Source organism: Asterias amurensis, chromosome 14, assembly GCF_032118995.1.
Source record: "Asterias amurensis chromosome 14, ASM3211899v1".
NCBI classification, from domain to species: Eukaryota; Metazoa; Echinodermata; class Asteroidea; order Forcipulatida; family Asteriidae; genus Asterias; species Asterias amurensis.
In genome coordinates this window covers 15,588,813-16,059,647 of record NC_092661.1, presented here as the reverse complement: position 1 = coordinate 16,059,647, position 470,835 = coordinate 15,588,813, and the positions used below count along the sequence as shown (strand labels likewise).

Genomic DNA, 470,835 nt, shown 5'->3' with positions numbered 1-470,835 from the left:
CTTTTGTTGTTGTTGGGGGGGGGGGACACACCCCTCTCTCTGGATCTATACCAAACAAAAGTAATTATGGACACAAAACACAGCTATCATACAAGCCTTTGTTGTCAGTTCCTATTGTTTTATTCATAATAATAATCTGAAATCTCTCCAAACCACTGTATAACTTTATGAACATTCTGCAAAATAAGGAAGTTTCCATTTATATTAAAACCATATCAATCACTTCATTGTCAACTTAGTGCAAGTTTAAGCACTCCCCCAACCCCCAACCCTGTCCCCGACCCACCCCCTCTAAAAAATGGAAGTACCTTAAACTTGAAACATATTAAAAATGTTGCCCTGCAATATTTTTTACTGTTTCATCATCAACTTCAAATGTTGTGTTTGTGGTATGTTTTTGTTATAGCACAAACGATCTCGAAATATCAATAAATATTTCCAGAAATAATATCTTTTGTTAATTTTTGTTCTGAACTAATACAAACTACACATGCATGATATTTGAGTCCTTGGAAGCATTGTAGGAACATTTCATTGAGAATGGTTGACCTACATTATATGTATTCAGATCACAACTTTCAAGACTTTTCCAAAAGGCAAAAAGAAATCGAAAATCAGACTAAGGTAGAAATAATATAATTCCTGAATAATAACTAGCTTTGATAGTTAAAGACACTGGACACTATGGGTAATTGTCAAAGACCAGTCTTCTAACTTGGTGTCTCTCAACATACGCACAAAATAACAAACCTGTGAAAATTTTAACTCAATTGGTTTTTCGAAGTTGCGAGAAAATGGAAAAAAACACTTTCACCACATAAAGTTGTGTGCTTTCAGTTGTTTTCGAGACCTCAGAATCTAATTCTGAGGTCTCGAAATCAAATTCAAATATTTTAGTGGAAAATTACTTCTTTCTCGAAAACTCTTACTTCAGATGAAGCCGTTTCGCCAATGTTTTGTACTATCAACAGCTCTCCATTGATCATTAACAAGTAAGTTTTTATGCTAACAATTATTTTTAGTAATTACCAAGTGTCCAGTGCCTTTAATAATCAGACAGTAAAAGTACATGGGTTGATTTTATTGAAATAATATAAAACCTTATTGTTTTTGCATACATTTCAAAAGGAAGTTTCAATTGTTTGCAGAAGTACTTGTTCGTCATGATTTTCTTGTATTGTTCTTCCCTTGAAGGAAATGTAACCAAACAAAGGGAAGGGATTTAAAATTTAATACTACACTGTTTTTGGAAGCATTATTTCATTATAATTGGATACTTTTAAGAAATAGCGGGCGTCCCACTCACAATCGTGTTCCAGAGGAAAAGACAATAGAGTTTGTTTGTGTATTATTTCCATTTGCTGCCCAATAACTTGAAAACAAAAATTAAATAACAACAACCAGGGCAGGTGTAACCCTTCTGTTTAGTGGAGTAGGCCCTACCCAGTTTGTGATTGGCTCAAAACTTATACTAATTGCATGCAAAAATGATATAAAAGATAATAATTATACTATCCCTCACCCATTTCGCCCAAAAAAAATTCTCAAAGTTCATTGAGCCTCTTATGAAAATATTCTTTTTCACTATTAGATTATTAAAACTTTCAAAGACCAAAGATGACAAAAATGTATACAGGCCTAACTAAAATAAGTTCTTGTTCTTGTACAAAAAAACAAAAACACAAACTTACACAATGTACAATATAAGTATTTGGTAGATAAACTGAACTTCTCATAAATAAAGAAACATAATATTTGATACATAAGCTTGAAAAATGTGAAATGAGAGAGCATTTAAATGAAAGAACAGGTTTTTATTAGCACAATTTATACTATAAAAAAAAACATATATTAAAAAAAAAAATGTAGTTAAATTCAAAACAAATTGCAAGTCGAACTACATGATTCCTATTTCCTTTTTACATATTTATAAATGTATATACATATCTATTTGCAGTGAGTTAAGACCACAGACATTGGTAACTGTGAAAATAACAGTGTGCTCCACAAAAACTGGCCACATTGGGGGGGGGGGGAGGGTAAGGGTAACAAGAAATCCCATCGTTTTAATTTCAAATGTGTTTTTCAAATAAAACAGCCACTTGCAAGCAGAAAAACAATGCTTAGCCAAAAGAGGTCACCGGCTAAGATACCATGTGATATAAATGATGGTTTCCACACTTTTTTTCGCTAAGCAGGTAATTTTTTACTAAGTCACATTTTCTGAACAAGAAATCCTTTTGTTTTCATTTAAAATATTTGTGTTTTTACAAGCAGACAAACAATGCTTAGCCAAAAGAGGCTACCAGCTAAGATACCATGTGATGTCAATGATGATTTCTACACTTGTTTCGCTAAGCAGATAATTTTTCACTGAGCCACATTTTCTGCTGCAAATGACAGGTTTTATAATTTAAATTTTGGGTTTTTTTTGTGAAGAAGAAAAATCTGTTACTGCATACTTGTTACCCATAAGAGAATTCAACAAAAAGCATTGTAAAATAAAAGGATCATTATATAAAAGTATCCTACAATAAAAATTTATTTAAATACTACAACTACGGAAAAATCTACACAGGTAATCGGTCGACAACCAACACATTATTTTGAAGAAAGCTGGTCAGCCAACATTAGTTACACACGCTCCACAGTAATCAGAAATCCTTTGGTAATATGAAAGTGTCGGTTAGTAAGGCCCTGTCCGAATTGGCGGCTACAGCTAGATTTTCGCATCATTATGCGTTAAAGTAAAGACTTTGTCACGTTGTCACCATCTTGGTCATGTTCCCTGTTTCCATAACAGTAATGAATGCTAACAATCATTGCCGCAAACATGGCACCAGACTCTTATTTCGTCCAGCCTCAGTTCGGTTACAATGAGTTGGAATGAAGTAAAATCAAGATGGCCACACCGTGATAGAGGTCTATCGGATGTCCTTATCAACACCCTATAGCAACAGCTGTAGCCGCAGCTGTAGACGCTAATTCAGATACAGCCTTATATTGCAATATGCTACTTCCATAGCAAATCTCAACATGTCATATAAAAAAATACAGCTGCAACCACAACGCAGACACCTTATATCATCCACATCTTCCCATCAGTTTACCGTGCCCAGAACCCATTCTGTGTCATTTGCAGATCGTTAACTCTCCTGTTTTGGACCAAAAGAATGAAACACTCTCCCTAGCAACATCAAGGATGCTAACACTATTCACATTCTCAAGAAACTCCTCAAATGTTTTCCATTCCAAACAAGTGTATCAAAATTAATTTCATCCAACTCTTTTGAGCGCCTTTGAACAACTTTGGGTTGATTTTGGCGCTATATAAATTCCCTCTGATTGATTGATTGAAGAAGAGCAGAGTGTAGTGTTTGGCCACAGCGACTCTTCTCGGAGCCAACACTTCTACCAGAAAAGTTTTATAAATGGCTGTACACCCCAGTTTCCTTATTTGTCTTATGATGTACACCATGCAAACCTTCAAACATCACTCTATATCAAATCAAAAACTTCATTATTTCCGATGATAAACATGCATAACAATGGCGTTTCCCTGGTACCATTGCTATTTTTTTTGTAATTCCGAAGTAAGGCACTACGAGTTAAAGTTTACAAATCTGTATTTTATACAAAAGTTCAGGTAGAGATGAGAGTAAAAATGTTTACAAATCCACGTTGGATAACACATCGACTTTTGCCCTGACTTGAAACATGATTCCTGCAACAATTCCGGGGTATGAGTATTTCCTGACGAGGTCTGAAACTAGAAGCTTCATTTAGGAGGTACATTACTGCAACACATAAAACTTGTCTAATGTTATTATAATAAACATGATTTATTCCCAACTTTTCATTTTTAAAACATGATTTAAGAAACTTTTGTGTTCAATCCATAAGCCAATGATTAACATTTTCTGAAGGAAGTTTATCTCTTAATAGGTTTTTATTTGTTTTTATCTGAGTATTAGACACATTTGACAACATTCAGTAGAAAATATTTTGTTACATAAATACTTTTTTGCATCTTAAAGGCATCATAGAAAAAAGACTCACTTCATCTCAAATAATTTACACCTCTGAACATTTTCCCTGACAGGGTCAAAAACCCAAAACTGAAAGAGACTTGATACAGGGATTGTTACTGTTTGGTAAATTGGATCCCACACTTTGTTTCAATCCTACATAGTAGCAGATAATATACCATAAAACTAACCTGTAAAAATCTCATTTGAAAAGGTGGTAGTGTCTTTGATTTATGCCAAAAATCAGTAACGCTTTTCAGGTTAGTTGGATTTGAAACTTTGAATGGTGGAAATACGATATAGGAAGGTTTGCAGTAACACCATGTAATGACTATCTCTAATGAGTTGGCATGGTTGTGAAAGGAATCGTTGGTTTCAACTCGACGTTTTGATCAGTATGTTCTGATCGCTTCTGGAGAAAGCAGCTTTCTCCAGAAGACGAACGGTCAGAACAAACTGATCAAAACGTCGTGTTGAAACCAACAGTTCTTTTCAGAACCACCCCAACTCATTAGAGATAGTCATTACAGGGTGTTACCGCAAACCTTTCTATATAGCTTCCCAGGTTCAAATTTGTTTGGATAAAAAGAGATACCTTTTCCATAACCACACTTCTTTGAAGTGAAAAGTTTCTCAAAATGCAATATAATATCCAAAGCTGCTTAAAAGCTGCTTACTTCTTAAAAAGTAAGTTTTTATTGCCATTCATTACCAAAGGTATACCAGACGCTTTAAAGTGAAGAAAAAAAAAAACCTCAAAACAAGTTTCATGAAAAGATTAAATTGCATCCAAACGGATTACTGACAAATTGCATGTGAATTAAATGAAAGGCTTTTTCGATGTTCTTCGGTCTATAAAAAAATATTTAAGTTAATTTTTATAAAAAATTATGATCGCTGTATTTATTGCTCTCTCATATGTTTCTCCGTCAACCGAATGGTGTAGTCTATACAATTTTATTTATTTAACTCTTGTGGAAAAAATATCTACAATATAAATTCTAACTGCACTCCATCTTTCGTGATTATGTTGATCAATTGCAGCCAATTCCGTTGAAAAATTACAAAATAATTTACTGCAAAACTAGGCAACGTTGTGTTTTTTTACCCGATGAAGCATGTTCAAACTTTGGAAAAATAGATTTTAAAAGAATAAATCTCTATTTTATCCAGAACTAGTTTGTAAAAGAAATCAAAACTTATCGAAATAGAATGCTGCCCATGGTAGTGAGGCTGCCTCGGTTCTTCACAAACAGTGCATCAACATCATAAACAGCGCCCTCTGTAGTTTGAACTTGTCCGTGTAAAATGCGTATAACAATTAAGGATAACAACTGTTTATCCATTTGCAGAAAAAAACCCACCAATGTGTGCAAGTCACGAGGCCCCAAAAAACAAACACAGAATACAACCTTCCTCTCACTGTTTCAAAAGTTAAGATTTTCTTTTTTTATACAATTGCGCTTCTTTTTTTTTACAATTTTGTTCCCCTCAGCCCAAGCTAACAAAGATAATAAGGCTACTCCGGTGTTCATTACTACTTGTAAGTCATTAGGAAGCCATTGGGAACCAGTGAAAATGGAAGGAGCGTAACCACTTATTAGTAGAACCTTCAAAGCGCTGTGCTCTGCTTCCTGACAAAGTTACAGTTGTCATCACCCTCGGGCCTTTCCTCTTCCACGGAATCACAACGCAAATTGTCGTACAACGATCCCCGCTTCCCTCCCTGCCTCCTTGACGTCGGTCTGAGCTGACACATCGCACCCCCCTGGCTCTCGTTCAGAGTTTGATTTGCAATATCGGCCGAGGTATAGGTGGGATCGTCTTGCGTCGATATTTCCAACATTGTTAGATGTCTTTGGATTTCTTCATGGGATGGGATTACAACCGAGGTGCTGGGTTTCATGGTGTCGTTACTCTGAGGTGCGAGCGGGAAGCTAGGCGTACCGAAGACAGAGTCGTCCTCGGATATCAACCGGTGAACGTTATTATTGGTGTTAGTGTTAAGCGGGTCGCTGTCTCGGTTACTGCCGGAGAGGGAATTGGAATCGTTGGAGAGCATTCCGGAGTCCAGACTGGTCCGTCGTTTGAATCCGCTTCCGCCTCCGCACTTCCCCGTGCTGTTGGAGTCCGTCTCTAAGGAATCAAACTGGTCCCCTTCCGACCGGTCCCCCTTGGTCGAGCCACTGCCACTCGAGCGTTCCTCGCTGTACTGCGAACTGCCCTCGCTCATCACTGACTCGCCAAGTTGCAGGGACTGACGGAGCGTTCTCTTTGGGCGGGCCAACCCATCGGAGCCTTTCCCACCCTTGAATGGGACGTAGCTCTTGTTGCGGAGGGTGGAGAATTTACTGGCACTGGTGGAATTCTTGTTGTACTTAAAGTCTCGCAAAATTTGCTTAATGGTCTTGACGAAGTGAGATTTCATTTCTGAAGTACTGTAAGATAAGGAGATAAATAAACATTGTCTTTAGCAAATTACAAAAAAGTAACGAGCACCTCATGTTTATTTTATTTATTTATTTATTTATTTATTTATTTAATGCAAGTTCGCCCCAAACAAGGCCAAAAGTCACTCTTGATAAGGGCTACAAGAAGAAAATAATTAAATATCAAAATAACTCAAGGGAGCTGAAGGTAGGAATTGATATTCCTCTTACACTCTTAAAACATTCTAGATAGTAGGATGGTGGGAAGCATACAGGCAAACATCTCACCAAAGCAAATTAATCAAATTTGGTACACTTTTGCTTTATATCTTTATTTATGTATGCAAAGAAGGATTTTTCATGATGATGGCTAGAAAACACAAGTCAACACAATGAGGAGAACAAAACAACCACCTCTTGCTTCAAAGTATAGTCAATCTTTCTTGTAGGTTTATATAAAGAAAATAAAACAAAATAACACAAATATCGGGGTTTAATTTCATAAACGACATAATGCAGTAATATAGTCATGGCAAGAAGCTAGTTGAGCCCCTCATCTTCCTAACAATTCGTACCTGCATGAGAATTGGAAGCATTTCTCTTTCTTTCCTTCTTTCTTGGTATGCACTAATTCCCAGAGGCTTAAGTAGTCTGAATCTGGTGAGGAAATATCAAAAACCAAAAAAAATTATGGTATAATATTTTTTGTAGATTTTTACATTAAAAAAAAAACGATAATGTAATAGAAATTTTGCACATTCTTACAATAAAAAAAACGATAATGTAATAGAAATTTTGCATATTCTTACAATAAAAAAACGATGACGTAAAAGTATGTTTGCACGTCTCTTGCCTGAAAACAAAATACATGACCACATCACTCCAATCCTCTATCATCTACATGGACACTGCATCCCATCAAACCCTACCACTGATAATTCCATCTTGACCGGCGCTTTGAATGGTTTTACATCAGATTTAATCTGCTTTTATAAATGCTGTGTAATTATTATTATTATTATTATAACCTGTATTCATAAATACCTAAGACAGTTTCGCTATTCCTATTGGTGGAGAGCGCGCCACGTGGGGGTGTTTAAACCTTTGATAATGACCAGTAAAAAGTGTTGAAACATGGGCGTGACACGCGAGCTTGCACCTGTGCTTATAAGACAGTTTCTTCATCCCTATTGGTCGAGAGAAACAGCTGGAACAGTTGTGCCACATCACGCGATATGCGCAACGTGCCAAGCAATCTCCTTATAAGGAGTTGTTTACCCGAAGGCCTTACCATTTCATAGCTGGAGGGGTGTTGTATCAAAAGAAATCATTGAACAATTATAATCTTTTGCATTGATTTTACTTTTTGACAAAAAGTGTTGATGTTTTTTGTAATCGAAAAGGTATTTATGAATGGGAATCAATTAACACATTGATTCCCTTACTCAATAACCTGCGACCATGTGTGTCGCTGTGTGTTTGGCTATCGTAAGCAGGTTCTTACCATTAATACTGGCGTCTCTGACTTGCATTGTAGAGACGGGAATCATCCATTTGAAGCGGATAAGATCCTCCAAGTGGCTTCCTTTAAGGGAGCCTTTCCTCATCTTCTTGGCCTTCTCCTTACAAATGATAACGACAGCTGGGCGGAAAACTGAAGAAAGAAAAAGAGAGAGAGAGAGGGGGAGGGGACAGGAAAAATGGAGATGTCTTAAAATGCTGAATCGTTTTCGAAATTAAAATTCCTTCTGTTCTTTAACATTGATATTTGGCCCATGGAAAACAGTAGGAACATTTTATTGAGTCATGGGCTGACCTAAATATACTCATGGTGGTAGACTTTTCAGGCTAATTGCAAATTTGTAAACCTTCCCAAGGTAAAGCAAAAATGGAAGTATAGGAAGAATGCAATGAGCAGCAGATTTGTGTTGAGAAGTGGTCTTTGATGACAATTTGAGAATAAACCGGTAAGAACCAGTTGAATCAGACAACGATTGCTCTGGTATAAACTGGTCTAAACTAGTACTAAGTGGATGATCCAATAATAGTAATACCATAATAATAATAATGACATGGTATTTTGGCTGGTAAATATTCTTGTACGCATACTTTTGTTGTGCCTATTAGCTACTTAATTCGTGCTGAACATGAGCCCAGTTTTATAGAGCACAATTTCATAGACAACAAAATTATGCTTACCAGAATAAGGCAACCAGCCAAGTTACCATGAAACAATGTACAATTTGTGACTGGTATGATGCTCATTTCTGTTAAGCAGAAAACTGTTCAAGCAATATTTTCTACTTAAACAGCTCTATGAAGTTGGGCCCAGCTTTATGAAACTGGGCCCTACTGACAAACCCAGTGTGAACCGGTTTGAACCAGAATGACCCTGTCTGCTTCAAGTGTTTACTTAAAAAATGATGGAATAGTTTTGACCTTACCAAATATAATGACCTCTGGTTCCTTGCCTCGTTTGACCTTTCCCAGGTCATCCTGGCTGTTCAGCCACATGGCTGTGTTGTGGAGGACTAGGTCGTCCATTGCTAGATCTGCCACCTGCGAAAAGAGCACATTACCAATAATTTAAATAGATTGCTTTTGAAAGTTTTCTGTTGAAATGCGCACAATAAAAGTGATTATCATTATTATTAATATTAGATGAAAATAAGTTTAGTTCAAAACTATCAAGTGTGTTATTATACTGTTGGTGAAATATGGTTGGATTGAACAGAGTCTTGCTGTGAAAACTTAACAACATTAAACAAAACGGCACTTGTACGATGTGGTCAGGATTGAACAAATGAAAACAAGCAGCAACTTAAAAAACAAAAACAAACAAAAATTTTAAAACCAATAATTGTGCAGATCACTTCTTTATTAAGAAACGATGGAGAAGTATTTTCAAATACAATGTAGGCCTCTTGCATATACCGCCCTCGATGATGACAATGATGGAAAAGCGCAAATATGAACCAATGAAGAGTCTTCTTTTCCTCAATAAGGAACAGACGCCCTTCTGAACAATAAACTCATCATTCTGTCATATCTTGCTTTTCATCCATGTTATAAAATGATAGTAATTTTATATTTTCATCTACTATTAAAAATTTTAAAGTTGTAAAAATAACATTCTGAGCAGATTTGATGTTCATATGTTCATACTTTGTACATGCCTGTCAGTTAGTGATGCAAGAACATTTCTGGTTTTGAAAAAAGATTAGTTGCAAGTGTTTAAAGTTATAAAAAAGCATTAAACTTAATCAAACATTTTCAGTATAAACCTTGAACGAAAGCAAAAGAGAACAACCTCAAATTTTAAAGACCCATTGTGGGTGTTTGGAAATGAAAGACTTCTCCCACAAACTGTGGTCCAGTGATTAGACTGCTTGACTTGCAGTCACAAGGTTGTGGGATAAAAAACTAGACATTAAACCAATGCTTCTTTGAGAGAGGATTGGCTGTTGCCAGCTTGGCGTTTATATATCCTTTAAATTAAAGGAGTTTGCTGTGTTCCCTTAATGGGAATATCATCAAACCAAAAAAACCCACATATAAACACCGAAGGACAAAATATTCTGAAACTGAACTCATTTGTGTTTATCTACCATCAAATTCATCCAAGTTATTGAGTAAAAAAAACAAAAAACAAAACTTTAACAATATTTTTTTTAGACGCACCTTAAGTTTGGAACTGTGAAGTTCTTCCACCAGTTGGAAAACTGACGGCTTGTGTTTGAGGCACAAAGATTAAATTGCTGTTAATATTCTCTGACAACCTTTAATTACTATGCTTGTTATCGTTTTGCACATTAGAACTTTTCCCTGAAAATTCCCGAACTTACTAAAGCAACATCAGGAGCCAAATTTAGCATATTTCATAACCGTAACAGATAGCTGGTGTGGATGGTAGCAATGCATCGAAGATAAATAGCACCATGAAAGATACAGGGATAGAAAATTTGTAAATGATGAATTTTGAGACCTGTGGCTTTTTATAAAAAAAATAATAAAAAAAAGCAGTGGTGTGATAGTCGCCCAGGTATACAAAACACCTTCATAAATTCAAATAATTTTTCTAAACATAAACAATTTGGTTGAGTAGGCTTTTTTACTTCGCAACCCCTACCCCCCCCCCCCAGAAAAACACTCAAACACAAATGACAATCACATTGCCATCTCCCTGTTGTGAAGGCTTTCTATACTAGTCATCAATATGCAAATGAGGCTTCTGATGTTGAAGGAGTGCATTGTGTAATGGCTTGCAGTTAATGAGCTTAGTAAAATTTGTACATCGGGAAAGTAAGCAGTGTCTTTTTACATGTAGCAAGAAAAGTAAAAAGTGTTGATTGCCGTCCAAAATTGTTAACACTCACAGTTTTTATTTATTTACTGTTCCCCTTTTAATTTTACAGGCATAGGACATACAATAGCACATATATTTTTAACACCTTTGGTGTTGATTTAGTGTTAGCTTCTTTTCGACACCAGCATTACAACACAAAACACATCAATTATTAACACAGTTTGTCTTATTTGAGTTAACACAAGTAGAGATACATCATAACAGCATATTAATGTGTCCAACACATTTATACCAAAAAAAAAAAAATACCTGCAAAAGTTAGTCAACTTACAATTGTTTTTGAAATAGACCACCAGTTTAAATTTTCTAAACAAATTAGTTGTCATCATTTTGAATTTCAACCTCACTGTCTTTTTTTATTATGTTGTAAACTCAAAATAAATATAAGTTATGTGTTAACAATTTTGGACAGACAATCGTGTGAAATTCATGCAAAATAAAATCTTGCTGTAAAAACCACTAAAACCTTAGTGACGGCAGAAGGGGGAAATGTGTTTTTTTCGGTGATACAAGAGTGGAACTGGCACACTGTCAGAGAAATAAATTTTGCTACGGGGCCATCGCAGATTTGTCTTTTGAAAAAATATAGGTAACTAGCAATTTTTGAACCTTTCGCAATGATTTCTATTGCTTGTTATTGTAGTATTGTACCTGACATTGTTTTAAAGGACAAATCTGTGATTGCCCCATAGCAGGCGTGATGATTTGATGCTTCAAAAAAAGTAGGAACATTTGATTGGATACAAGAGCCTTCATGTGGACATGGTGATGAATTTATAGGCTATTCCACCACAATCTTTCAAAGGCCAAAAAAAAATCGGATATCAGACTGAAATATGAAGAATGCCATACCTGCTGTGGCCAAATATATTTCTCATGACATACTCTGTGTGCTAAGTTTCATGCTTTTACATCAAAGGAACAAAACATTAACTTACCTGCCGTAAAATTGCATTTTGCTTGTGTATTTTTTGGGCAAATAATGAATTTGAACCTGAAACTTTCTGAAAGTATGGGTAAATCATTCTGAAGGTGGACTGTAGCATGTAGTGGTATGAAGTATGAAATTATGACAAACCATCAGGGATAGTTTGAATAATAGCACGGTTACAATTACAAAAATAAAGTCACTTTGTAACTTCCCTTTTTTACTTTTTCAGATTTTTATTTTGAATATTCATGTATATTTGGTTTGTGGTAACACCATGTGCATATCTACTGCTGGGTAGATTATGTTCTTTTGAGAACGCATTCTAAACAATTTACTCCGCAGTAGTAGAGAAGTCTCCCGAGTCCTGAATCCTGAAAATCTATTTTGCAGTTAGCTCAAAAAGAACACAATCCACCCAGCAAGTATATACACTGCGTTACCGCAAACTAACAATACATTCACAGTACCTCACAATGCAACGCTTCAAATCCCACACAGGAATGCTCATTTTTCACTTTTTCAGAAGAACAATCAAGCATATTCCTCCATACAATCACCAGGAAGATTTTACAGCAAGATTTTACGACAAGACAATACTTAACAAGGTATGAAAACTGACGTACAAAACTGACCAAAAGAAAGAGAGAAAAAAGGGCAAAGAATATACAAGGCCCCGGTGTAAGCACTATACCTTTGTCCCCACCAGCTGCGAGCGGCCATTTTGTAGGTGGAAGAGGAGGAATTGGAGGAGGAAAAAAGCGGGATGCAAAAAATTAAGCGGAGAGAGAGAGACGAGATCAAAATGGAGAAAATGAATCCAAAATGGAGATGTCGGAATGGGGAAGGGAGCATCTTAAAGGGTCAGGGTGAATGATTATTTGTTACTGAGTCATTAGGACCAGCACTAATGCAGAGTTTGCCAACTTTGGCATCTTGCAATCAGGGAGATTTTGTACAAACAGCAGGTCTTGAACTTCGCTCTTGAAGGGGCACAGGAAATGAATCCAAAATGGAGAGATGTCGGAATGGTGAAGGGAGCATCTTAAAGGGTCAGGGGCCGATTTCACAAAGAAATAAGACTAGTCTTATCTGAAGTTAGGATCAGTAACTGGTCTTAACTTAAGACTAGTCCTATCTCTTAGCTTTGCCTAGGACTAGTCCTAAAGTTAGAAAGAGTTTTGTGAAATCAACCCCTGGATGGATGCGTATTATTTATTGAGCCACTAGCACCCTGTATTAATGCAGAGTTTGCCAACGTTTTTATCTTGCAATCAGGGAGAGTTTGTGCAAAACAGCAGGTCTTAAACTTTGCTCATGAAGGGGCACAGGAAATTAATTCGAAATGGAGAAACGCTGGAATGGTGAAGGGAGCATCTTAAAGGGTGTGGGTGGATGAGTGTTTGTATTGATGGACTAGCACTCTGCACTATAATCAGAGCTGCCTTGCACCTCTGTGGACCTCGTTTTTTTTTTCAATATCCGGACCAGAGCCTTGAATATGGATTGTTTTGTTTCCAGTCCCTACCTAGTCCCAATTTCATAGCGCTGCTTAACAGTAAGCAAATTTGCATGCTTACTGTAGCAGAAAAATTTGCTTAAGCCTTAGCGTATTTCACAGGTTAGCAGAAAAATTGGGCGGCCATATTGCGTGTTTATACCGTTGATTTGCATTGTGACGTTATTTTTGTTTCCGTGGGGTAAGCCCAGCAGGTTAGTATGCCTTTTCGTGTGCTTACGGGTTAGCAGCGCTATGAAATAGAAATTGCAAAGTAAGCATAAAATCGACCGCTAAGCAGCGCTATGAAACTGGGCCCTGACTGCGTGAGTTTTCCCTAGTTTTTCTCCCATGTCTAAAACTTCAATTTCTTCATTGTCTTCTTTAAAAATAAATTAAAAAAATTCAAATTCAGATTCAGGGAGATTGTGTGCACAATCAGGGAGATACTTTGAGTTACATTCAACATAACAGAAACAAGTTTCTATGGTATGAAAGATTTTCACATTGGTTCACCAGAACATGGAAAGTTTGGTTTTTTTCTTCAGGGTACTCTCTGCAGAATCATGGAGAGTTGGGCTCTGTTTCCGAATCTCAGACAACATGTACAATTTAAGTAACGTAAGCGCGCGTATTAAAATTCAAAATTCAATTCAGTTTGGACAGTAGGCCTATATGTCAAAGCTGACTCTCACCACCAAACAGCAGGACAAATTATTAGTTCGGCCAAACAGAAACCTCAGTTTCGTTAAGAAAACATTTGCCGTTTTTTCTTCCTACTTTTTAAGCTATGGTACTTTTTTATCATTATGCAAATGAGCTACTACCAAAATATAAAAAGTAAAAACTACCACTATAGCAGTCGGACATGTCCTTTGCAAGGGACTATATGCTATTAATGCAAATTTGCATATTTTTATGAAACTTATGTCATGTCAAAGCAGGTGCATTTTCCATTAAAAAAAATGGATCTTATACAAAATTTAACATTCATTTCATCAGCTCAGAACAGAACAGAAACCAGTTACAAGACCTATAAAGACCCAGTCGGCTCATAGCAGAAAAGATCTTTACACCAATGTGAGGCAGCTGGGCCCAATTTCATAGCGCTGCTTAGCGGCCGATTTTGTGCTTACTGTGCCATTTCTATTTCATAGCGCTGCTAACCGTAAGCACACGAAAAGGCATGCTAAACTTCCGGTGCTTACCGCACGAAAATAAATGACGTCACAATGCAAATCTAATGGTAAACACGCAATATGGCCGCCCAATTTTTCTGCTAACCTGTGAAATACGCTAAGGCTTAAGCGAATTTTTCTGCTACAGTAAGCACGCAAATTTGCTTACCGTTAAGCAGCGCTATGAAATTGGGCCTTGCTCTAAGTTGACTGGGTCTTTCTGAGTCTTAAAAGTCATTTCTGCTCTGAGCCGACAGGGTCTTTCTGGTCGTCATAAATCCATTCTGCCCTGAGCCACGCCAATGATCATTTGAAAGACTTCACTTTAGTGCCATTTTGAGCAAACTGAACTTAAGTCAATTCTAGCTCAGCCAAACTTTTCTCTAAGGGTTCCCCGTTATAAAAATGCTCCCTTCAAAAAAAACTTTTAAAAACATTAAAACATAAAGAGAGATGAAGAATGTGATTCTACTGTCTAATGAATGATCTGTTTCCTAAAAAAGAGAATTCCTTTGAAGAAAGTTTAACCAATTTGATAAAATATATATATATTGACTTTCAATCAAACAATACTGCTCCCCAAATATTATTCCAAGGTTGTCTGTTCGTTAAAAAAAAACCACAAATAATTATTTGGAATTGATCATTAGTCTACAAGCCAGGAACCAAGCAATCCAACAATTGGGTCAGAAGAGGCAGGGCATAGCAGTGAGGTGGAGTGGGGGAGGAAGGTATTTGGGTAGCAGTATATTCCCAAACAACCGTTTCTAATTATTTAAAGGCACTGGACACATTTGGTAATTAATTAAAATATATATCAGCATAAAAACCAACTTGGTAACGAGCAATGGAGAGCTGTTGATAGTACAAAACATTGTGGGAAATGGCTCCCTCTAAAGTAATGTAGTTAGATGGTAGTTTCTCACTCAAATGTTGGAATCTGAGAAAGACTTCAGGCCTGAAGCCTCACTCAGGCATCTGAAATCACACAAAATTTGTGCAACAAGGGTGTTTTTTCTTTCCTTATTTTCTTGCAACTTTGATGACCAATCAAGTCCAAATTTTCGCAGTATTGTTGTTTAATGCGTTGGGATACACCAAGTAAGAATACTGGTCTTGACAATTACCAAAAGTGTCCAGTGCCTTTAATCAATCAAATTTATCATCATCATCATCCTTCTTATTTGAAAATTTCACAACAGAGAAAGGAAATATGAATTAAAATTTTCAGCTTTGAAAAATACACATGCATTTTTCCATCTGACAAGATGTCAAAATTGCCAAGTCTCATTAAGTTTTTGAAGTTAAGAAGCATTTTTTTTTTTACCACTTTTGATAAAATGGTAGGGTTCTCTCAAGTTTTTTTTCTTCAAACTTGTCGGGCATTCTGGACCATTATTTGTTTGACCGAGGCACGCTGAATTGAAATAGGTCATTGGAATGTTTTCTACATTTCTAGAAATCCACACATTTCTAGAAATCCACACATTTCTAGAAATCCACACATTTCTAGAAATCCACACATTTCTAGAAATCAACTATTTTTAAAAGGATCTAAAAGCAAAGCTTCAAAATAAAAAAAAACACAAACCTCTTTTTTGACGTGGTATTGCTCGGCCACCAGCTCATCAAAGATGTCTCCAAATTGCTCATGTACCCTCATCATCTCGTTAATATGACCTGCAACCTCACTCATTCCCTTAAGGGCCTGAGATAAGTGATAATGTTCCTCACTCTCCTTGTCAAGTTGACTCCTGATCTCCTTCAGGAGAAGAGGGTACTTCAAGACACGCTGAGGAAAACGACAACAAATCAGATTCAAAACGAAATCCAAAAATTTCTAGAAATCAAAACATTTTTAGGATTAAAAACATTTCTAGAAATAGAATCCAACCATTTCTAAAGGGATCTAAAGCAAGGCTTTAAAATAAAAAAACACACAAACCTTTCTTGACAGGGTATTGCTTGGCCAACAAGTCTGAGAGAAGCTACGTCGTTGGCTGTGTTTAAAGGCCTCCTCAAGACATTTTTTATTTCAAGAACCGTCCTAATTTGCTCCTCTTTTTGTTTATCTATTGGCCTGTCGTTGGTCTGTTTTTTTTGTTTTTCTGTTCTTGTGTTGCCCTCCCTATGTTAGGCGCTCTGTTCTTTGTATAGCGGCTTATAAATGCTTTGTATTATTATTATTATTATTATTATTATTATTATTATTATTATTTAATTAATATGGCACTTGTGTCGTTGAGCAAGATACTTTACTATAATTTCTTCTCTTCACCCAGGGGTATCTTAAATGGGTACCTGCAAGGGTAGAGGTTGATTCTGTGTATGAAAAAGCCTTTAGAGCGCTAGGGTTGTATAATCCCCAGGGAGCTGAGAAAGATTCAAGGAATGATTTTGGCCCAATGACCAGGGGACTTATGTAAAGCGCATTGAGACGGTCATTGTGAAATGTGCTATTGACCCATTTCACCTGACGTCATGATCAGAATAATCTTGGATGCGCCATTTTGGTGGTCAATGTCAACGTGTGTTATTCAGCGAAGTGCGCATTTTTAGGTGACGCGGCGTTTACACGTAAGCCTATTGACCACCAACATGGTGAGCGTGGCATCAGTCGCTGCGTGTGACGCGCGTGCAAGGGGTCAATATAAGAAAACGTTATTATTTTTATTACCTGTATTGGTTTGATGAGATAAGACGCCAGCGAGGACGAGTGTTGATTCTTCGGGTTCCTAGCCTCCAGGAATTCCATCAGTGCCTTGTTACCTCTGGCTGGATCTAAGATCTTCTGGGAGCGGGAGTGGCAGGCACAGAAGGCACTGTAGAGCTTGAAGTGGTCCATGTAGTAAAGGAAGGCCTTCCCCAGAGAGAACAACACCCTCTGTGTGAAAAAACAAACAAATGTATTTAACAAATATGCAACTCTCTAGTTGCATAAAAACAAAAGGAAAGGGACGACCACACTTAGCTTTTGAAACTAACATGCTTTATAATCAGCCTCCCCTTTTGTACCGTTGTTGTAGCAGGGGTGAGAGTCATTGCTAACAAAAAAAGTCTGAAACTGGGACACAAATTCTTTAAGTTTTGTTTGAAATGATGCCATTTCCACCTTTCGGTAAACCATGGAGCCTACCTCCATGGGTAAACTAAGGAGCTATAGATTTAGAGGAGCTTTTTTGAACAGTGTACTCAGCACTAGAGAAGTAGACCAAACAGCAGGATATCTTTACATGTTGAAAAAATACTGTCTGATTTTGTTTCACTAGGCAGATATAAAAAGTCTGAATTCAGAAAAGACTGAAAAATCTCATTCCTGTTACTTGCTTTTCCCAAAATGATTTTTTTCAAGTTAGGCTGTTTTGCCTTGGAAGGGTCGTTAAGCCACTCTGTCTCTTCCTTATGCCTCTTCTACACGGTACTTCCATGGTATGTTTGCAGGAGGTCAAAAGTTTTATCATCAAAATGTCAAAGTGAAATGCGAGGAAGCTGGCGCCCTCAATAATATTAATAACAATAAAAAACAACATTTTTTTAGCGCATTCTGGATCTCAGATCCCTCGGTGCACTTCACAATTACGAAAGGCTTTATTTACAAAGAAACACTATAGACAAAAATAACAGGTCGGTTGTATACAAAGATTAAAAATGTAATAACATTAAAACTTACTTAAGAAATTTTTTTCTGCAAGAGTCGAAACCACATAAACAACACATGACTTATTTCGAAACCTGACCAGAAAAGTGACAAGCTGAGAAATAAACAATTCACTAAAAAAACTTAGTAGCTAGAACACAAACAGGGACTTTCTATTCGTAACTATTTGAAAAGCACAAACTACAAAAATACAAAAATAAACTCCTTTTAAAGGCTTTCAAGGCTTTGGTGATTTCGAACACACACACAAAAGTTTTCAAAAACTATGAAAGAAAGGAAAGCTCACCTTAAACTGCGATGGATTAGTGAAGGTGTCAAAGTCGGTCACGTCAGTTGAATCTTCAAGACACTTCAAGAAGATGGTCTGAAACTTGATGATCTCTTTGACATTGCCAAACAGGGCATCAATCTGAGAAGGGTGAAACAAGTTATTTGGTTATTTATTTTTTTTTTATAAATTGTAAGGGAATTCTTTGTCAAGATGTATTTGTTATTAGACTGATGACTTTAAACCCATCAGCAACTTTCATCAACTATCTTCACGAAAATCCGATACCTCATCCAAAGTTTAGTTATTAAAAGGCGGAGTTTAGAAGCCCCCGATTATCAGAAAAGATTGTTTATTCATTAAGACACAAGTAAAAGAATCTGATGGTTGTGGATTCACGTCCTGTTTTGGTAAATTATTCCAAATACTTGAAATCACATACTGCGTCCCTTACAAGCCCCTCTATTATCAGAACTGATTGTTCACTCGTTAAGACACAAGTACAAGAATCTGATCATCGCGGTTTCACATCCAGATTTGATAATCAATATTCCAAATCTCATACCTCGTCTGCGGTGAGAAACGACTCGCTTTGTAGAGGCTCTAGATAACGAGTGACCAGACAGTTGATGTCCTTCACATACGCCCTCTCAGTCTCCTGAAGCTCATGGATCACCTGAGGTCAATTAGGGTCAAAGGTGAAGGGTTAATGAGGGAAAAACATAATAGGGGCAAAGTTGCCACAAACAGGGAGATTTCAAAATTTGTTTGGAACACGAACAGTTTTTAGGGAACTTTCTTCAAAATCAGAATTCTATTTGCATCTCAGAGCATGTGTATGATTTTGGTGTTATAAATGAAAATTGCAGTTGCTATAGACGATGTGACCTGTGACATCACATGTTTGCAAAAGAGCCATCAATGGTATTTCTTGTGGATTACAAACATTTCACAACCCCGCTCCTAACCAAGCACCTCACCTTGCGTAGCTTATGCACAGCATGTAGCAATATTGTCGCATCGCTGACAACCTCCATCCCATCTGATAAATCCTCACCCACACAGAACACTTTGTACCCAAAACCATGAGGATTTCTTGTAGAATACAAATATTTGTTATCTTAACCAAGCACCTCACCTTGCGCAGCTTATGCACAGCATGTAGCAATATCGTCGCATCGCTGACAACCTCCGTCCCATCCGTCGTCTCCTCACCCCCACGTTCCTCCCCTTCCATACCGGGGGTCTCCATGGTGCGGCAGAAGTCAGTGATGTGCTCTACCCTCTTGAGAAGCTGCTCAATCTGCTTGGGGTTCTGGACGTTGTCTTGCTGGCGTTGTTGCTCTTCTTCCTGCCTCTTCTCTTGCTCCTTGTTTTCTTCCTCGATGGGGTCGTACATGTACTTCAAGGGGGTGGGCTCACGGGAGGATGTGAAGGACGAGTCGTTGGTGTCTTCCTCCTCAAACGCTGTCAAAGAAAAAAAAATTGATTGATAATTAGATTTAGTTACCAGGCAAGATGTTTGGCCCTTGGAATAGAGTAGGGACATTGATCGAGTACGGTACACGAGTTGACTTACATGTGTACATCTTGTGTAAGGTCAACAAACTTTTCAGGCCACTTAGTAATAATTTGGCTTTATGTCAAATTTGCATTGGGATAAAGAATGATAATGTTGGTTTTACCATTACACCGATGTGTGTTAGCACTGTATACTCGGTACTTTCCCGAGGTCTGTGAACAAAAATCACAGGCATATTACTCGGGTGGGATTTGAACCCACATACTTTGCAATTCTAGAGCAGTGTCATACCAACTAGACAGCAGACCACCGAGATTGCCCATTAGCTACAGTAGAGGCAGTTCGAATCCAATATTTTAGCAACAGGTACCGCAAAAATTTTACGTTAAATATACATCAGGGATAAAGAATATTATTTTGGTTTTAACCTTACATACTCAGTTTTTTACCAGGTTCTGTGGGTGGAATCCCACCCGAATAATACATGTATGCCTGTGATTTTTCACAGAACTCTGGAAAGTACCAAGAAAACAGTGCTCACACATCAGTGTAATGATAAAAACCCATGCAGCAGTTCATAGAACCAGTTTCATCTATGAATCTAACCACACACAGTAGTGATCAGAAAATGGTTAAAAAAACATACCTTGTGATCACAGTGTTTTATCCATGACAACCAATAAACCCATGCATTTCTCAGAGCCAAGCTTTTATCACACAGTGATGATCAAAACATGGTTCAAGAATAAAGTTGAATATAATAGAAATTTGACTAGAGTACACTCTCAACAATTCTGGGTTATATTCTGCATAAATAAAACAAAACTGCTAAAAAACTTACCTTATTATAGATAGATCTATTAGAGCCAAAGTTGTGTCAAAAAATCAAACCACATCAGAGTGATCAGAAAATATGTCTTAAATAAAGTTGAATACAATAGAAATTTGACTATCGAGCACTTTCATCAACTGTATAAATCAAAGCTGTTCATATACTATACAGTCCAGCAGATCTCAGAACCAAACTTGTGTCAAAGAAACAATCCACATACAGTAGTGGTCAGAAAATTGTTCAGAAATTAAAGTTAAACAAATATAAAATTTTACTACACACTCCCAATGATTCTGGGTTTCTACATATAAAACTGTTAATAAACCTACCTTGCAGTTCTCAGAGACAAACTTGTGTCCATAAAAAAACAAATCACCCATAGTTGTGATCAAAACATGGTTCAAACTTAAAGTTGAATACAATAGAAATTTGACTATAAAGCACTCTGAGTTTCTGCACTAAATCCAGTGCACCTCATCCAAGCTGCTCATACATTATACAGTCCCGCATTAAAGGCACTGGACACTATGTGTAATTACTCAAAATAATTATTATCATAAAACCTTACTTGGTGACAAGTAATGGGGAGAGGCTGATTGATAGTATAAATATTGTGAGAAACGGCTCCCTCTGAAGTAACGTAGTTTTCGAGTATCGAGAAAGAAGTAATGTCTACTAATTTGATTTTGAGACCTCAGATTTAGAATTTGTGGTCCCGAAATCAAGCATCTGCAGAAAGCACACAGTTTCTTGTGACAAGGGTGTTTTTTCGTCCATCATTATCTCGCAACTTCGACGACCAATTGAGCTCATATTTACACAGGTTTGTTACTTTTATGCATATGTTGAGATACACCAAGTGAGAAGACTGGTCTTTGACAATTACCAATAGTGTCTACTGCCTTTAAGAACAATCAGTCAGATTAGTAAAAACCGGGAACACGGTCAGTTTTTGTTCACTGAATTGGAACAATGGATAAGAAATAAAACCTTGATTATTATATACAGATGTCATAATTGCATCTGGTATTAAGATTATTGTTGGTTTGGTATGACCGTGTCACCTGTGACATCATGTTTACACAAGAGCTAGCCCAAGTCACAGACTCCTTTAAACGGTATGGGTATTGTTGCACGACACAAAACACAATGTCCACAGATTTACATTAAACTTACACAGTTTAAAGACAATGATGATAGAAAGCTTCCCTTAAAATATTACTTGCTGATGTGCTGTAGTTTTTGAGAAATAAGGAAAGCAATTTCACAAAAATAATTTTCATCTCTGGAGACGAACACTGTTTTAGTACTACATATTTACCAGTTCTTGTATTAACTCGACTCTTCTGAAAACATCACTCTGTGATTTTCACCTTTTTTCCTCAAAAACTTATCATGACTAAAAAAAAAGAAGAAACTTCTACAGGTAAATTACATTACATACCGATTCCTTCACAGTGAGTAGGGATTCATGTCTTGGTCAAAAACTTGATCTACAAAAGGTGTTTTTAACCCTTTAAAGGAGTCCGTGATTAGGCATTAGTGCTACAAACGAGCAACAGATATTGAACACAGCCCACTACGCTATTCTAAGATTTATGGTGACGATGACTAGAGCAAGCTAGTCGAAACGTTGAGACCAATTTCAGAACTGACTCCGCGGCAGTACAGTTAATTACGATCCTATAAGCTAAAGTATTAGTCCAGTCTAATTTCTATACCATCCACCCTGGTAATAGTTAAAAAGCAGGACAGTTCTTTTCAGAACTGAGAAGTCTCCCCAACCTCCGATTATCTACTCCACGGCAGTAGAATAAAGCAAGACAGTTCCCTAAGAACAACTCTACCTGGCAAGTAGATACACACATGGTGTTACCGCAAATTAAATATACATTGATACCTCACCATGCAATGCCTCAAATCCTATATAAGATTTATGGTGTTGACACAATACTATGCAATTAGATTTGGGTAAATTTGTCTGAATACACCCAAACCAAACAGTGCATTCCTATTATGTCAACCATATCTTAAAAAAGGCTTACAGACGAGACATATAATCTGATGTTCTATGGTTCAAGTGAGACTGTCTGAATTTTATTGGGTTTTTTTATATGTTGATTTTTTGTGGGATATATGAACAAAAATGTCAAATTTCCCATACATGACAAGTGTAGTTTCTGGCCAGCCAGAAAGGCCCTCGAATGTAGAAGGAATTTTTGTTTTCGTTAAAAAAACTTTGCAACAGGTTACAGATTACATGAAAAACAATTAAATAAATAAAAAATTGTGAGATATTCTAAACGATAAACATTCCAAACAAGAAGAATTTTATGTATACATACATGTACAGCCAATTAATGTAGACAAAATATATAAAAAATATTGAACAATCTGTTACCACTTCTGTCACATTTCTTATGGGTAAACAAACTAATGTTCCTTAACTGATTTTTTTCTTCTTAAACAAATATCTGTTAAGCATCAATTACCTTCTTCATCCTGTATTGGTGGAGTCTCGTGGTTTATCTTGAATGTTCGAGACGACCGTTGAAAAAAAGATTTCCTCACACTAGCTCGAAATGGAGCAGTTTGGCTCGGTAAGTTTCCCATTTTTTTTTAAATGGCAGAAATCCCAAGTAAAGTTCAAAATCTGAAACTTTGATAATCTTAGCCTTATCTCGTTTCATTTCCGTACGACGAAAGAAGAGGCGATAAAATAAGTGCTGGGTCCTTGGTCAGATTTATGCTATCTAACAAGACGCCACGCATTTCAGTTTCATTTCTTATTTAATCCCGCACCTACATGTACTTCCTTATAGACACAAACATACAAATGCATAAATTCCAAGGTCTTAAAGGAAGGGTCATAGATTAGTAAATACTCCATAAACGATTGTAAATAAATTATTAGATGAGAAGCACTGAAGACGTTGATAGTATAAACTTTTGTTGAGAAAAGATTCCCTTCAAAGTAATTGTGTTTGGATTTTTTTCCCTCGAGAAAATATTTGAATCTGAGAAACGACTCAATGCGTGAGATGAGATTTCTCAGATGTCTTAAGGGTTGGTGTCCATTCGTGAATGCTGCGGCCAAAGATGAGGTTGGTACCTGGGCCCAATATCAAGGAGCTGCTTAAGCAAAAATATCCTTGCTTAGTAAAATTAGATTACCGGCCAGGACTCCACTCAATTGTTATGCTAAGTAAACAAAAGCTAAATACCAGTCACAAGCAATGTATATGGCATGACATTTGACCAGCAACATGTGTAAAATAAGAAAGCTTTTTTCGTGCTTAAGCAAATTTTTTGGTCCCTGCTGTCAGCTCGCTAATTGTCGATGGACTTGACAATCTTTTGAAAATACTGCAAAAACTTGTTGCTGATTTCTCAGCAAGCGGACACTGTTTTCAGCTCAAACTTTCACATGTGAATTTGATTGTATTTTTCTTTGAAGTTCTGCTTAACTCTCAAAAGCATTCTCCTAAAGATGAGCAGAGTATTTGTGAAGTCCCTTTTCGAAACATCGAGACCACACCTGCTCTTTTCAGAGCCAACACTCCCTCAAAAGAGATATTACACATGGTTGATTTCTTCCTCCATGGTTGTTCCAGCAAGTATTTATAGTTACTTCTTATTTTGTTCACACAATTCAAAGCTTCAAAAACACCATTTAGAAGCATTCTGGCACAAGTAACAATCCATGACTTTACCTTTAAGAGAAGTCTACTGTTAGATTTAGTGGTCTTTAAGGATTAGCTGAGATGACAAAGGGATTGTAACAATAGGGGGGATCAAGTTGGTGGGTGTGCTTAGGAAGCACTCACTGCAATTAAAGACCAGGGTTATACTATTATTGTTAAAAATAATCTGCTAAGCATAAAATCAGTAGAATACCAGCCACAATAGGTTCATGTGGAATGGTATCTTCCCTGGTATCCGTATATATTCTGGTAAGCAACAATTGTTTTGTGCTAAGCAACTTTTTCTGCTTCAGCAGCTCTATGAAAATGGGCCCAGCCTTCAGTATTCTTCTTTTGATTGGTCCAATAACTGAGCATACCCTACACTATTTATTAGGACAAGGGTGTACCTCACTAAAAAGGGAGAAAGCAGAGTGTCGACCTCATTCACATTTCGAAGGACCTAAAACTTCCATTAAAAAGATACTAACATATTTAAAGCCATTATACACTTTCGGAACAGAAAAAAAAAAAGTTCACAGATTTACAAATAACTTACAGGGTTTACAGAAGGTAATGGTGAAAGACTTCTCTTGAAATATTATTCCATGAAATCCTTTACTTTTCGAGAAAACATTAAAACAATTATCAATTCTCACTGTCGAGAACTACGGATTTATTTTAAACACATGTCATGACACGGCGAAACGTGCAGAAAAAAGGGTGGGTTTTCCTCGTTATTTTCTCCCGACTACGATGACCGATTGAGCCTAAATTTTCACAGGTTTGTGATTTTTTATTTCAGTTGTGATACACCAAGTGGACAATACTGTTTACCGAAAGTGTCCAAAGGCTTTAACAATAATAATAGTTACTGAGTGATACTGGTATAATCAACATATCAATTAATGATATCAGTATCAGAGAAATATTCAACAACAATATTATACTTACTGAGTGATACTGGTATAATCAACATATCAATTAATGATATCAGTATCAGAGAAATATTCAACAACAATATTGTACTTACTGAGTGATGCTGGTATAATTAACATATCAATTAATGATATCAATATCAGAGAAATATTCAATAATAATAGTGTACTTACTGAGTGGCGCTGGTATAATCAACATATCGATCATATCGTCCGTCAGTCTGTTCTGGCTTGGAGGCGGTGGACATGTCAGTTGATCGATGTATTTATTGGTGTCCATCATCGCTTGAGTCTGAGCAAAGACTGTCCGGCTTGACCGGACAGTCAGCGTGACCGTGGAGCTAGTGTGAAGGAGGTTCTCGATGAAGAGCATGTCCAGATCGCAGACGACTCGCCCCTCAATGCAGAGGAGTTCATCCCCGACGTGTAGATCTATATTCAACGTTACAAAACATCGATAAATGTATTAAATTATCTTTCAAAAAATGTTTTTTTTAGTGCTGATTAGTTTTTAATTGCAAGGGGACCCTGTTTTTGAGCTGGTGTATTTCATAGTGGTGTTTCAGCGTTTAAAAGGGTTCCCACAACCCCCTGCGCATTTTTATAATGCCCTTTCAATGATTTATCAAACTCTTATTTCTATTTATTGTCATCTTTGTTAAAATGTATTTATGTTCCCTCATACTGTGATTTTATGTCTTTTATCTGTGTAATTTTAAGCAAATGTTGTCCTTGTAATGCCCCGTAATTCAGCTTTGTGCTACCATTTTTCACCATGCAAACTTCACTCTTAAAGGGGCACAGCAATTGTCCTTGGGTAAGGGGCACTTCTATAGGGAAATTGTAAATTTGTACAGGAACGTTGCACAGGGCACCGCAGCTAAAGCACAGGGCACCACGGCAATAGACCGATCCAGTAGGCTCCGCCCACGACGCATGTGTGAGCAAGAACACGTGGGGCTCTCCAATGCCTTTCTGCACAACTCTGCCGCGCGCGCCAAGATAAGCGCACGCATGTCGGACCTTAGTGTCAGACCTTCGTTGCCTTGTGATTGGTTAATATGCAATGGGGCGGAGCTTAATGGATCGTTCCGTTGCTGTGGTTGCCGTGGGTTATTTCGAGACCTGAGAGTAAATCAGTTGATAAGCTGAAATATTGCATACCTTGGTGGTAGGCTAGTCCTCCCTTCTCGATCTCACTGATAAAGACACACAGCTGATCCTCCCTCTCAGCATCATCACCTAGCTCCGCCTCCACAGTAAAACCTAAATAGACAAGCATAATAAACACATTGAAATATTTGGCAATGTTGTGCGTACAAACACTGATGCATCATTGCTCATAATGGCCGACTTTATAGACCATGCGACCTTTGGTTTACAATAAGTGTGACCCCGTACATTCTTTTAGCTAGTCTGGCAGGCAAGATACTGCACTGGTCAATTGAGAAAGATGACAGTTTGTGTCATAATTTCCACATAAATCCATGAGAGTTATGAAAATCAAAGCTGAACAAGTTTTGAGCAGTGCCCCCTTTCATCATATCAAAAGTTGATAAGAATTGGACAGTGCAATCTCCATAAAATATAAGATTTTATGTTTTCTTCCATTGAGCTGTGTACAAATCCTGCCTGTAGGAAGTCCAGGCTTGGTGGCTCTTTTGTAAACATGTGATGTCACAGGTCACATGCCTATACTCTCTAAAAACTAAAGTAAGAGCTATCTACAAAGTCTTTGTTTATGATAAGCAGTTGCTTTCAGTAGAACTACTATACTAATAAACATGATAAAAGATAAAAACAAACACCCATAAATTCTTACCGAATTCCATATTTTCATTGAACTTGTAGAGCTCTACCTGATGAATGCATTTGGTGCAAATTTCAATCTCGTCAAATTTCTGGGGAAAATAAACACAAATGGGAAAATATTTTTGTCAATTGCAAAAACACTGAATACTATGTCAAGAAACGAGTCTTTCCCGCCTCCAAAGAATGAGGGATATTTCAAATCAAAAGCTGGCTGATAATAAATTCATACCAGTACCAATCCCCCATGTACAGTACTACATCCTGTGTACTAGGATTGGCAGGCCTGTATGCTTCGTTTTTTAAAGGGCAAGGGCACCAAGGCATTTTCGCCTTGAAAAAAAGGCAACCTATAAAGAAATTGTAAATTTCTACTGGAGCATTTCAAGGGCACCAAGGCAATGACCAGGGGGCATGGAGGCAATCGTCTTTGTTGCCTCTGTGAAGTATCAGGCCTGGATTTGTAGTATATGTAAAAGAACCCTGAACACTAATAATGGAAGAGTAGGGGTTAACACTGATGTTTCTGGTTCACATAGCAAGCAAAAATATGTAGTAATAATAACAACAACAAAAGTACCACTGGAAATATAAATGTTCAACCCATGATTATTTAAAAGAAGACAACTTTAAAAGTTTAAAATATTATAAATAAACAACATTAAAAGTACACAACCTGTAAGTCTGAAACAACAAAAAGTATGACAGGAAACATAATGTTCAACCCATGATTATAAAAAAAGTACACAACCTGAAAAGGTACTCAAAATTAACAGATAAGAACAATTAAAAGTACACAACATTACAATTACACAACATTAAAAAGAACAAAACCAGTACGTCTGAAACATATCCTGTGGATGCCGTTTGGGGTTCACGACCTCTAGGAGACCAACATGCCACATTATTACAACAATATCGCATTTCCCGTTTCTCGTGTGCTCATTACCTCTTTGTCCAGAGCAGAGTTCTTGTCTGGTATGTTGAACTCGGCGCCGTAGCGCATGGCCTGTTTGAACCTCACATAAAAGTTGTGGTAGTCCATCTGTCGATTCTGTGAAGGAGAAACCCAACAAAACAGGAAGCTCTCATTTTAGTTTTTTTTTTTTAAAGGTGATAATGAAACATTTGAAAAGGAAGTTTATACAAGAGGTTTTGATTATTTTGACGGTTTGGAAAAGGGAAAAAGAACAATGACTCTGTGAAGGAAACTGATGTTATTTGTTCAGGGCTTGGTTTTTGAGGGAAAATCCAGAAGACTGTTGGGCTTGTAGCTCATAATGTATACCAGAAATTTTCTCTATTTCATAGAGCTACTTAAGCAGAAAGTTATGCTTAGCATTTTTTTGCTTAGTAGAATTAAGCAGGATACCAGTCACAAAGTGTATAAGTGACATCGTAGTTTGGCCGGTAACCTGATTCAGGTAAGCATAATTTTTTTGTGCATAGCAATTATGCTTAAGGTGATAATTATGCTTTTTTTTTTTTATTGCAGCATTTGAAAGGGAATTTTATACATGAGGCTTTGATTATTTTGACAGTTTGGCAGTTTAGAAAGGGGAAAAGAACAATGACTCTGCGCAGGAAACTGATGTTATTATTCAGAGATAAAATTTGTAAATACAGGGCTCGAATTTGGAGGGAAAAACCGTATGACTGTTTGGCTTGTAGCTCAAAATGTTTTACAGGACCTGTGATTTTTTTCCCAGAACTCGGGAACATCGGTATAAGGGTAAAACCAAATTATGTTTCTTTATCCCCGATGCAAATTCATTATAATTTAATTTTTTTTTTAAGAAACCGGAATGGAAATGAGAAAAAAACTTCCTGACACCTGGACGTTGTTGCATTTAACATGTTTAACTGTTTTATATTTGCAGGCACTTAGGCGTGTTTTATCTCATATCTCAAGCAGAAAATGGTTCTAAGTAAAATTTCCAACTTAGCAAGAATCATCATGAAACAGTTAACAAACAATATGAGGTACATTTTTTTCTATAAATATTTTCTTGCAACTTTGATGACCAGTTGAGCACAATTTTTCACAGGTTTTTTTATTTTATGCATGTTGGGAAACACCAAGTGAGAAGACTGGCCATTGACAATAACCAAACCGGTCCAGTGCCTTTAAGTTGAGTTAATAGTATCACCAGAGTAATTTGTATTGTGACATCACACTTTGCTTAGCAATTAAGATCAACTCATTCTATGAAAAATCAGCCCCTGGCTACTATGCTTGGCGACAATTGAAGTTCCACGAATGAAGCAAAACTTTTACCCCTCCTACCCCTACGCCCAAAATGAACTTACCACACAGCTTCCAATAAGTAGATCCTGTACGGTCATACCAGGCCTCAGGGTTACCATGGTGCTCTGATTGTCCGGCAGTAAGACCTTGACAAGAGCGCCCTCCATCAGCTGTTCCGACAAACACTCGATCTTATTCTGATCATCTTGCATTTGTTTCTCAAACATCTGCCGAAGAAAAAAAATAATTGCTGAGTTAATTCCAGTAAACAAAGTAGTACTTGGTCCCATGTGTTGTGTAACGCATGTAAAAGAACCCAGTAAACTAATCGAAAAGAGAATGGGTTCGCCCCGGTGTTCCTTGCTGCGGCTGCTGTATGCGCCATTGCACCTTGTAAACCCTTATAAGGTGCTAAATAATTGGGTCTCAGAATTCATCACTGCAATAACATATCTTTCTGAGTTTGGAAGAGGGCATTCCTTCCAATTCTTAACATTAAAAAAAAACATTGCATACAATTTTATTATTCAAATTTCAATTAAAACAGTAGATCCCTACACCTAAACAGAGGATTAAAAAAGTATTTTGTTTTTGGGATGCGAGGCGAAACTCGATGGACTTTAACTCAAGAGGGCAGTATTTACCTCGTTCATGATACTATCATCTGGTGTTGTTGGGGCTTGTCGCTGGTCGCTCTCTTCAAACTGCATAGGGGGTGCTGTTGTACTTTTTTGGCTAAAAAAATAAATAAATAATATTCTTTAATTTAGCAATAAACAGCTATTTCTATTTTCTTGATTACACATCCAACAGCACAATTGACACCAAACACAACATGGGTAAGAAAAGAGAGGAAACATATATGACACTTGTAGGGTAAATGGACCGTGCAAGTCTCCCACGTATTGAAATATTCTTTTGACTACTTTGGTCCCACGTACATTGCTTTAAAGGCAGTGGACACTATTGGTAATTACTCATAATCATTATCAGCATAAAACCTTACTTGGTAACAAGTAATGGGGAGAGGTTGATAGTATACAACATTGTGAGAAACGGCTCCCTCTGAAGTGACGTAGTTTTCGACAAAGAAGTAATTTTTCACGAATTCGATTTCGAGACCTCAAGTTTAGAATTTGAGGTCTCAAAATCAAGCATCTGAAGTCACACAACTTCGTGTGACAAGGGTGTTTTTTTCTTTCATTCTTATCTCGCAACTCCGACGACCAATCGAGCTCAAATTTTCACAGGTTTGTTATTTTATGCATATGTTGAAATACACCAAGTGAGAAGACTGGTCTTTGACAATTACCAATAGTGTCCAGTGTCTTTAACGCATGAAGGAAACAAACTTGCATATTACATTTTAAATGTTCGAAGAGCGGTGAGACTTGAACAATCTTATTGTCGAGAAGGCCAGTGTTTTGTATGTAAAATCTCAGCAAAGATTTTAACGGTTGAAATTTTGGATGACCAATAAATAAAAGCATTCAAAGTCTAGTTCCTCACCTCTCAGCCAGTCGTGCTGCATCTACTGCTAGTGCAGTTGCACCTCTAGATCCTCTCCTCAAGGTACCAAACTAAAACCAAAACATCATCAAACATTGTGTTAAACTTGATCAGGAGATCATCTAATTAAGTTAGAAGCATTCATAGGTTTGATACTGGATCATGAGACTTGTGCTCTTGAGCAAGGCACTTAATCATAATTGAAAAAGGACAACAGTTTAAAATAAGTAAAATAGAAATCAAAGACTTATTGACCAAAAAGGTGCATGAACACCATAATACTGTTAAAACAATGAAACCTATATAGGTACAATAAAGCATTTAATAGTTCACAATAAAATATTAATCGCAAAAACTGACAGATACAAAACTCACAGCACATTCCAAAATGCTTTCTCAAAAAGACAAGTTTGGATTCAAAAAGACTTTATGTTATGGCAAATTATTCCATAGATTAGGTGCTGCTGAACAAAAAGCATGATTTTGTAAAGTAGCCATATTTCAGAATATTCTTCTTACCAATCCCTTCTGTTTCTTGGAGCGAGGCTTGGAGAAGCGGCCTTTCAGCCCCATGGGATTCCTGGCGCTGACCAGGGCATGGAGTGAAGACACAGAGAAGAAGTCTAGCTTGGAAAGGGTGTGCTTGGTGGGCTTAGAGACGCAGGCGAGGAGGGTCTTAGGGTTGGGTAACTCGGAGCCCTGGAGGGAAGCCAGGTAGCAACGGTGACGGTAGAGCTCTAGGTGGAAGCGTTCAAGATTTAAATCCCACTGTGCAATCTGTAATGAAAACAAATCCACACAATATTGGTTTGCGGTATTAACACCATGTACAGTGTATGTCTCTACTAGCCAGGTAGTTAATGTTCTTTTGAGAACTTGTCTTACTTTATATTCTACTATTGAGGAGTAAGTTTTTGGAATTGATCAAAAACTGATCTGCGCGGAAGGTAGAAAATCACCCAGAACTACTCTTTTAGCTTTAGTGGATCAAGGGGACTTCTCAATATAAGCTTCACTACTGCAGAGTGAGTTTGAACTGGTCTCAGCGTTTTATAAAACTCCTCCAATATTCTAACCCATGGAGGAAACACAATGGCTTAGAGTTAAATAATGACTGTGGGTTTGGGGGTGTACCTGACTGACGATAGCTTGTTTGTTCTTGGCTTGGGTCACCACAGACAACTGCAGTTCAGCCATCTTCTTCATCTTGGTCTCCTGAAAACAAAATAAAATTTGAAAACATTTGAAAGTATTGAAAATCAAAGTAAAAAAATATATAGTTTGTGTATTATCATTAGCAAGAATCAAACTGACCAGGTAAATTTGAAATAAATTGGGTTTTAACAAAAAAAATCAACATTAGGGCCTACTTCCTCTTTGTTTTGATAAGTTAGTTACTGGAAATGCTGGTGTAACTTACAGATTCAATTTGTTGTTCCAGTTTCTGTGTTTCTGATCTGAGGAGTCGGATGGTGTCATCCTTGCCGTGTTGTCTCGCCAACGCCGATGCACACGCTGCAAGGAATAAACAAAAGAATGGTTGCAAACTTTTAGACAAACTTATGTAAAAAGTGAGACTTTTTTTTGGGGGGGAGGGGGGTTCTGGGTGGGGAGTACAATGTTGTCACTGCAGTGCAGAAACGTTGTATCTTGATTAATTGCAAGAACAGTGTATCTCAATTTTGCAATAATGTAGTGTCTAGCTTGAAAATGCTCTGCGCAAATTGTTTTTAATACGGGCTGATAACGTTCGGACAATTACAAACTCATGGGTCATGTACATTTTTGTTTTTGAATTGCACTGAGATGATGTTCTATCTGATTGTCTTGTTCTTTAACATCAAACAACCAGCTAAGAAATTTAGTAGTGCATCTTTTTGAAAAAAACCACAAAATACAAGTTTTGTTCGAAATGTTATGTTTTGCATACAGCCAATTCAAGTTGCACCTAAAAATTGTGTGTCAATACGATGCCGCATAAACTGAGCATTATTACACTCTATAAGACCAGGGGGGAATTGAGTTTAAAAAATGGCGCAAACTGAACAAGAACCGAGTATTTTGGGAAAAGCTCTCCAGCACAAGGCAGTATTTCAGTGAGAAAGTTATTGAGAAACAGGATACATTTTTAAAAGTTTCGAGGGAGGTACATTGTATGGTGCCTTGTTTGAATTCACACTCACCTGAATGGATACCAGTGATCCAGTTTTCAAGCTCAATCTGACTTTGAGACTGAAAGAAAAAAACAATACAAATTTAAAGAATCAGTTAGAAACCACAAGGAAAACTGACTGGGTAAATAATATTTTAATTTAGGGTTGAACAAAGAAAAATTGACTAGAGGATGATATGAACCTTGGAATTTTTTTTTGTAAAAAGATTTTTAAACATTGACACATCTGAATGGCCACTAATTTTTTAAAATATTGAAATTCCTAATGATTTGATTGACAATTACAGAAAGGTTGAATTGTTGAAGTGTTGAAACTAAAAAAGAATGATAAATAATACCGGGCATGATATTTGGAACTTCATCTAAAATGTGTATCATTGCACGGCTTTTGTACACATTTATGGCTGTTTGAATTTTGCTGATTTTTTAAAACAGATAAAGTAGGGTGAAAATATCATGTTTATAATACACCATAAACAATTTCTACCTATCATTTTCGTTACAACTTTGCACTCCACAAAAACCTAACAAAAATAATAAGTCACTACATAAAGTTTTTTTGGAAGATAAAAACTCAGACAAACCTGAAGTAAGTAAGCGTCGCCAAAGGCTGTACTCAGACAGAAGATGTTATCTCTCTTGGGATGCTCGGGGATTGCTTGAGCTATTCCTCCTTCAACAACTGCAAAAACAACAACGAGGGAAAACAAATATGTTAAGCTGTGAGTAGAACTAATCCATGCCCCAGAGGGGATCAAAAATACCTACAAACTCTGCCAAAATGCTTGGGCCACCCATTTGCAATGTCATAACAAACATTCCCTGTCCACTCCCCCCCCCCTCAATATTTATGTGTTAATGGGAATGCCAAAGAACATGCAAGGAGAACCAACATTGAAAGGGAGCATGGGGGTCGTGGTGCGGGGGCCCAACAAGATATGGCCGAGATTGTAGACCCAATTTTGTATATTTTCCAATACAGAAGAGCTACTTAGGTAGACGATGGTGCTTAAAAGTTTTCTGCTGAGCTAAACGAAACAGGATACCAGTTGCAGATGGCATGGTATGACAGTGTGGTAGCCTTTTCCTGGTAAGCAGAATTATTCTGAGCTTTGATGAGTTTTGTGCTTAAGCAGCTCCATGACAGTGGGCGCTGGCAACTTTAATAAAAAATGACGAAATTAGTTTTACACCACCAAATCAATTTCATAAGATGAAATCAATACAAACGTGAGGCATAGCCTTTTGTGACTAATACTATCAAATTATAGATTGGTTTAAATCAATAAATTGACTTGATTTATTCATCAACATGTCGTCACAAAAGGTTTGATCAATGGGCATGGAAGAAAAAGTAGGAGCAATTGAATGGGTACAAGGACTGAGCTACATGTACATGTACACAAGGTACAGACTGTCAGGCTGTTCAACACAAATATATGATGATTTTTATGAGGAAAACCTTCAGAAAGCCTTAGGGTAAATTGTAATGTCATTCACAATAGAAGTCTAATAGTACAGTAAATTTGTTCACACCAGTGCCCATTTTCATAGAGCTGCTTAAGAACAACAAAGAAGCTAAGCACAGCAACATTAAGCTAACCAGATTAAGAGTACCGGCCAAAATACCATCTCACATGTACGACATTTTGTGACTGGTATCATGCTGATTTCTGCTAAGCAGCTCTATGAAATTGGGCCCAGATATGAAACGGTCTTTCATCAGAGAGGATCTGAAATATTATCCTCTTGGTCCCCTCTAAATAAACCACAGATTGACTCTACCAGTTGTTCTGTTCACTTTTGTGTTCGCCAAACTACACATGCATAAAATAACTGATGTGTGAATTTTTTTATTTGATTGGTCATCGAAGTTCCAAGAAAAAAATGAAAGAAAAAAACACCTTTGTTGCACCAATTTGTGTCCTTTTAGATGCATTAAAAAGGCTTAAGGCCTGAAGCCTTTTACTATGTAAGTGAAAAATAACCCCAATCTAAAAAAAGATACATGTTCGTAACTTCAGAGGGTAATGGACCCTACGCATGAAATATGCTAATTACATTCACGCATGCGTACAGACCCTGTTGGTTGGCAAACGCCATAGAGTTGTGCACTAAGCAGACGCGCAGTCGCGTCTGCGTCACGCACCCATTAGCCATGTACAAAACAGCGCGATGTTCCCTCATTTTGCCAACCAAAACGTTAGTGCGCACGCGCTACGTACAATTTACATATTTCATGGGAAGGGTCTATTGTTTCTCTCCATTGCTCGTTGCCAAGTAAAGTTTTATGCTAACAACTATTTTGAGTAATTACCAATAGTGTCCACTGCCTTAAAGGATGTACTCACCTAATATATGCCTGGGCTCAATGTTATCATCCGGAGTCGTCTTATTCTCACAGTGATAGAAGAGCAACATTGTGCCCTTTAGACAAACTAAACGGGGAAAACCAAAAACAGGGTTACATGTAGGATTTGAAACTTTGCATGGTGGAAATACGATATGGAAAGGTTTGCGATAACACCATGTAATGACTATCGAGTTGGGGTGTTTCTAAAAAGAAACCGTTGGTTTCAACTTGACGATCAGTATGCTCCGTTCTCCAGAATACGATCAGAGCATACTGATCTATACGTTGAGTTGAAACCAACGGTTCTTTCAGAACCACCCCAACTCATTTAGAGATACTGTATTCATTACATGGTGTTACCGCAAACCTTTTCATAGAGTTATGCTCCTTAAAAAAAGGCACAATCACAATCATCGGTACCAAATGAACAGATAGATATTGAGTTACTCTTTGCAGATCTTGTATTGACCCTTAGCACGCGCGTCACATGCAGGCCACGGCGACTGATGCCACGCTCACCATGTAGGTGGGCAGTTAGGTTTACGTGTATTAACGCAGCGTCGCCTAAAATGCTCACTTCACTGCATAAGGCACAGCATACTCTATGCACAGAGTTATATATGAAAACCCACAGTGAAATTGCCCACCAGTATGGCGCATTCAAGATTTTTCTGATGATGACGTCAGGTGAAATGGGTCAATATGAAAAACTCAAGCGCTTTTATTCATCATTGACACAGCGATTGACAATTGATATAAAATAACATTGAGAGAACTGCTACATCAGAGGTTTTCAAACTGTTGTTGATAAAATGGACAAAAACAAAAATGCATACCCATGATTAAGCTGTGCCCCTAGAGTGTGCTTTAGTCTGATTCTTTTATCATTGGAAAAAATTGTACTTTAGGGAAAACAAGATTAAAATGTGACAAAAAAACAAAATCTTTTAGCAGTTTATGATACTACGTCTTTTTCTTATTGCAGCATTCTCCCTTGACTGCTGGCCGAACAATTATTTGAATAATCAGCAATGATTTAATAGTTGTTAAATTTGCACCGAGGATAAAAAATAACTAATTTGGTTTTTACATCAGAAATACCCGCTGCTAAAACATAGGATTCGAACTGCCTCTACATGTGCGTATATAGCTACCCGGCAATCCCGGTGGTCTAGTTGGTAAGCGATGCTCTAGAATTGCAAAGTTAATATGCCTTTAATTTTTTTTTTCACAGAGCATGGAAAAGTACTAAGAATACAGTGCTAACACACATACTTGTAAGAGTAAAAACTAAAACTAATATTATTAAGCATTGATGTTTTTTACTCTTCCACGTACCCCAGTACTCTTTCCATTTTCGATGGGTGGATCGCTCAACCTTCTTCTTCTTCTGTACCAGTAGACTCTTACATTGCAGCCAGCCAGCTTTCCTGATTGCTCCTCGTTGTGTGTACGTGGATCCCTTGGTCTGATGAGAACTGAAGGAATTACTATCCGAATCATCATCGTCAATGTCCTATAAGATGAGGAAATAAAATGATAAAAAGAAAAACAAAACAGGCTTTCTAAAACCATGTAGCTGAAAAACTCTGCCAACATTGGTAATTGTCAAAGACCTGGGCCCAACTTTATAAAGCCTGTAAGCACAAAAACTTGCTAAGCAAAGAACAGTATTGCTTAACAGATACAGGTTACCAGCCAAAATGACGTACCCCACCCATTTTTTGCTTAGCATAGTTATTTTCTAAGCAACATTTTCTGCTTACCAGCTTTATGGAAATGGGCCCAGGGCTTAATTTCACAGAGCGGCTCTTATCGTTTACGAACACTTTACAAGCTTTTTTTAGATATCTCAAAAACGATAAAAACGTTAGTTTTATTGTAAGCATCTACATGTACGTTGTTTTATAAAGGATTAAAACAACCGAACGGTTAAACAAAACAAAAAATGTATACTTTGACTTTAACAGCATAAAAATAACGGTTTTTATCAGGAGTTTTCTTTACACAGCGCAGTGAGGCAATCTCGACATCATGTGAAAAAATCACGCATGAGAAAATCAAAGCATCAAGCTTGCTGGATCAAACGCTTATTTGCACATCATGTTGCGTGCAAGCAAAACCGTTTTTTTTTTCAAATAGTGAAAGAGTACTTGCCGGAGCTGTTTCTATCATGATGTCGCCCGCCATACATGCAAATCCTACATCCTCAATAAAAATCCTCACAGTACCGTGACCGTACTCAACGACTATCAAATAAAATTTGCAAAAGCTTCAGACTACTCTGAAATAAACTAAACATGTGTGCTTAGAGTCCCAATGAAAAAAGAAAAAAATTATTTGTGGATTACTAGTTACCAAATGTATATATTAATAACCCAAGGTCGAATTTCATAAAGATGCTTAGCAAAAAAACAAAAAAACACGCTTAGCCAAGGATATCAGAGTACCAGCTGCAAGCACTCACAGATACTAACTTAAGCTGGTAACCTGCTTAGCAGCTTTGCGGAATTGGAACCAGTTAACATTGAGCTTGTTCCAGAAAAACCAAAGCAGCTGTTGATTTTTTTTTTTTTTTTACGGGACGATTTTTATTATTTTTATTATTCCGATAAATTCCAGAAAGACGGAACAGCTGTCTCGGAATATATTACAATAACAATGGATGCATTCCGGCATCTGTTTATAGCAATTATACATGAAAAACGCAAACATAAATAAGCTGACAGTAATTGTGTACATTTGTTTATATAATTTAAACCAGATTTTTCTGGATACACTTAGCAGCCCTCAAAATTAGAAAACAAATTAAAAGTTAAAATTGGACTTGGGTGTACATTTTGATGTAAATTAAAACAATCATCATTTTTCCAAAAAGCGTAACCAAATGAAGGAGGAACAAATTCACTATTATCTCTTTTAATCACTTATCAGTGTTCATTGCTTCAAAATGCAAGCCTATGAAATGATGTTGTCTGCAGCCTTTGGTTGATGCACTGATGTTGTCCTTGGGAAATGTGTGTGTGAAAGAGAAAGACAATGGCGAAATAATGAGGGAAATTCATTTGAAGAAACGTCTGTCAGACAACATTTTTGGGACTCATTTAGCCATGTGTTGTATTGTGTCTGTGAAGTGTCAACTAATGTACAAGATACATTAAAACATTGGCCAGATGTAGAGTTAAAAAAGACATAGCCCACGTGGATTCCCTCAGCCTAACTGTCAGATTGATGATTTCGGGAAATAGGCGCCATGAAGCCTATCAAACTGGACAAGGAATTTAAAAACATCTCACCCTTGTGCTCTCGGGTGGCAGACATGGGGAGGGTAAGGTTTGGGAGTGAGGTTAAGAGAAGAATAAAATCCAGAAATGTATTTTGCAATCCCCCCCGCCCTGTCATCATTTTAGTCTGCACTGTCAATCTTTTACAGCTGCAATAATAACTGAGCCCCGCAATAATTTTGGGAATTTTTTAACTATCGAGAGAGTCCAATAAACTGGAATGCTGTAAAACCATGCCATCCGTCAACATGTAGGGTACTCAGAATTTCACAGGAAAGGAGGCCTTTTTTTTCTTCCTTTTTTCCTTTTTTTAGTTCATTTTTTTGTTGGCAAGGTCTGGTGAAATGATTATTTCAAAGGAAGAAGTACACCAAACATGAATGTAAACTGAAGAGGATGCTGATTTTTTTTTTTTTTTTTTTTTTAGGGGGGGGGGGGCTGGTACAAGGGTAAATTTTCTAAAGATTTGTTTGGCAATTTATTTTGCGATTCTGTTTTACTAGTGTCTAAAATAACGATGTGCATTGTTAATGTACAAAGGTTTTTTGCACCACAGTACACGCAACAACTACAAATGTGCTTCAAAACCATCATAAAATGAGAGCGCACTGCCCTCTGTTGGTGAAAAATAAAGAGGCATTATGAGAATGAAGAGACAAACTTTTATAAATGTCTTGATAATGACGACTACACTGCTAAAAATGGTTTTCTTGAAACAAGAAAAACATCTTATTTTGAGAAAATCTTCTTGTGTCACTCCCTAGAAAATATTTTCTAGGGAGTGACACAAGAATAATTTTCTTAAAATAAGATGTTTTTCTTGTTTCAAGAAAACCATTTTTAGCAGTGTATGCAAAGCATGCACTACAAAAGTTGTCTTTCCAACCTGATAAAAAAAAAGTGATTTTCTTGGGGAAGATTATATGCAAAAAGCTGTTAAAAAAATAGCATCGCTGTTAAAAAAATTAATTAAAAACAAACATATTTAATGGACTTGTTTTCTACTCACATCGTCCCTGAATATAAAAGGCCTGTCCAATGTGTCCTGAAAATCCTCGTCCATTTCCTGTGAGTATTGGCCCTCGCTTGACGTCAACGTTCCAAAGTCCACCTGCAGGCCACAACTACTCCCCTCACTGCCTCCGCTGAGCATCCCCTTCCGCGTTTGTCTCTTAAACGAGGACGACCGGCGTGTGGAGGAGTGACGGGAGGGATTGGAATCATGGTCTGTGCTATTATAATTAAAGCAGTCTTGACTCTCCGACATGTTTCTGATCTGAATCTCGTACGCCTGTAAGAGAGAGTGAGTCTGCGCCAAATGCTCCTGGGTGTTCTCGATGTCGGTGAAGGTGTCGGCACTCGAGCCGACAATCAAGCTCTTGATTTTTGACTTTCGCGACGAGCGGCGCCGTACGCTGCTGCCGCGGCTGCTTCCGTTGGAGCTCGTCCGACTTGTGGCGGTGTTTGAGCGAGGACGGAGCCCGCCCTCGGTGTCGGTCCCCCAGCTAGTGTCTAGGATTCCAGGGCTCGTTATTTGATCCAGCGGGTTCGGAGGTACAGCATCAAGGGCACCGTTGTCTTTCTTATCTGCATTGGCTTTGTTGATGACAATCTTTGGTTTATGGCGTGGGCTAGAATCCTTTGACGACGGGTTTGTCTTTTCTTTCAATACCTTCTTGATTGGGGTCGGCGTTACATCTGCGTCCTGTACCGGGTAATCATCGGTACTCACTTCACCGGTGCCCCCATTGCTTATAAGGGAGTCAATGAAGGAACCATTCTGCGCCCAATTGGCTGCGTTTTTATTACACTGATAATCCTCGTCCTCGTCGCTGACATTATCGTAGAGGGAATCGGTGAAGTGTGACCGCCGGCTGGAGTAGGTGGCATACTTGATGTCCCTACCGCTGCCCCGAGACGCCAGCATCCGTCGTACTCCCCCAGAGATGGGGATGTTGATGTTCTTAGAATGTTCCGTCTCCCACCCTTGCTCCATTAGACGCTGTGATGATCCCTCCACTTCCAGCCCATCAATCAAAACGTCATCGACGTCACAAGCTGGGAGGGGACTCGGCCCAGTAGGGGTGGTCGCCTCGATGTCACCGATGTCGTTGTTGAAAGACTGCTCGGGGAAATAACCGGTCTCCAGACAGCCAGAGGAGTTTGACCGCTTCAGTTTAGGGTTGTCACTCGGCTGCAAAAAAAACAAATAGAAAGTACAGATAGCGCGATTAAAGGACAATCTAGTTCCTTGTTTGGGCTGTTTAAGAGGAAATGCCTTCTAGGAAAATCAGCATGTACATTTATTACAAATTTTGTTGATTTTTTTAGGGAATTTTTATTTTATTTTAAATATGGACAGGCATGATATGTGGTTCTTGGGGGAAAGTACGCAAATTAGATTGACTAAAAGGGCTGACATACACGAATAAATGGTAGAGGCTTTTGACAAATTTTCCAGTTAATTAAAGTAACAATTTTGCTGACTTTTCCCGAGGAAAAAAAAAACCGCGGAAATAAAATAGGAAAAAGATGTGGCTGTAGTGAAAAGGGTGACAAACCAGTGAAATGACAAGCTAATTAGATAGATAGATAGATAGTTAATTGGTCCTGCTGGCCAGTTAGCAGGACATGCAGGACTTGCAATCGAAAGAGTGTAGGTTCGAATCCTAACAAGCTAACCACTGATTTCACAATGACCAGAATAAATACTGTTACTGAATCACAATTTCTTGATTTGTACAACTCATAATCATAGAAATTAAACCAATATTTTTATGAGAGAGATTGACTGTTGCCGCCTTAGTGTTTATATCCCCTTGTCATACTTGTGGGAGTTTGTCGAGGTCCCTTGACAGGAAGATCATCTAAACGAATTTAACATTCACACGTGGGTTTAAGCCACAAATAATGCCTTCAATAACATGCCACACCAAAAAGTCTGTTATGCTAGTTCCCATACCACCAAGTCTGTTTTCATATTCAATGTCGGTGACTTAAAGACAACCTCTTTTTTTTTTTTAAACCTCATAAGGGTATGATAATAACATAGTAACACAGATAAATCTAGCCACGCGGGACATTTCAGAAATTCTAAAATACTTTTCCCGTCCTGTTTTGGGGGGACAACTGGGAGATATAACTGTGGGGAGAAGGCAAATTCTGGAGATGAATTGAAGTTGACAACAGCAGCAAAACATGAAACATGTGAAATGGCCAATTGGGGAGTTACATGTATAGGAGAACTGAGTCCGATAAACTCCGCATAGAATTAAAATCTGCTGCGGGCACAAAAGTAACAAATTATGTTTTTAGGTCAGACGTGATCGTGTCACTTTAAAGCCATTGAACCCTTTCGGTAAACAGTATTGTCCAAGGCCCACACTTCGTGTATCACAACTTCTATATAAAATAACAAACCTGTGAAAATTTAGACTCAATCGGTCATCGGAGTCGGGAGAAAATAACGGGAAAACCCACCCTTGTTGCCGCACGTTTCGCCGTGTCATGACATGTGTTTAAAATAAATCCGTAATATTCTCGATATCGAGAATTGATATTGTTTTACTGTTTTCTCAAAAAGTAAAGCATTTCATGAAATAATATTTCAAGAGAAATCGTTCACCACTTCGTTCTGTAAACCCTGTAAGTTATTTGTAAATCTGTGAACTTTTATTTTTTTTCTGTACCGAAAGGGTCCAATGGCTTTAAAGGGAAAGCTTACTGTACCTTTGGTTTTAGGAACTGTTTTGTATTGTTTTAATCCTTTATAATGACCCAAACTGTCTGAATTTAGTTAAAAGTCTAACATTTCACATCCCTGATCAGCATTCTCCCTAAAGGCAGTGGACACTATTGATAATTACTCAAAATAATATTATCATAAAACCTTTCTTGGTAACGAGTAATGGGGAGAGATTGATAGTACATGTATAAAACATTGTGAGAAACGACTCCCTCTGAAGTAATGTAGTTTTCGAGAAAGAAGTAACTTTCCACGAATTTGATTTCGAGACATCAGATTTAGAATTTGAGGTCTCGAAATCAAGCATCTGAAAGCATACAACTTCGTGTGACAAGGGTGTTTTTTCTTTCATTTTTATCTGGCATTTTATACGCCCAATTGAGCTCAAACTTTCACAGGTTTGTTATTTCATGCACTTGTTGAGATACACCAAGTGAGAAGACTGGTCTTTGACAATTACCAATAGTGTCTACTGTCTTTAACAGTTGTCCGCTGGCCAAATGCCAGTTCAAACACTTAAGGACTAGTCACAAATCTTTACAAGTGGTCCGGCAGGCTAGTTCAGTGTTGAAAAAGCATCTTTGTTTCATTAGAAATGTGGATCAGTTTAAAAGCTGGCAGACTAATGACAATCTAACTGGTCCCGCCGGCTGGTCAGTCACTGAAAAAGTTCAGGGCAAACCCTGTCGATACTGATGTAAATATTGCCTTGGGGATATAAATCACTGCAGTACCCGCTGGTACATTAGGGACTTTTCGTTTTCGACGACGGATGGTTCTGCGACGGTTGTTCAGCTAAACGTTGTCGTTTTCAGCACAAGGAAGATTCATCCCAAGTTCTGTCGTAGAAATTGAGGGACGACCGTCCTCAAAGCCGACGCATGCGTAGATGACGCCAAATGTCATCTTTACCGTCGCAGAACCATCCGTCGTCAAAAAACGAAAAGTCCCTATTGTACCACATAGGATTTGAAATGCCTCTAGCAACCGGCTAGCTTGATGGTCTAGTGGTAAGACATCTGCTATAGCAATTCAAAAAGTGTGGGGTTAAAATTCCACCCAAGTGATTTTGCCAGTGGAGTTTGTTCACATAAAATCAGGGGAAAAGTACCAAGAATACATGTACGAAAAAGGGTTAAAACAAATTAGATACTACATGCAAATAAATTTGACTTCTGCAACAAACCCTACACTGTATGAACTCAATTGCAAGTTTATACCTTTATTCATTTCGACGATTGGTTGAGAGTAGAAACTGAAAGAAATCATTCGGGATATATTTTCATCCCAGAGGAGTGTCCGATATCATCATACATTATAATTTCAGTTTCACTATTGTTTTGTTTTACCGTGATGTACACAAAAATGAAACTTAGTAAAGTTGTAGTACTATCAGTTCTGCCTAAGAGCACAGGGCCCACTTTCATGGCTCTCCTTACAGCCGAAATCTACGCTTATGATAACCATTACCCGCTTGCACTCCCTGACGCCAAATTTCTGAGCTAGCTGTGTAAGCATAGAATGCCTAGTGCTTGACGTAAGCACAGAATTCCCCTGAGCCATGAAAATGGGCCCATAAGCGAGATACTTTACCATGATTGCTTTGTCCTTGTGATGGGACATTAGCTCCGAAGTACTAAATTGGTAGAGCACAAGTTGTCCGTTGCCTTATTACTAATGTCTAACTGTATCAGGAATTTTTTCGCACTTTGCATCTGGTCTTCTTAAACCAAATTCGAGCCCTGCGTGTCAAGAGTGATTCCGTTTGCCATTCAGGAAAGATGACAGCGATTTTCCTGTCGGTGATTTCAAGTAAGGTGGGCTACATGCAATATGGATTCTCTGAATTTAGCATACAGGATCTTTGACAGAATTATCAAGGACACATCGAGGAACTGTTCGTGTTTTCATGCACGACCACACAGGAAAACATTCCTTCAAATTTGTTCATCCAAACTAATATAGATCTTTGAAAAAAGTTATGTGTGTTAAACTTTGTTATCAATTTAGAGTCTAACAAAGAAAAATTTACTAAAAATGAGTGCGGCACAAGTTGCAAAACTGTAAACTTTAACTTAGCTTAACTTAAATATATTTATAAAGTGCTTTCACACTGTTTCAAAGCGCTGTACAGCCAAGAAAAAAAACATTCAAATGCAGGATAAAAAAAAAACAAGCGCAAAAATAGCAATATGGTTTTAAAAATACACAACGGTGAAAAAAGAAGCAAAAATTACTATGTCTGCTAGGGTTGAAACATCAGGTCATAAACTATTTTTTGCAATTATGGCTGGTAACCAGTTTCTGTTAAGCATGATTTTATCCATGCTTAGCAAGTGTTTAAATGCTTACAGGCTTTATGAAATTGGACCCTGGTTGCATCAAAGTGCTGAATGAAAATATTTGTAATCCCTTAACAGCCTTTCTTCTTCTAGACTAAAGGTGACCCATTCAAGAAAAAGTCCACCTCCCATGGGCACCGCTTGATTGCTACAACGTGTTCATATGCCTTCAGTACCGTTACTCACTGGTTACCAATATCCTACCGTCACAAGTCTGCCGCATTGAACCACTCTTCCATGATAGGTTTATACATGACACGGTTAACGCACAGCAGAAGGCTCTGACGCCCCGCCCCCCCACCCCAACCCCAGACTTGGTCATCTTTATTTTTAATCACAGCTCGGCTTTTTTAATCATCCTCAAATGATGACACACAAGTCTCGTTTCACGACGCCATCTGTTACTCATTTTGGGGTAATCTAAGAATAGAGTCCTCTATAAAAACAATAAAACAAAAATCTCCCTTTCAACTAGAGAATGAGGACAGGATGATTTATGTTGAGCTTAAAGGTTTATTTTGGGTCTTACAAGAAACAGCAACCAAAACAATTGACAAAAATAAATTTCAAGGCATTGGACACTATTAGTAATTACTCAAAATAATGTTTAGCATACAAACTTACTTGGTAACAAGCAATGGAGAGCTGTTGATAGTGTAAAACATTGTTAGAAATGCCTCCCTCTCTGCGTTCTGTTTGTACTTTTTGATTTTATGCCAAAAAAAAATTAATAATAACACTGATAATAATACGAAATTTCTAAAGCGTCTTCTATCTATGACTAAACATCATCTTCCAGGGTGCTGGAAATGAGAAAAAGAAAATGAACCCCAACCCAAGTCCAGGCCCTGAGAAATGTAGCCATCGAGTTGTAACCTAAGATAAGAATGAACTCTTCAAAAGCCGAAAGTTGACCTTAAGTAGTATGAAGTTACTTACTGATGATAACTTCACCACCCCCACCCAAAGAAAACAAAAACAAAACAAAAACAAAACCTATAATCATCAATGGCATTACACACCCTTTAATATCAGTCATCCCAGAAGCTCATCCAAAGATATGACATTTACCGGACTGTACAGGCATTTTCAGAATACCGTTCACATCTAAAGTTTCTTTGGTTCAAAGAATAAAACAATCCAAGAAATATAAAACAGGGGAATCCAATGTTCGACCAGCTGGCCTTACTTGAACTCTCTCCTGGTCTTCGCCGAGTAAAATCATTCACCGAAGCCTGATCTACTTGAAGTTCATCAACAAGCATGTGACAGTAATTACCGATCCCCTTTTGAGATGTTATGCTTTTCTACTTGTCCGACCAGGAACTGATGTGCTAAATCAATTTCCGTTTTCATAATAAAAATTGTTGTTTAAAAAAAAAAAAAATCTACAATCAGGAATTTAGAACTGGTGAGGTAATGATTTAAAGGGAACTTGTCTGTTATCTTTAGTGGGACATTGCTGTGTTAAGTGACTTATTGTGCAGTTTAAAGAGGATCATTGACAATTATCCTTGCCTTCCAGACACTGGACACCTTTAGTAATTGTAAAAGACCAGTCTTCTCACTTGGTGTATCTCAATACATGCATAAAATAACAAACCTGTGAAAATTTGAACTCAATTGGTCGTCGAAGTTGCCAGATAATAATGGAAGAAACAACACCCTTGTCACACAAAGTTGTGTGCATTCAGATGCTTGATTTCGAGACCTCAAAATCTAATTCTGAGGTCTCAAAATCAAATTAAAATATTTTAGTGGAAATTACTTCTTTCTCGAAAACTACATTACTTTAGAGGGAGCCGTTTCTCACAATGTGTAATACTATCAACAGCTCTGCATTGCTTGTTACCTGAAGTAAGTTTTTATGCCAACAACTATTTTGAAATTTGACCCAGCTTTTGCTCAGCATAATGAACGTCAAGCCACTCAAAAGCAGGCCTGATACTTCACAGAGGCAAGGAAGGCAATTGCCTCCATGCCTCCTGGTCATTGCCTTGGTGCCTTTGAAATGCTCCAGTAGAAATTTACAAAGAGAAAATGCCTTGGTGCCCTTGCCCTTTCAAAAACGAAGCATACAGGCATGACGCTATGACTCAATTATGACCGCAATATGAATGTATCATCAACTGACAGATTTTCATAAAAGCCGACATCCTCTCCCCCCTTACAAGGTAGCTTTACGATAATCATGGTGATCAACCGCTGGAGATTAATCCACAATACAGACGGGTGAGTTCACCCCCCTTTAAAGGCACAGGGGGGTGGATTTCACAAAGGTAGTCCTAACTTAGGACTAGTCCTAAGCAATGCTAAGAGATAGGACTGGTCCTAAGTTAGGACCAGTAACTCATCCTAACTTAGGACTGGTCCTATCTCTTAGCATTGCTTAGTACTAGTCCTAAATTAGGACTACCTTTGTGAAATCCACCCCTGGACACGTTTGGTAGCCCAGGTCAAAATTCCAGTTGTATGTAGTTAACTGGGGTCAACTGGTTCAACTGGATAGTGATCAAACTCGTCCATTTTCCATATTAACCAACTGGTTTGGACTAGGTTTAACTGTTTTCAACCAGGTTGAAATTATAAACCAGTTGGTTTCTGTCCATTTTCCATATTAAACCAACTGGTTTTAACTGTTTTTAACTAGTTTATCAACTGGTTTCAACTAGTTCCAGTTAAACCCAGTTTAGCTAGGTTCAACTGTAATTTTAACCTGGGAGTTGTCAAAGACCATTATTCTCACTTGGTGTATCCCAACATTATGCACCAATAACAAACCTGTGAAAATTTCGGCTCAATTTGGTCTTTGAAGTTGCAAGAGAATAATGAAAGAAGAAAAAAACTACCCTTGGTGCACAACTTTGTGTGCTTTCAGATGCATAATAAAAGGCTTCCGGCCTGAAGTGTTTTTTATAATTTAAGTGAGAAATTACTTCTTTCTCAAAAAATGCGTTGCTTCAGAGGGAGCCGTTTCTCACGATGCTTTATACTATCAACAGCTTGCCATTGCTCTTTAACAAGTAAGTTTTTATGCTAACAGTTATTTCAAGTAATTACCAATAGTGTCCACTGCCTTTAAGACACAGGATGATTCCACCCCTTTAATCTCCCGAGGGCGTGGTCAAACAGCTCCTCCGCCCGACAATCCATTGTCACCGAGGGGGGGTTTTGCGCTTCTTCCTTTGACGCTTTTTGACTAAGCCCACCTGATGACACTCTACCCCCGGGGTGAACGGTGAAGGTTCTATAATAAGGCGTTCAAGCCGCAGGTACGGATTCCCTTATTAAGGGACCTACACGAGCCTTCCTAATTACATTACCTGCTAGCACTACACCATCCATTCCAATCGGAATATAATATATGTATGGCCAGGTGAAAATAAAATGTCGGTGATGGTCTATAAGAAAATTAATTGATCTGAAAGGTTAATCATCTTGTCGTTGACATTGCATTCTCTAACTCTAACCTATGTAAAATCAATCACCAGTGACCAATACAACAAATAAAATATTACCAAAAATTTGGCACAGTTTTTTTTCGAAACCTTGTGGGACGAGGCCAAGGAGCAAAAGGTCCTCAGGTTACTGCATTTATTTTAAGACAAAGAACAATAGAAAAATCCAGACTATTGTTGAGTTGGATATAATCACCTGATTAGATGTGGCTGAGTCATTTGATTCTTCAGGTAAATGGGCGTTTAGGTTTACAGTACATTACAGGTATAGCATTAACATTGACTAAAGACACTGGACATTAAAAATAATGATTGGCATAAAATCGTACTTGGTGTAACGAGCAATGGAGAGCTGTTGATAGTATAAAACATTGTGAGAAACGGCTCCCTCTGAAGTAACAGGTTTTTTTTGAGAAAGAAGTAATTTATCAGTCTCACTAAAAAAAAAAAATGAATTTGTGACCTCAGCTGAGGTTTCGAATTCAAAGCATCTGAAAGTACACAACTTGTGTGAAAAGGGTGTTTTTTTTTTCTTCTGTTACAGGTACAGCATTAACATGACTAAAGACACTGAACACTAAAAATAATTATTGGCATAAAATCGTACTTGGTTTAACGAGCAATGGAGAGCTGTTGATAGTATAAAACATTGTGAGAAATGGCTCCCTCTGAAGTAACAGTTTTTTTTTGAGAAAGAAGTAATTTCTCAGTCTCACTAAAAAAAAAAAAATGAATTTGTGACCTCAGCTGAGGTTTCGAATTCAAAGCATCTGAAAGTACACAACACGTGGGAAAAGGGTGTTTTTTCTTCCATTATTCTCTCGCAACTGCAACAACCAATTGGGCTCAAATTTTCACAGGCTTGATATTTTGTGCAGGTTGAGATACACAAAGTAAGAAGACTGGACAAGGCTGTTTTTAATTTTCACAGGTTTGATATTTATTGCATATAAATGTATACCAAGTGAGATGGCTGGTCTTTGACAGTTACCGAAGGTGTCCAGGGGTGGATTTCACAAAGAGTTGGGACTAGTCTTATCTCGAGTTAGGACCAGTTACTCGTCCTAACATAGGACTATCCATGCAATGTGTATATCTCCTAGGACTAGTCCTAAGTTAGAACTAGTCCTAACTCTTTGTGAAATCCACCCCAGTGCCCTTAAGACAAGTATAGCATTGATCCAATCTACAAGGAAAAAACATCAACGTATTATAATAACAATGGGGGTCTCAAACTGATTATCATGTTAATGACAGGTTGCTAAGGTTTTTATCAAGGTTTCTCCCCAGGTTTTGTCAAAACTGTAGAGGCATTCTGAACCCAAACTTTTGGATATATTGAAACAAGGTCATTGGAATGCTTTCTACTAAGTGCAGGCATGTGAGTATTAAACGATCCATGAAAAAAAGAGGACAAGAAAAAAAAATGGGCATGAAAAAATAGGAAAAGATGATAATTTATTCCACATTTTTGTACACAGAAAGTGAAGGGAAAAAAGGAATTTTATCCAAACCAGAAAGAAAGAAGTCAGCTAATAAAAAGAGGAAGTCTCACATGCATGTGTTTCTCTTGGTTTCCCAAACCAATCTGGAACATTCTACGTTACATATATTTTTGTGTTGACGTTTCGACCGTAATTAACACGTATCGGCACACGATCACCGATACGCTAGCTAGCGCATGGAGAAACCTTGTGTACAATACCTTGTAAGGATTTACAACCTGATGCCAACTACACAGACAACGTAATTTTAAAATTCATTTGATATACATGTAGCTTTTCCAATCGTCCAATGTTAGCTGTGTTTCCTAACACCGTGTCTGCAATTTCAAAAATCTTCTGTCACTCTTGGTTGACACTTTTGAATTACAGCAAAAATTATATAAGGCTCTTTGGACAAAAAAGGACAAAGCAGCAACTTTTTCAGTGACTGGCAGGTGACAAAGGCATACAATTCTTACAACTTTTCAAAATAGCTGACAAAGCTGAAAACTCTCTTATGCCTTTAATCAAACAGATTGCAAAACTCAAAGTTTGTTGTGAACCTTCTCCAAAGGTAACCGATCACCGGACACAATCAATCCATTTTACAAATGGTTGACATACTTTCACGTTTTTCTTGAGATACAGCACCGAGCCTTAAGAAGTTTAGGTCTGTTTTCTATCATTCATCCAATTAACACTTTAGAGAGTAATTGGTAGGAACAACTTCGGGAAATTACTGAAAGTGTGAACACCCTCTTTTTAGAAGAAAGTTCCACAAACAACAAAAACAACTTAGAAAGAGCTGAACAGATGAGTTGAAAAAATAAAAACCTTGACAAAAAAAATAAACCCAGAAAAATCGATATATCATTGATTACTACAAAATAACATTGTTGGGCAAATGTAAGCGAAACTTAATGTCATATTTGACAGAAGGACTTAACAACTTGCATGTATGAAACTACCCTATTTCAATTTCGTTTACATTTTTAGACAATGTTGCTCATCCCTGTGAACAACGTTCAACTTTAGAAGCCATTTTCTTTGACTGCTAGTTTTCACTAGTTTGGTATGGTGGTACAATGTGTCAGTTCGTGACATCGGTGACAATAATATATAGAGACCAAATGGAGGTAAACTAAAGAGCTACCACCAGACACAAGTTAAAGACATTGGACACTATTGGCAATTGTCAAAGACCAGTCTTCTCACTTGGTGTATAACAAACCTGTGAAAATTTGAGCTCGATTGGTCGTCAGAGTTGCGAGATAACTATGAAAGAAAAAACACCCTTGTCACCACCAAATTGTGTGCTTTCAGATGCTTGATTTCGAGACCTCAAATTCTAAACTTGAGGTCTCGAAATCAAATTCGTGGAAAATCACTTCAATTCTCGAAATCTACGTCACTTCAGAGGGAGCCGTTTCTCACCATGTTTTTATACCATCAACCTCTCGTTACTCGTTACCAAATGAGTTTTATGCTGATAGTTATTTTGAGTAATTACCAACAGTGTCCACTGCCTTTAAGTCACCTAGTTGGGATTCAAACCCTGGTAATAGCACTGCCTTTAAGCAATAGACTTAACCTTTCTTTTGTTTTCCCGATGTTCCCTCTTCCCTCTGTTGTTTTCTTCTTTTCATGCGCTTTGAGCACCTTTTAAAGCCATTGGACACACACATACAGTAAACAGTATTGTCCAAGTCCCACACTTCGTGTATCACAAATTATATATAAAATAACAAACCTGTGAAAATTAAGGCTCAATCGGTCATCGGAGTCGGGAGAAAATAACGGGAAAACCCACTCTTGTTTCCGCATGTTTCGCCGTGTCATGACATGTGTTTAAAATTAACCTGTAATTCTCGCTATCGAGAAATGATATTGTTTTAATGTTTTCTCAAAAAGTAAAGCATTTCATGGAACAATATTTCAAGAGAAGTCTTTCACCATTACCTTCTGTAAACCCTGTAAATTATTTGTAAATCTGTGAACTTTTTTTTATATTTTTTTTTTCTGTACCGAAAGTGTATAATGGCTTTAACAGCTCTCCATTGCTCGTTACCAAGTGGATACATGCGCAATGTAAATTTTCCTTATTATTATTATTAACAATAGTTGCTTCTCGTTGATACTTTAAACAGTGACTAATCATGATTTCAGGGATGTTTAAAGGCACATGACACCTTTGGTAATTGTCAAAGACCAGTCTCCTCACTTGGTGTATCCAAACACACATGTAAGCATAAAATAACAAACCTGTGAAATGTTGAACTCAATTGCTCGTCGAAGTTTCAAGAGAATAATAGAAGAAAAAACACCCCTGTCGCACAAGTTGGGTGTTTTCAGATGCTTGAATTTGAGACCTCATCTGCAGTCTCGAATTCAATTCAAATATTTTAGTGGAAAATTACTTCTTTCTCACAAACTACGTTACTTCAGAATCAGAGGGAGTCGTTTCTCACAATGTTTTATACTATCAACAGCTCTCCATTGCTCGTTACCAAGTGAGTTTTTATGCTATTTATTTTGAGTGATTACCAATAGTGTCCAGTACCTTTAAAGAAGTCAAGAGGAACAGACAAGTTGCTTATAAATCATACCTCCCCTTATTATTGTTAGAAGAAATGAAAGAAACACACCATGTCAGATGTTTCAAACAAAAGCAAAATATTGTCATATTCTTCATAAGTTTCCTTATTTAGATATTGTTATTACAGTCTTACATGCAAGTTTCATTTTCAAGAATTATTTTGTGTCATACGTAAATGTAACTAAGGAAACCCAGGGAAACAAATTATAGACATCTATAAGTAGGAAGGTCAGAAGTGTAAATAAAGGGTCGGATTTTCAAAATTAAAAGGTTCTCATCCCTGTAAGCAGAAAGCAGTCAAACAGAAACAGGTTACCAGCCAACATGCCATGCAAATGTTATAAGCTTCTTCTTTAGCTATAGAGTCTAACTAGTCTGCTAAGATTATTACTTGGGTTTTGTCTATGAAGCGGTTATGTCTACACGTATGTAAGAAGAATAATCCCTTCTTGGAAAACACAATCTGAGGAACGTTTCTGCGATTCAAGCAGAAACGTTTCTCACGCTGGAAATGTTTTAAATGCTTTTCTCTAAAACCCCATTACTCAGTTATACAACAGCTGCAGTGCTTCTTACCAAGTACGATTTTATGGCAATTAGTTTTTGGAGTAATTACTAAAAAATATGTACACCCTCCCTTGTCTCCCTTGTCTCATTGGAAGTGTCGTGGCCGAGCGGTTAAGAGCACCGAATTCAAACTCTGGTGTTTCTGTTCAGCAGAGTGTGGGTTCGAATCCCCAGCTGTGACACTTGTGTCCTTAAGTAAGACACTTAACCATTGCTTCGTCCTTCGGATGGGACATAAAGCCGTTGGTCCCATGTGTTGTGTAATGCATGTAAAAGAACCCAGTGCACTTATCGAAAAGAGAAGGGGTTCGCCCTGGTGTTCCTGGCTGTGGCTGCTGTATGCGCCGTAGCACCTTGTTAACCCTTATAAAATGCTAAATATTTGGGTCTCAGAATTCATCACTTCAATAACCTATCTTTCTGAAAGTTTGTGTATACTCAGCGCCTTGAGTACCTTGTTGGTAGATACGTGCGCAATATATATACAAGACTTTAATATTATTATTATTATTGACTGGAGCCTTGCATAATTGTGCACTACTTCAGCGAAGAATATAAGGGAACCAGTCATTATAAGTACATTCAGCCAGGCAGTTACGCTGGTAACCCTTCATTAAAGTAAAAGTTTCCCCTTCTTATCAACAGCTCTATCATACTTGAAAGATTGAAATTTACAACGGGGATAAAGAATAGTTAATTGTGTTTACCCTATACACTGATGATAGCACTGTAGAATCAGTACGCTAACAAGCTTTGTGACCAAAATCACAGGCTTATTACTCGGGTGATTCGAACCCTTGACATTTGCAATTCTAGAGCAGTGTCTTACCAAATAGGCCACCGTGATTGCCATCAGCTAGAGGCAATTTGAATCCTATATTTTTTTCATAGAGCTCAGGAAAGTACTGAGTACACAGTGCTAACACACATCAGTGTATACATGGTATAGGCTAAACCAAAATTAATACTCTATCATACTTGTTGTCTATTTAAACCCTGCCGGGAGAGGAAGATTTAGTTTAACTATTGGTACGTTGCCAATAGGATACGTTCAGCGATCACAGTTCTAACTTCCTCATTTTGTTCTGCTATGTTAGTACCAGGATACCCAAGAACAAACATTCATACATGTGGACATCCGGAAACCAAAAGAGAAAAGAAAAAAGGGAACACGTCAAACCAGATTAGTTACGTATAATTTTTTTCAGACAGGGGTGCGTGAGAGTTAATGATGACATAAAGCTGTGAAACTACGATTCTAATTTTAGGAGGTACGTTGAAATGGTTGAAATGAAGACATTTCTGACCACCTTTTGGTAACCACTTGGGGTTATAGAGTTCAAGGAACTTTTTGGAACAGTATTTTTTGCACTGAAATTGAAGATCAAGATTTCTTCATTACTGAAGAAAATGTTCAGAGCAGTAAGACATTTTTTAAAGAATGACCCATGTGGGCTCTACATCTACATGTACCAAAGTAGTCCTGCAGCATGCACTGCAGTCGGTTGCCTCAAAGTTGCCTGCAAAAGTTTTGTCGTGTGACAAGGCCCTTACATGTAGATAGCAACAACATATGACGGACATACTCCCCCCTAAAGTTGCTATAAAATCACTTTAAAAGTACAACCAATATCCACTTATTCAATTAGTTGTCTTGTCACAGACTTAAGAAAAGAAAAACAGGTGGGGTTACATCGATACAGAGCTGGAACAGCTAAGGATATCTAATTAGGGAATAGTGTGCAAAGACAGCGTTAAACTTGAACCCTTTTCCCCCCCGATAGATAAGGAGTAAACAATCAGGGCTTGGGTCTTATTGGGTGCCAGACTATGATAGGGGAGAAGGAGATTGAGTGTACTGTGTTCTTTTGACCTTCTTGGTATGAGGAGATAAGATGATGAACTTGTACTCTTGTACTCTTCTTCGGTAAATAGCTTTCAAAGACCAAGATCCAACGGTCCAAGATGTGTGTAAGAAGTAGCTCATCACAAAAAGTTCAATAAGAACAACAACTTTTTGTTCACCGAAATAATGTTTGCAATCAAACGTTTATATTGAAAGTACAATGTGAGTGGAGCCATGCTCAATTATTGCTTATAAATGATGATCTGCAAATTGTTCTGTAAGTATAGTAAACAGCGTAGGAAGTTGCTAAGCACAATTAAATTATGCTTACCAGCAACCAAAAATCCATATCAAAAGTTCCATGTGATTGGAATCCTTCTTGTTTGTCATTTGAGCAGACATTGTTGAAGTCAAGTATTCAGAACAAAGTTACCAGAATACAAGGTTACCAGCCAAAACTCCAATTCCAAGTACAAAGTGATTAATATCCTGCCACCAAGAAGTAGCTAGATAAGCAAAACAAAGTTATGCTTACCAGAATAAAGGTTATCTGCCAAAATTCCGTTCCACAAGTACAATGATATTGTACCAATTACATATTACATAAATTGTATCCTGCTCATTTTAGAACATGTAGAATAGCAGAAATTGTTGAAGCCCAGTTTACAGCACACAAAGTAGCTGGTATGCTTACCAGAATAAAGGTTACCAGTCAAAACTCCATATCACAAAAACAATATATGATTAGTATCCTGCTCATGTTTGCTTATGCTTAGAAGAAATTGTTGAAACACGGTATGAAGTAGTAAAAGAACAAACAAAGTTATGTGTATCGGCATAATGTTACTATAGCCAAAGTTGCATGTCATATGAAGGAAATAACAGAATTATCTGGAATGGATTAGAGGCAAGGAATGTACTTCCAAAAACAAAACAAAACTGCCTAGTCAGACTGAATACATAAATTTGATAAATATCGTCCAATATCGTCAAAGCTGACTCTAACTTACAATGTACTATCAGAGTTGCCACAATTTGCACTCTTACAATCACAGAGATTTTATACAACAATCAGGGAGCTATCTACAATTACATTCAACATAACAGAGAAGGATTTCACAGGCATGTTTGCTTCGTTTTTGAAAGGGCAAGGGCACCAAGGCATTTTCTCTTAGGTAAAGGGCACCCTAGGAGGAAATTGTACTGGAGCATTTCAAGGGCCCCAAGGCAATGACCACGCTGCCTCCATGAAGTATCAGGCCTTGTTTCCATTATCAGGAGGGAGAATGTGTCCAACAATCAGGGAGATATTTACATTCAGCAAAAACAGAACATGGGAAGAGGGGTTTACTTTCAGGAAACATTCTGCAGAAACATGGTCGGAGGCAGTAAGTGTCATCTCAAAAATTTCACCCAAAATCGGCCACAAAGCCGTCCACATCTCCACCACAAAACTACTCTGATTACAAAAGTGAACTGTGATTTGTCTAGACATGTTCTCAACATAAACTTCCAATGCTTCAGGCAATTCATGAATGCAGAAAATTGTCCCAAAGAGGTGGTTCTGTAAAAACTGGCATTCACTCACAAAATGTTAGACTTGATTTGTACTGAGTCAGGCCTAGTAGCATCTGTCTCCATTCCACATGGGCATTGCCTCATTGCCCCACACACATTTCCAGTGGAGAATATGTTAACGGCAGTGGACACTATTGGTAATTACTCAAAATAATTATTAGCATAAAAACCTGCTTGGAAAACGAGTATGGGGAGAAATTGATAGTATAAAACGTTGTGAGAAACGGCTCCCTCTGAAGTAACGTAGTTTTCGAGAAAGAAGTAATTTTTCAAGAATTTGATTTTCGAAAAACTTCGTGTGACAAGGGTGTTTTTTCTTTCATAGTTATCTCGCAACTCCATTTCACTTCAAAGTAATATGGTTAAGTAAAAAGACATCTGTTTTTATGGCCCAATTGAATGGCCCAATTGAATCTGTGAAGATTGTGTTTATTATTCCAATTATGGATTTTTCTTCTTGCGTAGACATATTCGCTCCTGAATTTTGGCGATGTCTAAAAAATGCGACCACCTTTTAAAATAAAATTGTTTCTCAAACAATTGAACGGTTCCAAAACCCAAAGTTAAACTTTGGCTTTAAAACCAGGAAGCACTCACCATGAAGAAAAAGAAACCACCACTGCTTGTCCGAGTTCACGAAGTATATAAAATAATCCAAAAGAGACAACAAGAGAAAAGACAGTTTTGAAGAGAGACTAACAATATCAAAGATTACGCAGGGAAAACAAACTCTTTGCAGCAGTTGCACCGCACAACACAGAAGTTTCCAGAGTCCAAAACACAAAACTCCTGAAACCAAATACACCAGCTTTCTCCAAACATGTCCGCACTCATCAGCAGTCTGACTATTGACACCGGAGATTCAAAAGATTCAGGACTACACGACGTCCTTGGTCTTTCCATGGACGTGGGAAGCAGTTTGGGTTTGACGACACCATTTCCGATAGGTTTGGCAAAAGTCTGGAACCAAGATGACCTTACATTTCCCGTATACTACGGTGTATGTGCATTTATCTGCTAGGGCCATCTTTTTCTCTGAAATTCTAACGGTCCGTGAAATCACCACTTATGACCCACACTGACCCTGTGGATGTTAATATTTCTAACTAAAACCACTTGACAATTACTTCATTGACAGTCTCACAGGCTATTCAAAAACTATCCAATTCACGATGATAAGATACAACATTTTTTGGGGGGGAAATGACATCATTTCAATCTTCCAGTTATCTACACAGACTTATTTAAACCAACCTGTTAGCATATCTGTTATATATGAGCATACTATCTACGACAAAACGATTAAGCAAATTTCCTTTTTTTGGACAATAAACATTAAATTGAATTGAATTGAATTCTCAATTCTTTGGGATGTCATTTTTTCTAAAAATCAAAGAACAACATGTTTTGTACGTGGTATTTGAACAGTGCATTTTTTACGGAGGGGGGTGAGGGGGTAGAGTAAAACTAAAAAGACTGAATTTTTGGAGCAATTTTTTTTCCTAATGAAGTATTTTAGCAGAGATGTACATTGATGATGTCTTTTAATATCTCTTTCTCATTTTAAGATTAAGTAATACAAGGTATTATTAACGGAAGCATTCAGATTAAAAAGTTTCAATTGATTTTTCAATCATCACCAATTACGCATCCAGTCTTCAACATCAATCAATAATTCAGTTGACTCAGAGACACATTTGTTGAGAAATACACAACAAAATTCAAGCATTATTCAAATTTTAAAACCAAATCACTTCAATTCAAATGATAAAACAGCATGTCTTTGCTAGTCTTCCTCACAATCAGTTCAGAAAATTATTTAAGTTTTCCTTTTTTTTTTTTAACTCAAGCTTTTATTAAGTACATGACGCTTGTTTACGATGACCTGGTTTTATGTTTCATATTCAGTTTTTCAAAGTCAAAGAGCAGTCTTTGTAAATAAACAATAACCAAAATGGTTTCTGATCATCATGAATTCATGATTGTTCAATAGTAATTTTTTTATTGTATTTTTTTTTTTAAACTCCAGCTTTCATACATGTAGAAGTAGTCATTACTTTGTTTTTCTAATTTAAAGTACATGTGAGTTTTGTACATGTCCTGGTTTAATGTTTCATATTCAGGTAAATTTCAAAGCCAAAGAGCAGTCTTTGTAAGTAAATAGAACCAAAGTGGTTTCAATTCGTCATGAATTCATAATTGGTCATTAATTTTGGTTAACGTTTATTTTTGTAACTCCAGCTTTCATACATATAGAAGTAACCGTTATTTTCTTTTTCTAATTTAAAGTATGTTTTGTTCATGTCCTGGTTAAATGTTTCATATTCAGTTAAGTTTCAAAGTCGAAGAGCGGTCTTTGTAAATAAATAGAACCAAAATGGTTTTAATCCTTCATGAAAACAAAAAGATAAATAAAACCATTATATGTGGTCAAAGAGGGAAGTGCATGCAGTATGTGTATAATGTGTAAGCAGAGTAAAGAGTCAAAGGAACGTCCCAATTCTGTGAAACTAAAGTACTTGCAAAGTTCCTGTTCAGATAGTTTACATCACCACTGGTTGATTTCACTTGAAAATGACAGGTGAGTGCTTTGTTACAGTGGTTGTCATTTCTTGCAGGGAACGATTACATCCAGCACTTTTTCATTGCAACATATTTTGCAACAGACTTTGTGCACACAGAATGCCACTATTGAGTGGCAAATGAATGATGGTTTTTGGGTAGCAACTGACACATTTTGTGTAGCATTTTTGCTCTGCGTATATGCAAGGGAAATTTTTCACTATCTTGCGTAAGTTTATAGAGCCACATGTACTAAGCTACCGAAATTTTGAATTTGCAGTCAGGGAGAATTTGTACAACAAATAAGGGAGACATTTTGAATTACGTACATGTACAGTCTGCATAACATATAGACAATATCAACCTCTAGCCTCGTAGCTCCCCATTTATACTCTTGGGTTAAGGGAAGCAAATATAGTGAAGTGTCTTGCTTAAGGACACAAGTGTCACGACCGGGATTGGAACCAACACCCCAATTACTAAACCACCACAACTTGAATTTGATGCTCTTAACCACTTAGCCATGACACGCTCACAGATCTTCAGTTTTTCCCATACAGCCACTTTTGTAGAAATTTCATCTTTATTTAAACATTTTTTTAATGAGATAACGCCTATGCATAACTGATTAGGGCTATCCACCCAAATCAACTGTCACCACGTGTTGCCACCTTTCACAGTCTGTAAGGATGTAGGCATGGGTATCATCCACTAGGAGCCTGGCTGGTAGAGCAGAATGCACTACCTTCCCAACTTTTTACGAAGCAATTATTGTTAAGTGCCTTGCTGAAGGGCACAGTTAGTGGCTGACCAGGAATCGAACCTACACTCTGCTGCTAACAACACCAAAGCTTGAGTCCGGTGAACTAGACCACTCGGCCCAACAAGTTTCAACAGACTGACAAGGAAACAAATAAACTTATTTTGGATAATGGGATCTTTTTTGTAAGACTTACCGAGCAGAGTGCGATGAACTTTTCCGCCGCCTCGTCCGAGATGAAGTTGAGACCCCAAGCACCGCCCTGGTCCGAATCCTTCCACTGAACGAAACTTGATGTACACCTCACAAGCTGGGTTCCTGAAAGAAGAAACAAACAAAAAAACATAAGTGTCACTCCATACATGCAGCAAAGAACTTTGCAACAAACTAAAATAGCTGGGGTGCTTCTTACCAAGGACGTTTATACAGTCATTAAATTTGCAGTAACTACCAAAGGTTTACCTCTCCCTTTAACTAAAAAAAACCCATTTCATTTGATGACAATTTCACTCACTGATGGTAGGTTTTTATTTATACAAAATAAGCAATGTGATAATTTAATTTTCTCTTTCAAAAACACAACAATGTAGTTTCCTTTTTAAATAATTCCTAAGACTTCGTCCACTTCCTTGGAGATAACAAACTCCACCACATCACTCACTGTATAGGTTCCTTCATGTAGGTACTAAACTACTGAGACTATCACTGGTCATCAAGCATGCTTGACCCAATCTTTGGACTTTCACAACTCTATGGGAAGTATACATGGTACCACCCCAAGCTATTACTGAGCACGAATAATTAATCAAAGACAATGTTCATTTCAGGCCGCACAGATCTACCTTTAAACAGCACCTGTACCCAATATCATCAAGCTAATAACAATTGTAGGAAACAACTTTTTTTTAAATTAGTAATCAGCTCTATGAAATTGGGTCCTTGCAGAAAGAGGGAAACAGTCCATTCACAGTTAAATAAAATTGCGCATCAATAATAAACTTTTGAAAAGCAATAATTTGTGCTGCAATAAGACAGTGAGCGAGTTACTTTAAACCCTTCTTTTCTATTGACCAGATGACTCGGCCAACCAAGCTCGAGCTAAGTGCGCTGGACCACTCGACCGTAACAATCCGGCTAGAATACAGATGTTCTCACAGCGGCAGTCCCACCGATCAAAGTACAAGAGGAAACGAACCGTTTCAAGCAAGTTGTAAGACCCGAAGTTCAAATAGTACGTAGATCACATAACAGGGCCTTTGAATGTGAAGACTCAATGTTTTGTGCATCTAAAACATTGCCGAGGCAGGCCTGGAAATAACCCACAGCAAGTGCCGTGGTGCCCTGTTCTTTTGCTGTGGTGCCCCTTGCAAAGTTTCAACACAAATTTACATTTTCTTATAGAAGTGCCATTACCAGAGGAAATTCAAGGCATCTTGAAAAAAAGAAAGACAAGGTGTGCTGAGGCACACCCAAGACTTCAGAAGAAGGTACCAACCTTAGAGGAAGACTCTGCTAGAGTCAAACCGTCTGGATTTTAACTATTTTTTTTTTCTACGGACTTCAAGCAACATCCATCATGGCTATAATCACACATTGGCCGCTGCTCCACTGCTGTATATTGTAAAGAGGCTCAAACACGATTCTGGCTGTATTTATGTGCAGCCAACCCCACAAGAAAACTAGGAAGTTTGGGAGTGTAAAAAAACCAATGTGCCTCACTGAGACTGAAGAGAGATGTCATTGGTCAGTTTGCAGTCAGACGGACACTTTGGGCCAATCAAATCGGAGCTACCATCTCAGTCTGTTAACAATGGTTGAATTAGTGGATGAAGACTTCCCCTTTTGTGGCATCTGCAGTACTATTGATAGTTTTATTGCAGAATAAATCTTTGCAATGAATAGATGGACATCTTCAGGCTTAAAGTCACATGCCGTTTGGTTTTGTGGTCTTGAACCACTGGATTGCAAGAAAATGCAAAGCTGCGACTTTTTAAACACATCTTTAGAATTTAGAAATGCTCAGGCTACACATTAAAGAAATGCTCATGTTTTCTTTACAGTTCTTATTGTCTTTATTTGCATTTTTACCTGTGAAATTAATAAAATGCTCAGGCCACAAATTTCTTGCTTGTAAGAAACTTACAAACAGCCTAAATGTATGTGTTTTAGAAATGTTTAAGAGATTGGGTTTCCTTGCACAAATTGAACAGCCTAAAGAATGACTCTTGAACATGAACAGAAAACTTACACAAACATCCGCATAAGAAAGGTCATAAAATTCTGATGGTTTTGACTTGTTTTCTTTTTACATTAAAGGTATTTATAAATGGCACTAACAGTGTCAGGCAGGAGCTGCTCTGCCCTGCGTCGTAATGACCATGATTGGTGGTGACAGAAAAATCACAAACTCTTTATTGTTATTTTTTCTTCTTCATTAATGTGTTTATGGCAATAACAGTGTCAGGCACCGGTCTTCACTGCGTGGTAATGACCTTGATTGGTGGTGACAGAAAAATCACAAACTATTTATTGTTATTTTTTCTTCTTCATTAATGTGTTAATGGCAATAACAGTGTCAGGCACCGGTCTTCACTGCGTGGTAATGACCTTGATTGGTGGTGACAGAAAAATCACAAACTATTTATTGTTATTTTTTCTCCTTCATTAATGTATTAATGGCAATAACAGTGTCAGGCACCGGTCCTCACTGCGTGGTAAAGACCTTGGTTGGTGGCTGGCCGCTGTTAATGGACCTTGCCTTCCGCTTTGTCCTTTCATTAACAGCGGCCAGCCACCAACCAGGTCATTACCACGCAGTGAAGTCCTGAGTGCCAAACTTCATAAAGCCGTTAAGCAGGATATTTCTTGACAACTTCCTGCTTAGCAGAAATGAGCAGGATACCAGTCATATATGACTGTACATGAGACATGGTAGTAATGCTGGTAAACCTTATTCTGGTAAGCATGATTATTTATGCTAAGCTACTTTTCGTGCTTACAGGCTTTATGAAATTGGGCCCAGGTCATAATGCTGTAATTGTCTAAATACTCATTTCTCCAGAGCACTACAGAAAAAACGTACTTTACAGTTTTTTCTAAACACCAGGGCCATATTTCATAAAGCTGTAAAGCAGAAAACACTAAGAACTTGAAAAATTTCTTTGCTAAGCAAAAATTGAGTTGAGCACCAGGGCAGCCACAACAATGCAAACTTTAAATGTAATTTGAGCTAGTTAAAGCCATTGGACCCTTTCGGTACAGAAAAAAAGAAAAAAATTCACAGATTTACAAATAACTTACAGGGTTTACAGAAGGTAATGGTGAAAAACTTCTCTTGAAATATAAGTCCATGAAATGCTTTACTTTTTGAGAAAACGGTAAAACAATATAAATTCTCGTTAGCGAGAATTACGGAATTGGTTATAAACACATGTCATGACACGGCAAAACGCGCGAAAACAGGAGTGGGTTTTCCCGTTATTTTCTCCCGACTCCGATGTCCGATTGAGCCTAAATTTCCACAGGTTTGTTTATTTATATATAAGTTGTGATACACAAAGTGTAGGACTTGGACAATACTGTTTACCGAAAGTGTATAATGGCTTTAAGCAATTACTGTTCTGTGCTTAGCAAGTTTTTGTTAGGCTTTATGAAAATGGACCCAGATCAAAGCGCTGTTATTGCCTAAATAATCATTCCTCCATGGCACTACAAAAGTACATTAACAGGTTTTTTTTTAACTCCAGTTTTAAATAAAAAGCCACTTCCTTGTGTAAGTAGATTGTACAAAACTTGTCATGGAGAATGTACTGACATCATTTGTTTTCCCCACCAAGAGTACAAGCAATCGCACAAATTTGTTTGTAGTAAACTTTGTTTTCTTATCAAATCCAAAATTAAACTAAACACGACTTGGCACAGGAAGTATATCGGTCAGATCCTGTTTGATAAAGAAACAAACGTCCAGATAAAAAAAAATGAATGGCCATGAAAGAAAAACAATGACATGTTTATAAAGGGGGATGTTACCTCAAAGGTTTGATGTTTTTAACGGCAGTAGACACTTTTGGTAATTACTCAAAATAATTATTAGCATAAAACCTTACTTGGTAACGAGTAATGGAGAGAGGTTGGTGGGTTAAAACCCTGTGAGAAACTGCTCTCTCTGAAGTGACGTAGTTTTCGAGAAAGAAGTAATTTTCCAAGAATTTGATTTCGAGACCTCGAATTTAGAATTTGAGGTCTCGCAATCAAGCATCTGAAAGCACACAACTTTGTGTGACAAGGGTGTTTTTTCTTTCACTATTATCTCGCAACTTCGATGACCAATTGAGCTAAAAAATTTCACAGGTTTGTTATTTCATGCATATGATGAGATACACCAAGTGAGAAGACTGGTCTTTGACAATTACCAATAGTGTCCAGTGTCTTTAAGTATACTCTGATGCAATGATTTCTAAAAAAAATTGTGGTGACGATGTTTTAAAGGGAAGGATTATCATGGTGTTTTATACCTCAAAATAATCCACAACACCCACCAGCAATTGCTGGGGTGCCCTTTGCAAAGGTCCAAATAGAAACTTTTCCTTTTATCAGTGGCCCCTAAGAGAAGAAAATTCAAGGCCTGGCAGGCCAGCATGCTTCGTTTATAAAAGGGCAAGGGCACCAAGGCATTTTCTCCTTGGTAAAGGGCACCCTATGAAGAAATTGCAAATTTCTATTTGAGCATTTCAAGGGCACCAAGGCAATGACCAGGGCGCATGGAGGCAATCGCCTTCATCGCAGTATCAGGCCTGCCTGGAGTTTGGAAGCCCACATTCATCCATTCAACGTTGCTACATGTACATGTAGCACTTATACACCAAGTGAGTTAGGCCTATTTCTAATGTGGAATCAACTTCATAGATCAGGACCTAATTTCACGGAGCTTCTTACAAGCACAAAAAGTACCTTAACACACCTACATATAATACTGGGCCTGAAACAAGGTAGCTCTAACCCCCTTCATCATCCGTAAGGATGTAACCATGGGTATCATCCACTGCCTTCCCAGCTTTTTTTCCAGATCAGTTATAGTAAAGTGCATTTTGCTAAAGGGCACAGGTGTCATGACTGGTATTGACAACACCAGAGCTTGGGTTTGGTGCACTTGACCCCTCGACCATGACATGCCGATAAAATTCGCAAATAAAGCGATCTCTTTTGAACGCTTCAAAGCCCTTTTTAATTAGTCCCAGGTTGTTTCAGGGAGCCTGTCTCAAACTAAAATAAATAATTAAGTTGCATAAAACGTGTTTCTAACTGGTGTCTATGAAGTGCTACAAGCAGTTAATTACTACAAAGCCTCTAAGATAATGAGTTTTATGGAGGCATAGCTAGTGGAGATGTGGCCAGGGAGATTGTCCCAGAGTGTTGTATGTTCACACAGATCACTTGGTGGCCTCTACATGTCGGGATGTGAAATGTGTACAACTCCCCAAGGTGAAACTCACCTACTCGCCATTTCAATATTTCAATCTTCAATTGAGACTTGTATCACTGTGTGCAGGCCTTGCACTTCACTAGGAATTTACCTGCCCCAGGAAGTTTTAGTCGTCCAGATTATTCAAAAAGGTAAATGTATGGTGAGGGTTATAGTGATTCCAACTACAGACTGCTTGCAATGCACACAGACAATGCACTGGCACAGTTTTGAACCCCCTTAAAAAAAATACCAATAAAACAAATTCTAAAAAGAGAGAGACACAAACACCCTGCCTGCAATTCAGGGTCATTAGCTGTCAATTTTGTATGGGGACATGTACATGTAACTAATAGTTAAAGGAAAGTAAGGAAACTACAACTTTATTTCTGGGAAGCTGGTATATAGGAAGGTAAACCTTTATGCACAGTTTGAATGATGAACTGTTCACCTACAGTTCCCAGAAGTCACTGACATAGTTTTAGTAGAGCAACAACAAGAACCACACCAAAACAACAACAACAAAAGCATCACTCACCCGGTACACTGATATAAGCGTCCAACACCCCCTGCAGATCAGCGTCGACTGTAGCAATATGGAAGACGTACTTGGGCGACTCCTGCTCCACGGTGACGCAGATGCGCACTACCTCGTCAATGATCTTCTCCCACTGCTGTTGCTCACCGTCTATGAAGAGACTGTAGACTTGGGCCAGCAGGCTGTAAGACGGACGAGAGAACATCATGATGAAATTTGTAATCCGAACAACGTCGTGTACCAGAGGAGGAATATCAATTCCTACCCTCAGCTCCTTTTTCACATTCAACAGTTTTTCTTCTTGTAGCCACAACTTACTAGAGGAATATCAATTCCTACCCTCAGCTCCTTTTTCACATTCAACAGTTTTTCTTCTTGTAGCCACAACTTACTAGAGGAATATCAATTCCTACCCTCAGCTCCTTTTTCACATTCAACAGTTTTTCTTCTGGTAGCCACAACTTACTAGAGGAATACCATTTCCTACCCTCAGCTCCTTTTTCACATTCAACAGTTTTTCTTCTGGTAGCAACAACTTATTAGAGGAATATCAATTCCTACCCTCAGCTCCTTTTTCACATTCAATAGTTTTTCTTCTTGTAGCCCCTTAATACCAAAAGTGGCTTTTAGCCTTGTTTAGGGTGAACTTGCATACAAAAAAGGATGAACTGAAAACTTGAGGTGGTCTGAGAAAAAACTGAAGTGTGAAACTCAAATCTAAGACCACACTGTACTTCTTGTAGCCTCTCACCACAAGTTGCTTTTAAACCTTGTTTAGGACGAACTTAATACAACAGAAAACGTATAAGGATTTGAATACTTGAGGCGTGTCTCATGAGCACAAACTTAAGTGTGAGACTCAAACCTAAGACCACACTGTACAGCTAAGTGCAAAGTGCCTCCGATGCCAGATCCAGTCATGTGTGTTGTGCAATGAGTGATGCACATTTTGGGCTGTGCATTGAATGGTTTAATACCAGACAATGCTGTGACAGATGTATGTCCGTTTCCTGATATTGGAATGTGCATTTATGATTTGCATTCAGATATAATTATAAAAACAGAGGGACTCTTCCATTGCATTCCCCCTCCCCACTGTCCATATAGCATATTGAACTTTTCAAGTGCGTAAGATATTGATAAAGTGTCCACCCGGGTCGTTGTACACCAGGGTCGATACTTTTAACCGCACGGGGGCGCTTTTAACGGCTTATACGGTTTTATCCTATTTTTACTGCATGTAGTTTGTTTTCATTGCACTATTATTGTAGCATTTGAGCAAAGTTCGCATTTAAGGACCATTTTTGGACTAGCGGCCGATATTAACTGGTGCCCATGCACCCAAACATGTGTTGGGTCGGCAAAATCGACATCTAGTCGACAAATGGTTCTTTGCGCGAACTTGGCCTCAGCAAAGCTACTTCAAACTTTGCACCAATTGTAAATCTTTTTCAAAAAGTACAAAGTAACCCATAGTGGACAAATTCACAAACATATGGTTAACACATCATCACAAGCACCTTATTGTTAGCCAATACAAAGAACAAAACAACAAGCCAAGCAAAACAATTAGTGGATAAAGTGTTAGTATAAAATAAAGCATTGTTAGATTCCGCCCACTGACAGCCAAGCGGGATACAGAATACTGACTCACCACCTTCATGGACAATGGATCGGCCGTTACGCAACTGTTATTTTGCCATGAGATTGTTACTCACAGGTAATAGAACAGCTCTAAGCGTATAAGTTTGTTGGGCTTAGCTACTTTTCATGTTTAAGCAGCTCTATGAAATTTGGCTCTGCTATTAAACTGTGATATCGTCTTTGTTTTCCCTATCCAATAAAGACAATTCAACCAAACACGGGAGGCAGTAAAATATAGTCAGTGTATGACAAACAACACTTGCTTTCCAAATCACAAGAAACATGTCGCCTATTAAAATAATCTTATCAGAGACCTTCAAATTAGGACGAGTTAAAAGATTTTTTTCGTCAGGGCCAGGAAATTTGATCTAAACCTTGCATCTTATCAACGTGATGAAGAAGCAGAAATCTGATTACATAACATCGTGATGTTAGGTATCCTGATTAAGGGGCTTCAATGAAAGACAAAAACAGGTGACCCATTTAGATAACCAGACCATATCAGTGACTCAAACTCAACAAGATACTGTCTCATCGAGGTTGAATTTTTTTTAGAAATTTTGGTTTTCGCAATATTTAAAATAGCTGTTAGTCTGGCCTTTTAGATAAAACAAGGAAGGTAAAAGAGGTAGCACTTAACGACTGACCAATTACATAAGTGTTGTGTCGTGGCCGAGCGGTTAAGAGCCCCGAATTCAAGCTCTGGTGTTTCTGTTCAGCAGAGTGTGGGTTGAAACCCCCAGCCATGACACTTGTGTCCTTAAGCAAGACACTTAACCATTGCTTCGTCCTTCGGATGGGACGTAAAGCCGTTGGTCCCATGTGTAACGCATGTAAAAGATCTCAGTGCACTTATCGTAAAGAGAAGGGGTTCGCCCCGGTGTTCCTGGCTGTGGCTGCTGAATGCGCCCTAGCACCTTGTAAACCTTATAAGGTGCTACATAATTTGGTCTCAGAATTCATTACTTCAATAACCTACCTTTCTGAAAGTTTGTATAATAAAATGATACTAAGCGCATTGAGTAGCTTGTTAGGTAGACGTGCGCTATATAAGACTTGGATATTATTATCATTATTATTATAAGAACATTTCATGATGAAGTACATGTAGTTGTTGCTACGAAAGCTTGTGCAGTTTTTTTAATTTAATTAGTTCGTCATTAAGTGCTACATGTACCAATACCTTCCTAATTTCAAGGGTGCTACCAATTTTGTAGGTTCATGAATTACAACATTTCATATTGGTGTATTCTTTGAATTATGTAATCAGTGACCGGTATACCAAACCACACTCTGATGACTACACCACCAGAGCCCAGTTTCATAGAGCCGCTAAGCACAAACGCTTGCTTAGCATCAAATTTCTTCCTTGATAAAAACAGGATTACCAATCAAGTTTTCATTTGTTGCATATTGCCTGTTACTGGTTTTCAGCTGTTGTTTGCTTACCTTGAAAATCACGTTGAAATTTTGTTGGTAATCCTGTTTTCATAAAGGGAAACATTTCATGCTAAGCAAATTTGTGTGCTTAGCAGCTCTATGAAGTTGGCCCCAGAACTTTAATTCCATGCTCTAAACCACTCGGCCTTGACAGTCTACTGTTAGGCGATCTCTCAGTAACAAAATAAACTGCCCTTTCATTTGCACGCATTGCGTACTTCGCAAAACGTATGACCGACACATGGAGTTTGGCCCAAGGCGTTCATAACACTACATACATGTAGTCTCGGTTCGAGACGGTCTTGGTGATTTTATTCCACGATCCACGGTCAGCATACAACGCGCAATACACTACCCACCCCACCCACACACACACCCAGCCGTCCGTCCGCACAGCCATGAAGCGCTATAGCCACACAGCGCTATCAGCCACACTACACTTTCAGCCACACAACGCTATCAGCCACACAACGCTATCAACGATAGCGCTGTGTGGCTAGCGCTGTGTGGCTAGCGCTTCATGGCTGTGCGGCGGACGGCTGGGTGTGTGTGTGTGGGTGGCGTGGGTAATGTATTGCGCGATGTATGCTGACGTGGATTGTGGAATAAAATCACCAAGACCATCTCGAACCGGCGAGACTAAACACTACATAGAAAAAGACATTCATATGACTCCAGTGAACTTACCACAATACAAGAGATGACAACACAGCATGCAAACAATTTCCACAACTGAATAAATCTCTCTCTAATCGTACTATAATTACAAATCCCTTCCAGGCTTTACACCAAAGATGGCCAACAATCCTTATCTCTATTGTCAGAAAGAGGAAATCCATGTGCTTTCAAAATTCAACAAACACCGTCCCCCCATTCGCAGCGCGTGTCATTGCATGGAAGTGTTATTTCACAGTTTAGGATGTACAGGAAAACAATAAAAAACTGTCCTTGAGCGGCATGCTTCCCTGTTAGTGTTAGAATGATTAGGTAACAGTGTTTAGGGAAAATAAACAAAGCAGGTGCTACTAGTAACCGGGTTATTAAACGTGTGATGACTCGCGTTGTTTTAATTGCGGACAATGGTGGGCGGGGTTGTCATGAATAGCAAGATGAATGATGATGAATGGGGATCATGAGATTTTGTGGTTTGAACAAGAAAATATTGAGGCTATAGAGATGCTAACAAAATGGATGTTAAATCTTTATGTAGATCAATGCTGTCAGGGCTTGCCCTTAACATTTTCAGTGATTATAGCAGGACCAGTTAGCTTGTTATTTCACTGGTCCCCCAGCTTTTTCACTGGTCATCATTCATGTCATATTATGTCATCTAGTCTCAGCCTCGCAGTTTGTTACACAGCTGGCACAGTGCAAAATAGGAGTGTTCCGGCTTTGTCACAATGTGCCAAGATATTTGACCTATTTTTTTTTTTTTTTTGAATGGCAACTTCGCCCCCCCCCCCTCGAACCAGAATTATGTCTTCAGGAAGTTTCAAAAAAGTGTATGCCAAGATATTTGACCTATTTTTTTTTTTTGAATGGCAACTTCCCGCCCCCCCCCCCCCCGAACCAGAATTATGTTTTCAGGAAGTTTCAAAAAAGTGTATGCGCAAACGCATTGATAAAACAACTGCAAAATATGCTCCGACTTTTCACGTTTTCACCAACAATAAGTTCATACTGGAATTAGTCAATTACAAAAACAAGATACAAATCAAAACTCACAAGGTGTAAAAAAAAAAAAAAAAAAAAGCCACCGAGAAAATACACATTTAAAGGAACACGTTGCCTTGGATCAGTCCAGCTGGTCTTTGAAAAGCATTGGTAATCATTTGTTGTGAAATGCATGGGTAGAAAAATGTTGTAAAAGTGGAATACAATGATCCACAATAACATGCCGCGAAATTGCGTGGTTTTCCTTTTACCTCATCGACTAACAAGGTCGGCCATTTATGGGAGTCAAATTTTTGACTCCCATAAATGGCCGACCGTGTTAGTTCGCAAACCAAAAGGAAAGCCACGGAATTTCGAGGCAAATTTTGTGTGGATCATTGTATTCTACTTTTAAAACATCTTTCCAACCATATGCATTTTTATTTTATAACAAACGATTACAAATGCTTTTTATAGACCAACTCGTCCGATCCAAGGCAACGTGTTCCTTTAAAATCAGTTTCTATACACTAATTTAGCATTTACACTCCAGAAAATTGTTGAACGAGTTTGTTTTTATTCATTTTAGTTTTACTCATATACACCGATATGTGTTAGCACTGTATACTCAATACTTTCCCGAGTTAGTTGGTAAGACACTGTTCTCGAATTGCAAAGATCATGGGTTCGAATCCCACGGAAGTAATATGCCTGGTTTTTTTTTCACAGAACTTGGGTAAAGTACCGAGTATACAGTGCTAAACACACATAGTTGTATGGGTAAAACCAAAACGAATATTCTTTATCCCCGATGCAAATTTTACATCAATTAAAGTTTTATTTTATTTTTATGCCTCAAATATATTTTAATGTAGCCCACACTTGCCCCCCCCCCCCCCCCACCTCAGCCCCACCATTACATCCACTGCAAAACTCATCCAAGATCCACGACACAATACTTTTCAATACACACAGTTAGTAAACAGTAAATATTTTATTTACATCATCCGAGTTTCGGGCTCAAAATGTTCAGGCCTGTAACGTAAAATGTTAAAAATATAAAAAATACAAAAATGATATTATGTTATGTTAAAAGACATGCTCAATGGTATTATTTTTTTACCCAAAAGTTGTTATTATATTAAAACATGCACATAGACCTGCTAGAATAACAAATTTAAGTTGGAACCATTTTTGAAAATGTTTAAAAGGAGAAAAAGACATAGAGTATGAACTCATACATGTCATGGATTCAGAAATATTGTGAAACATTAAATAATTAAAGCTATTTAAAAGCACAGACAAGTCTTGCTTAGCAGAAACTTGTTACCAGCCGACTTGCCATAAAGGTTTATAATGTTGCAACTGGTAACCCACTCATTTTTTGATTAGCAAAGAAATTTCCCAAGCTAGTGTTTTCTCCTAAACAGCTTTGAAATTGGGCCAAGATAACAATAGGGCTGGAAAGGCGATAGGCCCCAAAATTTGTGCAACCAGGGTGTTTTTTTCTTTTATTATTTTCTTGCATCTTCAATGACCAATTGAGCCAAAATGTTCACAAATTTGTTATTTTCTGCATATGCTGGGATGCATAAAGTGAGAATACTGGTCTTTAGAGGCAGTGGACACTATTGGTAATTACTCAAAAGAATTATTAGCATAAAACCTTACTTGGTGACGAGTAATGGGGAGAGGTTGATACATGTAGTACAAAACATTGTAAGAAATGGCTCTGTCTGAAGTATGTAACGTAGATTTAGAGAAAGGAGTAATTTTCCATGAATTTGATTTTGAGACCTCAGATTTAGAATTTGAGGTCTCAAAATTAAGCATCTTAATGCAGAAACCTTCGTGTGACAAGGTTTTTTTTCTTTCATTATTATCTCGCAACTTCGACGACCAATTGAGCTCAAATTTTCACAGGTTTGTTTTTTATGCATATGTTGAGATACACCTAGTGAGAAGACTGGTCTTTGACAATTACCAAGGGTGTCCAGTGTCTTTAACATACCAAAACTGTCCAGTGCCTTAAATGATGGTCGATGGTGAGTGTCGTTAAATTAAAATAAAAATAATTCTGGTAAATTAAAATGGGTGTTAATGAAAGATACCATGCATTTCATGACTCTGAATGAGGTGTTAGACCGTGTTAGTGCGTGATGAAAACAAAGTTGCAAATATTCAGTGGCGATCAGAACACCTCTGGACTCACAGATAGTCGTTGAAGTCCTCGTCGTTCTCCTCGCCGGTGTCCCCGTACTTCTTGACGCGACTGCTCTTACGAATACTGATGCGTCGAACCAGCCCATTCCGGTTCACCGCATCTTTGAACTTGCTCCACTTCTTATGTTTGTGTTTACCGTCTGCCATTTTCTCTGAGAGTTTTTTTTTTGCGTTACTGGTGTTTTAAATCCTTAATTTACAACGCAGCTGACAAAGGAGGCTGATGATTGGATGGTGACGATGATGACACTCATCTAATGAGGAATGCGATTGGTTTATGAAAAATGCTGATATTCAAAAACTCGCATCCAATGATATATGAACAAAATCTGATCATGCTACACATGTAGCTGCAAGTTGATTATACACTCAAGTTCCTGGTGTTACACTAACATTTGTTCATCACTTAATAACAAAATATATAATGGTTGTACCAGAGGTTGTCAATCATACAAAAACTGAAAGTTAAAGTTCTGTAAACTTTTCGTATAGTCCAGGCCTTGCACAAAATGAAAGATGGCCCACGCTCAAGAACAACAACTATGACAGCACATGTCGGAAACGCCTGGCACTGGTAAGGACTCGATCTTTGCATAAATGTATGGTGGAGTCTGGATGATCGAAGCAGCATTAGTAGGGTGCCCTGAAGAGCATTTCCTCTGGGGGCTGATATTGGCTCGGAAAGGAAGCACAGGTTAAACAATTTGTGAATTTAGAGTTTTAGGATTGAGTTTGCTGGCCTCGGGGAGTCAGAGGGACAATCAAACCCACTTCCTGATGGTTATCTAGTACTGATCCCACAGACGGTACGATGTAGTGGTGGGATTCACTCATTGGTTGATTGGTCATTGTGCACTACTAGATGAACATGTACAAAATTAAACAGAAAAACGTACATGATTTTTTATTAATTGTTTCCAATCCAGCGCATACATAAAGGGACTTAGCAGTGATATGGACTTCACCAATGCGTTTTTTGTTATTATGCTGAATTTTTGTGAGTTGTCGTTGGGAGGAGGTTTTACTACATAGTTGTTTATTTCTGGTAATGAAACCAAGGATGCATCATACCCTAAGTCATTTTAATCACTATAATGTGTAGCTGGCAAGCCTGAGGAAAACTGTAAACAAGGGTGCTTGCTACAGTATGTTCTAGTTTACGGTTGACCAGAACCATGGCACAGGGCGTAAACCCTAGCCCTGTCAGCCTTTCACGTTCAAATTTTACACTACAGTGGCGTCCTGGACTAGAGGGTCTTATTTTGGAGCAAATTTTTTTTAAAGCTTCATTACCCGGGCGAACTTTCACATTGTCCCTGCCTATGTTTCTATTCCACAGGGCTCTGGTTGCTTCAAGAATACCCCGGCCCAAAAAGTTGTCAATGTTGCTTGAAAGTTTTTTGCCCCAACTTTTACAGAGACTGTGTCTGTTATAAAAATGAGTGCAGCACCAGGACTGATACTTCACGGAGGCAACGAAGGCGATTGCCTCCGTGTCCCCTGGTCATTGCCTTGGTGCCCTTGAAATGCTCCAGTACAAACTTGCAATTTCATCATAGGGAGCCCTTTACCAAGAAGAAAATGCCTTGGTGCCCTTGCCCTTTCGAAAACGAAGCATACAGCCCTGCATCACAACACTGAATTTGACCTTTACCACTTACCCCCAATCCAGAGAAGGGGTGGCCATTCCCCGGGGTACGCCCATTTTCCAGGGTAGATCAGTGGTAAAGTGATCCAAGAAGTGTGAAAGGGCCAGCAGTTATTATCCATGGCTGGCCCCAGGGAATACTCTAGTGTGAAAAGGGATATACACAACCTCAATCCCAGGGGCGATCGATTTCGCCGCGCCATTTTTTCCCAGCATGCCTTGTTCGATCATAACCCCTGGAATTTGAATCTAGCACATTTTAATGAGCGCCTGTAATTAAATCCTCTCTACGCGCGCACGCATGTCTTTCGTCTCAAAGAATGTTTTTCTTTTCCTTTTTTTTTAAACGCGTCCGTGCCATAAAAAACGCTAGCGTGATCAACATGCAAATATCTTAAAGTTACGCACACTTTACATCTAATGCATAACCAATTTCCTGAGCCAATCAGCATTGTTTCTCAATACATCCCTTCCAGGGGTTAGTGACGAGAGGTACGTATCGATACGGCGCGCTGCCCATGGTAGCGAGGCTGGGATATACATTGTAGATGCCATCTTTAAAGAGGGGTCAAACTCAGCTTTGTGATGCACTCATTTTTTAACAGACACAGTCTTTGTAGAAGTGAGGGAAAATCTTACGGCTAACTACCAGGATGCTTGAATCCTTACAAAAAACTGTTAGTGAGTAGTAACTTCATTTTTGTTTAACGAAACTTTAGAGACTTCTTCACTTTCTTAAAGCTCTTTAAAAAAATATTTGTCACTTTACCTGCATATTATTATAAATGTCAAGACGTCGCTTACCTTCAACTGGCTTTCCTTTGGTGCTGCAGATCTCAACACCTAGTTACAGTCCTGGGACCTATTTAAATTAAGGGAGAAAAAAAAGTCAATTATAAGCAATGATATACTGGTTTTATGTGTTTGATACTGACTGGCGAAACCTAACTGAAAGTTAATTTAAATACAATGTAAACCATGCTTTGGGAAAAAAAGTTTGGAAAAAAAAAAAAAACACAAAACACAATAGATCGACAGAGCTGTTGATGACCCAGGTTATCTTTAAGAAAACATTATATTCTAAAAGAAATTAAATGCCAAGGCTAAAAAACAGGGTCGAGGTAATTTCGGTCTAATCAGACTTGGTGCAGGTCAAGGCTTTGCTCGTAAACACATAACACAACTATTTATCAACCCTGTACACCAAGGCCTTTTCTTTGTTCTCCAATTGTTTTTATTTATTTATTTATTTGACGAATGTCACTAAATGATTAGAACAATGATATTGCTATCCTATCCGGATTTTCTGCAATATCTCAAAAGCGCAACCACCTGGAGATTTTCACATGCGCTTTTGGTTTTGTTATCTTTCTTTGTACTGTTCATCTCATATTGTACTATTTTACAACATGAGTATGAAATAAATGTCTTTTTGAATGAAGGGAAAGATAGGATTGAAAGTCAAACGGTATACATTCCCATTAAAGGGTCTATGTAACTTTTGTAGGACAAAAAACACAATGTCCACAGATTTACACTAAACTTACATAGTTTGAAGATAATGTGAGTAGAAAGCTTCCCTGAAAATACTACATGCTGAGGTGCTGTAGTTTTTGGGTAATGAGTAAAACAATGTCATGAAAATAATTTACAAACGTATTTTTATGATATTGTTTTTTCTCAAAAACTACAGCACCTCAGTAAGTAAGATTTGAAGGGAAGCTTTCCACTATCATTATCTTCAAACCCTGTAAGTTTAATGTAAATCTATGGACCTTTTGAAAAAGTACCCAAATCCTTTAAAGGAACGTTACAGAATTGGTAAGAAACAAAATTTGTGGCGATCACAGATTTACATAAAAATTACACGGTCTAATGATGATGATAGTTGAAAACATCCCTTGTAATATTTCTGTCTGTCTGAAATTTCATATTTGATGAGAAATAAATAATCTAATTTCGCTTTTGGAGTTTATCGCTCACTGAGCATTTTATTCATTTTTGTTTTGGCATCGATGCATTGCAAAATTTGTAACCGCTTTTTCACTATTCTTCCCTTTTGTCAATGCTACAGACACTCATCAATAGATGAATAAATCTGTAAACGGACTTAATACATGGATAATTAGTTGTGGAAATGGTCTCTTTATCATGCTGTGTTTTGAAGGACAGCATGACCTATGACCCAGATGTTTTCCCACTTCTCGTTAGCAAAAAGGAAAGAACGTGATTGATTTTTAGAAAAGTTAATTTCCTCCCATCTTTTAGGTTCCAATAAAGGCAAAATCAACCAATGGGCATTTAATTTCATCTATGAGAGGGCATTGACATAATATGTCAGTTTGCAAAGGGCACTTCTAATTCTTTAAAGGAACACGTTGCCTTGGATCGGACGAGTTGGTCAAAACAAAAGCGTTTGTAACCGTTTTTTATAAAATGCATATGGTTGGAAAGATGTTTTAAAAGTAGAATACAATGATCCACACAAGTTTGCCTCGAAATTGCGTGGTTTTCCTTCTACTGTGCGAACTAACATGGTCGGCCATTTATAAATGGCCAACGTGTTAGTCGACAAGGTAAAAGGAAAACCACGCAATTTCGAGGCATGTTTGTGTGGATCATTGTATTCTACTTTTACAACATCTTTCTACCCATATGCATTTTATAAAAAACGGTTACAAACGCTTTTCAAAGACCAACTCGACCGATCCAAGGCAACGTGTTCCTTTAAGTGATATTAGGAAATTTTGAAAGGGGAACAATAGCAGAGACCAAAGAGACAACATACATAGGCAATGGCCTCTATGACCACATTGTAATTCCAGGCCTCGTTATTAACAATTTGTCACAGATCTTAAAGACAGTGGACACTATTGGTAATTGTCAAAGACCAGTGTTCTCACTTGCTGTATCTCAACATATGCATGAAATAACAAACCTGTGAAAATTTGAGCTCAATCGGTCGTCGAAATTGCGAGATAATAATGAAAGAAAAAACACCCTTGTCGCACAAAGTTGTGTGCTTTCAGATGCTTGATTTCAGGACCTCAAATTCTAAACTTGAGGTATCAAAACCAAATCCGTGGAAAATTACTTCTTTCTCAAAAACTACCGTCACTTCAGAGGGAGCTGTTTCTCAAACTGTTTTATACCATCAACCTCTCCCCATTACCTATAATCAAGAAAGGTTTTATGATAACAATTATTTTGAGTAATTACCATGAGTGTCCACTGCCTTTAAAGCCAATGGACACTTTCGGTAAACAGTATTATCCAACGCCCACACTTCGAGTACCACAACTTTTACATGTATATAAAATAACAAACCTGTGAAAAATTTAGTCTCAATCGATCATCGGAGTCGGGAGAAAAGAACGGGAAAACCCACCCTTGTTTCCCCACGTTTCGCCGTTTCATGACATGTGTTTAAAATAAATCCGTAATTCTCGCTATCGAGAATTGATACTGTTTTATTGTTTTCTCAAAAAGTAAAGCATTTCATGGAATAATATTTCAAGAGAAGCCTTTCACCATTACCTTCTGTAAACCCTGTAAATTATTTGTAAATCTGTGAACTTTTAATTTTGTTTCTGTACTGAAAGTGTACAAGGGCTTTAATGAGCAATCAAATCAGGCTTATTTTGATTGTGACTATTAAAATTAGTAATGGTACAAAAACTGTAAGCAACCAAATTCTGAAAATCTGCTCCAAGTTCTCAAACAAACATAATCTACCCAGCAATTCTACAAATGATGTTACCGCAAACCAATTGTGTGGTATTGACCCCTTGCATGCGCGTCACACACGGCGAGGTTTTATGAAAAGTGTCCACTGCCTTTAATGAGCAATCACTGATGACACGTGGCGACTGATGACACGCTCACCATGTTGGTGGTCAATAGGCTTACGTGTAAACGTCGCGTCACCTAAAAATACGCACTTCACTGAATGACACATGATGACATTGACCACCAAAATGGCGCATCCAAGATTATTCTGATGATGACGTCAGGTGAAATGGGTCAATACTAATGTAATTCTTGACTTTGAAAGTTCATATATAAATATTTCTCTTCTCACACACACCATGAACACTGTCTGTGACTATTTTGTCATCAGCTCTACATGTACCAATCCTGTATAATGCATATTTTATATGTACCTTTACATTTTTCTTGACAAGACTTCACTTTATGTAACTGACATACATGTACAGTATATCCTTGTCATTTGATTGGTGGAACTTACTTCATGTGACATTCACTATTACTCCCATCTGCACCGGCGATCAAAAAGACCTATTCGCCCATGGGGAATAGCAGTTCCCATTCAACAGTTAGGACCATCCTTGTTCCCAATGCGCCGCTGCTAAAACAAAGGAGCACCTGTGCAAAAGGTTGTGATCCGATTTGTGCATTGTTGCCGCTACACGACTCTATATGATTTTTTTTGGTTGTCAGTAATTTGTGTGATTTTTCATAATGTTATACTTTTAAAATGAATCAAATGACAAGGATCTATAAAACAAATATTGAGTGGCTTTAATTCGTGGAATGGAAGGAATATTATCGCTCGGTAAAACTTGGACTGTTCCATTTTGTTTACCTTGCAATAATATTCCTCCCATTCCACTCTGAGCCACTCAATATTTGTTTAATATCAACCTTGGTTACAAGAAAAATAAGTATGGTAAGCAATATAGTCTTCAAATACTAATTATTTACTCTGAAAGTACTCAGATGTAAAAACATAAACACTGTCTGTGATTATTTTGTAATAGACTTCACTACATCTTGATTATAAGAAAAGGAACAGCGGGATATAGGGGCAATATCTGTTTACTGCCCACACTGTCGCCACTCAGGAAGACCACAAATCCAACCACAACTATTTAAAGGGCCTGTTACAACAACAACAACAACAACAATAGTTTAGGGGAGAAACTGTTGACCAGCAACTCTTTTTTGCCCACTCGGAGGAATTCTCCAACATCTTTCATTTTGCAAAGAGCACTTCCATTGGAAAATCTTAAAATCAAAGGGAAACTTTTGAAGGGGCACTAAGGCAAAGACCAGGGGCAACGGAGGTACATGTACATGTGTGTATGGCCTGCATGTAATTCCAGGCCTGACACGCACACTGTACACAACAAAATGAATAACATTAAAGCCATTGGACACTTTCTGAACAGAACAAAAATTAAAAGTTCACAGATTTACAAATAACTTACAGGGTTTACAGAAGGTAATGGTGAAAGGCTTCTCTTGAAATATTATTCCAAGAAATGCTTTACTTTTTGAGAAAACATAAAACAATTATAAATTCTCGGATTTATTGTAAACACAGTCATGACACCCACGGCGAAACATGCGGAAACAAGGGTGGGTTTTTCCACCTATTTTCTCCCGACTCCAATGACCGATTGAGCCTTAATTTTCACAGGTTTGTTATTTTATATATAAGTTGTGACACACAAAGTGTGGGCCTTGGCAATACTGTTTACCGAAAGTGTCCAATGGCTTTAAAACAAACATCTAATCCATTTGTAAGAATCTTGAAGGATCCTACTCTTTAGGAAAACTTGGTGCTATTAAAAAATTAACAATGAAAGAACAAAATTCTATTGCGATGAGAATATTAGGTTTATTCTGGAACATTTTTATGAATCTTGAGGGCTCTAAAATAACAACCTCCCATTAGAACAACTCAGTGTTGTTAACAATTTATAGTACAAAAAATATATTTATATTGTGGTGAGGACTTTAGGTTTACTGGAAAATTTTAAAGAATATTGAGGGCTCTAAAAAGACTTCCCTTCAGGACTGCTAAAAAACAGTTACATGTATTGTGATGAGAATTACAGGTTTACGGTACGATTAAAAAACAAATCTTGCAGGTTTTTATTTTTAAAGTTCCTTTCTTCCAAGACTCGTTTTTGTTATATAAAAAAATAACAACTAAAAAATTACCTTTGTGATAAATATTTTAGGTTTACTGAAACTATATTTTAGGTTTACTGGAACTTTTTTTTTTAAATATTGCAGGTTCTAAAAAGTAACTTTCTTTTAAAACTTTTAAAAATTAACAATTATACAAACCTCTATTGAAATGAGAATTGTAGGAACATTTTGATGAAGTCATGAAGGTTCTAAAAAGTACATTCACTTTAAGATGGCTGGGAACCCTTCCCTTTCCTTTAACCACAGCGGGGTATCTTTGATATAACCACAAGTTACTATGGCAACTCTGTCGTGGGTTGTCTCACCGCAATACTGACTGGAGCAACACCCCCTTAATTGCTTCTGAAGTTTTTGTGTCCCAGGTCCAAGTGAGATTATTATTTGTCAAGCAATTGTCTTTATGACTGACAACACTTTTAAAAGGCCACTTTGTATGAAATAACAGTGGAGGAAAAGGTGAACAAATTTGATCTCAAAGACATAGTAATATAATAATAATATATAATAATAAAACCATTCTTATATAGCGCATATCACCGTGAGGTCCCTATGCGCTGTAAAAGGAAATCAACAGTTATTGTACAAAGTAAACAGATATGTTTTCAACCGGGTTTTGAATTGTTCTGATGTCTCAGCCTGTTTAACAACCTCTGGAAGACTGTTCCATAACTGAACTGCTGCATATTGGAAAGAGCGGGAACCGTACGACTTGGTTTTGATAACTGGGGGGTCAGAAGGGATTTATTTGAAGATCGCAGATTCCTGGTTGTTTTGTACTCCTGAACTAAGCTTTGAAGATAAACAGGGGCAATCCCAAAATAAAACGGCATTTTGTAAAGCAGTTAAAAAAGGTCCTTGTCACCAAAATCGTGCAGCATAGTTGCTTTTAGGCACCAATCGTAGCTAAGCACAACAAAATATGTTTCCCAAAATAAGGGTGCAAGCCAAAAATACCTTTCATGTACACTGTACAGTACAATCTGTAACTTGTGTCCTGCTAATTTTTGCTTAGTGTAATCTATAAGCAGTATTTTACTTTTCTGCTTAAAGCCGCTCTCTGCAATTTGATGTAAGACAAAAATTGCTTTTAAAATAATTTTCCGCGTTGAGCAAAAAATATCAAAAATACCAGTCACAAATGGTATTTCGTTTGGTAACCTTATAGACCTTAATGCGTTGACGTCATCCAGCAGCCATCTTAAAGGTAAAACGGTGACGAAACAATCCAAACGCACAGATTTGTACGCGCGACACACAGGATTGGCCAATGAACAACCTCCTTTTGACCTCTAGGTGAGGGCGCCCTACTGAAATGTTGTCATGTGCATAAGGTCTATTCTGGTAAGCATCTTGCTGAGCTAAGCTACTGTTTGTGCTGAAGCAACTCTATGACGTAGGGTCCTTGTGAATGAATTATGACAGCGATATCTTAAAGGTCATACATTTTAAGTGCCAGCAAATTGATTGTTCGAACACTGAGTCATCAAGTTGTGCAGGGTCCATTGTTTTAACAAGAGGTAACTAACATCACCTTTTCACAGAAAGGCATTGTTCTAGGCCTATTGTGTTTTTTTTTTTAACAAACAACTTTTACAGGAAGCTTCGACATCAACCAATTGAGGCTCATATTACAAATCTGTAAAACTGCTGTACAAACCGTCAAAATTTGCTGCATAAACCGTCCACATTAAAACATCAACATCTACAAATCCCTTACAAATGACATTTGTAAGGGATTTGTAGATGTTGATGTTTCATTACATCACTCAAGCTTGGTGTAAAATTTCACCCAAAACTCAGAATCAAAAAATAAACATCATCTTTCCCCTCTCTTTGGTCATAAAATATCACAGTTAGTACATAGAGCTCCGGTCTGTTAATCTGCAAGTTATTGGTTCAAATCCCACTCTCGGCAATTTTTCTTTGTTCAATCAAAATTGCTATTTTAAATAAAGATCTAAACGCAGTGAGGTAATAATATTCACTTAAAAAAAAAAAAAAAAAAAAAACGCTGGTCGTGAGTCAATAGAATCACCGTTCTCTTGCCTGCGTTCCATTACAAGTCAATTTCAAAGCCCTGAACTGTCAAATTAAAAAAATGTAATACCCTTCTCTTCGTCTCTCAAGTACATAAAAGAAACAGTCATATTGGGTCAGTGGCTACTGTCGTCATCAGCCGACCAATAACGCAAGGTGATTACAATTTATACTTCAATGATACGATTCCGTCAAGGATCTATTATTAAACAATCACTAGACCGTACGCCCATGACTCAAGCTCAGTCCTGTTTTACGCACGCAGTCATGTGCGACTCAAGGCAGTACTACGGTTTGTCATAGTTTCTACGGTGGGTGCTAGTACGTTCGGTGCTAGTATGTGCACTGATACAACACTTGATACTAGATTGTACACTGCTAATTAAGTTACAGATGTACAGGTGGGTCTACAGGTCAGCATTCTCCTACATTGTACATCACGCGCCGATCGGCTTAAATACACTGGACACTATTGGTAATTGTCAAAGACCAGTCTACTCACTTGGTGTATCTCAACATATGCATGGTCGTTGAAGTTGCGAGATAATAATGAAAGAAAAAACACCCTTGTCACACGAAGTTGTGTGCTTTCAGATGCTTGATTTCGAGACCTCAAAATCTACTTTGTAATTCTGAGGTGTCGAAATCAAATTCGTGCTAATCATCATTTTGGGTAATTACCAATAGTGTCCAGTGCCTTTAAATCCCTTCATAATTTCTTAAATAATCAGGAATACAAACAACTCTAAGGCACTGGACACTAACGGTAATTACTCAAAATAATGATAGCATAAAAACTTAGGTAACAAGCAATGGGGAGCTGTCGATTTAGTATAAAACATTGTAAGAACCGGCTTCCTCTGAAAGAATATAGTTTTGAGGAAAGAGGTATCTTCTCACTCGGATAATTATCCTTTTATTATGCATCTGAAAGCACACAAATTTGTGCAACAGGGGCATGTTTTCTTTTATTACTCTCTTGCAACTTCAATGACCAATCGAGTCTAAATTTTCAAAGATTGTGTACTATAGTTAAATGCATATGTTGGGATACTCCAAGTGAGAATACTGGTCTTTCACCAATTGAGTCCAAATTTTCAAAGATTTCTTAATAGTTATATGCATATTATGTTGTGATACACCAAGTGAGAATACTGGTCTTTGACAATTACCTTTATACGGTGTTCGGTACCTTTAAATCTGCCAGAGACATAATTGGTATGAAGAGATTATAGATAAATGAATGAGTACTAAAGCCCAAAAACTTGAGCCCTAACGGCTCACATTTTAGGACTCATCTGAGAAAAGACTCACCAATAAATATCAAACAAAACTCAACTAGGTTATTATGTGGAATGTCAATTGAAAATTCCAATGACAAAAGTTAGTATGAAAGCAAAAGAAAAAGCAGGGATCACAAAACTTGTCAAATGAAAACACAAGAAATCTACACAAACATAATGGATCTGTTATGACAGCGACCAAATACCTTGAATTTGCTTTGGTTTCACATTGAATCATTTCACTTTTTAAACCACTTCATGTTGAACGAGGTGTTTAAAAGCAAAAGAACATTTTTTGACAGATTTATGGCAGACATTCTTTAGCACCAGGGAAAACTTGTTTTGTTACGTCATTCGATTCCATACAGATTAACAAAAGGTTAGCATGCCTTCACACGTGGTTAGCAGCGCTATGAAATGGAAACTGGCGCACTAAGCATGCACAAAACCAGCCATTAAGCAGCTCTATGAAATTGGGCCATTAGCAGAAATGTTTTCGCTTACTGTAATGTAAGTATTCCACAGGTTAGCAAAATATTTTTGCTGGAGTGATTACTCAGGTTAAATCCTTTCATTGTCTACACAGCAAGTGTTTACGTGTTTACGTATTGTACTGTTAAATTTTCAGGGTTCACCTCCATGTACAAGCTGGCTAACAGAGAGAGGATAAAATGCAAAAATTGAATGCTGATTTGTGGAAATTTCGGCCGATAAGATTCTCTGTTTTTTCATAATTTCACAAAAGTTATCAAGAACCACTTATGTGCTCCAGTATGCATACATGTATTAGGGAATTGACTTGACACCAAGGTAAACACCAAATATTATAAACCATTCAAGTTTCAACTCAGCGGCGCGCCCTTTGGCCAAACTTTCAAAAATTGGGTCCTTATAATGCTCAAAGTTTTTAACCTTGAAGCAAGAAATGGTGATCGTCATGTGTGCAGAAGGAGGCAGTAAGCTGAGCAACAAGGATGAATTGAGACTTGACCTTGCCACTGCTGGGAACCAGGAAGAGTTTGGATCAGATCAGACCAGACCCATAAAGTGTGCCAAGAACGTCAGACAGAATGCCAAGTCAGACAGGAATACATATCACTAAAGACCCTGGACACTATTGGTTATTGTCAAAGACAAGTTTTATCACGTTGAGTATCTCAACATTTGCATAAAATCACAAACCTGTGTAAATTTGAGCTCAATTGGTCATCGAAGTTGCGAGATAATAATGAAAGAAAAAACACCCTGGTCACACAAAGTTGTGTGCTTTCAGATGCTTGATTTCGAGACCTCAAATTCTAAACTTGATGTCTCAAAATCAAATTCGTGGAAAATTACTTCTTTCTCGAAAACTACGTCACTTCAGAGGGAGCCGTTTCTCACAATGGTTTATACTATCAACCTCTCCCAATTACTCATTACAAAGTAAGGTTTTATAATAATTATTATTTTGAGTAAAAAAATTACCAATAGTGTCCACTGCCTTTAAATTACCCTGCTCCCACTTCAAACAACATTTCACTATAAAAATTTATGGAGCGTTTCGACTGACTGTCCTTGAACCATACAGAAAGTGGATGGTCCTTGCACTAATACTTAATATTACATTCCCACATGTACAGGTACACTGTACCTTACAAGGATGTCCAAATATCCCTTTAAAAAATAGCCTTTTCGCTTTTGGTAAGTCTACATATCTGGTTTGGTAACCCAAAGCAAACGCTAGAAATGTGACGAGGGCTTGAATTGCTACATGTAGTTGTTCTTAAATTTAAATAGAAGTGTGTCCTGTCTAAGCTTGGGCGATATCACGATATTATCGAAAATCACGATATTAATTTGGAAACGATTTCGATATCGGATGGATTTGGTTTTAATCGAAATATCGATATATCGGGATATATTGCAATATATCGCGATAATCGCGATAATCGCGATATATCCCAATATTGATTAAATATCGCGATGTATTTGCTAGCTGAGACATCTTGCACCCCATAGGTTTGGAGTAAAACCAGAAGAATAGGTCATTAGAACACCTCTCTTATGCTATGACTGTCTCTTCTACAACTTTCACTTGGAGTTTGAAGACTGATGATGTCAAATTTCAATAATCGCGATTATATCGAATATCGCGATATATTGTCGTCGATATATCGTGAATAAAATAAATCGATATCGCCCAAGCTTAGGTCCTTTCAATCTATGAATGGAAGGCAGGTGGACATTCCATGGGAGAAGTAATATCCACAGTGTATACAATGGATCACTAAATCTCTCGCTTACTAGCATACAGTACAACTATTCAACCTTTCTCCAGATGTTTCTACGTTTGTATTTGACACTTCAATTTGAATGACAGACATCATCTGGGAACCTGAAAACACCACTGAGTATCATTCCATCTTAAAGGTGTTACGTACATGTACAATGTATTCCTTCTTCCATGATGTACATGTACAAAAGACTACAATGTATCTTCTAAATTTCTTTTGCTTTCTCGGAGCATAGAGCAAGGAACTTTGAAGGGACATCAAGACCAGGGGCAACCTGGGCTATGGCCTTCTTGGCTTCCAAGTGCATTAATAATGAAGTTCACCTTTCTGTTCTTTCAAAGTCATTGTGCAAAAAACACATTGTATTTAAAAGCAGTGGACACTATCGGTAATTACTCAAAATATTTATCATCATAAAACCTTTCTTGATTACAAGTAATGGAGAGAGGTTGATAGTATAAAAAATTGTGAGAAACAGCTCCCTCTGAAGTGATGCAGTTTTCGAGAAAGAAGTAATTTTCCAGGAATTTGACTTCGAGACCTCAAGTTTAGAATTTGAGGTCTCAAAATCAAGCATCAGAAAGCATACAACTTCCTGTGACAAGGGTGTTTTTTCTTTCATTATTATCTTGCAACTTCGACGACCGATTGAGCTATAATTTTCACAGGTTTGTTATTTTATGCATGTTGAGATACACTGACTGTGAAGACTATAGTCTTTGACAATTACCAAAAGTGTCCACTGTCTTTAATAGCCTAATAATATTTTTGCACAATACTAGAAGCCCTTTTGGTTAGTAAGAAGTTCGCAACAGACAATCTTTCGTTTGTCAGACTTTTTTGACACGATAAGTCATGGACTTGCATCATGAAGGTAGAAATTGACTCATGCTTGCACCAAGCAATCAAATGTAATCACACTATTTTCCACAAGTACATGTACTGGTCATCCACAGTGTACACACACTCAAGAGTTTTATCTTTAAACAGGGTAGGCTCTTCTCAAGCTGTTTTGATTCGATTAGTCACCAACTATCAAGTCTTGTTACATTACCAATGTACTATAGTAGATAAATTCCACGATCTTCTTTAATCGCTGTAGTAGACTCCTCCTCAAGATGTTCTGATCTGATTAGTAGAGGCACTGGCTGGTAATCTGACACCGCATGAAGTGCCAGGCTATCAAGTCTCATCACATTACCAATGGAAGCAGCTGATGGATTACATGAATGGGAGGAGGCTACTAAGGGGCCATTCAGAATCATCAATGTTCAAAAATTACAACAAAAAATCTTTATTTTTAAAAATTGCTTTGACCAACCCACCCCAAGCCTGATACTGTAGTTCACGGAGGCAACAGAGGCGATTTCCTCCATGCCCCTGGTCAATGCCTTGGTGCCCTTGAAATGCTCCAGTAGAAGTTTACAATTTCCCTAGTACTGTAGGGTGCATCGGGGATAAAGAATATTAATTTTGGTTTTTAGAATATTAATTGGTTTTTAATGTCTTTGTGCTTATGCCCTTTCAAAAATGAAGCTTGTTCTTTACAGGCAGTGGACACTATTGGTAATTGTCAAAGACTAGCCTTAACAGTTGGCTACAGGCCTGCCACTCACCCAAAATTTGAATTTTTAAATAAACATGTACATTGTAGCCTCATAATTTAATTTAAACAATGATAAACAAAGTATGCCTCAAATGAACCAGATATTGAAGATCCAAAGTCTCCGACATCAGATTTTTTCAATCCTGGCTTACTAAACAACTTCAGTTTAGTCAGGAATGATGACAGTCTTGCCAGCTTGGCCACCTGGGTATTATTTTTGTCTTCTTCTTTTTCAATTGATTTATCAGATATTTTATGTATGCATGTTTTCAAAAGTAAAAGCTGAGGTTTGATTTTCAGTTATTTCTTTTGAACCACCAACCCACAAACTCGAAGAAAAAACGTTTTCTAAACATTGACTATTCTGAATGGCCCCTAAGTTTACGATGTCTTGTTGAAGAAACCTGATGATGATGCTGGCATCCAACGAACCAACCGTGATGAGAATGTCAAAGACCGTGACTGCCCAAAAATGTGTGCCTCGCACCGAGTGTTTAAAGGCACTGGACACCTTTGGTAATTTGTCAAAGACCAGTATTCTCACTTGGTGTTTCAAAACGTATACGTATCAAATTGCAAATCTGTGAAAATTTAGGCTCAATTGGTCATCGAAGTTGCAAGAGAATTATCAAAGAAAAAACACCAATGTTACACAAATTTGTGTGCCTTCGAATCCCTTAAATAAAAGGCGTCAGGCCTGAAGTAATATTTAAGTGAGAAATTACCATTTTTCTAAAAAAATACGTTTCTTCAGAGGGAGCAGTTTCGCACTATGTTTGATACTATCAATCAGCTCTCCAGTGCTAGTTACCAAGTAAGTTTTTATGCTAACAATTATTTTGAATAATTACCAAAGGTGTCCTGTGCCTTTAAGGACATGGTACTGCAATTACCAGTGGAAACATACCAGCAATGATTGTGATCTTTTAACATTTATTCAAGTCAGTTATTGATGTCAATCATCATGATAATTACTTCAATTTCAAATGTTATAAATTGATTGTAGTGTTTGTGTGTGTGCATTATTTCCAATTGCTTACATTCAAAACTAAGTGTTATTAGACTCAATTCTAAAACAAAACCTGTAGCGTTTCAAGCAAACATATTTTCCAGGGGAATTTTTCCACCACGACCATCTGGGCCCAATTTCATAGAGCTGCTAAGCACAAAAATTTGCTTAGCATGAAATTTCTGCCTTGATAAAAACAGGATTAACAGCCAAATTTCCACATGATTTTCAAGATGAGCAAACAACAGCTGAATACCAGTAACAAGCAATATGCAACAAATGTAAATATGGTTGGTAATCCTGTTTTTATCAAGGAAGAAATTTCATGCTAAGCAATTTCGTGTGCTTAGCAGCTCTATGAAATTAGGCCTAGTAGGCCCCTACACCACAGTTAATGTAAATCTGCAATCTTACCAATGTTTTGCATATATACCCGTTAAATCCAGCAAACATGAAAAGGCACAATGTTTGAGCATTTATTATTTTTAGTTACTGGGAGGCCATAATAGTTGTAACAGGTTGTAATGAAATGATCCCATACATTTACAATGATATGTTAGCATCTTACAAAGTGCTTTCTGATGCAGAACTTGGTTAGCATGGGTAGATTTAAAAAATACAAAATAAAATCTACAACAGAAAAAGTGTGAAAAATCACTGAAACAAATCTTCAGTTTAAGAAATTGATGTCATCGGACAACTTAACAAAACCAGCCCACTTAAATAAATGCTAATTTTAAGAGACAGAAATCTAAGAAAAATAAATAAGAAAATTTAAAAATTGTTTCTTTTGAAGAAAAAAAAATACCTTGAAATATTTAATTTAGATCATAAATATTGATGTCATCTTACATGTACTTTGAGAGAATAAAACTGGAAACATCAAAAAAATACTTTCTTTGTTTTAAGTAATCACTTTTCAAACTACTGCCCAAAATAAACTACCATGTAAAAAACAAAACCAAAAGGTTTCTGATGTTAGACACTTCAAGCACTTTTGGCGCAAAATTTAAAAAACAAACAGTTTATTTTACTCACTTTCTCTTGAAATGATCCCGAAAGAACTGACTCCAAATTTGTTCCCAAACAACAGCTGCAATACAGATGCACTAATTCCCAAGCTTGCCGTGGACAAACAAAGATTTCCGCTTTTGTTTTTTATAGAAAGTGACTGGCACGATTTCCACGTGAAACAGTACACAGACGTGTAAGGAAGTGAGTAGCCCCCTAAGAGACTCACCTCAACTCTGACCACCGAGGGAAGTGGCTTTCTTCATCTCTACATGCTGCAGCTGTGATGTGGTGGGACTACCTCATTTGCATATTGTGGGGCCATCAGCTGTCCATCATCATCAGGTTGCCTGTGATTGGATACTGGAAGTGAATATAGGGAATGGTGTACTGTCATGCATATTCATCATTATGGAAACGATCTAATTAACTATTGAACTAATTCTAAAATAGCTTACATGTACGAAAGGTAATAAATAACAGAGCTAACATCAACACATTTGTTTTACTATAGAGCTGCCAACATTTGCATCTTGCAATCGGGGATTTTGTACAACTACATGTAGGAAAATATTTTAAATTACAATTGAACGTTTTATAGTGAACATAGTTCTCATCCTGAGATTTTAGATTTGCTCATCAGGACATGGAAAGATTGGTTTATTTCCAGGGAAGCTTCAGGACAACCAGGAAGAGTTTGTGACTGTGGTTTTACTGGTACAGACGTGCACTCATGTACATTGTAACTGCTGGGAAAAGGGAGAGTGACTATATATGTTTTTGTTTTTCTACTTAAAAAAACAAAAGAAGAAAAAAAGGGTTATCAGATGATTCAACTGAAAAAAAAAACTGCTTGTTTGTTTACTGATCTTGGAATCTTTAAAAAAACAAGTTATTTTAGTCGGTCATTGAATACAAAAATAAATAATCCCAATATTCCAACAATAAACACAATTTTTATTTAGCACAACCATTTGCTTAGCATGATTTTTGCCTTGATAAAAACAGGATTACCAACCAAATTTCCTCAGGATTTTCAGGATAAGCAAACAACAGCTGAATACCAGTAACAAGCAAAATGCAACAAATGGAAATTTGGTTGGTAATCCTATTTTAATCAAGACAGAAATTTCATGCTAAGCAAAGTGTTGTGCTTAGCAGCTCTATGACATGGGGCCCTTGTCTTTGACAACCCAAGGGAGTCCTATGCCTTTAAAAGCCATACTACATCCGTCAGGTAAAAGTCAACAGGGGAACCCTGACAAGCTATAAAAAGAGGTAGGAACTAATGAACATTACGGTAATAAGTCACTTTGTGTCTCACTACAGGAAGCTGAAGAAAGTGAATAATGTTTAGTCATCTCAAGACGAGGTTTAAAGGAACACGTTGCCTTGGATCGGACGAGTTGGTCAATAAAAAGGGTTTGTAACCGTTTTTGTATAGAATGCAGATGGTTGGAAAGATGTTTTAAAAGTAGAATACAATGATCCACACAAATTTGCCTCGAAATTGCGTGGTTTTCCTTTTACTGTGCGAACTAACACGGTCGGCCATTGACGGGAGTCAAAAATTTGACTTCCATAAATGGCCGACCGTGTGAGTCGATGAGGTAAAAGGAAACCATGCAATTTAGAGGCATGTTTGTGTGGATCATTGTATTCTACTGTTAAAACATCTTTCCAACCATTATGCATTTTATAAGAAATGGTTACAAACGCTTTTCAAAGACCAACTCGACCGCTCCAAGGCAATGTGTTCCTTTAACGTACAAGTCACCGGACTAAACTCCCAACATTTACTAAGGGATAACAGCATAAGCCTTACAGGGATTATTCTTTATAAGATGGCCAGCCCACAAGGCTCCAAATTTACAATATTTCCCTTCATTTTGTTTCATTTAGTCTGGTTGTGAAGCCAAGGAAACTCTGAAAAGTGAACTCAGTCACTATACTAGTACCTAGCCAAGAACCTATTTAGAGTGAGGAAGGAAGTTTAAGTTTTGGACCACAGTGTGCTTAATAAAGCAGACTGCAAAATTGCTGGATGAAAGAGTTAGTTAAACATAGGCCTAAATGTATTTTGTCTTTTCTCTTTGCATTTTGATTCCAATCTTGTAAAAGACTTTTCTGATCCATTAAAATTGTTGAGCTGCATGCCCTGAGGACTAAGTTAAAGTCCTGAAGTAAAAATTCCTTTCAATCATTTAAAGGAACACGTTGGCTTGGATTGGTCGAGTTGGTCCCTAAAAAGTGTTTGTAACCGTTTGTTATAAAATGCATGGGTAGAAAGGTGTTGTAAAAGTAGAATACAATGATCCACACAAACATGCCTCGAAAATGCACGGTTTTCCTTTTACCTCGTCGACTAACACGGTCGGCCATTTAAGGGAGTCAAATTTTTGACTCCCATAAATGGCCGACCGTGTTAGTTCGCAGAGTAAAAGGAAAACCACGCAATTTCGAGGCAAATTTGTGTGGATCATTCTATTCTACTTTTAAAAGATCTTTCTATCCATATGCATTTTATAACAAACGGTTACAAACGCTTTTTATAGACCAACTCGTCCGATCCAAGGCAACGTGTTCCTTTAGGCCGTTTTCACACTGCATCTCTTATCCCTGCGGCATACAGTCTTGGGGAGGCCTCTGGAGTTTCTTTACCCCATGGTTACCCAGGCGCACGACCACACTGTCCCTTGCTACAGGTTTTAAATCAATGAGGTTCCGGCTGCACGTTTCAAGAATAGACGATGTGACCTATGTTTACTTTCAAACCGCCCTCTGTTGACAGAACACTGTATACGCCATGTTTCGCCGGCAAAAACGACGCGTCGTCACGGTAAGATTGCATACACTTTCTAGCTGGCTGCCAATACACAAAGGTTTTGCCCGGCGGTATGCGCGCGAATCATGTTATGGTTTTCGAGTGACGTCAGCAGAGGTCACATCGTCTATACCCCAGCTTTTTACCGCTTACCCCTACTCCAGAGCAGGGGTGGCTATTCGCTGGGGAATGCCCATTTTTTCGGGGCAGACAGAATGCAGACCAGGGGTAAAGCGACCATAGTGTGAAAAGGTCGGCTGTCATTCCCTGGGGCAACCTCAAGGATTAGAGCAGTGTAAAAAGGGCTATGGTGTGAAAGGACCGGTCATTACTACTCTCCAGGCTTTCTCCCGGAGAATAAAGTAGTGTAAAAAGGGCTTTAGACAATACAGACCTCCACTGATACTTCAGGGAGGCAACAAAGGCGATCGCCTCCCCATGTCCCTTAGTGCCCTTGAAATGCTCTTGAAAGTAGAAATTTACAATTTCCTCATAGGGTGCCCTTTACCAACAAGAAAATGCCTTGGTGCCCTTGCCCTTTCAACAACAAAGCTTACAGGACCTTAGTAACTATTTATTGCGTTCAGTCTTTCTGAAGTGTTGTTTAGGCAGTAATCATTCAAGTGCATCAATAACAGATGACCCTAGGTGCGCATCACACACATGCCATCCAAGCTTTCTCTTTGATCGAGGCTTGCTGTTGTTAGCGTTAGACCAGTTTTCTTCCTCCATGGTTAGACAAACCATAGAAAAACCATCTGTTCATCACTTCATGCCGACTGCAAAGCATTTTTTAATCAAACAGAATCAGGCATCTGTTTTTGTTGATGTCTTTTGATTAATGTCAGGTGGAAAGTATAAATAAACATTTTCTTTCTATGGAATTTTTCCTTGGTATCACCATCTGCGTCATGAATTTGTAAAGATTTATTACAACAATACTATATTGATTCCCATATAGAATAACGGGCCTACATACCTAGGCTAAACATGCACATTTTGTACATGTATGAAGAAATCACAGAGCGAAAAGTTGTAATGAATGTTCGTATATTTGGGGGGGGGGGGTTCCTACTTCCTAATCCACATAAAATAACACCAGTGTCAGTTTGTCAGAATACACAGAATGGCTATAGTTAAAAACATTGGTTGAAGGCAATGGTTAATTCATCCGAAACGCTATTTTGCAATTCAATGCAGTGTCACAATATCAGACTTTATTTTCCTCTTCAAAACAAATCAATGAGAACCCCATATCAAAAGAAGGTAATACTTTATTGTTTTCAATGTGACGGGAGTCAATTTTTATTAATAAAAGAAGCTTATTATTATTTTCTGGTATAAAAAGAAGTGCCCAAGTCAACTCTATCGCGTAAAGGATCATTTGCGAAGTGAGACGGGGAGCAGGTAGCGTAGTCTTCTCCTAATTTGATCCATGTACAATACAGGCCGTCTAAGAGAGTGCTGAACTAACTCCCTGCGAAACAGCATTTCTGATGATTTTAATCATCACCGGTAAAAAATCTACAAAAAAAATAACTTTCCAGAATACTTCTTTTAGTATCTTACCGTCTACAGTTTTTATTTTCAATACTCTTTTTCTCTAAAGAAAAAATCTAGGGGCGTACAACAGGTAAATGTACTCAGGCATCAACTGTGACCAAGTGGGGGACTGAGCATTGGACAAAAGTAACAACTGTAACAAGGACAAAGTGTGTATACAGCAAAATTGCTGGGTGCCGTGCCAGCCCACTTAGGGATGACCACAGCCAACCTCTAAATGGCTGTGTGAAAGAACACCCTCTCTCTCCCCCCCCCCCCCCACCAAAAGGCCTTCTCAAGCAATCTGTGCTAAATGGAGAAAACAGACACATCGTATCCAGACATTGTTGAAGATCCTTCTGAGTAATCAAGCATTGGGAATTAGTATCAAATAAGAAAGCCCACTCCAGAGAAAGAGGGAGAGTGTTGCGAGGCCGATTCTTCATCATGGACAGAATTTAACTGTCAATAATAGTTCATGGTGGGTAGACAGCAAGGCTTTAAGTTTAAATTCAACCTAGCCCGTAGGCCTGAGACCAGTGATAAATACATGTAGCATTGGGCCAGTAAAGTCAGGACTGGACAAGTCCAGCTGTCTTTTGTTCAAATGTTGACTTTCAGTCATGGTAAATCTCTTTTAGTTCTGTTGAGTATTGAGGAATTCTTACCCATAATACAAATGAGGTTTAAATCTCCTCTTAGTTCTTGTTTAGAAAAAAACAGATCAAATACAAACTGATTTGGGGTTGAACAATGACAAATTTACTAAACTGGATTTTAACCAACTGAAAACTGAGCGATCTACATAATTGTAGGTATGTTGGAAGTATCCCTAGTTTGTCAATATTTGGGGGTGCCAGAAGCCAGAAGTTATACAACCATTAACTGCCGCAATACGCGGTGGCGCATAGCCAGGGATCACACCCTGGTTTACAATAAAACCTGAGATGCGGCAGCAAGAAGCTCACCTTTTTTAAGGAGAGACAGATTAATCTGACGACACAACTACATTATGCACTTGTAGTTTACTTTCCTTCCCTCCATACTGAGATAAAAGAAGAACTGTTCTTGGGCCTGGTATCTCATTAAGATTAAAGAAAAGAGCATGCCATTTTCATTTTGCTGAAGGCATTTATTTCTAGATCCATTAGGGTGTCAAGGTTTACCAGCGAAAGTAGTGTACTTTGTCATACTGTACCATCTGTGACTGGTATCCTGCCAATTCTTGCTGGTAGAAGGTAGTTTTACATGAAAGCAATACTTTCTACTTTATAAATCAGCTCTATCCAATTGGGTCCTAGAGGTTTGGGATTGAGACCGAGACCTTAAAACCAGTACAAGTATCGGTTTATGGACGAATGCATACAGTATTGCACCTTCTCAATAACCGATGTCCTGCCAAAAGTAAAAGTATTGTGTGCCGGCACAAGACAGCTCTAGATCTTTTGTTTACAAAACAGCGTCCAGTATTTGTTGACAATCATTACTCAAATTCAAGCCATTGTTAGTCCCCGCTATTCAAATACGACTGATCCTAGATCTCATGCCCTACAACAAGGACAGAAGGATTAAAATCAATGAAGTGACAAATTTAGCAACACCTCAGGAGATAAATGGTGCTTGAAGCTTTGCATGGTGTGGAGAATAAGAGCAACTATAAATTAATATAGTTGGCTTGTGTCTTCAGGCTCCTGAAGACGAGCAGAGTATACTGTTCGAAACGTTACGACCAAACCGTCTCTTTTGAGAGCCAACACTCCCTCAAACGAGTTTGAACACATGGTTGTAATGTACCTGCAAATTTACTATTCATTTTTTAAGTTCCCTCTTACCTCAGGAGATGATACAATCTCTCAGTTCTTCTTACATACATTACAGTAGATCAGGGAAAATGTTTTTAAAGGTGGTTTAGCACAAAAATTTGCTTTATAGCGCAGACAACATCTGCTAAGCAAGATTGATAGTTCAGGCCTGTAAGCATCGTTTTCAAAAAGGCAAGGGCACCACGAGGCATTTTCTCCTTGGTATAGAGCACCCTTTGAGGCAATTGTTAATTTCTACCGTCCACGCACCAGGCAATGATCAGGGGGCATGAAGAATCAGGCCTGGTACAAACAAAAAAACATCTGAAAGGTCAGTCTAGGACCCCAAAACTTCCAGGGGATGCTATGATTTATTAAGAAATATGGACTGGCAGCAGAAAAGCTTTGAATCACATTTGTCCAGTGGTTAGACTGAACAGTATTTGCAACTAAAATATTGTGGGTTCGAATCCTACCACGCTATCTGCTGAGTTCACAATGACTATAAAATAAGTATAAAATAGATACTGCGCTGAATCACACTTTCTTGATATTGTGCAATTCATAATCATAGACCATAGACCAAAGTTTGTATTTAAGAAAGATTGGCTGTTGCCAGCTTGGTGTTTATTTCCCCTTGTGGGAGTTTGCCGAGTTCCCTTGATGGGAAGATCATCTGAACAACAACAACTTATTGATTGTAATTCAAATACAATTTGATTTTTAGGGTTGAACACAGAATTGACTAGTCAATTCTAGGTTCAACCCCAAAAATCATTTCAAAATATACCCAGTCAGTTTCCCTTGTGGTTTATATTGATATCAAATACAATTTGACGTTTTGCTGTGACTTTTGAAATGTTTTTAATAAACCAATAAACAACAACTGAACTGATAAGCTTACTGGTCCTGCTGGCTAGATGCTGACAAACTTACATGGGAGGTACATGTACAGGGAAAACTCTAACCTGTAACACGTGCAATAACAATGTCCTGCACGCAGCATTTGTCACTTCCCAAAACCAGTACCAGTGTCTCATATGTTATAATAATCAAGCTTGCCAACTACGTACATTATGTATCAGGTCAATGCCACTAATTGTCAGAAATGCAAGGGTTTCCACCTTAAAAATATTGCCATCATTTCCTTGGCGCAACAATTTGTATACATTTCAGAAACTCTACTGTTAGGATTAAAATCCCTCCCTGTTCTCGCTTGTCTGACTTTTGAAGGGGCGTTAATACTTACTTCACTATCAAAATTAAGTGCAATTTTTCTTGTCATTTTATTTCATTTTATAAATGAGTTGTGAAATGTCCTCTTGCTCTTTATTATCGGAGTAAAGTATAAACTCAAGTCAATGTCTATTGAATCAAAGCATTGTATACAACATGTTCTTTTTCTAAATTTCAGACTAAAAGAATGCTTCTCAGAGCAGGGCTGTATGCTTCGTTTTTGAAAGGGCAAGGGTGCCAAGGCATTTTCTTCTTGGTAAAAGGCACCCTATGATGAAATTGCAAATTTATACTGGAGCATTTCAAGGGCACCAAGGCAATGACCAGGGGACACGGAGACAATCACCTTCGTTGCCTCCGTGAAGTTTCAGGCCTGTCAACGGCAACAAGGCGATTGTCTCCATGCCCCTGGTGCTCATGCTTGGTTGCCCCTTGCCCCTTGAAATGTTCAGTGCAGAAATAATAATAATAATAATAAAAAACATTTATATAGCGCCAAATCCATTAAAAACGCTCCCAGCTATTTACAACAATAAAAACTAAAAGGTACAAGTAAACAGATTGTTTATAATCAAGTAAACAGATAATGTATATAATAATCAGTCATTATCAAATACATTTAGAAATATGAAATGCACTTATTAAACCCTTTACTGAAGGTGAAAATGCCTTAACTGCGCTGAACACAAATGAAGCATCAGGCCTGAAATTTAGTTTGAATGAATGCTTTCCTGTTTCCCAAGCCCCCCCCCCTGATTTATTTGATTCAATTTATTTCAAGATTAACATGAATTGTACGCAAATGAAACCTTCATAAACTGTTCATTTACTTCATGTACTCTATACCATACACTGCCATGACCCAGTGCTCTGGAAACCCTAATTCTATACAGCGTTTCAAAATCAATACTGTGTGTATTGCACAATGCACACAATCACTTATTGATCAAGTAGTAAATTAAGTGTAGGTTGACTGGTTGGTACACAGGCCTACAATGTACATGTATGCAGCTTTCATCTGTTGCCAACCTCTTCTCAACATAACTAACAAATTTGTAATTAAACCTCAGACAGCAGCAGCCCTGGTAGTGTTTCACGTAGGCAACAAAGGCGATATGCCCCAAGTCATTGTCTCATTTCCCTTGAAATGTTCTGGAGCCAGTAGAATTTTCAAATTTCCTCATACACTGTAGGGTGCCCTTAACTAAGTAGAAAATGCGTCTTGGTGCCCTTGCCCTTACAAAAAAGAAGCATACAGGCATGTACAGATTCCATCTGTTGCCGACCTTTTCTCATTTGAACTATAAAATGTTGTATTTACATTAGGCCTAAACCTCAGACAGCAGCAAAATGAGCGATTGTTAAACATTTGTCACGTACTGCGTACATGAGAACTGTACGTATTTGGGTAACCGGGTCCTTTCTCTATGGTTGAACATGATGTCCGGTTTATAAATCTGGGTTGAGGTTAGCGTCAGGTTACGCCAGCTTTGTCATGTTCACTGTGTGTAGTGGCAATTCAAGAATGATAATCTTTCCAAGAAGGGGTCAGACTGATATTGCCTTTTTGGCATTGACTTTTACTACATCTGGGACCAGCTGCTTTTATAAAAAGATTTTAACAAAACAGGGAGAGCGCCAAGGATAGAGATAGCTCATTTAGTAGAGTACCAGAACATTAAATTTATAATCCAGAGGTCGTTGTTTCAAATCATGCTTTTAAAACTATTTTGTCATCGTTCAACCCCAAATTATTTTTTATTTACCCAGTTTTCAATATATGGAAACCATATGAAGACTACATTCTACATGGAATCTAAGAACAGTTGTCTTTTTGGGTAATTCTAGCATAAAAAGTGTAACATTAGTCATTAGATGCCAATTTCTTTTGCGGAGAGCCTTACTAATGTAGGCCTACGTGTATCTGCTTCGTTTTTGAAAGGGCAAGGGCACCTAGGCATTTTCTCCTTGGTAAAGGACACCCTATGGGGAAATTGTAAATTTCTCAGAGCATTTTCAAGGGAACCAAGGTAATGACCAGGGGGCAATGGAGGCAATTGCTTCGTTGCCTCAATGAAGTACATACCAGGCCTGCTAATGATCACTGTAAAACTAGGACACAATACTTGTTGCGCCTGGAAGAAGTAGTGTATAAATCCTTCGCCCCTTTTCCAGGCAAACAACAACTCATTAATTGTCAACAACGTTATTGGATTAGGGTAAAAGTGTTTAGGGTTTAACTCTGCAAATTAAAATCAAAATTGTTAGAGTGAAGACTGTGTCAACAAACGCGTATGGTTTAATCAAGCTGATAAAACTCCAAAACAAACAAGCCTTATCAGTATCACTAAACAAAATCTACAATGCCAATAAGGATTTCACACCGCGTTCGGTGTACACAGCCGTGTAGAAATTCAATGTGCTTGGTCAATGGGTTAATAATACACAAACTTGACGGTTACCAAGTGATCTCGTGAATGGCCCTTGTACAAGACAAAGCTTATCTGTATAATTTTGGGGACTCGAAGAGTTACAATTGCAAAAATAACATCAAGGGTTCTCTCAAATCTTTTGTGAATGGGTAATTTGTAATTATTGTATACGATGTACATGTAGTGTATTAGTATCAATTCTAATAAAAATTAAATCTAACTTTCAGTTCACCAGAGACCATGTTCATCTTGGACTTGGTTGGTGTGGTTGAATGAATGAATGAGAACGAGACACATACTGTGACAGGGGAACGATTTCATTCAGCACTTTTGCATCGCAAAATATTTTGACTGAACAAGTTTTGTGCACACTGAATTGAATGGTGGTAATATTGGGTAGCAAATTATGATGATTTTTAAATAGTAACTGGTACGTTTTGCATAGCATTTTGCTCTATACAACTTGTATTACAAGGGAAATCGTTCACTGTGTGACATTACATCAAATCCAATAAAAATCATTTGGGGGTTTATTATTAAATAAACAGTTATTTTCTGGTATAAATTTGATAGGCCTAACTAGTTATTATACTAACTGTGTAAGTGGGTGCAGGACTGCAGGTTACTCCATTAGAAAGTTATGATGAGGTTTGTTCGCTATCGTCTCCACACATTATGCACTTCGGAGACGGTAGCGTAACGAGCCTCACCATAACTTCACATGATAATTGAAAGGCATAGGGGCTAGTCTAGGACTCAAGGAGTAGCCTAATGACAGTGTGCAGTGGTCAGTGAAATGGTCAAACCCCCACGGTGTACGTAGTTTATATTTTAAATGAGGCAGGGTAACCCATGCTTCCTACTCACTTACTTACTGCAGAGTGTAGTAGTGTTATTACAACGGTTACTGTTACGTGTACTCTTAAATTTGTTTAAATGACTTTCGTCTTTGTTGAATACGAATGAACCATGGAGGTAGAAATTTCTACCTCCATGAATGAACGGGCTTGCACAAAATTAAGATTGACATTTTACATTACGTAATTTACATGTAATTGTAATTTGTAAGTTAAAAAAGCTCCCTATTCAGTATTCTGTCCCATACGATAAACGTACTAACGTACTACTACTACTACTACTCCTAGAACTACTTCGGTTTTGTCCGGCTATCGTCTCCCGTAAGACGATAGCCGGACGAAACCGAAATAGTTCTAGGGCTAGGAGTATACTACTACTACCACTGCAATAATTGTTAGTAGAACCGTGGAGGACTTTTCCTTCCTTCATGGTTTTAAAAACACTGTTTACATTTCAGACATTGTTGTGGTTTGTGAACGCTATTGTACCGTACCACCGGTCACCGCACTGCGTTTACCTATGCGTAATCCAATGTTAGCGACTCACCCACGAACATCATCCATCATCAATCACTCAAATTTTCCCGAGTAAAACAATCATTAATTTTAAAAAGAAAACAGACTTCTAAAAACTAAAATCTCACACACAGGTGATCGTGAAATCTAAAGACAACTAAAGATAAAACATTCGTTACTTAACTCACCAGTTACACGCCGAAATGTTACATTTTCTGTCGATATTCCGTAAATCCAATGTAAAGTGCGGCCGCCATTTTGGTTCCCAACTGCAGTCAATGTACACAATCTCCCTCCATGAAAGGAGATCCCTGGTTGGCCATCTACCGAACAAAGGCCGATTGTGATTGGCGTAATCTTTCACGCATGGGTGCATGCATAAGTAAATGATTTTCTGTTGCTTTTCATTGATAATTTTATTTTTTGTTATCTTCGAGTACAACATTCCTTTGAGATGACAAAATTGTTCGAAAAATTAATGGGGATTTTTTTGTTCAACAGTAGAGTTTCAGATAAAGCATGGTTTGATGTTTATTCTTCAGTCAGTGAGGTTTTCTCTCAGAGTGTATGTTGTGAACAAAATTAAAAAAAACATGTAAAACAAAACTGTAACATCATCAGTTTTGTCTTTCTGTTTATGCTCCTCTGGAAGCAAGTGGGGATTTATTTAATTAAATTGATTTTATAAATTTAAAATTTTATGTGCCAATAACAACTTTAAAAAACATGTATTCATTTAATAATTACTTACACAGCAGGTGACCGATCTCAAATAAGGTATATTATTTATAGTCTTTATTTTTACTTTTTTTTGCCATATATTCCAAAGACGAACCATAAAACCAAGCTGTAAAAACATGAATTTATTTTTTTATATTATTTGTATTATTGTTAATTGGGCGGGAAATTACCTCTCTCTTTTAAGTAATATTTCTATTGTAATTAATTTTTGGTGTAATTATTATATCTTTAAAATTCATATCAGCATGAACTTCAGAAGATCTCGGTTATGGTTTGGTTGTGTTAGAGGAAGCATCATAACAAAATGAAATTTCTCACGAAATGAAACTTTAAACAAGGAAATGGAAATTGGGATTGTTTCTATAGTGGCTGGCTGTATAATTCATAAACAATTGCGGTGTTAAGTGATATGTATGGTTATTGAAACCCAGACACTCTAGGCAGTTGGCTGGGAGTGAGAAGCCTTTAATTTCCTTTATTCCTATGTCACTCTAAGTTTTTGAACAAAAAAAATTCCTCCAGGGGAAAAAAAAAGGAATTATGTTTTTTTTTATTGGCTTGTATAAGCAATAGTTAGACTTCAGGTTCCACAGATCACTCTAAATCCTTCACTTTGGAAATTGTATACCGAATAAGAGGAAATGGGACTGAGTTAATTCCTTGGTTTTTGGAGGTGTCTAAAAAAAAATATTAAATCAAATTAAAACTGCAATAGTTCTTGAGCCAAGTCAACAGAGGGCGACATTCATCGTTTCACTAGTTTGCAACACTGAAGTTAGTGACCTGGGCCTAATTTCATAATGCCTAAAAACTTGTTAAGCACAGACAAGTAAGACAACATTACATTAAGTTTATATTGTTGTAACTGGTGCCTCTCTCAATTTTTCCTTAGCAAAATGTTAAGCAATATTTTCTGCAAGTTACAGCTTTTATGAAATTTTGGACCTGACGTTTTGACCCCTTTTGCATTGTGGTTGTAAAGCAGTTTGCAACAGCTAACACTTTTTCTAAATTTGTTTGCATATATTAATTTGGGGGTTCGGTAAACCTCAGAAAAATTAGTAGGTTTTCAAAGACGATTGTATATCATCCAGTAGTTACTTTTTAACTAAATTTTAAAAGCAAAAAATGTTTTAACATTTGTTTTGCTTTTAAAAATTTAGTTAAAGGTTTGAGGCTTCGTTTGTACAAGGTTAGAACCTCAAAAAACCATGCTTCGACCCCACGGTATCAAGTAGGCCTACTGTTATGTACAGTGCAGTAGTATCTATGCAGTTCGTGAATTCAGAGAGGCCGGTGCTTGCATAGAGCCTGGGAAAATTGGTTACATGTAGTCATTTTGGTTCAGTTTGCATCAATGGTTCTATTCGCCCTCAAAGTTAATTTCAACAAACAATAATTACCAGTATCACAGTGTTTCTTATTAAACAAATTCGTGTACCTAGGCTGTATAGAATCTGTGTACAATTCAAACACAACAAAAATGTCTTAATCTCATCATGAGCAAAGTGAGTGTTTATTTGTTGTGTTTACAAATAATTATGTACTGAATTTGTTAAGAGTCAGTACAGGTAAATATTTGACATAGTACTGAATACAATTAATGTCATTCAACAAAAATAATGCAACAGCTCAAATAACACGGAGGTCACAGCCTTTGTTCCCCTTGTCTCTAAACTTTCCCATAGATTTTAAGATTTTGAAATTGCCTTTCCCTCTCAAAGACGATATGAACTACACTTAAAAAGTTTCTCCGTCAGAAAATATTAGTTAGGAACCATTCATTTGAGATTCTGGTTGGTAAAATAAAAAAGTCAATGAACCGATCCGACCTGTCAATCAAACTGTGCGCGTTCACCCATTTGACCAATCACAGCAATGATTGTGGTCAGACAAACTCGGTCATGCGTGTGCGTATATTTGGCACGCGCGGTAGAATCGTGCAGAATGTCATTGTGAGTGCTCGTACATGTGTCTTGCTCACGTGCTCGGTGGGTGGAGCTTAGTGGAAAGCCGGAACGGTCCATTGCAGGCAATAACAGCTCTACTCCACAGATTTATTTGTTAGGCCTTGAGCACAAAATGTTACTAAGCATAGCAAAATCATGCTCAGCAGAAACAGGTTACCAGCTAAATGCTCCATAAAGTTTACATTGTTTTCGACTGGTGCCCCACTCATTTTCTGCTAAGCAAACAAATTTGCCAAGCAGTTATTTAAGTCTGTTTAAAAACAGCTTGATGACATTGGGCAATGGTATTCAGGTGGGAAATCTGCTAAGAATGATTTATTCAGCAATTTGTCATTCCTTGATAGCTGTATGAAATAGAAACCTGAGTGTCTTTTTTGCAGATAATACACAATGTACTTTTGACTAGTCAGTCATTAAAGTGCTACTTTTTATTTCGCTCTTTATTTTTTTATTTGGAGAGAAATGCAGTGAAAAAGACAATGATTTTTCCATGTTTTTGAGTTTAAAACATCACGCTTGACAAAGACACAGGCCTAGTTGTGCATTCTTAATTAGACAAACACTACAATTTGCCTGCATGCCCCCTGGTCATTGCCTTTGTGCCCTTATAATGCTTAAGTAGAAATTTACAATTTCCTCATAGGGTGCCCTTTTAAAAACAAAGCACGGAGGCCTAGATATGTCTGATTTTGTAAGAACATCTCACATCACTGCAAAAAGAAATACTAAAAGAAGAGTCCCCTCCTCACACAAGTAATATCTACATAAAACTAAATAACATCATTCATATGGTTTTGAAGGACAGACGCACTATGCCAACATGCAATATGACACTTTGTAGTGAATGTGAATGCATCTGTACAATACAGTCAACCCTCCTACTGTCCTACCACTAAATATTATCCTCTTTGGTTTTGAAAGAATACACTATGCCAGCGTGCAATATATCATATGGTGAATGCATCTACACAGTATACAGTCAACCCTCCTACTGTCCTACCACTAAATATTATCCACTGTGGTTTTGAAAGAATACACTATGCCAGCGTGCAATCTATCATGTGGTGAATGCATCTACACAGTATACAGTCAACCCTCCTACTATGAGACCACTAATCCAGATGCACTATTCCAGGATGTAACACAGTACACAGATAGTTCTGTTTTTCCTCCATAAAAAAACCCATGAAGTTGATCACGGTTTTTAAACGGTTGATCAACTCACCGGCAAATGGTACACACAGTAGGAGGGTATTTAGATAAACTGCATATGGCTGTCCAAAACTATATATTATCAATAATACAAAATATATACATAATCTTTCTAAAGGGATAGTACATCAATGTTTTATGGAGGCTCAATCAATCCAGCCGTCGATTTCACCAAACTCTTCCTAACTTAGGAATAATCTTTGGTCTTGGGACGAATTAAGTTCCGTATCATAACACATAGGATGCACTGAACCCATCCTAAGTTAAGACGGGTAACTCGTCCTAACTTGAGTGAGGATTAATCTTAGCAGTTTGCGAAATTGGCCGCTGTCCTCTGTAATAAATAACCTGTGCATAATATGTCATCTAAGAAGAGGATCCTCTTAGAAAATACAGCGTTTATATAAACCCCTTGCAAAAGATGTCTCATAACACTCGCGTATGCGGTCTCCACTTCTGATTGCTTCGCAGCTACATAAATGTCTCGATAATAAAAGCCTTGATGAAAGACTAACTTAAGAAGGAATAACTATAATGTGCTCTTCTTTTTATTTACAATTTTTAAGAATTTACACGGTGGCACTTTGTGATTTAGTAAAATAATGTATCACAGTCTCATGTGTTTTTGTTTCTTTCGCATAATGTGCAGAAATTTTTACATTTTAATTAACAGTTCTTAAATTCTACCCATTCGAAAACAACATCAACTGTTTTCAAGTTCAACTTCATGGTGACTATTCGATGTCTTATATTTTTCAAACGTGCAGTTTTAAACAATTTAAATAAGACAAACAGAATCAGCTAAAAACATTTCAGCGTTACCTGTTATTTGAAAACGGTGTCATTTTTATGACAACATTTTTTGTCTTAACTTGGTTTGGTAATAAAGAAAGCAGAACTTTTTTATTTTAAAATTGAAATCCCAAAGTTAATCCCACGAGTGAGCACATACATTTTTTCGGCAACTTAAAAGTACCTGTGATATCAATGGAGCAAGCCAATCATTTCAAACATTCTAAAACTTCCTTAAATAACCATAAAAATATTGAAAGAGGATACAGGAAGATGATAACATTTAGATTACTTAGTACGTGCATAGCCTCTCAGATTTGTTTACAAGATACAAATTGTGTTTTCTTGTGACGGAACAGTGCATCAGGCCTGTTTCTTCAGATTGCATTACACCCTTACAAAGAGTTTTTCATGTTTTTGTTAAAAACCAGGGCCAAATTTCATAGAGCTGCTTAAGCACAGCACAAAATCATGCTAACCAGGATCACGTTACCAGCCAAAATGATATCCTGCTTATTTCTGCTTAGTAAATAAAAGAACATGTAAGCAATACTTGCTGCTTTTGAGCGGCTCTATGAAATTGGGCGGAGTTTAAAAACAACCCATTGGAAATACCTGAACATGGCTAGAAAATGTTCATTCTCAAAATCCAGCGAAAGTTTCCACTTGGATTGACAATGGATTTGTTTTTGGAATGTTGTTATTGTTTTGGGTTTTTAAAAATTTCCATTATATTTCAATATTTGATGACCGGCAATTTGAAGAACTCAACAAAGGCTTACGGTGACTTTATGAAAGGACGAAGGATTTCAGGCACAAGAACCCAACCCTACGTTGGTGGATACTTCGGTCATCTTCAGCCTCTGCCGACCACCCCGTTTGCTAAATTCCATCTCATCGCTTGAGTTTATCTGTAAAGAGAAGGGGGATAAGTAAATGAATGAATCAATCAAGGAGTATCTCGAATGATGTAAGTGAGCTGGCACTTCTAGATTGTACAGGTAACCATGGTAACCAGTTTAAGATTTGTCTGTGCTTAGCAAGTTTTTTAAATTGGTTCCAGGTCTCAACATCATGGCTCTGCTTACCATAAGCAAAGAAGCCGCTTTCTGAAGCAGGGAATTCACGGCTTATATGTCAAAGGTTAGCAGGGAATGTTTGCTTGTGCCCATGCGTACTCCACGCTTTCAGAAATTTGGCACTTACATAGTCAACAGTAAGCAACAAAATGGAGATCGCAAACGTAGAATTCGGTGGGAAACAGAGCCATGAAATTGAGCCCAGATCTTGGCAGTCGCTATGTGCATTTTCGTACAAGCCATTTTTGTCCTCTGTGGGCATTTTGGTACAAAGCATTAACGGTTGCTATGGTGATTTTGGTACGAGCCATTTGTGGACGCTGTGATCTTCAATGGGATAAACTTAAAAAACTGGGCCCAATTTCATAGAGCGTCTTAACAGTAAGCAAATTTTTGTGCTTACTGTAGCAGAAAACTTGCTATGGTGTAAATGTATTTCACAGGTTAGCAAGAAAATTAGACAACCATCTTGCGGATTTGTATTGTTACGCCATTAATTTTCTTGCAGTAAGCACCAGAAGGATAGCATGTCTTTCGTGTGCTTACGGTTAGCAGCGCTATGAAATGGAAATCACACAGCAAGCACAAAATAGGCCATTAAGCAGCGCTATGAAATTTGGCCCTGATGCCTTTTTTGCTTCATGGTGAGAGAGCTAAGAAAGAGCAAAAGGGAAATGTAGGGAGCATATACTACCAAAAGACAGCTTTAATGTCCCTGGCCCTGATGCTCCCAGCGTCTGCCGATACTATGATCAGTCAGACCGTTTTACTCTCGCACATCAGCACTTCTAAAACTACCATGAGATGTGCCTTGGTTAAAACACTGGTAGATAGACACTGTGCTTTTTAAAAGGCCATTCTCTGTACACAGAGAGAGAGAGGTCCAATGTGCTTTTGATTTTGGAGCCCTAAACTTCCTGGAACACGCTGTTGCAGAAAGTGGCTTGGGACCCCCCTCTATGCTAGACCCAGAATCTACCAGGCATTTGCTACATGTAGGTGTAACAATTAAGGAGGTTTACAAGTGTATCACCAGTACCACAGAACTACAGCTTTGGACACATTGTGAACTATTGCTTTTTCTATATGCTGACTGCTATACTTCTTGCATGATCCATAACAGGCGCTTAAAGGCACTGTACATTATTGGTAAATACTCAAAACAATTTTTGGCATAAAAAAATACTTCGTAATGAAAAGCTTTTGATAGGGTAAAACATTGTGAGAAATGGTCCCTTTGAAGTAACGTACTTTTTGAGAAAGAGGGAATTTCTCACTCAAAGCATACAAATTTGTGAAGCAAGTTTTTTTTTTGTTCTTTCATTATTCTCTTGCAACTTCGAGCCCAAATTTTCCCAGGTTTGTTATTTTATGCATATGTTGGGATACACTAAGTGAGAATACTGGTCTTTGACAATTACCAAAGGTGTCCAGTGTTTTTTCATGGAGATTGTCTGGAACTAGTCAACCTGTTAATTGCCTCGTGTGACGTGGGCCTTAGAATGAAAGCAACTTCTGAGACACTCTCCCCTTAAAAGGTTTGGGTACTTTTTGTTGGACACAAAACATAATGTCCACAGAATTACATCAAACCCACACAGTTTGAAAATATTGATGGTAGAAAGCTTTCCTTCAAATATTACTCAGTGAGGTGCTGTAGTTTTTTAGAAAAGAGTAAAACGAGTCCAAAAAATCATTTTTGTCTCGTGAGACGAAAATTATTTCAGCATGTTATTAACCTATTTACGTGTATTTATTTTACTAAATTCTCAGTTACTTCAGCACCTAAGCAAGTTATATTTTTAGGTAAGCTTAAATTCATCATTATCTTCAAACGGTGTAAGTTTAATGGAAATCTGTGGACATAAGGGAGGTTTCGCATGAGAACAGATCTGCATACGCATACGTTTATCCGTAGACTACTTATGTGAAGCAAGCTGGATATCAGTGTCGTCTGCACGTATATTGGATAGCGATTAGCGTATGACGTCATAATGATGACGTACCCGTCGCATAACTGTAACTGTCGCATAACCGTATCCACTAGCATGCGAAACCTCCCCAGTGTGTTTTGTGTAACAAAAAGTACCCAGATCCTTTAACACAATATCCCTGTACCTGTGAGCCACTCTATTCCTTCATGCAGTCCCTCTCCTGTCAGGGCGTTACTTGCGCATATATGCCACGGTTTATCCTTGATGTGCTCTAGTTCAAGATGCTTTGTACACTGGACGGAAGAGAGTGAATCTCGGAGATCCATCTTATTTGCAAAGAAGAGGATGGGGATGCATTTCTGGGAGATGTCTGTTAGAAGAAAAACAGATGAAGTAATAAACAACTTAATCGTCTCCAAAATCTACTCTGCAGCAACAGAGAAGAAATTAAATAAGTTGAAAAAATATATAGGAACTTCGCTCTTGATGAGGCAAAGCAATTTTCATCTTGAAGGGGCACTTCAATGAGGAAAATCTAAATTTGTTTTGGAACCATAGACAGGGCAACACAGCACAAGCACAGGACACCACAGCATTCGCGGTGGGTGCCATGGCCAGGCCTGGGCGACTAGTGAAATTAACTTCTCAACTAGTCCCGCCTAAAACAGTTGCAACTGCGACAGTAGTCGCAACTAATTCCAAAGATGCATTGCAGCATATTGTTTGCCGCAGTACAGTAAAATTGTTTACTAACAAAATTGAAGGATTGTGTCAATGTTGTCTGATTGTGTTTCGTAAGTAAATTGTGTTGCTGTGAATAGTCGTGAGCGACACAATTGGTTCACCAAACAGGCAGTCGCGACTATTTTTGTAGTAGTCAAAGCAGCACGATTACCCCGAGTAGTTGAAAAACAGTGGTCGCGACTCAACTTAAGCAATCAATAGTTGCACTAGTCGCCCACGCTTTGCAGTGGGCTACTTTTCGAGGCCAGAAGTTACCTTTGTGCTTTAAGAGAAGTTCCAGTTCTTCTTTAGCAACGACCATCCTTAGTTTATCACTGCTGTCCAGCACAAAGATAATGCCTTGAGCCTCCCTGGAAGACAAAACACAAGAAAAAAAGCATTAGGACTAAACAAACACAGATTTAATAATGCTCACCTTTTAAAAAATAAATTTTGTTATTTATTGTTGTACATTTCTGGTAACGAAACCAATGATGCCTCTTTAAAGGCACTGGGGTCGATTTCACAAAGAGTTAGGACTAGTCCTAACTTAAAACTAGTCCTAAGAGATATCAAAAACGTACAGCTAGTCCTAAGTTAGGACTCGTAACTCGTCCTAACTCGAGATAAGACTAGTCCTAACTCTTTGTGAAATCCACCCCTGAACACCTTTTGTAATTGTTTAAAACTAGTATTCTCACTTGGTTATCCCAACATATGCATCAAATATAAAATCGCAACCCTGTGAAAATTTGGGCTCAATCGGTCATCGAACGTCTTCAGTGTTGAAACTTGGGTTAATTGAGAAGCATGGAATTGAATCAAAGATTCTTTGACGGAGTGTAAACTTGAAGTAGTTCTGAGATATATTGGGGAGGTATGTCGTTGAGTGCTTTGTGGACAATGAGCATCAGTTTGGAGATTGCATTACATCAATAGGCCGACATGTACATAATAGGAACTAAGACAGAAACCCGTACCTGTAGTAATGCTCCCATAGGTTCCGATACTTTCCCTGGCCCGACATATCAAACACGGTGAAGTTGACTGCTGTGGACTTGAATGTTTCTACGGTGAACCCAATCGTGGGCACAATGTCTTCCGCTTGGGACTTGAAAAACAAAGTTGAAGAGCAAAAAAGCAGAAGAAATTAGCACTTTCTGAACTTAAAAAGCAAGTGAAATATTTCAAATACATGCAGTTAAAATAAACATAGTGGCGGCTTTGGCTGTTCCCAAGGCAATAAGGTAGCACTTAAAGGCAAGAAATACCTTACGTTTTTAAAATTGTACGATTATTTAATCCTATGGTAGATTTCTACAATGAAACCTGTGAAAATTTTGTTTCAAATTTCTAATTTTAGTCTCTAACGTCAAGTTATAATGGTGTAAATTAGGGCTACTCTTTCATAGTGAAATTTGAAACACGTCATCAACAGCAAAAAAAATGGGTCTTTATAGTTCAAAGATGAAACATTTGTGCCATTATCAGGCCAGATATTTCACGAAGGTAACAAAGCAATTGGTCATTGTCTTGAAATGCAACAGTAAACTTTCATTTGTGAACAATTTCTTCATATGTAGGGTGCCATTGGCCAAGAAGAAACTGCCTTTCTGTCCTTGCCCTTTTTAAAACGAAGGCATGTGTTTATCATTGAATATCTTCAAAATCAAATAAAAACTGAACAATTCTCTGTAAGAAAGCGAACAAACCATTCATTTGAAATGTGACGTCACTTAATGTTGGAAAAATTGCACTGAAAGGGGTATCAAACACAGTGCCATTTTACACCGGCGTTTTATTGTGATGTTAGAGACTTGTAATTTTCTTTTTATCTTCATAAGGTCTCTATCTATTGGAAAATGAATGAATCAAAAACCTTTATTTTACTTTGGAGCCCTTCTTTTAAAGGCAGTGGACACTATTGGTAATTGTCAAAGACTAGCCTTCACAGTTGGTGTATCTCAACATATGCATAAAATAACAAACCTGTCAAAATTTGAGCTCAATCTGTCATCGAACTTGCAAATTAATAATAAAAGACAAAAACACCCTTGTCACATGAAGTTGTGTGCGTTTAGATGGTTGATTTCGAGACCTCAAGTTCTAAATCTGAGGTCTCTAAATCAAATTCGTGGAAAATTACTTCTTTCTCGAAAACTACGTCACTTCAGAGGGAGCCGTTTCTCACAATGTTTAATACCATCAACCTCTCCCCATTACTCGTTACCAAGTAAGGTTTTATGCTAGTTATTATTTTGAGTAATTACCAATAGTGTCCACTGCCTTTAAGATTAAACTAACAGGCCTCGAATGACATATGTACACGCAGACCACAGCGGCCAAGGCCTCCGTTGCCCTTGGTCTTGGCCTTGGTGCCCTTCAAAAGTTTCTCACTGATTTTCCAATGGAAGTGCCCTTTGCAAAATGAAAATGGTCTCGCCCTTTCAACATGTTCAAAGATGAAATTCCACAACAATTTGTGACAACTCGTGGCTGGACTTCACTTTTGTGATAACTTACATCTTTAGGTTTCAGTTCGTTTATTATAGTACTCTTTCCACTGTTGTCCAATCCAATACACAACACCTGAGCCTTCTTATTGGTTCTCCCAAACAACTTGCTGAGTAGGTCGCCCAAACCCATGCTTGATGCTGTTCCTTGGTACCTGGATACTCACAATCGATCTCTTGGTCAACTAGAGTTTCATTCACACAATGTCTATCAACTGCCAGTCAACTGTTTCTGTCAACAGAAGTTACATTCGCTGAACTTTACATCCCAAGGAAGTTGTTGATGTAAAGTCGCCAGCGGGAGTGAAGTTGAATCGCTGCCAATAGAAGATGATTCAATCAACACAGGACAAGATTGAGACTTTGATGTCAACATACATGCATTGCAGGCGTTGACTATCCGCTACAAAACAGGGCTGGGCTAGTAAAGATGTCAACTAGGTTTGTATCCACAGTAGTTGATATTATATACTGGAGAGTTTAATGGTGGATTGGTTGGCAATCCTCAGGTGATGATCTTCAGATTATTAAAAGCCTGAGGAACTGAAGAAGGTGAAGATTAAGCTGTTGACATCAACGGTTTTTCACTAATCTGCAAGAAAGCCGAAAATTGAATGTTATTTAAGGGCTCAACCTTATGCCAGATGACACTTGGGAAGAAACTACATGTGTATGCTGGTATGAGAGTATTCTACAATGCTTTTGTGTGAGTTGTAGATGGTGGCTTCTAGTCTGGTTTGATGAAGGGGGTGTGAGTAGGATGGTGCGGCTGGGATGGCAACAAGACTGTGCACAATCCTATACAGCATGATGACTTTGCTTTGGGCCTGGCCTTCGTAAAGAGATTGCCATTGATTGGAGGTTTTTCAACATCTGTATGACACTTAGTTACGATAACGTAACCCTCCTCCCGACGGCGGAGCAAAATTTGAATGTAAAGGGCGAATTGGTCTAGTCAACAGATGGGAGGAGGGTTACGTTATCGCAATTACTATTCTTTTGGTCATAAAATATAACTGTGCAACTTACTTTTAAAAAGGCCCTGGACACGTTTGGATTGCCAAAGACCGGTATTCTCTTCTCATTAAATCTCACGTGGTGTATCCCAAGTATGCATTTAAATAAATCTATCCTAGATCTGTATCTGTGATTGAGCCGGCAAAAAATATCTAAACACATCACACCAGCTTTAAACCTAATGCGTCTTGGTTTTGACCGCGTGAGGGCGTTACAAATAGTACTTTTATCACTTCCGGGGGTATACGCGATTTGCCCTGCACAGATTAAAGGCGTTCTGCCACTTTTGTTGCGCCGTAGTTTCAGTTTTGCTTTAGTGTTTAGTTTAACTAGAGGTGGATTTAACGGCTCATAATTTTTTATCGCCAATAGCAAAATATCAAGAGAGGGCGCTGTTGAACCCACAAAAAGATATAGCAGTACAGAGTCTAACCCGCATTTCCGATATTCAGTGCATTGCTGTTTTTCGTAGAATTGTCAGAATTCTATTGTTCTAGAAAGTTCTACCGTTGACGTTGTGACTTGTAAACAGAAGTTAAAGGAACACGTTGCCTTGGAATGGATCGGTCGAGTTGGTCTTTGAAAAGCGTTTGTAATGTAACCTTTTGTTATAAAATGCATATGGTTAGACAGACATCTATGTTGTAAAAGTATAATACAATGATTCACACAAACATGCCTCGAAATTGCACGATTTTCCTTTTACCTCGTCGACTAACACGGTCGGCCGTTTAAATTATGGGAGTCAACTCAAACTTTTGACTCCCAATCTCATCACTGATATTGATAAGGCCGATGTTTGTTAGTTCGCAAAGTAAAAGGAAAACCACACAATTTCGAGGCAAATTTGTGTGGATCATTCTATTCTACTTTTAAAACATCTTTCCAATCAATGCATTTTATAACATTTTATAACGGTTACAAACGCTTTTTATAGACCAACTCGTCCGATCCACACACACACTGACTGATGCAAGGCAACGTCATGTGTTCCTTTAAAACATCTATAAGTATAGATAGATAGAATAGGCTATTTTTTTATTGTATTCCGGTGTCATGTGTTTTCAGTAGGATAACGGGAAAATTTTTCACAATCGAAAACTGATTGTGTTTTTTTCAAATCATCTATCCAATTTTTTAACAATTTAACACTTACACTTCATGGTGTGTTGAAAGTTTTAAAGTTTTGGTTTTACGTTGCAAGAGGCAGTCCGCCATTAACAGTGCTTATGCATGCACGACATTGGAGCAACGTCATATGTTTTCACACCTTTCATTGGTTGGTATTTTATTGAATATTACGGAGCTAGTATGGCGTGCAAAATAAATCAAAAATATTATTCAATTACTACTTAACAAATTTAATTACATTTTTGTCCAACGGCATTATGGCTACTATATCAGAATCCAGAGATATCATAAAGGCATGGTTAGGGTAGTAAAACACCCCACCCCCCTTAAAACACACACTTCATAACAATCCGTTTTCCCCCATTTTAGACCAGTAATGTTTTGTTTCAGGAGATAAGAAACCAATCTATGATATATTCTCTTTAAGATAGACATAATTTTTTTTACGCTTATCGGAATTTATTACAGTAGGCCCCTATGCAGTTTAATCCCAAAAAATTTTTGTTTGTCATTTTCACTTAAAACATTTTAATTTTTTCCTCATATTGGCACACCATAGAATCCCAAATAGTAACCACCTCACGTGATCCATCTAGTGACTAAAACAGAATAAAACTCAATCTTGCAGATAGTAATTTTGTTTTGAACTTTCGAGGTTGGATGATGTTTCTTTGACTCATTTGAATGTTGGCATAATAATGTACTAGGGGGGCCTACTAGTGATTAGCAATTAGTACCAAAAATCAATCATTTTATAAATGTTTGATTGAGCATAACCAACGACAGGAAACTTTTTTCACAGCATGATTAAGTCTGATGAAAATACAGACTGTGAGTAAACTGCATAGCTTCTGTCACCGGTGCAGCTTGCACAATCTCGCGGTAAACGGGAATCAAAGTTTGGGACCGAAAACATATAAGGGTCGATAACGTATGACGCTACGAATAGATAGATAGAGTAGGCTATTTTTTATTGTAATATTTAATAAATCCAAATTGTCCAAACAGAAAAGAATGTCACTGTTAGTTGTTACTTACTTACACAAAAATGTCTGTCAATTTTGCATTTCATCGACATCTTTCTCATCTCCCGTAATGTAGCGTCATGTAGTGTCTAGTCTAATCATACCTCCATGGTCTAATGAAAGAATGTGTGTGCATTTCTTTGAGAGACCGTGACACGACCACGACGCGACTGCCCGATGCGGTCTCGTTTCCAAGCACCAGACTTTAGTGGGCACCAAATTTCGGCCAAACATCAAAATCGGTACTCCCAGCAAACTGCATTTTGTGAAACTTAATTTTAAATAGCGTCAACGATCGTCATTCACGTTGAGGCACTCAAACCATGGAGGTAGAACTAATTCTACCTCCATGCTCAAACAAAGAACTACTAGTCTTTGCCCAAGCCGTCAGTGATCGATAAATTGTGTACTACGCTCAGTTGTAAATCGATACAGGGCGCCCTCTTACGGTATGATTGAGACAATTTTACTGGCAACTATCACTGGCCGACGTCTTGGGCCAAGACTAACAAACAACAAATCAAGTCTTCCGACTCAGCCTCCAAAACATTATTCCATGTAACGCCCTCTACTTGTGACTCAAAACAAAATCAGGGTCGCAAACAAAGACTTCAGTGAGGTTTTGTGGACACTATAGATTGTGCAAGTCTCGCGCGCACCGGAGCGAGAAAACACGACAACTGAAGAACTTAATTTTTTTATGAATCAAATCTTTGCTTTAATTTTTTCTTAATGCCGAATCCGAACAACAAAAACAACCATTAGAGCTTGTTTAAATTAGTTTCAGCTTTTTAAACTAATACACAATTACCGGTTAAAGTCTATGTATAGACAAAAGTAAAACTCTGGGACAAGGATGTTTGTTTGATCTTAAATGTTTTGAAACCCCTTTTGTAAATCTACGCCCGCCGAATGTGAAACTACTGAAAGCTGGTTTATACGCGGACGCACGATGGTCGCAAGGGCGTTAGATAAACGCGTGACGCATTTTAAAGAGGAAGCCGACGCCTAAGCGACCAATGAAAAGGCTTAAGTTTCGTGATCGAAGATGGGCACACATTCTTATTTTTTACAAGTAACCTGACCTGAGGTCAAGTTTAAACATCGTTTTTTCTTCGTTTTTATGATGACTTTATTTTTACTTTTATATATGTTGTTAAATATTAGTATTACATTTTTAACAACATATGTCATTTTTATGGTCATAAACTATATTAAACTAAAGTAATGGACGAAACAAAATCTCCCCAACGTAAAACTCCATAAGGTTGGGACCACAATGGTCCCGGAAGTCCAAATCTGCGCGAGACTTGCACAGTCTATTGGTAATTACTCAAAATAATTATTAGCATAAAACCTTACTTGGTAACTAGTAATGGGGAGCTGTTGACAGAGTGCAACATTGTGAGAAACGGCTCCCTCTCAAGTAACGTAGTTTTCGAGAAATAAGTTCCACGAATTTGATTTGGAGACCTCAGAATTAGTTTTGAGTGGTAATTACTCAAAATAACTTCGAGCATAAAAACTTACTTGGTAACAAGCAATGGAGAGCTGTTGATAGTTTAAAACAATGTAACAGCTTCCTCTGAAGTAACGTAGTTTTTGAGAAAGAAGTAATTTTCCACGAATTTGATTCCGAGACCTCATAATTAGTTTTAGAGTCTCGAAATCAAGCATCTGAAAGCACACAATTTATTCTTTCAATTATTATCTCGCAACGACGACCAATATTGAGCTCAAATTTTCACAGGTTTGTTAAAGCACACAATTTATTCTTTCAATTATTGTCTCGCAACGACGACCAATATTGAGCTCAAATTTTCACAGGTTTGTTATTTTATGCATAATGTGGAGATATACCAAGTGAGAAAAGACTGGTCTTTGACAATTACCAATAGTGTCCAGTGTCTTTAAACCATGGAGGAAGAAAATTGGCTTTCTTGTAGTCTTCAAGTCTTGTAGCTGGTTGATAATGATGTAACAAGAGGTGTTCCTACTCCAGCAGTATCTCCCCGAACTTTCTAGTATTTTCTTTTACTTCTAAAGTACCCAGCATTTTACAAAAACGAACCCGGATTTTGGTCGGATCTGAATAATGAAACACACAGTTGCCGAACAAAGGCCCATACGGTGATCTCAACCCAATGAGGAAACATTATTATAAAACGATTGTGTAATTGTTACTGCCGAAATATGTCCATAAATTTGGCCAAGATCAGGTGCATAAAAGCTGCATAAGGGGGCCCCGGCTGGGTAGACATTACACTGGTATGGCATGTGTTTATCACACACCTTCGAACCATTTGGTGGTACGGTGCATGGTTGCACCACAGACATAAAGAACCGTCTAATAAAAAAATCCTTGTTGCGCCGTTGCGGCCCACCGGTTTAAAATATCCTGGATCCGCCCCTGCCCCCCCCCCCCCCCCACCCCTGGATCTCAGTCTGAGTAAAGTATTGACCACGGGGCCCAATATCACCAAGCAACTTAGCAAACTAGTGTTTATCAACATGATTTGCTACGTGCGTGACAAACCGAGTGCACAGGCCTAGCTTGGTGCCACAATGAAAAATGCCAAACAAGATTTGTCAGTTCTTAGCAAGTTTTTGTGCTATAGACCTAAATGGTTTTTAATGGGCTGCTGTGACTTTTTTTTAAATATTGGCCTACATAGGTCATCCAAACAGGGACATAAAATTAGAGCAGAGCCACAAGAAAAAACGATACTTTAAGCAATAGTCTCAAATTTTGTTTCTTCGTTCGGTTCGTATACTTTTGAAAAACTACAAAAGATATCCTTTTTCATTCACATAAATTTCCATACTTATTAATCAGCACTTCGATGCTGAGGCTTTGACAAGTAGCTGGATAGATGCATGCATTGCAAAAACACACTGTATTTGCAGTAAGGAATTGTTCGTTGGGATATTTTTAATAGCTTTTTTATTCTTCTGCTACAAAAAAACCTGTCCTGCTTAAAGTTAAAGTACTAGAATTTGAACGCCTTGAATAAAAAGGCGTAAAATGTAAATCATACAGCTCAGACCCGTTTCTCAGTGAGTGCTGCTCATTATGCTCCAACATTTTATACTAAAAAAATTAACTTAGAGGACATTCATAATGGTCAGTGTTACAAAATTTAGATTTCGAAATCGTTTTGATCCACCCACCCACCCCAAATTTAAATATTGATTTACTTCACACTGCACTAACTAAAGAATAAAGTAATGCCTCAAATTATGCAGATTATTACGAGGTCAAAGGAGATCGAGCAGCCTTCTTTATTTTATCATGTAAAGAAAAAAGAAGGAATTCCGACTTTCAGTTTATATTTCTTTTGACCCACCCACCCACAATTTCGATGAATGGCCCCTTAAAAAATAACCCCAAAAACCGCACTCACCGTGTGTTAAATTACTGTACCTACATAAAGACAGCAAAAAAGGTAACTAGGCTGTTGTAAAAGCACCTATAATTTAAAAATTGTTACTCATAATCTAAAAACGAAAATACCCGGAGACGAAAATTTTTATTACGGGGATTTGGACACCTTGTTTGTTACAATCAGTCGAGTATTGTTGTCGCGGTCGGTGCTTACAGGTGAAAAGTGCCCATTTCCATTGTTGCAGTAACTCCTATTGACATGATCGTCTCTCCTCTGATTCAGCGTGAAGCTAATAGCGGGAGTTTTGAAAAGCGGTTCTTGTCAATAGGAATTACTGCATCAATGGTAATCGGCACTTTTCACTTGTAAGCATTTACCGCGACACTCGACTGATTGTAAAAACAAGGTGTCAAATTCACCGTAATCAAATTGTCCGTCTCCTGGTTTTTTCTTTTTTAGAATATGAGTAACAATTATAAAAGATAGGTGCTTTTACAACAGCCGAGTTACTTGTTTTGCTGTCTTTATATTATTAGCTTAATTCTGAATGCAGCCACACAAATACCTTAGATGTATTGTCTAGTGTTTTAGAGCATGGATGAAATAAACTTAATACAATTCAATTCAAGGTATTTTTTTCAAATATTCGTAGCCAAAGGCTAAATTACAATTGAATTTACAAGGTAAAAAACATCAAGATTACATACATTGAAGGGAAATATACAAAACATTAAACCAACATAAAATTTAAATAAGAATGAAGGAGATTGGCAATACAAACGAAAAACATCCAAATCGCCTGCAAGGAAGTTTAAGTCCAAGGGTGGAATGCATATCCTGTATAATTGGAGGGGATATTTGGCAAATTGAGTCCCCAAATATTCCAAAGTGCAATAAAATCAAGGTCCACACTAGTTGAGTAATGTCTGAATGACATGATTGTGATCTTAGATTCGCCGTTTCACGAAGTGGCGAATCCGTCTAAACTGATGCTTTGGGGCATTTTCGTTTTTTTACATTTTCTTAATTAATTGATGTCCTCAAACATTTCTGCAATCGCGGCCGATCGAGGTATTCTATATCTATGTGAATTAACTTTCGGTAAACAGTGTTGTCCAAGGCCCACACTTCTTGTACCACAACTTATATATAAAATAACAAACCTGTGAAAATTTAGGCTCAATCGGTCATCGGAGTCGGGAGAAAATAACGGGAAAACCCACCCTTGTTTCCCCACGTTTCGCCGTGTCATGACATGTGTTTAAAATAAATCCGTAATTCTCGCTATCGAGAATTGATATTGTTTTAAAGTTTTCTCAAAAAGTAAAGCATTTCATAAAATAATATTTCAAGATAAGTCTTTCACCATTACCTTCTGTAAACCCTGTAAATTATTTGTTAATCTGTGAACTTTTAAAATTTTTTCTGTACCGATAGTGTCCAATGGCTTTAAGCAAAGTTCGCATTTAAGGACCATTTGTGGCCTAGCGGCTGTATAAACTGGTGCAAATTATGCGTTGTGACGACTTGGCGAATCCGCGCGCCTTTTGTGTGAGATGAATGGGGGTGCAGCGGTTTTTGCATTTACACGAACCGGGGAATAAGTTTGGAACCTAATCAGCTTTCTTAAAGAGCATCTAAATAAATAAATAAGTATCTAGTCATATTAGGTAAAGTATCAACTGAAAATAATGTTACATTTATATTTAGGGGGCAACTTCTCCAATTAAAACTTTAGTTTCCGTTTATGCATTAGGCCCAAGTGTAATTTTAAACACATTTTATACATAAATATGATAGTGAAAACATAATTTTCCCAACGTATAATATAAAAGAAATTGTTGTTGTCTTTTAAAACAATTAATCATCACATTAAAGCTAGTGAAGATGTAAAAATCTACATGTTTAATTTTGATGTTCAGATAAATTGGGGCAAACCGGAGACAAAAGAAGGGGGGAGGGGCCTTTTATACGCCGTTGCCCATTTGAAGCTAAATAGTACTCAAGTCATACAAAAAACAAAATTTGCATTTAATTTCACAGACTGTCGCCAAAAACGACCACTTATAGTACTAACTTAGGGACAATTGTTCACTTGATATGCTATGATTAGGCCTACACAAATACATAAATTATAACTTTTGAAAGAAAAGACAAAATACATAGGAAAGTGATATGACTAAAACTTGTTATCATGGCACATGTATCCCATTTGAACCATACCAAACCGAGGCTGGAAAGGAAAATAGTCTGATCCCTTTTCATAAATTGAGAATTCAAACTATATCAGTTTTATTGTGTTTATAAGGAATAAGACAATCAGTGTGCTAAAAAAGCTCTAAACTGCCTTGTTGCATTTGAGTTTTGAGGGCTTAATTTCAGCAGTTTTTCAGAAGACGTTATAAAGACACTGGACACTATTGGTAATTGTCAAAGACCAGTTTGTCACTTTGCGTGTCTCAACATATGTATAAAATAAAAAACCTGTGAAAATTTGAGCTCATTTTGTTGCGAGATAATAATGCAAGAAAAAAAAAACACTCTTGTTACTTGATTTCGAGACCTCAAAATCTAATTCCGAGGTCTCGAAAATTACTTCTTTCTCGAAAACTAAATCACTTCAGAGGGAGACGTTTCGCACAATGTTGATACTATCAACAGCTCCCCATTACTCGTTACCAAGTAAGGTTTTATGCAAATAATTATGTCGAGTAATTACCAATAGTGTCCACTGCCTTTAAATAAACCATTAATAAACATTAGGCCTCTCTCCTGTACATACTTACTAAGGTAATACACATGATTGGTAAAGCTGACAAAAAGTCACAGAAAGTATTCATGTTTACCTTTTAAAATTTAGATTATAATGTAGATTATACAATCAAATTAATCTGTGAAGATTTCATTTCAATGTGTTAGCGTTTCAGATATCACCCAAACCCTGAGTGGTAATGTCCTGGCAGGAAGAACAATAACATACACAATCTGAGGAAAGTATTTTTACAGAAACCCTTTTCAGAATAAAGTTTTTGGGAATAAAAACTGGTATATTTTCCCATAACCACATTACTCCGAAGTGAAATGATTCCCCAAATGCTTTATACTTCTGAAAGCTGCTCATACAAAGTTTAGGAGTTATAACCCATTTATAGGAGTGATAACCGCTATGATGTTCACAATGCATCGTCTTCAAATGAGTCCTCCAACTTCTCTAAAGCCTCATTCAGCTCCACTTGCGCTTTCGTCAACTTGCGTTGGATTTCGTCTCTCTTTCGTTTGGATTCTTCAGTCTGTTTTGAAATAAAACAATTCAAGTGAGAAAAAAAAAACAATCAATGTTACTTCAACACAAAAATGCACTGATTATGGTTCATATTCCAATAAGGGAAGGATTCTTGGTATTGTGTCCAACTAAGAACTACATAAACAATGCAAATGCACCAGGGGTCGATTTCACAAAGAGTTAGGACTAGTCCTAACTTAGGACTAGTCCTAGGAGATATACAAATTGCATGGATAGTCCTAAGTTAGGACGAGTAACTGGTCCTAACTCGAGATAAGACTAGTCCTAACTCTCTGTGAAATCCACCCCTGGTCAGTCTGCTGCCTCAGCTATCCTAAGTCTTCCATTACAAACTTTCACTATATAGCTAGTGTTAAAGGCCTTTTTATAAGTAGGATTTAAAACTTTTCTTAGGACCAAAACCAACGTAGAAGCCGCGGCCTATAAGCCACAGATATCAGTAAGAGAGGTTTGCGATTACACCATGTGAATATCTTGTTTGAGTAGTGTTGGTTCTGAAAAGAACCGGTGGTTAACGGCTAACAGTTCAATAAGTATGCTCATCAATCGTCTTCAGGAGAAAGCTGGACTCTCGAGCTGGTTGCTGCTAAGTACTTTGCTAAGTGGTGTGCGAAGGCGGGAGCTAGATAAGGTTGGTCTAGGTCGGTGAAGCTTATGGGCTTGATCGAGTGGGATTGAAACTTAAACTGAAGCCCACAGGGAGTGGCCATGGAGTGTGCGCTCACTGAACTGAATCAGTTGGTGACAAGCACAGGGAAGTAAAAGGAATCTAGAGGAGACTGAGGGTACAGATGACTCAAGTCTAACAGGTAGAGGATGTTACCTTGAATATAGGAGATCCATTAGTCGGGGAGGAGAGGGAGCCAAACGTCACTGTGCCTATGTCTCAAAAACCATGTTAAGCTTGTAGATCCCGATGGCCTCTCTGATCCGTCAGGGGTGCCACACCTCAACGGGCGTGTTGACTTCTGCAGCACCCCCGTCTACCGAGTGGTCGGCGACGTTGGAGTGGTTGATGATGGCTGACTTCTCCAAATCTCCCCTCCTTCTGGGCTCGATGCTCTTTGAGTCTAGTTTAAAGGTTACACTTGGTTTCCCGGCCATAATCTTCTCACATCCACATGGAATTCGGTAAACTCCTGCACGAGAGGAGGAATCTTCCTTGTCCTTGTTTGATTGAAGAGAGCTTTGAAGTTTCTTTGGAGCAGAGTGGTTGACCTTGATCCCTGCTTGCCGGAAGATACGCTGGAGACAGGGGAGGGGGACCTATAGGCCAAACATAATAAGGGTGTGGGTGGTTGACTCTGGGTTTAGGAGACCCTGTCGTCAGGATTGGGGACTGGCTTACTTGTCTTGACTTGTCTTGAGTTGTATGACTGTTGCACTTCTGGTGAAGTCTGTCTGGATCACAGATGTTGTAGGCATGTTGAACCAGAGTGCATGCAGTTGACAGAAACTTGATTTTTGGATGGTGGAAGGTACGCTGGTTGACGTAGCGGTCTGTGTGGGTAGGTTTCCTGTAGATGCTGTGGTGGAGTTTGCCATCTGGTTTCCTGGTGGTGAGAACATCAAGGAAAGCGAACTTGCATGACTGAGTGATCGTTGGTGAACTTAGAACAAGGGTCGCAACAAGAAAAAACAATAATAATAATAATATCAGAGTCTTATATAGCGCAAGTATCTACCAAACAAGGTACTCAAGGCGCAGAGTATATACAAACTTCAAGAAAGATAGGTTATTACAGTGATTAATTCTAAGACCCAAATGTTTAGCACCTTACAAGGGTTTACAAGGTGCTGCTACGGCGCATATAGCAGCCACTGCCAGGAACCCCGGGGCAAACCCCTTCTCTTTTCGATAAGTGTACTGGGTTCTTTTACATGCGTTACACAACACATTGGACCAACGGCTTTACGTCCCATCCGAAGGACAAAGCAATGGTTAAGTGTCTTGCTTAAGGACACAAGTGTCACGACTGGGGATTCGAACCCACACTCTGCTGATCAGAAATACCAGAGTTTGAATTCGGTGCTCTTAACCGCTCGACCACGACACTTCCACATAAAGGTTTGGTACTGAGTCAGCAGCCGGTGCGACTTATCAGGATTGGTACAAAAAGTGAGGTCGGCCGCTAGGCACCAAGTGTTGAAGCGCCCCTGCAGAGTGCCGCAACTGGTTCACCACGAACCAGTTTTCGAGAACACCCAGCATGTCAGGGGGAGATCCTGAGAAGCTAGATGAAGAAACCCAGACCCCAGTTAGAAGAGGACATCCACCTGTCGGGGCAGGACCACAATGCGGTGGACAAGCAGCGGACCAGCAGCCTGATCAGTCACGTAAACCACGGTTGACGATGCCAAAATGTGTCAACGAGGACTTTGCAGTCCTCCTCCTCCTCCTCCTCCTCCAGCTATGTGAGAACCCGTTGGACCAACGAGGGAAGAGTATGCTTATAGCCACTAGTCCCACAGGAACAACAGGGCATCCGCCCACCATGTAGAAGGGTGGTGTGTCTGCTCCACGAGTGGCTGATCGATCAGTGAGACGGAAGAGCAACTGAATGATCTGTAAATGCTGTTTGAAGCTTTGCATGGTGTGGAGAATAAGATTAACTATAAATATAAATATGAATAGTAAGCTTGCGGGTACAACCATGTGTCTTTAGAGGGAGTGTTGGCTCTGAAAAGAGCCATTTGGTCTCGACATTTCAAACAGTATACTCTGCTCGTCCCGTTGTGGTATCGAAGTTTCAAACAGTATACTCTGCCCGTTGCCAAAAGATGAGCAGAGTATACTGTTCGAAACGACAAGACCAAACCGGCTATTTTCAGAGCCAACACTCCCTCAAAAGAGATTTTACACATGGTTGTACCCGCAAGTTTATTATTCATATTTATAGTTACAGTTACTCTGAATGAACTGTGGCCGAATGGGCACATCCATACCCGGATAGGGTCTCGCCGCCCAGAAGGTGCACCGCAGATAGGTTGACCCTTGTTGCGCATGCACAAATGGAAGTGCTCCAGCTGTTACCAGGGACCAAAACTGCTTCAAAGGCGTTGGCCATGGCCAACAACTCAAGGGCGCTGACAGCTCATCGCCTGGCAGGGGTTAAAAGGGCCCCCAACCAGAAAGGGATAGTCAGTGAATGGAGGGGCCTGCGAAAGGCCTTGCCTCCCATCAGGTTGGCCCTGATCAGCCACTACCACGAGAGAGGAAGCAGCCGCCTGGGAGGGTAGAATGTGAGCATGTGCAACTTGATTGGTCGCATTTGCAACATGCCAGAGTTCACCAACAGCCTGAGCCAGGCACGTGCCGGGGCCATCGCGGCCAGTAGAAAGAGGTAAGCGCATTGCTGAACATTCCGTAGGCATTCCCTTGTAGGGCGTGCCATTCTCGTTTTGGAAGGTTGGGACTTCTCAGAATTTACACAAAATCTGAGGTTGGTTGCCACTGGCTCACCAGGAGCCAAATGTTTTGTGACACAAAGACCCCTTGCATTCGCTGCGCAGCCACAACTGCTCAAACTACCTGGTGAATACGCGAGGGGAGTTCGGGAGGCCGAAATGGAGAAGTGCTATCAAGTAGCAGATCACATCGTTTTGGAACGGCAGAAACTCCAAGTACCCTGTCTGACTGGGTCATGCAGGTATGCGTCCTACAAATTGGGCAGATGAATCAGTCACTTGCGCCAACCCCCAGGAAAGCGCAGCTGGCTGTTGCCTTTGCTGGCCAAAATATGCTTAGGGCTGGGCTGGCCCCCCAACCAATGAGTTGTTTACATGGCAACAAAATCCATTGGTCTCTCAGTCGTTTTCAACCGCATGCCTTTGTCAGCATTAGCTCCTGAAACGAGTAGCAGATTCTCAAAATGTTGCGCACTGCAGGAGTGGGGAAGGAATGAACCATGTGCCTAGTACATACCCAAGCAACAGTCAGGGGACCCCCAGGACAGACTGCTCCAACCTCTTTAAGCCCTGCTCGGATTACAGTGCCTTGACCATGGGGCGGAGGTTGACTTTAGAGTCCGGGGGCCTGTAGGCCTGCTCAACCCTCGACTCTCTATGGCAGGGGGGGGGGGGGGGATTGCAATCATTATACCTCCTGAGTTGCGGGCTCGTCACACCAAACAGGGGGTGGACAAGTAAAGCGTGCATGTAGGTGACAATGGATGCCTTTTTATTACTATTGCTTTTAGAGCTGACCTTTTTTTAGCTTTCACCAACAGACCCTCGTTGTTTACACATTGGTTTGTACACAATATGTTGCACACATACCCGTTCACATAGTTTTCACGGTGTTCAACTGTTATTTACTCATTAAGTAAGCATACTGTGATTCAAACCACAACATAATTTGCATTGTTTATGATCTCCACATGACAACAACAAAAACGTTTTATTTTTGCAAAGTTTCCGAAACAATGATTTTAAAAATAGTCAAACTTCATTCATTCATTCATTCAAACTGATATTTATTTCCATACTTCATGAAAACAGAGTACAAACAATGTTTTTGAGGAATAACCAATAAACAAAGCTATTTAATGAGGGTGAGAAAAATAAATGCATAGAGTATGGAGGCATCATCTGGAAGCCGAGGCTTATGTAGGGATGCCTGTGGACAGACAATAAACGGGGACAAGAACGAACGGACTGACAAAACGAACAAAGACAGACACGATGAAGACAACAATGATGAGAACACTAATTGCACAACAACAACAACGACGACGACGACGACGACGACGACGACGACGACGACGACGACAACGACGACGACGACGATAACGATAACAATAACAATAACATCAACAATAACAATAACAATAACAATAATAACTAGAGATTGTGAACAATCACAAAGCTGTTCCAGAATGTTTTGTTAAGAAAAGTATTCTATGCTTTAACAAAACCCATACATAACAGCTTTATGAAATGTGATTACCTTGTCTTTTATCTCATACTGAATCGAAATAAGCTTTAAAATTAGAATTTAAGGTCAACATGGCATCGTGGTCATTATTTGAAATAAATTTAATTATTGTTAAAAAATCGGTTGTGTAGTTCTTGAGATATGATCCAACTTCCGGGAAGTAAAGGTCAATACACCTGTACTGGGTCGCGGTAAATCAAGTTCGATTTTGAATGCCTAAAGAGTCTAAAACTGAAAAAGATTGAAAATCGGTTGTGTAGTTCTTAAGATATGGTCCCACTTCCGGTTGACCCAGAAAAAAGTCAACATGGGGGTCATGGTTTTCAAAGTTAATATTTAATGCCTAAGGAGTCTATAACTGAAAAAGTTTGAAAAAGTTCACTCCTTTGGGTGAGGAGGAGAGTTATCGGTATCTTGGTGTTCTTGAATCGGACCATGTCCTTCACGAGGAATCAAAGGTAAGGCTGAAGGCAGAATACATCAGGCGTGTAAAAAAATGTTTGAAGTCTAAACTAAACGGGGGGAACATGATTAAGGCGATTAACACATGGGCTGTGTCTTTGATGAGGTACAGTGCGGGTATTGTCGAGTGGACTAAGGAAGATCTAGATGTCACTGACAGGAGGACAAGAAAACTAATGACCATGCATGGCATGCTACACCCGCGGTCAAATGTTAGTAGACTCTATCTTCCGAGGTCAGAGGGCGGAAGGGGGTTGTTTAGCGTGGCGGACAGTGTTAAGATCGAGCGCAGAAGCTTGCATTGTCATGTCAGGAGGACCGAGGAGAGCCTGTTGAAAGTTGGACAAAGGTACACGAGGGCAGACGAAGTTGGGCCGAAGGAATACAAGAGGGAAAGGAAGGAGGAAAGACATAAAGATTGGAGGAACAAACCACTTCATGGCCGGTTCTTGAGGTGTACTGAGGAAGTGGCCAGCAGCAAGTCATGGAATTGGTTAAAGAGTGGAGAACTAAAGAAGGAAACAGAGGGCTTGAATACTGCGGCGCAAGACCAGTCTCTAAGGACAAATGTAATGAAGGCAAGGATAGAGAAAGCAAACGTCTCTCCTATGTGTAGAATGTGCAATAAAGCAGAGGAGACTGTATTTCATATTGTTAGCGAATGCAGTAAGATGGCCCAAACGGAGTACAAAGGAAGACATGACAAGCTGGCCAAGGTGATTCACTGGGATCTGTGTAAGAAGTATGGTGTCAAAGTGCTTGCGAAATGGTACGAGCATGTTCCGGAAAAAGTTGTAGAGACCGACCAGGTCAAGATCCTTTGGGACTTTAACATTCAGACCGATCATGTTATACCACATAGGCGTCCGGATGTTGTGCTATTAGATAAGACGAAGAAGATGTGTCATCTCATTGACATAGCTGTGCCAGGTGATATAAGGGTAGCTTCGAAGGAGATGGAAAAGATCGAGAAGTACCAGGACCTGGCTAGGGAACTTCGTAAGATTTGGCAGGTAAAGGTAAAAGTAGTCCCCGTGGTGGTTGGAGCACTTGGCACCATTCCCAAAGCACTGGGGAAACATCTAGATGAAATAGGGACAAATGTGAGGGTAGATCTGTTACAGAAGGCAGCGCTTTTGGGAACAGCGAGGATCCTGAGAAAGACTCTTGAGATCTAAGGCTACGGGACGTAGCCCGACTCGAGGAGTTACCGGCACAAAGGAATATGACATCTTTCTTTTGCATGCTGTGATAAAATGAAATAATAATAATAATAATAATAATAATAAAAAAAGCGTTTGCTGACGACTTAGGCAAAAGTAAAATGAGAGCGAGAAGGCAAACTATGTCAAATACTGGGAGAGGAGAGCTCTTTTATAGGCGCGTTTAAATCGACCCACAGATGATTGTGATCTAATCGACTGGCTTAAACCATTCCAAAGACGCGGCCCAAAGAAACGAAGTGTTTTTAAGTGGGATGATGAGCGGGTGAATGGCACATAAAGGTGTGATTTGTTATGTGTTCTGGTAGAGTACCCATGAGTGTCACGGACAAAGATAAATAATGAACGAAAGGAGGTGGGTAAAAGGTTGTGGGTGAATTTGTACATGAAGATACCCGTATGAAGTTTATTAATGTCTGCAAGTGCTAGTGAGTGTATCTGTGTGAAAAGAGGTGCGGTGTGCTCCCGGGGATGCGATAAGGTGCATATCCTGATGGCCCTTTTTTGAGTGGTTAATAATGAATGGAGTTTATTTTTAGAAACTTGTGCCCAGATGATATTACAATAGTTAAGATATGGAAGAATGAGGGTATTATAAAGTAATACCAAAGATTTGGGAGGAAGAAAAGCACGAAGTCTAGACATAACACCAGTGTTGCGGGAAATGGTTTTAGTAATGGAAGAGATGTGTTCAGACCAGGAGAGTTGATCATCAATAATAACACCTAGAAAATTAGTGGAGTGAACTTGAAGGATAGGATTATTGTCGATACGAAGAATAGGAATATCTTCTGAGAGATGAGAGGATTTACTGAAGAGCATGAACTTAGTTTTGTGTTCATTGAGGGAAAGTTTGTTGGCTTTAAACCAGGAAGAGACTTTAAGAAGTTCGGCATTCATAATATTTAAGGATTTAGCCGGATTGGAGTCAGAGAAAGCAATAGTTGTGTCATCTGCAAAGAGCGTAAAAGACAGAAGGGAAGAAGAATGCAGATCATTAATATAGAGCAGAAAGAGGAGTGGGCCAAGAATAGAACCCTGTGGAACGCCATGATGAATTTCTTGCCAAGGAGAGTTGTGATTTTTAAAAGAAGTGAACTGTTGTCTATTGTCAAGATATGAAGAAAGCCATTTGAGAGCAACACCTCTTATGCCGTAGAAATTAAGTTTGTCAAGGAGAATGGAGTGATCAATGGTGTCAAATGCTTTCGAAAGATCAACAAAGACACCGACAGTGCTCAATTTATTATTTAGAGCAGTGGACACTTGATCTACAAATTGAATAAGCGCCATGTCTGTAGAGTGTTTAGCTCGAAACCCGTACTGAGAGTCAGAAAGAAGATGGAAGCGAGAAATAAAAGTATTAAGTCTGTTGTAGAAAAGTCTCTCAAGAATTTTAGAAAAGCAAGGAAGAATGGAGATAGGTCTGTAATTGCTGATGTTCACCGTTTTTGAAGACGGGAATGACTTTAGCAACCTTTAGATTAGAAGGAAAGGAACCAGTAGTAAAAGTAAGGTTGAATATGTAAGCAAGAGGGCGAGATATAAAGGAAATGACAGATTTAATCACAGAAGAATTTATGCCATCGAATCCGCAGCTGGAGCTGCTTTTTAAATCATTGCTGATTTTAATGACTTCCAGAAAGTTAGTAGGAGTCAGAAAAAAAGAAAAGCTGTTCGGGTTATGAAGAAAGTCTGTATAGTGTGAATTAGTACTAGGGATGTTATTAGCCAATGAAGCACCAATGTTAGAGAAATGTGTGTTAAACGAGTTAGCGATTTCAGGAGGGTATAGAAGAGTTTCTTCGCCGTTGGTGAATTCACAAGGGAGGTCAGCCCTTTTATTTTTGCCCAGAATGCTGTTAATTTCACGCCAGATATTTTTTAAGCTTGTTTTGTTGTGATCCAGCTTCTGGGCGAAGTAATTCTTTTTAGCAGCACGAATGACTGAGGTGAGACGATTACGGTAATCCTTATACAGACGCTCGTTAGCAGCACTTGGATTACGTAAGAAACGCCGGTACAACCTGTTTTTGTGATCAGCAGAGTTGGCAATAGAGTGATTAATCCAAGGCTGATTTCTCACAGAACGACCCCTACTGAAAAGGGGAAATGAAGATTGTAAAGAGAGTTAAAGGTAGAAAGAAAAGCATTGTAGGCAGAATCGGCTTGGTCCGCCGCATAGACTTCGCCCCAGTTCAAATTGACAATGTCTGCAATGAAAGAACGGATTGTAGTTGTATTAATGTCCCTTGTGACATATGTATTTCGAGCAGAGGCCGAGTTGTCAAGACAAAAGGGAGTCACCTGAAAAAGTGGTAGGTGATCGGTGATATCCGAATAAAGGATCCCTGCAGACATATCTTGATCATTGTTAGTAAGGATGTTGTCTATTAGAGTGGCACAGTGAGGGGTGATACGGGTCGGTTTGTCAAACAAAGGGCGGAAGCCATAAGCGTAAAAGGTATTCACAAAATCATCTGTAGGTCGATGGTTAGAGCAATTAAGCAAATTTAGATTGAAGTCTCCCATTATGTAACAAAGCTTGTTTTCGTTGGTGACAGTATTGAGACAAGAATCAAACGACCTGATAAAGTTATCCGGGGAAGCCCCAGGAGCCCTGTAGACATTACCGACAATCAAATTAACAGCATGGACTCGTTCAATTTCTATGAAGACACATTCAAAATCTTCACAAGATGACATGAGGTCATCACGAACGTGGAAATTGAGCGAGTTTTTCACAAACATGGCAGCTCCTCCCCCGTTTTATCGGAACGAGAGGAATGAATGAGTTGGTAATTGTCCATGTGGACATATTGAGGAGGAGCTTCTTTAAACCATGTTTCTGAAAAGCCGTAGATAGAAAAAGAATGATTGAGTGAGAGCACGAAGTCATGAATATCGTAAAAATGTCTACAGAGGCTCCTGGAGTTCATAAAAAAAATTGAGAAATTATCAGGGGTAGAAACATTTAGATTACAAAAATCATTGCGATCAAAGTAAGAACAAGTATTGTAGCTAGCATCATCAGCAACAAATGAGTTATCAGTGGTTAAATTAGCAAACATAAATGCAAACAAATATAAACAGAAACAACAGAAAACTTAGTGGCAAATGAAGTACGATCAAAGGAGATGGAGTATCAATGAACGTACATCAAATTACATGGAGCACAGAAAGAAAAAAAATGAACAAATATAAATTCTCATAATTACAGGGAAACACACAAGTAAATTCATTCAATAAGACATTATTTCATGAATCCACACATATGTCTCCCTCCAACCATAAGAACCTATATAAAAAAAAAATATATATAAGAAATGAAGACAATTAACTAAATAAATAACTATAAAGCTCAAAATAAAATAAAATAAAAAGCAGAAATGAAATCGAGCAAATGCAAGCAAGAAAAGCAAAACATATACATAGTAAATCACACTCAAATAAATGAGTACAATTCTGGCAATGGAACTGAGCTTAAACAAAACTGTCCAATGAAGAACCAAATGAAAGTGATAATTACTAGCAACATGGAGGTAGCAAGCACAGTGTTATCCGGTAGGTGAAGACAGCAAAGAAATGGAATGTTGATAAAGGTGTAATGAGATGGAAGCGTGATGAAAAGAGTCTGGCGTTGCTACTGGTGCGGGCAGGGTGAGTATCAAACTCGGTAGAATGCAGCGAGACCCCCTGTGTTGTTCCGCCACTTGCCAGCAACAAACCTGTACTTGTGTCCTTCCTTGTAGGCCTTGGCCAAAAACAGTGAATCGAACAGTAATCCACAGTGGCAGATATCCCATTATGCTAAAGAAATGTGACACCAATGAGAATGTAAAGTGCTCACATTGTGCTGCCTGAAAGGCCTACCGTAAAAAAAGGCAGAAGAACAAAATTGAAACGATGGTTTGAAGGGCAAGATTTTTTTTTTTAGTTAAGGCAAGTTTTTGTAAAAATTGTAACATGTACTTACCTTGTACTCTGTTTTGTGCAATGTTTGTAACTCCAAATCAAGATCCTGTCGTTTTCTCTTCAGTTTGCTGACAACGCTCAAGGAGTCCGAGCTTCTGTTAGTTTTTGACAGAATGTTTTTCGGATAGGCTTCGTGAAAACGCAGGAAGGTACCTTCATCTTTTGTGTTTTTTGCGGTAACAGCATAAGCTACTGGTCCGATCCAGCTAAATCCTAGATAAAATTCCACCTTCTCTTGGCTGGGAGTGCGTTTCTTATAAGGCACAGCTAACTTTATGTGTATGTCCTCTCCTTTAGGTGACCGGTAAACTAGGTACGTGGAACTAATAAGAATACCCTTCAGACGAAGCAACCTAGATTTGACAAAATCCGAATGCCAAAATCTGCCATCTCTGTCCTGTTTGTCAACTTTATATTGAGCTGCAGGCGGCAATTCGCTGATGTGAGCGAACACTCTCAGATCTGTACCTTTACCAAGAAAGAAGTATGTCCGAGGTTTCATGTTGTATTTTGCATGGCGTTTCACTTGCTCTTGGTCCTCATTGTCTCCACGCCTTATCAATTCAGAAGAATAATAAGCCAAGTCATTCCTATCTTTTCTCTCTGATACGACGCCCTCTATTGGCCATAAGAACATCATCATGAAGAACGGAGGGTAGAAATTACCACGTTGATCTCTTTCCTTAAAAAGGGGTCGAACGAACTTCTGATACACATCGTCAGCTTTCATTACCGACTTGTCACCCATCGAAGACAGAGCCAGATGAACAAGAATCTGAGTTTTCAAATCAAAAAAACTGTAATCACTTGAATTCTGCTCTAATAGTTGCAGAGATTGCTGAAGAACTTTCTCATTCTTTGCTCGAGCATGGTCAAAGATATCACGGAAATGGTCACACTTTAATTGTTTTACTTTGATACGGCGCTCTTCCAATGCATTGGTGGGAACCGGGTATCCATAGTTACCCGACAGTGTTTCTCCAAAGTATTTCTCATACAGACTTGTGCACTTTCTCAGGTACTCCTTTACTTCATCCAGTGTATTTTTAGCCACCTGTGCATGCGAACCATCTTTGTAGTAAGTAGTTATGTCATCCATCAAGTTCAGAACGAAATCTATTCGGTTCTTAAGCTCTTTAAATGTGGATGTAAGCTCTGGACTCAAAGCAAGTTTGGAGTGTTGGGTTTTGCCTCCATGGGTTCTGAGTGGTTCCACACATGTGTAAATAACCTTCAGCAGTCTGAAAGCAACGTCAACTTCCGCATACAAACTTTTGTATTCGGTTTGCGTCTTCTCTTTAGATACCTCATAAGATTTTCGGAAGATGGTCATAGCTTCGAATGACTTAGATGTGAAATCACGGCAAACATCATCTTCCATGACCTGCTGTTCAACTAAGAGTGGTTGTGAGAAACTGGTCAAATACTTCTTTAGAATTCTTCCCTTAGTATCATAAAAGTAAGCATTCTTTGAATCCAGCTTCAAAGCTTTATCAGCGTAAGTGCTTGCTTTATCAAACTCTGACTCTTTGAGATACAATCTAGCAACCTGTTGTGCAACGAAGGGATTATCAAGTATTTCAAATCCGAGTTTGAGTATTTCAATTGCTGCTTGTGATCCTTCAGAGAAGATAGTGGCTTCAATAAGATCAGAAAATTCCGGCCTGGTTTCGTTAGGCAGCTTGGTCCTCCGGATGAGAACTTCTTTAGTTGTCCCAACAAGGTTCTGTTGACTGTAGGACTTGGACTTCAGTAAATCACTGTTTAAAAACTCTGCAGTGACATCAGACAGGGATTGGCTTCCACTCTGCTGCATAATTTTACGCAGAGCCTCTTCTGCTATGTTTTTATGGAAAATCTTTATTCCGCTGTCCTGTCTTAACACCATGATATTGAACGAGGGGGAAACTAATTTTTCCCAGGGCTGCTGGGGCGAAGAGATATGATGAGATATGCCTCCCAGATGCATTAAGGAAGATTTTTTACCCATCATTGAGTCACAGCAAGAGATTGGTATTACAGAGTCAGGTCTGAAGGAATTCAGGAATGCACAGTATTTGATGAGCAAAAGTTCGTCATTCTTTACATTGTGAAGTATTCGCGAGACGACATTTTTTATATACTCCGGGTTGAATTCTTCCTTCATGACCATGAAAGCTAGGAGATTATCTGGCTTAAACTCCCCAGTTTGTAACACCTTTTCCTTGTTTTCTAACTCAGTATACTTCCGCTGGAACCTCTCTTTTTCACTTTCGTCCATTTTGTGATACAACGCAACTTCGAGACTAGACTCGTCTTTGGTAATTTTGAAGGACATCGCACTTCGTTTGCAGTGGAGAAGAACACAAACAGCACCATGTCCCATGTCTATGCCCTTGGACACTTCCTCAAGTTCTGCTATCAGATCAATAAGCTCCATATCATCTAGGTCTTCAACAAGTACACATATGGGAGGAATCTCTTCTGCATCTCGGTTTTCATAACCATAGTGTCGAACCTCCATTACTTGATTGACAGTGTTGTTGGTAACCCTGTTGATTACGATGCAACGGTGTTCTCTGTGCAGTTCCCAAAACACATGGCGAGCCAAGGTACTACCACCTGCACCAGGTTCATGTAACAAGGTTACTGTCACAATTTTACTGTCATTGAACTTACGACTGTTCAATGGTTTACTCATTTTTTGCAACAGTTCACGAAATCCTTTTCTTTTCAGGACATGTCCGCAACCTCTGCCCTTTAGTTTTTCACCCAAGGCAAAGTTCCACCAGTCAACCTTTTCTCCATGGTAAAAACTTAACTCCTTTCGTTGTGCAAATTTTTCAAAGCCTGGGTTGGATTCGTCCATGTCTGTATTTTCACATTCGTTCTTGTAGATGACTGTTATGTCATTCCATTCTTCTCTTTGTTTGTCGGAGAGGAAACAGGATGGACGACCTCCCAGGCAAGGTAGCTCGTGGTCCATGGTTTGGTGTATGCCTTCCATTCGCATCATAATACGGTTGATCTCTTCCCAGTTCAAACCCACGACACTTATCTGGTCGATTTCTTCTTCAGAGAACCATTTACTAACACCACTTACAAACTTGGCGTATGATTCTGGATCCTTTGCAATGCATGTGATGTTCTGCAAGCCTTGGAAGGACGACGAGATCTTCCTGAAAGTGTCGCAGATGATATCAATCTCATCATCTGAGAGTATTAGGAACAATATGACTGCACGCCCTTCAGGTATTACAGACGGTTTGGAGAAGAAACTTATTGACGCCTCAACATCTCTGCTACGATGTCTGTTCCAGTCCTGGGTATTCATCCGAGGAGTTACAAAACTTGGGTGGTCGTCCCGTCCATTCGTAAAAATCCAGAGTGTTTTGTCAGGAAAGTCGATATTGTTTCTCAACTCTACATCAGACTCAAAGTCTTTAAACAACTTGGGTTCCTGTAAGGTGACCATCCGCTTGTCGTGGTAAAGTTTACAAAGTCCATTCACCAGGGATTTAGAATAAAAGTCCAGGACAGTTACCCATTTAATAGCATTGATAAAACCAAACTGTTGAACAATTGAGGCTTGTTCCAAACCAGCTTCAGATGGCATAACGGACTCTGGCGGTTTATTCACAATGAGCACTGGATAGAATGACTCATCCAGTTCACCATGTTCATCACCTGTAAGTAGTTTACGAAGCCTGGGCTCCTCTGCATGCGATTCTTTGGACTTCAGTCTCAGCGGCCTGTGTGGTGGCATCTCCTGCTGGGTACAGGAAACCACAGAAGAAATGTCTTCACTTGTGGATGTCTTGCTTGCATTCTGTGAAACTATTGCAGCCGTTTGCGAGGAACCTCCAGCTTTCTCATCATGAATCTGACCAATTTGCTTCTTTACGTCGGTTTCTTTTTCTGAAGTAGATAAGGTCTTCTTCCTTCTCATTAATAGCTCCGGAGATATTTCAGTGGTTTTGCACTCAGGAGTTGAACTCAGGGTTTGTGCTGAATGCTCTTCTTGCAATGCAAGCTCATCTTGACTTGTTGATGGATGCTGGAGGGTGGTATTGATTGATGTTGTTCTCTTTCGTTCACTGGATTTAGGTTGTTGTTTTTGCTCCAATTGTAATGGGGCGACCCGCTGCTTTGGTCGAACTGATGGTTGTGAATCTTCCTTAGCTTCGTCAGGCGATGTTGGTTTGCAATGGCCAACCAGTTTAGTAGTGGGACGAGTTTTTCCAGCATCAACTTGCTTTGCAACAGGAGAGCTCTCAAGGTCTTTGGATGATGGTTCAATGTGTTTATCGGGGGATTCGGGGGTTCGTGGATGCGAGGTCAAAGGAGGTTCAAGCACTTGTGTACTTTCGCTGTGCATTGAATGAATCTTCTGATTTGGTTTATCACGTTGAGTGTCTGTTTCATGTTTGGATGTACCTTCGGTGGCTCTTATCATGACATCAGTAGTCTGGACAGAGAGTCCTTTACCCATTTGATCTGATTCGTCTCTGTCTACCTTCGTGACTTCAGTGTGGTTTTCAGGCTGTCTGTTAACGGATTTCAACCAGACTTCTTTACCGTTTGAGATCAGACGAGACCCTATTTTGTCTAAGTTGAAATCTTCCATTAATTGGTCTCGTGTGTAACTCAGCAAGGCCCTGCCATCAAATCCTTCATGGTAAAGTTCTTCAACGAAGTGCTTCTTTACTCCAATATCCAGAAGCCAGTATTTCACGTGGTGTACCGTCCAATCTGCCATCCGCTCAGGTAACTCACCCGGAATTGATTCTGGAATTAGAATTAAAGAACAGTTACTCAAGCTCAAGTTTTACAATTCTGGTTTTCTTGGAACTAGGGGCGAGTGGTGAAATTCTTCCCCCTCGATCCCCAATCATGAGGTTTTTTCGCTGGCAAATGGGTCTTCGTAGCAAATAGGGTCTCTTTTGTGGCTTAAACTGAGCACACACAGAGAGTGGATCAACCACAGGACTCTTTTTTAAACCCAATAAATTTTGATACTTCAAAACCCCCCCTAGTTGTTATGATCAAGCTCGGCATTCTCCGCATTCTGGTTTGGCAGCTCCGAAACTAGGGTAACATTTAGGGGGCGCAAGGGGAGTGATATTTTTGTAAATAGGGGTTATCTGTAGTTTTTGTTTGTATTTCTCTTCAACAGGGGGGGGGGGGGGCATGTGGCCCCATCACAATAGTTATGCCACCTGGAGAGAGGGTAATGGCCTGGCGAGATAATACACCAGTTGGATTGAGGTTGATTAGTGCCATGACAATTTTAGTAGCTTCAATGAACCAAAAACTTGTCAAAAATTTGTCCTTAATATCACTCACCTAAACATTCGCATCCCTTTTTGTAATCACTCTCCAGCATCGTCACTTTGAGGTCAATATCGCTCTTGTTCTCCGATGTTAGTTCATCTGTGATGAGAATTTCTGTGAGTCTTTTGGCGAGCTCTCCAGACTGGTACATAGCCCAGAGCTTATCCAGACCTTCTCGGCTGGTAACATGAGCAATCAATTTGACCGATCCAGGCACAATGTCTGCAAGCTGAGCTGAGACTGTGCGGAGGAAATTCTTTAATCCGATAATCACTTTGTAATCATTGAACAGTGGTTGTAACATGTCAAGTAGGCGATCAGTCAGTGCTTTATCTATCTCGCCGTGTCTTTGTACATCAGCTGTTATCGGAATACCTGACAAAAAAATATATTGAAACTGCTGTGAGACGGCAGATATGTAGATATTTAGTTTATTGCTGCGTTGCATACTGAATCACTATGCCAGCCCCCTCACCCCACCCCCCCCCCCCAAAAAAAAAAAAAATAAAATTAAATAAATAAATAAATAAATAAATAAATTAAAATAAAATGCGAGTAGAAAAGGAACGTTTGAGCTTTAGTGGGAAAACCCGGAGAAATCCTATACAAGCAATCAGGTAGGGACTGAACACCCATAACATCAGAGAGTATGGGGCAGTGTTGTGGCCTAGCAGTTAAGAGCATCAGATTCAAGCTCTGGTGTTTGATGAGAAGCAGTGTGGGTTCGAGAGGCAGGCTTCTGATTGATGATACCCTAGCCTACATCTGAATGTACTCTGAAGAGGGGGTAACCCTGTTTCAGCCCATAAAGGTGGCAACGTCCCCTGGAAAAAATAAATTGTAGCCCACACTTTGAAGTGGCCTCTCAGGCCTTGGCGAATGGCGACTAAAAAAACTTTTAAAATAACTCGTCCAAACTGGAGACAAGACTAGTCTATCAACTTTCTTTAAGTACGGGCTTAAAAATTTTTTCCATTGGTTTCACTAAAGAAAAGCAGTTTGCAAAACCAATATCCTATAAGTTCTGTGCTCTTTTTTTGTGCATAATCTAATTGCGATATTTGCTCATGAAAATGGAAAATATCCTTAAAATGGCCAAACAAAATATTCAAAACAATGGTGAAATGGGACATCAGGTCAATGATTGAATTACAAAAAGAACACAAAGATTTCATATACCCATCTAACTTACCATAATTATAAGTGTTACCCGAACTCGGTCCAATTGTACAGACACTTTTATTAAAGTTGAGATTGAATACTGGTTGTTGGTGATATTTGCTTGCTGGAGAAGAAGGGCTGGATTGTGGAGCACTTTCAGCTGAGGAGGCACCTCTTGGTGTATCTTCTTGTGCCGTTGGCTCAGACCGACAATTAACACTGTCAGCCGAGGCAGCTCCACATGGAGGTTCTTCTTGCCGTGGCGACATCTCAGACTGACCACCATGAACTTTCTCACCTTGTCGTGGTGGCGTCGCCTCAGACTTTTTCTGCGCTCCTGTTTTGAGGTAAGTGCAATTAAGAATGAAATTTACCACAGTATAAACTAACAAGAAAGTCCACATACACATCTATAAAACACATAGTATATTGCATTATGTGTCATTCCCCAAAGGGGGGGGGGGGCATTACCTGCAAAGTATACAAACAATAATATTATAAGTGTTCATTAATATACACTAAGATGAACAACATCACTAGTTGATATCTCAATAGGTATACCCCCAATTGCAACCAGAGTATCAGTTACAACTTGAAGGGACATAGTTAAAAAAATACAGTGTGTGTGTATTACAGCCACCAGCAGCAAAACTTCGCTGGCGGTGGTAACATGCATTATTATTATAGCAATCACCCAACTAGCTGAGACAGTAACCCCACCCCTACCCCCCCCCCCCAAAAAAAAAAAAAATCAAAAAAATATCAAACAACAACAAGACAAAACCCCAAAACATGATTAAAACATGAAGCTATAGATCTTACCTGATTTTCGTCTCTTACCACCGCCCATTAATCCGGGAACGAGTTGCAGCTCCAAGTTTGCACCACACTCTAAGCCATGGTCCTCAAGTGACAGCGCATCACAAAGCTATTAACAGGAGCAAAATGAGAACAAAACATGAATGGAAAAACAACAAATCCATTAAAACAAACTGAATTGTGACGTGTTTACAAATAACATGTAGTGTTGAGAGACAGGAGAGGCCTATATAATTTTAAAAGTACGAGCTAGCATTCACCAAAATACACTAAAACAAAAAGCAAAATCTAGACAATGACATCGAAAAATAATACAAATAATGTTCCCCTCGAGTCCTCGTAGGCCTACTGGTTTTAATCCCTCCAATACAAAATACATACAAAATACAAAACACAGCACATACAGTCAAGGTGAAAGGTCACAACTACCTGACAACCAGGCTGCCAAACCCGACTCGAAAGCATGCTGCCATAAATACGACAGTATTTTGGAAATAAAATGAGGGTTTAATTACCAAAAAATACTTACAGATAGCTCTATGACCCTATCCCTCCATATGGAATAGTATTCGCAGCATGGTCAGAGCCATGATCCATGTAAAATGGAGCAGATTGCTCGAATTGTGACTGCTGTGCTCACCCCTCGTGCTCAAGCAATGTAAAAAGAAGGGGCGAGTATACAGGTCATGACCCCGAACTTAACTTTTTACTATAAATTATGTTAATCACAAAGTTTGAGTACTTGTTTCAACACTGAGGGCGCACTTGAGCTCTCTACAAGGGGTGAACTACTCTAAATCGACCAATATTCATGCGCCAAGCTATTTACCCCAACTTATAACTGGTGGCAAGTCGATTTGGTAAAAAAAAAAAATTGTTTCGGTGTGTTTTTTTTTCTTGGGTAATTAGCATCCAAAATGGCTGGCCTGCCAAAAATTAAATCTGAAGTTTAGTGGGTTGAAAATAACTATATTGAATGTAGGGATATTTTCTTTTTTTCTTTAGCATTTACCATTGTTTGCTGTGGGATTCTAATTAGAGGGGTGTAGCTACGCTGCTTACGCAGGTGGAATGGCAATAAATAATGCTGTAATTACCAGTAAACCCTTCATGGTATAAAGATACTGCTTCTCCAGTGGAATTCCTGATTTTTCTTGCAGTATTCCTTTCAGGTTGCGTATTGATGTGGATGCCAATAGCCGTAGACTGATAGTTTGTTCGACTGAGCTACGAACAAATATCTGGATTTTCTGATCTGTATGGGGCCTTCTTGGTCCGGATCTAAACAAAAAATTGCAAACATAAAATAAGTTACCCAACCTAACTTTAATTTTTTTTAAAGTGAAATCGAACTGCAAGAATAGCAATGCCTGAATGCAATTGTTTTGTTTTTGTGTTTTAGGCGGTGTAAAGTTACCAATAGTTTTGGATTTGAGCAAAAAAAACCTGACAAGAGCGACTTGAGCCAATAACAGTTACATCAAAGGAGCTTTGGCGTCGTTCTGCTAAAATAATCAGACTTTCAGAAATTAATCGCAATACTGATTGATGTTTTTCTTTTTTTTAAGGTGCAATTACTTGGGCAACAAAAACTATAATCTTCATTAATTACCTCGACTCGTGTTTCTTAGTTTGACTTTCGGTGCGTTTTACTTCACTACAGTTGGTTTGTTGTGATTTGACGACTTTTGGAAATGCAGAGAGAAACGCCATTTTCCTGGATGCCCTAATCTTGCTCTTGCTGGGAACGATCTGTGCCATAGCATGATTGCAATCAAACCTGGCAGCATCCATTGCTTCATTCCAGTCTTCTAATGTCTTGAGTGGTTTCAAGATGCCGTCCATGGTGGCTTCCTGTAAGGTTCGATAGTAAAAGGGACAGAGAAGTGTCATTATTATAAAATAATACAGCGGCCCTCAAGTAATCTGAACTAAACCTCACACAATTCGCTTAATACTATATGGGCCATCTCGTCTTTTTACATGAAGTGAGCTACCAAACTATGATACGAGTACCGAATCTAACAGTGTAATACCGAGTAGGCCTACATATTTTTTTAAACAAATATATAGCCTATAGGCCTACTTGTTAAAACAAAAACAGCACGAGGATATAAACACATTTCACTATGACAATAATGCGTTTGTTATCTTTTAAACATGAATACATCAAAGGCAACTTTTTACTTGTTTTTTCTAATCGAATTTAGAAGTGGAAAAATCCCCCTGACACCACGAAGATGCAAATTTGATGTACAGGAAAAATTGCTTCTCGGTTAAACGTGTTTTAAGACCTCCTCACAAACTCCATTGTATACACCTTTATTTAATCATGGAGGAAGGAATGATTTAATACTGTAGTTTACTTTTGTGTAATTGGATAATTGTTTATTCTGGTAGTGGGTTCACATTATTAACCACATAAGTATTCTTCAATTGGTCTGAAATCCTGTTTCGAACATCGCACCTTGCGCATTGAAAAACTCAGGGGTATGTCAAGTGGTCAGTCCACTATGGCCCATGTTATAGAAGGGCACTTGGACGTCGAAGTTCAAGATGCCGGTCTATATTTAGCGCGATGGATCGGGGCTACCGTGTTCCCCTTCGAGTGCAGGAAATCCTTCTCTGAATTATGTGCAGGGTGTCGGTGAGTTGTAAGACTCGTTATTAAAGGCAGTGGACACTACTGGTAATTACTCAAAATAATTATTAGCACAAAACCTCTCTTGGTAACGAGTAATGGGGAGAGGTTGATAGTATAAAACATTGTGAGAAACGGCTTCCTCTGAAGTAATGTAGTTTTCGGGAAAGAAGTAATTTTCCACAAAATTTGGTTTTGAGACCTCAGATTTAGAATTTGAGGTCTCGAAATCAAGCATCTGGAAGCACAAACTTCGTGTGAAAATAATGTTGTGACAAGTTTTGTTTTTCCTTCATCTCGCAACTTCGACGACCGATTGAGCTAAAATTTTCACAGGTTTGTTATTGTTGAGATACACACACTTTGGGTCCAGTGTCAGTTTAAAGGAACACGTTGCCTTGGATCGGTCGAGTTGGTCTTTGAAAAGCGTTTGTAACCGTTTTTTATAAAATGCATATGGGTAGAAAGATGTTGTAAAAGTAGAATACAATGATCCACACAAACATGCCTCGAAATTGCGTGGTTTTCCTTTTACCTTGTCGACTAACACGTCGGCCATTTATGGGGGTCAAAATTTTGACTCCCATAAATGGCCGACCATGTTAGTTCGCACAGTAGAAGGAAAACCACGCAATTTCGAGGCAAACTTGTGTGGATCATTGTATTCTATTTTTAAAACATCTTTCCAACCATATGCATTTTATAAAAAACGGTTACAAACGCTTTTGTTTTGACCGACTCGTCCGATCCAAGGCAACGTGTTCCTTTAACGAAGTAATGAAAACTGTCTTTCAGTGTTGGCCTTAAGGGCGATGTGCCGCTGCACAGTCAGGCTCCGTTGTGTTTTTATTGCTTGTTGTATAGGGGGTGCGGTGCATAAAGACATAAAGGGACCAATACTCGGCTAGCTTTAGTACACACGATCTAGCGGTTGTTGACTGCATTTGCCTATTACTGTTGTACAAATCGCCGTCATATTATAGAAACTTTTGATCGCAACTTCTGGACGGGTCATTTCTCGAGCTTATAGAGCCGTGTACGGGAAAAATTATTCCGCGTTTTCAGCTTAAGAGTTGCATTCCTGATTTTTGCTACATTGAATACTAGTTCGATAATCACGAAAATCTTATTATTCCATGACAAAACATGTCAGCTTCTTCGGGTCACGGACGGATGGGAGATTTAACCGAGTCGTCGTCCGCATTGGACTATCTGGCTCGGTTATGGTTAAACTGACCTGGGCCCAATTTCATAGCGCTGCTTAACGGTAAGCAAATTTGCGTGCTTACTGTAGCAGAAAAATTTGCTTAAAGCCTTAGCGTATTTCACAGGTTAGCAGAAAAATTGGGCGGCCATATTGCGTGTTTTCCGTGGATTTGCATTGTGACTCATTTATTTTCGTGCGGTAAGCACCGGAAGGTTAGCATGCCTTTTCGTGTGATTACGGTTAGCAGCGCTATGAAATAGAAACCGCAGTAAGCACAAAATCGGCCGCTAAGCAGCGCTATGAAATTGGGCCCTGGTCAATCTTCCTGGGTACCTTTTGCTCGGTTAAACTAACCATTCGGGTCGGGTAAGTTACCTGGGCATGCTGTTTGGGAGGAACAATTATTCCTGGGCTGTTCGCATTGGACTAACTTAAAATGGGTAAGTTACCCATTGGCTCGGTCAGTTTCCCAAATTAAGTCCAATGTGAACAGGGCTATACTCAAGTTTGACCCTCGCGAGAATTCCTACATTATGAGGAACATTACAGACTTGGTTTTTGCTAACAAAACAGTATATCGTATACACTAACTGACACACCTGTACACATTTTAGATCAATCGGTCATCTGGGTCATGAGAAGATAAGTGAAAACGGTTACACATTATTTGCATTATGACATCGATTAAAAGAAGAACGAATAACGCTCACTGAGCGATAAATTAAACTCCAAACGAGAATTAGGTTTTATATTAACTCATCCAATAATAATGACATTTCAGACAGAAAAAAAATTACGAATAACGCTCACTGAGCGATAAATTAAACTCCAAACGAGAATTAGGTTTTATATTTCTCATCCAATAATAATGACATTTCAGACAGAAATATTTCAAGGGATGTTTTCTCCTTTTACATTCGACCGTGTTGTACGTAAATCTGTGATCTTAGACGAGTTTTGTTTGTACCAATTCTGTAATGTTCCTTTAATTTTGTCTGTGGATCCAACATGATGCTGACTTTTGACACACTAATGGAATGATATGTAAACATGTGTTGCACACAGTCGCATTGCCAGGTAGAACTTGACATTTTCTTTATTTACTCGAGTGTTAGCAACACTAAATGTGTGTAGGTCTGGAAGCGATCTATGGTTGATCTTTGAACTTCCCAATTACTTACAATGGAACGTTCGCAGCCATGCAATGAGGTACTACACGGGCATTGCTATTTTACGGAGCTTTGGAAGTGCCATCCAGCTTGTTGAGATCCTCTGCAGGACGATGACGTCATAAATAAACGTACGATGATAACAGCCCGAGATAATGTTGAATGTGGAAGAATGTCGTCGTCGTCCAGATGGGTTTTACCCTCAAGATAAGTACACTCCTGAAAGTATTTGTTTGTCTTCCCAATCGGATAATTTTTAATGGGTTCTCCTGCACTTGTTTTGTATCTGGAGGTTATCATCATCCTACGATGAATCGAATCATGGAGGTATAGTCTATATACCTCCATGGATAAATAATCTCTGAAAGTCGGCATATAACCCAAGTAGGCATAAAATAGCAAACCTTTGTGAAAATCTGGGCTCATTCGCAAACTAATAATGAAAGGTTTCAGCTAGGGTTTTTTAATATAGTGAATGTTAACCTCTTTCTCAAAAACTATGTTTCTCCATGCCATGATCGAGGAAGCACATAATCAACAGCTCTCCGTTGGTCGTATACCAAGTAAGTTGTTATGCTAACATATATATTTCTGAGTAAACTACCTATGGTGCCCAGTGCCCAAATGAAAAAAGCTGAGAGATCCATTTAACCCAAATATCACATCAGCCATCGCAAAGTTTCTCCGAGGATTGAGAGATCAGAATATAAAAGTTAACATCATATGCCTCTATATTGCGACATGTGCCTATGGTCGAGTGGTTTCTGCTGTTCAACCAACGTGGCGGGGTTTCCTCTCAAGTCTGATGACCTGCCGATGCTCGCACGACAACATTAGCATAACGACAATAACATTATTGCAACCATCCTGATATGACGACAGTTAACCTTTGAACGTCGGATACATACTGACGAACGGCCTGGAAATTCCCGTGCCATGCAATACTACGATTGCAACCGTTTAGACTTTCGGTGTACATTATCACTTAGACTTGTAGACAAGTCGTTAAATGTCTGTCGCGGTGATAGCGTTCCGACTCTATTCCGAATCTCCCCGCGGTTGCCGCGGTAATCTCGCGAGACTGCGGTCACATTTAACAGAAGTCGACAACCAGCAGTTCGCGCGAGAGCAGTGGTCTCGCGAGAGCACCGCCACAGCTCGACTATCTCACCGCGGCAGTAACGACTTGTTCACAAGTCTATGTATCACTCCGCGGCACATGGAAATTGTGGCAGTTTACGTATCACCGGTTTTGGTAATGACAAAAAGATTATAATTTTAAACAACAACAGGCAGCAAACAACACACAATAAAACAAAAACAAAAAACACCCCAACAAACAAACCACAAACAAACTGTAGTTATCAATAACTGATGGTATAACTATTTTCAACCAATGTAGAACGATCAATACTATTAATTTCGCAGACAAAAAAAAGTAAATCCAAATTCACATACCGGTCCCCGTTGACCTAATACACGGAAACAACAGTGATAGGCATTATAGTGTCATGGTATCATTAGATGAGAGGGGGCAGTAGAACAAGGAACACAACATAATGAGCAATATTGTGTCGTCATATTATTTCTTGTGTTTTTAAAGTAAGGGCGAAGGAAAAGTCCTCACATTGATGGCAATGTACACAGCATAAAGGAGTGGTGTATTTTATTGTATAGTTTGGTGACATGACATTACTCTTTCCAGACACAAACCAAAAAGCTAACTGTTAATTTAGTATTTTTTCAGTTTTCATGTTTCTCGCGCCATCGCGGCCTGAAAATGATGTCGTCTTCGAGGGGCAAGGCCATTTTCATTTTGAAATAGGCACTTCAAAGTTCTGAAATCATGAAACTTCGTGGGGCACGGCCAGGTGGCCAAAAAGCCGACGGTCTCGATGGCCATGGTCATACCGCCATGTAAATTCGAGGCATGTGGGGCCAATTTCTTAAAGAGCTAAGGTTAATATTACTAGCAGTGTCTATCACTCGTAAATGTTAATCAATACAAATCATGGTAAAACAGTTTGTAATCCCCCAAAGTCTTTGTGCACAAAACTCCCTGTGGAGCTAGAGTTCCACCTATGGAGACCCTTCGTTTTGTACTCAAAAACTCATGGGTCTCAATTTTGTGAATACGAAATCATGCCAGTGAGCTTTTCCTAAGGTTTATTGAAATATGGTTTGTAACTAGACCCAGTGGGGCGCTGTTTTCAAATATTTCATTAATACGACCGATTGACAATTTAATTTCCAATTTTTGTCAACGATTTCTTGTAACATCTAAGTGTGTTGTTATGGCCAGGTATCTAAATGGGATAAAGTCAGGAAAAGTTTCCGTATGGCGCCACCACTTTTTCATTCGAAATAAAATAATATAGTATCTAATTTACCTGACTGATATATCCCTTTTTGTAAAAATGAGTGAAAAAGTGGTGGCGCCATATGGAAAGTTATCCTAAAGTCAATTTGACTGCCCGTCTAATTAAGTTTTATAAAATTGGGTCATCTTCCATTGCAAATACCGAATACGTACACAAAGGATGCTGTTTGAGTTTTGTCCTGCCCCTCCTAAACTAAATTTCTATCCTCTGTTTATGTTGATGATAAACCTCGAGATGAGGTGTGGCATGGTCCAGCGTAGTGCCACTATTGAGCTGACCAGTGCGTATACGGCGAAGTTAAGACAATGGACATACTAAACTAATTAATGTTATGACAGCCCTCATCACTGCAGAGTTTTAAATACTATTTTTTTTAAAGGATTTGGGTACCTTTTCAAAATGTCCACAGATTTACATTAAACTTACAGGGTTTGAAGATAATGATAGTGGAAAGCTTCCCTTCAAATTTTACTTACTGGAAGCTGTAGTTTTTGAGAAATTAGTAAAACAGTCTCATGAAAATACGTTTGTAAAATAATATAATTAAAATAATTTTCGTCCCATGAGACGAAAATTATTTTTATGACATAGTTATACTCATTTCCCAAAAACTACAGCACTTCAGCACGTAATATTTTCAGGGAAGCTTTCTTCTATCATTATCTTCAAACTGTGTAAGTTTAGTGTAAATCTGTGGACTTTGTGTTTTTTTGTCCTACAAAAGTAACATAGACCCTTTAAGAACTGTAGTAATTAGGTATTCCCCGCCATTTTCAACAACAGTTCATCTCATTTAACTCGTTTGCATACGAATCAGTAATCGACGGCCAAAAAGGAGTAATATATGCCTTTTAAATTCAATATCACCCTAGCATTCAATTGGTCAAATCTATGATCCTTTAACTTAATATATAGGTTACATGGATCATTCAAATTCGAAAAAGCCAGTAGTTAAAGGTTAGTGAGAATGGTAAATGAGTGAAAATTCAACTGAAGAGTGGTGAAATTCCTGTAATGAAATAGAATGACCGAAAACATGTAGTCCTATGCAAGAAAACGAAATTGAATGCATAATCAATAGTAGTAGCTAGAACACCTAGCCTTAATAGATAGTTTGGATGATTCAAGGGTAATTCATGCTGCGAGGATTTGAAGGCGTGTTGATGAACTAAATTTATTTTTGCTGAAATTGGCTGGGAAGCTAGGCCTAAAAAGCAATGGTACACATGGATGCATGGTGATTCTAGTGAATGGCGCTGTACTGTACTCACCGTAAACGAATTTGTAACTTGGTGTTTAGGCGAATAACGAACACCACATTCAGAGTTGAAACAAACGCGTCTCTAACAGCGGTTTTTTATTCCATTATAGTTTCTGTTTGCAGACGATTATGAAGAGAAATCAATCATTATGCGTAATATGATTATCACTATGTTCAGCCTCCGGTTGCGATCAGAGCGGCAGTTAATGTTGGGTAATTTTCAGAGCCGTTTAACCGGAACTACTTGATAGTGACCCTTTATGATCAACAATACGACAGCACATGGGCATTAATAATGCCGCAACAAAAAAAATCATGTTCAACATGTTTCAGAGATGAGTGTACATTTTGCACGGTGTTTCCCACATCACCCACAGTACAGGGCCTACGTATAGCCAGAAAAGACCCATGGTTGTTTGGGAAAAGGCCCGTCAGTGACAAGTTGATTTATGTTTGTTTTAATGTACACACTGATTCCACATTATTTCGTTGTGCCTGGATGTGTCTACAACAAACGCCGCTTGTGTGTGCGCTGTAATGAACCCTGCCTCGCCCCCCCCCCCCCCCCAAAGAAAAAAACCTGACACCGTAAATGTTTCTTTTTATAAATTGCCCGACATAGTGCAATGATAGAGCATTTTAGGCATCACTAACAGGTTTTCCCCGCCATTTTCTACAAGTTGCATGTTGTTTACGGGTTTATTCAATTTGTCTGCAAATGGGATGCTCCGTTAAAAATAAGCATTCTACAACAAACGGAAGTAGGCATATATACTTCTTTTTCAATAACAGTTAAGCATTCACTGATGGTAACAATAAGAATATCCTTCAATTTCATTAGGTTACCACAAGATCATTTGTGTTGTTGTTGATATAATGAAGAAGCGACTTCGGCTTATAAACTCAATCCGAACTACTCGCTCGCAAATCTATGGCCGAACGGGGCTTATGATCTATGTGAGCAAACAGAGTGGACGTTTTTTTTGTGACGATTTTTTTCGGCCTGCCTTACGAACTTCATGGACGGGCTCAGGCGGGTTTGATCGGAATGATGCTCCTGAACTTTGAGAATGATAACATATTTCGGGCGACCATCCCTTCCTGCAATATAGACGGAGTGGTAAGGCAATGAGGACGTGTGAACGGAATTTACGTAGACTAGGAAAAAGGGCGATCGGGCGTCATAATTTGGGTACGTCCTATTATGTGCACACACAGACCGGCCATGCCAAAAGTGTCGCAGCCCAAGTGTCCGCTCATAATAGCATAATATTGCAAATTTGATTCGACATGCGTCCATGACGTCATATTGCTGATCAGCATTGCGTGCCAACTGCTTCTCAGCTGACAAGCCGTTGTACAAAGATTTTACAAAGTTAATAAAATAAACTATAATATAATACTGGGTCCGTTTTAGCACTCCGTTCACAGAGACCCAAAACCCATGATTACCAGAATTTAAGTGACCCGTATTATAATTTCTGGCCAAAGCTTTTACCTTCTACCTAGCATGCTCCTAGCCAGACCAAATTTGGCCCAGTTATAAGTCTATGACCGACGTCATTGCATGCAACGCAACATTGACATTCCAATATGACAGGAGATTCTGTCCCCCATCGGTGAACTTTGTCTACAAACTTCTTCAGGAACCGCCCTCTTTTGGAGCATCCTCCTCCAGCCCACATTAGTTTCCCATTGGGGACAGAATCTCACTGGTTAAGGGGTGTTTGTATTTGGAGGAGGGTGAACAACTCGACTAGCACTGGGACCTAATAGCTGAGGATTTAATAGAGTTCAAGGGTCAATTGAATAGTTTTCCCCTTTAGTGAAAAGCGGTGAGACTTCTAAGTATGTTTCGTGTATGTTTTTATTTGCACTGATGCTATTGACCCATTTCACCTGACGTCATCATCAGAATAATCTTGGATGCGCCATTTTGGTGGTCAATGTCAACGTGTGTTTATTCAGAGAAGTGCGCATTTTAGGCGACGCGGCGTTTACACACCAACATGGTGAGCGTGGCATCAGTCGCCGTGTGTGACGTGCGTGCAAGGGGTCAATAATAGGAGCTTAATATTAAACTCAACAGATCCGTTCAAGGTTGTGTTTACCTGATCATTTATCTAAAAGGTTTTTTTTGTACGTGCACCTCACAAACAAGTGGTCACCAACACGAAGTGCAAAATGATACACAATGGGCATGCAACACACAATTATACCGTTGCAAAACATCATTAGACTTAAACAAATATAGTAAAAGATTTATCTCTCAAAAAGTTTGCCATACAAAACACACCAATATATTTAAATCCAGCAATAAAGTTAACTATACATGTACAAAAATGGGGGCCTATCGAACTTAACAACATGGTGAGCGTGGCCGGCATCAGTCGCCGCGTGTGACGTGCGTGGGGAGTGAGTATGGACTTTTTATGTGTTCACGGCATAGAGCTATAGTTATTGGTTCGCGGTCATCTTTTTAACATACGGTCGCTAGAAAACGACAAGTAAATAAGTCTTTCGCACTTACTTCAGCGCGCATGCGCTTATTACGTCACGAACTAACCACTAGTCGACGATTGTACCCTGATCGAACTTGCTCCTAGATTATAAAACGTTTGTGTGATACTGCCAAAATATTGTATGCAATTTGTCTAATTTGGCCAAGATCAGGTGCATAAAGCTGTATAGGGGGGACTGTGGCTAGGTAGACATTACAGTGGAATGATTATCACTCTATGTTATTTTGTTTATCTATCACACACTAATTTCGAACCATTTGGTGGTTATACGGTGCATGGTTGCACTCATAAAACATCGTGTCAAGTGCATCCACTATCAATAGCTTACACCCTTTGATACAGAATCACCACGTACACGGTGAAACTATGTACAAATGATGCGCATCAATACACATCTCCAGGCAAAATTACATAAAGTAGTTCCGGTTAGCTCTGAAAAATTACACTCAACCCCATTGTGGTCTGACCTACTATATCGCAAATTGACTGAAGCTGTAGGTAGTAATAGTCATATATGATTGATTTCTCTTCAAAAAGTACCGTCTTTAACCAGAAACTTGGAAGGGAAAACTGCCGATAGATGATTGTGTTTATTTCAGCTCCTAGTTCGGTGTTCATGATTTGCCTACACACCCATGCATGTGAGTAATGCAGTCACTATAATCATGTATACCATTGCTTCATAGGTCTTCCCTTATCCGGCCGCATTTTTGGGGGGCCCTTTAGAAATGCCATCCTCAGAAATTGTTTTATTTGTAAATTGTTTACAAGGGTTCTCTGTTTTTATTCGATTTAAAACAATGTCCCATTGACAATCACTATTAAACGACAATGGCAATTATTTCGTAGTGCAGAATAAAAAATGTTCCTGGCTGATTTCGCGCAATCAAATTCACGCAAACGTTTCCCTATAGTTCATTCAAACTATAGTTTTTCTTTTTTGGGGTACTATTGGTGATTTCATTTAATTACGTTTTTGTGCAAATTAATTCGTTCTTCTCATTCAGTTTTTCGGTTACTCTTATTCACTTAATTACAGGCATTCAAAACTACAATTTCACCATGCTTCAGGTAAAATTTATACTGCCTTTAGAAACACATGGTCCAGCCTCGCGCTATTTAAATAGATTTCTGTATAATTCTTCCTATAAAATTGGATGGTCTTATTTTACCAGTGAATGCTAAACTTCCTTTGACTGTGAAAGCTGATTCATTTTCAAATGAGCCGGATGTTAATTTAAAGGCAGTGGATCGGACACTATTGGTAATTACTCAAAATAATTATTAGCATATTAAAAACCTTACTTAGTGACGAGTGGGGAGAGGTTGATAGCATAAAACATTGTGAGAAACGGCTCCCTCTGAAGTTTTCGAGAAAGAAGTAATTTTCCACGAATTTGATTTCGAAACCTCCGATTTAGAATTCGAGGTCTCGAAATCCACCATCTAAACGCACACAACTTCGTGTGACAGGGTGTTTTTCTTTCATTATTATCTCCCAACTTCGACGACCAGTTGAGCTACAATTTTCACAGGTTTGTTATTTTATATGTTAAGATACACCGAGTAAGATAACTGGTCTTTGACAATTACCAATAGTGTCCAGTGTCTTTAAATGCTTAAATTGTTGAAATTGGCCGGAAAACTTATCTTCGATATAGTTCTCAAAAGCTGTGTTTAAAACCGCCTGCAGTGCGAAGCCCGTTGTCAGCACATGCATTGTAACATTATAAGTTATCACACAAGCGCGAGTGGAATACGGAAAAATATAGCGCTTCTGCGTCCCATATCCAACGAGGCCGAAGGCCGAGTTGGATATGGGACGCAGACGCGCTATATTTTCCGTATTTCCACGAGCGCGCGTGTGATAACGTATTTATCTTCAAGCAAACTTGGCGCGTGACATAGAACACACAAGACGCATGGTAGTGATATTAGCCTCATTGGCACGATACCCTAAGCTGGACCATGCGACACCTCATCTTGAGGGGTGTCATTAACAGGGGACAGTGGTTTGGTAAGGAGGGGCAGAAAATAACTTCTGCACGTAAATGAACACCACAAAGGCCGAATAATTCTTACACTGGTTGAATGGTGGAATTCCTGTATGATCTAAATGGACGTTTTCTTCTGACCACCGATCGGGATAGTCGACTATTAAAAAATATAACAATATTTTGTTTGTTGTCTGTTTGTTTGTTTGTTTGTTTGCTGTTTTTTATTTTTTTTATTTTTTTTTATTCAATACGAAAACTGGTGATACGAAATGTTACACATTGGTGACATTATGGCGGAGTGATACACGGAAGTTAATGTGTAATGTTAGTAAGCCTATTGCGTGACATGGGAATTTCCAGGTTGTTCAAAGGTTGCTCCGTCGTCAGTGTGTGTTGTGGCAGGCCTGTTATTATGCTATGTTGTTGTCGTGAGTTGGCACCGTCGGGGTCAGAGTATAATTTGTTGTATACGTTAAAGAGAGACCCGACACAACAGCGGGTATAAACCACCAGACCTGTACAATTTAATCTCTATGAGGCTTGGTGTTATTCAGATTTTATACGAGTCTTTCGCAGGATAAACAAAAATATAAAAGCACAATTCGAAATTAGCACACTCAGTAAAAACTTTGCGATGTTAAATTCACTTGTTTGTTTGTTTGTTTGTTTGCATGTGTATAACCCCCACCTTGGAGTGGCCGTCCGGTGTGGCAGTCGAGATTCTGTGGTCCCCCTCCCCCCACCATCGGCATAATTATAATGTCAAACTGTGTACAATTGTTTTGGGATAGCGCCCTCTTTTGAATCATCCTCATCACAAGCCCACGTTAATTTTCGGTATGGGGACCAAAATCTCAGTGGGACATAATTCCCTGGGACACCGATAATGTGATGTTAGGCGATCTGTCGAAACACGCAAACCCAAACATAAACGTAAGGTGACGAGAGGCTGAGATGATTTAGCTCAGGATCATACAACATCCAAAAAAAAAGATTATTGCTCTTTATTCGATCTCGACAAAACAACGACCAAAGTACAATACAAGGCAAAATGAAGAACTCGTAAAACCAAAACTGAAACAACACATCAATAAAGAAGATGTCTGGAAGATCACATCAGATCTCTGGAAATTGTCGACTTCCAGAGATATTTCATCATGGGCTGAAAACATTCTGGAAAAAATACTGTCAAGAATCCAAGAAAAATATCTTTGAAAGACAATTCATTCTAATTTTAGGATGTTGTCATCGCGAGGTAAAACTACTACGTCGACGACACTTGTTCAACATTTAATGTAATTAAAAATGTGTGTTTAATGCAAGTCCGCCCCAAAAATTAGGCTAAAAGCCACTCTTGGTATAGGGCTACAAGAAGAAAAATTATTTAGTGTGAAAAGAACTCAAGGGAGCCGAAGGTAGGAGTTGATATTCCTCTTAAAACAGTCACATAGATTGTAAGATGGCGGGAAACATGCACCAACCAAGGAGTTCCAAAATAGATGCAGTATACGTGGAAAAAAAAGCTGTTGAAATGGTCCCTTTAGGCGTAGGCCTAAGCTGTTCTTCATCTCAGCAATTCAATTGAGTATACGGGTGAGAAGAAGCAGAAAGTCTGGTTTCAATCTCAAAATTCTGATAGGAGGAACTAGGTTGGACACACTGGTGGCATATTTACCAAGAAAATAATCTGCAGAAAAGACAGAGGCTGCATGGCTACAGACATACGGTGGGAACGAGGTTGTAACGTTGATCCTAACACTTCACCAACACGTTGACATCCCGAGACATTATAATCGGTTTGTTGTCGAGTCATAGTACGTGAATTATTATCCTATCATCTTGCAGTAAATCGCACAAAGGATATCTCTCAAAAAGTTAGATGGCGCTTCCAGGCCCCCTTATTTAAAATACAAATGTTGCGCAGTACCTCATGGCATGGGAACGTTACGTTCCTTTGTATTAGAGTGATTAGAAAGTCCAAAGATCAGCCGAAGATCGCTTCAGGTCTTTACACGAAGTTTGCCTCGAGTAAATCATATAAATATTGTACCCAAAAGTCGTCATCATGGATCCACAAAACATAGGCTATGTGATTCTGGATTTGGTGTTTTTTTATGTTTAGATGTTTATTTGCAGAACATAAACATTTACAGATTTACATAAAACCTACACGGTCTAACGATGATATAGTAGAACGAAATCCCGAAATAATTATTTCTGTCTGAAATGTAATATTTGACGAGAAATAATTAAAACTAATATCCGGTTGGAGTTTATCGCTCAATGAACGTTTTATGTACTCGATGCCATGCAATGTGTAATCGGTTTTTGCACTATTTTCTTGTGACCCAGATAACTAATCGATCTCAAACTTCTACAGTTTTATGTATGTATTTTAACAGCTGCTCGAGCGAAAAACGTATAACGGTTGCTGATTGGCTTATTGATAGTTTCTTTCTTGATAAATTAAATGTAAATTGTTAAATGTAGTTTATATTTTGATCATGTACACTCTGTTGCAGTTATTGATAACAAAAGTTGGCCCAACCTTAAAGTTTAAAAAAACTAGAAACACTACTGCCGTTGAAGGCATCTATGGCTATATGACAAAACGGAGTTCAAACATAACATGACGTAACATGAGTGACGACATTACAGTGCTTTTTGCGAATCTTTCTGAAAAGCACATAATATGTTAAAGGAAACGTTGCCTTGGATCGGACGAGTTGGTCAAAACAAAAGCGTTTGTAACCGTTTTTATATAATGCATATGGTTAGAAAGATGTTTTAAAAGTAGAATACAATGATCTACACAAGTTTGCCTCGAAATTGCGTGGTTTTCCTTCTACTGTGCGAACTAACACGTTCGGCCATTTATGGGAGTCAAAATTTTGACCCCCATAAATGGCCGACGTGTTAGTCGACGAGGTAAAAGGAAAACCACGCAATTTTGAGGCATGTTTGTGTGGATCATTGTATTCTACTTTTACAAGATCATTCCAGCCATATGCATTTTATAAAAAACGGTTGCAAACGCTTTCCAAAGACCAACTCGACCGATCCAAGGCAATGTGTTCCTTTAATAGGAGAAGTGTATAGGAGAAGTGTATTCACATTTAAATCATTTCTGTTTAAACACTTTAAATCCTATGAGGAAATCGTATTTGTTTTACTGCATCATTTCAAAGGCACGTCAGTGACCAGGGGCATATGGAGGAAATCGCTTTCGTTTGCCTCCGTAAAGTTTCAGGCCTGAATTTGCAAAGGGCCACTGTATCGATTCATGGTTGACATTTCTGTCCCCTTTACGATCGATCCTTACAGGAACTTTAGCCACCATGGACGGCATCTTGAAACCACTCAAGACATTAGAAGACTGGAATGAAGCAATGGATGCTGCCAGGTTTGATTGCAATCATTCTATGGCACAGATCGCTCCCAGCAAGAGCAAGATTAGGGCATCCAGGAAAATGGCGTTTCTCTCTGCATTTCCAACAGTCGTCAAATCACAACAAGCCAACTGTGAAGTAAAACGCACCGGAAGTCAACCTAAGAAACACGTGTCGAGGTAAATAACTTCAAGGATCCGTATTTTGTTGTCTAATCAATTAAACATTGTACAAGCAGTGGACATATTATGTCCTAAAACTGTGCAGAAGAAAGAAAACGAACTCTATGAAAAAAAATGTAACTGTTCATTTAGTGTTGAAATTATATCTGAAATTTCATTTCTAATAAATTAATTTTTGGCATCTGTCGCTCACACCACACTTGAATTAGGGGGTCTTATCAACATTGTCACTAGCGCACAAACCATACACTTTTAATTATCCTCTACCTCCCACAAAAGTGTACGAAAAAAAATCTCCACATACAATAAGAGGTACTAGTGTTCATAGGTTTTGGAGGTACGTCGGCCGGTCGAACACGTCACAGCCAATGAACAGCTCTCCATGGGTAGCTCCACCCACAATTTACATACACGGCGAAAGTTGCACAATGTTCCTTTAATTATTGTGAATCATTGACAAGGACTCATGCATCGGACTCTGCGATGACGAAACACCTGGTACGCTTACCCGCGCTATTTAAAGGCAAATGAATATACATGTACAGTGTGATTGTGACGTATCAAGTAACACAAAGAGTTCCCTCTGTTAAAAAAAGGTGCAGACTGTCTACACTCAAGTTGGCTGTTTTTGGAACTCTTTGTTTCACTCGGTATGTCACAATCACACAGTTTATTCATTCGCCTTTGATATTGCAAGGTGTTTCGTCATCGCAGAAGCCGATGCATGAATATTCACCCTGTAAATAAATGACTTACAATAAAGGAACCTTGTGCAACATTAGTCGTGTATGGAAATTGTGGGTGTAGCTACGTGGTCGACCGGCCGACGTACCTCCAAAACCTATGAACACTACTTAGACGAGCAGATATAATTCCCTAATGTCCTGCGTAGGCCTATAAGACACGACAGCTTATATTTGACTTTCGAAAAGTAAAAAAAACAAAAAAAAAACAACAACAACAACAACAACAACAACAACAACAACACTGCGTCTTTTAAAAAATATATACATTTATGGCCAAAAGGGCCATGAGTGAAGCTAAGTTTGTAAAGTTTGACGTTGTTTCAGAAAACGAAAGCGCACGGCGGGTTTTAACCCATTCTCCCCAGCGCACTGTTAGGCCTACGCTTGTAGAATTGCCAACAGCATTGTATTATTCGTTCAATTCTATAGTCACTGATTATAACGATGAATCGTTTTATTGCAATTCAATGTCCTTTCTAGATCCGGACCAAGTACAGATCAGAAAATCCAGATTTTTGTTCGTAGCTCAGTCGCAAAAACTATCAGTCTACGGCTATTGGCATCCACATCAATATGCAACCTGAAAGGAATACTGCAAGAAAAATCAGGAATTCCACTGGAGAAGCAGTATCTTTACACCATGAAGGGTCTACTGGTAAATGCACCTCATTTCTTTCTGTTTCTCTTGCGTATCTACACTTGACAACTAATTACTCAAAATAATTGCTAGCTTTAACTTTTTGCGTAACAAGCAATGGGGAACTGTTGATAGCATAAAACATTGTGAAAAACGGCCCCCTCTGATCTGAAGGAACGTAGTTTTTTTTTTGAAAGAGGTAATTTCTCACTCTATACTTCATCAGCTGAAGCCTTTTTATTATGCATCCGTATATGCAACAAAGGTGTTTATCCTTTCATTATTCTCTTGCAATTGACTATTGAGCCTAAATTTTCACTTGTTATTTTATGCACATGTTGGTATACACCAAGTGAGAATACTGGTCTTTGATATAATAAACGTGTCCATCGCCTTTAAAGGATTTGGGTACTTTTTGTAACACAAAACACAATGTCAACATATTTTACATTAAACTCACACCGTTTGAAGATAAAGATAGTAGAAAGCGTAACATAAAATTGCTGAGGTGCTGTAGTTTTAGAGAAATGAGTCACGAAATTACGTTTTACACGCTAAACTAATTTTCGTCTCCAGAAACGATATTATTTTCGTGACTTGTTTTACTCATTTCTAACAAACTACAGCACGTACCTCAGCAAATATAAGGAAATCTTTCTACCATACATTTTCTTCAAACTGCGTGAGTTTGATGTAAATTTGTGGCATTGTGTTTTGTGTCCATACAAAAAGTACCCAAATCCGTTAACACCCACACACCGCCAACCACATAATTAATTGTTGTTTTATAGGTTTTTGGTTTTCCAACGTTCATGTCTTGCTCTCATTTTGTTCCTCTTTCCAATAAAGCTTTGTGATGCACTGTCACTGGAGGACCATGGCTTAGAGTGTGATGCAAACTTGGAGCTGCAACTCGTTCCCGGTTTGATGGGCGGTTGTAGGAAACGTAGGCCTAAATCAGGTAAGGTCTATAAGCCTGTGTTTTTAATTAACGTTTGGGATTTTGTTTTTGCTGTTTATGTTTGTTTGATGGTGTTGTGTTCGTACGTCGTCAAAATAGGTAATAAACAGACAAGGAAACGAGTGTAACGTGCGTCCATACTCTGGTTCTATTCACGTGGTTATAAAACAAAGCAAAACTACAGAGCTCTCGTACCACGAGATCTCGCGTTAAACTATGACATCATACTCTATAAATAGATCACTGAGTCTGCATACACTACAGAGGGTTGACGTGTTTTCGTTGTTGTTTGCTTCGTTGTCTCAGCAAGATGTGAATGATTACCATGTTGCGAGGTTAACGGAGGCCTATAGGTTGCTGCCAAACTCGCAAAATGTGTGCGAGTTACATGAACATGCATGCTGATGTGTACTGCCTGTGTGTTTGCTCTGCAGACAAACCCAGACAGAAAACAAACTAACTCAAATCCTGTTCAATATGAAACACTGATTTATTCATTCTTCAAGAACAACAACTTGTTCAATCACTCACTCACTCACTTCAGTATATTTTACTACTGTCTGCGTTGCTGCTAGAAAGGGTAACAACGCATCCTGCCAGCAGAGCACCTGGATAATCTTATCTTATACATTTTGTTATACAATGTTATACAACAACAAATGCGCGTGTCAATTCGTCCAATCACTGCGCAGTTAAAGTTCAGGCAGCTGCCGGCCTTTGCTTCCCATAATATGAGGACGGGGCCACTCCTATACACAGTGTACAGTTTGAGATCGTTACATACAACGCCTTGTTTGCGGAATATGTGTTATATAGACTTTTATGTGGGTTGGTTTTTACCGTGGTGAACCAATTCTCACTCTAAATTTCCCCTGTGAACAGGAGGGCAGAAAAAGGCTGAGCCGACGCCACCACGACAAGGTGAGAAAGTTCATGGTGGTCAGTCTGAGATGTCGCCACGGCAAGAAGAACCTCCATCTGGAGCTGCCTCGGCTGACAGTGTTAATTGTCAGTCTGAGCCAACGGCACAAGAAGATACACCAAGCGGGGCCTCCTCAGCTGAAAGTGTTCCACAATCCAGCCCTTCTCCTCCAGCAAGCAAATATCACCAACAACCAGTATTCAATCTCAACTTTAATAAAAGTGTCTGTACAATTGGACCGAGTTCGGGTAACACTTATAATTTCGGTAAGTTAGAAGGTCTATGAGTTTTGTTATGCAATACGTGGAGGTGCACCCTTAGTGTCCAATTTCATTCTATTTTCAATTTTCTGTTTTGCCATTTTCAGGAGATTTTAGATTTTCTTGAGCAAATAGTGATGTCATGTCCTGCAGGATCTCATTGTTGTAATTAGTTTATGTACAAAATATGCACAGAATTTATGATATTTTATTGTATACTTTTTTTTCTTTCTTCAGTGATTTGTTTGTGTGTCAGTTCATGACATTAAACCAGATAATTTTTTTGTCACAATTTCGTTTTACAAGCAATTTTTGAGGTTTAACAGTTTATCGGATGAAACAAGTGCCTCCATGAAGTGACATCATTTCGACAGCGCCCTCAGTTGTTCAGGGAAGAGAGGAAAATGTGTGTTCCAGAAACAGCGTAGTAATAAACTACGCAAACAGAAACAAAATACATATTATCTGCTGTCTCATAGCCGTTTCAATATAATTTTTTGTCAGGTATTCCGATAACAGCTGATGTACAAAGACACGGCGAGATAGATAAAGCACTGACTGATCACCTACTTGACATGTTACAAGCACTGTTCAATGATTACAAAGTGATGATCGGACTGAGGAACTTCCTCCGCACAGTCTCAGCTCAGCTAGCAGACATTGTGCCTGGATCGGTCAAATTGATTGCTCAAGTAACCAGCCGAGAAGGTCTGGATAAGCTCTGGGCTATGTACCAGTCTGGAGAGCTCGCCAAAAGACTCACAGAAATTCTCATCACAGATGAACTGATGGAATCGGAGACCAAGAACGATATTACTCTCAAAGTGACGATGATGGAGAGTGATTACAGAAAGGGATGCGAATGGTTTGGTGAGTAGGCAACATTTCCGGGTTTTTTGGTCATTCAAGCTAACAAAATATTGTCATTGAGATGATCAACTGCGTTCCCACGTGTGGTATTCCACATGTCCCATTAATGATTTGTATCCTATTTTTGCTTAGCAGGAAGTTTTCTAAGCAACGTTTGCTGCTAAAGCAGCTCTATGAAATTGGCCCTAGAAATGACCATTTGCTGTGGAGACCAATTGGCTAACCCCCCCCCCCCACCCCCACCCCCCCCCCCCCCAAAAAAAAAAAATCGTGATTGGGGAGGGGGCTCCGAATGATCATATTCACACCATGAAACTTGAGTTTGAGTGACTGTTTTGAATCTAATTTCAGAATCAATCGAGGAGAAGTTACCTGAGCGTATGGCAGATTGGACGGCAGGCCAAGTGAAACACTGGCTTCTGGATATTATTAGAGTAAAGAAGCACTCTGTTGAACAACTTTACCATGAAGGATTTGATGGCAGGGCCTTGCTGAGTTACACACGGGACCAGTTAATGGAAGATTTCAACTTGGACAAAATAGGGTCTCGTCTGATCTCAAACGGTAAAGAAGACTGGTTGAAATCCGTTAACAGACAGCCTGAAAAATACATAGAAGTCACGAAGGTGGACAGAGACGAATCAGGTCAAAAGGGTAAAGGGCTCCCTCTCCAGACTACTGATGTCACGATAAGAGCCACCGATGGTACATCCAAAGATGAAACAGACACTCAACGTGATAAACCAAATAAGAAGACTCATTCAATGCACAGCGAAAGTACACAGGTGTTTAATCCTCCCTCGACCACGCATCCACAAACTCCCAAATTCAAAGATAAACACATTGAACCGTCATCCAAACACAGTGAGAGCTCTTCTGTCACGAAGCAAGTTGATGCTGGAAAAACTTGTCCCACTACAAAACCTGTTGGACATTGCAAACCAACATCGCTTGACGAAGCTGAGAAAAAATCCCAACCATCGGTCCGGCCAAAGCAGCGAGTCACCCCATTGAAACAAAAGCAACAACCCATATCCAGCGATCGAAAGAGTACAACACCGATCAATCCCAGCCTCCAGCATCCCACAACAAGTCAAGATGAGCTTGCATTGGAAGAAGGGCATTCAGCACAAACCCCGAGTTCAATTCCTGTTCAATCAGACTGCAAAACTACTGAAATCTCTCCGGAGGTATTAAAGAGAAGTAAGGAGACAGCATCTTCATCTACTTCAGACAAAGAAACCGATGTTAAGAAGCAAATTGGTCAGATTCATGATGAGAGTGGAGCTGAAGGTTCCTCGGCTGCAATAGTTTCACTTATTGAAGCAAGCAAGACATCCACAAGTAAAGATGTGGCTCCTGTGGTTCCCTTCAGCAAGCAGAAGATGCCACCACACAGGCCGATGAGACTGCAGTCCAAAGAATCGCATGCCGAAGAGCCCAGGCTTCGTAAACTACTTACAGGTGATGAACACGGTGAACTAGATAAGTCCTTCTATCCAGTGCTCATTGTAAATAAACCGCCAGAGTCCGTTATGCCATCTGAAAAAACTGATTTGGAACAAGCCTCAATTGCTCAACAGTTTGGTTTTATCAATGGTATTAAATGGGTAACTGTGCTGGACTTTAATTCCAAATCCCTGGTGAATGGCCTTTGTAAACTTTACCACGACGAGCGGATGGTCACATTACAGCAACCCGAGTTGTTTAAAGACGTTGAGTCGGATGTAGAGTTGACAAGCAGAATCGAATTTCCTGAAAAAACACTCTGGATTTTTACGAATGGACGGGAAGACGACCCTAGTCTTGCAACTCCTCGAATGAATCTACAGGACTGGAACAGAGAACGTAGCAGAGACGTCGAGGCGTGTATCACTTTCTTCTCAAAACCGTCAGTAATACCTAAAGGCCGTGCCGTCCTATTGTTCCTTATACTCTCGGATGATGAGATTGATATTATCTGCGACACTTTCAGGAAGATCTCATCTTCCTTTCAAGGCTTGCAGAACATCACGTGCATTGCTGAGGATCCAAAATCATACGCCAAGTTTGTAAGTGGTGTGAGTAGATGGTTCTCTGAAGAAGAAATCAACCAGATAAGTGTCGTGGGTTTGACCTGGGAAGATATGAACCGTATCATGATGCGAATGGAAGGCATACACCAAACTATGGACCACGAGCTACCTTGCCCAGGAGGTCGACCATCCTGTTTCCTCTCCGACAAACAAAGAGAAGAATGGAATGACATAACAGTCATCTACAAGAACGAATGTGAAAATACAGACATGGACGAATCAAACCCAGGCTACGAGAAATTCGCACAACGAAAGGAGTTAAGTTTTTACCATGGAGAAAAGGTTGACTGGTGGAACTTTGCCCTGGGCGATAAATTGATCGGCGGAGGCTGCGGGCATGTCCTGAAAAGAAAAGGGTTTGGCGAACTCTTGCAAAAGATGATTAAACCATTGAACAGTCGTAAGTTCAATGACAGTAAAATTGTCACAGTGACCTTGTTACATGAACCTGGTGCAGGCGGTAGTACCTTGGCTCGCCATGTGTTTTGGGGACTGCACAGAGAACACCGTTGCATCGTAATCAACAAGGTTACCAACAGCACTGTCAACCAAGTAATGGAGGTTCGACGATATGGTTATGAAAACCGAGATGCAGAGGAGATTCCTCCCATTTGTGTACTTGTTGAAAACCTAGATGATATGGAGCTTACCGATCTGATAGCAGAACTTGAGGAAGTGTCCAAGGGCATAGACGTGGGACACGGTGCTGTTTGTGTTCTTCTCCACTGCAAACGAAGTGTGATGTCCTTCAAAATTACCCAAGACAAGTCCAGTCTCGAGGTTGCGTTGTATCATAAACTGGACCCAAGTGAAAAGGCGTGGTTTCAGCGAAAGTATACTGAATTGGAAGACAAGGAAAAGATGTTACAGACTGGGGAGTTTAAGCCAGATAATCTCCTAGCTTTCATGGTCATGAAGGAAGAATTCAACACGGACTATATAAAAAATGTTGTCTCGCGGATACTTCTTGATGTCAAGAATGACGAACTTTTGCTCATCAAATACTGCGCATTCCTGAATTCCTATAGACCTGACTCTGTAATACCAATCTCTTGCTGTGACTCAATGATGGGTAAAAACTCTCCCTTAATGCGACTGGGAGGCAGATCTCATCATATCTCGTCGCCCCGGCAGCCCTGGGAAAAAATGGTTTCCCCATCATTCAATATCATGGTGTTAAGGCAGAACAACGGAATAAAAATTTTCCATAAAAACATAGCAGAAGAGGTTCTGGGTCAAATTATGCAGCAGAACGGGAATCAATCCCGGTTTGACGTCACTGTAGAGTTTTTAAAGAGTGAGTTACTGAAGTCCAAGTCATACAGTCTACAAAACCTCTTTAAAACAACCCATGACCTTCTCATCCGAAGAACCAAGCTGTCAAACGAAGCCAAGACGGACTTTTCTGATCTCATTGAAGCTATTATACTCTCTCACAAATCACAAGCAGCGATTGATATACTCAAACTCGGGTTTGAAATACTCGATGATCCCTTTGTTGCGCAACAGGTTGCTAGATTGTATCTCAAAGAGTCAGAGTTTGGTAAAGCAAGCACTTATGCTGATAAAGCGTTGAATCTGGATTTAAAGAATGCTTACTTTTGGGATACCAAGGGAAGAATCCTTAAGAAATACTTGACAAAGCTCTCGCAGCCATTCTTAGATGAACACCAGGTCATGGAAGATGGCCTTTGCCGTGATTTCACATCTAAGTCATTCGAAGCTATGAAGGTCTTCCGTAATTCTTACGAGGTATCCAAAGAGAAGATGCAAACGGAATACACAGGTTTGTATGCTGTGGTTGACGTAGCTTTCAGACTGCTGAAGGTTATTTACACGTGTGTGGAACCACTGAGAACCCATGGAGGCAAAACCCAACACTCCAAACCTGATTTGAGTCCAGAGCTTGAATCCACACTTGACAAGCTTAAGAACCGAATAGAATATGTTCTGAACTTGATGGATGACATAACTACCTATTACAAAGACGGTTCGCATGCACAGGTGGCTAAAAGGACACTGGATGAAGTGAAGGAGTACCTGAGAAAGTACACAAGTCTGTATGAGAAATACTTTGCAGACTCACTGTCGGGTAATTATAGATACCCGGTTCCCACCAATGTATTGGATGAGCGCCGTTTCAAAGTCAAACAATTAAAGTGTGACCAGTTCCGTGATATCTTTGACCTAGCTCGAGCAAAGAACGATAACACTCTGCTACAAGCTCTTCAACTGTTAGGGCAGAATTCAAGTGATTACAGTTTTTTTGATTTGAAAACTCAGATTCTTGTTCATCTGGCTCTGTCTTCGATGGGTAAGCCGATAATGAAAGCTGACGATGTGTATCAGAAGTTCGTTCGACCCCTTTTTAAGGAAAGAGACCGAGATGGCAATTTCTACCCTCCGTTCTTCATGATGATGTTCTTATGGCCATTGGAGGGCGTCGAATCAGAGAGAAAAGATAGGAACGACTTGTCTTACTATTCTTTTGAATTGACAAAGCGTGGAGACAACGAAGGCCAAGAGCGAGTGAAACGCCATGCAAAATATAACATGAAACCTCGGACATACTTCTTCCTTGGTCAAGGTAAAGATCTGAGGGTGTTCGTTCACATCAGTGAATTGCCGCATGCAGCTCAACACAAACTTGACAAACACGATAAAGACGGCACATTTTGGCATTCGGATTTTGTCAGGAAAAGGTTGCTCCGTCTGAAGGGTGTCCTTATAAGTCCCATGTACCTAGTCTACCGGTCACCCAAAGGGGAGGATATACAAATCAAGCTAGCCGTGCCGTATACGAAACGCACTCCCAGCCAAGAGAAGGTGGAATTTTATCTAGGGTTTAGCTGGGTCGGACCAGTCGCTTATGATGTCACCACAAAAAACAAGAGACATGAACATGAAGATACCGTACTGCGTTTTCACGAAGCCTATCCGAAACACATTCTGTCAGATCAATCGTCAAGACGGTCTGGAAAATCGGACTCGTTGGGCATCAGCAAGCTGGAGAGAAAACGCCAGGACTTGCATATGGAGTTACAGACATTGGACAAGCAGGGAATCAAGGTAAATACATGTAACAATCCTAAACGAGAACTTGCCACAACTTATTTTGCTTGCTGTTATAAAGTCTATGAAATCATCGTGCCCAATATTTCCTTCTGTCTTTTTGATGGTAGACCTTTAAGGGCGAATGCAAGAACGATGCTAACATTATAAGTTAGGATAAACGCTTCTCACTGGCGTCACATTTCTTTAGGAAAACTGTCATTTTGAATTACCATACGACATGCAGTGCGGTTCTCAGCACACTGTTCGCACACTTTAAAAGATGATGAGCAAAAGAGTGAGGCCATCTGAGAATTGTTTACAGACACCAGCAGATGGGAAAATACTTTTATCCATAACAATGTGGCCTCTCAATATGAGAAATGGGTTTTTAAAGTTGTTTTTAAAGGAACACGTTGCCTTGGATCGGACGATTTGGTCTATTAAAAGCGTTTAAAACCGTTTGTTATGAAATGCTGGTGGTTAGAAAGATGTTTTAAAAGTAGAATATAATGATCCACACAAGTATCACTGAAAATTGCACGGTTTTCCTTTTACGTCGCGAACTAACACGGTCGGCCATTTATGGGAGTCAAAAATTTGACTCCAATAAATGACCGACCGTGTTAGTCGACGAGGTAACCAGAAAACCACGCAATTTTGAGGCATATTTGTGTAGATCATTGTATTCTACTTTTACAACATCTTTCTAACCATACCGATTTTATAACAAACGGTTACAGAACGCTTTTCAAGGACCAACTCGACCGATCCAAGGCAACGTGTTCCTTTTAAGACACATGGACACTATTGGTATGTACTCAAAATAATTGTTTACACACATGTACACAAAAACTTCTTTGGTAATGAGCAAGTGTTGAGGGTGCGAAACATTGTGAGAAACGGCTTCCTCTGAAAACGTAGGTTTTTAGAATGTGGTAATTTCTCACCCAAAATATTAAAAGACTCGGCTGAAGCCTTTTGTTTATGCATCTGAAATCACATGATTAAGTAATGCAGCGAGGGTGTTTTCCTTTCATTATTCTCTTGCGAATTATGACCAAAGTACATTCTGGTTATAAAGTGATATCAGTAAAACTTACTTCGATTTTTCTTTTTCAAAACAGACTGAAGAAACCAAACGGAAAAGAGAGGAAATCCTTCGTAATTTGACGAAAACGCAAGCGGATCTGAATGAAGCTTTAGTAAAGTTGGAGGACTCGTTTGAAGACGATGCATTTTAAACGTGAGTCGAGCCTCAAGATGGTCTCCTGGCCCTCATCCTCGTTGAAGATGGACATAATTCCACTGTAAATAATTTGGTAAACTCTTAGGTAATATACAGAATCGGTAAGAACAAACAACATCATTGTTCAATGAAAGCTTATCTGATTACAAAGTTTGTACTAGAATCCTTTCTTCTGTAAATTCCCCATGCAAATAGCATACTCGAAAACATCTTTACCTGGAAATCCTCCAAAACGTAACGGATGGTTTCGATAGTATGCTAAAAACTATGAATGTTTTTTTAACTATTATTCTAGACTCACACAACGGTGTAAACTCAAATGTTCACAGATGTGTTGTATATCACGTATTGTTTGATCACAACATTTGCCCTACCAGCTGCTCAATGTTCTTCTCTACTAATACTGTTATCTTTCAAAAGCAAGCGTGTGCGCTGTTTGAAGAAAGGCACAGCTTGTGTTGCCAAAAATGTTGAGATTAAGCCCTCAAAACTCTCCTGCAACAAGGCCATCATCAAAGCCATCATGTCAGGTTCTTTGTATATACAATGACACCGATAGTTTGTATTCTCAATTTATAAAAGGGATCATGCAGACTAATTTTCATTCCAGTGTCACCCCAAGTGCCTTATGCGAACACTTAGTTAAATATTTCGGAGTATGTGCAACTATTATTGTTGTTACTGTATTTTACGTGTGCAAGTTTGGCTCTTTAAATTAATTTAGCTCCTTTAAGTTTACTGTTTCCCAATCACGAGGTAAGAGAGGGCGGCAGTTAGTGTGGGGTCATCAAGGTAATAATATATAAATAAACGATCATCACTGCATTCTGATCGAACGTCGAGTTGAAACGCGGTTCTTTTCTGAACCAACACTACTCATTTGGAGATTATCATTAATTACGTTACCGCAAACCTTAATAATGTTGGTGTTTGCTTTTGTTATCCCTAAATATTGGTTCATTTCTGTACCGTGTTCTGAGACAATAGTTTCCTAAAATACACTAAGTCCTGGTTTGTGGGCATGATTATATTATTATCCTCAGTAGATTTTGAATCAAACGTTCTAGAGCTTTGTGTGGACTTCGTCCTTGTAGACCCATCAGAACTGTCCTCGTCGAATCGGAAATCCCATTGATTGGCCTAAACGTAAACCTCAAAAACAGTTGAAAGCTCTCCCACTACATTTATTATATAGCTCCAGAACTTCAGCACCCGAAGACAATGAGATATCATCACGGGTCGTGATGTCACGGTAGTTTCAAGATCGGTCCACTCGTTTTATAACGACTTTTAGATAACATTCCCCCGACTATATCTTTGTGAAAAGGCAAACAGTTGAAATGATTAGATGATTATGATTTTTAAGCCTGATATGTTCCGTTTCTGGATGGTATATTTGGTAAACTACGTATACATGTATATTTTGAAGTTTAAATGCGTGTTTTCTATTCTATAGTTCGGCTCATATATACCTTGTGACCCTTTCCCATTTTCTAAACTTCTTCGTGCATAGTGTTTATACTTGATCTTTCAGCTTGTTTTTGAAGATAGCTAGCACATATACTTTTGGTTATTATTATTTACTTTGCTCATTTGCATTTGTATTAAAGTTTTATTTACGATTGATTTAATATAGTGACACCAATATTCAGTGTTTAACCATGGCATCTCATCCATGATTCTATATCACTAATTAATTATTACGTAAACGGTCAGCCGGTTGCTGACCCCCCCTTTTTTTTACTGAGTGATTTAATTTAGTTTTAAAAAGTTTGTCTCCCAGTTTGTTTTTATATGTTCCATAAATAATGTAGAAGTGCCATGAGCGTCACTGGGTGGCGGATCTTAGCGTTATTCTCAAAAGCTATTTCTTCCTCCATGGATACATTTGACTATTGTTAATTTCTCAAAACAATTGTTAGCATCAAAATGGCCACAGATCTTTTTCTTACGCCGCACCGTTTCTTTGGAATAGTCTTCCTGTGCATATTCGCCAAGCTAATACTTTACAATGTTTTAAGTCCTTGTTGAAAACTCATTTGTTTAAAGCTTCTTTTTTGTAGTTTGCCTATTTGTATCTTGTATCTTTCTCTAATTGTTTATTTTATTGTTTCTTTAATGCGCTTAGAGGCTTTTGCATTAGGCGCTTTACAAATGTCTTATTATTATTATTATTATTATTATTATTATTATTATTATTATTATTATTATTATTATTATTATTATTATTATTATTATTATTATTATTATTATTATTATTATTATTATTATTATTATTATTATTATTATTATTATTTTTATTTTTATTTTTATTTTTATTTTTATTTTTATTATTATTATTATTTCATTTTATCACAGCATGCAAAAGAAAGATGTCATATTCCTTTGTGCTGGTAACTCCTCGAGTCGGGCTACGTCCCGTAGCCTTAGATCTCAAGAGTCTTTCTCAGGATCCTCGCTGTTCCCAAAAGCGCTGCCTTCTGTAACAGATCTACCCTCACATTTGTCCCTATTTCATCTAGATGTTTCCCCAGTGCTTTGGGAATGGTGCCAAGTGCCCCAACCACCACGGGGACTACTTTTACCTTTACCTGCCAAATCTTACGAAGTTCCCTAGCCAGGTCCTGGTACTTCTCGATCTTTTCCATCTCCTTCGAAGCTACCCTTATATCACCTGGCACAGCTATGTCAATGAGATGACACATCTTCTTCGTCTTATCTAATAGCACAACATCGAAAAAAGAACGCTCCGGGGATCACCTCGGGAGTCATAGTTTTTAACCATTGCACGAGTAAAAGCAGTCAATATTTGTTTTATAACACCCCAAACATTTCTAAATACTGTACTATTATTATTAAGTTACACACCTGAATGCTACAATCCACGGACGACGCGAATACAGATTGCAAACACTTTTACTGACTGTGTTGCATGATATAGTGTCGTGCAATCCGAAATGGTTACAGACTATTATTTTATCATCCTCGTACACGCAACGGACGTCTGGGTACTGCACGCCGTGTGCTAGTCTGTCGGACTAGCGCACGGCGCCGTGTGCTAGTCTTCGGACTAGCGCATGGCAAACCGACGCACTATCACACGGCCGTCGTCTAGCAAAACTAAGACATGTCATGTGACGCGCTCTAAACCAATGAGCAGGCAGAATACTTGCAAGGGGTGTTATAAATAAGAATAAGAAACAAACAAATCTGCACAGCAACATTTCTGGCCTAATAAACAAAAATGGGACATTCATAGCTCCATGTTCTTTACAACCCACTAGAGCAAGTAAATAGAGGATTATAGAAAGACAAAAATACTACATTGTTTTGCAACTTGTCTCCTTTTCTTCGAAAACTATACGAAAAGTTAAAGCAATAAAATTGAAGACTACTTATTTTCGCTTTATATTGGCATTGTACATAAATATTGTGTTTTACTTGTGGTTTTTTCTTATCTCTCAGTTTCGGTTTAATACAATGGGAGACTTTCAGGACATAAACAATGGAAATTTACCTGGGCCCAATTTCATGGCTCTGCTTACCGTAAGCACAGAATCGGCGCTTACAGAAGCAGGGATTTCACGGGTTAGCGGCGAATTTTGGCTTCTGCGCGTGCGTACTCCCCGTTACTAGTCATTCTAGGCTTACAAGGCTAGCGCAGAAATTTGGCGCTTGCACGTACGCAGGGAATCATGATCGTAAGCGCAGAATTCGGCGGTAAGCAGAGCCATGAAATTGGGCCCAGGGCAAGTCGTTGAATGTCTGTCGTGGTGATAGCTTTCCGACTCTATTCCGAATCTCCCCGCGATTCCTGCGGTATTCTCGCGAGACTGCTGGCCCCGCGACGCGAGACTTTACTGCTCTCACGACTACGGTGCCATTTATTGGGGAGTAGAAGTAGCACTAGTAGCACCAGTGGGCAGTAGCACCAGTTGATGGGGAGTAGAAGTCGTCAACCAGCAGTTCGCGCGAGAGCAGTGATCTCGCGAGATAAGAGCACCGCCACAACTCGACTATCTCACCGCGTGGGACCATACGACTTGTCCACAAGTCTACCCAAGTAGCTGCTTCTCAGCACACCATTGTTTTATAAGTACCGGTACATACAGAGCAAACGTTAAACGATCAATTATTCTGAACATACAAAACACCAAGTGAAATACAATTTAAAAAAACAATAAATTTTAATCTCACAAAAAAAATATTGCTGCGAAAACACATTAAAACCAAGTTTAACCAAACTTGTACACTTGTTAGTACCGATAGATCCCTTCCACCATAATTATACAGGCAAATAACAACATTTCTCAAACAACATTATTCATCAATGTGCCCTCCGGATTCAGTACAATAAGTTTAATATACAATATTACAGGGGAACCTTACAGTAAAAAATGTTAATTGAAGGAGCCAATATTATAGTGACCACCTTTCGAGAAAAGTTAACATTATGAAGTAAGGACGAAAGACAACTGTACTGAAAATAGGTGTTTAATAAACTTCCATCGGGGATAAAGACATTGCCATAGAACTGCAAAGGTCGTGGGCTCGAATCCTATACCCGAGTAATATGCCTGCCTGATTTTGTTCACAGAACTTGGGAAAGTACCGAGTATACAGTGCTAACATCGGTGTACTGAAAATGTTTCAAAGTGTGAATATTATAATGAAACCTTGGTTGGCAAAAGCTCGGGTTGTGACAATGCAATGCAATGAAACGGTCCATGCTCGGTTTTCCAAATGCATTGTGGTATTTTTTTAAGATGGCGGTTTTACAAATGGGCTGATTTCATCCTTTGAGCAAAATTTATTCAGTTAGTTTCTCAAGACCTCCACCTGATCTTCCAAGAACCACCACCGGCACTTCTAAGAACCACCCCTGGCTCTTCCAAGAGCCCACATACAAGGGATCAGGCAAAGATTTCTACTATTTTACAGAATATGAAAATATAAAAAGATGAATATTAGTATGATAAATTGTTATAATAAAGTAGGATTGCATCCGTCGAGCATTATTTATTTAATAAGTTTCAATATACATATTAAAGATTACAAGGGTTGCCTCTGCGTCTATGCCAAGGTTACCACTAGTAGATATCGCTCCATCTTGTTAACTCTACAAGGTGCTGAAAAATGAGTCTAACCCTCAAACACTCTTCTCAGTACATGTCTTATAAATGACCAACGCATTGACACAATCGAATGTCGGTGACTTCGAACCATAGTCACTCTTAGTACCCTGGGGTAGATTTCACAAAATGTTAAGACTAGTCGTATCTAGAGTATCTAGGACTAGCGTAAGTCTTTAATAACTCAAAATGAGTCCTACGACTAGTCCTAACTTAGGACTATCTTTGTGAAATCAAACCCAGATCATTTTGTACCCAGGTCACTTCGTGCCAAGGTCACTTCGTGCCAAGGTCACTTCGTACCAAAGTCACTATGTACCCAAGTCACTTCCTACACAGAAGCCAATATCATGAAAATTTCTGCAAATAGTTGAGACAAGTCTTATTTTGAGTTTAGGACTGGGACTAGTCCTAAGTTAAGACCAAAGTCCTTACTCTTTGTGAAATTGACCCTATGCAGGCCTAACTGTACAATATTGTGCTTTAGTATGCGTGCGTTGACGTGTGTGAACCTAAATTGTGTTGGATAGTTGCATGAATGGTTGTTTCTTGCAATTCTGGTTAACTGCAACGACGATGACGACGACAATGACAATAAAGATGATGAAACCGATGAGAAGGCCTGCCAGCTGACCTCCACTAATATACATCCAGATAGAGGGGACTGGAGGAAACAAAAACAACTTTTGGTTTAACAAACTTTTTTTTAGAAGGAAAATATCTACAAGATTACAACTACTAACAGATGACCGTCCTTTGGACGGTTCGTAATAAAGCTGTTGGTCCCGTGTAAAAAAAACCAGCCGCCGAATTCACGAAACGCTAGCAGGATTAATCCTATCTTGAGTTAGGATGAGTTACCCGTCCTAACTTAGGATGGGTTCAATGCATCATAACGTCTTTGGATACGAAACTGATCTCGTCCTTAGTTCTAAGATTAATGCTAAGTCAGGAAGAGTTTGGTGAAATCGACAGCTGTGCACATATCGATAAGAGAGGGGGTTTGCACTAGTGTTCCTGGTCAGCGCCTTGTAAACCATTACACGGTGCTATGTTAAAGGAAGTGGACACTATTGGTATTTACTCAAGATATTTATTAGCATAAAACCTTAATTGGTAACAAGTAATGGGGAGAGGTTGATGGTATAAAACATCGTGAGAAACGGCTCCCTCTGAAGTGACATAGTTTTCGAGAAAGAAGTAATTTTCCAAGAATTTGATTTCGAGACCTCAGATTTAGAATTTTGAGGTCTCGAAATCATATTCATGGAAACCTACTTCTTTCTCGAAAACTACGTCACTTCAGAAGGAGCCGTTTCTCACAATGTTTAATACTATAAATCTCTCCCAATTACTTGTTGCCTGCCAAGTAAGGTTTTATGCTAATTATTATTTTGAGTAATCACCATTAGTGTCCACTGCCTTTAACTTCACTGTAAACATCTTACATTATTGCCAATTATGTTTATCAGAAAAATTTTGGGGTCTTAAAAAATTGTTTTAATAATAAATTATGACGACTACACACTACAAACAAATCTGCAATAACATGTTCTTAAATAATGAAAGGTTTGGTCTTATCGAGGTAAAGTTTGCACAAATTGAAGACCTACCGTTTAGATTTAACTATAAGGTTTGACACTTTGCACGGTGGGAATTCAATCAAGTGAGAGATTCCACCATGACACCACGTGCATAAATCTCTTTCGAGGTAGTAGCAGTTCTGTGAAAGAAAACCTTTTTCCCCCTTAGAACCACCACCAGTTCTTCCCAGAAACACCACTGGCTCTTCTCAAAAACACCATTCTCAGAACTACATGTACCACCTGCTTTTCTCAGAACCACATTTGATTCTTCTCAGAACCACCAACGGCTCTTCTGAGAACCACCATCGGCTCTTCCCAGAACCAGCACTGGCTCTTCTCAGAACCACCGCTGGTTCTTCTCAGAACCACCGCTGGTTCTTCTCAGACCACCGGCTCTTCTCAGATCAGCACCAGTTCTTCTCAGAACCAACACCAGCTCTTCGAAGAGCCATCACCGTTTCTTCTTAGAACCACCACCTAGTTCTTCTTACGGGCCATCACCGGTTCTCCCTATAGAACCACCACTACCCAAAAGAGATATGTTTTCGAAAATAGATACACTGATTGAATACATACAACATTCAGGGAGATCTTCGTCTTCACCATGGAGGCAATCAGGCACGCCGTCACATACATTATACGAACTCAAACATTGACGAGACTGAACACAGAAGAAACCGCTGGAATCCCTACAGTAATCTAATAATCAACCATAAAGAAGGGAATAAAAACAAAGTTTAGTTCAATACCTACAGTAGTTATAGTTTTCAAGATCGATACTGATGGGAAGTGGAAAAAGTGACATGTAAATTTCCATTAGCTAGCTTTTTAAGCTGGAATCACTACAATAACCTAAATAATCAATAATAAACAACGAATAAAAACAAAGTTTAATTCAACACCTAAATAGTTATTATTTTCAAAATCGTTACTGATGGGTGGTGGAAAAGTGACATGTTAATTTCCTTTAGCTATAGTTTTTAAGCTGGAATCACTACAATAATTTACATGTAATAATCAATCAAAATCAAGGGAATAAAAACAAGTTAAGTTCAATACCTACAGTAGTTATATAGTTTACAAGATCGTAACTGATGGGTAGGGGGATGTGACATTAAAATTTCCACTAGCCTTTTGAGATATGCTGAACACTATAGGAAAGCACTGTTTTGGTTTGGGTGTATATATATACAGATAAATTCACCCAAACCAAACAGTGGCCTAGTATTGTGTCCCACATAACTGATGGGCCTACATTTTTAGCATTTTGCTCTGCTAGGCTTATACAAGGGAAATCGCTCACGCGAAGTCACTGTGCGTTTGAAAAAAACCAAAAAAACAAAACAAACAAAGACACGATTCATGGTCCAGCAATATTAGGCGATAGGGCCTACTTACCACAGTTCATATCATCTGATTTGTCTGCACATTGAGCATAGGAATTACACTTATCATAATCACCGTAACATCCATTCCCATCATTGCATTGATAAGTATGCTCATAATATGATGGCGTGTCTGACGTACAAGGTGCCGGTGTAGCTGAGGAGAAAGACAATAAATCGTACTTCTACTTTTTTTCTGAAAAATGTACTGAGAGTTTTGATTTAGCAACTTCTTAATTTTATCTTTTTTTTCTGGGGTGTTATGATGTAGCCTTCAGGGCTCAAAATTAGGCCGAGGCCTAGACCCAGTAGTTGGGGTGCTGTACTCCTTTTTAAAAGAAATGTTGTCGGTCATTGTCGGTCGTTACAGTACGCCAGTACAGCGCCCTAGTTACTGGGTCTAGCCTAGGCCAGTGATTCTAGCTTTGGACCAGTAAACCCATGATCGGACAATAGGCTCACATCACATGATACCCAGATGAAAAAAAAAATAGATGTCATTCAATTTCAGAGATCTGTACTGGGTGAATAGGGGTTCAGTGTGCACTTGAGCAAGTTGAGAAGAGTTGCTAATAACACGAATTGCCCTTTTGTATAAAAGGAACAGTCTATTAAAGGAACACGTTGCCTTGGATCGGTCGAGTTGGTCTTTGAAAAACGTTTGTAACCGTTTTTTATAAAATGCATATGGGTAGAAAGATGTTGTAAAAGTAGAATACAATGATCCACACAAACATGCCTCGAAATTGCGTGGTTTTCCTTTTACCTCGTGGACTAACACGTCGGCCATTTATGGGGGTCAAAATTTTGACTCCCATAAATGGCCGACGGTGATAGTTCGCACAGTAGAAGGGAAAACCACGCAATTTCGAGGCAAACTTGTGTGGATCATTGTATTCTACTTTTAAAACATCTTTTCAACCATATGCATTATATAAAAAACGGTTAAAAATGCTTTTGTTTTGACCAACTCGTCCGATCCAAGGCAACGTGTTCCTTTAACACAGAGTGAGACGCATTACTCCAAGCTAAAATATCATAATTAAAGTGAGATAAGACAAGTGTTTTGTAAAATAAGGTAATTAAAATATGCTGAGGGAGATAAAACTTAAGTCGATTGATGACACCAATTTTTCTAGAAATAGTTTTACATACAAAATAAGTTAGAGTAATCAGCAAATTATAGGATGAAGGAGAGGACATCCGAGGATTTAGCAAACCCAGAACAGAGCCCTGTGGTACACCACATGTAATTGAGCCGGGTGGTGGATGAGTGTCCCCCCACAGTGACATACTGCTTTCTTTTGGAAAGATAGCTTGTAAACCACTCTAGGGATCTTCCTCGAATACCGTAATGATCGAGTTTTTGAAGCAAAATGCTATGGTCTATAGGATCACAGGGTACATGGTCTATGGTCTATAGTATCACAGGGGAGCCTTATAGTTTTGAAGTATCCTCTATGGTGACCGGAGCAAGGATAATTGAGTGGGGATTTTGATAACCGAGATAGCTCATGAAGTTGGAGTTGCAAGGAGGGTTTTACTGGCTAAGCTTGGGCCAATATTGGCAAAATAATTATTGAAGTGCTCGGAGATAGAAGAAGAGTTCTCCAGTGTAGATACCATTGTGAAAAAAAGCTTGAAATTGTATGCGGATAGGCATCGGCTTTGTTGATGACATGTACACATTCCAGGTTTCCATCATACCATCATACCATGGAGCTACATGTACTAACTTGCACCGGATAAATCACGCAACAACGACAACAGACGAACAGAAATGAACATTACCTTCCAACTGCCCATACACACTGTACAAGCATGTAACAGCTACAGCATAAATGAAACTGGTTGCGACGTCCATTTTTGCAAGATGTTTAACGATGTGCATACATGTACATACGTACAGTACAAAGCAGTACCATCTACTCTACACCTGTAGAAACTGCATGATTTAAATCACAATGCGACAATATGGCTGTAGTACTAGTACCATTGTATTTCTCTATAGACGATGTGACCTATGTTTACATTTAAACCGCCCTCTGTTGACAAAACACTATACATGTATACGTCATGTTTCGCCGGGCACTGGGTTGCGTAGTCGTAGTAAGATTGCGTACACCATAGAGCTATATAGCTTTATAACACCCCTTGCAGGTATTGTGCCTGCTCATTGGTTTAGAGCGCGTCACATGACATGTCTTAGTTTTGCTAGACGACGGCCGTGTGATAGAGCGTCGGTTTGCCATGCGCTAGTCCGAAGACTAGCACATGGCGCCGTGCGCTAGTCCGACAGACTAGCACACGGCGTGCAGTACCCAGACGTCCGTTGCGTGTACGAGGATGATAAATTAATAGTCTGTAACCATTTCGGATTGTCCGACACTACATGCAACACAGTAGGTAAAAGTGTTTGCAATCTGTGTTCGCGTCGTCCGTGGAATGTAGCATTCAGGTCTGTAACTTAATAATAATAATACAGGTTTTAGAAATGTTTGGGGTGTTATAAAACAAATATTGACTGCTTTTACTCGTGCAATGGTTAAAAACTATGACTCCCTCGGTGATCCCCGGAGCGTTCTATTTTCCCTCGGCTTCGCCTCGGGAAAATAGAACGCTCCGTGGATCACCTCGGGAGTCATAGTTTTAACCATAGCACTCGAAGCAGTCAATATTTGTATACTATGGCGTACACTTTCTAGCTGGCTGCCAAAACACAACGGTTTTGCCCGGCGGTATGCGCGCGAATCATGTTATGGTTTTCGTGTGACGTCAGAGGTCACGTCGTCTATACCACGGAGTCTATCCTTCATTCATGCTACAATGCAAAAGTCAACTTATGGCTACGCCCAGGTCGAAATTCCAGTTGAACCTAGTTAAACTGGGTTTCACTGGAACTAGTTGAAACCAGTTGATAAACTAGTTAAACACAGTTAAAACCAGTTGGTTTAATATGGAAAATGGACAGAGACCAACTGGTTTATAATTTCAACCTAGTTGAACACAGTTAAACCTAGTCCAAACCAGTTGGTTAATATGGAAAATGGACGAGTTTGATCACTATCCAGTTGAACCAGTTGACCCTAGTTAACTAGGTTCAACTGGAATTTTGACCTGGGCATGTTCCGACACCCCTATGTTCCGACAACTCAACCTATATTCCGACACCCCTATGTTCCGACACCTCTATATTCCGACACCCCTATGTTCCGACACCCTTATATTCCAATGACCCAAACACCCCTATGTTCCGACACCCCTATGTTCCGACAACCTGTACCAATATTTTGTGTTAGCCATTTTTTTTAAAGAAAAACGGTGTGACTTGAAGAAACTGTTCGCAATTTAGTTCATGAACGTACCGGTAACCTATCTTTATGTAGTCCCACAAAGGAGTTTAATTTGTATAACAAGATTCTGCTATTACAAATATTCGGTTTCTTTAGAAGAGGACTGAGTAATGGAGGGGGTGGTAGGACTGAATTATTTATTGTTATTAATTGTTAACAAATTATTATGGTTATTATTATTATTATTAAAAAAAAATTGTGGGGGGGGGGGGGGGGGGCAAAGGAAAGAAGTTATACATCGGCGCAATAAACGCAGGAGAGGGTTGGAATTTTTATTAATTGAAGGCTCATGAAATGTTATCAACACGGACACGCACCTAACAATAGCAAAGTACCGAGTATTTTATTGCCAGCTACCTCGGAGAGCCACACTCATGTGTATAAATAACCACAAACAAAAATGAAATGCATGCGTGATTCCATCACTTTTTAAAATAGTCTTCACTCCTAATCCCGGTCGAAAATTACTGGGAAACCTTGCGTAATACAAGTTGTGTTTTTGTTATTGATCAACTGAGTAAGTGCGGGAACAACTTGTCGGAACATAGGGGTGTCGGAATGTAGGGGTGTCGGAACATAGGGGTGTCGGAATATAGGTTCAGTTGTCGGAACATAGGGGTGTCGGAATATAGGGGTGTCGGAATATAGGGGTGTCGGAACATAGGGGTGTCGGAATATAGGCTGAGTTGTCGGAACATAGGGGTGTCGGAACATAGGGGTGTCGGAATATAGGTGTGTAACCATGGCTATACTCCCATCTCAATATTGCCAACCCATAAAAATCTTTTTCTTCTTCACCCTCTTCCTTGTAGAGTGCACCCTTCGAATGATTGAAGATGTAAGCACTTTATAGCCAGCCCAATAAATCCGCCCAATTCTTTCCCCCATGGTCCAATCCATTCCACATCCGTAGCCCCATCAGCAGCATATTTGTTTTTCTTTCTGTCGGGCTCCCTTAACCACTTGCATATATGGTGTGATCACTTACTACAGTTTTGGAAATGTCCACGTGTGATGTACAAAGAACTGCCAACAGTTGAGTAATGTAGGAAAAAAAAAAAAAAAAAAAAACCCACATTGAGTTATGTAAAAACGATATTTAAAACTCTGAGGAACACCATGTGCCCGAGACACATTTTGTAACATTTGATCGAAAATATAAAAAATGGGGGAAAAAGCAAGTCTTTCAATTCAATACACATTTATTTCAATGCTGTCATTCAAAACAATAATAAACATGTGTGGACTCACTCTATCAATGAGGAATGTCCCGTAAAGAGTAGTTTTGTATTTTGACACCCAACTTATGATGTGAACCATAATCACATTTCTTTTTGAAAATTTTATTTAATAATATGTACTTTTCTTTTTATCGAAATTGCTAAAGCAATAAAAGCATGAGGTATGATATATTAGGTAGACAATTATTTAATTGTAAGCAGTTAATTAATGACAACATTTAGTTGTAAGGTTAAGGGAGATGCTTTCGTTCCCTAACCTATGGACAGACAGATATGCACTAAGGGAAGGTACACGTTTGGTAATTACTCAAAACAAATATGAACTTAAAAACTGACTTTGTAACGAGCATTGGAGAGCTCTTGCATGATAGTATAAAACATTGTTAGAAACGACTCCCTTTGAAGGAACAAAGTTTTTGAGAAAGAGGTAATTTCCCACTAAAATATTAAAAGACTTCTAGTATTTTATTCCTATCTGAAAGCACACAAATTTTCACAGGCTTGTTATTTTATGCTTATGATGGGATACACCGAGTGAGAACACTGGTCTTTGACAATTACCAAACGTGTACAGTGCCTTTAAAGACACTGGACACTAATGGTAATTGTCAAAGACCAGTCTTCTCCAATGGGGTACCTCAACATATGTATATTATACCTGTGAAAATCTGGCCTCAATTGGTCGTCGAAGTTGCGAGATCATAATGACAGAAAATACACCCTTGTCACACGAAGTTGTGTGCTTTTAGATGCTTGATTTCGAGACCTAAAATTCTAATTCGGAGGTGGCCAAATCAAATTCGTGGAAAATTACTTCTTTCCGAAAACTATGTTACTTCAGAGGGAGCCGTTTCTCACAATGTTTGATACTATCAACCTCTCCCCATTACTCGTTACCAAGAAAGGTTTTATGATAATAATTATTTTAAGAACTACCAATAGTGTCCACTGCCCCACTTTGACATCCATGTGACATCAATAAAGACCTCTGTCGTCAAACTTCTTCAATTTTGCAGTGTCAGCCTTGCTTTAACCTCCTCTAGTAAAAAACAGCCACTCTTGTATTATTATTAAATGATTTGGGTACTTTTTGTGCAATCCAAAGATTTACATTAAACTTACACCGTTTGAAGATAATGGTGTCGTAGAAAGCTTACCTTAAAATACTACTTGCTTGGGTGCTGTAATTTTTAATGGGTAAAACAGTTTCACGAAAATACGTTGTACATGGTAAAATAATTTTCCTTTTACTCATTTCTCAAAAACTACAACACCTCAGGAAGTAATATTTTAAAGGAAGCTTTCTATCATAATTATTTTCAAACTGTGTGAGTTTAATGTAAATCTGTGGACAGCGTGTTTTGTGTCATACAAAAAGTACCCAGGCTCTTCAAGGCACATTAGGCTCTCAGTTAACTCTTTGAACAAATAAATTATCTCAAAAAGGCTCACAACAACGAACTACGAATACTAAACTTTTAAAAAGAAAGAACAGAAGTAAACAAATAAAAAAACGAGAGAAGATAATTTCAGGGTAAAATGGAAAAAAAGCTTGTGCGTAACTGGACAACTCTATTAAAAAATATACCTTTAAGTACACTTATGGCACAGACTAAAGGCAGGATAAACCTTTGGTAATTATCAAAAGCCAGTGTCCACAATTTGTGTATCCCAACACATGCATAGAATAACCAATTCCTCAACTGGTCACCAAGGTTGCATGAAGATTATGAAAGAAAACAACCCTTGTTGCATAGACTGATGTACTTTCAGATGCCCGAGTCAAAAGCCTTTCTCAGAAAAAAAATCCTTTGTGAAAATTTACCCCTCTCTCTAAAACTATATACATAACTTCAGGGGGATAGTTCCAAACATTGTTTTATAATATTAACAGCTCTTCAGTGTTCTTTACCAAGTAGTTTTTTATGTTTATTTATTTTTGGAGTAATTACCAAATGTCTACCCCGCCTTTAAACATTTACACGTACACAGCTATAACTATATACATACATATCATTAACAAACATAAACATTATAAAATCAGCCTGTAGGACCAAAGTTAACTTCTCTGTTTACAAAATCCTCGAAATCCTCTGCATTAACCGTAGAATCACACTTTTTAAGCACTTTATTATAATAATTAGAATCACAAAAATTGATTTGGGGTTTGTATGACATTACAAGGAAAGTATACCTTTGGTTTGATTGTTTTAATCCTATATAAATATAAATATATACATAAAATAACCTGTGAAAATTGAACTGCCCTTTTCAAAAGTTTCCCATAAACTTTTAAATTTGCCAAAGGAAGTGCCCTTTGAAAAACTGAAAATTGGCCTCGCCCTCTCAAAGATGTATCCAGGCCTGCAGTGCTTCTAATAATTGCATCTCACCCTTCCCTTCATCTCTATTAAAAATATTTTCACAACTCAACTCTGTCTTTTTAAAACTTAAGCGATATCGTTTGATACGTCCATTGCACCTGTCATGATTATGGCATAGGCTCGACACCCAGCAAGTTTGGAAACCTTTTCCCAATTGGTTTTCCCACATCACAGCTCTGGCATTAGCCCTTAATCTCATATTATTATTATTAAAAACAGCCCCGGGGAAGCCCCGGGACATTTCTTACCCAACAGCGCACTTTCACGCTAAAAAGAAAACACCCGTTTATGGCTTATACAAAATTGATTAAAGTCTGTAAACCGATATTCATAGCTGTTCTTGTCTTTGTCTCGATAGTCTTTCTTTAATCTGTAGGTATCTTGGTTCATTGATGCAGCTAAAAGCAGACTTGGTCTTGGGATGCTGCTCACCAAATACCTGAATATCATGGAAATTAAATAATAATAATAGTACTTTATTGATCCCACTTCTGACACCATGTTATGCTTAGGAGTACACGTTTGACTCAAGTGTGTGAGCTATAAGCAATGTTTTATTAACAAAGCAAAGTACAGTGGCTTACATTTGCCATGTGACAGCGCCGCATACTGTAAGATGTACACAAGGGCATAACAAAATACTCAAACAATTATTAAAAAGCTTACAAGCTAATAATACAGAACTGGAGATCAACTTGACGGATCTTCTTATGTTTGCCCCAAATTCGAACTACATGCTATGACTTGATCCAACAGCCATCTTAATAATAATAACAATAATAACAACAATAATAATAATGGTCATTCAGTGCGCCGGCATTAATCTTAAGATGCTCATGGCACAGCGACACATTATAAGAAAGGCAAGTAATGCAGTTCTCATTAGGTGAATCTTGAGGGAAGTTTTGAACAAAGCTATTGATGGAGAAAGTTTAATATGATCCGGTTAGTCGTTCCATAATGAAGGGGCAGCAGTAGTAATCGATCTTTCACCCCAAGATGTTTTGGCCAGGGGTTTCCTTAAAGGAACATGTTGCCTTGGATTGGGCGCGTTTGTCTTTGAAAAGCGTTTGATCCCGTTTGTTATGAACTGCAAATGATGAGATAGATAATTTAACAGTAGAACATAATGATCCACACAAACATGCCTCGAAATTGCAAGGTTTTCCTTCCACGTCGCGAAGAAACACGATTGGCCATCGAGTCAAAATGTTGACTCCTTAAAATGCCGACCGTAGTAGTTCGCGACGTACAAGGGAAACCGTGCAATTTCGAGTGATACTTATGTGGATCATTATATTATACTTTTAAAATATCTTTATAACCATATGCATTTCATAACAAACGGTTTCAAACGCTTTTCAAAGACCAACTCGTCCGATTGAAGGCAACATGTTCCTTTAAAAGCTTGCTATAGAATCTCATAGACTGGAGGTATAGGAAAGATAGAGTTGGAGTCCTTATGAAGGACATGGTGCAAGCCTTGCTCTTAAAGGCAGTGGACACTATTGGTAATTACTCAAAATAATTATTAGCATAAAACCTTTCTTGGTAACGAGTAATTTGGGGAGGTTGATAGTATAAAACAATGTGAGGAACAGCTCCCTCTGAAGTGCCATAGTTTTTGAGAAAGAAGTAATTTTCCACGAATTTGATTTCAAGACCTCAAGTTTAGAACTTGAGGTCTCGAAATCAACCATCTAAACGCACACAACTTTGTGTGACAATAGTGTTTTTTCTTTCATTATTATCTTGCAAGTTCGATCACCGATTGAGCTCAAATTTTCACAGGTTTGTTATTTTATGCATATGTTGAGATACACCAACTGTGAAGGCTAGTCTTTGACAATTACCAATAGTGTCTACTGCCTTTAATAAACTCTGGGTTTAACTTGCCCCCAGGAACGAAAACAAACAAACAAACGAGCCTCCTAAAAAGTGTGATGTCAAATGTACAGTCTAAAGAGAACACACACTACTTTTCAAACAGTCAAAATTGCAAGGGTCATGGGTTCGAATCTCACGCGAGTAACATGCCCGTGATATATTTTCACAGGACTCAGGAAAGTACTGAGTATACAGTGCTAACACACATCGGTGTATGGATAAAAAAAACAAAAAAACAAAAAAAACACTCTTACCTCTGTAGATACTTCGTGCCACTTGACAAAGTAGGTGTAAGCTGTTTGATAATCACGTTTGTCTTCATAATATATCCCAATATTGCTCATAATCCGAGTCATTAGTTTACAGTTCTCTCCATAGGCTTGCTGGCACTGTTCTCTTGCCAGTTCATACCACTGTAAAATAATAATAATAATAATAATAATAATAACAACAATAGTAGTACGGTACCCATGGTGGTTGGAGCGCTTGGCACCATTCCGAAAGCACTGGGGAAACATCTAAAGGAAATAGGGACAAATGTGAGGATAGATCTGTTGCAGAAAGCGGCGCTTTTGTTCACAACGAGGATCCCGAGAAAAACCCTTGAGATCTAACATCTAAGGATACGGAACGTAGCCCGACTCGAGAGTTACCACCAAAAAGGAAAAATTGTATCTTTTTTTGTGTACTGTGATAAGATGAAATAATAATAATGACATTAATACTTTTATATGGGTAAAAAAACAAAAATTGATAGACATTAATATTAATATTACAGCATCTACAGAGCCACTAATACACCTATATTTCTTTAACCAGACTAGGTTGACAAAACATATTCTATTTTAGGTAATGATTTGAAAGTATCCAATGAAGGTGCCGCTTGAATGTGGGCGGGTAGCTTGTTCCAGAGTGTTGGAGCTATGACTGAGAAAGTACGATCGCCATAGCGTGTCGTGGTGCAGGTACTGTGAAAAGCTGGAATTGAGCGATGGAAGAAGAGCGAAGGCGTCGAGTACGTGTAGCTGATGATCATGAAGATGAATTAAGGGCTAAGAGATTTTAGAGGTAAACTAGGGCAAATTATGAACAACTTTATAAAAATAAATATAAAAAATGGGAACAGATACAGAACCGGGGAGTAATAATATATGAAGCACAATGATAATTCTTTGAAATTGTGTAATTTAAACGTTGTTATCTTCAAGTTGTAAATATATTGCACGGCTTATATACCTGCGTCTTGTGTGTTCTATTTCACGTGTCAAGTTTGCTTAAAGATAAATACGCTATCACACGTGCGCTCGTGGAAATCTGGAAAAATATAGCGCGTCTGCGTCCCATATCCATTTCGTGGGCAGAAGTGCTATACTTTTCCATATTCCACTCACGCTTGTGTGATAACTTATAGTATTATTTTTTGATATTATTGATATTGTTATTATTGTTATCAAAATAATTTGTTGATGCGAATCCCGATCGAGAATGTTTGGAAGAAGGTACCTGTATCTGCTCTTCGTCACCCCTGGGAAACACGATCGCTTTAGTCATACTAGCCTCTGCTTCCTTGCCCAAGTCACCGATCTATTTAGAAAAGAAACAAGATAATTCAAGTCCAAATAAAATATACGTTTATTTTGTAACTATCATGAAAATTATTGATAATTACATGTGTTCTGGAGTAAAAATGCAAAATAACATTCAGTAACAGTACGCATAAATGTAACAAGTAGAGTATGGGGCAGTTTTGACAAACAAAAGCTTGTAAAAAAAACCAGCCAGACAGACAAAGAAACAAAACAAACAGACAGATAAGCAGACAAAAGGACAGACGAATAAAGACATGATACAACGCGTTCATAACATTAGCGACAAGATGGCAGAACAGTTTAATAACAAATACTAGTATTCATAATTTTTGTGTTGTTTTGTATTCATTTTATTTACAAAAAAAGCGGAACAAACCCCATATGCTGGGTAAGAGTTAAATTAATTTTCTTTTAAAATACTTCTTGATTTATGCAATTCATAATCATAGATGTTAGATTATCGTTGGTATGAGAGAGATTGGCTGTTGCCAGCTTGGTGTTTATATCCCCTTGTGGGAGTTTGCCGAGTTCCCTTTCAAACAAATACGAGGGCCCAATTTCATAGGGCTGCTTTTAAGCAGAAACATCCTTGCTTAGTAAAATCAGTACCGGCCAAGACTCCACTCAATTGTTATGCTAAGGAAACAATAGCTAAATACCAGTCACAAGCAATGTATGGCATGACATTTTGGCCAGTAACATGTGTAAAATAAGCAAGCTATAAAGCAGCTTTATGAATTAAGCAAATTTTTTGCTTAAGCAGCTCTATGAAATTGGCCCCATGGCCCAATTTCAAAGGGATGCTTAAGCACAAAAACTAGCTAAGCTCAACAAAGTTATGCTTCGCAGAGTAAGGTTACCATCCAAAAAACTTTGTCACATGTACCATTTCCGACTGGTATCCTGCCTGATTCTGCTAAGCAGGAATTTGTTAAGCAAAATTGTTTTCTTAAGCAGCTCTATGAAATTTGGCCCAGAGGTTGATTCTGGTGCTCTTTATCCACTCGGCCACACCACACCCCAATATGTAACTATCCTTGTCGCGCAATTTGCACTGAATTCAAACTCTGGTGTTTCTGATCAGCAGAGTGTGTTCGAGTGCCAGTCGTGACTCTTGTGTCCTTAAGCTAGACACTTGACCATTGCTTCGTCCTTTGGGTGGGAAGTAAAGCTGCTGGTCCCATCTGATGTGTAACGACGTACAAGAACCTAGTGCACTTATCGAAAAGAGAAGGGGTTCCCCCTGGTGTTCCTGGTTTGATTGGCTGCATATTGCACCACAACACCTTGTAAACCATTACATGGTGACACATGTATGTAAAAAAAAAAGGAATCTCATAATTAAAACGTAATCCCACATACCTGAAGGAAATAATGTTTGATGGATATTCGCGCTATACTGCTATATAAGAAGCCACTATTATTATTATCATTATAACTACCTCCTTGAAGAGCCGAATGGCCTCGTCGGCTTGAACGAAGGACTCATCTTGAGCTTCTTGTTCCGAGCGGTTTGAATCTCCACCACACTCCGCCCAGTTATTCAAATTGAAAGACAGTCGCATTACTGAGTTTGCCATCTTGTACTGTAGGAGAGAAGAAATGAACGATCTTTACAGGCACAGGGGTGGATTTCACAAAGAGTTAGGACTAGTCTTATCTCGAGTTAGAACCAGCTACTCGTCCTAACTTAGGACTATCCATGCAATTTGTATATCTCCTAGGACTAGTCCTAAGTTAGGACTAGTCCTAACTCTTTGTGAAATCCACCCCTGGACACTATTGGTAGTTACTCAAAATAAAGTTAGCATAAAAACTTACTTGGTAACAAACAATAGAGAGCTTTTGAAAGTATAACATTGTGAGAAATGGCTCCCTCTGAAGTAACATAATTTTTGAGAAAGAGGTAATTTCTCACTCAAATAATAAAAGACTTCAGTTGAAAGCCTTTTTATTATGCATCTGAAAGCATGCAAAGTAATGCAACAAGGGTGTTTTTCTTTCATTATTCTCTTGCAAATTCGATTTCACAGATCAGTCATTTTATGGAGTCAAAATTTTGACTCCACAAAATGGACAATCGTGTTTCTTCATGACATACAAGGAATATCAGGCAATTTTGAGGCATTTTTGTGTGGATCATTATATTCTACTATTAAATCATCTATCTAACAATTTGCATTTTGTAACAAACAGCTTCAAACGCTTTTTAAAGACCACCTCGACTGATCCAAAGCAACGTGTTCCTTTAAGTTTCAAATCTGACAAAAAACCATTCGATTGTCGAGGACTTCTTTACCTTATGCTCGTCTCCGTCCAATGTCTCTCTGATCTTGATGGATTTTAAGCCAAAGTCAATCGCTGGCTTCAACTCATTCAACTGATCTGGATTTATGAAATCGTGAAGCTTGCATAACTGCCGGAGGAAAAAAAAAAAAAAAAAATGAAAACAGTGCATTTTTAATACTTCTGGATTTCTATTTATTAAGTGTGTTAGCTAACTGGTTGAATGTTTTGAAGAATTTTTTACTCCCATTGTAATAATTTTGTATTTTCTTATTTTTTAGTTTGTCTATTTTTTCATGTTCCTCTCAAGCCATCGTTCCTCTCAAGGCATCATGCTGAAACACCCATCTTCCAAGATGCTACCCACACTTGGTGATAGAGCCTTCACTACTGCCGCTCCCAAACTGTGGAATAAACTACCAATATCTCTCCGTAATCAACAATCTGTCAATGTGTTCAAAACACTGCTCAAAACTCACCTGTTCTGTTAACAACATCTCTGTCAAGTGCATTTGAACATGTATATGGAAAATGAGTTTATAATTACATTATTATTATTATCATATTGTTCAGCGCCTTTAGAGCATGTTTACATGATTAGGGCGGTATATAAGTTTTGGTACTATTATTATTATTATTACCAAGTTGCTTAAAGCCATTGGACCCTTTTGGTAAACAGTGTTGTCCAAGACCCACACTTTGTATACCACAACCTCTATACCAAATAACAAACCTGTGAAAATTTAGGCTCAATCGGTCATCGGAGTCAGGAGAAAACAACGGAAAACCCCACCCTTGTTTCTGCGCAATTCGCCGTGTCATGACATGTGTTTCAAATAAATCCGTAATTCTTGTTAACAAGAATTTAGATTGTTTTGCTGTTTTCTCAAAAAGTAAAGCATTGCATGGAATAATATTTCAAGAGAAGTCTTTCACCATTGCCTTCTGTAAACCCTGTAAGTTATTTGTAAATCTGTGAACTCTTATTTTTTTTTTCTTAACCGAAAGGGTCCAATGGCTTTAACAACATCTCTGTCAAGTGCGTTTGAACATTATTATTATTATCATTATTATGTTCAGCGCCCTAGAGCATGTTTACATGATTAGGGCGCTATATAAGTTTTGGTATTATTATTATTATTACCAAGTTGCTTAAAACTTCAACACCTGTTATCTCCATGTAATTCCTTTTCCAACCACAGTGGACTTTTTGAGAAAGAGGTAATTTCTCACTCAAATAATAAAAGACTACAGCTAAAGCCTTTTATTATAAATTTGAAAGCACATAAAGTAATGCAACAGGGATGTTTTTTCTTTATTATTATCTCGCAACTTCGACGACCAATTGAGCCCAAATTTTCACAGGTTTGTTATTTTATGCATGTGTTGGGATACGCCAAGTGAGAATACTGGTCTTTGACAATTATTACCAAAGGTGTCTAGTGCAATAAACAGACCCACTAGAGAAATGCATAAATTCGGGGTAGTTGTGGCAAAACATAAGTACAATTTTCATTGATTTTTTTTTCTGTCAAATGAGTTGTGCATTTGGCAGGGAGTGAGTTTGTCTCTTTGACCATGTTCCAAACCACAAATCCAAACATTCTAAGACTGTAAATGTTCTTTTCCTGCGACTCTTTCATTTAGCAGAACTACCGATTTGGGATTCTGCACACGCCGGTTAACCACAATACAATGCTGCTCCACTATGGACAATATTGGCTGACCGCAAAGTGGAGGTTTGTGTCAGCAGTCACAATACAACAACTGGAACAACTGGATTTGGTTTTGGATACGGCTTAGCTTGGCCTCGCGGTTGTTTTGACAATTGCGCATGCCTTGCGTATACGTGCCCAGGGTTTCAGACGACAGAACGGAGCCTCAAGGCCACTCCAAAGCCGAAAAGGGCCTTTAACTGCAATGGATTAGCGGCGGCAATCATGTTTCCTCTGAAGTACGGAAGTTCAAACTCCTTCCGTGGTCCTTTCAATATGCACGAACCAAGTTTTAGTTAACTCACCTCATCCCAAAGTTCAGCCAGGAGAGCGTAATGTTCTACCATCCTCTCTGGTCTGGAACCGAGATGTTCTTGTTCCAATGTGACTGCCACATCAATAAGATCCTTTGATTCATTGTAGAGTCCAGCTTGAATACTATGGGGAGATCATCCACAAAGGAGAGTTGCAATCAAACAGTTCTTATATATTAAATGGAAATTTGCAGATTTCCATATATTATATCATTGCGGTACCTGCTGCTAAAATATAGGATTCGAACTGCCTCTAGCTACCGGGCAATCTCGGTGGTCTAGTTGGTAAGACACTGACCTACAATGGCAAAGGTCGTGGGTTTGAATCCCACCTAAGTAATGTGCCTGGGGTTTTTGTCACAGAGCATATCAACGTGAGGTCCCTGCACTGTCAGATTTTTTTTCCTACAAGATATGTGGAGCTATGTGTTGATTTATGAGTCATATTCTTTTACACATAGCACTATGTAATAGTTAAAAATGGTGCTGTGGCACAATAAATACAGTATAGCAGACAATCACACCAGGGGCGGCTTGCAATAAAACGGTCTTAGTCAGCGGTCTTAGACCAGTCCTGCCTTAGACGGTCTTAGCTTAGTCAGTCATTAAGCCTGTTGCAATAAGCCGGTCTCTGCCTTAGACGGTCTTAGCTTAGTCAGTCATTAAGCCTGTTGCAATAAGGCGGTCTCTGCCTTAGACGGTCTTAGCTTAGTCAGTCTTTAAGCCTGTTGCAATAAGCCGGTCTTAGATAAGTTGGTGAAAAGAAATGCAATACAAACAAATGTCCCATAACACTTAGCACATCTGCAACACTGGCGTTACGACATGCTTTTGCTTTGGTTTTTAAATCATCGGATATCAAATCTGTGAGTTGTAATATTTTTACTCTTGGGAACAGAACATATATATATGGTACACTGTATCATCATTATAATGCCTCTAATGGGTGTAATCTATTTCTAAAATACGGTATCATCGTAGAGCTCTTTGCATCAAACCGTCTACAACTAGGACTTACAAATGTAGCGCCCGCATAATAAAAAAACAAAGACCGCTTATAGCCAGCTCTGAGCGGGCTTAAGATTTAAGACTGGCTATAGTTATAGACCGCGCTATTGCAACCAGTCTATAATTAAAGACTGTCTGAGCGCCTCTCAAGTTAGCCCGCTATAGCGCATAGACCGGAATAAGACCGCTTGGTGCAATCCGCCCCTGGAACACCGGGGCAAACCCCTTCTCTTAATGATTAGTGCACTAGACTTCTAACCAAAAGTTGTTATTGGCATTAATTTTAAGAGTGATTATCAAACGTTTATCTCCCCCTTAAACTGTTTTTTTTTCTTTTTCCTAACGTCTTCAAATGAAGACTCTCTCAGAACTGCGAGCATATTAAGGAACAAGCTCGTAGGCAGGACAAACCCATAGGTGGGTTACTTAACAAGAAAGAGTGCAATGACTTTCTGGAAGTTCTGTGCACCCGTAAAATTGTTGGTACTCTTTAAGGTGGTGCTGTTTTATAAATTTTCATCTGTTTTCCATTTTTAACCTTAATGTATGTTTTTGTATTTTACTATAAGTGCGTTATCAGATGCGAATAAAGAATCATACACTGAACTTACAACACCCTGGCTATTCTCTCGTATCTCATAGACACTTCTTCCTGTGAGATCCCAGGTCTTTGTTCAAGCTCCTTGAGGGAATCCTTGTAGCATTGCTCCATCTTGGTATATTTACCATCAGATTCTTCACACTGATCATTAAAAAAAAAATAAAAAATATTTTATTTTAAATCTATGCCATGAACTACATGTACAATCCCAGCTAACAAACTTGAGACAAGTGACAATAAACAACAGGGCAGAATGCTATAAAAACCAAGTCTTAAAAGAACCTACTATAATAACAGAGTACTCCAGAACCAAGTATTATAAAACCGAGTATTATAAGAACCGGTTAGTAATAATAATTTATTGAACTTATTGTTGCACTCTCTCCAGGACCAGCCTGTTCGAGAGCGCATAAAAATTTAACACAAGTCCAGTAAAAAAAAAAATATATGAAAATTAATTAATCCAAATGAAAACAATCAAAAGCGTAATTACATCAAAAATCCATAAAAAGTTACAGCAATCCATTAAAAGGTACTATATGAACCAAGTGTTATAAAACCGAGTATTACAATAACCGGTTATTATAAGAACTGGGTATTATAAGAACCAAGTATTATAAGACCGAGTATTATAAGAACAGAGTACTACATGAACCAAGTGTTATAAAACCAAATATTACAAGAACCGGTTGTTATAAGAACTGGGTATTATAAGAACCAAGTAATATAAGAACCGGGTATTATAAGAACTGTAATTTACCTTTCTCCAGTATGCTAGAAGCTGAGAGCTGTAGTCAGCCTCAAAGAGCCTATCTAGGACAGGCCACTCTCCTAGGCACCTAGCTAGCTTCTCTTGATCACCAATCTTAACCAACTGGTAAAGGTATTCCTGTTCAAACGAGCAAGAAATCAATCAATCGGGGTCAAAATTCTGCAAGTTACAGAACACAATGTGACGTCACATGTAAGGTTTAAAGGCAGTGGACACTGTTGGTAATTACTCCAAAATAATTATTAGCATAAAACCTAACTTGGTAACAAAAAATGGGGAGCTGTTGATAGTATAAAACATTATGAGAAATGGCTCCCTCTGAAGTAACGCAGTTTTCGAGAAAGAAGTGATTTTCCACAAATTTGATTTTGAGACCTCAGAACTAGATTTTGAGGTCTCGAAATCAAGCATCTGAAAGCACAAAACTTCGTGTGACAAGGGTATTTTTTCTTTCATTATTATCTCGCAACTTTGACGACCAATTGAGCTCAAATTTTCACAGGTTTATTATTTTATGCATATGTTGAGATACACCAAGTGAGAAGACTTGTCTTTGACAATTACCAATAGTGTCCAGTGTCTCCAAGTGATCTTGACACATCAAACTAATTGTAAAGTGGATTGTAGTGGTAGAGCGGTTAAGTGCACTGGACTAAAAGCTCTGGTGTTTCTAATCAGCTTTGTCCTTTGGATGGGACGTAAAGCCCTTGGTCCTGTGTGTTGTGTAACGCAAGAAAAAACCCAGTGCATTTATCGAAAAGAGAAAGGGTTTTCCCCGGTGTTCCTGGTTTGATTGGCAGCATTGTGCGTCACAGCACCTTGTAAACCATAACATGGTGCTATGTAAAAGAAGTAGGTCTCGTAATTCTAAACAGAGTCCCACATACCTTGTAGGAAAATACTGAATGTTTCAGTGCCTTGAGCGTCACTGAGTGACAAAAATTTGCGCTATATAAGAACCCATTGTTATATTTCTATTATTATTACTAAAGAAGCAGTTATAATTTTATTCCAAGACTTACTTCAACCTTCCGGTCCATGTTCTGTTCCATTTCAAAGAAATCAGCTAGCTTTGTATGCCACCATTTCCCCATCTTATTGTCTAAACTGCTCTCCTGACCAGGCTGCAGCCCAAAATACCTGAAGAAAAGAGGATAGAGAACACACGGTCAACGTGGTCCAGTGGTTAGACTGCAGGACTTGCAATTAATAATAATAATAATAATAAAAATTATAATGATGTCTTCTATAGACGATGTGACCTATGTTTACATTCAAACTGCCACACTGTATACGTCATGCTTCGCCGGGCAAAAAGACGCGTAGTCATGGTAAGATTGCATACACTTTCTAGCTGGCTGCCAAAACACAAAGTCATGTGTTGGTTTTCGAGTGACGTCAGAGGTTACATCATCTATAGCGCCGGTATCCACACGGCGCTTGCTTTAATAGAAAAGTACCCTCTTGGTGTCTATAAAAAAAAGATGAGTCTTCAGGATTGTTTTGAAAATATTTATTGTTTGGATGGCTCTGATGGCATGTGGCAGACCGTTCCACACCTTCCCTGCAGCTACCTGGAAAGAACAGGACCCCTATGAATTACTTCCGGCATGTTACACAAGACAGAACTTTTCAGCAGCAATTACAAGGTTGTGGGTTTGACTCTTCCAAGCTAACAAACTGACAGACAAACAGGAAAAAGGGCTATATAAATTAGAACCTAGTAATTAATTTTAGTAGAACATTTGAGCAAGGAGAGAGATGGGGTTCTACAAGGATGTCAAAGGTCATACAACAGCTGCTTTACGACTAGTGATATGTTCGAATCCTATCACAGGACTCGGGAAGGTACTGAGTATGCAGTGCTAACACACATCGGTGTATGGGCAAAAACCAAAATTAATATTCTTTATCCCCGATGCAGATTTAACATCTATTATATCGTTGTAGTACCCGCTGCCAAAACATAGGATTCGTACTGCCTCTGGCTGCCGGGCAACCTCGGTAGTCTAGTTGGTAAGACACTGCTCTAGAGTTGCAAGGGTCGTGAGTTCGAATCCCACCCGAGTAACATGACATGCCTGTGATATTTTTTCACAGAACTTGGGAAGGTACTGAGTATACAGTGCTAACACACATCGGTGTATGGGTAAAAACCAAAATTAATATTCTTTATCCCTGTTGCAGATTTAACATCTATTATAGTGCTATGTTCTTTTTTGATCAATCCCAGGCACTCAACAGACCTAAGGGTAATGTCACACGAGGCAACTTACAAGCAACCAGTTCCAGGCAATCTCAAAGAAGAACATCCATTCACAATTTAAACGCCACCAATTTCCTTGTGGATCGTAAGACAATTTCCTAAAAATAACTCATGTACTACCAAAGTGGTCCTGTAGCTTGCACTGCAGTTGGTTGCCTCCAAGTTGCCTACAAAAGTTGCTTTGTGCGGCGAGGCCCTGAGAGCAAAGTGTGGTAGGAGGGTTCAAATAAGCAAGTGAACAAAGCGATCTTACTTTTGTCGAACAGATTTGCTGAGCGACCGATGGTAGAAATCCAAGCGTCCTTCCCCGCTGTCGCCAAACGGTCTGAGGAACGGGCGTAGCGCTCTGTACACCATTGACCACTTGATCGCCGGTAAGGGGTCGCCTCTGGTCTTCTTATTGTTCTCGGAGGAAGCGTACCCGGTTTTTAGAATGGACATGTTGCTTTCATCTCCTAGGATGGAGAGAAGCTCCGTCTCTAGAAGTCCGTTGGATGAGCATTCCAGAAGAGACAGGGTTGCTACGACCAGGTAGCCGCCGTTCTCTTTCTCAAAGCGACCAAGAACCTGGCTTAGTAAGCTGCATACAAACATTTCATAATATTAATAATAATATAATAATAATATGTTAACATCTATTACATGTAAATCGAGTGGATTTCATCTATGTAAAATATATAAAATAAAATAAAATAAAAAATGAATCACACAAGAGGACAAAAGAGGACCGGATGAAACTTTACTCACTTCAATAGTCCATCTGAAAGCGCCGTAATCTTGCTATTAATTGTACTGAAATCTCCATAGACTCGTAGTTCCTCACATGCGATGGCCAACCACAGAGGATTCTGTGAGGACTCCTTCCCCAGAAGGGTTGTCATCTGCTCCTCGTCCAGACGCTTATTGTAACGACCGAGAACGTCACAAACAATTTCCTTGGGATAAATGAAGTCATTATTAGTACTGTGTTTAAGTGTCTCTTAAGAATATCACCAGGCTACTTATCATCTTGCCTTGCAAGACACCACACGCCAAACTGAACACTCGACCATCAGAAGACTGTCATCTCCTCAAATGTGGAACAACCTCCCAGTATCCATTAGAAATTGTAACTCTGCCATTTTTTGAGAAAATAGAATTAGCTGTTGCAAACAACTTACCAACCAAATAGACCGAGAGTATAAATGCAAAAAACAGTTAATGGCCTGACGTTTCGACCCTAGCAGAGTCTTTCTGACAACACAACAAACACGAACAGGTAACTAAGTGAAACATAAGCAGTGAAGTGGAAATACATGAATGGGGTTAGAAAGCATACAGAAAAAAGCAGGGGTTAAACAAAAGAAATCTCTTAAAAAATTTCTGTTTTTACGGTTTCAAATGTTATATGTTGTAGTAGTTCCATTGGTTTGCTCATTTTATAGCGCTTTGATCTTATCGTAAAGGCGCTTTATAAATGCTCTGTTGTATGTATGTATGAAGCAAAGAAAAGCAATTATAGTAAAGCATCTTGCTCAAGGACACAAGTTTCATGATGACTTGGACTCTAACCCATACCCCGATGACTTAACCACCAAAACTTGAACTCAGTACACTAAAAACCTCTGTGGGAACCATATCTACAGTTATCATGCAAACAGCTTTGTCTCAAGAAATGAATAGAAACAGTCAGACTTCATGGATGTTCTTTAGCTTTTCTGTGATTTGACACCAGCAACTGGTTCTAGTTGGTCCAAGCTGGTTCTAGCCGGTCCCAGCCTTTATAGTCTGGTATATTAAATACATTCAAACTTTGCAGCCAAAGGCTGAATTAAGTTTAAAATACAGAGAAGTTTTCAAAATAGGTTCAGCCCAAATTACAGTGACTAAAAGATTTTTTTTTAGTGAAGTGAAGGTTCCAGGGTGGAGTACATGTATTTATCTGTCGAGTGTCCTGGCTGAGTGGATAAGAGCACTGCACTCAAGGCAACAAAAATACATGTAATGGTTAAACCATAGGGTTATACATAAGAACTAGAGGGCGCACTGGCCTATATACGCGCCCCTGCATGTGCGCAGACGGCCATTTTCTAAGTTGACAAAGCAGCCATCTCACAGCACGTGTTTGTGCGGCCATTTTGTAAAATGAACATAAAGCATCGGGTGAGCGTTCAATAAAAAAACCTCAAACAAGTATTTCATATTCAACGCGCAGACAGAATGGCCACTTGTCATCTTGAGGTCCTGTCGCGTTTGTGCAAGCAGCATCCACAGTGCGTCCTCTAGTTCTAATATATAACTCTATGGGTAAAACAAAAATTAATCTATGCAACAAACCTTTCTGGAGTCCATGTCCAGCGGAGTGACAATCTCCTCTTCTGGTTTAAGATTGCGATCTTTCAACAACCGATGTGGAGGAGTTTCGTCGATCATAGAGAAGATGCAGCGAACTTGGGGAGCCAACTTCCTCGGGAGCCAGCTCAGGATGGATGTAGTCTTTTCCTCATTCAGCTAAAGAAATTACAAAGTATTACAGTACCATAGCCAAGATATTCAATTTATTTTAAGGAGACTGGATAAGAAATTGTACATTCGCAGATAGAATGTAAAAGAGCCGAAGTTGAGAACATTGTAATCACAAATCTACACTTTAAAGTCTATTCTTTGACCTAAACTACTTTCTCAAAACTTTGTACATTGCCGAACAAGATGATGGTAGAACATTATAAGAAAATTTGATGATAACCACACAAACAAATGCACACATTTCATATTTAACAAGGATGTTTTGATACACTGATTTAGCACGCAGGGCCACTTGGAGACCATTTTGACTGGTCTTTGGTAGTCTGTGCAACTTGTAAAATTTACTGCTCAACTAGTCCCGCCTCAAATAGTTGCGACTTTGACACTAGTCGCAACTAATCTTTCTGTTTGCCAAAGGCGCAATATACTAACACTCATGCTGAACAGATTGAAGGATTTTGTCACTGATGTTTGATTGTGTTAGTAAACTATGTTGCAGTGAATAGTCATGAGTGACACAATAGGTTCTACAACAAAGCAGGTAGCCTCAACGATTTGTGTAGTATTCATGGCAGCACGATTAACTGAGAGGCTGAAAAACGATAGTCTCGACTTGACTAAGCAATCACTAGTTGCGACTTTGACGCTAGTCGCATTAGTCGCCAAGGCTTAGTCCTTGGGTGTTTTTACCAACACTTGGCAACTGGGCCCAATTTCATAGAGCTGCTAGGCAAAAAGATTTGCTTAGCATGAAATTTCTCCCTTAATAAAAACAGGATTAGCAACCAATTTTCCACGTGATTTTTTAAGATAAGCAAACAACAGCTAAATACCAGTAACAAGCAACATTAAACAAATGGAAATTTTGTTGGTAATCCCGTTTTTATCAAGGGAGAAATTTCATGCTAAGCAAATTTGTGTGCTTAGCAGCTCTATGAAATTGGGCCCTGGTGGGCCACTGGGGGTAAAACACTAGATAAGAAAAGTTGGAATACAACTCACCTGATTGAGTGCATCGATGAAGATAATGACTGGGGTAGAATTGGGATTGGATAGAGTACTGCCTACAAGCTGGGCTGTAGTCTCGTAGTCTTTGGGCATATTGGAATCCTAGAACACATACAGAGAAATAAACATATATAAAATGAATATAATGTAATGTAAACTGTTCAATGGCACGAACCAATCAACTGAACTATTGTTACTGTTAGTTAACTTTTAGCTTGACTGCCTGATCTCTGTTTTACTGTTAAAGGGACACGTTGCCTTGGATCAGACGAGTTGGTCTATGAAGAGCGTTTGTAAACGTCTGTTATGAAATGCATATGGTTAGAAAGATGATTTGAAAAAGTAGAATATAACGATCCACACTTATACGTCGTGAAGTAACACAGCAGTCTAATTTGTGGAGTAAAACAGACTTCACAAAGTGGCAGACCGCCTGATGTTTCGACCCTAGCAGAGTCTTTCTCGAAGGCTAAATGACAACACAACAAACATGTTTGTTGTTTTGTTGTTCTGTTTTGTTGTGTTGTCATTTTAGCCTTCGAGATAGACTCTGCTAGGGTCGAAACGTCAGGCCATTAACTATTTTTTGTATTTATACCATCGGTCCATTTGGTTGGTAAGTTGTTTGCAACAGCTAACTTTATTTTCTAAGTTTTATTGTGTGTCGAAACTCGGAAAATCTTTAATGCAGCTTTCCCAAAATGAGAATTCAGAGGTAAGCAGAGCCAAGAAATTGTTGAACTTACTTTGCAGACTTTCATCTCCTTCAGCAGTCTTTTCAACATTTTCTCCACATCTGTTGAGCCAGGAATTGCGCCAACAAAATGATAGAAGATGTGCCAATCTTTATCTCCTCCACTGCAAGACAAACATATCAAAGTTAAAATGCATCACAAGCAACAGAAACAAGTGAAATTGGACAGAGGGTGTCATGGCCGAGTGGTTAAAGACACTGGACATTATTGGTAGTTGTCAAAGACCAGTCTTCTCACTTGGTGTGCTCCTCGATGGTCCTGGTCCTGGATCTGTGTAAATGTGACATATTAAAGTTTAAATGCATCACAAGCAACAGAAACAAGTGAAATTGGAAAGAGGGTGTCATGGCCGAGTGGTTAAGAGCATCAAATTCAAGCTCTGGCGGTTAAGTCACCGGGGTGTGGGTTCGAATCCTGGTTATGACACTTATGTCCTTGAGCAAGATACTTTACTACAATAGCTTCTCTTCACCCAGGGGTATAAATGAGTACCTGCTCGACTGAGGTTGGTGTTGTGTATGAAAAGCCTTTGGAGCCCTACGGTTGCCCAGGCTGTATACTCCCCAGGTAGTTAAGGAATCCTTAAGATTGAGGAATGATATTGGCCCAATGACCAGGGCACTAATGTAAAGTGCATTGAGACACTTATTGTGAAATGCGCTGAATAAGAACTAGTTATTATTGTTATTAATACAGGGATGTGATAGGCTGTTCATCAGAAAAAACTGAACTCTGAGCGCAAAACGTGAGAGCATGCAAGCTCAATAACGTGCGAGCATGAAGCCCAATTCTAACATTTATCTTTGGTTTTAAAAGCCCTACTCTGCAATCTGGGGCGCTATTATATGGTTAAACATGTACATGTGTCTTCATTTCTTTTTTTATGGGCAAACAAATACCGAAATTCCGTTTAACAGAGGAATCACATCCCTGTTAATATTACAGATCTTAATATAAAGGATTTGGGTACTTTTTCAAAATGTCCACAGATTTACATTAAACTTACAGTGGAAAGCTTCTCTTCAAATATTACTAACTGAAGTTGTGTAGTTTTTGAGAAATGAGTAAAATAAGTCACAATTAATTTTCGTCTCAGGAAGCCCAAAATTATTTTAGCATGTAAAATTCCATTAACCAGTTATGATATTATACCAAAACCATAGCATAACTGGTTAATACGTTTTTACATGTTAAAACTGAGATGAAAGTTATTTGTTTTTGCTCATTTCTAAACAACTACAGCACCTCAGTAAGTAAAATTTCAAGGGAAGCTTTCTACTATCATAATCTTCAAACTGGGTAATTTTAATGTAAATCTGTGTACATTGTGTTTTATTTTAGAAAAAAGTACATAGACCTTTTAAGTAAGACTTCCTCCTCACCCTGGTATCTGTCCATTGGCTAGGGTTAGGGTTAGGGTTGGGGTAAGGGTTAGGGTAAGGGTTAGGGCTAGGGCTAGGGTTAGGGTAAGGGTTGGGCTAGGGTCAGGGTAATCCAAACCCTCATAAACCTCATCCTCACCCTGGTATCTGTCCATTAGCTGCTCTACTGACTGCAATATCAGAGACCTTTGCCATGATGGACGACTTGCCTGACCCAGGTCCACCGAGGAGCAGCAAGGGTACACCTGTGCTTACACCAGTCAAGAAATCCTCCATCTTAACAACGGGAGACAATAACAACATCATAAGAAAGAGAACAATAATATAGAACTGTAATAAACACATCAACAAAAATAAGTCCAACCCACCCTCAAAAGTTTGTCATAACATCGTAAGGTAAAACATTTTACCAATACAACTAATTAAGAAATAATTCTATGACATGTTTCCTAAGTGTTGTTTGAAAACGAAAGATGTCCATGAATTCATGGCTGAATGAGCTCAAATGGAAGACAAAAACTGGCCTTCTCAAAAGTCACACAGGTTTATCAAATCTGCATGTCAGTAACGAGTGTATCCACCACGCCTGTTAACTGAACTCAAGCGTTTCTGTTCATCAGAGTGGTGTGGGTTCGAATCCTAATTGTGACAATTGTGTCTCTGAGCAAGACACTAAATTATAAGCTTCTCTCCACCCAGGGGTAAATGGGTACCTTGTAATTGATTAAGCTTATCGCGCTACATGTTTGGCATCTCAGGCTGTATACTCCCCAGGGAGCTGAGGTGGTTTATGGAATGAATTAAGGCCCATCAGTGTCCAGGGGTAATAATATTATTGGAAGCGCTTTAAGATGTATAAAGCGCTATGTAAAAACCGATTATTATTATCAGCAATGCACATTACAGTGTATTTTTATGACTGTGAGCCTTTTTTTTCTGAGCTCCCGATTTTACCCGTTGTAGGACGTCATTCCTGCCGATGACACTGACGCTGCGGCTTTTCATGAAGCCATCGTGGGCCTCACGTTGTAGCTCATACGGATCCAGTTTGATATTGTCATCTAGTGGGTACTGCTCAGCAATCCTTGTCTTGAAGAACTCAAAGATCTATAAAAACAAGTTTGGATCAATTTTTTAAGAGGAAGGTTTTTAATCACTCTTACAAAGGGCAAACAAATCTTACTGGGTTAAGAAGAACACCAGCTTTCGATAGTACTAGGGTTCTGGTAGTTAAGTCACTGGAGAAGGGGTTCGAACAAATCCTGGTAGTGACACTTGTGTCCTTAAAGGATTTGGGTACTTTTTCAAAATGTGTACAGATTTACATAACACTTACAGGGTTTGAAGATGATAGTGGAAAGTTTCCCTTCAAATATTACTAACTGAGGTTCTGTAGTTTTTGAGAAATGAGAAAAACAAGTCACAAAATAATTTTTTAGCATGTAAAATGGCATTAACCACTTAAGGTATTATACAGTACCATAATCAAGGCATAACTGGGTAATACGTTTTTACATGCTAAAACTGAGACATAAATAATTGTTGTGACATCGTTTTACTCATTCTCTCAAAACCTACAGCACCTTAAAGTAGTATTTTAAGGGAAGCTTTCTACAATTATTATCTTCACACTCTGCAAGTTTAATGTAAATATGTGGACATATGTAACACCTACCACTTTTTTGAATTGGTCAAGACCCTCCATCTGCACTTTGCCTGTATCAACGCTGATGCCACCAAAAGAACATTTGTAGGTAAATACACGATTGTCCTACCATGGAGGAAATGGAAACAATGAAGTCAGAACAAACATGATATTTCAAACTTGAAATAATTTTTTTATATTTTGCCGAGTATGATGTCTGACAGGCCTGTATGCTTCATTTTAAAAGGGCAAGGGCCCATGCATTTTCCTTGGCAAAGAGCACCCTATGAGGAAATTGTAAATTTCTACTGGAACGTTTCAGGGGCACCAAGGCAATGACCAGGGGACATGGAGGCAATCGCCTTTGTTGCCTCCATGAAGTATTAGGTGTGGACTGACCTTTTTTAAAGGTATCCTATTGGTACTATGTCACACATGTGCGTATGTTTTCGCTACTTCAGGCTCCTAAGCTGGGCATTCATGTGTAATTCCCCCCCCCCCCCCAGAAAAAAAATCCCCAAAACAACTAAAGAAATAAAAATAAATAAATAAATACAAAGAATGTTGCAAAATTCAACAAACTCTTCTCGAATAAATCATCAAAAGAAAACTGAATAAGGTTTAACCAAAACAAATTTCACAAGGGTTGGATTTGGATCTGCCACCTCTGGATAGCATGCCGGTGCTCTACCAACTGAGCTATCTATATCTAGCCCTCGGCTAGCGGTATCCCTATTTTGTCACTATCTTTGTTCGGAGGGGGGGGGGGGGGGGGCTGCCTGTTGTCTGATAAGTGTAATCAGTCAATGTTTATAATAATTAATTATTTCAGTCCCCTCTCTGTCACTCTAAATCAACCCTGCCTCGCCTTCTACCTCTAGGACCCCGTTTCGAATCACACTGAGGGCACAATGTAAGTTGGGTTTTCAGTCCCTACCTGACTGCTTACATGTACGTTTCCCCCTAGAATACTTCCCCTGGGTTTCGTCCTACATCTTTTGTCACAAACTGTTAGCCAATGAAAAAGTTGTTAACTTCAAAATAGTGGCACAACAGAGTAGAGTCTCTGTGGTGTAAACGTAACCACAGAGAGAAACAAGTGAAGAAGACAATTTGACGTATTAATTGTTTTTTTTACCCATACACCGATGTGTGTTAGCGCTGTATACTATATCACAAGCATATTTACTCGGGTGGGATTCAAACCCACCACCCTTGCAATTCTAGAGTAGTGTCTTACCAACAAGACTACCGAGATAGCCCGGTAGCTAGAGGCAGTTCGAATCCTTTGTTTTGGCAGCGTGTATCGCAACGATATAATAGATGTTAAATTTGCATCCGGGATAATATTGACATTAATATTTGTTATCCCCGATGCAAATTTAACATCTATTATACAATTTGACGTGTAGGGTAAAGAAGAACATTGGACATGTAAGGAGGGGGGGGGGGGGGAGGGAGATAAGAGATATTTTAGTTGGATTACGAAGAGACAGAGAGGGACCGAGAGACAAATAAGTACCATTGACGGCAAAGAGGAATCTGTGTAAAGTAGAGACGAGGGTGAAGAACCATTGATCTGTGACAAACAAAGAGGATTAAGAAAAGAGTGAGTGCATTCAGGAAATCAAGCTGTCTGAAAGAGCGACTTCGGCTACAGCTACGGCTAGATCGCACGCGTCTGCCTATTCTTCAACACGGACAGATACGCTGGCACGTGCGCGGGTCAAGCTGTAGCTGTAGTCGAAGATGACACTTCATACAGTGTACGATTAACTTTACACTGACAGCCTGTACAATTAATACAAAACATTAAACATCAGAAGAAAATAATCACACTCATGTTATTAAAGGTACTAGACACCTTTGGCCATTGTCAAAGACCAGTCTTCTCACTTTGTGTATCTGTGAAAATTTGAACTCAATTGGTCGTCAAAGTTGCGAGAGAATAACAAAGGAAAAAAAATACCTTTGTTGGACAAGTTGTGTGCTTTCAGCTGCTTGATTTTGAGACCTCAGCTGAGGTCTCGAATTCAGTTCAAAATATTTTAGTGAGAAATTACTTCTTTCTCAAAAACTACGGTACTTCAGAGGGAACCGTTTCCCACAATGTTTCATACTATGAACAGCTCCCCATTGCTCGTTACTGAGTAAGTTATTATGCACACATTTATTTTGAGTAATTACCAATAGTGTCCAGTGCCTTTAGATGGTCTGGGTACTTTTTGTAGGACAAAAACCAAAATGTCCACAGATTTACTAAACTTACACCATTTGAAGACAATGATAGTAAAAAGCTTCCCTGAAAATATTACTTGCTGAGGTGCTGTAGTTTTTGAGAAATTAGTAAAACAGTGTCATGAAAATAATTTTTGTCTCAGTGATCATAGGACAAAAATTATTTTAACATGTAAAAACGTTTTTGCATGACATTGTTTTACTTATTTCGCAAAAACTACATCTCCTCAACAATTCATATTTCAGGTACACTTTCAATTATCAGTATCTTCAAATGATGTAAGTTAAATGAAAATCTGTGGACATTGCGTTTTGTGTTACAAAAACCACCCAAATCCTTCAAATGATTGTCAGGTTCCCAGACTCCATTTTGCAAATAAACATGAAGAGAGTAGTTATACCACCACCACCAGACTGTTCTTTTATGATTAGAATTATCATATCAGCCGGTTTCTGCTCGACATATCACTTAGCGTGCTCTGACAGTTATCTGGATTTATTTGTTTCAGAAAAAAACACAATCGTCTACAGACCATCTCCAGTCAGAGCATACTGATCAAAATGTCAAGAAAAAACCAGCTCTTCTCAGAGCCACCACAACTCAAAAAAGAGATTTTTATAAGGTGTCACCACAAACCTAGCTTACTTAGTATTTTCCACTTCGCATAGCCTAAAAGTGTTATCCAACAAAAGAATGTAAAAAAAAACTGTGGCATGTCGTGGCCGAGCGGTTAAGATCACTGAATTCAAACTCTGGTGCTTCTGATTAGCAGAGTGTGGGTTCGAGTCCAAGTTGTGACACTGGGGGTGGATTTCACAAAGGTAGTCCTAACTTAGGACTAGTCCTAGGCAATGCTAAAAGATAGGACCAGTCCTAAGTTAGGATGAGTTACTGGTCCTAACTTAGGACCAGTCCTATCTCTTAGCATTGCCTAGGACTAGTCCTAAGTTAGGACTAACCTTGTGAAATCCACCCCTGTGTCATAATTAAGCAAGCAATTAACGATATGCTTCGCATGGGACATAAAGCCATTGGTCCTGTGTGTTATGTAACGCAAGTAAAAGAACCCAGTGCACTCGGGTCGCCCCAGTGTTCCTTGTTTGATTGACAGCATAATGCGCCACAGCACCTTATAAACCACTACATGGATCAGGTCTAACAATTCAAACATAGGCCTACATGTACATGCCTTGCAGGAAATACTATATACATGTACGTGTAGGTTGCAGCGCCAGGAGCATCACAGATGGACGGATATATATGCGAGCTATATAAGAAGCCACTATTAATTAGGCCTGGGTGAATTATTCAAATATCCGGTTAATGGCAAATAGGTTTTCCTATCCGTAACCGCGAATGCCTTTTTTTTCTTAACCGGATATCCGCATAGGGCGCGAATAGCTATTTATAAACCGGATAGTTTGGTAATTTCAACCAAGTAACCGGATATTCTTTAATATCCGAATATCCGCGGACGTCGGGCGACAACTGATATGAATGTTTTGTCTGAATCCTTATGAAACTTCTATTAAGACAGCATAAAACAGCATATATTAAGTATTTAACTATGCTCACCTCCGTGAAGAGTTAAAATAATGACATTTCCGACGTATTTGTTCAAAGATTAAAAAAGTTTTCCCTTCACGTAGAGTCAATCACGATAAAAAGAAAAAGCAAATCGCCATCTTTAAACTAGATCCGGTCATTTTTATGAATGAACCGAGTGACACTGTCTAAAACTAATATCAATCCGCCCATAAGATCTCAATCACAAACGAACAGCGCTCTCTAGCGGCAAAAAAAAACTATTCGAATATCCGGTTAATTTCGGATAGTTGGCCAGCGGTATCCGAATAACAAAATTTCACTATTCGCCAAGCACTACTATTAATTAATATTAATTAATTAATAAACTTACGGGGAAGCGTTCTGACAGCATGCCTTTCAGCATCTTGAGCTTGTGAGGAGCGACCGGGTTGGAGTCCACAAAATCATTGTGATATTTCACAGGAACCGAGTCCAGAAATGAGGCATCTCTGATTGCAAATATTGCTGTAATGAAACATGAAGAAAACATTTAAGAACTGTTTTGTGGATTTTTTTAAGCTTATGAATTTGTTTAAGTATCGATTACTTGTTCTTACAAAATGGGGACCAATTAGGCAGCAAATGTTATTCTATGTACAGGCCTAATACTTCACAGAGGCAACAGAGGAGATTGCCTCCATGCCCCCTGGTCGTTGCCTTGGTGCCCTTGAAATGCTCCAGCAGAAATTGACAATTTCCTCATAGGGTGCCCTTTACCAAGGAGAAAATGCCTTGGTGCCCATGCTCTTTAAACAACAAAGCATACTGCCTGTTGCTAACCTAGTCTTATAAGGGGCTCAAATTAAAGGCAGTGGACACTATTGATAATTACTCAAAATAATTATTAGCATAAAACCTTTCTTGGTGACGAGTAATGGGGAGAGGTTGATGGTATAAAACATTTTGAGAACCGGTACCCTCTGAAGTGCCATAGTTTTTGAGAAAGCAGTAATTTTCCACCAATTTGATTTCGAAACCTCAGATTTAGAACTTGAGGTCTCCAAATCAACCATCTAAATGCACACAACTTCGTTTTTTTCTTTCATTGTTATCTCGCAAGTTCGATGACCGATTGAGCTCAAATTTTCACAGGTTTGTTATTTTATGCATATGTTGAGATACACCAACTGTGAAGGCTAGTCTTTGACAATTACCAATAGTGTCCACTGCCTTTAAGTACACAAGACAGCAGGGATTGTAAATGTAGCTTAAAGACACTGGACACTTTTGGTAATTGTCAAAGAAATATCTTCTCACTTACTGTATCTCAACATATGCACAAAAAAGGGCATTATCTCCTCGATAAAGGGCACCCTATGAGACAATTTGTTTAATTATTATTTTTTTTTTTATTCTCCGCACAAAACAATAAAACAAGCACAGGCTGTCCAGGGAAGGGCAAAAGTACAAAAACTGTCATAAAAAAAGAATTGCCCTACCAGACCTTTCTTTAAAAAAAAATGTAAATTTGTACTGGCTCCAGAGCATTTCAAGGGCACCGAGGCATTGCCTTTGTCGCCTCCTTGAAGTATCAGGTCTTGGCCCAATTTCGTGGCCCTGCTTACTGCAGGCCTGATACTTCACGGAGGCAACAAAGGCGATCGCCTCCGTGTCCCCTGGTCCCCTGGTCATTGAAATGCTCCAGTAAAAATTTGCAATTTCATCGTAGGGTGCCCTTTACCAAGAAGAAAATGCCTTGATGCCCTTGCCCTTTCAAAAATGAAGCATACAGCCCTGTTACTGTATGCACAGAATCGGCGCTTGCAGAAGCAGAGAACTCTGCGCTTACGAAAGCATAAATTTCACGGGTTAGCAGGGAAATTTGGCTTGTGGGCATGCAGGCGTACTCTGTTACTAGGGAGCGCAGAAATTCGGCGCTTGCAAGTAAGTAGAGAATGATGATCGTAAGCGCAGAATTCGGCGGTAAGCAGTGCCATGAAATCGGGCCCTGGAATCTTCCAAAGAGAGAAATTCCCAAACTCACAATTGTAGTTGTCTTTTCTGTAGGAGCCGTGCATTATTTCCATCTCAGTCACTGAAAGTCCATTGATCCAACGATACTCTTGGTGTAGATTCACCGGTACCTCCATACTGCCTGGCACCCATCCACATCGCTCACTGCATAGACATTGAAAAATGTGTTAAAGAGAAAAGATTTCCACAGTTGGCCATTGAAAATGGGCCCTATGCAATTTAACATCTATGTTTGAAGTAACAAATATTGTTGACGTTTTTTTTTTGCGTCGAAGTAAGAAAACATTTACAAATGTATTAGACTCACCTGGTCATATTGAGAAAGAAGGGCATAATGTTATCACTGTAGCATCGGTCTATCTCGCCAAGACACAGGCGTAAAGTGTCTTCGGAAGTGGTGTCTTTAGGTACACCCTAGTCCAGGAAACCAACGACAAAAAAGTTTCCATCAAATCAGTATTAGTTGATTAAAGCCATTATACACTTTCGGTAAACAGTATTGTCCAAGTCCCACACTTCGTGTATCACAACTTATATATAAAATAACAATCCTGTGGAAATTTAAGCTCAATCGGACATCGGAGTCGGGAGAAAATAACGGGAAAACCCACTCCTGTTTTCGCGCGTTTCGCCGTGTCATGACATGTGTTTATAATAAATCCGTAATTCTCGTTAACGAGAATTTATATTGTTTTACCGTTTTATCAAAAAGTAAAGCATTTCATGGACTAATATTTCAAGAGAAGTCTTTCACCATTACCTTCTGTAAACCCTGTAAATTATTTGTAAATCTGTGAACTTGTTTTTTTTTTGCTGTACCGAAAGGGTCCAATGGCTTTAAACGCACCGGAAACTATTGGTAATTACTCAAAATAATTACTTGCATAACAAATTACTTGCAAAATATTAACATTAAACACATGCGTAAAGTGTCTTCGGAAGTGGTGTCTTTACGTACACCCTAGTCCAGGAAACCAACGACAAAAAGTATAAATCAAATCAGTATTAGTTGATTAAACGCACCGGAAACTATTGGTAATTACTCAAAATAATTTGTTGCATGCCAAATTATTTGCAGACAGAGACATGCATAATATTAACATTAAAAACACATGCATAGAATTTCTTCAGAAGTGGTGTCTTTACACCCTAAACCAGGAAAAAAAAAAAAAAAAAACATGTTTCATATCAAACCATTATTAATTATATTCTTCTACACCCAAAGTATGGTTTTTATTTTCCTGTTTTTATGAATCTGATGTAATATAAAAAAAAAAAAAAATTCCCTTCTTTTTTTGGGATGGGGAGGTAACAAAAAACACAGAATTTTTATATAAAAGCGGAGAAATCGCAACCTGATAAACCTTACAGAATGATAACTTACCCATCTTAGATCTACATCCACCAGGTAGAGTCTTCTCTTCTCACACCACGCTCGCAGATCAGGAAACACCTGCAAAAGTTAACACATATAAAAAGCTAACTTCGGGACTGATAATACAACAAATTAGTCTAAGCCCAAAGCAAATGTCAAGGTCATCATTTCTTCTGTAATGATAGTCCTTGCAGAGTTACATGTAGTATCATTTAGTATGTAAAAATGAGGAGAAGACATGTTATTGCATATTGTGTACGATTCACATTACTAGAGACATCTTAAAACAGAGACTGTTGTCAGAGGAATATCAATTCCTACCTTCAGCTACCCTGAGATATTTTCATCTTAAAAATGTTTTCTTTTTCCTTACCAAGAGTGAATTTAAAAAACCCTAAAACACTGCTTATAAATCATAAAATAAAAAGTTATTTATATCATCTATAACAAAATAGAGATGGGCAATATTATAATTGAAAGTGACCTCGGCCCAATTTCATAGAGCTGCTAAGCACAAAAAATTCGCTGAGCATGAAATTGCTTCCTTGATAAAAAAAAACGGGTTACAGACCAAATTTCCATGTGATTTTCAGGATTTGCAGAAAACGTAAAAAGCATGCAACAAACGGAAATTTGGTTGGTAATCCAGTTTTTATCAAGGAAGAAATTTCATGCTAAGCAAATTGTTGTGCTTAGCAGCTCTATGAAATTGGGCCCCGGTGTTAAGAAACATTTTAATAATGTAAATAAAATTACTTTGAGAGTAATAAAACAAAAATTCAAAGCTGTTTTTGAATAGACCCTTCCCATGAATGTAAATTGCACATAGCACTTGCGCACTATGGTTTTGGTTGGCAAAATGAGGGAACATCGCGCTGTTTTGTACACAGCTAATGGGTGCGTGATGCAGACGCAATTGCGCGTCTGCTTAGTGCACAACTCTATGGTGTTTGCAAACCAACAGGGTCTGTATGCATGCGTGAATGTAATTAGCATATATTTCATGGGAAGGGTCTATTATATTTAATTATTTAAATACTTGGATTTATAGGCCCTTCGAAGCATCTACTATCCATACCCAATCCCAATATAAAACGGATCAATTATAACTTTCATAATAAAAAGCAAATAATTTGAGACTGCGTGAAGTGTAACTATTCTGGGAAGATTACCCGTGCATCACAGTTCCTATTTTTTATCACAGAACTGTTTCCATTTGATTTTATCCACCCATTACTGCCTTCTGACTATTAATAGCAGGTAATTATTGATTGTTGACATGCACCAAGCAACGGTTGCTAATGGTAACATCATCGCTTACTACACACACACAATGTATGTAATTGTCCACTCTAGGAAGAATTGTGTGAAGCTTCATTCAAGGGTGGTAGCATCTGTCAATAGAAGCTTAGACCAAGCTAAAGAAAAAAATTGTTCATGGTACCTGCTCTCACCCTTTTTTCCAAGCTGTGTTTTTTTTTTTTTAATTGAAGGTAGGGTCAAACTTTCGTTTATTATTATGCCGTCAGGGCTGACCACTACACGCAGGCCAATGCCTAAAATATCGCTCCAATGCCTCCGCTTAGATTGTGACTTTTAAGCATTGAGTTTACGTGCTGTGACAGCATATACATCTGTACATTGTGTAACACATACAGCACGTACACGTTCTATGGTAATTACTCAAAACAAATAATATTAACTTAAAAACTGAAACGAGCATTGGAGAGCTGTTAATAGTATACAACATTGTGAGAAACGGATCCCTCTGATTTGATGAAGTAGCATAGATTTTGAGAAAGAGGTAATTTCTCACTAAAATAATAAATGACTTCTGGCCAGAAAGCACACAAATTCATTGAACAAGGGTGTTTTTTCTCTCATCATTTTCTCGCAACTTCGATGACCAATTTAGCTCAAATTTTCACAGGTTTGTTATTTTATGCTTAAATTGTACCTTCCCTTTAACCCGCTTACTGTTGTACATTCAGACTTTCTTTGTTGAAAAGGGTATGGGTACTTTTTGTAGCACAAAACACATTGCCACAGATTTACATTTTGAAGAATGATAGTAGAAAGCTTCTCTCAAAATAATACTTGCTGAGGCCTGTAGTTTAAGCTTAATACTGTAGTGTTTGAGAGATGACCAATCAGAGGAGTCTAACTACATGAATACCCTAATGACTTTAAGACTACATGTATCACCCCTGGTAATAGAAAAAAACCTATTCTTTAAAATCGGAGAACTCTTACCTCCTTGATCAAAACTTCCCTCTCGGCGTGAAAATCTTTGAAAGTTGACGACACAAAGATTCTGACGGTCTTCCAGCCGACGCGCTTAATGACAAGTTTCTTCTTTTGTTGTTTGACTTCTATTGTCTTTTGCACGCTATCCCATTGCTGGCTAATGTCAGATGAATAGTCCAGACTTCGGGACGCCCCACATCCCATGACGGCACGGGTGGTTCAAGAGTTTTACCTGGACTTCTGCAAGTGGAATAATTTAAGATAATTTTGTTCAACCAAAAAGAAATGAAAAGTAAATGAATAAAAATACATTTAAAAAAAAAGGTAGGGCCTATTATCATTTATCAAATTGTACTAAAAGTACGAATAAAAAAACTTTTAACAACTACCGTAAAATAATAATAATAACAATAAATCTTACAAAGCGCTGGTATCTAGAAAAAAACTATTCACTGTTCTATTGGGCAATTCCAGCGTGACTGACATTACATTTTTTACTAATTTTGAATATCTAATCAGCTCTCATGTCTAAACAATGACAGCTATCTTAACCATGTTTGGCATGGGGGATACTAGGACCTGAATACACAATACAGCATTGAAACTTTTAAATTTCATGTTCAGCTTTTCCCACTAGGGGGGCTGTTAACTGCCGTTACTGACATTACAAAAAGCGACGCAACCAAAAAGTGTTGATATGTTTTGAAAATTTCACTTCAAGTTAAAAGTGCTACAGATCTAAATCCATATTAACATTATATCTGATAGGGTAACCAAAACTTGTAGTAAGATGGGAAAAATTAATTATGAATTTTTCGATAATTATGCAAATTAACCTCCGTGACTGACATTACCGTGACTGACATTACGCGTTCATAACATCTGCTGGAATAACAGTAACAACAATTTAGCAAAACAAAATTAAAAATTCTGTCCACAAGAGAGTATCAATGAACTGTTTAATTCTATATTAAGGGAATAACAATAATTGTTTAGATGTTTAAAGGTTGAAACATGCATTATTTGTGATAAAACGTATTATAAAAGAGCTAAAATTTAAGCTGCAATTTGGAATTTGGGAATTTGGATGAAGTTTTTATTGGGAAAAAATGACACATAGGAAGAGATGGGTGCTCCCTTTTTTAGTGAAATAAACTCTATCAGTATAGTAACAGTTGTGTAATAGCTTTTCACATGCATGAGAAAACTGAGAGAAGAAAAGACTGATAAGTGTAAAACTGCTATTTCAGCTATTTCAGAATTTTCAAGCTTTGGGATATGTCTGCTAAAAACACACGCCTACTATATTGTAATCAAAACATTTACATGGACTCTTACATTCTAGCCAATAAGCAATATTCTGTAAGATTCTATTTATTTTATTTGTTCAATTTGCAATACCTTAATCTACAGTACTTTAACTATTGCTAAGAGAATTGTGTAGTTAACGAGCCAATCTATAAAATGTACTTAGATCAAAATAGATACCATATATGAAAGCACAAAACAATTGAACACTAACATTGTCAGAGGGTGGTCAGGTTCCAAGGTATTGGCTACATTGTTACCAGGCCTTGAACATTGCTCTTGAAGGGGCACTGTAATTTTCCTCATGTAAAGGGCACTCTGCAACGAAATTGTAAATTTGTACTGAAACTTTGTAGAAGGGCACCAATGCAAAGCATGGGGCACTGCTGCAATTGCTGTGGGTGGAGTGGGTATTTTGAGACCTGTGTTGTTAAATCTTGACATAATTTAAGGTTGAACCAACCAACACCACTTTGTAATCTCCACCTTGGTGGAGTAGCAGATCAGTTCGCATTTACTTTGCTCACATTCAAGTACAATATTCCACAAAACAGTCTAGTCCTTCCCATCGAAACAGCACTTCGTATCCATCAAGTCGATCTAGTGTATGTAGGAGCTGTTAAAGTATCCTCAACTTTGAAGGAGATGGATCAGCTGATTGAGCTGCTCTCTGCTTCTTAAGATTATGACATCTGGATACCCTCTCTCTATTTCGATTTACACATCTCTGTTTAGAATTTCTTCTAATCAGTCTTACATGTATATAGCTTGAACTCTTTTTTTTGTCCTTTTGTTGACCTACGCTTCCTTCGTTTTCATGCACTCCGCAGCCCATCTCTGCTGCTGTCTTGTAGTATCCTCCTTACTCTCTTGTAAAACTTGTGTAGTGTGAGACTCTTGTAATAATGTTGACCTTACTTAAAAAGAAAACAATTGTATTACTTTTACTTCGATCAATGACAAATATTCACAATGAATAATGTGCCTTATGCATGTATGGATTGGAGTACAGTTCACCTTACAAATTCGTTATTCACTTACCTGTAAAATATGGATGAATTGGACTAAAAATACAACTAAACAGATCCAAGAGCATTGTTTCAGGATTATATAGCTTCATTTAAGTTGCATTGTGAGTAAAAGACAACTTAATAGTCCATCCAATTTTCAAAATCTGTTTAATTAGCTTGTGTAATAATGTGACTGACATTACATTGTCGTGACTGACATTAAACGTGACTGACATTACACTTTTGTTTAATTAATAAAAAATGTTAAACAACAATTATTTACGTGTTTGATAACATTAATGCTCTACCCTGACCCCCTACTAAGAAAATAATGAAGAACAGATTTTAATTGCTACCATGTATACTTTTATGACAAAAATCTTCATTTTTTGTGACTGACATTACACTAAGCCTAACAAAAGTGTTCATTTGACGGCACATACTAGGTATCTAACATTAGTTTCATATTAATTAAAGGTGTTTTCCTAAAGATAGGCACTGAGAGTTGTTATTTTTACCAAACAAAATAAAATGAGTGCCTTTAGATTAATGAAAACTACAAAAAGAAATAAATTTTGTGTTCTTACCTATGATTGGTGCCATTTAACGTAGCGTCAACTTCAGAGTGCTGTAACTTTCAAAATATTTGGTCTGGATCATTTTGTTTTCCATTTCTAGAAACTTCAAAATATACTCTATCAATTTTGCAAAAGATGTTTGAGCAAAAAGCATTTTGAAATTTTGACCCTCGTGTCGCACTTGCGTGGAATTGCCCTATAGATATGACAAAAAAGCTTTTGCTAGGAAGGCATTTTTAATGAAGATTCCAGTTACAAGGATTCTGCCTTTTGATTGGTTTAGAGCATGTCACAGCAGGCTTGCCCCCAACAAAGTCGCCCCCCTGCAAAGTCTCCCCTTGACCGACCCGCCCCGGAACGTTACAAACGACATTGTTATACCTCGGTAACAAACAGTGAATTTTGATTGGTCGAGAACCAATCATGTGACGCGCAACAAAAACGCGTGTTACATGGCTCGACGGGCCGGGTAACATGAAAAGTGATGTACACCACTGTACCTCACCTTGATCGTTCCCGGCGTTGGTCGATTTCCAGCGCTGTATACGAAACAACCGCAGGTTCGAGGGAATTGTTTCTTGTTCGTCTGCTTATAAAACAGTGAGTAGTCAGTCGTAATAATCTTTGTATATGACAACAGAACTTCGAGAAAAGGAATAACAATTATACAAAGGTACAACAGAACAATTGTTGCACGCTGCGACTGGGGTCCATGGGTTTTGTACACAGGTAAATGGCACCCTCGGCTTTGCCTCGGGTTCCATTTTCCCCCTCGAGTGTACAAAACGCGTCAATTGTATTATGTTACCCCATTGACAATATTGCGATTCAGTAACGCACTGCATTGTGGGATGGAATATGGGGCGGTTACTATGCAGTTTGTACGACTCGCGGACGCAACGCCTATACCTTTGTGTGGGTTCAACAGCGCCCTCTCTTGATATTTTGCTATTCGCGATAAACCTTATGATTGACAGTGTCACCCCTCCCTAGGGCTAGGAAGGTCGCCCCCTGAAAAAGTTGCTCCCCCTAGCAAAGTCGCTCCATAGCAAAGTTGCACCCAGATGTTATTTAGACTTTAGTTCACAAAATTGAATGTAGTGAAGGGAAACTCACTAGGCCTGTAAAGTTAGTTTGTGTAGTTTATGTTTGGGTAACAAACGTCAGCAAATAACTCAGTTAACTCATTGTCTAATCCATGGGGGGATGGTCTTATTCACATGATTGTTTTGAATGTTTTATTTAATAATAATATAATATTAATATTATGTCGCTCAATAAATAAAAAACTACAGTACTACCTACCTACCTCACCTGCAAACTGGTTGATGCCGTTTTGATAGAAACAAATGGGATTTGTTATTATAAACAATCCGGTCCGTGTATGATCAGATCCCTCACAAACTTTTACAAATAAAATCCACGACGCAGGAAAACTAACTTCCTACCAAAAAATGCATGCCTTTCTGATCTGCACATACATACACACAGTAAACACATCAAGTTCCCATTGCGTGGTGACGCAATGTGTTTGTTTGTCGAGTTTCTTTTTGAGTGTGTTTAGCGCAATTTAGGGATGCGCCCAATCATGGGATTTCGCTGCTCATTCTAACACAAAAAGCACATTTTCAAATCTAGGTAGCCTGCATGAGCATGCGTTTAAAAAGCCTTCCAAGGCGTTTTCATGCAGTATAATTTCCCACAAAACAAATCTGAAAGTTCGTATCAAATAAACAGGGAATATTTGATTAGCTTTTAGCATTTACATTCACAATCATGTAGAATTATTTAGAAGTTTTATTCTGGGTTGTCACTTCCACCACTTTATTAACCCATCCAAATTGGGCAATAACTTGGGCAAATGTGCGCAAAGAAAAGCTTGCGCAAATCCATAATACAAATTGATCAATTAAGTTTAGCGCCCTCCATTGTCAGAAGTCGTTTTGTGTGCTCGCCTGAACATCTGACGTCACACTTCGAGGCTCATGGAATAACGCCAGAGATTGGCCTCAAAACCGGCGTGTACATGCACCTTTGACCTACACTCTCACACTGAGATACGCAGTCAAGGTACGGCGGACGCCGTGATAGGACTAAGCAGTTTGCTTAGCAGCAAATTGTGCGGTTCCTCCACATGGCGGGGGTTACCAGTTAGGACAGACTCTACGGGGAGACACAGCATGCGAGCGGGTCCATGGCCCGCTTGAGGGCCCGAAAGTGTTTGCACTTAGATGCTCTGTGGTGAATTTAAAGGCAAAATTTATTACAGAAAAAGAAAAAAACCCATTTTGAGCTGTTTATTTTGGGCAATATAAAACCTTATAGCTCCATGATAAACTAAAAAAACAAACCAAGAATTTGGCCGATGATCTTGCTGATTATCAGTCAATGGGGGCTTTTTGGACTCTAGGTGGCAGCAGACTTACGGCAATTCACTGTTCTTGGTTATTTATAGCATGTTGCATCGTAGTATTTGGGTGGGAGCCATGGCTACAATAACACGGAACGCGACGCCGTACGACATCCGACTGGCAATGTGTAGTGACAAAACAGGGGGGTTTAAAGAGCTCAATTGGTAGAGCGCCGGTAGTAAGATCGGTTCGAGTCCAACACTAGTTCAACCTTAAATCATTGAAAAAGGGTCAGTTTCCCTTGCGGTGTGCAATATTTCACATACAGACATTAAGGTCGAAAAGGGATTACATAATAGCGGTTGATACGGCACGCCGTCCAACGGGAAAGAGGTTGAAACAAATGAATTGCACTGAGCCAAATCTCTTCCCCTCTTTTGTCTGTTTGTTTTTCTTGTTTACATTGACTTTTTTAAATGTTATTGATTATCAGGTTTTATATAAGATTGCTCTAGGTTGTCTTTGATTTAAGCACACCGAACTGAGCAACCAATTTAAAGGGAAAATATTGAATACACAACTCAATCAGTAATAACTGCAAGATATCATCCAGAATAATATTATAATAGCTCAAAAAATTGCTTCAAAATAATAATAATATAAAATTTGATGATTGTTTTTGAACAACAAATTTACAGTATTACACTTCTTACACCATTACACAAGCAAACATACCGAATATCTACAAACGCTATTTCAGTTTAGTGTAAAACTTCATTATTATTGCGTCAAAGCTGCCGACCTAAATCTTTTCGAAACCACGGCCTTGACTTTAGACTCGGTTCAGGCCAAAATCCCGGCAATATCTCGTTGTGCCCCCTGCCCCCTCTCAATGTTGGTTCCTTATGGCTGTCCAGTCAACATTGAGCGCGGGGGGGGGGGGGGGGGTGGGGGGATACAGGTTGTTTGTCAATGGAAAGTGGACAAGAAATCATAGGCATGGCCCAGGCATTTTGGCCGGGATTGTAGCTTGGCCCAGCGGTGGTTTTTGCAATATTGTGCAATAATAATAATTAATAATAATAATAATAATAATAATAATAATAATAATAATAAAATTCGATATTTTTATAGCGCTTTATGCACCCGAAGGGCGTCTCAAAGCGCTGAAACATACAGTATTTCCTGCAAGATTATGTGGGACTAGGTTTTTGAATTATGAGATCCACCCCTTTTACATAGCACCATGTAATGGTTTACTACGTGCTGTGGCGCAATATGCCGCCAATCCAGCCAGGAACACCGGGGTGAACCCCTTCTCTTTTCAATAAGTGCACTGGGTTCTTTTACGTGCGTTACACAACACACGGGACCAACTTCTTAACGTCCCATCCGAAGGACGAAGCAATGGTTAAGTGTCTTGCTTAAGGAAACAAGTGTCACGGCTGGGGATTCGAACCCACACTCTCTGAAACAACAGAGTTTGAATTCGGTGCCCTTAACCGCTCGGCCACGACACTTCCGCATAGTCTGCTAGTCCTTTATTCACCTGATACAAATACCACCTTCACGAATCACATACGAGTATCTTTGATACCCTCCGTTAAAAACATATTCACACGAAGAGCCAGAAGTCTAGTTCTCGCAAGATAATGCCCAAATCTCCCTGGATATCAGTAAGCTTATTATAATATGTAAATTTATTTATCACCAAAACAAACTTTATCGAAGATAAGTTTCGCACCCTACGAATGTAGTCGATCTAAATATTTACGGTACAAAAATATATCAACTAATTTGATACGTAAATCTGAACAAAGTTACTATTGCAAACAATTTGATAACCCGTGTGATAAGGCAAAAGGTGACCTGGAAAGTTGTAAACAGCGTTTTTCATAATAAGCCACGGTTCGAAATTTCATCCATGAACATTGATGGTCACTCCGTTGATGATCCACATTAAGATTGTCGAACACTTCAATACATATTATTTACAAATAAAAAGTATAGGCAATTCAGTTTTCCAGTGCTATTTCCACCAATTTCGGTTAACTTCGACATCTTTCTTCAAGATCCTAATCAAAATTCTATATTTTTCACTACAATTACCGAACATGAAACTCATAACATTATTTTGTAATTTGCCTGCTAAGAAATGTGCTGGCTGTGATCATAATGGTGGTGCTTTAATAAAAGATAAGATAAGATAAGATAAGACAAGATAAGAACTTTATTATCCAACACTGGGGAAATTAAAACTGGCCATGATTCAAACAGTACAGACAAAAACGCTTATACGCGGATACTCTTTCAATTGGCCGTCCATTTATGGTAAGCGCTGGTATGGGCGTGCCCCTCTTTCTGAAGTCAAATACTAATTCCTTAGTTTTATTAACATTAATTTAAAGGTAATTTTCTGTACACCAGTTAACATGATTAATTTCGCTGTTGTAGCGTCGCAATGAGTCCTCCGTGGAAGACATACGACCAACAATTGAGGTATCATCGGCATATTTGAGGTATCATCGGCATATTTGATGATCAAGTTTAACTGATTCTAAGCATTATTAATTATTTCAGACCAACGTTCTCTAAAATTCTTGAACGTATTGTTCACATCCGTATATGATACATTTCCTGGATGATCACAACATTTTATCTGATTCCCAATTTTGGATTTCGGAAAAACACTCCACCACTCATTAATCAGTTACTAGATAATATCACAGTTATATGAATTTACATTTAAATATAAGCATATTCTTAGACCCCCAAAAGCTTTTGATACTGTAAATCATGATATCCTCACAGCAACCCATATTTCATAAACACACAACACTTAAAGGCAGTGGACACTATTGGTAATTACTCAAAATAGTTATTAGCATAAAACCTTTCTTGGTGATAAGTAATGGGGAGAGGTTGATGGTATAAAACATTGTGAGAAACAGCTCCCTCTGAAGTGCCACAGTTTTCGAGAAAGAAGAAATTTACCACGAATTTGATTTCGAGACCTCAGATTTAGAACTTGAGGTCTCGAAATCAACCATCTAAACGCACACACCTTCGTGTGACAAGGGTGTATTTTTCTTTCACTATTATCTCGCAAGTTTGATGACCGATTGAGCTCAAATTTTCACAGGTTCATTATTTTATGCATATGTTGAGATACATCAACTGTGAAGGCTATAAGTCTTTGACAATTACCAATAGTGTCCACTGCCTTTAAAGGTGATGACATTGTATTTCACAGCTTCAATTCAGATCAATTGCCATTTTTGTTTTTCATGTCGACAGTAACCATTAAGCATTCAGTTGAAACAAATAACAATGAGTGTAATAATGAAATATATGTATGGTAGATGATTTAACAGCAATACAATGTATAGACGTTTCAAAGGTACTAATTATAAAGAAATTAACGTCCTGGTCAACATGCAGGCAAACAGGTTAAGCATAATGATTTTGTGCATTTCCCTGAGACAGACAAGGACTTGGACAAAAACAAGGACAGGAAAACAAAAACAAACAAAGCAGCAATACACCTGGTCGGCATTGCCGGAAAAAACCCAAACAAATTCTTTTTTGAAACGTACAAACTCACGACTTGGTCCGTACATGTACCTTGCAATTGTGTTTACTCTACGCATTACAGGCAAAGTCTGCCTCGATTGACGTCACGAACAGCGCCCTCTCGGGTCGGGGTCTACTGTTAAATTTGTAAATAATATAAGAACTGATTTTTTAAAACCTTAGTTAACTGTTTATTCACATTCCACTCATCAAAACACATATATTAGTGACAAAAGCTTTATTTTGAAAAAATAATATAAAATAGATCACTTTTCTTTATGTGCGAACATAAAATAAAAATGAAGTTATACGTATTTTTTCAACTGCGTTTTACAAATTAGTGCTACATGTATATAGTCGCGCATAGACTAAACTAAGCCAATGGCAGCAGTCATAATCATTTTTGGCACTTCTTGTGCACTACAACGACGATGACGATGACAATGACAACAAAGCTGGTAAAACCGATGACCGCTCCTGCCACCTGACCTCCTGTCAAATAGTTCCAAATAGTGGGGACTGGAAGAAACGAGCAAAACAACAATCTCTTTTTAAGTTTTAGAGAGAGGGGGAAAACAAAATTAAATCTGAGAAAGGTTCCACATGAGGCATGAGGAATTTCTCGGGCATCTGAAAGCACACCATTACATGCAACAAAGGTGTTTTTACAAAGATTTAGACCAAAATAATGAAATGTTAGTTTAAAAATATGTTGAGAAACTTTAAAGGCAGTGGAAACTATTGGTAATTACTCAAAATAACTATTAGCATAAAACCGTCCTTGGTAACGAGTAATGGGGAAAGGGTAATAGTAGACAAATATTGAGTGGCTCAGAGTGGAATGGGGGAATTTTACCGAGCGATAATATTCCTTCCATTTACGAATTAAAGCCACTCAATTGTTTTATAACTGACTTATAGATCATTGTCATTTGATATATTATTTTAAAAGTATAACATTATGAAAAATCACATAAATTACTGACAACCAAAAATCATGTAGCGCTGCGTAGCGGCAACAATGCACAAATCGGATCACAACCTTTTGCACACTGTGCTTCTTTGTTTTAGCAGCAGCGCGGCGGTGCTGTACTGTATGCTCAAAAACATTAGGAACAAGGATGATCCTAACTGTTGAATGGGAAATGCTGTTCCCCATGGGCGAAAAGGTCTTTTTGATCGCCGGTGCGGATGGTGGTAATAGTGAATGTGAAGTAAGGTCCACCAATCAAATGACAAGGATCTGTATGTCAGTTATAAAATATAAAATATTGTGAGAAATATAGTTCCACGAGTTTGATTTCGCGACCTCAGATTTAGAATTGTGACAAGGGTGTTTTTCTTCTATTATCTCGCAACTTTGACGACCGATTGAGCTCAAATTTTCACCGTTTTTTTTTATGCATATGTTGAGATACACAAACTGTGAAGGCTAGTCTTTGACAATTACCAATAGTGTCCACTGCCTTTAATAATAGTAGTACAGTATTTAGAAATGTTTGGGGTGTTATAAAACAAATATTGACTGCTTTTAGAGGTTTGTTATTTTATGCATAGTTCGAGATACACCAACTGTGAAGACTAGTCTTTGACAATTATTACGAATAGTGTCCAGTGTCTTTAAGTAAGAACAGCCGTCGATTTCAAAAGAGTTAGGACTCGTCTTATCTCGAGTTAGGACGACTAACTCGTCCTAACTTAGAACTAATCTTAAAGTCTGCATGCTACAGTGCAGGGTTGGGACTCGTCCTAATAAGTCCTAAGATTAGTCTTAAGTTAGGAAGAGTTTTGTGAAATCGACGGCTGGTGTTTTACCAAACGTTTATGTGATACCCTGCCTTTACAATTTATTGGGGCAAAATAGAGTTTTATTCCAAAAATTATTGACAACCAGTGTGGCGAAACTTGCTTTGATCATGTAACAGAAACTGAAGTCCGACTATCCGACTTCTTCAATCTGGGCCCAATTTTATAGTGCTGCTAAGCATAAAAATTTGCTTAGCATGAAATTTCTTCCTTGATAAAAACAGGATTACCAACCAAATTTCCATTTGTTGCATATTGCTTGTTACTGGTATTTAGCTGTTGTTTGTTTATCCTGAAAATCATGTGGAAATGTTGATGGTAATCTTGATTTTATCAAGGAAGAAATTTCATGCTTAGCAAATTTTTGTGTTTAGCAGCTCTATAAAATTGGGCCCTGGTTGCATTCTACAAGGTGTCGGAGGTACTTACGTGCTCAAATTAAACACCATGAACAGTCAGATTTTATAAAATCTTGTTTTAGGTTCACTCCCAATAAAATAGTATGTGAAGTTTGGTTCGAACTCAGGGGAGCAGTTTGTAGATCTCTTTGGTTAAAAAAAAGAAGGTTGTGTGTATACGACAACAAGCTATACACATGAGTTTTTAAAGTCTTCAGAATTAAATGACGCGTGTAGTTTTAATTCGATCTTTTTCTGTGGGATAGTCACGTCCAATCGAAGAAATAATGCTAACGAGTTTTTACTTTAGTTGTTCCTCTTAGCAGGCCCAAACTTTGTTCTTGGAGGATTATATGGTGTCAAGAATAAATAGATATTTATTAAAACTGAATACTTACAACATTCAGGCTGGTCTTCGTCTTCACCATGGAGGCAATCCTGCTGGCCATCGCAGATCTCATAATTTGACACACATTGACGAGATTTGTAGCAGTAGAACGTGTCAAAACCTCGACAATCATCTAATAATCAGTCAATTTGAAAAAAAAAAATACGACTTGAACTCTCCTGTCAGACATGGACTTTTTTTAAACAGTTTACAAGACTTCTGCTAAATGAAAAGCAAGCGTGAGCTCGAAACACGCTAATTTAATTCTCATGAAAATTGTGTTTTCGTGCATGACTTGGAAAAATAAATACAGACCATGCGTTGATTATTGCACATGTATCTTGTACGGGAAAGATTAATAATATAATGTTATTTCACTACTAATTATCTTACTGTTTTTATGATGTCGATGATTTTATGAGGAAATCCCATTAGATGTTAATTTTAATTGTTTGCAGTAACCACTGTCAATTTGGACTGCCCTCTCTCAACGAACATTATCAATGGTCTAGGATAAGCAAGATATCTGCTTTATTAAGCAGTCACAACTTGTTTACCATGGAAAGCGCCCCCCTGTAGTTTTTGAACGTGCAATCGTGGTTGGGTGGTTAAGTTGCTAGACTTGACTCAAGTCCCAATCCCGTGCAATCCCCAGAAAACTACTGTTTTGCTGCGGGCACACACTGTACTGTATGCCACGGGTTGTTTCATAGTAAGTTGGCGTGATATGCTTCGGACCTCTCATACGAGAATGGGACTTGAATCAAGTCTATGTGATTACAGTCCCTGTGTTTTTTCCCCCGCATATAATGTAATAATTGAGTTCAGAAATTTGAAAAAAAAAATTGTTTAATGCTTTTTCTAACTTTCTATGGATGCAATAAGAATCTTGAGGAGATGTGGATGGTTTTTTATTTGTTATTTTGGAAGAAAAAAGTGATAGATTTTACCATACGAAAACTGTATAGGGACAGCAATCTCAAAGACAGGCACTGACGGACTACCCTACCTATTTTCCTAACCCAAGGCTAATTGGGCGCCAAAGTCTGCGAATCCACTTTGAGGTGTTGACAGATGCCCCAGTACAGGATAAACTGATATAGCATGTCCAGTGGATTTTTTTCCAGCTGATGTGGCAGATGAAAAACCAATAAGTCAGGGACAGCTGTCACTTTGATGACTTTTTGGAGAGATTTATTGCACATCGGTGTACGAGTAAATGTAAAAAAAATATCATTTTACTATAAACCGGGCGAGTGTTTAACTGTTTTATTTTATTAGAAGGTTTTGCACAAACACAGATATAATTTGCATTAAACTTACACAGTTTATAGATAATGATGGTAGAAAGCTTCCATTTAAATAATCTTGATGAGGTGCTGCACTTTTTTAACAATGTCACTAAAATAATTTATTGTCGTCTCAGTTTTAGCCAATATTGGTACAACTACGTTAAAACCTTTTACATGCTAAAATAATTTTCGTCTCACTAAAGAGATGAAAATTAAATTTGTGACCTGTTTTACTATTTCTCAAAAAGTGACATTTTAAGGGAAGCTTTCTACTATTATTATCTCCAAATCGTGTATTAAGGTAAATCTGTGGACAATGTGTTTTGTGTACTGCAAAAAGTACCCAAACCCTCATAAAGCCATAATACTTACCACAGTTCAATTCATCCGTTTTATCATTACATTCATTATGAGAGTTGCACTTATCACCGACACTGTAACATCCATTCCCGTCATTGCATTGATAATCGCCAGTATAATAAGACGAGGTACAAAGTGGACCTGAGAAGAAATGACAATTAGTTTTAAATAAACCAAACTATGTATCGAAAGTTTTGATTTAAAACCCTCAAATGAGATCAGAGCCCAATTTCTACGCAAATCCATTAAAGGCAGTCGACACTATTGGTAATTACTCAAAATAATTATTGGCATAAAACCTTTCTAGGTGACGAGTATATGGGGAGAGGTTGATGGTATAAAACATTGTGAGAAACGGCTCCCTTTGAAGTGCCATAGTTTTCGAGACAGAAGTAATTTCCCACCAATTTGATTTCGAGACCTCAGGTTTAGAACTTGAGGTCTTGAAATCAACCATCTGAACGCACACAACTTCGTGTGACAATGGTTATTTTTCTTTCATTATTATCTCGCAACTTCGATTACCGATTGAGCTCAAATTTTCACAGGTTTGTTATTTTATGCATATATTGAGATACACCAACTGTGAAAGCTAGTCTTTGACAATTACCAATAGTGTCCACTGCCTTTAAGGGTAATAGATACTACACCAACTACATACTCATCAATCTTATTTGCATTTCTCAATAATACATTCCCAGCTAATGTCTAGAAATTTGTGCCCGCATTAGTTACCCAGTAGACGATTCTCTAAATTAATAGCTATAAAGGGATAGGAAAACACCCACATCTTTGTCATAAGGGACGAAAAGGCACACAATTTTTTAGAGTGCATTTTCCAATAATCTTTAAATTTAAGTGACTTCTTTATATATACATGGCCAGCTATTGTCTACGATTAATTGAGTCCCTTAGCAACAAGAAATTTGTATAACATTTATCTAATTATTTAAGTTCTTGATGGCATGGCAATGTCCTTGTTTACTACAGCATCAAAATGATTTGTGGGTGTCGAATGGTCAATTGAAAGGCACTGTGTACCATTGGTATTTGTCACAGATTCTCACTTGGTGTATCCCAACATATGCATAAAACAACAAATCTGTGAAAATTTGGAGTTGGTCATTGAAGTTGCACACTTCAAAATGGCATACAGGGTGAGTCAAAAAGAAGTTGACCGGGATTGGTGATTTTTATTTCAAAACAAACAAAACAAACAAAACAAACAAAACCAAAACAAACAAAACAAACAAAACAAACAAAACCAAAACAAACAAAACAAACAAAACAAACACAACAAAACAAAACAAAACAAAACAAAACAAACAAAACAAACAAAACAAACAAACAAACAAACAAACAAACAAACAAACAAACAAACAAACAAACAAACAAACAAACAAACAAACAAACAAACAAACAAACAAACAAACAAACAAACAAACAAACAAACAAACAAACAAACAAACAAACAAACAAACAAACAAACAAACAAACAAACAAACAAACAAACAAACAAACAAACAAACAAACAAACAAACAAACAAACAAACAAACAAACAAACAAACAAACAAACAAACAAACAAACAAACAAACAAACAAACAAACAAACAAACAAACAAACAAACAAACAAACAAACAAACAAACAAACAAACAAACAAACAAACAAACAAACAAACAAACAAACAAACAAACAAACAAACAAACAAACAAACAAACAAACAAACAAACAAACAAACAAACAAACAAACAAACAAACAAACAAACAAACAAACAAACAAACAAACAAACAAACAAACAAACAAACAAACAAACAAACAAACAAACAAACAAACAAACAAACAAACAAACAAACAAACAAACAAACAAACAAACAAACAAACAAACAAACAAACAAACAAACAAACAAACAAACAAACAAACAAACAAACAAACAAACAAACAAACAAACAAACAAACAAACAAACAAACAAACAAACAAACAAACAAACAAACAAACAAACAAACAAACAAACAAACAAACAAACAAACAAACAAACAAACAAACAAACAAACAAACAAACAAACAAACAAACAAACAAACAAACAAACAAACAAACAAACAAACAAACAAACAAACAAACAAACAAACAAACAAACAAACAAACAAACAAACAAACAAACAAACAAACAAACAAACAAACAAACAAACAAACAAACAAACAAACAAACAAACAAACAAACAAACAAACAAACAAACAAACAAACAAACAAACAAACAAACAAACAAACAAACAAACAAACAAACAAACAAACAAACAAACAAACAAACAAACAAACAAACAAACAAACAAACAAACAAACAAACAAACAAACAAACAAACAAACAAACAAACAAACAAACAAACAAACAAACAAACAAACAAACAAACAAACAAACAAACAAACAAACAAACAAACAAACAAACAAACAAACAAACAAACAAACAAACAAACAAACAAACAAACAAAACAAACAAAACAAACAAAACAAAAACAAAAACAAACACAACAAACACAACAAAACACAACAAAACAAACAAACAAACAAACAAACAAACAAACAAACAAACAAACAAACAAACAAACAAACAAACAAACAAACAAACAAACAAACAAACAAACAAACAAACAAACAAACAAACAAACAAATGCACTTTAATTTAACAATGTGAAGGGTGGGTCAATTGGCCCAATTTCCATCCAGAAATTTTCTCTTTTGTCATTTTCAAATGCAATTAAAAGCAACTAGACATTCAGATTTTGTCAACTATACAAAAAACATATGTTCCTGATATGATGCTAACTATATAAAGAACAGCAATTAGAAAAGGGTATTTTGTTAAAGCTAAAAAACATTGTAACTCAACGCCAGATGACAAATTTGTGCCGTCTTGATGTTGAGGTTCAATTCGTCGCGTTTTTCTCATAGTGACGAATCGGTATGAAAAGGTCTGATAAATTCCATAAAATGTCTCTTAATTTTCATTCATTTCAATCAGAGACATAGGAAATATAAAATGCCGCCGATTGCCCCTTTAATTCTAGCTTTTTTCAGTAGCCTGAACCTTCAGGAACAGTCTAAAACCAAATTTGGTTGCGACTTTTTTATTCAATTTTGAAGTTGTAAACCCCTATGATAAACGCCTGTTTTGACTCAACCACCTGTAACGACTAGTGCGTGTGTCAACGGTCATATTTCTCTGTTCAGCATCAAAGAAAAGACAACCATTTATGAGTACCGCTTTTAGAAACCCTTATGAAAACACTTTGCATTGCAAAAATTTGTTCACAAACTGTTTCTTTGATATGCTTACGTTTAATTGAAGAAAACAAATGAACAAAACGCATATTATAGTAGTTATTAAACGCTTGCCGACCAATCACGATTCATGACTATGATGACGTCATAGACCTTTAAAACCATGACCATCAAATTGTACGTATCAGAAAACCGCTTACAACCAACTTTCCATCATAAATATGTTTAAATATAATTTTCATCAAAATAATTTTGGCGCACTTTGATTCAATTCTGGCCCACTGTGTGACTTAATAAATTGGTTTGTATTGTTCAGTCCGTTCAATCTTCAAGCTAATCTTAGTAATTCAGGTACCTATCGTGCCGAAAAAAGTTAATCGTGGGCACTATACTTGTTAAATTGTCAAGTCTAAAAGATTTTGCTCATGCTTGGTATTTTTTGTCAGGATTTGCTTTTACTTGAAGAATGAATAATGCTTATTCTGTTTTACAATAATGTGGCAACATTGAGTGAAGCCTCGAGTCTGGATGGAATACCTAATAACAATATCGAGAGGGATGGTTCGTATTGCACGAACACCTAAAGCCAGATGATTATCAAAAGGTGTTCCTACTCGTATTGCACGAGCACCAAACAATATTAAGAGGTGTTCGTGCTTGTTGCACGCATGCAGGACGCCTAACGATATCAAGAGGGATTGTTCGTATTACACGAACACCTTAAAACAGAACATTATCAAAAGGTGTTCCTGCTCGTATTGCACGAACACCAAACAATATTAAGAGGTGTTCGTGCTTGTTGCACGCACGAACACCTAAAAACCAGAACAATAACAAAGAGGTGTTCGTGCACATGTTACACGATCACCGAATAAAACTGAATACATACGACAATCAGTCGAGTCTTCATCTTCACCATTGAGGCAATCACGATTGCCATCGCAGACATTATCCTTTGAAACACATTGACGAGATGACGGGCAGTAGAACGAGAAGCTATCGGTACATTTATCTAATATTCAGTCAATTGAGAGAATAAACAAAAAGGATTTGAACTTTCCTCTCGGGCATGGATAAAATAATGGTCAAACCGTTAACAAGATATCTGCTATGATATTGAAGGGTCATAAGTTCGAATCACACTAAAATTAACTTTAGATTTTGTTTTGTTGTCGTGCATGACTGGAAAAATACATACCTTGCCTCGATTATCTTGTACGGGAAGATCAATATAATAAGGGAATCAATGTGTGGTGAAGAGGTTTAAACTAGTGGTTTAAACCCGCCGAGGCCTGGTTCTTGATAATTTTACCGAGACGAAGTTGAAGTAAATTATCAAGAACCATGCCTCGGCGGGTTTAAAGACACTGGACACTATTGGTAATTGTCAAAGACTAGTCTTCACAGTTGGTGTATCTCAACATATGCATAAAATAACAAACCTGTGCAAAATTTGAGCTCAATCGGTCGTCGAAGTTGCGAGATATTAATGAAAGAAAAAACACCCCTGTCACACGAAGTTGTGTGCTTTCAGATGCTTGATTTCGTGACCTCAAATTCTAAATCTGAGATCTCGAAATAAAATTCGTGGAAAATTACTTCTTTCTCAAAAACTACGTCACTTCAGAGGGAGCCGTTTATCACAATGTTTTATACTATCAACCTCTCCCCATTACTCGTAATCAAGAAAGGTTTTATGATAATAATTATTTTGAGTACAACCAATAGTGTCCACTGCCTTTAAACCACTAATTTAAAACCGACTCAACACACTTTGATTCCCATTCATAAATACCTGTACCTTCAGATTCATAATGTTTTAAAAAACCTGTAAATTTGAGGACAAAACTCTGCTACAGTGCTAGCTTTGCCCCTCGCCGCTCGTACGCAATTTATTTGTTATTTTCTATCCATGTTGTTTGGCTAATTGAATACATTTTTTGTATTTATTATTTATTTGGCAATTCACATAAATTACAAAAATGTATACGAAAAGGATAAAACTCTCAACATCAATTATATAAATATATACGTCTGGATTGGAAAACAGTAACAAGGGGGATACATCAAGATAATGAAACTAACATCTTGTTTATGTCTCTTATAGTAACACGTGCGAATATGTTGGGAACCAGACTAAATGATTCTGCCGCAGACGACATTCACTTCTAAAGCATTCACTCAACTTTTTGGGGCACATTCATTTTGAATAATGTTATTGTTTTGGTCAAGAATGAATTTTAATTAGAAACATTCTCAAATATAGCAATAACACACTACCCTAAATTCCACCAAGCTTCAGAACCCTTTCGGTGATGAATTCAGCTTGCTTGGTTAAAAAACAAAGTGATGAACGAGGTTATAACGTCAGAAATCCAAGTATTGACGATGTGACCTATGTTTACATTCAAACCGCCCTCTGTTGACAAAACACTGTATACGTCATGTTTCGCCGGGCAAAAATACGCGTAGTCATGGTAAGATGGCATACACTTTCTAGCTGGCTGCCAAAACACAAAAGTTTTGCCCGGCGGTATACGTGCGAATCATGTTATGGTTTTTGAGTGACGTCAGAGGTCACATCGTCTATACTCCTTATGCTGATTCAGTGGCCGCACATAGGCTAACTGCGATGAAACACTTCTGGCTGTGGTTATATCATCGTTTAAACACCCCCACGTGATGTCCTCTCTACCAATCAAAATGGAGAAACTATCTGAGGTATTTATGAATGTTATTTCACTACTACTCTTATTGTTAAACTTTTAGTGAGTCAATACTTACCACACTTCAAATCATCTGATTTGTCACCACATACACTGTAAGAGTCGCACCTATGATAATCACTATAACATCCTTCCCCATCTCTGCATTGATATTCACCAGTATACCCACCAGTACAAGGCGGAACTGAGAAGAAATTACAAATAATGTTTACTTTTCAATTGGAGACTTTCGACGCTAGGTGGCAGCAGACTTACAGGGTAAATTTCTATTGTTTACGTAGTTCTGAGAGCAATGGATTTACCCGGTAAGTCTGCTGCACTCTATCGTCCCAGAAAGTCTCCCATTGAACTGACTACTTATCGAATGTTTTTGATTTAAAACCCTCAAGTTCAAAACCACAACAATTTAATACAACTATTTTATTTGCATTTCCCAATAATTTTCAGCTCTAATGAGTGACTAATTAACATTCCCAGCCATTGTCTAGAAATATTCGGGTTTTATTAGTTATCCAAATGCAATTACCTTTTTAGGGGCGTGTAACCACCCTCATCTTTATCCTGAAGGGACGAAAGGGCCAATACCACAATTTTTTTTTTAGAGTTATACACAACCAGCTGTCGACTGAGAATAAATGTTTAAAAACAGGATTGGACTTTTCAATGGGAAGAGCGGGTCTTAAATTTGGCACATTTCTGTCCAAATTTTTTTTTTTTTTTTTGTGATTTTTAGTTGCAATTAAAGGATCAAGAGTCAAACATAAACCAATACAATAAAGCTCTATACATACAACAATCAGGCGCGTCTTCGTCTTCACCGAAGAGGCAATCCAGATTCCCATCGCAGACCAGAGACGTTGACACACATTGACGAGATGACGGGCAGTAGAAAGAGTCGTCATCGTTGCAACTATCTAATAATCAGTCAATTGTGAGAATGAACAAAAAGCGTTCTTACCAAAAATTGTAACATTTTCGATATTAAAGCGGCAGTCGCGCAGTGAAAATGCGGACAGCTCTGTTGAGTCTTGGTTGCTGCCTCCAAATGCGCGGACTTTCAGAAATTGATACAAAAGGGTAAAACTTGTGTTTTTATTTGAAGGGAAAATAACTCGACGGGTCTTGGATACCCCACATTGAACGGATTTGAGGGTTAGATTTACCCAGTATTGGGTTCTTTTTTGACACTTTGGATGTTGTGCAAGAATTGTAATAGTATACCATCTTCCCTTTTTATAAGTGTCTCTTTACTGTAATTTTTGTTTGTATATTTCGAAGTTGTTTTAATTATCTAGCTCTTTGCTTTGGGAGTTTATTTAGTGGGGTTCACCCTAGATGTGTTGTTTTTTACGAGATTGGGGTCCTATGATGTCCTCAACAAATATTGTTTCATTATTTGGTGTCAAAAGTAAGTGGTGTTGCCTACGTCAACAATGGATCACAAGTTATACACGCACGTCAAAATATTAGATGGAAGTACTCGTGTTAAAATGGAGATATAATTACTTGGGCACAATCTCGATGACTTAATGATAAACAAAACCCATTTATTTGTTAATTGCTTTATCAGTGGTAAAACACTTCGTAGGGGAATTTGTCAAAAACACATTCTCTTGATGACTTACTGGTAAACAAGACCAATTTTATGTGTTCACCCTTACAATTGCTAGACGCATGACTTGAACCTCTCTAACCGTTTACAAGATATCTGCTATGAAAAGCAAGGATCATAAGTTCGAATCCATCTCCTTTATCTTTTTAGTTTTTTCTTTCTTGCACGACAGAAAAAAATACACAGCTTGCCTTGATTACTGTACATCTTGTGAGGGAAAGCTCAATCTAATGTTACTTCACTGTTCCACTCTTAAAGTGTTAAAGACACTGGACACCTTTAGTAATTGTCAAAGACCAGTCCTCTCACTTGGTGTATCCCAACATAACACGCACAAAATAACAAACATGTGAACATTTTAACTCAATTAGTCGTCGAAGTTGCGAGAAAACACACTTGTCACACGAAGTTGTGTGCTTTCAGATGCTTGATTTCGGGACTTCAAAATCTAATTCTGAGGTCTCGAAATCAAATTCAAATATTTTTAGTGGAAAATTACCTCTTTGTACAAAAACTACGTTCTTTCAGAGAGAGCCTTTTTCACAATGTTTTATACTATCAGCAGCTCTCAATTGCTTGTTATAATTACCAAGTAAATTTTTATGCTAACAATGATTATTTTCAGTAATTACCAACAGAATCCAGTGCCTCTAAACTGTTTTTGTTTACACTAAGGCAATACTTACCACAGTTTAAATCATCCGTTTTGTCAACACATCCATTCGAAGAGTCGCACCTATCATCTTCAAAGTAGCATCCATAATAATCATTGCATCGAAAATCACCTGCACCACCGTCACAGCGTATAGCTGAGAAGAAATAAGGGAATAAAATAAAAAGGGTAGCGACGAGTTCTTAAACGGCCATTTAAAACCGGCAGGGTCGTTGCCGTGTGATAAAGGCCCGAGCCGAATGTGAGGGCCTTTGTCGCACGGCACGGCTACGAGCAAGGTTTTAAATGGCCGTGTAAGAACGAGTCACTACTCTTTTAATCATAAATGTCTTTTTGGTTAAAAGGCGTAATAAAGTAAGAAACGCTGTAAAACTTATCCGTTACCGACGTGCTTGAGCTCCACGTCCGTGTGTTCTATTGTTATGACTGAGACGACAGTTTCGGATCCGTTCGTGCTTGAATAGTCTTGGTGCAAGACGTTCTCGTTTTCCTTTCACACACAGCGCAGCCAACTCACCGACAGTGCACGCATCGCCCGTAACAAGAAACGTCTTGCACCAAGACTAGCGCGTAGTATCCGAAAACAACCGGTTATAAACAGAGCTCCAGCTGGTCCTTATCAACCGTTTAAAAAACCCACGTGACGCGCTCTCCACCAATAGGAATAGCGAAACTGTCTAAGGTATTTATAAAAGACATATAATGTTTACTTAATTGATCTGACCTTGTATCGAAAGTTTTGATTTAAAACCCTGAAATGCGGTCAGAGTCTATTTTTTACGCAAATCACTGAAGGGCCATATAGATCAAACCACACAATCTAAGGTAAATAAACAATAAATATTTTCTACGCATTTCCAAAAAACGTTCTACTCTTTGCATACCCAACTAATGTCTAGACAAATTTGGACTCATTATCAAAATAATTGATTTATTTTCCTCAATAGCTAACCTAATATCCACGAGGGACGAACAGGCCAGTAATACTATACCACATAATATTTTTAGAACAAATAATTATTATGTGCCTTCTCCAATTATGTTTACATTTAAGTGCCTTCCTTATTTACATGACCAGCTATTTTCTAAGATAAGATGAGTGTTTAAGCAACCAGTAATTGGTAAGTTTCAATTTTTTTGTTTACTGAATTGGTCATCGAAGTTGCGAGAGAATAGTGAAAGAAAAAAAAACACACAAAATGTTGCATATGTGTGGCTAAAACGGGCGTCAGGCCTGAAGTCTTGAAATAAATATTATTTGCGTGTTGAATTACCTCTTTCTCAAAAAACTACGCTATTTCTCGAGGGAGCCGTTTCTTACAATGTGGTGTATCATCAACAGCTCTCCATTGCTCGTTATACCAAGTAAGTTTTTACGCTAACAATTATTTTGAGTTACTTCCAGTGCATTTTAAGATGAGAATTTGACACCCCCAGTCATTACACTTGTGGGAAATGACTTAAAATGACTATTATGTGGTACCAGAAAAAAGGCCCTTTTATTCAGTGAAAGGTTTTAACAGCGGGATCCGGAAAAATAATGCATTGTTCTGAAATAATGTATCATTTTACAATCTTTTTGATGAATGTGAAAACACTATCAGAGTCGCAATCAAGACTTTGACATTATTTCTCTTATGTTGAGAAAACATACAGTACACACATCCAACTGAGATGAGTTATGACTCAGACGTTAAACTCGAGTCCGATCGAGTCACATTCTGGTCAATGACTCAAACTCGGACTTGAGCTTCTGGACTCGAACTCGGACTTCTGGATTCGAACTTGGGACTCGGACTCAAAAAGATGAACTCAATTACAATGTGTCAACTATGCATATAAAGGTTTGCCCGGGTGTTGCTGTAACTCATCTTCCTTGCACACTTCCAAATGATTCAAAAGTAGTCTGATCGCTGGCTATATCTATTGTTACCTGCGACTAATACATACGAGACCAAAAGAACTACAGAGACAAGTGAAAAGACAGAAGCAAAAGTAACATGATTTAAAGTAACAGAAGAGTATGAAAGAAACAGGTGAGTTTTTAAAGGCGAGTTTTTAAAGGGGAGAGAAAAATCCATATGTATACACAAAGGGCCCGTGAAACTGGTTCCCAATACCATCCCCATGCACGATTTTAATATTCTTTGAGTCAAATAAATGTTAAGAACAAAAGATTGGACTTTAAGTGGTAAAGATGGGTCTCAAACTGGCCCCATTTTCATTCAGAAGTTTTCTCTTTTGTGATTTATAATTGCAATTTTATGAAGGGGCAAAGTATAGACAGATACAATAAAACTCAATACATACCACAATAAGTCGGGTCTTCGTCTTCACCGTAGAGGCAATCCTGATGGCCATCGCAAGCCTTAGACGTTGAAATACATTGGCGAGATTCGTTGCAGTGGTAAGCTAAGAAGTGACACCTATCTAATAATCAGTCAAGAGAGAAGAAACAAAAAGCGTTCTTACCAAACATTGTAACATTTTCGATATTAAAGCGGCAGTCGCGCAGTGAAAATGTCGACAGCTCTGTTGAGTCTTGGTTGCTGCCTCCAAATGCGCGGACTTTCAGAAATTGATACAAGTGCAATGACATGTGTTTTTATTTTAAGGGAGAATAACTTGATGCGTCTTGGACACCCCATATTGAATAGAATTGAGGGCAAGGGTTACCCAATATTGGGTTATTGTTTGACACTTTGGATGTTGTGCAATAATTACAGGTGAACGACGTTCCCTTTTTATAAGTTTTTTTCAAAAAATATTAATATCTGAGTCTTATATAAGAACTTCTCCTCAGTTTTCCTAATATGACAATGCAAACTCATGCGCTCGATGTTGACACTGTCTGCCACACTCAGCAACCCCCTACCGCCCTTGGAAGATAAAGCCTGCTCACATTCGACCGCGGATATGAAGCATGCCATTCATGGTCATCAGTTTTCTTGTTCTCCTGTCCATGACATCTAGATCTTCCTTAGTCCACTCGACTATACCCGCACTGTACCTCATCAAAGACACAGCTCATGTATTAATCGCCTTAACCATGCTCCCCCCGTTGAGTTTAGACTTCACAAATTTCTTGACCCGTCTGGTGTATTCTGCCCTCATCCTTACCTTTCGACTCTCCTCTTCACCCAAAGCCCTCGTCTGTGCACCATCTGGCAGAGCAATGCCATCGGAATGTACCCTCTTTGCCCTCTTCATTGTCATTGAAGCACATTTCTCAAGGCCAAATTGCATCCCGATGTCATCGCTGAAAATCCTGACGGTCTGCACCAAAGAGTCGATCTCCGCCTCATTCTTTGTAAACAACTTCAAATCGTCCATAACAAGTAGATGGTTTATCTTACACCCGTCCTTCTTTATTTCATAACCGGCACTTACCTTCCTCAGAATCATTGACAGGGGCATCAGCGCAAGAACAAACAGCAGCAGTGAGGGTAAAATCAACATTATACTGATTATCTCAAATAAAACTAGGTGCATTTAAGTGAGACAATACTCACCGCAGTTCAAATCATCCGTTTTGTCTGCACATGTATTTCGATAGTCACACTCATCATCTACAAAGTAGCATCCATTCCCATCATTGCAATGATAATAATAATACACCTCACAAGGTGCCGGTGTAGCAGTAGCTGAGAAGAAATAACAAAAGTAATTTGTATTTTTTAACTGAATTTGACTATGTAGGCCTTCCGAACGTTTCGATTTAAAGGCGAAAATGTTTTTGGAAATAATGTATATTGTTTTACATGTTACAAGAATAGGCTAAAAACCTACACAAGTGAAAAAACAGAACGCAGGCCTCGATTTGGTGTTGCTTTTCTTCAGTTTAGAAAATATTCAGTTGACACAACAACCATCTATCAGATGAGTGAGTTGTAACTCATGAGAGAGTCGTAATTCAGATGCGCACTCGAGTTTGATCGAGTCAAATGTTTACTTACTTATTTATTTAATTTTATTTGTTCATAATTATTTGTTGTCTGCTGTCTTGCTTGTTTGCAGGGATGGGCTGCACAAAGTGGGAGGATACCAAACTCAGTCTTCGCTTGTTTTTTTCTGTTTTTCTTTTTTAGTTAGTTGCACCATGATGCAACTTGCTCTCTAATCCTACCCTTTCGTGTTTCCCAGCATTGTTATACATACAATGCATATACCACTTTTATGGTCCGGTACTCCACCCTTTCATACTGACCATCCTTTGTCCCATTGGTTCATATCATAGCCACCAATTGTTTCTTAAATAGAAACTTTGATTGGCTAAATTGTCCCCTCTTTTTCTATAAATGGATATGTTTGTACGTGTTTATGCCTCTGAAGAACGGCCGGTTTGTATCGAAAGCTAAGGCCATCTACCCTTCTCATTATGTATTGTTATATTTATTTATTTAGTTTTTAGTTTTTAGTTTTACTGTTTTATTGATCTAGTTTGTTTATTTATTATTTTTTTAATCAATTGTTTTCTTCTTTTATATTTATTCTTGTTTTCTTTCTTCGGACATAAGTACACGCATCATGTTATAAAGTCCAGGTCGTAACAAAAAGCGTCCATATTAATAGATGTGTGGGACCCAATGAGCATCTACTATCAAAATAAACCCAAAACAATTGTTTTTTTTTTAACAAGCGTTTACATGTACATGGACATCACAAAATTCAGATGAAAAACGGTTCAGAGTCACAAGGGTGATTTTGACACTGTCATTTTCCGACTTGTGTCCGATCGAGTCACATTTTGATAACTCGGACCCGGACGACGATCAAAGATTCAAACTTGGACTCGAACTTCTGGACTCGAAATCTTGGACTTGCTATAACACATCTTTAAAGGATTTGGGTACTTTTTGTAACACAATACACAATGTCCATAGATTTACATTAAACTTACACCGTTTGAAGATAATGATAGTAGAAAGCGTACCTTAAAATATTAGTTGCTTAAATGCTGTAGTTTTGAGAAATGAGTAAAACAATGTCATGACAATTTGTTTTTACATGCTAAAATAATTTTTGTCTCATGATTACTGAGACGAAAATTATTTTCATGACATTGTTTTACTCATTGCTCAAAAACTACAGCACCTCAGCAAGTAATATTTTCAGGGAAGCTTTCTACTATCATTATCTTCAAACTGTGTAAGTTTAATGTAAATCTGTGGACATTGTGTTTTTGTCCTACACAAAGTACATAGACCCTTTAATAGAGTAGTCTGTTCCCTGGCAATATCATTAACAAAGTGCCGTAAGTGAAAACGGCTCCCAACACCTTCCACATGAACGATTTGTAAAATATTCTTTCTGCAAATGAATCTATGGAAAAGGTGGACTTTTGAAATTAACAGTTGGTCCTCACTGAGTATGCATTGAACGTACAAGCCATATTAAATACCAATTGTCTCTTGTCTAATAAAAGTGATCTAGCGCTTTAAATCGTCATTCAGGGACGCTCATCCACGGCGCACGACCAATATCACCCTGGTCATGGTCACTATGCCATTTATTTCATTCATCAAACCACATAAGCTCCCTTGGGAGTACAACCCGCCAATCAATCAAAAGAACCATTTCTGCCCTCCTAGATACCCATTTACTCCTGGTTGAAGAGGAGTAATTATGTCTTACCCAAGGACACAAGTGCCCCGAACCCGGTAACTTAACCACTATATATAGCCAGTCGGCTGCACGAAACCGCTCTGATGATACACACCGTCGAACTAAACACAATGGTCAGAAATTCAGTTTTAATACGAGATTGGTGCGCCATCAATGCCGACTGACAAAACATAGAAAACAGCATACAGTACTGCTAGAATAGCCTTACCTTCCTGCCCGTATACACTGTACACGCAAGTGAAAACCATCACAGCTACAGAATAAACGAAAATGGTTTTGACGGCCATTTTGTTGCAGGATTACAGGTCTGGTTTAATTGTGTGTTTTGACGGATGGATCATGTACATGAACGACACGGGCGGGCAAAACCAGAACTCGTGATGTTATGGTGAATCATGGAGGAATCGGGTGAATACACATGAACGTAGACTGATGTGGAACTACAAAGGAAAAATGGCTGCACAACTCACGTCATCATTATTATGGCAACAGCAACGACCTTGGCATGGAAATTAACACTATTGTTATAACTAGGTTAAACCATTCTGCGGGTAGGTTACAGGGTATAGGTACACTTGAACTTGGCTGTAACAACAATGAAACAGGCAAGAGGTCCCGGTTGAAAATCTTTCAAAAACTGTCAGTTATTAATTTTATTGGAAAGGCTATACTAATTTATGGTATAAGTTCTGGAGGGGTGTTGTGTTGAAAGAAATCATTTAACAATTATAATTTCTGCATTTATTTTAATTTTTGACCAAAAAGTGATGAGGTTTTTGACCGAAAAGGTATTAATGAATGGGAATCAATCGGTTTTCAACTAGTGGTTTAAACCCGCCGAGGCCTGTGTTCTTTATAATTTACCTCGACTTCGTTTCGGTAAAATTATAAAGAACCAGGCCTCGTTGGGATTAAACCACTAGTTGAAAACCTCTTCACCACACATCGATTCCCTTATTAAAGAACAATACATACTGATATATAATGCTTAATAGTGGTCAATACAAAATGTATATAGAACAGTACAATAATGGGAGTGGCATCAAGAGGGGCTGGACTTATGAGTGGAGCCTCCATTGTGTGTGAGTTGGGCTTCAACATTCACGAATTGTTATAACTTGTTTGCAATGTTGATGAGATGACGAGCATTATATACTGTGCTGAAGACGAGCAGAGTAAATTGTTCGAAATGTCGATACCACATCGGCTCTTATCAGAAACATTACTCCCCAAAAATAGAATTACACATGGTTGTAGCCGCAAGTTTACTATTTATTTATAGTTTCCTCCTATATTCACACCATGCAAAGCTTCAAACAACACTTTGATCTACTTGTATAGACCTTATGCACATGACGTCATTTCAGTACGGCGCCCTCGTTTTGACGATGGACCTCTGACGTCACACGAAAACCATAACATGATTGGCACGCATACCGCCGGGCAAAACCTTTGTGTTTTGGCAGCCAGCTGGAGAGTGTACGCAATCTTACTGTGACTACGCAACTCAGTGCCCGGCGAAACATGACGTAGTGTTTTGTCAACAGAGGGCGGTTTGAATATAAACACAGGTCACATCGTCTATTGAGGTCAAAAGGAGGTTGTTCATTGGCCAATCTATTATGTGCGTTTCGATGTTTCGTCACCGTTTGATCTCAAAGATGGCGGCTGGATGACGTCAATGCATAAGGTCTATTGCAGCACCCTAACATACAGTTGTACCCACTGTAAACCCAATGACGTGCATGCACTCCAAAAAAACTCAAAGAAGTGTTATTCTATTCCACTGTGTGTATTTGAGGGACGTCACCCTAGAAACGATGTCAAGCTAAGGTTCAAATAATAATAGACCGATTGCGCTATACCAATGTTTACATGTGATCACGTGACCTAAAATGGGTATAGAAAAACAAAGCTACACAGTAATGACACGGGAAGACTCGTACCGAAGAACCACAATCGGCTGTATTTTCGATAAATAACACTTTTAACTCAAAACGAAGCCCTTTTTATGAATTTGAATTTTTTGACATTGATTAAAACCAAATTAATTTGCTGTTTGATATTTCCAGTATTCTACCACAAAAGAGGTTCCTTCTGAGAGTATATGGTTAGACTCATATTACTTTGGTTTCAGCGAGCTCACGCGCGCCGTGGATTTTGCGCTGTGCACGGCGTGAAGTCGGGCTGTGCCAAGGGAGACCGCGAAGTTGTCCGACTCTATGCTGACAGCTACGCCTTCTAATCAAATAATTTGAGGCTGAAAATAAAGGGATTTACAGCTTCTTCTGGAGATTTTTATTGCAAATATTGACTGCAAAATCATTACAATGGGGGCAATGTAAAACCACACTTTCTATGCATAGACACATGACATCGTGTGAACATTCTCGTGGAATTTCCTAGTAGGTGGAACTGTGTTTAACTGGCATTGTTCAGCCACCGGAAAGGTCCCATGTTACAAACTCCGAAATTCTTTAAAGTTATTTCGACCATTGAGTCTTTATTGTCTAACAAAATTGCAACAGTAATCATGTTTTTTGAAGGCACGTTGATATGCTGTACGCCGTGTATACCCATTACAGGTTGTGACGTTGTGTAGCGCAATCGGTCTATAAATAGACCTTTACCACGCTGTCACCATCTTGGCCATGTTCCCCGTTTCCAAATAACAGTAATGAATGCCAACCTTCATTGCGCATGGCACCAGGCTATTAATTCGTCCAACCTCAGTTTGATTAAATTGGAGTAAAATCACACAAAATGCATTTTATAACAAACGGTTACAAACGCTTAGACCAACTCGTCCGATCCAAGTCAACGTGTTCCTATAGTCGACCCGTGGATGACTACTGACCAACGTACATGCGCAGTGACGCACTCACTGGAACGACCCATTTGGAAGTCTAGCCAACCTTCTGACTTTTCGCTATTGAGTTTCTGGTTCCCCTCCCCCCCCCCTGAGCTTTTCACATGATGGAATGGAGAAACTTTATAAAAAATACCATAGCCTTTTTCAACAATTCCATGTCAAGGTTGTTGCTGTTGTTATAATAATGATGACGTGAGTTGTGCAGCCATTTTTCCTAGAAATTTAACAACAGTCTATAAGTTCCTGTGTATTCATCGTCACGAGTTCCGGTTTGCCCAACCGTGTCGTTCATGTACATGATCAATCCGTCAATACACACACTAGACATGTATGAGATCTTGCAACAAAATGGCCGTCAAAATCATTTTAATTTTGTCTGTAGCTGTGATGGTTTTCACTTGCGTGTACAATGTATATGGGCAGGAAGGTAAGGGTATTATATCAGTAATGTATACGGTTTTCTGTTTTATTAGTCGGCATTGATGGCGCACCAATCTCGTTTTAAAACTGAATAATTTCTTACCATTGCGTTGAGTCTGTCTATACGTCTATACAAAAACATTTTGTATGGACATCATTGATGTGATATTGATGTATTATTATTGTTGTTTTGTTGTCGTTGTAGTTGTCGTTGTTGTTGTTGTTGTTGTTGTTGTCAGCGACCAGACTACTATTTATTCATTTGGAAGTGTGAAAAAAGGATGAGCTATAATAGCAACATTCGTGCAAACATAGAGTTTCATAAATGGTATTCACAATGGAATGTTAGCGATTGTAATGATTATTTAGTTGATTATGTAACTTCTGTTTTGAAGTGTAAATGTTGGGCGCGATCGGTCAATCTGCGCGATCAACCGATCGCGCTGCGCTATTGAACGATCAAATTAAGATAAATTGGTCGCGCAGCAATCGGTCGATCGCGCACCAATCGGTCGATCGTGCACCAATCGGTCGATCGCGCAATGACATCTTTGCGCGATTGACCGATTGCGCTAAGAGTATTTTTCCCCGTTATCAGCGGATCGCGCAGGAAAGGCTTTGCGCGATCTACCGATCGTGCAGGAATGGGTTTGCGCGATCAACCGATAGTGCAGGAAAAATTTTGCGCGATCTACCGATCGTGCAGGAATGGGTTTTGGCGATCGACCGATCGTGCAGGTAAACTATTCCTTGGGGCGATTTCTCAAAGCAATAAAATTCATAGCAGGACAAATTTTCAGTATCACCATAGTGATTTATATAGTGACATCTCACTACGATTGATTTGCAGTTACAATCAATGTTACATCTTTGTGAATTCGGCCCCTGAACATCAGCCGATCGCGCCAAACAATTCCTGCACAATCGGCCGATCGCGCAAAACCATTCCTGCACAATCGACCGATCACTCATAACCATTCCTGCACAATCGGACGATCACTCATAACCATTCCTGCACAATCGGGCGATCGCGCAAAATCATTCCTGCACAATCGGCCGATCGCGCAGAGCCATTCCCGCACGATCGGTTGATCGCGCATGTTCGTTGCCGAATGTTGCGCGATCGACCGATTGTTGCGCGATCGACCGATTGTTGCGCGATCGACCGATTGCTGCGCGATCGACCGATTGCTGCGCGACCAATAGATATTTCAATAGCGCAGCGCGATCGGTTGATCGCGCAGATTGACCGATCGCGCCCAACATAAACACTTCTATTCCGCACCTTGTAGATGGTGTGGTTTGATCTACATGGCCCTTCAGTGATTTGCGTAAAAATTAGACTCTGACTCCGCATTTCAGGGTTTTAAATCAAAATTGTTGATACAAAGTAAGATCAATTAAAGACAGTGGACACTATTGGTAATTGTCAGAGACCAGTCTTCTCACTTGGTGCATCTCAACATACACATAAAATAACAAACCTGTGAAATTTAAGCTCAATCGGTCGTCGAAGTTGCGAGATAACAAAGAAAGAAAAAACACCCTTGTCACACGAAGTTGTGTGCCTTTAGATGGTTAATTTCGAGACCTCAAACTCTATAAACTTGAGGTCTCGAAATCAAACTCGTGGAAAACTACTTCTTTCTCAAAAACCATGGCACTTCAGAGGGAGCTGTTTCTCACAATATTTTATACCATCAACCTCTCCCCATTACTCATTACCAAGTAAAGTTTTATGCTAATAATTATTTTGAGTAATTTCCAATAGTGTCCACTGCCTTAAAGTAAACATTATTTGTCTTTTCTTCTCAGCGGCTTGTGTAGCTGGTTTGGGTGATTATCAATGCAATAATGGACATGGATGCTACGACAGTTTCCAGAAGTGCGACTCTTATAATGCATGTGATGACAAATCAGATGATTTGAACTGTGGTAAGTATTGTTTGGAGGACCAAAAGTGGACAAAGCAATTTGCAATTTTTTTTTAATTGTAGAAAATGAGAACTAACTTTCAAGTAAAACCAGTTTTTTCAAAATCTTCATTTGGAATTTACTTTGCCAGTGACTGGCGGTCGAAAAGTAGACAACCCAAATTTTTACTAGCAGAAATTTGGATTTTACTTTTTGGACCAAACCAAATTTAGTAGTAAAAATTTGGAAATTTGGTTTGGTCCAAAAAGTAAAATCCAAAATTCTGCTAGTAGAAATTTGGAAATTTGGTTTGGTCCAAAAAGTAAAACCCAAATTTCTGCTAGTACAAATTTGGAAATTTGGGTTGTCTACTTTTCGACCGCCGGTCACTGGCAAAAAGTAAATTCCAAATTTCTGCTAGCAGAAAATGGCTTTACTTGAAAGTATATTCTCATTTTCTACAATCAAAAAGTTTGAAAATTGCGTTGTCCACTTTTGGTCCTCCATAATATTGCCTTACTATAATACTGTACTGAAGTAACATAATATTGATCTTTCCCGCACAATATGAGTTTAAATTAAGGCTGGGTCTGTACTTGTACAGTCATGCAAGAACAAAAGAAGAACAAAAACCAAGTTAATCCTCAATTCCATTCGATGTGGGGTGACCAAGACCCATCGAGTTATTTTCCATTCAAATAATTATAAACACCGCATCTTACACTTGCATCAATTTCTGAACGTTCGCCATTAGGAAAACAAGACTCGATGGAGCTGTCGACATTTTCACTGCGCGACTGCCGCCAATATCGAAAATATTACATTTTTTGTGTGAACAAGCTTTTTGTTTATTCTCCCATTGACTGATTTTTAGAAAAGTGTAACATTTACAACACGTTCTACTGCCCGTCATCTCGTCAATGTGTTTCAAAGGATAAGGTATGCGATGGCAGTCAGGATTGTCTCAATGGTGAAGACGAAGATGTCACTTATTGTTGTATGTATTGAGTTTTGTTGTTACTATCTGTTTATGATTGGGAAAGGCACATAATATTTGTTCTTAAAATATTGTGTGGTATAGTATTAATGGCATATTTGTTCCTCGCGGATAAAGTCGGGTGTTTCCTCGCTCCTGTGATAGGTTAGCTATTTAAAAATAAATAATATAAATAATAATATCGAAGTCTTATATAGCGGACGTATCTACCAAACAAGGTACTCAAGGCGCTGAGTATATACAAACTTTCAGAATGATAGGTAATTGCAGTGATGAATTTTGAGACCCAATTATTTAGCACCTTATAAGGGTTTACAAGGTGCTATACAGCACATACAGCAACCACAGCCAGGAACACCGGGGCGAACCCCTTCTCTTTTCGAAAAGTGCACTGGGTTCTTTTACATTCGTTACACAACACATGGGACCAACGGCTTTACGTCCCATCCGAAGGACGAAGCAATGGTAAGTGTCTTGCTTAAGGACACTAGTGTCACGGCTGGGGATTCGAACCCACACTCTGCTGATCAGAAACACCAGAGTTTGAATTCGGTGCTCTTAACCGCACGACCACGACACGTCCATTTAGGGAAATAAATCAATTATTTGACAACTAATGAGCCCAAATATTTCTACACGTTAGTTGGGTATGCCACCAAGAAGCCACTTCGAGTTGAAAATTGTGGGGAAATGCGTAGAAAATAATATTACATTGGTTTGATCTATGGCCCTCCAGTGTTTTGTGTATAATATGGCTCTGATCGCAAGTTCAGGGTTTTAAATAAAAAAACAAATCGAGACATACTCAGATCAAAACATTATTGTCCATTTCTTCTCAGCTATACGTTGTGTGTCTGGATTTGGTGATTATCAATGCAATGATGGAAATGGATGCTACAGTGATTTTGAAAAATGCGACTATTACAATACATGTGATGACAAATCGGATGACTTGAACTGTGGTAGGTATTGCCTTGGTAAAAACAACTTCGAAAGTACACAACCTTTTACAGTAAACAGAAAATTATAAAAAGGGAACATCAGCATTCACTTGTAATAAGTGCACACCTTTCGAAGTGTCCTAAATAACCCAATAATCATTGGGTAAATCTAACCCTCAATTCCATTCGATATGGGGTGTCCAAATAAGACCCATCGAGTTAGTCTCCCTTCAAATAAAAAACACCGGTTTTACACTTGTATCAATTTCTGAATGTCCGCGCAGTATAGACGATGTGGCCTATGTTTACATTCAAACCGCCCTCTGTTGACAAAACACTATATTCGTCATGTTTCGCCGGGCACTGAGTTGCGTAGTCATAGTAAGATTGCGTAAACTTTCTAGCTGGCTGCCAAAACACAAAGGTTTTGCCCGGCGGTATGCGCGCGAATCATGTTATGGTTTTTGTGTGACGTCAGAGGTCAACAAACCAAGACTCAATGGGGCTGTCGACATTTTAACTGCGCGACTGCCGGGCTATTTCAGATGTCATAATGTAAGTTAGCTAACAGAAGTAGTAACCTGGTTGACGAGGTAGTAAACAGTGTTTGATAAGTATTTACTTTCACTTACCCTTTGCTGTTGTTAACTACTAACAGATATGTGGAGTATCGGGTGCACCGCCGCTACAATATCGAAAATGTTAGAATTTTTGGTAAGCACGCTTTTTGTTTATTCTCCCAATTGACTGATTTATTAGATAGTTGTACCGGTACCTTGTCTTTCTACTGCCCGTCATCTCGTCAATGTGTGTCAACGTTTATGGTCTGTGATGGCAATCTGGATTGCATCAATGGTGAAGACGAAAGCGAACCTGCTGGTTGTCGTATGTATTGAGCTTTATTGTATCTGTTTATGCTCGACTGCTTCAATTGCAACTGAAAATCACAAACAAAAACAACTTCTGGATGGAAACGTGGCAAATTTACACTTCCTATTGTTCAAATTAAAGTCCAATCTGGGCCAAATTTCATAGCGCTGCGTAACGGTAAGCTTAATTTGCGTGCTTATTTGATCTATGATATTTAGTGATTTGCGTTTAAATTAGGCTTTTGACGCATTTTATTCACGCATTATTTTCAGAAACGTATATTATTAGTATTGTGTGTATGTATTGCATTTTAATGCAAAGAAATTTTCCTCCGTGATGGCACGACCATTAAAGATGAATTGAATTTAATTAAATTGATTCAGGATTTTAAAGGCAGTGGACACTTTTGGTACTAGTATAACTATAAGCATAAAACCTTACTTGATAACGAGTAATGGGGAGCTGTTGAAGGTATAAAACATTGTGATTACAGCTCCCTCTGAAGCGAAGTAGTTTTCGAGAAAGAAGTATTTTTCCACAAATTTGATTTTGAGACCTCAGATTTAGAATTTGAGGTCTTAAAATCATGCATCTGAAAGCACACAACCTCGTGTGACAAGGGTGTGTTTTCTATAAATAATATCTTGCAACTTTGACGACCGATTGAGCTCAAATTTCCACAGGTTTGTTATTTTATACAGATACAGCAAGTGAGAAGACTGGTCTTTGACAATTACCAATAGTGTCCACTGCCTTTTAACCAAAACATTCGATTTATAAATTTGATCAAATATTCTGTCATTTTGTGTCACCAGTTACGCCCTGTACGGATGGTACTGGTGCTGTTCAATGCAATGATGGAAATGGATGCTACGATTTGGGTCAAAAGTGCGACGTTTTTAATGAATGTGATGATAAATCAGATGAATTGGGCTGTGGTAAGTAATGTCTTAATTATAAAAACAGTTTAAATTCACCCAGAGCTTATAGTAAATTAATAACTACTATATATATATTTTTTTTTTTGTAGTCTAATACTGATGTGTAATAAGCAAGTTATACTGCGAAAAAGAATTACCCCAAGTAAAAAGATCCTCAAGTGAGACTCGAACCCAAGATCGTTGCTTGATAAAGCAAATATCTTGCTTACCGTAGACCACTGATAATGTTTTTTTGAGAGAGGGCAGTCCACATTCTATACTTAAAAAAGGCAGTGGACACTATTGGTAATTACTCAAAATATTTATTAGCATAAAACCTTACTTGGTAACGAGTAATGGGAAGAGGTAATTGGTAGCCTAAAATAAAACATTGTGAGAAACGGCTCCCTCTGAAGTGGAGTAGTTTTCGAGAAAGAAGTAATTTTCCACTGATTTGATTTCGATACCTCAGGTTTAGAATTTGAGGTTTCGCGAAATCAAGCATCTGAACGCACAAAACTTCGTGTGACAAGGGTATTTTTTCTTTCATTCTTATCTCGCAACTTCGGCGACCAATTCAGCTCAAAGGTTTGTTATTTTATGCGTATGTTGTGACACAGCAAGTGATGAGCAAACTGGTCTTCGACAACTACCAACAGTGTCCAGGCCGTCTTAAGTAGTCCGTGCCGCTTTAAACTCATAGCATTATCAGGCCTGGAATTACAACTTATTCATCAATTGATGATGTCCGTTGAGAGAGAAGGCAATCCAAATCCTATACTTAACAGTGGTTACTGCAAACAATGAGAATTAAAGTAATGGGTTTTTCTCATAGAATCATCGACATAATACAAATTTGTTTTTAAAGCTGTTAACATTTTCACTGTGAAACTGACGCCACTATCCAAGATTTTAAACATTTTTTTTAAAGCACGCTTTTTGTTTATTTTCCCAATTGACTGGCTATTAGATAATGGTTGTAACCATCCTAACTATTTCGTCTGCCCGTCAAATCTTCAATGTATAGACAGGAGCCTCGTCTGTGATGGCCAACCGGATTGCCTCAATGGTGACGACGAAGCCGCGACTTATTGTATGTATTAATTTTCAATATTTTATCTGTTTATTCTTGACACCACGATAATCCAAGAAGGAGAAAACTTGGGCCTGCTAAAAGGAACATTATACAAAAAAGAAAACACTCGTTAGCATTATTTCTACGATTGGACAGACTGGCCACTGAAAAAAAGATAGAAGACAACTACAAGCGTAATTCAATTCTGAAGAGTTTTAAAACTCATGTGTCATAGCTTGTTGTCGTAAGTTTTGAGAAAAGAAAGAGATCTACAAACCGCTCTCCCGTGTTAGAACTAAACTACACATAATTACTTTATTTGAAGTGAACATGAAACACGCTTTTATCTAATCTGACTGTTTATGGTGTTTAATTTTGAGTACGCAAGAACCTGACACTTTGTATTATGCAACCAGATTGCAGAATTCAGATGGTCGGACTTCAGTTTGTGTTAAACCGGTTGTCAAAACTTTATTTTGCCCCAAATGTTACAATATCAATTGAAACCAATGGTGTATTATAACATAAACGTTTGGTAAAACAACAGTATACTTACTTGGTGTTTATCAACATATTTTTCAAAAACATGCACATATTTTGGTCTCAATCTTGGTAAAAACACCATTATTGCAGAATGATGCCTCATATGGAACCTTTCACAGATTCAGTTTATTTAATTGTTTAGAATTCTCTAAAACTTCAATACTTTTGTGAAAACAAAATTGTTGTTTTTTAATCGTTTCTTCCAGGCCCCACTATTTGGAACTATTGGAGTAGAGGTCAGATGGCAGGAATTGTCATCGGTTTTGTCATCTATCTTGTCACTGTCATCGTCATTGTCGTTGTAGTGCGGAAGAAATGCAAGAAGTAATCATGGAGACCACCAATGCCTTAGTTTAGTCTATACGCGACTATACTGTTTAATAATTTTTTTTTTTAATGTAAATTATTATAGCGCTTCAGCCCTGTGTGTTCCCTCGTTATCTTTAACGCTAGGTTTACCAAACGAGAAAGTTGTTCCATTTGTACAACATGATGCGTGGCAGTCTGCAAGTAAGGTGCAATAAACACAGAGGCAACACGTTTGTATGGGCACTTGTCTTCTTCAAATTGTAAACATCTTTCCTACCATTTAAACAAAATTGAATATCAAGTTGTGACTTATGCTGGAGGAACGAACACTTTTTTGTTGTAGTACTATATTGAATTTTTATTATATTTTTTAATAAAGTAGATGCCTTGTAGTACGATTGTGTGGTATCAACCACAATAGTTATAATGTTAAAGACAATGGACACCTATTGTCTTGAGGAACGAACACTTTTTTGTTGTAGTACTATATTGAATTTTTATTATATTTTTTAATAAAGTAGATGCCTTGTAGTACGATTGTGTGGTATCAACCACAATAGTTATAATGTTAAAGACAATGGACACCTATTGTCTTCTCACTTGGTGTATCTCAACATATGCATACAATAACAAACCTGTGAACATTTGAGCTCAATTGGTCGTCGAAGTTGCGAGATAATTATGAACAAAAAAACGCCCTTGTCACACGAAGTTGTGTGCTTTCTGCAGCTGCTTGATTTCGAGACCTCAAAACTCTGAAAAATTGAATTAATTATGTACAAGAGAGCAGCAAGTGGTGTCAACGGAACATCTTAAATAGAGGTTGTATGCTTACGAGTCGTACGAAATTGCCTCCTCACTGAAAAAAACCCCGAAACCTATAGACACAAAGGCAAAACCTAAACTGGTGCTATTTGGGTGACGGTTGAAGCTTCGCATAGTGTGATCATAGTAATAAACTTGCGGGTATACAACTCAATTCAATAATATGATGTATACTCTTTTATTGGAAAATTGTGCAATGAGAATTGATCAGTATATAATATATACTTGATGTGCCATTTTTATGACGTTTTTGTCCTTGTGCCCTTTTGTGCCTTTGTTATTGTTGTTGTCTGGATCGCCTTTGATAGTGATTATTTTCGCTTTTTGGTTATCCGCAGGCTTGTTCTCTGTGTAGTCTTATTTTTTATTGCTTATTCTTTGTATATACTGTTTGCCTGGAAATAAATAAATAAATAAATAAATAAATAAATAAATAAATAAATAAATAAATAAATAAATAAATAAATAAATAAATAAATAAATAAATAAATAAATAAATAAATAAATAAATAAATAAATAAATAAATAAATAAATAAATAAATAAATAAATAAATAAATAAATAAATAAATAAATAAATAAATAAATAAATCTATATAAAAATGTGTTACACATCTATCTAAAGGTAACAGAATCAAAACGCGCCTACAAGTCACACAAAATTAACGCAAATAATAAGTAGTAACTAGGAATTAAATTTGTAGGCTTAGCTACCAACAAAGGAGCAATAGCATGAGGCTGTTAGAGTAAGCCGAGGCCTTTGATACGAGTGTTGGCTCTGCAGAGTTAAGAATCAGACAAGTGAAGTCTCGATGTTTCCAACAGTATACATGGCCGTTTTCAGGAGGGGACACGAGCTATATCCTGATGAAGACAAGCAGGCTTTACTCTTAAAAACGTCGAGACCGACTCGGCTCTACCTCACTGCCAATACTATGTTTACATTAGAGCATAGGCGTCAATCGGGGGAGGGGAAGGGGGACAACTCCCAACTCTCCCCTAAAATGTCTTGTCTTGTCTTGTCTTGAAACGCCGTCAAGATATTACAAGACTATATTTGAGTTTTTTTTTTAGGTACAGTAACCATGATAGCAACAATAGGTGCATCATAGCTTGAAATAGGCATTAGTTCCAACATCTAGGAGGGGGCACATCACCCCTCAGAGAGCATCTACGTCCTAATTCAATTCCAGGGGCCCTAAAGCGGGACCCGAACCCCACGCCGTAAATGTTATGCCCCCCCCCCCCACATCTTTCAAGACTAATTGACGCCCCAAGACTAATTGCGTTAGAGTTGTGGTTTTGCTTAACGGGTGAGTGTATTACAAGTGTGTTTGTTTAGTTTTTCTTCCAATGTTGATGCTCGGAGCTCACCCGTAGTTTAATCTACTAGCTGATGTGGTCTTTGTAGAACCATTTACTTATTTGAATAAAACATAATCAATAAATAAACAGGTGCTCAGTTTGACTGACAAAGATATATAATTTGATCACATTTCTTTTGGCAAAAAATGTCCACAACTTAGCATTTATTAATACATGATAGCCAGTTTCCAAACCAACTACCAGTTTTCGAACGATTTTCACCGTGGAATCTGAAACCTTATGGCCGTTTCATTATTGTTAAAGACACTGGACACTATTGATAATTGTCAAAGACCAGTCTTCTCACCTAATGTGTCTCAACATATGCATAAAATAACAAACCTGTAAAAATTTGAGCATGATTGGTCGTCGGAGTCGCGAGATAACTATGAAAGAAAAAACACCCTTGTCACACGAAGTTGTGTGCTTTCAGATACTTGATGTCGAGACCTCAAACTCTAAACTTGGGGTCTCAAAATCAAATTCGTGGAAAATATTACTTCTTTCTCGAAAACTACATCACTTCAGAGGGTGCCGTTTCTCACAATGTTAAAGACAGTGGACACTGATGGTAATTGTCAAAGACCAGTCTTCTCACTTGCTGTATCTCAACATATGCATAAAATAACAAGCCTGTGAAAATTTGAACTCAATCAGTCATCGAATTTGAGAAATAATAGTGAAAGATAAAAACACCCTTGTCACACGAGGTTGTGTGCGCTCAGATTTAGAACTTGAGGTCTCGAAATCAAATTCGTGGAACATTACTCTTTTCTCGAAAACTATGGCACTTCAGAGGGAGCCGTTTCCCACATAGCCTTGCTCAAGGCAGTCGCATTATTCGCTCCGAAAAGACGCCGCTGTAAACCCACCCGTATACCCTGTGCGTGGTGCGTGCGATCACACCGCATGACCCACCCGTGTACACACTGTCACATCGTACCACTACTGTGCACACAAGTCATCCGCACTCGTACCACTAACCGCATGCGGAGGCCGTCAGGCCGACAGCCTTGGCGGGTCTGTAACTTCCGGGTTTAATGTGTTGTATTGAAAAATTTCCACAAGTGGAAAAAATGGGGGGGGGGGGGGCTCTCGGATATGCTAGTATGCAGCTCATGAATATGTATATCTTTCGTCAGACCTATCAACCAACACAGGATGTGAGTTAAATGAATTATTCATTTTGACGTCCAATCACGTACTTTCCTTATCACGACCTTTGGACCCTATGGTGGTGTGTGATGTAAACATGTCTCGTCTTTCGCGGGCATTATGGTAATGAGCTGACCGTGGGAACTCTTTGCTTATTATAGTAATGATGTCAGTGGCTTCAACACAGACCCTACAAGGCTGTCGGCCTAACGGCCTCCGCATGCGGATAGTGTACGGGGGCATCGTGTCGTGCGATGTTACGCACAGTGAACACGGGTGGGTTTTTATACAGCGGCGGTCTTTTTTTCGGAGTGAATAATTCGACTGCCTTGAGCAAGGCTATTTCCCACAATGTTTTATACTATCAACCTCTCCCCATAACTTGTCACCAAGAAAGGTTTTTTGCAAATAATTACTTTGAGTAACTACCAATAGTGTCCACTACCTTTAATATACAAACCTCTCCCCATAACTCGTCACCAAGTAAGGTTTTATTCTAACAATTATTTTGAGTAATTACCAAAGTTCAAGTGTGCCTATCGGCGGAATGGTTTAACCTAGTTATAACAATGATTGTGTTAATGTCCGTGTCCAGTTCGTTGCTGTTGTCATAATATTGACGTGAATTGTGCAGTCATTTTTCCCATTGTAAGTTCACATCAGTCTACGTTCATGTGTATTCACCCGATTCGTCCATGATTCACCATAACATCACGAGTTCTGGTTCTGGCCGCCCGTGTCGTTCATGTACATGATCAATCCGTCAATACACACAATTAACCAGACCTGTGATACTGCAACAAAATGGCCGTCAAAACCATTTTCGTTTATTCTGTCGCTGTGGTGGTTTTTACTCAATGCGTGTTCATTGTATACGGGCAGCAGGAAGGTAAGGCTTTTATCTCAGTCTTATAGTTGGTTGTGTGTAACTGAAAGTTTTCTGGTAAGAGTATAGAGGTAATGTCAAAGTCTTGCTTGCGACTCTGCCTATAGTATTTTCAATGATTCGTTATTTCAAACCCTTCACTGAGCAGATCCGAAGGGCCATTTTATGGTTTCCCACATAAAATTCATTTTAAAGGCAGTGTGGGCACTATTGGTTATTACTCAATCATAGTCACAATACCTTTCTTGATTACGAGTAATGGGGAGAGGTTGAAAGTATAAAGCTCCCTCTGAAGTGAAGTAGTTTTCGAGACAGAAGTTATTTTTCACGAATTTGATTTTGAGGCCTCAGATTTAGAATTTGAGGTCTCGAAATCAAGCATCTGAAAGCACACAACTTCGTGTGACCATGGTGCGACAAGGGTGTTTTTCCCCCCATTAATATCTTGGAACTTCAACGACCGATTGAGCTAAAATTTTCACAGGTTTGTTATTTCATGCATATGTTGAGGTACACCGAGTGAGAAGACTAGTCTTTGACAATTACCAATTGTGTCCAGTGTCTTTAAGTCACTGTGATTTGACTGGGGGAGTAAAATTCATTGATGGACCATTCCACTGCTGTATCTTCAGATCATTTGATGGTTTAGTAATAAAGGACACTGCTGTGCCTTTAAGAACTTAGATATATTGAGAAATATACAAACTACTGATTGCTAATTAAGGGACTCAACTAACCTTAGCTGGACATGAATTGAATACAATATAAAGCCATTATACACTTTCGGTACAGAAAAAAAAGTTCAAAGATTTACACATAATTTACAGGGTTTACAGAAGGTAACGGTGAAAGACTTCTCTTGAAATATTGTTCCATGAAATGCTTCACTTTTCGAGAAAACATTAAAACAATGTAATTATTAATTTTCGTTGTCGAGAATTACGGATTTATTTTAAACACATGTCATTACACGGCGAAACGTGCGGAAACCAAGGGTGAGTTTTCCCGTTATTTTCTCCCGACTCCGACGACCGATTGAACCTAAATTTTCACAGGTTTGTTATTTTATATATAAGTTATATAACACAAAGTGTGGGACTTGGACAATACTGTTTACCGAAAGTGTATAATGGCTTTAATGTAAACATTATTGAAAAATTCGCTCTAAAAATATTGTGTGGTGTATTGGCCCTTGGCGTCTCTCACATAAAGATGGGGTGTTTCCACGCCCCTAATGAGGGAAATAAATTAAGTACTGATGTGTATAACTAATAAACCCGAATATTCCAAGACTTTAGCAGGGGTGGATTTCACAAAGGTAGTCCTAACTTAGGACTAGTCCTAGGCCATGCTAAGAGATAGGACTGGTCCTATCTCTAAGCATTGCCTAGGACCTATCTCTTAGCATGGCCAAGGACTAGTCCTAAGTTAGGAATACCTTTGTGAAATCCACCCCTGGACGTATAACGCACTTGCAGGTTTTAAATCCAACTTTTGATACAAAGTCAGAACAACTAAAAATTTAATTATTTGTAATATCTTCTCAGCTGGACCGGCCCCCTGTACTTTGCCTTCGTATTATTTTCGCAGTTATCAATGCAAAGATGGGAGTGATTGCTACAGTCAATATCAAATGTGCGACGGTTATAATGATTGTAATGACAAAACCGATGAATTGAACTGTTGTAAGTATTGTCTCACTAAAAAATGCACTTTCCCATTTGAGATAATTAATGTTATGTTGATATTACCCTCATATACCTATGTGTAACACAAGGTATAGAATAATTGAGTGGGATTCGATTCCACCATCTTACATACCTTAGACCATTGATTATATTCGTTGAGGAAGGGCATCCCAAATCCTATACTAAAAGTCACCTGGAAATATAATTTACTTTTCTTGAAAAATTAGAATATAATATGTTTCTGAACAGTAATATACTTTTTTGAGTAATTGTTTTTAACGAGTTATATGTTTAAACAAATAAATAAAGTTGTGCGGGGGTGATCCGCCTACCCCTTTTGTGACGTCAATCGAGGCAGACTTTGCCTCGATCGAACACCGAACACACGTACGTGCAAGTACATGCAAGTCCTAGTCGTGAGTTTGTAAGTTTCGAAAAAAGAAATCTTGCATTTTCCCGGCAATGTCGACCAGGTATTTTGCTGCTGGATGCAGCAAAAAAATAAAGATGGGGTCAGTTTGCAAGTCTTTTCCAGCGCTGTTCAGCAGACACTTTTGGCCACCGTGCTTCAAAAATCCGGAAAACACTACACATTTTGACATGAAGAGAAAAGTTTTAAACATGATGCCATCCCAACAACTTTTCCAGCTAGTGGGAAGTCGAAGAAGGTACATGAGAGACGTAACATTGCCTTACGTGAACAAAATCAGAAATTGTTTCAACTTTGCGGGCATGTTTTTAGCTTGCGCCAAGCGTCATTATCTTGTTTTGGCACTGCATGCGCCTCGATTGACGTCACGAACAGCGCCCTCTCGAGTCGGGCTTATTTTCAAATTTGTAAATAACATAGAAACTAATTTTTTTATACCTTAGTTAATTGTTTATTCATATTCCACTCATCAACAAACATATTTTAGAGACAAAAGCTTCATTTTGGCAAAATACCACTTCTAGGTGACTTTAACAGTGATTACCGCAAACAGTTAAAATGAAATATAATTGGGATTTCCTCATAAAATCATCGAGTTTATACCTATTTGTTTTTAGAGCTGTACAATTGTTCCATGTGCTCTTCCGCCAATATCGAAATGTTTACCTTTTTTGTATAATACGCAAACTTGTTTCGTTATCTCTCAATTGACTGATTATTAGATAGTTGTGACGGTTACAACTTGTTCTACTGCCCGTCATCTCGTCAATGTGTCTCAAGTCATGAGGTTTGCGATGGCAGTCTGGATTGCCGCTATGGTGAAGATGAAGACCAGCCTGAATGCTGTATGTATTCAGTTTGATTGTTTATTCGTGACACTACAATAATTCAGGAAGGAGAAAAATTTGGCCTGCTATAAGAGGACATTGAAAAAATAAAAATTCGTTAGCAATATTCCTTCGATTGGACAGACTATCCCAATGAAAAAAGATCGAAGAAAACTAAAGCTTTTAAACTTATGTAAATCTTATTGTCGTGTGTATACACATACACGTGTATGTGTTTTATATTGATTTAAAAGTGGCTCTGCTTGGCAAAGGATGCCAGGGGCAAGTCCCCTCATTTTCGAGAAACACGAACAGAGCTTCGAAAAATGCTCCCCTGAAACTAACGAGCCAGAACAAAACTTCACTTATTATTTAAAGACACTGGACAGTCACCTTTGGTAATTGTCAAAGACCAGTCTTCTCATAAAGTGACAGAACCATCGTGCGTATAGTTGTACTGTCAGATCAGGGGCCAATTTCATAGAGATGCTAAGCACAAAAATTGGCTAAGCATGAAATTTCTCCCTTGATAAAAACAGAATTACCAACCAAATTTCCACATGATTCTCAGGATAAGCAAACAACAGCTGAATACCAGTAACAAACAATTTGCAAAAAATTGAAATTTGTTTGGTAATCCTGTTTTTATCAAGGAAGAAATTTCATGCTAAGCGAATGTTTGTGCTAAGCACAAACATTCGCTTAGCATGCTTAGCAGCTCTATGAAATTGGGCCCAGATGCCTTAGAAAGTTTTCGTGGCTAAATGAACTTTTCTCTCATTTTTTTATTTCAAACTTCATTACTTTTGTAATTTTGTTTTTCTGTTTTCGTTTCTTCCAGTCCCCACTATTTGGAACTATTGGAGAGGAGGTCAGGTGGCAGGAATGGTCATCGGTTACGTCATCTTTCTTGTCATTGTCATCGTCATCGTCGTGGCAGTGAACAAGAATTGTAAGAAATAATCATGGACACTTTTGCCTTAGCGACTTCTGTTTTATAGTACTTTTTATAAAATGCAGTTTTTCAAACAATATAGCGCTAAATATCACGACTCTGAGGTCACCTCGTTGTCATTTACGCCAAGTATACCAAACTACGCTTGAATATAACATGATCTATTTATACAGAACCATGTATGTAAATTAATTTTTTTTTGTAAAGTAGATGCCTTTTGTACAGTTCAACCGTAATAGTAAAACATCTATTTCTACATCAGATTCGAATAAGCGACCCCTTTCACAGCACAAAGTATAGCGGTTTTATCTATATTAATTTTTTATTTTTGTCATATGTTAATTAGGCACTAGTGGACACTATTGGTAATTACTCAAAATAATTATTATCACAAAACCTCTCTTGATTACCAGTAATGGGGAGAGGTTGATAGTATAAAAACATTGTGAGAAACGGCTCCCTCTGAAGTGACGTAGTTTTCGAGAAAGAAGTGACTTTCCACGAATTCGATTTCGAGACTTCAGATTTAGAATTTGAGGTCTCGAAATCAAAAATCTGAAAGCACACAACTTCGTGTGACCATGGTGCGACAAGGGTGTTTTTTTCGTTCATTAATATCTCGCAACTTCGACGACTGATTGAGCTCAAATTTACACAGGTTTGTTATTTTATGCATATGTTGAGATACACCAACTGTGAAGACTATATAGTCTTTGACAACTACCAAAAGTGTCCGGTGTCTATAATGCTTTAATTAAAATATACACTACAAAATGCACACTAAAAATGATCATAATCATACAAAAAATACATCACGTATTTTACCAAGTAGTTCCTATTTGATTTATATTTAACATTACATAATTCACTCAGTATGTTTTGCTATATCCCCCAAACGCGACAATGGGTACGTGATATAGTATAACTGTCTGTCATTTATATAAGATTGAAACGTACGAAGGGTATTCAAATGAACTCGAATAGTGAAGAGCTACAATTGCGGCACAAATGTTTGGGTCACGTGACAATAAATCTACCATCCCCCGTTCCCCGCTCACAATGTTTTTTTGTGTTTCTGTACATCAAAATTGCCACTGTCGTAAATGCTTTTCCGCTGGGATTTGTTTTCTTTTAAATTTATTCAACAAAGAAAATCCTTAAAAAAATATAAACAAATAAAACCAGGAGAATTTTTGAGGATTGCAATTCTTTTCTACAGAATATGAACAAAATTACTCCCTCCCGCTCAGTGTTGTTAACCCCTTTAGCTGGAGCGTCGAAACAATTCACTCTATAAGCTCACGGGTCAGAATTGACCAGGATTTGGGTCACTGGGGGCCAGACCCATTTCTGGGTCAGTTTGACCCGGTATCCGTGTCAATATAACCCGGAATCTGAGTCAACAATCCCCGCTTTTAACAAAATTTCGGGTCACAAGTACACGGATTCCGGGTCAAACTGACCCAGAAATGGGTATGGCCCCCTGGGACCCAAATCCGGGTCAGCCAGGTCAATTCTGACCCGGGAGTTTTTTTAGTGAATAAGAGCCAACATTGATCGAGGAAGCTTGGGGCGAGCGGGCAAAACGAGATATGACCGGGATTTTAATGTACACGTATTGAGGTTAGCAGCTACATGACGCAATATGAAGTTCACCACTAAACTGAAATATCGTTTGAAGATATTCAGTATGTTTTTTTTTTAATGGTGTAAGTGTAGTAATTGTAATTTTATTTTTGTAAAAAAAACACCCCAAAAAAACTTTTTAGATATTTTGCAGCTGATTTTTGAGATGGAGTCTATTAAAATCTTATTCTGGATGATATTTTGCAATTAATAGTGAGTTGTGTATTCAATTGTCTGTTTAATTTGGTTGCTCTGTTTGTTTTGCGTGCTTAAATAAAGAGACTCAGAGAGCAATACTTTCGTTTTCTACCTGTGGTAATCCTAAGAAAAAAAGAAGAAGAAAAAAAAACAGACAAAGAGGGGACGAGTTTTGACACGTGCAAACAATTGATTTCAACCACTTTCCCATTGGTTGCGTGCCGTATCGACCCCGCAGGTCCTTCTCGTTCATGAACATCTGAATAATGACGTGCATACGATGCAGGACTGGATAATTATACGCGTACCTTCTTCTGTCAATGTAAAAGACTATACTGAAACTGAAGTAAAACAACCCAACTAGACCATCCAAAAAAGAAATCTACACATATTATTAACATAATTAGTTATTATAACTGGTGTGAAACGAGCCCCAAATTAATATTACAAGAACATAGGATAAGAAGCGACAACTTACAGTCTCTAGATGCAGACAGGAGGTGTTTGACGAAGACGGTTCTCCCAAAATTGTAAACAGCGACGGCATAGGCTGAACAGAAAACGCATGCCGCGAATTGGTTGACTGAACTCGTGACCTATGACCCAATGCAACAAGTTTATGAATACAACCAGGGCCCAATTTCATAGAGCTGCTTAAGCAAAAAAGCAAAAAAAATCTTGCTTCGTAAAATCAGATTACTGGCTAAGACTCCACTCAATTGTTGTGCTAAGTAAACAACAGCTTAATACCAGTCACAAGCAATGTATTTGGCATGAAATTTAACATGTGTAAAATAAGCGACCTATTTTCATACTTTAGCGAATTGTATGCTTAAGCAGCTCCATGAAATTGGCCCCTGGTGAAAGGATAGCCTGAACATCTGACGTCACATTTCGAGGCTCGGGAATTACGTCAGAGCGTGGCCTGTATAGTCTAGATCAATCCCCGTCCATTTGCACCTTCCACCTATAGATTTATATGCAGACGACCGCTGCAAGTGCAGCTGCCAAACGTCACCTCGGACCATTCAAAATACAGTAGAAAGCTTACGTCACGTCTATGGCTGGGACAACACTTGTAATGTTTATATGTTTACATGATGAAGAAATAAATTTAATCGAATCTAATCTAATTTTAAACTCGAAGACCTTCCAATTCATATATGACCGCCAAATGGGCCGAACAATAAAACTTCAGCGGGTGCACTTTTGTATAGCCGAAGGTGCTAAACAACGGCCGTCTCCCGTAAACTATAGTTCTTTATTGACTCTTTTAAAATAGTTGTCAAGAATGGTTTATATTGAAGATTATCAAATGAATAGCGGAAAGGAAAGGAAAATCAGGAAAGGATTTAAAGTAAAAGATAAAGAAATGCTGGTTTATTTTGAACGATTAGACCCCGGGTAACGCGGCACGTAATTGTTTTATTTTTTTCTCATCAACTTCCTTTTCGTGTTCTGCATGATCAGGCCCAATTTCATAGATCTGCTTAAGAAGACAGTTTTGCTTAATCATTTTCTGCTTAGCAAATATGAGCAGGATACCAGCCAAAACTTGTACGCGTGACATTGTATCTTGACTGGCAACCCTATTCTGGCAAGAATGATTTTGTTACTCTGTCGAGCTTGCCTACTTGTTATGCTTCAGACGCTCTGTGAAACTGGGCCCTGATGTCAAGAGGATGTTAGATCCAGCCAAAACTTGTACGCGTGACATTGTATCTTGACTGGCAACCCTATTCTGGCAAGAATGATTTTGTTACTCTGTCGAGCTTGCCTACTTGTTATGCTTCAGACGCTCTGTGAAACTGGGCCCTGATGTCAAGAGGATGTTAGATTGAGTTTGTGATTTTGACTTGTTTTTAGCTGTTTCCGATAGTAATAGCAATACAAGTTCACATCATGATTATAAATCCCCTTTGATTAGGAAAGGGAACACACGGTTAAAGGGAAGATATACGGTTGGTATACACTTCTTAAAATTAATTGCAATAAATACCTTCGGAGAAAGAGCATACAAGAGCTTTCGATTTTTGTAAAGTATTTTGAGGAACATTTTACTTCGAACTTATGTGGTTATCAAAAGAGATTATAGGTTTTTATGCCCGGAAGCTTTACTGCAGTAACGCGTCTCAGATTGTGTATTACTATTAGGGATTATTATTCGTGCGTAAACTTTGCGTCAAAAACTTTGGATTTTTTGACGATATCTTAAAAACGCTACCACCTTTTAAAGGCAGTGGACACTATTGGTAATTACTCAAAATAATTATCAGCATAAAACCTCACTTGGTAACGAGTAATGGGGAGAGGTTGATAGTATAAAACATTGTGAGAAATGGCTCCCTCTGAAGTGAAGTAATTTTCCACGAATTTGATTTCGAGACCTCATGTTGAGAATTTGAGGTCTCGAAATTAAGCATCTAACAACTTCATGTGACAAGGGTGTTTGTTCTTTCATAGTTATTTCGCAACTCCGATGACCAATCGAGCTAAAATGTTCACAAGTTTGTTATTTTATGCATATGTTGATATACACCAAGTGAGAAGACTGGTCTTTGACAATTACCAATAGTGTACACTGTCTTTAAAGTGACATTTTCAGATGTAAGTTTTGTTTCAATAGGACTAAACACTCAAAGAAATAAAGGTATTGCCTTAAATGATAGGTATGATTTTAAATATAAAATATTTAACCTGGACTCAGGAATGGCTGAGAAATAAGCTGTGCATGTGTTGGGTGGCGGTATTGCACTTTTAAAGGGACAATAGTTTTGAAATTTGTTATCAAGTATGAACAGTTTTACATTTTTAGTTGGGCCTACATTGAGGGTGGGGAGGTTGGAACCCCCCCCCCCCCAAAAAAAAAAAAAAAAAAAATGAGCATACGTATTATATGCACTAAGTGTATTAGGGAAGTAGTACATTGTAGTATGAAACAATGAACTTTTAATTTATCCATGATTTATAGCAAAGCCTGCTGAAATGGCAGCGGTATTTTTTATCCTGAATTTGTTTCAGAGTTAATACAATGCCGAGTGAACTTATAAATAATAGTTGGTTTCTCCCTAAGAGTCTATTTTAAAACATTGTCTTGGTATAGATTGTTTTAATGCATTTTGTATTCATTGATATGTCAAAAAGCGGGTGTAAAATTAAAGATAAACAAAATTGACAATGTCGTCTTTAAAAGAGTTTAGGTACCTTTTGTAGGACAAAAAACACTATGTCCGCAGATTTGCTGTAAACTTATACGGTTTACAGATAATGGTGGTAGAAAGCTTCCCTTAAAATTTACTTGCCGAGGTGCTGTAGTTTTTGAGAAATAAGTAAAACAATGTAAAGAAAATATTAATAATTTTAGCATGTACAATGCATTTACCAGGTCTGGTATCTAAATACCAGAACTGGAAGTCGTCGCATAGAGACGAACACTGTTTTCGAGAATTTGTTTTACTCATTTCTGAAAAACTACATCACCTCAGCAAGTAAAATTTTAATTAAAAATCCATGGATTTGTTTTTTTTGTGTCCTACAAAAAGTACCCAAACCCTTTAAACAAAATGACAAACTTCAAGTTAGTCGACATGGTATTCTATAAACAAATATTTAAAGTGTTAATTGGAAACATTAAGATGACCAAGAAGCCTGTATACAGTATGATAGATCACACCGAGTGTTATATTTTTATATACGTGCTGTACTGTATCCTTATCATTCCATGACTAAATTCTACATTTATTGAAAAGAACTCAAATATTTCACTGTGTAAAGTGTCTTGGTTATATTTTTATGTGTAAGACTTACATATCTGATACAGTATTCAAGAGCTCTATAGTTTGATGCTGCAGTTGCGAATTTTTTTTTTTTACCTTTCCATATTTACATGCGTCTCAATGTGAACGTCCCTTATGAATTGAAAATGCAACAAATGCTACACTCTTTGCAGAAATACTATAACTATCGACAGTTCTAAATCTACATGTATAAAGATTTTATCAATTTAGATAAGTTACTGTTGATTAAGGGAATCTAACTGTGTAATTTTAACTAGTTTGAAACGAAACTTTTACTGGTTAGTTTTATTGTACTACTTCTTTTATATAGGACGTAAACGATCAAATGGTTCGACATGTATACTTTGACTTTCAGGAGTCCAATTGAGACAATAAGATTTATTATTATTATTATTACTTGTCGATTACTTATTCCACAAACTTTAAGTATAAAAGCAAAGGAAACGGTTGCTTTTTGAATCGATTGTTTAAATCATATGTAAATGTAGATACTTGTACACCATGAAATTTTATAAAAAATTGAACCGTTTTTGAAGAATGATTAGACCAAACGCAATGTATCGGTCTAATGTTGAATGGAGTATACGGATCGAAACGTCGAGTTGAAACCAACTGTTCTTTTCAGAACCACCCCCAACTCATCAGAGATAGTCATTACATGGGGTTACCGCAAACCTTATTTTATTGTATTTCCACCATGCAAAGTTTCAAATCCTATCTGTACGTGTCAGTAGCCATCCTATTATTTCAACACGGAGAAACTTTGTCATGTTCAGTCTAGCAACTACATACTTAATGACATTGTTCATCAATCTCATATCAACAAGAATGAGCTATTTAACAAGTGCACAAGGTCTCATCTTGAGTAAATCTCAACTTAAGAGTCAATTATGGTGATTACGTAACTGCGATGTCGTCTGTGACGTTTCGGACTTACTTGAATATCAGATCTTGGTAGCTGGATGGCGATGTTTCTTTCGTCCCAGTAGAAGCAGCTTGCCCGTGTAGATGGGTTTCCATTTCCTCATACGCATTTGCATCTTCATTTGGAGCTGTCTGAACTACACGGGTTGAATTAGGATCGGCTATGGATCTTCTTTTGGTCATGATAATGTACATGAGTGATGAGACGAAGAGAAAGCAGAAGACAACAGCCAAAGACCATCCTACTAAGATGACTGTATAGTCCATACATCTTGAAGAAGGGTTCTTACTGTCAGGATCGGGATCTTGCTTCTTGGTCGGTAGAGGGGATGGGGTAAGCGGTGCCGATGCGGTTGGCTGTCGATCTAGCGGTCCACTTGGTGGAGAGTCGGTGTTGGTAGCTGGATACGAGGTTGTTGGTTGTCCATGAATCCACTGGTACTTGAGATCGATCAGAAGGGATGTTTTCAGACGTCACTATATTTGTGTTGGTTGTCATGGGTTCTTCCCTTGGAAGAACAGATAATGAGGCATGGGAATTACTTCCATTAACTGGGGTTGCTCCTTTGAAAACCAAACAGATTACCGTCAGATTGTTTTCTTGTGATTGTAGATTCATCATTGTCATCATCTTGTTGTTGTCACTAAAGTGAACAGTCTTAGTTTCTTTCAATGGTATTTGCCGGGATTCACCTCGTGATATTTCATACCAGTTGAATTTATAACCATTTCCAACTGTTCGACTTGTTTGACAATTAAAAGTAACATTTTCACCATATCGCTTTAAACTGTTTGACGGTGTAACGGTGGTGTCTATGGGCGAAACCACATCTAGTTGCGCTTGGTTTGAACGTTCAGTTTGGACTGAAGGGCGACCCCTGTAGATATAGCAGTGGTAATATCCCTCATCGCGTGGTATCACGTTCTGTATATGTAAATACCACGTACAACCTTCGCGTGACGTGGTGTACCTGGTTCCATCCACCACTCTGTTATACACTCGGAGACCTTGAGAAATAATTGTGTTCTGGCCTTGTTCCCAATGCAAAATGTATTCAGTGTCACCAGCATCACATTGTACATTTTGGAGCGTGCAACTCAGCGACACACTTCGTCCCGTCACGGCGACAGTGTCAACTGGGTGTCTCCTGAAGAATGACATCCCACGTGACCCACAGATCGATGTCATAACAAGAAAGAGCAGAAACATTGTAGCTGTTGATACGTGTAGAATGAGCGATGAAATTACAGCAAACTGCAGTCTTTGCACTGATATGAAAACCAGAGATCCTTATACGTCACTCTACTTTTAAATCTAACTTGCAAGTGTTGAAAACCACCAACTTTATAAAGTCTCAATTCGGGAAATGGGTTCGCTAAAAATACATAATCGGTAAAGGAAGCTAGTGAGCCTTTTATGGGTTTTCACACCCAAAACGTTTGTTATTCTCGTGTTTTTTTCTCGTTTTTTTTTTCTTCAATTTTCTTCCTGGTTTACAGCTTAACCCGAAATATATGTCAGATGGTTTTTTTAATAATAATAATAATAATAATAATAATAATAATAATAATAATAATAATAATAATAATAATAATAATAATAATAATAATAATAATAATAATAATAATAATAATAATAATAATAATAATAATAATAATAATAATAATAATAATAATAATAATAATAATAATAATAATAATAATAATAATAATAATAATAATAATAATAATAATAATAATAATAATAATAATAATAATAATAATAATAATAATAATAATAATAATAATAATAATAATAATAATAATAATAATAATAATAATAATAATAATAATAATAATAATAATAATAATAATAATAATAATAATAATAATAATAATAATAATAATAATAATAATAATAATAATAATAATAATAATAATAATAATAATAATAATAATAATAATAATAATAATAATAATAATAATAATAATAATAATAATAATAATAATAATAATAATAATAATAATAATAATAATAATAATAATAATAATAATAATAATAATAATAATAATAATAATAATAATAATAATAATAATAATAATAATAATAATAATAATAATAATAATAATAATAATAATAATAATAATAATAATAATAATAATAATAATAATAATAATAATAATAATAATAATAATAATAATAATAATAATAATAATAATAATAATAATAATAATAATAATAATAATAATAATAATAATAATAATAATAATAATAATAATAATAATAATAATAATAATAATAATAATAATAATAATAATAATAATAATAATAATAATAATAATAATAATAATAATAATAATAATAATAATAATAATAATAATAATAATAATAATAATAATAATAATAATAATAATAATAATAATAATAATAATAATAATAATAATAATAATAATAATAATAATAATAATAATAATAATAATAATAATAATAATAATAATAATAATAATAATAATAATAATAATAATAATAATAATAATAATAATAATAATAATAATAATAATAATAATAATAATAATAATAATAATAATAATAATAATAATAATAATAATAATAATAATAATAATAATAATAATAATAATAATAATAATAATAATAATAATAATAATAATAATAATAATAATAATAATAATAATAATAATAATAATAATAATAATAATAATAATAATAATAATAATAATAATAATAATAATAATAATAATAATAATAATAATAATAATAATAATAATAATAATAATAATAATAATAATAATAATAATAATAATAATAATAATAATAATAATAATAATAATAATAATAATAATAATAATAATAATAATAATAATAATAATAATAATAATAATAATAATAATAATAATAATAATAATAATAATAATAATAATAATAATAATAATAATAATAATAATAATAATAATAATAATAATAATAATAATAATAATAATAATAATAATAATAATAATAATAATAATAATAATAATAATAATAATAATAATAATAATAATAATAATAATAATAATAATAATAATAATAATAATAATAATAATAATAATAATAATAATAATAATAATAATAATAATAATAATAATAATAATAATAATAATAATAATAATAATAATAATAATAATAATAATAATAATAATAATAATAATAATAATAATAATAATAATAATAATAATAATAATAATAATAATAATAATAATAATAATAATAATAATAATAATAATAATAATAATAATAATAATAATAATAATAATAATAATAATAATAATAATAATAATAATAATAATAATAATAATAATAATAATAATAATAATAATAATAATAATAATAATAATAATAATAATAATAATAATAATAATAATAATAATAATAATAATAATAATAATAATAATAATAATAATAATAATAATAATAATAATAATAATAATAATAATAATAATAATAATAATAATAATAATAATAATAATAATAATAATAATAATAATAATAATAATAATAATAATAATAATAATAATAATAATAATAATAATAATAATAATAATAATAATAATAATAATAATAATAATAATAATAATAATAATAATAATAATAATAATAATAATAATAATAATAATAATAATAATAATAATAATAATAATAATAATAATAATAATAATAATAATAATAATAATAATAATAATAATAATAATAATAATAATAATAATAATAATAATAATAATAATAATAATAATAATAATAATAATAATAATAATAATAATAATAATAATAATAATAATAATAATAATAATAATAATAATAATAATAATAATAATAATAATAATAATAATAATAATAATAATAATAATAATAATAATAATAATAATAATAATAATAATAATAATAATAATAATAATAATAATAATAATAATAATAATAATAATAATAATAATAATAATAATAATAATAATAATAATAATAATAATAATAATAATAATAATAATAATAATAATAATAATAATAATAATAATAATAATAATAATAATAATAATAATAATAATAATAATAATAATAATAATAATAATAATAATAATAATAATAATAATAATAATAATAATAATAATAATAATAATAATAATAATAATAATAATAATAATAATAATAATAATAATAATAATAATAATAATAATAATAATAATAATAATAATAATAATAATAATAATAATAATAATAATAATAATAATAATAATAATAACTTTCGATTTATATAGCGCCTAATAATTAACACTTAGTTCTCTAAGCGCTTTACAAAGTACACTATACAATCTACAACAACATAAATATAAGGGGACAAATAACACCACTACATGCATAACGACACAACAATACAAGAATGGTTAACTATTGTAAGAAAAAGGTGTGTCTTTAAGGCACTCTTGAAATCATCAAGGGAAGATGTATTCCTGATCGTCAAGGGCAGAGAATTCCACAGAGTTGGAGCCGAAGCCACAAAGGAACGGTCTCCATAGGTATGCATATTAACAGGGTGTACTGCAAGGAGGTGTTGTGACGATGATCGATGTGTACGTACTGGATTGTGCTTATGAATGAGATCTGACATATAAGATGGAGCAATATTATTCTGGGCTTTAAAACACATGATAAAAATCTTAAATACAACACGTTTTTCTACGGGCAACCAATGAAGTTTCTTTAGAAGGAAAGTGATGGAATGATCTTGAACGAGCACCCACTATTAACCTTGCTGCTGTGTTTTGAATTCTCTGTACCCGGTTTAATTCCTTTTTCGGAAGGCTATACAACAATGAATTACAATTATCAACATGTTTGTGTCCGATGACACAGTGACATTCGATTTAAAGGCAGTGGACACTATTGGTGAAACGGTATAATTACTCAAAATAATAATTAGCGTATAAAACCTTACTTGGTAACCAGTAGCGGGGAGAGGTTGATAGTATAAAACATTGTAAGAAACGGCTCCCTCTGCAGTGACGTAGTTGTCGGGAGAGAAGTAATTTTCCACGAATTTGATTTCGAAATCTCAGAATTTGATTTTGAGGTCTCGAAATGAAGCATCTGAAAGCACACAAGAGTGTTTTCTCTTTCAATAACGTCGACGAGCAATTTTCACAGACTTGTGCATATTATGTTGATATACACCAAGTGAAAAAACTGGTCTTTGGCAATTACCAACATAGTGTCATGTGTCTTAAAAGCAAATCCTCGTTGAAACTCAGACGGACAAGAAGCTTCGCATGACTGTATTGAAAGAGAACAGAACAAACAAGTTGCGGGTGCCAACCGTATAGGTGGTTCTTGCAGAACTTACAACCAGAAGTGAGATGAGTGTCCACGTTTCGAGCGGTGTGCTCAGTTCAGACGACGTACAGAAGACGAATAGAGCACGTCAACAGATGTCGAGTAGAATCAGTGGGTGAAAATAACAGCAAATTTCAGTCTTTAAATTTTTATTCAAACTAAGAGATCCTTTAACTGTCATATTAACTGCTTAAGGACACTGGACACTATTGGTAATGCAAAGACTAGACTTCAAAGTTGGTGTATCTCATCATAATTATTCATAAAACAACAAACCTGGGAAAAATTGGAGCTCAATCGGTCGTCGAAGTAACGAGATATATAAGGAAAGAAAAAAACACCCTTGTCACACGAAGTTGTGTGCTTTCAAATGCTTGGTTTCGAGACCTCAAATTCTAAAGCTGAGGTCTCAAAATCAAATTCGTGGATAATTACTTCTTTCTAAAAAAACTGTTTCTCACCGTTTCTCACAATGTTTTATATTATCAACCTCTCCCCATTACTTTTGTCTAAGTAAGGTTTTATGCTAATAATTACTTGAGTAATTACCAATAGTGTCTACTGCCTTTAACAACAAATTTAATTTATAAAGGCAATCAGCTTCAATCCATGAAACAATGCCAAGTAGGCCTAACTGCATAATGGTTCAGACAAAAAAACTCTTTAGAGCCAAACCGACTAGTTTTTATTTATTTGTCTAATTTCTACATTTTATTTCCTTTGTTCCTCTCCCAATTTCCGCAACAACACACGAATAACACACGAAAAACACAAAAGCTTGGCAAGAACAACAACACGATTGCCACTCGTAACTTGTGTATTTCGTTTTCTTTGGAGACAGTCATGGGAAGCTTAATGTCTTGTGAGTTTAAGTAGATTCTTGCCAACTACAATGTCAGTGGTGCCAACGACCACAATCTGTCTAATTAAAACCACAGTTGTCAGCCATTACTGGTTTAAAAGCAGTGGACACTATTGGTAATTACTCAAAATAATTGTTAGCATAAAATCTTTCTTGATTACAAGTAATGGGGAGAGGTTGATAATATAAAACATTGTGAGAAACGGCTCCCTCTGAAGAAACGCAGTTTTCGAGACTGGGGTAGTTTTCCACTAAAATATTTGAATTTGATTTCTAGGCCTCAGAACTCGATTTTGAGCTCGGTCTCGAAAGCAAACATCTGAAAGCACACAATTTCGTGTGACAATGGTGTTTTTTCTTTCATTATTATCTCGCAGCTTCGATGACCAATTGAGCTCAAATTTTCACAGGTTTGTTATTTTATGCATATGTTGAGATACACCAAGTTATAAGACTGGTCTTTGACAATGACCAATAGTGTCCGGTGTCTTTAAGAAGTAGAACAGGAAGGACACGAAGAAAAATACGAGAGGATAACACACATTGCTAATACCATAAAAGGCGAGCTTCCTTTACCAAGTCTGCATTTTTATCTACACCATTTCCTATATTGAGGCTGTATTAAGGTGGCCGTCTTCAACATTTTACAAGTTTGGTTTTGAAGTTGAGGAGTGATTCGTAAGGATCTCTGGTTTTCATATCAAAGCAAAGACTGCAGTTTTTGCTGTTACTTCATCTATCATTCTAGACAGCTTTACAATGTTTCTGCTCATTCTTGTTATGACATCGATCTATGGGTCACATGGGATGTCATTATTCACGAGTCACCCAGTTGACACTGTCGCCGTGACAGGACGAAGTGTGTCGTTAAGTTGCACTCTCCAAAATGAACAATGTGATGCTGGTGACACTGAATACATTTTGCATTGGGTACGAGGTCAGAACACACCTATTTCTAGAGGTTTACGAGTGTATCGCAGCAAGGTGGATGAAACCAGGTACACCACGTTACGTCGAGGTTGTACGTGGTATTTACGTATACAAAACGTGATACCAAATGACGAGGGCTATTACCACTGCTATATCTACAGAACTCGCCCTTCAGTCAAAACTGAACGCTCAAACCAAGCGCACCTAGATGTGGTTTCGCCCATAGACACCACCGTTACACCGTCTAACAGTGCAAAGCGATATGGTGAAAATGTTACTTTTAGTTGTCAAACAAGTCGAACAGTTGGAAATGGTTATAAATTCAACTGGTATGAAATATCACGAGGTGGATCCCGGCAAATACTATTGAAAGAAACTGAGACTATTAAATTTAATGATAACAACAAGATGATGACAATGATGAATCTACAATCGCAAGAAAACAATCTGACGGTAGTATGTTTTGTTTTGAAAGGAGCAACCCCAGTTACCGGAAGTAGTTCCCATGCATCCCTATCTGTCCTTCCAAGGGAAGAAACCATGACAACCAACACAAATATAGTGACGTCTGAAAACAGCCCATCTGATCGATTTCAAGGACCAGTGCATCCTGGACAATCGCCAACAACCTCGACTCCAACTACCAACACCGACTATTCACCAAGTGGACCTATAGATCGAAAGCCTACCCCATCTGCACCACACACCCCATCCCCTCTACCGACCAAGAAGCAATATCCCGATCCTGAAAGTAAGAGCCCGTCTTCGGGATCTACAGTCACCTTAGTAGGAGGAGCTGTAGGAGCTGGTTTCTTAGTTCTCCTCATTGTAACCCTCCTGTACTTGCTTGTCTTCAGAGGACGATCTCAATCCAAGACTATTGAAAGACGTCAATCTCAAACACCTCAAGATGATGGAGGAGAAAGTGATGCAGACGGGATATCAGAAACCCAACTGCACGAAGATACACCAAGGTGTGATCAAGAAAATGACCACACTAGCTCTGCTGGCGAGATGTCAGTAAAGTCCAATAAGGAAACGGTTACTGTAGTAGTGGAATCGGACTCACACCAGCAGGCAGCGGCAAATCATGATCATGACAATGTGGACAAACCTCTGTCCATTGAAACACATGGATTAGTCAAGGGTGGGGAGAAACAAAATTATAAACAGAATCATCCTGAGTCCGTGTATGCTTTGGTGGATAAAATTCGCACAAAAAGTAAGACACTGGGCGCCATTTCATCTGAGGAGGCATCTTCGAAAGTATCCGGAGGCGGGAAGGATGGCTCGAAGCTGAATCGTGGACCAGACAAGACTCAGACTTTGAATAACCATTCTAAACATGGAATCTCGCCTCCGACATCAACCGTCGCTGTGAAGGATTTGCCGATACCAGGACGCGTTGTTGACCGTCAACAGTCCGGTCAGAAACCCCCTCGCGTCATTCCGTACCATCTCTCCAAACGCCGAGCTAGCACCATGGCCCAAGCCCAGACCGCGCCAGAGCAGACGGCGGACCGTGAAGAAGACGGGATCGTCAAGGATGACCCACGCCAGAGGAATGTGGAAGGTCTGATCTACGCTGACTTGGATCTATCGCGAGGATCGGCAAGAATCAAGAGCCCGGAGGAGGAGACGGTTTATGCTGACATTGGAAACAAGAATTAGACTGTGGGTAAGCTGAGGGAGGGGAGAACAGGCCACGCCCTATAAGCAAACCCAGGTGGGTTTGATAAGGGGCAAGGGTGTGTAATTATTGTAAAACACTCAAAGACTACTTTTCATGCAAAATACTCGAGTCTCCACAAACCACAACGAATCTATCATGTTGTGAAAAAAATAAAAAAAATAATAACAAAAAGCAAAATCGTTAATGAACATTATTTTGTATAAATCGTTCGAACCCCCCTTGTAAGGGTTAGAGAGGGGAATTCTGGGGGTACGCCCCCAGGAAATCACATTAGAAATGTAGACCTCAAAATCTACTCAAATAATACAACTCTAACTCTGTTCTCCAATCATTATGAGAGGAAATCAATCTAGATAAAACACACCATTTAAAATTATGACTGTTCTGGCTGCATTTATTCCTCATTTTCTAGACTCTAAAAACGATCTGGCTATCAGTACATCAGTTTTATATTGAAACAATAAATTTACAAAATTACCAATATCATTCAAAAACAGGCGTTACCGAACATCCAGCATAACAGTAAATTACACTGTTTTATATAATGTGGTACTGACGTGTATAAGGTTTGATGAATATGCTGTAACGATATATAGATACTCAAGAAACTTGAACTATTTTAATTCATCCGAAACTCATTTCCTCGGTATGTTTAAATTATATACACAGGATAGCACAATATTGAACTAGTATATAAAAGATGTGATTATTAACCAAACTATTGTAATAGTTCACATGACACCGTACTTAGATAATCAGAATGCTTTGGTTAATTTCAGTATTTTACTGTGGTCCCCATCAGGCCTATTTTTTTTTTTATTATTTTTTTTTTGGCGATCATTAGTTATTGGTTTAATGTATATTGGTTTATTATGTTCCCAGGCTTGATGCTTCGTGTTTGTGGGTAAAGGGAACTTTATGAGTTAAAGGCAGTGGACTCTATTGGTAATTGCTCAAAAAAATTATTAGCATAATACCTTCTTGGTGACGAGTAATGGGGAGAGGTTGATGGTATAAAACATTGTGAGAAACGGCTCCCTCTGAAGTGCCATAGTTTTCGAGAAAGAAGTAAATTTTCCACGAATTTGATTTCGAGACCTCAGATTTAGAACTTGAGGTCTCGAAATCAACCATCTAAACGTACACAACTTCGTGTTACAATGGTGTTATTTCTTTCATTATTATCTCGAAAAATCAATGACCGATTGAGGGCAAATTTTCACAGTTTTTTTTATTTTATGCATATGTTGAGACACACCAACTGTGAATGCTAGTCTTTGACAATTACCAATAGTGTCCACTGCCTTTAATTAAAAAAAACTTCTTTTTGAATTGTTTAAAGGCACTGAACACGTTTGGTAATTGTCAAACACCACTGTTCTCACTTGGTGTATCCCATCATAAGCATAAAATAACAAGCCTGTGAGATGTTGGGCTCAATTGGTCATCAAAGTTGCGAGAAAATTATGAAAAAGAAAAAAACACCCTTCTTGGACGAACTTGTGTGCTTTCAGATAGGAAAAGACTACAGCTAGTCTTTTTATATTTTAGTGAGAAATTTCCTCTTTCTCAAAAACTACGTTACTTCAGAGGGAGTCGTTTCCCACAATGTTTTATACTATCAACAGCTCTGCAATGCTCGTTACCAAGTCAGTTTTTAAGTGAATATTGTTCCGAGTAATTACCAAACGTGTACCTTCCCTTTAATGAGCACCAAGGCAATGCCATGGGGCAACGTAGATAATAGTTGTATTCGTTGCCTTCGTGTAGTACCGGGCCCCTGATTGTTAGTTCTCGTTGTGAGGCATTTATTTCAACATTTCAAAATGAACAAAATAGCTGGTTAGAGATTGATAGTGATACGTCGATTTGGTATTCGCCTATTTAATTAAACATTCATGGCAAATATTTTTATCATCGAGAAAAAATCCCCCAAATATTTATGATGAACACTAAAAATAAAACTCAAAGTAGAAGCATTGTAGTCGAATGTCTTGGAACCTTCGTTTAGCATCAGGGAAGGTATAGCTCTATCTTCTATGTTTCTTTTTCACATACATACCAAATACAATCGGCTCAGTTTAACAATCAATGACTTTAAGGAGCTGTCAATAATTCTCAATATTTTCAAATTACAAAAAGGTTCCTTCTTTTTTTAATTTTCCGCCCATGAAAATATATGTTTAATTATAAGATCACCGTCAAAGATGCACAAACAATCGTCACTCAGCCTCTCTCATCTCTAGGGTGTACGTACCACATTATTTGATGTTTAGTCAAATCTGACAGCTCCAACCACGTTCTGTTTTTCATGTAAAACAATGATAACTTTTAGGGTGAAGCAAACACGGAACTATTAATGTCAATTACTTGTATACAGGATACTTCTGGTTAATAAAGGAAACAATGGTATTGTGCCAAATAGTTTTATAAATATTCAGAAAACTGGAACAGACGAGTTTTGTACACTTTAATTTGGTATTACCGAATTCGATATACTTGCTGAATAGAACTGATTATTTCCTTAAGCTCATGATGCGATTGACAACAATTTAGACATAAACAAATATTGGTTGTCGGAGAAGGTAGTTACCCTACATTAATTGTCTTAATTTTTACGTTTTACTCGGGTTGATTTTGTAGTGGTTGTCATTTTTTTAGGCAGTAAAATGAATTTCCAACATGAACTTAAGATAGTAAATGAATTCTTGCACCCGACCGACTACCAACCGCTGTTAATAAGCGAGGCTTGAAGGGGTAGATGCCGCGCTTCTAGCGTGCCCGAAGTATTTTGGTGCCCACAAGCAAACTTTCTCCCTTGTAAAGAATGTTTTACTAATCTTTATTTTTGATAATTTTGAACGTCTTTCTTTTTATTTTCTGCTATGTATGTATTTTAAACGCATTCCGGCCTCTGGCTGCCAAGTTTGAAATGTTTTTGTTTTTTTACCAACACAATTACCGTCACACGAGGAACATGGCGGGTGGCAACATGTGAGACGGTAACGTATTTTGGGCACGCTATTAAGCATTGTAACCCCCCCCCCCCCCGTTACCCACGCTTTCCATCAAGCCTCGCTTATTAACAGCGGGTGATCGGGTGATCCTTTTCACAACTTAAAGTAGTTGTGTAACTCTCATGACTCATAAAGTCGTACTCAGAATAATCTCTTGTGTTTTTCATTTGTAGACGGCTTTTAAAATTAATATTGTAATCGGTGAATCAAAGATTTAAGTAACGCATCTATTAAACAATTAACATATATAAAAAAATTGTACTAAATAAAGCTGCATCATCACCGAGCAGAAGAACAAAAAGACACAATCTTCTTAACTTGTCCTCTGTAAAAGGCCCAAGCAGATAGCCAATCCGTTATTTTTATTACGTTTTTTGTATATAGGACGATATTTCAGCTTGGGTAATTAAATAATAGTGTTCCGTGTTTGTTTTTCTTCGTAAATGAGTGTTTATCAGCACACTTGAGGCATATTCGATTATTTGTTCAACAAACTCTAAGTTTAAATGCAGAGTAAACCTTTAATGTTTGCACCGATTGTTTAAAACATATGTCAAATGTAAATACTGTGCACAATAATTGTTTTGTCGCGTTGTTGAAGAGTTATTACCAAACGCTTTGTGTTGGTCCAGTGTATCTGTGTGCTTGTCAGTAGTCAGGTTATACTATTCCAACTCAGAGTTAATGTGAAAATCTTCTTTAAAATGTATACAATTTAACAACGACGTAATGACATTTTTCATCAACAAAATGAGCTTAACAAGTACACAAGGTATCAACTTGTGTAATGTCATTATAGAGTCAATCATGGTGATCCCGTCATTGTTTAAACCAAGATCTGTCTGTGACGTTTCGGACTTACTTGAATATCAGAGCTTGGTAACTGGATGGTGAAGTTTCTGTACGGCCAGTAGAAGCAGCTTGCCCGTGTAGTTTGGTTTCCATTTCCCCATACGCATTTGCATCTTCATCTGGAGCTGTCTGAACTACACGGGTTGAATTAGGATCGGCTATGGATCTTCTTTTGGTCACGATAATGTACATGAGTGATGAGACGAAGAGAAAGCAGAAAACAACAGCCAAAGACCATCCTACAAAGATGACTGTATAGTCCATACATCCTGAAGAAGGGTTCTTACTGTCAGGATCGGGATCTTGCTTCTTGGTCGGTAGAGGTGATGGGGTCTGGGGTGCAGATGGGGTAGGCTGTCGATCTAGCGGTCTACTTGGTGGAGAGTCGGTGTTGGTAGCTGGATACGAGGTTGTTGGTTGTCCTTGATCCACTGGTACTTGAGATCGATCAGAAGGGATGTTTTCAGACGTCACTATATTTGTGTGAGTTGTCATGGGTTCTTCCCTTGGAAGAACAGATAATGAGGAATGGGAACTACGTCCAGTAACTGGCGTTGATCCTTTGAAAACCAAACAGATTACCGTCAGATTGTTTTCTTGTGATTGTAGATTCATCATTGTCATCATCTTGTTGTTGTCACTAAAGTGAACAGTCCTAGTCTCTTTCAATAATATTTTCCGGGACTCACCTAGTGATATTTTATACCACTTGAAGTTGAAGGCATTTTCAACTGTTCGACTTGTTTGACAATTAAAAGTAACATTTTCACCATATCGTTTTACAGTGTGAGATGGTGTGACAGTAGTATCTATGGGCGAAACCACATCTAGTTGCGCTTGGTTTGAGCGTTCAAATTTGACTGAAGGGCGATCCATGTAGATATAGCAGTGGTAATAGTCTTCATCATTTTGTATCACGTTTTGTATATGTAAATACCACGTACAACCTCGACGTGACGTGGTAAATCTGGTTTCATCAACCTCCCTGTGATACACAAGTAGACCATTGGAAATGACTCTGTTCTGGCCTCTTTCCCAAAGCAAAACGTATGCAGTGTCAAGTGCATCACAATTTATATCTTTGAGCGTGCAACTCAGCGACACACTTCGTCCTGTCACGGCGACAGTGTCAACTGGGTGTATCCTGAATAAGGATATCCCACGTGACCCACAGATCGATGTCATAACAAGAATGAACACAAACATTGTAGCTGTTGATACGTGTAGAATGAGCGATGAAATGACAGCAAACTGCAGTCTTTGCACTGATATGAAAACCAGAGATCCTTACACCAGCCAGTCCACCACTTTTAAATCCAACTTGAAAATGTTGAAGACCACCAACTTTATAAAGTCTCAATTCGGGAAATGGGTTCGCTAAAAATACAGAATTGGTAAAGGAAGCTAGCCTTTTATGGTTTTTCACACCCAAAACGTTTGTTATTCTCGTGTTTTTTTCTCGTTTTTTTTTCCTTCAAGTTCCTTCCTGGTTTACAGCTTAACCCGAAATATATGTCAGCTATGGTTTTATTACACCAGATTGTGCCCGATGACACAGTGACATTCGATTTAAAGGCAGTGGACACTATTGGTAATATTAATTACTCAAAATAATAATTAGCGTATAAAACCTTACTTGGTAGTTGGTAACCAGTAGCGGGGAGAGGTTGATAGTATAAAACATTGTGAGAAACGGCTCCCTCTGCAGTGACGTAGTTGTCGAGACTGGGGTAGTTTTCCACTAAAATATTTGAATTTGATTTCTAGACCTCAGAAAGCCAGCATCTGAAAGCACACAATTTCGTGTGACAAGGGTGTTTTTTCTTTCATTATTATCTCACAGCTTCGATGACCAATTGAGCTCAAAATTTCACAGGTTTGTTATTTTATGCATATGTTGAGATACACCAAGTTAGAAGACTGGTCTTTGACAATGACCAATAGTGTCCAATGTCTTTAAGAAGTAGAACATGAAGGACATGAAGAAATACACGAGAGGATAACACACATTGTTAATACCATAAAAGGCGAGCTTCCTTTACCAAGTCTGCATTTTTATCTAAACCATTTCCTGTATTGAGGCTGTATTAAGGTGGCCGTCTTCAACATTTTACAAGTTTGGTTTAGAAGTTGAGGAGTGACTCGTAAGGATCTCTGGTTTTCATATCAAAGCAAAGACTGCAGTTTTTGCTGTTACTTCATCTCTCATTCTAGACAGCTTTACAATGTTTCTGCTCATTCTTGTTATGACATCGATCTGTGGGTCACGTGGGATGTCATTATTCACGAGTCACCCAGTTGACACTGTCGCCGTGACAGGACGAAGTGTGTCGTTGAGTTGCACGCTCCAAAATGTACAATGTGATGCTGGTGACACTGAATACAGTTTGCATTGGGAACGAGGCCAGAACATAGTCATAAGGTACCCGAGTGTATAACACCGAGGTGGATGTAACCAGGTACACCACGTCACGTCGAGGTTGTACGTGGTATTTACATGTACAGAACTTGGTGCCAAATGATGAGGGCTATTACCACTGCTATATCTACAGGTTTCGCCCTTCAGTCAAAACTAAACACTCAAACCAAGCGCAACTAGATGTGGTTCCGCCCATAGATACTACTGTCACACCATCTCACACTGTAAAACGATATGGTAAAAATGCTACTTTTAATTGCCAAGCAAGTCGAACAGTTGGAAATGCCTTCAACTTCAAGTGGTACAAAACACCACGAGGTGAATCCCGGCAAATATTATTGAGAGAAACTGAGACTATTAAATTTAATGATAACAACAAGATGATGACAATGATGAATCTACAATCGCAAGAAAACAATCTGGCGGTAATCTGTTTGGTTTTCAAAGGAGCAACCCCAGTCACTGGACGTAGTTCCCATGCCTCATTATCTGTTCTTCCAACCAAGTGAAGGAACCATGACAACTCACACAAATATAGTGACGTCTGAAAACATCCCTTCTGATCGATCTCAAGGACCAGTGCATCATGGACAGCCACCAACAACCTCATCTCCACCTAGCAACAACGACCCTCTACCCAGTGGACCGCTAGATCGATAGTCTACCCCATCTGCACCCCAGACCCCATCCCCTCTCCTACCGACCAAGAAGCAAGATCCCAATCCTGAAATTAAGAGCCCGTCTTCGGGATCTACAGTCACCTTAGTAGGGGGAGCTGTAGGAGCTGGTTTCTTAGTTCTCCTCATTGTAGCCCTCCTGTACTTTCTTGTCTTCAGAGGACGATCTCAATCCAAGACTATTGATAGACGTCAATCTCAAACACCTCAAGATGATGGAGGAGAAAGTGATGCAGACGGGATATCAGAAACCCAACTGCACGGAGATACACCAAGGTGTGATCAAGAAAATGATCACACTAGCTCTGCTGGCGAGATGTCAGTAGAGTCCCCAAAGGAAACGGTTACTGTAGTAGTGGAATCGGACTCACACCATCAGGCAGAGGCAAATCATGATCATGACAAAGTGGACGAACCTCTGTCCATTGAAACTCATGGATCAGTCAAGGGTGGGGAGAAACAAAATGATAAACAGAATCATCCTGAGTCCGTGTATGCTTTGGTGGATAAAAGTCGCACCACAAGTGAGACACTGGGCGCCATTTCATCTGAGGAGGCATCTTCGAAAGTATCCGGAGGCGGAAAGGATGGCTCGAAGCTGCATCGTGGACCAGACAAGACTCAGACTTTGAATAATCCTTCCAAACATGGAATCTCGCCTGAACATCTGACATCAACCGTCGCTATGATGGATTTGCCGGTACTAGGACGCGTTACTGACCGTCAACAGTCCGGTCAGAAACCCCATCGCGTCATTCCGTACCATCTCTCCAAACGCCGAGCTAGCACCATGGCCCAAGCCCAGACCGCGCCAGAGCAGACGGCAGACCGTGAAGAGGACGGGATCGTCAAGGATGACCCACGCCAGAGGAATGTGGAAGGTCTGATCTACGCTGACTTGAATATATCGCGAGGATCGGCAAGAATCAAGAGCCCTGAGGAGGAGACGGTTTATGCTGACATTGGAAACAAGAATTAGACTGTGGGTAAGCTGAGGGAGGGGAGAACAGGCCACGCCCCTATAAGCAAACCCAGGTGGTTTTGATAAGGGGCAAGGGTGTGTAATTATTGTAAACCACTTGGCACAGTTACAAGGTTGATCACCCATATTGATTCAAAGACTACTTTTCATGCAAAATACTCGAGTCTCCACAAACCACAACGAATCTATCATGTTGTGAAAAAAAGAAAAAGATAACAAAAAGCAAAATCGTAAATGAACATTTGTATAAATCGTTCGAACCCCGTTGTAAGGGATGGGATAAGCAAGTTACGGTACAAGGCCCTGGGTTAGAGAGGGGCGTTCTGGGGTACGCTCCCAGGAAATCACATTAGAAATGTAGACCTCAAAATCTACTCAAAATACAACCGGTAATATACTTCGAAATACTCTAAATCTGTTCTCCACTCATTATGAGAAGAAATCAAACTAGATAAAACAACACACCATTTGAAATTATGACTGTTCTGGCTGCATTTAATCCTCATTTTCTAGACTCTAAAAAACGATCTGGCTATCAGTACATCAGTTTTATATTGAAAACAATAAATTTACAAAATTAACAATAGCATTTAAAAATAGGCGTTACCGAACATCCAACATAACAGTAAATTACACTGTTTTATATAATGTGGTATACTGACGTGTATAAGGTTTGATGAATATGCTGTAACGATATATAGATACTCAAGGACCTAGAACTATTTTAATTCACCCGGAACTCATTTCCTCGGTATGTTTTATTTATATACACAGGATAGCACAATATTGAACTAGTAAATAAAAGATGTGATTATTAACCAAACTATTGTAATAGTTCACATGACACCGTACTCAGATAATCAGAACGCTTTGGTTAATTTTAGTATTTTACTGTGGTCCCCAGGCCTATTGTTTTTTTTTGTTGGCGATCATTCTTTAGTTATTGGTTTTATGTAAATTGGCTTGTTCTTCTAAAAGTTTTTACCACAGGCTTGATGCTTCATGTTTGTGGGTAAAGGGAACTTTATGAGTTAACTAAAAAACGTCTTTTTTGAGTTGTTTACAGGAACTGTACACGTTTGGTAATTGTCAAAGACCAGTGTTCTCAGTTGGTGTATCCCACCATAAGCATAAAATGACAAGCCTGTGAAAATTTGGGTTCAATTGGTCATCAAAGTTGCGAGAAAATGATGAAAGAAAATCACCCTTGGTGGACGAATTTGTGTGCTTTCAGATAGGAATAAAAGACTTCTAGCTAGTCTTTTATTATGATTAGTGAGAAATTACCTCTTTCTCAAAAACTACATTACTTCAGAGGGAGTCGTTTCCCACAATGTTTTATACTGTCAACAGCTCTGCAATGCTCGTTACCAAGTCAGTTTTTAAGTTAATATTGTTCCGAGTAATTACCAAACGTGTACCTTCCCTTTAATGAGCACCAAGGCAATGGCATGGGGCAACGTAGATAATAGTTGTATTCGTTGCCTTCGTGTAGTACCGGGCCCCTGATTGTTAGTTCTCGTTGTGAGGCATTCATTTCCACATTTCAAAATGACAAAATAGCTGGTGTAATTTTAATATTAGAGATTGATACGTCGATTTGGTATTCGCCTATTTAATGAAACATTCATGGCAAATATTTTTATCATCGAGAAAAAAACCCCCCAAATATTTATGATGAACACTAAAAAAAACCTCAAAGTAGAAGAGTTGTTGAAGACGAATTGTAGTCGAATGTCTTGGAACCTTCGTTTAGCATCAGGGAAGGTATAACTCTATCTTCTATGATTCTTTTACATAATATACATACCAAATACAATCGGCTCAGTTTAACAATCAATGACTTTAAGGAGCTGTCAATAATTCTCAATATTTTCAAATTACAAAAAGGTTCCTTCTTTTTTTATTTTTCCGCATGAAAATATATGTTTAATTATAAGATCACCGTCAAAGATGCACAAACAATCGTCACTCAGCCTCTCTCATCTCTAGGGTGTACGTACCACATTATTTGATGTTTAGTCAAATCTGACAGCTCCAACCACATTTTGTTTTTCATGTAAAACAATGATAACCTTTACGGTGAAGCAAACACGGAACTATTAAAGTCAATTACTTGTATACAGGATACTTCTTGTTAATAAAGGAAACAATGGTATTGTGCCAAATAGTTTTATAAGTATTCAGAAAACTGGAACAGATGACAGTTTTGTACACTTTAATTTTGTATAACCGAATTCGATATACTTGCTGAATAGAACTGATTATTTCCTTAAGCTCATGATGCGATTGACAACAACAATTTAGACATAAACAAATATTGGTTATCGGAGAAGGAAGTTACCATACATTAATTGTCTCAATTTTTACGTTTTACTCGGGTTGATTTTGTTGTGGTTGTCATTTTTTTAGGCAGTAAAATGAATTTCCAACATGAACTTAAGATAGTAAATGGATTCTTGCACCCGACCGACTACCAACCGCTGTTAATAAGCGAGTCTTGAAGGGGTAGATGCCGCGCTTCTAGCGTGCCCGAAGTATTTTGATGCCCTCAGGCAAACTTTCTCCCTTGTACAGAATGTTTTACTAATCTTTTATTTTGATAATTTTGAATGTCTTTCTTTTTATTTTTTGCTATGTATGTATTTTAAACGCATTCCGGCCTCTGGCTGCCAAGTTTGAAATGTTTTTGTTTTTTACCAACACAATTACCGTCACACAAGGAACATGGCGGGTGGCAACATTTGGGACGGTAACGTATTTTAGGCACGCTATTAAGCATTGTAACCCCCCTTTCCATCAAGCCTCGCTTATTAACAGCGGGTGGTCGGGTGATCCTTTTCACAACTTAAAGTAGTTGTGTAACTCTCATGACTCTTAAAGTCGTACTCAGAATAATTGTGTTCTTCATTTGTAGACGGCTTTTAAAATTAATATTGTAATCGGTGAATCAAAGATTTAAGTAACACATCTATTAAACAATTAGAATATATAAAAAAATTGTACTAAATAAAGCTGCATTATCACAGAGCAGAAGAACAAACAGACAATCTTCTTAACTTGTCCTCTGTAAAAGGCCCAAGCAGATAGCCAATCCGTTATTTTGATTACGTTTTTTGTATATAGGACGATACTTCAGCTTGGGTAATTAAATAACAGTGTTCCGTGTTTTTTTCTTCTTCGTAAATGAGTGTTTATCAGCACACTTAAGGCATATTCGATTATTTGTTCATCAGTCTAAGTTTAAATGCAGAGTAAACCTTTAATGTTTGCACCGATTGTTTAAATCATATGTAAAATGTAAATACTGTGCACAATAATTGTTTTGTCGCGTTGTTGAAGAGTTATTACCAAACGCTTTGTGTTGGTCTAGTGTATCTGTGTGCTTGTCAGTAGTCAGGTTATACTATTCCAACTCAGAGTGAATGTGAAAATCTTCTTTAAAACGTATACAATTTAACAACGACGTAATGACATTGTTCATCAACAAAATGAGCTTAACAAGTACACAAGGTATCAACTTGTGTAATGTCATTATAGAGTCAATCATGGTGATCCCGTCATTGTATAAACCAAGATGGCGTCTGTGACATTTCGGACTTACTGGAATATCAAATCTTGGTAGCTGGATGGTGAGGTTTCTGTACGGCCAGTAGAAGCAGCTTGCCGGTGTAGTTGGGTTTCCATTTCCTCATACGCATTTGCATCTTCATCTGGAGCTGTCTGAACTACACGGGTTGAATTAGGATCGGCTATGGATCTTCTTTTGGTCACGATAATGTACATGAGTGATGAGACGAAGAGAAAGCAGAAGACAACAGCCAAAGACCATCCTACTAAGATGACGGTATAGTCCATACATCCTGAAGAAGGGTTCTTACTGTCAGGATCGGGATCTTGCTTCTTGGTCGATAGAGGTGATGGGGTCTGGGGTGCAGATGGGGTAGGCTGTCGATCTAGCGGTCCACTTGGTGCAGAGTCGGTGTTGGTAGCTGGATACGAGGTTGTTTGCGATTGTGAAGGATGCACTGGTCCTTTAGATCGATCAGAAGGGATGTTTTCAGACGTCACTAAATTTGTGTTGGTTGTCATGGTTTCTTCAATTGGAAGAACAGATAATGAGGCATGGGAACTAATTCCGTTAACTGGGGTTACTTCTTTAAATACCAAACATATGACCGTCAGATTGTTTTCTTGTGGTTGTAGATTCATCATTGTCATCATCTTTTTGCTGTCACTAAATTTAATAGTCTCAGTTTCTCTCAATAATACCTGCCGGGATTCACCTCGTGGTATTTTATACCACTTGAATGTGAAACCATTTCCAACTGTTCGACTTGTTTGACAATTAAAAGCAGCAGTTTCACCATATCGTTTTACAGTGTGAGATGGTGTGACAGTAGTGTCTATGGGCGAAACCACATCTAGTTGCGCTTGGTTTGAGCGTTCAGTTTTGACTGAAGGGCGAATCCTATATATATAGCAGTGGTAATAGCCCTCATCATTTGGTACCAAGTTCTGTATATGTAAATACCACGTACAGCCTTGACGTGACGTGGTGTACCTGGTTTCATCAACATCGCTGTATACTTGGAGTCACGAAGAAATAATGTTTCGGCCCTGTTCCCAATGCAAAATGTATCCAGTGACATATGCGTCACATTGTACATTTTGAAGCGTACAAATCAACGACACACTTCGTCCTGTCACGGCGACAGTGTCAACTGGGTGACTCCTGAATAATGACATCCCACGTGACCCACAGATCGATGTCATAACAAGAAAGAGCAGAAACATTGCAGCTGTTGATACGTGTAGAATGAGCAATTAATACAGCAAACTGCAGTCTTTGCACTGATATGAAAACCAGAGATCCTTATACCAGTCACTCACTACTTTTACATCTAACTTGCAAAATGTTGAAGACCCACTTTATAACGTCTCAATTCGGGATGTGGTTTCAATAAAAATACACAATTGGCACAGGAAGCTAGCCTTTTATTGTGTTTCACACTCATAACGTTTGTTATTCTCGATTTTTTTTTTCCTTCTTTATGTTCCTTTCTTGTCTACTGCTTGAGCCAGAATTGGACGTCAACTGTGGCTTGATTCGCCAGATTGTGGTCCACTAAAATTGCAGTTAAAAGGAAATTCCCATTCGAAATTTTTGACTTAAAAAAGAACGAAGTAAATACTTACAATGGATTCACACAATAGAGCTACATCATACGGATAGTCGAATAGTTTGTAAAAAAAAGAAGAGGTGTTCAGAGCTGAAGAGGTCAGGGGTGTGGCAGGAAACTCTGTCTCCCCGGGGATTATGTCCCCCATATGGCGAACTATGTACAAACTACTTCTGATAGCGCCCTCTTTTGAATCATCCTCCTTCAGGCCATGTTAATTTCTTGTATGGGGGGGGGGGGGCTTATAGAGTCCAGCTCTGCCCTCGTTTGATATTGGAAACACTTTGACAAAATTACACTGCTTCAAAAATGCACGGTGAGACCAGGCTGAATTTTGGAAAATGCCTTCTGCCCAATCGAATGGCACTACTAACAGAAATAGGCGCTTACGGGCATAGAATCAGCTGTTCTTTAATGGTGCCATAAGCGCTAAATATTCCGTGGTTGTGTCATAAAGTTGGGCCCTCGCGCTTTGTTAGTTCAGGATGTAGGTCTGTAAGAAGGTATTTACCTACCGAGTCATTGACGGTTATTCCCTGTCTTTTGGTTTCCATGTTGAAAGGTGTTTCTGGTCAGACTGATGGTGATTGAACTCTCTGTTTCAGTGGAGAGGGGCAAGTGAGAGGGATAGGGTTCATTGAGTCAAGTCCAGTTACTTTAGTCATAGAGGATAAACATCCATTGAGTATACAATGTTCTGAAATGAAACAAGGACGTGTAGCAAATCTTATGAATGATATATGCAGGGAGGTACCTATATGCCTATACCCTTTTGATTCATCATGAAGAATGGAAAGGTCCTTCCTGCATATTCCATTTGGCCCTGAAAGTCACCGAACACTATGTCAATAGGTAGGCAATTACTTCATGCAACTGGTGACGCCAAAAAGCTCATGACATGGGCAGTCGCGTTTCAACACACTTGGGCCGTGTTTGGGACTGCCTTAATATTTTATACACTGCGGCCTCAGCTCAACCTCATAAAGTCTGCTCTGATAATTAGAAACACACACAGACATTATGTGACTTACATTTTACACGACACTTGATCATTATAGATGAAGGAATGACTCGGCTATGTACCGAGGGAATGCACACAATCTCAGACAAGCCAAAGTCACTACCAAGCAGCATTCCACACATTAAATATAACGTGTTTTGTCAATGGCTGTCACAACTGCGTTTCCTGATCTCAACGATTCTCTACACGATATTTTGCCCTAAAACTGATGCCACATCAATGCACATAGGGGATGACCTTCAGAAGCCGTTGTATTGCCTTTACGTGTGTATGAATTAGACTTGCACTAGTATGTCACCCGTTTTAAAGGCGATTACAGAAGTGGCATTTTTAAATTGGGTTTTTGAAATGCCCAACTTCTGGAACAAGATGCTTTTGTAGGTTCAAAGTCAAGGCAATGCTTGTACAATTAATACTACAATGTCAGTTTTATTGCAGCTATGAAAATGATGAGTGCCATACAAATTTCCACCACAAAAGGGTTTCACATCATTCATTACGAAACATTTATGTAAAGGCTGCCATTAAACTACTTGTCAAGCAATTAGTCCTTTCTCTATAAGTCACCACGAATATATGAAGCAAATGGACATAGATCGCCCCTCCCGTGTCTAAGGCACAATAGTTTCGAAACAAAGTAATGGGTTATAGAGAGCTTGCGAGGGATGCGTCTCTGGCCTAACAAAATGAAGTTAAACAGTGTTACAGATTAAAATCCGGCGCGTTTAAGAATAATGCCAGAAACTAAACATTTAGAGAAAAAAAAACACAAGACAAAACACACAGTTATAACTGCTCTTACTATTATTATTGTATTTTTCTCCATATCAATTCATTGTTACACACAAAAGAGATATAGAAATGATATGGAGACAGAAGGCCAGACTGAGGAGGATTAATGTGAAATATTACTGAAAGCCATTGGATGGACACTTTCGGTAAACAGTATTATCCAAGTCCCACACTTCGTGTATCACAACTTATATATAAAATAACAAACCTGTGAAAATGTAGGCTCAATTGGTCATCGGAGTCGGGAGAAAATAACGGGAACACCCACCCTTGTATCCGCGCGTTTCGCCGTGTCATGACATGTGTTTAAAATAAATCCGCAATTCTCGATATCGAGAATTGAAATTGTTTTAATGTTTTCTCAAAAAGTCCAAAACAAAAAGCATTTCATGGAACAACATTTCAAGAGAATTCTTTCACCATTACCTTCTGTAAACCCTGTAAGTTTTGTTATAAATCTGAACTTTAAAATAAAAAATCTGTTCCAAAAGTGTCCAATGGCTTTAATTCACCCGAACTTGACGGTTATAGTTTAAAACATTTTACAATCTTGATTATAATGCATTATGTTATAATATTCTTAAGAGAATTTATTTATGTTATATGAAAAAAAAATAAAAAGTAAGTTTTCACTGTGAGGCGTATACCTATTTAAGAAATCGTTCCAAGATGAAATACGCGTTTATGAGATACAATTTTAATAGTTTAAGTGGTGGCTGTTTTATTGGTGGTATCGCTTCTGCAAGCCATTTGTAAGTGTTTTTATCTTCGAGAATTTTATTTTATTTTAAAATCAACCCTAAAAAGGTTCGAAAATACTTTTTTTTTTTTTAAGAATTGATCTCAGTTGAACATCTTGGTTTCGCTTATCTAAGAACAATTTATGGTGACGTTTTGCAAGACATCAATGTTATGGTGTTTTTGTTCTACATACATACCACAATCAATTGACTTCCAATATACTTTTCTCTTCTTGAAAATTACTTTGAGGAGCTTTGCTTACGTAATTCTGCCATGAAATTGGGTCCAGGGGTGATGAAAAACTCGGCCCCTGTCACTACCTTCACCAGTAATGGTTAATTGTCAACTTCGAGTCCGGAGACAAGACCATTTTGGTATCATCAATTCCCTCTAGCATACCTGTACATTCAACATTATTTATTTCATTACTGCTACCTGAAACAACCCTGAAAATTCTACAAAGTTCAACATCACGTGGGCCCCCTGCCCATTGGATGATATATTTGTCACCATGACAACAAACACTACTCATTCCATCCAAATCATGTAGATTCATCAACAGTCCCCCTTTATGGTTATACACGTTGAAGTAATTTTCTGCATGACCATATAAGGAAACTACTAACAAATCTTCGACTGCCTCACATTTGCCTGGCAGTGTATAATCGACCAAATCTTCAAAATCACCAGAAATCGAAACTGACGTCACACACTCCCCTGTTTGAATATTCCAAACAATAAACTTCATGCCATCAAAATCAGCCAAAGCAATATTGCCGTTACCATGGCAACAGGACAAGCTCTCTGCAATACCTTCACAATTATATCTTAAAGTATGCAGGCAATCACCAGTGACTGCATCCCAGAGTCGAAGACACCTATCACTGTACGCACCAACCACCATCTTATCCCGGTAGTCAACATCTCTCAAAATGGCCCCCTCTACATCGATCTTAAAGATATGACGAAGTGCTCCATCTTCAACATCCCATACGTAGATATGTTTGTGTTTAGCATCATCTGCAGTAATATACAGCGGGATGGCTGCACTGATTACCAACTCTGTATCAATGAATATTCGGTCGATATATTCTTCCTTGGTTCCCTGCATGAGATGCAATATCTCTCCAGTGTTGGCACTGAATATACGAACCACACCGTCTTTACTACCAACAGCAATTTTACCATTACAAACTCTTAAACACGCGACACCTTCACTGATAGCTGGAATAAGGTGTCGACAAGTGTCAGTCTTAACATCCCATATTTGAATTGTTTCGTTCGACATTACAACCACCAGACAGTCTTTGTCGATAACCACCTTGCGTGCAACTGATCGACTGTCCAGCCCTGCGTCCATGTCTCTAGGTTTTAAATTGCTGACAAGAAAACATTTGTTCTTCCAGTTGTTCTCAAGATGTTTTGCTTTCATGTAGATTTCCTTCCATCTGCACGTAGCCACAAGATTGATCGTTGAGTCCTGCCTGACTATGGCAGCCATTTTGAATGACACGTCATTCCGTCCGCCACTAACATCCTGGGGTTTGTACGGGATTTCCTTAGTGAGATCGGTAATGCTACCATAGCGTTCCCATCCATTTCTCAGACATAGAGGGCGCCATAGCGAATCTGTATTTGCTGCATTACGCAAATGTCTGTTGCAGGAAGCCACGTGACTCAAATCTACCGCACTCAGATATTCAAATATTGACTTCGTTAGTTCAGGAGGTAGGGCTGTAAGAAGATCGTTACCTACCGAGTCATTGACGGCTATTCCCTGTCTTTTGGTTTCCATTGTCTTTGCTGAAAGGTTTTTAGTCAGTTACTGGCGGTGATTGAACTCTCTGTTTCAGGGCGCGGAGGGATGGAGCGGATAGGGGTTCATTCAAGTCCAGTTGCTTTAGTCATAGAGGATAAGCATCCACTGGATAGCATTGTTCTGAAATGAAACAATTAAGGTCGTGTGGCAAATCTTATGAATGATGAAATGCAGGGAGAGTAATGCTTTACCCTATTGATTTCATCATGGAGGATGATAAAGGTACTTCTTGCATGTTATTTATATTCCATTTGGCCCTATAATCACCAAACACACCCAATGGGTGCAGCTGATGCGCCTGGCGACGCCAATCAGCTCATAGCAGTCGACAGTCGAGCTTCAACTCAAACTTGGGCCGTGTTTTGGAGTGCCATCGTATTTTATGCACGACCTTAGAATCTATAGTTCAACTTAGTCTATAACTGGTAGTTGAAAACACACACAGACATTTGACTTACATTTCAAACGACACTTGACCATAAATACGAAGGGATGACTCGGCTACGCACCGAGGGAAACACATACAATCTCAGCAAAAGTCAGCACAGCAGCCTTTCAAGAGTTGGGTCTAACATATACTTTGTCAATGGCTGCCACAACTGCATTTGAGCTTGCTGATCGCAACGAACTCTCAACACGCATGGATTTGCCAAATATGCCATATCAATGCACAGAGGTTAACCTTAAACCTATTGTTATTTATTTATTTACCGTGTGTTTGAATTAGACTTGCACTAGGTACGTCATCCGATTTAGAGGCGATCCACAAGAGTGGCATTTTTAGATTGGGTTTTTGAAAAGCCCATCGTGGCTTTATCCGCAGCAGATTCTTAAACTAGATGCTTGTATAGGTTTTAAGTCAAAGCAAATGATGTACAATACCTCACCCACGTGCTGGATTCAACAGCCCCCTGTTGAATGTCAGTTTCACTGCAGTTATAATTATGAAAATGATGCGTGCCACTATCACCACAACATGGTTGGTGTATCACAACATTCATTACGAAACATAGTATGTAAAGGTTGGCATTAAACTATTTTTCAAGCAACATTATTCCCTTCTCTATATAAGTCACCACGAATCTGTCAAGCAAATTGACAAAGTACCACCCGTGTCAAAAGGGACGGTGTATTTCTCTCTAAAAGTTCAAATAAATTACACACAAGATGAAGAAGGCAAGACTGAGGAGATGTAAGTTGCATTTAATCTAAAAGTTCAGTCTTACGATAAAAATACTTTTAAAAGGTAAAGACTCCCGATAAGTAGAAAAAGGATATCAACATTTAAAAAAATATAAACGGTTCACAACATTGAGTCACATGGGTTATGTTGCATTTAATCCTCATACATGCGGTAACTTGTGGGGTACGTTTATACATGCGGTAACTTATAGAATCTTTTTATACATGCGGTAACAGGTGTCACGACCGGGATTTCAACCCACACTCTGCTGAACAGAAACACCAGAGCTTGAGTCCGGTGCTCGTATCTGCTCGGCCACGACAGTTGGAGAAAGGAGTCACACAAAATTATTGTCTACACGTGAGTTTTGTAAAGCGCTAGGGTACAGCCACCGTAACTCTGCATATTACCTCTGCATATTACATCGTGAGCTTATATAGGAAATGGCGTCCCATCACAATAGTTGTGACATGTACATTACTTGAAGCGAAACTTTGTATTACAAGTACTTAATTAATCCTAAATCGCAAATAAAGCTGCTTATCACACGGCAAAAAAACGGCAAAAAAAGCAGACAGCCGATCCGTATTAAGTATTTGAAGGGCAATATAAAGGTCCTGTCTATAGTATATTATACAAAGATATTGGACTTATGGTTCGTATAATGGTATTATGCCCTCTTTGCCAACCGAGGTTGGAAAACTATGAAAAGAAATCAATGCAAAACTTTAACAGTTGGCCACACTTTAAAACAATATCACAAAACTATTCAAAAATAAAGTTGAGTTTATTGCAGACAAAGCCACCAATCATAGGAGTAATTTTATTTCAACCTCCGATTATCTATTCCGCTGCAGTAGAATAAAGCAAGACGGTTCCCTAAGAGCATCTCTACCTGGCAAGTAGATATACACATGGTGTTACCGCAAACCAAATATACATTCATTAAAAATGTTGCAATTTTTTTTTTTTTTTGCCAGAATATATTGTGTTCACACGATTAAATGTTTTGCCAAAATTAAACCAACAATGCCAACAGTTGTTTATCAACAATGGAAATGAACTTTTATCCGCAAAGATTGTCCCACCATTTCATGGCACTTTACTAGCCTTGGAATTCTGTGCCTCTGTCACAATAAAACAACGCTCTTTTTATTGGCGCCAAATGCGCAGATTTATGTTGTAAGATCGCCACGAAGTTTGGTCCAGTTTGGTTGAGAGACAAATAAACTTATCTGCTAAGCAAGTTTCAGTAGGGGACAGGTAAACTCATCTTCTAAGCAAGCTTTGGTCAGGAGACAGATAACTTCATCTGCTAAGCAAGTTTCAGTAGGGGACAGGTAAACTCATCTTCTAAGCAAGCTTTGGTCGGGAGACAGATAAACTCATCTGCTAAGCAGGTTTCGGTAGTCGGAGAGGTAAACTCATATGCTACAAGCAAACTTTGGATGAGAGAAAAATAAACTTATCTGCTTAGCAAGTTTTGGTAGGGGGCAGGTAAACTCATCCTCTAAGCAACCGTTAGTCAGGTGACAGATAAACTCATCTGCTAAGCAAGTAAGTAGTACCCTAGTGGTACAAAATATATTTGCCAAAAAGTAATGTCAACAATAGAGAGATCCCGCCAGCCCGGAGAAGAAATCCCACGCCCAATCTCTGCAGCGACTGCTATTGCCAAGAGCACTCTCAAGGATCAGCGCTATTCAATTGCTTCTTTTGTTCAGTTCAACTATAAAACAGATAAGTCATCAACAGCTAAGCAAATTTGGGTAGGGAGACAATTAAACTCACCTGCTGAGCAAGTTCTACCCTAGTTTACAAAAGATCTTTGTCAACAACTAATCCCTTAACCACAGAGAGATCCAGACAGCCCGCCAGACCACATGCCCAGTCCCTGCAGCAACTGTGGTAGATGCTATTGTCAAGAGCACTAACACGGATAAGCGCTATTCAATTGCTGCTTTTGTTCAGCTCAACTATAAAACAGATAAAGTCATCAGCTATGCAAGTTTGGGTAGGGGACAGATAAACTCATTTGCTAAGCAAGTGGTACCCCAGTGGTACAAAAGATCTTTGTCAACTACAAATCTTTTAACAATAGAGAGATCCAGCCAGCCAGGAGAAAAAACACATGCCCAATTCCTAACTGTAATAGCTTCTAATGTCAGGAGCAGTACTACGGAAAAGCGCTATTCATCTACTATAAAACAGATTAAGTCATCTGCTAAGCAAATTTGGATTGGGGACAGGTTAACTCATCTGCTAAGCAAGCTTTGGATGAGAGACAATTAAACTAATATGCTAAACAATTTTTGGGAGACGAACAGGTAAATTCAACTGCTAGGTAACCTTTGGTTAAGAGACAGATAATTTAATCTGCTAAGCAAGCTTGGGTTATGAGACATGTAAATTATCTATAGGACAAACTTTGGTTGAGAAGCAGATAAACTATTAAGCAAGTTTGCCTAGGAGAAGGTACACTTAATCGCTAAGCTAAGTTTGGTTGGGGAACAGGTAAACTCATATATGCTAAGCAAGTTTTGGTTGAGAGACAAATATCTCATCTGCTAAGCACGTTTCGGTAGTCGGACAGGTAAGCTCATCTGCTACGAGCACGCTTTTAAAGAGAGACAAATAAACTTATCTGCTAAGCAAGTTCAGTAGGGGACAGGTAAACTCATCCTCTATGCAAGCTTTGGTTAGGAGACAGATAAACTCATCTGCTAAGCAGGTTTCGGTAGTAAGACAGATAAACTCATTTGCTAAGCAGGCTTTGGTTGAGAGACAAATAAACTTATCTGCTAAGCAAGTTTCGGTAGGGGGCAGGTAAACTCATCCTCTAAACAGATAAATTAACCTGCTAGGCAAGTAAGTAGTACCCTAGTGTGGTACAAAATATTTTTGTCAAAAACTAATAGACAGTAGACAGATCCAGCCAGCCAGGAGAAGAAATCACACGCCCAATCTCTGCAGTGACTGTGGTAGCTTCTATTGTCAAGAGCATGACCACGGATTAGTGCTATTCAATTCCTTCTTTTGTTCAGCTCAACTATAAAACAGATAAAGTCATCAGCTAAGCAAGTTTGGGTAGGGAGACAATTAAACTCATCTGCTAAGCACGTACTACCCTAGTGGTACAAAAGATCTTTGCCAACTACAATTCTCTTAACAACAGAGAGATTCAGCCCGCCAGGAGAAGAAACCACATGCCCAATCTCTGCAGCGACTGTGGTAGCTGCTTTTGTCAAGTGCACCACCACGGATTAGCGCTATTCAATTTCTTCTTTTGTTCAGCTCAACCAAAATTTATATACAACAGATAAAGTCATCAGCTAAGCAAGTTTGGGTAGGGGACAGGCAAACTCATCTGCTAAGCAAGCTTGTTTTTGGAGATAGAACTAATCTGATAAGCAAGCTTATGTTGAGAGACATATTATCTGCTAAATAAATCTGGGAAGGGGACATGTTAACTCATCCGTTAAGCTATCTTCGGTGTTAAGCGACATGCTAGATGAGAGACAAATAAACTTATCTGCTAAGCAGGTTTCAGTAGGGGGACAGGTAAACTCATTTACTAAGCAAGCTTTAGTTGAGAGACAGATAAACTCATCTGCTAAGCAGGTTTCGGTAGTGGGACAGGTAAATTCATCTGCTAAGCAAGCTTTGGTTAAGAGACAGATAAACTCATCTGCTAAGCAGGTTTCGGTAGGGGGACAGATAAACTCATCTGCTAAGCAAGTTTGTTTTGGAGATAGGTAAACTAATCTGATAAGCTAGCTTAGGTTGAGAGACATACAATTATCTGCTAAATAAATCTGGGACGGGGAAATAACTCACCCGTTAAGCAATCTTCGGTGTTAGGCGACAGGTAAACTCATGCTAGATGAGAGACAAATAAACTATTCTGCTAAGCAAGTTTTGGGAGACGGACAGGTAAATTCATCTGCTATGCAACGTTTGGTTAAGAGACATGTAATTTTATCTGCTAAGCAAGTTTTGGGTTGACAGGTAAACTCATCTGCTAAGCATCCATGTGTTATGGATATAAGTAATTGAATGGGAATGGACTTAATGAGCAAAAGACAGAATCTTTGGTAATTGGCTCTAAACACATTTTTCGCAACATGAATAATGTCACTTTTACATTTGGAACCACTCAGATTGCCCTATCAACACCAGTTAAGAACCATGGTGTATATTCTGATTGCATTATGTATTTGTCTAACCAAATCGACCAGCTTTGCAAGTCTGTTCGGTTTCAATTAAAAAAAGTGCCACAGATAAGGAAGTATGTATCTGAAGAGGCATGTCATCATGTGATTCGCAGCCATGTTCTTTCTTGGTTAGACTATTGTATTGGGTTGCTTACAGAAGTCCCTCGGGTGCATATTAAGAGACTTCAAAGTTTGCAGAAATGGGCTGCACGTGTTATCTTTAGGTTAGATCGCCGCCATGATGCCTCTTCTAAGATCGCTTAGAAAATCGTACATTCACTGTAACAGCAGCTAAGGAGTGGAATGGACTTCCCTCCAATATTAAATCTGCTCCATCAGTGGACGTGTTTAAGAAGGTTTTCAAAACATACCTTTTTCCTAATTGATTTTTTACTGTTTTGTTTGTATAATGTTTAATAATATTGTTTTTTCTATTGTATAAGCGCTGTGATATGGTTTTACTGTGAACAGCGTACCTAATGCATAATAATAATAATAATAATAATAAGCAAGCTTGGGTTCAAGACATGTTAACTTATCTACTAAGCAAACTTTGGTTGAGAGGCAGATAAACTCAACTATTAAGCAAGTTTGCCTAGAGGAAGGTAAGCAACTTTGGTTAGGAGTGAGGAAAACTCATATGATAAGCAATTTTGTGTTGGAGGAACGGTAAACTCATCTGCTAAGCCAGCCATGGGTTTGGGAGACAGATAAGTCTATCTGTAGCTGTGAATCAAGCTTTGGTTGAGAGACATACAGTAGGGACAGATTAACTCATCTGCTAAGCAAGCTTTGGTTGGGCGACAGGTAAACTTGTCTGCTATGAAGCAAAATTGCGTAGAGGAAGGTAAACTCATCTGCTTATCAAGCTTTGATTGAGAGACACATTAAGTAATCTGCTAAGCAAGTTTGGGTAGGGGATAAGTAAACTCATTTGATTGAGCCATAATGACCTTGATATTTAACTGAGGAGGTGCAGAACAATAAATTATTCGCCTTTTTGGGGTATGGCGGACGTGATAGGAGTGTACTACCCAAACCTTATAGTGTTGTTGTAGCATTGTGGCTGCAATATCTCAAAAAGGCTTATTCTACGGTTAGTCATGTTCAATGCCCATGGTTAATGTTTGGTTCCACACCATAGAGGTTACCTTTTCTCTGTGTTGTTGCTAATAGTATATCGCCATGAGAGCTGCGTTTGAAACAGCAGCAGGGCCTGAATTGGGGTAGGGGATTCCACAACACTACAGGGCTCAATATTATGTTCACAAGACAAGAATCAAAAATATATATTACTGTTTTAAAGCAATCGCACAACATCGGTAAACAGTATTGTCCAAAGGCCCACATTTCGTGTATCACAACTTACATTTAAAGTAACAAACCTGTGCAAATTTAGGCTCAATCGGTCATCGGAGTCGGAAGAAAATAACGGGAAAACCCACCCTTGTTTCCGCACGTTTCGCCGTGTCTTGACATGTGTTTAAAATAGATCCGTTATTGTCGATATCGAGAATTGATAATTGTTTTAATGTTTTCTCAAAAAGTGAAGCATTTCATGGAATAATATTTCAAGGGAAGTCTTTTACCATTACCATCTGTAAACCCTGTAAGTAATTTGTAAATCTGTGAACTTAATTTTTGTTCTGTTCAGAAAGTGTCAAATGGCTTTACAAGTACTAACTTAGACATTAAAGGCAGTGGTCACTACTATTGGTAATTGTCAAAGACAAGCCTTCACAGTTGGTGTATCTCAATGTATGCATAAAATAACAAACATGTGAAAATTTGAGCTCAATCGGTCATCGAACTTGCTAGATAATAATGAAAGAAAAAATAACCCTTGTCACACGAAGTTGTGTGCGTTTAGATGGTTGATTTCGAGACCAATAAAGTTCTAAATCTGAGGTCTCGAAATAAAATTCGTGGAAAATTACTTCTTTCTCGAAAACTAAGGCACTTCAGAGGGAGCCGTTTCTCAAAATGTTTTATACCATCAACCTCTCCCCATTACTCGTCACCAAGAAAGGTTTTATGGTAATAATTATTTTGAGTAATTACCAATAGTGTCCACTGCCTTTAAGAGAGCATTTATCCCATTAATCTTTATGGGTGCAGCACACTTTTTAGACAATACAATTGAAGGTTATTTAAACAGACTTGCCGACATTTGAACACAATATTACTCAGGGTGTGGCATTGTTACACAGTTGGAAAGACCACCTGACTTGTCTATAACCATGAGTTAAACGGCCCGACACAAAAACTGCTTGACTCGGGCAAGTGGTCCAGTGTACACTTCGATCACTGAACAGTGGTAATACAGAGAGTTTACATCCTCATCAATTATATTCATTTAATGATTTGTTATAATGACAATCACAGTGATTTGGGGTGGAAAATATGACACAGATAATTATTTCGTGCTGCATTTTGAAAGAACTCAAACGAAATGCACTGAAACCGAATTGCGCCGAGTGATTAATTCCCCTTAATGTCGACAAGGGGTCAATATTGTAAAACCAACAATTGCATATTTCCCCCTATAGCAATAGGCAACTTTTGGTTGAACAAATACTTCATCGAACGCCTGATAAATGAAGCAATCAGTGTATGCATGATCAATGACAAGCATTTGTACACGTCCCCACACTATTTTATAACTGTAAGAACATACCGTGCAATAACTACCCAATCTTTATGCCGCCGTCTTTATTTCTCTTTCTTCTTGCCCCCCCCCCAAAAAAAAAAAAAACCCACACAAACAACAACAAAAAAAAACAAGAAAAAAACTATTTCGACCATAGGTCACGAAAATAACTTTAGTCTGTACAACGTATTCTCGTGACATTGTTTTACTCATTTCTTTACTACAGCACCTGCAAGGCAAGTAATATTAGAAGGAAAGCTTTCTACTCCCAATAAAGTACACACATCCTTTAAAGTCGGAGCTAATGTGTATTCTCAAAGTAGGAACTGGTGAATACAACAAACTATGTTTTTTTGGTATTGTTTATCCAGTCCCCACTCAGAAATCCAACTCTTAAAACATGTTTTATGTTTCATGCTTGATCGAGGTTTAGTAATAAAAATCAACAATTTTCTCCAAGGACTAAAATTATATGGCGATCTGTACAGTCATGTTGCCGTGGGTACAAATTAGTTTAATAGATCCACGTTAACTTTATAGCAAGCTATATAGCCAAATATGTCCGTGTGCTAAATTAAGCTCTAGACCCCCGTAAATTTTTTGTTCTCCATCCAAATCAATATTGTATAAACGTTAGCAATTTATAGCCGACTCGTTCGTGTGCTAAATTGGGCTCTAGGCCGAGGTAAGAATCAATTTCTCAATTCAAACTCAATATTTAAAGGTATAGCCATCCACTCCGACTACCGGCTGTACACCAGGCTTAAAAAACACACATCCTGTCTTGACCTAGTTGGCAATTCTGAACAAAAGCACTTCAGTTTTAAAGTTTGTTTCAGCTGCACATATCGCTTTCCTGCATTACTCGGCCACTGAGATTGAAATAACCGCGGCATCCGGAAAAAGGACTGACACTTTATGATTGTTCCTCAAACTGGAAATAATAATATATATATATTTTTTTCAAATTGAATGACAGAATAGTGTTGGCGAGGAATGAACTTTATTTTGTATTTTGCAATCTTATAGCTTACAATCCTTACAAACCAAATTACGTAGAGTGATCAATTAAATTTTACTAAATGTTTTTACAGAGCAATTATTTCCTTTTCCCGAAACCAGAGTGATCCTCTTAATGACGTCATACTCAGTCCATTTGGAGAGTTTGGGATGCTCCCGTTGCATTCAACAGATTTCCCCTTAAACTAATCTTCAACCACAATATATTTGTTTACCCCTATTGCTTTCTAATGGGGAATAAAACAAGAAATGCAGTTTTTCGCAATTTGTATTTCCACTTGATATTATTGAATACTTGGAACTCTTTAAGGTGGCAACCAAGCAAGGCAAACGTGTGTCGAGCCCCTATTGGTTGGCTGACTCGGCGCACCGTCACATCGCATGGCACACTTATCCACCTATTTAGAAGAGGTAGTTCCAATGCCTATACCAGTGAATGAGTGCGGAGTGAGTGGTCAAGATGGCTTACTACGACAGATTGATGCTCGTGAAAAACCTCTCTATATTATTTCTCTTCGGAGTTCTCATGTGGCTTTGCCCGCTTTCCTCCTGTCGGTGCCCCAAGCTAACATGTAAGTGGTTTACACATCTAAATGAAGACTCCGGTATCATTAACTATTCACCAAGTACAGATAATTTAAGGAATGAAAGTGATTTGCTATGGTGAACAAACTGAGTGATCTTGAATATGGCTATGTATGTACCCTAGGTGAAGAAAACATTAACCCCAGTGGATTGCAGATCTAAAACTTCGGTGCAATTAAAAACAGTACAAATTTCTGGGCAAACTCAACATTATTTGAGCAAGCAAGAAGAACGTTCGTCGTTGGTTTTAATTACTGTTTTTATTTGCAGTAAGTCTGCTTAGTGTTTATGATAAATTATTCCTTTGTAATTATTTTATTATATAATTTTCCCACTTTTTATTGTCTTTGCTCCGTTTTTTAAATCTCAATATAATATGTTCTACTTGAATTATATTCCAATTTTTATTATTCTCTGAGTTTACATTTTATTAATAAATATTTTGATTTCATAATAATATGAACTTTTAAGTTCATATTTTACTTAAAAGTAAAATGAAAAGAGTGACAGAGTTCCACTGAATTTTTTTTTTAGTAAATGAGTAAAACAGTTGATTGCAGTTTGGTCTAGGTACGCTACAACAAACAACACAACAAACATCGGATTCAAGCTCTGGTGTTTGGTTCGAGTCCAGCAGCCGATTTCACAAAACTTTACGCAACTGCGTGCGTCCACTTGCGCAACGTTTATGGCGTAAGTTGCGCCATAAACGTTGCGCAAGTGGACTTACGCAGTTGCGTAAAGTTTTGTGAAATCAGCTGCCGGTCGTGACACTCGGTTCTTAAGCAAGACACTTTGACCATGATTGTTCGTAAAGTTGGGGGTATTGCTTTCTGTCTACCAGCCAGGCTTTTGATGGATGATACCCAAGCCTACATACCAATAGGCTGTAAAGGGGGTAACCTTGTTTCAGCCCCAGGAGTAGATGACAACGGCCCCTGGCAAAAAAGTAGCCCACACCTTAAAAAAGTGGCCTTCAGGACTTTTGTGTGTCTCAATGATCTATGATCTGCTTGAACGTTTTTTTCTTCGTATTAATTGTTTTAGTTCTGAATCTTCGAGGAATGAACGCAAGCCAGGTCTCAACTTATCAACACCTAGGAGTTTATCTTACAGCAGATCTAGCTATAGACGGTGATTCAAGAGCTACAGTGAAGTTCTCCACTTGCTCTCACACACGTAAGTGCAAAATATGTTCATAATTATTCGGTATTTTACACATAATGTAGGGACTTGGAAGGCTACGTGGACTCACGTCCACACAATATTATTTACAGAGTTAGGGAATGATTTTCTTTACGTGTAAAAAAGCAGTGTCCACACCGTTACTGCAACACAGAGATGTAGCGTGTGTGCTAGTATAGGCTGAACATTCTGACGTCACACTTCGAGGCCCGTGGACTACGGCAGAGATCTGCCCTTTTAAACCACTTCCATATTAACCTTTGAACCCCAATATGACCTTCATGGTCCGGGATATTTGCAGTTAAATCTGACGTGCCTAAGTATATACACAGCCAAAACCTGCGTTTAATCCTATAGTATACGTGTGTGCGTGTTCACTCATAGAGCTCAGTACAACTTAGGTAAGAGTCAAGAGAGAGCGCTATCTTTTTGTATACAAGAAATGCAGTATGGTGACATTATCTTGTGTGGAGGGCAACATCCAGTCACATTTTCAAATTAACGGCGGATTCAGTTTTATAATAACCTCGAAAAATAACTATTCTAAGGTTGATTTATTTCCGCCAAACTTTCAAATTTTCTGTTATTGAAGGATCGTGTAAAGATCATGATTACACTAAACGGCTCATTTGGGCCTTTGTCAAAATAAACAACACACCACCATCAGAACATTGAACATCGTCTAAATATAGGCTGCATCAGTTTAAAAATGATTCCCATTTTCAGGTAACAATGTGCATCCTTGGTGGAAGGTCGACTTGGGAACCAATCATTGCATCGGTCGTGTCACCCTTGTAAATAGAGACAGCATGTATTGTAAGTTAATGTTGTTTATTAATTGCTATCAACCTACATCTTTGAAATGTCATTTTACACAACGATCGAGTTTTACCTTGCAACAATCTAGTGTATTTTGGTTGAATGTTTGAGGGGACTGTTTTGTGAAACAGTTCTCCAATGTCACGTCATAAATAAGTACAAATTTAAACAACGAGTAATTACCGTTATCCTTTTAAACGTTATGAAACGCGTTATACAGTTTCAGCTTTTACGAAAGTATGACACCAACATCTTGCATTTCAGCCATTCTGTAAATATGCTGTACTAAAATTTGTTTTGCAATTAGCAGTTATATACAAATTATTTTCCCTGACAGATGAGCGTTATAATGGCACCATCGTGAGGGCGGGTCTTGAGAGCGACCTTTTTAAAAATGCCGCGTGTGGGTTACCAGTGACTTGGGACCAAGCATCGATCCCTGGGGCACACATACCGATTTTGTGCGAGCCGCCCGTGATTGCCCGGTACGTCAGCGTGGACGACGATGAGCTTGGGGTTGAACCTAAAGATTCCTTAACCCTGTGTGAATTGATGGTCGAAGAGTACCCCATGAAATACTGCCTTCAGTCAACAAGTAAGAATTTGTTTATGCCACGCTAATTATTTTTTGTTGTTATGTACTGTTCTTATATTTATACTTACTTCATTTCATTTTAAATAAGGATTTGAATGACTTGCTTACTTTGATGACCAAACTGAGTGGTTTTAATATTATGTGTTAAAACAACTTAATGGTACTTATTAATATTTCCTGTTTGTTTATTTAATTATATTAAATGTGCATTTTTCTTCTTTTATTGTATTTCCTCGACCATTGTTTTATTTTGTCTACAGCTGCAATGGCTTTGGACCCTGCATTTGCTTCAGTACTCGAAGGGAAATGCGTTGCCAACCCAAGCCCTCTGTCGGTCAACCACATAAAGTCACCTGTGCAATGTTTCCTGCGGTGCAAGATGAGTATCGAATGTTGGTATTTCGACTACGTCATGACTTCTGGTCAGTGCAGGCTCTACGATGTTAAGGCTGGAGACTTGAAGACAGATGACCAGCCAGGCTGCTTGGTGTATGCAGTAGTTCGTGGCTAGATCATTTTTGCCGTACAGCAAAGCCCCTTTTAACCTTTATCCCCCCCCCCCAAAAAAAAAAGACGGTCGAAAACAGGTCCACACACAGGTTGTGCTTTTATGATTGTTATGCTGTTATACTGCTAAGATGTTATGATGCTATACACCTGCTGCTGCTATTGCGATGTAAAGCTGTTATGCACCCGATGTGAGCTGTTGCTATTAAGCTGTTATGCACTGTGCCAATAAGGTGTTATGCTGTTATGCTTTTATGATGTTATGCTGTTATACTGCTAAGATGTTATGATGCTATATACATGCTGCTGCTATTGCGATATAAAGCTGTTATGCACCCGATGTGAGCTGTTGCTATTAAGCTGTTATGCACTGTGCCAATAAGGTGTTATGCTGTTATGCTTTTATGATGTTATGCTGTTATACTGCTAAGATGTTATGATGCTATACACCTGCTGCTGCTATTGCGATGTAAAGCTGTTATGCACCCGATGTGAGCTGTTGCTATTAAGCTGTTATGCACTGTGCCAATAAGGTGTTATGCTGTTATGCTTTTATGATGTTATGCTGTTATACTGCTAAGATGTTATGATGCTATACACCTGCTGCTGCTATTGCGATGTAAAGCTGTTATGCACCCGATGTGAGCTGTTGCTATTAAGCTGTTATGCACTGTGCCAATAAGGTGTTATGCTGTTATGCTTTTATGATGTTATGCTGTTATACTGCTACGCTGTTATGATGTTATGCTATTATGCCGTAACGGACACCCTTTCATATCTAGCCCTGGCTGTCAAAATAAAAGGGTCAGGATTAAAACAGCGCCATCTAGTGTTCCAGTGTACAATGTAGCAAAGCGAAAAAAAAACCCAAAAACACACACACAAAGTACGAAAAACTCAATCTAAAAAGGGGGTTAATGTAATTAATTGGATTTTTATAGCATATGATGTTTAACAAAATTAAATCGGGACAAACTGTTGTTGATGCTTTATTCATTGACATGTTTCAATGGTGGGTCATACATCTTTTGTGTGTATGTTCATTGAATACACTGTATATGAATTGGATCCTGAATGTGTTCCGAACAATAAAATGTTCTGTTTCTATTTTGTTCTAAAAACTACATAATTTCAGAAATTTATCCCAGAAAATTAATTTTAACTGAAAAATGATACGAAGCCTTTATAGAAACATGTTAATCTGATAGTTTACCTCCATCATACTAATTAATTTGACCTTTTTACAAAATCGTTGGTTCTAAACCCACTGTTCGGTAATCCCTCTCTGCAAGGAACACTGGACAATTAATAATGACATCATCATTTGCATATAACTGCTTCACTAATTATATATGATGACCTATATTTGTTAGGTTAATAAAGTTGAATGGTGTAATAAACAATTAAATTCGTGTGGATCCTGTGATTTATTTACTTTCATAGTACTTAACTCCTTGGCTTAATTAGTGTCCGGTATTTTCTACATCTACCCTAGCTATTTTAAATGGGGCAAGTTTTGCGTTCAATATGGTTTGACCCTTGAAGCAATTTTGACACACCGTATAGGTAGAGAGCATACCAGTATCAATTGTGAATAACTAGGATGCGTCTATAATCTAATCCTACGGTTTCTTGCTTTTATTTAACAAAATTCAGTTTTCAGCTGACACAAATTTTTAGTAGTAATTTTAAATGGGGCAAGTGTTAAATTCTTTGTTGATGTTCTAGTACATGAAACAAGTTCCGGCACACATGCATGTAGAATAAATATATGGTTTCAATAACTAGGATGCGTGTAGAATCTTATACAGCGGTTCCTTGCTTTGAACTAACCATTAAAGCCAGTGGACACTATTGGTAAATGTCAAAGACCAGTCATCTCACTTGCTGTATCTCAACATATGCATAAAATAACCAACTATGAAAGAAAAAAACACTCTTGTCACATGCAGTTGTGTGCCTTCAGATGCTTGATTTTGAGACCTCAAATTCTAAACTTGAGGTCTCGAAATCAAATTCGTGGAAAATTACTTCTCTCTCGAAAACTACTCCACTTCAGAGGGAGCCGTTTCTCACAATGTTTTATACTACCAACCTCCCCCCATTACTCGTTACCAAGTAAGGTTTTATGCAAATTATTATTTTGAGTAATTACCAATAGTGTCCACTGCCTTTAAGTTTGCTCGGGGCACAATATTAGGTAGTCATTTTATGTGTCAAGTGATAAGTTCAATATTAATGCTTTGGTCCATGAAGCAAGTTCCTGGACACAGTGATAGGTAGAATGCATACTGACATCAATAACTAGGTTGCGTCAATTGCAAGCAATCACAAACACAGCAATATAGTTAAAGGAACACGTTGCCTTGGATCAGTCGAGTTCGGTCTTTAAAAAGCGTTCTGTAACCGTTTCTTATAAAATGCATATGGATAGAAAGATGTTGTAAAAGTAGAATACAATGATCTACACAAACATGCCTCGAAATTACGTGGTTTTCTTTTTACCTTGTCGACTAACATTTATGGGCCGACCGTGTTATAGTTCGCGACGTAAAAGGAAAACCGTGCAATTTTGAGTGATACCTGTGTGGATCATTATATTCTACTTTTAAAACATCTTTCTAACCATATGCATTTCATAACAAACGGTTTCAAACGTTTTTTATAGACCAACTCGTCCGATCCAAGGCAACGTGTTCCTTTAACAACGTTTCAAAGTGTTGATGAAAAATCAAACCTATTAAAAATCTGAATAGTTGAGGCGAGAAGTGTGTGCATCAAAGTGGAAGTCACGTCCGGATTGTCCGGGGACAGAATCTCCTGCCACACCAGAACTGACAAACCATGACAGTTCGGTGTTTCACTGAAAGGCAGTGAACACTATTTGTAATAATTGTCAAAGACCAGTCTTCTCACTTGGTGTATCTCAACATTATGCATAAAAAAACCTGTGAAAATTTGAGCTCAAATTGGTCGTCGAAGATGCGAGATAATAACGAGAGAAAAAACACCCTTGTCACGCAAAGTTGTGTGCTTTTAGATGGTTGATTTCGAGACCGCAAATTCTAAATCTGAGGTCTCGAAATCAAATTTGTGGAAAATTACTTCTTTCTCGAAAACTATGTCACTTCAGAGGGAGCCGTTTCTCACAATGCTTTATATTACCAACCTCTCCCCATTACTCATCACCAAATAAAGTTTTATGCTTATAATTATTTTGAGTAATTACCAATATTGTCCACTGTGCCTTTAAGGTGTGTGTTTGGCTATAGAAAAACACGAGTAGGCTGTTTTCCGCCATATACGTGTTCTGCACTGACGTCACTCAAACCATATTATAAGCTTGCATGGAACAACTTTGCCGCTATTTGTCATTGTCTAGTGAAGTGTCTACAGATACCAGTAGGCTGGATTGTCAAGATGGTTCATTTCGAGGGAATGTTGCTGGAGAAAAACCTGTTGTTGTTTCTTTTTGGAATTCTAGTGTGGTTTTGCCCGCTATCGTCCTGCCGGTGCCTCAACCATCTCACAGGTTAGTGTTTTTATCACTACAACTCAATCATTAGTCTAGATTGAAATATTCAACATTATTGTTTGAAAATCAACTCGTTTGTATAGATTGAAAAATGTCACTCTAAAAAAAGATTGATTGTCAATCCGGAAAGATTATTCCCTCAGGGCAATCTGTGAAAGAGTGAAAGTTCAATCTAATAGAAAGAATTTTCAATAGTTAGAACTAAGAGAGTATAGTGGACTCCAACTCAAATCAAGGGAACATTTTGGTATCGTTGCAAATGTTTGGTAAATAAATCGTAATTCACCCAAAAATGTCTGTACTTTGATACACTAACGCTACTTGTGATTGATGTGAAAAAAATAAATTCACAATTATTGAACAAAATAGTATAAATATTGGTTGGTATTGCCTGATACGAATAAACTCACAATGTAACAAAGCAACAGCGTGACGTCAAAGTATTGTCATTTTGGATACAATCGCCTTCGTTACCTCCGTAGTATCGGGCCTGGGGAACTGCACAATAAGTCTGGAACAATCGGAATCGTAACACACATCTAATAGGTCTAAAGTGATCACATCCTTGGCTTTTGAATATTTTCTATTGATGTTTCATATACTTTCAGTTCTGAATCTTAAGGGAATGCAAGCCACCCAGGTCTCAAATTACCAACACTTCGCAGTTAGTTTTACAGCAGATCGAGCGATAGATGGTGATCTAAGAACAAGTGCGTCTGATTTCAGTTGCGCTCACACCCGTAAGTGTAATAAATTAGTTTCACAGTGTATTTTCAGCATCCAAAAATTGCACCGACGGTCTGTGTTTTGAGCATCGCGACCCGTTGAAGTGCACAAGTTTGTTTCCTGATGGGACCAGTGGCCCCAAAAAATGTTAGCTAAAACGCTCGAGACTGGCACCCTATCCTATCCTATCTACCAAACCCTCTCCTTCAATACCATGGATATTTATTTTGTGGACATTCCCACAAGTTTCTGAATTTGTATTTTAAATAATTTTTTGTGGGAAGAGGGTAATTAAACCACAGTATACACAATTAAATTTTGGTATGGCACAGTCACGTGAAAACTGGAAAATCGGGTGTATTTTTGGGGTTTGCAAATCAAAAAGGCAAACCATAGAAATGAAAAGGGGATTAAATTGACAGCAATCCAAAAAACAAAGTGCTATGAAATCCCTGTACAAAATGTTTGATACGATCAAGTTGGAGTGGCCACTATTTTTGCTTCGATTCTGTTCTTGATCTGGCCTGTATAACTTCAAAGCTAACATTTTGTTTAAAACTGTAAAAAATGCAGCTATTTATTTGTTAATGTATCATTAACAAGAGTAGAGTTGTTTATCTTTAAGAATTTGAAAATAATAACGTGTAACTTGCACAACACTTATTTCTCTTTCTAGAGGAAAACCGGCACCCATGGTGGAAAGTTGACTTGGGGACAAACCACTGTCTCGGTCGTATCACCCTTGTCAACAGAGGAGATTGTTGTAGTAAGTGCTCTAATTCTAACAGTTTCAAAAGTAAAAAAAAAAAAAATTATTATAGCGCCCCAACGGTTGCCCAAGTAGGTCTTATAAAATCCAATATCACGTTATTGATTTTGCCAAAATATACAAGTTTGAAATCTTTTACAGCATTTTGACGAATAAAACCCCCGAAAAAAAGTAGGAAAACGAGACTTTTGAATCACGTAATATATGGAAAGAACACTAAACGAAAATGTCCTTTAATGCTATACATGTTGACGCTATAATGTTAATAACTCGTTGCGATGAACATGTGGCAAGTTTAATTCAAACAAATTGTCCGGGAAACATTTGAAAACACCATAGTGTCGCCACGCCCCCTGTCCCCGAAAGTCAAAATAAAAAGGCCCCCCCCCCCCCAAACAAAAAAAAAAAAAAAAAAAAGGTAAACTTATCATTGATATCCAGAAGTGTATCAAAAGAATTTTTCCCCTTTTCAGTATAGGCCTTCTGGCTACAATCAACAAAAATGAAGCCTTTAGTAATTTTCTTTCTACAATTTTTCGGTCCTGTTTTTAATAATAATGTGTAAATCTTCTTTTATACAGATAAACGTTTGTCTGGCGCTATCGTGAGAGCAGGCATAGGAAGCGACATTTTCAATAATGCCGCGTGTGGAGTACCAGTGACATCAGACCAAGCATCGATCCCTGGGGGACACATACCGATTTCATGTAACCCGCCCGTGCTTGCCCGGTACGTCAGCGTGGACATTGAGACTCCTACTTTACTAGCAATGTGTGAAGTGATTGTTGAAGAGTATCCCATGGAATACTGTTTCCAAGCAGGTTAGACATTATTTTAGTACAGCAGGTAATGGTTTTGTCTCTGTGTAGGTCTGGAAAGTTCTTTGCGTTCAATAGCATTGTAAATACCCGGACGTGGGATATTGTACTAAATGTGTTCTTATGAGTTTAAGTGGTTCGCTTACTGAGATAGGACAAATAAATTTTCAATAAAACAATCTCAAAATGAACCATAAACGTCTGCTTTCTTTATTTAATTTTATTCTGATATCTTTCATAAAGTATTTCTCGATCATTGTTTAAGGAACATTATAGAGGTGGTTTCGCTAGCTAAAAGGTCGCTGGCAGTTATGTAATCCACTATATACATAAACTGACAGTTCTGTAGAAGTTTGAAATCGATCGGCCATCTGGGTCACGAGATAATAGTGAAAACGTGTGAATGTGATGTAAATCTGTGCTCTTCACGATTTTTGTTTCTTACCAATTTTGTAACGTTCCTTTAAGGTTTATCTACAGCTGCATCAACGGGCATGGTGTCATCACTGCTATTCGAAGGGAAATGTATTGCCAACCCACGCCCTCTGTCGGACGTTCTCATGAAGTCACCCATGCATTGCTTCATGAGGTGCAAGATGATTAGTGGGTGTTTGTCTTTCGACTACGTCATGACTTCTGGTCAGTGCAAGCTCTACGATGTAAAGGCTGGAGACTTGAAGACAGATGATCAGCCAGGCTGCTTGGTGTATGCAGTAGTCCGTGGCTAGACCAGTACTCGTTACCAAGTAAGGTTTTATGCAAATAATTATTTTGAGTAATTCCCAATTAAAGCAATCGCGCAACATCGGTAAACAGTATTGTCCAAAGGCCCACACTTCGTGTATCACAACTTAAATATAAAATGTAAAAATTTAGGCTCAATCGGTCAACGGGGTCGGGAGAAAATAACGGGAAAACCCACTCTTGTTTCCGCACGTTTCGCCGTGTCATGACATGTGTTTAAAATAAATCCGTTATTCTCGATATCGAGAATTGATAATTGTTTTAATATTTTCTCAAAAAGTTAAGCATTTCATGGAATAATATTTCAAGGGAAGTCTTTCACAATTACCTTCTGTAACCCTGTAGGTTATTTGTAAATCTGTGAACTTTTAATTTTTGTTCTGTTCAGAAAGTGTCCAATGGCTTTAAAAAGTACTAACTCATCATGATGTTTGGTACGAATACTTTCATTTAAAACCAAGAGTGCTGTCAATTAAGGACAACTTTGAAACATTGAATTTGTAGATTCAGTGGTAAATGTAGAGATAGTTTTAACTTTAGATACAAATTAAAAATATTATTCTATTTACAACAGCTTTTTTTACACAAGTACTAATTAAATTCACACGAATTCAGAAGTAGGCCTACAAACTCATTATGATTGGTACTTCCTAACCATACAGGTGTTGGCAATTTCAGACAACTTAAGCCCTAAGAGAGTTTGATTTTAAAACCCTGTCTTAAAAATGTCTCAGTTGCGAAATTTAAGCCAGATCTACACAGCTAAATTAAATGTTCTTCAGACAATATATTTCTTGATCAATTTGAATAATATATAACAGATTTATGTCTGAAACACTAACTGCTCGTCTTAAGAAGTATTGATCTATATGTCTTGGGTTTACTCCTACTTTCGCATGCAGGCAGATGGGAGTGGGCTCGAGTCCCATGGTTTACAGCGTTTCGGTTTATGACAACATTACAATAAAAAACATGACAATGTCGGTCCATCAGCTTCAACTTCCCAGGAAGTATCCTTTGGTAAAAAGAAGGAAAAGGAGTAGCATCACTGGCCACGACCAACATGCTACTAGAAACAAAACCGAAACTCAAGTCGGGTCTCCAAGGAAAACAATAAGAGGAAAACGTCAACATGTACCTGTACAATAATGGGGAAACTGGGTTAAGAGTTCTTATATACCTTTTCGAAGTCCCTAGGATCTTGTTCTTGTCCTACCTTTGTAGATCTCCAAATCATCAGAAAACCAGTACCACACACTCCAAAGAAACCTTCAACTTCACAGAGTCAGCCAGAGTCCCCATTAGCAGACAATCCACAGACGCGTTCCTTCAACCACGTTGAGCAAAGACAGTTGAGATGTTGAAAGCCTACATACAGAAATATGTCATAGTTAATGTTTAAATTTGTGGTAACCAACTCTTGAATGACACCGGCCCACCCTACACACATTTTAAGCACATCCTGCAAACATTCAATATAGGCCTGCAAGTTTTCAACAGGATTATGAAATGAGTGTGCACCTGTCATATTTTCACAGGAGATAATCCAAACCTTTCATATTATTTATAATTATCAGTGATATTATTGTGGATGTCCTAAGTAATAAATTTTTAATAACTTTTTAACTTTTTGCCAGCTTATTTAAAAGGGGTGAGAGAGAATAATGAATGTAAATGTTGGAAATCTGCTTAGAAGATTTAAGAAATCTGCTTCTGCTCAGCATGAACTTGAAATCTGCTAAGCATGAATTTAAAATCTGCTTAGGGGGAATCTGCTTAGCAGGAATCTGCTAGCAGATTTTGGAAATCAGCTTAGCGCTTAGCAGAAGTTGGAAATCTAGCAGAAATTGTAAATCTGCATCTGCTTAGAAGTTGGGGAACCTGCTATGCAGATTTTGGAAATCTGCTGAGCAGAAAATGAATACCTGCTTAGTAGCAGCTGCAGAAGTCCTATATAAATTATAAATAATGCTAATAGAAAACTTAGGGTCATTTTTATGTAAGAGTGAATTTGGCCAGTTTGTTTAGAATGTTTTTTCATTAATTTGACAATGAGCCTAGCTTTAAAAGCTGAACGGCTATCACAAATTGTACTCACATTCATGTGGAAAAGGCTAGACTTTGGATGAAGGTGATTCAAGAACAAATATTATTACATTTGAAAGAAAAGGTTGTCTGCAAACGAGATTTTTTCTTAAGTTCAGACAATTCTAGCGTTTTAAAGAAGTTAATAATAGAAGTTCAAATAAAAGTCATAAAACAGGAAATAAATAGTGTCAAATCCAGAAGTCTATTTAATAAAAGTCCAAAACACAGTCATGGAAAACGGGCCTGGGCACCGCAGCCCATCCACGCATTGACCCTCCCAAAACAGCAATCCCGTTCTGTGCTGGAAAATTTCGGCCGAGTTGTTAAACTATAAAAACTTCAGCGCCAGATTTGACCACGTGAGGCAAGACTCATTTTGGGGTCAGTATATGAACCGGATACCGTAACTGTGTCAAATAACAGCTTTCCTGGTCCGTCTGGAAATCTGAGTGCAATGATGTTGAAAATAAACGTACGGCATATTAATTATACGTTAAACTGTCCATATCCGGCCACCACTTGTGACTTGTTCACTCGTTTTTCTTAAAAAGGAATATTACTATTTGAGTAAATTAAATACTACGTTATTTCGTAACGAATGAAAAAGTGGTGGCAGGATACAGAAAATGTTCATAATAAAATCTTACCAGGCAGAACGAGTTGAGGCTGTGTGTGGCGGTCGGGTCCCGTTGCACGAAGAGGCCCTGCTGCGCGAGCTCGCCGTCATGCCGTTCCCCTGTGCAAGACCTCACCAACCTACAGCAAGTTCTTCGCGGTAATTTACTCATTTCATGGCATTTTTGCTTGCCTCTGAAGTACAGTTCAAGTCTATGAGTTGTCCCTTATACTGGGCAATAATGCAATGAGCTTGTTCTCGTTTAGAGAAATGCAATGTCCGCAGGAAAAAGTGACGTCCGAATCCGAAAGCTAAATGACTCCGGCCATGTTGTAATTGTAAAGTACACGTGTAGTAGGCTTCTTTATACAGCGAACTGCATAACGAACACACTTGCGGTCAAACCAAAGAGCCTTCTAAAAAACTTCGCCAGGAAACTCATTTGCATAACAAAAGACGCATACGCGAAAGTATGCCAGCAATTTTGGCGGCAAAAATAAGCTCCGCCCAGTTTTATAGAATTATCGTCTGCTTGTCTTGGTTTTTTGTAAGCGTTGGTTTTTACATGTACGATTGCATAACTATATTACAACCGTACGTCTAACATGGTCAACACAACTTGTGATAAGTTTACATCTTACTATTTTGACTGATGATCAAGTCAATGGTTGTATGTTCTAAAAATCGTTGGGCAAATTTTTATATAGATAAACAATATGGGATGCTGGCCACGAGTTGGTCCGTTTCGCTTAGCTGGTCAACATTTCTGGAAAGCATATTTATGTATAGTAGTTTCTGTGCTTTGAGCATGCAGGCTCTTGAACCCGGTGGGTCCAAACAAGTGACATTGCTAAATGCTAAGCAAATATTGAGGGGGCACCAGTCACACAACGCAACATTATCACAATCTTGGCTGGTAACCTGTTTCTGCTAAGCAATAACTTTCTTGCTTACAGGTTTTACGAAACAGGGCCCTGCCGTATTCCTCATCAACGATGCTGCAACGCGTTCTCGAAAAAGCTCATCAAGTTTTTACCATTGTTGGGTGGCACTGCAAGCTTGACGGTCATTGACGCACACTAGTTTCTTGGTATTGGTACGCAAATTGGTGTTTGCAGTACGTTTTAGTGCCAACATCAGCGGTTTTTTATCCCAGCGTGCCTGGTAACTGCGTCCCTATCTCATTGAATATTGGTAATAAAGTAATACTTTTGACGTTTATAATACAAATAAAACTTCATTATTGATAAACTGAACAATATGTTAGTAGAAAACGTAAACAGATGCAAAATCGGCAAACAAAATTGCGTGTGCACATTTTCAAACTTTTAAGAAGATAGGGAGTGTAGGTTAGGTCAAAGGTCATAACAACAACACCATGTGGACGGTTTGAGCATTGAGCGATCGTGCGGAATAGTAGTACTGACAAATATTCTTGATTTCTCTTAGATCTTTAGAGTGATTAAGTATTTTTAACGTCACCATAAATATCCAAGGTGCATAGGATCATGTGATTGTAATTACTTAAGTTTTGATTCTGAGGAAGTTTAGTTTCGTACCAGTTTGAAAATGGTACATCTTCGTTTGCCGCCCCTACCGACGATTCGTGACATCATTCGGTTGTACGGGCTGAGGGCTGAACGACAGCTCGCACAAAATTTCCTGCTGGACTTGAAATTGACAGGTTGGTAATATTTTAGTTTTTTTAATCTGTTTAGTGTTTCTGTACTGAAATTGTGTACATTTTGTTTGATTACCTCATTCACATCAGAGTCAGACATAAATCTTTTATTAATACATGTATTATTAGATTACTAAAAAAAATATTATATTTTTAAGTTAACGAGGTAGGATCATACAAAACAAATTTGCATTTGAATCCATAAATGTTTCAAATTTTTATGACTAGTTTCAAGATTGAACATATGCCTAAAAATGTTGACCAAACAAACGTATGTCCTGTGTACCTATAGCAAGTGGTCTAGTTCTTAGTTGCGATAACGTAACCCTCCTTTGCCGTTCGGGCAAGGCTTAACATTGGGTGCGTTGAATTAGCTTCCCTGGTTCGACCCCAAGGTGCTCACTTGGATGAGCCCCTCACAAAAGCTAATCGAACGATCACACTCGCCCTCTCGCGGTGACGGCATTCACTTCAAGTCACCCCCAAGTGACCCACTCCACAAGCAGGGCACTGGGGGCTTACCCAGGTGAACCCCGTCAAAGCTATTCGAGCGTACCGGGGCAGATTGGGGACGACCCAGGGAAACTAAACGAACCCACCCATTACGCAAACTACAAGTGGTCAAACTGGCAGTCGCGCTTTTTCTTAAAGCCTAGCTCCCTACCGCAGAAGTCAATAGAATTTCAATAAATATGAGATGTGAAAACTCAACAAAATTTTTGTATTGTATCAGGACCAATGTTCAAACTGTGCTCTCCTGAGTCCCACATTTATTAAGGTTTTAGTGAACAACTTTTAGCTCAAATTGTTTGTATAATTGAACAACCCTTCCACTTGTTCTTTTTCACAGATAAAATAGTTCGGCATGCAGGCAATTTGGAGGGTGCCCATGTCCTTGAGGTTGGACCAGGACCAGGCGGTATCACAAGATCCATATTAAACAAAGGTGCTGCAAACTTGGTCGTAGTAGAGAAAGATAAAAGATTCTTACCTAGTCTTACAGTAAGTTGTAACCTGGAGTCGTCATAGTTTTGTATTATCATGTGCCCGAAAGAGAGTTTGTAAGGGCGCGTTCTATTAGCTTCCCTGGGTCAACCCTGCGGTGCTCACTCGGGTGAGCACTTGAAAAGAGCTAAACGAACAATCACTCACCCTCTCGTGGTGACGTTCATACACCTCGGGCCAGCCCGAAGTGACCCACTCCACAAGCACTTGGGGCTGACCTGGATGAGCCCCTTGAATGACGTCAAAGCTATTCGAATGTACTGGGGACAGACCGGGGTCGACCCAGGGAAGCTAATCGAATGCACCCTTTGACTCTGCTTTCTTCTTTGGGCTCACAAAACACAACTTTTTTGTCCTGGGAAAAGAAGTTTGCTTTCTTTAAAACAATTGCAAAAGAGTCTCTGTGGAGGTATAGGGTCTACAATAAGCAGGTGGGGGAGGCCCGTGAGAAGTTTTCAGGAATTTTCTTACACATCGGCTCTTATCACTGAACTCAATGTGTGCGTAAATTGCAAAACAAGTTCTTTAAATCAATATCAACATTGATTATTTGTATTCAGCATCTGACAAAAACAACTGGAAGTGATCTAAACAAAAATGTTGTCTCAGGACAAAGATTTAAACCCCTATAATCCTCGTTTTAATTTTAAAGCTATTTTTTCTTTCAGATGCTTTCTGAGGCGGCCAATGAAAGGTTAAAGGTCATTCACGGAGACATCATGACATTCAACATGGAGGAGGAATTTCCAGCAGACCTTAAAACATCATGGGATGATGGTAACGAGTAATTCACTAGTTTCAAAAACTTGATCAGCTTTGGGCGGCATATCAATGGTTCAGTCTCCCTTGTTCGCATTTCTACAAAAGGAAATTTATGTCAAAAATTGTTCTTTTATGAGTGACACAAAATGAAGAGGACTGTCCCTTCCTCTGCATCAGTTAAGGTGAACCACAGAATATTTAGATTGGACCTCCGACAGCGTGCAATTAACCAACCTTTGTAAGCCATGTGCGCATTGGACTAGAAACTAACTGAGACATAGGTTAGTACAGTCCAATGGGTAAAACTAAATGGTGTCCACACTTTGAATATTTGATGTCATGTAAACTAAACAAACCTACATGCATCTTAACACTTTTTACCATCTCACAAAGTTCTACATGTTAATTGCATCTCATAGATCGTTTTCTTGTTGCTGAACTGTTGAGACCAATATTAAAAACTCACTCTGCAGTAGTGAAGTTAACAAAGAGATAATCCCTTATATCCACCAAGCGAAAGTAGTAGTCCTGGGCTCCTGGCAAACATCCTACCTTCTGCTGAGGTTGTAGTAAATAGCAGGACAGTTCTTTTCATAACTATGTAGCAGTGTATGTAGTCTCCCAGAATCTACTCAAAAGAAGTAAATTGAAGAGCAAAACTTCCCCAAAGAACAAAATCTACACAGCAAAGGAGATACACACATGTTGTTACCGCTAACCAAATAAACATTGATACCTCACAATGCAATGTCTAATAAAACTATTATATTTTTGTTGTTTTCCTTTCAAATTTAGATCCTCCTAATATCCACATCCTGGGGAATCTTCCATTCAACGTGTCCACCCCTCTGATCATACGATGGCTGGAAGCATTGTCCAATCACAGTGGCCCTTTCATCTATGGTCGGACACGGATGCTGTTGACTTTCCAGAAGGAGGTGGCAGAGGTATGTTTCCCCCCAAGGGGCGGGGCATCTCGACAGTATGCATGAGCAGTTGCAGTCTTACTAGAAAACGTTTTGTGCTGAATATTAAATATACTGTACTGTAGTTGGCCTAAAGTGTTAGAAAAGCATTGTTTGTCCACGCTGTCGGCCCATGCAGATCTTTTGCCAGTCCCTGCATGTACTGTAATGTATGGAATAAACATGTTTTTGCAGGGTCCATACCGCTAGCAGTTTTTTTTCAAAGTTTATTTCTGCTCTATTGTTTAATATGTGCAGTTCATGCTCATGCGATTTCTTCTGCGTGGCAAGCAGTGTGGTATATATGGTTTAGATTAATTTTTTTACCCCAAAAGATGAGTACATTGCATAATATGACAAAACTGTATCTCAAATTTCTGATGATTGTCTGAAAATTCGACTTCTGTGGTTTACTTTGCAAGTGTCACGGTTATATGTGTGGTTGGTATCCGCTGTCAGATTTGACAATCAGGTGAAAATACTGAGTTTTGTTGTTTCTCAACAATAAGACAGTGATTCAGCTCCATATACTATTACTAAGTTCCGATAACTAGTTTTCCCTTATACTGTACCTAATGGTATGGAAATAAACATGAACCTTGGCTGAAACTTTTACAGGTGATTTTTGTTGTGTATCTTTCTCGGCATTTTTGCCTATATATCAGTGTGACACTAACAAAAGAACGATATTTGACACTACCTTTGAAAATAGAGAACTATTTCGCAATTATATTTGTAGAGGTTGGTTGCACCAGTTAGAGATTCCCAGAGAAGTCGTCTGAGTATCATGGCTCAGCATCTATGTGAAGTCAAACACTGCTTCACAATACCAGGGAAAGCCTTTGTTCCTAAACCTGACGTAAGTATTTACAGAAATTAACTAATTTGGTTGTAATATAATATTATCCTCTGTAAACAAACTCTTGGTTTATATAAACATTTTTTTTTTTCATAGTAGCCTTTCATGAACTAGTGGCCACTAAATCTTGGACTTTTTATTCTGCTCCCTTGTGTTGTGTTACGCACGTTAAAGAACCCAGTGCACTGATCGTTAAGGTTTGATTGGCTGCATTTCACACCACAGCACCTTGTAAAACATTACATGGTGCTACATGTATGTAAAAGGAGTAGGTCTCATAATTAAAATGTAGTCCCATATACCTTGCAGGAAATACTGTATATTAAAGCATAGTGTCACAGAGTGTCATATGCGTGCTATATAAGAAGCCACTATTATTATTATTCTTATTAAATTCTGGTGGTTAAGTCAATAGGCAGGGTGTGGATTAAAGTCCCGGTCATGAAGCTTTTTGGGGAAGATGCTTTACAATTGCTTTTCCTCATGAGCATGACTGAGGGGTATCTGCGAGGATAGAGTTAAAAGCCTTCCCTAGTTAAATGGGACCAAAGTCACCAAACATGACCAGTGTCACAAATGCTGCAAGGGAGTTGGTACGCTGTCACCATGACAACCATTAAGCACTTTGTCCACAAGTCTAGTGTCGCTGCAAACCCTAATTTCGAAAATGTTTTCTCCAAAGTTTCAAATCCTTTTTAAATTTAAATTTTGTTGTGATTTTTAAAAACTGATCTCTTCTTTTTATGCAGGTGGATGTTGGCGTAGTGAGCTTCACACCACTCGTTGATCCACTCATTGACCTGCCGTTCAAGCTGGTTGAGAAATTGGTCCGTTCTGTCTTCCACTTCAGAAGAAAATACTGCAGGAGGGGAGTTGAGTGAGTATACTGTGGTCTTACCATTATAATGGGTGCGTTCGATTAGCTTCCCCGGGTTGACCTCGGTGTGCTCATCCGGGTGGGGAATTTTTTTTCCAGGACAAACGTGGGCAGATAGCTACCCAGGTTCTTCCTGGAAAATAATACGCATCCGGGTGAGCCCCTGCCATGAGCTAATGAAACGATCACTCACCCTTCTAGTGGCGACGTCAGTGCACCTCGGGCCAGCCCCAAGTGACCTGATCCACAAGCGGGGAAAAATACGCCACCTGGATGAGCACACCGGGGTCGACCCGAGGCAGCTTATTGAACGCTCCTATTCAACCCAGGTTTTTCAGAAACTTGGGTGTGAACCCTGGCTATACAGCAGTTACAGATTCAATGGCTTCCGACTGGCACCCCTTAACAAATATTTTGACAAAATAGGGAGACCACCAACATAAGGGCTAGATAAGTCAGTTGGTAGAGCGCCGGCACATTAATCCGGAGGTGGTGGGTTCAAATCCTTTACTTTTGATTTGTGAGTTTGAAGTCAGTTATTTGAAAAGTGTGAAAACATACAAGTTGTGTTCACAATTGTCTTGTCATTTTACTGTCTGATTGCAGGCCTGGAGTTACATGGAAGGCTTTGGAGGTTATGGCTTTTGTTGCCCGTGGTCCAGGCCTTGTTGTTAATAAGGCCTGAAAAGACAATTAGAGCCTTCACCTTGTGTATCTGTGGGTCAGCCCTTGTGCTTGATTAAATGTTCAATTTTTTCCCATGGACCAAATATCATGTCTGATAATGAAGAGGGCCAAAGGTAAATAATTTGCTTCACAAAATACCAGGGGCCTTTTTCAAACATGGCTCTAGCTCGAGCACTGACCTGGGCTCTGCGTGCTGCGTACGAGGTGAAAACAAAGCAAGTATGAACCGGCCCTCAGGCCTTCACATTCTTGGAGCAGGGCATTCTGAGAAAGGTCCCAGCTTGATAGCACCTTTAAAATGTCTTCAACCCTTTTACTTCTTTAGGAGTTTGTTCCCTCTGGAGAGACAAGACCTAACCGATGAGATATTTCAAGTGACTAAGATTGATCCAACTCAGCGGCCGATGCTGTTAACCATGGAAGACTTTAACCTGATGTGCCACGCATACTACAACATCTGTCAGAGAATCCCTGGCATGTTTGATTACAACTACAGGTAGCACTCAAGAACAGGAGACCAGGGCCCGATTTCACAAAGAGTTATTAAAGACCAGTCTTCTCGAGTTAGGACTAGCTCTTAGTTCTTACTCTTTGTGAAATCGATCCCGGAGCCTGATTTCACAAAGCAATAAAAATTCCCTGCAAGACAAATTCTCAGTAGTGACAGAGATTTGTATTGTGATATCACACTTTATTTAGCAACTTTGAATGATTTTGAAGTTAAGATCAATCTTAGCTCTTTGTGAAATCGGCCCCTGGGCCCAATGGCTCTGCTTACTGCCAAATTATGCGCTTACGTTCAGCAATCTCTGCTTACTGTGCAAGCACTAAATTTATGCGCTAGCTGTGTAAGCAAAGAATGCCTTGAAACGTGGAGTAGCAGTCACACAAAAATAAAAATTCCTTGCTAACCCACGAAATATGGTTGACATAAGCACAGAATTCCCTGCTTCTGTAAGCGCTGATTTTTTGCTTGCGGTAAGCAGAGCCATGAAACTGGGCCCTGTTATCTGGGAATGGAGTTGGGGCTAGGAAAGGAGGACAAGATGAGGATTGAACTAAACCCCAGTCTTAATTAACTAGCTTGCGATGTGTTTGTGAGCAGTTTTCCATGCAGCTCTAGGCAAAAAGTGTCTGCACCAAGAACAGATTCAGTGGATGGTTTATATGAATTAAACAATAGTGCGTCCTGAGCATTTTGCCATAAACAGTAACAATAATATAGTAAAGTTACTAAACGGGGTTACAACAAAAAAGTTGTGCCTTGGATAGGTGACATGGTTTTAAAGAGTGGTTTGAATTCAGAAATTGTATACATTATTATAACACACAGGCTCTCAACCAATCTCAGTCCATAAATTCTCGATGAGATTTATTACCAAAATATTTCTCTACGGGCTGTAACTTTTTTTGCAATAGCCTTACTTCTAAAAAGTTTACAACGTTTAAAAAACTGTTTGAATTCTGTACAAGTTACAGTATCCGGTTGTCATTAAAAAGAAAACACCAGCAGAAAAAAATGTAATTATTTGTCTCCTTTCTGTTTAGAATTTCTAATGCTTGGTAAGGTACGACAGTGGTAGAGCACTCGCGTACTGTAATCTGGAGGGAGGGTTCGAATTCCACATTAGTCGATTGGTCTTGAAATAATATTTTTAGATATAGTTTCAGGCAGTGTGTTCCCCTCACAGGCTTGGTGATTGTTCACTGACAGAAAAAAAGCTGATTAAAAAGTTCAAATGATAACCAACCTGTGCCCAATTTTATAGAGCTGCTCAAGCAGAACATAATGCTTAACAATTGTCTGCTAAGCAGAAATGAGCAGGATACCAGTCACAAACTGTACACGCGACATGGTGGATTGGCTGGTAACCTTATTCTGGTAAGCAAAAAATGTTGTTGTGCTTAGCTACTTTTTTTGCTAAAGCAGCTCTATGAAATAGGGCCAAGTACTTCCTGATCATTCAATATTTATCCATCTTGGCTCTAAAGGAAAGATACACTATGCCAGCCTGCAATATGATATCTTATCTTCCAGTAAGTGCTAACCCTCCAATCGGATGCTCGAACCGGAGTGTGATATAAAAAGCTATATTAAACCTACTCCCAATTTTTATATTGCACTCTGTGTAATTGTCAGTGCGTCACGCTCCGCAAACGGTCAGTGCAAAAATTACATTCTAAACTCTGCGCGTGCAAAAACCAAAACACCAAAACAAAACCTAACCTCATTGACGTAATGAGGCTGGAAGATAAATTTGTTATCACACTCACTAATGTAGTGAATGCATCTATACAGTAGACACTAATACTAGACCATCAAGCCTAAAAAAGAAGAAGCTGATAACATGTTGACTGGCAGAAAAAAGTCAATAAAAAACTGTCCTGGGGTGGATTTCACAAAGGTAGTCCTAACTTAGGACTAGTCCTAAGCAATGCTAAGAGATAGGACTGGTCCTAAGTTAGGACCAGTAACTCATCCTAACTTAGGACTGGTCCTATCTCTTAGCATTGCTTAGGACTAGTCCTAAGTTAGGACTACCTTTGTGAAATCCACCCCAGCACTTTCTGACCATTCCATACCATCCACTTTATTTTTGAATGACACTGTATTGTGAATGTATCTACACAGTACATTCCACCCTCTTGTAGACCTTTATCACAGTGTGGCCGTCTTGATTTTACTCCATTCCAACTCATTGTAACCAAACTTGAGGCTGGACGAAATAATAGTCTGGTGCCATGTTTGTGCAACGAATGCTAGCATTCATTACTGTTATGGAAACGGGGAATATTACCAAGATGTTGACAGCGTGATAAAGGTCTATATAGTGTCCATTCAATATCATCCACCATGATTTCAATTGATATAAAAACTATACCAGCCTGCAATATTTGATGTGGTGAATGCATCTGCACACAGTACACACAGTAAAACCTGCATACTGTCTGATTGTGTTGTCTGAATGACAGAGGTCAGGGGTTCGAATCCCACTTGAGTAGTAGCCTGTGGATTGTTTTCCATGGGACTCGGGGGAAAGCAAATAAGTATACCATGCGTATAGCACATTCATATAGGGTAAACATGAAAATATATCCTTTTTACCTGGGGGTGGTTTTCACAGAGTTAAGATTAGTCTTATCTCGAGTTAGGACGAGTTACTCGTCCTTACTTGGGACTAGCCTTTACGTTTCCTAGGACTAGTAGGACTATAGTCCCAACTCGTTGTGGATTCGACCCCTGATGCAGTTACTTTACCAAAAGTAGTTGGAGTAAAAAACAAATAATATTATTGGGATAAAGTTGTATGATACTTTTGAACTACTTTATATATTAACAGCTGAACTTAAACAGCAGGCAAAACCAAATCTTCTCGCTTGTCCTCAGTTTCAAACATCATCCAATTTTGTTCCTCTCTCTTTCGTTTGTCTGTATCAAGTTTTGTAATAAACTCTTGTATTCGTTGTTGGAGAGCAGCCTCCCCTACATTGCTCTTGGCATCATGTCTAGCAAGCCACACTTTCCTCCTCAGTGCCATCTCAGAAGCGGTGATGGCGTCAATATGTGTCAAGCGACTTAGCTCTCGTCTTGACCGACCGTGCAAGACTGCCGCGCTGGCAGTTTGAGGGCGCCCTTGCATTGAGCCGCTGAACCGACGTGACGTCATAGTTGGGCCGGTGAAAAAATGCATGTTCATCATTTCCTCTTCGATGGGGTAAGTCGGGATACTTATTTGATCGATCCCAAATGCACTTTTTGAGCGAGGACGTGATGCTCCTTTTACAGTGTCATCGTCTGTATCAGTGTCATCTGTGTCAACGCTGTTCCGGTTGGTACTGGTCTGAACCGGTTTGGGCTGGCCTTCACTGTTCTGTCCCTGGTTTTGGCTCGATTGATCCAGTTTGATCTGGTTCTGCCTGACTCCAGTTGCGGTCTTTGCTCTGGTTGTCGTTTTCTCACTTGATGACATTGATATGTCACCTCCTCCTGACTCCGCCCTATGGGGACTCTTCCCACGTGGACTATGAGGGTTACCAGCCCTCCGTCGACCTCCAGAAGTGAACGGTCTCACTGCATGGAATCCAGTGTGAGGTCGTCTGTACGGTGTTTGAGTGGTTGGCTGGTTCCCATGGTTTCCATTGTGATCAATGGTTTGTTTGTTGGTATCCTGTTTCTTTGAAGACGGATGTGGCATTGAAGGAGTTGGTTGAAATAGCTGTCTTGGCGAGGAGGACAGAGGCTGCAAATAAAAAATTAAAAAGTTATTTTTCTGTTTTAAAACTGAATGTTTCCTCCAGACTCACACGGAAACTTTGTAGATTGAAGAGAACGTAATTTATCATAATTTATCTCTTAAATATAACAAGTTATCACCTATATTATTGTAAAGTTATCACAATCTACCCGTACATTTGACATAATAAGGGGAAAACATAAGTACTTATTTGATAGACACATATTTCTTCAGTCTTAGTGTACTACAGAATAATAATGGTACATGGTTTTTATATAGTGATCATTTCCCAGTGGCCAGATCAAGGCGCTCTACAACAAAACTATTCTGTTAATTAGACCCTGCTTTTAAAATAAGCGTCAAAGTATCAATCAAATGCAATAATGTGTCAGTCCTCTTTGTAGGTAACGATTCACCCGGGGTAGGAGAAGCAGTTATGGTTTAATGCCTCCCTACCTCAAGGACACAGGTGTCATGGCCCAGGTTCGAATCCACACTCTGATAACTAGGCCATCGGAACTTGAGTCCGATAAGCAAGAACATTTACACAATTATTCTTTCACTTTTTAAAAATAGTCTGTTTACACTTGTCCCTAGTACGTTCATTTTTTAGAATTTAAAAGTTCATGTGCAGCAACAAGAAGAAAAGTAAATTGTTTTGTTTCTGATTTCTGATGAATCATGTTCCTTCAGTGGCTCAATCAAGTCAAGTTTGTCACAGTTATTTTAAATTGAATGTTCATCTTTGTTCAGTTTTGTTTATTTTTTTCTAGCAGAGAACTGTGTACAAATGTTTTCCGACAGCGCCCTCTTTTGATATTAAATGTCAAATAAAATGAGTAGGGTAGATGGCCTTTTTTACCTTCTTCATATGCATAAACAACAAGTACAAACAAATACATATCCATTTATAGAAAAAAAAGAGGCAAAGGATAAAGGGAAGGGATCCAGAAAAAAAGGCGGGAAAATTAAAGCCAACCAAAGTTTATATTTTAGAAACAATTGGTGGCTGTGAACCAATAGGAGTAAGTGGTGAGGACAGGGGATGGTCAGTAGGCCTATGACAGGGTGGATTATGAGATAATATCGAGTGGAATAAATATATTGGTTGTCAAGTATTTCTGTCGAACTAGGCAAGAGAATAAAAAACAGCAATGGTACTTATTTTCCACTCACATGTTGGCCGCCTTGCGTTCTATACCTCCTCATTAGTATCAGGTTTTCCGTTCCCCTGTCTACCGCCGGTGAGCGCCCGGGGCCTACGATGCGATCAGCCCGGGCTACATCCAGCAACTGCCGCTGCGAGAGAAGGCTTTGGAAACCCTTCCTTACCTAAAAGAATAATATATCACATAATTACAAAATAATGATCTAAATTCGAAGAAACAAAAAACAGAACTCTAGTATTGTGTTTATCATATAGGCCTATTGATTGGTTTGGATTTCACCTATCAGTGCATGAATGTAAAAATTAAACACACAAATATCTCCCCCCACCCCCCCCCCCAAAAAAAAAAAAAAAAAAAAACATGGAGGTAGAAACAAGCAAAGCTCTGAACTGAGCGGGTTATTGTTTTGAATCTCAAGATTGGTCGTTGGGCAATGGTATGATCATGCATGAAAATGTCTGTACACTCATATCATTACCATTGCCATATTACTCTCATCGATTAAAAAATACCACACTTGAGTAGATAAGATACTATATTAATTTTAAATAAATGAAATAGTGGCAGTAGGATTATTATTATTATTCAATGGTTTATTAAAATTCTATTCAATTCGCTGCCAGCAGCAGAATTACATGAACAGTTACATAGTTAAAAATTTGGAGTAAAACATTACATTACTATTTAAAATTGCCTAAATCTTACACAGAAAGACTGAGAGGGAGAAGTACTGTACACTCCTATAAAGGGTGAGAACAGTTACTTAAAAGTAATTAATTAAACATATGAGTAAAACATTACAATCAAAATTAAAATGGCGTAAAAACTATAACACTCAAAAACGGAGATTATTTAGAAAACAGTTCACTCTCAATGGGAGGGATTTAAAGTCAATCCAAAGGACCGCAGTCAGGGACCAATCCACTTCATGCACCAAAAATAAAACAGAGGCACTGAAAAATTAAATGTTTACCCCTAAATCAAAAATGGACCGGTCTCCAACTGCAATCCCCCAGACCAATCTTTTAATAAAGGCATGGCAAGAATATATACAACACAAACATCAAACTCCAAAAGATTTCACGTAGGGAGTAACAAAATCAAATGCAAACAAAACAAAAACTAGGCAAAATAGAAGTAAACAGGAAATAAAAAGCTGATTAAGACAATCATTTAAAAGCAAACATGGCACGAAAAAATAATTAGATACAAAATAAACTGGATATGCTGAGCAGGCAATGGGAAATATCAATAAAAATAACGGAACACAACTGAGAAAAAAAAAAAAAAAAAGGTTTAGTGACTACACTTTTTTTTTTCTCAATTGTGTTCCGTTATTTTTATTGATATTTCCCATTACGAAAATAATACCATGATCGTGCTTTCAGTTTTTTTGGTTACTTGTTATATTGTCAACACACTTATCCAAAATAATGCTTTAAATTACCAAAATGTAGCTGATTCCACACTGCTTTGAGAATAACCTGAATAAACTAGAGGTATGGTACACTTTAATGCCAAAGAGAGTTATGGTGGTTATAGGTTGGCCTTATTGTGAGCTTTGGTTCAACTCCTAGCCCCATAAATAATGCTCAATACGCTGGACTCCCTCCCCTTCTTTGCCCTACGCCTGTCTCTCTCCAGGAGGTGAAATTATTGAAACGCACGTTTTTATGCCGTTATTTTCTCCCAGTTGTGTCACTTTAACCGTAATAGCGCATTCGAAAAAGCACATTAACTTGAACAATGTGCACGCTCATTTTGGTGTAGGATAAACACTTTAATGCAAAAAAAAAAAAAACATCGTCTGCGCCATGTTTGTTGATGGGCAAGCGAGACGAGTTGTCTTTCGGAGGGAGCCCAGCGTATTTGGCACTATTTATGGGGCAAGTTCGACTCCATGCTTGGCCTTTTTTGTTTAGAAACTAAACATTGTTAGTTTCCAACTCCCACGCTGGCAAATGTTAACATTTTCATCCTTTTTAAAGCCTTCATTTCAGATTGATATGAAATTGAAACAAAAACCCACCTTCTTCTTATCATCATCAATGTCGATCACACTTCGATACTTCTCTAATCTGATCCCCTCTATAGCCAGAGTCAACCTGTGGTCCTCTGTCTTGTTAGCCAGCTTAGCGTCACTGTTGTCGTAAAACCCACCACCGCGACCCGACTGTCCTTCCTCGGTGACCGGTGGGTCCTTGGTCGGCCGGCCATCATCCATGGCCGTGGTGAATCGAATACTATTCCCGGCCATTATTTAGTTAAAAATTATATCATCATGCCGAATATATACAGCTGTATTGTATGTACTCTCGCAGTCAAAGGTATCATAAAATTTGTTTGTCTTCAAAATATCAAGCTATTTTTAAAGTCCATGAAGTAGTTATGGCGTTTGAACAAAAGGAATAAAACCCATCACGGCATGGATGAAGAATCTTTTACAATAGTGCCCAGAATGTCTTAACCTCCGTTTTCAATGTCTCTTTGAATGAGAAACTATTCCAGCTGGGAAAGTTGCTTTGTTCTGAAAACGAACTTAGCTTTGATTTGTTTCTTAGCAGCCAATGACTTGAATTCCTTCTGGAATACTGCAGTAGCTATGTCACAAGTTGGTGTAGACCAACAGGATCCGTTTTCACATGATGAAGCATTTCTCGGTAGCCAGCATTCCTTGTGAAGATACGCAAGACCATAGACAACCGAAAAGTCGAGCAAATTAACAGATATTCAATAACTAACACATAGCTGCATGCAGATGATACTATGTCCTTTATGTATTTCCAACTTCAGTTCTTAATAGAGATAGGCCCTATCACTTTGCTTTCAATTAGACGATTCAATTAGACGATTCAATTCGATTTCGAATTATGTTGTAAGTTTCAACATCAGACGTCTAAACGTTTTGGTTGACCACGGCACTGCTGTTGTATGATGCCGTGTATTTTCTATTTTATTCCCCGCCTATAAGCCATCAAGTATTCCTGGTTCCGTTGAAGTGCTTTCCTAAAGTACAAAGTCATAATTTTCAGATACGAAGCGTTAACGCCATTATTCCCCTCTGTTAGAACTTTGACTTGCTGGTAATTTTGCCGTACTGTTTACAGAGATATGAACATGGCTTGGTAATAATAATCCCCCACGGCTGGTCGTTTTTTTTTCTATGGAGAGATCGGCCTAACATTCCTGCATGGGTTAGAAATGGGTTTCGGACACAAAAGGTAACTCGATTTGCTGTTGATTTTGCTTAACCTGTAAAGAGCGTGACGCATTGTTTGTTTAGTTGTTTTAAGTATCCCGTCACAGTCTGGTCCCAAAAGAAACAAGTCCATAATGTACACCGGTGGTTAAACAGAATCAAGAAAGACGACGATTTGAACAGGGTTGTTTGAAATTAGATTAAAGGCACTGGACACTACTACTAGTAATTCCTCAACATATATATTAGCATATAGCGGCTTAGAGAGCTGTTGATAAAACGTGAGAATCGACTCCCTCTGAAATAATGTAGTTTTTGAGAAAGAGGTAATTTCTCACTAAAATGTCTGAATCTGAGAAAGACTTCAGGCCTAAAGCCTTTCTCGGGCATCTGAAAGCACCCAAAATGTGTGCACTTCTTTTGTTCTTTCATTATTTTCTTAACCATTCAGGATTAATGACAATATCTTAAAGGCGTCCACCTTTTAAAATGAAATTAAAACATGTCAGTTATTGCATAATCTACATAATTGGATTAAACCGAACGGTTTAAAAACCAAATAATACTGTGCAATCATCCCCGTTGTTTAAGAGGTTGCTAATTTTTGTTTAACAATCGTCAACGTTACACAAAAAAAATCAGATAAATTTGTCATTTTCTATTTGCCCAAGTTTGGGAATAAATAGACGATGTCAACAACACACACTTTGTCCTGGGCGACACCACCCCGTCGTTGCCAGGATGTACCCGTGTGGCACCCTGAAGAATGGGCGCCATGTTCAGCATTGAACACTTGGGTTGAACAAAAGATGGCAACTTGTCAGCTGATAAAGTTCAAGATTTCCACTTGATTGATGTATAGGATGTAGCGAGTTATACAAGTTCCAAATGAACTCAATGTGAGAGAAAATTTGGAGGTCACACGGATCAGAGACCAATACATTTCAGGGATGCTTAAGCGGAAACACCTTTCTGCTTAGCAGAAAAGAGCAGGATACCAGGCACAATTGTACACATGACATGGTATTTTGGTTGGAATAACGTTCTGGTAAGCAATATTTTGTTGTGCTTAGCTACATTTTACGCTTATAAGCAGCTCTGCGATGGCCTTGGGTTGAGCGGTTTCACGAAGTGACACCAACTGGGGCCGAGTGTGATGAAAATCCGTTTTAAGCGTTTTCATGAAGTGACATTATCAACCCTTAACGGTTTAATTAAAACACACGGCTATATCTGCAAAATAATGAGACTATTAAATGTTTTAATACACAAGCTTGAAGTAGGCTACATGTCAAACAGCTTACTGTTGGTAATTATATAGCGACCAGTATCCTCATTTACTGTCTTAAAAATAACCATCCTGTGTAACAATTTGTCATGATCGAATTTGAAAAAAAAAAAAAAAAACATTTATAACAAAAATAATAGTTGTGTGAGTTATTTTGTATTTATTTGAGTATGGGAAGAAGCTGTTGTTGTTAATTTAAACCTGGAGTAACTTTTTTTTTCTGAATACAAATTTGCAACTCTTGTGTGACTATACACTGCAAAAACTGGGATGTTAAATTGATTCTCTTGGTATCAATATGTGACAACACCAACATGGTGTTAAAGGAACACGTTGCCTTGGATCGGTCGAGTTGGTCATTGAAAAGCGTTTGTTATAATATGCATATGGGTAGAAAGATGCTGTAAAAGTAGAATACAATGATCAACACAAACATGCCTCGAAATTGCACGGTTTTCCTTTTACCTCGTCGGCTAACACGGTCGGCCATTTATGGGAGTCAAATTTTTGACTCCCATAAATGGCCGCAATTTTGAGGCAAACTGGTGTGGATCATTGTATTCTACTTTTAAATTATCTTTCCAATCATATGCATTTTATAACAAACGGTTACAAACGCTTTTTTATAGACCAACTCGTCCGATTCAAGGCAACGTGTTCCTTTAACTCCAACAACGATATAGTTTTATGGGGTTAAATAACACCACGTTTGCGTTGTCACATATAGAAGGAAAAATCAATTTAACACCAGTTTTCGCAGTGTAGGCTCTACTTTTTGTTTATTGTTTTGTTATAATCGTTGGTGCCTGTCACCTGTTCGTGCTCAAGTAATCATGTTCACTTGCTATAAGTTAAAAACACAGCACTTATCACAATGACAATAACGTTTGCGTTGTATCTATAAACCAAAGGGCATTTTGATTTTTCCAATAGTCGATTGAAATAGTAGGAACCAACTCGACCCTTTGGCCTGTATGCTTTTAATGATCTCTTCACATTCTGCACGCCCTTTAATTTGAAGTGTTATCCACACCTTATCGTATATTAAATGATACAGAAGTCATTAATAACGACATATCACTGATATTTATTAGTGAATAATGGGCAGAGTACTAAGTACCACAAAGTACCGAAACTGTTTCATATGGTTCGTTTTATAGGTGATTCCAGGAGATGTACTTATTCCATCTTGCAATAACCGAAGTACAAATTCTTTTATCAAGCTTGCAAATTGTACTCAGTGCTATTCGCACGACATCAATTTAACTGGGCAGAGTTGTAAAATGTAGCATTGTTTAGCGAGATTTTGGATAGTATAGAAAAAATTGTTGTCCATCCACACGAGGTACACTAAGTAAAGTATTACAACCATGCTACAATTTAGCAAGGGACCTTTGCTAAATAACTCTCATGTGAACGGGCTTTTAGAGTAGAAATCGTTCATAAGTAGGCCTATTCTAATTATTTTCTTATCATAAAATCATAGGTCCATACAAGGTCAACTAACCCTATCGATCGAATGCACCTTATGATCTTGTTTAAACGTCGAAACACTAAAAAACACATAGGGGCGGTAGGCCTATACCAAAACGTATGTGGTGAATCTGCATACAAAGAAATTTCTTACAATTTGATGAGTGTATCTTGCCTGCTAAAAAAATGTGTTGGAAATGCACAATGACATTTTTTTCCCCTTTTTTTGTTTTTTGTTTTAAATCTTTTACAAACAATGTGATTTTGGAAGTCAACCACGCATAAAAAGGAATGCCTTTATTATTACTTTGAGCCCATCTCTTAAACTCTAACAAACTCAAATAGGTTTGTTGAGATCAGTCTCCATACTTGTTCATGAGAATATGACCAAGTTTTTTTTCTACTGAAAACAGAGTTAGTCCATGAAACGGAGCAAGGATGTGAAATCCAAGTAGGCTACCGGGAATTTTGTTTTCGTAGGTTTGACCGTCCACTTATGTCCGCGAGCATGTTTAGGGAGTTTGTTTGCTGATACTGCGTAGGATTTCACTGTTGTCTTGTAGTTGTGATGAAAGTTGAGCCACACGTCGTACTATAGGCCTACCAGGCACATACACTGTACATGAACAACCGGGCTTTTTAGCTACGTGTGCTTTTAGGGTGCGTTCGTTTAGCTCCCCTGAGTCGACCCCGGTGTGTGGCGTTTTTTTTCCTAGGACGAACGTGGGTAATTATCTGCACACATTCGTCCTGGAAAAAAAAACACGCCACACACCGGGGTCGACCCAGGGAAGCTTAACGAACGCACCCACTATTGGGGTTTGTTGTACGCACCCGCCCCTGTCTTCGTTGTGTACTTGGAGTCTAAAGAAAGGAACACGTTGCCTTGGATCGGACGAGTTGGTCGACAAGGTAAAAGGCAAACCGTGCATTTTCGAGGCGTGTTTGTGTGTATCATTATATTCTACTTTTACAACATCTTTTCACCCATATGCATTTTATACAAAACGGTTACAAACGCTCTTCAAAGAGTAGACCAACTCGACCGATCCACGGCAACGTGTTCCTTTAAGAACATTTTAGGCCAGGTGTCCTTCTGCGGTAAAAGAGGAATGCGGTGTTGGGATTGGAGATACCATCCGCCGATATCAGGCATGATATTTGGACATAAGTGAAGAATCATCGCGAACCTTTTCAGTGTGTTTGGTTCAATGTCTTTCGATTTTGTAGAATTGCACCAGGATTGAACTTCATACACAGCTACTTAACCATTGGCCACGTGTTTGCTGGACGCCATTTTCATTTTCTTTTCAGTCCAAATGAAGCACGAATGTGCAGACTGGGCACTTTTCATCTGTAAGCATGCACACCGCGACAACAATATTTGACCGGTTGTTACAAACAAGGCGTCAAAATCACCGTAATTAAATGGTCCGTCTCCTGGTATTTTCATTTTTAGAGTATGAGTAACAATTTAAAAATTATAGGTGCTTTTACAACAGCCTAGCTATTATGTATTGCTAAAATTTACTCGACCAAAACAGGTTACAACAATCAAGTTACAAAAGCACAAGACAGAACATTAACGGAAAAATAATTATAAAAAAGCAAGAAATAAGGAAAATAAATACAGAATTAAATAAAAGAATAAATAAGGTTAAATTAAATTAAATTCACCTAAAGAAATCATTTGAAAAAGAAAACAAAAGTTACTTTTTTTGCTGTCTTTGTTATGGCACACTGCAAACCCCAATACTGTTTTTGTTTCCACACCAAATTACTTCTTATAATCGCAAACCCTTTCAATGAACGGCTCTACAACCTTCCACTGCTATTCTGCAAACGTAATCCTACCATTGTCATTATGGCCACTGTCATCAACTACACGTTCAAAACTACACACAGGGGCCAATTTCAGAGAGCTGCTTTTAAGCAAAAAACATTGCTCGACACATTTCTGCTAAGCAGAAATGAGCAGGATACCAGTCACAAATTGTACATGTGACATGGTAGTTTTACTGGTAACCTTATTCTAGTAAGCATTATTTTGTTGTGCTTAGATGCTTTTGTGCTTAAGCAGCTCAATGAAGTTGGCCCCAGGATAACTGTTAACAGTTAAAATCTTGCGTGCAAACAAGAGATAATCTACTATTGTCATGCCGCTTAACTTCTGCAAATGAACCGATTGAATAAAAGCGTAAACATAGGCGGCTTTCCTGACAGTTTGTTCCAAATCCGATTAGCAGGATCTTGAAAAGAGTTTGGTGTCTCAAGGCTTATAGGTCTCCAGTGACCATGGGGGTATAACATGGGACTAACGGTGGGACGGGGTAATGATGCTTTCGTGTTTCACATAGGCCTAGCTACTTCCGAAAAGAACTATTAAAGGCACTGGACACGTTTGGAAACAACTTTGTATAAAACAAGCAACGAAGAGCTGTTGATAGTATAAAACTTATGTGAGAAACGATTCCCTTTGAAATAAAGTAGTTTTTGAGAAGGAGGTATTTTCTCACTAAAATATTTCAATCTCAGAAAGAATTCAGGCTGGAAGCCTTTCTCGGGCATCTGAAAACAAACATTTGTTCAACAAGGGTGGTTCTTCTTTAATTATTTGCTCGCAACTTCGATGACCAATTGAGCCAATATTATCACAAATTTGTTATGATATTATGGATATTTATGCGAACAATATATTCTACTTTTAAAAGATCTTTCCAACCATATTCACTTCAAAACAATTACTATTAATTTGTGGGCCAACGTTCCTAATCAGAAGGCATTTTGCATGTCCCCTTAATTTCTGAGTCCTCAACAATTCAACTACAAAAGTTCATCACATTTGTTTGCCACGCAACGAGCATTATGTATATTAATTATTTGCAGTTTATCGTCAGCTATCATTGACATTAAAGGCACAGGGGTGGATTTCACAAAGAGTTAGGACTAGTCTTATCTCGAGTTAGGACCAGTTACTCGTCCTAACTTACGACTATCCATGCAATTTGTATATCTCCTAGGACTAGTCCTAAGTTAGGACTAGTCCTAACTCTTTGTGAAATCGACCCCTGGACACCATTGGTAATTATTCAAAATAATTATTAGCATAAAATCTTACTTGGTAACGAGTTATGGAGAGCTGTTGATAGTATAAAACAGCGTGAGTAACAGCTCCCTCTGAGAAGTGAGAAGTTTTTGTGAAAGAAGTAATTTTCCAAGAATTTGATTTGAGGCCTCAGAATTGGATTTTGAGGGCTCGAAATCAAGCTTCTGAAAGCACAAAACTTCGTGTGACAAGGGTGGGTTTTTTTCTTTCAATATTATCTCGCAACTTCGACGACCATTTGACATAGCAACTGTCTTCAGTCAGGGAAGTTAAAATGTGTGACTAAGCAAGTCATTGTATATAAAAAAATGTTCAAATCTATTTTGCAAATGGTTTGTTCTTCGGCTTCAAAATGCAGGTTTGAAACAGAGAGGGCGACATACACCACTCGACAAGCATGCCAGTTTGAGTAAGGGCAGAGTGCCACGTTGATGACCGCAGTGAACACATTAATAATTTCTCACATCATTTCATTTAACAACAATTAATAGTGTTTTTCGTGCAGAGCTCAAATCGGTCACGCAGAGACCATTCATGGCGCTCAAGTAAATTCTAAACTATCATAGCTCCCTTTGGAGTATACAGCCTGAGCAACAAATAGCGCACCAAGCTAAAAATCAACCACAAGAACTATTTCTGTCCTCACATGTACCAACTTGGTAAGTACATGGCAGAGGTAGACAAGATTCATGTTCTACCTCAACGGTTGAAGATAAATACAATAAATGAAGCAAACATTGTCTTGCTCAAAGAAACATAATATTGTTGTAACCGGGATTCGAACCCACACCATGGTGAATTTGCAATCACAGCGTAAGCCCGGTTTTCTAGTAAAAAGATCGCGATAATAATTTACATATTTATAAAATGTTTTGTCTTTTTTAGTGTTTTGTTTCACCGCAAAGTTTTGATTTATTCGGAGTCATTCGAGCCCATTGAATGCACTTCAAGTGGCAATACACTGAGCCGTCGACGATGTGACTTGGTGAGCGATTCCCCAGGCATGCCCGTCTTGATGAACAGTTTAATCCGATCTTGTAGATCCCCGTCCCGTCTCGTCAAGTCCGTCTTGATCTCCTGCATGCGGAGCGCGGCACTCGACCGCCGTCTTTCGAGCTCCCGCTCGGCAGCCGTGACCGTGCTGACTGCGCTGCCCCTCCGTTTGAGTATCGAGGCGGCTTTAGCCGACTCCGCAGCGTGCACGATGGTTGCACGGGCAGCACTCACCAAGTCCGGCAGAGTCGATGGTGGGGGTGGGGAGTCCGTGTGTGACTGTGGGCGTACAAGACTCGCTACGGTGTGCCGTCTGCCGGCACTTCTTGCGGGATTGATCCCTTGATTGCTGGTCCGCATGCTATCCAAAGATGTCGACGCTGGACGCATGAATGACGAGGAACGCCTTGAGTTTTTAACGGGGCTTGTGAAGGGTCTGTCCATTGGGTGCGTTCGGCTACGCGTTCTCGTAGTCGTAAAACCACCTCCTCCAGAAGTTATCTTATCCTCCGAGATGACTTTTCCTTCTGATGGCTCTTGTTCATTGGTCTGATCCTGTGGGGAGGAATTGGTACTCCCCATACCTTTAGCGACACACACGGCCATCACCGCCGATCGGAATCGATTCTTCCCGCCGAGGTCCACGTTACTTGCGACCTTGTTCAGGGCCGCGGCAGCCGAGTCACCGCGATGGCTTCGCCGCCTGATCTTGCGCGGTTGATTCGCGGCGATCTTCTGGCCGAACATGTACGGGGCGTCACGCTCCGTTGTCTCCCTTCTCGTGAAAGTGCGGTTCGCTCTCTGGACCTGAATCTGCATGGATTCAAGTTCCTTCTCGATCTTGCGGACCTCGGTGCAGTGCCGCACCTTGTCGGCGTGGTCCTTCTGTTTGAGATGCTCGACGTGTCTCTCCAGTTTCTTGTCTTCAGACCGGTTTGTTTTATGGACCACTGACATCGTCACATTCACGCTGTGACGGCGCTCTTTCACTTTAGTGACAGCTTTGGGTGTCGACATCTTTAAAATCCTTGTAAATGAAGTTCGACGGTAGAAAATGTTTCTTCTCAAACCACGAACTGGGTTAAAATTACTTCAGCGTTTTGATGATTAGTTCTGTGGATATTCCATTTTATAACTTGTAAGTGGTATTGTTTGCCGTCCAAACTACTCTTAAGATAACTTTTGGCAGATGTAAATCAGACCATGGAGCTATAAAACTGAATTTAACAAAGTCACTGGTTTCATTGCAAAATTAAGTACCTGGTTCAATAACCATGGTCATTACCTTCTGGTCACTACTATATCTAGATATAGCTTCTGACAACTGTCGGCCTCAGGTCTCAGGATAATAAAAAACACCACCAAAAACGAATCCAGCTTAGCAATCTGCAAAGTGTATCCCTTAGACAATACAGTGTCAACAGTTTCTTGAAAGAACATCGACTATATACACCACAAATGAAGATTCCGGTAAGACAAACAGAAATCAAAATCTTACTTTTTCAATTTGCATCACGCACGAATCCTCCTGCGAAGTTGAACTTCTTGATAGTCCGAGCACGAACGGTAATACTCCATACGCTCGACACTTTACTCCAGGTTTTGTCTGCTCATTAATGTTCCAAAGAGCAGATGGCTCGGTATTTGAAGCTGATTGATCCACACTAGCAACCCAGACCGTATCAATCAACTAACAGTTTCACACTCAACGACACTAACTTTATTCCGCTTACACATTATTAAAAAGACGGAGCGACTGTAAACCAATCAGTCTAAACGAAATTAACTGTCAGTTCCAGCGTTGGCAAAGTGAATTATATAACCACTTGTCCCGTCTCTAATAATAACTTGTAGTTATACATCAGCTCAACTGGAGAGTTATTAATGAAATCGTCTGCAGTGCAAATTATCTAGCTCTGTCTGCTGAGAGAACAGTTTGAAGTCTTCCCTGTTCTTATCATGAATGTTATGTACGCCAACCTATATACTGTTGAGGTGAAAGTATATATTAAGCCACATCTGTCGATCCCACACAATGTCAATTCATTACAAATCGATTTTTTTCCACAAGAGACTTGTTTACGTTACCGGGGTCGCATGCGTCATGTTGATTTATATTTCTTAAATATTTCATGTTTTCGAAATGAGTGAAACTTGTGATTGTCTACAGTTTCTCCAAGCTAAACACTATACTCCTTTAACAATATCCTCTTCGAGACTTGCAGGTAGATGCTAAGAGGATTTTGCTTTCTCCCTGTTCCAACATTTTGTTGCAATTTTCTAGGCTGGACCGAATTCAAAATCCACATTGCCAATATTTTTGAGAGGAATGTTTATCCAGTATTGATCGGTCGTCTGCACTCAGCGTGGAAAAAAACATTTCAGCGAAAAGTGACGTGCATAATCTCTTTACTTGACCCAGCAGGTCGATCTCACACCAGGACAACTCTTTGTTACAAGATGAATTCTGAATATTTTGGAAAACAACATTTTCTTGTGTCTCGTAGCTCCACTAACCTCTACAGTTAAATGTTGTGTAAAACAAAACAGTCAGATTCTTGAAGTTTGCAGAGAATTAGGCGTTGAAATTATTGCAATTAACCGGAGATCAGACAAAAACGTAGCACGCTCATGCTCAAATGCTTGTCTTAATTTCACGATCCAATTTTTTTTCTCCATTGCCTGATGACGTTTCGGCCACAGGGGGCAGAGTCTTTCTCAATTTCATGATGTAAACACAAAAAAATTGTACGTTGTGTCGGCACAATATCCGCCTCTTCCAGAAACTCTACGATATCCAGAAACAAAACCAATCTCAACAGTCCAGTCCGAGCGATTCGGTAGAAAATAAATAATTCACTTCGGAAGTCCAACAAAAATTTGTATCAACACCATTTCCTCACGAAGCTGTTATAAATTATTCCACACACACACGTATCAGGGTCACTGTTCCCTGGCACTGAAAAGATCGCATCACAACATCAGTTTAATAGTAAAGAGGGTTTGGTGGGGCTCTACCCACACGGGTCGATACCCAACAAAGCTAATCTTCTCTACCCCCTTCTGTTCCAATCCCTACCCTAAGAAGGTCTTAATCTGCTCAATCCATCTCACCGAGGACACTGTCTTTTCAAGGAATGTTGGAGACGCCAATATTTTGGCAACTTCGCAGGTGGGAAGTCGATAGGATCTACCGATTGGGGTTGGTGGATTACTCATGAGAAACACCATAATAAAGTCTGGGTAATAGTTTTTATTCGGTTTGCATTAAAGGCACTGTACACGTTTGGTAATTGTCAAGGACCAGTGTCCTCACTTAGTGTATCCCATCATAGGCTAAAAATAATAAGCCTGTGAAAATTAAGGTAGGCTCAATCGGTCATCGAAGTTGCGAGAAAATGATGAAAGAAAAACACCCTTGTTGGACGAGTTTGTGTGCTTTCAGATAGGAATAAAAGACTTCTAGCTATAGAAGTCTTTTAATATTTTAGTGAGATAATACCTCTTTCTCAAAAACTGGGTTACTTCAGAGGGAGTCGTTTCCCACAATGTTTTATACTATCAACAGCTTTCCAATGCTAGTTACCAAGTCAGTTTTTAAGTTAATATTTGTTTTGAGTAATTACCAAACGTGTACCTTCCCTTTAAAGGCAGTGGACACTATTGGTAATTAATACTCAAAATAATTATTAGCGTAAAACCTTTCTTAGTGACGAGTAATGGGGAGAGGTTGATGGTGTTAAACATTGTGAGAAATGGCTTCCTCTGAAGTGCCATAGTTTTCGAGAAAGAAATAATTTTCCACGAATTTGATTTCGAGACCTCAAGTTTAGAACTTGAGGTCTCGAAATCAACTATCTAAACACACACAACTTCGTGTGACAAGGGTATTTTTTCTTTCATTATTATCTCGCAAATTCGATGACCGATTGAGCTCAAATTTGCACAGGTTTGTTATTTTATGCATAAGTTGATATAAACCAACTGTGAAGGCTAGTCTTTGACAATTACCAATAGTGTCCACTGCCTTTAACACCATGTGTAAATCTATACTAGATTATGTTAATTTTATTACTTGTCTTGCTATATATTCTACTGCAGCCGAGTAGATTTTTTTAATGAAATGGGGATGATGGTTTACGGCTGTAGTCAATTATCGCGATTGTTATACCAACGCAGACAGACCCATGAACAGTTAGATACACCCAAGAGAGGTTTGCGGCCATGTGGATATCCTTTGAGCAGTGCTGGTGAATTAATAACGGGAAATATTATAATAAAGGGTGTGTGATATTAAGATACGGCTGTCGTTGGTCCATTATTATGCACTTTAGTAGTAAAATAAAAGCCCTTGAAACATAGCTTTAGTAGCCTATACCAATACATGAAAAGTTAGATTAAAGGAACACGTTGCCTTGGATCGGTCGAGTTGGTCTTTGAAAAGCGTTGTAACCGTTTTTTATAAAATGCATATGGGTAGAAAGATGTTGCAAAAGTAGAATACAATGATCCGCACAAACATGCCTCGAAATTGCGTGGTTTTCCTTTTACCTCGTCGACTAACACGTCGGCCATTTATGGGGGTCAAAATTTTGACTCCCATAAATGGCCGACCGTGTTAGTTCGCACAGTAGAAGGAAAACCACGCAATTTCGAGGCAAACTTGTGTGGATCATTGTATTCTACTTTTAAAACAGCTTTCCAACCATATGCATTATATACAAAACGGTTACAAACGCTTTTGTTTTGACCAACTCGTCCGATCCAAGGCAACGTGTTCCTTTAAAGACCCTTCTATTGCAACGTCAAATCCCGAGTTTTTACCAACAGAAGTTGGTGGAAAACTATGGAAAGCCATAAACGCAAAAAGAAAAGAAAAAAAAGATAGCTACTAACTGTTTGTAACAATGTTACACACAAACTCAAATAATTATAGTCTGGAATTTGTTGGAAACAAAACAACCAATTATTGGAGGTATATTGTCAAATTGAATGATTGCAGAAAATGTTAAATTTGTTTCAAACATCTGTAACACGATTGAGTATTTTACTAACATTAGGCGGTCCATGCAAACCAGGGCGGATTGTTTATCAACAATGGAAAAGTCTGAAGTGCCATCTTTGAAATGACATGTAATGCTTTTGGCGGCTCTTACATAAATTAAAATGGCCGCAATTTCACTTCATATAATGGGAAATATAAGAGATCGATAAAAGAAAAGCAGCCACATTTATTCAAAATAAAAGTAAGCGCTCTAAAAGCGCTCTTTCAGAAATGGCGGCCATATTTTGTTTCCAAAATTGCAGTCCCCAGAGCTCTTACTTTTGGGCAAAGACCTTTCTATTGATAAACAAACCACGCTGGTTGACATAGACGGCCGAATGTATAAAGCAAACCATTTAATCGTGTTAAATGATGATGTGACCAAATTCAACGTTTCTGCAAACTTTGAATAAAAAAGGTATAACATTTCATTTGTTTCCTACGGAGCTCTGGAGGTGCCATCCGACATGTTGAGATCCTGACGCCGTTTAGGATGTCGTCGTCCGGAGATAATTATGTCAGGATCTCAACATGTCGGATGGCACTTCCAGAGCTCCGTAGTTTCCAACAGTTAAATCACCTTTACCAATCTTTGTGTTCACTGTTAAAAACAGTGGCTTTCTGTTTTAACCTCGTGCTGTGACGTTGCTAAAGGTATGGTTTTGTAAGCCAAGGACTGTGTTCGATTTCACTAAACAAAGTTGAAGATTGGTCTTTGTCAAACATAAACTATTAATGTCAGCCAAGCATAACAGCGCTAGCCGTATAATAATAGACCTTATACAATGACGACAGCATGGGTATAACTCAATCGTCTTATAGAACTGGCTGGGACCTATAATGCCTATAGTTCCTTCACAGCATCGAAACTATCAGCTCAAATTTGTGTCAGTGTGGCAGCCCACAAACCATCAGCCACATCATTCATGACTGCCCTGACTTCAGACCACCAAAAGGCGAGCAGGGACTCAGGGACCTTGATGAGGATACCATCAAGTGGCTTGAAGTCACTAAAATATCACCAATTTGCCTTTATTTATTGTCCACCTTGGTCCAGAGATCAAACGAAAGAAGAAGCCAGCCGCCATCTTTGATGAACTGATGATATATAATGAAGCATATTTTTTAGCGCGGTGCGCAGGATTAGCCAATGAACATCCTCTTTTTGACCTAGACGACAAGGCGTCTCCCCCATTCCACAACGCTGAGTGTGACATAATGCACTTTCCACAGACAGCACGGGTCATTGAACACATGTTACGCTCTTAAAACCATTCCCACTTATCCAATAATAACAATAATAAGCATACTAGTAACAATATTAATATTTCTTTTATACATCGTGCTTTTTACATTAAAGGAACACGTTGCCTTGGATCGGTCGAGTTGGTCTTTGAAAAGCGTTTGAAACCGTTTGTTATGAAATGCCAATGGTTTAAGAAAGATAATTTAAAAGTAGAATATAATGATACACACAAGGGGTTAGTATCACTCAAGACACCTGAAAGCACACAACTTATGCGACAAGGGTGTTTCTTTCTTCCATTATTCTCTTGCAACTTCGACGACCAATTGAGTTCAAGTTTTCACAGTTTTTTTTATGTTATGTATATGTTGAGATACACGAAGTGAAAAGACTGGTCTTTGACAATGACCAATAGTGTCCAGTGTCTTTAAGCAGCTCTGTGAAATTGGGCCCTGGCATTTTTGGCCAACATATGGAAACGCTGCCTCTAATGCATTTGGTTTTGCCCATTTAATAGTTGATGCCTGCACTATAAATGAAATGAAATATTTAGGCATGCTCAGCTTAATGAGGCATGTGTTAAGGCCCGGTCACACAGGCCCCGATAACGAGAACGAAAACCAGAACGATAAAAATGCACGCTCGCGATTGGTTGAATTGCTCCACGCAGAGAACGCCCACGCTCATTCAACCAATCGAGGGCGTGCATTTTTATCGTTATCGTTCTCGTTATCGGGGCCTGTGTGACCGGGCCTTTAGGGCCATGTCACACGAGGCAACTTACAGGCAACCAGTTTCAGGCAATCTCCAAAAAGAGTATCCATTCACATTTGAATATCCTCATTAGTTTTTTGGGAATCGTAAGACATTGTTTGAAAAATTACTCACGCGCTACCGAAGTGTTCCTGTAGCATGCACTGCAGTTGGTTGCCTCCAAGTTGTCTGCAAGAGTTGCCTCGTGTGACCAGGCCCTTATTCACCCAAAAAGATCAAAAGTATGGCTACCAAAATAATTCAAGAAAAGGCTTAAACTGTTCACATGACTGGTAGAGAAATATTTACTTGATAATTTGATACAGTGACTTTGTAGTCAGACGGAGTGTGAATATGCCTATCATAAGCAGTTTACTTGTCCTCTTGCTAGAGATGTTTTTGGGGGTTTTAGCATCTTATAGTGTGAGTGGTCTTTACCGAGGGGTCTGGTACCAGCCGGTAGAGGACCACGCCCTACTAGGCCAGTCCTTCATGAATATCTCAGGCATCTCTGCCGTCAGATGTTCAGTTCGGTGCCTCAGCCATCGTGGATGTTTTTCTTTCAACTACGATCATATCAATCAAGTCTGTCAGATGAACAACGCCAGTGCGGAGCACGTCTGTCACAACCTTCAAGGAATGCAACTTGTTTCTTATTACGGTGAAACTGCGAGTCCAATGACGTGCAAGGTACGTACTAATCTTGAATAACCCCTTTGTTGCGATGTAAGTCGAAATCTTGTAGGGCAAACCGTATGCGCGTCGAAACGCGAACATCAATGAAGGACGCAGCGTTCGTATGGCACACGTCACAGACGCCCATAGGCGTAAAGAGGGGCAGGGGGACACGTCCTCCCCCCCAACTTTTGAAGGGTGGGGGACACAATATCAAATGTCCCCCCATGTTTTTGACAACCTTTATCATGAAGCTCGAGTATTGTCCTGTTTAAAACCAAACCCTTTGCCCGCCATCGGCATCACTCCTGGGGGCAACTGATGACACCACTTTTTGAAGGGTGAGGGGACACAATATCAAATGATCCCCCTCAAAAAGATTGCAGCACAGAGCATCTAGAATGCAAAATATTCCCGGGCCCTTATGCGGGCCCGGACCCCACGCCGTAAAGGCTTCACAACCGAATGCTCCATTTTTTGACAGATTTGCACCCCCATTCTTAAAAGAGTGGGAGGGACGTGTCCCCCGTCCCCCCTTTTTTTTGTTTGAAGGGTGTGGGACACAATATCAAATGTCTCCCATGTGTTTGAACCCCTTTATTATGAAACTCAAGTATTGCACTGTGTAAGACCAAACCCTCCGTCCCGTAATGGGCATCAATCTATAGTAATGGGGGCGGGGAACACGTCCCCCACTTTTTGAAGGGTGGAGGACACAATATCAAAAGTCCCTGCATGTTTTTGACGACCTTTATCACGAGGTTCAAGTTTGCACTGTGAAGACCTAACCCTGTTTCCATTCCCGTCGTTGGGGGGGGGGGGGGGGGGGGGGGGGGACACACACTCTGTTCCCCCAGTTCAGTTTTTGTTAACTCATGTGTCTTATTAACTTATAAAAGGGCACGTGCGTGTCATCTCCATACTATTTTAGTTCTAAACTCTTTTATATTTACTATACTGTATGTTTACTTTACGGTGACGCGCTGTCCCTTTCTGACATTGCCGTTCTGCGGCCTCCATGGCTAGTTCGAGCGATAATGGCCATGATTTCTTACACATGTAACTCCGCGTTCAAGGCTGTTATTAACTCTGTTGCCTTTTACACCATATTCATTGAGACGTTTCTGAGATTGTTTGCATTTTCCGTAAACCTTGCGTACAAACATTGCAAGCAATCAACTACACAAACCCTTTTATTTTAATTTTGTTTTATTAAAGTCACCTGGAAATAGAATTGTTTTTCTTTCAAACATAAGAGTATATGCTTACGAACAATAAAACAATTTTTTTAGTAATTGTTTGTCACGATTTATATGTTTAAAAAATAGATAAAGTTGTTTGGGGGGCTGAGGGCTGAAAAAGTGTTTTTCTGCATTCAGCAGCAATACACCTGGTCGGCATTGCCGGAAAAAAAAACCCAAAAAATGTTTTTTGAAACGTACAAACTCACGACTTGGTCCGTACATGTACTTTGCAATTGTGTTTACTCTACGCATTACAGGCAAAGTCTGCCTCGATTGAAGTCACGAACAGCGCCCTCTCGGGTCGGGGTCTACTCTTAAATTTGTAAATAACATAAGAACTGATTTTTTAAAACCTTAGTTAACTGTTTATTCACATTCCACTCATCAAAACACATATATTAGTGACAAAGGCTTTATTTTGAAAAAATACCACTTCCAGGTGACTTTAAGAATTCAAGTATTTCCAAAATCCAAAAGGGCCAAAATTCTACAGCTAAAATTTTGAAGGCTTATTGTTCTGTTTCGTTTGCCAATTAGGCCCCCTAAAGTATGGCCTACGACTGCACCACAGAGCATCTAGAATGCAAAATATTCCCAGTCCCTTAAGCGGGCCCGGACCCGTGCCGTACAGGCTTCACATTCGCATGCTCACGTTTTGACGGATTTGCCCCCTAAAACTTGTGTCATAGATCCGCACCTGAAGATGCTGTTAACCCAAAAGGTTCTACTGCTACTCACAGTTTACATGCTTTATGTTCTGTTCTCCTCTGTATGCCTCTTATATTGGCCTAAGATAGCACCACATGTGGTGCTATCTTCAGAGCATCTAAAATGCAAAATGTTCGCGGGCCCTTAGGCGGGCCCAGACCCTACGCCGTAAAAGGCTTCGCGTTCCACACTTGCACGCTCCATCTTTAATAGATTCCCCCCCTCTTATTTATTGTCTGGACCCACCCTTGACGATGCTGGTGATGATTGGGATGAAACGGCGCCTGAGCATTAAATATGCAGTAATAATATAGATACCAAGCTATAATTGAGGTTTTCTTTTGATACACTAACCAACCGCAAATAATTTGTGCATCATAGTTTGCAACGTATGAGAGGAGGCACATCACCCTCTCAGACTCCCTAGATTGAACCAGAGAGGATCTACGGCCTCGAATTTCGAGCCCCGGACCCTACGTCGTAAATGTTATGACTAACGATGTCCCCACCTCCCCCCCCCCCCCCCCCATCTTTCAAGACAGATTGACGCTGCCATGATAGGGCAGGTTTTTGAATGGTGACGTCATACTCAATACTGGTCTTTTGATATGTATTAACTCTAATCTATACTTGATCCGTTGATAAATATATATTTTCTTTGTATACCTTAATTTACAGAACAAGGCTGTTTTTTGCCCAAAGTCTAATTCGTTGAAGGCCTGCAGTATCTCAGGTAACTATAGGTTTTCTCTGTCAACTTCGGAAAAAGAGCAGCCAATTTAATCACCAAGCTAGTCTATTTCGCGCAAAATCGTATGCTACTCAAAAGGGTCATTTGATTTCGTTTTGGGATTAGTCAAATGTAATGTTGCGTCATTCGAATTAACCAATAATCATTCAATTTAACAAATCATCAAAGCAGCATTCAAATTCGCAGACGCTTCTTGAGGCGTGTGTGTCACGAAAAAGAATGACGCTACGCTATGAACAGAGTGCTTAAGGAATTTGACTCGACCCAAAACGAAATTGAATGGCCGAATTCTGAATTTGAAATGCAGTAACAAGTGGAAAAGCAGAACAGCTTTAATTCGAACGCATGGAAATTAAATTGACTGCTCATTTGCCGAATTTGACCGAGAAAACCTATATTATTAGAATAAAGTGATTGCTTATTCAACTAAAACATATAGTTGGCATGACACTGCTCTAGAAATGCAAAGGTCGTGGGTTCAAATCCCAACCGAGTAATATGCCTGTGATTTTTTTCACAGAACTCGGGGGGAAGTAATGAGTATTCAGTGCTATCGGTGTATAATGGGTAAAAACAAAAAATGAATATTATTTTAATATCCCCGATGCAAATGAAACATCTATTACGACCAAATCGTTCTTTTTTGGACAGTATTTTTTGGGGTAAGTAATCGAGTCTGTCGATTCTGTCAGCAAAGCCCTAAACGTCAGTTTCAATTGGAGACTGTTTGAAAGCTCTGCAACTAGAGGGCAGCAGACCTACCAGGTAAGGGTGCACAACTCCTATAGCAAACGATGGTAAATGCTAAAAGTTAAAAAAATACTCAAAAAATATTTAAAAGTCTCTCAGCCTCTTGAAAATTAAATCAGATACAATGTCATACACCTTAACTTCAGATTTCTACTCAAGTTTTGGTAGGTCAGCATTTTGGAATTTTGGCTAATTACCCTAGAAGAAACACTCCCCAAAACTCATGCACACCGCTTGTTATCCTTGGGGAACTCGTGTCCAGTACGTCCTGTTCCAGAACAGTTTGATTTATGCTGGCAATGTGTTATAAAAAACAAAGTACAGTTTGGCTAAATCTAAAATACAAAATCAAAAACACGTAAAACACAAGGTATTTGCTGTCAGTGACCGTCACTCATGCTTCTCCCATTCCTAAGTTGTTGACATTACCTGGTGAAGAGTGCCCTCTCTTGGTGATTGGCAGATAGTCTAAAGTTTCCCGTTATTGTTCTCCCAAATCCAGAGAAACTTGGCCTTGAGGATGGGTCAATCCCCGATGAGAGCCTCTCCGCATCAAGTAACTGGAATAACACAGAAAAGAGTACACCGGCTGATGGCCGTCTCAACAAGATTCCCCTTACTGGTGGCATCATAGGAGCATGGTGCCCTAGTGCAGCGGGTACCAACCAGTGGATACAGGTGGACTTAGACAACCCGACCTACGTCACTGGGGTACTCACACAGGGGCGTTATGGTCGTTCCCAATGTGTGACAAAGTACAAGGTGCAGTTCGAACCACCCTCACAGGCATGTCTTGTTGACGTCAAAGACCAACTTGGTCAAACTCAGGTAGTTTTATATTAAATATTTCAAATTAAAGGCACTGGACACGTTTTGGTAACTGTGAAAGACCAGGGCCCAATTTCATAGAGCTGCTTAAGCACAAAATTTTGCTTAAGCAAAAAATTCCTTGCTTAGTAAAATCAGACTACCGGCCAAGACTCAACTGAATTGTTATGCTAAGCAAACAACAGCTAAATACCAGTCACAAGTAATGTATATGGCATGAAATTTTTGCCAGTAACCTGTATAAAATAAGCGAACTATTTTCGTGCTTAAGCAAATTTTTTGCTCAAGCAGCTCTATGAAATTGGCCCCAGTATTTCACTTGGTGTATCCCAACGTTTGCATAGAATAACAAACCTGTGAAACTTTTGGCTCAATTGGTCATCAAAGTTGCAAGAGATTAATGAAAGAAAAAAAAAAAAACTCTTGTTGCATTACTTTCTGTGCTTTCAGATGCACAATAAAATGCTTCAGCTGAAGTCTTTTATTATTTGAGTGAGCAATAACCTCTTTGTCAAAAACTACGTTACTACGGAGGGAGCCGTTTCTCACAATGTTTTATACTATCAATAGCTCTCCATTACTCGTTACCAAGTAAGTTTTTGTGCAAACGACTATTTGTTGAGTATTTAACAATAGTGTCAAGGCTTTTAATCCAGTTGATTGCACGCAATATTGTGAGCAATAAAAAGCTATCGTTTCTCACTTAACATTATGCCATTAAACATTATGCCATTTTTAACCTTCGTTTTCTAGATATTCATCGGCAACACTGCTGATACAGATAACACCGTGGAGAGGAGCTTCTTCAAGCCCGTCTTGGCGGTCAAGATTCGCATCTTGCCCATTGAGTGGGTAGACTTCATCGCTCTGCGTTTTGAGCTGCTTGGGTGTAAATAATGTAGCAAACCACTAGTTTGGTCGTGAAATCAAACCACTAGTTCAACGTAAAATCGTTTTTTTTTGTCATAGTTAAAATCAAAGGTATAATTGAACACCTTTAGTAGCTTTCAAAGACCATTTATCTCACTTGGTGGTTCACAACAAGTGAATAAAATAACACATCTGTGAAAATATTGACTCGGTCATCGACGGTCTTCTTCAAGCCCGTCTTGGCGGTCAAGATTCGCATCTTGCCCATTGAGTGGGTAGACTTCATCGCTCTGCGTTTTGAGCTGCTTGGGTGTAAATAATGTAGCAAACCACTAGTTTGGTCGTGAAATCAAACCACTAGTTCAACGTAAAATCGTTTTTTTTTGTCATAGTTAAAATCAAAGGTATAATTGAACACCTTTAGTAGCTTTCAAAGACCATTTATCTCACTTGGTGGTTCACAACAAGTGAATAAAATAACACATCTGTGAAAATATTGACTCGGTCATCGACGGTCTTCTTCAAGCCCGTCTTGGCGGTCAAGATTCGCATCTTGCCCATTGAGTGGGCAGACTTCATCGCTCTGCGTTTTGAGCTGCTTGGGTGTAATAATGTAGCAAACCACTAGTTTGGTCGTGAAATCAAACCACTAGTTCAACGTAAAATCGTTTTTTTTGTCATAGTTAAAATCAAAGGTATAATTGAACACCTTTAGTAGCTTTCAAAGACCAGTATATCTCACTTGATGGTTCGCGGTTCGCAACAAGTGAATAAAATAACACATCTGTGAAAATATTGACTCGGTCATCGAAGTTGCAAAAAAATCGTAAAGAAAAAAAGCACTTTTATCACAGACTTGTGTTTCTGATGCCTAAAAATACTTCAGGCCTAAAATCGTGTAATATTTTGATTGAGAAGACACCTCTTCCTCAAAAACTATGTTACTTCAGAGGGAGCCGTTTCCCACAAAGTTTAATAATATACTACAAGCAGCTCTGCATTGCTAGTTACCAATTAAGTTTTTATGCTGAAAATTATTTTGAGCAACTACCAATAGTGTCCAGTGCCTTTAAAGCCATTGGACACTTTCGGTAAAGAAATAAAAGTTCACAGGATTACAAATAACTTATAGGGTTTACAGAAGGTAATGGTGAAATACTTCTCTTGAAATATTATTCCATGAAATCCTGTACTTTTTTAGAAAATATTAAAACAATATCAATCCTCGATATCGAGAATACGGATTTACTTTTGACACATGTCATGACACGGTGAAACGTGCGGAATCAAGAGTGGGTTTTTCCGTTATTTTCTCCCGACTCCGATGACCGATTGAGCCTAAGTTTTCGAAGGTTTGTTATTTTATATAGAAGTTGTGATACACGAAGTGTTCAATGCCTTTCAAGTAAAGGTCTACAATGACAGGCATTGGACAGCCATTTTGTGACTATAACAAAATTCAAAACCCAGGTCAACTAAAAGAACCCGACCATTACCTGCATTGTCATTAAAACAATAAGTCATTTTTAGATGTGGCGGACACAATACTATACGATACTAAAGGTTTGGGTAACTGTCAGTACACACCCAATCCGAACAGTGCTCCCCTATAAATATACTGTCCACCATACCTCAAAAAAGGGCTAATAGATTTGGTCTAGATGTTCTGATAGGTTTGTAGCTCACTCCAATATAGCACAGTGCAGAGGTCTCGGTTCTTTAATTAAAATGGACGATTGTAAATTTTATCTATAGCCTGGTTGTTATTTACAGATGATCTTTCAGTCAACTGTTACATATCTTTGATTTAAGAGCAGAGGATGTAGATGGTATATTATTATAGAAAACAAAATCTGGTACAACAATAGCGGTCAAGTTGAAAACTAAGTGATGTTTGAATCTTTGCAAAACTGGCGAGTACAGCCATGTTTAAACGTTTGTGTTTTTTAATGTTTTTTGTTTTTTAGTTTTTTACACATGGTTGCAAGTTGACTATTTTTAAAGTTACATGTACTTGCTAGGGAAAGAACTATTTACCTGTTTGCCATAAATAATGTTGCCTGCAACATTGACGGAACAAATTGACGGAAAACAAAAATAAAGCAAAGACAATTAAAGTATGTGAGGTTTTTATTTTCCATTTTTTGTTAATTAATTGAAACTTTTTATATAAGTGTACCGTAAGTTACATTATTATATTACCTTAGTAAATGCATCATATGAACTAACTTATTTACTCCATGATTGATAAAATCCCTCCTGAGAAAATATAGATATGAAGTTAAATAATAACCTTGTCTTTTAAATTTTAGCAGTGTCTTCTATGAGAATTCATCTTTCTCTTTAACCGATGTGTATGAATAGGTTAAATAAGCGGACCAGACTGAGCTGTAACAAATACAGTGGGTAAACAACCATGCCCTGGCCACTCAAACTGTAAGTTATGTTTGACAGGTAGAAGAAAAGTGCATCCGGTAGCTTTAAGATGTATTAATACCTCACTCATCAATTCATACCTTAGGTCATTTTGGTTGAAAAACAGTTTGCAAAAGCTAATTCTATTTTCTCGAATATTAAAAAACGTAACATCTATCTGACGGTCAAGAAAATAACAATACTAAGGGGAAAACGGTTTGGGTGTACAGTATTGAAGTCTGCCTGTTTTTATTAAATATCATGAATTATAGTAATTTTTTAAAGACATACAACAGGAGCTGTCTAGTTGGAATGACATTATTATTCCCTTTAAATGATACTTCAATTGAAGATTCTAATAAACTTTAGATTGTAATCAAATACATTGTCGTTTCTAACATCTACTTGTGAAAATAAATTGTCATCTCTTATAATACTGCTTTAAGTGAAAATACAACAGAGACATAAATTGCCGTCTATTACAATTGCGTTAAGAGAAAATAACAAAAGACATAAATTGTTGTATCTAAAATATGCGTTAAGACAAATTAATTTGTATAGCAACACACATAAATTGTTGTCTCTAACATTACCTTTAAGTTAAAACAGTGCTGCCTATTGGCCAGTTAAGTTCTTGACAAAATCTAACTTAGAAGCCTTTAGGCAAGTCCTTAGCTTACGTATCTTTATATCAATGGTTAATACTTAATATCACTATCGTATTGTACTACAGTGACGTCCTGGACATCAGGGTACATTTCTGGGGCGGAAAATTTTCACAGCTTCATAACTCAAATCTTACCTTCAACAAGCCACTAATTTCAACAGATTCACATTCCATGGCGGTAAACATTTTTCTGCGGTGGGTTTTGGTCCTCATATATTCCTCACAAATCCGTCATTTTCGTGAAATAATGCAGCTTCCAACGTAAATAATTCCCGTTTCGATCGTTTTCTCACAGTGTGTAACGCCCTATGTTATAACGCCCTACTGAAAAGGTGTTTATTTGTTGGCGGAGATCAGCCACCGTAGGCCTCAATAGTTAGGACTCTGTTCCTGTGTACAGAGAAAGAGTCCTATATATTGCTAAATCTTGATGCAAGACTGCGCTGTGTGTGAAAGGAAAACCAGCGAATATGCGCCAAGACTATACGCGCATGCGCACGAACGGAACCGGTGTGGCGGTTTCAGTCTTCCGCCGTGTTCAGTTTTCCGGGTGACGTGGTCGGAAATATCATCACGTTGTTCGAACGGTTTTAGCTTTCCGGCGTGTTCAGTTTTCCGGGTGACCTCTCAGATACCGCCGCGAGTACCCTTGCGCATACTGTAGTTCTCTCAGCAGTGACCCCAAATTATTTATATATTATGATTCTTTTCTGTGTAGTCACATAATCTCTTGTCCCATCTTTACATGTATTCATGGGTACAACTTCGGGCAGGTCACACTCTGCTTGCATAAAAACAACTCATACGATCCACGCGTTTGCCGCTAGTTGTACTCGACTCGTGGACGCCGCCATGACAGCTATCGGAGGGTAACGAGCGACTCAATACGGCACTAAAAATGGACTACTTTCGCTTGCTGTGCGCAGGCATCGCATGACGTAATGCTACCGTATTTGGTCATTCGGAAAACTGAACACAGCGGAAAGTTGAAACCGCCGCACCGGAAAACACACGCGTACGAACGTCGTACATGTACATGTACATGTAAACTGAACATACCATGGAGGTGGAAACATACAGAGCTTAAGCACTCGGAAACTGATAAGTTTGAAAGATTTCTTACTTTATTACGCCTTATAACCGAAAAGGTATTTGTGAATGGGAATAAAAGGGTAGCTATACTAGTTCTTTCACGGCCGTTTAAAACCTTGCACGGTCGAACTGCCGTGTGATAAAGGCCCGAGCAAAGAACTAGTAGCTCCCCTATTATTCCCTACTTACTTTATTGCCTTGAAAACAAGTAGGTCTAGGCATTTATTTACAGCCAAGCAGCTCAAAACGCAGACCAATGAAGTGTTGCCAATCAGTAGGCAGGATGCGAATCTTTACCGCCAATACGGGCTTGAAGAAGCTTCTCCTTACGATGGTGTTTTTGTCGGTGTTTCCGATGAATATCTGGTAAGTGAAGATCAATGTCATAATTATTTCTAGTACTGAAAAAAGTATATTATTTCTTATTATTATTTAAAATAGACATATTTTTAAAAGAACATTTCAGAATTGGTTTTTTACTAATAAAACAGTAGCGATCCACTATGTTTTCAACCATTTTATACATAAACTGAAAAACCTGTAGAAGTTTAAGATTAATCGGCCATCTAAGTTTTACTTATTTCTCACCAAATAATAACATTCCAGACATACATATTTCAAGAGATGTTTTTTTGGTCTCATCATCATAAGACGGTGTATGTTTTATGTAAATCTGTGGTCTTGGGCGAGTTTTTTTCTCACTAATTTTGTAATGTTCCTTTGAAGACAGTGGACATTATTGGTTATTGTCAAAGACTAGTCTTCCAAGTTGGTGTATCTCAACATGCATAAAATTTGAGCTCAATCGGTCATCGAAGTTGCGAGATTATATGAAGAAAAAAAAATACTTGTCACACAAAGTTATGTGCTTTTAGATGCTTGATTTCGAGACCTCGAATTCTAAATCTGAGGTCTCGAAATCAAATTCGTGGAAAATTACTTCTTTCTCGAAAGCTACATTACTTCAGAGGGAGCCGTTTCTCAGAATTTGTTATACTACCACCTCTCCCCATTACTCGTAATCAAGTAAGGTTTTATGATAATAATTACTTTGAGTGATTACCAGCATAGTGTCCACTGCCTTTAACATGTAGACAGATATAAAAAATACCTGAGTTCGGCCCAGTTTGTCTTTGACGAAAACAAGACATGCCAGTGCGGGTGGTTCAAACTGCACCTTGTACCTTGTCACCCAATGGCCGTCCGTGCCATCATAACGCCCCTGTGTGAGTACCGCAGTTACGTAGGTCTGGTACCCCAAATCCACCTGTATCCACTGGTTTCGATCGGCCACTGCAGGGTGCCATGCTCCTATGATTGTTTCATTTGCGTTGATGTCAACTGATGGCGGAACCCTATTGAGTCGACCACCTGCCGCTGTGCTCCTACCTTTGTGTGGTCCGTTTGGCTCCCAGTTACTTGATGCGGAGAGGCTCTCATCGGGAATGGATTCATCCTCGAGGCCAAGTTTCTCTAGATTTTAAAGCATTATTAAAAAAAAAACGTCTATTTATTTATTTCACATCGACATAGGGTAATGATACATTTCGATGCTAATAGGTAACTCATTAAACAATAAACTGGATAATACAAACTTAGACACAGAGCAGATGAAAATGGAGCCAGCATGGTAAGAAATCAGTGAAGCAGATACGAAATGCTTTTATACTTTTCGCTTTAGAACAGAAAACCACGTGGACAACATAACGTTACACATGACACCGATCAAAATTTAAGACCGGCAGTTGAGTCCAGACAAAGATGGACAAAGTAGTAAGTTGCTTTAATATTGCTTAAAAACTACAATGCAAAACGTTTAGCTGTACACATTTTAAAACATTGAGAGAGAAAAATATACGAACGAAACAATGAAAAACGACTGGTATATAGGTCTAAAAGCTCAATGGCCATGGAAGGTATAACTAGCAAATTGAAATAAAGAGAAAATGGTACAACGAGATCTCTAAAAATAATACCTGTAGCAAAACGACTAATCCTTTAGCCAAACAAAACAAGGAACTTTAGGTTTTTTTCCCGTCCTCCCCCCCTCTTTATTATTTTCCTTCTTATTTTTTTCTTTTTTTTCTCAATGTGGTAAGTAGTAAAAAAGGAATAAAAAGAAAAAGAAAACGGCCTAAAAGGAGGCGGGCGGGGACGATAAACTAAATTGTTATTTTACTTGGCCTTATATACAAAGGCATATCACGTTAACAAAGCAAAGTTATTGTATAAAAAGGCAAAAAGGGATGTGTGAATTTGTCCAGTGTAATAAACCATCTTGTTTTCATCCCAGCGACTTACCAGGAACACTGCAGGCCTTCGAAGAACGATAACAGTATCCAGAAACGGTGTTATGCTGTAGAGAAATCACAATGCACACACAAACGGATCCATTAAACTTGGGATCCTAAACACAGTGTGATTTTACATAATGCAGTTTACTACTAGCCTCTGAAGCCCGGTTCATACTTCCTGCGAATGCGAATGCGAAGCACCCTTCTTTCGCAGCGATTATTCGCAAGAGAGTAGAGCAGAGGGCAACTGCTGCGAATTGTTCGTTGCGAATTTGTGACGTCAAGATTCGCTTCGCATTCGCATTCGCAGGAAGTATGAACCGGGCTTTAAAGTTCATTTATTTTCCCGAGGATTTTGGCAAAAGTGCATCTAAATTCAAATGTACCTTGATTGGTTCAAGGAAAAGCGTTCCCTTATCGGATTGGGCGCAATGGGTTTTATAACAAGCGTTTGTTATTATAAAACATGGTTAAAGGAAAATGTTTTCGAGTCGAAAGTGTAGTTCTACAAAATAGTGGACTGTGTTAGTTCACGAAGTTAAAAAGAAAACCAGTAAATTTCGAGATTTACTAGACTAGCATTCAATTTCATTTCGAAAAATGTGAGTATATTCAATTTAAGACAGAAAGTTTTGTTTTTTGCGGTTTTTTTTTGCGTATTATATATGTTTTCGGAAGTATACATCCGATCATAGCCATGATACCAGAAGCAGCAAATGTGATACTTTTGAGCGCTAGGTGGCAGCAAATGAATCAGCTATTATTACAACCGCACAGTGGCTGTGTTTCAAGGGCACCAACTTAACGTACACAAAAGACGCATGTTATTTACAGTCAAAATGCACCGAATAAACACATCATTACAACCAGCGAGTAAAATCGATATACATTAAAACATCAGAATGAATTAGAAACCGGTGACGGTCCGCGTAATTTGTATTGGCATTTTTATTATGATTTTTTTTTTAACAGTAGTGTAACTTTTCACAAATATAGTCTACAGGTGTGCAGTCATCAGTTGCAACCAAAGGCAAGCTAATATTTTGATTTCGCTGCGGTTGGTCCTAATGAAACAGCTATTACTGCGCTCAGTTGATGTGTTTCCAGGGCAACAACTAAACATACAAACTCAAGACGAAATAATTGCAATTTACAGTCAAAATTAACTGCAGTACCACACCGCACAAACAGATGAGTAAAATATTGATATATTATTTTTCAAGAAGTGCGAGTACACAAAATCGTCGCTGTTTTCACGAAAAGCCACATTTCCTTAAAATGAGAAACTATCGATTAAAATCACTGTACAACTTTGGTAATGTCAAAGACCAGTCTTCTCACTTGGTGTATCTCAAGATATGCATAAAATAACAAACCTGTGAAAATTTGAACTCTAGGTCGTCGAAGTTGCGAGAGAATAATGGAAGAAAAAATTACCCTGGTCGCACAAGCTGTATGCTTTCATCTCAGATGCTTGAGTTCGAGACCTCAGCTGAGCTATCGAGTTAAATTTAAATATTTTAATGAGAAATTACTTCTTTCTCAAAAAAATAACTTCAGAGGGAGCCGTTGCTAACAATGTTTTATACTATCAACAGCTCGCCATTGCTCATTACAGGTTTTATGCAAAGAATTATTTTGAGTAATCAACAATTAAATTGAATCACGAGACGCGAAGGTACATTCGTTTACAATTAAAAATGAACACATGTTTTAAGTAATTTTCATTTCAACAATTCGAAAAAGACTGGGACAACCTATTGTTAACATTAGTACATACCTGGCACATCTTCGGAGGTGCAGTTGCGTCGAAGTAAGAGACATTTGGCATTCCCTTAAGTTTGTCACAGGCATGCTCTCCATTGAAGTTGTTCATCTGGCATACTTGATTGATGTGATCGTAGTTGAAAGAGAAACATCCATGGTGGCTGAGGCACCGAACTGAACATCCGACGGCAGAGATGCGTGGTATAGTATTCATGATGGACTGGCCTAGTAGGGCGTGGTCCTCTACCGGCTGGTACCAGACCCCTCGGTAAAGACCACTCACGCTATAAGACGCTGAAACCTCAAGTAACGTCTCAAGCAAAAGGAAAATCAAAATGCTGAAAATGGTCATCTTCCTACCCTAACCACGTCTTGTTTAAGTCTGAGTACCGAAACATCTCCCACATATCCTCTTCCGTACACTCTTCTTGATGTACCAAATATTTAATGATCAATACCGTTTAGCCACAACAAATTCGAGGCCTGACAATGACGACCACATTATTGACAATTAGTGACTCGAAAGTGATTTGAACCTTGAAACTCATCAAACAATTATAAACCTCAATATGAAGACAGCACAGCTGCCATGACGCAATGATGACGTATTCAGGTGTCGAATTACACGGTTTTAAAAGCTGAAAAATTTACATTTGCTAGAATAAGGCATACGATAGACCAAGACTGAAAAGTTCAGGTCAAAATCTCATGACATTTATTTCCGAAAACGACCATGGGTTGTAGTTCGCCTTCGTTTTTTTATTTTTATAAAGGCATTCACATGGCTCATCTTTGGTATAATAAGCTTGAAATTGAATTGATCGTTGAAACTCAAAAGAAAAATTAAACTTAACATGAAGACGATAATATTAATATTCCAGGCTTTTAATTTTCACTAGACCCAGATGTTAGAGATGACAATTTATGGTGATTGTTTTTATAATTTCCACTTAACGCAGATCTTTGTAGAGAGACGACAATCAGTATTTTTGTTTTAACAATCTTCACTAAACTCAGATTTTAAATACAGCAATTTATGCCTTTTGTTGTATTTATACCAAACGCAGATGTTAGAAAGGACAATATGTTCTTTTTAGTTTTATATTCTCACCAAACGCATAATATAACAGAGGAACATTTTGTGTGATAGAATGTAAACGTAAGATATTTTGTGTAAACGTAATACGTAACTTTTTTTTTAAATAAAGCATCATTTAACTTACCATTCACAGTTTGGATGTATGGTGAAGATGGAGTGTGGTTTTGGTGCATTGAGCATCATCCAAGTCAGTGATCATAGAGCAAGGACCCGCGAACAAGTACAGTATTTTGTGAATCGCCCTCTATTCAAAACTTTACAAAATAATTACCTCTAGCCCAGTTATGGGGGAATCCGGTTTAATTTAATTAAGTTTGTTTAATTCACATTATGAGCATGAGCACACTTACAATTATTGCAATATTGACTGCCCCTTCAAGTTATGTTTTACGCCTTTGACTAAACAGACGTTAACCACGATCATCCTCCACATCACACATTTTAGCAAACACAATAGCAGATGAGTTTACCTGTCCCCAACCAAAGTTTGCTAAGCAGATGTGTTAATCTGTTTTATAGTTGAGCTTAACAAAAGAAGCAACTGAATAGCGCTTTTCCTTGGTACTGTTCTTGACATCAGAAGCTATATAATTACAGTTAGAGATTGGGCATGTGGTTTTTCTCCTGGCTGGCTGGACCTCTCTCTATTGTTAAGAGATTTGTATTTGACAAACATCTTTTGTACCACTAGGGTACCACTTGCTTAGCAGATGAGTTTATATATCCCCCTACCCAAACTTGCTTAGCTGATGACTTTATCTGTTTTATAGTTGAGCTGAACAAAAGAAGCAATTGAATAGCGCTGATCTGTGGTAGTGCTCTTGACAGTAGAAGCTACCACAGTCACTGCAGAGATTGGGCAAGTGGTTTCTTCTCCTGGCTGGCTGGATCTCTCTATTGTTAAGAGATTAGTTTTTAACAAAAATATTTTGTACCACTAGGGTACTACTTACTTGCTTAGCAGATGAGTTTATCTGTCTCCTGAATAAAGGTTGCTACGAGGATGAGTTTACCTGCCCCCTACCGAAACTTGCTTAGCAGATAAGTTTATTTGTCTCTCATCCAAATCTTGCTTGTAGCAGATGAGTTTACCTGTCCCACTACCAAAACCTGCTAAGCAGATGAGTTTACCTGCCCCCTATCGAAACTTGCTTAGCAGATAAGTTCATTTGTCTCTCATCAAAAGCTTGCTTAGCTGATGAGTTTACCTGTCCCACTACCGAAACCTGCTTAGCAGATGAGTTTACCTGTCCCACTACCGAAACCTGCTTAGCAGATGGGTTTATCTGTCTCCTGACCAAAGCTTGCTTAGAGGATGAGTTTACCTGCCCCCTACCGAAACCTGCTTGGCAGATGAGTTTGTCTGTCTCTCAACCAAAGCTTGCTTAGCAGATGAGTTTACCTGTTCCCCTACCGAAACTTGCTTAGCAGATAAGTTTATTTGTCTGTCAACCAAAGCTTGCTTATAAGATGAATTTACCTGTCCCACTACCGAAACATGCTTAGCAGATGAGTTTATTTGTCTCTCAATCAAAGCTTGCTTAGCAGTTGAATTAACCTGTTCGTCTCCCAAATTTTGCATAGCAGATTAGGTTATTTGTCTCTCATCCAAAGTTTGCTTAGCAGATGAGTTCATCTGTCGCCCAAACTAAGCTTGATTAGCAGTTGAGTTTACCTGTCCCCCTACCCATGCCCTTCCCAAGCTTGCTGAGAAGATAAGTTTATCTGTCTCTTAACTATAAAAGCGTATCTGTTTTTTAGTTGAGCTTAACAAAAGAAGCAATTGAATAGCGCTTTTCCTTGGTACTGCTCTTGACATCAGAAGCTACTACAATTAGGGATTGGGCATGTGGTTTTTCTCCTGGCTGGCTTGATCTCTCTATTGTTAAGAGATTTGTAGTTGACAAAGATCTTTTGTCTTTAGCCTTCGAGAAAGACTCTGCTAGTAGGATCGAAACGTCAGGCCATTAACTATTTTTTGTAAAGATCTTTTGTATCACTATGGTACCACTTGCTTAGCAGATGAGTTTACCTTAGCAGATCTGTTTTATAAGTCAGCTGAACAAAAGAAGCAATTGAATAGCACTTATCTTGTCATGCTCTTAACAATAGTAGCTACCAGAGATTGGGCATGTGGTGTTCTTCTCCTGGCTGGCTGAATCTCTCCTTTGTTAAGAGAATTGTAGTTGGCAAAGATCTTTTGTACCACTATGGTAGTATGTGCTTAGCAGATGAGTTTAATTGTTTCCCTACTCTTCTGCTACAAGTAAGCTTTGGATGAGAGACAAATAAACTTATCTGCTAATCAATTTTCGGTAGGGGGCAGGGTAAACTCATCCTCTAAGCAAGCTTTGGTCAGGAGACAGATAAACTCATCTACTAAGCTGGTTTCGGTAGTCGGAGACAGGTATACTAATCTGATAAGCAAGCTTTGGTTGAGAGACATACAATTATCTGCTAAACAAGGAGACAGGTTAACTCATGAATCCGTTAAGCAAGCTTTGGTGTTGGGCGGCAGATAAACTCTTCTGCTAAGCAAGTTTTGGGAGACGAACAGGTAAACTCAACTGCTAAGTAACCTTTGGTTTAGAGACAGGTTAACTCATCTGCGAAGCAAGTTTTAGTAGGGGGACAGGTAAATTAATCTGCTTAGCAAGCTTGGGTTGAGACACAGATAATCACATTTGCTAAGCAGGTTTCGGTAGTCAAGCAAGCTTTGGATGAGAGACAGTAGATAAACTTATCTGCTAAGCAGGTTTTGGTAGTGGGACAGGTAAACTCGTCTGCTACAAGCAAGCTTTGCATGAGAGACAATAAAAACTAATCTGCTAAGCAAGTTTTGGATGACGCACAGGTAAATTCAACTGCTAAGTAACCTTTGGTTAAGAGACAGATAATTTTGTCTGCTAAGCAAGTTTGGGTAGGTGGACAGGTTAACTCATTTACTGAACAAGCTTGGGTTAGGAGACATGTAAACTTATCTACTAGGCAAACTTTGGTTGAGAAGCTGATAAACTATTAAACAAATTTCCTAGGAGAAGGTAAACTCATTTGCTAAGCAAGTTGGTAGGGGAACAGGTAAACTCATCTGCTAAGCAAGCTTTGGTTGAGAGACAGATAAACTCATCTGATAAGCAGGTTTCGGTAGTCGGACAGGTAAACTCATATGCTACAAGCAAGCTTTGGATGAGAGACAAATAAACTTATCTGCTAAGCAAGTTTCAGTGGGGACAGGAAACATCATCCTCTAAGCAAGCTTTGGTCAGTAGACGGATATACTCATATGCTAAGCAGGTTTCGGTAGTGGGACAGGTAAACTCATTTCCTAAGCAAGCATTGGTTGAGAGAGAGATAAACTCATCCGCTAAGCTTTGGTCAGGAAACAGATAAACTCATCTGGTAAGCAGGTTTCGGTAGTGGGACAGTTAAACTTATCCGCTAAAGCAAGTTTTGGTAGGGGGCAGGTAAACTCTTCTCTAAGCAAGTAAGTAGTATCCGAGGGGTACAAAATATATTTGTCAAAGACTAATCTCTTAACAATAGAGAGATCCAGCCAGCCAGGAGAAGAAATCACATGTCCAATCTCCGCGACTGTAGTAGCTTCTATTGTCAAGAGCACTACCACAGATCAGCGCTATTCAATCGCTTCTTTTGTTCAGCTCAACTATTAAACAGATAAAGTCATCAGCTAAGCAAGTTTGGGTAGGGGGACAGATAAACTCATCTGCTAAGCACGTGCTACCCTAGTGGTACAGAAGATCTTTGCCAACTACAATTCTCTTAACAAAAGAAAGATTCAGCCAGCCAGGAGGAGAGACCACATGCCCAATCTTGCAGCGACTGTGATAGCTCCTATTGTTAAGAGCATGACCACGGATTGGTGCTATTCAATTGCTTCTTTTATTCAGCTCACTTATAAAATAGATAAACTCATCCGCTAAGCAAGTGGTACCATAGTGATACAAAAGATCTTTGCAAAAAATAGTTAAAAATAGAAAAACCACATGCCCGATCCCTAACTGTAGTAGCTTCTGATGTTAAGAGCAGTACCAAGGAAAAGCGCTGATAAATTGCTTCTTTTGTTCAGCTCAACAAAAAAACAGATACGCTTTTATAGTTAAGAGACAGATAAACTTATCTGCTGAGCAAGCTTGGAAAGGGCAAAGGTAGGGGGACAGGTAAACTCAACTGCTAATCAAGCTTAGTTTGGGAGACAGGTAAACTAATCCAATAAGCAAGCTTTGGTTGAGAGACATACAAATATCTGCTAAAGAAATCTGGGAAGGAGACAGGTCAACTCATGAATCCGTTAAGCAAGCTTTGGTGTTGGGTGACAGATGAGCTCATCTACTAAGCAAGCTTTGGATGAGAGACAAATAACCTAATCTGCTATGCAAAATTTGGGAGACGAACAGGTAAATTAAACTGCTAAGTAACCTTTGGTTGAGAGACAGATAAACTCATCTGCTAAGCATTTTTCGGTAGTGGGACAGGTAAATTCATCTGCTAAGCTAGCTTTGGTTGAGAGACAAATAAACTTATCTGCTAAGCAAGTTTCGGTAGGGGAATAGGTAAACTCATCTGCTAAGCAAGCTTTGGTTGAGAGACAGATAAACTCATCTGCTAAGCAGGTTTCGGTAGTGGGATAGGTAAACTCATCTGCTAAGCAAGCTTTGGATGAGAGACAAGTGAACTTATCTGCTAAGCAAGTTTCGATAGGGGGCAGGTAAACTCATCTGCTAAGCAGGTTTCGGTAGTGGGACAGGTAAACTAATCTGCTACAAGCAAGATTTGGATGAGAGACAAATAAACTTATCTGCAAAGCAAGTTTTGGTAGGGGGCAGGTAATCTCATCGTTTAAGCAACCTTTATTCAGGAGACAGATAAACTCATCTGCTAAGCAAGTAAGTAGTACCCTAGTGGTACAAAATATTTTTGTCAAAAACTCATGTCTTAATAATAGAGAGATCCAGCCAGCCAGGAGAAGAAACTACATGTCCAATCTCAGTGGCGAGTGTGGTAGCTTCTATTGTCGAGAGCACTACCACGGATCAGCGCTGTTCAATCGCTTCTTTTGTTCAGCTCAACTATTAAACAGATAAAGTCATCAGCTAAGCAAGTTTGGGTAGGGGGACAGATAAACTCATCTGCTAAGCAAGTGGTATCCTAGTGGTACAAAAGATCTTTGTCAAATACAAATCTCTTAACAATAGAGAGGTCCAGCCAGCCAGGAGAAAAACCGCATAACCAATCTTCAATTGTTCCTTTTGTTAAGCTCAACTATAAAACAGGTTAAGACATCTGCTTAGCAAATTTTGGTTGGGGACAGGTAAACTCATCTGCTATTTACCGACCCGAGAACATCAACTAATAGACTGAGCAATGCGCATAAGTTTGGATTTACGTACATGAAAAGTCAGTTTGGATTTATCATGTAAGTACACGATAAGTTGTTGAACTTATCGTGTACGTACACAATAAGTTTAGATTTATTATGTACGTACACAATAAGTTATTGTGTGTGTACACGATAAGTTTGGGCTAATCATGTAAGTACACGATAAGTTGTTGAACTTATCGTGTATGTACACGATAAGTTTGGAACTATCATGTACGTACACGATAAGTTATCGGTGGCAGCAGACTTACCAGATAAATTTCCACTGTTTACGTTGCTCTGAGCATGCGCATAATCACCAAGAACAATGGATATACCTGGTAAGTCTGCTGCTACCATATTCAATCATTTAACGACCCGGTTAGCGGGAGCTAATGAACATTTTTTCTTTTTCTTTTTATCTCTTCGTGTTATATTATTTTATTACATGGGGTTTCATAAAAATAAAAAAAACATCAAAGCATTGTCAACCCATGGCTATAAAGTATTGGTCACCATTGGCTCCATGCAAAATTAATGAGAGGTTTGTTACAGTCATAGCAATTTAAACTAAACCGTACAATGTCTAAAGCCGACGAGTTGTTCGCCTGAACTACTAAAAGTGCTTAGAGGGTACAAGTCATCACGTGATTTAAAAACGGCCTAATAACTTAAAATAAATTTGGGTTGAAAAATTGCGTGGTCGCGGTCGTCTGTCCGAGCACTCCAAAACATGGTGGAATTGTCCTTATTAGCAACTTCAGAAAAGTTTATTGTACAAACTCTCCAATATTCTTTACATAATTCGAGAATCGATAGAACAAAATGCACCATTTAAGCAGGCCTACAACAACAGCACTTTCCTCACGAGAACGAACAATAGTTTCTTGTACACATTCTTTAATAGTTTTCACATAATTTGAGGAAAAAACTCGACGATTAATTGAGCAAAATGGAACAATCATCCATGTAGGCGACCTACTTTAAGTTGTGTTGCAATTTCCTTTATTGGTGACACGACGCCTTGTTTGTCTGCGCTTGATACCCACGTGATCCAACGAGCGAAATCGGTAAACTTAGGCATTGTCTGCTCTCGCGATACTACAGCCATTGATGCATGCGATCTGCTGATGATACCGATAGGATATTGTTTACTCGACAAAATGTTGGCAATCTTTGCAGCTGGGTTTGTGGTTGTTTGCTTCTGCTCTATTTCTCACTGTGCCCTGACAGGTGAGTTTTTTTCTTCTAATTATACAGTTTTTTATCATTTATTTTAAAGATGCACGCAATTATGTTTTAGTTCTGCACCCAAGCTGTATAATATGACCCCACGAAATTACTTGTCAGTTATAGTAGGCCTACCTACTTAATTGTTTGTATTAATTGAGTGTATTTTACTCTTTGTATAGTCCATCTTCATATCAACAAAACTATATAAAACACTTGGCTTAAAAACCTTTTACAATCTTTTCAGTTTGTCGTTCTGTCAAAACTGTTAAATTGACCTTTATAATCGACAATCTTTCTGTTTGTATTTTGGTTTTTTTTTTCTTGGGCTGTTCCAGGAAAAATGCGCCATAAATGCCGTGACCTCAACCACTTTATTTTAATGAAACAAACAAATCTTAAACAGACCACATTAATAATAACATCAATTAATATTTTAGTTTCGCAATATCCACTAATTGGGGTTCTCAAAGCACATGAAAAGAAGATGAAAAACCCATAAGCAACTGAGAAAAGAAGGGACATAGGAAAATAAAAGAAAGAAGAAACTACTTAAAAGCTGTTGGGCAGAAAAAAAAATCAATCTGTCTTTAAATGTGTCCACGGTGCTTAATATTGTGTACCCATTGTGTATGATTCCAAAAGAACGGTGTCTAACTTCTATACCGAGCACTGACCAGTTAAACCTAAACTGACAAACAATCCTAAAACCTGGTCCATATTTCCTGAGAATGCGAATACGTTCAAAAATGTTGACGTCACAAATTCGCAACTAATAATTTGTTTACAAAATATTTGTAAATGAGGTGATTTTGTGAAAATGCCCTTCCCCCTTTTAGTTTTACACAAAACTCACGTGTGGCAAGACTAGTTGAAATGTGCTCACATTCGCTGCAAAAACAGAAATCGTATCGCATTCGCACTCACATGAAGTGTGAACCGGGCTTGACGTCTCCAAACCTTTTAAGTTTGTCTGTCGTCAGGTTGAAACCTGGCAGCTAATACTCTTAAAAATCGGACACTCAACAATATATGAAGTACTTGGCACAAGGGTGTAGCAATGAACACTATTGGTAATTATCAAAACAGTCTTCTCACTTGGTGTATCGAGAGCATATGAATAACAAACCTGTGAAGTTTGAGCTAAATTGGTCGTCCAAGTTGCAAGATAATAATGAAAGAAAAAACACCCTTGTCAGATGCTTGATTTAGAGACTTAAAATCTAACTCTGACGTCTCAAAATTAAATTTGGTTGAAAATTACTCCTTTGTCGAATTCAGAGGAAGCCGTAACTCACAATGCTTCATACTGTCAACCTCACCCATTACTCGTTACCAAGTAAGGTTTTGTGATAATAATTATTTTGAGTAATTACCAATATATTTGTAGTACTTGGTACAGGGTGTAATAACACTCTTAAAGGAATCCAAAGAGTATAGGACTACCATAAACTTAAAAAGGGCGCATATTTATCCCGTGAGCTTGATGCGCTTGGTTGGATGAATAATGGCTATCAGTACAACCTTGATGACAAACACACAACGTTGCTTGGAAATGCAAAAACACTGTAATTAGCCGTAGAAACCTTATGAGTAAGTGCAGGTAAATAATGGACATACTTGCTAACGGTCAAAAAACGAATTTTGTTTCAAACTTTCTTGGTGGAAGGGCCTTTGGGTGCAAGTAACCAAAATTGCATTATTAATTCCATATACAGCCCGTTGCCATGGTTACGGCTCGTTTTGATTTTTTTGCCATTTTGGGCCGGTTTTGGGGTCTGAAAAACTGTTTTTCTGCTCATTTTTTTACAACTCCACCCCACCAACATGCTAAATGATTTCAAAAAACCTAGTATATCACTACAAAGTATCATCCTTGGCCTTCCTTAAGAAACAAATATTGCTTTAAATATCACCCTTGTGCCATTTTTGCATCGTTTATTACAGTATATTTTTAGAACTCACAAAATCGCAAATTTTACCATGTTTTTGAACCCCAAAATGTCAACTTGCCAGGGGTCTCAGAAAATTGTCCTTTCGGCTGTGGTTAGGACCAACATTGGTATTCTCGTAACTGGTGAGAAAAACTTGGGCATTGTATCCTGTAGTGACAGTACTGCCTCAAAACTAGACCTTTTTTCCCAAAACGTGAAAAAAATGCTTTTTAAGGGTCTTTTCAAATAATATTGACATACTTGTCCACGGTGAAAAAAGGGAACATTTGTTCTTATACTTTGTACAAAGATTACATTTCAAATCATTATAACATACGTAGCCATGGTAACAGGTCATTTGTGTTTAGGCCGCTTTAAGCCGATTTGGGGGTCTGAAAAACTGTTTTTTTTTTAATATTTAAAACTCCACCCCACCACAATTTTTGTTTTTTACAACCTTTTCCATCACTACAAATTACCATCCTTGGCTTTACTTGAGACAACAAAGTATTTCTATAAATTTCACCCCAGCTGTGCTATTTTTAGAACGTGCATTAGAGTATGTTTTTAGAACTTGCAAAATCAACATTTGTAACCATATTTTTTACCTCAAAGTTTCATTATTTTTCCAGGAGAATATTTGCCTTTCGGTTTTGAGCGAAAAATGAGCTAAAAACCAGTTTTTCAGACCCCAAAATCGGCCCAAAATGGCCAAAAAACAAAATGAGACGTAACCATGGCAACGGGCTATATATGGAATTGAAAATGCAATTTTGTTTACTTGCACCTTCCACCCACAAAGTATAAAAAAAAAATCATTTTTTGACCGTGAGCAAGTATGTCAATTATTTACCTGCACTGACTCTCAAGTGTTTATTTTGACGTGTTACACAATGGGATTTTGTTTCTTCTGATATTGACGCTATCAGGAACCGCCGTCAATCTGGTACTGCAGAATCAACACATCACTGGGCTTGGCGACTTTAACAAAGCAAGGTTGCAATGGCGATGAAGACATCGTTGAATAATATTGTTTTTACAAATCCTGCTGTCAATTTGGCCATGATCGATTATAGTATAGCTGCATAGTTTGAGTGTTAAGGAGGCATGCAGGCAGCGGCTTACTGATAGTTAACATGTTTTGTCCCACAACAAAACTGAGTCTATCCTTTTTGGATCTAAGCCAATGAAGGAACTGGACACTATTGGTAGTTACTCCATTTTGTTAGCATAACAACTTATATTATATAAGTATAGTATGTATATTATAAAACTAGCAGTTGATATGTTGTGAAAAACGTATCCATTTGAAGTTATGTTGCTTTTGAGAAAGAGTTAATTTCTTACTCAATTAATAAAAGCTGCAGGCCAAAGATATCCAGTGCCTTTAATTTAATGAAAAACCTTACGCAAAATGTTATGATTATTGATTAATCCTGCCACACCATCGTAGGCAATTAAGATATGTTATATGCGCATTTTCCAAACATCGTTTTCTTATTCACTATGTATGTAACGTGTCCAGCTAATGTCAAGAATTATTTGAGTTAATTGGTTACGCAGTAATTAATTTCTTTTCCTAATTAGCTAACCTTTTAGGGAAGTGGACCCCCCCTTTTTGTATCTTGAGAGACGACAGAGTTTATATTGCTACCACACATTACTCAACAATTATGTTTAAAAGGTCGGTCATGGTTTCGTGAGTTCTAAATGAGTTATTTACATGGCCAGCTAAGATTATTTCTGTCTCTTGGCACACGATAAATTTGTATATTTTTGGGTGTTTAATTATCCAAGTTCTTAATGGCATTGCAATGGCCTTATTTACTACCACACGATCCAATTTAAAGAAGAGAAAACAAAGATTTAAACAACGTAGGACTAATTCGACTCCCCCAGTCTAAACACTTTGCAGAAATGACTTAAAGGCAGGAATGACTTAGAGGCACCCAACACTATTGGTAATTACTCCAAATAAATGCTAGCCTAAAACCTTACTTGGTAACGAGCAATAGGGAGCTGTTGATTGTACAAAACATTGTGAGAAATGGCTCCCTCTGAAGTAACGTATAGTTTTCGAGAATGAGGTAGTTTTCAACGATTATGATTTCGTGACCTCAGAAATAGATTTGAGGACTCGAAGTTAAGCATCTGAAAGCACACCACTACGCATGAAATGGTTTTTTCTTCCATTATTATCTCGCAACTTCGGCGACAAATTAAGTTCAAATTTTCACAGCTTTGTTATTTTGTGCACATATGTTGGGATACAGCAAGTGAGAAGACTATCTTTGACAATTACCAGTGTCCAGTGTCTTTATATCACACACGATTTAATTAAAAGTTTTAAATGTTAACAATATTGTTCATGAGTTCTAAATGCGTTATTTACAAGCTCACCTTATGTCAAGGTTGTTATGTCCCTTGGCAACAAGATAATTTGAATGTTTGTTTAATCAAGTTACTACCACATAATCCAATTTGGAGAAAAAAATAATCCCATAAAAACGTAATTCGACTCCCCTGAGTCTAAACACTTTGCAGAAATGACTTGAATAGTTATGCTCATCGGAGGGTTTCTGTGTTTCTGTACGATGGTGATGAATTTGATTTGTCTTGTTCTGGGGGAGATTGTTACACCCCTCCAAACTCAGTTAAAGGAACTGTGTACACGTTTGGTAATTACACAAATATGTATAAACTTACTGGTAACAAGCAATGGAGAGCTGTTGATAGTATACAACATTGTGAGAAACATCTCCCTCTGAAGTAACGTAGTTTTTGAGAAAGATGTAATTTCTCGCTAAAACAATAAAAGACTTCTGGCCAGAAGCTTTTTATTCATATATCGGAAATTACTCTATTTTGTACAACAGGTGTATTTTTCCTTTCAGCATTTTCTTGCAACTTCAATGAGCAACTGAGTCCAAATTTTCACAGGTTTGTTATTTTATGCATTTCTTTGGATACACCAAGTGAGCATACCGGTCTTTGACAAATACCAACCGTGTTCATTGCCTTTAAATAGGGCAATTAAATTTGACTATATAGTCTTACCAGTAAAAACGTTGTAAACTGTGATGAAAATGCCTGTGCTATAGCATGCACCATTCGAGCATACCCGGGGGAAAAATACATGCTGGCGACTGGGCGCGAACGGAAGGCAAATAAATAACTGTGTTTTTGGAGCGTACTTCTTGTTCTAAGGGTCAGGGCCCAATTTAATAGTACTGCTTAACGGTAAGCAAAGTTTCGTGCTTACTCTTGCAGACAAATTTGCTAAGGTGCAATGACTGCGTATAGACATCTCTTTTGTTGATAAACAAGCCGGATTTGTTGGCATGGTCGGCCGATTGTAAGTAAAACACTCAATCATAAAAACAGAAGTTTAAACCGAATTAAACATTAACTGCAAGCTTCCAAATAACAAAAACACATTTCATAATAAGTCGTTTTGTTTTTAACAATATTCAACACAAGTTTTGAAATTGTGTGTAACATTGTTTACAAACAGTAGCGATCTGTTTTTGTTTTGCATTTATGGCTTTCTATAGCTTTCCAAACTGGGTTGGCAATTCGGGCTGTGACGTTGCAAAGAAAAGGTCTATTTCATTAACAGGTTAGCAGAAAAATTGGGCGGCCACATGCGCGTTCACCATGGATTTGCATTTTGCCGTCACTTATTTTTGTGCAGTAAGCACCGAAGGTTAGCATGACTTTTCGTGTGCCTACGGTAAGCAGAGATGTGAAAAGAGATTCGCATAGTAAGCACAAAATCGGCCGCTAGTAAGCAGCGCTATGACATTGGGACCTGTACAGTGTATAGAAGTTCCGTGGACGTTTCTGAAAACTTACCAACTTAACCATGATGCAATTTCGAGGCATAGTTATGCGGTGGCTCGTTATATTTTACTTTTGAAGTGCCATAGTTTCCGAGAAAGAAGTTATTTTCCACGAATTTGAATTCGAGACCTCATCAGTTTTAGAACTTGAGGTCTCGAAATCAACCATCTAAACGCGCACACCTTCGTGTGACAAGGGTGATTTTTTCTTTCATTCATATCTCGCAAGTTCGATAACCGATTGAGCTCAAATTTTCACAGGTTTGTTATTTTATGTATGTTGAGATACACCAATATGAAGGCTAGTCTTTGACAATTACCAATAGTGTGCACTGCCTTTAAAACATCTTTCTATGCATTTTATAACACAAAGGGTTACAAACGGTTTTCATTGACCAACTCGCCCAATCCCCGCTAACGTAACCTTTCATTTTCAATGCCGGAAATTTGCTTCGTATATCCGCGGTTGCCATAATCGAGTTTTTCAATCAAGGTGAACAAAAAAAAACTTTTTACTTGTATTTCGTCCGTACTCGTATTAAAAATAGGTCTATAATGTAATTATATCTGTAATTGTTCCCTCCGTGCCTTGAAAGGGATTCAGGCCTGAAGTCTTTCGATATTTGTGTGAAAAATTACCTCTTTCTCAAAATACTGAGCCGTTTCTCAAGTTTTTTTTTTACCATCAACAGCTCTCTATTGTTCGTGACCGTTTTTCATGTTGTGAAAAAGTGACACACACATTTAGTCTAAAATTAGTCAAGTCAAGGTGACTGGGCGGAAAAACTGTCAAGTCTAATTCACTCCATATAGGTCATGTTGAGAAGGTTACTCGACGATGCCTTTTTTGCATGAATCAATAAAATGCAGTATTTACTGCACCTATACATAAACAGCCTATTAACTTAGTAGATGGTAGTTTGCACCAGGCAGGGGATAAAGAATATGAATTTTGGTTTTCGGAAAAACACTATAATTACACTCGGTACTTTCCCGAAATCTGTGTACAACAAAACATCAGTATCACAGACATATCACTCGGGTGGGATTCGAACCAACGATCTTTGAAAATCCAGATTAGGTGTCTTACCAACTAGACAACCGAGATTGCCCGGTAGGTAGAGGCAGTCGAATCTGTCATATCAGCAGTGGGTACCGCAATGAATTATAATCTGCTATAATATTGGAATAATGCACATGACCACTTTAAAGGAACACGTTGCCTTGGATCAGACGAGTTGGTCTATAAAAGCGGTTGTAACCGTTTGTTATCAAATGCATATGGTTGGAAAGATGTCTTAAAAGTAGAATACAATGATCCACACAAGTTTGCCTCGAAATTGCGTGGTTTTCCTTTTACTGTGCGAACTAACACGGTCGGCCATTTATGGGAGTCAAAAACTTGACTCCCATAAATGGCCGACCGTGTTAGGAAAACCGTGCAATTTCCAGGCTGGTTTGTGTGGGTCATTATATTCTACTTTTACAACATCTTTCTACCCACATGCATTATATAAAAAAAAACGGTTACAAACGCTTTTAGCACATGTGGTAAATTTTGTATTTTGCTATGAGGACACTTACCAATAGTTGCATTATAGTTTCGAAAAACTGTATTTCAAATAACCAAGAACAGGTAACTTTTTTTTCAATTAACCAACATTTTAATCTAGCCCAAGTAAACAAAAACCATCACTAAATGAATTATAGGGAGGTTTTGCATGCGAACGGATACGGTTAGTGCGACGGATACGTCGTCGTTATGACGTCATACGTCACTCGCTATCCGCTGTACGTGCAGACGACACTGATATCCTGCTAGCTACACGTATAAGTAGGTTACGGATAGCTAAACGGATGCGTATGCGTATCCGTTCGCGTGCGCAACCTCCCTAATGTTTGTGATTCCAATGTTGTTTCTCCATTTTTGTTTTTGCGTGCAATAAGTGGTTGTGAAGGTTATTTTTGTAATAGGCCTAGGTTCGGTAAAAAATCATTTCCTAGTAATTTCACACCAGGCTACGAGAGGACACACAAAAGAAAGTTTAACAATCGGGTCAAACAAAGGAAAATATTGATAATGGATTATTATGATCAGAGGTCTGACAATATAAAGGGGATGTAAGGCTTGAATAGTTTATGTGGACACACACAAGAAGGAGGGAGGAAGGATAACATCATACCCAAAATACACTTTAACAATAACACATTTATCCAGGTTACAAATTTACAGGGTTAATTTTTCTAATAATAGTCAGCACAATGCCAAGAGCTGCATGTTGTTAGAGTAGTAGTTAGAGTTCTAAAATATAATAAGGCATATTTTACGCATACGTTGTCATCCTTTTCGTTTTTGTCATATAGAGAAAAATAACAAATTACTTTAAGTTCGGAAGATATAAGCCACACAGAGAACAGTTTACCTATAAAGTGCCTCTCGTTATTACGTACAATTTTCGTCCTTTTCGTTTCGTCATTGGTAAACAAATTATATCAGTTAAAAAAAAAAAAAGAATAAGCTCAAGAGAACAGTATAGACCTTTATCATGCTGCCTCCATCTTGGTCATGTACCTCAGCAAAAGAAATGCTACTGATCATTTTGCAAATACATTATATAAGAACCAGACGATGTTGTTCTTCCAGCCTCGATTTGGTAACATTGATATCAATGGAACAAATTCAAGATGGCTGCGTATTTTGTGCAAATTTTCGGCCTTTTCGTTTCGTCATTGGTAAAAGAAATTGTTTCCATTTCGGAGAGGATATAAGCCCCCAGAGAACAGTATACATTTAAGTGCATCTCGTTAACGGCCAGTTGTAATATTTATGGCAGTTTTTAATTATACGAGGCTAAAAAAGGTTGTTTTAATACCTGGCATCAACAGGTCAAACTTATTTGGTAAGCCGTTGTTTTTGCAGCATCATCACCATGAACAAAAGTTACATGTAACTAGGGAGCGCGGTGTTCAGCATAAGTAGTAGAGCTGCATTTTATTCATTTATCATTTTATTTATTTTGTTGCTGTGAAGGGGGAAATTACAAAATGTTCTTTATAAACTCTTGCCATTGACTTTACCAACACACACCAATGACGGTCTATATTATTTTAGTGCTATAGCTTTAGTTCTTCACACAAAATGGTGAGCCTTTTCTTCCGACCACATGTTACAGTTAATCGCTTTGGGAGGCTGGACGGTTCGTGGCTAATTTAGGTTGAACATTCTTAACAGTTTCAGACTTGCAAATGATTTAAAGAAGCACAGCGACTACCACTGTCAATTTAGAATCGTGGTTAGAGTTCCAAAAGATACCCACGGGCGTCCTTGGAAAAACAAATAATCTTAATTTCAGAACTATTGATAAGCCCACAGGGAACAATACGCCAATTGGTGGCTCTCGTTAAAGGGCCACTGGTACGACTTATGGCGGGTTAATTACAAGGTTATAGACACAATATTTGTTGACGGTTTTTACCTGTCATAAGCAGGTTGTGTATATACTTAGTTGCTAATAAAGCCGTTAGTTTATCAGTATCATCAACAAACAATACTTCTTTGGTTACATAAGAGTATAGTGTTTGAAAAGCTACAATACTTCATGGTCAAACATTAAATGTTCATGTTATACTGTTGAAGGGGGAATTTACAAATACTCTGTAAAATCGCTTGCCATTGACTTGACCAACACGTCCCAATGTCATTTTGTTTTGCCCATTACATGTTTCTTTCTAGATTTACCACTGCAAGGAAAACCATCGAGTCAATCATCAACAGCAACTGCATACAGTGGCACACCTTTATCGGCGTCTTTGGCTCTCGATGGAAAACCCTCCTTAACAAGTTTCTTCGACCTCTCGTGCACACATACAGGTGAGATGAATACCGGACCCTCGCAAACTCGGCACCGTTTTCGACAGGTGTCGAGCTTGTATGTGTGCATGTGCCGAGTTTGCTAGGTGCCGAGTTTGTCGGTGCCGTCGAGTTTGCAAGGTGCTGGGTTTTTGTGTGCCGAGTTTGCAACGTGCCGGGTATAATGTGGGTGCCAAGTTTGTGTTTACCGAGCTTTCAAATAGTAAAAATAACAAACCACAAGGAAAACTGGCTGGGTAAATTTGTTAAATAGTTTTGGGTTGAGCAAAGAAAAAATCTACTAAGGAAGGACTTGAACCCACGACCTCCGTATATAGAATCACGATTTAGACACAAATATATGGGTGTCGCAGGCTCAAGTCTAGACTTGATGACAAGTCGTTAGGCGCTGCCTATTAATTTGTCTGCCTTTCATGCAACAGTTCCAGTGCGATGTTACACATGCAACAGTCGTAGGTAGCGCGAGGGTAATTGCGACTGACTCACACACACATACTGGGATCGAGGGTGTGTGTATCGTCCCCGTAGCTACACCGCGCTGTAACTACACACCGCGCTTAACAATTTACCGTCTTGACTTCAAGACTAGCTCAAGTCCCGCTCTAGTAATGTTTTCTTTGTTCAACCCCAAACTGTTTGGTTGTCCATTTTACATAATAAGTTTTGTTTTTTGGTTATTTTGAGTTACGGAACGTGATCCTTGGTGGAAGGTGGACTTACAATCGACGCACTGTCTGGGAGAAATCACCCTGATCAATAGAGGCGACTGCTGTGGTATGAAACAACGTTTCCAATACTTTCTCAATAAATTGAATAAGCAAAAATAAACTTGGGGATACATCATGCTGTGCTCCACTACATAATGCCAGTCCTTATCTGGATGTTACCCCTATTCGTGTATGGGAGTAAGAAGGTCCTTGACTAATTCAAGCAATTTGGTCTTTTTTTTGCGCTATGTGTGTCTTTTTGACGAGGGGGGGGGGGTGTCACACAAGAACGACAGCCCCCCCCCCCCCCTGTTATGGTTCTGGGGTGGATTTCACAAAACTAGTCTTATCTCGAGTTAGGACGAGTTAATCATCCTAACTTAGGACTAGCTAGCCTTCACTTTTTAGTATCTCCTAGGATAGTCCTAAATTAGGAAGAGTCCCAACTCTTTATGAAATCGACCCCTGGGCGTGGTACAGCTTAAATCGCGGATCTGTGTCCCACATGCCCTGCCTGTCAAACTCCTTCTTCGACACGTCTGTCGAGCAACCCTCATGTTTTCTCTCTCCTTTATTGATGATTGATTGATGATGATTATCTTGAGGTGAGCGCCTAGACGATGCTGCCGTACGGGCGGGTACAAACGACGACATTTACCAGAACGGCATCTGTGGCTCTCGAGTAACATCTGCCCAAGCATCGATCCTTGGGGGACTCACCACGATTACTTGTGACCCACCCGTTGTAGCCCAGCACGTGAGTGTGGACCTTGTTGGTGGTTCGGAAATACTGTCTCTTTGCGAAGTGGCGGTGAAAGAGTACCCGATGAAAGAATGCCTGCCAAAAACAAGTAAAGCTGACAGATTAAATTATTTTAAATTAGCTATTTTGTTTCTTCAAATTAAAGGACCTAAGTTTTCCGCAACAGTAACTCTTACACCCGGTTTCAAAAAAGCCGCGCCAGATTTGCGCTGAACCAAATAAATAAGGAACGACTCAAGGTCGACCCAAATACATTTTGGTTTCAGACAGGCGAACTTAACATAAAATTTACATTGGCTCAGCACAGCTCACGACAAGATCGACGTCTGAAACCAAGACGCGCTCCAGAGTCGTTCCGAGTGACTATGCAGCAGTCGATCTTACGGCTTCTAGTGCATCCATTCGCTCCTAACTGTTTCAGACGTTGAACTTTTCATGTACTTAACATCCGGTTCCAATAGGCACCACAGAATTTGGTTCGGTGCGATTCTGGAGCGCCTGTCTGAAACGGGTGTCAATCTGTTTCAATAAGTGTATAAATGTTGCTGAGCTATTTTTTTAAAGACAAAAACTATGGTACATGGTGTCACTTATCATTCGCTTCAGATGTACTTGCCTTCTGCACCCGCACAATATAATGGACAGCTGGATTTTGAAACGCCACGGAAGGACAAGGCAAACACTATGCCCCTTCGGCTGGCTTCGCCAGTAAAATGACATAACAAGGGCACTGAAAAGATGGTGCTTACTTCAAAGAAAGATAGAACCGGAAACCGCGTGTCCATCCTATGAAGAGATGAAGAATCATATTTTGACAACCTCATGAATGCATTGCTTTGGTGAAAGGGCGAAACAAAGTGTTAAAGTGTAATTTTATTTTGTCTTTCAGCCACGTTAGCTCCATCAGTAGCACCAGTCACCCCGATGGGCCCGACTTTTACGAGAAACTGCATGTCGACTTTGGTCTACACAGAAACCTGCATGGACAATCAACCACTGGCGTCAACCCACGCTGCGTCACCGATGACGTGTTTCATGGAGTGCAGACGTCACGACAACTGCACATCATTTGACTACGTCATCACTTCTCGACGTTGCCGATTTTTCAATGCAGAGGATTGGAAACTTGTCCAGCAGTCGGATTGTTTGATGTATAAGGTGGCCTGTGGTTTACCTAAACAAAAGTGCACGTAGTTGCCATATTAAGATGTGAGTGTGATTCGTACAGTTTCATATCTTATGTATCTTCTTATAAATGGAAGGTATAGACCATGTGAACTTTGTTTACAATAAGTGTGATCTTGTACATTCTTTAGCTATTCTGGCAGGCAAGATACTGCACTGGTCATATGGGAAAGTTGACATTTTGTCTCATAATTCCCACATAAAACTAAGAGTTATGAAAGACAAAGCTGGACAAGTTTTGAGATGTGCCCACTTTCATCATATCAAAAGTTGATAAGAATTAGACAGTGCAATCTCCATAAAATATAAGATTGAATGTTTTTTTCCATTGAGCTGTGTACAAATCGTGCCTGCAGGAAGTCCAGGCCTGGTTGCTCCTTTGTAAACATGTGATGTCACAGGTTATATCGTCGATACGTTTGGTAACCATAACATTTCACTCCGAATAATGTGGTTATGTTGTTATCCACAACACCAAATATTTATGTTGTTATCCACAACACCCAATATTTATGTTATTATCCACAACACCCAATATTTATGTTGTTATCCACAACACCCAATATTTATGTTGTTATCCACAACACCCAATATTTATGTTGTTATCCACAACACCCAATATTTATGTTGTTATCCGCAACACCCAATATTTATGTTGTTATCCACAACACCCAATATTTATGTTGTTATCCACAACACCCAATATTTATGTTGTTATCCACAACACCCAATATTTATTTTGTTATCCACAACACCCAATATTTATGTTGTTATCCACAACACCAAATATTTATGTTGTTATCCACAACACCAAATATTTATGTTGTTATCCACCAAATTTTGAATCTGAAAAGCGTTCTTGCCAGTAACGCTTCTCAGATTGTTTAACCATAGGAGATTATTTTCCTGCGTGGATAAAAATGTGTGGACGTATGGTGTTTCAACTCCCTACTACGATGTGGGAAACGCTTTTTTGTAACACTTTAAACACAAATCACTTTTACTTATGACACCGAAATACCAGTTTTTACTATAAATATGTTTAAATGTTTTTATTTATTTCATGAATCATAATATATAGAATACATACGCAATCGTATTTGCTGAAACCTATTAAGAATTATTCATAAATAGGTCATAAAAACCCGCATACAGTTCCCAAGAATAAATAGAATGATGCGAAGGTACAAAAATAGAGTGAAATATTTGGATTTTTAACTCGAGCTTTTTTCTTTTCATTTAGAAATGCAGTACTTGAACTTCCATGAGAAAATGTATAGCTGTTTGAAAGACAATTTTACACAATTCGATTACGTGTTATAGGTATGAGTACAATACAAGGAAAACAGTATTATATTAGTATTAAGGCCCTGTTTTAAAGATAAAATACAATTATTATTGATCGACCATTACCAACCCACTATACAGGAGCACGTTGCCTACATATTTGGGCGCTTTGGGCTACAAAAAGCGTTTGTTAAGAAGTGGATATGGTTGGAAAGATATTTTAAAAGGGGGAATTTAATAATCACACAAATGGTGCAATACCCATTATTTACAATACACCGTTGGTATTTTGTGAATGAAAAGCTCAGAAAAGGACCGACACCAAACTGCATAATTTTGAATGCATGACGTTGCACCGTTTATGGGCATGGACATCGTTAATATTGGTCTCAAAAACTGCCGTATTTTGGCAAAATGAACGACCGTCTCATTATTTTGAGTATGGGAAGAAGCTGTTGTTGTTAAAGCCATTATACACTTTTGGTACAGAAACAAAAATAAAAGATCACAGATTTACAAATAACTTTCAGGGTTTACAGAAGGTAATAGTGAAAGACTTCTCTTGAAATATTATTCCATGAAATGCTTTACTTTTTGAGAACATTGAAACAATAATTATCAATTCTCGACATCGAGAATTACGGATCTATAGTAAACACATGTCATGACACGGCGAAACGTGCGAAAACAAGAGTGGGTTTGCCCGTTATTTTCTCCCGACTCCGATGACCGATTGAGCCTAAATTTTCACAGATTTGTTATTTTATATATAAGTTGTGATACACGAAGTGTTGGCCTTTGGACAAAACTGTTTACCGAAAGTGTCCAATGGCTTTAGTGTGGAGGTTTTTTTTAAGCGTCTTGAATTTTGGTCATTTCGACATGAGATAACGTCAAGATCCCGTCTACAACTCTTTTTATTGTAATTTTTTTAGTTGTCGCTTAGCTTTAGTAGGTTTTTAAACTTAGTTCTAACAATTTTGTTTTCGTGCAAAATTTTTAAGGAAAGCTCATAAAAACGCTATTTAAAATTTACATCTAAATTTTCGGGTCACATTCGCCAAAAAACGTAGGGCATACCCAGCTTGGAAGGTAAAGCATGGAATAAATTAATTTGTTATAAGTTAAGTATTCATGAAGCATCTCCATTTTGATTGGTTTATTTTAATGGTTACATAAAGCCTCCCGTGTTTGAATCCATATTCGTAAGAAATATTTGATTGTTCAGGTGTCTCCTATGTGGTTTGTACACACCTTGGAGAAAGGCCGGGTAGGAAGGACAGGGAGCTGGGTTTGGGGTGTTGGGATGAAGGGGCAAGTATGTAGTAACCAATGAGAGGTAAATGACCTTGTTAATAGTCGTTTCTTGGTTATGTTTTGTAAAAAAAAACAAAAAAAAAAAAAAACATTACGCAAAAGGGCAACTCAAGTGAAGGCTAGAGAGAACAACAACAAAACAGTTGAAGAGAGAGAGAGGGAGAGAATGTATTTGTATGTACATTGTTCTTAAACTGGGATAGTTTGCAAGATGGTGAGAAACAACACAGGGAGTTACAAAGTGCACTATATCTGACAGCATTGGCCTATGGAACTACATGTATGAGAGTGACTAGGTAGATGATCAAAGTGAGTGAACAAGCAGAAAGTGTGCAGTACAGAAAAAAACACTCTCTGTATTTTGTAGTTTCCCTTTTTGATCTTTCGGTATTCGTGTTCCCATAACCAATTATGTGTAAATTTAGTAAATTAGACTAGCTCTGGCAAAACCCTTATAAATATATTTTGAGTCAGTTTTCAAAGGTGAGGTATTAAGGAAAGGAAAAATCAAAATCCGACATTTTCACTTGTTATTCAGAATTTGTGTAACAATGAGTGATGAGTGACGGTAAGAATTGGGAATTTTTTCCTTTTGATAATTATATACATGTAGATTGTTCTTTGGGATAAAAATTTATTTACAAAAACAATCTCACTTTCAAAAGTTGTTTCAAAGTTTAGGGTTTTGCTAGAAGGAGTCGCATTTTAAATAAGTTAAACCATTTTTAGTCGCCCGCCGTTTTCTATTTGCACTCTACTTTACCATGTCATTATGCTGTTATCTACTTAATGCACGACTGTTTGTTGGAATAAAATTTTGTTGCAAGAAACATGCATAGAAATTACTAATAATGTGAGAAATGTTACGTATTAAATTTATGCATAGTCAAATTGTTTTCATAAAATTACAGCATTTCTTATTATGTATACCATATTATTTCATTAATAAATTTATTCATGTACAATTATCATTATTACAATCCAATTTACATATTCATTATTATCACTGAATGACAACATCCAGAGGTAGCGTAATTCCTGCTGACCCTTCCCAAGATGACGTCATAATATTATCAGACAACAATTTTGAAGTTGATATTTTCTTTAAAATAATACGCTTATTTAGTTTTAAAAAAAAATGAAAAGACAAAGCACACAACAATTTGAATAGTGTTTTTCAGTAAAAAATAAGAAAAGAGGAAATTACTGAGCTGATCAGCTGCAAAAGCAACATGTCTGAATATTCGGCATCCATGTTGGATTTTGAATACAAACCACATGTCACGTCAAAAAAGTTCCACTCGGCAAAAATATAATGCCAGCCCAAAACCAATAGTACACGTAATATGTGAATTTGCACTCGACTGGTTCTAAGGTATCTTTCTAATAAATAGTTTTGTTCATAGTTTCTGCTCTACAGCTTGATGTAATTGCTACATTAACTGGGAGGATATAAGGTTGGTTGCATAATAACAACAGAGGGCCTCCTGCTGCAAACTATTGTGGAATTCAACAACCTATTACACCAGTTAGATTTCTGTCTGGTACAATGAGTGAATTGGTCATAAACGAACAGTCAGTTTAGATTCCACAGATTAAAAAAACAGTTGCCACATCTCATGAATTTAAGAAGGCATGCATTTGTTTACCAACCTCCACACAGGAAAAACCCTGGTACAACTGTGCCATACGCATTCATTCAGAATCTGTCTGTCAATGTCCCCATCTCTTTTGAAACTATGCAAAAGTTTACCTCCAGCAATGTGGAATAGCAACTGCCTTCTATAGTAAGAGGAGTTCAAATTTAAGCACACAGTGTAACTGACTTTATTCTTATCGGGAAACTACGCCCTAAAGAATTCCTTGATACACAAAATGTGTATTTTGTTGGAAATTTAAACGCAAACGTAGCAAAGTATTTTGGAATGCATCGTTAACTTGTTCATGTGAGCAATGACTTAAAAAGGTGTAGTGCAACTTTATTCTTAAAGGGACACATTTTCATCTGATTGGGCGCTTCGGGCTGTCAAAAGCATCTAATACGAAATGACTATGGTTTGAATGGTGTTTTAAAAGTAGAATATAATGATAAGACTTAAGGCTGTGCAAGGTGGAAAAAGTAAGGTTTGAAGTGACACCCAGTAAGAAATCTCTTCTGTGAGTAAAATGTTGAGTAGCACAAACCAACTCTTCTCAGAGCCACCACTTCTCACAAAACAGATTTATACATGCTGTCGTCTCAGACCTAACTTACTTACAATACAATGATTCAAAAATCATCCCTTGAAAATGTGTGATTTTCATTTTACTTTGAGAACAATTACCAGTTTGGCATTTCATTTTTAACTCCATAAAGATTGTGTTAGTTTACGAAGTAAAAGGAAAACCACAAAACTTCAAGGGATTTTTGTGGGCATCATTGTATTCTACTATTAAGAAAACAACTTTTCAACCATACTCGGTTCATAACAAACTCTATTTCATAACCCAAAGCACCCAATCCTAGGGCAAAAAAATTCCCTTTACCAACACTTTACAAGGAAAACAATTCTTCATGCGATAAAGATTTGACGAAACTGGCAAGATGATGTTAAGTAAACTGCAGCTGGCTGACCATGTTCGGTCGGAGCACAAGGGTGGTTTCGGTCCACTGGTTTGGTTTCTTCATCATGTCTTCCCAGGCTTTGATTTCCTGGCCCTTTGCGTCGTTCCAGCTTGCTGGTTTATTCTGGTACTCTCCTGGTGAATCAAAGTTATAAAAATGGGAACTTTAAGAAAGGATTTATCTTTAAGAAAGATTTATTCATGCTTCTATGTCAAATATTACAAGTAAAAGATTTAAAAACAATAATAAATAATCAAAATATAAGAGCACAACAACTTTGGATAAATACTACTCAACAAATTTGAATAATTGAAAAGCAAATTGGTAGTAAATATTTGGTAGTTATTTCGAAGAAAAAAAATTGGTAGTTAAATAGTGGTAATAATATTTATAGGTTGGCAGCGATATTAAATAGTTGTGCAAAAGCCATGACACATTATTATATTTACACTAACCAATAGTGGAAAAGAAGTGTATAACTGATTAAACAATCCCGCAGAGTCTTTATTGTATATTATATACTACTATTATAAATTTCTCAATAATGAAACCGGGCTAACTGATATACAGAATTCTTGAATGTAATATCATACATAAATGCACACAAAACAAAGTTATGCAGGGAAAGAAGAAAAGGGAGAAAAGATGAGGTTACAAACACAGTAATTAGGTCAATTAAAGTGCAATCAAATCAATTCATTCAAGTTTAATTGATTGATAATAAATCAATCATTGGTTTCAGAAAATATACAAATCTATTAGCATCTTCAAACACACATGAAAACTGAAAACTTAACGAGACTGATAATAGCAAACTTAGCAACCCTTTTATAAATTCAAGGAATGCAAAATTGAACAAAAATGGCAATAAAATATTAACACATTAAGATCAAAATAACCAAACGAGGTATAATAGTCAAATCCCCTTTTGTACATTAAGGGATTCAGTGTTAATTATGTCACAGGATGGGAAACAGTGTGATGGAGGAGTAACTTAAACTGGTTGACTCGCAGGTACAACCATTGTGTAAACCTCTTTTATGGGAAGTGTTGGCTCTGAAAAGAGCGAGTGTGTTCTCCTGAAGACGAGAGCAGTGAAATGTCAAGACAAAGTGCCACTTTTCAGAACCAACATTCCTCCAACAAGAGATTTACACAAGGTTGTACCCGCAAGTTATAGTTTCTTCTTATTTCCACCACATTGCAAAGCTTCAACATCACTTTAATATGATAGAGGTTAATTGCTGGAGATGGAATCAGGAATGTCATACTATCAAGGCTGACGGTTGGGAAGTAAGGGGAGGGGAAGTGTCATGGCCGAGCGGTTAAGAGCACCGAACTCAACCTGTCCTGCCCCCGATTTCACGAAACTCATCGCAAGTTGCAACGCATCGCAGGGTTTGCGGTGCGTCGCAGACCTATAAGACACGCCGCGGCTGCGACGACTTCGCAACTTATGACGTGTAACCGGTCGCAACTTGCACTTGCAACGCATCGCAGCGGTTCGTGAAATCGGGGGCTGTCCTCTGATCAGCAGAGTGTGGGTTAATGTCCCAGTCGTGACACTTGTGTCTTTAAGCAAGACACATAACCACTGCTTCGTCCTTCGGACGGGACGTAAAGGTGTAGGTCCTGTGTGTTGTTATAAAAACTATCAACGCACAAGAGCGACCCAAGTACACACTTAGTGCAAAGACAAGAGGTTTGTCCCAGTGTGCCTGGCAGTGTGACTATCTTCAATCTTGAAGGCTGCACTAGAACGGAAGAAGAAGACGTTATAGAAGGGGAGCAAAGAGAGAACTTACCAGTGCCAAGGTTTAGTCTGGTGCCCCCAAGAAACTCATTGGATGACAGCGTCTCATGGTCCCATACAGTCAGCTCCAGGCATCTGTTTTTCAGAGACCGTAAACTCACGTTCTCAAACTTAATTACATCGTCCCAGCGTGGATTGCATGTCCCTCGAATGACTGCCGTTTTATGTTTTCCAGATTTTGATCTGTCCGGCTCAAGATAGCTGAAATGGAACATGAAATGGTAGTCTGCTTATAAATGTAACTCAGTTGGGCTTTGAAGCATAAGGGAAATGAAATGGTCAATTGATTTTGTTGATATAAGACAAAACAATTTTGATAATGGCTTGCTCTACTTGCTAAAATTGACACAAACAATCATCATAAGGACAAAACAAGTAGAAAACAAACCTTTCAAAATCAATGCAAAAAATAATAAGGAATAAAATAATTTACTTTCAAACTACACATATGTTAACATGCACACATACTTAGCAGACAAGGTTTTACATGAGAAAAAGGACAAAACAGCATTACATATATTTTTTGCAACAAGGGTCATGTTTACTTTCATTATTTTCTTGCAACTTCGATGACAACTTGAGCCTAAATTTTCACAGGTTTGTAATTGCATGCATATGCTTGGACACACCAAGTGAGAATACAGGTTCTTGACAATTAAGGAATAGAAAAACAACAATGAAATAAAGTTGCTGATACTACATACCATTTGACAAAAGGATTTGATGATCCGCCCATCCTGACTCCGACCAGATTTCTGGCTTCTTTTATTTTAAGGTGAAGAGCACCGCCCTCTGGTGACTGATGGCCCTTGAAGAATTTCTTCTCTTTCTTGTCTTTCTTTTTCTTTTTCTTGGGGTCTTTCTCATCGACTTCTTGTGTGTTGACATCGGTGTACATCATGGCAATGGTGAGGTCTCCTTTGTAGGCAACAGCGCCCTCTGCTGGCTGAGACTGAAAAGAAGCAAGAAAATAAGAACAATTATTAACTATAGGTCCCCTTTCTGTTGCTTCTGGAGGTTGGTGGAGCAGGTTGTGGCATTACTGGCAGGGTCAGGTTTCGCTGTTTGTGAAAATTATTGCTGAATTCTCAGCAGGGGAACTGTCTTAAAAAATCCCTTAGAGGGGCAAACAAACTGTTGGTGCACTGTTTGCAAAATCTTTCTGTATGATACGTCTCGGATGTACACAGACATTTCCCCACTCCTCTTCGAACTTGACCCCGCTTGTAGATCTAAATGGAAAGCTGGGGGACAGAGTGTGTAACATGCTATGTACTAGTCTAAGAGAAGCAGTGTCATTGGCTATGCTCAAACGCCTCCTCAAGACACTTTTATACCCACAACCATCCTAACTTGCTCTGCTTTTTGTCTTGTTTTCTTGGCAAGTCGTTTGATTGTTTTGTGTTAGTTTTAGCTCACTTGTTTCCCTCCCATTGTTAGCGCTCTGTTTTTTGTATAGCGCCTTATAAATGCATGGTAGTATTACTATCATCCTATTGGAAACTTTCTTGTGTTTGGATTTGGCAATAAAAAGTTCAGTTATTAACTGGATTAAAATAATATACAAACCTTGTTGCAAAGTTGATGCCACTTGAGTTTGTAGTCATCCAGTTTGACCGAGTCCATACTGACCAACACTTCACCAAGGAAGTCGTTCCTCCCAAAGGCGTCATTGTTCCACACGGTCACACTTAGGGTTCTCGTTTCCAGCTCGCTCTGGGAGATGTGGTAGCGAAGCGTCATGTCAAACTGAGGGTTCACTGTGCCCTTGCGGACAAACGTTTTTCGCTTACTGGCTTTCGTCTTGTCTGGGAGGAGGTAGGTTTTCACATAGCTAAGAGAGGGAATCCATAAAGGTAGTTAGAGTTTTGAAAGCGAAATCCAGGTTGTGTTAGCCATTTTTTTTTTTTGCAAGTTAGATTTAAAAAATTGTCTGGTACAATGACATAGTAAGTCATAATTTACGGCTTCAATTCAAAGCCATGTAACCATGACCGCAAACAGTAGTGCTAAATAGCTGAGTTCGTAGAGCGCTGGCACTCTCCCTTGATAAGCTATCTGGGTTCTTTTACGTTTACAGGAGCTGCAAAATGTACTGGTAAACAGGACCTACAGTTTAATGTCCCACCCACAGGACAAAGCTATTGTGGTTGAGCATTTTGCTCAAGGATACAGGTGTCAAGACAAGTACTTGAACCCATACTCTGTTAATCTACTAACTGAGCTATCTAGCCCGCTATTCTAGCGATTCCCCTATTTTGTCAATATCTTTGTTTGTGTAAGCCATTCAAAAGTTGTATAAAAACAATAAAGCAGAACATTCAGGCATGATTTGAAACGAAAGAAGTGATATGCTTACGGGTCAGATTTGATTTTCTTGACATCAACAGGTGCGAGGTCACGACACGCCTTGACCTTGACCTCAAAGACATTTGTTTTGTAGTTGTAATTCAGTCCGAATCTGATGTCTCCAGTAATGACATATTTCCCATAGTTCTCTTCACCTGCTTGACTGTACAAACTCGTCATGCTGACTGAACTCCCCTGTAAACAACAACATTTATTATTTTGTAAAGGAAACACAAATAACGTCAAGAAAAGTAGTGTTACCAATAAAAAGACCACAAAACCAAACAGCAATGCAAACATAATTTTCAATCCATAGATCCACGACAAACTTTTTCCAAAACCTTTTAAAAAGACTAATTTGCAGAGAACGACAAATAAAAGTGAACAAACTGCTATGGTATTAATTAAAATCAATTAAACTTAAAACTCTAAAGGTTAACCGTTCTAAGTTAGAAAAAAATAAAGGTTTCAAATGAACATTCTCGATCAGAAAACGTTCCGTTTCAAATGAACATTCTCAAATTGACTCGTTCAGTGAAAAAAGATCACAAATAATGGCAACAATTATTATACATTCTTGTGTTACAATCAGTCATTGAACAAACACAGCAAGGTTAGGATCTGTTCAAGCAAAACAGAAGAGATTTTAAAAGCTTGGTTCATTCCTGCCAATGCAAATTGAATATTGACGTCACAAATTCACACTGAATACTTTGCAGCAGTTAAAGCCATTATACACTTTCGGCACTGAAAAAAAAAAGTTCACAGATTTACAAATAACTTACATGGTTTACAGAAGGTAATGGTAAAAGACTTCTCTTGAAATATTTTTCCATGAAATGCTTTACTTTTCGAGAAAACATTAAAACAATTTTCAATTCTCCTTGTCGAGAATTACAGATTTATTTTAAACACATGTCATGACAGGACGAAACGTGCGGAAGCAAGGACGGGTTTTCCCCGTTATTTTCTCCCGACTCCGATGACCGATTGAGCCTAAATTTTCACAGGTTTGTTATTTTTTATATCAGCTCTGATACACGAAGTGTGGGCCTTACCGAAAGTGTCCAATGGCTTTAAGCTTGGCATTTGCAGGATGTATGAATTGGGCTTTACTTTATACATGTAGTACACAATGTTTGTATGCAGTTGCTCCACCATATACAACCCATGGAGTTGAATTATTCTAAATGTTTGATCAATTCACTGGGGAATATTAGTGAGAGTAGGAAGGTGACATACATGCTATACACAAATTTGAAATACTTCAAACTAATTCAATATATTCTGAAAAGAAATTGTTATTTAGCAAGATCAGTCAAGCCAAGTAGTTTAAAAGACACGTGCCAAAAACCCAGGATGAGAAAGAGGCCGGATGACAGATTACGGTGGTGCAAAATTAACAATCCTTGAAGAACAACTATATAGTGAGAGGAACTCTGTGATACTGTGGAATCATGTTATATTTATATTGAAGAACCATTATGTAATGATACCCCATGTTCAATAACAATGGGCAATGCAGGACCAGGTTGCTATGAAAATGAAGTAAATAGTCAGGACCTATATGTGTTTACAAATCATTGAATACAAAATGATACATCAAAGAACCAGTAAATAGTGAAGCATATCGAACACCGAAGAACTATGTTATAATGAACAACTAGTAATCAAGAACCATGCTGTGTCAAAGTCACAAGAGAACCTCTTCAGGTGCCAAGCCCGAAGACATTAGTAAGTCTGTCCAGCAGGACTTTGACCTCAAGTTCAATTGTATCTCAAGAGAATTTAGTAAGAAATTTTGAACATCACAAAGATATTTTTTTTGTGAGGATTTGGGGTATTTGGGGGGCTAGGGTTGTTGGAGGATTAGGGTTTTTGGAAGATTAGTGTTGAGGATTGTGGTTGTTTTGGGAATAGGGTGGAGACTATGGTTGTTGGGGACTAGGGTTGTTGGGGACTAGGGTTGTTGGGGACTAGGGTTATTAGGGAATAGGGTTGTTGGGGACTAGGGTTGTTAGGGAATAGGGTTGTTGGGGACTAGGGTTGTTGGGGACTAGGGTTGTTAGGGAATAGGGTTGTTGAGGAATAGGGTTGTTGGGGAATAGGGGTGTTGGGGACTAGGGTTGTTGGGGACTAGGGTTGTGTGGGACCAGGGTTGTTGAGGAATAGGGTTGTTTGGAAATAGGGTTGTTGGGGGCTAGGGTTGTGTGGGACTAGGGTTGTTGGGGACTAGGGTTGTTGGATGAATAGGTTTTTTTAATGATTATGTTTTATGGAGGACTAGGGTTGTTGGGGACTAGGGTTGTGGGAGTAGGGCTATTGTAGATGTACGGTCGGTTGCTGGAAGATAATGAGATGTAGGAATGAGTAAGGCAAGTAGGGCAAAGAACCTTCACATGCAAATTAGTAACAACATCAAGCTATCCCAGGTGATATGTTGGTGTTAGCGGTAAGACGGAAGAAGAAGAGTTAAATTTCTCAATTTCCTGAGAAAGATTCCAAGAAGGAGTTCCATGGGGAGAGGAGGTGAGAGTGGGGGGGGGGGGGGTGCAAGAGGTTGAAAGATGGTGGGTGAGTACGGGGGCACTGCAGTTCTCACATCAGGCTATTGAAGGTGTTAGCATGAGAAGGGAAGTTGTACCATGCCCCGAGGAAGATGATGATTGCTGGCTTTTTGAGATCCCTCTACCACCGTTTCACGACTCTTTACCTTGTTCAGGTTACTGCTTGTCTGGAGTTTCCTCTGGAGTGAGGACACCGACGTCTGAGACACGCTGCGGCTGCTTTTGGCGAAACTCGAGGCTGCCGATAGGGGTCTTGGGGAGGAAGCATCATCTGGGGAGATGAGTGTTGATGTTGATTGGGCAGGGATGGAGCTGGAAGCAGGGGGCGAGCTGGAGGTCATGCTCATGGCCTCGTCAGACTGCACAGAGTCCTTTTGCTCTGGAGTAACTTCAATTTCAGGGATTTCATTTTTAGCCGAGGCAGCATTTAGCATCAGGGAAGCTTCTGTATCTGCATCGAACTTGGCGTCGTCGTTCATCTGATGGTATAGGAAGTCAATTTAACTGTGCACTTATTTAATTTAAGTTGTATTATAAAAAAAAAATGTTGAGGTACTGCATGCAGTGAGGAAAGACGGTAACAAACATAATTTGAATGAACAAAAGGGAACACTCTGTCTCTGCATTGGGACTTGTACTATCAGTGTTTATACGATGGTTTAGAATGTCAATTTAATGTGCATTTGTTTAATTTAAAGGTGTCTTTTAAAATAAATGTAGAGGTACTGAATGCAGTGAGGAAAAACAGTAAAAAATATTAAATGTGGAGGTGAAAACCTACACTTTGTGAGGCCAGGGGTGGATTTCACAAAGATAGTCCTAACTTAGGACTAGTCCTAGGTAATGCTAAGAGATAGGACTGGTCCTAAGTTAGGACCAGTAACTCATCCTAACGTAGGACCAGTCCTATCTCTTAGCATTGCCTAGGACTAGTCCTAAGTTAGGACTATCTTTGTGAAATCCACCCCAGACACTACAATTAACAGTGCATTCAAATCAGCCTACATGTATGTGTAAGTAAAGGCTTCACTTCACTCTCAGGAAAAGCTTGAGTTTTGCTTGGACAGAAACAACAACAATTTGGCGCAGCCCCTTTACTGTAATTTGTTTTTTTTTTTAAGTGAATGGACGCCCTTTTTTTTTAAAGACAACAGGACGGGCCATTTTTCAAAGTTAATTATTTTCATCTGTGACTTTTTTTTCACAGGATTCGTGAGAGTACCGAGTATACAGTGCTAACACACATCGGTGTATGGGTAAAAAAAAACAAAATTAATATTCTTTATCCCCGATGCAAATTTAACATCTATTATATCGCTGCGGTACCCGCTGCCAAAACATAGGATTCGAACTGCCTTTAGCTAACGAGCAACCTTGGTAGTCTAGTTGGTAAGGACTCGGGAAAGTACCGAGTATACAGTGCTAACACACATCGGTGTATGGGTAAAACCAAAATTAATATTAGCCTGAGATTGTTAAAATGTATCCTTTTTTTGTGTTAATGAAATAAGAAAGGGAGGCGGCCTCTCAAAAGGAACCGGGCTGGACAATGAGCATGTTATAATAGATGTTAAATTTGCATCGGGGATAAAGAATATTCATTTTTCGGTTCGAATCCCACCCGAGTAACATGCCTGTGATATTTTTTCACAGGACTCGGGAAAGTACCGAGTATACAGTGGTAACACACATCGGTGTATGGGTGGTAAAAAAAAAAATAAAAAAATAAAAATAAAAAATATTAATAACGAGCATGTTGTTTTTTGGCTTAACATTCTAAGATACTAAAGAACAATCCACCAAATAAAATAAGTTTTGATAATTTACCCCAAACTTTCTTCTTAACTCTGGGGTAAGACCTGCATGGACCATGAAGTGATGATCGATGTCTTCTTCTTCGCCATCGCCATCATCCTGTTATGGAGAGAGTCAACATTTGGTACTCACTCTTAAAATTAATAAGGGAATTAAAGTGTAGCGACGAGTTCTTTCACAGCCGTTTAAAACAGGCAGGGTCGTTGCCGTGTGATTCAGCTCGGGCCTTTATCACACGGCACCGACTCTGCAAGGTTTTAAACGGCCGTTAAAGAATGAGTCACTGCTCTTTTATTTACATTCATAAATGCCTTTTTGGTTAAAAGGCGTAATGAAGTATGAAACTCTGTAAAACTTATCCGTTTCCAACGTGCTTGAGCTCTGTATGTTTGTACATGTACGACGTCCGTGTGTTGCTATGTTTTTACAAAGACGCCTACTTCCGACAGTTTCCGGATTTTTTCGTGTGCGCGCTCGTCTAGTCTTGGTGCAACACATTCTCGTTTTCCTTTCACACACAGCGTGGCTAATTCACCGGCATCGCCCGCATCGCCCGCAACAAGAAACGTCTTGCACCAAGACTAGCATGGAGTATCCGCTCACAACTGGTTATAAACACTGGTAACTATCAAAGGTTTAAACACCCCCGTGACGCGCTCTCCACCAATAGGAACAGCTAAACTGTCCGAGGTATTTATGAATGTACAAAATATTAGCTAAAATGTTTAGCCCACCAGCAGCCGATTTAACAAAATGCTGGGATTAATCCCATCTCGTGTTAGGACGAGTAACTAACGTCTATGGACATTAATTGATATGGAACATAACTCACCCTAAGACCTAAGATTAATCCGAAGTGAGGAAGAGTTTAGCGAAATCGACGGCTGCCCTCTTCCTTTATCACGGCCGCCTCCATTGGTTTTTTTTAGATTTTTTTTAACAAAAAGAAGATTGAATTTTAAACAAAAATATACAAAAATCTTCTTCTTTTTTTATATTTGGCCTAATTTGTAAGAGACTCACCACTACTTCAACTGAGATGACAGGCCCCTGATCTTTGACTTCGGTGTTAATATCAGTTACTGGTTTGTTATGATTTGCCTCAATATAGTAGTCTTGATCATCTTCTGGTAAGCCAGCCGGTAAACATGATGAATCTTGCTCGACGCATTGCATGCATCCCATCTCATCACTTGACTTGCCTAAAGAGAATGAGAAACACAATCAGAAAAATGAAGACATTTGTAAAGCGCCTAATATGCAAAAGCCTCTATTTGCATAAAGAATTCAAATAAGCAACTTCAAACAATGCTAGAGGTGGCGGAGTACACTCGGGCCGACATGGCCTACTCAGTGAAGGAGCTGGAGAACAGGAGGGCTCTGGCATGGAGTGTGGCACACTCATAGAGCTAATTATAATGACTAGAGCGCTTTAAACTTGCTCTGCGTTTAGAAGTTACCCTGGGCACAGACATGTTTGATGTTGTGCGTGACTACAGAACAATGTAAATTTTAAGAGAACACACATAGTCGTGATTTTTATATATTTGGGGTGAATTCTTACATACGCGACTGTTCATTCGTGTACATCCACAGTTCGGCCATACACTGTATATTAACTTCAAAGCGCTGCCTTAATGATTATGCTTATAAAAAACAAGGCATCTCATGAGAAATAAAATATGTTTATGCATACGCACATTCTTTTCTATATTAGTAAGTACAACAACTTGGTTACCAGTAGACAGCTTTATGAAATTGGGCCCAGATTAATTTAGGTAAGCATGTGCATATTATTTTTACAGCAGAAGTTCACACAGGCTAATTAAATAGAAAAAAAAGCAGTTAGTATTGACTTGATTGACGTAAAAAAGAAACATATATGCGCCTCTTAAACACAACGCACATGACGCTCGCAGTTTGTACATTCAAATTTGCTGCATTTTTTGGTTCAATGACACATCAAAAAGAACAAACGCTCTTTCATGCAAATAGCCGTACAATTCCCGTACAAAATTTCAAGCTTTTGTATGGTTTGTACAGCACCCACACGGCACCAATACTTAGTGCGTGTTTAACAGTGCTCTAGTCAATATATATACATATATAGCTTATGGGCACACTCAATGAAGAAGGTGTGGATGCCCATGGAGATAGAAATACAGGATTCCCAAGTTTAGTGACAACCTCAAGAGTCAACTCTCAGTCGAGGCAGTGCTGCTCTAAAGCGCTGGAACATGAATGCCAATTGTACAGCAAGATAAATCCCATAATAGGCTCTATACCAGGATGCTACGCGTGGCACCACTCGAGGAAAGACCACCTACTGAACAGGGAAGATTGAAGAGCTGCAACCAAGTCCTGCATTTGTGTAGGATACCCAGATGCATCGCATCGCATTGCATAAAAACATAACAAACTACAGGGATACTAAAAGAGCTTAAAGAGGGAAAGTACATGTACAAGGGCTTGATCATAAACAATGTTTTTTCTCCCTCTGTCTTTACGCATGAGTAATCGTTAGAATCTATACTCTGATTATTGAAAAATCCAATTCATTGAAACTGGCTAGGGTAGGATTTGAAAGTTTGCATGGTGGAAATATGATAATGGAAAGGTTTGCGGTAACACCATGTACATGTAATGACTATCTCTAATGAGTTGGGGTGGTTCTGAAAAGAACCGTTGGGTTCAACTCAACGTTTCGATCAGTATGCTCTGATCGTCTTCTAGATGGCTAGGGGGCCATTGACTTTTAGGAGATTCTCTCATAGAATAGACTCTAAAGTTTTGATGATAAATATATGATGGCGCTGTCTAATTCAGTGAAACTTTAAGACTGTTGACTTGATACCATAGGTTTGCAAGTTTGACAGTTTAAAAATAATATCCGCCTTGTTGGTTATTGTCCAGGATAATTTCTTTAGCTTTCAGTGGATCGTTATTAACTTCACTTCCGCGGAGAGTGAGTTCTTGACGGTTTGACTAGCTTGCTCTAGTCATCCTCAAGAGAAATAAATACTTTCTGTGGAACCTTGGTCATGCTGACAATTACACCAGAGTCAAGACTTAAAAAAAGACTGTCAACCAATTCATGTTTACAAATGTTTTTAATGATCGTAATCAGAATTAATTATAAACAAATGAAGTAACAAACGATACATGTAATAACCCTGTTAGTATTAAATAAACACTTTATGTTAGACACAAAAATACTTATAAAAACTTGTACTTAATCAGCCATTTTATGATTTTCAGTCTTTGTGTGAAGCTGTAAACTCTGGGCTGGATATAAAATGTGTTGTTTTAATTGTATGCATAGAGCAGGGGACTGCATAAAAACCCCTAGAACCATGTTATATTTGCATAATGAATAGACAAAAATACAGTAACCACACCTTTAAAGTAAACAGTCATGAGTCCCAAATTTCTGCTTCCCAAAGATATGTTGATTTTTAAAGGCAGTGGACACCATTGGTAATAAATTACTAAAAATAATTATTAGCATAAAACCTTACTTGGTAACAAGTAATGGGGAGCTGTTGATTGTGTAAAAACGGCTCCCTCTAAAGTAACGTAGTTTTCGAGAAAGAAGTATTTTTCCACGAATTTGATTTCGAGAGCTCAGATTAGAATTTGAGGTCTCAAAATCAAGCATCTGAAAGCACACAACTTCCTGTGACAAGGGTGTTTTTTCTTTCATTTTTATCTCGCAACTTCGATGACCGATTGAGCTCAAATTTTCACAGGTTTGTTATTTTATGCATATTGTTGAGATACACCAAGTGAGAAGACTGGTCTTTGACAATTACCAATAGTGTCCAGTGGCTTTAAAGGCAGGGTAATTTACAAAAATGTAGGTCAGACCAGGGCCAGATTTCATAGAACTGCTTAAAGCCACTGGACACTATTGGTAATTGCCAAAGACTTCTCACTCGGTGTATCTCAACATATGCATAAAATAACAAACTTGTGAAAATTTGAGCTCAATCGGTCGTTGAGTTTGCGAGATAATAATGAAAGAAAAAACACCCTTGTCACACGAAGTTGTGTGCTTTCTGATGCTTGATTTCGAGACCTCAAATTCTAAACTTGAGGTCTTGAAATCAAATTCGTGAAAAATTACTTCTTTCTCGAAAACTACAGTACGTCACTTCAGAGGGAGCTGTTTCACACATTGTTTTATACCATCAACCTCTCCCCATTACTCGTAATCAATAAAGGTTTTATGATGATAATTATTTTGAGTAATTACCAATAGTGTCCACTGTCTTTAAGGTACTTTTTGTAACACAAAACACAATCATGACAATGTCCACAGATTTACATTTACCACCCTTTTTTTAACGCTTTGCCTGCCATTTTTAGCGCAAATCAAAGTTATAGAAACATTGACTTCAGTCGATTTTACAAAACTTCATCGCAACTGCTAACATGAAAGTCAACTTGTGGAAGACGTCTTGTGTTAATGATGCACAACTTACCCCTTGCTACAGTGGCTCCCAACAATGTCAACGCTGATGAAAATTCTCAGACAACACACATATATGAACATGGCAGTCATATTAGTGCACAACCCACAGTGCAAAAATGAATGGTTTGCTACAGTGGCTCCAAACAATGTCAACGCTGATGAAAATTCTCAGACAACACACATATATGAACATGGCAGTCATATTAGTGCACAACCCACAGTGCAAAAATGAATGGTTTGCAACTTTATCGCCCCCCCCCCTCCCCTCCCCCTACAATTTTTTCACTTGAAAATGTTTGGTTACACCACTGGTGACTTTTTTTCTTTTCAAAATACAAAAAGATCAAAGATTGGGAGTAAATTTGTTTACAATGGGGTCTGCAGACTGTGACAGCTTTCAGAAAAACACCTACAACAACACAATAAAGAACCTACTATGTACTTCTTTGCCTTCAGCCAAATAGGAACATTCAAATATTAAGCATTCCTGAGTAAGTGTATCACCGATAAACAACATGATATATAAAAAGACATATTTAAAAAAAAAAAAAATAGTAGTAAAGATTATAGAGGTACAAATTCATTAAAAAGGCTGTTTTAAGTTCAGCATCACTGCATGAAAAAACGGCAGCATGTAATGTATATGTACCTGATCGTTAGAATTTGTCAATAAAAATTTATCGAAATTCACAATAACATACAAAAGGTATTCACATTGCAAGGTTACCACCACCAAGCACGTAATAACAGCAACTGTTCTTTTGAGATCTCAGTCTATTCTCATTGGACTGAGTCAACAGAATGAATACTCCACAGTAAGTATCAAGGAAGACTTTGAAACAATTATCTTCAGTTCCCTTGCCCTGCTTTGGTTAGCCTGGAAATTTCCAAAAGGCGTGCCCTTAAAGGCATTGGACATTATTGGTAATTACTCCAAATAATTGTTAGCATAAAAACTTACTTGGTAACGAGAAAGAGAGATAGTATAAACCTGCTGATAGTATAAACCATTGAGAGAAACGGCTCCCTCTAAAGTAACACAGTTTTTGAGAAAGAAGTAATTTCTCACACTCGAATATTAAAAGACTTCAAGCCTGAATCTGCTTATGTTTTAGTAGGCATCTGAAAGCACACAAATTTGTGCAACAGGGGCGTTTTTTCTTTCATTATTCTCTCACAACTTCGATGAACAATTGACATGATTGAGTACAAATTTTCACAGGCTTGTTATTTTATGCACATGTTGGGATACATCAAGTGAGAAAACTGGTCTTTGACAATTACCAAACATGTCCAGTGCCTTTAATCAATGAAAAGCAACCTTGCCCTTAAAATGGCTAAGCGTCATATGCCTCTGTAGATCTCTAAAACCCTCAGTACTGCGTTCAAGGCATCCAACTAAGCGTTACAAGTACTCCATCATGATGTTATTATAGTTATTGTGTGTGCTATAAGAGTGGTAACCCAAAATGCCTAAACCCACCCCTTCCCAGTGTCTATGAAAATCCTTACAAACACCAGAATTTTCAGCGTTACAATTGGAAGGGGAGCGAGTACTGAAATTCGCTTCACATTCGCAAGAAGTATATAACTATAAAGCAGGCTTTAGGATTCGGCATTGTAGGTTAACCAAATCCCGGCTCCAAATATGAGTAGTATATAATGCAGTTTGTAGTTTTCCAAAGTTAGGGTTCGGCAATATAATAGACCTATATGTACCAAATCCCGGCTCATATACAAGTAGTATTTGAATCTTTTAGTTTGTAGTTTCCAGTTTGTAATTATATTCAGTTTGTGATTTCCAGTTTGTAGTTTTCAAATTTAAGGTTTGACAATATAAAAGGCCAGATTGTAGTTTACAGTTTGTAATTATTCAGTTTGTGAATTCCAGCTTGTAGTATCCAAATTTAGAGTTTGACAATATATTAGGCCAACTTGTACGAGTAGTATTTGTATTACTATTTAGTTGGTAGTATTCAGTTTGTGATTTCCAGTTTGTAGTTTGTAAGTTAGGGTTCGGCAACAGGCCAACCAAACTGCGGCTCATAATATGGGGTAAGGAATTGAGGTAACTCATCAGCTTCGTCATCTGCATCTTCCTCAGTGTTATCCACAGACGGATGCTGATCGCTCACAACTATCGACGGCACACCATGAGTCAATGTGATATTAAACACCGCTGTTTTAATCGGACTGTTCTCAAGCGACAAAGCAGACTGGTCCTCCTCAGACACTTCCATAATAGTTGATAACTCACTGTCTGAGCTGCTGCAGTATGAGAATTGCAAATGACTTGGCCGGCTTGAGGGTTTCTTTGTGTGTGGTGGCCTAGTGTGGCTAGTTTGATCTAAGTCGTCTGAGCTTGAATCACTATCGGAGTCCAGGACGCCGTCACATACCGGATTGACAATGTATGTGCCCTTGTTTTTCTCTGTGATCAGGACCGGGCCCTCGCTGACGATTTTGAGTTGGCTGCCAACTTCTGATCTACCACCGGGTCGTTTTGATCGGAAGGACCTGTTAATAGGGCCTGTGGTTTTCCATTGCTGGGCTTTCATTTCTGCCCAGTTCGGTCGAGGGATTACCACTTTTTGGTCGGTCCTTTGACCAGAGAGTCTTGGTGCTTCATGAGTTGACGATTTCGGAGTAGATGTTGGGATAACTGAGGGGTTATCATCAGAACTAGGGTCTGAATCAACCCAAGACGATACTGAACTTGACAAGTCACTATCTCCTTTGCTTTGTATACAAGAATCCCCTTCGCGTTTCCTAAGATGTCTCACACGACCGTTTTCCCGAGAATTTTCCAGCGAAGACAGGTGTTTCTCTGTCGATTTACACTCTTTGGAGAGTGAAGATCCAGTTGGACATAGTGGTTGTTTAGGGATCGAGAAGACATCATCCTCTGAGCTCATGGATGAACTCCGGTGAAAGAAATCCGGGGTTCCCCTTTTAGCCTCCTTCATCAGTTCATTCATCAAGAGTTGATTCTTCTTGAGTTTTGTTTTTAGCTGTACTTCCTGGAAGTCCGGAGAGGAGGAGCGGAGATCCCAGTCTAGCTCAAGCTCACAGAGAGAGTCACTTTCGTCTGACGGCGTACAGACTGAATCAGATGTCGAATCGTCCAGGGAGCCTTGCCCTCTGACAAAGTGGTTTGTTTTATTCTCGGACGGGTTTCTATTTGACCGGCAATTTTCAGCGGCCGAAGCTGGCTCAGCTGTTTCTTCAGAGTTTGATGAAACAAGTTCTGTGTTGGAATGAAGTCTTTCACAAAGGTCACTGTCAATATCCTCAAAGTAACTGTCGTCTAAATCGAGTCCCTCTTGGGGTTTTAGTAGGTTCCGTTCGGAGTTGAGGTACATGCTATTCAAAGAGTGGGTTATATCAATGGAATTTGATTCCCGAATTGGCTCGAAGAAACCATTTGCGTCAGACTCTGAGATTGTACCAAATGAGCTTTCAGAACAGTTGATGTTGTGGTCCAGTAAGCTGAAAGCAGTGTTTGGAGATATTTTCAAGAGTTTTCGAGTGTCTACTGTCGGAGGGGTTTGTCTTGCCTCGTTTTGAGTTCGGCCCCTTAGGCGATCATCGACCAAGAAGCAACTACTTTGCTCACTTTGGGAAAGTGGGCCTTCATCATCAACATAGTTATCCAAGTCTCGGTTATTGTCTCTATAATCAAAGTAATCAGCATCATTTATGTTTGATGACTGGCTATGACTTGTGACAGTCTCTGACGTTGAAGTGTCAGTTACAATCCTGAAGCCTACCGGTGGTGTGGAGTTAGTTTGCGAAACGGTATCAGCAGTCATGTCCGTTCCATAGCTAATGTAATCGGTGGGTCTGGGAAAGTCTAAGTCTGACCTTAAAATGGACCTCCCCATATCGCTGCTCACACCCTGGAGCCCATAGGGGTGGAAGACTGGGGGGTCAGAGGTCAGAGGTAACAAGTCCGTTGGTGAAGCGTTTGTTGAGCTGCCACCAGTTTGTCCACTGCACAGGGAGTCTTCGAGTCCGCTGTCCGAGATGCTACGTTCACTGGACATGCCCTCGTGCAACTGGTACGCTGGTGACAGAACAACAGAAAAACGGGCTTTGAATGGTGTGATCGTCACTCTCACTTTAAACGAACCGCTCAGTACAATAGATCCAATCCAATCCATCAAAGATGAGAGCCTACAGTTTATGTGTGTTACTGTTAAGTAATGGTTCACATGATCAATTACAAAATGAGGAAGTTGGTAACAGCACTGACAGAAGAGCAAGGGAAAGACTGACTAGCAACAACATGAACTTTATCCAAAGATTAGAGTAATACTACCTCCATGGTTCATCTGTTCATCTATGATCAAATAGAAGCGAGGATGGTGGTGGTATTATGTACATGTAGTAGCACTGAAAGACCAACTAATTACACAACAAAACTGGCCAAGCTTTGTAGCAACAACTACTGTACTTCATCAGATGCAATTAGGGGACAAGCCTTGTCCAGGTTAAATATACAGGAAAGTAACAGCTGAATGAATCCAATAACAAAGGTTGAGTCAGTGACTAAAGAGAATCTATTCTTGGTATAATGGAGCAAGGAACCATGTCCCCTTAAGTCCTTGTTCAATACAGTTCTGATTCTTTGGTGATCTTTTGTTCGGCAAATTCCCTTTTAAATCTGCCTCTGAATACAGGTGTTGTACACAGCATGATGCCCATATTGGCAGCTAGAAGAACTTGTGTGTGCTTTTATGGCAACAAAGAAGCAATACTTATCTTAGGAAATGTACTTATTTATCTTGAACCAAGAACCTTTCCACCATGTTTAAGGAGAGAATAATAACATAGGGTCATTCCATGAACCTCTCAGATTTACATGAAACTTTTTCCTAACTGCCTAACTGGAAAATGAAAACATCCAAAATTAATTTCATCTTCGATATTGTTTCCGAGATACAACATCTTTAAAATTTGCTAAAACTTCCCCTTTTTGTAGCTCTGTCTCTTGGCTGATTAACGTTGTTCTGCTTTTTTCCCAACTTTGAAAGCCAATTTAAATTGATTTAATATAGCTGAACATATGTGTGATACCTAACGTTTGGCCCTAGATTCATAATCTGGCCTTAAATAACAGATATCTCATCATTAGGTCATGGATGATTAGATGAACCACAATAGCTGAGCAGTGCCAAATGCATGAATGAAAGGTCCACTCCACCCATGGCATCCCTCTGACCTTTGTCCGAACTTTGTCACATAGGGGATACAATGGCTCTGTGTAGCAGAGCATGCGGCTTTGTGCATCCTTCTGACCCTTTTTAAGTTTGAACGATTCCATGCTCTGTGTGTGTCGTTGCATAGAATTTTGTGCTTTCAGATGCTAGAGTGAGAAATGCTTGAATTTTTGAAGCCTTTCTCAGTTATTTTCAGTGCAAAATTCCATTTTTTTTTAGCAAACTTTCTTTAAAGGGAATTGTCTCTAACAATGTTTATAATATCAACAGTTCTCCAGTACTCTTTACAGTTTTGATTGTATTTATACTGGTGGAGTACAGTGTTACTTACTAAACTGCACTCACTGCCTTTAAATGTACTGGACACCTTTGGTAATTGTCAAGTAGGCCTACCAGTCATCTCACAAAATAACAAACCTGTGAAAATTTTAACTCAATAAGTCGTCGAAGTTGCGAGATAATAATGAAAGAAAAAACACCCTTGTCACACGACGATGCTTTCAGATACTTCAGGACCTCCAAATCTAATTCTAAGGTCTCCAAATCAAATATCTTAGTGGAAAATTACTTCTTTCTCAAAAACTATGTTACTTCAGAGGGAGCCGTTTCTCACAAAGTTTTATACTACCAACAGCTCTCCAATGCTTGTTACCAAGTAAAGTTTTATGCTATCATTATTTTGAGTAATTACCAAGTGTCCAGTGTCTTTAAAGTTCGCATACACAGAGCTGCCATTATTTGTATCTTGCAATCAGGGACATTTTGTATTCAGAATTACACTCAACATAAGGCCAAATAATATTTTTAAAAAGTTTATCGTCCCCGCCCGCATCCTTTTTTGGTGCCGCATCCTTTTTTTTACTATTTACTATTTTTTGATTTTGTAAAACAATTTTTTTATTTTTTTTATTTATTATCCATCTTTTCAAAAGCACTGGCCTGGGACCTTTTGCCAAATCTAACTTGATGCTCTCGAACACTTGTAACCGTCTGTTTCATTAAACAATATTAGTGAATGCCTACCAGCAAATCTTTTTAGTGATATCCGACCCTGTTAGTGTTAGTGTTAACACAGGTCCTCATGCAGCTAATAGGTATAAATAAGTTTGCGGTTGATTCAAACTGAAGAATTGGTGGCCTGTTTGATTTGAAATACTTAGCGGCCATCTTGAAAAAAAAATAGTAAATAGTAAATAGTAAGGCCCTCATCCTCCTCTTTTGTTTTGAATTTGTTTTATTTTTATTTGGCCTAACAAGGAAAAGTTTCCATAATCAGGGAGATAACCGTTATTTTATTGAGCGTTTTGTATCTGTGTACAGTAGTGAGTTTCCTGTGCGTGTGCGCGATTCTGTTTCTTCTAATATACTTTAAAGCTATTATACACTTTCGGTAAACAGTATTGTCCAAGTCCCACACTTTGTGTATCACAACTTATATATAAAATAACAAACCTGTGAAAATTTAGGCTCAATCGGTCATCGGAGTCGGGAGAAAATAATGGAAAAACCCACTCTTGTTTCCGCGTGTTTCGCCGTGTCATGACATGTGTTTAAAATAAATCCATAATTTTCGCTAACGAGAATTTATATTGTTTTAATGTTTTCTCAAAAAGTAAAGCATTTCATGGAACAATATTTCAAGAGAAGTCTTTCAGCATCACCTTCTGTAAACCCTGTAAATTATTTGTAAATCTGTGGACTTTTTTTTTTTTTTCTGTATCGAAAGTGTATAATGGCTTTAACATAGTTATGACTGAAAAAATAAGTCATGTTGTTGGGAATATAAAATTTAGCTACGATTGAAATCAATAAAATAAAAAAAATAATTTCACAAACCAACGAACAAAACCTGAGCATAACACTTGACCTCCATTGCTGGCTACTTGTAAACCCCAAATTACAAATGATGCCCAACTGATGTTCCTGTTGTCACTAAACCTGTATCAGTATGTAATAATTGCACATACTTGGGCATGATTGGCAAATGGGTTTACAAAATATAAGCCCCCCTCTTACTCAATGTGAATATCTCAACAAACTGAAAGCTCAAAGACTTGAAAAGATTAACTTTGCTGAGTAAGTTTACCCAAGAGTCAGACAGCTCAGTATATTTAACTTTTGTGTTTCCATTGTGTTCTGGAAATCTCATGAATTCTTAACTAGAGGGCCCTTTTTCCTAAAAGGGGGGGGGGGGTATTTTATTTCTACCTCCATGTTCTGTACAAGAGGAAAATAGTGAGAGTGGGAACAGTTGGGGTGGGGAGGGGAGGGGAGAAAACACTCTCCCACTATTGCATGCTATATAATGAGGGGGTGGATACAAATGTATATTGATAGATAGACAGAAAGGACGGTGGGGCACCCAAGGAAGAGGTCATTAGCGAGAATAAGGCAATTATTTTGTGTGCGAGTTTAAAAATTACTAAAGAAGAAAGTATATAAATTGAACAAATTAAATACTTGTTGAGAGCAAGACGGGTTCACAGGTCCTTGACCCGGCACCCCCTAGATATGTGCACCTGCTCTGGTAATTTTCCTTGTTATAACAACAGTAATAAAAATAATAACAATTTTATAATGCAGGAGCCTCTACACAGTTCAGGCCTGTGAGTGGACCCCTAAAAAAAGGAGGATTGAAACACTACATGGTGTAAGAATGATCGTGTAAAGTCAAGTGAGCGGATTGGGACACCCCATTAATCCAGTAACTAGGCTTATCAAACATTATTGTACTTGTCCAATATTGTTGCCAAGCTTATATGAGGCATGCCAAGCTTGTATTTGGGAACACACACAAAAATTTAAAAAAAAAAAAAAAAAAATTATGGGGGGAAAAAAAAGAAGGTAAAAAAAACACAAAATTTTCCTGATCATAAAAAAAAAGCGGATATCCGACCTAAAGCCGTGACTTCACAGGCCTGTTTATATAATAAGTAATTTGTAACAAAATTATAGATCCAAACAAATGCGTCTTTAAAAGTAGAGATGGAGAAACATGTACACAAATGATTATGCCCATCTCCAAGAACAATTGAAGACACAGAATCTGCCCTACAAATAAATAAAACTCAATATGATTGGGACCAACTTTGTCCTGGAAGTTTGAATACCAGTTCACACACAAGACACTTTGCTCTTGGCAAGTCAGTATCGATCTCCAGCTAAACTATTCATGAAGTTTCAGTCTTTACCAAAAACAGACTGAAGGTTCACTAAAAACTTGAGTTTTTCAGGTCCAACCCTTATGAAAGTTTGGAAAGAGCACATGGGGCTCTCCAATGCCTTTCTGCACAACTCTGCCGCGCGCGCCAAGATATGCGCACGCATGTCGGACCTTAGTGTCGGACCTTCGTTCCGTTGTGATTGGTTAATGCGCAATGGGGCAGAGCTTGATGGATCGGTCTATTCAGCATCAATACAATCATATCCTATTTGTTATTAAACCATGTAGATTTAAAATCAGTTCCTGAGTAGCAATCAGTTACAATTAAACACCAGTACTCACCCATGAACCAACACTGATCCCAAGCAATGGCAGATGTACAAGGACTACTACACCCCACTCAATGAACAATGAATAACTTCTTATGAGCAGCTCCAGCATTCAACAAGTACTTCCACATTGTCACTAAGCATTTTGTAGTACAGCTCGAACAGACTAAACATCACAGAATGTACAACTAAACTGCATAACCTACATTGTACATGTGGATAGTACAATTATGTCCTTCTAGTACAGTACATTAAATTTAATGGCCTCCAAAATGATCAGTGGTCTGAGAGTGACAATGAATTCCATTGAAGTGGAAGACCATAGGCATAACACTGCAGCTGAACTGACTAGTGTACATGATGTACATGATGTACAGTACTGTAGGTGTGAATGGGATCAATAACCCAGACTTTATCTATTCACAAGGTATACCAGTACCAAACGCCTACATGTGTACAATACATTGCTTGTACCTGCCTCATACCATGCTCATACAAATTGCACAACAAAGTCATTTGGGGTCCAACACAGGAACCACCACTTCCTCCTTACACTCAACACCATAATGTTCTGGGTCACTCCACAGATTAAAGTTGCATGGCCTTACTTTTTGGCTAAATTAAATGTTAGGTTTTGAGTTTGGCAAAGTAGAAGGGTTTAATAGGGGGGAATCGAACCGGAACAACATGTCTGTGCTCTACCAACTGAACCATCTAGCCCATATATTTGCCGTCTTCCTATGTTGTCAATATCTTTGTTTTGGGCGATGTTGAAACCAAGGACTTTTACTGTGAGGATTAGGATGTTTTAAAGACACTGGACACTATTGGTAATTGTCTAAGACCAGTCTTCTCACTTGGTGTATCTCAAAAAAAAATAAAAAATCTGTCACACCATGGAGGTAGAATTACAAAATTGTGTGCTTTCAGATGCTTGATATCGAGACCTTGACACAAAATCAAATTCATTGAAAATTACTTCTTTCTCGAAAACTACATTACTTCAGAGGGAGCTGTTTCTCACAATGTTTTATACTTATAATATCAACCTCTCCCCATTACTTGTTACCAAGTAAGATTTTATGCTAATAATTATTTTGAGTACCTAATTACCAACAGTGTCCACTGCCTTTAAAAAAAGTGACAACACATATAAGAGGCGCATGCAACCTTTTTATGGCCAAAAAACCCCAGCCTTACTCAAAAATGTCAGTTTCTTAATGTCATTTCTGGGTATTAATCTAGTGCGATTGTATGCAAGGGTCAAGCAGTCTGAAGAATTCAAACTTAAGTAAAAAATTGTGAATATCAATGTTTAAAAAAAAGAAATTTTGTTCAACATTGTTTTGACCCAACCATCCAAGCCAATTTTGATTCATTAGTTTTAAACGACGTAATAAATGTTATCTATTTGCTGGAGAACAAATAAATTACAGATATTAAGATCAAAAGGCTCAAAGACCAGTAACTTTCAAAGGCTTTTCCTGGCTTAGTTGCCAAGTTTAAAAAACACCACAGGACCAAGTACAATTCTCTTCAATTACGGAATATAAGGACTAGCGAAAACGCTTAGTGGACTTAATAATAATAATAATAATGTTGATCATTTCTAGTGCCCCTATGTCTGTCAATGATGACACTCCTGGCGCAAAAAAAACAAGAACTCTGCTAATACACAATGACACACAAGACAACCAAAAGTTTGAAGGCTATTGTTTCCGAAATAGATATGTTTTAAGATGATTTTTAAGCCAACTAGTCCTTCTAGCCAGTCACTGAAAAACAATTTAGGGCAAGCTGTGATGTGGGGTGTCGTGGCCGAGTGGATAAGAGCACCGAACTCAAGCTCTGATGCTTCTGTTCAGCAGAGTGTGGGTTCGAATCCCGGTCGTGACACTTGTGTCCCTGAGCAAGACACTTAACTATAATTGCTTCTCTCCACCCAGGGGTAAATGGGTACCTGTGAGGGCAGAGATGGTTCTTGTGATTGGTTTAGTCATGTAGCGCATATAATTGTCGCACAGGCTGTATACTCCCCAGGGAGCTGAGATGGTTTAAGGAATGATTTAAGGCCCAGTGACCAGGGGTAATAATGTCGGAAGCGCTTTGAGACACCCCGTGAAAAAGCACTATATAAAAACCGTGTATTATTATTATTATTATTATTATTATTATTATTATTATTATTATTATTATTATTATTATTATTATTATTATTATTATTATTATTAAAGGTGGTGATCCATCTCTAGCTGCTACAACAGTCACTCTTTCAAAAGTGGCCTCAGTCATAGCCAGGCAAAACCAGCGAACAACATTTGGGAAAGATACTTTTTCTCAAGAAATCTTTTGAAGACGATCAGAGCATATTGATCAAAACGTTGACGTTTCAACCTCCAGTTCTTTTCAGAACCAACACAACTGAGAAGAGATTTACACCATGGTGCTACCGCAAACCTCGCCTGATTATACTCCCAGCACGCAAAGTTTCAAATCCTATTGAAGACTTTTAGAAAAATGTTTACAAGGAGTAACAGTCGAACCATAGGATTCGAACTCCCTTTAGCTACCGGGCAACCGCGGTAGTCCAGTTGGTAAGACACTGCTCTAGAATTGCAAGGGTCGTGGGTTCGAATCCCACCCGAGTAATATGCCTGGGATATTTTTTTACAGGACTCGGGAAAGTACTGAGTATTCAGTGCTAACACGCATCGGTGTACGGGTAAAAACCAAAATTAATAGTCGAATCAGTCTTAACCAAAAAAATAAGTGTAAAAAAAAACACCCAAGTAATTAGTTTTTTTTAAACAGAAACAAATATATGAAGAGCACTTACTTCGGGAGTTCACTCCAAAACAAAGAAAAGGAGAAGAAAAAATGTGGACAACTCACCTTGGTCAGCTGAATCCTTGGAAGTATTATCAGATTTTCCACGATCTCTCCGGAAGGACACTCGCTGGAAGGCGAAGCCTGTGATGGGCTCAACGACGACTGGATCCACCTCGGACGAGTCTGTTGCGGAGAGAGAACTGAGGAGAAAAGTGTTTTAAGAGATTGGATACAGCATTGGTTGGAGAAACGATGGCCCATATGTTCATGGCTCTGAAAATAAGGGCCCATTCATTTCAATGAATAAGCTTGGGCGATACCACGATATTATCGAATATCGCGATATTAATTTGGAAACGATTTCGATATCGGATCGATTTGGTTTTGATCGAAATAACGATATATCGCGATATATCACCATATCGATCAAGTATCACAATATTGCTATGTATTTCCTACTTGCACCCCATAGGTTTGGAGTAAAACCAAAAGAACAGGTCATTAGAACACCTCTATTATGCTATGACTGTCTCTTCTACAACTTTCACTGGGAGTTTGAAGACTGATGATGTCAAATTTAATTAATCGCCATTATATCGAATATCGCGATATATTGTCGACAATACATCATGAATAAGATAAATCTATATCGCCCAAGCTTATCAATGAAGTGCCAGCCCTCTTTTCCCTAAGGGGGTGGTGATTGCTGGCAAAAAAAAAGAATTTGGGAATGGTATCTTCAGTGCGAGAGAATTTGATAAATAACCAATTATCTTATTTCAATCCTTGTTTATATGGCCGTTGTGGCCTTAGTGTTTGAATACACAAACCATTTTCCAAGTAGCTTTTTATCTCCAGGTGATTCGACTGGAAAAACATTTTGACTGGTCATCTAGGCCAAATTTCATAAAGCTGTTAAGCAGAAAATTCTATAAGCAAATGAGTGGGGTACCAGTTTCAGATGGTAACTGTTTAATATTCTGACTGGGAACCTATTTTTGCTAAGCAAAATTTGTTGGTGCTTAGCCAGTTTTTGTGCATACATGCTCCATGAAATTAGCACGCGGCCCAATTTTATGGATCTGCTTACCACAAGGAAAAGAATTGGCACTTAAAAGGGGTTAAGCAGAAAATATTGCTCAACATTTTTCCGCTAAGAAAGAAATGAGCAGGTTACCAGTAATAATTGTGCATGTGATTTGGTAATTTGGCTGGTAACCGTTTTTTCTTCTTCTGGTAAGCATTATTTTGTTGTGCTTACCTACTTTTTGTGCTTAAACAGATCTATGAAATTGGGCCCTGAACTTTCAGTTGAAGGGATATGGTACACAACAAGAAAAGATTTTTAAAGCTTTGGCTGTTCCAATCCATAATTGATCTGAATATTTCATGGGCTGAAACTAGTGGCATTAAAAAAGAAACTCTGTGCCCACCATGGCCAAGGATTCTTAATTATTAATAAATGAAAAGAAGGACAAAAAAAACTGAACTAAAATCAGTCAGTAAAAATTGAGAATGAGTAAATAGGAATAGAGATACAAATATTTGTCTAAATCTATGCACTAACACATCAATAACTATGTTACAATTTCTCAACCAATTTCAACAGTTTGCAAGGGGCTTTGACAAAACTGAATGAACCCGTTCAATTGAACTAATCTCATTCATTGCATGAAAGCTCAACTTGTGAAATTGAATGAGCCGATAATAAATTGAGCGTATTCTGATGAAATTGGCCGTGAAGAACTACAACAACGTAACAAACTCAAATACAGATTTAAACCAATCCATGCAGAAGGGTGTCAGGCTCAGGCTGTGTTAGTTGCAAATCACAAACAGGGATGGGAGTTTCAAAATGTGAAAAGTTATTTGTTTGGATGAATTTATCAAGTGTTTAGACGATTAATCTCTTTGCTTAATCTCAGAACAGGAAAAGCAAAAAATGAATGGTTTGATGGCATTGGCTTATTTACGACAACAGAGGGCGCACTTTCAAAACAGAGGTCCTGCTCTTAGTATTCTTTTATACATGTAGTAGCATGGAGGAATAAGAACTTTATTCCACGTGGCAATGGACACCTTTGGTAATTGTCAAAGACCAGTCTCCTCACTTTGTGTATCCTCAACAAATGCACAAAATAACAACCCTGTGAAAACTTGAACTCCCCAAGGTCAAAATTCCAGTTGAACCTAGTTAACTGGGGTCAACTGGTTCAACTGGATAGTGACCAAACTCGTCCATTTTCCATATTAACCAACTGGTTTGGACTAGGTTTAACTGTGTTCAACCAGGTTGAAATTATAAACCAGTTGGTCTCTGTCCATTTTCCATATTAAACCATCTGGTTTTAACTGTGTTTAACTAGTTTATCAACTGGTTTCAACAAGTTCCAGTTATACCCAGTTTAACTAGGTTCAACTGGAATTTCGACCTGGGCCATTGGTTGTCGAAGTTGCAAAAGAATAATTGAAGAAAAAACATCCTTGTAGCATAAAATGTGTGCTTTCAAATGCTTGATTTTGAGACCATAGCTGAGGTCTTGAAATCAATTCAAATATTTAAGTGAGAAATTACTTATTTCTCATTGAGAGGGAGCCATTTCTCACTGTGTGTTTAACTATCAGCAGCTCTCCAATGCTTGTTACCAAGGAAGTTTTTAAGCAAATCTTTTTTGGGAGTTATTACCAATAGTGTCCAGCGACTTAAAAGCAATTTTCTCAGACAAGCCAAGAGAGGGCAATGCTAAGTTAAGACAGATAAAATTATTTTATTGATATCTATGTTTGTTACTATTGCGTGTTGTTGGTTTTTTTTGTCAGGAACTTTAGAATTTCAGACATTAATGTGCTAGAACATTATTGATGTGATTTTAAGTGCTCTATGTTGAATGACACTGGTTTTAAATATTAAGTATCTTGGTCAAAGGTCTCTGATACCCTGATACCCAGTGCAATATTGTTTCTTTCTGCACTACCTTTGGAGTGGAATTTAATGAATTCCTGTAATTTTTAGAACTTAACTGGTGCAATTTCCCAAAATTTTGAATTGATAGATTTTGTAAGCATTGAACCAGATGTTAGCTAATTAAATCATTTTTTGTATTGTTTCACATCCAACAACATAATGGCGCCAATAACTGGATGAACAGGAAAACAAGAAGAAATGTTCTTGTTTAAATTTTGGAGGGAAAACCCCAAAGGAGGGACTGACAACCCTGAAATGGAAGTGTCGTGGCCGAGCAGTTAAGATCACCGAATTCAAACTTTGGTGTTTCTGATCAGCAGAGTGTGGGTTCGAATCCCAAGCCCTGACACTTGTGTCCTTAAGCAAGACACTTGACCATTGCTTCGTCCTTCGGATGGGCAAAAAGCCGTTGGTCCCATGTGTTGTGTAACGCATGTAAAAGAATATCGAAAAGAGAAGGGGTTCGCCCCGGTGTTCCTGGCTGTGGCTGGTTAATGCGGTCTCAAAATTCATCACTGCAATAACCTATCTTTCTGAAAGTTTGTATATACTCAGCACCTTGAGTACCTTGTTTGGTAGATATACGTGTGCTAAGACTTCCATATTATTATTATTTATTTTTATTAACCCCAGTCTGTACTTTTGTTCTTATTTGGTTCAGTCATGGCTTCATTGAGAAAAGGGTATACTATTTTAAATGTAAAAAATAATGCAAATCGAAAGTTCACACAAATTTATCATGAAGCCGAGCAATGTCAAACTCAGTCAAACCCTTGGTAAGTGGTTGAAGGAGTGTGGTAAGTTTGAAATGTTAATGACAACAAAAAATAAAGTAAATAAAATAGAACGATGAACAAAAAACAAGTAACAAGATTAACTACAAAAGCTTGCATCATTGAGACGTTAGTAGAAGTGTCGTTAGAACGATCTAAAATCTAATAACACGATTTGAAAATCCACCTGTTATTTCGTAAGTGCGAGTCCGGCTTTAGTGTGCTAGCTTTCCCATCTCCTTTGTGCCTGATAAGCCGATTGCCGGCCTGATTGACTACCGCCGCCTTCCGCCACCTAATACCAGCCCCTCCCCTCGGTAGGTCCTCAGGGTCAGAGTTCAAATCTGTGTAGTGACCCACCCCTGAGGACGAGGTCGTGTGTGATATGACGGGGGAGTTGGGGTCACTGGAACTGTTCTCATACCTTACGCTCGGTCGGCTAGATTCCCTAGTCGTTGAGCTTGCATAGTCCGACGAGGACTGACTGTTCACGCGCCCTCGTTGCTTTCGGCCGCGGTTTCCCTTTCCTCGGTTTAGCGACCCCTTCGAGCGGAGGTCGGAGGCGGTGAGCACTGGGGCGGTGGTAGGATCCGTCAAGGTTTGCTTGGCCTTAGCAAGAGACGCCTTCACTAGATCAGAGCCCAACAATGGCACCTCATCCACCTGGAGTTTCTTGTAGTACCACTCGCCAGTCTCCAGTTGAAGTTGCCTGTTGGATGAAATAAAAAATTACCTGGTCATTAGTCATTCTGATAACAACCCAGTGATTAAGTATATTGTCTGACCAACAGTTAACGTTTATGTAATCTTGTGCACTCATTCTTGAGTGGTTGGCTAACCTCTATGCCACACCCTTGATTGATTGATTGATTGATTGATTGATTGATTGATTGATTGCTACAATACAAACTCTACGTGTACATTGTACACTCAATACAGGAGTTTAATGCAAGCTCATGTATATGAACATAAAGCTTCATCACAAGCTAATTCAAGCACAAGATTATAATAGGATCATGGTCAATTATTAACCCTGATACCTCTATCTTGGACCATTATCATTGACTTTTAGGCTCAATTTCATACCATAAAGCTGCTAAGCACAACAAAGTTGTGCTAGCTAGAACATGGTTGCCAACTAAACTAGGATTCCACATAAACAATTTGTGATTGGTATCCTGCTCATTTCTGCTTAGCAGAGACTTGTTGAGCAATATTTTTTCTGCTAAGCAGCTCTATGAAATTGGGCCCTGATGTAACCCCAATAGCAACAGGAACTCTCTGCATATCCTCCTTAATCATCCACTCTATGGCAAAATCAACACTCAAAATGTTTGAGCTTAGATTTATAAGATTAGTATGTAAAAGAAATGTTAAAAAATTTGCATCGGGGATAAAGAATATTAATTTTGGTTTATGCCCATACACCGATGTGTGTTAGCACTGTGTACTCAATCTCGGTGGTCTAGTTGGTAAGACACTACTCTAGAATTGCAAGGGTCGTTGGTTCGAATCCCACCCGAGTAATATTATGCCTAGGTGATATTTTTTTTTCAAGATTGGTATGCCTGGCCAAATGATAAGCGATTGCTATGCTGGCCACAATTATTTTTTTGGCACTACAAAACTGTCATTGTTTTGTAGTGGTTTTTAATGGCATTTTTTTCTTCTTTTAAATCAATTCAAAAAGAGGGAATTCTTACTTCATGAGCCTGTCATTTAAAGACATGGTATACTTTTGGCAACTGTTAAAGACAGGGGTTGATTTCACAAAGGTAGTCCTAACTTAAAACTATATGTAGTCTTATGATTCTTTAGGAGTAATTAAAATTTAAGGCTAGTCCTAAAAAAGGATGAGTAACTCGTCCCAACTCGAGATAAGACTAGTCTTAACTCCTTTGTGAAATCCACCCCAGTATCCTCGTGTGGTGCATCCCATCATACATGCACAGACTAACAAACCTGTGAAAATTAAGGCACAGTTGGTCTTTAAAAGTGTGAGAAAATAATGAAAGAAACAAACACCTGTGTTGCATAGAAATGTGTTCTTTCACGCGCCCGAGAAAAGATTCACGCATGACACCTTTCCAAATTCAAATTTGTGTGAAAAAAAGTACCTTATTATAAAATTTAACAAACTACATTACTTTAAAGGGGTCATTTCTACCATTTAAAATGTTGTATATCAACAGCTCTCCAGTGCTCTTTACGGAGAAAGTTGTGATGGTCATTTAGCTTATGGATTAATAACCCAAAGTACACACTGCCTTTAAAACATTACAATGTAAGTATGTAAAGCGACTGATTGTTCGTGTGTAATATAATTACCAACTGAAAGACCCGTTTTTAACGGCGTTAATTCTCTTTTTAAAACATTTCAGCGGGGATCACATTTATAAACCCTGACAAGTGCCATCTGTTTTAATTCCACCACCATCTGTTGTGTGTGGCTGGTAATTAACTCAATAGATGGTCTTTTGAGCAGTGTGAACGATCACTTTTCACCGCTGTCAGAGAGAGAACAAAAAAAAAGCATTTCACAACGGTTTGATGAAATGATAGCGATACTTTCAATATGGTTGGATGTGATGCAAGTGACAGGCAGTCTGGGTCACATATACTTTCAGGCATGTATGCATTCTAAATAGATTAACAGAGGGGGCCCTTTTTTTCTTTTCTTTTTCAAAAATGGTCGCCCAACATATTTGTTAAAAACAACCGACTATTTTTCAAAGTTTATTTTTGTTGGCCAAGATTGTTAAAAATGTATTCTATTTGTTTTTATAAAAAAAAAGAAAAAAGGAAGTGCCGTGGCCTAAAAAAAAGAAGCGGGTGAGGAGGCTAACCATGTAGATGTACACATGGTGTTACCGCAAACCAATACACTTTTATAACTCACCCTGCAACGCCTCAAATCCCATTAACATTAATAATGCATAGCATGTGCAAAATGTGTTTGTAATAATTGTCAATAGTACTCAAGCACTGTCATAATTTATTGGGTCATGAAGTATAAATACAAACAGCTTAAAATATCAAGGTCTGCAATGTTCAAACACTTCCACTAGATTAATGTTTGACTTGGATTCCAACGTGATGTTTACATACTTCTATAAAGTATCATCAAACATATGCCAAAGAATGTCTCACCGACAAGCGGGATCCGCCCGTATAGAAGGGTGTGACTAAACATACTTGTCTTGTTTAGAAAAACAACAATGTCATTACAATACCCTTTAAAAGGGTGACAGCCATTGCATGATATTCGGGCATAGTATTTGCCTCACATGTTTTTAATAATTTGTGGCGTGTCTCGGCGGAGCAGATAAGGGCACCTCACTCAAGCTCTGGTATTTCTGTTCAGCGGAGTATGTAGGTTCAAGTCTTGGTCGTAACACATGTGTGGGACTTGAACCAACGACCTCAGGATTTAAGTACCGGCGTTCTACCAACTGAGCGTTTGAGCGCTTAGGGACATGTTTGATTTCTATGTGTTATGCGCTATATAAGAGTGGTTAATTATTATTATTTATTATTATTAGCCATCTACAATTGTACATGTAGCCCTTTGTTGGCTGTCTCCCTATTAGTTAATATTTTTGATCGGGAGTGCTAGTCAGAAGCCATAATAACCCAAAGCTGCTGTGTAGCCCAACACAAACCTGTGTTTGCTAGGCAAAATTTAATGCTACATGTATCACCTAAGTATTAAAGTCACCTGGAAATAGAATTTCTTTTTCTTTCAAACATAAGAGTATATGCTTACGAACAATAAAAACAATTTTTTTTTTAATTGTTTGTCACGATTTATATGTTTAACAAATATATAAAGTTGTTTGGGGGGCTGACTCCACCTACCCCTTTTGTGACGTCAATCGAGGCAGACTTTGCCAGCAATACGTATAGTAAACACACGTGCAAAGTACATGTACGTCCAAGTCGTGAGTTGTCACGTTTCAAAAAGTGTTTTTCTGCATCCAGCAGCAATACACCTGGTCGGCATTGCCGGAAAAAAAAACAAAAAATATTTTTTTGAAACTCACGACTTGGTCCGTACATGTACTTTGCAATTGTGTTTACTCTACGCATTACAGGCAAAGTCTGCCTCGATTGACGTCACGAACAGCGCCCTCTCGGGTGGGGGTCTACTCTTAAGTTTGTAAATAACATAAGAACTGATTTTTTAAAACCTTAGTTAACTGTTTATTCACATTCCACTCATCAAAACACATATATTAGTGACAAAAGCTTTATTTCGAAAAAATACCACTTCCAGGTGACTTTAATAATATCAAAGTCTTATATAGCGCACGTATCTACCAAACAAGGTACTCGAGGCGCTGAGTATATACAAACTTTCAGAAAGAGAGGTTACTGAAGTGATGAATCCGAGACCCAATTTTTTGTAGCACTCTAAAAGGATTTACAAGGTGCTACGGCGCATTCAGCAGCCACAGCCAGGAACAACGGGGAGCAAACCCTTTCTCTTTTCGATAAGTGCACTCTGGGTTCTTTTGCATGTGTTACACAACACATGGGACCAATGGCTTTACATCCCATCCGAAGGAGGAAGCAATGGTCAAGTCTCTTGCTTAAGGACACAAGTGTCAGGGCTTGGGATTTGAACCCACACTCTGCTGATCAGAAACACCAGAGTTTGAATTCAGGGCTCTTGAACCGCTTGGCCACGACACTTCCACCTTCACATCATTGGGTTCGCACAGACGACAACAAAAAACTTACATAGATTTATGGCACACAGTACACAACCATCTGGTTCCGCTGGGTAACGTCACTTGGCAGTTGGTGCATACACGATGCTGGCACTTTGGGCAGTTGTCGCCCGACTTGAACACACGCCCCAGGGGCTCCCGGCAGCGTACACAAACACGGCAGTTGTCATTCTCATCCGACTCCTTGGCCGCGCTTTTCTTGCGCAGATCGTGAAGTTCACCTTTGAGCTTCCTGGAAGAGAGATTCAATTGTTAACAATTTAATGCACGGTTTCCCCTGTATAGCAGAGCAAAATGCTACACAAAATGTATCAATTGCTAGCCAAAAATCATCATTTGCTACTCAACAGTTCGCATTCAATGTGCATTGGCAGTAGGGCATTCAATGTGCACAAAACTTGTTTAGTTTAAATCATTTGCTATGCAAAAGTGCTGGACGAAATCTTTTCCTGAAGGTGATTGTTACAGTTACTTTTGAAGGAAATTTCATTTATGTTGGATTCCCGTACAACAAGTTAATTTTCCTTCATACAAATCTCTACCACGTAGTGTGTGTGTGTGAGGGGAGGGGGGGGGGGTGTGGCTGAGGGTATGGTTAAAGCTTTAGCTCAGAAACATGCATGAGCCGAAAGCTGAACTTAGGTCAACAAGTGAATTCTGTTTGTTTTTGTCATTCTGAGCATGCACTTTTTGGACACTTTCATTGACAAGGTACATGTAAGTCTGCTGCCACTGCTGCTGTACTAATTACATTCTTTCAATGTCATTAAAATTTGTTTACTAAATGTATCTTGATGAAATTTAAATATAGAACAACTTTGTACATAAGACGACACAATGAAATGCTATTTTTAAACAGCTTTTAATTAAATTAAACTGCTATATAAAAACATATGCTGTAAATGCTATAAACATGAAAAATCTACATGCAAATACTACATGCAGAGTTGATGAACAAACAGAACATGCAGAGCTCAAGGCCGTATTCAAACTGATGTTAAAGGAACACGTTGCCTTGGATTGGACGAGTTGGTCTACAAAAAGCGTTTGAAACCGTTTGTTATGAAATGCATATGGTTAGAAAGACGTTTTAAAAGTAGAATACAATGATCCACACAAGTATCACTCAAAACTCTTTTTACGTCGCGAACTATCACGGTCGGGCATTTATGGGACTCCCATAAATGGCCAACCGTGTTATTGGACGAGGTAAAAAGAAAACCACACAATTTCGAGGCATATTTGTGTAGATCTTTGTATTCTACTTTTACAACATCTTTCCAACCATATGCATTTTATAACAAACGGTTACAAAACACTTTTCAAAGACCAACTCGACCGATCCAAGGCAACGTGTTCCTTTAATCCGGTCTTTTCTGATGCACAGTGAAAGAAAAAGCTGGAACAGACTTGTGGCAAGATTTTTAAAAGAAGAGTTAATATTCATTAAAAATACTTACCCTTTGGGGAAAAATTGTTATTAATCTTTAAGCAGTGAAATTGCCTTTAAACTCATTGTCACAAAATGCTTTTAAGTGGAAGTAGTTCAAAGGGTAATGAGCTTTTGTAAGAAACTGACAAGAGAAATTTTACAAACTTAATAATTTAGGAAAATGGCGGTCACCAGTGATGCACCGTTAAGTTAGCGTGATCGGAATAAATTGTCACCCAGGCTCTTGTTTAACCAACAATATGGCTATAAAATATGGCCGGGTATTTAATTTCAATGATAATTTGCCAATTTTATTTGTCAGTTCTAAGTGAACAAACAGATGGTATTTGTTTTAAGCCGCCATCGTGGTCATGTACCCCGTGACCAAAATTGTCATTAGAATTGTTGGATTCCAATAAGCAACCAGGGATCCGACTAATTTCCAGCCAGCTTCCCTCTTGATATTGTGTGCAAAATTAGTATGGAAGAAAACTGATTTACTTGCACGTTATAGAAACAGGCAGCCCTCTGTTGATGTACATGTACATGTGCCAGAGAGAAAATAAACAAAAAAAACAATTACATGTGGCACAACTTTCATATTTCTTAACGACCAAAACAGGAACAAAAAGTTTGTGCTGAACAAAAAAAATTGTCATGGTGGTTTACAGTTTACAGTGCTTTTATTAAAATATAATATAAGCATTAGTACAAACACAAAATAATGGACTTTTGGGAAAGAGTGGGAAGTCTGACGACTAAGCATCAATCCATTATTGTCACGACTCACGAGAGAAAGAGCCATTATGCTATTACAAAGAAACACATACTTGTGCACAAATCGAACAAAAGTATTGAATTTGAAGTGAAATTAATGTGATGGAACACAAATCAATAACCAATCAACAAACTATGTTTGCATTTGAAAAGAAAAATGAAACATACATGTATAATGTGGGAAAAACACAGTCTGTTACAGATGCATACACAAAATGGTGTAATTGAGTACATTCTGTCGAGTCTGTTGCACAAATATAACCCCCCCAAAACCACATTTTTTATATAAGATACATTATATTATTGCAGGAAATGTTGAACATTGGTAATTATGTGAGTTGTACTGTATGTGTAATGGACAGATGCATATCTATGTTAGTCTTGTCTCCAGGCACTATGCAAGGCCCTTAATGTATTTTCTACATTGCTTCCATGTCAAAGTAATCAGATTGAAACATTAACATGCTGAAGAAACAGACTAACACAATGCAAATCGTATGGAAAGCAACTTGATACATTTAAAGTCAATCCCATCATCATTAAAAAAATAAAATTAAATTAAAAAAACATCAAAATCTTGATGTTCCATGTCTTTTTTTATTGCTCTTTTCACTGACACAAAAACTGAACACTATTGCGTTCTTTGTTGGTGGTAACATAATTATCCATGGGGCTCATTTTGTCTAGCATGCTAACCAGTTCACTAAAGGTATAACCCTTTTTATAGTTCCATGGTAAAACCACATTATGTGGATTAAAGGAAGACCACAGAATGGAAGCTGCCACTGCATATAGAGAGGAGGGGGGGGGGGGGGGGATTGTGGGGATTGTCAGGTAACTGGAAAACTATCAATGCACACACACAATGGCTGTCAACATGAAAGGGGGAGGGGTGGAAAATGGTACAAAATGAACATGTACATGTAGGTCCCTCTAAACACTTTGCATACAAAATGAATGGGTACCATTTTCTGGAGATCTAAAAAAAAAAAAAAAAAAAAAAAAAAGACTAGGGGTTGGCTTCGGATCAAAGCTTCTGGCTACACCGACAAGAACCTTTTATACTTAAGTTCTCTGAGTAAACCGTGAAATGGCTACAAAATGTGCTAATGGATCTGGGAGTGAATAGTAAATCAGAAAAAGGGTTGTTTAGGAATTGTTCCTGAGCTGTAACGACGGGCTGCCCAAGCATTTAGAATATCAAATGAACCGGAAGATACGTTGCTGAGTGCTCTGAAATTAACAAGCATTCTGAAATTTATAGCGGTAGGAAGATATTATGCACATGCTGAAGCAAAGGTATAGCTTTACCTCAAAGTCCACAGCTTCGGACAGAAATTTTGTCTCACTTTGACTCACTTTTTAGCATTTTCACTTTACCAAGAAATTATTCTTTGAAATATGAATTTTTTAGACTTGCATATTTTGGTAGTCTGTTATTTTTTTTACAGGGACAGACTTTGGTATTGACCAGGAAAAAATGTGTGCCAGTAATTTCTATCTGAAAGCCTCCTTGAATTGATAAAAAAAATTGTAATGGTAGTAGGCATTCTGTGCTAAAGAGGGAAAAAAGAGAAAAAAACACACACACAAATATTGTCAGAAAAAATCACCATTTTCCACTTACTGTGCAAGTGCCGAATTTCTGCACTCGCTGTTTAAGCGAGGAATGCTTAGTACTAGAACGCACAAGCACGAGCAAAAATTCTCAGCTGACCCGTAAAAATAAAACAGTTGACGTAAGTAAGCGCAAAATTCCCTGCTTCTGTAAGCGCTGAATTTTGTCCGAAAATAAAGCAAAGCCATGACATTGTGGGCCCAGTCCAAATTGTGTCTCCCCCACCCCCTGCTTTAATCACACCTGGTGCCTTCCAGTACATTGGAGTTACGGTTGATAAGCCATGATTAAAACGAAGAACTTCTGCGCGGAGATGCAGCTAACACAATTAGCACACACCTCTTTTGAGCGGGTCTTATTGTTTCCATGGCAACTGCGATTCAACGCAACAATGAATACAAACGCGGTTGGATTTTAATGTCTCGGTGACATATAGAGAGTGAGTTTTGTTTGCTGATCTAATTTCGACTGACACATGGAGTGAGGTTGGTTTTTTTCCAAACCCACTTTATGGTGCATTTGTGCACGCAAACAGCATAACAAACTCATGTTAAATACATTATGAAAACTTATGTTTACTAGAACAAAAAGGTGCTGCATCAAAGGTGAAAATGGGAAACAGGGTGCAAGGAATCGTACTTGACAAGGGCAGCACAATCATACATGTAGGAGGTGGGGGGAGTGGTGGTGGATGAGTGGGGGCGAATCGAGGGGTTGGAGGGCAAGGGATAGAAGAATTAGAACAGCAATGGAATGAAAAACAGCAATGGAATGTAAACTAGTTTAATTAACATCAGTTACATGTACATGTATGTAAACAAACATAAATTTGTGTGTACATTTATATGAATTGTAAATTTTCAACTGTTTGAATAAAAATGCAACAAACTCAATAATAGTGCAAAGAACACAAAGGGTGACAAACTCTTATCTAAAAAAACATTGTGAACACTGCCTATAATACTTGGGGGAAAAAGGTGCTGCCTCAAAAGAGGAAAATAAAACATGGTACCAGCAATCATATGAAAACTTAAAAAAAAATTACGTCAGTTCAATCTATTTCTTGTCTTTCCTTTTCTAAAAGTAAAAAATATTTTTGGACTGTCATTCTGATTGATGTTTTCACTGGAGCAATTAATAAATAAAATCAAATTATAAAATGAAAAGGAAACGTGAGGAATAAAAGAAGGCAGTGCATTATCAAAAACAATAAATAAATGGTGCCTTGCTTCTGTTACATTGTAGATAGTTGTACATACAGTGTATAAAATAAACATGAACTGGTGGTTTGGTGGGGATTGTGAGGGTTGAGCATTAGGCCGTCTCCGAACTGGTGGTTGCATTTACGCATACACGACTTTTGCTGTTGTTCTTAAAGAGGCCCTAAATTTCAACACATGATCCCGCAAATAATCTAGCTCTATACCCTAGCTGTGGCTGCCAACTCGAAAACAGCCTTATGACTTTGCTTTCATTCTCTCATAAACCTTTTTAAAAATTTCTAAATGTTCTAACTTTTCTACTCTGCGTGACAGTGACAATGGGGAATGCAGGATGCTCCCACGTGGTCGACATGTACGTAGGCATGCCTCTACTTCCCCGTTTGCCTTCGTTGACATTGATCCTTTTTTTTCTTCTTCTTTTCTATCGAACAAGCCGGTAGATTGGGCAACAACAATTACAATTGATTGTAAACCCAAGCCTAATCTTTCCTAATGCTCCTAAGAGGATTCACTCGGCTGCGTATCAATTTGACGAGAAGCCGGTCAAGTCAATAACCATTCCGTCTACGCGTCCTTCTACTCCACTTAATTAACTTCGCTTATAACGATGTAAATAATTGTGAACGAACCCCCTATGGATACAAAAAAACAACCAGACAATGAGAAATGAAAACATGCGTGCCGAACAACAACAAAAAAACTAATAATAAAACAATGAAAATACACAAGAAAATCAAACACACAGGAACGGATGAATGGTAAACCTTACCTTGCTCGTCTTCTGTGATTACGGAAGCAGGGCGAGACAAAGAGATAGAAAATGAAAATGATGGAATGAGATTGATCAAGGCAGATGAAAGACAGGGGCGTATGGAATGGGAAACGACAAGAATAAACACACATCTCGTAGATTTGTGTCCCGAAACAATTTGAAACACCAGGGCTTGAATTTAGGGGGGAAAAACCACAAGACGACAGGGATATCTCAACAGGCCTGATACTTCACCGAGGCACACAGGCGATTGCCTTCATGCCCCACTGTCTTTGCATTGGTGCCCTTGAAATGATCCAGTGGAAATTTACAATTTCATCATAGGGTGCCCTTTACCAAGGAGAAAATGCCTTGGTGCCCCTGCCCTTTCAAAAACAAAGCATACAGGCCGGTCTCAAAGAGATATTCGCATGGTGTGACCACAAACCTCTCTTAGTTACTTGTTATTTTATGCATTTAATTTTGTTGAGATACACCAAGTGAGAAGACTATAGTCTTTGACAATTACCAATAAAGTTACACAAATAAAAAAAATATAGGAATTAAAATATAAGCCAGATGTTGCTTCGATTAAAACAAACAAGAGAAAGTTGTTTTGATTTCTGTTGTTTTTTACACCACCATAAAATTGATACCTTTCTGATGGACATATCAACTCTGAAATATGCTGGTACAGTTTTTCCCACCAGAGTATTCATTAAAAACTGCTTCATGATGCCTTAAAGGCACTGGACACCTTTGGTAATTGTCAAAAGACCAATATTCTCATTTGGTGTTTCTAAACATCTGCATAAAATAAAACTATGGAAATTTGAACTCAGATGGTTGTTGAAGTGGCGAGAGAATAAGGGAAGAAAAAACACCCTTGTCGCATAAGTTGTGTGGGTTTTCAGATGCCTTTAATTTCAGACCTCAGATGAGGTCTCTTATAATTCAAATATTTTAGTGAGAAATTCCTTTTTTCTCAAAAACTATGTTACTTCAGAGGGATCCGTTTCTCACAATGTTTTTTACTATGAACAGCTCTCCATTGCTCGTTACCAAGTAAGTTTTTATGCTAAAAATTATTTTAAGTAAAAACTAATTGCCGCTACATGTAGTGTCCAGTGCCTTTAACAAACGCTGATCATAAAAAAGAAGTAATATAATCTATTGTACAAAAAAATGTGGGAAATTTTACAGTTGACGATATTCAATGCAATAACTCCCACTTGCACTTTACAGGGACAAGTTGCCTTTGGAGTACGAAAGTAGGGCTATAATTTATGTGTTTGCTGTGAATTTTTTACGAGTATGGTTGAAAACATATTTTTTTAATAGAATATAATGATCTAATGGATGTCAAGTTTGCATCGAGATAATTTACAGTTGATGATATTCAATGCAATAACTCCAACTAAAATTAAAGGGACACGTTTCCTTCGTATTTGGCAGTTTTGGCAAAAAAAAGTGTTTGTTATGAATTTTCTGAGTATGATTGAACATTTGTTTTTACAATAGAATATAGATGTTAACTTTGCATCGAGGGATAAAGATTATATACAAATTTTGGTTTTACACACTGATGTGTGTTAGCACTCTAAACTCAGTACTTTCCCGAGTTCTGAGAAAACAAATTACAGGCATTTATATATGATCCACATAAATATCCCTAAAAATTGTGTGTGGTCTTCCTTTTACTTTGTAAAATAACACAGTCTACCAATTTCTTTTTTTTTTAATTGTTTCAATTTCAGTTTTGTAAACATCTTTCAAAACAGCCCCAGATGTGAAGGCACGCAGTGTGTCCCATAATATCAAACACAGCATAAAAATTATGTCAACATTTTCTTTTCTTCTTTGTTTTCCTTTTTTGGTGGTATTAAATATTTTGTTTTTAATAAGGGCACCAGTGAGCAAAAACAATGGGATTTAAAGACCAGCACAAGTGTATAACTTCTGTGCATAAACACAATAAAGTTATATATCATGAATAAGCCTTTTTGACGGTACATGGCGGACAGGATCGGAGTGTATTGCTTTGGGTGTATACCATAGAGCTATATACGTACACACAAATTTACCCAAACATGTTGTGGCATTGTGGCCGCAATATCTCAAAAAAGCTTATAGAATTGCTGTCAATTATATCACTTTTCATGAACAGAATAGCCATTCAAGTCGAACTGTTACTACCACATGGCCATTTATCAATCAATCTGAAGTGTTTTTTTTTTTTACTTATTTCATTCTTTTTGGGGGAAAAAAAAACAAGTTGAAAAAAGACTACTTTTAATTTCTGAAATGTCGATGAAATATGCTCACATTATAAGCCCTTTTTCCATTTTGTCTTCCTTCCATATCATTGCAGTTGCTATTTGGAGTAATCACTATGGAAAGTTAGTAACTAGATCAACCTAAAAACTTAGTCTATTGTTAGATTCAACCTTCAACTCTCAGAAAGTGCCCCTCTGTCTACTCCCCCCCCCCCCCCATTTCGAGGAAGATTGTACTGAAAAACAACCACAGTCAACTACAATTGGTTGTTGAGTTTTTAATTGGAAATTATGATGGTTTACGGAGGACAAGGGGAGAACAATAAAGCAATGCAGGTCAGCACTTATCATATTCATAAATCACTTAAATTCATTCAATGGAATGTCAAGCCCCTCAATAAAACCACTTATTTGATAACTGAGTTTGGCTTAGACTAGCAATAAAGGCACCAGGACTAGAAAGAGTTTTATTGAGAATGTTTTCACTTTTTTTCCAGGGCATCCTTCATTGTTCTCGAATAATGGTGACATTTTTAAACAAACCCTGTTATTTGCGAAATATTGGCGATGGAAATAGAAGAAGAATAAAAATCGGTTTTAACACGTGCCCTTACGTGAATAAAACCCAACCTAAACAACAACAATTATGCCATCCCCCTAAAAATTTATAACAATGAAAACAAAACCTGCATATTTTTGTGTATTAAATTTCCCTCACACGATCACGCATCACAGCAAGGCAATCTTGTGCATTGTTCAAATTCTTACTGCCTTACATAAAGCAGTTCTTCAAGCACCTTGCAAGGCAGGATCTAAAAAAATATCCATTTATATTAAATACTTTTTGGATCTTTTACAAACTGCAACTCTTTTGTTTACCACTTCATTTTTGTGTAAAATAAAAGGCTCACCACGCCTCTGAATAATATTATTTTTCAGAACATTGCAAGGCTTCCGGAGTTATCTTTTTTGTTAAAACAATAATGTCTAAGGTTTGTCACAAATGCAAATCCCTAGCATTTGCTGTACTCTGTTTTGAAAACACTGAATTAGCGCTGCCACTAGGCGACTGAACAAAATGGACAAAAACACTCTAATTGAATATCTCAAAGTTATTGATTAAACAAAATAATGAGCAAGCCTGCCTCCATGCCCCACTGTCATTGCCTTGGTGCCCTTGAAATGCTCAAGTAGAAAGTTATAATTTCTTCATAGGGTACCCTTTACCGAGGAGAAAATGCCTTGGTGCCCTTGCCCTTTCAAAATTGAAGCATACAGGCCTGGAGGACTATGAAGTTAGGCAATCCAAAATGAAATTTCTAAGGCCAAACTAAAAATGCACATAAAAAATACAACGCCATTAAATTCTTTAATATTCCCGGTTAATGAAAACACTGAAACACATCACTACAACTCATCGTGTCTTGTTTTAGTGCTGCAGTTTTATTGATTTTTTTTCTTCAAATGTCCTTGGCGATGAAGATTTGAGATGAGAGTTAACTTGTTGCCTGGTTACTAATGAGACAAAAACACTGCATGGATGTCGTTACAAATTATACGGCTTGTAGGTATATAAATTACCTTTAAACACTATCAAAGGAATACCGAAGGCCACTGAGCTCTCTCTGAGTAATAGACTGTTCTAAGTTTAATGAGCAAGGCTTGATGGTGACAAATGTTTCATGTAGCTCAGTTAAGATGCGCGCATCATTGAGCTATTGTCCTTGAGTCATTCCCTTATGCAAACTTGTTTATGTATAGTATGACTGCTTATAGGCACAACGGCTTCCCTTTTACAATGACACGCCTTACATCTAGCTTTAAATGTTATTGACTCGCTAACTTGCTTAGCGTAATTGATTAATTGAAATGAGTTACTAGACATAATGTAAACGATACGCCTCCACAGTCAGAATACAATTGTTGCACACTGTAACGAGGGTCCATTGGGTTTTAGCGCACCCATAACCCAGTGGAGGGGGGAGGGGGTGGCGCCCCCAAGCAAAGCATCCAAAAACAGCTCAGCAAAAATAAAACTTTCATGATGCAAGATATTTTTGCACAACAGCTCCCTCCATGAGGACAATGACCCAAGCTATACTAGTGAATGATAGACAACACACAAACAACGTGGGGCCCAATTATAGCTTACCGCGCAATTCTGCGCCATATAGCCCATAAGACCTATAATAAAATGTACAATCATGTACATGTACAGTACAGGTCATTGTAAGCGCAGAATTCCACGGTGGGAAGCACCATAAAATTCTGCGGTGCACAATTTATTTGTTTTGCACTACGAAATTGCCACTGTCGTAGTACTATTGAATGCGAAATTTGTTTTTTTTTCAAAATCGATCCAGTAAAGGGAATCCTTAAAAAAAAAAATGAGGATTGAGGATGGCAATTCTCTTGTGCAAAGAAACAAAAAATAGCGCCCTGAACTCAATGAGGGGGGCCAACTGGTTACCAATGAAAACAACACTGCATGGTTCACATCAACTTGACATGTACGATGATGAATTTGACCACTGGCTCACTAACGGCAAGGCACGTACACTATGAATTATTGATACAATACAATGAGTACTCAATGGGTTTACTAATGAAATGATAACAACAATTCTACCCGACCCATGAACAATGATTGTGTTTAACACTAAAAAATAATAATCAGAACCCAATATTATAAAGCTGTTAAGCAGAAAATACTGCTTAGAAAATTGTTTACAGCATTGGACACACTTTACATACACGTACAGGACACACACAATGATACTAATGAGTCACTTTATATTGCATGGGTCTTACACGTACGTGAGGACAAGACAAAAGACTTTCCACATCTAAGTGTCGCCCAACTACTTTAAGAGAAGAGCCCTGCATTTCATTTAGTCTGATTAATGTCATTTGTTATGGTGGAAGAGATAATACTGCTAGAAATGGTAATTCTTGAAATAAGAAAAAACTTATTCCAAGAACCTTTTCTTGTGTCACACCCAAAAAACTTGTTACCAGAAAATCGCACAATGATTTTTTCCTTCAAAAACATGTACACATAAACTCACTAAGTGTTGTCCAGCTAATTTAAGAAGATGCACTTCATTTAGTCTGTATATTGTCTGTTGTTATGATGGCAGAGGTCACTGCTAGTGTATTCTTGAAATAAGAAAGGACTTATTCCAAGAACCTGTTTTCCTTCAAAAACATGTAAGTAGCGTTATAACCTTCGAAAGACTGCATGTACAATGTATGCAGATTCTGCTAGGGTTGAAGCGTATAAGGCCACTAACTTTTTAGATGTTGCATACTGAACATGTATCTACAGAATTGCGTCTGGTAGATTGCTGCTTCATTATCAAGCTTTAACAAGAAGTCATCAGCCAAAAGCCAATCAAATCAGACACGTAATTGTACATCTGGAGTTTTGAATTTACATGTCATTAAAGAAGATTCACCTGTCGTTTCATATACTACCCCTGCCAGGGGAAAAACAACTTATGTTAGGACACTGACTATACCTTCATGCTCTTTGGGGATTATTGCATGCATGACTGGGGGAATACAAATCAAATAATACACAACACCTTCTATTAGGGTGTTAAAGTTTTCTGAAGTAAAGAAAAAACAAAAACAAAGATGCATATCATTTTCTTGGTTGCATCTTCGCACTGTTCTAGAAAGTATTTCACTTACAATAATAATTGAATGCATGTCTGTTTTGAGACATAGCACTTTGAAATTTAGGGCAAAACTCAAAACCTTTCCAACTTCAATTCAGTTAGTGTAGACTAGATGAACTGGAACCACTTTCCGCAAAACTCTGCACTTATGGTCCTAAGAACAACACACTTTACAGAGGACGATAAGTGCAGAATTCTCTGATTGTAAGTGCCATGAAACTTGGCCCTGTACAGACATTCCCTCTTCCCTTTGTTTTAGGATATTTTGTCTCCTACACGCCATATTAGGTGGACATTTTACCTGATAGCCAAAGCGGCCCTAGTTTGAAATCAACTCCCGCAGCCCATGTTAGTTTACCAAATGGGTGTTCACAGATTGAAACGGTGAATTTGATGTATTTTGTGAAAGAGTAACAAACAACCCGGTCATGCCAGTAACCTCGTCTTTTTACATGTTTTAGTGCATTTACTCAATTAGTGTCCTTGTTTTATCTGTTAAATCTTCTCTTCAGAAAGCTTTGTAATTTGTATTAACACTGTCATGCAAAAAATACGCAAGGAATTACATGTAATAGGACCCATCACCGCTTGAAACCATCTGGAAAAGAGAGAAAAAAGTAGTATAAAAGTTAAACGGGTTGCACCCAGGCACAGTCCCCAAAACCTCTGTCGAAATCCACGATACCAAATTTTGTTTAGGGTTATTAGGTTTATTTAGGATAGTTTGATCAACTATATAAAAAATATAAAATAAATAGGCCTAAAGATACAAATTGACACCAACAAAATATGAAAATAACATTATAACAGTCCCCTAGGTAGTCTCCCAACTTCTGAAATATACTCCGAGGCAGTAGAATTAAACAGTAAGACAAGTTCTCAAGAACGTATCTTCCCAGCGAAGTAAATTACACTTGTATGGTGTTACCCATGGTGTTACACAAACTGTAAACATTATGCTAATACTCTTCATGGTCAACTGGTTTTTGAATGGTCAGTCGGGTAACAAGAAACAAAAATAATTTTTTTTTTAGGGCGGTAGGTTAAGGGTACAAGTCGATCAACTTCAAGTCACTACCTAGTGACGAATTTGGGAGGATTTGTGAAGCTAAGAATTTGTAAAGTTTCCATGAGGCTGTAACAGAAAAACAGAAACAGTGTCCGCACAGAAATACATCCATTCCTTTACATGGTCGGGTATACAATAGTTTTCCTTGTTCTTTCAAGTGAAAGGTGAATTGCTTCATTCTCCATGCACTGCCTACAACGCATACTTTACGAACTTACAAAAGCTCCTTTGAATTCCGTTTTTGCAGGGACATAATTTACGTACGTCCACACAATGGGTCAACAATTTATCAGTTTATCACTAATTCGACAGGGATTCATAATGGCTTTTGCACCTTTCATTTTTTTACGACGACGAAACTGCATCAAGGTCCCTGTGAACAATACATGCTGTGTAGTGATGTTGACCAGTTGTTGACATCGCGTAATTCATTATATATTCATAAATCTGTACAATAAAAAAAAAACATGGCGCCCAAAGTCACTCATAACATCTCAAATTTCATTTCGGGAGGAGTGGGGGTTGGGGGTTGGAAGACAGACAAATCCATTTTTTCTAGAATACTATCGTTGATAGTCATTGCTAGTTTCGAAAGTGATACAAAGAACGTACATGTACGGTAGGATTTCAGCTTTTTAATCAGCTCACTAGTGTGGCTCATGTAATAGACATTTGTAGGTTGTAATGTTATTGTCAACTGGAGCAATTTGAAAAATGATTTCAAAGGTCAAAATTTCATCACTGTATGCAGGCCTGTATGCTTTATCTTTGAAGCACAACTTAGACATTTTCTCCTTGGTACAGGTATGAAAGGGCACCCTATTAGGAAACTGGTAAATTTCTGCTGTAGTATTTCAAGAGCATCAAGGCCTTGAGGCATTGAAGTACTAAAGTATCAGGTCCAGGCCTGATACTTCACAGAGGCAACGGAGGCAATTGCCTCCGTTGCCCCTTGTCATTGCCTTGGTGCCCTTGAAATGCTCCAGTAGAAATTTACAATTTCTTCATAGGGTGCCCTTTTCCACAGAGAAATTGCCTTGGTGGCCTTGCCCTTTCAAAAACGAAGCATACAGCCCTGCAGGTCTGTGTATGTATTGTGTGTGACATACAAGTACATTTACAAAACTTTGTTTAGCACAAACGTACTGTTTGTAAGTAAATATTTCATGTAAAATATGAAAAAAAATATGGGTCGTTTTGGAGAAACAAGCTTCACCGTTCAATACAGCCTTATGTTGGGCTCTGCAAACAAAAAACAACTAGTGGTGCTTTTTAACTCTTCAACAGTTTTTAGAAGCAGAGACTTTACATCTAGACAACTCCAAACTTAACATCTGCAGCCCTAAACTTCATGTCTACATGGCAACCTCAAAACTGCACATCTCCAGCCCAAAACTCAAACGTACGTATGTACAGCCCAAGGCTGAACACGAAAGCGGCGAAGCCCAAAAACATTACATCTACATACATGTCCAGGCGTGATACATGCACATGTACTTCACAGAGGCAACGCAGGTAATTATCTCTATCAGTCTATGCCCCATGGTCATCTTTGGGACGGTGCCCTTGAAATGCTCCAATAGAAATTTACAGTTTCCTCATACATAGGGTGCCCTTTATTAAGGAGAAGATGCCTTGGTGCCCTCGCCCTTTCAAAAACAAAGCAGTACATGTAGGCGTGTTCTACAACTCAAACCTTCACATCTACACAGCCAAGACTGCATGCACATCTACAGCCCCCAGACAGATGCAGGTCTAATAATTGGCCTACATGCACCCTGGTTATTGCCTTGATGCCCTTGAAATGCTCAAGTAGAAATTTTCATTTTCCTTGTCATAGGGAGCCCTTTACCAAGAAGAAAATGCCTTGGTGCCCTTGCCCTTTCAAAGGACGAGGCATACAGGCATGCAGATGTACAGCCGTAAATATCCAACCTACACTACACATCCTTGAAGGAACACATTGCCTTGGATCAGGTGAGTTGGTCTAAGAAAAGCGTTTGAAACCATTTGTTATAAACCGATATTTGGTTAGAAATATGTTTCAAAAGTAGAATATAATGATCCACACAACCATGCCTCGAAATTGCCTGGTTTTCCTTTTACTTTGCGAACTAACACTGTCGGCCATTTTATGGCGTGCCGTGTTAGTTCACGACGTACAAGGAAAACCATGCAATTAAGAGGCATATTTGTGTGGATCATTTTATTCTTATTTTGAAACATCTTTCTAACCATATATGCATTTTATAACAAACAGTTTCAAACGCTTTTCATGAGACCAACTCGACCGATCCAAGGCAACATGCACCCCAACAGCTCCATTCTCTAGTGTGGATTAAGACTGTCAAGGTGTCAACCATCACATGTTGTAATACATGCAGTACTATCTTGATAGACGATAGATAGAGCAAGGAAAAAAAAAACTAGTGTCACAGTGACATTGATATCACACTCAGATGCCTCAAGAGATAAATTATAATATATAAATATTATAAAAGAAAATGCATCCCGTGTTATATTGCTTGCTTTACTGTTAATCAAGCGTGTTGTAAGAAACACACAAATAATCCCATAAATAATGCCATCACCCGGCCATGTATATATACATCATAGTCACACATGAAGTCAACTGTGAATTTTAATAACAACATGAGGCCTCTACATATCCACTGGGCCGTGACGGTAGAAAGAGGTAATCAGTCAATTGGTTCAGAATCTGGTGAGCTTTTTCAGTATGTAGCATTAACATTTCATATTTGTTGCTGTTTTTCTATTTCATTTTGATATGCAACAAAGACCAAAAATTGCAAAATGAAGTATAAAACTTTACAAACCCAGCAGAACAGGTTCTACTTGTTTTGCATAGTTTTCTTGATAACTGTTAACAACCCAAAGATAAAAAGAAAAGAAAAAAAGAACAACGAAAAGGCCAACACACAGACAACGAACTGGAAGCGATTTACAGTTAGGTATCTTGCTCAAGGGCACAGGTGAACACCTGGATTCGAACCTCAGACTCTGATGGCGTGGCCTAACCACTAAAACTTGAGTCTTCTGGTGCAGGAGACTAAAAGTCATGATCGTCCACCAACAAAGGGCAATTTAAAAGGAGACAAAAGCTTTCAAAGCCTCCTTTCAGATTCTGACAAATACACTGCTGAAAGCCTGGATAAAGATATCATGAATGTACCCTGGTACCTTAGGTGATGTGCTGATTTGTGGAAAACATTCATGTGTTCTGACACGCTTCGTCAGAATGTTAAATGATTGTACAAACTGGCTTCTTTTCATTGGAAAATCTTTTGAAAGGGTACTAAGGCAAGATCAGGGGCAACAGACATGACAGAGGCCATGGCCAGGCCCTTGAATTCCATCTTTTAAGGGGTAAGACTGTTTCATTTTGCAAAGAGTACTTCCATTTGAAAATCTTTTGAAAGGGCACCAAGGCCAATACATGGGGGCAACTGAGGCCATGACCTTCATTGCCTGCTAGAGCAAGGCCTGCTTTTGTGGGTACGGACAGACATGGCATGTCGAGATCGTCTGGGAGAAGTAGTGCATGAAATTAAGTGTGGTCTGATTAGTAGCTGTAGCGATACACCTGAGTGCACTGGACATTAATGTTCACATCAATAACTTGCTTGGGTGACATCCGTGTAGTATACACATCATGAATGTTTATGAGTGCAATGGTGCGAATATGTTCATGAGTTGAAAGATGGAATGTTCTATTCAACGAGGCGGAGCCGAGTTGAATGGAACATTCCAGCTTTCAACGAATGAACATATTCGCACCATTGCACTCATAAACATTCATTATTTGTTTTATATAACATCCAAGTAGATCTTTGCCATTTTGATTGAAAGATACAACTTTCAAAACAAACAAAGCGTAGGCCTACAATTTTTAATTGTAGAAGCCGAATGCTAGTAATTTTACATAATATGCCTTGCAGTAACACTGCTGCGTTACCAAAGACACGTGCACGCAGTGATGTTTTTTTTACTCAGCTTTTTCGTTCCATCCGAAAAGTACCATTGCACGCTGGCAGCGTGCAATGGTACATTTCGGATGGAACGAAAAAGCACGGTGAGTGACTCAGCGTGCAATGGTACTTTTATTTGCTATCACGTGACGGACAATCCTCCAATCAAATGGCAAGGATCTGCTTGGGTGTTATATAAACACTCCTAATAACCAACTTAACACTCATTTTAAGAAGGAGGTGAAAACTGTAACTGGCAGGCTGTTCAATTTGGGGTATACGTTTCATTATTAATGGTGTTTTTTCTTTATTTATTTTCTTGCAACTTCGATGACCAACTGAGTACAAATTTTCACAGATTTGTTATTTTATGTTGGGATACACTAGGTGAGAATACTGGTCTTTGACAATTACCAAAGGTGTCCAGTGCCTTTAAGAAGGAGGTGGAAAATATTACTAGCAGGCCAGCTAGCGTTCAATTTGGAGTATGTTTCACTATTAAAAGTACACGAACAGCTGAATGAAATTTTGAGTGTGCTCCTTATGCATGTAACTGTATACTTTAAAGGAACACGTTGCCTTGGATCGGTCGAGTTGGTCTTTGAAAAGCGTGTGGAACCATTTGTTATGGAATTCGAATGGTTAGAAAGATATTTGAAAAGTAGAATATAATGATCCACACAAGTATGACTCGAAATTGCACGGCTTTCATTTTAAGAAACACGGTCGGCCATTTTGTGGAGTCAAGCGAAGAAACACAGTCGGCCATTTTGTGGAGTCAAATAAAATGGCCGACCGTGTTTCTTCGTACAAAACATAAAAAGAAAAGAACAACACAAAGCAGACAATATAGATCATGCTTTCCTTGAGACAAAGAATCTAAAGGTGATGCAAATCAACGAGACTGATTTGCATGTGTTAGAATCGGTAGCGGGGTCACACTCTCATACATGTATGCGCATACACAAACGCATCGTGGTGTTTCCCCTATCCACCGGAGTTCATCCCGACTGTCACTGTTCCCCCTAGGGGGGTCTAAGAAGTAGTTTAATAATCAACCCAGGGGCCATTTAGTCTCAGGAAGAAATAAAAGAATAACTTTCTTTGCTGGTCAACAGTACTGGAATTGTGCATATTTGCCCTGATTTTTCACAACTTTTTGTTCTTCTAAAAAAAGAGGGTGAGAAAGAGCAGCTAGACATTAGTAGCTCATTCCATTTGAACTTAATTATTCAGCAGACTGATACAGTTCATTAATTAGGATATTTTTTGCAAGGCTGCGTCAAACGTAATTGGATCAAAGAAGGAAAGGTAGGGCCTACAAGGAAGACGGAATTACCGCTCACAATTCTTTTTTCCATAACTGTTAAGGGACTGCTTGAGACACAGCAAAAGAAAACACTTCTGTTAATCTACCTAGGAGTTACTTTTAAACGTAATGCATGTTGCCTGCAAGATACATGTACATGTACAGATGTACCTCATTTGAAAGGTCACTAAAAGTCTGAAAACTCTGCGTCAATTGTTTTATCAACTTAACTGGTATTGATTGGTAAGATTGCACTGGGCATTGATGTTGTTCTTCTTCCTCTGTTTTTCTTTCATAAGCAGGGTCCAATTCACAAACATAGTCCTAAATTAAGACTATAAGTCCCAGGACTCGTTAGAGCTATTACAAACTTAGGGCTAGTTTTAAGTGAGGACGAATGAATAACTCATACTAACTCAATCACTTATCCTTACTCTAGACATGGAGGAAAACAAAATTCTTCCCCCATGCTCTAGATAAGACTAGTCTTTCTCTTTGTGAAATCCACACCCCCACACTGGCAAACTGGGCATTTTAAAACAACAATAACAGTATGGCAACAAATCCACTCCTTTATGACCTTTAACCTACATTATCTGACAAAGATGAAGTGGGCAAGAAATAGTGCCCTGGGGAGCCACTTAATATTTCATAGCACAAGACACTGATTATCTCATCAGCATGATTTGGTGAAGAACAACTGGCGAGGTAACGGGCGCCAGGTACAAAATACTGGCGCCAGATGAAATGGCGAATGGAATAACATTTTTAAAGTTATGCACCTGGAATTGATGGTGTGCAAAGTTAACCCCTGAAACAAAGAATATGAGATCAGAGCTCTAAGTTGACACCAAATGTATCCTCCACCAAAAAATAATCCTTTATTTACAGAAGAAAGGAACTCATCACCTGATGTACAATGTACCTTCACCAAATATGTACTCATGCATGAAACAAAAATGTGGAAATAATTTGACTAATGTTTGCCGTTAAAGGAACACGTTGCCTTGGATCGGACGAGTTGGTCAAAACAAAAGCGTTTGTGACCGTTTTTTATAAAATGCATATGGTTGGAAAGATGTTTTAAAAGTAGAATACAATGATCCACACAAGTTTGCCTCGAAATTACGTGGTTTTCCTTCTACTGTGCGAACTAACATGGTCAGCCATTTATGGGAGTCAAAATTTTGACCCCCATAAATGGCCGACGTGTTAGTCGACGAGGTAAAAGGAAAACCACGCAATTTCGAGGCATGTTTGTGTGGATCATTGTATTCTACTTTTACAACATCTTTCTACCCATATGCATTTTATAACAAACGCTTTTCAAAGACCAACTCGACCGATCCAAGGCAACGTGTTCCTTTAACTTGATGTGCCTTCACCAAGTATGCAATACTGATGCATTTGAGACAACATTACGGTAGGATTTGAAGATAAGTTTCGCCTACAGTTCACCTGTACGAAGTTTGCCATTAACCAAATGTGCCTTCACCAAGTATGTATAACTCATGCATTTATAAACCTGAAGAGGGGGGAATGAGTAAGGAGGTTGGGTGGCACAAGATTTAGACTACACTGTTTGCCGTTGAAGCATGGCGGTTACCTTATGGTTGAAGAAACAAAGAACTTCTTCAGATAATGCTTCCGTATTACCGAATCACATTTATTTAAGAACGGCATGTGAGAAACTCTGGAACTAAAAAACTTTTGTTTTTTCCTGATAAAAAAGGGTTCTCTCTTTAGCAATCATTATGCTCAGGTTTTAAGATTTAAAAGCCGTCGCGCATTTCACAATTGTTGTGGTCGAGATTTACACAAATGTTTCGGGGGAGGGGTCATGTTTATGTATGAAGGGGTCATGGAGTATTACTTAAGACACATTTGGAAACAGTGGAAGATCGACAACCTGAGAGCATCTTACTAGCCGATCATGAAAACCTCAATTAAAACCCAAAACTCCCTAGGTCGAACCCTGGTACCATTGTGCAATCCACATTCATTCAGAACTGTGTATGCGTTAATCGCCGTCTCTTACATACATGTAACTACGCAAAAGTTTTCCAAACACCATGTGATACAGCAACTGTCTGGATAGTCTAAGGATTTCAAATTGAAGTGTTTGAACTTGTGATCTCAGCAGGTCATTGTACCAGATTTTATTCGAATCTAACTTGCAAATGACTTGTTGTCCACAACCTCTGGCTTGTGAAATAGCCCCCCATCCCCCCTCCCCCCACCCCTGCATGTAACAGCGTGATCTATCTTAAGAGAAAACTCTGAAATCGCGATATAGTATTACGAAAAATAAAAAGTTAAGTCTGGTTCAAACTTCCTGCGATGTGATACCTAGAGAATGTTGGCATCATAGGACTGTTTTCAGAGCCAATATTTCTCAGGAGATGAGCACTACTCAACTGTTACGAATTATTTGTTGCAAATTTGTGACGTCAAAATTCGCATTTGCATTCCAAGGAAGTATGAACGGGGCTTTATAAACAAAAAAGTTTCATATGGACATGATGGATAGAAAAAAAGGGACTGTGATGATCCCCAGGATAATTGATTTGAATTAAACATGTGTACAAATTTGTGAAGTCGATAATGAACGTTGCTATAGAAGTATCTAGGGTCTCATGAATGTTAAAAAAGGTTAGGTGAAACCATTAATGTTTCATTAGGGAATGCCACACGTGGGTTAATTGTCAAACAACGGCAAACAGTGTATAAATCAATAGGAGTGAACGACATGGATAGTTGGGGAAGGGGGAATAGAGTGGGAATGAGAATGAGTGGAAAAGGGAACAATGTTTTAATGTAGTTAAACGAAAATGATATTGAATTTTTGCTTACTCGCTGTGAATGCCGGGTGAGAATGGAATAAAATAATGATAAAAAGATGGGAAGGAAAATAATGACAAATTATTAATGCATGAAAGTAGGGTACATTTGAAGGGTCTGTAGCCAACAAAGGGAACAAAATACGATGCCATGGAGTTGTGTTCAATAGTTGTTATATAATAATTTCCAATCATGCCCAATGCAACAAGAAGAAACAAGTTCTGCCTGTTTCTGTTTTTCATCATGTCTTTGGATGGACATTGACAAAGGAGTGACCAAACCTTTTTTCCCAGCAAAAATGCAGGAAAACAAATAAGAAAAAAAAGTAACCTTTTCAAACTATTTTGCCCCCAAAAGTCTGTTGTTCTAGTAAGAAGAGTCATCTCAGTGTGGACACTTTTATTGTGAGGCTAGATTGGGTTTTTGCATAATTTTCCTCCATGGTTGCATTCAGCAGGTACATGTAAGGTGAAATGCCTGTAGGGGTTTGGATTAATTAGCTTCCCCCCTGGGACTTGTAGGAGTCTTAAAGTCCAGTGTGTGTGGGCACATGGGGGCTGTGAATCATGCTGAAGAGGGTGCTGTGGAGAAATGTAGGTTAGAAAATTGTGAATAAAATGTGAAACTTTATAACCCAATCTCTGAAATGGCACCGTGCGAAGCTATTTTTATGGAAAGTTTGACGAACGCTTACACACAATGTATGATGTGCAAAAGTATAACGTATGCACTGCATACTCTACACTTTTACATAGACCTGGGGCCGATTTCACAAAGCAATAAATTCATTGAATGACAAAATCGTTGGATTACCATAGTGATTTGTATTGTGACATCACACTTTACTTAGCAACTACGATCGATTTGCAGTTGAGATCAATCTTAACTCTTTGTGAAACCGGCTCCCTAATCCTTCACAAAGACGACAGAGACAATTGTTTTGACTCCCCTGGTAATTTTCTGAGTGCCTCTTGGAATGTGTTCCAGTGCAAATTCAAATATCCACCATAGAGGTGCTATTTACCATGGGAATAATGCCTTGCCCTCACAGGAACAAGTACTGTACGCCAGTCAGCCACAGTACACGTCATAGGCCAAGTTTCTGCTTACCCATGGAGGTGCTACATGTATTTACCATGGGAATATGCCTTGCCCTCACAGGAACAAGTACTGTACGCCAGTCAGCCACAGTACACGTCATAGGCCAAGTTTCTGCCTACACAGAAAAGGTGGCTTAAAAAATTTCTACAAAGCAAAACATGTCAAGACACCAGTCACAGATTGTATTTAGAATAGTTTTTTGCCTGGTACATCTAACTATATTTGGGTAAGCTTAATTTTCTTCTGCTTAGTTCCTTTTTTTCCCCTTTTTTTTTGAAAGAGCTGATCACAGAAACAAAAAGTAGCTAAGCACAACGACAATATGCTTACTCAGAATAATGCAAAGACCATCTACAATGTATGACCGGTATTCTGTTATTTTTGCATAGCTTAGAGTTGTTTTAAAGGGAAGGTGCACGTTTGGTAATTGTCAAAGACCAGTGTTCTCACTTGGTGTATCCCATCATCATAACCATAAAATAACAAGCCTGAGAAAAATTTGGGCTCAATCGGTCGTCGAAGTTGCAAGAAAATGATGAAAGAAAAACACCCTTGTTGGACGAATTTGTGTGCTTTCAGATAGGAATAACAGACTTCTAGCTAGAAGTCTTTTATTATTTTAGTGAGAAATTACCTCTTTCTCAAAAACTACATTACTTCAGAGGGAGTCGTTTCCCACAATGTTTTATACTATCAACAGCTCTCCAATGCTCGTTACCAAGTCAGTTTTTAAGTTAATATTTATTTTGAGTAATTACCAAACGTGTACCTTCCTTTTAAAGGCAATATTTTCTGCACAGTACATAGCTCTCGGGCCCTGCTCACATGTATCTGCTTTGACTTGTTAATCAGGGCCCAATTTCATAGAGCTGCTTAAGCAAAACATTTGGTATAGGCAAAAATTCCTTGCTTAGTAAAGTCAGATTATCGGCCAAGACCCCACTCAATTGTTATGCTAAATAAACAACAGCTAAATAACAGTCACAAGCAATGTATATGGCATGAAATTTTGGCCAGTAACATGTGTAAAAAAAGCCAGCTATTTTCGTGCTTAAGCAGATTTTTTGCTTAAGCAGATTTTTTGCTTAAGCAGCTCTATGAAATTGGCCCCTGTTAATCCACACATGATCCGCAGTACACACTTTTGATCACCTGTAACCACTGGACATCTTTGGTTGCATAGTAATCGAAGACCAACTCGATGCCTATGGTCAACAAAATTGGTATCAATATCCGATATCTTTTGATACCACATCAAATAAAACTTATCAATCCAAGATGAGTGAGAACTACCAGATCCTAAACAACTATTTGGCCACCCTACATCCTGAAAACAACTGTGATATGCTTATCATTGTTATTGACTCTTTGCTTAATGCATACCTTTGACGCTTAGCGACGTATGTATGATTCAAATCATTTATCGTAACAGTACAATAAACATTGTACCATGACCTTTGGTAGTACATACAGCACAATAATGAGCACATTCTTGGGCTCAAGTTTAAAGGGGAAACTTCTAAAGACCACAGAGCTTTTAAAGCTCTCAAAAGATATACTGCATATTGTTTTGGTAAGACCAGAATTGAAAAGAGAAACCACTCGTGTCGGGCCTGAAATTACAAAAAAGCCAGGGGTCGATTTCACTAAGAGTTAGGACTCGTCTTATCTCGAGTTATGCTACAGTGCAGGATTAGGACTCGTCCCAAGTCCTAAGATAAGTCTTGAGTAAGGAAGAGTTTTGTGAAATTGACAGCATGGCCACTAATAAACTGGTTTTGGTCTTGGCGCCCCTTCAAAGTTTCACAAAAACTTTTGAATTATCAAAGAAAGTTCCCTTTGCAAAATTAAAAATGACATTGCGCAAACAAAGATGAAATTCCAGGCCCGACTTGTCTATGAATGCATAATATGTTCAAAAATTTATATCTGTGAGAATTTGTTTCAAAAGATGATAGTATGTAAAAACAGGCTTGATACACATGTACTTCTCGGAGGCAACAAAGGCGATTACCTCCATGGCCCTCTGGTTAAACTTTATGCCCTAAAAATGCTCCTGTAGAAATTAACAATTTCCTCATAAGGTGCCTTTTACCAAGGAGCAGGAAAAGAACTGATGCCCCTGCCCTTTCAAAACGAAGCATACATACATGTATGTGGATACTTGCTTGATACAAAGAGCTGAGTTGCCTGCAATCGTTAGGAAACAAAGAGCTGAATGATTGAGTCCGTTAAACGATGCAATCAATCTGTGCACTAGGGAATTCATCCATGTAATCAAGCAACCAATTTGTTTCAAATTCATCAACATTAAATGCATAGTTCATAATTCTGTGGTTCATGCACAAATGTATGCATAGTGCTGCAAAGAACTTAATCAAAAATGGCAGACGTAATCTACGACCAATTGGTACTTGTGTATGTTAAATTCACCGTAAAAAGACAGAGTAATTCAACATGTGTATCCACTGCTTAAATGGTTTTTAAAGATGAGACAAAACTGCCGTCTGATGAGAAGAATCAGAAATTAAAAACTGAGTTTCAGAGAGAGTACTTGGACAAATTGCTTTAGAGTTGTCAACCACCTGTTTTGTCCAGAACCAGCACTTACTCAAAGAAGATTTTCACATTTTGTGAACGTTCTCCCAGTTCTCCATCATACAAATGTGATAGGTGTTTTCTCGACTAGTGCTTGTTCGAATTAAAACAGTTTAATTGTTTATTTGTGTAGGTTGTGTTTAATTGTCTTTCTTTCTCTCAATTAATTTCTAGTCTTGTAAAAAAAGTTCTGGTCCACCAAAAATGTTGAGGTACACTCAAAAAAAAAAAGAAAAAAAAGAAAAAAAAAAAAGAAAAGAGGGAAAAAAATTAAGTAAGTAAATACAATTTGACCCCTGAAGGTAATATTTTTCTTGTAGCTGTACAACAACTAAACAATCTCAAATAAGTTTTAAAATTTTATAATGGCCTCGTTGTTTTCTTGAGGTCTTGTTTTCATTTGTTTTGTTTTTTAAATAAATCTTCTCGTAGGAAGAAAACTAAATGGTTTCAAATGTGTTTTTAAATGTGGTTAATGGCCTCAAGTTTCTACAAATCATGAGGTTTTGTTTTCAATTTTTTAAATATATCTTCCAGCAGGTGCTGTTCCCTGAATCAGAGAATCCAAAAAAAAATGTGCATATGGGCAATTCCACGTCATGGACATTACGTTTTGAGACATTTTTAGAACTTTGTTGGTCAGTTAAACACACCAAGTAGCTTTGATTTATAGTTTTGTGTTTGATACTAGTATCTTGTGTCCTAGTAAGTCAAATGATACTATGTATTTGGAAAAGTTCAAATTAATTAAGGAGTCAGAGCACTGCTAACGAGCGTCATGGACATTACGAAAAACGGAAGTGGGTTTTGGGTACAACACACTCAATTCCAAAACTCTGTGAAGTTAAAGTTCAAAATTTTTAGAATACCTTTTTATTTGCTAAACAGGGAAGTAGTTAACATGAACAGTGATAATATTTTTAAGAAAACCTGTCAACTTTCTTGTTACACGTCTTAATAGAGCGTCATGGACATTACATTTTGGGTTATTTTTAGCGTCATGGACATTACGTCAAACTTGTAAAATGATGCATCATGCTTTTGCCCTGAATTTGTAAACCCATGTGCTGCCTTGCTCTTAATATGGGTTTTAAACTATAATGAATGTCCCTATCTTAATGTTTAACCTCTTCCAAACATTTTTAAGAACCAAACCTCCCCCAGAATCTCACCTAAACCCCGCCCCTCGGTAAGTCCCCTTTTTGCACTTTCCGTCCACATCCAACCAGGCTGGCTTCTGCCTTGGAGTAGTTATGATAGACCAGAGATGTAGGTATACATGAAGTAACCTTTTTTTTCTAATTATCTTTAACATAATTCCCTTTTATGTGTTTCTCACAAGGTGATTGTTCATCTTGAGTAATATACTGAACATCTTGCGTCAACATTTTGTGACGACAGTAAATGGAAATTAAACATCAAAGGTTTCTGTAATTTTCAAAGTTGATCTGGATACTGCTATGTTCAAGACTGGGTGAACAATTCCCAGAAGATCAGTTAAAATGAGTTGGGAGGACTTCTTGGGAGGAACAGGTCAAACGTAGATGCTTCCTTAGTTTTCCAAATACGAGACAGTCATTGAGGTCATCCTCTACACGTTCCACCTAGATTGACATGCAAAACAAGAGCGGAGAACAACAAATGAGGGAAAGATTGGCTGCATGGGGCTTTGTTTATCACATACATGTTTCCATGTTTTGTCTTGTTTTCTCTCTATACTTGTTCTGCCTCTCTACTCAAGTATTAGCCATTCTGAAATTATGTAAAAATAAAAAATTACTTTATGTATGACCTCTTTGTATCCAAGCTATCCGTAGATGTGTACAAATCTGCATTACGCCTACATGTAGGCCTTGAGAAGTCTTCTTTGATGATAAAGTCTGTTTATAATGTCCTACATTCATTTAAACTTGTCTCACCAACAGTTCACATACATTTCAGTATGAAAATGTCACTTGAATGTTTTTAGGAAAGATCAGTTCCATGAGAAAACTCACCTGAAAATCTCGGATTTGGGCTGTCAGTTTGTAGAATCTGTGCACGATGTTGCCACTAAACGCGCTGCTAAAAAAGAGCTTGAAACAAATTTCTGATGAGGTCTATGACAAATGTTCTCTTTGACTAGTCCAGGTTTACCTACAATAGGTCCAATTGATAAATTGTAGCATTTACCTTCAAAAAGGTAAGTTTCATGATACATGTAATGTCCATGACGCTAAGTCCATGACGCTAAATGTAATGTCCATGACGCTCGTTAGCACAGTTGTAATTAATTTTTTATTAATTTTCTTGCATTATAGGATTAGCCCCTAAAAACTAGCTTTGCGTATGAAGTCTCATGAAAATATCTCTTACTGGCTTTAAAATATAAAACTAAACACCATGCAATGTCATGGACATTACATTTTATAATTGGTAATTAAGGGCTAATTAAAACGAGTGGCAGCACCCTGTGAATAAATTGACAATGAAGTTTCTTTAAAATTGTGAATACTTACCACCAGTTATATGTTTTAAGCCAAGAATAATTGAAATATCATCTAAAATGTAACCAGGAGGGCATTTTAGACAATTGTGCCAAACATTTCTCAAAAATCATGAATTTGGCACAAAAAAAACTTTTTTAATAAACAATGAAAAACATGGAAAACCAAGGGAAAAAAATGAAACAAACATAGATTTGAAATCACTAGGTATCACTCTTTCTTGCTACTTTAAATTTAAATCCACAAATTTGACTTCAATTTTTTGGGCCGAGGACACTTTTTGGTGGAATTGCCCATAACTTAGCGACACCTGATAGAGCACGTTTTATTTTGTACACACCACTGTGCTGCACCACTGGTATCATCTACATGGTTAAATGAACAAAAAGTTAATTTCAACATCGCTAAACCCGTGCGGTAACTCTTGTTTTATATCGCAATGTTAAATGAGGTGTAATGCAATCGATGTAGCCGAAAAGACGCCACAACACGGCACGGGTTGCAGTAACGTAATTAAAATTGTTTTAATAAATGATCGGAACTGTGTGGAGGAATGCGAGAAAATTAAACGAAGGTCCTAATACATTTGTTGTTATGAACGTGTCGAGCAGTATTTCTTTTAAAAAACAAATTATCATAGTTGTGTTTTTGTTTTTTTTAGCTTTACAATTTGTTTTTGGGGGAGGGGGTTAACCCATTTTGGGGTCAAGCTTGTATCAGAACAAAATTATTCAATGAAGACATTGGTTTTTCAAAACTTGATAATAAAAATCTGAACAACGAAAAAAGACATAATATTTCAGAAACAACTGGCTTATTGACTTATTATGCGTTTGACACTGTACATTGCATACAGTGTACATGTACATTGTCGGTTCAAATGCTGCTCATAATAAATAAATAATTTTAAAAACAATTTTTGTTTTATATGTAACAGCAGCAGCTTCATGCTTCAGTTACGTTAATAATACCCAAAATAACATGAAAACAAACCCAAGATCTTCTAAACATATACATTTACGCTATTTCCAAAATATTCCCAAACTGGAAAAAAATAACCAGAGTATAAGTTGTTTTAACCTTTGACAGCATTACTGCAACTTATTTAAAATCCTTGGGAAAAAGAAGTGAACAAAAAAACATGCCAGAGGCACAATAGCATTCCAGAGAGCCTATTCTCTGAAGCGTATCCAAGTTCTACTGCAATGACCTGACATACTTCAGTCATATGTAGTCTCTACAATATGTATCATGTACAAATGAACACACACCTTTTGAAAGACAGATTTCCGACTGTTACACAGGGTCAGGTGTAGTTTGAATGGTAGTATGCAATATTAGAATTCCATCACGAAATGGCAGTTCCAAAAGTGCATTATTCTGCTTGGTATCGTGCGTTTACGCACATGCCCCATACCTTTGGAACCGTCTCCCACATCAAATTCGTTCTGCAGAGTCACTGAAGTTTTTAAGAAATATCTATAAAAAATGGTTGATTGCCATGGACCAATTATCTTGATTTTTGTAAATGTATGTTTGAGTTCCATTCAACATTAACCTTTGATGAGACATGTTTGTAATTTGAAGCAAGACATAGCACAATGTAGAAATAAGGAAACAAGATAGCCTTCCACTTGGACACAATTCAGACTGATTTAACTGTGGCGCCATAGCATTCATCACGACTTGCATCAATCACATTAACCAAAACTTTTTATTCTATCAAAACTTCATGGCGTATTCAGGCCTCAAAATAACCCACGGCACCCACAGCATGCCCCTTTCCACATGTACCAGAGGAAAATGTCCATGCCCCTTCAAGAGCGAAATTTAAGGTCTGCAAATTAAACACTAGAAACTTTGGACCATGATACATGTAAGTTTGTATGCAAGATAGACTCAATACTAGTCTCATTGCATTACTTGAATTCAGGCTGGATTTTCTTTGATTTACCATTATTTTTCCTGCCCCTTTATACTGGAGCTAAAACAAGTATCATCTACTTTTATAGATCTAGTGCTATTTTGTCTTAGTGTACAAATGTAGATAAACCCGCAGAATCACACAGGGAATCTAAAGTTAAATTGGAAAAAACACTTAACAACAGAATGCATATTTCTTTTTGTACTAACACATCTGCAAGTAAGCAAGGCGTCCCTTGTGAACAGCATCGAACTCTAACAACGATACCAACTTAATAACCGTGAAATTGAAATGAAATTGAAAAAAAAAAAGACCTGTGAGATAATCAAACGTTTTGCCAGCATCAGAGTTTAAGAGCCTCCTCTCCTCTAACTTACTTGACTCGGTCCTGCTCGTAAGATCGCAGCTGTTCATCTCGGTCCAGCACGGAGAGAATGATACTCCGCTCCTCTGGGGACAGATGTTCTAGATCGATCAGCGAAGGAGAAAGGCGTTGAGGGACCATCTGTCCAATGCTCCCCGAGGACTGGTGATGGGGTAGGTCTTGACCGTCGGAAGACATCGAGTGAGGGGGGTGGGGGGAGGCGACGATGGGGAAGAGAGAATATCTTTAGGCCGACGATGAGGACGAAGGGGACTCGTGGCAGCAACGAGGAGAATTGTCATCTGAGGCTAGACATTTTGAGTCTGCAGGGGAGATATAAACACAGACAGGTTATCATTATGAATAGTGTATAGGCTTGTGGGTGAGAGTAATCGAGCGTAATGTGATCACTGCATTTATGACCAGAAAGAAAACTTTCAAGGAGAAATGCCCCGCAATCTTTTTTTTTATTTTGTAAGCTTTCTACAGACACACCGACAATTGAAGCGCACTAGGCGACTGATCTTTCTCATCATACATGTACATACAGACCTGATTCTTTACGGTGGCAATTGCATTATACTTTTGTACTCCAAGCCCCTGGCCATTCCTTAGTGCCCATTTGCATTTTAATTGACCAATTTTCATTTCTAGATTTCCCTCTCGAAAAGAGGTGCCCTTTTACCTTGGAGGTAGAATTCTGCCTTTGAAGCCTTACCTATGGAAAAAAAAACTTGCTCAGAAGGACTCCAATTTTACACTGGACAGCAGGACTGTATAGCAGGTTTTAATCATGACCTGAATAGTCCGGCAATCTTGTGTATTTAATAAACCTTCACTTTTTTACACATTCTTAAAAGAGTTTTTTTTGTATGGACTTTTCAGTCTGCTTTTTATGTAATCATTAGTGTTTTTATAATTTGCTATACTTTTATGGAATTTTTGTGTAATTTGCCCCTTCTCCATCCTCGGATGGAGAAGGCACAAAAGAAATGCAATAAATTATATAAAATTTGCATTATTATTAAAGACACTGGACACTATTGGTAACTTAACACAGGCCGCTAAAAGTACAGTGAGAATAACTCTGCGCAGTAAACCTACACTGTACTAAAACCACGCTGTAAAACGCTTAGGCAAACATCACAGAATATAGTCCAGGTGGAAACCACGGTAGAATTACACCAAAGCCAGTCACGGTAACTTTTCGCGTGGCAGCGGAAGAAACAAGGCAATGGGAACACGGCTTAATACGAATACAATTTACCCATGATCACAGCTGCTACTCTGTGGATTCACAATAGGTCTACATGTACTTCACCATAGACCTTTTCGCAATCACCCAATGCGTAAGCGCTAACTGTAATAAGGTGCATGCTGGTCTAGCTAGCGATCAAACTTGATCGCTAGCTAGACCAGCATGCACCTCATTCTACACATACGGTTCTGTAGCATATCTCTGAGTAGTTCCGATACATGGCCATTAGACTTTGCTGATATTGACCTAAGTTTTCACCAAGGTCTACCAATGACACAAAGTAATTCATTTGTGCAGAACAAGGGATCTGGAAGGACTTCCAGAAACTATGGTGACGACACAATAGACCAAGGTGGCAGCACTTCATGGCCCATCTCACACCACCAATTATAACCATTATTAATTATTTCATGGAACAGGTCACCGGTTTTTATTAAGATGACCACAGACCATGACCCGCAGGTGATGATCAATCAGCCCGCAATATTAAAGCAAATGTAAAAATTAAACAATAAAATTGCACTTTTTTCCACAAAAGCAGAAGGTCATGCCAACATTGCATTTAGCATTTAGGGAGGTTTTGTGCAACAATCAGATTTAACTTGGTTTTACCCATTACATGTACGTACACTGCTCTAGAATTGAAAAGGTCATAGGTTCGAATCCAACCCAAGTAATATGCCTGTGATTTTTTTCACAGAGCTTGGGAAAGTACTGAGAATAAAGTGTATAAACCACATTGGTGTATATGGGCAAAAACTAAAATTAATATTCATCACAACGCAAATTTCCATCTATTACATGTATAAAGACAGTGGAAACTATTGGTAATTACTCAAAAATAATTATTAGCATAAAACCTTACTGGTAACGAAAAATGGGGAGAGGTTGATAACTATAAAGCATTGTGAGAAGCGGCTCCCTCTGAAGTGACGTAGTTTTCGAGAAAGAAGTACCGGTAATTTTCCACAAATTGAGACCTCATATTTAGGATTTGAGGTCTCAAAATCAATCATCTGAAAGCACACAACTTTGTGTGACAAGGGTATTTTTTCTTTCATTAAGCAACTTTGACGACTGATTGAGCTCAAATTTTCACAAGATTGTTATGTTATGCATGTTGAGATACACCAAGTGAGAAGACTGGTCTTTGACAATTACCAATAGTGTCCAGCGTCTTTAAATCGCAACATTATGTATATTATGTAAAATACAATCAATAAAATGTGAAAATTTCATTCCAAAAGGCTGTCACGTTTTTGAGAATCGTTGTTAATCCATATTGATGGACTGATCTATTTTATGAGCAGACAACCTGCTGTTTATGTTTGTAAACTTGAATTGATTTCTCATTGTGAACAGCTGCAATGATTGCACCATGCAGGCCTTGAACTTTGATCATGAAGGGGCGCAGCAATTTTTCTCTGCTAAAAGGGGCACTTCTACATGTATTGAGGAAAATGTCAATTTGTACTGGAACTTATCAACGGGCACCACAGCAAAAGCACAGGGCACCAGCATTTGCGGTAGGTGCCGAGGGTTATTTCTAGGTCTGTATTACCTAGTGCATGTTTGTGTGATCAAGTGGGTGTTTTTGTGTGGGTGTTTTACTTTGTATGTGTGCTGGTACCTGTGTGAATATTTACTTCTGTATATATCAGAAGTAAATGCTTGTGGATCATCGCTTGTAACCTGTTCCACACTATTGAGGAAAACAAATAGAGAGGAATTAAGAGAAAAAAGGCATAAAGTGTGACAGGTTTTTGTCACTGGACACAGCCACAAAAACACTACAGTGAAGAGAGCTGTGGAATGTGCCCTCATAGACATTAGAGAGCTGCTTTTAAAGCCATTGGACCCTTTCGGTAAACAGTGTTGTCCAAGGCCCACACTTTGTGTACCACAACTTCTATATCAAATAACAAACCTGTGAAAATTTAGGCTCAATCGGACATCGAAGTCGGGAGAAAACAACGGAAAAACCCACCCTTGTTTCTGCGCGTTTCGCCGTGTCATGACATGTGTTTCAAATAAATCCGTAATTCTCGTTAACGAGAATTTATATTGTTTTGCTGTTTTCTCAAAAAGTAAAGCATTTCATGGAATAATATTTCAAGAGAAGTCTTTCAACATTGCCTTCTGTAAACCCTGTAAGTTATTTGTAAATCTGTGAACTTTTTTTTTTTTTTTCTGAACCGAAAGGGTCCAATGGCTTTAAAAGCACAAGTATCTAAAATCACAACCAAATTATGCTAACTAGAATAATGTAACCAGTCAAGATACCATGTTACAGCACTGCTCTGTGACTAGTTTCCCGCTTGTAATAGCTGCTTAGCAATATTTCATGATTAAAGGAACATGTTGCCTTGGATCGGACGAGTTGGTCTATAAAAAGCGTTTGCAACCGTTTGTTATAAAATGCATGGTTGGAAAGATGTTTTTAAAGTAGAATACAATGATCCACACAAATTTGCCTCAAAATTTCATGGTTCTCCTTTTGCTTTGTGAACTAACACGGTCGTCCATTTATGGGAGTCAAACCATAAATGGCCGACCATGTTAGTCGACGAGGTAATAGGAAAACCACGCAATTTCGAGACATATTTGTGTGGATCATTGTATTCTACTTTTTAAACATCTTTCAAACCGTATGCATTTTATAACAAACAGTTAATCATGCTTTTCAAAGACCAACTCAACCGTTCCAAGGCAACGTGTTCCATGAAATTTAGGCCCTGGTCAGGTTGCTCTGTGGGAAGAGAGCTGTGGAATGTACCTTCTGGTGTTAAAAGCACAAAAAGTATCTAATTATCTAAAACTTAAAGCACAACACAATTAAGCTTACCAGTCAAAATACCTTGTCACAGCGCTACTTTATGACTGGTTTCCTGCTTTTTTAGCAGAAAAGTTGTAAGGAATATTTCCTGTGTAAGCATGCAGCTCTTTGAAATTTGGCCTGGTCAGCTTTGCTGTTTAGTAACACACAGTAAGCTATTATTAGAGAAAGCTGTCATGGGGTGGATTTCACAAAGAGTTAGGACTAGTCTTATCTAGAGTTAGGACCAGTTACTCATCCTAACTTAGGACTATCCATGCAATTTGTATATCTCCTAGGACTAGTCCTAACTCTTTGTGAAATTCACCCCAGGCTTGTCGAGAGGTATCTATCTCACCCAACAAAAATTATGCAGTATAGTCAATTTTAAGACTGGGTAGCCCTCTGGACTACCGGTAGTAGTGGGAAAAGGGTAGCCCTCTGGCCTACCGGTAGTAGTGGGAAAAGGGTAGCCCTCTGGACTACCGGTAGTAGTGGGAAAAGGGTAGCCCTCTGGACTACCGGTAGTAGTGGGAAAAGGGTAGCCCTCTGGACTACCGGTAGTAGTGGGAAAAGGGTAGCCCTCTGGACTACCGGTAGTAGTGGGAAAAGGGTAGCCCTCTGGACTACCGGTAGTAGTGGGAAAAGGGTAGCCCTCTGGACTACCGGTAGTAGTGGGAAAAGGGTAGCCCTCTGGACTACCGGTAGTAGTGGGAAAAGGGCAGTGCATGGCCTACAGCATGTATACTTCATACGAATGACAATTAAGTTGGTAAATGCTGGTAGCCAGAAAACGTTAACACAGCAAGGTCTAATTTCATGGCTCTGCTTCCCACTGTAAAAAATAATAATGTAGGATCCTTCCGAACTCTGGTCTAAAGAAGTCCAAATTTGTGCGCAATTCAATGCCCAAACAGCTTGAACTCGGACGCTGGTTTTTGGTCATGGCTGTTCCTTGTGGTTCAAAGATAAATAATATTATCATTTGATTGTATAAAAACATTATACAATAGTCGACCTCAACCAACCATCGCTTCAAATAATACAAACTTGCCATATTCTGTTTATGAAGCAACTCATTGGATATTTGGGAATTCAGTCAAGCCAGTTATAAATCAGTTGTTAATAAATTGAAATGATTACACAAGTAGTGAACTACAATAGGCCGCAAGAAGTACTTATTATTTAGGTCAATATTCCAATCAAGCACACTACAAACACAGCTGTTGACACACATCCAAGTATTGCAATGAATTACAAACTAGTATGAATACTCATACAACAAAAGTTCGCAGTAAATTTATTCCAGGGCTCGATTTTTAGACTTGACCAAGGGCCTGAGGCCAGTGGTTTCAGTTACGACCAGTTAGCTCAAGACATGCAAGGGACCAGTCCTATGGTCTTACATTTTTCTTTTTTTAATTCAACATCTTCGTCTCAAAAAAAAAATGTTCAAATACCGAGTCCGAGTCTCACAAATATCTTTCAATTCTACAGAGAATCACCCATTAAACCCATTTATATTTTCATGTTTAAAAGATGCAAGCACTGCTTCAGACCTCTTTATTCAAGTACATTTGTAGCAGCAGGTTTGGGGAGTTGTTACATAAGAGTGGACTAACCACTAGGACCTGGTTGTTAATATTTTCATGTCTAAAAGATCAGTACTGCTTCAGACCTCTATATTAAAGTACATTTGTAGCAGCAGGTTTGGGGAGTTGTTACATAAGAGTGGACTAACCACTGGGACCTGGTTGTTTATATTTTCATGTTTAAAAGATGCAAGCACTGCTTCAGACCCCTTTATTCAAGTACATTTGTAGCAGCAGGTTTGGGGAGTTGTTACATAAGAGTGGACTAACCACTAGGACCTGGTTGTTAATATTTTCATGTCTAAAAGATGCAAGCATATATGCAAAATGACGTCATAAGGTTATTCTCGCTCGGGTATTCTCCGATGGGCCGAACCGCTGTGGAGTTTAGTATTTAGTGCCTTCCTTAAACAGAAGAGATCAATCTTCTCTTAGTGTTTTATTCAAATGAAATAGTTTAGATGATAAACCATGTTCTCATTTTGATTACTAGTCTCTTCTCATTTTGATTCTGGTCGTGTAAAAAAAATCCCGAGCTACAAGTCCTTGTGGATTTTCCCAAAAATTGTGAGCCCTGTATTCATCTACAGCAGTTGCTCACATGAAAGCTCTATCAATGATTGTGGCACTGTCACACATTTCAAAATATGCCACGCCCACTTTACCATACAGGCCCAAGATGCCACGCCCACTTTACCATACAGGCCCCAAGAAGTCCCATGGGAATTGCACTTAAATGTTTGTTTGTGCACTTGTGTGAGTATTTAGGCCTATGATTAACACCATGGAGGTAGAAATAGTAACACTAACAAAAGTTGTAAAATGACTTTAACAGTCTTTAAAGCCATTGGACCCTTTCGGTTCAGAAAAAAACAAAACAAAATCACAGTATTACAAATAACTTACAGGGTTTACAGAAGGCAATGTTGAAAGACTTCTCTTGAAATATTATTCCATGAAATGCTTTACTTTTTGAGAAAACAGCAAAACAATATAAATTCTCGTTAACGAGAATTACGGATTTATTTTAAACACATGTCATGACACGGCGAAACGCGCGGAAACAAGGGTGGGTTTTTCCGTTGTTTTATCCCAACTACGATGACCGATTGAGCCTAAATTTTCACAGGTTTGTTATTTGATATAGAAGATGTGGTACACAAAGTGTGGGCCTTGGACAACACTGTTTACCGAAAGTGTCCAATGGCTTTAAAGACTTGAAGTCTGCTCAAGTATTTAAAGTTTCAATGATGAAATGGGTGATACACATGTACATGTAGTAAAATCACACATGAACATACAAGCTTTGGAGATGGAATACAAAGCAAAATGAGCATACAGTAGATACGCATGTAACGCAGTGGCTTGCCAACTGGATAGTCCATGCGCAGGGGTCCAAAGAATTTACCAATGTTCCCTCATATATAAATGACCCATCCTAGTCTGTGTGCAATACATGTTGTTAAGACGAGCGAGAGAAAATGTATTCCTATCCAAATATTAATGAGTCACTCACCTAAAAATATGAAGTTATTGAACCAGCCTTTGATATTATCAGTATATCACCCTGATCGCTAAGTGTCCTCCACAGGCTTTTGTCTACAGATCCAAACAAGAGTATTCTTTCCTCACATCTGTCTGATGGTATGCGAGTGCAGGTGGTGGCTATTAAAGTACTGGCATTCCTGCACTGGAGCAGTGCCAAACGCAGTCTCTGTGACAGGCTTATTTAGTTTTGTAGATAAACCACTCTGCACGATCATGCATGACAGCACACCCACAAGGTAGAATAGCACTGCATGTGTGTGTGTGTGTTACACCAATAGACAGGGAACACCACACAACCCTATAACCACTAGTTGCACAAAAGCCTGGTGGTACTAACATGCTTAAAGGTACACACGATGAGTTCAAAACCTCATTGTGATCTGTTTATATTACGGGGGAAAAGGAATGGCTGGGTTTTTGTGTATTGTTATGATCATAAACGATATACGGCACATGGTGGTTGAAATTAGCATTTGACTGCGAACAAGGCCAGTGATTTCTGCATCTCAAAGACAAGTTAACTTGACTCTGGAATGCGCCAGTGCATCCACTGCTCCCTTTTATTGGATGCTCTTCATATATATACCTTTTTTGGTTTGGGACCATTGAAACCTATATATACAGCTATTAGACCTATACACAATAAAACTGTCACCTGTGAAAATTTCAGGTGGTCGCGTTTTAGAGATATCGCTGAGAGATAAATCCTGAGAGATTATACACATCTGACCGAGTTCGGTAGTCTTAATGTTTTCCAATTGAATAGCATTACCTCACTGTCTTAAAACTGAAAAAGTTATGTTCAAATGTTGACTTTGAGTCAGATAAACCTCTTTTCCATTTTGATCAGATAAAGAAAAGTGAGATAAATATTTTCTTTGTCTTGTTGCTTGTTCAAGAAGAAAAAAAGGACGACGTTGAAATACAATGTCTGTATGATACATGTTTAAAATCTGGAAGGTTTCTATGATAGATTCTGGTTCTGTATAAATGGAAATACAAAATAATTATATGGTCTAGTATCATACCATACATTTAAGCTATCACTGCTTGCATTATTGTGAAGTTCTCTCCCAAATCCCAGCCCTGTAATCATAATATGTGAAGTGTTCCAGATCAACAGGTTATTATTCAGTTCTCATTGAGCAGTTGGGGTGCAGTTCAGTATAAAAGAAACATGGCCTTGCCCTAACGAGAACTAAAAGTGTCAAGAGCCTGACATTGGAATTCACTGCTATCTATCGGGGCGTGTACATGATGTACTTGCACTATTATGAAATAACTACCGTACACATACCAGTAATTTATCTTTTTGTATTGACGTAACAACCTTGAGGGATGAGGGAGGTCATTCAAAATGTGCTGGCATCATGTGGTCATGATATAAAAACCTACGGATGTTGATATTTTATGACAAGTTCATTACACCCAATGATAAATTTATTGTTTAAAACACAAAAAGTTTTAGGGAACTGAACTTTAGGGATACTCTGTTCCTGTGAGAGCAAGGCAGTTCTCCCTTACTTTTAAAATGAATCATCAAGTAAACTCAAACCCGGACAACTCCAGGGGTGTTGTGCTTTTTTAATGTAATGTAATTCCCCATTATCACTTTGATTTGGGTCTTATTTGTGTATCATTAGTAAAAATTAACTTGGTCCAGTATGAGTAAAGATTTTGAGGTACAAGCTCTACAGTTATGTGGATTTCCCCCAAATCAAGACCTGTAACTGTAAGGCCTGGGTGAAATGGCACATGGATGTGTGCTGCAACATGTAGTTAATAAACAACAAAACAGAGAAACATTTCTTTAAAAAAAAAGAGGCACCAAGACAAAAAAAACAGGGAAACTTTGGGATTTTAAATGACTTCTGTGTACTTCGTGTGACTAGGGTGTTTTTTCTTCCATTATTATCTCACAACTTTGACAACCAATTGAGTTCAAATTTCCACAGGGTTTTTATTTTGTGCATGTTCAGATACACTAAGTGAGAAGACTGGTCTTTGACATACCAAAGGTGTCCAGTGTCTTTAATTCACATAAATTTGTGTAACATTGGTATTGTACACGGAGACTTACTGAGGCGGGCGGTGCACATTTATACTGGTGGGTCTATTCAGTTCTGCTATGTTGTTTATTTTACAATAATATCAAAATGTTGGTCTGGCATTGAAAACCCACTGACCTGTATCTTCTCTTTCATTTGGTGAACATACTTACTGTGTAGTGCCTACCCTTCATAAAATTATTCTGAATATAACTCAGTAAGAAGTGGGTGCTCCGTTCAGCCATAAACAGAAATGAGGGCTTTGAACATATTTACATTTGGTGTAATGCCAACAAAGTTAAAGTTCATTATGGTTCAAGTTTTGTGGCTTTTAAACTGCCTTTTCTTTATTTGGTGTTATTTTTAAAATATTGTTTATTTGAGTGGAAAGTGCCTTGAGGCCTGGCATAAGGCGCTTTATAAATACTCTTTTATTATTATTATTATTTATATTGTAGGTACTGCACGTTGGGTTATGTGTAAGCTTGGGCGATATCGATTTATTTTATTCACAATAAATATTGCGATATTCGATACAATCGCGATTAATTAAATTTCACATCATCAGTCTTCAAACTCCCAGTGAAAGTTGAAGAAGAGATAGTCATAGCATAAGAGAGGTGTTCTAATGACCTACAATGTATTCTTCTGGTTTTACTCAAAACCTATGGGGTGCAAGATGTCTCAGCTAGAAAATACATCGCAATATTACGATACTTAATCGATATATTTCGATTAAAACAAAATCGATTCGATATCGAAATCGTTTCCAAATTAGTATCGCGATATTCGATAATATTGTGGTATCGCCCAAGCTTAGTTTGTTATTGTTACAGTATGTGAAGCAAAATATGATTTCAAAGCAATTGGTATCTGGGTCATCTGCTCTGAGATACCACACATTGCACTTCAATTAAACCCTACAAATAAACTGTGCATTTTGCTTACAGTCCCCTAAAAACTTAAGTAAATTTGAATCTGTACCTTTCTGAATGAATGGCCCTCTGCGATCACAACTGGGGTCCTCAAATTAATCGCAAATTCCTGTGTTAATGGTGCACCCTTCACGCAGAATTTTGTGTTTTGCGCTGTTTTTTGATCAAGCAGTAAGAAAAGATTTATCTCAAAATATTTCTTATGGGTAAAATTTCAATACTCAAAGAATTGAAAGATGTACGTAATTGATCAGTTTAAAATAAAGATGCACAACTTGAGGTGGTACTATTCAAAAACAGCACTGCCGGACTGGTATCATGGGCTTTTACAAGTTTACTGGCCCGATGCTAACATCACAAACCTCGTCGAGCCTGCTGTTAAGTGTTAATTTTGAGCCCCCCGATCCCAAATCTCAGATTTGTTATTAAACCCTAAAATCACATTGATCTAAAAAATTACATCCCGACAACCATAGCCAACTCAACCTGATCCAGACAATCAAACAGCTCTTGAAAACCAACAACAAACAAACAAACAATGCGTACAAACAAACGCCTACACTGTACTTCCTCTGGCTTTTTCACCTGTCAGTATGTAACTCAAACGTTCCCTCAGTTCTTTCAGTGAAAATTTTGAGGCTGCAATTTTAAGGTCAGACCGGTAAGGCCATCTATAGACTAAAGAGAGGTATCAATCAATAGAGAGGCATACATAAATCATGGCCGATGATGACCATGACTATAAAAAATATGCTTTCATAACACCTCAATGACTTGATGAATAGACAGAGCAACTGAAAGAACTCTGATAGAGCGTACATTCAGAGATCTCGATGCACTCAGCGTAACCTTATGAAGCTCAAAATAAGAAGGAAAATTGTCCTTTCAAAAATATTATTAATTGGATTTTCTTTGACGGGGGAAATTTCGCTGGAGTCGAAAACAATTTTATCACACTTGACGATCAAACCACAGCCACAGCCAACTCTGTAGCCACAGCCAATAATTTGGACATGATCCAGCTTATTTTATTTTTATTTCATTAGGGCCTGATGGTTTGTTTATTTCATCAATATTGATTAAAAGACATTACTGATTAATTATCCAGGATCAAAGCCTATACGGCCAGGAAACTCAGGACTGGACAAGTCCAGTGGTCTTTAGGCCCGGCCCCGATAACGAGAACGAAAACGAGAACGATAAAAATGCACGCTCGCGATTGGTTGAATTGCTCCATGCAGAATACGCCCACGCTCATTCAACCAATCGAGGGCGTGCATTTTAATCGTTTTCGTTCTCGTTATCGGGGCCTGTGTGACCGGGCCTTTAGTATGTTATTCTATTTACTTAGTACCGCATTGTGTAATAACATCTTAGAAGGCACTGGATACTATTGGTAATTGTCAAAGACCAGTCTTCTCACTTGGTGTTTCTCAACATATGCATAAAACAAACCTGTGATAACTTTAGCTCCACTGGTCGTCGAAGTTGCGAGATAATGATGAAAGAAAAAACACCCTTGTCACATGAAGTTGTGTGCTTTGAGATGCTTGATTTCGAAACCTCAAAATTTAAATCTGAGGTCTCGAAATCAAATTTGTGAATAATTTCTTTTTTGAAAACTATACTTCAAAGGGAGCTGTTACTCACAATCTATTTTACATACTTTCAACAGCTCTCTACTACTCATTACCAGGTAAGGTTTTATGCTAATAATTATTTTGAGTGATTACCAATAGTGTCCAGTGCCTTTAATTCTCACTAAAGAAAATTGAATTTGATTTTGAGGTCTCGAGTTCAAGCATCTGAAAGCACACAACTTCGACGACCAATTGAGTTCAAATTTTCACATGTTTGTTATTTTATGCTTGTTCAGATACACCAAGTGAGAAGACTGGTCTCTATGGCAATTACCGAAGGTGTCCAGTGTTAATATCTTTCAATTGCTAACTATCTGTCAGTTGTGTTAAGTATTACGACAAGTTATTGAGATACTTTCAAAGTGCTTGTTTAAAAATAAACAATTTAGACCTACATGTATATATGATGAAAGTTTTCTCTCTATAAGGCCCAATATCATAGAGCTGCTTAGCGGCTGATTTTGTGCTTAGCGGCTTACTGTAAGCACACAAAAAGGCATCCTAACCTTATGATGCTAATACTGCACACAAATTTGACGTCACAATGCAAACCATTGTGAACGTGCAAGATGGTCGCCTTATTTCACTGCTAACCTTTGAAATACATTTACACCTATAGTAGCAATTTTTTCTGCTATTTATGTAGTAAGCACGGACAAAATTTGCTTGTACTGTTATGCGGCTCTATGAAACCTGGTCTTGTAAATTAACTGCTGAATTGTAACCTACAAAGTGCTGTGATCTAGTGGATTTTCCCCCTAAATTAGAGCTCTAATAATCCTGAAAAGTCAGTCACCAACTGTTCTGTATCACAAGGTAAGCCCAGAAAGGCTATAGACGACAATTTTACTAAGCGGAAGCCATTAAGCAAACCTGTAAGTACACTTTATTACTGACTACACGTACTACCCATACAGTGCACAGTACTTTGTCCCATTCAGTATACAAAATACCTACTCAATCAAGTTAATTTTCACAATACTTCCGAGGTCAGTTTGATTGTACAGGGTCCATTTACTTTGAAAATATGACAGTGATTGAGATTTTAATGAGAAGAGTGGGCTCGCAATTTATCACTTGAAACGATTTGGATGCAAATCTATACTGCTTTTTCTAATTTTAAAGTTACAGCGTGTTGATAGCTTTATGTAATCTGAATACATAAACTGCATAATGAGTACGTCCGGCTCAAAATTATCACTGGACCTTCAGGCTTGAGAGTAAACTCACGCCCGGACAAGGTGGTCTTGTGTTTTTTCAAATTGAATAGTAGGTTACATCATTTTGTAATAACTTTGTTTAAAAATTTGATATTAAATGTCAAGACAAAATAATGAGATTGTACTAATAAAGATCTTCATTTTGCTTCTGGTCCTTGATTCTGGTCATTGTAAAATAAACAGTCTCCTAAACATTTTTATTTATATATGTAGAATCCCTGTGGTTTGTGATTTTAAGTTTCATATACCCCAAAATTTGAGCCCTGTGAAACCTTTAATGAAAAGGCATTTTCGAGGCAGGTCACTAAAATCAAGGATTGCTCCTTGGTCTTCTATTGTTGTAAACTCGGGGCCATTAGCCTTTTCAAGTTGTGGTGGACACATGTCTCTGTACATGTAAAGTCTGGTCTGTGTACTGTCAGGTTTGGGCGTGTCAGACAAACTTCCCAACTGAAGTGGTGTCATACAAAATGCGTCAACCTTCTTAAAATCACTTTGGCTTTGTAAATTTGTGATTTGTAAGTCCAAACGTCCTTCAAAGGATGGGTGAGTGCTGAGTAAGGCGTCGAAAAAAGGCTCTAAAAATGGCAATTTATTTTGAGCAGTTTTGTTCAAATAATCCTTAACATGTAAATAGTAAAGGTCAAATACAAACCAAAATCACAGCATTTTAATTGTATTACTAGAACCTTTCCACGCAATTTCTTTCTTTCTTTATTTTGTTTCTTGTGTTCCCTCTTCCCACTATTGCTTAAATGTTTTTGTCTTCTTCTTTTCATGAGTTTGAGCATCTTTTAGGTGGAAATTCCGCAATGTAAATTTTTCCTTGTTATTAATATTATTATTACTATTAATGTTCATCATTTTTTACATTGATTTTGTCTTTTAACCAAAATTCAAATAATAACTCTGAAACTGAACAAAGTAACATTTTTTTATGGCCTGAAATTTGCATGCCTCATTAGTACGCAGGAGTGGAAACTCATAATAGTACAATAATATTATGGTCCAATAAATATATTCATCACAACTTGCCATTGATATTAATTTCTCTATGAATATTTTATTATAATTATGGTGAAAGTGAGACTGCACTAAGAGGAAGGCCGGTCTGGTAGTAGAGGCCATAGCTGATTGATCATTACCAAGTACAGAATCGTTAAATAACAAAATGTCTAATTGCTTTGTTCCAATCTTTAAGCTCACTGATCAAAAGCTTTATATCACGCATCAATTACCAAACGTCTGGAGATGCTTATTTTCTTCTTAGAATATCAAAGTCAGGTTTTATTTTGCAATGGACACTTCCATTAGAAAATCATAACTGTTGTCTACTACCCAGGGGGCATCCCAGGGAAATGGCAGGCCTTTTATTACCCCTGATCTACATGTTGTGTACCCCTTCAAATGGACATACATGTACCTGAGGGAATACAAACCCTGCCCTGGAGTAGGGACAAGCAGTAAAACCCCAGGTTATTATTGAAACTATAACCCCCTTGGAAAAGAGACAGGCGGTGTAACTGTGGGGCTAAAATACTCCTGGGGCATCTCCAGGGCTGTATTCCATGAGGATACCACACACACAGTGTGAGGGGCACCAAACTTCTGAGGGGGCACTATGAAGCCAACCCCAGGGCAACAGAGGTTACATCCTTTAGGGCCTCCTGAAAATTACAGCAAGTTACAGCGGGGTGGGCCTAATTGATTGGGAGGGGGTGGTGGTGGAAACAAACAACGTCAACCAAAATCAACAACAAAAACAACAGCAATAATAACGGCAACAACAGCAATGATGTCCTTAAATTAAGGGGGCCGCTATTACACGTCTTCCCTTTTCACAGATGAAGGCTAAAAATGGTCATTAATTAACAGAATGATGACCACAGGATAGATTGCACCCATTAAGCCAGTCAGTGCTTAATACCATGCTACAAGTACTTATTGCAGAACTGCCTAAAAGGTACCATCAATAATGGGTGTATGCAGAGTGCACAATATTGACACCAGGATTTGACATGCGCCACCGGCCACTATCTACATGTATCGTTTAAAGGTAAAAATACAAGATTGGTTGATATAGAAGAGTTTGCGGTAATACCATGCGGTAATATTACATGGTGTTACCACAAACTCTTCTATTCTTATTTCCACCATGCAAAGTTTCAAATTCTACTTAAGATTGGTTGAGCTGACATTGACAAAAAAGAAATTTTTCATTGTGCAATTTAGACCGTCATCATGTAATACTCGTAGGCCCACTTGCCTAAATAGGCAATCAATCCTCAACATTATAAACCCTTATCTTACATTCACTCAAAACCAAATCTAAAAAAAACACAGCATTCCTAGGGCCAGTGAAAAGCATTAAGCCTGCAGTAAATACCCCCCTCCCCCCCCCCCCCACATTAGAAAACTTCTAAAGTATAGGCCTTTATGTGACTGGCCCGCAGGACTTAATTCATGCAGTCGGTTTCCTAGTCCACAAACTTTTCCTTCATTAAACATCTATGCCTAGGACTTGTTAACACTGAACTGGCCATCCAGACTACTTTAAAGAGTGAATTTTGACTAGTCCTCAAATGTGTTTTAATCGGCTTTTGGCCAGCGTACCAAAAGGGAAAACGCTGATGTAGGAGTTGAGAGGATCCGGGAGCTGGGTTGAGGGTTTTAAAGGAACACGTTGCCTTGGATCGGTTGAGTTGGTCTTTGAAAAGCGTCCTGTTACCGCTTCTTATAAAATCGGTATTGTTAGAAAGATGTTGTAAAAGTAGAATACAATGATCTACACAAATATGCCTTCCATAAATGGCCGACCGTGTTAGTTCGCGATGTAAAATGAAAACCGAGCAATTTTGAGTGATACTTGTGTAGGTCATTATAGTCTACTTTTAAAACATCTTTCTAACCATACATTTCATAAAAAAAGGTTTCAAACGCTTTTCGTAGACCAACTCGTCCGATCCAAGGCAACGTGATCCTTTAAGTTGATAATAATTGCCATCTGATCAGTGTTCAAGAAAATAGAAAATACCCTGTATCATCAATTTCTTATGAAACCATGCAACCTTGTACAAGTACGGGTTGACTCGGACTACACGTACATGCCAATATACATGAAGGACCAAGATGTACAGTAAGGTGTCCTAAGAATAGTTCACATAAAGATTTTGTATCCAGCTCCCAACTCTCTACCCGAGCTCAGTTTTGTACAACAAAAGACACTCTGATCAAAGTCTGAAGAATGAAGAAAGCTAAATGACCTCGCCCTGCTTGCTGTGGCAGGGCTGGCTCTGGTCAACAGTAGGCTAAATGGGAATCATCAACAGACTCATTGATGACCTTTGAATTGATTCATTTGGCCTAAACCAAGACCATCCAGATTACCATTCTATTCCGGAGCTCAGCTTTTTTCAACAAAAGACACGTTTATACCAAAGTGCAAAGAAAGTGGAAAGCTGACAAACTCCCTTTTATTGGAGCTCTTGGGCTTCCAGACTGAAAGCCAAAATGAGAACTGCACAGTTATACCATCCGTATCTCAAGTATACCACCACGCCCAATTTCACACAGCTGCTACGCACAAAAATTTGCTAAGCATTAATGCCTTGATAGTAACAGGATTACCAACCAAATTTACACGTTTTCAGGATCTTTTAAAGCAAACAACAGCTGAATACCAGTGACAAGCAATATGCAACACATGGAAATTTGGTTGATAATCAATCCGAAGAATTTATTTGCTAAGCAAATGTTTGTGCTTTAGCAGCTCTATGAAATTGGGTCAAGGTATCATTGTTTGACATTGCAATCATTAGTTGCGATAACATAACCCTCCTCCTGACGGCGAACGTTATCCGCCGTCGGGAGGAGGGTTACGTTGTCGCAACTATACAATCATGGTCCTTGCTGACCCACATTCTTGTTGAGCTGTTACGGCTATCTTTTATTATAATATCATCAGTCACTGTATTTAGACCGATGTTAAAAAGTGAGCCATAACAGCCAGCCCAACAACTTTACTACCAACCAACTGCCAATAAAGGCAGAAAAAACTACACAATCTTCCTTGTAATTGTAATAATCCATGTTCTTAATCTTAATCTACTGAGACTATTCTTTTACTTTAAACCACACACAGGACTGTCCACTACACAGCAGCAAAGTACCAAAACGTTTGATATAGTTTCAACCAGAAATAAAAAAAAAAAATAAAAATAAACACCCAACAAACTTTTAAAACAAAAACCCCCAAAACACAATGTTCTTCACAAAGTACACGACGCGAACACACGGACAAAAAGCAAGGCCAAGGTGGCTGTGGTTGTCTCCCCGAAGAAAGCTGCAAGTACTCCCCACGCCCTGGCGGAGTGTGATTGCGTCTCCCACACCTCCCCTTTCATCGACCACTGACTTAATGCACAACATCCCTGAAACTACCTCTATGGTAAAAACCAAGAGGAAAACCGGTAAAGGCAAGCATTCATTCAATTCAAGGCATTAATTACAACACTCAAAACCTACCTCACCTGTTGATAACTATACTCCCAAATAATGACGTTCACTTTCTTCAATACTGCAGGAGCACGTTTCTTAAAGAGTTACACTCAGTTAGTATAGTCCTCCAACCTCCAGAAAAATCGTCTTGAAAGTTCTTGTTGTGTTTTCAGTCAGAAGTTGCCGACAGAGCAACGCCGAGGATGCTACACTTCAACGCTTGTTTGTTGTATTGATCCAATGTTGCTTCAGCTCTCAGCTCACACACACACACACTGTCAATTCAACAACGCGCTGGTTTTTCTCTATGGTTATTTATACACACACACATATGGAAGAGGGCCCCTTTCGAAACCTCGCTCTACATCCAGGCTTCAACTTACGCTTCGTTAGCTATTTCGAAAACGTGCGCTTTCTGATACGGCGTTTCATACACGTACACACTTGTGAAGGACGCAGCCTAAGCTGTAGCCTGATTTGGATTTGCAGTTTCGAAAACGGCATACACAAGCAGCAGCTTGCAATACCAATGAACAGTTGAGGGCGCCCTAATCATTTATTGTCAATGTCAACAGACAACATGCGGACTCTGCTAGTGTTAGCTGTCACAGTGTCAGTGACTGCCATCGTCACTAGGCCTATTTTTAAACGATTTATATTTGCTGAGATTTTTCACGAAACTGCAAACTTGTTATTTCAGAACTTTAGCCGTTAAACACAATGATAGAGTCGGTGTCTGCATGGAAGAGGATTTCTACATCCATGGTTTCCGGCGTGTGGGTATGACTTATGAAAAAGACAGATGTTACTTCTCTAGTCCTCTAGAATAGAAACTGCCTTTTTGTTGAGCTAATAAAAATTAAATTAAAAAACATCTTCAAATAAAAAAATGCATTTTTCTGCTAGACTAGGCCGACACTGTACCCACTGTGGTTTTTCTGTCGCATCGCACTTTTTTTGACTTCTCAATATTATTTATGTGGGGATGTTCAACGCCTTTTTTTTTGCACAAAATGTTAAATCAGTTAAAATTAGTTGTGATTAATAACCCTCCATCGACCGCGACCGTCGACAGGATGGGGCATAACCGCATGATTATCGCAGTGAACTAACTGGAAGTCAAGGAGTATGTTGTTTAAATTTAATGCAAATTTACTTTGATGAAGTTGTTCCCTCTGTTCTGTAGCAAATGAACACTTCAACTTGAAACCCAAGTTACTATTAATATTGATGCTGATGTAAGACCCAAGCTGTAAAAGGCCCAATTTCATAAAGCCTGTTAAATAGACAACTTTCTAAGCATGGACAAATTTCTCAACAGAAATGGGTTGCCAGCCAAAATTACATGTTGTGATTGGTGTCCCACTCAATTTTTGTTGTTTTGGACAGAAATTTGTCAAGCGTTTTTTCCCGCTTTAAAATAACAGCTTTATGAAATTGGGCACTGGTCATCCTGGTCCGAAGTTCCGAAATCAACTTGGTGCGAAGTCATCATCAACTCACTCAATTTAAATAAAGCGTGGTTGATGGGGAAGTGGCAAGACCTAATTGGCTGCATCTTAGAAAATAGTAATAATCACTGTATAAAAAAGACATCTTTCTAAAGCTTTTTGGTATAAATTTTGCAGTTTGTTTTATTCTGAAAACAACACAAAAATTTCAAGTAAACCTATTAGATATAAATATTATATAAAATAAAAAATACCAAATATTATATTAGGGAAACTTAAAATCACTGAATTAAACAACACAAATCCAAAGGTAATGTAGATACGTCAAAGTCAATAATGTAATTATGCTATTTAAGCACAACGGTGGAGTTTTTTTTTTCTTAATAGATGCTGTCTGTAGTCACTGTTGAGGTAACGGTAAACAATTTCTGACAATAACGCTTGTTGCTAACTAAGCTAAATTCCAACACACAGCTGTGCTCAAAATTTCACAATATTAAAGGCGGTGGACACTCTTGGTAATTACTTAAAATAATTACTAGCATAAATCCTTACTTTGTAACAAGTAATGGGAAAAGTACTTATACAAGAATGGTGTCTTTTTTTTCATGTGTTCATTCATTAATGGTTTAATCATAAAAGGAGCAAGAATTTCCCATGGTAACCAACCAACTAAGGGTCAAATTACAGGAAAATACTACATATAATACAAAATGTAAACAGATGATAACATTACATAAACATAATTTTAAAATTGAAACATCAACATTTTTAAGAAGGAATTTCTTAGCGCAAGTTATCAAAATGCATTATGGCGCTTAGCTATATTTTACAATGCGCTGATTGAAAAGTGGGGGGGGGGGGGGGGGGCTGTGGGCGAGTGATAGTGATATTCGATATTTGGGATGGTTTAAGTGCTAGGATTCAGTTACTACATGGAGTTCTAGTTTGATGTAGGGCAAGGAGTACCATTGTTTTGGGCTCGGTTTCACAAAACACTAAGATTATCTTTAAAGATGAGTTTTCATTGTTACTGATTTATATTGTAACATCAAACTTTGCTATAAGCAGTTAAAATTGATACACTCTTTGTGAAACCGAACACTGGTGTTGTGAATAGGGGCCATGGTTTACGTCCCCCTTGCAACAGAGTCCTGCTCTTGCATTTCGCTAAAACATACATTCTGTCTATTTTATACTTAAAATGTACACTGAAATATCCAACACTTTGCAAATTTCCTACACTGAAATTTTCCCACACATTTTTGAGTTTTACTTATTGAGAAATGTATGACGTTTCTCACTAGTATAAATTAAGGGCAAAAAACAATTCCAATTGATTTTTCTTAAATGTACAATATGAAATTTCTTTATCAAAATACTCAATTACATTGTGTAAACAATAACATCGTAGTTTTATAAAAAGGTCGTGTTATTTTCTACCTTCATCAAATAAAATATAATATGAACTGTCTATAGCTACAGCGCAAGCTTGGTGGTCTAGTTGGTAAGACACTGCCCTAGAATTGCAACGGCCGTGGGTTGGAATCCCACCCGAGATATGCTATGCCTTTTATTTTTTCACAGAGCTCGGGAACGTACAGAGTATACTGAGGTTTTTTGTTTAGAGAGATCTATGTACAAAAACTATCACCTGGGCCCAATTTTAAAGAGCTGCTTATAAGCACAGAAAGTAGCTAAGCATAACCAAACTATGCTTACAAGAATACCCACAGGCTACCATGTACAATAATGAGTGGTATCCTGCTCATTTCTGCTCAGCAGACCAGTACCTTTAAGCAATAATTTCTGCTTAAACAGCTCTATGAACTTGGGCCCTGTAGAGTTTCTAACCCTCTCTGTTTGACATCATCAAAATCCAAAGAGTGTTTGAATGAATTCAATTTTCCATAATAACTTGACAATGCTTAGCATGGGACCAATTTTCTCAACTCGGTTACTGATGTGTGTACTAAGCTAACACTGTACAATGGTGTTGGAGTTTGATGGATTCAAATATTGAGTAGATAAGGCTGTATCTGAATTAGTGGCTACGGATATGGCTTGATCGTGAGGATCATAGCAACAGCTGTAGCCGGATAGCCACATCCACCACTTCAGGCACAGACTATTAAGATTGTTGTCTCCCCGAGTCTGGTCCAATTTCATGGAGCTGCTTACACACAAAAAATAGCTAAGCGCAAACAAATGTTGCTTACTAGATTGAAGTTTCAAGCCAAACTACCATTGCCCAATTTCATAAAGCCTATAAGCACAAAATTTTGCTAAGCAAAGAAAAGTATTGTTTAACGGAAACAGGTTACCAGCCACAATTATTGGACTGCTCACTTTTTGCTCAGAAAAGCCTTTTTTCAATCATTTCCTGCTATCCAGCTCAATGAAATTGGGCCTAGGTCACGTGTACAATTTGTGAACGGTAACCTGCTAATTTTTGCTTAGCAGAAATTTGTTTCAGCAATGTTTATCCTTGAAAAGCTCTATGAAATCGGGCCCTGAGCTTTTGTTTCAGTTGGGAATCATCAAGCTAGACTTGACAGTCTTTCTTAAGTTGGTGACAGTCCAACAAATAGTAAGTAACAAATTATACACACGTAGCATCAACCAGACATGATATTCTATCCTAGGAATTTGTTTGTGCTCAAGGGCCACATAGTGCAGGGTTCAGTAGACTTTTCAGCTTATTAATTACAGTTTTTGTTCTGATTTTTCCAGTGTGAAACAAAATGGAAGTCAGACTATTTGTGGGAAGAATATCATGTCTGGTCAACATCACTAGATGTTACTTGAACAGCTAGGGTCGATTTCTCAAAGAGCTAAGATTGATCTAAACTGCAAATCAATCGTAGCAGTTATTGTTAAGTGTGATATCACATTATACAAGTCGCTACGATAAAGGCCCGGTCACACAGGCCCCAATACCGAGAACAAAAACGAGAACGTTAAAAATGCATGCCTTTGATTGGTTGAATAAGCGTGGGTGTATTCTGCGTGGAGCAATTCAACCAATAGAATGCATTCTCTTTGCCTGGTGATCGTTATTGTTTTCGTTATTGCTCTAGTGTGGCTCAGCCTTAATACTGGCAATTTGTGTTGTGATGAATGTTATTGCTTTGTGGAGAGTCATTTATCAAGACTTGACAAGGTCCTTTGACCGGGTAGCACATTGTCCTTCGATAGGTTGCACATTGTCTTTCGATGGGTAGCAAATTGTCCTTTGACGGGTTGCACATTGTCTTTCGATGGGTAGCACAGTCCAAAAAACGTTAGTTGCCCTCAACATCCCTCTGTCCTAGCAACAGTTAAACTTGCAAGCCGGTAAAGAGTTGCCTTGCTGTACTACAGTAGGTTTAACAGGAGTCCTTCAGCTGGTGGTCCACACAGGCCAACAAGTGTTGACTCTATCCCACGCCTCTTAAATGGTTGAACTTGTAGCGGAATCTTGTGGCAAGATAGTCCTTCAGCTTGTGGCGCACAGTCCAAAAGGTGCCGACTAGCCTGTCTCTACATTGTTGAGTGGTTGAGCGGAGAGTCATGACTAGCAAGACCCTTGTATGACACAGTCATTCTTCAGCTGGTGGTACCCAAACCAAAAAGATCATCGTCTCAATCTGCAGAAGAAAGTGAACAATTTTCAGGGATTACTTTTGATATAAACTCTTTTAACACAAGTATCAGTAATTGTTCTGGCAAGTAGTAAAGTCTGAATGCTATAACAACTTGTTCTCCACTGAGCTTCAGTCAGTACTTCCACTCAATGGACATAATCATTCAACATAGACAGGCGAGGTTTGTGGTAACACCATGTGTAAATCTCTTTCAGTAGTGTTGATTCCGAGAAGAACCAGTGGTTGTCAAGTCTACGTCAGTTAGCTCTGATCGTCATCAGGAGGATGAATACGAACAGAGTACATCTGATCAGTGATGAAGGCAATTAGAGCATAGCATCATTTCCTCTTAGAGATTTACACATGGTGCTACTGCAAACTTCATCTGGGCCCAATTACATGGAGCTGCTAAGCACAAACATTTGCTTAGCATGAAGGTTTTTGCCTCGATAAAAACAGGATTACCAACCAATTAAGTGATTTTCAGGATAAGCAAACACTAGCTGAATACCAGTAACAAGCAATATGCAACAAATGGAAATTTGGTTGGTAATCCTGGTTTAATCAAGGAAGAAATTTCATGCTAAGCAAATTTTTGTGCTTAGCAGCTTTATGAAATTGGGGCCTGGTTCTACTCGCACCATGCAAACTTTTGAACCCTATTTATGACACACATTCAAAGTTTTTTCTTGTTGTGCTTTTTGTTATATCTTTTCTGAAAAGCTTGACATTTTTTTTAATGAAGCTTTCCACCAGTTGATTGGATTGGAATCGATGATTTAAAACATTTAAAGGTGCCAGCTCTGAAACCATAACTCTTTTGCTGAATTTGTGGGATAAACCTTAAAAGAAAAGTTTCATAATATTTATTTTCAAATTTACCAAGAGGTCTGTTGTTGGCTCTTTGCAGCTGTCCATTAAGCATTTGGGTAGTCTGAAACATCCATATGTCACTTGAAGGGCTGATCTTGTAGCGGAGAATAATCTGGCTTGCCTTGACAGAGCAGCTGGTGGTACAATAGTCTAAAAGTATATCTCATCTCCAATGTCATTATCTCAATCTGAGGTAGAAAATAAACCATTTTCAAAGTTAATTTAATAAACTCAGGATAAGTTGTTCTGGGCACAATTTCATAGAGCTGCCAAGGAAAAACAACTTGCTTAGCATGAAGATTTTTTCTTGATAAAAACAAGATTACCAACCAAATTTCCACGTGATTTTCAGGATAAGCAAACAACAGCTGAACGAGCAATATGCAACAAATGGAAATTTTGTTGGTAATCCTGTTTTTATCAAAGAAGAATTTCCTGCTAAGCAAATTCTTGTGCTAAGCAGCTCTATGAAATTGGGCCCTGGTGGTATAAGTCTAGTCTAAATGCTCCCATTTAGTTAAAATGTCTCCTCCATCGCTCCAATCACTTCGATCTTCAGCTCATCATGCACAAAAAGCATGCCACAACATTCCAGGTCTGCATGCATGGTTTTTTGTGTAAATCTTTTGCAAAAAGTTTGACCTCCTTGGTTGTGTAAGGTAATATTATTGCAAACTAAGGGATGGAAATGAATGTGTTCTGTTTAATCAACATTTTGAATCTTGTTGAGGTCCGCATTCTGGAACATTTAAGGGACACGCTGCCTTGGATGAGGCGAGTTGGTCTTTGAAAAACGTTTGAAAACGTTTGTTATGGAATGCATATGCTACTACTTTTACTACTAGAATTTTGTCAACTTACCAAGTGGTCTAGTTGGCTCAATGCATGAGTATCCTGCATTGATGCTCATCCAAATGGGTCCAGTTGAAGTCACCATTCCCTGTATCCTCCAGCAATGTTCCTTCAAACGTCTCCAGTTGTAGTCACTACATCATCAGAGACTTCTCAAAACTGAGGAAAAATTAAGAAGGCACAGACAAGTTTAACCAAATGCATCTACAAATATACATCATCTTCTTGATGATAAGAAGCCGAGTTCCATTGTTTTAAGGAACACTACAGAATTGATTTTTGCTAACAAAACAGTTGCTGGTAGTGTAAGCACTTTGTGTAATCCACCATATAAATAAACAAACAAACCTGTAGAAGTTTGAGATCGATCGGCCATCTGTGTGGCACGAGAGAATAGTGAAAAAACGATTACAAATTTTGCATTGCATTGATGCCAAAATAAAAATGTAGAAACTCTCACTGAGCGATAAACTCTAAACGGGAAGTTAGATTGTTCATTTCTCATCAAATATGACATTTCAGACAGAAATATTTCAAGGTATGTTGGATCTTCACGATTTTTGTTTCTTACCAATCTGTCACGTTCCTTTATAAGAAATGAGTTCAAATTGTTTCCTTTTACAAACAATAAAAGCAAGTAAACTGGTTCAAGAATCTTAACGGTTGGCTGGTCATACTAGCATTTTGACTGACTGCTGAATACACATGTCTTTATACGACTTGAGAGATTTGTTTGAGATTCAGAATCTAAGTATAGTGGTCTTGTTTCCTTCCCTAGTTGTTGTTCCATTTAGTAGAAAGATTCTTTAAAGGGTCTGGGTACTTTCTGTAGGACACAAAACACAAAGTCCACAGATTTACATTAAACTCGCACTGTTTGAACATAAAGCTTCCCTTAAAATTATTTTAATTGTGAGGTGCTGTAGTTTTTTGAGATGAGTAAAACAAGCCACAAAAATCATTTTTGTTTTTTTGTGACATTGTTTTACTCTTTCCACAAAAACAACAGCACCTCAGCAAGTAATAATTTAAGGTAAGCATTCTGCTATGATTACCTTAAAACCATGTAAGTTTAATGTAAATCTGTGGACATAATGGTGGTACAAAAAGTACTCAAATCCTTGCAACTTGTAACTTATATAAACCGATACATTACCAAATCTTTTGCATGGTCCATGCCAGTTCCTGCTGGTTGGTATCTCCTCAGCTCAGTGAAGATTGGGCAGCACACAACCTCCTTCTTATCATCTCATTCTTCAAGGAGAAAACATGGATCTGCATTTGGGAGAAACAATATCTTGAAATGTTAGCATTTTGGGGTCACATCAATTAGTTAAAGTCAGGTTCATCTGACCCATTCCCCCAAACTTTTCCAAACCAATGTCATCTGAATCTCCAGTGCTGCCCCCAACTTTTAAACTCTCTTCCCAGCTACATCGGCTCTCCACAGAGAATAGAACAATTCACAAAATTTAGCTCAAATCCCATTTTTTTTCTATTGTCCCGTTGTTCAGTTTGATCCTTTTGTTTGTCTATTATTAGTGTATTTATTGTTAATTTGTTGCTCTTTGCATTTTGTTTTGTGTAAAGTGCATTTGGTATTTCTTTCAGTTACGAAATGCGCTTTAAGAAGTAGTTATTATTGTTATCTACGCTGTCCCCAGAGCTTCCAGCTGTCAACATTGCCCATCAAAATGCTTGCCACAACGCTTTGCTTGCTATTTATATTCATACAATTACCTCGTAGTTCATTAGATACTTTACCTTTGTTGCAAATACTTGACCCTTGACCTTGGGTCACAACTGGGAGACATCGGAAGGAGTTTCAACATTGTCCGTCTTCTCATTTTCTGCGTTTCAATAATCTTCCACATCATCCAGTTTGGCAAAAACAAGATGAGGACTGCGGGAAAACAAAAACAAAGAAAGAAACCTAAGTGGGGGCCATGTCAAGCGCTGTTGGCAAAAATGGTTGAGAACATTTTGGTTAGAAGCTGTTGAAAAAACGTTGGTTAAGAGCCCTGTTGAGAAAATGTTGGTTAAGAGCCCTGTTGAGAAAACGTTGGTTAAGAGCCCTGTTGAGAAAATTTTGGTTAGAGGCTGTTGAGAAAATGTTGGTTAGGAGCTGTTGAGAAAATGTTGGTTAGGAGCTGTTGAGAAAATGTTGGTTAGAGGCTGTTGAGAAAATGTTGGTTAGAGGCTGTTGAGAAAATGTTGGTTAGAGGCTGTTGAGAAAATGTTGGTTAGAAGCTGTTGAGAAAATGTTGGTTAAGAGAGGCTGTTGAGAAAATGTTGGTTAGAGGCTGTTGAGAAAATGTTGGTTAGAAGCTGTTGAGAAAATGTTGGTTAAGAGCTGTTGAGAAAATGTTGGTTAAGAGCTGTTGAGAAATTGTTGGTTATAAGCTGTTGAGAAATTGTTGGTTAGAGGCTGTTGAGAAAATGTTGGTTAGAGGCTGTTGAGAAAATGTTGGTTAGAGGCTGTTGAGAAAATGTTGGTTAGAGGCTGTTGAGAAAACGTTGGTTAGAAGCTGTTGAGAAAATGTTGGTTAGAAGCTGTTGAGAAAATGTTGGTTAGAAGCTGTTGAGAAAATGTTGGTTAAGAGCTGTTGAGAAAATGTTGGTTAGAGGCTGTTGAGAAAATGTTGGTTAGAGGCTGTTGAGAAAATGATGGTTAGAGGCTGTTGAGAAAATGTTGGTTAGAGGCTGTTGAGAAAATGTTGGTTAGAGGCTGTTGAGAAAATGTTGGTTAGAGGCTGTTGAGAAAATGTTGGTTAGAGGCTGTTGAGAAAATGTTGGTTAGAGGCTGTTGAGAAAATGTTGGTTAGAGGCTGTTGAGAAAATGTTGGTTAGAAGCTTTGAGAAAACGTTGGTTAAGAGCTGTTGAGAAAATGTTGGTTAGGAGCTGTTGAGAAAATGTTGGTTAGGAGCTGTTGATAAAATGTTGGTTAGAAGCTGTTGATAAAACGCTGGTTAAGAGCTGTTGAGAAAATGTTGGTTAGAGGCTGTTGAGAAAATGTTGGTAAGAAGCTGTTGAGAAAATGTTGGTTAAGAGCTGTTGAGAAAATGTTGGTTAGAAGCTGTTGAGAAAATGTTGGTTAGAAGCTGTTGAGAAAATGTTGGTTAGAAGCTGTTGAGAAAATGTTGGTTAGAGGCTGTTGAGAAAATGTTGGTTAGAAGCTGTTGAGAAAATGTTGGTTAGAAGCTGTTGAGAAAATGTTGGTTAGAAGCTGTTGAGAAAAGGTTGGTTAGAAGCTGTTGAGAAAACGTTGGTTAGGAGCTGTTGAGAAAATGTTGGTTAAGAGCTGTTGAGAAATTGTTGGTTAAGAGCTGTTGAGAAAATGTTGGTTAGAGGCTGTTG

General features: G+C 38.2%; 18 protein-coding genes and 1 long non-coding RNA gene across 37 annotated transcripts; 8 read left to right on the top strand and 11 right to left on the bottom strand.

Moving 5' to 3' along the window:
• Positions 1-4,514: 4,514 nt before the first annotated feature.
• On the bottom strand, positions 4,515-100,908 carry LOC139947580 (protein still life, isoforms C/SIF type 2-like). Of its 5 annotated transcripts, XM_071945521.1 has the most exons (32): positions 100,830-100,908; positions 89,662-89,795; positions 75,054-75,111; positions 72,591-72,855; positions 71,381-71,413; positions 65,642-65,823; positions 59,839-59,960; positions 39,714-40,898; positions 36,759-36,936; positions 35,419-35,505; positions 33,652-33,749; positions 33,078-33,126; positions 32,315-32,409; positions 32,029-32,109; positions 31,414-31,671; positions 30,895-30,965; positions 30,030-30,120; positions 29,448-29,612; positions 28,087-28,191; positions 27,151-27,229; positions 26,493-26,594; positions 25,503-25,760; positions 19,492-19,820; positions 18,919-19,029; positions 18,372-18,494; positions 17,105-17,311; positions 16,019-16,219; positions 12,446-12,460; positions 8,902-9,016; positions 7,962-8,111; positions 7,033-7,114; positions 4,515-6,466 (listed from the first exon to the last, which is right to left on the bottom strand). In XM_071945521.1, the coding sequence occupies exons 4-32, from the start codon at positions 72,746-72,748 to the stop codon at positions 5,641-5,643; spliced, it is 5,556 nt and encodes a 1,851-aa protein (XP_071801622.1). In that variant the 5' UTR covers positions 72,749-72,855; positions 75,054-75,111; positions 89,662-89,795; positions 100,830-100,908; the 3' UTR covers positions 4,515-5,640. The 5 variants fall into 5 exon arrangements, with proteins under 5 accessions (XP_071801622.1, XP_071801624.1, XP_071801625.1 ...); XM_071945523.1 differs by lacking the exon at positions 12,446-12,460; XM_071945524.1 differs by lacking the exon at positions 71,381-71,413.
• Positions 100,909-102,870: 1,962 nt separating this feature from the next.
• LOC139947238 (ADP-ribosylation factor-like protein 6) lies at positions 102,871-115,016 on the bottom strand. 2 transcript variants are annotated; one of them, XM_071945120.1, is made up of 6 exons: positions 114,792-115,016; positions 111,616-112,197; positions 110,073-110,203; positions 109,369-109,463; positions 108,554-108,739; positions 102,871-106,267 (listed from the first exon to the last, which is right to left on the bottom strand). In XM_071945120.1, exons 2-6 carry the CDS (start codon positions 111,736-111,738, stop codon positions 106,251-106,253), a joined length of 552 nt encoding a protein of 183 aa, XP_071801221.1. In that variant the 5' UTR covers positions 111,739-112,197; positions 114,792-115,016; the 3' UTR covers positions 102,871-106,250. The 2 variants fall into 2 exon arrangements, with proteins under 2 accessions (XP_071801221.1, XP_071801220.1); XM_071945119.1 differs by having other exon boundaries at positions 114,796-115,016.
• Positions 115,017-117,349: 2,333 nt separating this feature from the next.
• On the bottom strand, positions 117,350-148,233 carry LOC139947235 (sterile alpha motif domain-containing protein 9-like). Of its 3 annotated transcripts, none has more exons than XM_071945114.1 (8): positions 148,027-148,233; positions 140,970-141,211; positions 140,455-140,638; positions 139,361-139,466; positions 138,570-138,875; positions 137,390-137,752; positions 132,066-136,831; positions 117,350-121,454 (listed from the first exon to the last, which is right to left on the bottom strand). In XM_071945114.1, exons 2-8 carry the CDS (start codon positions 141,200-141,202, stop codon positions 121,338-121,340), a joined length of 6,075 nt encoding a protein of 2,024 aa, XP_071801215.1. In that variant the 5' UTR covers positions 141,203-141,211; positions 148,027-148,233; the 3' UTR covers positions 117,350-121,337. The 3 variants fall into 3 exon arrangements, with proteins under 3 accessions (XP_071801215.1, XP_071801214.1, XP_071801216.1); XM_071945113.1 differs by lacking the exon at positions 117,350-121,454 and adding an exon at positions 122,813-123,021; XM_071945115.1 differs by lacking the exons at positions 117,350-121,454; positions 140,455-140,638; positions 140,970-141,211; positions 148,027-148,233 and adding exons at positions 122,813-123,021; positions 139,887-140,012.
• A 2,754-nt stretch (positions 148,234-150,987) lies between these two features.
• Positions 150,988-169,059, top strand: LOC139947476 (sterile alpha motif domain-containing protein 9-like). The gene is made up of 8 exons (XM_071945399.1): positions 150,988-151,179; positions 155,860-156,103; positions 157,333-157,507; positions 158,339-158,450; positions 159,333-159,638; positions 160,137-160,502; positions 160,854-165,646; positions 166,756-169,059. Exons 2-8 carry the CDS (start codon positions 155,874-155,876, stop codon positions 166,870-166,872), a joined length of 6,099 nt encoding a protein of 2,032 aa, XP_071801500.1. The 5' UTR covers positions 150,988-151,179; positions 155,860-155,873; the 3' UTR covers positions 166,873-169,059.
• A 1,981-nt stretch (positions 169,060-171,040) lies between these two features.
• LOC139946731 (uncharacterized) lies at positions 171,041-176,991 on the bottom strand. Its single transcript, XM_071944395.1, has 4 exons — positions 176,772-176,991; positions 174,994-175,137; positions 174,172-174,294; positions 171,041-172,673 (listed from the first exon to the last, which is right to left on the bottom strand). The coding sequence occupies exons 1-4, from the start codon at positions 176,869-176,871 to the stop codon at positions 172,522-172,524; spliced, it is 519 nt and encodes a 172-aa protein (XP_071800496.1). The 5' UTR covers positions 176,872-176,991; the 3' UTR covers positions 171,041-172,521.
• A 2,381-nt stretch (positions 176,992-179,372) lies between these two features.
• LOC139946728 (telomerase protein component 1-like) lies at positions 179,373-215,549 on the bottom strand. 5 transcript variants are annotated; one of them, XM_071944388.1, is made up of 24 exons: positions 215,315-215,549; positions 211,120-211,353; positions 208,876-208,944; positions 207,799-207,905; positions 207,502-207,635; positions 205,849-205,982; positions 203,214-203,270; positions 201,722-201,817; positions 201,001-201,153; positions 200,186-200,322; positions 198,656-198,767; positions 197,904-198,011; positions 196,713-196,886; positions 195,144-195,331; positions 194,650-194,976; positions 193,153-193,270; positions 192,119-192,247; positions 191,369-191,499; positions 189,741-189,873; positions 187,734-187,850; positions 186,877-187,020; positions 185,349-185,429; positions 184,100-184,258; positions 179,373-182,397 (listed from the first exon to the last, which is right to left on the bottom strand). In XM_071944388.1, exons 2-24 carry the CDS (start codon positions 211,315-211,317, stop codon positions 182,287-182,289), a joined length of 3,117 nt encoding a protein of 1,038 aa, XP_071800489.1. In that variant the 5' UTR covers positions 211,318-211,353; positions 215,315-215,549; the 3' UTR covers positions 179,373-182,286. The 5 variants fall into 5 exon arrangements, with proteins under 5 accessions (XP_071800489.1, XP_071800490.1, XP_071800491.1 ...); XM_071944389.1 differs by having other exon boundaries at positions 215,319-215,549; XM_071944390.1 differs by having other exon boundaries at positions 215,324-215,549.
• Positions 215,550-216,977: 1,428 nt separating this feature from the next.
• LOC139946730 (uncharacterized) lies at positions 216,978-238,532 on the bottom strand. The gene is made up of 10 exons (XM_071944393.1): positions 238,304-238,532; positions 235,983-236,114; positions 234,781-234,900; positions 232,484-232,606; positions 230,977-231,099; positions 230,244-230,369; positions 228,349-228,471; positions 224,190-224,318; positions 222,536-222,658; positions 216,978-220,452 (listed from the first exon to the last, which is right to left on the bottom strand). Exons 1-10 carry the CDS (start codon positions 238,380-238,382, stop codon positions 220,331-220,333), a joined length of 1,200 nt encoding a protein of 399 aa, XP_071800494.1. The 5' UTR covers positions 238,383-238,532; the 3' UTR covers positions 216,978-220,330.
• A 2,565-nt stretch (positions 238,533-241,097) lies between these two features.
• LOC139947112 (LDL receptor repeat-containing protein egg-1-like) lies at positions 241,098-250,193 on the top strand. The gene is made up of 8 exons (XM_071944955.1): positions 241,098-241,394; positions 243,203-243,322; positions 244,176-244,298; positions 245,138-245,260; positions 245,999-246,124; positions 246,925-247,047; positions 248,000-248,122; positions 248,854-250,193. Exons 1-8 carry the CDS (start codon positions 241,298-241,300, stop codon positions 248,973-248,975), a joined length of 957 nt encoding a protein of 318 aa, XP_071801056.1. The 5' UTR covers positions 241,098-241,297; the 3' UTR covers positions 248,976-250,193.
• Positions 250,194-252,651: 2,458 nt separating this feature from the next.
• On the top strand, positions 252,652-258,901 carry LOC139947104 (uncharacterized). The gene is made up of 4 exons (XM_071944945.1): positions 252,652-253,189; positions 254,734-254,871; positions 256,027-256,149; positions 256,973-258,901. Exons 1-4 carry the CDS (start codon positions 253,105-253,107, stop codon positions 257,092-257,094), a joined length of 468 nt encoding a protein of 155 aa, XP_071801046.1. The 5' UTR covers positions 252,652-253,104; the 3' UTR covers positions 257,095-258,901.
• A 28,187-nt stretch (positions 258,902-287,088) lies between these two features.
• LOC139947147 (uncharacterized) lies at positions 287,089-290,594 on the bottom strand. Its single transcript, XM_071945005.1, has 2 exons — positions 290,434-290,594; positions 287,089-290,095 (listed from the first exon to the last, which is right to left on the bottom strand). The coding sequence occupies exon 2, from the start codon at positions 289,949-289,951 to the stop codon at positions 288,479-288,481; it is 1,473 nt and encodes a 490-aa protein (XP_071801106.1). The 5' UTR covers positions 289,952-290,095; positions 290,434-290,594; the 3' UTR covers positions 287,089-288,478.
• An 8,908-nt stretch (positions 290,595-299,502) lies between these two features.
• LOC139947599 (pentraxin fusion protein-like) lies at positions 299,503-302,737 on the top strand. Its single transcript, XM_071945546.1, has 5 exons — positions 299,503-299,614; positions 300,675-300,806; positions 301,539-301,628; positions 301,969-302,226; positions 302,487-302,737. Exons 1-5 carry the CDS (start codon positions 299,503-299,505, stop codon positions 302,735-302,737), a joined length of 843 nt encoding a protein of 280 aa, XP_071801647.1.
• A 3,416-nt stretch (positions 302,738-306,153) lies between these two features.
• On the top strand, positions 306,154-309,309 carry LOC139947413 (uncharacterized). Its single transcript, XM_071945316.1, has 5 exons — positions 306,154-306,265; positions 306,877-307,008; positions 307,671-307,760; positions 308,345-308,584; positions 309,062-309,309. Exons 1-5 carry the CDS (start codon positions 306,154-306,156, stop codon positions 309,307-309,309), a joined length of 822 nt encoding a protein of 273 aa, XP_071801417.1.
• A 4,109-nt stretch (positions 309,310-313,418) lies between these two features.
• On the top strand, positions 313,419-321,247 carry LOC139947008 (dimethyladenosine transferase 1, mitochondrial-like). Its single transcript, XM_071944820.1, has 7 exons — positions 313,419-313,713; positions 314,561-314,712; positions 315,384-315,492; positions 316,273-316,424; positions 317,182-317,301; positions 318,051-318,178; positions 319,191-321,247. The coding sequence occupies exons 1-7, from the start codon at positions 313,599-313,601 to the stop codon at positions 319,363-319,365; spliced, it is 951 nt and encodes a 316-aa protein (XP_071800921.1). The 5' UTR covers positions 313,419-313,598; the 3' UTR covers positions 319,366-321,247.
• A 169-nt stretch (positions 321,248-321,416) lies between these two features.
• Positions 321,417-327,340, bottom strand: LOC139947130 (uncharacterized). Its single transcript, XM_071944979.1, has 3 exons — positions 326,299-327,340; positions 324,277-324,432; positions 321,417-323,106 (listed from the first exon to the last, which is right to left on the bottom strand). The coding sequence occupies exons 1-3, from the start codon at positions 326,524-326,526 to the stop codon at positions 322,213-322,215; spliced, it is 1,278 nt and encodes a 425-aa protein (XP_071801080.1). The 5' UTR covers positions 326,527-327,340; the 3' UTR covers positions 321,417-322,212.
• A 6,676-nt stretch (positions 327,341-334,016) lies between these two features.
• On the bottom strand, positions 334,017-337,324 carry LOC139947146 (uncharacterized). The gene has a single exon (XM_071945004.1). It carries the CDS (start codon positions 335,343-335,345, stop codon positions 334,248-334,250), a length of 1,098 nt encoding a protein of 365 aa, XP_071801105.1. The 5' UTR covers positions 335,346-337,324; the 3' UTR covers positions 334,017-334,247.
• Positions 337,325-341,725: 4,401 nt separating this feature from the next.
• On the top strand, positions 341,726-347,598 carry LOC139947412 (retinoschisin-like). Its single transcript, XM_071945315.1, has 4 exons — positions 341,726-342,061; positions 344,677-344,731; positions 346,002-346,327; positions 347,081-347,598. The coding sequence occupies exons 1-4, from the start codon at positions 341,726-341,728 to the stop codon at positions 347,222-347,224; spliced, it is 861 nt and encodes a 286-aa protein (XP_071801416.1). The 3' UTR covers positions 347,225-347,598.
• A 15,465-nt stretch (positions 347,599-363,063) lies between these two features.
• On the top strand, positions 363,064-376,289 carry LOC139946775 (uncharacterized). Its single transcript, XM_071944468.1, has 5 exons — positions 363,064-363,141; positions 372,648-372,785; positions 373,470-373,559; positions 374,098-374,343; positions 375,145-376,289. Exons 1-5 carry the CDS (start codon positions 363,072-363,074, stop codon positions 375,447-375,449), a joined length of 849 nt encoding a protein of 282 aa, XP_071800569.1. The 5' UTR covers positions 363,064-363,071; the 3' UTR covers positions 375,450-376,289.
• Positions 376,290-376,515: 226 nt separating this feature from the next.
• Positions 376,516-460,929, bottom strand: LOC139946774 (synaptotagmin-like protein 4). 8 transcript variants are annotated; one of them, XM_071944465.1, is made up of 14 exons: positions 460,703-460,929; positions 443,136-443,445; positions 419,501-419,512; positions 413,692-413,913; positions 409,136-409,657; positions 405,274-405,410; positions 390,217-390,395; positions 389,206-389,292; positions 387,456-387,857; positions 384,822-385,006; positions 384,032-384,296; positions 383,167-383,414; positions 382,455-382,663; positions 376,516-380,783 (listed from the first exon to the last, which is right to left on the bottom strand). In XM_071944465.1, the coding sequence occupies exons 2-14, from the start codon at positions 443,318-443,320 to the stop codon at positions 380,635-380,637; spliced, it is 2,802 nt and encodes a 933-aa protein (XP_071800566.1). In that variant the 5' UTR covers positions 443,321-443,445; positions 460,703-460,929; the 3' UTR covers positions 376,516-380,634. The 8 variants fall into 8 exon arrangements, with proteins under 8 accessions (XP_071800566.1, XP_071800567.1, XP_071800568.1 ...); XM_071944466.1 differs by having other exon boundaries at positions 376,518-380,783; positions 387,525-387,857; XM_071944467.1 differs by lacking the exon at positions 387,456-387,857 and having other exon boundaries at positions 376,518-380,783.
• Positions 460,930-466,642: 5,713 nt separating this feature from the next.
• Positions 466,643-469,651, bottom strand: LOC139947627 (uncharacterized). The gene is made up of 4 exons (XR_011787378.1): positions 469,242-469,651; positions 468,634-468,752; positions 467,487-467,636; positions 466,643-466,813 (listed from the first exon to the last, which is right to left on the bottom strand). It is a non-coding gene; the product is annotated as an uncharacterized lncRNA (long non-coding RNA).
• Between the last annotated feature and the right edge of the window lie 1,184 nt (positions 469,652-470,835).

Coding starts and splice junctions, on each gene's coding strand:
- LOC139947580 (XM_071945521.1), bottom strand. CDS start 72,748: ATGGCAGACGGTAAACACAAACATAAGAAGTGGAGCAAGTTCAAAGAT. Junction 30,121..30,894: donor GCAGCACGACTGGCTGAGAG/GTGAGGAACTAG, acceptor TTATTTTTTTAG/CCAAAAAAGTACAACAGCAC. Junction 17,312..18,371: donor CTAATCCATCGCAGTTTAAG/GTGAGCTTTCCT, acceptor TTTTTCACACAG/AGGGTGTTGTTCTCTCTGGG.
- LOC139947413 (XM_071945316.1), top strand. CDS start 306,154: ATGGTTCATTTCGAGGGAATGTTGCTGGAGAAAAACCTGTTGTTGTTT. Junction 306,266..306,876: donor GTGCCTCAACCATCTCACAG/GTTAGTGTTTTT, acceptor ATATACTTTCAG/TTCTGAATCTTAAGGGAATG. Junction 308,585..309,061: donor GGAATACTGTTTCCAAGCAG/GTTAGACATTAT, acceptor GTTTATCTACAG/CTGCATCAACGGGCATGGTG.
- LOC139947008 (XM_071944820.1), top strand. CDS start 313,599: ATGGTACATCTTCGTTTGCCGCCCCTACCGACGATTCGTGACATCATT. Junction 314,713..315,383: donor GATTCTTACCTAGTCTTACA/GTAAGTTGTAAC, acceptor TTTTTCTTTCAG/ATGCTTTCTGAGGCGGCCAA. Junction 315,493..316,272: donor TAAAACATCATGGGATGATG/GTAACGAGTAAT, acceptor TTTCAAATTTAG/ATCCTCCTAATATCCACATC.
- LOC139946774 (XM_071944460.1), bottom strand. CDS start 443,320: ATGTCTTCCGACGGTCAAGACCTACCCCATCACCAGTCCTCGGGGAGC. Junction 409,658..413,691: donor ACTGTGTGCCATAAATCTAT/GTAAGTTTTTTG, acceptor TTCATCCAACAG/GCAACTTCAACTGGAGACTG. Junction 397,734..405,273: donor CAAGGATTCAGCTGACCAAG/GTGAGTTGTCCA, acceptor TTCTGTCACCAG/CGTACCAGTTGCACGAGGGC.
- LOC139947235 (XM_071945113.1), bottom strand. CDS start 141,202: ATGGACGGCATCTTGAAACCACTCAAGACATTAGAAGACTGGAATGAA. Junction 140,639..140,969: donor ACTAAGAAACACGAGTCGAG/GTAATTAATGAA, acceptor TTTTTTGTTTAG/ATCCGGACCAAGAAGGCCCC. Junction 123,022..132,065: donor TGCACAAAACAGAGTACAAG/GTAAGTACATGT, acceptor TCTCACCACCAG/GAAACCAGATGGCAAACTCC.
- LOC139947147 (XM_071945005.1), bottom strand. CDS start 289,951: ATGGAAACCAAAAGACAGGGAATAGCCGTCAATGACTCGGTAGGTAAC.
- LOC139947412 (XM_071945315.1), top strand. CDS start 341,726: ATGCCTATCATAAGCAGTTTACTTGTCCTCTTGCTAGAGATGTTTTTG. Junction 344,732..346,001: donor GAAGGCCTGCAGTATCTCAG/GTAACTATAGGT, acceptor TCCCAAATCCAG/AGAAACTTGGCCTTGAGGAT. Junction 346,328..347,080: donor ACCAACTTGGTCAAACTCAG/GTAGTTTTATAT, acceptor TTCGTTTTCTAG/ATATTCATCGGCAACACTGC.
- LOC139947112 (XM_071944955.1), top strand. CDS start 241,298: ATGAGATCTTGCAACAAAATGGCCGTCAAAATCATTTTAATTTTGTCT. Junction 244,299..245,137: donor CGAAGATGTCACTTATTGTT/GTATGTATTGAG, acceptor ATTTCTTCTCAG/CTATACGTTGTGTGTCTGGA. Junction 247,048..247,999: donor ATCAGATGAATTGGGCTGTG/GTAAGTAATGTC, acceptor ACTGGCTATTAG/ATAATGGTTGTAACCATCCT.
- LOC139947130 (XM_071944979.1), bottom strand. CDS start 326,526: ATGGCCGGGAATAGTATTCGATTCACCACGGCCATGGATGATGGCCGG. Junction 324,433..326,298: donor TTGATGATGATAAGAAGAAG/GTGGGTTTTTGT, acceptor TTATTCTTTTAG/GTAAGGAAGGGTTTCCAAAG. Junction 323,107..324,276: donor GAACGCAAGGCGGCCAACAT/GTGAGTGGAAAA, acceptor TTTTATTTGCAG/CCTCTGTCCTCCTCGCCAAG.
- LOC139947238 (XM_071945120.1), bottom strand. CDS start 111,738: ATGGGTTTGGGCGACCTACTCAGCAAGTTGTTTGGGAGAACCAATAAG. Junction 109,464..110,072: donor CTATGGGAGCATTACTACAG/GTACGGGTTTCT, acceptor TTTGTCTTCCAG/GGAGGCTCAAGGCATTATCT. Junction 108,740..109,368: donor ACTTCTCTTAAAGCACAAAG/GTAACTTCTGGC, acceptor TTCTTCTAACAG/ACATCTCCCAGAAATGCATC.
- LOC139946730 (XM_071944393.1), bottom strand. CDS start 238,382: ATGGCCGTCAAAACCATTTTCGTTTATTCTGTAGCTGTGATGGTTTTC. Junction 236,115..238,303: donor CAGTGTATACGGGCAGGAAG/GTAAGGCTATTC, acceptor ATTTCTTCTCAG/CTACTGCTACACCGGCACCT. Junction 224,319..228,348: donor TGAAGACTCGACTGATTGTC/GTATGTATTCAG, acceptor ATTTCTTCTCAG/GTCCACTTTGTACCTCGTCT.
- LOC139947599 (XM_071945546.1), top strand. CDS start 299,503: ATGGCTTACTACGACAGATTGATGCTCGTGAAAAACCTCTCTATATTA. Junction 299,615..300,674: donor TCGGTGCCCCAAGCTAACAT/GTAAGTGGTTTA, acceptor TAATTGTTTTAG/TTCTGAATCTTCGAGGAATG. Junction 300,807..301,538: donor CTCCACTTGCTCTCACACAC/GTAAGTGCAAAA, acceptor TCCCATTTTCAG/GTAACAATGTGCATCCTTGG.
- LOC139946775 (XM_071944468.1), top strand. CDS start 363,072: ATGTTGGCAATCTTTGCAGCTGGGTTTGTGGTTGTTTGCTTCTGCTCT. Junction 363,142..372,647: donor TTCTCACTGTGCCCTGACAG/GTGAGTTTTTTT, acceptor GTTTCTTTCTAG/ATTTACCACTGCAAGGAAAA. Junction 374,344..375,144: donor AGAATGCCTGCCAAAAACAA/GTAAAGCTGACA, acceptor TTTGTCTTTCAG/CCACGTTAGCTCCATCAGTA.
- LOC139947146 (XM_071945004.1), bottom strand. CDS start 335,345: ATGTCGACACCCAAAGCTGTCACTAAAGTGAAAGAGCGCCGTCACAGC.
- LOC139946728 (XM_071944388.1), bottom strand. CDS start 211,317: ATGGGATGTGGGGCGTCCCGAAGTCTGGACTATTCATCTGACATTAGC. Junction 195,332..196,712: donor TGGACATGGACTCCAGAAAG/GTTTGTTGCATA, acceptor ATTTATCCCAAG/GAAATTGTTTGTGACGTTCT. Junction 187,851..189,740: donor TGGCTGAACTTTGGGATGAG/GTGAGTTAACTA, acceptor TTCCTCCGGCAG/TTATGCAAGCTTCACGATTT.
- LOC139947104 (XM_071944945.1), top strand. CDS start 253,105: ATGGCCGTCAAAACCATTTTCGTTTATTCTGTCGCTGTGGTGGTTTTT. Junction 254,872..256,026: donor AACCGATGAATTGAACTGTT/GTAAGTATTGTC, acceptor ACTGATTATTAG/ATAGTTGTGACGGTTACAAC. Junction 256,150..256,972: donor TGAAGACCAGCCTGAATGCT/GTATGTATTCAG, acceptor CGTTTCTTCCAG/TCCCCACTATTTGGAACTAT.
- LOC139947476 (XM_071945399.1), top strand. CDS start 155,874: ATGGACGGCATCTTGAAACCACTCAAGACATTAGAAGACTGGAATGAA. Junction 157,508..158,338: donor ACACCATGAAGGGTCTACTG/GTAAATGCACCT, acceptor TTTCCAATAAAG/CTTTGTGATGCACTGTCACT. Junction 165,647..166,755: donor TGGACAAGCAGGGAATCAAG/GTAAATACATGT, acceptor TTTTCAAAACAG/ACTGAAGAAACCAAACGGAA.
- LOC139946731 (XM_071944395.1), bottom strand. CDS start 176,871: ATGCACATCGTTAAACATCTTGCAAAAATGGACGTCGCAACCAGTTTC. Junction 175,138..176,771: donor TGTGTATGGGCAGTTGGAAG/GTAATGTTCATT, acceptor CTTTCTCCTCAG/CTACACCGGCACCTTGTACG. Junction 172,674..174,171: donor CGAAGATCTCCCTGAATGTT/GTATGTATTCAA, acceptor TGTTTCCTCCAG/TCCCCTCTATCTGGATGTAT.